Here is a 456,500-nt window from a genome sequence, read left to right on the forward strand (position 1 = left end):
TATCTCATTACTTATACACACAAATTTGAAATTACATCTCTTTCTTTTATTTTTGTTCAAAAAAATCCAAGATTTTGATTTTAAACTTTGTAAGGTTCTTTTTTGTGCAACAAGTGGGTTTCTTTTGTGGTGAAGTTTTATCACTACAAGAAAACAAAGAGATTCTGATGGCCAAAATCGTCGGAAGTTCGTCGGAAAAGGCCTATTCCGACGCATTTCTGACGAAGGCGTTCGTCGGTATCATTTCGTCGGAAAAAAAGAATTCGTCGGAATTTCGTCAGAATTTCCGACGACTTTCTGACGAATACCGAGAAATAACATTCTGACGAACTTCCGACAATATTCCGATGCGGACACACGAGACTAGAGTTCATCGGAAAAACTATATACCGACGGAGACGGATCCTCCGAAGATTCCGACGAACTAAGTTCTCGGTAAATACCGACGGAGTCTGATTCGTCGGTAAATACCGACGGAGTATGACTCGTCGGTAAATACCGACGGATTACGATTCGTCGGTAAATTCCGACGACTCACCATTCGTCGGTATGTTCCGACGAATCATAGTCCGTCGGTATTTACCGACGAGTCATACTCCGTCGGTATTTACCGAGAACTTAGTTCGTCGGAAAATGTCAATTTTAATAATACGAATTAATTTTGCATTTTTATATATATTTTTTATATGAAAAATTAATTAATAAATAAATAAAATCTGAAATTTAAAACTAATAATATTATAGAATTTAAATTCATACAAACCGAAATAGAAAAAAAACATTCAGAAAATTTAAAATTCATGCAAAACGAAAGAAAAAAACATTCAGACAGTTTTAAAAAGCTGAAAAAAACTAAGAACTCGAAGACATCAAACGATCTAGCTTCTGCATTATCTCGGCGTTGAACTTCTTCTGGGATGCCAGCTCAGCAAGGATAGTGGCATTCTCCGAACGGATAGTGGCATTCTCCGAAAGGATAGTGGTGTTCTGCTCCTCCAATGCCCCAATCCGTTCATCTTTGTCATGTAGCTCCTCGAGAATCATGGGATCGGCATACGGAGCTTGCGAAGAAGACGCCGGATACGAAGAAGCACGGCGGGCCAACCCAACTAAACGGCCTCCTTTCCTTTTAGGAACCGCCTACAAAAATATTTAAAGTTAGTAAATATAGACAAATTAGTAATCGACATTATAAAAAAATATATTAATAAAAAAAATTACCTTTTCAACCATCTCATTTATTTGCAATAGGGACAAGTTGGTTGAAGCTCCCGTAGAATCGCCGTCATCAGAGAGAGGCTGAGATTGAGTTGCTATTTCAGCTTCCACCAAATCAACGACACCTTTGATCACGGGATCCTGAATTTGACCTGTCTTCTTGTTAGTGTGAGCCACCTTAATGAGTTGGAGACGATCAACGGGATTACCGTCATTTTCTTCGATCTAAAAAACCGCCATTATTAGCCAAGGAATATATAAAATATTTATTTAAAAAATATAAAGATAAATAATTAAAAAAAACTTACAAGTTCATCTTCCTTAGTAGACATAGAGCAAGCGCCGAGGTTGTGCACATACATACCTTTCCCGCCACGATCGCTCTTCCGGTTCTTGGAGTTCCTAGAAGACGTCTCTGCAGTTTCTTCCTTCTCCCAATGAGCTATCAACTGCTCCCACACCGTCCCGTTGATGAACCGTGGCCTCTTGTTCTTCTGCCAAACTGTCTTCCACGCGTTTATCTGCTTCGTATAAGAGTCCATGGCTTTTTCGTTGAATTTCTTACGGACTGTTTCCGTGAGATCGGAGTGCCAGTTGAACTCTTGCTACAAAACAAACATAATTTAATAAGTAAATATATTTTAAAAAATGTAAATACTTTAAAAAAATGAAGAGTTTACCGCAAACTGACGAAACCACAACTCTCGTTCTTCGAAAGGAATCACACTCCACTTTGAATATCCAAAACGAAGCATGGAGTACATCATCTGGTTGATGCTCCTGCTAATGCCATTTTTCGACTTGGTGAACCTTTAAAAAAAATACAAGTTAGTTAACAAGTTAATTAATGGAAAAAAACATAATACTACAAATTAAAAAAAATACTAACCAAGTGCTATGTCCTCGTCGTGGGTTGGGATGGAGAACCGGGAGATGCTCTCGACCTGGTTGTTGAACCAATAGATCAACTGGCATGACCCCCGGATCCTGTTGAGCAGCAGCGGGAGGGGCAGCGGGAGCTGGAGCGGGAATATATGCGGGAACCGAGTTTTGTTCGTGAGACGATCCCGATGCACGGGAACTGCTCACCGAACTACGTCGAAGACGGGCTGCGGGGCGGGGTACATCCTCGGACCTAAAAAAAAATTAATTTATCAAAAATCTTTTCAAACCATTTCTATTTTTAATGTTTTCATTTATATATTTACAAAAGGTTTTATAAACGTTTAAAAAAAACAACTAAATTTTTTATTATACATGATTTATATATATATTGTATACAAAATTATAAATTTTTATAATTACAGAAACAACTAAATTTTTTAAAAAACGTTTTATTATACATAGTTTATTACTGGAAATTTGTAAAAAATTATTAAAATTTTAAAATTTTTTATTATACATGATTTATATATATATATATGTATACAAAATTATAAATTTTTATAATTATAGAAAAATGTTGTTAAATATTTTTAAAATTTTTAAAAAACGTTTTATTATACATAGTTTATTACTGGAAATTTGTAAAAAATTATTAAAATTTTAAAATTTTTTATTATACATGATTTATATATATATATGTATACAAAATTATAAATTTTTATAATTATAGAAAAATGTTGTTAAATATTTTTAAAATTTTTTAAAAACGTTTTATTATACATAGTTTATTATTGGAAACTTGAAAAACGTTTTTAAAAATCAAAAAACGTTTTAAAAACAGGAAAACGTTTTGAATTTTAACAAAAACACAAAATAATTCCAAAAAAAAACTTAAACAACAATCCAAACAACAATCCTAACTTATATATCCTAAACTATCCATTCAATCCTAAAATTTTCAATCAAACAACCTAAAATCCGAGATCTAACTTCCAAAACCCTAAAAAATTGGGATAAAACAAGGTTGGGATGATTCTTACATGATTTGGGGTTTGGGGAAGATGATTGGGGGCCGGAATGGGGGCCGCCGGTGATGGGGGCTCGAGAACGGCCGGAATCGCCGTGAAAGGGAGAGAAATCGCGGAGAGAATTGAGAGAGAGCCGGAGGCGGAAATAACGAAGAAGGAAGAAGATGAGTAATTATATTTAACAATTCCGACGGATACGGGTTCGTCAGTATTCCGTCGGTATCATTAAATATATATCAATTGGCGGTCCGCGAAAATTTCACGCGGTTTGGTTTTCCCGGGTAAATTACAATTCCGACGGAATTAAGTTCGTCAGTATATTCCGACGGAATACTGACGACTCATTCCGACGGAATACTGACGACTTAGTGTTTAAGGGTTGGTTACAAGTTTCTAAAAGCAAAATCCAAATCTTTGATAATATATATAGTATTTTCATAAAGATTTAACAGTAGAAATGTTTTGATAACACGAATTTATACAACAACATTTTTTGTAGTGTAAGATTAGATGAATGTGATTGTATAAGTATATGAGTGTTAAGATGAGATGTTATGAAAACATGTGATATGCATACATAAATATTTTTATGAATTGTTATATTTGAACGGTTGCTATCTCGTCGGTATTTTGCGATGGATTTCCGACGGACCAAATGGAAAAAAAAAAAAAAAAAAAAACTAATCCGAATCTTCTGAATCTTCATCAAACTCCCCAACCTCAGCTTCTGGTTCCGAATGTACAACAGCATCAAGTCCAAACTCAGTCAAATCCTCAACGAGTTCAACATTTGCCAAATCTTCAACTGCCTGGGCGTTGCTGGTAGACTCTGGTTGCAATGGTTCATCATCATCAGAAGTTCCATCCACTCGTCCTCTTGGGTTGATTTGCGTTACAGTGACCCATGGATCATCTCTGTACGTCACCCGAGGGTAACTGATGTAACATACCTATACATATCAATTATACAAATATTAGTAAAATATATAGCATTAATTAATTGTATTGGAAAAAAATTATGAATAGATTGATACCCTCTTCAGTCACTACTCTTCAGTCTTCAAATTATTAATACCCTCTTCAGTCACTACTCTGCTGCATAAGTCGCGGAAGAAAACACTTATCCCTGCAATTGCTTCATGAACATTACGTGGCAATAATGCTGAAAAAGCAAACGGGAGGAGGCGCTGCATAATTACATGACAATCATGACTCTTCAAGCCACTAAACTTTCCTTCGCTTCTATCAACGCAGTTCCCCAAATTTGATGCATATCCGTCAGGAAATTTCACTTTATCTGTAATCCAATCAAAGAACTCTTCTTTTCTAGCACCATCCAGCCGATAAATGGGAAAAGGGGCCGTACCGTTCTCATCAACGTGAAGTTCAGAACGATCACAGATATCGACTAAATCCAACCTTGACTTCAAATTATCCTTCGTTTTACCTTGGATGTTAAGGACTGTGTTCATCAGATTGTCGAAGAAGTTCTTCTCAATATGCATGACATCTAAATTATGCCGCAATAGATGAGTCTTCCAATATGGCAGATCCCAGAAAATACTCTTTTTGTGCCAGTTATGTAGCTCTCCAACCGCACTGACTCGAATGTTTTCATGTCCACCTACATCTGGCGTCCTTTCTGCATCAAAATCCCTAAACTGCTTCAACAAATTTTCCCCACTAACTTCCTCAGGTGGACCATCAAATTCTTAGATAATCCAAGATAAACATTTCTTCTCTCTTCCGCAAATTCTGGATATGTTGACTGGAAATGTTTCCAAGCCTTCGCATCTGAAGGATGTCTAATCTCACCATTTGTGGAATGCTCTGCATGCCATCTCATTGCTTTTGCTGTGCGCTCACACTGATACAACCTCTTCAATCTTTCCGTCAAAGGCAAATACCACATTCTTTTGAACGGGATCGGAACTCTTCCCCTCGTCTCCTGATAACGAGGTTTCCCACAAAATTTGCATACATTTCGTGTCTCATCAGCTCTCCAGTAGATCATGCAGTTGTCAATACATACATCTATCACTTCGTACGGTAGTTGAAGACCGGCTACAAGTTTCTGAACCTCGTAGTATGAACCCGGTGCAAGGTTATCCTCAGGTAGAATACCTTTGACAAAATCAGTAATCGCATCCATGCATTCTTCAGCCAAATTATAGTCTGTCTTAATACCCATTAATCTAGTTGCAGATGATAAGACTGAATGACCATCTCTACAATTTTGATACAAAGGTTGTTTTCCTGCATCTAACATATCAAAAAATCTCCTAGATTCGGGATTTGGTTCTTCCCCTCTATAATGATCATGTACCATCTGCTCAGTACCTACACCATAATCTATATCCGTTCTAGGTTCTTCTAACCTAATATCAGGCTGAAGTTCACTAACAGGCTGAGGTTCGCTAGTACTACCATATTCATAACCAGTTTCCCCATGAAGGTACCAAACTTTATAATTACGTGAAAACCCTTTCATATACAAATGAGTCCAAACATCAAATTCTTTTATAACCTTATTATTATTGCAAGTAGAGCAGGGACATCTTAACATACCACTTTTTGCATCCGGTTGCTGTTGAACAAGCCTCATGAATTCTCCAATTCCTTGAACGTATTCTTCCGTAAGCAAATTAGTGTTGGGATCCAAATGAGGTTTATCCATCCACGAACGATAATAAGCTCCTGAAGACATGATTTTCACGGAATTGTTATGACTAAAGAGAAAGAAGAGAGAATGAGGTGTGAATGAGATGAATGAGGAGGGGTTGCATTTATAGGAAATTGCTTACGGATATCCGACGACTTTCCGACGGAATACCGACAGATATTAAGCATTCCGTCGGAATTCCGTCAGTATTTTCCAATCTCGAACGGCTATAAAACGGTCATATTTATTTGTCGGCAACGGTCACTTGGTTCGTCGGAAATTCGTCGGAAAATACCGACGGAATACCGACGACCGTAACGGTTATATCTTTTCATCGGCATATCGTCGGAAATTTGACGGAATATTCCGACGACTTTTCGACGACTACAACGGTTATATTGTTTATCGGAATATCGTCGAAAAGTCGTCGGAATATTCCGACGACCCATGTTTTCTCGGAAATTCGTCGGAATTAGCCGACGGAATTCCGACGACTTCAGATTTTTTGTTTTCGTCGGAAATCGGTCAGAATTCCGTCCAAAGTGTCCGACGGCTGTGTGGTCCGTCGGAATCTCCGTCGGAATTCGGCGTGTTTTCTTGTAGTGTATATGATAAGAGAAGCTAATCAAGTTATCTCATTGGTTGAAAGTATGAAATTGATTTTTTTTTCAGATCTGTTTGTCAGAAGACTTCCATGTAAGTCTTCTCGTTGTAGAAGACTTATACGAAAGTCTTCTTGTCAATGCATAGATTAATTTTTCAATTGACTTTATGTGTGTTTTAGAGACGATTTCTTCCAATTTTTCTTTGTTAACAAAAAAATCTCAAAATACCAGAGACGACTTCATGGTAAGTCGTCTAGAATAAACAAGTTAGTTTTGCAATTGATCGGATTGTGTCAGAAGTTTGACTTTCTCTATATGACTTACACGAAAGTCTTCTACCAGAAGACTTCCATATAAGTCTTCCGAACTCTCGTTGGAAGTCTTCTAACTCTCAATGAAAATCATCTCGGATAATTGAAAAATAAAACTTAATTAGACGACTACCATGTAAGTCTTCCAGAAGACGACTTACACAGAAGTCTTTAAGAATTTTATTTCGAGATTCTAGCTAGTCAAACCTTGGTTATCACAGAAGACTTACATGAAAGTCGTCTAATTAAAATTAATATTTAAGTTTTATTTTTAAATTGTAAAAGAAACCTAAGACGACTTACATAGAAGTTGAAATCGTCTAGGTAAATTTAATATTTAAGTTTTATTTTTCTGGTGGAAGATTTCCATGTAAGTCTTATATTAAAAGTCAAATTTCTGACACAATTCGATCAATTGCAAAACTATCATGTTTATCTTAGAATACTTCTCTGGTAGTTTTGAATTTTTTTCAAAAAAAAAGTAAGCAGACTTCTTTGGAACTCTTCCTTTGTAAAATTTCAATTGAAAAAATGATCTAAATGGAAGACTTTTGGAAGTCTTCTCGCGGACGACTTCTATGGAAGTCTTCTATGTCAATGTTTAATAAACTTTCATTTTCTCTAAAATTATAAAGACCTTTTAACATTTTTTTGTTAAATCATGTATATTAATTGATATTGGGGCTCCTGAATGAAATCTTATCTATTAAAAGAGAAGTACCGTTTTTATCTACTACAAAATAGTCATACTAGAAGTCTAGGTCCATCTACTCAAATAATTTTTTTATTGTTTACATTAGTTTATTTAATGTATAACATTTCTAAATAATTATAAGGATATTAATAACAAATTCATTTTAACTATAAATTTAAATTTTAGTTTTAGGAATAATAAAATCTGTTGAGATAAAATCTAACAAAATCTTTTTAAGAATTTAAATATTTTTTTCATTAATGCACTGATTAATTTCGCAATTAGTAATATAATATTATTATAAATTAGTTTTAATTAAATTTTTATTATAAAAAATAACGAATTTTTTTGCTAATTTTATAAATTTTATAAGTATATTCTACATTATATTAAAATAGAAGTAATTAATGAATTACATATTAAAATTATGTTTTTTTTTGCAAACATATTAAAATTATGTTGAATTGGTAAACCATTATATTTTGAAAAAATACTTTCATTAATATAAATAAATAAAATATCATTCACCTTTTAAAATGATTAATATTCATAAATTATGGAATAATTTTCAAAAAAATAAAATTGTTAACATATGTTAAATTTTAATATTTAGAACTATATATCATCTATTTAGTTATTTTTAAAATGACAGCAATATATTATCATAAATTATTATATACAAAATAATATAAAATTTTATATTTATAAATAAAATGTTACCCGAACGGATGTGCGGGTTAAAATCTAGTTTGTAACTTAATTGATTTTAATTATGAGGTTACCAACATTCATGTTGATTAATATTTCTACCTAATTCGAGAACACTTTCACGGAAGTCTTCAAAATTATCAAATTATATGGTTTAATATGTCTTCTTAGATCATAAGATATACTTTTTAATTTTTATGAGATTTAAAATTTCAATTTTCACTTCCCGCCTAAATATTAATTTCCCCTTTATATTTTATTTTCCCACTTAAAATTTAAGTCTTTCGAAAAGACTTCCTGGAAGACTTTCCAGAAGACTTCAAAAGACTTTCCAGAAAACTTTTCAAAAAACTTCTAGTAAAATTGTCATATGTTTGAACTTATGTAATGTTTGATATTTTGTGAATTTGACTAAGTTTTCTTAGAAGTCTTCTCCCTTAGTTTTAGTAAATTTGATTATTTTTTGTATTATTTTGTTATGCTATTGAAGTTGTATCAATAACTTCAATAAATTCAAGTATTTTTGGCAAGATGATATTATAAACATGGACATATTTACTAAAAAATTCATTAATGCCTCTTCAAATTTTCAAAAGAATTCACAACTAAAAGAGTACAAACATAAATCACAAAACATGTCATAAATAAAACTATTACACATGGAGTTAAAGATCATTCCTTCACAAAAATAAGTTTGGACTCCACTTAACATGGAAGAAGACTCCGTCAGAAGATTTCTAGAAAGTATTCTTATGTTTTAGAAGATTCTATCACAAGACTTCGAGGAAGTCTTATAGAGCATTATATTTTAGAAGACTTTCGAGAAGACTTCCAAAATCTAACTCAGATCTGAAAAATCTGCATATCTAAAAATGTTCAAAGAGATCAGAGAGAGATTAGAGAGACATGAGACATAAAAAATGAAAAATTGATATAAAGTTTAGTGTTTCCAATTTCAAAAAGATTAGAGAAAGGTTATAGGGTTTTAGTTCGAGAAAAAAGTAAGAGTTTTTATGCAACAAAAGGTTACCTAAAGAAAAAAAATCAGAGATGAAAACTTAAAAAAATGCTTAAATCTGTTATGAAAGAAGAAACATGAGAGAATAATCCGCCAGAAGACATCGAGGAAGTCTTCCATGAAGTCAGAAGACTTTCATGAAGTCTTCCATGAAGTCATAAGACTTTCAGGAAGTCTTTTAGTGCATTATATTTTAGAAAATTTTCGAGAAGACTTCCCAGAAGTCTTCCAGCGTCAGATCCAGATCTGAAAAAATGCATATCCAAACGCAGATCCAAAGAACTTGTATATCCAAAAATATTTTAATGGCTTCACAATAAGGAAAATGAGTGGAAGATTAGATAGATTTACTTTTATAAAATACACAAAAATAGATATCCAAAATTTGTAGATTTACCTTTAAATGAATGGAAGATGAGAATCATGTGATAAAAAAAAGTCTGCAAAAACAAGATAAATTAGTGAGAAAGACATGAGACAAAAAAATGAAAAATTGATAAAACAAATTGGTGTTTTTAAGTTCAAAAATATTAGAAAGAAGTTGAAAAGTGTTAGTTTGAAAAAATGTAAGAGCTTTATGCAACAAAAGGTTACCAAATGAAAAAAAAAATAATATATGAAAATTTACCAAAACGCTGAGATCTGTTGTGAAAGAAAAGAGCATGGAAGAAGACTTCCAAGAAGCCTTCCAAGAAGTCTTGTGGTGCATTATATTTTAGAAGACTTCCGAGAAGTCTTCCAGAGTCTGACCCAGATCTGAAAAACTTGTATATCCAAAAACGTTTAAATGGCTTCAAAAAAAGAAAATGAATGGAATATTAGATATATCTACCTTTATAGAACACAAAAATAAATATCCAAAATTTATAGATTTACCTTTAAAGGAGTGGAAGATGATACCATGTGATAAAAAATCTGCAAAACAAGATAAATTAGTGAAATGAGACAAAAAAAATGAAAAATTCTTATAAAGTTTGATGTTTTCAAGTTCAAAAGATTAGAGAGAGATTAGAGAGTTTTAGTGAGAGTCATTTCATTTTTGTTGCAACCATTTGAGAGGAAGAGAAAGAATGTGTACATTTTCTTTATGTATGGAGACAAACAAAATTATTTAGGTTAAATATTTTCGATTCAGAAAACTTCTAAAAAATCTAGAAGTCTTCTGTCTCTTAGTATAATACTCGTCCAGATGACTTCAAGGAAGTCTTCTATACTCTAAATTTATACTCTAAACTTAAATAACTAATTAAATAGAGAAAAAAATACTTCATTAAACATAAAATAAACTTTGAAAGTGTTTAATATATAGAAAACTAAACACATATATGTTAAATTTTAACACTGCAACTATATAACTTATAAATTAATATCATGGCCAAGTTGAAACTATAAGTTATATATCAAGTTGCAACTATATAACTGATAAATCAAACTTTAGTTAAAAACATAAAAACACACAAACAAATACAACTAAAACTAATAAATTATTACCCAAAATTATTATATTTTATTTTTTAAAAAATATCCATGTACGCGCATAAGCAGAGCGAGTCAACTAGTTATATATAACGATGGAGTTGGATCCGGCCAAATTCGTAGATTCAGGGCCGGTCATGGGCAAAGCTTAATGAAACATTCGCCTTATGTCTCCAAATTTTTTGAAAAAATTTATATGTAAAATAGGCCCCCAAATTTTTTTTAAAAAAATTTTAGGCCTCGAAATTTTTAAATCTTTACTAAATCGTTTAGGGCCCTCAAACTCTCAGGACCGGCCATGCGTAGATTATTTTTGAGCAAAAAATTGTGAGAAAATGTCAATCATGGCTGAAATGTTTGAATATTCTAAATTCATTACAAAACTATAAGTTCGACCCCTTCCATATCATCTTTGATTGATTAAAAATATATATGATAACTAAAAGTTCAAAATCAAGTAATTGAAGTTTACCATGTCACTAGTTGAGATACGAGATACATCGGCTTCACTTACACACGGTTTAGTTATTTCAAGGTTTTGGGATATTATTTAGTAGTATATGTTTCGACATTTGAAGATTTGGTTACACATGAAAGATGCAATGAATAGGAAGGTGAAGGTGGTCCAACCAAATAAAGACGATAGATAAACATCTAAGAGGCTCCATTGTCCCCTTAAAATCTGATCATCTTTGTTTCTTAGGTTAAGTCGCTTTCCCTCTTCCACCAGCATTATGAAAATGTTATATGCACTTAATGACCGAAAGACCATTAAATTTCATTGTATTCATCTTCTCTATGTATAAAAAAAGAAGAGAAGATATTCGTATCAAGAAAATACATAGGTTAAGACGCTGCTTGTGAGTACTAAAACTAGATCGGCTGGTATGGGTTAGGTACTCACAGATCAAACCGAATCGGAACAAAAGGAACTCTGTATCAGGAACACGTCTCTTCCCCTTGCATGGCCTGAGGCTCTTGCAATCAGAGGAGCTCTTCATCATGTGATTTCCCTCAACATGACAACATCTCTCATATCTGGCTTCGCTAAGATTTTCAAGTGTTCGTCGGAGCTTATCTTCGGATCGTCGATCGATTGAACTCTACGGGGTGCTTTCAGACATAGCCTCGATCATGTCCTCTTCTTTGTACTTCTGTCGATTAATCTTCATATCACGGGACACATGCTTTCATGCTAGGTTTACCTTTTGACAAAATCTTGTTATCTTCAAAATATGCTAGGCTTAGCCCATGAAACTTTTACTCCTCATGAATCTAATATCTGTTTGCTAAAAAAAAGGTTAGGTTATTGTAAAAAGCCCAACTAAATGGGGCAACTTATAGCTCATTAGTGGCCTCACTGGCCTGTAATCAAATCACAGATCTTGCATTTCGATGTTTCCCTCGACTCGAGTCAGAGCTCTCTTGTTTCTTTTTTTATTTCAAGATAATTTTTAGAGCTCATTAGTGATAAATATTCATTTTCAGAGAAAGAGAAAATCGGTTCTTTGTTTCGTTCAACAGTGGCTCTCCGTCTCCGGCGTTTTTTCCCGTGGTTCAGGTTCCGACTTCTGATGACTTCAGTAGCATCACCGACGTGTCAGCTTTTGGTTCCGGCCTTCTTCTTCTTTGGTATCGCAGCTGGGCTTAATCAGTGGGCTCATTACTCGTATTACAAGCTATTAAAACTACATAACAATTGTTTCTGTTTTGAACATCAATCATTATTAGTCTTATAAGATTCGACCACTAAAACAATCTGCTTTTATGAAGTCACCAAAGTTAAGCAAAAAGAAAAAAAGTTAAGTCACACCAGTCACCATATGACCGTACCCATTACAAAAAGAGAGAGGACAAGACCACTTATTAGCACAAGAAAGTAAACTCTTAGAATAGATGCAAAGTCAAACGATGATAAAATATCATAAATACTCCTAAGGTCAAACCCCCCACAAAACACCCAAAGCCTAAAAACATGATCTAATAATAATCCAATACTAATACGAACAAAACAGAATTTAAAATTCTGTCAGTCAGAAAATGAAAGAACGAAAAACGAAATCTTTTTAAACAAAAAAAAGTGTCAGCTTTTTATTTGTTAGTTATTCAAATTCATTGGCATATCGAAAATCTGATGTGCCACCTTCTTTATCTCGTCGGCCGATTCAAGTTCACAACCATCCTCCATCTGTTTAAAAACGATTTTTTTCTGTCATTAAAGATTTGCATTTTACAATATTGGTGTCTGTAAATTGAAATTTAAGACATACATGGAATGGTATAGTTAGGTTACCTTGACGTTGAAGCAATAAGAGACATAGAAATGAGACAAAGTCGAGATATTGAGATGAAGAACAGTGAGTCGAAGCTTCTCTAGTGAGATGATTCCTCTGATAAGCCCTCCTTGTCTCTTCCGACATACAACTCTAAGGTTAACGTGGTTTTGTATCACTGTTGTTTCGATACTTGGGACGCAAGTTTCATCTTCTTGAACTCTGTTTTCAACTTCACTACTCTGCTGCGTTTTCTTTTGAGATTCAAGTGATTGTATGATTTGCTCAAGGACCTTCGCATAGTTTATAGCTCCTCCTACTATGGATGCTTGGTCTCCCTGCAGGGGACAACAACACTATACAAGTTAAGAGACTTAGGGTTTTGAGGGTACTTTTTGTGGTTGTTGAGATTACTCGTTGGATGTAAGAAGGTGGGAGAAGGGAACGTAGGGAGTTGACATGTTCGTTCATCTGTCTCCGTCGGTTTCTTTCAACAACAATGTGGCTGATTCTTTGAGACTCTATCTCTTCAATGTTTTTACTTGGTTTAGTTTTCCTCCTCTTCCTCTTCTCTCTAGTCATATCAGGAGCCAGCAAATCGCTGTTCTTGCGCTTGTGTTGTGGTGAGGAAGAAGGGAGGAGTATCATGTCTGCTTCTTGGCTTGACAAATCTTGTTTCGCTCCTTCCATGTAGGATGCTGAAACTTGGTTCTGATACAAGTGTGGATAACCCTCCTGTGAAAGAAAGCTTTCGACTTCCCAAGGCTCTTTGAGGTTCTGAAGAGACAATAACCTTAGAAAACTCGGTTCTTCACTTTGCAGCATTTGTAGAAATGGCACTGTATCTTGGTCTTCCTCTTCTTTAAAGGAAAAGCTTTGAGCCTCTGCAAATTCTTGAACTTCTAGGCTTCTTGCATCTGCTTTTCTATCCAGATACTGCAAGAAAGACATTAAGCAGTGAGGTCAATGATTGCAGAATGTTTTTAATTGTTTTCTGTAAAATTAATAATAAAATCATTGAATGAAAAGTATCTGGACATGCTAGGAAAAGAGTAAATGGCACAATGGAAGAGAGAAGATTGGAGAAAGCTTCCTAAATTAAGCAAAAAATACACACACAAGGGTTGATGTGTCCTTGAAAGCTCTCCATTTGAGAGCCTTTTGTTTGTTATGTATTAGTATGTAATAATGTGTAACAATAAATGCTAAGAAACACCAAAGAAGCAGAAGAGGAAACTCATGTACTATCTTCTGATTCTGAGTCTTTCTTGACTTGTAACTGTTAGCTCTATATAGAGCAGTGACTCTTTAGTAGCAATTGAGTAGAGTGGAAAACAGAGGAGCTGTAATAAAAGAGAATGGTAAGAAAATGTATATATTTTTGGTACTGTAAGAAGAGTTGGTGAGGCTGAGCAGAGCAGAGGAGAGATGGAGATATTATTGGTGGAAGCAGTTTTGTTTTGAAGTAGAGACAGAAGACTTTGTGGGGACATTCTTATATTACACAGAAGAAGAAGGTAAAAAAGAGACAAGTCATGGGTAAGAGAGCTTCTATTAGGTTTGTGTCATCTTTCTCATTATATCTCAATGACTCAAATCATTATGTATGAGAGATAACATCATTCATTTCAATACACACCACACCATTCCTTTTCTATGCTGCTCCCATCATGTTCTAATGATTTCTTAAGTAAGGGTTTTGTCTAATATATTGACTAGCAATTAAAACAAAAAGATTTGACTCTATAAATTCAATAACACTAGGGAATCTTATCTATTACTGATGCCTTGGCGTCTACGGCATTAAACAGTGTTTGTACTATAAAATGTCCCAGTCTTGTCAATATCAGTCCTAGTGGGTAAACTCATATCCAGTCTCACTAAATCCTCAACAAAGAAACAAAGAGTCAACCTTTGTATAGTTAACGAAGACCTTAGAAACCTTATCAACTAGACTAAAACTCCAAAGAAAGTTTGAAATAATTTTAGACCCCATGTCCTTTTAGCTGCCATTTTTAAGACAAGAATTAAAAAAAAGTTTTTTCATAAATAAAAACAATGAGATATTAAACAGCAATGTAAAGGAAAGGCACAGGAGAAAGCAAAAAAAAAAGATTGAAATTTGATCATGAAAATGACAGAAAATAAGAGATATAACTTGCTTTGTTGTTTTAACGCTCGATTTGTATGCTAACGTGACTGATACTATACTCTCTCCAAATATAATCAATCACTTTGTTAAGTACCATAGCATCATCAGCTTCTTGTTTAATCTTGACATGACAAGAAAACAAAGCTTTTCCAACTGTAATTGCCCAAATGTGAAGCTCATGAACAGACACCACTTCCTCAATCTCCATCAATCATTTTTCAAGCTGCTTTGCATCGATCTCTCTCGGTGTACTCTCCATTAAAACATCAAGTATGCTTCGAAGCATCTTAATGGTTATCCCTAAAACAAAAATAAAAAATACTAACTTGCAGATCAAGTCAATTATTTTTCATTTAGGGTTATACCAAATCATTCCCCCTCCAATCATTACTCCAATGCTTTGGATTAAATCTCCAAGAACATGGAGATAAGCTCCTTGCACATTGATGTTCCTCCTTACCTTCGGTTTCTCCAACAATTGCTCATCATTATCTCCATGACCATGCTCATGATCATGCACGCCATGATTATGACTATGACTATGACTATGACTATGATCATGTCCAAGCACAACAATCATTATGATGTTAACAACTAAACCAAAAGCAGCAACAAGAACCATAAAGAAACCATCAACATCATCATTAGTCTGTTGAATGAGTCTAGTTATGGCTTCATAGACCAAGATCCCAGTGAGTAACCAAATGAGCTGGATTGAGACAAGAGCACCCAAAATCTCAATCCTGAAGAACCCGTAACTCTGCCTCGGATTGGCTTCCCAAGAAGAAGCCCACAAGGAGAGCATTGAGATAGAAAAAGCAGCAACATCAGTGAGCAAATGAGCTGCATCGGTTAGTATAGCCAAACTATTTGCCTTGATGCCACCAACAACTTCAGTGCTCATGAACAAAATACATAACACCACAACGAAACAAAGCTTTCGCATCGAAGCAGAACGTTCCTTAGCATCATCACTTAAAGAAGTTGAAAGTCCACAAGCAGTTTCTACACAACTATACTTCTTGTTGAACCCATCTGCCAAAAACAAATGTGAGGTCTAGAGCTTGAACGAATGGACTATACGAATACAATAGAGCATATATTTTGTTACCTTGTAGAAACTCAATTCAAGAGTGATGTTTAGAGTTTGAGACATGAAGGAGTTTATAAACGTTGGAATAACAGAGAAAAAGCTATGACATGCATTCCATAACTAGACAAGGATTCAAGAAAAGAGAGTTTATATATTTTTAGTAATTAATTAGAACCCAAGAATTAATGATAATGACAACATACAGATACTATTAAGAGTGTAACAAACTTAAAGTATATCTCTCATTAATTAATAAATGTACATGAGAGTATATATATACAAGTATGATTAGTGATCTGTACATGTGTATTATGTACACCTATCTATATCAAATACACCCTCCCTCAAGCCTTGAAACTCAAGTAGGATCTGGAGTAAAAAGGCTTGACACAGACATTCTGTTCAAGAGGAAATGAAAGGGACCAGGATGCAGAGCTTTCGTGAGGATATCAGCATGTCACTACAAGAAAACGTATCTTTACCGAGGAAGTTTAACGAGGAAAAATAATCCTCGTAAAAAAACGTTGATTTTGCGAGGAAAGTACGTTGAGAAAGAAAAGCATCGTTATTTCGTCGTAAGGTAACGACAAAAAATATTCGTCGTAAAGACGATGTAAATTGACGTGGCTTTTACGAGGAAATAGTTTTTCCTCGTAAAAGCCACGTAAATTTCGCGAGTGCTTTACGACGAAATATTTTACGTGTACTTAACGAGGAAATTTTGAATCCACCAACTTGGTAGGTGGCTCACGTTTTTTTTTTGGCCATACAATTAATTTTCGTCGTAATTTCATAGTAAAATTACAACTACCAGATTCGAAATTTTCTATAAATATGGATGTTGGAACATCATTTTAAACACACCAACAACAAAAAACGTGAAAGAAAAAAAAATGGCTGGCTCTGGGACTATTTACGAGTTGCGGAATTGGATGTATATGCATAGAGATGCTAACGGGAGAGTGACGAAAGAATACCTTGCGGGGCTGGAGACATTTATGCACCAAGCAGATTCAACACCGCTCGCCCAAGAAAGTGGTAAGATGTTCTGTCCTTGTCGGAAATGCAACAATTCGAAATTGGCAAACCGTGAAAATGTTTGGAAGCATTTAATAAATAGAGGTTTCACGCCAAATTACTATATCTGGTTTCAACATGGGGAAGGTTATAATTATGATCAGAATGAAGCTAGTAGTAGTAATAGCAATTTTCAGGAAGAACCGGTTAATCATCATTTGCATAATGAACATAGTTACCATCAGGAGGAGATGGTAGATTATGATAGGGTTCATGATATGGTAGCTGATGCATTCGTAGCTCATGATGAAGATGAAGAACCTAATATAGATGCAAAAAAGTTTTACGGAATGTTAAACGCGGCGAATCAACCACTTTACAGTGGTTGTAGAGAAGGTCTCTCTAAATTGTCGTTGGCTGCAAGAATGATGAATATTAAAACTGATCACAATCTACCTGAAAGTTGCATGAACGAATGGGCGGACTTGTTTAAAGAGTATTTGTCGGAAGACAATGTGTCTGCTGATTCTTATTATGAGATTCAGAAATTAGTTTATAGTCTTGGGTTGCCTTCGGAGATGATAGATGTCTGCATCGACAACTGCATGATCTATTGGGGAGATGATGAGAAGCTAGAAGTATGTCGATTCTGCAAGAAGCCACGATTCAAGCCGCAAGGACGGGGACGTAATAGGGTACCGTACCAAAGGATGTGGTACCTACCAATTACAGACAGATTGAAAAGATTGTATCAATCAGAGCAGACTGCTGCAAAGATGAGATGGCATGCCGAGCATACTCAGACGGATGGTGAGATGACTCATCCATCAGATGCAAGAGCCTGGAAACATTTCAACAAAGTACATCCGGATTTTGCTAGCAATAGCCGGAATGTGTATCTCGGATTATGCACAGATGGATTTAGTCCGTTCGGAATGTCAGGGAGACAATATTCATTGTGGCCAGTCTTTCTTACGCCATACAACCTGCCACCGGAGATGTGCATGCAACGGGAGTTGCTATTCTTGACGATATTGATACCTGGTCCGAACCATCCAAAAAGGTCCCTGGATGTTTTCCTACAACCACTGATAAAAGAGTTGAAGGATTTGTGGTCAACAGGGGTGAGGACGTATGACTGTTCAACGAAGACGAATTTTACGATGCGAGCTATGCTTTTGTGGACCATAAGTGACTTTCCTGCATATGGGATGTTGTCTGGATGGACTACACATGGGAGATTAGCTTGTCCATATTGTAATGGAACGACAGATGCGTTTCAACTGAAGAATGGTAGGAAGACAAGTTGGTTTGATTGTCATCGTCGATTTCTTCCCATTGGCCATCCTTACCGAAGAAACAAGAATTTTTTAGGCACAAAAGGGTTGTGAGAGACACTTCTCCACCATATCTAACTGGAGAACAAATTGAAGCACAAATCGACTACTACGGAGCTAACGAAACAGTTCGTTGGGGTGGTAATTGGCATGTCCCTCGTAATATGCCTGATTCTTACGGTGTTCATCACAACTGGCACAAGAAGAGTATATTTTGGGAGTTGCCATATTGGAAGGATCTTCTTCTGCGCCACAACCTCGATGTGATGCATATAGAGAAGAATTTCTTTGAGAACATCATGAATACAATATTGAATGTCCCAGGGAAGACAAAAGACAACATAAAATCGAGGTTGGACTTGCCGGATATTTGCTCAAGAAGCGAGTTACATATTAAAAGCAATGGACAAGTTCCCGTTCCGATATTCAGACTGTCTTCAGAAAAAAAGTCGGTGTTGTTCAACTGGGTGGCATCAGAAGTGAAGTTCCCCGATGGGTATGTTTCAAATCTCTCTAGATGTGTTGAAAAGGGTCAAAAGTTCTCTGGGATGAAGAGTCATGATTGTCATGTCTTTATGCAACGACTACTGCCCTTTGCATTTGCGGAGCTACTTCCAACAAACGTACATGAAGCACTTGCAGGTTCGTAGTGTTTTATATCACAATAATTTTATAACGGTCTAGTTTGCAAAATAATATACGACTAACAATGTGTTTAATTGTTTTTGGAATATAAAAGGCATTGGAGCATTTTTCAGGGATCTGAGCACACGCACTCTTAAAGAAGAAGTTGTAGAACAGCTTCAGGAGAACATTCCCATCTTATTGTGCAACTTGGAGAAGATATTTCCTCCTGGATTTTTTGACGTCATGGAGCATCTAGCTGTCCACCTCCCATATGAAGCATTGCTTCGTGGACCTGTACATTACGGATGGATGTATCAGTATGAGCGAGCCATGAAATATTTGAAGGGAAAAGCAAAGAACCTCGCCAAAGTTGAAGGTTCTATAATTGCTGGAAGTTTGACGGAAGAAGTTTCTCACTTCACATCGTACTACTTTGCGTCAAAAGTACGTACCCGTAGAAGAGCTCCAAGAAGATATGATGATGGTGGAGTTGCGCCAACATATGCAGTTGCTGGTGTTCCAGACATCTTTAGCCAGATTGGACGACTCGGTGGGAAGTCTAAAGAGGTTTGGTGGTCGAGTGAACAAGACGCTCATAGTGCACACACCTATATTCTACTCAATTGCGAGGATCCATTGATGCGTTATTTTGAAAGGTAACATATATGGACACTTCAAAACACATATAATTAATTATATAATTGCAAGAGATTCATTCCTATGAAATGTGATTAATTTTACAGCCTATTTGTTTCTCAAGTCGAAGAAACATTTCCTGGTATATCCACAAGTGACGTAGACAAAAGGAAAGATCAGCACTTCATTAAGTGGTTGCGGAATCAGGTATTATAACTCAAACTATTTTTTCATACATGATTTGTATTTTAATGTTCTCTTTATTTTTGCAGGTTGATTATGACGACGATGCAGATTATCCTAAGTGGTTACACGAAGTAATTCAATCTCCACTTGTAAAGGTCACCACATCACAGATGTATTTCACACGAGGCTACACTTTTCACACATATGAGTATGGTAGACAGCGGGCGACCAGTAACTATGGAATATGTGTGAAAGGGGAAACAGATTTCTACGGGATCTTGACGGAGATTATTGAAGTCGAATTTCCAGGGATACTGAAGCTGAAATGCGTCATCTTCAAATGTGAATGGTTCGACCCCGTCGTCAACAGAGGTGTTCGGTCTAACAAATTTGGTGTAGTTGATGTCAACGGTGGACGTCGGTACAACAAATTCGAGCCTTTCATCTTAGCTTCACAAGCAGACCAAGTTAGCTTCCTTCCATACCCTCGGATGAGAGATTCGGGTATAAATTGGTTAGCAGTGATCAAAGTTACACCTCGAGGACGAATCATCAGTGGAGAAGAACCACCATTGCAAGAAGAACAGATAAATGAAGTCGAGGAACCTGAACAAGAAGTTGATGACATCCTTCTCATTGATCCGCATAATCACGAATACGAAGATCTTACCGATGATGCCACAGACGAAGCTGTAGAAGACGAGTTTAATGAAAATGATGATATTTCTAGTGATGACGAGAATGTCGATGTATCCGATTGATGTATTTGATTTTGTGTAGTTTGTTTTATGAATAAGGTAATGTGAGAGTTTGTTTTATGAATAAGGTAATGTGGGAGTTTGTTTTATGAATAAGAAATTGTGGGAGTTTGTTTTATAAATAAGTAAATGTGGGAGTTGTGGTTTGGAATGAAAATAAAGATGGGGTTTGGAATATATGAAGTAGAAGATAAGGAATATGGGGTTTTGGGGTTTGGGGTTTCGGATTTTAGGGATTTAAACGTACTGCTCGTTAATTCCTCGTAATCTGAGGTCGAATGTACGACGTAATCCTCGTTTATTCCACGTAGGACAGAATCGTCGTAAAGACCTCGTAAGGTAAATTGACGTAAATACCACGTAAAGTAAATGACGAAGGAGACACTCGTTTATTCCACGTAGGACAGAATCGTCGTAAAGACCTCGTAAGGTAAATTGACGTAAATACCACGTAAAGTAAATGACGAAGGAGGCACTCTTTAATTCCACGTAGGATGATTTCGTCGTAAACACCTCGTAAGGCCACGAGGACTTTACGACGAAATTAAAAAAGCGGGGCACGCTAATTCCACGTAAGCCAAAATCGTCGTAAAAGAGTCGTAAACTAACGACGATATTACGACGAAAATATTAAAAATACTAAAAAAAAGAAGAGAAGAAAGATGCTTGAATCACATTTGGCGAGACTTACGTAAGTCTCGACCACATGAGTTCCAAATATCTTCTTCTCTTCTTTTTTTTCCAAATTTTCTAAATTGGTGAAAAGCGGGACTTGCTACTTCCTCATAGTATAAAAACTAGAAAAAAAAAAAAAGAAAGATACTGGAATTATATGTGGCGAGACTTAAGTCTCACCCACATAAATTCTAATATCTTCTTTTCTTCTTTTTTTTTTCAAATATTTCTAATTTGAAAAGTATTTTGGTGAGGAGTGTGATTTGAGATAGGGTGTGTTTTGTGAGTTTGTGTGTGTGGTTTGAGAAGGAAAGTTGTGGGTATTTATAGAAAATAAAGGCTCGCTAATTCCTCGTAACTGGTTAACTCGTTAATTCCACGTAACCCTTTTCGTCGTAAAAACGTCGTTAACGAAAACGCGGGCCTTTGTATTTCGTCGCTATTTCGTCGTAACTGAAAACGCGGGCCTCTGTAATTCCTCGTAAGTTTACGAGGAAATTACGAGGACAAGTAATCTTATATATATCCCGAGCGAGCTCGCTCCGTCTTTCCTCTCTACTTCCTCTCCACTTCCTCCCTAATTCGTAGCAATGGTAAGTCTCTCTAATTCCTCTCTAGTTTGATTAGTTTAGGATAGATTAGGTGGTTAGTATAGGGAATTTAGATAGGTTTACGGATCTTATGTTATTTAGTGTTGATTAGGTGGATAATGTTGGGAAGTATATGTTCACGAAAATTTAAAAAATTAAATTTTTTTCTCAGGTTCGAAAAGGTAGACTTACTGCCCATTACAGAGAGATGTTCGGTGAGCCGGGTAGTCGTTTAGACCCGTCGTCTTCTTCAGCTCCCGGTTCTTCGGGTCAGGAGACTGTCCCCGAGACTCAGTACACTCAGAGAGTCATTGGATCTCCTTCTTCTAGTGCACCATCGGTTCTTCACGTGCCTCCCCAGATGCCTCCTCCTCCTGTGCCTCCTACGATGCCGGCACCTCCGATGCCCGCGGGCGAGATTCATCCCGATTTGATGGTGCCTCCGAGTGCTCCTTACTCGCAGTACACCGTAGAGGACATTCTCCGTCTGCCAGGCAGAGAAGGTTTACCAGTCATCGACCCCGACCGACCGGACGGAACTTTATGGTATGTTTCATTATTTTTTTATTCTTTTTAAATTCTTTTATAACTTTAAAAAATAATTTATATTTTAAATTTGTATTTTTCAGGTGGGGGATTGACGGATGTCTTGCATCGGACGTAACCGATACGATAAAAGGTTACTTCTCCATGGCACATCCGAACTGGAAAACGACGCCCCACTACGTCAGAAAGACGTGGTTCAAAATTTACGCTGTAAGTTCTATTAATTAAATATATATCTTTAAATTTTTTTATTATTTATATATATATTTTTTTCTGAAAAACTAATTATAAATTATTTTTTCCAACAGCAAAAATATAATTGGGCCTTGGGGATCACTGAGAGGGTGAGAAAGAAGTTTGAAGCGAAGGCGAAAGTTCGCTTGTTGGACACGGTCTCCAACTGGAAGGGTGACTGGATCGTGAAGGGGTATGAGCGTGGCAAACCCGCTGAGCTCACCACGGATGTCTGGGATGGCCTCATCCGATATTGGCGTCTTCCTGATTCCATTAGAATCGCCCAGTCTTGCTCTAACTCCCGTAACACAGTCGATGAGCACGGGAACGGGCCGATGCTTCACACTACGGGCCAAAAACCCCACGCCGGTGTCCGTTTGGAAATGGTAATTAAAAATTTAATTATATTAAATTTTTAGTATATTTTTATATATATTCTAATTAACAACTTTCTTAAATGTTTTTTTAGGCCAAAGAGACGGGAGAATTCCCGTCTCTTATGCAACTTTACGAGAGGACCCACAAGAACAAGGCGGGCCGATTTATAGATGGCAAGTCCGAGCAAATCTACAACGATTTGGCTGCTCGGGTTGAAGAACGCCAGACCCAGCTGACCCAACAGTCCACCGATGGATTACCCGTCACCTTATCCACACCTGAAGTGGATAAGCTTTACGAGGAGGTAAATTTTCTAAAATTTTAATTTTTTTAAATATTCATTTAATTTAACTTTAAATTTTTACTAACAAAATTTATTTTTTGTTTTTAAGGTTGTCCCTAAAAAAAAGGGACGGACGTTGGGGATTGGTTCCGTCAACGATGTTCCGAGAGCGACATCGTCTTATGTTCAGCGACGGGATGAGGAAGTCTCTCAGCTGCGTAGGGAGTCCGAAGAGCTGCGTAGAGAGTCTACTCAGCTGCGTATAGAGTCTACTCAGCTGCGATCTCGTATGGGTGGACTCGAGGGCTTCTTGGACGTTGTAGCGGCCACAAATCCGGAATGGGCGACTTTGTTGAGGACCATGCGACAACAAAATCCTATCCCAGGCCAGTCACCGACCGACGACTCACATGCCGAGGCGGATGTTCAGGCGAGGAGTGATGAATTCTACGAGGCGATTAATTAACGACCACCCTTAGTTCTTTTTAATTTCGGTTCTTGTATTATGAATTCAAAACTTATTTATATATAAAATATTTTGGTTTTGATTTTTTTAGAATTTTAATTTTATTAATAATTTAAATAATTTAAATTATATTTATAATTATAATTTTTTATATTTCTATAAAATAATGAAACGAAGTAAATTCGTAGCTAATTTTGCGGCTTCTTTACGTGGAAGCTTAACGTGGTTTTTACGAGGAAACATTTACATGGAAATAACGTGGAAATCTATCAAGGTTTTTACGTTTTCTTTACGTGGAAAGCTGTCAAGGTATTTACGTTAATTTTACGAGTATTTATTTACGTGGGTTTTACGAGGAAAGCTTTTCGTGGTATTTATGAAGAAACTTAGCGGCGTCCTTACGTGGAATCTTTACGTGGTCTTTATGACGAAATATCCTCCTTCGCTTTTACGACGAAATTATTTCCTCGCTAACTTACGACGAATTAGCGAGGATATATGCGTTACGACAAACGTATAACGACGAAACGGGTTTCCTCGCTAATTCGTCGTAACACTGCTTTTACGACGAAGTAACGAGGAAAACTGCCCTCGTAAAACTTGTGTTTTCTTGTAGTGTGTTGGTTTGAGCTCGAGACATGATGCAAGATGAGAAAGCCACACTTAACCTGATCACGGACAGTATGACAATCGACCTCAATGTGTTTGGTACGTTCATGAAAGACGGAGTTAGTCGCAATGTGCATCGCAGACTTGTTATCACAGAAGAGTTTAGCACCAGCCGTGACTGTAACACGAAGATCAGTCAACAACTGTTGTAACCAAATGAGCTCGCAAGTCGTCAACGCCATACTTCTGTACTCTGCTTCAGTGCTGCTGCGACTAACCGTACATTGCTTCTTGGACTTCCAACTAATGAGAGAAGAACCAAGGTAGACACAAAAGCCAGTCACCGAACGACGAGTATCCGAACAAGTAGCCCAATCTGCATCAGAGAACGCGTTCAAGCATAGATCAGTATCTGCAGCATAGAAGAGACCTTGGCCTGGATTAGACTTCAGGTAACGCAGAACATGATGAGCAGCTTTAAGATGAACATCAGTTGGTGCAGAAAGGAACTGGCTAAGACGATGGACAGCAAAGGTAATATCCGGTCGAGTGATTGTGAGATAAAGCAAACGCCCGATGAGCTCTCTGTAAGAGGTAATATCTTCCAAAGGTTTCCCTGTGTCAGAACTCATAGGTAAGGTCGGATCAAGTGGAACAGCACAAGGTTTGGAAGCAAGAAACCCAGTATCAGCAAGAAGAACCAAAGCATATTTGCGTTGTGAAACAGAGATACCCGTAGAGTTGCGTGCTATTTCCAATCCAAGAAAGAAACATGTTTGTCCTAAGTCCTTAATCTTGAAAGCTTGATGAAGAGCACTCTTGAGAGACTAAGCTTCATCATCATTGTTAGCAATCAAGATATCATCCACACAAACAAGGACTGCAGTGAAAGAAGATTCAACCTTCTTGACAAACAAGGAATGATCACCAGGAGATTGCTCATAACCAGCCTTCAACAAAACCGAGGAGAAACAAGTGTACCATTGACGAGAGGTCTGTTTCAATCCATAAATAGATTTATGAAGGCGGCAGACAGGATTTGGAGAAAGAACTTCACCCGGAGCAGGAGTATATCCCAAAGGCAAGCTCATATATATCTCTTCCTCGAGATCACTATGCAAAAATGCATTAATGACATCCATCTGAGAGAGAGACCATCCATGTCTTGCAGCAAGAGCTAACAACAGCTTGACACTAGTCATCTTTGCAACCGGTGAGAAGATATCAGTATAGTCGACACCTTCTTGTTGAGTAAAGCCCTGAGCTACTAAGCGAGCTCGTGGTCTTTCAATCGCTCCATCGGCGTTATACTTAAGAGCATATACCCAACGACACCCAACTACGTTCTTACCATGAGGCAAATAAACGATAGTATACGTCTTATTAGTATCCATACCAGCAAACTCTACTCCCATTGCATCTTTCCACATGTCAGATGTGATAGTATGTCTAAAGTTACTTGGTATTGTCTCAGTAGAAACAGAAAGAACAATACTTTGAAAAGCAGGTGAAAGTTTGGAATAGGAAAGAACCGAGGAAATGGGATATAAAGAAGTAGCATAAGAGCTGGCTTTTTCTGGTGAATGACGAGCAAGGGAACAATGGTAATCATATAAGTAACTGGGAGCTTTACATGTACGCCTAGGTCTGTCACCTGAAAGAGCCACTGATGATGTTCCTGGTATGACAGGAACCTAAGAATGTGTGGCACTAGGGACAGATGATGCAGTACTAGAATGAGAAGGTAAAGGAATCATGTTATCTAGAACAACAGGAGTTGAGACAGGAAGAATGACTTTAGCAAACAAATCATCAGATGTAGAATTTGTAGTTTTATAAGGAAACTCAGTTTCATGAAAAACCACATTTCTAGAAATGGAGATGATATTTGTGTCTAAGTCTAAGACTTTGTAACCTTTATAACCAGTCGCATATCCAAGGAAACACACAAGAGTCTGCACGTTTAAAAAACTTATGTCTATCCTTCAGTTGAGTGGAAACATAACAGAGACATCCAAAAACCTTAAGACTAGAGTAATCAGGTTGTTTCTTTAACAATAGTTCATAAGGTGATGTGTTATTCAACAAAGGAGATGGCAATCTATTGATAAGAAATACCGCAGTCTGAATACACTCAACCCAATAAACCAAAGGTAAATGACTTTAAAACAACAAAGCTCTAGCGACATTCAAAATATGTTGATGTTTTCGTTCAACTACCGAGTTTTGCTGCGGTGTATAAGCACAAGAAAACTGATGAGTTATACCATGTTCACGAAGCAAAGGACCAAAAATGTAACTCAGGGGCATTATCACTTCGAATAGATTTGATATTAATTTGGTATTGAGTTTTAACAAGTTTGATAAAAGAAGACATTATAGTGGAAACATCACTTTTATTACGCAACATATAAGTCCAAGTAACGCGGGTACAATCATCAACAATGGTAAGAAAGTACCTAAAACCATCAATAGATTCAACAGAAAAGGGACCCCAAATATCTATGTGAATAAGATCAAAAGACGAAGAGGACAAATTGTTATTAGAAACGAATGGTCATCTTTTCTGTTTAGCTAAAGGGCATACAGGACATGACTCAAGAGAACTAGACTTAAGCAAAGGAATAGTACCATATAAAAGTTTCAACTTGTCTTGAGAAGGATGTCCTAAATGCATATGCCATAGATCTTCATCAGTACGTAATGTTCCACATAATGCAAGAGAAGCAGTAACAGCAACGTTCAATATGGAAAGATTGCGAATAAGAAAACCTTCACCAATCTTCAAGACCTGAGTATGGTCCTGTATAAAGCATGAATCAGGATAAAAATGAGCAGAGCAATTATCACGATTCAATAAGACACTAACACTCAGAAGATTAAAGCAAAAAGAAGGAACATAAAGAACATCATGCAAAACAAGCTTATCAGACAAGTAAACAGTGCCAGTATGCGTTATGATTTCCCTAGTGCCATTTGGTAATGAAACCGTCATACCAGTAACAAGATAAGTAGCACCAAAAAGTGACAGATCAGAGCATACATGAGTTGTAGCTCCACTGTCAATTATCCAAGCACCATTAGGGATAGTATGTGTGAGAGATGAAAGCGTTTGATGTTGAAATGAAAGAGCATGGTTCTCAAGACGTAACTTGTGGAAGGAAAAGGGACAATACCAGAAGTAGAATTAACAGGCATCACACCATGAGCAGTGATAGTCGGATGCAAAGAAGCAAAGTTAACAGCAGAATCTGTAGGACGTACATGCTTCTGAAGTTGTTGAATCAACTGATTAACCTGATCTTCATTGAACTGAGAAAGATCGAGAGTTGAAGCTAGCACATTGTTCTGAATATGAGCAACATTGTTTCTTTGAGCAGAATGCTGAGAAGGATGAGGTTGAGGTTGTTGCTGAGTAGACTGGCTACGAGAATATTTTCCACTCTGTCCTGAGTTGTGACCACGTGAAGAGTTGGTGTGATACAGCTTATGAACAGGTGGATAACCATGCAGCTTAAAGCATTTCTGAACAATGTGACCTGACAAACCACAGTGAGTACAAACAGGACGTTGCTTTTGACGGTAAGCAACGGCTGCAGCAAAAGAAGCATTGTCTATCGATTCTGAATACTGCGGTTGAGCTTGAGCAGAAGCTTGAAAGACAACACTATCAGGTTTCAAAGAAGGCCTGAGCAACTTCTGCCTCTCATCTTGAGCAACCATGTTGAAAGCTTCTTCAATGGAAGGGATTGGTTTAAGCATCAAGATGTGTCTTCTTGTAGAATCATACGCTACATTAAGCCCCATCAAGAACTTGGTAACTCGACTCCGTTGTTGAAGCTTCTCCCAAGATAGAGCTGCATTACATTCACACTTTCCACTCGTACATAGAGGAAGATCAACATAGTTTTGGTATTCTTCCCACAATGTTACCAACTCCGTGTAGTATGTGCTCACATCAGAAGATCCCTGCTGAATGTTACTTAATCTTTGTTCAATCTCAAAGATCCTAAGTGCATCATCTTGCTTAAACCTAGTCATCAAGTTCTTCCATATCGATTCAGCAGTAGACATAAAGAGCAAGCTCTGACCTATCTTCTTGGATACAGAGTTAATCAACCAAGTCGAGACCATGTCGTTACAACGAGACCAAGCACCCGAATCACGGTGATCAGAAGGAGGTTAAGGAATCATACCATCAATAAACGCCAATTTGTTACGGACGTTGAGCGTCATTCGAACCAAGCGTCGCCAAGAGTGAAACTCAGCACCGGAAGAGAGGCGATCGAAAACAAGAGCCAATCCAGCATGATCGGAGTTGTGGAGGAAGAAAGGATTGTTGTAGTGATCGATCAGAGTAGATAGCGGAGCTTGATTAGCCGCCGTCGAAGTCATCGGAGCTCAGATCGATAACGAAACAAGAATCCGAATGAAAACCACCACCGAGATGAAATCAAGAAAGTCACGAACAAGAGATATCCAGAGAAGAAGAGAATCAACGAGAATCTGACGAATCGAAGCACTCATGAGAAGGAATCGAAGCTCGCAAGGTCAAGAAGCCGTTGAAAATGGCGGAAGCTATTGCTTTTGCTCTGATACCATATTAAGAGTGTAACAAACTTAAAGTATATCTCTCATTAATTAATGAATGAATGTACATGGGAGTATATATATACAAGTATGATTAGTGATCTGTACATGTGTATTATGTACACCTATCTATATCTAATAGATACCATAATAGAGAGTCAAAGACTCAAAGCCTTAATCTTATAATAACAAACGTAGAACCATTATAAAATATATATTTAAGTTAACATCCCGAATTGTGATATACTGAGTTGTAATATGTGGAAAAGGTTTTAAAAAATTGATTTGAATACATATGTCACCAAAATGTACTTATCTTTTCCGTCACACATCTGTTTAGAACTCTAGAATTAAACATACTTGAGTACGAGAAAAAGTCGGATGGTGATTGCAAAATTAGTTAACGATGATTTCGAGCATTCAGATAGGGTTGGGGCATGGGTGGCCCATTAGTCGTAGACTGGTCAGGGCTTTATAATCTAATCTAATGTAACAATGACGAAATCCAAGCGACATCAGATACCGAGTTAGACCAATTCGAAAGAATCTGAAACAGGAAAAAAAATCGGGAGTCAACTTAGATTAAACAACTTTTAGTTATCTCTCTCTTTGAGTTCCATCTAACGAAAACACTATCATAGTTTTGGTTTAGTTATGTTTGGGCCAATTTATTAAATAAGCCTTTTACAAGAGTTATAAAATGGGCTATATAAATAAATTTGGACCAAGGTTATACTAAATTAACTTTGGTTGGTATTGCCAGCAACGAAATTATTCTTCGCCAACGATCTCTGACTTTGACCGGAACTGCGTAACCAATTTCTGAAACAAATTGCAAACGTTTAGATTATTTTAAAAAGATGAAAATAGGGTAAAAAGTCAGAAATATTCATCAACAGGAAAAACGTTGCATCAATAAGTATTTAAATATTACTTTTACGTGCCCGACCTCAACTTTTAGAAATATACAGTCAAATTCTTATAAATTAATAATATTGAAATTACACCAAAATTATATTTTTTTATTAATTTATAAAGATATTAATTTATCCATTTACTAATTGAATCAAAAACTCGATTTAGAATTATAAAATTATATTATTTTATAGAGATTTTTATTGTATATTAACTTAAAGAGGTTATACTGTATATCTATACTATTAAAAGAAAAAAAAATTCTAAAAAATCTACTTAAACAAAGTTGTTGGACCATTTCACTAGAGTTAACTATTTATTTGGTTTTACCGTATATTTCTCTAACTATATAAATACTTTACATAATTTAAATGAACTCATTTATTATTCTCTTATAATATATTATATAATTATTCTAACAATAAATCTAGATGAATATATGACATATTATTTAAGCATGTTTATACATGATGTGATCATTAGCAAATATAGTTTCATTAATAGTATAATTTTTTTTTAATGATTTAGTTATGTTTAATAGGTATATAATTTGTATTTTAAAAATTTAAGTACTTATTTGGTCCTTAGTTCTGTTTCTATTTTTCGGTTCCAAAAATATATGATATGCTCGGTTATTTATGAATTTTAGCTTAATTTTGGTTTTTTTTCTTTAGTTTGGTACGGTTCGGTGCATCCGGTAAGTATACCCAAACCTATACATTATCTTATATATAAATTATGTAAGAAGAATTTATTTAATTTCAAAAATAAACATGTACTTTCTAAGCGCGGGTCAAAATCTAATTTCGTTTAATTATAAATTTAATATTTCAAGTTATCGATTGGATGTTAAAATGGGAATTTGCGATAGATGGCTATAAAACAAACTATAATTAGCTATATAGCCATGGTACTGTTTCTTTTTCATAATACCCGTTATATTCCTATTTCCTTGTATGCCAACCTATAGTCTAGCAACCGGATAACCTGAATGTAGACAAATAATTTTTAATATATTAACAGATATTAAAAGAAAAGAACAAAAATAAAATCTCTCACAACGCTTTCTTCGTTATTCTCTACCTCTTTCCATCTTTCACTGATTTGATCTTCTTGTTCTTCTTCTTATTTTCAGTTGAAGTTTTAATTAATCAAATCATTTCGTTTCAGGCTTCTTTGACTTCGATAATGAAAAGAACACAAAACTGATCCCCAAATCTCCAGAAAATTTCTGACCAACAAAACTGATAATTTTTTCAACAAATCCTTTCTTTTTGTGATATGGTGGATGTAGAGGTGCTTTGTTTCGTCTTGGTTTTGCTGGAGCAAGCAACAACTTCTTCTACCTCTGATCGGAGCTTCTAGATATGAGCTTCTCGTAGGCGCTCCGGCTTCTCTCCTCTCTGCAAATCGACGGGCTGTGGTGGCCAATACTCTCTCTTAAAAGTTGTTTGGTCTGGTGGCATGTGTTGTGAAGGGAAATAGTTCGCTTATGGTGAGGTCGATTTCAGATCTGGAGATCCTTGTGCATGGCTGGAGACTATGGTTTGCCTTTTTCTTCTGTGGTTTTCATGCTGTACGTATGGAGTGATCTCAACACTGCCTCATCCTCTAGCCTGTGTTTCGCTGTTGCTTGGGTGTGAGCTTTCCAACTCTGCTTCTCTAGTTAGTTGAAGTTTCGCTTAGGAACGGATGTTCTTCTTAGGTAAGCTCTCGGGGCTTCCTCCTCTTGCCGTCGATGTCCTCCCGGCTTTGTGTTCTCCATAGTCTTATTTAGGCTCTCAATCCGTGGTTGCCAGTTAGTGGTTGGGAGTTTGAGGTTTTGTTGGGGTGGTTCTTTGGTGCTCCGTGGGTTGAAGTTCTCTATTTTAATGATCCTTCCAGTTGTTGCTGACTTGCTGGTGTGCTCTTTTGACCTTGCTGCTTCACTAGATTAGTCTGTTTCTTGGCTTGAAGGTTAAGCAAGTGGTGGTTTTATCTTTGCTCGTTGATGCATGGATCATTGTCTTAGGTTCTTTGATTTATTGATTTCTTTTTGACTCTGTCTTTGTGTCTCTTAGAGTTGTTTGGTTATCTAGAATGAGCTTGCTTGTTATGCTCTGTTTTTCATGTCTTTCTAGTCTCCCTTTTGTGGGCTTTTAGACTCAGGGGATGAGTTTCTTCTATCCTCCTGCTGTATGTCTCTCGATCTTGTATTCCTCATTGATATGGTAACAAAAATTAATTTTCAGTGTGAAAAAAAAATTGATAATTAATCAAGTATTGTTTATTTATTCAAATTATTGTCAAGTAAATTTTAAGATGTTGATATTTTGTGTCGTGAAATTTTTCTGTTTATGTTTAGGTCAACATGCAAAATAAACGGTTTAAAATGTGGTGGAGATATATGACACATTGACACCCATCTATCTACCCACTTGCTTTTGAACCTATCATACGTCAAAACCCAAAGGAATCTCTTATCTTCTCAAGTAGCTGGTAGTAGGACTACCCAAATAGGCTTGTCAAATCTTGTCGAGGCCATAAGGGTCATTTTATGATGATGAATCTTCATGTTCGCAAATTAATAAAAAAAAATGCACACTTGTGCAATATCCTTCCCCAGTTTGTATATTGAGCTAATTGACCCTTTTAAAATTGTATATAAAAATAAGACATATCCTGAGTAAATAAAAATTCTGATTATCATAATTATGAGTTTCTAACTCAAAATTTCAACAATTGTTTTGTATAACTTTATATATATTAGTGTTGTTTCCGCTACGAACTTTGCAACTTTTAATTTACTAGGCATGATATCATGTAAAAAATGAGTAATATTAATTCAAAAAAGAAAAAAAAATGAGTACTAGATATTTTTTTTTTGTAACTGATAATGAGTACTAGATATTACTCAAGATACTTATATAGTAGGGTATCCTTTCATCTTTTTTTTTTTTACTTTAGATCTTAACATTCTAATGTGTGCATATAGCTGCAAACTTATATGTAGTTTGTCGAAAGGAAAATGTAGAAATCTGCATATGTATCGTTAAATGCGACACAACATGGTCTCTCTTATTCCTTTTTAGCCTAACATATATAACATAACAAGAATCTCAAAAACGTTATTAATTGTCGTTTATCTAAAATTCAAGTACTTTAGGCTTATGTTTATATTCAAGAATCAAGACACCTATTATTTCTTTTGTGTAAAAAGGGCAATCAAGACGACAGTACATATTCTACAAGCACATACTCATTCAATTATTCCTCTTTGATGGAACTCAATCTTCTCGATACCAAGTAGGTTTCACACGGTTGAGGCGAAACATATTCATCGGAGCTAAGAACCCTCGCCGGTAAGCGACCTTCCATACATTCTTTAAGAATCAAGATACCAATATTACCACCGTCACCGTCAGACTGATCACCACGACGAGCCAAATACAAAAGCTCTTCAAGTTTATCTCTTCTCATCCTCACTTTTATCCTTAAACAACCATTCTTCCCTCCGGTCTCCACGTTTTCTCTTCGCACTCCGTCGCCGCCGAGAACCGGGTGCACTGCGCTGCTTCTCCTAAGAAAATTGCCCATTTTTCTAGTCCTTTTCTTATCTTCAAGATGCTTGAAGTAATTGATACGTCTATGTCTTGTTTACATGTAAGAAATGGTTATAGATTAATATTATATATATAGGCATGGACAAGCTCTTTTGTTTGGTAAGATCGGTTCACGTTTTTCAGGTTTCATATTTTTCGGTTTTATTTGAGTAGGACCGAAACTAGAACTGAATAGAAGGAAAAATGAGTATGGGCTTAGTTGGATTTAAACTTGTTTGCTTCTGCTCGCTTTTGGAAATTACCAAAAATATAAATAATTAAACTTAACAATATCTAGTTTGTCCGCAAAATATATTTTCAGTTTATTTCGGAAGCCAGTTTATTCTGACTTTAATAATACGGTTTAGGTTTGGTTTGCTTTGTCTGGCATAGCTGAATCCAGAGGCGTACCAAACGCTATGCCAGATTCAGTTATGTTCGGTTTTCGTCGGACTTTTTCTTCCAAAATCGTAATTAATTATACGATGCATGGGGCATGCGAGGTTATTAGATGAAATGAAAGATAGCTACTGAAATTTTCCTTCGAGACGATAACTTAGTGTGTTGTTCTAGTTCACTTATCTGCTGACGTGGATTTTAAGTAATTAACCCATAACGTAACACAGGGTATGTTTCACGCGTCAACTATCTTAAAATGTGGCCTTTATCTCCCGGATTTTGTCACCTCCCTGTAATTAATTGATTAATGATCACCTACTATTTCTCGTTTTGTTGAAAAATATACTCACATTATGTAAACCTCCTCGTTTTTTTCGGCTTGGGTTTGATTTAATTTAAATTTCATATGTACGTTGAAGCATTTACAAGTTTATCTACTTAGAAATATTTGATATATGGATGACATATCACATGAAACAGTTAATGTATGAAATAGTAGCTGAATTCATCATCAAGTCTAAAAGACTAAAGAGCTGAAGAAAAGCGAGAGACATTTTGTTGGGTCTATTTTTGGTTTATATGTATAGCTACTATTGAAATGAATAATTATTAACCAACTTTTAGCCTAATAAATTCAATTTAAACTAGTGTGCTAAGTGTGTGACTTCAGGCCCAAGGACCCTAATCAATTTAGGGTTAGACCAAAGTTATAAATACTGCATATTAATCACATACACACACATACAAAACAAATAGTTCCGAGACTTGGGTACTTGACCATGTAGCTGGCTCTCAAAAGTATTCGAGTTTTGGAACTGTTATGTTCTGTCACAATCCTCTTTTACTTCAAATTTTAAAAGAGGGTTCTATTTGATACGTCTACGTTCTCTAAGAATCACCGAATCAAACAGAGAAAATTTGTCATAATAAGTTTGAAAATTTGTCTAAAATACCATTTTTGTTTTACCATATTTCACTTATATCATAACCACTTTTACCATTAAAATTTAAATAGCCAATATACCATTGTATCTCTCATTTCATTAATTTAACCTAGATCTATTTCTCCTCTAAATCTCTGTCACGAGATCAAATTGAGACGAACTCCAACGAGATCTCCGGCGAATTCACTGATCTACAGTGAACTCGGCGATGCCCCCGGTGAATTCGACTATCTTCAAGTTTGTTTGTTTGTTGTTATTTTTGTTAATAGAGAGAGTGTTGGCGTGAGGACGAGCTATTATCGAGGTATACCGATTACTTTGCAAAGGCACTCTCCGGAGTATCGTTCCCATGGGTGAAGATGTTCAACGAGTCTCATAATTTGTCCACTCTCATCGATGTGAGCCCCAGCTTTGTTTTGATTTCCGAATTAAAAAATAGTCTCAGTCTTTGATTGGATTCTCTCCGATCATCTCATTAAATTTTCATAATTCAATAAACCATAACTAATTTAAAATATACCTTAATTTTTAGTATTCATTTGAATGAATGTAGATAACATGAAAATTTAAAATTAGTTAATTAAACAGAATATAAAATACGGACATGTGATAATACATATTATAAAAACAAATAAAAAAATTATATATGATATAAGATAACAATTAATTTTTGTATATAGTTATTAATTTTTATTTATGTCAATTACTATCAACAAGAAAAGTAAAAATATGTGGTGAAGTTATATATTTTTAAATTATATAAAAAGTAACATGCATAACAACTGATTACAAAAAATTGTATAAAAATTTAAAGTATGTAAATTATATATATATATATATATGTATATTTCTCTATAAATTTACTTATAAATATAATATATACTTAAAATAATAAATACAATATATATTATTTTGTAATAAATATGTAAGTCAATTATTACATAAAACATTAAATTAAAAAAAATGTCAAAACATATTTTTAATAGAATTAGTGTTTAGTTTGGAAGTGAATGAAATAAATTAATCGTAAAAATATAGAGAAATAATTAATGAAAAAACAAAAAGTTAGATATGCATGCATTGTGATTGGCCCTTAGCATGATTTCAGCATCTTTCCAACTTTTTGTTGCATATCAAAATATTAGTTTTATAATTAATCTGCATGCATATTTTCCATTATTTTATGACTTATTTTTTCCCTGCATTAAAAATGGTGAATTGCAAAAAACAATGGAGTCTAATCTGCACATATTTGAGCTGCATTTATACTGCATATGGTCTGCAAACTATTCATACCCAATAAAAATAGAATATCATCTACATGCAGATTCTTTTGTTCATGTAGATAATGTTCTGCATGTGTTGAAGGAAAATATGCGGGGTGAAGGCAGAGGCCAATGGCATGCTTTGATTCTTTGTTTTTGGTAATTAGTTGCTTATACTTATATTATTATTTTCATTTATTTACTTTCAAAACTTAAAATTCTTTCCAAAAAGGGTTTACTGTTTTTTTATTAATTGTAATAACATTGAGACAATTTTTTTATATAAAATATATAAATGACATATTTATCTTGTATTTAATTAGTTTTCAAACCAAACAAACAAAATTTTTGAAAATAAGATTTGATATTTTCGTTTTATGAAATATTTTTTATTAAAATAATTTACATAATAAAATATAAATATATTTATTTTAAAGATTACATAAAATTATATATATATTTAACATATCCATAATTTTATATATTCTATTTTCCATAAATTCTCATACATGTTGTTTTATATCATCTATTTTTTCTTCACTCAAAATCATATATATATATTTACACTGATATATATATATATATATATATATATATATATATATATATATATATATATATATATTATTTTGTATTATTTTTATTCTTGATAATAAGTAATATAATTAAAATAATTAATATAATTAAAATAATCAATATAATTAAAATAATTAATATTTGCTTATAAACTGTTATTTTATAATATTTTCATAAACATTTGTTTAATGAATTCATATATGTTATTTGGTCATTTGTATTTATGATTATACTTAAGAACTTGCATTTTTACTTAAATATTAAATTTTAATTATTTTACTTTTTGTAATATTCAATCAAAAATGATATTCAGTTAATGTATTGATAAATAAATTTATATATGTTTTGTATAATCTGGTTGATCTGCATTTGATATACATTATATGTTTGATCTGCATTTTTATGATTTGCGTCACATTCCAAACCTATGGCTATATAAGAGAGGGTAGCATTGTAATTAGGGCAAAAGGAAAAGAGTGAGTACAAATTACATTAAGAGCTTATTTGTGTAATAGCCATATTTGAGAGATAAATTAGGAGAGTAAAATTGATTTTGACATAATTCAATATCAAATATTTGTAGCCTCTTTTATCCAGTTATGCTTTGTCGATTAAAAGGTTTCAAGCTGCAAGTGGGAAAGTAGGTGACGTCTTTCTCTTGGTGGAGTCATCCACATATATATTTATTAACCACATATATATACACCGAATATTCTATTCCATACCACCGAAATAGTATAAGAATATAACACCACCTACAACCTTTAAATACTAAACATATCCCAACTCTAGTTATCTTTAATCCCACCACAATCTCTAAACATTACACTCTAAGCTCTAATCAGTAAACTCTAAACCCAAATCTAAACCTTAAATCCAAATATAAATCATAAACTCAATTATAAATTCCAAACCCAAATATAAATTCTAAACCCGAATAGAATGAAACAAAATAAATAACATAGTACATATTGGTGAAATTATGAAATGTATGTGATTGGATGTAAGAAGTTAATGTTGACCCCAATCATACCCTTTCATTTTCTAATTACTAAACCTTAATCTCTAATCACTAAACCCTAATCCAAATATGAATCATAAATCCAAATATCAAAATCTAAAAAGTACATAACATTATGTAATATAAATTATACAATATAAATCACAATACAAACTATATTTCTAAACAAAATAGAGCACTTCTTATTAACAAAAAAATAAAATAGAAAATTATAAAATAGTATAGTAACAGAATAAAACGCATAATAAAATATACATTTGTATTTTATATGCATAGAATAGAATACAATAATAAAATTGTTCACCTTCCCCCATATACAACAGAGATTTCCTGTAAATTCAGATACATACATGTTCTGGTGTCCTTGCTACTAGCGCTTTTGGAATCTGAGAATCATCTCTTTTCCGTCACCGACAAAGCTTCCTAAACCGGTTTTTTCCTCCACAAAAAATTTAGGGAACGTCTTCGTCGCTCAAATCTGTTTTAGAGAAATCTATTCACTTTCCAAAATATCAGCAATAAAACAATTATTTTGTGAGTGTGTGTGAGCAACAAAGAACCACCTTTTATTTCTCACAATCAATAATTGTAAATTAAATATATTTTTTTTGAAGGTTGAGCCGATGAAAAGGAGGACTGATACAGTATCTATATATTAATAAAGTAGCTCAGAAAGACTCTTTGGAGCGCCATGTCATCCATCCATGATCCTTTCTTCGCCACGTGTCGAGCAGGTAGAGCTCTCATGCCATTAAACATCACTTACGGTATGTATGTTTTTGGGCTTTTTCGAATGTTTAATACTCCATATGTGTCGTTTTGGTTTTGTCGATTCAGCTTCAGATACATTTATATTTTTCTTGGGCTTTCTACAGTGTTTTGCACTTGGGCTTTGGGTGTGTTTGGCTCAGAGTTAGACATATGTTTGTTTATCGTGTTCAACACCATTTTCCTATAAACCCTAATCTCATCTTCTTCTTCGTACACCAAAACTGAGTAACGTATTCACCACGCTTATGCTGCAGCCATAAACTTTACATTTAATCTCAATTAAGTCGACCCCCACTACTTCTCATTACTTCACATCCTTTGATCTCTTCAGATTCTTTGTGATTTGGAACCCTATAAATTTAATGTTTATCACAGATTCATGAAGACATTTAGTGTACGATGTAATCCATTAAGATATTAATATGTATATATATATATATATATACATTTTTTAATCATGATATTTATTAAATGACACTTCTTACTTATATGATTTTATAATCGTTTGTTTCTTGTCATAAAAAAAAAAGTAAACCATGGATCGTAAAATTTTTAACGTGAAACTTTTAAAAATTTCAAAATAAAATATAGACGGAAAAATCTAAATTTTAATTATATGATTAATGTGATTGTTTAATTTATATTTTAATAATTTAAAGGTAAACAAAAATGATAGAGGGTGCACTAATTGTATCAAATCTTTATTATTTAAAGTTATTAATTGTTATATATACTTTAATCGTATTAGAAAGTTCCGTATGTTTTATTTAAGAAAGTAATTGAGAACATTAATAATTAATTTATTGTTAGTTTAATAAAAAACTTATTATATATTTAGATGGACTAACATATTACTCTAAAGATTTTAAGAATCATGGTGATGACACATGACAACCTAAAAAGTTGTAATGCTCCTTTTTTAATATATATTATATTTAGATCCGCACGCCCGTGCATGTATTTTTTTTTAACTTTTCTATTGTCCAATTTTATTTTATAAGATTGAATATAATATATACATATATATATATATATAAAACTTACCAATATTATATAATTGTTTAAAATGTATTTTTTAAACACAAAAATTGATAAGAGATATCGACAATAATTTTATATTTTTTCAACAGCAATAATATTAGCCAATTATATATATATATATATATATATATATATATTTGTCTTGTTATATTTTCTCTTCAATAGAACCAATAATGTAAATATGAGTAAAAATACATTTTTATAAACAATTTTTATTTTACATAATAATTTTCCAGTTGGTGATTTAATTGATTATTTACATGTGTTTTAAACATTTTAATTTTTAGGAATAAGTAGTTAGGTATTAGATGCTATTTTTAAGACAAAATAATTCACATTAATTAAAAAACATTTTTAATTTCTAAAATATTTTTTAAAAAGTATAAATATTTTACGATAAAATATTCCACATTAATTTAAAATATTTTAGAGTATATCATATTTGATTAGTTAAGATTTTATATTATGATTTGTAATAGAACATTTAATTTTCTACTATGAAGTAGTTTTATAAAAGGAATATTTGGGTTTTCAAATATTCTATTAACGATTTTAATAAAAACAATTGACGTTATTTTATATATGTGATAGTATATATATATGAAAAGAATCTCGTTGTTCATTTTTATTTTAGGTTTTCTAATACTTAATTGTTTATCAACTATATGGTTAGTCAAGAATATAGATTTTATACAAAAAATTGATTTATTTTTAGTTAATTTGATAGCAATACATTAGGAATACTTTAATTTGGAATGTTTTTTATATTAAGAATATTTTGTGGAGTTAATTTTAAGCTTTAGACATTTTTCTATTTAAAATAGATCTAGGAAATACATTTATTAGTACGTAAAAGAAAAAGAACTTAAAGATATGTTCATTAAATAATATATTAGCGTAAATAACTTGCAAGAAGTATTTTTATTTTGTAATCTTCTTTTAATAGATTAGATGGGATCCGTGTTCGAAAACTCGGGCGCCTAGCCGCGTAATCGTCCGCCTAGGCGGTGTGCGGAGGTCAAGCGCGGCGAGTAGGGCAAAATCGGAGAGGTGAGGCGGATGAACGATTTATCGCCGCTTAGACCGCATTATAAGAAAACGCGGACGTCTAATCTCGGTTGATTTTAAAAAAAGTAAGCCTTAAGCTTTTAAATCCAACTAAGAGGCCCAAAGACATTTTAATTTACAGCAGCCCAAGACAAATTATTGAACACACACATTCATTTTCGTGACTTAATATCATTTTACAAACCCTTAAAAAATTATTGAGAGGAAAGTGTGAAAAAAAAAAAAAAGAAAAGGAAAGTGTGAAATTGCAGCCGACGAACTGAAACTGAATCGTGTCTCCTCTTTTGTAAAAGTGTGAGATAGCCTATATTACTTTTCTCTCTTCTTTGTTTTCTTTACTCTGGTTTCAGACAATTTACAGTTATAAATTGTTAATCCTCTGTGTAACTCATATTAGGTTGTTAGACGAGTTATTAATATTTTTAGTTTCGGGACATTGTTAAGTTTAGTCACTTCTTTACTTGATTTAATTGGTTTGATTTCTGAAATTATTGATCATTGTTACAGGGGATGGATAATTTACCAACAGATGCATCTCGCCCTCTCAAAAGAAACTCAAACGATGTGGGATGGGAGTATGGAGTCTTGTGTGATCCTAGAAATGCGGACAAAGTGAAATGCAAGTTGTGTGGGAAACAATTTTCTGGTGGGATCTTTAGAATGAAGGAACACATTGCTCATGTCAAAGGGAATGTGGCAGCATGTCCTGTGTCAACAAAAGCTGATCAAGATAAATGTAAGAAGGCAATTCTTGATGCAAAAGAGAAGAAGAATCTGAAACGAAAGCATGATCAAGATTTGAGAGCAGAAGTGAATATAAATAGAGACAATAATGTTGAGGAGTTGGAAAAACAGATTGGAACTCTTAAAAGTCCTCACTTCCAAGGTCCCATTGATCACTTTGCAACCTCCATTAATCCTGAAGCTTCTTTGGCTGCACAAAAACGGCAATAAAGTATTCATGATGCCATTTCTAAAGAGAAGACTCATGCTGTCCGCCAGTATTGTGCTAGATGGATTTTCCAGTCAAATATAGCTTTCAACGCTATAGACAATGACTCTTTCAGATTATTTTGTGAAGCATTGGGACAGTTTGGGCCTGGTTGGGTGCCTCCAAGTCAATATCAGCTGAGAGAACCATTGTTAAATGAAGAGCGTCAAAGGACAAAAGAAATGTTGAAGAGTCTAGAAGAAGAATGGGAGAAGGAAGGCTGCTCAGTGATGACAGATGCTTGGTCTGATATGAAAAGAAGAAGTATAATGAATTTGTGTGTGAACTCAAGAGGAGGTACATGTTTTCTTTCATCAAAAGACACCTCTAAGGATTCTCACACTGGTGACTACATCTTCCAATACATTGACCAGTGGATTGAAGATATAGGATCTGAAAAGATAGTGCAAGTGGTCACAGACAATGCTACCAACAACGTGGCTGCTGCGAAGATGCTAAAAGAGAAGAGACCAAGGATATTTTGGACAGGATGTGCTGCTTACACATTGGATTTGATGCTTGAGGGAATTTCTAAGCTTCAATATTTTTCTAAGATAATTGATCAAGCCAAGGCTGTGACTATCTTTGTCTATGCTCATCACAAAACCTTGTCATTGATGAGATCTTTTACGAAGAATCAGGATATAGTCAGACCAGGAGCGACCAGGTTTGCTACCTGTTTCTTGACATTGAATAGTCTATATGACAAGAAGGCACAACTGAAGAGCATGTTTAGTAGTGATGAATGGCATGATTGTAAGCACTCAAAGTGTGTGAAGGGTAAGAATGCATTTGATATTGTTATGAGTCATGGATTTTGGAGCAGTGTGATGGTTGTGTTGAAGATCTTCAGTCCTCTAGTTAAAGTTCTAAGGCTAGCTGATGGAGAGAAAGTGCCTTCTCTTGGCTTCATTTATGGTGAGATGTTAGAAGCTAAAAAGTCTATCAAGGAAGCATCAGATCATTTGGAGAAGAATTACGGACCTATCTTTCGTATTATCGATGAGAAGATGAAAAATAGGTTGGATTGTCCTTTGCATATTGCTGCATATTTTCTCAATCCTTTTTATTTCTACAAAGACTCCACCATACAAAGTGACTTTGAAGTCATGGAAGGATTCATAGCTTGTGTAGAAACTTTCTATCATGGAGACTTGGAGAAGCAAGATAGCGTTGTGAATCATGAGCTCAGTCTTTACAAGAATAAAATTGGTTCCTTTGGTAGAGCTTTAGCAATTAAAGGTTGTGAGAATAAGGATGGTGACTTTGACCCAGGTTTGCTTGTTCACTTTAGTTGTCTTTAATTCACTTATAATATTTTACTCATCATAAATGTATCACTTGCTTAATCTCAGGTAATTGGTGGTCGACATATGGATGTGGCGCACCAACTCTTCAAAAATTGGCAACAAGGATCCTTGCTTTAACATCAAGCTCTTCCGGATGTGAAAGAAATTGGAGTAGCTTTGAGGGGGTTAGTTTATTAGTTATCTTCTCTTAAAACTGTGACCTCATTACTAAAATATTTCTGTTCGTTTACTGCAGATACACACAAAGAAGAGAAACAGACTAGACGTCAACTGTTTAAACAACCTAGTGTATGTCCAATTCAATGCAAAGCTCTTTAACAAGAAGAAACAAATCAGAGAGAACAATGCTGATGTGATCTTCGATGATGGTAATGAGGACACAGTTGAAGAATGGCTTGTGGGACGTGTACAAGATATAGATAGTGATCTTGGTTTGCTGCTTTCTACTCAAGCTCCAAGAGTAAGAGATCTTTATGATGATGATTTTGAATCTGAAGAAGAAGAAGAATATGTCGTAGATATGGAGTTTGAACCAGATGTCTATCAAGATATTCCTACTTTCAGGGAATCACAACAACAACCTATTTAGTAAGGTTAGTGTTTAGACTTGATGTCTTTATATTTTTATGTCAGTTGCTGTCTTTGTATCTAACTTGATGCATCGTTGTTTGTTTTGTGCTTCTTTTGATTGTATGTTTTACTCTGATATGCTTTCTTCTTTGTCATTGCAGGTGTATGTTTCAACTTTCAGTAGCTAATTCCTAACACATCTTTTCAATTCATGGTGTTTCTTGATCTTCAATGACAAAAAGGATGAACACTTGCAATCCTTGTATTATATTTTTGGCGGACTGAAGATCAAGACAATCTATATTTTGTTTATCCCATGAATTGGAGTTTATTTTGTAGTTTTTGTATCAGATGTGTAATGGAAAAAATATTTATCTTGTATGATCTCTAAAAATCTAATACATATTTTCTTTAAAAGTTTAGTTAAATTATGTTTTATTTTTTTTAAATACAATAAATTATACAAAAAACTAGGCCCCGAGTACTCCCCGATTAATCCCCGATTTTTCCATAATTCTCTAGGCGTGAGCCGGCCGCCCGACTAACGCCTAGCGTAATTTCGAACGGAGGATGGGATACGTAGGGATAAGCACATCTACAAATGGATCAATTGTGACCGATAAAGTCCAATGTGGCTACCAATAAATAATGGATCGATTGTGACCAATAAAAGTCCAACGTTGCTACCAGTGGTAGCTTGTATCATTTGGTTCAATGATAACATGGGTTATTTATTAGGCCAATTTAGGTGAATATACATAAACAGAATGGTAATTAGGTAGATGGTCACTTTTCAAAAGTATTTGCATAACGAGGATAATATTGAGCTCTGACATGCAATTGAGGGTTAAGATATGTCCTTCCATAGCTGATTTGTCTTGTTGATTGACTGTAACTGAATGATTGAGTTCTTCTAGATGGCCTTCACTTTTGTAAATTGAAGATGAACGAGTGCTTCTAGGTTTCAAGATTGAGACTTCCAAACTTCGATTTCGAGAAAACCCAACAAAAAACATTTGCGTATCAGCTTAAAAGGATGAACAAACACCTAAAATTTCCATAATCTAAGGAGGTTGATAAATTTGCTATATCCATGTCTCAGGTCTATGCTAGTGGGTGCTAATAAGGATATTTTTGGATTATATAAAAATGCACAGTGCATTGTCCATATAGCTAATTAAATAAGTTTTCTATGTCATCCACTGCAAATTCCCTATTTATTATTTATAGATATTTTTCATTGAGCCATGAATATTAATATGGGCCGAATCCAAGAAATAACCAAACTCATTCAAAAGATGTCCCTGACAATCTACTAAGAACTTGCAAACGCATCCGAACGCTAAATAGCACACTCTGATATGCATTGTCAAAGCTAAACTTGTGTTAGAAATCTTTTTATGTTGTCCACATAGCTTTCATAAAATATAAAATTGTTTCGATCGTCCTAGTATAAAGTAGACAATCTATATACTATTATAATATATGGTATACTATGTTTTAGCTCATTATCTCAAGTCAACTGTACAAATCACACATACCACATTTCGTATCATTACAACGACCTTCTTAATCGACATGCCAACTCCGTTTTGTTATATATGGCTACATCACGTCATCAAGTCATTCTCTTAGGAAGTTTAAAACACTCTAGACAATCTAAGAGGATTAGATCGGACTAAGGTAATTTTTCGACTGTTGGCTTTATTTTTTTTGACATGTCATAAAATATAGTTTGGCTATCTAGTTAACTTGATGAGAAACGTCGAGCAGCTTTATTTATCTTTGTTTGGTTACCAGAAGATGCAGTTAAATAAGCACCCGAGTTGTGTTACAGAGATTCACGTGATAGATAATTTAATCCTGAAATACACTCGAAAGAAAGAAGCCTCCATAAAATAATGATTACTTTACAAAAAGTTATTTATAAAAAAAATTTTGGAAAGGTTATTGTCATCGAATATAAATTGTTTTTAGGACGGTGGTGAAATAAATGTCTTTTCCTTATTGGACCGGCATCTCATCATGGACCCTACTTGAATAAGGTGGATATTAGTATCAGTTTGATGTATGTCATTATGTGTGTGTATAAGTATAATGTAAGGTACACCGAACATGTAAGTTTAAATTCGATCAGTTTTTCATCTTTCATGACATGGAGCTCACTCAATGTTTTTTTTTAACTGAAGCTCAGTCAATGTTTTCAGTTTCAATGTTTTAAGTTTAGGTAAAAGTTATCGTGCCTATAATAAATTAACAGAAAAGCAATTATACATGCGGATTACCAAAAAAAAGTTATTGTGTGTTTTTCCTACTCTGTTTAGTAAATGTTCTTTTGTCTTTAAACACTACATATATAGTGTGATTACCAAAAAAAACACTACATATATAATTAATAATTCCAGAAGCTTTACCTGAGTCAAGGCGAAAAAGTTAGGAGAATATACAAGAAAATACAAACAATACATGACAAGATAAATACTAAAGATTTTGAATAGTTTTATGATCGGTTAGATTCATGCAGATTAACTGAATTGAATCTAATCTACGAAATGATGAAAATTTGAAATTAAAGCCGTATACGATCAGTTTCCTATAACTCGACCTGATGAGAAGAAATAAAGTGATTATACAACATATGAACTAATTAGTTAGGTGGGTCAATACGTTAGATTAAAACTTAAATTTAGAGGACCATGTTTAGCTACTTCAATAAAACAACTTTTAACATGAGTGAAACGATAATTTTGTAGCTTTGATGTCTTTACCAACCATAACCAATTAAATTTAGAATCGAAACTGAAAAAACGGGCCAGATTTTCTATTCTAATTTAACGATTAACTAACAAAAATGAAAGAAAAAGAACTAGAGAATCATCTTTTCTTACGCCTCTTATCAACATTGGCTGTATTTAAGGGAACGTCGACACGTGCTGATTTGTCGGACGCCATATTCAGTCACAACCACAAATTTATTACCATGTCATCTTTTTGTCAACTTGGCTCTCTGAATGGTGCCAAATGGCACTGCAGAAATGGTTGATTTTGACAACTGCGATTGCTACTTGTCTGAAATTCATATCTAATTTATTACATTGAATACCAAGAAAAACCATACCGTTCACTCTTTTTTTTTAACACCTCATACCGTTCACTCTTTAAAACAAACCATTCACTCTAAGGGTGCGATTGTTAAAAGTTCGGAGTAACCAAAAGAAATAAAAACAGGTGGAAACGAGTGAAAAAAAATGAAAGAGAAAAGATAAATTTGGAGTAAAAGTAACAAACAAAATAATTTACTCGGCATCAAATAATATTTTTTTATCCTGATTGGTTTTGTTCAATCGTAACTCAGCTGAAAATAAGTTTTACTCTGATTTTTTACTCTAAAAAGGCTATCCAATAACACTCTAAAACTTTTTGTGATTTTTTTTTATTTTTGAGAAACATTCGCTCTAAACTTTTCTATGAAATATTCGTGATAAATCTTTCACTGATGACTGACCCAAAAAAAAAAGAATCCATTGCTTTGTGAAACAACACCAAATTATATTCAGCCATTTGTGAAAGATTTAGTGACGAATATTTAATTTATATTTGATTTTCGTGATAAACAGTAATTCAATGGCCAAATTATATTCTAATTTCTTTGATTTTTGTCACGAAGAAAAATAAATTTAGTTTTAATAGAGAAATTTGACCCAAGAAAATAATCTTTTATAGAAATGGTGGCCAAACAAAAGAGTTTAAAAATAAGGAAATATGTTTTACTACTCAGTCCGAAAATGAAAGGAATATATTTTGTACGGATATACAATAATTTTTATTTTTTTCCTTTTTAGAATAAAAGCTGAAAAGGCCATGTTACAAATAAATAAAAGAGGGGAAAAAAAGAAATCAAATGGATTTTAATAAAAATGAGTTAGTTTTTTTTTTTTTTGAACACAAAATCAAGGATACAGAGGTACGAGTCTATAGAACAAATCCTGTTCAAATAAGGTCGTTAAAAATGAGTTAGTTTAATTATCGATTGATATTACAAAAAGTAACCAACGTTGAGTTGACCTAGTGATAAAGAGGTTATGGCTGTAATTACCGCCACTCAGATTCAATTTACAATACGAGGGACCACCTTTTGTTACACCAGAAAAAAGATATTACAAAAAGTCAATAAATCTAACAATTGAGTTTGCTAGTTAAATATATGCATGAAAGTCAATAAACCTAAAATCCTTTAGGCTCTATCCCGTGATCATCTTTCTTTTTCGGAATAAACTCGTGACCATCTTTTTGTTTTCCGTGTAGTGTAAGTAAACGCGTAAACTATAAAACTAGTATACCCTATGTGAATGTGAATATAGGCACATCTTTCTTTTTAAAGAATTATTATAATGTTTGCAGAGACTAGTTTGGTACTGCATCTTAACTGAAGACTTGAAGAATTATTTGCTTATAACTTACGGCGTACAATCAGAACTAATCAGAACTGGTCCTAGAATTTGAAACACTAGAAGCAAAAAAGAAAAATATGACCACTTTTTAAAGAAAAAAATAAAGATAAAAAATAAAGTGTAATAGCTACCATTAGCCATCGAATCCGTGCTCTGTTGATAGTGTAGAAATGTATGAGTTTACCACTGAGCTACAGAGGATATTTTATAAATGTGGCCGAAACTAATAACTAAAATAATCGGCCGCAAGCAGGAGCTTCATCCGCTTCTACCAAATACCGGCACTGCATACAATCACAAATTAACCATGGTTAATTTAGATTTAAATTTGGAAATATAATCAAGATAATTCTTTTATAAAAAAATATAATCAAGATAAGATTTGAGTTTAGTATATGATAATCTAATAAAAACGTCACATCATAACGTGTTTCACGTAATTGATCTCTAGAGGATTTGCGTGCGAGTGACGACAAATGGGTTCTCAAAATCTCAGATGACAATTAATCTTATGATTTGTGATGTATTGTAACACCCATCGAACATACTGATATGTGAACGTGAAATCTCGCTACGCGATCAAATAAAATTATTGCGTATACGATCTGTTTTACCCATCAATATTTTCTTGACAAAAGAAGTATATCGTAAAGCCGTGCGGTCACATTTTAAATGATGATTGTTGTGCTTTTTTTTTTTTTGTAAAGGCATTCAGTGATCGTTGTGCTTTTGCATGTATAAACAGTGTAAAATGATCATTAAGCTGCAAGTGTTCAAAAAAAAAGTGTTCAAAAAAAAAAAGATCATTAAGCTGCTAGAAATCTATATATAGTATAGTAAAATACACTATTTTCTATATAGTAGCTAGCGTGGATGGAATAACCGTTAGTAAACATTATTAAAATTATTCTAACTCGAGAAAATTAATACCATGACTCTTTTGAACCAGAGTAAGTATTTTCAGAACGCGTAACCAACTACGATATAAGTTTTATTTCATTCTTTTATATCAGTGAATAGCGATTATTCGAGGATAGCACAACTGTATCGTCCGTTTTGTGTCAATCTATGTATAATATATTAACTTCCATAGAACATATTTATCTCAAAAGCTAAAAATAAAATAGTTGGGAAATTAATATTACTAGTAGTTAGATGACTAGTTCACATCGAAATAAAATACGTCTTAAACTGAAAGAGACATGCGCCAATTCGTGTCGAGCCACAAATATTGGACCTATATTTTATTTAGCCTGTAGTTCCACAATGTTTATCACACCCAAAAAAAATCTCAGGCCCTACACTACGTAGCAGTAGCGTATTTAATTACACACAGTAACTCGAACATATATATAAAGAGCCAATGTCACTCGCCAATACAGAGATTCCAGGAAAACAATAAACAAAAGAAACAAAAGAATCCAAAATTTTCTCTCCTTATAGAAAGCAAGAAACTTCCAGGATCTGGTGAAAACCATGGAAGAAGGCGACTTTTTCAGTTGCTTCAGCGAAATTAATAGTGGCATGACTATGAATAAGAAGAAGATGAGGAAGGGCACTAATCATAAGAGGTTTAGTGAGGAACAGATCAAGTCACTTGAGGTTATATTCGAGTCCGAGACGAGGCTTGAGCCGAGGAAGAAGGTGCAGTTAGCTCGAGAGCTAGGGCTGCAACCAAGACAAGTGGCTATATGGTTTCAGAACAAGAGGGCTCGTTGGAAGTCTAAACAGCTTGAGAAAGAGTATGATATTCTTAGAGCCAATTACAATAACTTGGCTTCACAATTTGAAATCATTAAGAAAGAAAAGCAAGCACTAGTCTCTGAGGTACATACTTCTTCTCATCATCATGTACATCTATATATCAAAAGAGATGGAAACAAAAATTGATCAAATTTATCTAAGTAAAATTATATACTTATATACATGTGTGTATTTTATCGACTTAGACAGAATAATATAAATATATTTTAATAGAAAATAAAGTATAAACAAGCCAATAAATCTTGGCACATCCATACATATTCATTGTTTTGGGAATAAACTCGATAACATCCTTTTTAACCTTTGTAAAAAAATTATATGGTCGAAAAAATCAAATATATCAGAGTGACAAAAGACATCAAATAAACAAAAAAAATAATAGAAGCAAAGAAAGAATATTACCATATTTTGGAGTTTAATGAATTTCTATTAATCTGCAGTTGCAGAGACTAAATGAAGAGATGCAAAAGACAAAAGAAGAAAGGAATGAAGAGTGTTGTGGTGAACAAAGAGTTGCTCTAAGCAGCAGCACATGGTCAGATAATGGAAAGTATGAGCCAGAAGTCAGGCTAAATCAAGGGATTGTTTTGTGTAATGACGACATTAAGACAGAGTATTTTGGATTTGAGGAAGAGTCCAATCATGAGCTCATAAACATTGTGGAGCAAGCTGATGATAGTGGCTTGACTTCATCCGATAACTGGGGAAATTTCAATTCTGAATCTCTCTTAGACCAATCTAGCAGCAATTACCCTTGGTGGGATTTTTGGTCATAAATAAAATAGTGAAGAGAAAGAGTGTGTATAGTTTTCTAGATAAATCATAAATTTTCTTTTTGCATTGTGATATTATACGGTATGTTATACTTGATTTTACAAAGTCGGAATAAAACTCAATGTAGATTTGACGATATGGTTTTTTATTTGTTTTAAGAATCTAGCATTTTAAAAAGAAAAAAAGAATCTAGCATTCTACCATATTTGAACTCGAAACTATAACACAAAAAATAGATGAAAGATGCTTAGTACATACTGTATATCACAATCTTTACTTACCTGAAGAAAACCAGAAAAACGAAAATTTGCAACTAGTTTTATACTTATTACTTCAAGACGGGACGGAGCTTCTTGTATACGAGCAAGACGGTGGATATACTGCTCTCTACAAGAAGCAACCAAAACTTGGAATTCTTCTATTTCCTTTATCTCAAGATGCTTGCGGATAGCAACTACTTTCTTGATAAAATGATACAAATCCTCAGGAATCTAAGGAGCGAGACCTTCAGGGAAATTATAAGGAAATATATATTAGTTGTCTACCTTGAATGGTTTAGTCTAGAAAAAAAAATTAACTAAAGGAAACCCTGGAAGGATTTGAAAAGTATCATGAGCTTCCAAAATTTTCAAAATCTTGTTTCAGCCCGTGAGAGCCACGACACCAATCTGAGATAGGGTCAAACCCTTCTTTGCTGACTGGAAAACGGACTCATCAGCCTATTGTTCATCAAAGCAAACTGTAAAGACCAATTAGGAAGACAACACCTTATCAAGAGAGAAAAAGTATATCTGCACGTTGATGACTGAAAAAACGAGCTTCTCTAACATCACAATTATTTTACTAAGCACATCCTAAATGCATATGATCCTATCTTACAAAGTTCCTTATCTTACACCAGAATCAAACTTGTGCTCACTACAAGAATACAGGGGGATTCTGATGGCCAAAATCGTCGGAAATTCGTCGGAAAAGGCCTATTCCGACGAATTTCTGACGAAGGAGTTCGTCGGTATCATTTCGTCGGAAAAAAAAAAATTCGTCGGAATTTCGTCAGAACTTCCGACGACTTTCTGACGAATACCGAGAAATGACATTCTGACGAACTTCCGACAATATTCCGATGCGGACACACGAGACCAGAGTTCATCGAAAAAACTATATACCGACGGAGACGGATCCTCCGAAGATTCCGACGAACTAAGTCCTCGGTAAATACCGACGGACTATGATTCGTCGGTAAATACCGACGGACTATTATTCGTCGGTAAATACCGACGGAATATGATTCGTCGGTAAATTCCGACGACTCATCATTCGTCGGTATTTTCCGACGAATAAGAGTCCGTCGGTATTTACCGACGAATCATAGTCCGTCGGTATTTACCGAGGCCTTAGTTCGTCGGAAAATGTCAATTTTAATACGAATTAATTTTGCATTTTTATATATATTTTTTATATGAAAAATTAATAAATAAATAAATAAAATCTGAAATTTAAAACTAATAATATTATAGAATTTAAATTCATACAAACCGAAATAGAAAAAAAACATTCAGAAAATTTAAAATTCATGCAAAACGAAAAAAAAAACATTCAGACAGTTTTAAAAAGCTGAAAAAAACTAAGAACTCGAAGACATCAAACGATCTAGCTTCTGCATTATCTCGGCGTTGAACTTCTTCTGGGATGCCAGCTCAGCAAGGATAGTGGCATTCTCCGAACGGATAGTGGCATTCTCCGAAAGGATAGTGGTGTTCTGCTCCTCCAATGCCCCAATCCGTTCATCTTTGTCATGTAGCTCCTCGAGAATCATGGGATCGGCATACGGAGCTTGCGAAGAAGACGCCGGATACGAAGAAGCACGGCGGGCCAACCCAACTAAACGGCCTCCTTTCCTTTTAGGAACCGCCTACAAAAATATTTAAAGTTAGTAAATATAGACAAATTAGTAATCGACATTATTAAAAAAATATATTAATAAAAAAAATTACCTTTTCAACCATCTCATTTATTTGCAATATGGACAAGTTGGTTGAAGCTCCCGTAGAATCGCTGTCATCAGAGAGAGGCTGAGATTGAGTTGCTATTTCAGCTTCCACCAAATCAAATACACCTTTGATCACGGGATCCTGAATTTGACCCGTCTTCTTGTTAGTGTGAGCCACCTTAATGAGTTGGAGACGATCAACGGGATTACCGTCATTTTCTTCGATCTAAAAAACCGCCATTATTAGGCAAGGAATATATAAAATATTTATTTAAAAAATATAAAGATAAATAATTAAAAAAAACTTACAAGTTCATCTTCCTTAGTACAAGTTAAATAATCTATATCCGTTCTAGGTTCTTCTAACCTAATATCAGGCTGAAGTTCACTAACAGGCTGAGGTTCGCTAGTACTACCATATTCATAACCAGTTTCCCCATGAAGGTACCAAACTTTATAATTACGTGAAAACCCTTTCATATACAAATGAGTCCAAACATCAAATTCTTTTATAACCTTATTATTATTGCAAGTAGAGCAGGGACATCTTAACATACCACTTTTTGCATCCGGTTGCTGTTGAACAAGCCTCATGAATTCTCCAATCCCTTGAACGTATTCTTCCGTAAGCAAATTAGTGTTGGGATCCAAATGAGGTTTATCCATCCACGAACGATAATAAGCTTCTGAAGACATGATTTTCACGGAATTGTTATGACTAAAGAGAAAGAAGAGAGAATGAGGTGTGAATGAGTTGAATGGGGAGGGGTTGCATTTATAGGAAATTGTTTACGGACATCCGACGACTTTCCGACGGAATACCGACAGATATAAAGCATTCCGTCGGAATTCCGTCAGTATTTTCCAATCTCGAACGGCTATAAAACGGTCATATATATTTGTCGGCAACGGTCACTTGGTTCGTCGGAAAATTCCGACGGAATACCGACGACCGTAACGGTTATATCTTTTCATCGGAATATCGTCGGAAATTTGACGGAATATTCCGACGACTTTTCGACGACTACAACGGTTATATTATTTATCGGAATGTCGTCGAAAAGTCGTCGGAATATTCCGACGACCCTTGTTTTCTCGGAAATTCGTCGGAATTAGCCGACGGAGATGGAATTCCGACGACTTCAGATTTTTTGTTTTCGTCGGAAATCGGTCAGAATTCCGTCCAAATTGTCCGACGCCTGTAACGTCCGCCGGAATCTCCGTCGGAATTCGGCGTGTTTTCTTGTAGTGGCTTTACCCTTGCGAGAGGTACCATTACATTCCAAACAAATCGAAATATGGAGTATCAGAAAACAAATGTAGACATTATCTACGTATCGTAAATCTCGAGCCAACTAGGGGATGCTGGCTTATAAAGCAAAGCATATAACTAATTTGCTTCTTCTATCCCACGGTTGTTGTTTGTTCCATGGTTCGTTTTGGTTCCAAAAACCATTACGGGCATTTGTTCTATAGGCCCATTATAAGAAAAGCCTGCAATGAATGAATGCATTTGAAACCAATGTATAAACGGTTTATAATAAACACTCGTTGAACGACGCCGTGCATTGGAGCAAAGAGATTTCTAGAAATGTCAAATTGGAGACAAGGATGTGGCAACAAAAGGACTTCAATCAGCAAGGGAATGGTTAAAAGCACAACCAATAGTGAAAAAAAAACCACCAACTACCTGAAAGAGATCGACGAAATCATCAACTCTCGAGGTCCCCGACTTTGAACTGCCTACAATGTCATACGGATGCGGCGTGGAAAAGGGATACGAAACAGACGGGTCTACCTTGGATTTTCTCAGATTCTGCAACATCCACAGAGAAACAAGGCTCTCTACTACACATGCATGTGATTCACCATTAATGGCGAAAGCCACCGTTCTCTCGGCTCTCCAGTCGGCAGTACTCCTAGATGTCTCAAACATCAAGATTCACTCCGATAACCAAATTCTCATTAGAGTTATCATTACCAAACAATAAAGTTTCTCTACATCTTAAAAATTGGCGTCGACAAAAAAATCTATGGTGTGGTTCACGACATCAAAAACCTTTTTGTTATGTTTGTTGACTGTTCATTTAATTCTATCTCCTAGCTAGGGTTGAGAATCAAAAGGCTGATTTCCTTGTAAAAGCCACACTCATAACCTATGTTAATTTAATGGGCCCATTGGTGAACTAAAACTATTTTCCCTTCTAATGCATAAATTATCCCAAAAGAGGACAATCAAAACGAAGCTTCTGTACCATGAGACTGATCACTTCTGTAGTTCTATGGGTTGGGTAATTCCAAGCTTGTGAAAACTTAACATATTATTAGATGTTTAATATGTTAAGATAAACACAATAAGAAAACCTAGAAATCGGAAAAAGAAGTTTCTATTTAAATTAGGTTTGTGTTTTCCATATCCACATGTTAAAGGGAATTGTCTTTCGTATAAATATAAATCTAATGGAAATGTGTTCCATATGATCTAAGTGAAACATATTGAGAGCTTTAGTTTTGATTACTTTCTAAAGTTAATAAGAAAAATTGTTCTTATAACTCTTTGTGTTTCTAAGAGGCTTGACTATGATACAACCAAGAACAAAAATGGTATCACTTCAGTTTTCTCTTGTATCTTCGAATCAATTCCAAATCTTGGACCATTGTCATATCGACCTATATAATATTTGGTTAAATAAGCGAATAAAATATGAAAACTATTGTTAACATTTAAATTTACACATTTTGATGTGATTCAGCCTTTACTCTTTATAGAAATGAAACTTATTGGATGAGAATATATCGGCTGCCAAAAAAAAGAGAATATAAGCTCGCCGATACGTTTGAGATTCACCTAACTTCTTCGGTGAGATTTTTTGGTTTTAGAGCTAATAGTGTTTGTTTTAATATCAAATTAAGTCAACTAGAACTTCGTATTCTCGATGTTGCTTACATTTCTGGAGCTTCTCACCGAAAATTCTTGCAAGTCAACATGTCAATCTTTTTTTGGCGTTGCACCAACATCGTTTTTGACAATCATTTGTTCTTTCTTTCGAACAATCGTTTTATAGACTTTTATGATCAACCAATTTTTTTTTTTCATAAATAAAGGTTGGGGGAAAAGCCTAGACCCAGGTCCATGAGGAGTTCATATTACATAAGAAGCTTTTGCAATAGAGTCTGCAAGCCCATTAAACTTTCTTGGAGGGAAGGAGTGAATGAGTGAACAAGAAACAACATAAAAGGAGGAAAACGATAGAGTTTCAATGTCTAAGAAAACTCCGTGAAGATTCTTTGGTTTACTAATCAAAGCGATGGCTCTGGCGAGCCCTAGTGAGTCTGAACGAAGCCAGATCTTTGTGACGCCAAGATGAATGGTGTGTGATAGTGCTACTCAAACGGCTAGAGCTTCCGCTACTATAGCTGATTGAACATGGGTCTGAAATTGTGATCCATGAAGCGTTGAAGTTTCTTGATCTGAGAAGATCTATCCCATGCATGTTTCCTTCGAGCTCTGATTCCGAGCAGCTACATCGAATCGTCCCCTGAGGCATAGATGGCAGTAGAGGTAAACATGGTACCTTTATATTATTGTTTGATGTATCCAAGGTCAATTGAGCTACAGACCATTCCACAGTTCTTCCGAGAGCTTTTGTGATTGTCAAATTCTTTTGTAGACTAAATTTGAGTTTCTCGTTGAATTTTTTTCACACTGCTGAGCATGACTCGCTTTTTAAAGGCTTTATTTTTTATTTATTGTAATGTTTTTTATTATACTTTACTGTTAAGTATGTCTGTGTGGGTGCATGCTTTTGTACAGATAGAAATAACACAAATATCGTTGACAAAAAAAGAAAAATAACACAAATATTTTTTTTCTTACTTTGAGAGAGAAAAAAAAGACAAATATCGGTGGTGGGGAATGATAAATTGACCTATTCTAAAATGAGAGCATATATTTTTGGGGAAATACGGATCTAGATTTTTTTTTTTGTAACTGGGATCTAGATTAATTGGTTGTTTCTCTGCATTGATAAACTCCAAAGTTCAAGATTCTTGACTGCTATTTTATTTTCTTGCTTTTTCTAGTGATAAAGGTGATGAAAGTTTCTGATTCAACTCCAAGATTCGACATGTTGTTTATTTTAACTGATTTTCAAACTCCGAATATATATGACTCGCTAATATGATAAACCTCGTTAATTTAACATATGGACACCTAATATGTCATCACGTGTAGTCTTGTCTAAGCTAGTGAAATTTGAAGTGTGTGACATAAATAGATTCCAATTGTCTGAAAAATAAAATGTGTCTTAATCAGTGGAAACCTTTTTTTAAAAAAAATTGTTTATATCATTAATGTATAATATATAGTACATATTATGAAATACAGAATGTTGATTAAAAAAATGAAATACAGAATATTATAGAGTAATTAAAATAAAAATATTTTTGTTGCTATGTTGTCATAAACTATAAACACTTTAATTTTATCAGAAAATTCAGAATCAAATATCCATATCTACTACACAAAAGAACATGTAGGAACTGTTTTAGGTTTGATTTATATTCATATCATTTAAAATTATCAATCAGGCTTACATTTAAAATATCTTTGGAAATCTTATTTATTAAAACATTTATCTCGTCTCTGCTCTAGAGAAAAATGGGACTGTAGAAATATTTTTATTTTCTATTTCATTTTCGTTTATTTTTGTACAATTATACAACTATATAAAAATTTCCCCCAAAAAATACAACTATATAAAAAATCCTACAATCTAAATTGCAACTTCATACAATCTAACTAATCACGCACATTATTTTTTGTAGAATAATCTCTTATATATTAATTGATGATCATTTAAAAAATTGTAACTTTAATTTTGTATTAATTAAAAAAAGACCATATTTAGGTGTCACTCAATTAAGATATCAATTTAGCTTATGTGCCAGCTTAATAATCAATTGAAAAAAATGTTGGTCCAAATTCAATTACTAGGAAACATTATATTAACCCAAAATATAAGAAGTGTGTATTCTTTCCTTAAATAAAAGCTACGAAATTACATAATATGATTAACATATATATGAAAATTAATTACTATGAATAATAAAAATTTGATAACAATTTTTTGCATTTTTTTTCATTTTTGTTTAATTTTATATTATCAAAAAAATTAAACAATCACATTAACCATATAATACAAAAATAGATTTTTTTCTTATATGTTATATTTTAATTTTTTTAAAATGACTTTAGATTACAAAACTGAGAAAGCCTTAAATGTTATAAATTTTTTAAAGCGACTTTAAATTACAAAAATGAGGAAACCTTATATGTTATATATTTATTATATGTTAGATTTTTATTTTTTCTTATATGTTATATTTTGAATTTTTTTAAAGAATTTAAATTAAAAAAATTTAAGTCTTCCTTAAGCATACGATTAAAAGTATTAAAATGACATGTATCAATTCAATGGTTGATCTGAAACCTTTCAAAACCATATAGAAAATAAAAGTCAAAATAATTCAAATGTAGAAAAAATACTGTTCACTTTTTTCAAGAATGTGTTCGGTAGAAAAAAAATAAGGTTTTTGTGTCATAATTTTCTTAATATTCAATCCGATCACCACTGAGACGTTGACTCGCCGCATTGACATCCTCATCCGTAATAGGATAATGTAGCTGAAGTATACAGGAAGTCATAAATTGGAAGGGTTGTTTCGACGATGGCTGGAGGTTTATACATGATGAAGTATAGGGTCCATAAATGTTTTCTGAGTTTTAGTTTAGTTTTCAAACTCTCCTTGTAAATGTCCATTCATTCTTTGATTAATCAATATAAAATTTAATCAAAAAATAATATCTAATCCGATCAATCCATGATATATTAATTATAGTTTAGTTCAACAATTTTTAATAAAAATTAATCCGGTCTATCGGAAAGAAATTATATAATAATAACAAAAAACATTGTATAAGTATAAATAAAAAGATCAAATATATAAAAAAATTATCGATAATATATACAAATAAACTCACCCTACGTAAGGCGCATGTCTTATCCTAGTTGTTATATTAAATTTGTGATTTTTCATTATTACAGTATATACACTGCACATTAAAAAAAAACCATGAACCTCTTAATAATATAATTTACAGTGTGATTCGGTTTTTAAAATGTTATAAAATTAGAATATTTTTTATTAATGGAATGTGTCTTTATCGAAGTCCAACTTATGATCTAAATAGATAAGAGCGACGAAAATAGTTCGGTCCTAAAGTTTTAAGGGGAAATTACATGTTTACCATTTTCATGGTACTATTTTTCATTTTTACCACCATTAAAAAGACATTTCAAAAATACTTTCTTCATTAAATAGCAAAAGATTCTTATGACCTTGTTATTTATATATATATAATAAATCATTATTTAAATAAAAAATAAAAAATAAATAAAAAAATAAATAAATAAAATATATTTTATGTTTTCGAATTATACTTTTTCAAATTTAAACTTTTTTCAAAAAAAATTTTCAATTTTTTTTTAATTTTTTTTTTCAAATTTCTTTTTGAAAAACGAAAATTATATTTGAAACTATATTTTCAAATTTTTATATATTTTTTAAGTATTTATTTATATATTTATTAGAATCCTAAATTTCACATTCCAAAAATTCCTCAACTCTAAACTCAAATCTAGATTAGTTAATCATAAGGGTATAATAGTCTTTTACATTTTATCAAAAGTGAGGGTAAAAATGGTTAGTGTAAACATGAAAAGTGATACTATGAATGTGGTATTTGTGGTAATTTCTCGAGTTTTAATAAAATCTAAGACATGCTCTATGTTTATATGACTAAACAGGAGTAATAATTTATTCGTGATAAGACTTGAATTCATAACCGAAAGATTTATGCCTTGCTTCAAGTTTTCTTTTTACCACTAAACTACCAAATTTATATCGGTTTATTGGTCGATAGTTGAACTTTTGAGTGCCGTTGGAGAGTTTGTGTTAGGACCTAGAAGTTGAAGAAAGCTGTAGATTCGTTCTTTTGGTTTTAGTTTTGCTAATTTAAATATAAAAAATCAAAATCAGATATTCTCTTTTCCACTAAAAATAGTCTAGCAATGTGATCCATCATAAACTAGTACTAGACCTTCACCCGCCGGACCGGGCGGTATTTATTTTATTTTTTTAGTTTTGTTAAGTTTATATTAAATGATGTATTTATAGTATTTAAACATAAATTTATATTGAAATTTAATCTTTGCAGTTATAATAAAAATTAAAATTAAAAATTTAACAAAATATTCTGATATAAATTTTATCCTAATTAAAATAATATAGAGGTGGGTCATAATATTTTTCCATTTTCAAAATCTTAGCATCCCTTAAAAACAAAGAAAATAAATTTATAAATACATAAAATATATAAACATCTTTGGAACTATAATATCTATTAAAATAAATTTGTTAAAGAAAAATAATCTTGCGCTGTTGTTGTTTATTTCTAGAGCTTGATCCGTGACCGTATAAATATTTGCTTTCACTTTAAATTTCTTTTTTGTACTAATGGTATATATATATTTGTAAATTAAAATGTAATAAATAATTGTTAATATAACATTTTAAAACATAACAATTTTATTTATTACTTTGAATAATTATATTTTGTGATTTTAATTGTTTATTATATCACAATGTGTCATATAAAAAATCCAATATTTACAACTAATTGGACTTATATTATGAAAGCATTATACTAATAATATATGAATAAAGTATTTTATATTTTATTTATATTTTATATAAATTGATTATGATTTGTTATTTTTCATTTTATTATTTATTACTAACAAATATTTAAAATATTTAATATGTTAATATAAAATATATTAGGAAATCTATTTTGGTTAAGATTTGATTAAGGAAAGCTATTATTTAAATTTTAAAAAAGACATTAAATGCTTAAATTTATTATTTAAATTAGGAAAACACAAGCATACTTAAATATATGTTCAATAAATATCTCAACTGCATGCTAATGTAAATAAATGGTAAAATTAAGGGGTATTTTTATTTTGTACTTCTATTTTAATAATATAAATTAAGAATATAAAACTTTTGTTACACGTTCTATACCGATAATACATGCTTATGAAAAGTAAATTTATCATTCTTTGTATTTTGAATAATATATATAGTTAGTTGAGATAATATAATTAGATTTTTTTTGTTAAAAAATAGCATGCAATAATCAGATATGATTACTTAATCGAATAGTAGTTAAAGAATATGAAATATACTAAAGAAATATGGAGATTGTAGTAAGTATGATATTATCTTTGGTTAATAGAATTTAACAAAAAAAAAAAATCTTTGGTTAATAGAAATTGAATTTTGACTGTCCTTGATTGTTACGTAAATCTGTTTAGTACAACATTCAAATTTGTATTTTGGCAACATTTTGTTAAGATTATGAAAATAATATTTGTAAGATCACTTTGGTTAATTTTATTCTGTTTTTTTTTTTCAGAAAACATGATTCCTATTCCACATAAATGTAATTCATCAAAATCACATGTAAGATTTTGGCAAATTCGAGGACTGTTTAACACAAGTAGAAAGAATGATTCAAATCGATTTGTGATGAATGTGAGGTGTCTTGGTTAATAATTATTATATGGTATAGGTTTAACATCTTATTTTTGTTTGGCCAATTTATTTAAATTGACAATTGATGGAGTTTGTTAAAGTTGTTAAAGCCGGTGGTTTATTTAAGCTGGTATAGACGTAATGTTTGGTAAACAATCTAAATTAATTAAGTGGTTTGATTTAAGTGATAAACATGGTTTATGTCAGTGGCATAAAGAGGTAAATATTGAGAAAAACTCAGGAGTAAGTATAAAATGTACTTTTCTTTTAATAGATTAGATGATTTTAATTTTGAACTGTTTGCTTCACACATAGATTAGCAATGTTTGTTATTGATTAATGTCATTATTTGTAATTTTGTAGATTATAAAATTAGAACTCTCATGAAAACCGGTGAACCATACACTCTATTAATATCTCAGAATATATGTTTCAAAACAATAATTCTTATTATTTAATTCATACTAGAAATTGATCTGCGCGTGTGGATATAGATTTTTACCTTTTTATGAATTGATATTTTTTTTATGATTATTGTTGTATATTTTATATGTGTCATCGTATAATTAACTATATAACTATTTGGATATTTTTCAGTTCTTAGACATCATCATAATCAAATGTGGATCAATTTTGGTTATACGGTTACTTTTGGTTATTTAATTGTTTTCAGATTATTTTTTAGTTTGAATTCAAAATACTCTAATCGAATCGGTTAATATGGTTATTTTTGGTATAAATATCCAAACATGTTTCATATACATTAGTTTTTAGATATTTTTAGGTTTCTATACATCAAAACCGAATCCATCCGGATTTGGGATGACCGATTCGAAACTGATCACCCAAAAAAATTATAATACTCGAATGAGTCTAATTTCAATACCAAAAAACTTGATATTCGAAAGAAACAACTCGTACCTGAACATGTATTCAAATATTTATACTAACTGATTATGTTAACAAATAAAAATACTCTTTGTTAACACTTTAAATTTTTATCATAAATGAAGTAATTTCATTTAAACATGTCGAATTATTATAATTAATATGTAAAAAAATGCTATCAAAATATTAGAGTAAATGTAATTAGTGAAATAGTAAAAAGAGTGAAATAGTAAAAAGATATAATAAATTTTTTTAAAATAGGTAAATTATGTTTTGTATTTTTTGTAATGAATGATGTTGAATTATTTAAAAAGATAATAAATTAAATAGCCAAAATTGACTAAAAATAAAATAAAAATCTGTAAAAAATCACTTAAAGATAAGTAAATACTCTCTCTCTTTCAGAAAGATGTATGTTATAGGTTTTTCACACTTATTAAAAAACATATCAGATTTTGTTATCAATGCATTAAATTCTGTTATCAACTATTTCTTACAACTTTAACCAATAAAATTTTTCCATTATATTTTTCAAAGTTTACAATTTACAATTAATTTATGCATTGAAAATGTAAAACATATATTTTTTGAAGCAATTTTTTTTCTAAAATATAAATCTTTTTGAAATGGAAGAAGTATTATTTTTTACTTCAATTTTAATAGAATAGATATATACATATTGCACTAAAAAAAGATAGATGTATATATATGAAGCTAGAGTTACTCGAAAGGACTAATTAGCAATGTAGCAATACGTTTTAACATTTTAGGTAAGATATATTTAAAAAAAAATCAAAGAAAAATGCTCTAGATTTATTCTCTTTAACAAAAGTTATAGGGAAAATTGCCACAAATACCACATTTATAGTACCACTTTTCATGTTTATACTAACCACTTTTACCCTCACTTTTAATGAAAGGTAAAATACGATTATACCCTTAGGATTAACTAATCTAGACTTAGGGTTTAGAGTTGAGGGATGGAGTATGGTTTTTGGAATGTGAAATTTATGATTCTAATAAATATATAAATACTTAAAATTATATAAAAAAATTTTAAAAATAGTTTCAAACATAATTTTTGTTTTTCAAAAAGAAATTTGGAAAAAAAATTAAATAAAATATTCGAAAAAAGTTTTTTTTTTTTTATAATGTTCGAATTTGAAAAATTTTAATACGAAAACATAAAAATTCAAAAAAAAAATTATTTTTTTTTATTTTTTTATTTTATTTTTTATTTTTTTATTTTATTTTTTTTTATTTTTTTTATTTTTTTATTTAAATAATAATTTATTATATATAAATAACAATGACATAAGAGTCTTTTGCCATTTAATGAAGAAGGTATTTTTGAAAACGTCTCATTAATAGTGGTAAAAATGAAAAATGGTACCATGAAAATGGTAAACATGTAATTTCCCCAAGTTATAGCTACACATTTATTATTATTTATTTTATCAAGTCAAACTTTACATCAGAATAGTGGAGACAAAAGATTTAATGTGATCCATAAACATCTGAACAAGTGTAGACTTCTATTTTTTTTTTCTTTTAAATGTAGACTTTTCTATATATTATCGTAATATATGTAATTATTTTGCAATATTGCATAACCTTTTGAGTTTTGACCAATCACCACACACAGAAAAAAAAGCGACTGGAACATTCAAACATCTGTGAATAAGATTTGCATAGAGCATCGAATCCATTTATTATTCAAACTAAGCAAAAGTGAGTTAGGCCATCGGATATAAATAAATATGTATATGCTAGTCTTTTGGAGCAAACATATATTATACGATCATTGAGGTAATAATTAACGTATAAACTTAAAATTTGCTGAAAATAAAATACGTTCATATATATCGATCCTCCGAATTTGCATTTTCCTTTCATACGTCTTTAGAGTTTATCGGAAGTTAACTTGAAAATCATGAATGTTATGACTTTTGGAAGACATTTTAAGCCAATTTTGCATTTGTTCGGTGCGCATGCACTAGAGTTCATTCGTATGATCTCAATTCTTAAGGGAATACATTATACATGCACACTTATTTAATCAATAGTATGCTATCTATGATATGTATAAAATGGTGAGTGGTGTGACCAATACCACTACGAAGGTTGGTAATTGCCAGCTGACTAATGTTTTCCATATATAATAGCCGGTGAATTTAGTTCTGGTTTCTTTGTGTCTAAACTTGGTCACATATTTGAAATTTGAACAGATCTCATTTCGTATCTTACATGTACTCTCTGAAAATTCTGCAACACAAATATTATGAACATCTATATATAACTTATATCATCCCCGTTCTCACTAGTTGGATGTATGAATTGTAGACACTAAAAAGAATAAAAACTAACTGTAACGAATAAAAAACTTGAAACTTGTGATAAACGGAATGATTGATGGACGACAATTTTACACGGTTTAACTACTAAAAGATTGTCTAGTGCTTATACATTTTCCATTTAAAATGATAACATATTTTAGAATACTATCTATGATCGAGTTATTCTTGGGTTCACCCACCGACCAATAGAAATTAGTTATTTCATATTTAGTATCTAAAAAAACAAAATATTGTTAATTTATATCATAATTTTAAAATAATAAAAAATAAAAATAAATAAAAAATAGTACTAGTTGCAAAAAAAAAAATTTTAAAAAATTATTTTTAAAAATGTCAGCAAAACACTAAACCCTAAACCTTAAATCATAAACCCTTGGGTAAACTATAAACCCTTGGATAAATCCTAACCATAAATCAAAAACAATAAACACTAAATGTTAAAACAATAAACCCTTAAACCCTTGGGTTTAGTGTTTTTAAGATTTAGTTTTTAGTATTTTTGATTTAGAGTTAGGATTTATCCAAGAGTTTATGTATGGTTTATCAAAGGTTTACAGTTTATCCAAGGGTTTAGGGTTTAGTGTTTTGCTAACGGTGTTAAAAATATTTTTTTAAAATTCTTGTATTTGTTTTTGCAACTAGTACTATTTTATTTATTTATTTTGACTTTTTATTTTAATTTTAAAATAATGATATAAATTGATAATATTTTATTTTATTTTTTAAAAGATACTGAATATGAAATAATTAATTCCTATTGGTTGGTGAACCTAGATTCACCAAAAGGTGAACTCAAGAATAACTCTTTATGATATGGTTGTGCTCACGAGCTTTTTTGATCGGCAAGTTTAAAAACAAATCAGGAGATTATTCGATATATCTAAGCTCAATATTCCCACATAAAATGATCTAATCAATTGGCATTAATCTATGTAAAAGATTAGCCAACTTTCTAAAGTACAAGGATGCTGTGTACCTAGCTACGACGGTCCACTAAGGTACCATATATATATAACAACAAAAGCTAATTACCCTTTGAAAGGCATAGTTTATGGTTTAAATATGTTAATCACTATCTAATCATATGACTCTAATCATATCACAAAGAGATTAAGGAATCCATGCAATTTGCTCGCTTATTTTTCACCTTTTGTAAAAGTGGATCGTGTATACAACAAATTGGTTAAATATATAGCTTACCCACCACCAAGCCCAGTTGAATCATAATTTTGCTTCTTCTGTTTCTTTTATGTCATCTCGTGTGTCAGATTTAATATGAATTATCATATTTCTACATAAAATAGTGGAAGTTTTGTAGTCATCGTTTCAAAGCTTGTTGACAAAACAATATAGTTAATCAAGTATATACTTATATGAGGCCAGTTTTCAAAAAAGGTATACTAATTATATTTATAAATAGCTCTAAGTTACTTTAATTAATTAGTATGGTATTAATTAATCATTTTTTTTGGACAAAAGTATGGTATTAATCATATTACGATATTTTACAACTGCAAGATAGGGCCAAACTTTTTGGACTTCTAAGCAAGCCATTGTAACATTATACCCTCCAACCATGATTTCTATCATGAAATGTCTAGTCCAACACACTGTACTTTTTGTGGATATAGTTCAAATATTTTAGAAACCAAAAGAGTGGCTAACCGACATTAACGAGCTCGACAGACGACAGATTAGCATTGATAAGTTTTCTCCAGATATTTTTTGCTTCTTTTGACCCACGAGCCGCGTTCTGGTACTCGTAGTAGCATTAGCGTGGCGGGTTATTGTTTTTTTTTTTTTTGTCTTTTTACGCGTTTTTTTATGTTAGCACTTATGTATTTGTTTGGTTAGTCATATAACACTTATGGACTTCAAAATCACCTATGTGCCACGAGTGTGCAATCAGTTTGCTGATTTTTTAGTTAAAACTGCTAGGATCTTTCGTAGAGAGTTACTTTTCATTGGTTGTTCTATTCCGGTCTGGTTACCCAGACCACCTCAAGCTTGAGTAATATAATAGCCGTTCGACGTCAAAAAAAAAAAAAAAGACATATAACTCGATTGTTGCCGAAGAAACTCGATTAATAAAACTAGAAAAAATAAGTGTGCGCTGCCGACAACACGAAAAACACAAATGGTTATTAGACAGCACCGTGCCGAGTTCTGAAACCCGTTTGTACATATATATTTGTGGTTTTTCATTTAGAATAACATATTAATTTTTTGTTCAACATAGAACCTTTGCTCGTACCATCTTTATATCGTAGACACTAAGCGTTAATAGAATATATACGAGCACACTTGCAAAAAATTAAATTCCTGAGTGAAATAAATTAGACAGAAAAACATTTAACAACGATATTTAGATTGATTTGCCCCTTCTAAAAGGGCAACAAACACACATTTATCATGTAACGTTAAGTTCTAAATATAGGTACGTGTCACCCTACTAAATGGACTTATCATACTCACCAAATTACATCTTCCAGACAAATTAATGGTCGTAATTGCAATAATGTTCTTTCGTTTTTAGATGATGACAAAACGTTCACATAAAATTTAATTTTGGTCCATATATTTCTGATGGAATTATCTATATATGGAAATTATCTAATAACATGCCTCTCAGTATTTTCTTATTGATAACTGTTATTGGGTGGGAAGTTGCAATCTGCATCTTGATTTGTTGACGCAATTCATCACTTTCTAGTCTTTGGTCCTCACCTTACGAGTACATATTAATTTCTTCTTGACTACATTTAATTGGTCGGTCAAAATATACTATATTTGTCCATATTGATAATGCAAGCTGCTCCTCTCATATGAATAATTCGATCAATACGAGTAAATGTCGTAATTTTTTTTTACAAAAATATTAACTCAATGAAACATATCAATATTGATTGTGATAACCTGAAAGATGATAAAAATTGATGTGCTGTTGCATAGAAAAAGCTGAAAATTATTTATCTAGATTAATAACAGTCGAGGTAGTGCAATATACTAACAAGAAGAAAGCAGATGAACACAACTTAAGTAGCTGTTAATTATTAGATCAACGGTTAGGCACCTCTCATACTTCCATCAGACAATACTGATCGTTGATGTAAGGCATTGACAAGTACTTAACAGTTAACAGCGAGCCAATTTGTGGGGGGACCAGATGGATACGAGTCATGTGAGTTGTCTGGTTATTTTCACTCGAAGACACGCAAGTGTGCATTTCTAAATTAAACCACCATCCTGCAAAACATCGACGATCAAGCTGCGGGGACGTTTTGCATGCACCTACGCGTGGCTTAAAGAGGAGTAAAGGTTCGTGATTATCGAAATTAAAAACGAGATCCAACGGCTATAAACTAGGAGCTGCAGCTGTATGCACTGCACCACGTTACATCATATTACAACCGACAATAAGATTCACATAATCTATTCGTGCCTGAAAAGAATGTCTTCGCACGCACACAAAGTCAATTTGTGCCCTAAACCCTTACCTAAAGGCCAGGACATAGTTCTTTATGATTAAATATATGTAATTTGTTCTTTTCAAAAGAAAGATATATATCTAATTGTTAATTTATGTGCTAACCATTTGTTTTTCTGTTTGGCGACTATATAAGATTAACTTAAATGACAATTTGCTTAAATTAATATATACATTTAAATAACATATTTGATTGTTTTTTTCTACAAGTTTAAGCTATGGTTTTATACAATAATGACTTTCGTTCAGAAACCTATTTTATTTAGAATCTCTCTCTGGATATACGAATATACTCAACTCCAATTTTTTTTGTTGCACTTGATTAAATGTCGCTTTCTAGTTTCGACTCGTTTTTGAATTGCAATCGATAGATCCCTATTATTAATTTGAATTTCAGCATAATTAGCGGATGTGGTCTGACGTCGGTTTAGAAAATTACGATAAACTTGACGAAACATGACGTTATATGTACTGTTTTATTGTTGTCTACAAATATACTTGGACGTCGGAAATGTGATGATGTATTGGAGTACTTTGTATACATTAATTAGCGGACCATTGTCTACTGAGTTTATGCTAAATTTAGATATACAGTTTAGTATTTTAAAGTGATATTGTTTTATAGGCCGTATGATTACAATAACAAGAGTATAAAAGGACGGACGTGGACAAACCATTAGTTGTTCAAGTTCTTGATTGCCTCCCACGTCTTCGATGAATAAAAATATGTAGAAGTGTCAGCAGATCAGCCTAGTAAAATACATTAATCAAAGAACTAATCAAACTTTAGATAATTAAAATTCTTGCAAAGTATAATTTAATCAAATTTAAGTATATAGAGAGAGATAGTAGTTAATAGTTGATTTGGTCACATTCAACTGGAACAGTAGTATATGGCCCTGTTCGTTTTGTAAACTGGATGAGAATTCCAGACGCGGCATCCGCACGCAGTAATTGGATACAGCAATCAGATGTTGTTCGTTCGCGATTCTGGAAATTTTGGATATTTGGATGAGCTTGCTGTAGTTGGAAGCGTTCAAACATCTCATCCAGAAATCCCAAAAAATCCGGATGAGTTTTCAAAATTAATCTGGATGCCGCGTCCAACTTAACCTCCTATTTCGCGCCAAACGAACATCGGTCCGCGTCTGCGTCTGGATGCCGCGTCCAGTTTACGAAACGAACAAGGCCTATATAGCTAAATTTTGAAGTACTTATAATCTATTAGTATAACGTTATATGCTTAGTATCTTCTACAAGTTCCCTGATTAATTGACTTCTGTGATTTTATATCAATGGCTACCACAAAGCATATAGTAATAGCTAAAATAACAAAGTTCCCTGATTAATTGACTTCTATGATTTTATATCAATGGATACCACAAAGCATATAGTAATAGCTAAAATAACAAAAAGAGAGAGCTCATCAATGATGCCGTCATGCGAAGCAACACAGATTACGCGTATAAAACCTGTCATTCAGTTCATGGCGGCGCAAACCGTTAAGATAAAATCTCATTTGCGTACAATGCAATTCAACGTTATTATAAGACTTGTAACTACACATGTATATCACACTTACACTGTTAATTTTTAGATGACATAGTGTTGCTAATAAACTAATTCAGATAATGGATAAAAAGTTAAAAATAAAAGATGAACACACTTTTGTACCACGGGTGAAAATTTAATAATGCAATAGATTTTGATATGCGTTTTCAAAGCACATATATTTTATGCTGATAATTTTGATAACATATATATGAATTTATAACCTTTTATCAAAAAAAATTGTTTTGAGTTTCAAGCAAAAAACCCCCAACGATTCGTATATAACCAGTACATAGCATATGTTAACATATATAATTTGTGTATATTATAAATTTTCTAAATTTGTATAAAGTTTTATATAAATATACATATATAAGAATCAAAATAATATAATTTGTTTATTTAGACGCGTCTTGCATTAATTTAAAATAATGTTTAATGTCTTAAATCTATATATAGTTTTTTTTGTCATCAACAAACAGATTTATATAGACTCTGCGAACCAATCCGGTAACTCCGCATCCATGTGAACGACGAAAGATAAATGTTTTCTGGCACATCGTGCTAGACTATCCGTCTTTTGATTTTCCATCTGGGGTACATGAATGATCTCTGAGCTAGTAAAACGTGTCTTCAGTAGCTTTATGTCATGTATATAGTTTTAAATGATAAAAATATTTTTGAAAATATTTTTCTTCGAATATAATTTTGTTCTCACAAATTCCCCAAAATTTTCTTGATGTGTTTAGTTAAAGGATTTTATACAAATTAATAGATTTTTTTATTGAGATTTTTTTTACATATTCTGGTATATCTGACATATTTATAATATCAAGTATACATACTAAATTTTCATTTTCAAACATATTAAACTTAATAATTTTTTTTTAAAATATAGTATTTAGTTTAGGTTATCAAAAACATTAAACTGGAAAACAATATTATATAAAAAAGTTTCAGTGAATAAATTTTTTAAAAATTGATGTAAATAATTTTTAGGATAATAAATATAGTGGTACGTTCTAAAAAGGAAATAATAAAGAATAGAGAGAATTTAATTAATTTAATTGGTTTCCTAAACTAATTGGTTTATATTAATTAGTTAAAATAGACATAAATTTAAGAGTGGGATTTTCTTGTAAATAATTCTTAAAATTAAAGGCAAAATCTTATTAAAATTTTTGCTTTAATAGTATAGATTAAAGCGTTACGATCATGGACCATGTCTTATACATAATAAAGATATAATTATAAATTGCCTTACACGCTTATTGCTAATAATTGTGTATTATATAGTGCTGCAACCGTGCAACAAACATATTATATAATCTGTTTTCCAGCAAAATTATGAAGTATCAATATCAAAATCTTGATGTCGTATGCTGTGATCGAATAAATATATTTATCTGCACCAAGATGTAAGTAATTTGATGGGCAACTCAAGTAAAACTAAACGTTGTTTTCAATAATATTAATCATACAATATTTCCAAAATTTATAGATTTGATATAAATCTCTCGAAAGGGAATAAAATGAAGTGATATCTATATGTACAAACTAAGTCAGCTTATTAAATCTAAAATTTACAAATACAATGAATTGCTTCAAGAGTGATTCTACAAAATTCCATCAGTTTTATTTAACGGTCACAAAAAGTAAAGTTAATTACTATACATTCATTACATTTACATCTCTTTGATATAACGTTTTTAACTTCTTCTTTTTTTTAAAGGCATTCAATTTAAAGACATAAAAGCATTCACGGTATAGTTTTGCAACCATAATAATTCAGAAAGCATGATGAGACAATCTTTATATTCATCTAAGCATTAACTCTCTTTTTTTTTTACAACAACAAGAGATTTTTTCCGCGCTTCGCGCGGATTGTGTCTTATAAATTTATTTTATTTATAATATTATTTGTCGGTTTGTTTCTTTTATATTAATTTTTTATTTTTCCAATGTTAGTTTTTCTTAATTTAAATTTATATGTTTATAGTTTTTCTTTTTTCTGGTTGTAGATGGAGAATTATATTTTTTATTGATGGTTTTTGTATGTGACATAAACTTTTTGAAATTTTAAAATAATGTTATATATAGTACAATTAACACATTAAAGAAGAGAAACATATTTAAGCACATTTTATACATGTTTTATATACATAATTTTAAACATTATATATGTATATATTATAAGTTTGAAACATGTAAATGCTTTCTAAAGTTAAATACTTGTTCTGGGTTTACATAACTTATCGAAAGTTTTATCTTTTTTAAATTTAAATCACAGAAAAAAATCAAAAAGTCAGTGTAGATGGGTTTTCTTGGGCTTTTAAATCAACACTGAAAATTTACATGAATCATATAACAACAGTTTTATAAACAACTCGATAAAATTTGACCGAGCCAAAGATTTTCACACAATATGTTCTTTCTTCTTCAAATTGCGAAGAGCCTATAGGCACAAGAAAAAAATCATAATTTTTGTTTTCACTTATATAATATTTTTTTTCTTTTACACACAGAATTTATTACACTGCTATAAGCAATTGAGAACTCTATTCATATAAGATTCACATCTATGCATTTTGACAAAGAAGAATTTTAGCCATCTTTAGTTTCGGAATGAATCAACTTCAGTCATATACACTATATTTTCTCTATGATTCAAATCTTACAATTTTAATATATGTGCAGATTTCCATGTGAAAAAACACGCACGCCATCTATCGTTCAACCTATTACTTTTTCCAAAGTAAACACTATAATCCTCGTTTGGTTAGCTCCACAAACTAATCTCTTTGGATCAGTGTAACCTTTCAGAAAATGATAATCTTAATATCTTACAAAAAAAAACAACAAATATTGACTTATTTATATGAATATATATTATTTTAAATCATTATAGTGGACGAAGAAAGCACCATAATTTGTACAACAAATTTTCTTAGATTCACTTCATCATATTCACAATTTTACCATTTTAATTACATAATTTTATATGAGCTTCTTCACCTTTCCCGGTTATTTTCTCTTTATTTATAACTACAATATAAAGTTATAAACTATATATATATTATAAATTAATAATTTATTTACTCTTAAAGTAACGATTAAAAATAGAACATAATTCAATATAGATATATGATTCTATTAATAAATTAGCAGTTACAAATTTGAAATTTTTAGAAATATCAAAAGTTTTATATTAGTTAATTATCTTCTAAATGACATTTATTTTTAATTCTTTTTGGATGAGAATATTTTGGCTGAGGTGGATAGTCTCAAAAGCCTTGAATTTAGTCCCTTTTATATAGTAGGATAAAGCTATCTAAGCATTAAGTTAGAAAAGAGAAACTTATGGTATATAAGCGTAGTAATGTTTTTAATAATATAACTGTTTTTTTCAGTAATCTTCTGAAATTAACATTCATTTTACAGTCAAATTCATTTGTATGAAAGAAAAACCGAACTTACGTTTTGCTTTATAAAATGATAACTTTTGGAAGTGGTCTAAAATCGTGGTCACTTTTAGTGTTTGAACTTTTAAGTTTGATGTGTATTTGTCTAAATTGGTGAATAAAGAACCAATTAATTCATTGTATTAAATCAACTTTTTTCCTTGTGGCTGCAAGATATCGCTTTTTAAAAAAATATCTTAGCATAAAATATTGATTTGGCTTATGTTTAATCAATTAAAAAAGCTATCATCACTCACATAATTCATATATAATGAGATAATATATGTTGATAAAAACTCAGGAAAACTACTTTTAATACGTTATTATCTTTATATATATATATAGTGTATATATCCTGCTTTATCATTTTTACATCTAACGATAAATGAAACTGTAGTTATTCTTTTACACCCAAAGAAAAAGAAACTGTAGTTCTTATATCACTTAAATACAAATGTTGGTTGCTCAAAAGAAAACAAATGTTGTAGCGTTTCTGTAGCTGCTAGGAACAAAAAATTAAATTGAAAAAGTACAAGCTCAAATTTTGTATATTTTAAGCAAAGAGAGCAAAAGAAAAGCTTGGCCAAATATATCCAGTAAAAAGTACAATACTTGTGGTAATATAGAACGAAGTACACACAAAAGATCATTATTAAAATAGATCCATATTAAATATAAAAGACAACATTCCCCTTGGAATATAAAACAACAAAAATATAAAATAAAATAGTCTTTGAATTAATCTCATTAAATTTTCACAAGAGGGGCCTAATTTTTTCCTATATAAACACATGAAGGCAGCAATTCATCTCAAACCCCACAGCAAAAAAGCCACTCACCTTTTTCTCTCCATCTCTCTCTCTGCTTCCATGGCCACCAAGCTCGACACAAGCAGCTTACTGTTCGCTCTCTTGTCCAAATGTAGCCTCCTTACCCAAACCAACCTCGCTTTGTCTCTCCTCGTAGCCTCCATCGCTTCGCTCGCTCTCTCTCTCTTCTACTGGTCTCATCCCGGAGGACCTGCATGGGGAAAATATTTCCTCCATCGCCGCCACCGAACCACCGTGATTCCCGGACCAAGAGGCTTACCTTTTGTCGGAAGCATGTCTCTCATGTCAAACGCTTTAGCACACCGCTGCATAGCCGCAACCGCGGAGAAATTCGGAGCCAAACGTTTGATGGCGTTTAGCTTGGGAGATACTCGCGTGATCGTCACGTGCAACCCTGATGTAGCTAAAGAGATTCTAAACAGTCCGGTTTTCGCTGACCGTCCGGTTAAGGAATCAGCGTATTCCCTTATGTTTAACCGGGCTATCGGTTTCGCTCCTTACGGCGTTTACTGGCGAACGTTGAGGAGAATCGCTTCTTATCATCTTTTCAGCCCTAAACAGATTAAACGCTCTGAAACGCAGAGACGTGTGATCGCGAATCAGATGGTGACGTGTCTCGCAAAACAGAGTAGCAGCAACGGAGGACTCTGTTACGCTCGTGACTTGATCAAAACGGCATCGCTTAACAACATGATGTGCTCCGTTTTCGGGAAAGAATACGAGCTTGAACATGAGCACGATGAAGTGAATGAGCTACGTGGTTTGGTCGAAGAAGGTTATGATTTACTCGGAACACTTAACTGGACCGATCATCTCCCATGGCTGTCGGAATTTGATCCTCAGGGAATCCGGTCTAGGTGCTTTAGTCTCGTACCGAAAGTAAACCGGTTCGTGAACCGGATTATATCTGACCACCGTGATCAAACTCGTGACTCGCCTAGTGACTTCGTTGACGTATTACTTTCTCTTGATGGTCCGAATAAATTATCCGACCCGGATATGGTCGCGGTCCTCTGGGTATGCACACGTTCCTTATTTTATTTTTAATAAATAGACAAAACAAAAACATAATAGATCATTTTAAAATAATGCCATTTTAGGTAATATGACAACAATTATGGTAATAACTAATAACGTAATTGTGATTTATGGGTTTTACAGGAAATGATATTTAGAGGAACTGACACGGTGGCTGTATTGATCGAATGGATTCTTGCTAGGATGGTCTTTCATCAAGATATTCAGACAACAGTTCACAACGAGCTTGACCAGGTCGTGGGGAGATCAAGAGCCGTGGAAGAATCTGACGTGGCTTCTCTAACATATCTGACGGCTGTGATCAAAGAAGTCTTGAGGCTTCACCCGCCAGGTCCACTTCTGTCGTGGGCCCGTTTAGCAATCACAGATACGATCATTGACGGTCGTCGTGTGCCGGCAGGGACCACTGCAATGGTTAACATGTGGGCTATAGCGCATGATCCACACGTGTGGGAAAATCCGTTGGAGTTTGAACCCGAAAGGTTTGTAGCCAAGGAAGGTGACGTTGACTTCTCGGTTCTTGGGTCGGATCTAAGGCTTGCACCGTTTGGGTCGGGTCGTAGGGTTTGTCCTGGGAAGAACCTGGGTTTGACCACCGTGACGTTTTGGATCGCGACGCTCTTGCATGAGTTTGAATGGCTTGCACCGTCGTCAGATGACAAGACCGTTGACTTGTCCGAGAAACTGAGGCTCTCGTGTGAGATGGCTAATCCTCTCGCTGTTAAGTTGTGCTGCAGGCGCAGTATAAGCGTATGAAAAGATTATTATACACTGAAGGAATAAGAAAATATATGCGAGTGCGATGCAGAAAAGAAAAGAAAGGAAAACGAAAATAAGAATAGGATGTGAAGCTTTTTTATATTAACATTTTGCTGATACGCAACGTGTGTGGTGGTGTGAGGAGTGGTGCATTGTAAATATAATGAAAAACATGAGCTAATATACCATGTGGATGTCACAGAAAAGATTAGAGCTACTTATGTGAGTTTCTATTTTAATATTTAAACTTAATTTTCTCGTTTGGATGTCACAAAACTATATTACATTTGTATATTTTAACCTAAAAGTGTAGACATTATAAATATATATATATATGTCATTCATAAACTCTTATGTATTTGAAAGATTGATGATTTATAATTTGAACACATATTAACAAAAATTAAATACCCACTTTGATTTATTTTTATTTTTTTTGTTTTGTTTTCAAAATTTTGCAAACCTCAATAAAATTATACCACTCATATTTTAGTTTTAAATTTATGTTTTATTTAAAATAAAATGCATTAATTAGAGTTTAAAACATCAATCTTTCAAATACAAAAACAAAAGCTAAACATCAAATAGGATATAGTTAAAATTAAGCTCCATTTGTGGTAGTAAAGCAATTCCAATAACTAACATCTTAATATAGAGAACTAAAATTAGCTTACCAAAATCTACTAAACACCTATTATAGGAGAATGGATCTTTGACATATATCATTAGGAAACCCTATATACAAGTCGCTTACTTATATTGGAAAAATGAACAAAAACATTAATTAGAGTTTAAAACATCAATCTTTCAAATACAAAAACAAAAGCTAAACATCAAATAAGATATAGTTAAAACTAAGCTCCATTTGTGGTAGTAAAGCAATTCCAATAACTAACATCTTAATATAGAGAACTAAAATTAGCTTACCAAAATCTACTAAACACCTATTATAGGAGAATGGATCTTTGACATATATCATTAGGAAACCCTATATACAAGTCGCTTACTTATATTGGAAAAATGAACAAAAACATTTTTCAAAAATAATATGATTGTTTAATATGAGAAGAATATTGACTGAAACTACGTACTTTAAAGTGTGTGGTGGAACATAAAAATTTATAACTAGTTGTAGAGTATATTGATATATAGTATAAAAAGATTGTGACACATGAATTATTAAAGAGTGGTGCTATTTCTCATCCAATGAGTAGCAGGCACGGAACCATTGGAAAGAACAAAATATGATAAGATCTGAATAAATTGGGGTCTAATCATCATATACACTTCAGTGATCTTAAAAGGGGATATAAGTATCTCTAAGGATTTCTTATTGTCGAAGCATCTTCATAATGTCGTCGTCATGTATGTTTCTCAAGATTAAATAGATTGCATCTATTACATCAATTTCCGAGTACGTAGTTGACCCCAAAAGAAGATACTAATTGCTTGCTTTTGCAGAATTTTAACGGCTATTATGTGTATTACATAGATTTATTTGTGAAGCCTTCATTAGTTTAATTAAGTGATAAATTGGGGCTTTGATGCGAATTTAATATATATGTTAATTGTTCTATAAATTTGGATTTCGAAATTAATATGTGAAAGTAAGATTTTTGTTTATGTTTTTTTTTTCCTTGAGATTTTTTTATGTTCTCTTGTGACTATGTGTGACTGACTCACTGTTAAAAAAAAATCTTTGATGCTCGGCCTCTAATGAATATGTCCGTTGGGAAAATTTTTGGTGAATAACGGAACCCGTGAACATCTAACTAGCCTTTATTATATACTAAAATCCATTTTTAGGCCATCGTTTTTATGTTGGCCCGTTACATTTGGCTCTTAATATTGATTCTAGTTGGAATTCATTTTCTACTGTTGGTGTCTTTTTTTGGGGGCCAAATCTTGATTTCTACTACCTCATGGAACGCCTCTACATCTCTTGTACACTAGCCTTCACATACATGCAGATCTTGTACCTCTATTTAGCTGTTTCCCATGAAGCTCTCAGTTTGATTCTTTTTTAGGAAAATTTTTTTTGATCCTGGTTTGGTTTTCAGGGTGAACATGGCAGGCCTCGGGGTGATAAGAAGGTAACTGCAAATCAGAAGCCTACAAAGTCACTGTTTGTCATCAACTTCGACCCCATTACAACAAACGAGCACCACATTGAAAAGCACTTTGACCCCTTTGGTAAGGTCATCAACGTACGTATTAGACGCAACTTCTCATTTATTCAGCATGCAACTCAAGAAGATGCCAGGAAAGCCTTTGAAGCTACTCAAAAGCAACACCGCCGCCTGCTACTATTTTTTTTCCAAATATCTAAGATTATTGCTAACTTCTTTTTGTGACTGCAGCAAAATATTGGACAGGGTTTGTTTCTATTGAGTATGCGTCAACGGATAACTGAACGCGTGAACGACAAAGATAAGTTTCTGAACTTTCTTATTATGATTTCACTCTCTTAAGGTTTTTGTTACAACATGAGTGTGTTTATATAGATAAGTAAACTAGGGTTTTAGCTTTGAGCTTCCTCGTCCTGTAGCAGCTTGTAACGGTTTTGGGTTGTGACAGCATGTGCTTGACCAGCTGGCTTGTCCTCTCCCATTTGCTTTACTTTTCCGTTCATCGCTTTAGTCTTATCCTCACTTGCGTTTTGTCTTGTGCAGGAAGAAGACCGTTGGAACTGAGAAGCAAAACTCTGCGTTTTGTTCAAATTCGTATTGGGCTTCGCAGAAGTTGGGCTTGACCCATTTGTGATAATAGGCCCCCTCAAACTTGGTGCGCTGATTGTATCAACACCGAGTTTGCCTCGAAGAGAAGAAAACGCAGCTTGAGGAAGAGATTTGGTGAAGATGTCCGCGATCTGATGCTGGTTCGGTATGTGCTTCACCTCAAGAGCTCCAAGAGCAACCCTTTCCCTTACATAGTGATAATCAAGAGCAAAGTGTTTGGTCCTCGAGTGAAAAGATGGATTAGCAGACAGAAGAACCGCAGAGAGATTATCACAGAGCAACAATGGTGTAGTCAGAAGTGGCAATCCAAGTTCTCGGAAGATAGAACAGAGCCAGGTAATCTCAGATGCTGTTTCAGATAGAGTTCTGTATTCAGCTTCAGTAGAACTTTTAGACACAGTAGGTTCCTTCTTAGATGACCACGAAATGAGATTCTTTCCCAAGAACGTGATGTATCCTCCAGTAGATCTTCTTGTAGAGCTACATCCTGCCCAGTCACTGTCACTGTATGCAGTGAGGGTGAAGTCTGTTTCTTTGTGTAGAGAAATCCCCATTGTGATAGTGCCTTTCACGTATCTGATGATTCTTTTCAGCAGGTGAAAATCAGAGACCGTTGGCGAGTGCATCTTCTGGCAGACGTAGTTCACAGCAAACTGAATGTCTGGACGAGTCAGAGTCAGATACTGAAGCTTACCAGCAAGGCTTCTGAAGTAGGTAGGATGGGAGAACAGTTCAGACTTATCTTCAACTCGATTCAGTTGTTGTGGCAATGGCGTAGGCATTGGTTCACAGTCTTTCATCCCTGCCACTGCAAGTAAGTCTTCTGCGTATTTTTGCTGACATAAGAACAATCCTTTATCATGCGTCTGAACTTGTATTCCCAAAAAGTAGTGTAGCTTCCCCATGTCGGTCATTCTGAACTCGCTGTTGAGTTGCTTGAGTAGATGATCAAGACTTTCAGAGCTATTTCCTGTGATCACCATGTCGTCTACATATAATAGAAGAATGATGATATCTGTTTCTGTTTTGTAGACGAACAGAGATGGATCAGATTTGGAGCAGCAAAATCCAAAATCAATCAGGAAGGAGCTGAACTTGTCGAACCAGGCTCTCGGAGCTTGCTTCAAGCCGTAGATCGCTTTGTTCAATCTCCAGACATGGTGAGGACGTTCTTGATCAACAAAATCAGCAGGTTGCTTCATGAACACCTCTTCTTGCAAGTCACCGTGTAAGAACGCATTTTTAACGTCCATTTGTCTTATTTCCCAATTCAAAACCGTAGCCATGTGTAGAATTGTTCGTACTGACGCCATTCTAACCACTGGACTGTAGGTTTCAAGATAGTCAACCCCTTCTTCTTGCTCATTCCCTTTTGCAACCAAGCGAGATCGAAGCTTCTTGAAACTTCCATCAGCATTCAGCTTCACTCTATGCACCCATCTGTTTCCTAGAACATGCATGTCTTCAGTTCGTGGAACCAGCGTGAAGGTATTGGTTTCTTTACAAGATTCAAACTCATCTCCCATAGCATTTCTCCATCCTTCATGTTTTAACGCGTCTGCTATAGTTCTTGGCTCCGGTATTGAAACTTTTTGTGTGAGCAGAACATAGCGAGGATTAGGCTTGACTGTCCCCACTTGCGACCTTGTGACCATTTGATGTCTTTGTGGTGCAGGAGAGGAAGACTGTTGTATAGTAGAAGGACTTGATTCATGATCAGAAGCTGGTGTAGAGACAGATGAAGATCCTGAAGACACTGTATTACTTGGAGCTGAGGTTGACTGAGGTACAGACTGCAGAGGAGGAAACTCAGCTTCAGAGAACAGAGGCACTGATCCTTGATGAACCACTGATTCTGACACTGAAGCTTCAGACTCTTTTGCTTGTTCTGGAGGAGATTGCGGAACAAAGCTCATCTGCCACGCCTTGAGAAGAGGAGTTAATACTGACGGATGGCTCTGCTTGTAAGCGTGCTCAAAAGGGAAATCAGATTCATCAAACAGAAAGTGTCGAGTAATGTAGACACGACCGGTTGGAGGGTAAATGCATCTATACCCCTTATATCTGTCGTTGTAGCCTAGAAATACGCACTTAAGAGATCTAGGATCAAACTTGTTGTTAGCATAGGCTCTGAGGGAAGGGTAGCAAGCGCAACCAAACGTTCGTAGAAAGCTGTAGTTGACTGCTTTCCCAAACAGCTTTTGATATGGAACTTGATTGTTTGGCAGGCTGCTTGTAGGAAGTAGGTTGCTTAGGAAGGTTGCTGTGAAAAACGCTTCCACCCAATACTTCAGAGGCATTTTGCTATCAAACATCATCGACAACCCAAGCTCAGTGATGTGACGATGCTTCCTTTCAGCCAGGCCGTTCTGCTGCGGCGTATGAGGACACGAGATTTGTTGTCTGATCCCATCCTTTTGCAAGTGAGAGACGAATGCAGTACTGATGAATTCACCGCCTCCGTCACATTGAAAGGTACCAATTCTGCATCTCAATTGATTATCTACCAAGGCTTGAAACTTGCAAAAGATTGAAAAGAAATCTGACTTGTATTTCATAAGATAGATCCAACAAAACCGTGACCAATGGTCAATAAAGATTACATAGAATCTGAAACCCTGAACAGAGGTTGTTGGTGCAGGCCCCCAGAGATCACAGTGAATCTTCTCCAAAGGCCGAGAAGCAACATAACTAGAAGACTGAAACGGTAAGCTACTGCTCTTGCCAAGTTGACAGGACGAACACATCTTCTTAGTACTTGAGCTTATTTTGATGAGATTATTCGCAGACAGATGTTGAAGAACTTGCTGATGAGGATGCCCAAGTCTCCTATGCCAAACAGCATCCGTAGCAGAGTGCTGCCTAGAGGAGTATAGAGCTTTTATTTGTGGCTTGTTCTCAACTCTGTAAAGACCATTATCCCTTCTTCCCCTGGTAAGAACCTTCTTTGTGACCTTGTCCTTTATAGAAACCCCAACATTATCAAACTCAACAGTGCAAGGATAATCATCTGTTACTTTCGATACAGATAAGAGAGATTTGGCAATCTGAGGACACACAATGACATCTTTGAGAGGAAGCATACCTGAGGAAGAGGCTATGACAGTAGAACCGGTATGAGTGATAGGTAGGTAACTCCCATCACCAATCATAACAGTATCTGAGCCATGATATGGTTGTGACTGATGCAGAATCCTCGTGGAACTTGTAACATGCGCAGATGCAGCGGAGTCAGGATACCACTCAGAACCAGAATCATCAGACACTTCTGTGATACGCATAGCAGCCAGAGCCTGAGGAACTTCATCAAGCTGATAGCTACTATCAAAACGGTGATAACATTTGAGAGCATGGTGACCTGGCTTGCCGCAGATTTGACAAGTAGGACGCGTATCTCCATCATATGAAGACGAGATTTGCTGGTGAAAGCCTCGTCCTCGTGTGCTGTAAGAACCACGACCGCGACCTCTGCGACCACCACGACCCCGAGAGGAGTAGTAGTTTCCTTGCTGCTGTGTGCGAACTGATGTAAACGCCAGGTGCGGAGTCACTTCTTGACCAGTGTTGTAGCCTTTAAGCCTGTCGTCAAAAGCCACCAGTCGAGAAAAAATAGATTCGAACGTCGGAGGAGGAATCGTATCAATAGAGCCTTCTATAGATGTTTTGATAGGCTCATAGTCTCGCCCCAGACCACGAAGAGCCGAGAAAATCTTCATTGCCTCTGTCATAGGAGCACCAATGGAGGCAAGCTGGTCACTGAGGGCTTTAACCTCCCGAAGGAAGTCGAACATCTTTTTATCACCTTTGGCTAATGTCTGCATCTTGTGCTAAAGTTCGAACAAGCGGGAGTTGGACGGCCTGTTGAAGTGTGTCTCAAGCGTGGACCAGATCTCTTGAGCTGTAGAGCAGTTCACCACCAAGGACTGAAGAGAATCAGTGATTGATCCAAGGAGCCATGACTGAACAACTTGATCTGTTTGGAACCAAAGCTCATGGTCAGGGTTTGGAACAGGAGTGGAGGTACCATGAATGGTGGGAGCCATGATGGTAGGAACCGGCTGAGGAATGGTACCAGTAACAAAACCAAACAGACGCTGCCCACTGAGAAAAGACTGAAACTGACGTTTCCAGAAGAAAAAGTTTTGCTCATTGAGCTTTACGGTAACACAATGAATGATGTTTAAGCGAGGAGGGTCATAAGGCTCAAGATCCATGGTGGCACCGTGTGCTCTGATACCATGAACGCGTGAACGACAAAGATAAGTTTCTGAACTTTCTTATTATGATTTCACTCTCTTAAAGTTTTTGTTACAACATGAGTGTGTTTATATAGATAAGTAAACTAGGGTTTTAGCTTTGAGCTTCCTCGTCCTGTAGTAGCTTGTAACGGTTTTGGGTTGTGACAGCCTGTGCTTGACCAGCTGGCTTGTCCTCTCCCATTAGCTTTACTTTTCCGTTCATCGCTTTAGTCTTATCCTCACTTGCGTTTTGTCTTGTGCAGGAAGAAGACCGTTAGAACTGAGAAGCAAAGCTCTGCGTTTTGTTCAAATCCGTATTAGGCTTCGCAGAAGTTGGGCTTGACCCATTTGTGATAATAATAACCGTGTGAACACACGTCACTTGTCTTTTCCATGAGTATTAGTGAATGATATCGACTCACAGGTCTTTTATTCCTTTGGTTTCTTTGGCCTGAAGATAACAACTTTCTATATTTTAAAGAAATATATAGTTGACTCATGGATACATCGCGTTGTGTTTTCTTAATAATATTGAATAAAGTGACCATGCGTAGATAAATCTAGATTTGTTATAGACTACCAGAATATCGCGTTTGATTTTATATTAGATATGTAAATGTAGCTAAGTATGTATTATTCAAATATAGTCAGTAATTAAATAATCAAAACAATACGAACCCAATGAAAAATCATGTTTGGTTGGCGGGCACTATAAAGGGGACATCTACTTCCGCATTTCAAGCCAGCTACTAATCATCATGTGTTCATACAAATAATTATCCTTATATATACAATATACTATCCTGATAAAAGTATACGTAGCAGTACACTATTTGATATTAATAAATTTCTAATACATATCAACATACACATAATTATCCTTATTTTTTTTTTTGTAACACCATAATTATCCTTAGAGCATGTGCAATGCTTATTCTTAACCAAAAATCTTTAAAATTAAATTGTTATAATAATTTATGGGACTCAAATATTTTAAGAATTTGTGCCAACTTTATCTCTTTTAATCCTTAGCTAAGGATTCTTTTACTCACAGATATGTTACTGTGCGCGGGCCCCATTACCACCTGGAAACCCGCGATTGGCTACTGTTTTGTTTTGTTTTTTTTTTTTTTTTTTTAAACTGAAAAAACTAATAAAATAACTAAAAAGATTTGCCTTGGTTATCCAACCATCAGTATCAGCGTTGCTGATGCTCTTATATATACAATATACTATCTTGATAAAAGTATACGTAGCAGTACACTATTTGATATTAATAAATTCCTAATACATATCAACTTTTAAAGGTTATGGTACGATTTATTTATATATAGACACTTATTTATTCCTTCTAGTGTAGCTTCAACAATTTTATCAGCTTTTCTATTTTGGATCCCCATGATGTTATTCCTTTTAACAAGTGAGAGAAAATTTCGTGGTGTGCGGGTCATGATAACTTTTACCTAAGTAACTTTTTTTTTTTTAACTGGCTTTCATATTAAAAATTAAAAGGAAGAGAGTTTACAGAGAAGACAACATAACAGAGACAGCAATCTAAAAAAATACAAGGGAAATTAAAGGAGAATAAAGGGAGATGGTCGCATGGTGTAAGAGACCATGGAAGTGACAAAAGTTGTGCAGCAGAAGAGAGGCTGCACAGTTTAAATAGTAGACCAGAGCGCCACCAAACTAGAGCCAAGATCAGATCCACGCAAAGCGGTGGACTTGTCTTTAGCCTGTTTGATGACCTCCCGAGATAACAATCTATGAGATTTTGTGAGACCATTGTGGTAACGAGCATTACGCTCTTGCCAAATAGCATAGATACTTCCATGCCAAATTTGAAGTACTGCCGCAAGCTGTACATGATTCAGTGTAGTCGTAGATAGCCAAAGAAGCAGAACGTCCCACTGAATTGGAGGATTAGTGAAACCAAGTACGCGTATGGCATCTTTCCAAACCATGGAGGAGTAAGAGCATAGAAAAAACAAATGATCCCTTGATTCGGGACTTCTTCCACAAAGGAGACAGCAGTTTACCAACTCATAGCCCCAAGATAGTAAACGGTCCATGGTCGGATTACGGTTAAGTATGAACAGCCACGAAGTAATCTGATGCTTCGGGATAACGGCTTTGCTCCAAACTATCTTCCACCAAGAAACAAGAGGCTTAGGCATTCTGGTAGCCTTCCAAATTGCTTTAGAAGAGAATTTAGCGCATATATGATCCCCAACTTTCCAGATAGCATAATCTGAACCTGGAGATGGAGAAAAAGTAGTAAGGTACGCTTGCAAGTTCACTTGTGTATCAGATCTAGCAGGCCTTAGAATCCAAGATGAACCGCTGGTAATGGTTGATACAAGGGCATCAAGAGGAATGCCCAAATCAGAAGGACCCGAAAGCCCCAAATAATCAATCAGGATACCAAAAGGCGTCCAAGGGTCGAACCAGAAGAAAGTTTCTCCTCCTCCACGGACCACTATCCGAAGGAATGACAAAGCAATGGGCCTAAGCTTTAAAAGCCGTCGAAACGTCCATGAAATGGAGTAGTTTCGTGAGTTTAGAGACCAGAAAGAACCTGAGTAACTTGTAATTTCTCGTAAAAGGTAGAGCTTAAATGAAATTATGCTACAATATTGTAAGTAATACGACATATAAAATTTATTATATGAAAATTTATACGTCAACTGTGATTACCACTTACCATGAATACATTTGGAGGAATGTTTTTCCAGCTAAACGAAGATTAATCAGCGGATTAGGTGGATGAAACGTGAAGGTACGGTTTGATTATTAGAAGTTTAGAATTAGTGTTATATTTATTAAAGATAGAAGAAAAAAATGTCGAGTGGAATGTGACATTGCGGTAAATCTGGTAATAACGAGAATTCAAGGAAACCGTGCCGTCGTCTCCGAATCTTAGTGGGTGTTTGCTTTAAGACGATGATTAGTTAATAATATGACCAAATTTACAGATCTACACACACTATACAATTATTTATTAGTAAATGCTACAAACGGCTTTTAGTGCGAGTAGGTTAACTTAGCCCTGAACACATTTAAATATGTAATTAACGTATTAATTCCCTTGATCATTAGTTCGTGTAGAAACTTTCATAATAATACTCACATTAAAGGGATGTGCATAGTAATGAACTTAAGTTAAAATGCTTTAACATAAAGAAATTACTTTAACAGAAAAAAACACCTAGAATTTACGTTGAAAAGGATAAAGGATTGCGAAGTTCACGCACGGGCACAAAAGTCAAAAAGCTGAAGAGCAAAGCTCTATAAGTATATTAATGTCCCCAAAATGCGATGCTATGGGATTTGATAATCATGACTCTTCGTGGATAAAGATCCCGATCATATTTGTATGTTTTATTTCTCATTATTTGGATAGTACAATTATATACTTATAAACCAAAGCTGAAAATATACAACAAAATTCAAAGTTGTATCAATCTTTAGGTTCACACAATATAAATTATAAATTGGATTATGATTTATAGAAAACATGAATAGATTACACAAATACTTCTACAGATAGAAGAAATGATGAATACACACAAAGCCCTCGCCATTCCTATGATACAAAGACCCTTTTGCTACTAAAAAAATACCATCAAACCCAATTATGAAATATATATATTAAAAAAAAACAGAAAAGATGAAATAAAAAGACAATCTCTAAACTAAGTTCTGACAACTTTAACTAAAGTACCCCATGTGAGAAAAACAAAAGATCATCAAAGTAAAAATATGATAGAATAAGGAGGTAAATAAAGTGAAAAAGAGAAGAAAAGCTATGAAGTTCATGATACCTTCTTCACCACGAAGATCCTCCTGTATTACTGAACATCCCACTCCAATATGTATTATGGCTCTTCTCTTGGTTAGTGCTTGAAAACTCTTTCGTGTCGGAAAAAGGGAACAACACCCTACTTGCTCCATTCATATCATCAGCATGATTGTTATCTTCAGCTCTGTGGTTATTGTTGATGGTGTTATGTCCAATCCCTTGATGATGATCAATGGAGAACGAAAGATTATTGTTACTCTGTTTGTAATCAGCCATTGTTGGAAACCCTAAAGATGAGTAAAGGACTGAGTTTGAATCCATCATTTGACCAGGCAATAACGTGTTCATGCCTCTTGAAGAGGCTCCATGAGATGATGAAGCATATATTGAGGATGAAGTATTGTTGTTCTCGATCTTGGGCATATGAAGAAACTGAGACATACCATGATGATGATCTTGCATGACTGGGAAAGACAACAAGTTGAGATCTTTTGACGACTTATTAGGGATTTGGGTTGCAAAAAAAAACGGTGGGTTTAGATCTGGAAGCTTGGGATTAGAAGGTGAAGCTAAAGGTGTTGAGGATCTCTTGTTCTTTCTTGAGCTTCCTCCCACAGGAACGTTACGAAGAGAGCCACCTTCGGTCCAATACCTTCGACAACCTTTGCAGAAGTATCTTGGTTGCGTGAGACTGTAGTTGTTGTAGTAACAAAACTTTGTGTTGGTTGAGTTACATCTTGGACAATTCACTTTCTCTTGCGGCCTCGCCTTTCTAGTACTTTCCATCGCAGTAGCAGTGTTGTTGTCATTTCCGGCGCCGGATCCGCCGTTGGATGCGTTGGGGTTTGGTCTCGCTGTGGTGGCGATGAATGTTTGTTGTTGTTGTTGCTGCTGTTGCTGCTGCGAAGTGTTGTTGCTGGTGTTTGAAATTATCTGCTCCATTGGTTTTACATTTATCATTTCTTGAAAATCCTACAAGAATTAAGATAATGTTTTAGTCACTGATCATGTCAAACAGAACAATAACGAGTGTAAAACGAGTCTTGAATCACGTCAGGATTAGGGTTTGGTGAGATGAATTAAAATTTAAGAAATAATTAAGCACAACAGAAAGAAGAAAATAAAACTAGTTTTTTGTGGTTTATTAAATCGTCGGTGCTTTAAAAGAAAATTATAGGAAGCTAAGTAAACCACAATTTAGAAGAAAAAGAATTTGGTAAGACCTGAGCACCAAGACCAAAAGGTAAATAACAAATCAAACCTTTATATCCATTAGTTATCAAAATCTACAATTCATCACATAAAAAGGTGAATATAGAGAAAAAGGTTTCATTTACTCATTCGAGAACTTTGAAAGTTTCGAAAGGATAATTTATCATGCAAATAACATATACAAAAACGTTTTTGTATCTATAAGACTGCATATAATCACAAGAAGCATGATAAAAAAAATTGTGAACATACATACATACATACATGTACATGTTAATATCCATGTGAGTATAGAGAGAGGGAAATTGTTAAAGTTAGAAAATAAGAAACAAACAGATATAGCAAAGAGAGATATTTTGACGTACCTGCGTCCACTTCGTAGCATCCATGAACTTTGACAAAGAGAAAGGCAGAGAGAGAGAGAGAGAGAGAGAGAGAGAGAGAGAGAGAGAGAGAGAGAGAGAGAGAGAGAGAGAGAGAGAGAGAGAGAGAGAGAGAGAGAGAGAGAGAGAGAGAGAGAGAGAGAGGGTAAAGAGCAAAGGAGAATGTTTTGGAAATAAATTTCTTTTTAGGATGATATTGGCTCTATGGGTTAGCTTTCACTTTATGGATGATGAAAGACAGGAGGCAAGAGGAAGAAGAAGAGAAGAAACCTGCAAAAATAAAATATAAATTTTATATCAGAAAGCAAAAGTAGGGTTTGTTGTTTTTGACTAGCGATAATAATGTCTCCTGGCCTCCCCCTCTAGTTCTTTTCTGGTCCTTCTTTTAAATATTTTTGAAGAAAACAAATTATGGCTAAAAGTCGTTCCATTTAATATTAAAAATTAGTTAACTAAGATTCATAATAAAACCGATCGTGGACTTGTTTCATCTCTTTAGGAAACTTAGAACATCTCCAACGATTCTCAATTTTTTTCTCTATATTTTCTTTTGTAATAAAGTTACTCTATTATAGAGTGAAATATAAATGAATATTATTTTATTCTTTTAAAATAGAATAAAATATGGTATTCTTCTACATTTCACTCTATAATAGAATCTATTGGAGCAAAAGTTACTTTATAATATTTATAGAATCACACACAAGTTTAATAAGAAGTCCTTCTCTTATTAATCACTCAAAAGATCGCAAGTCACAACTCACAATTTGCAATCACAATTCACTTATAATGCAACACAATATGCATCTCAATATATAGGAATAGATATCTCCTAAACCTAATAGTAATAACACATTCCATATTTCCTAATCCTATAGATAGACACAAATCATATTAGGATTAGGATATCTTATTACTTAAGCTATCACCAAGCTTAATCCAACATTCTCCCCTTTAAGCTTGACATCATCTTCATTCATACCTTGAACTCCAATTAGTCTTCTCATTTCGATAAACTTAACTCTTCCAAGTGACTTTGTCAATATATCAGCTTTCTGCTCACTTCCTGGAACATGCTTCACCTCCACTTGTTCATTCTCAACACACTCTGGGATAAAATGAAACCGTCGATGAATGTGTTTACTTCTTCCATGAAACACCGGATTCTTGGTTAATGCAATAGCAGATATATTGTCGACATATATAGTCACCTTCTTGCTTGTTTGGCCGACCACTTCACCCAGGAGATCTTGCAGCCATATTGCTTGTTTAGCAGCCTCAGTTGCAGCCATAAACTCAGCCTCACAAGACGATAAAGCAACTATCTCCTGTTTCTGTGAGCACCACGTTATTGGACTTTGATCAAGATAAAATACATGTCCTGTTGTGCTTCGACCATCATCGGCATCAACACTATGAGAACTATCGCTGAAACCTTTCAACTCGATCTTCTTAGTCCGTGAAAACACAAGACCCAAAGCCGTTGTTCCGCGTAAGTATCGAAGTACTTGTTTCAATGCAGAACCATGACTCTCCTTAGGATTTTGCATATATCTACTTAGAACACCAACAGAGAATGATAGGTCTGGTCGAGTATGGAGTAAATACCGTAAGCATCCTACAGCTCTTCGATACTCCCTTTCGTTGATGCTCTTCTCCTCAGATGATTTTGAAAGCTTCACATTTACATCCAAAGGTATGGCTGTCGGATTACATGAGTTCATACCACTCTCTTCAAGTATTTTCTGAGCATATCGGTCTTGTCTAAGGATGATGGTTTCGCCACATTGTTGTACTTCTATCCCCAAATAATACGTCAATAATCCAAGGTCGCTCATCTCAAATTTCGTAGAAATTCCCCGTTTGAACCCAAGAATCGATTGCAAGCTTGTTCCAGTTACGAGTAGGTCGTCCACATAGACTACAACAATTAGAAGACCTTTCTTTTCTACTTTTCGATACACCGATGGTTCTTTCGAGCACCGTTCGAACTTGAGCTCTAAAAGTATCTGGTTTAACTTAGTGTTCCAAGCCCTAGGTGCTTGTTTAAGACCATAGAGTGCCTTCTTAAGTTTGTAGACTTTGTTTTCTTTTCCCTCGACATGAAAACCTTCTGGCTGTAAGACAAAGACTTCCTCTTTGAGTTCTCCATGTAAGAACGCAGTTTTTACATCAAGATGGTGTATCTCCCATCCGTTGCTTGCTGCTAAAGCAATGACTAAACGGATTGTTTCAATACGAGCGACCGGCGCGAATACTTCATCATAATCAACTCCATGTCGCTGAACATAGCCTTTTGCTACTAACCGAGCCTTGAATTTGCTAATGCTCCCGTCAGCATTCCTTTTGATCTTAAATACCCACTTGAGACCAATAGGTTTTACTCCCAATGGTAGATCAACAAGCTCCCATGTATCATTCTTCTCAATAGATAAAATTTCATCTTTACATGCATCGATCCAGACTTTCAGTTCCTTTGCTTCGTTAAAATCCCAAGGCTCGTCATTAATAACCATTAGAAGTCTTTCACACTCTGTTTCCGCCATAAGAACATAATCATCCAAGTATGCTGGTTTATGGACGATCCTTGAAGATCGTCGTGGCTGTGGCTGATCGTCTCCGGACGTTCCATCATCGTTTTCTTCTTCTTCTTCTTCGTTTTCATTCTCGACCTGCGTGGTCGTTCCATTCTCATTATTTTCTACAGTTTCTTGACTGTCATCTTCTTCGTTTTCGAGTTCATTGAAAGTACCAACAATGGAGAAAGTACTTTCTCCTGATCCTTTTGCTTTGTTCCAATTCCATTCTTTGTTTTCTTCAAAGATAACATCGCGACTAACAATAACTCTTTTGGTTGAAGGATCGTATAACCGATATGCTTTGGAACCTGGTTCGGTTCCTAAATAAACTAGAGTTATGGACCGATCGTCAAGCTTTCTTCTTCCAGCTGAGTTTGTTTTGGCGTGACATACACACCCGAATACTCGGAGATGATCGAGGTTCGGTTTTTTCTCTCGTAGAGCTTCATATGGTGTCATATCTTCAAGTGTTCTCGTCGCCATCCTGTTTATCAAGTATGTGGCATGTCTTACCGCTTCACCCCAAAAGACATTAGGTATGTTCATATGCTTTAGAATGCTTCTTGTCATCTAGAGAAGAGTTCGATTTCGTCTCTCAACAACTCCATTTTGTTGAGGAGAGTAAGGTGCTGTTAAGTGCCTTTGGATACCATTCTTGCTGCAGTAGTCTTGAAACTCTTGGCTCATAAATTCACCACCACGATCCGTTCGAAATGTTTTTATTACTTCTTTTGTTTCCTGTTCAGCCACCGCTTTAAAATGCTTGAATTTACCAAAAGCCTCGCTCTTTTCTCGTATCAATATGGTCCACATATATCGTGAGTAATCGTCGATAAGGACGAATACATATCTTTTCTGCGAAGGCGTTGATGGTGTGATAGGCCCGCATAGGTCCCCGTGAACTAACTCGAGAGGACGGGAAGCACGGAATGTTGTTGCTTGTGGGAAAGGCTTTCGAGTTTGTTTGCCAAGTAAGCAGCTTCTACACGTCTCTTTCTCTACGTCAATACTAGGTAGGCCTGTCACAAGCTTCTTTTTGATCATTGTTTTCATCGTTTCCGTATTTACATGTCCCATCCGTGCATGCCATCTAGATGATTCGCTTGGCTTGATCAGTAGACACTCGGGGTTCTCATGGACTTGTAAGCTTACTTTGTATAATCTGTTCTTTGATCTGGTTGTCTTTAACATCATTCCTCCAAGTCGATCGAAAAGCATCAGCATATCTCCTTTCATTCGTACTTCACATCCAGTTTCAGTAGCTTGTCCTAAGCTAATGATGTTACTCTTTAATCCTGGTATATAGTAGACATTATGTAGGATCTTCTTTTCGCCTTTTCCAAAGATAAACTGAATGGATCCTTTTCCTCTAATGTCAATACGAGAATCGTCTCCAAACCTTACTTTTCCCAAAATTGTTTCGTCAATCTTTGTGAAGAACATACGGTTTCCACTCATATGATTGCTTGCTCCATTATCGAGATACCATATGTTTTTCATATCAAGATCTGAGTCAAAGAAGGTTGGATTTACTTTGTTTTCATTCAAATACACAACTTCATGCATCATTAGTTCGTCTGCTTCATGCGTATCGTCAGTTTTCTTCTCAGCGGTTTCTTGTAGTTTAAGTAACTTCTCGGGACAATCTGTCGCATAGTGTCCGAGTTTGTCACAGCTAAAGCACGTGATATGAGATATATCCCTCTCTTGTCCGTTGCTCTGCTTCCAAGCTTCTCGCTGTTGTTGAAAGCTTCCACGACCGCGACCTCTTCCTCGCCAATTACTACGTCCTCCACGTCCTCTGTTTGATCTATTACCGTTGTAGCCACCTTGAGATCCTTCAGAGTTAGCGTACATTAGTTTCTCCTGATCTTCCTGTCGATCCTCTTCGTCTTCACAGATTCTTTCTTCGTATGCTTTTAGTCGGCCAACAATATCCTCGAAGCTTGTTGTATTTAAGTCAAGAACTTGCTCAAGAGAAGCAACTATGTGAATGTACTTTCGTCTTGGTAAGCTCTTTAAAAACTTCTTTACAATTTTTGCTTCTTCTATAATCTCACCTAGAGATGCAGATTTAGATACAATTTCGGATAGTTTCCCAACAAAAGTGTCAACCGTGTCCTCGTCTTTCATTCTCAATCGATCAAATTCAGCCATCAATGTCTGAAGTCTTGCTTCTCTCACCCTCTCAGCTCCTATATGTCTCGCTTTAATTGCATCCCACACTGCCTTAGCTGTGTCCAGATCTCCAACTTGGAGTGTTAAAGATTCAGGGATGGATTGAAACAACAAAGCAGTAGCCATGTTGTTCTTCTCTTCGTCTTTGCTCCCTGGATCGATAACTTCCCATACTTTATGAACTTTGAGAGTAACTTTCATCCTCATAGCCCATACAACGTAGTTCGTGGAGTTTAACATTGGAAAACGAATGGAGGATGGTCCGGGCTCCTTCATGGTCACCGTGGGTTCGTCTTTGATATCGCTCATCGTGTCTTGAAGATTTGATATAGTGCTTTGCTAGTTTTCGAATTTGTGTGGCTCTGATACCAATTATAGAATCACACACAAGTTTAATAAGAAGTCCTTCTCTTATTAATCACTCAAAAGATCGCAAGTCACAACTCACAATTTGCAATCACAATTCACTTATAATGCAACACAATATGCATCTCAATATATAGGAATAGATATCTCCTAAACCTAATAGTAATAACACATTCCATATTTCCTAATCCTATAGATAGACACAAATCATATTAGGATTAGGATAGCTTATTACTTAAGCTATCACCAAGCTTAATCCAACAATATTCAGAGCCGCTTGAAACTCGCAATCACCTGTTTTACCATTGCAAATATTCAAAAGAAGTTTGGAAAAATCTTTCTAATAAGCTACTGTCTGTGTACTATACGAATGATTGGGAGGAGATCATCCGGCTTCTAACGGACCAGACATGGAACTCGACCCGCCTATTTCTGCTCAGGTATGTGTTCCAGGCGACACTATCAACTATTTGGAAAGAGAAGAATGGGAGAAGGCATGGAAAACTCTCCAACAACCCTGCAACTTTGATCAAAAACGTGGACAAAGCTGTCTGAAACCGCATATCCAGTTTGCGTTCTATGGGAATTCGCAAGCACAACAAAACCATGGAAACATGGTTTTCATTTAGATAACATTTTATTTCTTTCTCCAATCTCCTTAAGAAACATTCGAAGTACTTAACTTATGTTGCAGTCATTGTAAAAAAGTTTTTTTTTTGAATTACTTTATAATAAAACTATTTTATTTTTGTTACTTTATAATAAAACTATTTTATTTTAGTGTAAATTATATAGAAAAAATAGAGAGTCCGGTGATCTTAATATGAGAAAGATACATGATTTTAGTAAAAAAAAAAGAGATAAAAACAATAATCGGGTTTAACCAAGATGAATCTTGAGATTTCACTCTTGAAAGAAAAATGACTGATTTCCTGGCGCAGGATTTTATTTAGTTGGTAAGTTCAGTAACATTAGTGATTATATATTTAGCTTGTATAGAGTTGAAACAAGAATATACAATACTCAACACATCACGCGGTTAAATTTATTTGTTCGGCAAATTCGAATTGAATCACTTGCATTAGCCTTGATTAATAGAGCATTAACATTAGCATTATGCTCAACATGACCGATGCTTCATATGAAGTTTTTAGAAAAATATTTGCATTTATAATTTATAAAATTAAGAAAAATATATAATTAATTTATTTATTTTATTTAATAATATCATAAAATTATTTTTATATCCAGAAAATAAAATTTTGATTTCTAAAATTAATTTACAATGAAAATATTTTTTTAAATAGTATTTCACATTTAAAATATAATTAATTTATATAATTTAATTTATTTTAAATGTGAAATATTATTTTTTAAAAATAGATAATTAATTATAAAATTTATTTTAAAATAATAATTTTTGATATCACAATTTTAAATTTATAAAATAAAATAAATTAATTATATATTTTAAATTATATATGTTAATATATTTATATATATATATATATATTAGAAATATATTCATTAAAAATAAATATATTATATATTATACACTAATTTTTATAATAATTTTAAATAACATATTCATACTCCTCTACCAATCATCATATGAAATAATTTAGCAAAAACATACAGCTCCTGCAGCATACTGCTTCTATAGTATACCGGTTACTGCTAATGTTAATACTCGACCAATCAAGGTCATAATTGTATGTATTGCGATTGCATTGTCAATGGAAAATACTAAATTAACATCATCACCAAAGTGTACAAGTTTATACAATCTGAGGACGCTCATTACCAAGATGGTTAGTCACTTTGTAACATAAATTGCAAAGTATAAGTCTCTAAATCTCTTTTATAAAATTTCCAAAGAATGACTTATTAAAATATTTTTTAATGAATTTCACATTAAAATAATAATAGAAAGCTTGAGTGGGATTATGAGTTGTATACTATTCCCGCCCACCCATTTTGTCAATTACCTTGTCAATTTTAAAATCATTATAATATTATGACTACATATATTTATTATCTTCATTATGTGTAGTTTAGGTTACGAAGTTTGGTGGCAAACTTGAAATTCTAATTACTTATTAGGTCATGTGAATTAATATGGCCGATAAAACATATGTTTTTTTCTTTCTATCTGTAAATTATGTAAAGTACTACATGTATGTATATGTTGACTGTATTTAGGGAATAAGAATTGTTCTTTGGATGTAGTAATACTTTATTTTATTAATTGTTGTGTTATTACGACGAAGAAAGGGGACAGCAAAATTTCATCCTTTATTTTGAGATCTGCTTTTCGTAAAAGGACTATTATAAATTACACCACACACACATCACACATGGCTATATAAAGCTAGTATGATTTTATTCTTAAATCGGTAAAGCTATAACAAATGTCGCGTAAATCAGAGAGTATTTTTTTTTAAAAGTTTGTAATCGAGGCCAATTATAAGAAACCAAAGAAACTTTCAAACAAACAGTACTGCATGAGTCATAATGTTATATCTAACTTTTGCATTTATGAATAATCATGATAGGAATGTTAAATCACGTGTTATTAAAACGTAAATATCCAACGTGCGACTTTCTCTAAAATGCTTAAAATCTCAAATTTTTAGTCAGATGATCATTGCGTAACTAATTAAAATTAATTAGAGAAAATAATCTAAAATTAATTACAGAAATAGACCGGAAAATTTTGTTTATGTAGCATTATTAAAGGAAAAAAAAACAAATTGTTTTAACATATATTCGAAGAAGAATTAGAGATGGACCGACAGGAAGCGACAAAAGGAATGTGGTAGGCCCCAAGATCTTGAGGCGTGATTGAAATGTTTTAACTTTTTTCAAATCTAAGGACTGTTTTCTTTGATCAAGTTCTTTCCCTTTCCTGACGTTGGCACAATCCTCTCTCTCCAACCGCTACCTTCACCTTGCCTGCCGTTTATCTCCAGCCTTAAACGACCCCTACCACGTCCAGTTGTTTAGCCCACTATCTGCGTAGCCTAGAAAGTACTCGGTCCACTTTATATTTGGGCTTCAGAACACATTTGTATAAAATATTTTACATGAGGTGCCAGCCCCTTTTCACTTCCTTTCACTTCGTAGAAACAGAAGTATATATATAAACTCTTGACAAACATATTATACGCTATTCTGTTTCATTTTCCTGCACGAGTTAGTAACAGTTATCATTCACATGATAAACGATGGGTAGCCTAGTACGGAACAAATAACTAATGAAAGCATCTAAGTAGTAAACCCACTTCAAGATAATATACTCTCATCTAATAAATGAAAACGGACATTTTTTAATCTAGATCCATAAGCCAGTTGTCTTGATCATGGGAGGATTCCTTTGAACTGAACTCTAGGAATCATTCTCATCTTACATCAATTCATATTCATTAAATTCTAATTTTACATATTTCAGATCTTCTCGTCAAATGCAAATAAAAAATGATAGAATCTTTTTATCAGGCTTATAAAAGCCCAGTTAATTTTTTGGTCCAGAAATGTCGAAGTCCGGAGTAAACGCATTTTCTTCAACCCATTTTTCAGGTTATTATTATTCCATAGAACTTTTTTTTGCTAAAACTATTCCATGGAACTTGCAAAAGAAGATACTAACTTTTTTAGAATCTGTGGCTCTTTGTGACAAAACAGGGCAACATTTGAACATATAGAAAATACTCAATTTCGCGGCTAAAACAAGTTAAAGTTTCCATGCAATGATCAGCTCCTCATCTTCTTCAGTAACCATATCTTTCTTGTTACTGCTTATGATCATGTTCTGGAAGAGTATAGAGTGAAGAAGCATCTTCTTTTGTGGATTTGATGGTTATGGAACATAAGTTAGTAGTAGATAAAGAAAGATGAGAACCGACACAAACCGAAACATTTAAAAACGCCAACTTGAAAATTGACACGAAAAGAAAACAAACAAGGCCCAAGAATCCAAGACCATGCAAGCCTTTTATATACACAGAGTGAAAACCATAGTCTAGAGAACCCTTACACGACCATAAGTTACTAATATAATAAACCTTAAACTTATATGTAGCTAAACCACTCATAGTCATACCTAATTACACGATTATTATTAATCCATACTTTCATCATTCTCTAACGACGAAGAGCTCTTCAACATCGTTGTCATCTTCTTAACCTCATCGCTCGAATATATAAATATCTTCTTAGCCATCTTGCAAAACTCACTGCACAAAGACAAACAAAAAACATTCAATAATGCAACCGTTAAAAAAGTAAAAAATGGTTTTACTACTAGTAGTTGCTTACTTCCATGGATCATCTCCAGCAAGCATCATGTCACCTTCATCATCTGTGAAGACAACGACCCATTTCTCTCGAGTAAGAAGCTGTCCTTTGATCTCAAACATCTCCTCAAGCTCCTTAATCAGTTCATTATACGATTTCAACAGCGTTAAATCAACTGCACGACCAACAGCCACCCCTTGCATGATTACTTTGGTTCTTGTCCTTTGTTTTTGTTGCTTCTTAGGCTCATTAGCTGCGCTTGGAGTGATGGGTTCTTGACACTTGTCTGGAGGAATTGGAGCAGGAGGGTTGCTTGTGAGATCGAATCCAAACAACCTATAGCAACTACTCGCAGAGGGAGGAGGAGGAGAAGGAGTCTCTTGGCTCTGAGGGAAGCCATACAAGAAAGAAGGCGGAGCTGGAGTCAAAACAGATGATTCTACAGGTCTTGACCGCTTGCATTTGGGTTGTGATTGCTGAGCAGGTGTTGAAACTGGGGGAGATGACAAGAAAGGCTCAATCTCCCATGGTGAGACTCTGTCTGGTCTCTGAAATGTTGTTGGCTCATCCCATTGGACCTGCAATGATCTCCATGTAGAAGCTGGCCATTGTGAAGATAGATCTCCAATTCCCACAATAGTACCAGTAAACCTGAAGAAACTCAATGATTCAGAATCAAGAACACTGAAGTAATGATCAGAAAAATGGAGTCTTACATTCTTTCAGGAGACTCTTCTCCTTCAAATCTCATTCTGAATCTGGTACCAAGAGAGAATCCATGCTTCATAGCTTCCATATACTTGTTCACTCCCACTATGAACTGGCTTATCCTGAGAAGACAAAAAAATTATTATCTTAAGCCTAAGTCCTAAAAAACATAGAAGAGTATAATCATGTAATAATGTTTACCTAGGCTTGTAAAACACAAGGAATATAGTTTTGGTAACAACAGCATGAGAAGCTGTAGCAAGGACTCCCAAATGCATGCTCTGACTTGAGATAACCGAAGTAGGCATTGTGCTCTGATGCCTAGCTAAACGCCTCACTCCAACTCTCAAATCCCCATTCTCACCCCTGAAACACACATGAGTTTCATCAAGACTAAAACAAGATTATAGTAAAGTTTCTTCAGAAGAAGTAGTACCTCAAGAACACAAAGGCATCTCCAGCTACAAGTCTTTTGGAGGATACAAATGTACTCCAACCCGTTGTAAGCAAATGCCTCCTAGGTTGTCCTAAACCCAACAAAAAAAAAACAATTAATCCCTTAGTTTCCAACAAAATCAAGTTTCAGAAAGAAAAGAAATTCCAAAAATACATTTTTATATTTTTAATGCATTATTACTTAATGAAAAAATTGTAAACTTCAAAAATAATAATTATGCTTATTGAAATTCTATTAGTAAAAATTGTGGAATATAAATTTTATTTACAAAAAAGATAATATATTGATAGTCAAAATTTAATATGTTTTCAAAAATTCTAAAACATAGTTTTTTTTTTAAAACGGAGAGAGTATATATATTCCAAGATATAGTAACAATTACCTCGGAATATATGCTTAAACCTCCATTCAAACCCATGAAGATCTCTAGTCACAAGCTCTTGAGTAGGAGTAGCTTGTCCCATGTCCTAAAACGTATTCAATGGAGTGAGAGAAAAGGAGCTAAATTGAGATTATTTTTTGTATGAAGGAAGTTATTTACCAAGGCAGGCAAGCATTCAGTGGCGTGTTTACGAAGAACAGAGAATCCACCATGAGTGCTTGTATCTGACGCCGTTAGAATCTTTACAAACGAGTGGAACATTTGTTTTGTTGGTTCAACAAGGGGTGGATCAAGACTTGTAAGTTCACTTTGCTACAAAATAAATAAATAAAATTTAATCCTTTTTATTAAATACAATTTTTTTTTTAAGTCTTCTTTTAGAACTTACATCTTCCTCTGGTTTTAATGTGATCTGAGCGTAAACTTCATCTGTGTCATGCTCAGCCTATACACATCCAAAACATGTTAAAAAAAAAACAGATTCATCATGGTGGGGAAAAAAACAAGAGATGTTATGATTCAAAGTTTTCACCTTTAACATGACACTGAGAACTCGACAAAGTATCTTTGGAGGAAGTTTGAAATCAGGTATCTCCTCTGATTCAATTCCCTGATTAGTTGAAGCCACAAGCTACCAAAAAAAAAAACAAAAAAACAGAACTCAGAAAAGAGAATGAGGTAAAGAAGTAAAAGGAGGTTAATTTGGTAAAAAAGACATACTTGTTCCATGTGACCCTGAGGGAAGTAGAAAACTTTCTCTCCAGCAAGAGGAACCTCCACCAATGGACCTGCACAAGCTTTCCATAGCTCTGTGTATAGCTCATCGTTATAAGACCCTGCAAACAAACCAACAAAAAAATGCAAACTTTAAAGTGGGTTTTACTTAAAAACTGAGATAATGATGGAAAAATTGAAACTTTACGAAGTAACCAAACAGAGACAGCAGAAAAATTGAAACTTTCAAGTCTCTGCGTCTTGCTTACTTGAGAGAGAGGTTCTGAGATCGTCTCCATCTACATTCGCCATTGAAGAACCCCAGAAGAAAATAAACACGAGAAGAAGAAGACCCTTCACGAGCTAAGCACTACTCTTAACACCCATGAAAGAAACACAGAGAGAGACGAAAGAAAAAGACCCATGAAAGGAGGATATAAAAAAAAAAAAAGCAAATAACTTTATAACAGGACACCAACGGACGGTTATGTCCGTATATTGATTTTGATTACTGAACGTAATTCAGGACACTGTTGGATATAACTCACTCTCTCTCTCCAAGTTTTTTTTTTTTTGTCTTCTCCTCTCAGAATCCGTGTTGTTTTGCCTCAACAATCACAAACTTCTCGCCGTTTTTCTCCACTTCTACTCCAGACCTAACCCCGATCTGCAGCAAACCAGAGCTGCTTCCTTTTTTGTTTTTGAAGATGTCTCACGGTACCATGCAAAAGATTCACACTCTTCTTCTCTCTCTCTCTATGTATTTATATATATTTAAGATTCTGCAGACCTGTTATTTCCACCCTCGGTAACTTCAGTTGTAACTAAATAACTTTATTCATTTTATTCAAATTTTCTTTAAAAAATTGAAAATTATTTGTCATGTCACCTCTTAAAAGGAAATCGAATATTGTTTCCAAAATATAAAAATCTTTTTGGGGTCAGAATATCCAACTATAAATTTAAGGAAAACGAAGGGTCTCTCTCTACGTTACATAAATATTACGGAGATATTTTGTAACAAGAGAAACGTAGTACGGTGCATTTAACAGCGGAGAGCCAATCTCAGCCGTCCGATAAAGACCACACTGTGTGTAATAAATGAGCTACCCATCTCCATAGAGCATGTGAAGCACTAACGCTAGAAACTGATCCCGTTTCCGTTTAAGACTTGACGGTGCCGTTACCCACGCATCGTTTTATTTTTCCTTATGTCTGGATCGTGGCAGGCAAACGTGTCGGCTTCTGTATTATACCCCGGCCAGAGTTTTTACTTTTTTCATTACTAGCACTGTGGAATTGGTTAATTACACAATGTGCCTTTTTCTTTACTAGGACCCACTGCCATGGCTAAAACCCACACTCGCCACAAGCCACAGCCATGACTCGTTATGGGACGAGCGCCTTGGTAAGTGTGCGAGTTGTGTTAGCACGTGCCGAGTCAGGTCAAAGTCGCGCATGTGCGTCTTTTTATTTTTACCCATTTTCTTCACGCGCTTTATTATTTACGATTACAACAAAATGAAAGTGGAGATTATTGTATCTAAGGTGATAAATCATATGCATATAACGATCATCGTATCAAAAAAAAGGATTAATATAACGTTCAAATGAAAAACATATAAACCGTGAGAGAGGGGGATCACGCGCTTCGGAAAACGAGAGTGGATAAAAGTGAAAATGAAGAAGCCATGCCGAAGTGTCGGAAGAGAAAGTGGTCCCCATCTGGACACGTCAGAGAGAAATTGCCACGTTGTAAGGTCGTATTCGAGACTGACACATGTCAAATGCTGACTTGTCCTACCAGTTTGCTCAATTACAGAGGAAGAAAACCTGATCTCTCCTATACAACTCTTCCATCCCTATTTTATCTTATTTAATTTTCCCGATGATAGTGAAGGAGATCCAAAAATATAAATATTTTTTAGTTTATGTATATACATTTTAAAATCCAAATACTGTATTGGAAAAAGTTTCAACACGACTCCTGTAACTATTGGGTTTCAAATCTTTTTATGCTTAAGATATACCTATATAACTTAACTTATGTGTTTATAATAACCTAAATTATACCTTAGCTAGAACGATGGAAAACATCAACTATTTCATAATATTATGTTTTTTTGATAAACTTCACATTTTTTTTGTAAATTATTTATCGTCATAAACTGATTCGATCCGAGATCCGATCCGAAAATCCAGATATCCGGAAAGGCCGAATCCGGATCCGGATAGTAAAATGTTGAATCCGTCAAAGCCGAATCCGGATCCGGATATCTTGATTTTTTAGTCTGGATATCCGGATCCGTAAATTTTATTAATAACTATTTCAAAAATAATAATATCTATAGATAAAAACTAATTTTATTTAATAAATTTTCATTTTTATAATAGTATATATAATTTTTTGTAAATTTTGTAATATTATACATAGAAATGATTAAAAACATTATATATATTATTTTTAAAAATTATTGTTAATATTTTATATATATTAATATTATTTTTTATTTATTTTAAGGATCCAAATCCGGATATTCGCCGGATATTATAATTTTTAAAAGGATATCCGCGAACCCCAGATCCGAATAAGGATAGTAAAATTATGGATCCGGCGGATAAGGATCCGGATCCGGATATCTTCAAATTGTCCGGATATCCGATCCGTCATAGGCCTATGCCCCACCCACCCAAAACATTTACTTATTTGTTGCTTGGCACAGTTAAGCTTTTTATGTTGTCCTCTGGATAGTTACTAGTTACCACTTACCACTCACAAATATATTCTAGGGTTCTCTTATTTTTTGTGCAACAATTCTAGGGCTCACTTGCTGATTAATAACATAAGCAATGTTAGTGTCTTTTGCATCATATTATTAACTATGATGGTTGTCTACATTCTCTAAAACTAGTTGATAAACATGGATCAGATGTCTTATCAAAACACATGGATCAGATGAGAAAAGACGATTTATTTCGTTGAAAACTTTTAAAAGCAGTTATTTGCCCAACTTCTTTATGTAAATTGTAAATAGTGCAAGAATGTTGTACGGACGAATCCTTGCAAAGCAGCGAGGAGATTTGAAAGAATCAAATTTCATCACCAAATATGAGATTAACGAGTAAAATATAACAATATTGGAAAAGGCAAGAGGTTAAAATTACCATATAAGTTATTCAAAGGAATTAAAATAATTTTCACAGTGATTCTTATTCTGCATGGGATTTCATGCCATATCAACAATGTCCTAATTGCAACGTCATTTGTAGTTGCGTTCTTTTTCGTTGAAAACTTGAATACTTTTTTAAGTGAGTGGCTAATTTGATCAGCTGCGACGGATATTCTCTCTAGTTGTAAATATTTAAACACAAAAAGCTGGAATAGCAAAGTAAATAAATATGATTAGGAATATATGATCGTTCAAAGTGAATATGAACCCATGGATGGGAATAAATAACTATACATTAGTTAATTACTAACTTTTAATTAAAAATTGATTAATGGTGTAGTGGAATCCATTACACAACATTAATTTATTTGGGTTTATTCTTCTTGGTTACTGTTGTACTCCATTTGATAATATAGTTAATCACTTGTTTAGTCATAGTCGCCACTCACCACGTAATTAAACAAGAACAAACGAATATTCTTTATTTTGTATAATCATATATTGGACCCAAAAGGTGATTCTCAGATCTGAAGCCCCCCGTCCCCGAAGCCTTCTCCGATCTGACCCTCCGGCCTCTCCAGACTCACAAGGGAGACTACCAACACTCCTTGTGTTTTCTTGTCGTCTAGATCCCCTCCGTATCTCTCTGGCTTCTTTGCCACGTCTTCGTTTTTCATCGTTCTCTCTCTCAGTCTGTCTCAACTCCGGCCTCCCTCTAGCAAACTGCTAAGCCCCAGTGAACCCTTCATCATGTCTCAATCATCGATGATTGTGCGTAAGGGTGGACCCTCCACCGTGCGTCGCAAGCTTGACTCGGAAGATGAGATTATCCGAATCCCGGACTGTGATCTTGATGCTGTGGCCGATCGCTTCCGTCTGACTCTTATTGGACGAGTTTTTAACCTTCAAGGACGAAGCATTGATGCTTTGATCCACCTTCTCCCTCGTAACAGGATCTGGAATGTTGAGGGACGAGTCAGAGGGATCAATCTGGGCAACGGACGTTTCCAGTTCGATTTTGACAATGAAGCTGACCTCCTTTCCGTCCTAAACAAGCGTCCTTGCCATTTCAACCAATGGAGTTTCGCACTCGAGCGATGGGAACCTTTCACCAGTGAATCATTTCCCAATACAATCCCTTTCTGGATCAGTGTAACAGGAGTCCCAGTGCATTTCTGGAATGATCAGACTTTCATTGCAATCTCGAAGCCCTTGGGAACTTGGATCTCCCTCGACTCAAAAAGAGCAAGGATTCAAGTATCTGTCAATGTTGACATGCCCATACAATTTGAACGTCGCATCGAATTCCCAAATGGAGATATCGGACGGGTCTCCTTCTCTTATGAGGGCCTCCACCGTTCCTGCTATACCTGTCATATGATCTCTCATGATGAGAATGTTTGTCCCCAGCTTACACCGGAGGAGCGTGAACTTAAACGACAACAACGAGCAATCATCAACGCTCAAGGGGACAATCTCTCTATCCAGACGGGACAAGACGGTCGGGTTCCGAACTTGAAAAGGCCTCGTTCCCCCCTCCATGAACGCAATTCGCCCCCTCCAGGGCGACAGAGGACCTCTCCATCCAACCTATCCGAGCGTGACCCTCGCAGGGAAGGAAAAAGGCACACTCACTCACCTCCTCGTGATACCAGAGCGTATCGCCCTACCCCGAAAGATTATCCAAGAAATAATGATATCTCGTATCGCAACATCACTCGTAAGGAAGATGTCTGGAGACGCTTAGAAATACCACCGCGCGCTTCATCCGTATATGGAAAGATCAATTCCTCTCGTACTTCACGTAGAGAGCACCCTTACCCCCAAAAGAACAGAGAGAACAAGCAACCGATGCCATACAATGGAGGTTACTCAAGAGATCGACAACAGGCTACACGTGAATGGCGCCCCCGTTCTCCTCCGAAGATCTTTCCTTCCACTGATATGGTGCCAGTCTCTTCTCGCACTCCCCATATGGAGCAAGAAGGCCCTTCTCGTGCTGTCTCGGACTCCCAGAGAACTATCTCGGATCAATTTGGACACCTCGAACTGGGTGAAATAGGCAAGGAAGATCAGCCAAAGAGCCCAATTGCTGAAACCGATGAAGAACGTCTAAGACGTATCAAAGGGAAAGGCCATATCACTGATACTCCTACCTCGCGTGAACGTGAACCAGGACGTATCCGATCTTCTACCCTCATCATCCGAGAACCAGCAACTGATACTTTAGCTCGCCAACCAATCAAATCACCGCATACTGGGACTCCTTCTCTTGAGCATACGGATAAGAACCCCAATCCCCTAGACATGGAGCTTGATATCGATTTTGACCAGGAGCTGGATATTACTCTTACTGAAGAAGAGATAGCTCTGGTCGATAGTCTGGCCAAGGATGCTGAACTTGCAGAAATGGATGCTGAAATGATGGAAAACGATGATCTCCTAGATGAGATACCTGATGAGGCTGCAGAAAAAATCGACGCCATCTCCCAGCTCTCTCCAACAAATGTTGAGACTACAACTGATATGCAGGAGGATCTTTTGGCGCCAACCCGAGCTCAAACTGTAACCAACCCGATCAGGAGCAAACCTCATCAAGCCCCTCCTACTCTGCCTCCTGCAAAAGGTTATCTCAAGAAGCATGTCCCCAAAAGCCCTGATTTGAAAGGTGCAAAAGCAGTAAAGGCATCCAAAAAGCTCAGTCAGCTCCGTGGTCGTAGCTCACCTCGAAAACGTAATAATTCGGGTAATCATTCTCTTGTCATGTCCTCTGCTGTCCCTCGTAATGAGGTGTTTCCCTCTGCTATAAGCAAAAAAACTTTGTCTCTCTCAGGTTCGGTGGTGTCCCAGAAACCACCCAGTAAGAGAATATGAGTGCCATAGCTTGGAATTGTCAGGGCGCCGGAGCTTACCTGACCAAGAAACATCTCCGGGAATTGCATCGTTGTTTTACTCCTTCTTTTCTTTTTCTTTCAGAAACAAAAAACAGTTATTCTTTTCTTCAGGATTTTCAATTTGAATTTGGTTATAATAAATTGTTTACCGTGGAACCTGAAGGGCGAAGCGGTGGACTTGCACTTTTCTATTTAGATTCTCTTGATGTTACTATTCTTTACTCCAATAATCGTATGATCGATATTGAGGCAACCATAGCAGGACATAAAGTTTATATTACCTTTGTCTATGGAGATCCGGTTATTAATTACCGAGAAAATGTATGGGAACGCTTGACCAGGATGAGTCTCACCAGGTCTGGAGCCTGGCTTATGGTCGGTGACTTTAATGAAATTACCAGCAACCTAGAAAAAAAGGGAGGCCGCAAGCGTAGTGAAGCCTCTTTCCTACCCTTCAGGAACATGCTCGCAAATTGCGGAATGATTGAATTCCCATACTCAGGCAACCCTCTCTCTTGGGTAGGCAATAGAAGTAATGGCAAAGTGCAATGCAGACTAGATCGGGCAGTTGGAAATGAGGATTGGCACCACTGTTTTTCCCACACGAATGTAGAGTATCTTCGCCTATGGGGCTCAGACCACCGTCCCATTCTCTCTCGTTTCCTCTCGGGTAAGAAAACTGGCAGACGTGGTTTTAAATTTGACAAAAGATGTATTGGCAAAGAGGGTTTCCGTGAAACCATTCTCCATGGCTGGAATGATCCAAGCGCCTTCGACCGTGATGACCTCCATGACCGGATTGAGCTCTGCAGGAAGCACATATCTCGATGGAAGAGAGCTAACCCCTCTAATACGGCAAAGAAGATTGAAGAAATCAAAGACCAGCTCGAGCAGGCCCAACTCGATGACAATTTCTCAAATGAGGCGATCCTGAACCTTAAATGGAATCTCTGCGCTGCTTTTAGAGATGAAGAACTCTATTGGAAACAAAAGAGTCGAGCTAACTGGTTACGAGAGGGAGACCGAAATACAACATTCTTCCACGCTACTACCAAGCAGAGGAGAGCAAGAAACCGGGTCCTTAGACTCCGTCGGGCAAACGGCTCCTGGGCTGATACCGAGGAAGATTTGGAACAGGTGGCGACTGGGTACTTTCAAACCTTGTTCACTTCATCAAATCCCTCAGACTTTGAGGAATCACTACAGTACATTACTGCAAGAGTAACTCCGGCCATGAATGCAGCCCTTACAAGTATTCCATCTGATGATGAGATCCAACGTGCTATGTTCGACATAAACCCCGATAAAGCCCCCGGGCCAGACGGAATGACAAGTCTCTTCTTCCAGAAATATTGGGGAATTACGGCTGAGGTAGTACGGAGTACTGTGAAGGACTTCTTTTTGACCGGCTCCATGGACCCCCGTTTAAACCAGACCAACATCTGCCTCATCCCCAAGACGGAGAGACCATCTGAAATGGCTGAATTTCGACCAATAAGTCTGTGCAATGTCTCCTATAAAGTCATCTCAAAACTAATGAGCAAGCGACTGAAGAAATGCCTCCCGAAAATAATATCGGAGACTCAATCGGCCTTTGTGGCTAGACGTCTGATTACAGATAATATTCTCGTCGCACACGAAGCTTTCCACGCATTGCGAACCAACCCGGGTTGCAGATCGAGGTTTGTAGCTATCAAAACGGACATGAGCAAAGCTTTCGATAGGGTTGAATGGTCTTTCCTCGAAGCGCTCCTCCTGAAACTAGGTTTCTCTTCGCAATGGGTATCCTGGATCAAAATCTGTATTTCATCAGTTTCTTATCAAGTCCTACTAAATGGAGAACCAAAAGGAAAGATCACACCATCCCGTGGCATTCGTCAAGGCGATCCCCTATCGCCCTTTCTATTTATTCTCCTAACGGAAGCTCTTATCTCCCAAATCCAAGGGGCGGAAAGGGAAGGAAGAATTACTGGTCTCAAAATCGCCAGAAACAGCCCACCAATCTCCCACCTTTTATTTGCCGACGATAGCCTCTTTTTCTGTAGAGCAGATATACAGCAATGCTCCGAACTTGTGAGGATCATCAACACGTACGGCTTATCCTCAGGTCAGCAGCTGAATGTAAACAAGTCGTCCATCCTCTTTGGAAGCAAGGTACCCCCGGACATCAAATCAGAACTCAAGCGATCGCTTGGAATATCGAAAGAAGGTGGTATGGGAGTCTATCTAGGGTTGCCGGAGAAAATATGTGGCAGCAAAAAGCAGGCTTTTGCTTTCATCCAAGACCGGCTCCTTAACCGTATAAACTCATGGTCTGGGAAACTCCTATCTAAAGGAGGAAAAGAAGTTCTAATCAAATCTGTTGCTCAAGCCCTCCCTACCTATGTCATGTCATGTTTTCTGCTCCCTCTAGAGATTACTAGAAAACTTACTAGTGCAATCTCCCGATTCTGGTGGAGTACCAAACAGGATAACAAAGGTCTGCACTGGATTGCCTGGAAAAGTATTTGTACCCCTCTAGAGAAGGGAGGTCTTGGCTTCCGCGATTTTCGAAACTTCAATCTCGCATTACTTGCGAAGCAACTCTGGAGACTAATACAATATCCAACGTCTCTTCTCGCTAGAGTCTTAAAAGGCAGGTACTTCCGCCTCTCGACTCCGGTAGACGTTACTAGGGCAAGCTCGCCATCTTACGTATGGCGTAGCCTGATGGCAGCTCAACCACTCCTGAAAGCCGGCTTAAGGAGATCGATTGGGACGGGCAACAATACCATGGTCTGGTCTGATAACTGGCTCCCGGACGCCAAGCCAAGACCTGCTACCCCCTACGGTCCTTCTTTTAATCCGAACCTTCGAGTAAGCGATCTTATTGACCCGACGGCCCATGCCTGGAACCTTTCGAGGCTCCAAAGCATAGTCGCAAAAGAAGATGTGCCGTTGATCATGAGCCTGCGTATCCCCCGAACTCAGCGCCTCGATAGCTACTGCTGGGCTCCCACAAAGTCCGGAGCTTACACAGTCCAGTCGGGGTATGTTCTCGCGATGGAACTTGACTCCGCACATGCCCTCCCGTCTGTCTCCGAGCCTAGCACTACCTGCTTAAAAGCAAAGGTCTGGACTCTTAAGACCTCGAGGAAAATTAAACACTTCATTTGGAGTGCATTATCAGACAGTGTCCCCGTTTGCAGTCGTCTCTCCGACCGTCACTGCAGTACAGACAGGCACTGCCCAAGGTGTGGCGCCGACGACGAATCAGTAAACCATTTACTATTCGAATGCCCACCCTCTGTCCAGACATGGGCTCTCGCTCACATATCTCATTCTCCGGGGATTTTCCCGAGCTCATCAACTTACAGCAACCTCAATCATCTCCTCTGGCCGGCAAAAGGATTAGGCGTCCCGTCCTCGCTCCTAGATAATGTGCCATGGATTTTGTGGTTTATCTGGAAAGCCCGAAACGATAAGATTTTCAATGGAACAGACATCTCTCCGCTTGATACTGTCCAGATCGCCTTATCTGAAGCAGATAACTGGAGGCTCGCACAGATCATACATAAAGCTCATGATGATGAAGAGATTTTAACTCAAACCAGCGCACAACCCCTCGGCCCCCGTTGTTCTTTTGATGCCTCATGGCACCAAGACGACGCTCTCTTTGGCGGAGGAATGGTCCTGACGGATAAGGATGGGGAAACGACCTTTGGTTCATTCACTAGTAACCGAGGCTTAACCCCCCTACACGCCGAGCTTCATGCTCTGCTGTGGGTCATGAAATCCACACTCCAACTGGACCACCTAGATATGACCTTTGAAACTGATTGTCAACAACTGGTCAAGATCATCGAAGACGAAAAAGAAGAAGACTGGCCATCCTTAATGGTCGAATTTGAAGAGTTTTACTATCTGCATTCTATGTTTAATTCTTGCTCCTTATGTTTTATTCCCCGTTCCTGCAATGTCCGTGCCGATGGCCTTGCAAAAGGCGCTCGAGCCCGTGGTGTTATCTTTTCCCATGTAAACTCTAGACTCCCTTGCTGGATGGCTCAAACCAACCACATGGAGCTTTCTTAATAAATTATGGAGTTTTTGATGCCAAAAAAAGTATAATCATATATTGAATTAATCAACGGTACTCATTTGTTTTTTTTTTTCTCATCTGATGAAATTCATTCCAAATAAAGTTCACATTTTAATACAACAACTGGCGGATGAAAGGTAGTTCCCAGACACTAGAGCCCACATGATGGCGGTGATTTAAACCCACTCCGGGGTACCTTACTGCAATACAACAAATGAGTAAAATCAGAAGAAAAACTAGATACTCAACTTTCAACTACCTAAAGGACTTAACAAGTTGACTTAGCAAAATTTAGAACTAAGAATAGGTCAGTGAACGAGAAATGTTTATCGCTGCTGCCTATAGCTCGCCACACGAGAAACTCCACTTCCTACACCCCAACACCACGACTTACCGCTGCTGCTCATGCCCGCCATACGATAACGCCCAAGAAACCAAGACTCTACGACTTCATAATCCGACAGAACGAACCTCTACCCGGTTCACACAATCTTCGGATACGGATGTGACGCTTTTAGCGCCCACTAACTCCTAGATATAAGCCCGAACAAACTCCATAAAGATGAAGCCTTGCCAATCGAAAATTCCAACCGAAACGGCAAGCGACCACTGCAACCTCCTCCATTTGAAATAAACCTGCTAAGTCAACTCTCACAAAACCTTACTTAAACACCACTTTTTTGGTTAACGGGACGCCAAAAGTCAATAAACGTCAACGGACTGAAACCGGAAGGCAAGGGATCCAAGGATACCACTGCTCCAAACACCATAGACGAACTAAAACGTCATCAGCTCTGCTTACCCGTCACAGAAACAACCGGACTGCTCATCAGACTCATCCCACTCATGAAGAACACTATACGAGAGATCCAGAAAATTGAAAAATGAAAGCTCTCAAGACCCATAAACTCCGACTCCCCTCAGCAGAGACTGCTACAATCTGTCGCGTCGCACCTCCAGCCATGGCTGACGCATCTCCGGTCCGAACAACCTTGAGGGCAGATCTATCCATAAACGAGACCCCACACCAGAGAAACGAACAAGACGACGAGAGAACAGATCTGTCGGGGAAGCAAACTAGAAAGCAAAAAGTGAGGTGGAGGGTGCCTCCGGCGTCGGCACGCGCCGTCACGCGCCACCGGACGCCGGGGTTAATTCAATCGCGTTTTGTGAGCTCTTCTCTCTCGCCTGGGGCTGTCTGTTTTGAGGCATGTACACGGTACTCATTTGTTATAAACGAAAAGTTTGTGGAAAATACCATCATGGTTATTAATTATGTTAAATAATGTAACTTGTTTAACGTTAAAATGATTGTTTGAGTTGAAATCCGGTAAAATAAAGAAAGATTTGATTCTATAGGGAAGTTACTTTTTATTGTTCATTCTGTTTCGATCTGGTTTTCCAAACCACCTCAAGTTTGATTAATATAATGGTTTTTTGACATAAAAAAAAAATTTCAACGTCGTATATAACTCAAACAAAAATAATTTAACTTTCAACTGTATACATATATAGTGATTGTAAATTATTTTGTACGTTTTCACTATTTGACCGTACACTACATATCTTCCCTGTCTTCCATAATGTTTATATCGATAAAATATACATAATATCCCTCTTCAAAAAAAAAAATATACATAATATCAGAAATGTGCACAGTTATATATATAATAAAAACTTATTTTATATACATATTGCTTTCTTTTGCCTTTGGGTGGAGCCTAATCAAGAGCATTTTAGGGGTAAAAGTTTCACGAACCCGTAGCGTAGGTCTTGTTAGACAATAAACAATGTAAAATATATAGCATATATTATTCGGCACTCATGTTGTATCTATATTAATATGTCTTCCAAGTATATGTATTGGTATTAGTATCTATTTTTTGTTTGTTTAAATCATCCATTTTAAGTTATACCAAAAATGACTCTTCCCTTCTCTCAAAGGGTAAGGAGTCTAAGAACTCTAACCCCGTTAACGATCAAGATTAACTCCGATATATAGTATAAATTACTCTCTAGTCAATAACATCATGCAGCAAGATTATCATATTTTGCAAGTAACACATAAAATACAGACAACTAAAGACCGTGTCATTGTATTTCAAATTATCAAACGGAGTTAATTAGCACGTACATAAGTGTGTGTGTGTGTGTAGAATCTATGGAAGAGTATGTGGATCTGTTTGAATCTGGCTCTCACATGTAAATGGACAAGTTCCATTTTATGTGGAGGATACGATCACTACATAATGTAGGACGGTACACATCTATGATTTTTTGTAGTCTATATTGTTTGTGGATCTAACAAGACTATGACCGAGATCTGTAATATATATGGATTGGTACCAGTATAAACGTCGTTTCACATGAGCAAACAAAGAAAATGATATGATAAGATTAATAGTTGAATCATACAAACTTTCCAAATATGAAAAAGTGGAACTTTCGCATTACACATCAAAAAGAATTCAAATGCTGTAATCATATCATTCGCACACTCTTTGGCTCTTTCTCTTCGTTCTCACAACCTGAGGTGGAGTCACGCAGATTGTCAATTATTCAGGGGTATATTAGTAACTGTTTATAAGAAATACCGTCCGTACATATAGAAAAGATGAACGGGGTCGCTTTCGACCTAATTCACACTCCCACTTAACCGTTAGGTCAAGCTCCCATCTGGGAGAATCTTTTTGAGATCCATTATCAAGAATTTTAAAAGAGTCTGTACTTTTATTTCAGCTAATCAGTGTTAAATGTACATCATTACTTGGAAGGTGATTGATCAATTTATTTTATAATTGCAAATGGGAAGTAAAGAACAGCCAAAAGACAAACCCATATACTGATTTGATTTATAACATTAGTTTATTATACTGTAAAAGAGATTGTGTAATTTTGGGTGATGAATGAAATGATAAAATGTAATGTCAGATTGATGTAAAAAAGGGTAAACTAATAATATAAGAGAAGAGGGGACCATGAAAAATAGATGTATCACATGATCTTTCTCTGGTTCTCTGAATATGGGCCTCAATATCTCTTCCTCCCCATTATTTGTGCCTGCAAAATCTTCTGATTCTGGATAAATCTTAACTCTTTTGTCAAAATGTTTCTGGAATTAATACAGCAGCTAACAATCAAAGAATGAATGTTTGGATGATCTAAAATATATTTCTTCTTAGCATATAACTAAATTGCTAGTTTGTAATATGGAATTCTAAGTAACAATCTGGTTAATTAATTTTCTGAACACATGTATTAATGTGAAAAAGGGTAACAATTATTGAGAGAGGTAGGGACCAAGGGAGGATGAGTTTTATAGGCTAAGGACTCAATAAATGGAAATTAAAGAGATGACTAAATTATGGGTGATTAATTCATAGAGTAGAGTAGATCAGTAGACAATGGGCTTCCCCCATTTCTGAAGGGCTTTTAAATTTTTTTTGCAACATTATAGATTTAATTTGAAATTGAAAACCAAAATGTAGCACCTACTCTTCCTTCCACGTTGTTATCAAAGAAGTCTCAAATATGTTCTTCAAAATCTAATAACCATAAAATCTGAAATATGGAACTATTTCTACTGTCCGCTTGTCTCCAAATTCTTACTAACAATGGGCTACAAGAGGCTTTCGAGACGAGCTAACATCTTTCATCTTTTCATTTTAAATTTATTGAAATGCTTTGATTCAGGGATTTTCTTAAATACCTCTATACATTTTGGTTGGGCTATGAAACCCATCTATGGCAATAAACATGGGCTTAGTTCTCAAAGAAAAAAGTACCAAAAATAGTAAGAAAAATGAAAAATTATTTTGGGCCATGAAACCCATCTAGGGGTGATAAACATGGGCTCAATAAACAGATAAGGTTCCACTAACACTTGAATTCAGATTACTGGACTGAAAGTTCAATTTCAAGACTCACACAACTAAATTAATTTTATCTCAAATTGATTTTTTTTTTTTATTAATGGAGTTCGTTAGGTGGAAATGTGAATAAAAACTAAAAAGTCAATAATTTCGTAATGATGATTTTACTTTGTATATAAAAATAAAAAGAAAAAAACAAAGTCGATCCATAATTAAAGTAAAGTAAGCTTTCACACACGAGAGCTTCCTTTGCCTTTATATGCTTTGTAGTAGCCAACCTAAACTCTATACAGATCCCTTGTGACAATAGTTATAATTTTAAAACCACCATGGGAGCAAAAGTCCAAAACACCCTCATCTTCTCCGTCATTGTTCTCTTCGTCTCCTTCTCCTCCGCCGCTTCTTCCTCCCAATACAACACCCTCGTCGTCAACACTCTCCCTTCTTCTCCAATCCTCTCATCTCCCGAGTCCGAATCATTGACCACTGTATCCCAATCCACAACTTCACTCTCACTCCACCTATCACACGTCGATGCCATCTCCTCCTTCGCCGACGCATCTCCGGCGGAGCTCTTCAACCTCCGTCTCAAAAGAGACTCTCTCCGCGTCGAGTCCTTGACCACCCTCGCCGCCGTCTCTTCCCGCCGGAACGTTACCAGAAGAGCTCCACGCTCCGCCGGTGGGTTCAGCGGCGCTGTTATCTCCGGTCTCTCGCAGGGAAGCGGAGAGTATTTCATGAGGCTCGGCGTCGGGACTCCGGCGACGAACATGTACATGGTCCTCGACACGGGAAGCGACGTCGTTTGGCTGCAATGCGCTCCTTGCAAAGTGTGTTACAACCAATCCGACGCGATCTTCGACCCGTCTAAATCCAAAACGTTCGCCGCCGTCCCGTGCGGTTCTCGTCTCTGTCGGAGATTGGACGACTCGTCGGAATGTTTCAGACAGCGAAGCAAGCGTTGTCTCTACCAAGTCTCGTACGGTGACGGGTCGTTCACGGTTGGAGACTTGTCGACCGAAACGCTGACGTTTAAGGGAGCACGTGTCGATCACGTGGCGGTGGGATGCGGTCACGACAACGAAGGCTTGTTCGTAGGCGCGGCTGGGCTGTTGGGCCTGGGCCGCGGAGGGTTATCTTTCCCGTCGCAGACGAAAAACCGTTATAACGGTAAATTCTCTTACTGTTTGGTGGACCGGACGAGTTCCGGTTCAGCTTCTAAACCGCCGTCGACCATCGTCTTCGGAAACGACGCCGTTCCGAAAACCTCCGTTTTCACGCCGCTGCTGACGAACCCGAAGCTCGACACGTTCTACTACTTGCAGCTTCTTGGGATCAGCGTCGGCGGGTCCCGCGTCCGCGGCGTTTCGGAGTCGCAGTTTAAGCTCGACGCCACCGGGAACGGCGGAGTTATCATCGACTCCGGCACTTCCGTTACTCGGCTGACTCAGTCGGCTTACGTGGCGCTTAGAGACGCGTTTCGTCTCGGTGCGAAGAGGCTGAAGCGCGCTCCGTCGTACTCTCTGTTCGACACGTGTTTTGACCTCTCCGGGATGTCGACGGTGAAAGTCCCGACGGTGGTGTTTCATTTCGGCGGCGGAGAGGTTTCGCTTCCGGCGAGTAACTATCTGATTCCGGTGAACACTCAAGGGCGGTTCTGTTTCGCGTTCGCCGGGACGATGGGGAGCTTGTCGATAATTGGGAACATACAGCAACAAGGTTTCCGGGTCGCTTATGACTTAACCGGGTCACGGGTTGGGTTTTTACCTCGCGCGTGTTAGATTGACTGATTTATTACCAAACTCTTTATGGGTGTGAAAGCACTTTATCTATATTGTCATCGTCAGTGATTTATCATACTACTCATTAGTAGTAGGCTATTAACTCATTGTTAATGGAGATCCCGAGATGGAGATTTTTATTTCTATATGGTTTAGATACGGTTCTATAAAATTGTACTACTTCTTTACTCTCAAGTCTCAAGTCAAAGAGAAGTAAATCTTAAATGTATTGTTTTTCTTTAATAAAAGTGAAATTATTGATAACGCACTAGCGAGTTTTTCTTTAAAAAGCACTTGGTCATTCATCCAAAATGTACACTCTTGTGAAAGTTATTTGCACTATCTTTACAAGTTTGGCTCAGTTATGTCAACCACTACACTAGCTCACTTACTGCATATCTAACTTACATAATTTCATATAGACCATTAAGTTTGTTATTACCAAATAGTTTCACAATTAAATTCCATGAATTTCCTTCATAATCTTGCATTACCATTAGACAAAACATATTTGGATAACTAGCTATTTTATCGTTATTATTGTGCGTAATTCATCCTTATATGCATTTTCGTGCGAAACGTATGGTTCGGTGCATCTGGATATGGTGTTGACATACACTTTTTGTTTTCTCTCTATGTGAGTGAAAGAGTTGTTACAGTTCTTGGTCTTTTGTGTATTAGAAAGGAATCAATAATTTGGAGACTGAAGCAAAATAATTTCCTCAGTTGTTGGATAATTCCAAGCTTGTGGAAACTTAACATATTATTAGATGTTTAATATGTTAAGATAAACACAATAAGGAAACCTAGAAATAGGAAAAGGAAGTTTCTATTTAGGTTAGGTTTGTGTTTTCCATATCTCACATGTTAAAGGGAATTGTCTTTCATATAAATATAGGTCTAATGGAGAGGTGTTCCAGATGATCTAAGTGAAACATATTGAGAGCTTTAGTTTTGAGTAGTTTCTAAAGCTAATAAGAAAAGTTGTTCTTATAACTCTTTGTGTTTCTAAGAGATCTGAATTGGTATCAGAGCCTCAGGTTGGAGACTCGATCTAAGCTTAAGTTGTAGCTTAAGATCCTGGTGCTTGTGAACAAGAGATCGCGACGGCAAGATGGCTGACGTGACTAGGGCTCCACGCACGAAGGACTTTGGATCTACATCCATCCAATGTCCGATGTTGTCATCGACAAACTACACAGTTTGGTCGATGAGGATGAAGGTTCTACTACGTGTTCATGAAGTGTGGGACACAATCGAACCCGGTTCAGATGATCAAAAGAAGAACGATGTTGCGATAGCTCTTTTGTTTCAATCTGTTCCCGAAACATTGATTCTCCAGGTGGGAGAACAAACCGCATCAAAAGAGATCTGGAACGCCATCAAGTCGCGACACCTAGGAGCTGATCGTGTAAGGGAGGCGAGACTTCAGACGTTGATGGCGGAGTTTGACAGGTTGAAGATGGATGATTCAGATACGGTCGATGACTTCGCGGGGAAGATATCGGGCCTATCATCCAAAGCAACCTCTTTGGGGGAAAACATAGAAGAATCCAAGATGGTCAAGAAGTTCTTGAAGGGTCTTCCAAGACACAAGTATATCCAGATCGTAGCATCACTTGAGCAAGTCCTAGATCTCAACTCGACGGGGTTTGAAGACATAGTTGGAAGGCTTAAAGCGTACGAGGAGCGTGTAGGAGAAGAAACTCAGAAAGAAGACCAAGGGAAGCTGATGTTTTCGAACAATGAAGAGCATAGTCAGAGGGGCTATGAGAATTCTCGTGGTAGAGGAAGAGGAAGGAACGGTAGAGGCAGAGGTCGAGGTAGGTCACACAACCAAAACCGTGCGTCACACACCGAAGATAACAACTCGGAAAAGAATCGCTCAAAGCTGATATGTTGGAGATGTGACAAGCCTGGTCACTACGCAACTGTCTGTCCCGAGAAGTCAGAGAAGGATCAAGAAACCAACCTAAACGAGACAGAAGAGGCCGATGCACTCTATGTACACGAGGTGGTGTTTTTGAACGAAGATAAGGTGATTCCGAAGAATCTTGATATCAACAAAGGCGATGCAAGTGTCTGGTATTTGGATAATGGAGCGAGCAATCACATGACAGGGAACAAGGAGTTCTTTTCGAGTTTGAATCTCAACACCAAAGGGAAGGTGAAGTTTGGTGATGGATCGTGTGTTGACATTGTAGGAAAGGGTGTGGTTACATTTGTGTGCAAGACTGGAGAGAAGAAGGCACTCAAGGACATATACTACATACCTGATCTGAAGCACAATATATTAAGTCTTGGGCAAGCAACAGAGAACGGATGTGAGGTTAACATGAAAGATGTCTACTTAACGCTCACAGATTCGCATGGAAGGTTGCTAGTTCGTGTGACAAGATCTCCAAACCGTCTCTACAAGACCCCTATGGAGATAAGCTACCCGGAATGTTTACATGTCAGGGACGAAGATGCTACATGGAGGTGGCATGCTCGACAAGGACATATATGCTATGGAGTGATGAACAACATGGTAAGGAAGGAGATGGTCGTAGGAATGCAGAGTGTAACACACGAAGAAGGCGTGTGTAACACATGTATCGCAGAGAAGCAAAGGAGACACTCATTCCCGAGTGTCACACACGAAGAAGGCGTGTGTAACACATGTCTCGCAGAGAAGCAAACGAGACACTCATTCCCGAGTGTGACACACGAAGAAGGCGTGTGTAACACATGTTTCACAGGGAAGCAAATCAGAGATTCATTCCTGACTAAGGCCATGGTTTGTACATCAAAGCCATTAGGATTATTGCTTGGAGATTTGTGTGGAATAAGTGCACCACCAACACCAGCAGATAATCGTGAGGCATTCTATCGGTTCAAAAGATCTCACACCGATAGAGGAGGAGAGTTTGCCTCAGCTATGTTCAATCTAGGTTGCACCGATAGAGGAGGAGAGGTTGCCTCAGATGTGTTCAATCTAGGATGCACCGATAGAGGAGGAGAGATTGCCTCAGATGAGTTCAACCTATCTTGTGAAGAAGATTGGGTTGAAGCTATGGAAGACGAGTTGGAGTCTATCACAAGAAACAAGATATGGGAGCTTGAAGATAGACCGACTGGTTCTGAGAAGAAAAGAGAAGAGGATCGAGTGTGTGTGTTACACAAGACGTTGCATGTGTTACGCCAGGCATCCAGAGCATGGAGTGTGAAACTTGATCAGGTTCTCAAGGAGATGAGATTTGAGAAGTGCACAAAGGAACCATCAGTGTACTGCAAGACTGAAGGAGGAGACGTCTTGATCATTGCCATCTACGTTGATGATCTATTTGTGACAGGAACTTCACTTAAGGTGATTAGGCAATTCAAGGAGGAGATGTCTAAGAAGTTCGAGATGTCAGATCTAGGTAAGCTAACGTACTACCTTGGCATAGAGGTGATTCAAGGAGCAGACGGAATCAGAATAAAGCAAGAGAGGTATGCTCAAGGAATCCTGCGTGACACAAAGATGGAAGCGTGTAACGCAACTCAAATTCCAATGGAGGCGAATTTGAAGATCTCAAAAGCTGAAGATGAGCAAGAGATAGATGCTACCGAGTTCAGAAGAATCATAGGATGTTTGAGGTATCTGCTTCACACAAGACCCGACCTGTGTTACGCAGTAGGTGTTCTTAGCAGATACATGCACAATCCGAGAGACTCTCACGGACAAGCCATCAAACACATATTGCGATATGTGAAAGGAACAACAAACTACGGTCTGTTCTTCAAGAGAGATGGGTCAAGGAGTGTCGTTGGTTATAGTGACAGCAGTCACAACATTGATCTCGATGACGGGAGGAGCACGTCAGGACATGCATTCTACTACGGTTCATCACTGATTACTTGGACGTCGCAGAAGCAGCAGACGGTTGCATTGTCATCATGCGAAGCAGAGTTCATGGCAGCAACAGAAGCAGCAAAGCAAGCTATATGGATCAAGGAGTTGTTGAGTGAGATACTAAGTAAAGAAGGCGAGAGAGTCAAGCTTAGGATCGACAACAAATCAGCCATTGCTCTAACCAAGAATCCAGTTTTCCATGGAAGGAGTAAGCATGTACTCAAGAAGTATCACTTCATTCGTGAGTGTGTGGAGAACAGGCATATCGAAGTGGAGCATGTGCCGGGTGTTGAGCAGAAGGCCGACATCCTTACCAAGCCATTAGCAAGGATTATGTTCAAACAAATGAGGAGCTTAATCGGAGTTCAAGAAATTGATCTCCCTAATTCAAGTTGGAATTAAGGGGGTGAATGTTGGATAATTCCAAGCTTGTGGAAACTTAACATATTATTAGATGTTTAATATGTTAAGATAAACACAATAAGGAAACCTAGAAATAGGAAAAGGAAGTTTCTATTTAGGTTAGGTTTGTGTTTTCCATATCTCACATGTTAAAGGGAATTGTCTTTCATATAAATATAGGTCTAATGGAGAGGTGTTCCATATGATCTAAGTGAAACATATTGAGAGCTTTAGTTTTGAGTAGTTTCTAAAGCTAATAAGAAAAGTTGTTCTTATAACTCTTTGTGTTTCTAAGAGATCTGATCAGTAAGCAACAAATCAATAATAATGACTAGTGATCCAAGTTGAGATATCAATTATAAAAAAAAAAAACATCCTCGATGAGGATACATAGACAAAGTGCGGCACATGGACCCATATGGTCAGAATAATGCAGCCACCGAACGAGTCACCAGTTTTATACTCATTTTCGTTCCCGCTGTTTCCTCCGCAAACATCTCCTCTCTCTCAATCACTTGCGCTTTGAGTGGAGATGTGATGAGTCATTTTTATTCTGGCGGTTCTACAAAGTCAATCTTTTTTTGTTTGTCAACCTAAAAACGCACTAATTTATTAGATAACTAGTCGACTTTCAGAGATAAAAGTGATGCCGTAAAAAATAAAATCTATAGCCAGCATATCATCTCTCTTATAAAAAGTTATATTAACCATGATATTATAAAAAGTGTTGTTTTTTGAACTGTGAATGTTAGTTTGTAATTTAATTTATATTTCAACATTATTCTTCTGGGTATTAAAAACAGCTTTAAAATGTTAATATAGATATTAAAATCGAAAATGTTTAAATATTAAAATAGACGACAACTTTCCCTAACAAGATGACAATTTGCATTTCCGAGTTATTCGAGGACAAATGTCTCGTTACATATAAGAAAAATGACTCAAAGTCCAGGAATCTATGTCATATTTGCACGTGACATATCGGACAAAGGAAGAAAATATGTCCCCAATCACTCGAATATCTCATCTATTTCTTAACTTTGTTTATTTTGTCAACGAAATGTTATAATACAGCCCATGAAAACAAAAGACACATAACAAACACAAAGGCCCGTAAAACATCAGTTAACCAGTGGCAACGCAAACTAAAAATGTTTCTAGTTAGTAGTCATTCTTTGATCATGTAAGGCCTTAAACTTGGTTCTCTAATACAAATAGGAGTTAAAAAGCTAATGACTTTTGGATATATAATCATATCCTGTAGTGAATGTATTGGAGAGAAGATCCCACATCGGATTATATGAAAGGGACTTGAGTAATATATAAGGGACTTGGGTCAATCCACTAATTACCAATTGGTTTTAAGTTGGAAGTCTAAGAAACTTATCATGGTATCAGAGCGGGCCCAATACCCTGACCCATTAATCCGGCCCGGACAGTGGCCCGATCATCCCATTAGCTGATGGCCCTTAGAAGGCTCAGTTCCGCCGAGATTGCTAGAAAATAAAGCATGATTTCGGAGGGAGTATGATGGATTCTGCGAGATTAATGGTTATACGCACCATTATCTCGAGGGAGGGTATTGGAGAGAAGATCCCACATCGGATTATATGAAAGGGACTTGAGTAATATATAAGGGACTTGGGTCAATCCACTAATTGCCAATTGGTTTTAAGTTGGAAGCCCAAAAAACTTATCATGGTATCAGAGCGGGCCCAATACCCTGACCCATTAATCCGGCCCGGACAGTGGCCCGATCATCCCATTAGCTGATGGCCCATAGAAGGCTCAGTTCCGCCGAGATCGCTAGAAAAATAAAGCATGATTTCGGAGGGGGTATGATGGATTCTGCGAGATTAATGGTTATACGCACCATTATCTCGAGGGAGGGTATTGGAGAGAAGATCCCACATCGGATATATGAAAGAGACTTGAGTAATATATAAGGGACTTGGGTCAATCCACTAATTGCCAATTGATTTTAAGTTGGAAGCCCAAAAAAACTTATCATAACATGAGACTCATAACATGAGACTCATAACATGGCGACAACCACAAGAATGTTCTGCTTCGTGCTCGTGATGGTTCTAATGGGATGTTGTTGCTCGGCAAACATCTACAAAGTGGGATCTTCTCTCCAATAGAATGATCTCTATTAACTCATATAGAAACAGTTGTTAAGTCTCAGATTCTTTGAAGCTTTTTATTTTCTCAGACCAAATCCCAACATGGAAGAAGATTGTACAATGATACGTTCTGTTTGAAAAAGTAATGGTGATACATGAAAGCTTGATCGTTGTTGTTCGCTTTTTCTTTTACGTGGTGGTGTCTTTAAAGATTATCACTATCATTAGATCAATTATTTGTGGATAATTTTCATTTATCGTGATTACCAAAAAAAAAAAAAAAATTCATTTATCGTTAAGAAGTTGTGAGTTTGCGTGAGATGAAGAAAAGTAAAATGTTCCTTTACATTATCATTAAATGGCTTTGAACCCAAGCTACATTTCGTTATTCATTTCTCGATTTCATATTCTTAACGTCTAAAAATTATGTAAACTAATCGATTTCTTTTAAGTTTTTATTAAAGTAAAAAAGTAATGTTTTCATAAGCCGTCAAAGCTTATTTAGTGGTCGATCTACGTAGTTTTGAGTTATGACAATTAAAATTTACTACTCCTACTTGTTATATTATTTTTAAAGAGATAATGGTAAAAAAACTCCCGATAAAAAATTCCCATATCTGTTGATAAAAAGTTGATATATCACCGATCATACAAGAGATTTACCATATCTTCACTGAAAACCCTCACTATAAAATTATTTTTTACTCGAGAGAGGGTAACATGGCAGCATATAGGATAGCAAAAAATGCTTTTTCTTTACAGAATCATGTCTCTAATTGTATTCTATTGTACCGGTTTAGTTAAAACATGTGTTTGAGACTGATAGGTCTGATATAAACCAAAATTCTATTGGAAAATGAAAGTTGAAGTTGAGCAAAAAAAAAAAAGAAGTTGATATATCTAACTGTCTCCACCAATCTAGTTTGACATACATGGGGAAAAAAATTTCTTTATGCTTAAACTTTTTTGCAAGGACACAAATATTGAATACACAAAGAATATAGCAAACAATAATTAACTCAAAACATACATGTAATGTAACAAATGAAAATAATATAAATTGAAATTCTCATAATAGCAGTTGTGTGGCAAAAAATAAATAAATAGTAATTGGTTTGAATATATAAACATAAATTCTCTTTTAAGTTTATTCATTTCATAATACACCGAAAAAAAACTTTCAAAAATGCAATCATGTGCAGCATGTACATGGTTAGGCACTTAGGCCCATCTTTACTGGACCATGGCCCTCTCTATCAATACTATTAAAACAGAAGCAATTTTTATCTACTTACAAATAGTCTAGATTGGACCATTATATTTAATTGTATTTTTTATTATTTCTATTCATATCTAATTTGATTATTAAATATACATCATACCTAAAATTAAGGAACTAACTAACTAATCTGTTATTTTTTAAACTAATGAATTTAATTTATATTAATTCAAATTTTAAATAACTAACCAATTATATTTTAGTTATTAATGTAATAAATACATATATATATATATATATATCTATATATATATATATATCTATTCATTTGTATATATACTACTATATATTAATCCAAATGCAAAAAAAAAACAAATTGTTCAAAACCTTCACCAAATACATAAAAATATAATTTTTATAGTTAGAGTATTATATATATATATATATATATATATATAAATAAATATTAATAGTAATTATACGATGAAACATGTTACTGTTGATAGGTTTATGAATATATTTTTAACGGGTTACTCAAAGAGACATGTAACATATATATCAAATATAAACTAATTGAACAAATATATTAACACAAATATATCATAAAACATTACATTAACATGAATCGATGCCAGAGAGTAAGGGTTAATATTATAATTATTTAAAATTATAATTATATATATATAAATTATAAAAATTAAGAATTAAATATAATAAAAATATATATCAAAATAAAATAATAAATATTTACATTTCTAATGCGAATAATAAAATTAACTTTTAAATTTAAAATAAGCCATAGACAAAACATCAAAAAGTATCTAATAACATGTGAATAACAAAAGTAAACTAACTAAATAAATAAACAATGTTTTTTTGCAAACATAAATCATTAATTTGTAATAGACGTATACACATTATTGATGCTCAAATCTATTTCATTTTTAGTATGCATCCTCTCAAATATTGATCCATTAACAAGATGGAATTTTAGTTGGACTAAAATTGTATTTAAATTGTAATATCACTTTTATAATATATTCACTATTCATCTGAACATTCATGAATATATATTACAATACTCTAAATATAATAATAAATCAAACCGAATTACATATTGGGTCATCTACCAGCTCAACCGATAACCAGATCTCGGATTTTAGCGGTTGTTACGGGTTTTATAGAATTTTTAAATAACATGTTTTTTTTTGAAAACTAAAATGGATTACATATGAGCCAACGAATTTGCCAATTTTACTACGGATCGGGTCGGGTTTCAAAACATTAAATATAATGTTTTTTTTTAACATCGAATATTATTACTTAACTTGAGAAAAAGTGATCAGCATGTAACAGAGAATGTAAGTATTGAGGTACATAATAATAAAATTTGAAATCGGTTTCATTCTCAACCCGCTTCGCAAGACAATCTGCTACTTTATTCGCATCCCTGTTAATCCATTGGAAACTAATACTCTGATACTTAGCTGCCCACCATCTGATATCTCTTGTCCAATTGTAATAAGCAAAGTGTAGCTTCTTATTATTGATAATCTCCACTGCCTTTTGACAATCAGTTTCCATGATCACTTTCCTGTGTCCCAAGCTCCAGCAATGTTGCAAGGCCATTAAGATAGCCTGGAGTTCACATTCCAAAGCATCCTGAACTCTTCTTCCTCTCGCATGAGCAGAACCTTTATAGACCCCATTCTCATCCCTGATAATCCATCCAGCAGTCCCTGTAGTCCTTGTTTGATGATAAGATCCATCAATGTTACATTTCTTCCATCCTTGTGGTGGTCTTGTCCATTTCACATTAGAAGAGTTGTGTATACATCTTCTTCGCTCTCTGTAATTAGTTGTAGCCGCAACGTCATTCTGTTTCCATTCCTTTGCATCTTCTTTTGCGTACCGTATAATTGATCTCCATGGCGTCTCTCTTTGTTGGAAAACCAAGACGTTTCTACTCTTCCAAATCCTCCATAAAATCCAAATATGTAAGTCTTGGAAATGAGTTAGCCGTGTAGAGAGGGAGTATTGGAGACACGCATCTATCTTCTCTTCTAGAGATGTAGTTGGACTATTGATTGTTATATTTGAAACTCCAGAAGCTCTCCATATTCCCATTGCATACGGACATTCAAAGAAAAGATGTTCTTCTGTTTCTTCTGCCATACAACATCTCTTGCATTGTTCATTACAAGTGATATGTCTTCTTCTTCTCAGATTGCTGCCAGTTGCCAAGCATCGAGATGATAGTCTCCACAGGAAATGTTGTAACTTTGCAGGAGCTTTAGTTTTCCAAATCTTTTTTTTTAAGTCTGCTGATCCATGAGTTGGTAAAGGTAGTGTATTAGTTGGTAAATGAGTACCTAACCAATATCCTGACTTCACAGTGTATAAACCATCCTCATTATAATGCCATCCCATTAAGTCTTGTTTTGCCGTTGGACTGATTCGAAGTGCTAGAATGCGCTCCACATCTTCATCAATAACCACTTCTCGTAGTTTTCCTTCATTCCATTGTAAACGATTAGCATCGAAATATTCTTTTACATTCTCTCCTTCAGTAAAATCCCCTCTAGCATGTGGTGGTCTTGGCGGATGATCTGGGATCCATGGATCAGTCCACATGTTGATCAGTTCACCATCACCTATAATGTACCTCATCCCTTTTGTAATTTGATCCCGTCCATATAAGATTGATTTCCAAGCATATGACGCTTTCTTTTTTAGCTTTGCATTCAGAATATCTCCACCTGAGAAGTATCTTGCCTTTAGTAGACGAGCCATAAGGCAATTTGGATTTTGCATGATCCTCCACACTTGTTTACTGAGGAGTGTTTGGTTAAATATTTCCAAGTCCTTGAAGCCGAGTCCTCCTTCTCTCTTTGGTACACTAATTCTATTCCAAGAATACCAACAAAGACCTTTTTTATCACCAGAGCCCCACCAGAACTTTGCTAATATAGCATTAATCTCTGAACATATCTCTTTTGGCAACCGAAAGATGTTCATAGAGAAAATAGGCATTGCTACAGCAATGGCTTTGAGCAGAACCTCTTTCCCACCGTGAGAGAGGTGTTTCTGTTTCCAACTTTGAGTAACTGTTTTCACTTTATCCAGGATGTAAGCAAACATCTCACTCTTTTTACTTCCCACTTGTTCTGGCAATCCCAGATACTTTCCAATTCCTCCATCATTATGTATTCCTAGCAGCACTCTCATCCTTGTCTTAACAGTCGCATTAACTTTAACCCCAAAGGTGATAGATGATTTGCTTAAGTTGATAGCTTGACCAGAAACTGCCTCGTACAATCCAAAGATGCTTTTAAGCTTTTTAGCAGCGCGATCATTAGCCAGGGAGAAGAATAGAGAATCATCTGCAAAAAGGAGATGATTAACAGCTGGGGCATTCATGGAAATTTTGACACCGAGTAGAGAACGTTCCTCCATTGCTCTTGTCATCAAGTGTGATAACACCTCAGCGCACAAAATGAAAAGACAAGGAGACAGCGGGTCTCCCTGTCTGAGACCACGCCCTGGCGTTATGAAACCTTCTAGTTTACCATTAACCAAAACCGAATATCGGACTGCAGAAACACACTCCATGATCCAACTGATCCACCGACCATCAAAACCCATATGCCTCATTGTTTCAGCAAGGAAATTCCATTCAAGACGATCATATGCCTTCGTTATACCTGTTTTAACAGCCATGTATGAGGTAGCTTGTCTCTTTCTAGCTTTCAGACAATGAAACACCTCATGTGCGACGACAATATTGTCTGAGATCATTCTCCCAGGGATAAAAGCATTCTGATTCTCAGAGATGATGTTGCTTAGATGTTTCTTAAGCCGATTAACCAAGACTTTAGTAATGATCTTATAAGATACATTACAAAGTGCTATCGGTCTAAATTCCTTCATTTTCGATGGAGGATATACCTTTGGTATCAAACATAGATTTGTATGGCTGAGTTGTTGATCCAAACGCCCTGTCTCAAAGAAGCATGTGATTTCTTTCATGATATCATCCTTTATCTCATCCCAGTAGGTATGGTAGAAAATTGCCGAAAAACCATCTGGGCCTGGAGCACGATGAGCTCCAATATCCATTACCGCCTTATAAACTTCCTCCTCAGTAACCATTCTAGTAAGGTCTTGATTCATCTCTGGAGTGACCTTTTGTTGGAAATTTTGAAAGACAGACGCATACTTGTCTGGATCCGTTCCTTCTGAGGTGTATAAATCTTGGAAATATTTAATAGCCACGCGGGAAATCTCAGTATAGCCTCTGTAAATAACACCTTGCTCATCTTGAAGAGAGTTGATAGTGTTTTTGATTCTTCTTCCTTTCGTAACCGCATGAAAGTATCTCGTATTACGGTCACCTGAGCGTAACCAGTTGATTCTACTTTTTTGCTTCCAATATTCTTCCTCCTCGAGGTAGGCTTGGTTTAACTCTTCTCTGATTTCTGTTCTTCTTTGTTGAGTTACCACTGCTGAGTTTACTGCTTTATCTAAACTTGCCCTCAGCGCTCCAATCTTTTCCTCAGCATTGTTGCGATTTTGTCTTTTCCAGCGTGATATCTGGTATCTACAGTTACTCAATCTCTGCACAAGTGGCATCTGAATGAGTTGAGTCTGTCCTATCCCTCTCCAACCCCTTTTAACACTATCTGTGAAGCCTTCTTTTGTGATCATCCTACTATCAAATCTGAAAATTCTTGGAGGGTCCACTCTTTCAGCACTTATGAAAGTTACCAGCGGTCTGTGGTCGGACTCACCAATCTCCAGGAATTCAGTCTGAGATGCAGGGAAAAATTCAAACCATCTTGCATTTGCCATGGTACGATCCAGACATCATTTAACCAAATGTGTTCCACGTTGCCCAACCCATGATAGTCTGTTTCCAACAGAGTGAAAATCCGTAAGCCCACACGTTCTCATCATTTGTCTGAACTCAGAAAAAGAAATCTCAGGTCTCAGCCTTCCACCATCTTTCTCATGATTTCCCAATATCTCATTAAAGTCTCCTAAGAGGAACCAAGGCTGCTGTCTTCTGGTTATGCTCAATCTACTCAGTTTTTCCCAAGTGTGATGTCTTAGTGCCGGAGTTGGATGTCCATACACAAAAGAGTAAAAGAAACTCATTCCATTGATGCCAACATTACAATCTATGAGATGAGCATACTGACTAAGTACATTTAACTGAATAGATTGCTGAAAGAAAATAACAAGACCACCTCCTACTCCTACTGGTGGTACAATAACAGAATTGGGAAATCCTAATTGTGCTCCTACATCACGCACATAATCGTCCTGTTGCTTTGTTTCCGCTAGACACAGTATGTCCGAGAGATACTTGCGACATATCTCCTTAAGGCGTCGAACCGTCGAGTCTGTGCCAAGTCCTCGACAGTTCCAACAGGCTGTCCTCATGGCGGTAGAGGTGGTTCAGGGCCCACCGCGCCTCCCACATTGGTAGAGTCATCCATCGGATCAACATTCTCACCACTCTGCTCTTTTAGATCTGCAGCACATCCTTTCTTACGTTTTGCTCCGCTAGTTCTGCTGGGTTCCTCTTTAAAAAAACTTGCTGATTTACCATTATCCGATGTAAGCCAAGCTTTCCTCTTAAGGCCCACATCTTCAGCCATCTCTAATGGAAAGTGTTGACCAGCGGGGAGGAGAAGGTTATACATTTCATCACGGTTGACGTCACTGGAGAGCCTTGTTTGCATCCCTTCACCACTCCACAGTTGCTCATCATCAACTTCCTCTTCCATCTGTCTGATATTCCTCTCGTATTCTTCTTGTTCAGGATCCTCAATCTCAGCAGCAGCCCCCGGTTGTTGACCATCAGCAGCATTGTCTCCTTCATTTACCTCTTCATTTATTTCCTCAATGATCACACCTTGGTTTGGAACGTGTTCCACACCTTCATCTCCCTCTCCTCCACTGTCGTTGTCTTCATCATTTGGACCCGCACCGCCATTCTGGATCAAACATGCTCCAGAATCATGTGTGAGCATACCACAGGTTTCACAGAAACCACGGAGTCTCTCGTACTGAATCCGAAGTAATGTGTTGACACCAGGACTGAACTGGAAATTTCTCTGGAACTTTAGGGGGTTGTTGACATTTCAGTTCAAACGAACCCTGACAAACTCCATTCTGCCTCCCACCTCCTCATTGTAATCCATTTGGATGTACTCTCCAAGTTCGCGAGCAATGTGTACAATCACCAGGCGATTCATGTATTGAAGGGGAATTCCTCTTATCTGGATCCAGAAAAGAATGTGATTGAGCGTACCCATATCCATCAGGGGCGTCCATCTCTGTAAGACCAGCATACGATCTGCATACGCCCAGGGTCCTCTTCTGATCACCGTGTCCATGGCTTCCTCTGTTGGAAAGACGAATTGGAAACGTCTATGTTCAATGATTCGTCCGCGAACCACACCATCAAAACCCCAGTTTCGTGGCATTGTTGCAACAATTGCACGCAGGTTCTGCTTTCTCGGCATCACCGGACGCCCGATTAGGATAAAACGATTCTCCTCCTCTGCTTGACGCACCACATCTGATGGAAGGACAAAAGGTTCGTCTTCAGCGCCGAAGTTGATATCTTGTAAGGATCTTCGGATATTATCAGCCATCTTGAGAGAACAAAATCTCCAAAAATAATTGATTATATTTTCGATTGAAGATGGTAGAGAACGATAAAGCAATGATCTTTTCATCCCTTTTTTATATACCCATTTCCAGCAGAACTGCCTTGTAACCACTTATTCACGATTACTCCTATGAGACATCGTGGGGATAGACAACATCGTGGTCGATTTCGTATCAGAAACCGCCCCAATATTGAAGAAATCATCATCAACCACCCAGATCGTGGTGAGAAAAGTAAGGAAATCAAACCGTTTTCTTTTCGCCTTATTTATATCAAATAAATTTGGAATGTTTCAAAAACAATCCCGCGCTTTGAAAGCGCGGATCAAAATCTAGTTAGTAAACATTAATAAACATTACATTTAATTAAAAACGAAGAAATCATTTGAGTAAGAAGATATTAATTATTAAATGATTATTATTATAATTTCCATTTCCTGTAAAATTCTTCTGAATCTCTCTTCTTCCCCATTAACATTCTCTCTAATACTACAGTCGCCTTCCTGACCGTCCGATTGCGGTTGCCAGGTTCATCTGACGGCAACTCATGAAGAAAAGCATCTCTCTTTATTTGAAATCAACACTTCACGAGACTTGACCTGTTTCAATTAATCGGATTCGATCTTCGTCACGATCACCTTTCGATGGATTTGGATAGCATGGACTGCACTTCAACCATCGATGTCACCGACGACGACGAAGAGATCCATCAAGATCGCCATTCCTACGCATCGGTTTCAAAGCATCATAGTAATAACAGCACCAACGCGAATGCTGCTTCTGGTCTTCTTCCGACAACCACAAGTGTTCATGAGCTTCTCGAATGTCCTGTCTGCACCAATTCTATGTACCCTCCTATTCATCAGGTCTTTTTCAATCTCTTGTTGATCAGATCTTTGCTTTGTTGATTGGTTTTAGTGTTTTTGTGTGCTAAACTTTGCCAAAGCTATAAGCCTTTTTGATTGTCTCTTTAGAGAATTTTCGGACAAAGCTATGGTTTGATACTCTGTTTCAATCTCTTGTTGTCTGAATTTGCCCTGCTTTTCAGTTCCCGGATCTTTGCTCTGGTGACTGGTTTTAGGGTTTTTATTTTCTCTTTAGATAATTTTCGGACAAAACACTTACACTATGGTTTGATACTCTGTTTCAATCTCTTCTTGTCTGAATTTGCCTTGTTTTTTTTCAGTTCCCGGATCTTTACTCTGTTGATCGGTTTTATGGCTAAGCTTTTTGATTGTCTCTTTGCTTACACAATGATTTTGATTCTCCTGCAGTGTCAAAACGGACATACTCTATGTTCAACGTGTAAGAACAGAGTTCACAATCGCTGCCCTACATGTAGACAAGAGCTCGGTGATATCCGTTGTTTAGCACTCGAAAAAGTAGCCGAGTCTCTTGAGCTTCCGTGCAAGTACATGTCACTTGGTTGTCCTGAGATATTCCCTTATTACGGTAAGCCCAAACACGAGACTGTATGTGACTTCAGGCCTTATAGCTGTCCGTACGCTGGTTCAGAGTGTTCTGTTATGGGTGATATCCCTTTCTTAGTTGCTCATCTGAGGGATGACCACAAGGTGGATATGCATTCTGGGTGTACTTTCAACCATCGTTATGTCAAGTCTAATCCTCGTGAAGTCGAAAATGCTACATGGATGTTAACTGTAAGACTATACTCCCTCAAAAAATCAAAAAAGATTAATGTTTTAGAGTTTTCACATTAATAAAACATAGTATTAAGATAATAAATGCATTATTTTCTGTGACTAACTATTTTTTTTATAATTTTTAACAAATATAAATTCAATTATTTTTTTTTAGAAATGTACAATTTATAATTATTACTTAATAAAAAATACACAAAAATGTAAAAAACAAAATATATTTTTTTTAAAACTAATTTTTACAAACATTATTTTGAAAGGGAGGGATGCTTTGGTTTCATAAGCTGTTATTCTTATCAGTTTCTGTCTTTTGGTTTTGTTTCAGGTCTTTTACTGCTTTGGTGAATACTTTTGTCTTCACTTTGAGGCATTCCAGCTCGGAATGGCTCCAGTCTACATGGCGTTTCTACGTTTCATGGGGGATGAGACTGAAGCTCGGAACTATAATTACAGTTTGGAAGTTGGAGGGTATGGTCGGAAGCTGATATGGGAAGGAACACCGAGAAGCGTGAGAGACAGTCACAGGAAAGTTCGAGATAGTCATGATGGACTAATCATACAGAGGAACATGGCTCTCTTCTTTTCGGGTGGAGATAGGAAAGAGCTGAAACTGCGGGTTACTGGAAGAATATGGAAAGAACAGCAGCATCTTGGTTTTAAATGGCGCATGGCGAGGTAAGGCAATGAGGGTCTCGCCTCTCGCCTTGCGCCATGGCGACACAAAGCGATCGCTTTGTGTACGAAGCCAATAACAGTAACTACCATCATTTTACTACACGTAATGTTCAAGTATCAAAACCGGTTATGAAAAAACTTGTAAAGCTCTTATTTAGAAGGTCAGATTAGGGTTTGGAGATAGATTCTATATGATGCCAAAGCTTCAATCACAAACCTAGATCGGTTTCATTACCTAATTGTGCACAAATCAATTTGGTTTAGCTTAAATTCGATAAGGCAGCGCTTTGGTCGCCATAGAGGTTAATAAGAAAGCGCACAAAGCGAGCTCAAAGCGAGCGCTTTGTGTATGTTGCCTTGCCTTGAGGTGTCAAGTCGATGAGGACATCGCAAGACCTCGCTTTGCGCCATGGCGACCAAAGCGAGCGCTATTTTAAACCAAGAGCAGCATAGTGGTGAAGCTGGAGGAGGAGGAGCTTGTATCCCAAACTTGTCTTAAAAAATTAAAATTTTGAAACTCTTACTGACTTGGCGCTGTGTCTCTGTAACTACTGTTCTTGGAAGTGTCTGTTATTAGAGAGCCTTCTCTGTGATCTACTATAAACTTCTTGTCATCTCTCTTAAATAGTTCATTACAAGTTTCATATATCAATTTTTTTTTCTAAAAAGTGCAGACAGAAAGTTAGTAATGAGAATCAGTATCCTCTCTGCTCTTGCCTCTTGCTGATAAATTGTAAACTAAGAACAAACGGAAAGTAAAAGGATAAAGAGAAAATTGAATATGCATAAATATTTTAAACTAGAGAAAGTTTTTCACAGATGATGCAGTTACAAATCAAAAGCATAAAAAGAAAACTAAAACGATAACTACATAGAGTCAGTCCCTTGCTGCTGCCAGATGAGTTTCAAATCTTCACTTAGCTCTCTTGAGTCGAAGGCCCTTCTCCTTGGATCAATTTCTCCAACAACCAAAACTCTTGTGAATGCTGTCGGAGGGAAGTGTTGCCATCTGGAGATGAGAGCAAAACCTTATATCCACGGCTGGCCATGAAACTCAAAGAAGGGTCAAAAAGATCGATCTAACGAGAAAAAACAGAGAGATTACAAAAACTGAAAACAAAAATAAACAGAAAGAATAAGCACGAGAGGTGGTCTCTATCAATCATCACTTAGTATTTGAAAGGCTGAGAATATGTTTGATGTCTCTATCTTGTCCTTTATACTATCTGCGGCTTTTGCTTTTCTTTTAATGTTATTGTCTCTATCTTGTCATTTATACTATCTGCAGCTTTTGCTTTTCTTTTAATGTTACTGTCTCCCTCTTCACGTAAATCTGACCGTTGTAACATTGCTGAGTTAAACTCAGGTTTGGTGATTGTCTTGGTCCAGCCTTTTGCCTTTCTACTGAACTGAAACAGAGTTTTCAGGTTCTCTGTTAATAAACTGTTCCTCATACTCAGAGTCAGTAGATGAAAGCTAAGCTCTGTGTCACTAATAACGTCAGCTTTGCCACTAATAAGAGCTTCTTCGTCACTAAGCTCTCCATCTTCGTCTTCATCATCATCATTATCGCCTATAGTGCATCCATAGATAGGCTTTCCCAAAGCCATACTGCTTCGACAGAACTAAGAAGCGTCTATGTACCTTTTCAAAAAGTGGCTGTGATAAAAAAAATTAAAAAAAAATTTCTCCATTTGAAAAACTCAAAAGCATGGAGGAACTCCCGGTGTCCTGAGATGTCCTCCATGATTAGCACCAGATTTAACGATTCAAGATGGCCAACAGCCATGCACATAAAGTCCACAAAAATCTTCTGCAGATGTTTTTTTTTTCAAAAAAGATAAAACACATAAGAAATCTAAAAAGAAAATGAGGGCTTGTCCTCCGACTGATAAGGTGTCCCAAAGCCATGCTGTAGTAACGGAAATATCTTTCAACATGGGTAAGTCCTTAGGCTGTGCTATTAGAGGAATTGAAGTTTGATGTTGAGCAGAAACCAAAGCTCTCATGAAGAAGATGAATACAAGAGAATCTGGAAATTATAATTGTTTCTGTTAATCGTAAATGAAGAAGATACAAGTGTTTATATACATCATAAGCTATCCGTTTTTTTCTAACTAACCAAACCACAAACCAACTATACATACTCTAATATGTGCTAAGATACAATTGTAGTATCGTTTTCTTTGGAGTAGATCAAAAGCTTTGCTGAACTGGATATGCCCTGAGGTGTCTCCCATAATTCGCATAAGACTGACTTGTGTACAATACTCAACTGCTTTGCAAAGGAAGTGCGATAAAATCATCTGACGTCTCTCGCTTCTTCCCTTCTTAAGGGCAAGCCTTGTGTTCTCCGATGCAGTAACAGCATCCATACCGGGACATTCGACCAGGTCCCAGAGCACCACCACTTTTGCCGTTCTGAGATATTCGAAAACAGCAAAACGCATAATAACAATAAAGAATTGCCATGCGAGTTCCTCATTGGTGAAGAAACTCATGGTTTCCACGAGACTATTGCTTTCGTCACAAACAAAACGAAGACGAACTAAGTAATTTTAGGGTTCATTTATATATGAGTCTGCGTATGACAGAGAGAGAGAGACGAAAATTATGTTTATATAGCTGCCCTCATGAGAGACTTGTTCTTCAGGTCTTCATCTTAAATCTGATTAGACAATATCATTTAAATTTGATTTGGTTTGGTTTTTATAAATTTATAAAATTGCATGGGTCATGCATGCAATGCTGCGTATAGTTGCTGTATGTTCCCAATTACCACGTGATAAATTAGCTTACAATTTCGGTTAAGGATCGGGTGATGCTAAACCGGGGTCCGAAACTCAAAACCGATTTAAAAATGTGAGAGAGGCGGGTCCCAGAAAGTTTGTTACAGGGGCAAAAACGTCATTTGCGATTCAAATATTTCGAAAACTCGCTCTCTCCTCCGCGGTGTGCATGTATACACTCTCACTACGAACCGATTCAGAGCTAAAACAAACATTTGAATCTCTTCCGCTTAACAAACTATCGACTAGTGAGATAGTGAGCGAGCAAGAGACGATGAAGACGAGATCCAGTGATGTACAATTAGCTGCTAACAGAGGCGGCAAGAGGAAAGCTCCCGCGGGAGACGAACACGGCAGAGGGAAGAGACGATCGGTGAAGAGCGACGAACAGAAGAGCTCTCCTCAGATAGATAGAAGATTAGCTCCGAAGAGGACGATCCTCAGAGGAATCCATGGATGCGTATCTCCTCGGTGCTCTGCTTCTACTCACCGCTCCAGCTTCTCATGGTATCGTTCTTCTTCTTCTTCTTCCCCGATCGCACGTAGTTTCGATTTGATCTGATCACGAATAGATTGATGTAGATCTAGGATATAGAACTCGATCGATCATCTTCGGTAGCTTCTGGAATCGATTGGATTGTATGAGACCATTGATTTTGTTCGTGATTGCTGAATTTGAAAATCGATTACTATAAGTTTAATCAGGATTCATGAGTCTGTTCTTATGAGTTTCTCTGTGGAATCAGGTACGAGCAAGATGCGTGGACATACATCTCGAGGTTTTTGGATGGGAAGTCACTGGTGATGCTTGGAGCAACGAGCAAATGGTTTAACAAGATGGTGATGGAGGATGATGCTATTTGGAGGTTTGCTTGCTTGCGTGATCTTCGTGTGCCAAAGCTGTATCCAGCTTCTTCAAGCTGGATCAAGATCTATGCTTCAGCTTTTGGTGAGTACTATTACAAGATAACAATCACAGTCTCTCAGTAAACTAAGAAATGAAATGATGGATGATGCAGATGGGAGGAGTCACTCTTACTTGTTCCATCAGCAGGAAAAGCATATTGGTCAGTCCTTCAATTTGATTCATGTACCTTTGAAATTACTTCATTTAGCTGATTTTATCACTGTGATTATAGACTGGATGCGAATTGGTGCCTTTACTCTTGACTCTGGAGTGTCACTCTTGACTGAGAAGTTGAGTTCTCCACTGAGAGTTCCAAGGGAAGGAACCATTGAACGGATGCTTGAATCCAGTGGTGGATGTATTGTAAAAGACATCAAAAGCGGTATTTGGATTGCAGGTAATTAAGAAAAGCATTATCTTCTGGAACCTGTTCACAAATGAGAAAGATGTAATCATGGCTTATCTTTATTGACAGATTTGCAGCTAGTTCGGTGCCCTGTCTGTGACCTCAGTACCTGTGATGGTAAAAAAAGTAGTCTCTTCTGCAGTAACTAAAATTGCAACTAAGAGTTTTATGTTTTAACTTGTGTAGGAACAATGCAAACACTGGATGCTAGGCATGTTGAGCTGTTCTTGAATGAAGGATACAAAAATGGAACTTGGGAATACAATCTTATTGCGTCTCATAAGTTGCAGAAAGACGCAGTTGCAGCTTGTGGAGCCATATTCGATCTCAAACACCTTAAATCTTCATCCTCAGGTAAGTACTCCTCCTCTTTAAATCTTTGACTCTACTTCACAACTTGTGAATGAATGAATGAGACCTGTTCAGGTATTCTTAACCTTAAGTCTTGGACCGGAGCTCCAGATGATTCCCAACCCAAAGCAATGATCGCACCCCACGCAGTAGCTCTTCACACAAGATTACAAGAAAACGAAGGTATATACTTGTCCATACACTCTGCATTATCAACCATCTTGAAACAAAGATAAGAAAAGATACCCAGTAGTAGTTCTTATACATATCTACATTTGTAGGAATCATTGTGAAGTATCAGACGATGAAGGCAGGAACTGACGGTGACATAGTTTCCATCAGAATCTCCCAGCAGCTACTCTGAGTTCCTGATCACAATGTGTTTATCCCACTCACACAGACCATCTTAAGTATCTCTACATTAGCCTTTTATTATAAAAAGTGTTACATCGTTCCATATTTTGCAAGAATAGTTTGAGAGATTATTGAACTTGTTATATACAATCACACGCACCAATGATCAATGTTTCTGTTATGCCTAGTCTCTCCCCCACTTTACTATAATCAATGTTTACACTCATTTTTATAATACTTAGCAATATTAGTCTGAAATACTTAAAAAAAATTTCTATATCAAACTCATACCAATGAGTATGTGAACATCTAGAAGACCCTTACATATCATTTTATATCTACTATTCTTTTGACTTCTCCATTATCTATATAAGTGCTTACAAGTCCCTTAGTGCCAAACCACAACATGACATTCTCAAAACAAGTTAGCATCTTTATGTTCCTCTTCTGCTTCCCTCTCCTAAACGCCTCAGAAGCAAAACGTTGCTACAGTTCCTCATGTGGAAACGTCGACGTTCGTTTCCCTTTCTGGCTCTTCCCCAAGCAATCTTCGACCCGTGGCCACACAGGACTCAACATCCTATGCACCGATCGCCACAATACAGCATTAAAGCTTCCCGACACGGGACTATTCCTCGTCCGAGATATCGACTATGAAAAACAGCTTATCCGCCTCAACGACCCTAACAACCGCATTGCCAGACGACTCCTCAGCTTCGACGCTTCAGGATCTCCTTTATCTCCTCTCCACCTTCTCAACCATGCCATCTTTACCTGTCCTAACGAGGACATCAAATCCTTCTCCCCTTACACACCCATCATTTGCCTTGGTAATTCAACGTCCTCCTTCTTCGCCACTCGTTTTGATCTCGCGAGTTCGATGCCGTCCTCTTGTCAAGTCTTCAAGACATTACTCCTTCCTGTTTCTTCACTAGTCGCTGTTCACCTCAACGATCAAGACCTCTGGCTGAAATGGGACTCACCGAGTGGCAGAGATTGTGAGGGTAGCAGCTCGTTACGTGGGTTCAAAAACAATATCACTCGAGAAATCAAATGGTTCAGTTCCTTCAAATCTGGTTTGTTACCCAATTTCTTCTCTCATTCTTTTAACCTTCATGACATCCAAGGTGACGAATTTCAATCCAATGGATCAAATAGTTGACTTAATGGTTATTATCTACTCATTAGATAACAAAACATATCAAATCTGATACGGACAGATCATGTCAGTCTTTTGATTAAATCAAACACATATATCAAAATTCAAATACTAGAACATGCGGAAACGTCGGAACCGTAAATTAAAATAATATATATGTAACTTTCAACAGCGTATAATAAACTAAAACTATTTTCTTTACCCTTCCCTTTTTTAAACACAGGACTTTACAACTTCATTTTACTAATACTGAAGTTGATCTGTCTCTCCCTAATGACACTACTCTTCGGAATAACTACTTGTGTGGTATATGTCACGTTCAGTTTCGAGTGGCTCCCTACTCAGATACGACGATCATTGGCACGGGATGCCACTCGCAAACCGCCTAGAGGTCGTGTTAGGTCTGCGATTGTTGGAGCGTACAAGAAAGTGAAAGTAGAGAAAAATATGAAGCTGCCAGGGAAAAATAACAACATATGTTCCATTTGTTTATCAGAATACGCGAGCAGTGAAACCGTTGGATGCTTATTAATATGTGAACACTGCTTTCACGTCGAATGCATCGATACGTGGCTCCAGTTGCGTAGCTCTTGCCCGATTTGTCGAAACAGTTCTCTCCATTAGGTGAAGTTTGTGACTAGTTGATGTTGTTCAATTGACTCTATCGAAAAGAGTGGAAAAATTACGTTTGATATTACATCTCTATGCATGGTAACGTATTGTGCTCCTTTTTAATATTATGTAATAACCCTTTTAGAGCATCATTAACCATAGAGACTCCTCCATCTAGACCATGAACAGCGGTGGTTTCTCAACTGGTTTCTTTACAATAATATAATAGAAAAGATTACAAAATGAAAGAGAGAGTCCAAAATGTTGAGAGACTTTTCATGGGAGACCCACAAAAAAGTTATGAGCCTCCATGCCACATGTAAACGTTTTAGTGGTCTAGAGGTTAAAACAAAATAGCTATGAACATTTTATTGTTTTAAAGAGATTGACTCACTTTTATCCTATGCGACGCTCTTCTTTATTTAATAAGAGCCCGTTATGTTTCAACATGTTTTGTTTGATGTTTTAATTTAATAAAAATCATAAAATAATAAATTATTTAGTTATAGTTTTATGATTGTTTTTTGCATATGTTTTTTGAGATTTATTTTATAATTAAACTCGTTTTTACATATAAGTTCAAGTTAATATTTATATTTTCTAAATATGGTGCATAGATGAATTGTTATAAACTTTGTACTTAGGATTAGAGAAAATAATATACTTAAAAGTTTAAACTAAACACAACCTGAAATAAAAAATTGAATGAAAAGTAAAAAGAATGAAAGTCAAATACATCAATCGAGTCGATGACAACATATACATGTTTTAATGTATTAATTTAATGTTTTATTAAATAAGTCTTTAAATTTTTATTTTGCTAGGATTTTAAAAAAAACTTTCTATTTTATAAATCTATTTTTTATTTACAATAAAAAAGTATTAAAAATATATTAAATACAATTTTACAATTTTGTTTAAGATTTTAGAAAAGGAAAATTACTGTCATATAACCTATTACGATTATCTTCTCTTTAGAATTTTAGAAAAAAATAAATTGCTATCAAATAATTATTTTTAGTTATTAATATATAATTTTAAAATTACTATTTTTACAATTGGTATTAATACTAATTTTACACTTTTTGTTAATTAAATAATTTTTAGTATCATGTTCATCATCAAATACTCTCTTAAAAATATTATCAAATAATTTTTTACAATTCTCTTTTGGTTAAGATTTAAAAATATGATACAAATTTCTTTTGCTTAGAATTTTTTTATAAGAAACAAAAACTATCAAATATTCTTTTACAGTTTTTTGGAATATTAGATAAGGTCGTGGTTTTCAGAGATAGTTTGAGTTTGTTTAAGTTGATGACAAAAAAATATTAGAAAAGGAAATTAATATTATATAATCTTTTACAATTATATTTTTGTCTAGGATTTAGAAAAATAAAATTTCTATCAAATAATTATTTCCATTTAATAGTAATTTTTTAAAAAGCTGCCATTTTCAAAATTCTTTTTTTCAATATCATTAATATTTTTACGAATTTTCTTGTTAATTAGATAATTGTTACTACCATGTTTATCATTAGTTTTTAAGTAAAAATTATTATTAAATAAAATTTTACAATTCTCTCTCGTTAAGATGTAAAAAAAAAGAAAAAAATATTAATTGATTAAGATTAGAAAATAAATTTTTTCGAAATCTTTTTTATTTAGGATTTTAGGAAAAAAAGAAGTTATTTTCACATAATGACAGTTTTTATTGACACATTTACAATTTATTTATTTTAGTTGATATATGTCACAATCATATCAGGTGAAATATTTGAAGTTAATTTTGGTTTATATTTTTTTAACACAAAATTATTAAGAAGTAAAGTTAGTTAATTATAAGAAAAAATATGATTAATTTTTCATTTGTAATTTTTATTTTATTTAGACTTTTAAAATGGAAATTAATTATTTGATAATTATTTTCTTTTATATTTTTATACAGCTATTTTATTCTTAATAAAAAAAATCTGTTAAATTATTTATAGATTATATCCAATCGCCCAATTAGACCTAATATACGCAATAACTTTTGGGTACTTCGAGGACCCGATTGGGTTTTGGTAGGATCCGGACCTGAACGGAGACTTACGGGTCCAAATAAAAAGATCTAACATGTACTTTAGCATGGACCCGGACTCTGATCCAAACCTATATTTTCGGGTCAGTTTCGGTTAGGGTCTTTGGGTCCGGGTAAAATGCCCATGTCTATAACATTCTATTCAAAGAAGTTGTTTTCGATTACAGATAACATGTAGCTCTCAATTTTATATATTACTAACGAAAGAGGTATTTACGGTTTTACAACATTTTTATTAACTCTACTCGTGCCTCCCAAGAAATGTAAACAAACACATAAACATAATTTATTCTATGCACAACTTAACGAGGCATCGACCGTCGTCCCTTTTCTAGGCACGTGTCATGATCTCTTCAGTTGCCGTCAGACTCCAGTCATTGACTGAAGAGTTCGGTTCTGCTGGCGTTAGCACAGGCCAAACAGTACTCCTCCTCTGTCTCCTCACTTTTCTAACGATGAGCTTCGTGTGCTGCCGGATAACTCCGTTCACGGCTTTGACGTAGTTTTTAGAGTCGTGGTCTCTCAACACCGAACCTTCTGAGCCATAAGCGGCGCGTTGGCTCAGCGTTTCGAGTGGGTGTGGGCGGTTTAGAAACCCACGCAACGCCGTGGGAGAATAACCTTCGTTGTTCTTGTCTAAAACGTAGAGAGCGTTTCCCGGCGGTAACCAAGGGTGCGTTGGTGAGACGCTCTCACTTGGTTGTAAGATAAATACTTTCCCCATTGGTGAATACAACAGTTTCTGCAAAGAGCAAAAAACACAACCAAACACTTCTAGTTAAGGTAAGTACGTACTTTATTTTATATAAGACAACAAAAGTTTTACACGATGTTCTAAAATCGATATAGCCGATTTTTTTACATTGACCGTAGTTTAAAAAATCGATTTAAGCAGCGCTTAGATACCCAGCTAGACGTTAATCTTTTACATCGTCTGATCACCGCCTAACGATGTGATTACTTCAAACGCTAATATTTGAATGTAAAAGTCCCACTTTGTATGTAATTCATTTTTGTGCGTTTGCGTTTAGATTTTTAGAAAAAGCTTCCTAAGTTATAACTCCAACATGTAAAAGCAAAACAGATAAGCTTATATAAATGACTTACGTTTTTGTTAAGACAAGGATGTGTACGGAACGTCCCGTTCAAACGTTTGAGGACGAGAGCAACATGGTCAGGGTAATTGCACGAGAAAGCTCGTGGGACGATATCTCTATGCATCATCACACAGTGAACATGACTCTCCTCAAGACCAAGTTCCTCGAGAATCTTCTCACCACCACAAAACACAAACGGTGAACCAAACGTGACAACAGGTTTCATTGCTTCAGAACTAACGAGTCCTCTACTGAGAAGCATCAGATTCACTATTAACGAGAGACTGCCTCCAAGAGAATGACCTGTAAACTGAAACTTGGCTCTATCCCCGTGTAGAGACAAATGTTCGGTTATTTCAGGTAAGAACTGCTCGTATATTCCTTTTGCTGCCTCATAGATTCCTCTATGGACTAAAACATCAGTGTCCTGCAAAATTAATATTAATGTCATAAGATCTCCTAACGGATATTAATAACTGAACCAGTAAGGCAATAACCAAATGGACATCCCTAAGTCATAGATCGTGATGATGGATGGTGCAGTCAGATGTGAATCATATCTTAAGCCATCATATAAAATTGTCGGTTGTATGATATTTTTCCATTATTTGTAATAACATAATAAACAAGCCTTAAAAAAATATAGATCATGATTGTCACCTCAAATCTAGTTGGCTCAAAGAAGAGGTTTGCTTTCCAAGAAGCTAAAGAATCAGAACCCTACAAGACAATGACATTAGTTAACACATCAAAGCATATATAATTTGAGAAACAGAGTATTTTGATTGTAGTAGTCAAATTTTGAGAACATTTTACCTGAATCACAAAGCACCTAGTGTATGAGTTTGGGTCATCACACACAAACCACTCACAAGGAGAAGATTGTAGCGACTGCAACTCCCTTGCCGCTTCTAGCTTCTCATCCTCACCCGCAGCAACCACCGCGGTCATTGTCGACGCTGCCGCCTGAGCCGCAGCCGCAGATTTATAAGGGTTGTTCAAGTCTGAAGATTCATACTCTTTGCACGAGTGAATGTATGAAGCGGCTGAAGCAGCAATCTTGTAAGCAGAAGATGAAGACGATGATCGTTGTTGAAACTTGTCGGATTCTGATTCAGGCGATGTAACAACAGGAACCCGTGTTGAGTCTTGCTCCAGTTTCTCTCTAAGTAACGCTGCTTTGGCTTTCTTCTCTAGTGAAGATGTAACAAACTTTAACCCGTAGTTTCTTCTCAAATCCTCACCCTTGATCTCAGGTATCGTGTAAGCCACGTTACACAAGTAAGCTAGCTGAGAAAGCTGTTTAGCGTCAGACCAAGAAACCCTAACAAGCAACTTTGAAAACGTTTCGCGTTCCCAATCGCCGTTTTCGTAATCCGCGACGCAACCTTCCCCATCCTCGCAACCACACGTAACGTTTTCATGTTCCGACACAACATCTCCGTTACTATTCTCTGTTCTTGTCTCTTTCTTCCACTGTCTCCTTATCTCGAGCAGCCTCTGGACCCAGTTCGCTTTCTTGGCTCCATCAAGATTCGGCTCGACCTCAGGCTCATCATCACTATCTGTATCGTCCTCCGTTTCAAATAGCAATGTTTTTATTGGACTAGGGATTATGGAGCTCGATATTTGAAACGAGAACACTCCTACAGATCGGCTGCTTTTCATTCCCTGACCAGGACGTACGGACACAGCACGTATCCTGTTCTTACAACACAAGTGGTTGTCGGAACTCGATCTCCGTATTCCACCAGCTTTCACGACGAGATCTTGACCGGACAACGATCTACGAAGGCCAAAATGTTCTTTGAAAACGTCGTTGGCCGCAGGTGGAGATGGAGACGCCATAGCCGCATTAAACGACATTCTTTTATGAACAAAACTCCAACTATAGCAATCAAGACAAGACCAAAACAACATTAAACTGTGTAACCGTTCTTAGTAGTTGTTTTCTTTTGTCTTTTCATTAACCAAATGTAGTATGAAATCTTTTGACTATTTCATAACATAATGTAACGTTTTAGTTGGCGAACAAAAATGAAACGGTTTGATTAGTTTGACCAGAGTCAACTAGGGCATTTACAAATGGAATGGTGTGTTATTATGGTATGGACCTATTTTAGGTAACCAGACAGCTATTAGAGAAGAAGTACGAAGTTATTCAAATCAATATACACCTACGAAACAACTACCAACCGTTGCTTATGTCTCTCATATGTGACTAATGTGTTGTGTGGGGTTCGAATCTTATAGTTGGACTGGGTCCAAAGTACAGATGTACTTCCACATGCGCCACGTACGATGTGCTCATCGTATTATCATTTTCCATTACAATAAAGATCGATAAAAAAAGGTTTTGTCTAACTTTTCAGGATTTAAATATTGTTTATATACTTTTTGGCTTGTTAATAATATATTTGTAAATTAAGGCGAAAATTACCTGGAAAGTTTTAGTTTATTCGAGTACCGTTTTTGAAAAACAAAGAAAATATAACAAATAGTTTTTTTTTGTTTTTTGAGAAAATATGCGTGTTTTTAAGAAAAAAAAGAGTTTGAAATTTGTTTTTGCTAAAATTTGGTGCAAATTGTTTGAAATTTTGAAGAAGAAAATAGACAAAAGCATATTATGTGTGTTGTTCATATTATATGGAATTTTTACGGATCTTAACGAGAATAATTCGGAAGAAACAAAAGAGATATTGATAAACACATGAGTCTCGAGATGCGTTACCTTATTTATTAGGTTTTGATCGATGGCAAAGAACAATGGATGATCAATGCAGCGTTTCTTAACCGTCGAATCAGCTGGAGTGGATCATAATCAAACCACCGAGATCAAGAAAGTCGCCATTCTCTGGACGAGACCAAAATTGATGAACAAATCTTTGATGATTAAACACACATAACAAAAAAAAAAAAAAAACTAGGCGGAGATACCAATAAGTAATGCCAGAGAAATGGTGGTTTGAATACGTACGATGAATCTTAAACGAGAAGGATACAAAAGAGTCAGACCAGACTATTCTGAAACTTGTTCTTGTTCTGTAAAAGATTCATGAATCTCTCTCTCTCTCCCTTTCACAGATGTAGATGCAAACAATGTTTATATATATGTGAAAATGAAAAGAAGAGAGAGAATCATGTCACGTGGAAGGAGGGAGAAAGAAAACCAAGTATGGACGTAAATGCCATCGTTGTTGTAGTTTATTTACTAATCGGAAAACCAGTGGTGGTTGGAGAGTAGTTAGCCACTCTTTTTGCTTAATTTGCGAGAGTATTTTTGGTAAATGTCGTTATGAAAAAAAATTAGCCATTCTTATACGTTAGACGTACCCTCGATTTTCTTCTAATTATTAGTCAAACCTCAAAAATCTAAACAAAATCTATGGAACGTAAGAACTTTTCATACATGAATGTGACTAAATGCAAATATCGTATACGAAGAAGAAAAATAACAAAATTAAATACATGTTAACAGATAAATCGTTATAAAACCATTAAATCCACATTTACGTTATATTCCACCCGTTTCATAAAAATATTATTTAAACACTTTTCACACATATTTAAAAAATGATTCAAATGAATTAAACTTTTTATTTAGTACATCTATCTAACCGATAGTACTTTATTTATAAGATTAATGTATTTTACAATTATATTAAACTAAAAATAAATATAATTTGCGTTGAAATTCTAAAAAAACACTTTTTACTGAACAAAAAATGTTAAAGTGATACTTTAAAAAAATAGAGGGAGTATAGTTTTTTTTTTTGGTGTAAAGAGAGAGTATAGTTTTCAATATAGGATGTATATTTATGCAGTAATTTGTTTTTCGAAAAACTATGTCTATTGATTTTGTTCATATTGAGTTAATCTAGACATTGAATTCTAACTATAAATTCAGAAAAATAAAATTTCTAATTTTGTCGAAAACACAAAAGAGTAGAGTATTTTTTTGTCATAGCAATAACGAAAGCGTGCATGAGATGAAAATATCTAATTGACCACAGATGAAGAAAGGGTAATATAGGAAAATAAAACGACCATGACATTTGATCAAAAAAAAAAAAAACGACCATGACGAGCCAAATGTTCGATTGCATGGAGCAAAGAGCGTCAGTGATCTCCACATTTCGTCTCCCAGGTGGTGGCAACCACACAGCCGCCAAACGTTTCCCGCCGGTTTTCAATTTTCCACTTGTTTTTTCTTTACACTTGTTTTTTCGTCGAAGTCAGTGTGTTTTTCTGGCAAAGAGTAACTACATTGTCACCTTTCACCGCTAGCCTAGCCTCCACGTGTTCTCGTAATAACCCTCCGTTTCACTATATTCACGGGCTTCTTTGACAGTGGGCTTGTTGACTGTCCAAAACATTACTAAGAACCATTAGTTTATTGGTCTCAGATTGAGAAAAGGCCATACATGGGAGTCTGATCAGGTCCAAACCAAATAGATTAAGTTAATCCTCTCTGCAAATGTGTTCTTTGATGGTCCTCGGTCCCCATCTGCATCATCACGAGATCTACAAATTTAAGCCCTTTAATATATTTGAGCAAATATTATGCATAAATTACTTTTTACTATTTATAAATGAAAAAGCACAAGGCAGAAGATCCACAGTGACCTAAAGTAAGAAATGTCTACGTTTTAAACCCTTGTGGTTCGGATTTTAGTTCGTAAGAACTGGTTATGATTTTTACATTTAGTTATGTATAATCTGGTCATATAGTCATGAACTTGGTGCCGGTTAATCCACATTAAAAATGATGATTTTACTATTTGCAGTCTCTCTAGAGGCTCAACACTAGCTTGGACTCTTGTATGGACAGTTTCTGTCTTTTCCAAAAAATGAAATAATCGTCCATAACAATTTAACAATTAACAACCTGATTATCTTTAATCGTTTGTAAAAATTATTTCTTTTGAAATTATCCGACCATGATCACGCATCTCTTATCTCAATAAAATGCCCTAAATAATAAGATGTGGATTATTATAAATGAATAAATAAAAATGTAATAAGATATGGTAATAGCACGACGTGGAACTAGGGTAACAAAATCAATGGAGAGGACCCACGCGGTTCTTTTGATTTTCGTGGTTCATGTCATTTTCATTCTCGACAAACTCTTCAAAAGGAATTTCTCTCGTCTTCGCCGAAGCTTCCTTATTATTTTATTTTTTTTGCTAACTCTTCCTTATTTTTTTCACAAATTACAGAAATTATAATGGCGTTGATGTACATATACCAAATAGGTGTTATATCATATCCAAAAGGCTTTGTTCTATAACTTTTTTAGTTTCAACTTCTTTTTAACGAAAGACATATGCATACTAGTCACTAGAACATTAAATGCAAACGCGTTTTGATTTGTGATATAATTTGTGAAATTTGAATGGTTACGTAAAATAAACAAGGATATGCGTGGTCCATGGATGCTGTTTTTCACAAAAAAAAAAAATCAATGACTATCGTTCGGTGTTCTAAAATACGGCCTAGGCGGCGTTTAGGCTATACGGTAGCCAACCGTACTATTTTTATGTATACAATATTTTATGTGGATTTATGTAACTCGGATGAATAATAACGTTTAGGCAGACATTATGCGGTCTACGTGGACGTCTAGCCGAATTTTAAGCATTAATATTAAAAAAAAAACTATCAATATTATTATTATATTTTATTAATGTTATTATTTATATTATTTTTACTTATTTTATGTATTTTTATATGATTGTAGATATTAGTATAATTGTTGCAAAATCATTTTAGATTTATCATCTTTATATATTTAAAATAGTTTTAATTTTTATAATTTAAAAATATTTGCATATGTTAAACTATATTATTATATATAAAATTAGATTTAAAATATATTTATGTTTAGTTTTAAAAAAAAAATAATGTATATATATTAATCTTATACTTATATTTCGTATAAAAATATATATATATATATATATATATATATTTGCTTCACTTGAAATGTATTATGTATACCAGATTATAATTAAAATGACTTAACAAACATTAATAACAGACAAACCGTATATTAATTATGTTTTATACTGATATGGTTTTGAAATATTTTTTATATACAATATAAAAGGATTTTTTGATTAGTTAAATACATACTCGTTCTTACTATATGGTATACTGTAGGAGATTGAATGTCTACTCGAGTATATTTTATAAAGTTCCAATTATATTGTTGTCTTCAATATAGAATAACAAAAATTCAACTAATGTAGAGATTCCAGTTTACTCAACTTATATGTGATATATGAACCTAATAATAATGAACAGTTTGTACGATTCTTTTTTTTGTTTACTACTCGGTTTTTAATGGATTTAGACTGATTGTACATAATGTATATTTTTATCCAAAAAGAGTAGCATTCGCAACAGTCTTCTTTGATTTGTTTAATAATCATGTGATTTGTTCTTCTTTTATCTTTGATGAAGGTTCAGCTTTTGTAAGAAACGTTTAACAGCCAAGAACCTTACTCATAATACGCAAAGAACTGATGTATAAGGCACTCGTTGGTCTTAATGCGGGTACTAGATTTTGACATGCGCTTCGAAAGCGCGGAGTTTATGGGTTATATACGAAGTTGGATATGAGATAATATTTTAGAATATTGTGTATTATTATGTTATAAAGTCGTATCGAATACAAAAATTCGTTTAAGATTATATAACTTATTATAAGTTTATTCGAGATTTTTTATATACACTCTTATGTAACTCTTTCTTAAGTATGAACATTTTACCCAAATTTGATAAACGAACCAAACCAATACGAAATATATACACGTTGAGGTTCGGGATTGGGAAAAAAATACCTATTAGATTTTTTTGGACCTGCGGATCTATGTTAGACTCCGGGTACCCAAAGTACCCAGAATGTTTTGTTCATATTATGCATATTTGAATAATTCATATATGTTCTCAGTATAAAAATATTATTATAAAATTTGGATTCGCATTTTCTGTTATAGTTTCAGGTTTTGGGTAAAATTTCAAATTTTAAAAATATATTTAAAATATTGGATATTTTTGGTTCTCGGGTAAGATTTTGGTCTTTTAGATATTTAGTAATTTCTGGTATTTTTTATTTTGGGTATTTTCGTGTTTTGATTTTTTGGCTTTTCGGATTCTTTAGATCTTTTTGTCCTAAATACTCGAACCGAGCTAGACTCATTACGTAGCCAAATTACATAGTAAATTTTACAGATACTTGAATTATTGACTCAAACTGACCTGAAACTAAAAGGAACCGATCTGAACAAAAAAAATAATTCAAATACCTAGTTGGATATAAATGCCCAAGACCCAAAAAACTTGGACCTGAAAGAAACCGATTTATATTTGACCCGAAGACCCGAATGCCCAAATCTAACATTTCATTATATTTTTGTGCATTTTATAAAAGTTACATTCGTTCAGTTGGTGAAACTTAAGATTTATTTGAGAGGTTTTTGGTTAATTTAATAGTATAGATTTGTAGGGTTTTTTTAGCAGTAAAAAAAAGATTTGTTGGGTTTTTGATAATTTTAAACTTATCTTAAATACTAAATTGTTATTTATCAATAAAATAAAATTAACATAATATAAAATTTTAAACTTATCTTAATTATGAAGTTACTGAGATATATTTAGAGAATAATAAAGTATATGTGATTTATATTTTCGTGAACCAAATTTATGTGGTAGTATATATATGGTATAATTTTTCGTTTACAAAAAAATATGGGTTCAATAAATAAATGCTTTGACTAAATGATTAGTAGAAAAATTTAAGGTAACATATTATTTGTCCAAATCAAAGTAATACCAAAATATTATTAGTTAATAAAAGAGTCCATACAACTTTTTAAGTAGATTTATTAAAACTCATTCCCTTTTAATAGTATTGATGACAAAAAAAAATAAAAGCGACATTTAATATGATATATAGTTATGGAAATATGTGACAACGTTATATTAAACTATGATTTATACTAGGTCTTCTATAATTCTTAGAAATAGGATTTAGAAGGCATTTAAAAATTTAAATACCACATAGGATATGTTTGTTTTAGTTAATACAAAATTAAAGTTCTAATATTTTTAAAAATCCTCAATTAATATATAGGGGATTAATTAGAACAATTAATCTCTACCATAGTTAATTAAGCTTCACCAGTCGGGACTAGCCGCAACTAAGCACTCTGTTTAACAACAGTCAAAAGTAAAAGTAAAGAAGGGTTATTGGGCAAAGAATTCTAGAAGAATTACTAAATTTTAAGATTCCATTATTATTGGTTTGTGGATTTTTAAAATCTAAATATAATCCATTGTTATTGGGGGTGATGATTTTTAAATTCCACTCAAAATCTTTTGTTATTGAAAAAGTTTTTTTTTGATGAAATGTTAAATTTATTGATCATCGCAAAAGAATAGTATATGTACAACTATAATGAGTTTTTAGAGATTATAAAATGAAATTTGAAATAGCCAAAAGCCTAAACTACACTAGCATGAGCGTCAAACCAACGTATCATCAGTCCATGTAGCTTGGGATTGAGCACATAGTTTGTGGAGGAGATGTGATTCCTCGCAGCCTTGTCAATTAACCTTGCTACCTGATCCACCGACTTGTTACTGGAGTTGTGCTTCCTTTCATTTCGCTCGCGCCAGATAAAATATATGGTGGCATGCAGGGCCGGTAATTGAAAAAGTTTAGTTTTCATTGATTTTAAGATTTTATTAAAATTTATTGTTATTGAGATGTAAATTTTCTTTGTTTTTACTCATAGTACTCAACTTTGAGAATATCATCTATACCCATAAGATTTTTGAAATCAATATAATAAAATACACTCACATACAAAAACTCAAATTGAATAATGAAATAATATACAAATCACAACTTTAACATAATACAATTCACAACTTAAAAGAATAGAAAAAAATATTAAAATTTTAAAATAAAACTTGTAAAAATAGTTTTAAAAAGCACTTTCGAGTTTTAAAAAAAACATTTCAAAATAATAATTCATTTTTTTTAACAAAAAATTCAAATTTAAAACATATATTTCGAATTATATAAAAAAATATTTTTTATTTTTTATTATTTATATATCTGTAAAGTAAGAAGTAAAAATTAAAAAAATTGGTCATTTTATTTCTTGAGATCTTTTTTGTGACAAAAACTTTTTTAAAAATTGTTTAAGAATTGCCTTAATTGAAATGATTTTCTTTCCTTTTTTTTCTACCACCATTAATTTCTTACTTTAAAAGTTAATAACAATCAATAGAATTATATACACAAGTAATGAAAATCTATATAAAAGTATTTGATAAAATTTGTTAAATCTAGTTAACTTCTAAAATCTTCTCAACTATTAAAATCATCAAATTCCACAGAAATTTGTGTTCCAATAACCCCCTAAATATATTTTATAAACGACAACCTCTATATAATTACACGATTATATCAGTATTACATTAAAATGTGAGTTTTAAAAAGGTTAAATTGTGATGTACTATTGCGTTTTGCAATATAAAAACGAATAGCATAGATGAAGACATATACATTCAATAGTAAATCGATTTTAGATCGGAGACACCATTGGTCAAAACATTATCATGATTTCTACGTTAATCATATCACTTTACCACCAATAATATGTGAACATGTCACTTTCCATTGTGTGAACCAACACAAGACTCTTAACTCTTCGTAAACTAGCATGATACAATAATATCCATGTAACCCCACAAATGTACGTCAAGTATTTCATTTTTTTTTTAAATGACGAACTTCTTGAAAACGTAAGAAATAGTGAAATTAAAATGAGTTGATCAACACTTAGAAACTAAGTGATAGAATACAAATACGATCTATTATCTATAACAGGTTTGAAAGAGTCATCAAATTAGTAAGAAGAAAAAACTATGTTAAAATAGAATCCATGTCATTTTCGTAAGTTTCTCTCCAGCATCCTTCTCTTTTCCCCACAACTTCTTGCCGAAGAATTATATGACATAAAATAAAATAAAAAACAAAACAAAATCACAGACGCACCATCATATATATATATGTAACTTCATTTCATAAACACACACACTTTATTCAAAGACAAAGCTCATATCTCATCAAACCCACCAACCAAAGCTTCTCATATAACGAAGGAAGAGATGTTGATGGAAGAAAAGCTTGTGGTTAAGGAGCTGGAGCAAGGGAAAGAGTTAGCGAATCAGCTTATGAACAGTTTGAACAACCCTTCCTCGTCTTCGAAGGAATCAAACGAGGTCTTGATCTCGGAGATCCTCCATTGTTTCGAAAACACAATTGCTATGATGATGAATCTTGACAAGAAAACACTTAAGAGAAGCCATGAGAGAAGTGATCAGAGTAACAAGAAGAGGTATAAAAGAGATTATTCAATTTTTGTGTGTTTAATTATTAGTTTTGAATTTCAAGACATTTTGTCTAATTCTCTTGATTTCTTGATCTACAGAAGAATGTTGGAGAAGAAAAAGACAGAGAAAGTAAATATTTGTATCGGATCAGGACAAGAAGGAACTCTACTTGATGATGGTCATTGTTGGAGAAAATATGGTCAGAAAGATATTCATGGTTCCAAGAACCCTAGGTAAGTTAAATAATTATAATCATCTTATGAGCATTATATTAATCGTTACAATTATTTCAGTTTTAAAGTTTTCCTCTGTTTTGTTAATACAGAGGATACTATAGATGTACACATAAATTCACAAGAGGTTGCTTGGCAGTGAAGCAAGTTCAAAAGTCAGACACAAACCCTTTGTGCTATGAAGTCAAGTACGTAGAGAGTCACACATGTGATATCACTCAATCAGCCACCAAACACTCTCTTCCTGTGTCCGAAGAAGCAGAACAAAAGCTACATGATGCAAAGCACTCTGATGACACGGTCCAACACATGAAGCCTGAAGAGTTGATGTTAAGTATTGAAGATCTTGATTACAAGAAGGATATTTTCAGGACGTTTTCATTCTCAAATCATGAGATGGATGATGATTTCCTAGAATGGAAAGATCTGATGGCGAATCTATCACCTACAACATCAGAATCTGGAATCACCAACGAGTTTCATGTTTCGCCAACGGATGATTCGTGTTTCTCTTCTTTGGAAACCCTTCTCGGTTCAACTCCCGATTTGTCGTGGATGTAATTCTTATCGTGTAGAACGTTTAGTTTTAGTCCTAGACTCCTAGTTTTCAAGTGGACGAACATGATTCTTCCTATGTTTTTAAGACCAATGTGGTACTTGGACAAAATATTACACAATAATCTATGTGATATCCATGGGACGTTTACTATTCCAACATATACATAATACGTGGGATGTCCTTCGAACAAGTCCCTTATGATCAAGTTAGAACCTTAGGACATCAACAAAGACACAAGACTAAGAACATTTGTCATCTTATCTCACAAAACAATCAAAACTGACAATTGGTGTAATGTTCTTTCAAAACTCTTCATTCTCTAGGAATGTTATCAAGAAGACCGCGGCACATCACTCTAGAACCAACAACAGCTATCATTAACAGGTGCCTAATGTCCACAATTTCGAGAAACTTCTATTGTGCCTTCTGTTATGGAATCTTACTTCAGAACACAAAAGGTCATTCGAGAACCAAGAACATACATCAACTTTAACTTTAGCCTACTATCCATATTGCATATCTATTAATGAACTTTTAGTTTGCATAATAATGTCAAACTCATCAAGTAAACCAGTTTTTACATGAGGCATTTCAAGAACCTAATACAGTATCAGAAGGTCAACATTTAACCTGAGATAAAGAGCTTATTAGTTCATTTCATTCTGTTATGTTACGGATTATTATGAGCCAAACTTATTTATTTTATTAATCAGCTAGTGAAATATATAGAAAAATGAATAAATATTTTAATTGTATATTTCTACCATTTGTATTAGAATCTATTAAAAGGCCATACAAAGGTGGAATGAGTACCTGTTAATGATAGATGTTGGAATAGAAGTTTCTCAAAAAGGCCATACAAAGGTGGAGCGTCTGCATCTCACGAATCCCACCTTTGCTCAAACGAATTCGCTAGTGTCGTCGACTGTGATGTCTGCTAGCACAACGACATTGCGTTATCCAGGGTACATGAACAATGACTTGGTTGGCTTGCTAGCTTATTTGATCCCAACGCCAAGGTGTCACTTCCTCATGACATGATACACTCCATATGTTCAAACAGCCCATAGGGTAACCTTACTTTGTTCTGTATATATCTTATACTTTGTTAAGTGTATCTGATATTTCAGGTCAGTGGACTAATGTTAGCAAGCGACACAAGTATCAGACACCTTTTCAGCAAATGTTTAAGACAATATGATAAATTGAGGAAGAAGCAAGCTTTTCTTGACAATTACCGCAAGTTTTCCATGTTTGCTGTAAGTTGTCCGCTTTAGATGTCCTGCTGTTTGTGGTTAGTACTATTCTGTGTTTTAAAAAGCGCAAGGCGCTCAAAGGCAAGGAAGCTGGAGCCTTGTGCCTTGCGCCATGGCATGGCGCTCCAAGGCGCTCGCCTTTAAGAACCACACGTATAAAAAAAAACAGGGTAGTAGTACATAGACTCTAGAGGAACTTAGAAATGGGTTGAGGTAGAAATTGTAATGAACACATAAAAACTTACCTAAAAGCTCTAAAGATTAGATTAGATTCCTGATATTGTAGTTAGCTTGTGGTATTTTTTGTTTGTTTTACTATCAACAATGCTCGTTTCAAGAACCAATTCGCATTTAGGTTTGATTCCTTCAATTTCAAAACTATGATTCATAGCAACAACAACACATCCCAGACACTTAAAGCCTCATTGACAGACACCTAAAGCCTCATTGACGAGACTTGACACAACTAAAATCATCAAGGAGTGACTACAGTCACATGGTTTGGGTTTGGATGACCGACTAGTCACGAATTTTGTGAAAAACGGTAAGACGCGCCTTTGTGTCGCTAAAGCATTTTAGAATAAGGCAAAGGCGCACCAAGGCAAGCGCCTTAAGAACATAGCCTCGCCTTATTAAGGCGTTTGGGTCTGCTCCTTGGTGCGCCTTCGCAAAATGCGTTCGCCTTTCATGAGAATATATATATATATATATATATATATATATATATATATATATATATATATATATATATATATTGTTATAAATCCATTGAATGGATATGTGGATTGCCATTAACCATCAAGGAGGTTTACATCCGACCAGACTATCCGGTCCATCTACATCCGTCTCCGGTCCGTCTACATTCCGTCCGAGACTAGTCAAGCTGAAGACTCATTCAACCGGAGCATTTATGAGCTTTGACCAAGTCTATCTTTGTGGTCAATATGTATTCAATATGTAGATTCTCTCCTTGCTGTAAACCCTAAATGAACCTCACTATATATTGATAGTGTGAGCTAATGAGAAAGACACAACTTTCACAGCAACACTTCTCTCATATTTCTAACACGTTATCAGCACGATTGTGCTCTCCACCTGAGAAATCTCTCTCAGCCGGCGTTCCCCTTTTCCGGCCAGCTCCTCCGGTGCTCAGCCTTTGCTCCACCAGGCGCTCAGTCTTCTCTCCACCAGACCACCTCTCTCTCTCCGCCGGAAACGCCTCTCTCTCTCAAATTCCGGCCAACTCTCACGGTGGTCCTCTCAGATTCTTGTGGTGAAAAAGAAATGAAAGAAGACAAGAACCAGCTAGTAGTGGATAGTGGATCAAGTCACACTATATTAAAAGACAAAAGATATTTTGTTAACCTCATTTTAAAGAGTGCCAAAATAAATACTATAGCAGGACCGGCCAGCCTTATTGAAGGCCATGGCCCGGCTCACTTAGTGATGCCTAAAGGCACGCATTTAGAAATCTCTAATGCATTATATTCTCCTAAATCAAAGAGAAATCTGTTAAGTTTCAAAGACATTCGCATGAATGATCTACATGTTGAAACTAGGGGCGAGGGAAAGAAAGAATTCCTCTTGATTTATGAAAATGCCCAAGACCATAAGAAAGTCCTAGAGACTATCCCTGCTATATCAATAGGCCTCTATTGTGCCAATATAAAATCGAGTGAGGCTAACACTTCAATTCCTAATGAGTTCAGAGAAGCCTTTAAACAATGGCATGAAAGGCTTGGCCATCCTGGCAGATCCATGATGCGCAAAATAATCTCGAGCTCAACTGGCCATTCCTTGAAAGATAGGATAACTATCCCTATGAGCATTACATGTATTCCATGCTCACAAGGGAAATTAATAATAAGGCCATCACCTGGAAAGGTGAGTAAGGAAACATTAAACTTTCTGGAAAGAATACATGGTGATATATGTGGACCAATACATCCACCTTGTGGGACATTTCGATATTTTATGGTCCTCATTGACGCATCGACCAGATGGTCGCATGTTTGTCTATTATCATCTAGAAACTTAGCATTGGCAAGACTATTGGCACAGATCATAAGACTGCGAGCCCATTTTCCAGATTTTCCACTAAAGACTATACGTCTTGACAATGCAAGCGAATTCAGTTCCCAAGCTTTTAATGATTACTGTATGTCCATGGGGGTAAGTGTGGAACACTCCGTGGCACATGTACATACACAGAACGGATTGGCCGAATCCTTCATTAAAAGAATCCAGTTGATTGCTCGACCATTACTCATGAGGTCGAAGCTACCAGTATCAGCTTGGGGACATGCGGTATTACATGCTGCTGAATTAATACGCATAAGGCCATCCAGTGAACATAAATATTCTCCATCCCAATTACTCTCGGGTCATGAACCAGACGTATCCCATATCAAAACATTTGGATGTTCTGTGTACATCCCTATTGCTCCACCACAGAGAACAAAAATGGGACCTCAAAGGAGGATGGGAATATATGTTGGTTTTGATTCTCCAACCATTATTAAATATCTTGAGCCTACTACTGGAGATTTATTTAAGGCCAGATATGCTGATTGTCATTTTGATGAATCAGAGTACCCAACATTAGGGGGAGAAAATAACAAGTTGGGCAAAGAAATTGTATGGAATCAAACATCCTTATCATGGCAAGATCCTCGGACTCAATCATGTGATTTAGAAGTCCAGAAAATAATACATATGCAAAAGCTAGCTAATCAATTGCCTGATTCCTTTGCTGACCCGAAAAGAGTGACTAAGTCCTATATACCAGCTTGTAATGCACCAATAAGTATTGATGTCCATGATGGACACAATCAAGTGGCTACAGAGTCTAAAGCACGTCTTAAGCGTGGTAGACCAATTGGTTCCAAAGATAAAAGACCTCGGAAACTAAAGAAAGGTGCGAAAGAAACCGAGGTCATAGATTGTCCAGACAAGGCCGAAATGGCCATGCCTAAGGTACCAACCAATGAGACTCGGGACGCCGAGCCTCATGGTACTGAAGGTGCTAATGATGAGATCTCAATTAATTATTTAATGTCTGGGACAAGATGGAACCGGAAAGATGTCGACATCAATGATATATTTGCATACCAAGTAGCCCTTGATGTGATGGACTTAGGTGAGGATCATGAACCCACGTCTATACTAGAGTGCACTCAAAGATCAGATTGGCTCAAATGGAAAGAAGCCATAAACGTGGAGTTAGAATCATTTAAGAAAAGGAATGTCTTTGGATCGATTATCTGGACACCTTATAATGTTAAACCAGTGGGATATAAGTGGGTATTTGTGAGGAAGAGAAATGAACATGGTGTTATTGTAAGATACAAAGCACGGCTTGTAGCACAAGGATTCTCACAAATACCAGGAATTGATTATGAGGAGACATACTCCCCTGTGGTGGATGCAACTACATTTCGATTTTTAATAAGTCTGGCCATCAAAGAAAATTTGGATATGCGGTTAATGGATGTTGTAACCGCATACCTTTATGGTCCACTGGATAATGAAATATATATGAGATTACCAGAGGGTGTTGAGCTTAAAGCTAATAAAGATTCTCGAGAAGAACACTGCATAAGGCTGAACAAATCCTTATATGGACTTAAGCAAAGTGGTCGAATGTGGTATAATCGCTTAAGCGAATACCTTGCCAAAGTTGGCTATAAGAACGACCCTATCAGTCCATGTATCTTTATAAAGAAGTTTGCAAACAATGGATTTGTTATCATAGCAGTGTATGTTGATGATTTGAACATCATTGGAACCCCTGGGGAAATCGCCCAAACAGTTGAATATCTCAAGAACGAGTTTGAAATGAAAGACCTAGGTAAAACTAAAGTCTGTTTGGGGTTACAACTTGAGTACATAAAAGGAGGAATCCTTGTGCATCAAAAGGCATATACAGAAAAAGTACTCAAGAGATTTAACATGGACCAGGCTCACCCATTGACCAGCCCAATGGTCGTGAGGTCCCTTGGAGTGGACACTGACCCATTCCGTCCTAAAGAGGATGATGAGAATGTCCTGGGTCCTGAAGTGCCTTACCTCAGTGCCATAGGAGCGTTACTGTATTTGGCTAGCCACACTAGACCAGATATATGTTTTGCCGTGAGTCTCCTAGCCCGTTTTAGTTCATGTCCGACCCAAAGGCACTGGAATGGAATTAAACATATCCTACGTTACCTTCAAGGAACTAAGGATTTGGGTCTATTTTATACCAATGAAACCAAAGATGGTTTAGTAGGCTTTGCTGATGCAGGCTACTTATCTGATCCACACCATGGTCGGTCCCAAACCGGTTATGTGTTCACTCATGGTGGTACTGCAATATCATGGCGTTCCATGAAACAAACTATAGCAGCCACATCATCTAATCACTCAGAAATCTTAGCCATGCATGAGGCAAGTCGTGAGTGTGTATGGTTGAGGTCTATGACCCAACACATCCGATCAGATAGTGGAATGGTCGAGGACAATGGTCCGACCATCATATATGAGGATAATGCAGCCTGCATTGCTCAACTCAAAGATGGGTATATCAAAGGTGACCGAACCAAACATGTATTACCCAAGTTCTTCTTCACACATGAGTTGCAGAAAGCCAAGGAGGTCAACGTCACTCAAATCCGGTCAAGTGAGAACTCAGCCGACCTCTTCACCAAGTCACTTCCCACCAGCACATTCAGGAAGCTCACGCAGCGGATTGGCATGCGAAGACTCAAGGATCTTCAGTGATGTCCAAATCAGGGGGAGTAATGTGTGTTGTACTCTTTTTCCTTTCCTTGGTTTCCCTTTTTACCACATTGGGTTTTGGGTTTTCCGGGAGAGGTTTTAACGAGGCAACGTTAGCACATTACAAGCCCGATATGGTTATGGCATCCAAGGGGGAGTGTTATAAATCCATTGAATGGATATGTGGATTGCCATTAACCATCAAGGAGGTTTACATCCGACCAGACTATCCGGCCCATCTACATCCGTCTCCGGTCCGTCTACATTCCGTCCGAGACTAGTCAAGCTGAAGACTCATTCAACCGGAGCATTTATGAGCTTTGACCAAGTCTATCTTTGTGGTCAATATGTATTCAATGTGTAGATTCTCTCCTTGCTGTAAACCCTAAATGAACTTCACTATATATTGATAGTGTGAGCTAATGAGAAAGACACAACTTTCACAGCAACACTTCTCTCATATTTCTAACATATATATATATATATGAATATGACAGGAAAATGATATATCAGAGTTTGATGAAGCAAGAGACGTCATTGAGAGTTTTGGTAGATGAATATAAGGCTTGTTAATCTCTAGATTACATCAAATGGGAGATTGAGGTATGTAAATAGTCTCACACTACTAAGTTTTTCTCATCTATGTAGGGAGCACTTAACGTTAATTGTATACTATGTGTGTGTGTCTCTCAGGATCCTGAACAACTTTTAATTGGTGAAGGCAATGCTTCAGGAGTTGTGGATCCTAAGTTGGCGTTCTAAATCCAGAGTAAAGTCAGAGATGTTTCACTTTGTAATCATATGTTCTTAACTAAGAATGGTTTATGGTAAGATAAGTAGCAAACCATAAAGAGTGTTGGCATGTAAACCTTGAATGGTACTTAATGTATTATGATATGGTTGAGTTTCGGTTTATGAAGAGAGACGGCTTGGTTTTTCTTACAGGCTTCACCAAACAAAAACATTACTTTGATAAAAGAGGGAAAAAGCAAGAATCTCATCACATGCTCATGGCCCTCCTCACTGCTTACGTAGCTAAAACTATTTCCTCTTGAATATTTTTTATGGTCATTAACTAAAAACACATTTTGTTAATTTAGTTGCCGAGGTTGTTGTGTATATACATTAACTTCATCAATTAAGCTCGGATACATATTCATGCACAGACGCGTCCACAATATATACGCGTGTTAACTTTTGAAAGATTGAAATTCAAGTCTCGATGAGAGGATTAGACACATACAGAACGCGTAATTGTCTAATTTAGAACAGCCTTCATCTTAATGTAAAAAAAGAACAGCCTTCATCTTACTATTTAATTTATAAAAAAATAATATAGAGTAGTGTGTCAAAATTTCAGAAGGACGTGTTAATTTTGGATAGTGAAAACTCTGTTTAATATATTTAGCTTATTCTGTGAAAAATGTGTTCCACATACTTATTTTATCTAGAAAAAGGCACAATTCCAAAGTTGACGGACAAAACAATCAAAGAACCATCGAGGAAGGGGTTGTCAGTCAAGGGAGAATAATCAACAAGTAAAAAAAAAGACAGGTGTCAGTAGATTTACTTGAAAGAAGCCTCCAGTGATTACTGGCTACAGCCGGTAACCGTCAACCAGTATTTTCCTATAAAAGCGCGTTAGCCTTTACATCATTTTTCATAAGGTTTTCTCGATCGTCATCTCATCTCTCTTCCCGGAAAATTTTATATATCGGTGAATATCTAGAAATGTCGTTGAGGAATTACGCTGCCGTTATCGCCCTGATCGTTTTCGCCGTCGTGTCTCCTCTCGCCGGCGCTCAGTCCCTAGCTCCTGCTCCTTCTCCCACAAGCGACGGTAATTACACGCCTAGATTTATAATCGATTTGATTGTGTACGAACATGATCTGGTCAAATTAAAATTGAATTCTCTTATTAATGAACAGGAACATCGATTGATCAAGGAATAGCGTATTTGCTAATGGTGGTGGCTTTGGTGCTGACGTATATCATTCATCCCCTTGATGCATCTTCTTTCTTCTGATGATCTCTGTATAATCAAATCTTAGAGTTCTAATTGACAGTTATGAGTTTATAGTTTCTTATATAATTTGTTTATTGTACATGTGACTCCTTTAGCTATGAGCCTAATATATTCATTTATTATTATTTCATTTGTTATTACAAAGTATTCTACCATTTTCCCACTGTATTTATTTATGTACAATTCTCTCGAATAGTTATATTTAAGTTTTTATCACAAAATAGTCTTCAAAAAATAAAATGATTAAAATAATCCATTTTTATTTGGAAATTTTTATTTTTTATTTTTAAATTTGAAACATATCTCCAAAACTATACCCCTTAACTCTAAACTCTAAGTCTAGATCAGTTAACCCGTTAATGAAATTTATATTGGTCATTTTCTTCATTGAGTATTATTTTTGTGACAAAAACTTAAAAAAAAACATAAAATTTTTACGCTTAACACATTTTCACTTTCAATTTACACAATCTAACACATGTTGCTGGAGGCACACTTTCTCTGTGGTGATTGTCTCTTATACCCTCAATATTGTTTCTTCTTAACATTCTTTCTTTCGTAACTAAATTTTTTTTAAAATAAAACAACAATCTGTCCAATTGGACACACATCTCAATTAAAGAAATATAGTAAAATACAATTCATCCATTATCTCTCATAGTTTGAGACAAAAAATTGAAATCACTTTCATAGTTTCTCAAAACCTAATTGCAACGATCCCCTTTCATCATCTATCCCCGAACCTCGTTCAGCTTCGAGAAACCATGGCGAAATCAAAGTCAGAAGAAGAAAGGGAACCTCAATAGTCAACCTTTTTCATCGCAGATCGACAACAAAGGTTTATGTTTTGAATTCTTTAACTCTTTTTGACTTTAAAGAGTTTTTGAAATCCCTAACTTTTTATGTTTTTCTTGTTTGTGTTGTAATTTTCCAATTGGATCGAATCTGTGAGATTTTGTGGATGGGAGAGATAATGAACAGATCTGAGAGCTCCAGTGTGGAGAGGGCAACGTGACGGCGAGCATGTCCAAGCTCCGTTGTGGAGAGGATCACATGACGGCCAGCAAATCTGAGCTCCGGTGCGGAGATGACGCGGCGACAAACAAGTCATGCCTCTAATGTGGAAAAGAAGACGACAAGCTTTCGTGGTGTGAAGGGTAGCTTCATTTCTTTTTCTACAAAGAGCTCAATTTTGACATTTACTGATTTCAATTTCACTTCCTTTCTTTATCAAAATCTTTCTGAAATTTAAATGTTGAACACTTCTTCTTTGTATCAGAGATCTGAGAAGTAAAAGTCTTTGACTTTAATTAAAATAATTCTTTATTTATCTTTTTTTTGGTCTTCCACAACTAGTGCTCTGAATCAGTAATTTGATTATATGACTAGATGGATTTTTGGGCCAAACTTGACATGACCACAGCAAGAATTCATGAAAAATGCAGTAAGATATTTTAACTACATGACCACATCAAGAGTCTATGACGTAGTCCACAACAACAACGTCCTAAACATCAATCTTGTTCCCACCCATTAAGAGTCTATGGATGATGCAGCTCAACACCTCCTATCCAGACTCCAAAACGTGGTTTATCTACTTTCACTTGGTCTTGTATTTCATATCTATGTCAACAGACCAAACTTGGGGAAAGCCAAGTATGGATGTTAACGTTTTAGTGTCTGTGTTCAGTTTTGATGTCCATTTCCACATATAGTTTATAACTCTATTATCTAAGTGTCCATATCCACATTTTTATAGATGATTTAGAATATAAGAATGTTATCAACGAAAACACATCCATGAAACTTCTTAAAAGATTTTTTTATATTTTTGTATCTATCCATGTCCACATCTTTTTTCATGTATTTTTTCTTATACTTGTCCACAATTTTCCGTCCATAGTTTTTATGTCCATACATTTTTTATATAATAGTTAATATATATAAAATATATATATGAATACGGGTGTTAAAATATAGAGAAAAACAAATTACAATTTTCTGTGATGATTATATTTTCTTCATATGTTTTAAACTTTGAGAAAAAACAAACTATAAGAATTTTGCTGTAAAATAAAACAACAAAAAAACTAAGAAAAGAACATATCAAAACAAATAAAATATTAATGTCGGAAGGTAAGTCCTAACTAAAAAAAGAAACTAAATATTCTGCCTACTAACTAAACTGAATAAAAACAAATATCTTTTTGTACTTTCGTTGGACAAAAGAGCATTTATGCCCAACATCTCCCTTGGATTCCTTGAAAGTGTGCTTCCAGCTGATTGTGTTCTAAAGTGTCAAAAAAGATAAAAAAATGTCCTAAAGAGTAATACACTCAAAAGACATCTTATGGAATTTCTCTTTATTTATTACAATTTACAAATACTCTCTCTATATGTACTTTAGTTTTTAACAAATTTTCCCATACTTCATTTTGTTTTGCAATATATTCCCATATTTCAGTTATGATCCTTGTAAATTTGCTACTACCAGAATTCTAGCTATGAATTTCTTTTATTCTAGCTACAGTATTTTCTATATTTTCCATATATGTAGCATGACCCCTGTAAATTTGTATATTATCAAAACTCCTATATATTGTTACTGTATAATTTCCACTCAAAGCCTCCTCTGTACTGCAAAAATAATTCTTAGTTCCGTAAGAATAAAAGATTGTTTTAGGCAATCACATTACGCCATTATAGATGAGGTAGAAGCAAAGGGCAGCGGCACAACATCTATTAGGAAAAAATTATGTTTTGGTGTGCGAATACGTTGTTGATGAAACAAATATTGGTTTATGGTCTAAACGTATTCTATCAGCAATGGAACTAAAGCCCAACTCACAACCCCTTGATAGATAAATAAATAGCTCTCTCATCACATTGTAACAGAGGTTCTCTTACAAAAACATGACAATGAAAACGTCTCCAGTGCTTAGCATATCCAAATGAGCTTGAATAATGTAATAGAGGTTTTTACAGTCCATTGTTTTCAATTCCTGATTAAGTTCTTCCTACACTTTTCATTTCTCTGTTTTGAGAAAATTTCATCGCTGTCTTGGGATATCTTCCAAGACGATTGCTGAGTAAATTTTAAAGATTTTATCAACGTTTGTATGATTTAAACACTAAAATATACGAGTATAAGATTTTATGTTATCCCTCATCTCTACCCGATCACTCTGTCCAATGTTGAGAAGATGATCCAACTGATCCGTACTATTATTAAGCATCCTCAAATCTTTCTGAATTTTTTTCAAGTTGAACTCTAGCATGTCTTCCTTCTTCTTCTTTTGCTGGCGCATATATCGGAGCTTCACCAATTTGAGCTTTTAGCTTGACTTTCTCCTTAGACAATACAAAGTTCTCTTCAACCATTTTGAGCCAATGTGTATACAATGTTACGTAGTTCGTAGCACGATCTACATCATCATCACTTCCAGCGTAATCATTACTTCCTACAACATCATCACCTCCACGTGTAGATCTAACTGTGCATCTTTTTAATTGACAACCCAATCTCTACGTCTACATCTACTAACAGTAGCTGTCTCAAAGATTTGGGAAAATTCGTTGATATAGGCTCCGAATGGTAACATCCGTCCCGCACCGCACCGCAGTTAACAGTAACAAAAATCTCTGCATATACCATATATCTATATATTTTTATAACTATCAGAACCGCACCACAGTCAAACCGCTTATCCCGCACCGGTCAATCCGCTGTTACCATTCGGAGCCATAATCCACTCGCGAGCCCCTTTGTTTTCATAAATACAATATGAGGTATTTGACACAAATAATATTTTTCTGAACATTCCTCTTTCTTTCTGCATTCCATATGCATAAAAAATCATTAATGTGCATTTATATTTCTCTTTTAACTCTCAGTATCAGCTTCTTCTCTCTGAATCCTCTCCATGAAATCTCTTTTTCATCCCTAGTTCTTCTGTTACGTTATTATTGTACATATTCTTTATCAAATCTCATCATTATATTCTCATTTTAATCTTTTGTAGATCTGGAAAAAGAAGAATCAGAGGGAATAAAAGAAGAAACAAAGAAAACAGAGAAAGAAACAGAAGAGGGGAGATTATATAGATGATTTGTGAATAAAAAAGCGGATAAAAGAACTAGAGACAGGAAAAAAGTTTCATGAAAATGAAAATGAAAATGAGAAGAGAAGAACATGATGATTGAAAAAGAATCTGTAGTAGATTCATGAATAAGAAGAAACTAAAAGAAGATGAATAATGCTCTTAGGACATTTCCGATCTCAATCTATTTTTTGCACTAAAATAGATTTTACCGTAAAAATATTTCAATAGTATTTTATTTTTACTTTATAATAGAGTAAGAAATAAATTTACTCTCTATATAGAATAATTTTTTTATATTTTTGTTCATAACTCTATTTTGCATTAGAGTATAATTCAATTCTATTATAAAATTACTTAATTTTATAATAAAAAATAAAGTAAACTATTGAAAATGGTCTTGTAGATGCATAGATTAATAACCTGTTTCACAATTAGAGACTGAAACATTAATTATTAACTGGTCTCTTAATTAGCGACTAGTTACATTGATTGCATACTAACCGATTTCATAATCATTGAACCACACAAGTGTTCTAATGTATATACCACACTTTTTTTGGGATAAATCATATATTTGCTGATATATACTCTATTATCCGTATTTTCATTTTGAAAATGTTATTGAACTCCACATGTTGAGATTATTGTTGTGTTTTAGTTTTAGGAATCGTAGTCTACAATTTGGGTTTAGAAGTTAGGGGTTTTGGGTTTAGTGCTAAGTCTTCAGGGTTTAGATTTTAATATCCAGGATTTAACATAGCCTTTATGGACGCAAACGTCTTTTCTCAGTAACTCTGTAGCGCACTCTCTTCCCTCTCAGTAGATCACTCCCCGCCTGGAAAAGATGGAAACTTTCGGAGCCATGAGCTCGGTTTTGCAGGTACGGTGAAAAGATTCCTTTTTTTTTCTTTAGTCTCTGGCGATCGTTGTGGGAGCTAATCTGGGTTTTGTATTTTTTTGTAGGGTTTTACGAAGTCATTCTTCAAGATTGAATTCTCGGAGGTTGGTGACAAAACGTTTTGCGTTGCAGCTGTAAGTGTTGTTCATCTTTGCTTTTGTTTAAAGACACGTTTTATGTCGGAAACTAGTCTGTCTACTGTCTGAATCTCTCTCTCTTTTTTTTTTTTTAACTTAAATCAGATTCTGGCAATGCGTAATCCGAGGAGACTTGTGTTGGCTGGTTGCGTATCTGCTTCAATTGTAAGCTTTCTTGACTCATTTTGACTATTTGGAGACTCTCTCATGTCTTTGTTAATTCTTAGGTCACGACTATCCTCTCTGCTACACTTGGATGGGCTGCTCCTGATCTGGTACGTCTGTGTAATGCTTTTTGCTTTGAGCTCAGATTTTAGTTTTGATGGAAAGTTTCAATCTTTTTTTTTTAAACCCTCGTTGCTTGCAGATCTCTCGCCAATGGACGCATCACATTACAACTTTGTTGTTTTTTGGTTTTGGGCTGTGGTTTCTTTGGTACGGTTTTAAACAAGGAGGAGGACTTCTTCTTCATCAGATTTTGATGTCATCAGAGGGTGAAATTTTGAGGGTTTATACTTTGTTGGCAGGAGGGGCGCAGAAACACCATTTCTTGTTCATTCTAAAACAAAAAAAAAAGAAGCAGAAAAGGCCTTTCTTCACACGATTCTTCTCTCCAATTTTTCTCAAGGTAAACTACAAATCCTCCCTCTCAATAGCTACTACCTTTTGAAACTAACTCTCATGTTTCTTGCAGGCGTTTTTGTTTACTTTCTTTGCTGAATTTGGTGACAAGAGTCTGGTTAGCGCACTCACTTACTTGATTGGATGCAGTCTAAATGATTCACATGCTCAACCACTTCTCCTTCTTTTTTTAGCGTACTACAATACGTTTAGCTGCAGATGAAAATCCATTTGGAGTGGTTCTTGGTGGAGTTGTGTAAGTTTCACTGTAATCCTACTGCTTCAATCATTTTTGTGTCTGCATTATTATCTGTTTAAAATCATAGTTTCTGACCAATGTGTGTCATCTACACAGCGCACAGCTATTCTGCACCACTGTTGCTTTGTTAAGAGTAAAGTTCTTGCCGCCTCAGATGTTGTCCGAGGAAAAAGTAAACATCTCGTTATCCCAGTAGAATTTTAGATAAAGAAAGAGACGTCTTGTAAATGTTGTTGTTGTTGTTGTTGCAGGTTGAACTTGCTGGTAGAATGCTTTTCCTTGGCTTTGGTATCCAATCGTTTCTTACTTCTGTTGACATCTTATTCTTTCTCCCCTCTCTTTATGGTATAAATCTTAATCCTAATATATCATCAGTCATTTTTTTTTTTTAAATGATCTTCTATCTTCGTCTACTGGGTCTGTGAAAATGCAGGTTTCTAAGCAGAGCTGAAGATGACGATGAAGAACGTCATTAGTTTCTTAGATTTTTTAGTCAATTAAAACTAGATGCTTACTAGCGTCAACTACAAAACATATGTGTAATATTTTCTTAGTATATCTATCTTGTTTAAAATCTCATCAGTTTTTCATTTTCCTACCTTTTTAGTGTTTTTGACCATTAGCTTAGCTTTTTTTTGCTAGTGACTTTCAACTAATAACAGCTCATCCATCTTAATTTCTATGACCCAAGTAGTACATGATAAAACTATGTCTTAATCTATTAAAATTCAAGTATATTTGAAAATTTATCTTTACTTCATGTTTAAATATTACAGAAACTGCCACTAGCTTTATACGTCATTTAATAACATTCAAAAACCAGCTTAATTCAATTGAAACACAACCGAAAATCAAGTGTTTCCTAATCAACTATACTTCGGTTATAGTTGGTTTGCCGTATCAAACTCAATCTACGCTTGGCTACTATTATAAACTAAGTCCGTAAAACCAATAACATAAAATTAACAGAAATGAATTCATACAAGAATTCATCACAAATCAAGCATGTAATTATCTAGAATATCCTATGAAAGTGAAATGTTCACTTTATAGCAGATGATAAAGCAGTAGCAATATGTTATAGTAACAATATATAGTAGAAGCTGTATGTTTTTATAAAACTGTTTAAAAGAATGATTGGTTGAGTAGTATGAATATGTTATTTAAAAATATTTAAAAAACTAATATATAATATATAATATATTTATTTTTAATATATTATAGTAGGTATACAGATCGGATAGTTTGGGTAATTGGTTTTTTGGTAGTTTGGTTTGATTAAAATCTTGCCAAATTGAAATGTAAAAGAGTTCAATTCGATTCAGTATCCACATAGTTCGTTTTTATTTTATTTTTTACCAATTTTTTTTGTTTCGATTATATTTTGGTTAAAAATTTGGATAAAGTCGGCTAGTTCGGTTTATTTGGTTCAAAATTTTGGTTAACTCGGTTACTTCAGTTTAAACGGTTAATTCATTTCAAAATTTTGGTTAGTTCAATTTGAAATTTGGTTAAAAACTTTTTTTTTTGAAAAACCCAACTTACCGATTACCGAACCTAATCGAACTGAAAGTCAAATGTCTTTATAAACCTTCTAAATCGAACCAAACTTCTTACCAAACTAACTAAATTTTGGTTTCGGTCGGTTTGGTTTGGGGGGGTTTGGTTAAAAATCTTCGCTCTATATTATAGCTCAAATTAATTATATATCCGTAAAGAAAATATATTATATAGATGTCAATATATATATATATTTATATATATGTTATCCACATATTATATAACAAAAATATAAACTAAAAATCCGAAAATTGTATGATATAATCCAAATAATTATAATGTAATTGTTATCGTTTTAGTTTTCTTTTTATGCTTTTGATTTGTAACTGCATCATCTGTGAAAAACTTTCTCTAGTTTAAAATATTTTATGCATATTCAATTTTCTCTTTATCCTTTTACTTTCCGTTTGTTCTTAGTTTACAATTTCAATTCCAAAAAATTAGTACCATGTTTAGGCGAAAGCAGAGGATCTGTCTTGGTGTTAATGATACAAAAAAAAAAAATTGTTATGGCAAAGTTGGTGAGTTTGAAGGCCTAGTATTGTTGTGAATCTTGGAGACTCAAAACATGTTTTAGTATTTTAAATATATGAATCTTACTGTCTGGCCATATACATATGTACAAGCTTAACAAATATGAAGTTTTTTGGCATGAACCAAAATATCAGAGCCAAAAGTTTGCACCCAAGACTGCACACTATTCAACTAATCTCACAGCACTTAAGAAGAGCAGACTAATACGCTTTGCTGATCCAGGAGCTGAAATAGGATCCCATGATCTCTCTCCAACAGAGACAGGTAAGTAATCACGAACAATCTCAATGTCTTTAGAGAATCTCTTCCATCAGGAGGATAACCGGCTTCATACACATCATCTGCTGTGCAGGCTTTGCCAATTGGTTGGCTTGAGGCGATGTAACTGCACAGAAACCACCAAAAACTCAACAGAAAAGAAACAAAGAAGGACACGAAATCAAATGACAAGAGATGAATGAGAGTGAGCTACTTAAAATTGTCCAAGGATCAGTATTAGGAACTCTAATAAACTCAGCTTCCTTAAGTATATAAATTATCATCCTTATAAGGTTGTTTGAGCAGATCATCCATTTGAGCTATCTAGTATGACTAAAGAGCACCACCAAAAAAAGCGAGCTATCTAGTATGAATATGATGATCAAATACGTCATATTTATCTTGTGGATGCAAGTCTTAGTCACCATGCAGCATGCTAAGGTTAAATCCTGAACCCATTGACCAATATCATCATGCTTTTTGTGATTCATTTTCTTAACCCTTTCATTTCAGGTTACTCCAAGCAGTACACTCAAGTAGAAGAAATGAGCCAAAGCTCTTTCATATATTCAGATCAATTAGTATATACTTTTATACAATATGTTCAACAGTTCAAGTTATATTACTTTCAGTAAACTTTATTAATCATCAATGTGGTTATCCTAAATCATCTCCAACAAAGCCTAATTGTTTTTCTTTTTTTTTATTCTTTTGATTTGGTGTTTTAGATCTCTACTGATTTGATGGGTCAAGAGTAATTGTCTGCGTGCCATTTACTTGTCTTACTGCAATGACACACAAAATAAAATTATTTTTGAAACATACTATAAACATTATTTAAGGAAAAAAAAACTGCAGAATCCATACTTATTTATATATCACATCAAAATTAAGTTAAAAATTATTAAAGCTAATACAAACTGAAATAAGTGAGACCATAGAGCATGATTAATAGAGGATTTTTATGGTGGGGTTCTAAGCGGAATATTAAAACCATCTTTTAATTTTTAACTAAAAAAAACTAAAAATCGGTTCTTAAATACGAGATGAAATTTTTAGCGGAATATAAGAAACCGTCTCTTAACTTTTAACAAAAAAAAACTAAGAACCGGCTCCTAAAATCTTATTTAAGAGTCGGTTCTTAGATTTTTTAGTTAAAAGTTAAGAAACGGTTTCTTATATTCCGCTAAAACTTCATCCTGAGAACTTTCTATTAATCATGTTCTTCGAGAATTATAAAATACAACAAAATAGCTGTTGTCCAGTACTTGTAAACCTAACACTGCCAAACCTGACAAATCCCATCAAGAAAACAGGCTGAGTACAAAACAAACAGCTATCTATAATAGATAACACATTACAAACATACGGCTATCTATAGTAGATACATATATTATGGAAACAATTATTTACCCTCCAGGTCCAGGAACAGCAACCAGACAACCCCCAGTTTCAAAAACTATCAGATATTGTGGGCCACACTGTTAAAAAGGTTTATTCTATTTTTACCAGATCAAATGGGGATTCAATTGATTAAACTCAAAATATATGGTAATAATAACAACAATATTCCTGAATATATTTTCTCAATCATTTAAAAAACATAATCATCATCTTCTTCTCCTTCAGAGCTATGGAGTGATCTCAAGTCTTGGTTCAAAGCAAAACCCAGTAAAGAGCTGGAGAGGGAACTTCTTAGAGACAGGACACTTCTGAGACCATTTCCAACACTTTAACTTCATATCAAACATCAAAAGCGCAGGAGATCCATAGCTCTGTATATAAACCAAATCATCACTGCCACTACTCGCGAAAACATCATCCAACTCCCCAAACCCTTGGAAGAATCTCTGAGGCATTCTCGCCATCTCTTGCCACTCTCTCCCTCCTTTCAAACACCATATCCCAATCCCTTTGATAATCTCTGGCCTATCATGCTTCCCTATCCCTCCAACGACCACAAGCCTCTCCTTGAGATTCATCAGCCTCCCACAGGTTAAAGCACACGGCATTGGAATGAAACTCCTCATCAAGGATGATGTGGACGACGATAAGTTAGAAGCAATCAAGCCGTGGCGATGATCAGAGTTGCCTCCTGTGGTGTAAATCAAGAAGTAAAGAACATTGTTGCAGATCACACTCTCGTCTCCTCCTCTCCACCCGGTTAAGACATCGGTTACACTTGTTGTCCACGTCATTGTTTCGGAGCTGTAGAGATGAATAGAGAGATCCCATTGGAAGAAATCTCCAGCAACTTGCTTTGACTTCACTATAGAAACAGAGTAACTCTGTTTTGCTCTGTTCATGGAGGTAGACAATGCTGTATAATCAGTAGCCTTATGACCCGGTGGTTCGATAAGTCTTCTCCATTGCTTGGTGATAGGGTTTGAGACATAGATCTTGCTTCTACAGTCATTATCCATGAAACAAACCAATCCACAAGAGGAAGCAATAAACCAATTCGAAGTTTCAATGCAAGGGAGATCAAAGCTGTACCATTTCTTGATAACCGGGTCATAAGCATAACCGGATGGATCATCAGTGGTGGTGAACATGAAGTACCAAGGCCCCTGAGAAACCGAGTTGTTGTTGTTGTTGTTGGAGAAGTTCCATAAGAATCTTTGAGAAGAGACAATCTCGTTCCATCTTTTGCAGACCGTGCCAGCTCTGAAGATGCTAGCAATGGGGAGAAAGGAGAGGATTCTTTCTAGTAGATCGTTGGGGAGAAGAGAATCCATTGCAAAGGTTTGGAGTTTGGTCTCTTCATCATCATCGCTCTGCTCAGAGTATGATTCAGCTTCAGGGATGTATGTAGTCATGTAGTTGTAAGGGTAAGTGGTCCAAGACGTTTCTGCTTCCATCCTCAAAGCCACTGAAAACAACAATACAAATAATCAATAACCTTTTACACATCAAATACTGAAAACCATAACAATCAAATAAATAGCAAAATAATATTATGATGATATTAGTAAAAATTCAAAGCTTCCAAAATCATATTCTAAAATAGAAGACTTGATTAGAGCCTCAACAAAAACCACTAAAAATAACACAAATAATCAAGAAATTTATAAGAATCCATTAGCAGAAGAACATCAAATAAATAACAAAACAAATATTATAAGAATTCAAAGTTTCCAAATCATATTTTAAAATAGCAAACTTGATTAGAGCTTTAAGTAAAAAAAAAAAAACTTGATTAGAATCTCCTCAACAAAAGATACAACATAGATCATCCATTTCACAACAGAGAACCTCTTCAAGTCAAATTTCGTACGGTTTAACAATAAAAACAAAATCAAGACATAACACTTTGGATCAGATTTGCTTTAGGCGACATGCATAGTTTACTATTACAATACAATTTTTTTCAGACAGTAACCAAAAGTTAAAAATTAACAGGAAAGGAGAAATGTTGTGTCATCCCTTTCAACGTCAAGATTAATACAGAGATTAGATACCAATAAAAGACGTTTTGCCTTTTTTAAAATGGTTAGGCTATACGCTTACATCTGGTAACAGCAAACATCATTAGATACCAACGATTACGAACGCCAAACAGATCAATGAAGAAATTAAAAAAAAGCAGACAGCGATAGTAAAATCAAACAGAAACCCATCTCGATTCATTACACACACCTTTGGTTCAGGAAACTCGTGGTGGGTCTCAGAATTCTCGAGATTTGAACCGAGAAAAGTATCGGTTTTTACAGCTTTGAGAGAGGAAATGCCGATTCTTTGGATGTTGGTTCTGTTGAGAAGACACGAAAGATGAGATTTTTATTAAAAATAGAAGATGGAAATGAAATGGGTCTGTCGTGATTTCGGATTTTTGTCAATGAGGAAAAGTGCTCATCAAGGAGACGAGAGGGAGAGATTGAGACATAATCTGAATTAACAGACAGAAGAGACGTTTCGGGTTTGATTGTTGATACGGACAGTGACGAAGGAAGACACAAGAGAGGAGCAAGCAAGCTCAAGGAAGAGAGAAGAAGAAGAAGAAGAAGAAGAAGAAGACGTTTGCTCTTTGCTGTTTTCTTCTTTTTTATTTTATTTTTTGATGGGAAACGGGTTTATATAAAAAAAACAATGGAATACTGTATACCTGCGTATTGTTTACTACTATGTATACAATGAAAATAAGTCTATTGTTTACTACTATGTTTTTATGTGAAAAGAATAATATGGTATGTAACTGTTATTTAAAGAAAAGTATTTCATGGGAAATTACAAAACACGAAATAATTAAAAATATCTTAACATCAATAATAATGCTGTCTTACTCATCAGCCTGTATATTTCTTTTTAAATAGTTGTCTGATTTATTAATCAGCTATGTAAAGTAGGCAGAAACTTTGGGAACTATAGACAACATAATAAAATGATTTTAGCAAAATTATTAGAGAAATTTTCCAGATAGCTATTTTTTTAGTTTTTGTCATAAAAATAGTTCCTAATAAAAAAAATAATCAATTTTTTTTATTAAAGAATAAAAATACATTTTTATTCTAGGCTTAACTAATCTAGACTTAGGGTATATAATTAAAGGGTGGGTTTTTGAGGTAGAATTTTAAATTTAAAAAAAAAAAAATATTAAAAATTTCAAAATAAAAAGAGATTATTTTAGTCATTTTCTTTTTAAAGTTATTTTTGTGACAAAAACTTAAAAATGACTATTTGAGAAATTTGTCAAAATTATTATTAAGCTAAATAGCTCATTGCATAGTCCTTATATTAATGCTTTTTACTATTGTGATATTGATAGTCTTTTTGTTAGTATAAAAATAAATTACCGATGCCTCCTATAGACTCTTGTGGTAGTCTAGTTATCTATTGGAAGCAGCATGTACAGTTGTCTATTTTAAGTCAATCTCCTAATGTAATTGATTGTCAAGTTCAATGCAATGAAGGAAGTTTCTATTACTCGTTTGTGTATGGGAATCCGTATCCTGCTTTTCGACACCAAGTTTGGGAGAGAATTGAAAGGATAGGGCTTACCAGAAGAAATCAGCCATGGCTTCTAGCAGGAGATTTTAATAAAATACTTAGGAATCATGAAAAGATAGGAGGACGCACTCGAGCTGAAGCTTCTTTCCAAGATTTCAGGACACTCATTAGGAACCACGATCTCACAGATCTCAATTCAATAGGAAACAGATTTTCTTGGGTTGGTCAAAGAGGTACTCATCAAGTTCAGTGTTGTTTAGACAGAACAATAGCAAATACTGCATGGCTTGAAGCTTTCCCTGCATCAGAAACTGAGTTTTTAGAGATTGGTGAATCTGATCATAGACCCTTGATAACTACTATTGCTGCAGAGAGGGAAGAACCACGTAGAATGTTTAAATTTGACATTCGTATGAAGGACAAAGATGGTTTTGCAGATACGGTTCATCGTGGCTGGAACGGTATGGGACAGACTCAGTTAATACAAATCCCATTGGCTCAGAGAATTGGACGATGCAGACAACAAATCTCCCGCTGGAAACGGAGTCATAGATGCAATGCGAGGGAAAATATCAATCTACTAAGAGGACGTCTTGATAACGCTATCACTTCAAACTCTGCTACCCTACAAGAGAGGAAAAATTTAAAAGCAGAACTCGATCAAGCCTATATGGAGGAAGAAGTTTATTGGCAACAAAAAAGCAGAGTTCAGTGGCTGCGTTCTGGGGATCGTAATACCACATATTTCCATGCTATTACCAAAGGCAAAAGATACAGAAATAATATTTCCTCACTTCAAGATATGGCGGGAGTAACTCATCGAGGACAGAGAGGAATTGGAAGAGTGGCGCAAGAATATTTCTGTAATCTTTTTACCTCCTCACCACCTGATTTGGGTCTGTATGATGCTGTTTTTGAGGGTTTCCCAATAAGGGTTACTGAGGATATAAATACTGACCTCACAAGAGAAGTCACAGAGGAAGAAATAAAGCAAGCTATGTTTGATATTGGCTCCCATCGGGCTCCTGGACCAGATGGATTCAGTGCTGTCTTCTACCATCAATACTGGGATGATCTGAAAACTGACATAGTACGTGAGGTTCATCAGTTTTTTGAGACAGGTGTTCTGGATAAACAGTTAAATCACACCAACATATGTCTGATTCCGAAGATTTATCCACCATCAGGCATGACAGACTTCCGTCCTATTGCGCTATGCAACGTTGCTTATAAGGTGATCTCCAAAGTGTTAATCAACAGACTCAAGATACATCTCCATAACCTCATCACTGAAAATCAACAAGCATTTATCCCGGGCCGAGTTATCACAGACAACATCATTATTGCGCATGAGGTTTTCCAATGTCTTAAAGCAAGAAAGAGACAGGCAACCTCATATATGGCGGTAAAGACTGATATTACCAAAGCATATGACAGGCTTGAGTGGGGATTCTTGGAAGAAACCATGAAGAGAATGGGTTTTCATGTCAAATGGATTCAATGGATAATGGCATGCGTAAACACGATGTCTTTTTCTGTATTGATTAACGGATCACCAGAAGGATATTTTGAGCCAGGTAGAGGAATCAGACAGGGGGATCCCCTCTCCCCGTATCTGTTTATTCTTTGTGCAGAGGTATTATCTCACATGATGAACAGAGCTATGGTAGATAGATCCTTACTTGGTGTCAAAATCTCTCTTCAAGCCCCGCCAGTTAATCATCTGCTGTTTGCGGATGACTCTCTCTTCTTCTCGTTGGCGAATGCACGAGCCTGTAAGAAGTTAAAGAAAATCTTGGGTGATTATGAAAGAGCATCAGGTCAAGCAGTTAATCTAATGAAGTCGTCAATTACCTTTGGACATAAGATCTCTGATGTTGTTCGTACTCAGATGAGGAATATTCTTGGCATCCATAATGAGGGTGGCATAGGCAAATATCTAGGCATGCCGGAACAATTCACAAGAAGGAAGAGTGATATGTTTACTTATATAGTAGATAAGGTAAAAGCTGTTACTCAAGGATGGAGCCAGAAATATTTATCTCCAGGGGTAAAGAGGTTCTATTGAAGTCAATTGCGCTAGCTATGCCAATCTTTTCTATGAATATTTTCCGCTTACCGAAAGAAGTATGTGATGAGATAAACAGAGTACTTGCGAGATTTTGGTGGGGTTCAGACGAAAATAAAGGAATGCATTGGTATGACTGGAAGAGAGTGAGTTTACCAAAGTCAGAAGGGGGTTTGGGATGCAGGGATCTTGAGAAATTCAATCAGGCATTACTTGGAAAACAAGTATGGAGGATATTACAAAACCCGGGCTGCTTGACGGCAAGAATCTTGAAGGCAAGGTATTTTCAAGATGGTGACATCCTTTCGGCTGTGTTGAAAAAAAAGGCTTCTTACGCATGGAAATCAATATTGTATGGAAGAGATTTAGTTAAACAAGGTATGCGGTACATCATTGGTGATGGCAGTCTTATCAACACTTGGACAGACCCTTGGATACCTGATCATACACCAAGAGCTCCACGTCCAAGGATTCCGGGATCAAGGATTGGGAAAGTAAATCAGTTATTTAGTCAGTATGGTAATGGATGGGATGAGCAAAAGGTGCGGACAGTAATAGTGGATGAAGATATACCAAAGGTACTAGCTTTAAAACTGTCTACAACGGCAAAACATGACCTATTGGGGTGGCATTATAAAGATTATGGAATATACACTGTCAAATCGGGGTATTGGCTAAGCACTCATCTACCAACAAGAGAAAGAGTGGAACCGACCTTTGGAAATCCTAGCTTGAAAAAGAAAATTTGGAACACGAAGATGCCTTCAAAGATACACCATTTTATATGGAAAGTTCTATCAAGAAGTATAGCCTCTGGAGCAAACCTAAAACGGAGACATATCATGCCAGATGCCCAATGTAGACGCTGCTGCAATGGGGATGAAACAGATAAGCACCTTCTATTTGATTGTATTTATGCTCAACAGATATGTAGAGCTTCTGGAATCCCTAATACAATATTGACTGACCCACTGGCGACTTTGGAAGAAAAGATAGAAGTATGTCTTCAATGTTGCACATCTACACAGCTCAGACATCTGACAAACCTTCCCTTCTGGTTATTATGGAGGATATAGAAGAGCCGAAATTTGCTGATATTTCAGAATAAACAGATTGATGGGAGACATGTACTATAACAAGCTAGGCGAGATGCTCAGGAATGGTCTACTCACTCAACATTAACTGTGTCTTCTGGACGACCTAACATTTCAGACCAACAAATACTGATGCGGAATCAACACTGGAAACGACCACCAGTAGGATGGCTAAAATGCAATGTAGATGCTTCTTTTGTGAATGCAGAGACTCCAAGTAAAGCTGGATGGATTATAAGAGATGAAAATGGAACTTATAAAGGTGCAGGTCAAGGTATTGGTGTATGTGTAAGATCACCAATGGAAGGCGAAATTCAAGGAATAATCATGGCGATGCAACAGTGTTGGACAAGAGGATATACAAGAGTAATCTTCGAAAGTGATTGTAAACAAGCGATTGATCTTCTGAATGGATCGGGACTCTACTTTGTGGGTTATAATTGGATCAGAGAAGCTTGGTGGTGGAGAGACAAGTTTATGGGTGCAACCTACTCTTGGGTTCGACGTGATGCAAATAGAATTGCAGACAAATTAGCAAAGCAAAATATCCCTTACAATGCTTTATTTTGGTTTTATAACTATGTACCAAGGTCAATTGTTGTAGACCTTCACATAGATTATATTGGATCAACTTAATCAATAAAGTAGTCGTTATAAAAAATAAAAATAAATTACCGATAAAAAATTCACAATCGTTCTTTTATTAAAAACAGTATAACAGGGTTGAAGAAAATTATGTGTTTAATTTGGAATTTAACAGACGGATTAGTGGAAAGTGGCAACCACATGAGGTAACATTTGCTTCTTTAGACTTGTTTCATACATTGTCTTTACAATTTTCTTTTTTGCCAACTTCAAATATATATATAAACATAAGAATAAACTAAACAAAATTTTTATTTATGTATTATGTCCTTTAGTAATTATACTTTGCTTTTCAAACACTGAAAGGTCTTTTTCTACTTTACTTAGCTCAGACTTCTCGCAGTTTCTTATTAGTGGCCTGCCCTTTACCTAAAACACTTACTAGATCACTATACAATAACAAATTAAAAATCAAACACAAACTAATAACTATTTATAATGTACTACGTATTATTAATCAATAAATTTTGTCATGAAGCAGAAAATTAAATACATTTGAGTACAGCTTTAAAATGTTGATAGGTATAAAGCTATATTGATCTCAGCTTCATACGCTTTACCTTCTTTCTTCGGTAGAGCTAGCATATGCCCTTACCCTTTATAGCTATGTAACTACTCCAGTATTTATATTTCCATATAATAACATATATACAAATAGTTGGCTCAGATACTAAACTCTTGTTGGTGTTATGCCTTGCGTCTTTTACGATGTTTTCTTTGATTTGAATTCAACTGTTAATTGTTTACGCGATAGAATAGCAATCACTTTTCAGCACATAGTCTAGCGAATCATAATAATTCTTCTAGCCAACTGAAATTATTATATTTTTTTTTTTGTAACTTAAAATTATTATATTTGCATGTCGCTTATTATATACTCTAGAAGATATAAAACTGAAGTGTTATTTTTATAATATCGTAGTTTTAAATCACGATTCAAGGGTGGAATGCAACTGATATTGATTCAAATATGTTTATTGTGAAATTGTGAATCACGTACTTAGAAAAGAAACTATAAAAGTCGAAGGGAAATATCCAGTAGTATATACCATCTGCCTTTTTAATTTATAAATCCACTAATTAAGGCATATACATTATAGGCACTAATTTATAAATCACGTATTTAGAAAAGAAACTATAAAACTCGTGATCCATTCCATTGTCTTAATTATTTCTTTAGTTTCCTAGCGAATGTTTTAAGAATCCAAAATACTTTATGCACATGTGCCGGTGCACCTAATTTTTTCAAAGAGACGAAATTCAATGAATTTCCAAATAGCAAATTAGTAATAGGGGTTATGATTCATAAAATATCAAGGATGTGTGTATGTGTGAAATTCATAATGGCAAAAGAAAGATGTGTCTAGAGACAATTAATTAGTACTACAAATCTGATGTCTGAATGGTCTGAAGTTAACTAAAGATGATATTTCTTTTACCGTATATAGTAAAATTATTGTTTTTATTTGTGAGAAATTACAAATCTCAATACCATATAGAGAGGAACGGATCTAAAAACTTTGACCAGAGCCTAGTTTTGTGCGTGTGTATTATTACCTATGTATTATAACGTAGATCCATCCATTCCTATCAGGAGTGGGAGTTCGCTGTTCAGTTCAGATCGGGTATTTCAAGAGATATAGAACCCGTTCGGATATTTTAACACTTCGGATCGGTTTAGATATTGTAGACCAGGTTCGAATATTTAAATTTTGAAGAAAAAAATAAATAAATTATTCATTGTTTAAGTTTTTTTTATTTAAAATATACATTTAATTTAACCGATTTTCTAATTTTTAATAGATTAAACTATTAATAGGTTTGGGAAAAAACTTTATAAATAGAAAGACATTTATTTAGTTGTTGTTTTGAAATTTTGGATGCAATTTTTGTTAATGCAAGAAACAAGAGCTTGATATGTATTTTAAGCGAGAAGCAAATGATTATGCCTATAGTTATATGTATATTATCTAATTTTGAGCAATGTGCAGTATTATTATAAATATTTTGCATAAAATGAGAAAAGTAAACTAAAAATATAAGGCTAAGTATACATATGTTGGGTTATCTTCGGATATCCATTCGGGTTCAGATATTATCTGTTTGAGTTCGGATATCCAATCTCTCGTAATACGATACCAGTTTAGGTATTTTACTATTTCGGTTCGGATTTCGGTTCGTGTTTGGATACAAGTTCAAATATCGAATAAAATATCCAACGTTAATTCCTATAGCTGTAGTGGTTTTATAAATATAAGTACCCACTGTCTAAAGTCTAAAACAACAATCAATATAGCTATGTATGTGAAAGGAAGGTTGTTAAAGACTTTGAGTTTTTGCTAAATCAAGATAAAACTTTAAAACATGAGTGGTTTAGAAAAGTTGTAGAAAGTTTTTTTTTTTGTAAATTAGTCTTAGTGCCAGTGGCCACCTTTAATAATTTGGTTGTATATAACATTTGTAAAGATAGCCAAGACTAATGTAAAGGCAGTAGTTAAATTGCGTTTAACATTTAATAAATAATATAATATAACAGCATTATTATTTTCTGTTAAAAGAACAAGAAAGCGATGTGAAGATCGTGGAAATATCTAAATAAGATCAATATGCACTAATCAATTTGGTGGTTTCATATGAAGATATATTAGACTACAAAAATAAAAAATAAAGAATGTGCAAAAATATTTTTTTTTTTAAATGATCGGTAAAAATATAGATAAAATGACATGGTGGCAAATACTAATTTGTCACTTATGGTCATGGACCGGCTTCATTTTGCCAAAGTAACTTTGTGCACATTAAGTCACTTATTCTTTACACTATGGAGCAAATCCACTCACACATGCACACACATCATTTTTATTTCCCATGAATTATAAACTAGTGTTAAGATACTGTTTGCACACTTCATATGATATCTACAGCTCAAAAGTGATACTAGTGGTATGCTATTAGACCATTTGCAATTGACTCTCCTTTCGAGCCTTGAAAGTCTGAGGAGTGGATTTGGATACATGCATATGTACATGTGTGTGTACATAGTTTCTCTAACATTCACCACACGGTTAAACACGAGAGCCAACTCATTTACGCTGTCAATAAGCTAGTTAGATTTGTGAATTACCAACATATAAATAAGGTATAGTAACATTTATCAAAGCTGGGAAGTAAAAATAATGTAAAAAGAGAAATCATTGTTTAAGTGGACTAACTTATTGTTGTTTAATTTGTTTATGTTTTTATCGGCAGCAAACGGTAGTGGACCAAACTTAGAAGTCACACTTATCATGATGATGTTCTCTTCTTCTGTTCCACATTTTGTTGTTCCCTTTTTACTGTTTCCCTACCATGTTTTCAGTTTATATACATACCTATCCTCTTATCTCTCTCTTTTTTTAGAAAATGACTTGTGCCTCTTGTGAAAAATCCTCAGCAACATGAGCTAAGTAACTCATTTTTGTCAACAATCGCGTATAACCCTTCCTCGTCTGGGAGCATGAAGACAAAGAGACGTTAGATTAAATAGCTAGTTAATCTAGCATTCTACAAACAGTGAACTGGAGTAAAGGCGAAAATAAAGCTCAACTTAGTTTCAACTGACCACCAATTGGTCCTTTTGCTCCTCTAGCTTAGGCACAGTTCCTTCCTCACAAGCTCCCGAGGATCTTTAGATTTAAGGTTTTTAACCAAATTACTGATCAGATTACTAGAAAACCTTAAGCAATGCATACTGTCTTGAAAACATGAACTAATTCAGAAAACTAAAGCTTTAATCTCCTTTTTTTTTCTCATTCCAAACCTATGAAGACCAGCATTGCTGTGTTCTTGGGCTTTCTGGTCATTAGAGAGTATCCCATACAGCTCGCCCCATCATTTGAATATCAAAGATAATACATATGTACACACATGTCACATGTGAATGAATCACCATTAGAATAAACTCAAACGCGATCTGAAATCTCATTAACGCCCATTTGTAAAAGAAAAATGAATTATATTTCTACTAACCACCGATTGTTCCTTTTGCGCCGCCAGCTTGGACACAGCTCCTTTCTCACTTGTTCAGTGACACAGCTCCCACGACCAACATTCGCTGTGTCAAAGTTGTGAACCATCATTTGAATATCAAAGATAATATACACTTGTTTGCTTATCTAAAAAGTATGACAAAAGCAAAATACCCCACATCCTTGCAACTTTTGGATGACACAATAATTACATAACAGTTGAACTTTAAACCTTATAATAATAACACCAGTGACATCAAATAACACCTACACGTAATGATGTAACACAACAACATTGAAAAAACAACAGAACCACAAAATCACAGGTATCAAAAAAGAGCCATGTGAACAAACAAATAATAATAATATATCATAAGAAAAGTTATGTAAATAAATTAAATCTCGATTCAACTCAATCTAGCAACTCTTCCATAGTAAACAACACGAATTGTTAAAAGATACAAAAGAAAATATAAATAAAAACACATGATGATAATGACCAAACGAAAAGAAGAGCTTTTTGTTTGATTTAAAGTCAACTTAGCCATGAGTATTCAAAGCTTCCCAAACCAAGTTCTTAACCACAGGATTAGCAGCATCTCTAGCTTGATAAGCAGCTTTCTTCAAAGTCCTAATGGTCCACACATTCGCCTCCCACCAGGAAAGACTCCTATACTGAAGATTATGCTTCTTGCAAAGCTCTTGTACCACAGGAGACACTTTCCTGAGATGGCAACGTGGCAGCCTAGGGAACAAATGATGCTCGAGCTGAAACTGCAACCCACCAAAGAACCAATCCATGTAGGAAGTACACGAGATATCCAGCGTCCCGGCCGTTTGCTTCTCGAACCAGTCGTTGCCCGTAGGTGGACCCATATAGACATCAGCCGCAAAATGGTTAAGCGTGAATTGAATATGCTGAAGCGCCGTGACCGTGAAGCTCGTCAAGACAAAGAAGAATCTCTCAGGCCAAGATGGGAGACAAGAGACCAAGAGCGGGAACCACGTCCAGAACACCAAGATCCCAGCTAAGTTGAGAGCACGGTCGGGGAACTCACGCTTCGAGAAGAGGAGAAGGAACGTTTGGATAAAAAGGTTGATCCTCCCGAAACACATCACCGGGTAATAAGTAAAATGCTGGTAGCTTACTAAAAACCTCGCGAGCGGATCAAACGTGAGCTTCCGATCATAGAAACGTGACGTCATGGAGTTAAAGAACTTGGAGGACACGGCGAAGACAGGGATGTGCTGCACGTCGGGATCGTAGTCGAGGCTGTTGCAAGAGAGGTGATGAGCGTTGTGGGTCCACTTCCACCACGCGATGGAGATCCCGGTGATGCAGTTGCCGGAGAGAAGCTGAGCGAACTTGTTGTACGACTTGTTCTTCATGATGACGTAATGCCCCGAGTCATGGCCAATGTACGCGCTCTGCATCCAGAGGAGGCCGAGTATCGCGGCGGCGATCTGGTGCGCGACGACGGAGGTGCACGCCAAGACGCCGTAGAGGACGGCGGCGAACAGGGCGGCGACGAAGGCTAGGGTGTAGAGCGTGACGTGTCCTTTCTTCTCGAAGAGGCCGAGTTTTCGAAACTCGGCGGCTAGGCGGCGGTAATCGCGGGAGATCTCGGAGACTTGGGAGTCTCCGATGTGGTAGCCGGTGAAGAGGCTGTTGAGGTGGTGCCACGCGGTTCCGGGGTGGAACGCGATGAAGGCGTCGGTGACGTCTTGGCCGGCGAGGTTGACGATCAACGCTTCGCCGCCGGGATGGGATTTGATCCAATCGGAGACGTCGTAGACTTTGCCTTGGATCGCGATCCAGAGGTCTCCGGGTGTGTTGTGTTTGCTCAGATCTTCTTTCGTAATGTACTTTTTCTCTGTCTGGTCCGCCATTGATGAGATCGGAGATCAGACAGATAGAGAGGGAGAGATTGAGATGAATCCCTCCGGTGAATCGGAATTTGAATCGAATCCTTCTCTCTCTCTATCTCTCTGCTTGTCTTTTTATCCTCTGTTATATATTTATGGTTATTATTGTTTTCTATAGCTATTGAAAGCGAATATCTCGGGACCGGAAGTACGTGGCTAAGCGTGAAAGACAGAACACGTGTTCTAGATATTTTGTCTGAATGTCATTGTCTGTTATTACCATTGGTTGCTGTCCGTTCAATTTTTTTTGTCTTTTTTTTTTGTCAAACATTTTTTTTTTTGTCTATATGTTGTTCCTAGATTGCCAACCTAAAAAAAGGTGTACTAGTATCACCAAAGGCCAAATCTATGTGCTTTTAGCATATTTGCTGACATGATACGCTAAATTTGCGAGAGAAAATAAAATTTGATATCAAGTATTTAATTTTGGCAACAATATATTCATGACTAGCATTTTTTTCCATTTATGTTGCACCGTCCGTGTTGTCTAAATGCTATCCAAAACTTGGTCTGGAAAGACACACAGCTGTTGTTCTCTTCGAGATCTCAAATACATTGTATTTTTTTTTGGGATCAAATCTCAAATACATTGTATATTTGTCTCTTTTTCTCAGAAAACATTTATTTGTCTTTATTGTCAAGTGTGATTCTCTACCAGATGAAGGTAAAAAAAAGTCAAATAATAGTAAAACTAGGTAATAACCCGCGCCTTGCGCGGAATGTGATTATTAGTTTTGTTATTTTTAATAAAAACACATTAAATCTGTTTAATTTGGATATCGGTTCGGTTTTAAGTTATTTTTTGGTTTTTAATCTTCTAAAATATAACCATTATTTTAAATTAATATTTATTTTGGTTTGTTTTGTTAGAATGTTTGATTTTTTAGTTTTTTGGTAAAAATCAAAAATTACTATTATTTGTTTATTTTCATGTTATAAATTTTAGATAATCGTCATGTCGAACCAATGGTTTCATATCATAGTTTGTAAGTGGATAAGAGATCAAGAAAAAAAAAATTATTAAGACAAATCATTTCACTACAATTTGATCGGTAGTGAAAGAATCATTAAGAAAAAAAATAGTTCAACTTTCAAAAAAAAAAATAGATACTTCAGTGGTGGTAAATACTTATAAAGTGCTCACATTAAGGTGCACATGTATATGTATGTAAAAGTATATAAGAATAAATGACAAATATATAAAGATATTGTTACTTAATATTGAATGACATTTTTGTTCTAAATAATACATGAAAGATAAAATTAAAATTAATTAAAAATTATAAAGGCCTTGACTTTAGTGAATTTTTTTCATATAAAAAAATCAATTGTATTCGTAAATAGAGGTGGACACAGATCGAATATCTTGGTATTTGGAGGCATTCAAGTCGATTTAATCTTTAGCCACATGGATAGTCGGTGACTCTGATAACCGAAATGATTTAGAATTTTAAAGAATATCCTATTTGATCTGTAAATAAAATAAAATTTATAGAATAATTGAAAAATTTGATAATAACATTTTATTACAAAATAAAATATTATTTAACTTTTTAAACTTTAATACCTATTATAATAAATTTAATTCATAAAATATTGTAAACTTATATAAACTATAATATATATAACATATATATATATATAATTCTGTACATATATGTATATATATGCATATAAAATATCAAATTTGATATCCGTTCCTAAAGATATTGGAATTTGTGATTTGTTTTTTTTTAATTGTATTTTAGTAACTGATTTAGAGTTACGGATATCCATATTTTTTTGTTCAAATCAAAACGGATTACGAATCGAATCAAAATTTAGAAATATTTTGCCTGACTTTATCCGTAAACAATAAAAATAATATATATATATATATATAGTTTAGATTTTGATTTGTTATTTGTTTTGATTCGAAATGAAAAATCTAAAGTTTTATTGGAACCATGCATATGAGTTTTATATTAAAAATATAAAGTATATAGTGTGAACACATTTATGAATATAGTGTGAACGCGTTAGCATATTTATTATCAAATCATTGTGAGGCTGTCACGTGTCTATTATAGTGTGAATGCATTTATTACAATGCTTCTCCTTTAATATATAAGGGATATGTCGACAAAAATATGTATTACAAATCAAATAGCAAATGGGAAGGAAATTAAAGGAAGATTTCTTATAAAAACATTAAAAATTTATTATGGATAATTATGAAAAACAACACTATGTTTTCAAACAACACAATAATTAATCTTGTGTTCAAACAATACAAAACATCAATTTTTATCTTTTTAATAACTTTTTATTAATCTTCTTTTGAGTTATTTAGTAAATCAAACAATTTATCAAAACTCTCAAATAATTTATGAAAATTTGAAAATACTATAACTATGTTTTACAAAATAATATATTTAATATGATATCAATTAAATTAATGAATTATTTTATTTATATTTTAATAAATAAAAACTGCATTCATCAAAACCTTTCATACTGATACTGAATTAAATATTTTATATATATATATAAAATATTATAGACAATTAATTACATAAAAAATATATAGTTAAAAATTTATCAAAAATCCGTACAATACAATTAATCAAATAAATTGCAGAGATTTTATTAAAAGATCATAACAAAACGGGTTTAAATAATTGAAAAACAAAATTAAGTAATATGTTATATAATTTATATTTAATATAAATACATAATAGTATAATTATATAGTTTTCAAATACACTAAAATAAAAATGTTAAAATATTATTGATTTTAAATTACGTTATGTTTAAATGTTATTTCCACGCTTTTAAAGCGCGAGTCATTTTCTAGTTTAAAATTAAATTAAAATTTTTAATCCGGTTGAATTGGTTGGACCGGTTTGACTATTGACCCAATTACAATGCCGATGTCTGGTCCGATTTTCAAAACATTGGTGGTAAGTGTTAAACCAAAAATAACAAACAGTGGTAAGGTGATTATTCTCTTTAACATATAGTATGTTCTAATGTCACTTTTGTTTTAATAAAATTCATAAATATATGTTGTTCAAGAAAAAAATTCATAAATATATATTATACGAGGCTATTACGTTTTTAAAATGGTACAAACTACTTTAAATACGCCATGTATTTTACAGAAATGGTATTTTGGATATCAACTTTTTAAAAAGAAAATAGTTTTTATTGGGTTTGTGTTCCAACTTCCAAGTCAAATGATTAGACTACGATTCATAGCCCTTTAGTAACAACTGCTATTGAGAGACTGTTTTAAAACCCAGCGACGAGACAGAAATGGCCCAAGACACAGAGCAAAACGTCAAGGGGAAAGACAGAAAGAGAGGTTACTTCATTATGAATTCTCTAACCCAACTTTGCTTTCAGGGCAGCAAGAGGGATCTTAGAAAGAACCTTATCATCAAAAACCACGTAATGTTTCTTCAGCTCCTTCATCCTCTTCTCTGCCACGGGATCTACCTTATCCTCATGTTTCTCATACATCATCGGTACCGTGTGCAACAACACAAAACCTGTTTTGTTTTGCCACACGCACACACTTACTTTAGATTCAACAAGACCATTATGCAACTTCAAAACTTTTTATTAGGTACTAATACTTACAGATGTATACAACGGTCAAGAAGTTGAACCAGTTTTCCCACAACCGAGATTATCCACAGCCCAACAACCACCTGAGAATAAAAATCCAATGAATATTGACCAAATAAATACAAATTGTTCACAAGAAACCGATTAATGACAAGGATATGTATTACTATCAGGAAGGACTCATGTGTAAGATTGCAACTGGTTCTCAACTTAGGCACACAAACTTAACGTACCATCAGAATTTTTTTCAAGACCCTTCCTTACGCAATGCTCCTTAAGATAACAAAGGCCTTGTTCAGCTCGTTTCTCAGTGCAGAAGCAATCAAAAGGAAATTTCGTCTTTAATATGGATTTCAGGAATTTTAGGTGGAGTCCTGAAAACATAGAAAACAAGAAAATTTCCTTTTTAAGAAGGTTTTCACACATTTTAAGCAAAACAAAGAAAACAAACACAAAACTTGTAATAAGATTTAAGTCAGCAAAATAAGAAGCTTACTTGTTCATAAAGTCATGAGCATTAGATCATAAAAACATAGATGCGAGGGAGAATATCAAAAACGTGACACACAAGACTCAACAAATGATAACCAATTCAAACATAACCCATATGGCAGTAGCTACACAAAGAACCGCGGCTGAGTTGAGAGTTTCTTGTCACTCCACAAGAACACATCAGCGGCTGCACAGAGACAAGATCAGAGACTAGTGAAAGTGTGAAGAAATAAGATTCTGAAACTGAGATTTCTATTTCTTGCTTCCTAAGGTTTTACAATGGATTGAGATTGCTTAAATAGAAACAAGTGAAAGCCCTAATTCCTATTACACATGTCATCATCCTTCTTCTCCAAGAGATCCTAAGGCTGAGAATGAGTTGTACAATCCAGGACCACTTGGTGATGTCATGACCTGCTTTCCCTTTCTTTTCTCTTCTCTTGCTCTGTCTTTGTCGCAGAGAGCCGTTGAAGGGGTTTGAAGATTTGCTGGAGTGGGCTTCACTTGTTGGGCTTGAGACGGTTGGGCTTGAGATGACTTGCCAATATCCCCTCTCAAACTATGCGTGGGAGGAACGTCAACGCCTAGTTTGAAACGGAGACTGCAGAATGAAGTTGTCGGAAGCGACTTGGTAAAGATGTCGGCCAGTTGAAGCTGCGCTGGTATGTGCTTGACGACCAGAGACCCCAAGGCTACCCTTTCACGAACGTAGTGATAATCTGTCTCAAAATGCTTTGTTCTCTTGTGGAACGCCGGATTTGCTGTTAAGTAGATCGAGGAGAGATTGTCGCCAAACAGCTCAGGTGTAACTGGAAGAGATATACCGAGTTCTCTGAGAAGTATGCTTATCCACGCCATCTCAGACGCTGTTTCAGAGAGCGACCTGTACTCAGCTTCAGTCGAGCTTTTGGAAATAGTCGGCTGTTTCTTAGACGACCAAGAGATGAGGTTCTGACCGAGGAATGTACAGAAACCTCCTGTTGATCTTCTGGTAGCTGGACAACCAGCCCAATCGCTGTCGCTGTAGGCACGGAGAGTGCAGTCAGTATCACGAACCAGTGAGACACCCATTGCAACTGTTCCCTTGACATAGCGCAGAATTCTCTTCAGGTTGTTGAAGTCTGAGAGTGAAGGTGCGTGCATCTTTTGGCACACATAGTTTACTGCAAACTGGATATCAGGTCTTGTCAGGGTCAAATACTGAAGTTTCCCGGCCAGTTTTCTGAAGAACTGAGGGTTGTAGAAAGGTGTAGCTTGATCCGGAACATTGTTGAGTTGCAGGGGCAGAGGCGTGTTGATTGGTGAACAATTTTCCATGCCGGCAGCTCCAAGAAGGTCCACAGCATATTGTTCTTGAGACAGAAACATGCCTTCATCGTGAAACGTTGCCTGAATCCCCAAGAAGTAATGCAACTTTCCGAGATCTTTCATCCTGAACTCTGAGTTGAGTTGATCAAGCAGCTTAGTTAAGATCTGAGAGCTGTTCCCTGTTATAGCCATATCGTCTACATAGAGCAGAAGCATGATAATGTTACTATCTTTGTTGTAGATGAACAAAGATGGATCTTTCACGCTGCACACAAATCCAAACTCAATAAGGAAGTCACTGAATCTGTTAAACCAAGCACGTGGAGACTGTTTCAGTCCATAGAGGGATTTGTGAAGATGACAGACGTGATTTGGTTTGCTCTTATCAACGAATCCCGCTGGCTGCTTCATGTAGACAGTTTCAAGAAGATTGCCGTGTAAAAACGCATTTTTAACATCCATTTGCTTCACTTCCCACTTCATAATTGTTGCAAGATGAAGCACTATACGGACAGTCGCTGTTCTGACTACCGGGCTATATGTCTCTCTCTCTCTCTCTCTCTTTCTTAATCCTGCAACGCTAAAAAAAATGGAGGGTGAGAGGAAGATGGTGAGACAGGAGGAGATATAGGGAAACGATTCAAAACCAAGAGATATAAAAGAGAGACCTCCAATTTTCAAAATACTTTTTTTCTTTTTTACTTTTGTTAAATTGTAATTTAGAATAAAAGGGAAGAGAGGAGGGTAAAGAAAGATAGGGTCGTGCGTGTCATCGAGAGGAGGTGCTGGACGAGACCCTTCCGCGCCATCGCGGAGGCTCTCTTCCCAGCACCTAAGCGGAAGCCTAACCTCTTCTTCAGCCACCGGAGAACCTTCGGATCAACCCGATCTCGGCGGTGCGAAGATGAAGGGGCTTTTCAAGTCCAAGCCTCGGACTCCCTCTGACCTCGGCCGACAGACGCGCGATCTCTTTCTCTACATCTCTCTCCCTGATTCCAAGGTGGTGATGGCGGAGCTGAGCAGGAACATTCGTGATATGAAGTCCATTCTCTATGGCAACAGCGAGGCTGAGCCTGTTGCTGAAGCTTGTGCTCAGTTGACTCAAGAGTTCTTTAGAGAGGATTCTCTTCGTCTCTTGATTACTTGTCTCCCTAAACTCAACCTCGAGACGAGGAAAGATGCTACACAAGTTGTTGCTAATCTGCAGAGGCAGCAAGTCAATTCTAAGTTGATTGCTTCTGATTATCTTGAAGCCAATCTTGATCTCATGGATGTTTTGATAGAGGGCTTTGAGAACACGAACCTGGCTCTGATACCATGAAAGTGTGAAGAAATAAGATTCTGAAACTGAGATTTCTATTTCTTGCTTCCTAAGGTTTTACAATGGATTGAGATTGCTTAAATAGAAACAAGTGAAAGCCCTAATTCCTATTACACATGTCATCATCCTTCTTCTCCAAGAGATCCTAAGGCTGAGAATGAGTTGTACAATCCAGGACCATTTGGTGATGTCATGACCTGCTTTCCCTTTCTTTTCTCTTCTCTTGCTCCGTCTTTGTCGCAGAGAGCCGTTGAAGGGGTTTGAAGATTTGCTGGAGTGGGCTTCACTTGTTGGGCTTGAGACGGTTGGGCTTGAGATGACTTGCCAATAACTAGATCCTTGTAATGCAGATCAAAGCGTCAGTGAAGTAGGAGATGAGCGATTAAAACAGAGGAGGGAGTAGAAGGAAAACGTACGCAAGCCACCACAGAGAACCTTGTGAACAGGCTTCTCTCTACCAAACAAACGATATATCTTCGCTTCTTCAACGGCCCTGCAACGTTAACGGCGTTAATCTTCGATTGAGAAATATCAAGGAAAACGGACGTTAACGTTTGGTGCATCGAGCGTGGAAGCAACCCAAGGCCATCTTCTTTGGTGTATGGGAATTTAGGGTAAGAGTTAATGATCGCTTGATCAAGTCCACCTACAACGACGTTACTAGAAACAGGTGACTCTAGATCATCGTCTGCGGCTACGAATATGATTCTTGGGACGATTATGCTACGGTTACCGAAAGAAGAATCCCCGTTTACGGCGGAGGCAGAAAAGCGGAGGCGAGAGGCGCGGCAACAAATGAGGATGATGGTGGAGATAAGAAGGAGGAAACCAAGAGCTATGGCTATGGGGTAGCCAAGACCGAGGGTAGTTATATAAGTAGGGATAGGAACCGGAGGTGGAGGAGGAAAGATGGCGGTGATGGCGGCTGTTGACATCTGATGGTGAAGAAATGGTTAGGGCCATGTGGGATTGGCGAGAGAGATTATTATTTTGTTTGGTGGGTTCGATCCAGGGTTCGCCTTATTGAGTTTATATCCCTCAAGCGTCACTGGACTACCACCAATGAATATATATTATTACATAAACAAATTTTGAAAATTGATTTCTCAAAAATAATGATTAGGAGATAGTTTTCTAGTTGTTTTTTTAAGAATCAAATAAAAAGAAGAATCTAATAAAAATAAAATTGGATGTGTTTAGGGAAGACAATGCTCTTGACAGAAGTCACGAGGATTTTGCTCCTTGAACGAGAAGCTGCTCCAAAGAGACACGTTATTCAACTGTATTGATAAGAAGGCAACTGTATGACACTAGAAAATTACAAAACCAGGAACAGAGTTATCGTTTCAACCTCTTATGCAGTTATGAATTCTTGTGGAGGGAACCAAACATAAGAAATCCAAGAAGCTTAGGCGATGATAATGTATCTGATTCTGTTGGCGCTTTCTCATACGGACAGCAAGACCATCTAATTTGGCTAATGGAACTTTTTCTTCAAGAGGTACTTTATTCTTTAGTATATGGAACAGCTTCTCTATATTTTTCCAAATCTATATATTTTGAAGATAAGTTTGGTGTGTTCTAATTAGCATGCAGTTCTTAGAAGTGTGTATGATTCTCATGAGATGTATGAACCAACAAAAGAATAGAAAAGATTAACTCTCATAGACCACGAACCACAATGTATGAGCATTTAGTCAGGAAAAGCGCAATGTTACCGCGAAACCCTAATTTGCATTCGACCACAATATGTATAAATACATAATATTTTAAGTTCAAAAACCATATTTGTACAAACATGATCACACAAATGCATTCTCCCTCCCAAATCCTCCTTTCTTGACGTCTCACTTGGGTGTGAAAGCCTGTTAAACACACACAAAAAAATAGCTAGTCAAAAACTAAAGACAGACCATACAAAAAAAAAGTAAAAAAAAAAAAACTGATTCGGATCACACATACAGCGAAGATAGTGGCATGGCCAGGATCAGCAAGATGTGCAAAAAGGTTATCAATAGGACCAGTCCCAGTGTAGATATGTTGGAACCAAGCACCCATCACTGCCAACATAGCCAACCTTCCGTTCTTGATCTCTTTAGTCCTCAGCTCCTTGATCTTAGCCGGGCTACCGGATCCCCAACCCAACGGGTCGAACCATAACCCACCCGGGTATCCAACGTCTGTGCCCGTCAGTTTGTTGTTTGGGAAGATTGGGTCAGTGTTGACGCTACCGGGCTTAATGATATCGGCCCATCTACGTCCCTCGGCCCATCCTATTAAGATGAGCTCAACGACAAAGAGTGTGGTTTTGTCCGTGAAATACTCTTGCTCTCCGGCAGTGTACCACGAAGGCGTGTTGAGGATCCCGATCTTGGTTAGAAACTCCGGGATAAAAATTCCGGCGGCACCTAGCATTGCCCACCGGCAGTGAACTATCTCTGCTTGTACGTTCCATTTTAGACTATCGGGGTCAGATGCTGGTACGTGTACGTTTTATCAAACTGTTAGAAGAATGATGAAAATAACCTAACTCTTCACTTAAAAGCATGTAAGAAAAATTAAGACTCACAAAGACCAAGAGGATCAAATCCGAAGTCACCAGGGAGGCTACCGTCGAGCCACTCTGGAGGAGTGCTTCCAGGGAACCAGATTGGTCTCTCGGGATCCGCTGCAACGGCCCGCACAGACGCAGCTGATTTGGAAACAGCTGCAACACTCAGCTTCTTGTTCAGCCTTAGCTTCTTGCCACACAAGAAACTGCATATGTATATTACAAATTAATAATTTTAATATCAATAAATTTGAACTTTATGACACAAACTCAGCCACAATAATCACGAATACAATCATACTGTAATTCTAGATTGGTGTTAAAGATATCACATACAAAACATATAAACCGTTGTTCTAAATGGATCAATATTCTTTTAAAAGGTCACGCGTGTGCACACTCCAATTATTTATACAAATCAGTAGATCACAAGTTCTGGTGAATGGTACCTAGGAGAAGATGAGCTTACCTAGGAGAAGAAATGGCGGCGATGGCAGAGGAAGCACAAAGAGAAGCCATTATTCTCGACGTTGATGATGATGACCTTTCTTCAAGACTCAAAGTGTTGGGAGAAGAAGAAGAGACGAAGAATGATGTATAAAACTATAAAGTTGTTTGATGACAAAATTAGATTCTGCTTATCTGATTATCTCTATGGATAACGCAGTGAGCTTCCCCATTGGTCAACTCTTCAACACGTGGCACCTTTGTCCCACCATATCTTAGATTCTCTATCTGAACATAGCTACTATCAACCACGAGTTTCACAAAACAAAAAAAACATATTTTGTATTTCAAGTGAATGGGCTGCAAAATAATACAACGCCATGCTAATTTGGGTCTTCCATGTTTCAGAAAACGTTATGGGCCGTCAAGAAAAATGCTTTGTTTTTCTGGTTCTTCGTTTTTGGACTATATCTATACTATACTAAAAGGGGGATATAACCTCCTCTTAGAGTGTCCACGTAGGCATAAAAAAATCGTCCAATCAGATAGTCCGAAGTTGCCACGTCATCTCATTCATTTTTTCGTAAAAAATAGAAAAAAGAATGCAAAGGAAAGGATCGAACCCGGGTTAATATGACATAAATATAAGACATACACCACTAAGCCATTGAAACTTTCTTGGATACATATACAAGAATCACTAAATATGTAATCACAAACATTTATGTACATTTACAATAATATGGATTCAACTTTCAAGACTCCGATACTTTGTTTTGTACAAAAAAAATAAGTAAGTGACTAAGCTATATATTATTTGAAAGTGTGAGAACATTGACAAATATGAAAAACATAGATTTTTGTTTTCGTGACAAAGTTAAGAATTTTGTAAAAGAAAGTTTAACATATAAATTTTCGTGACAAATATAAAAAAACATAGATTTTTGTACAATTTTGACAAAACAACTCAAAACACAGTTCTCTAATGTTTTAATAAAATATTATTTAAGGATGCAATAATTAAATATATCAATTCAATAAATTTTGTAATTTATAGACAAAACAATAACACAACAAATTTTGAAGCATTTGTTTAACCTATCGATTTCTTTTCATGAGAATCAATCTAAACAAGATAAAAAAACAATTATATTTATATAATTACCATTTTATTCAATTTTGAATAATTTCAAATTGTAATAATGTATCTTTTTGAAGTTACAAAAAAATAATGTTATTTTTTTATTACACTAGCATTATATATAGATTCCATATACACAAATAAATATAATATAACAACATAAGCTTGCTTTTCCCGATTCATATGAAAACTTTTTAAGTTATCCACCAAAGCAAATTAATTAAATCAATCAAATTGTTAGAATACAACAAATTAATATATAATTTTATTTTAAATTAAATTATTTAAAAAGTGTATTTTCATTAAAAACAAAATAATAAATAAGTAAAACTGATTTGATGGTAATTTTTATGACATATACATATTATGTGAAAGAAATATAAGCTTAATATGGAAAAAATATTAAATACAAAAAAACTCTAAAATTAACAAAAAAAACTAATAAAAATTAAACTATGATATCAATTGAAAGCTTCTTAGACAATATTAATAAAATATTTAAGCAATAATTAGACAAATTTGATTTTTTTTCCATCCAAAAATTTATTATTAATTAGCATCAGTTATTTCAAGATGGTTAAGAAAGGATGGACTTAAATGATATATGAACTATGAATAATAGTACTTTGTAAAGCTGACTTAGATAACACATCTGCACATCATTTTCAGTCTTTTTTGATGCCTAAATTCAATTTTTTCAGAGTAGTTATTCCATAAAGAGATCGTATGAAATATTGTTTTGATATTCAGATTTGTTTCTTCATTGTTAAGAAGATTGATAACTGTAAAAATATCTCATTCAAATATTATATGTCTATAACCGAATCCCCAACATGAGATAACTTTGTTCAAAAAGTAAATAATTTCATTTTTCTTATATTATATAATAAATATATATTATTTACTGATAATAAAAATATAGTTATTCATCTATCACAAATATCTATGCAAATATGTGAATCAAGTACAACAATCAAACAACATAATGATTTCCACAAAGAAAATTTAAAAAATATATTTATGTTAGGTAGTCTTATTTTATATTTTTTAAATAATGTAATACAATATTATACATTATTTTTTTAGAAATTGAGAAATACATATATATCAGTTTAAAAAATTAAGCGATAATTAGACAAAATTAATTTTTTTTGCCAGCCAAAAGTTTATTATTAATTAACATTAGTTATTTCAAGATGTTTAAGAAATGATAGACAAAAAAAAGGATGGACATAAATGATATATGAACTATGAATAGTATTTTGTAAAACTGACTTAGATAAAACATCTGCACATCCATTTCCAGTCCTTTTTGATGCCTAAATTGAATTTCTTCAGAGCAGTTATTCCACAAAGAGATCGTATGACATATTGTTTTGATATTCAGATTTGTTTCTTGACTGTTAAGAAGATTAATAATTGTAAAAATGTCTCCTTCGAATATGATATGTCTATAACCGAGTCCCCAACATGAGACAAGTTTGTTTTAAAAGTAAATAATTTTATTTTTCTTATATTATATAATAAATATATATTATTTACTGATAATTAAAATATATTCATCTATCACAAATAACTATGCAAATATGTGAATCAAGTACAAAAATCAAACAACATAATGATTTCCACAAAGAAAATTTTAAAAATATATTTATGTTATGTAGTCTTATTTTATATTCTTTAAATAATGTAATACAATATTATACATTATTTTTTTAGAATTGAGAAATACATATAATATCTTATCCGCGCGTAGCGCGGTTAAAAAATCTAGTATCTTCTAAAAGTTAAATGAATTTTTACAATGTTAAAAAAATAGTTATACGGTAACTATGCATTTTCTATAGGCCTAAAGACCAGACATACTATTTGGGTTTAGGCAGGGATTAGCTATTAACGGTATTTATTATATATATATTAGATATTTTAATTTTTTAGGTTTAATTATAAAATTTATTTTGATGAATTATAAAAATTAGATATACAAAAATCGAAATCAGAAAAATTTATAGACTTATGCTAATATTGTTACTTGATTTAACTGATTATACAAATTACACCAGTTTAGACCGGTTTTAACCGATATAATATAAGACAGCTTAAATCAATTTGAGCGGTGCTCGGTTAAACCGATTTTTAGAACATTGATGTTTTCTAAGCAAATTAAAATTGAAAACATGGAATGGTACGGTCCAAGGACAATTATGTGTAATGATAGATGAATGCTCAGAGCTCGAGTTACCAAGCAGAGGCTATTCTTTCTTTACACCGATTTCCTCTACCCACGTCGTGAAAGTAGAGCAAAAATGGTGAAGAAAGAGGTATTGTTTATTTTATAATAATTATTACAATAGACTAATACAGTTATATAGATATCTCTCTAAGTTTTTGCTTTAGTTGTCACTTGTCATCATCATCAAGCGCAGCAAACGGTTTTGGATAAGCACATGCGGAGCTGTTCCAGATGTTGACAGCTTCACTTTTGCTTTGATACTTTTTCTTTTAAGAAAACTGCCTCGGTAACTTCCTCTGTACTTGTGTCGTGAGTGAAAGTTGAAGATGACTGTTGACGCTCTGTGTTTGTAGGCTGAGTTTGCTGCGTTATGGTGTTGGGCCCGTGCTGTGAAGTTTCTTGTGGGCTTGTGCTGTTACGTGAGAGTTCGGCAGCATCCATATAGTCCATAAGGTGTTGCATGCTTGAGGTTAGCGGCAAAGGGCCTCTTCCCGCTAATAGACTTGACCAAAGCCATTTCTTTTTTGCTGAAGAACGTAGCTGTGCTACGTTCTTTTAACTCATCAGGCTGTGCTACGAGAAAGTTGTATTCTCCACCTTTACGACTCAAAGCGAAAGCAGCGACAACGAACTCATCGTGTCCCGACAAGTCTCCCATGATATTACCATCAAATTTGTAGTGTCAGGATTGTCAACTGCACAGCAAAGAGCGTCCACCAAAATCATCTCAAGTTTTTCTTTTCGATCTCCTGCAACAATAAATATATATAAGCTCAGGGACATAAATATTTAACAAAAAATTTAATATAAAAATTTCTAAACAAACTTTATTGTTTCTTAAAAATTTTAAAAGTTAATGTTTCATTGAACTGTGTCCAAAACCATAAATATTTAGTAAAAAATTTATACAAAAATTTCTAAACAAATTAGTGTATATTATTTTTTAAATTTTTAAAAAGTTAATGTCAATGTTTCACTAAACTGTGCCAGAACTGTATAAGTAGATAGAGTTAGTGAAAGGAGTTCACCTACTGCCGGAAAGTATCTAGGCCACGGATCTGACTCATATAGCCATAAGCATAGATGGTAACTGTATCACCAAAACCATCGTTCACAATTGCTGATTTAATATTTCTCGAAATCAAATCAGCGTTACCACCTTGAGGAATTTCACAACCGTCCATGTCCCAGAAGACAGCAGTCTTTGCAGCTACGTAACGGTCCTTACAATCAGAATAATCCTCCTCTTCCTTGTTTCTTACCGTAGTATGGAAGATGACAGGGTCTTCTTCTCCTAGTGACATGCTTGATCAAAGCCATACTAAATTTACAGAACCGACTAGTTTACTATCTGGTACTACATGCTGTGCTAAGAGAACCTTACGTTAAAACGCACTGACGAAACCGCAGCGTTTTGAGATGTCCCCAGTGATTAGCAAAAAGTTTGATCCGTAATCATTGCCAGTCGCCTGGGACAGTGAAAGATCTTGATTCGGGCGCGGGAAAGGTCTTTTGAGGTCTCAGTCTCGCAAAAATCACCAAAAACGGTGATATCGACTCCACCCTCAAACCCCTATTTCCTAAGGGCAGTGTTAATGTTCTTCCTGACAGCAAGAGCATCCAGACCATCAGGGATCGGACAATCGTCCATGTCCCATAAGGCCATTGTCTTGCTCGCTACAAAAGGAAAAAAACATAAAAAAATTTGAATTAATATGGATTACGAAAGCAAGGTAAATGATTCCAGGGAATAAATATTGAGAGATCTTACTGCTAGGTGTAGAAAGACATTGTTCTGATGGATTGATAGATTAAAAAAAATCCTTGTGGTGGGGTCTATCCTGTAGTGGCTGCGGATGAGAGTCAAACGTTGCCTTTTTTTTATGAGAGACTGGGCTAACTAAAGGGTTACAAGTTTCCTATGTTGTAAATTCATAACGAACCTGAATTTGGCTTTCCCACGGCCCAAGGATTTGCACCGTCATCCTAATTAGGGCTGGGAATTTGAGTTATTATCCGACAAATCCGCCTTGTTTGACTGCCGGGACAGGTGCGGATCACTCATTTGAAAATTTTGAATTGCGGGTTGGATGTAGAATGTGGGTCGATCTATTCGAAAAATTTAGATTGCAAGTGCAGATTGTGTTAATTTTAAGTAGGACGGATGCAAATCGCATGAACTAGCCAATCCCCAAAATTTGTTTTTTCTAAATAATAAAATATTACATATATTCATAAAATGTATTTATAAATATATATATATATATTATAATTAATATTACTCGTATATCCAACAGATTACCTGTAGTAGTAGAGTCCAGCGGAACGAATTTAATCCGCTTTCCTTCTCTAATCCTAACTAATCTTCTCTTTTTTTACACTGCTTTTCTTTCACCGTCATGAAGTTTAGATACCATATAAATTAGTTTATGAAAGAATTAAGAAAGAGTCAATCAAGTTATAAGTTCGTATCATTCATGATGGGACCAGAGAAAGAGATGGTGCGAGTAACCAAAATTAAACAATGACAGGACCAAGAGAAGTGTGGGATATCAATGAGATGAAAGGCATAGAAGCAATAGGGCCATGTGACTGTCTCGGCCTCATTAGAACACTTCCCAATCAACACTCCCATCTCCATACCCCTTTCGTTTCCCTTATCGTTTTAGAGCTTTTTTCTTCTTTTAGACCGATGATAATTGCCAAAGTCCATGTTTTTGGTCGTATAATATACGTTAGAACATGTATATGTTCCGTGACTAGTTACGATCAAAAAAGTTTGGTTTGAATCTCGTGGCATTGTATTCATATACTGTAGTGTAAGTAAGTCATACTTATAATTTGTAAAGCTAATTTAATAATTTTAAAGTATACATATATATATATATATATATTATTATTGAGTCAATATAGTACTAAATTCTAGTCAGTTGACAGAACGATTTTGAAATGATTTTAATTAATTTATATAACAACACCAATGAGCTCAAACATTAATAATACTTTATGAGTGAGTTCTTTGATAGTATATTTTTATATGTTTTGAGTTTTCGTGGAAGTTTTTTGATAAGCTATACTAATATCCAAAATCAAAAGGGGAAAAAATAATAGTAGGCTATACCATAAAAAATAGTTATTTACGTTTTCTGGAATATATCAAGACATCATATGTTGTTGGTTTCAGCAAGAAATTTTTTAATTTAACTAGTGCGCATAGATAACATCGAGAAGATATTATAACCACTAACCAGGCCACAAGCTTTATTATTTTATCCGATTTTTTTTTCGTGTGTCATTGAGTCTCCTATAACATTACTATAATTGCATGTAAATTTGCCCTATCAGCTTCGTTCTTTTTTTTTTGAAAATTTGTTCAAAACAATCACATGATGTATAAAATACGATTTTAGATATCATAAAACAAACATATGTCAAAAAAAAAAACAAAAAACAAACAAACATATGGCTAGTTTCATATCATTTCCCGCTAAAAATGACATATCTCCGATCATGCTAGAGCCATAAACCATTGCCGGTTGGTGGAAGGATCATTGCCACCTACGACTTGTCTCCTATATCTCTCTCCGGCCCACCACTCAGTTAATCAATTGATTAGCCTTCTTTATATAATTTACTAGCTATATATCGTTTCTAAACTGAGGGGTATGTAGATAGATAAGATTGGTTCTTCTTCTTTATCAATCATCTCTATTCCCTCTCTTTAAAGTCTCTATGACCCACACACTTGGCCTGCTCTCGTCTCTCTTTACTTTCTTCATTTTTAACTTTTGCTTTTGTCATGTATTACTCGACCTAATGCCTTTTATTCTTTTATAACCAATGAATTTAATTTCAATAAAGTTTTTGACTTGATCTCATATCATATTATCATAATTTTTCAAAATGATTTATATAAACAGCTACATATATATAACCACATTTTGATGGTTATATATTCAACACAACTAATAAAAATGGAACATGCCTATAACAATTTACGAACAAAACAAAAACTATTTATAGAAATAAAGGACTCTCTAATATGTTTATCTAAATCACAAAAGGTTTTACAACATATATTCTTTGTAAAATGACTTTTCTTACAAGTCTGCGAACTTAATGAAACAAATAAAAGAATATGATAGTCGATGTAATTACAAATAATTTGAATTATTTTTTTATTCCATTCTTTGTTATCAAGTAAATTAAGACTGAAAGGAACACGAAAAAGAAAAGGAAAGTTTTATGTAAATGCTAACAGAGACTATATATGCATCAGACAGAACTCTTTCGACGTGTAAATCACGTTACGAAGCCAGCCTTTCGATTTTATTCCACTAGATTAGTAACCAATCAAATTACCATCATTTGTTTTCAAAGATAACGATTACTTATTACTTTATTTTAATGTAGAAATGTACCCCAATCGTTCTATTGCGTAGACCAAATTTTCACATGTACAACGAATAATACAAGAATAAATACAATGCAATGCGTTATAAATAAATTATAGGAGCAGTTCCCTATCCACATCAATATCTCCTAATCCTAACAATCGCACGCACCACGTGAGCCGATCGTCGTGCAACTTGCAGATGTTTATATTTCAAGACAGGGTGATGGCGTAAAGACGCACGCAGCGAATAACAATATTCATTAATGTTGATGATGATAGCCGGTATTGAAATTTTGAAAAATCAAAAACAATTTTTTTATAATTTATTTTAATATTTAAGTATTTAGGTATATATATTGGACTTATAAAAAATTATGTATATAAAATTAATGTTTTATTTCGCTATGTCCATGATTACTTTTTTGGTGATAGAAATACATGTCACTAAAACTGATTTTGAACTTAACGAAATAAAATATTTGCATATTTCTAAAACGTTTATCATTAATGTGTACATATCAGCTTCCAGACTAATTATAATATATATATATATATATATATAATATTAAAGATTTAGTTATAATAATTATTTTAAAATCCATAGATCTCAGCTTTGAACCATAGTCATAGACCAGTGGGTTCCCATCTTAATGGGGAAGTTCACGTAATAACGTCACAGCCAGTTAATTCTATCAAAATCGGATCTTACACGACACGGTGTCGTTTGAACAAATCTTGTACCTTCTTACATCTTTTTCTTCCTCTCACCTGCCCTATAAATGAACTCTTCTTATATTATTAAAAAAAACCCAACTTTTATAAATCACAGCTCACACACTATCTCTCTCTACAAACCCTAGCAACCCTAGCTCCGATGGGCTTTCCCGTAGGCTACACAGAGGTGTTTCTCCCGAAGCTCTTCGTACAAACACTTTCCATACTCAGCTTCATCAGAACCGTCGTCTTCTCCCTCTTCCGCTTCTTGGGCCTCTCCGACTTCCTCGAAACGGATCAAACCTGGCCCGACTACACATCTTACCCGACCCGAATACCCGAGCTCCCCTCCCCCTTCTCCGCCTTACTCATCCGCGAGATCTTACCCGTTATCAAGTTCGAAGAGGCCGTAACGAGCTCCTCCGGCGAAGATCTGCCGGAGAGCTGCGCCGTCTGTCTCTACGAGTTCGAAGGGGACCAAGAGATCCGACGGCTGAGAAACTGTCGACATATATTCCACCGGAGCTGTCTCGACCGTTGGATGGATCACGACCAGAAGACGTGTCCTCTTTGCAGAACACCGTTTGTTCCAGATGAGATGCAAGAAGAGTTTAATCAACGGCTATGGGCTGCTTCTGGTGTTCATGACTTCCACAGTGAGTTCTGTCCCGTTACGGAACTATAGAGATAGATTCTTTTGTGTCTCTTCTTCCTCTTTGTGTCTTTTTGTTTTTAACTTTTCACCACTGTACTTTTGATTTTGCGTTTTTCACCCTTGCTAACATTAGATTTGCCACGCTTTTATGCGTGTGGGTATATACATATATGAATGAGATGAGCAATAAACAAAACAGAGTATAGTAGTAGATTGTTTGCTTTCTAAATAAAAAGTTTGGGTAGAGATGATTTGTCACCAATCTCAATGCAACAAAGTACTTTTTTTCTTGAAATTTAAAATTGAAAATATGTGTTGAGTTATCCATTTAGAGATAAACATATGCGAACCAAACTCAAACTGGACTAAAATGCTAAAAATACAAAAAAGAAATTAAATCCAAACTAAACAAGTTGGAGCTGAAAAACTGATTTGAACTCTAGATTTTAGTCCATCGACTCTCTATTTTGTGTTAACCCAGCATGTATTTGCAGATTGAAAGTTATGACCTTAAATTTCTATTTATAGTAACTCATGCTGTTTTAATTAATTCTGAGAGTTATCAACACATTAATAACTTTTTAACCGGGAGTAGTTAAGATCTTGTCAGTACTTGTCTCTCTGACCAGTGACCACATCTGTAAATTATGGTAATAAATATTTAAAAACTTATCTTTAGATTTAACCAAACGGATCTAAATTCAGTGGATCGTGGTAATGCGTGAAGTCAGAATCTGGTAACATGCTTGGTCTGCAGATCCATCAGTCAATTTCAAACGTAATAGTTAATTGAATATGATTTACTTCAAAATATATATAAAGAAAAACCAAAAAAATCCCTAAGTTTGACAAAAAAAAAAAAAAAAACCAAAAAATCCCTAAGTTTGACCATTACTGATTTATTCATATATATTAGTAAGGTTTAAATTTCAATTGTTTGCTTAAAGTTTAAATCTGGTAATTCTTTCTTGTTTGAGTGATTTACATATAAAGTCAGTTTCTGAGTTTTTATATCAGAATAAGACACATTCTTATACTGAGGTAGTTTTTGGCAACTAGTTATGGCAAATGACTTAATTTATCCTTAAAAGCGTAACTGAGCTCAATTCGTTTTAGTTTCTTTTTTTTTGTCGTTTTGTAATTTAAATTTCAAATGAAAAGGTGAGTGGTGGACCCGAGGGAAAAGTTCAACCGGATTTAATATTCCATCAATTTTTTTTATTTTTCTTGTTTTGTTTACTATTACCGATGTTAGAAAGAGAAATCGAGAAAAAGGAGAAGTGTTAGAAGGTTGGAAAAGAAATAGCCGAAGGTTGGTTGTGATTACCGGTTGTTTCTTGAACTCCAACCCTAATTCCAATTCGATTTATTTTCCAGAAGCGGCCGGTTAAAGAAGCTAACGAGCATTTGCCGGAGAGGTTATTTGCCACTGATCGACGGAACGTGTATGTATGTACATCAAATGACGAAGATGAAGTGGAGGCTCTGTCAAAGAGGAAGAAGACGATCTCATAAATCTTGTCATCATTCTCCTTGCAACGAAACCAAAATCTCTATGAGCACACACCGTTTCTTGTTGCTCGGAGTCAAGTCCTTCCAAACGGGTTTCTAAAAATCCCACCACCATCATTATCACCGCGTATTATTTAAACATGGAGAAGCTTAAGTCTTTGAAGAAGAAAATATACAAGCTCATACGTAGATATTAGTGGGTTTTATTGAGTTGATTCAAATACTTTTTATATTTTGAAAACATGATTATACACTCGAGCACATATTTAATTGAGGAAGTGTGATGGATACACTGATATTAAACAAGGTTCCTGGGTAGGGTGATTGTTGTGTACATATAAGGCTATATACGACTTGGTTATGTACATCGTGTGAGGTGTGTACACATGTACACATATGTGAATCAAAAGAATATTACTTGAGGGTGCAATATTATTGTACATGGGATCATGTGTACACGTGGATGAAGAACCTTATCCACAGAGGAATGTACATAAAATAGAAATAGACATGGATGAATATTAATAGTAAAATATCAGATTTAAAGACAACGATAAAATATGTACATCAAAACATGGGCCAAATTGTGTATTAGAAAATCTGATGGTAAATTAGAGGATGTATATGTAAATCAGAGAGTTTAAGACAAAAAAAAGATTAGCCTAAAATATTCATGTGTACATCATCTCCGCAAAATGTTTGTAGCTACAATTGTATGAATTTTGTAAATATGTGTACATGTGTACATGATTACATATACACAAATTAAACAGTGTACATGTGTACATCTTCACATGTGCAAATTATATATTGCTAAAATAATGTATCCTAAAATCACGTTTTTACGGATAACCATGTAATCATGTTTCAAAATCGCAAACCACATTTTCTTTTTAGAAGTGGTTAAATCTGTTTTTTCCGCTAAACCGCTAAAATCATGTTTTCCCATTAATTATGTTACTAAAGTTATAGTTAAAACCGCCAAAATAATAATATTAGGCAAAATTGTGAAATCTTTTTTATTTAAACATCTAAAATATTGACATCCCCTTTAATCAAAATAAAAATAATAATTATCGACATATACAATGATTCACATTTACATCATTTCACTTGTACAATAATTTACATGTACACCGAAAGATTTTTTTACATAATTTGCAAGTTTAAATATCTGTACAGCCAATATATCAATGTGTACACATATATTTCACTGTCCACATGTACACTATTTTACAAAACTTCACCTGTACACCACGAGATTTGTAAACCAAATTGGTGGTTTGAATATTAGAACAACCAATACATTGGTGGTTTGAATACTTTTCGTTTTGATTTATATCATATTATCCAGAGCGGGTTAACAAAAAAAATCATAGGTTAATTGAATGTTAGTTTTGAACTGCAATTTTCTTTATAAGAAACTGATAAATGTACATAATATCAGTGTTCAAAATTATGTTAGCCGCGACTAATTGGGAATTAATTAGGTCTAGTTTTTGGAGCTTTTGCGTGAATAGTTAATTATATACTTAATGTATTGATAGTGGATTGTAAAACTTGTCGGCTCAGTTGGTAAGTTAGTGTGTTTTAATTCAACAGACCCGAGTTCACTTCAAGTTTTTTTTGTTTTTTTTTCTGTTTTTCAATAAGGGGTAGATTTGTAACTATAACATCTTCTCTTTCCCTGTAACCTACATACGATTTATCAAGCTAAAAAATGGTGGCCTCCACATCTTTTTCTAGTTTTTTCACTCGTTTTTATCATTATTTTAGTCATTTTAAATGAAACTTTACAAATCTAAATTATATTAGAAAATTTTTAGGTTTAGTTGCATCAACCGAATTGGATCGACTTGCCCCCTTTTCACTGTTACGCAGGTCACACAGCAGCTGGTGGATATGGCGGAGGTGGTCCGGGATATGGTGGACACGGACCAGGTGAAGGTGGGTTTTTGGTCCGACGGTGATTTGGGTCAGGTGATTTTCGTAGTGGAGTCATCATTGGTAGTGGTGGTGGTGGTGGTGGTGGTGGGTGTTGGTAAAACTTAAAAGGAATTATGAATTAGGGATGAGAAAGATAGAAGATATTAAATGAAAAAAAAATCGATAAAATGGAGATTAGTTTGGTCATTCATTAGCCTAGTTACAAATGAACTCATTTAGTTAGAAATAAGGGAATATGTTAGAGGAAAGTGTTTCAGTAGCAGAATGTGCCTTATTGTGTTAATAGAAAGATGAAAACTGTCTTTAAGTGTAATATTTTCTAATAAGTAAAACCCTGAAAATAAACTAAAATGATATTGAATTCTAGTCCCCTAATGTTCTGGAGTCCTTATAACCGAGAATCAGTATATGTTTGTTTTAATATAACAGTAGAACTTGATCCGCACGTACGTACAGGTGTTCATTTTCACATTTTTATAAAAAAATTAATGAAATTTTTGAACACATAAATTATTTAGATATCTTTTAGATATTAACAAATCTATCCGGACCCGGAAAGATCCGAGTCAGAACCCCGTCCGAAAATTTATAATATCCAAAAAAATTTTAATTTTAAACTCAATAATTCGATACCTAAAAAACTGATCCGTACCTGAACCGGTACCTAGATATCCATGTGATTTTGTAAGAAAATAAAAAATATTGACCAATTAAATTCTTGTCATGAATGAATCAGTTTCATTCAAACTTGAGAAATTATTTTGGTCATTACGTAAAATAAATGTTGTTAAATTATTATGGTAAATATAATTAATAAAGTAATTAAAAAATGTAAAAATAAATCTAAAAATGTAATAAAAACATGTAAATTATATTTTGTATTCTATAATAAATGAAGTTGAATTATTTGAAAAAGACAATAAATAAAGTGATTTAAATTAGTTAAAAAGAAATGAAGAAAATGTAAGAAATGACTTAAAAATAGGTAAGAATTGTTTTGTCTTCTGTTAATAGAATTAGATGTGTTACTTAATTTTTTTTTTTTGCAGCAAACGGTTATTATATTACTCAAGTTTGAGGTGGTTTGGGTAGCCAGACCGAAATAAACAACCAATAAAATATAGAGATTTATGAAAAGAACGTGAATTCTTAGTTAACAAATCTGCAATCTTATTTTGCGTCCTTGGTAAATAGCTGATTTTGAAGTTCGAAAAACATAACTGAAAGGTTTGAATGATTTCCAGCTCAAAGATGTGTTACTTAATAGTTATAAGATTTACACCAACTTAAATGTTTATATACTTTATTCCTTAATTTGCTAAATTGGTGATATTGGCAACCGCAAAACTTTAACCGGATATTAGTATATGATAGACACAAGAAAATCTGTAACTACATATGAATATTATCGATATGTGCTAGATCATTAATTAGTAAAATATTGGCACCCACAAAACTTCATATATATATATATATATATTCATAAAAATACAGATGAGAATGATGAGATTAAAATAATATAGTTATACAAAATACACACTGAAATATGCATCTGTTGAACTACGTCTTTATTATGTCATAGAAATATTTATATTGTAAATGCAAGCTTGATATAATTGTAGGTTAGGAAGTTTTTTTTTGTTAACCTGTAGGTTTGGAAGATAGTTGTGAATAGTAGGATAAAAGGGAGAGGGAATCGTGGTCTGGTTAAATGAGAAAATTACACAATTTTCTCAATTAAATGAATAATGGCAGGTTATTTTAAATAATTCAAATAATTAAAGGTAGAATCTTACTTTAGTTTTAATAGATTAGATTTGTAAAAAATAATAATAACATTGATAGTATTTATGCTTTCAATTCAGTGTAGAGATTAGAAGGTATTTTCTCAAAAAAAAATAAAAATCAGTGTCGAGATAGACAATTGAAGACGATAGGTTAAAATGGGTCAAGTGGCATTTATTATTTGGGTGATGATTGAAAACATGACTATTACAAAACATCATCTTCTTGTATCATGTCTCCTCTAGATTTGATTTACTAGGAAATCTAGCTACTTTTCTAATAGACCAGTCAATCAGTAACAACAAAGCAATTTGAGTTAGCTTAGATGTCGTAGACTCAGCCCACATGGAATATACGTGCACAACACACTAGTAATATGTCAAATGTATAGGCTTAAAATTTTATTTATAAAATGTTGACAGCATCTCTAGAATCTATTACAAACATGGTTACACAAAAACCTCCCATAACATTGACTGCACAGTTAGGAGTTCCTCATTACAAGAAATTGAATGTGTCTCCCATAAAGTTAAAGATATTAATATTAGAAATTTACATTTAAAAAAAATAGTTGGACTAATCTATATAATATTATAGTCATTTTATTATGTATCGCGTTTACGTTAATTTTCAAAAGGGTTGATTAAAATGATACTCTTAATGATTATTATGTATCTTTTTGTCATTATTTTACTTTTCAAATTATTATTTAGGTTATTTTTTCTTTTTATTTGTCAAATAACTTATCTAATAAGGAAAATTTATAAAATTTTAAAACAAAATAGTGTAATTCATAAAAAATTTCACAAAATAATCTTGATTTTAAAGTAAAGAAAATATCTTCCATTAAAAGATAATGTTTTCTTTTTCTTTTTTTTTTTTATTTAATTTTACTATTTTATAATTCCCCAAATAGAATATATAATAAAGATAACATTTATAAATTTTAAAAAATATATATATATATATATATATATATAATGTGATTTCATAAAATAATATATACTAAATTATACATAATCTTACTAAAATATATTTACAAATATTAGATTAAATCAAAGTAAACGCAAATAAAAAAATTAATCAAAATTTTATTCTATAGAACTAGGCATGGGCATTTCAAATATCGGATCGGTTCGGTCCGGGTATTTTGGGTATCAGGTAGTTAGGGTAGGAGGCTAGAGAACCTATTTACTACCTGACCTATTCTCGTTTTGGTTCTTTCGGTTTGGTTCGGTTCAAATAATTCGGGTTTGGTTTGGTCCAGATAGTCAAACTAGGAACCGGAAAAAAAAATTTGGTTTTCATTTGGTTCCAGTTCAGTTGTTTCGGGTAGTTTGGATATTTCGGATAAAATATCGGTTACCTGGGGTAAAATATCGAATAATTATGATGATTCAAATAAAAAATTTGGACATTTGAAATTATTTTGGATAATACTATTAAGATACTTTTGGAAACTTTATAATAATTAGTTTTCTTCAAAAAAAAATTTAGTACTTTTAATAGATTTTTAAATTATAAATATATATTTTATTATGTTATATGTATACATAGTTAATATTTGGGTACCCGTTCGGTTCTCGGTTCGGTTTGGTTATTTTGGATATAAAAATATAGGAACCATTGAGGTATTTGTGGGTTTCGATCCGGTTCCGGTTTCAGATATTTTGGTTTGGTTCCGGTTCGATTCTTCAGTTCTTGTTTTTGCCCAGGCCTATATAGAACAAAATATTATAGTTGAACAAGTTCATGCACTCTAGCTTATCCATGTACATCATTAAAGACAACAATAACTATAGACTTGCGTTGAAGTTTAGTTCGGTGTTTCTTCAAGCAGTATTCATTCAAGTTCAAAACTGTGAGCATATTCAAACCCATAGTAGTTTTGCTCATAAGAGCTTATTAACACAAAAGATAAATAGCTCAAATGAGCTTTATTATGAAAATGAAAGTGAAGAAGCGGAAGAGATTGAGTTTGTCACCAAGAAAAGAAAGATTGGTGAAACAATATTGATTTTCCAAAGTTCAGGTTTTGATTACATAGCATGAATATTTATATGGAAACTCATGAGGTAAACCCTAACTATATAGGCTAATGGGCTTTTCACAAGATACAAAATGGGTTTCATTTGGATCCTCTAATATAAACAAGCTACTGATCGGCTTGCTATAAAAAAATAAGATTTCCCCTTTTAGTTATTTGTTGCTGTATCTTTGAGACTCACGCTGGTGCTTTCAAGTCAGTAACTTCCTTCTCAATCCGAATAACATACCAAATCAATGAAAAGGAATTTAGTTAGGTGTTGAGAATACAACAGATGAAACATATGGTATTGTAAAAAAAAGTTAAATCAAGAATAATTGTTAATTAACCTTTGTATCTATCAAGGTTCCTGTAATGTTATGTAGCAGTAAGATATGATCAATATATAAAGGAAACCAAAAAATTAACAATAGAGAAAGGTGAACCTCATTGATGTCCGGAGCCATGTTCTTGAGTGTATCCAATCGTTGATCCATTTGTTTGGTTTTGGTTCTATTTTTCCATTTGTTCGGTTTAGTGCAGATTGGACACTCATTTTCTCCCAACAATGTTCTAAATATAATTATTATATATTACCAGCAAAATCTCAATTGACTAGATTTTACCAGCATAAAATCTCTATTTGAGCCAGAAAATGCTTTTAATGCGAAATATCAATACTATTAAATGGGAATAAATCTTAAAAAATATACCTATAAAAGTTGTTGGACCTGATATAAACGTAATGGGTCCACATATGTTTGGGTATTTATGATCCTAAAAAAAATCAAAATATCTAAAAAATCTGAAAAATATTCGAAACTCCAAACAAATATCCAAAAATTCAAATATCTAAAAATTCAAAATCTTATTCAAAATCTGACACGATGAACTGAAGAAACCCACTTTTTTTTAATTTGAAAATTTACCTGAAATCAAAAACTATAATCGTAAACCAAAAACTCAAAAAAAATATCCATAATACCAGAAACATATTCGAAATATCCAAATATACCTAATAAACACAACATATTTATGATCGGGTATAGGGTAGGATCCGGACTCAAACAAAGATCTGCAGGTCCAAAAAAAAACCAATAAGTTCTCTTCTCTCGACCTGAACTAAACCTATATTTTCGGGTCGGTTCGGTTTGTTTTTTTTAAAATCCGTATATAATTCTCATGCCTAAAAGAAACTTACGTAAAAGTGTACATAGAAAATCTCAAATAAACTAAGTGTCCGAATGGAGGAGCGGGACAAGTGCAGATCTCATGCACATGCAGTTCTCCCGCACTGCATTCACCATTCACCCTTTTCTGTTTGCAAAAGCAGTTCAAGCGGGAGATCTGCATGCAATTCAATATTTTTTGTCTTTTTATGGAAAAAATAGAAAAAGGAGGAGATCTGCATGCAGATTTCACCCGCCAACATTTGGTGGTGTTGATATACTTTTTTTTTGGGTCAATAAATAACTTTGTTACAACACATAACTTTAAAAATATATTTATCTAGTTTTATGAATACAATATTTTTATTTTATTTTATTTACTACTTTAACAATTTAAAATTATCATTCTCTACTTATTATTTTTGTCATTTAATTTTTAATTTTTATAAATAAAAAAATAAAAGAAGTATAAGTATCTTATTAAACATTTACATGCATTTCAGTCGATGCTATAACATCTAAGATATTTGTTTAGATATTTAAGTGTCATTTTTATTGTTCTAATATATGATCTATAGTTTTGAACTGATTTTGTCATTCATAAATTATAATAAATTATTTGATCTGGTTCTCTCCTACATGATCCGCTTGATCAGCACTTGTCCCGCTTGACCTGCACTTGTCCTGCTTGATCTGGATGATCTGTTTGATCTGTCGTGTTTGAACTGCTTTTACCATTCGAAACCTTAGACTTTGTATTATAATATGATTCAAAAATCTGCGCTTTCCAAACGGGTCAAAATCTAGGTAACATAATTATTCTTCCAATATCGAACCTCAATTTTAAACAACCATTTATTTATGACATTTTTATTTTGGTGGGCCGTGTCACAATCTTTTGCTCCCAAGATGAAGATCTTATAGTAAAAAGACTTTCTTCATCAACTCAAACCAAAACCATATCAGTCCACTGAAACTCGCTTCATTGCTTCTACTTCTTTCCTTAGCTCATCAAACAGAATAGACGACATATATATCTCTCCAAAGCTCGCATGAACCGTCTGTACTAGGTGATAGACCGCGGTCCACGGATCAGTACATGGAGCCGAACCAGCATGAAGATCAGGACGTTCTGAAGTTTTCAACCGAGGTTTATGATTTTCACCATACTGGCCAGACTGACCGGACTGTCCCAAATGCATCTGGATGGGAGCTTTGGCTGGAACCATGGCCAGATGATCGATTTCACTGTACTAGACTTTGTCTTCACCGTCCTGTTTTCCATTTGATGAAGAACAGTCGAGACGGAATCGCATTCGGACGCACCAATCCTGAGATAGGTCATCGCTACTCAATTCTGGACTGTACCGTACGTACTGCCCGCACGACCGGATTGGAACTTCTTCAAAACTCACGACCAGACGATCGAATCCCTCGTACTGAATCTCGGCTTTCCTGACCTGTTTTGCATTCTAAGAAGAATGGTCGTGGCAGATTTCAATTTGATCGAATGGATTTCAAGTTAGGCCGTGCAACTTCATTTCCGGCTAGTTTGGACTGTCCTGATCGCGTACTGGCCCTGTCAGTGAATCTGGACAATAGAATTTGAAGGGTTCACTTGCAGTCAATGTTAATTTTCGTGCCTTGACCAGATCTGGTTAATTTTATCATTTTCTATGTTTAGATTTCCCACATTTTTCTTTAAGTCTTTTGACTATAACTTCTATATAATGTAACCATCAGATCTGAATAAGATAATTTTCGTTTTGCTTTCATTCTTTTGAGTTTTTACTCTCTTTATTCTTTGTTAGAACATTTCTTAGTTTCTTGGTGAGGTTATCTCCAAGTTTCGATCCTTCTTTTGTTGGACCGGTGCGTCACATCCGGCAACGATCGAAGTCTGGTAGTATCATTGGGTCATCCGCAACTCTTTGTGTCACCGTTCATACCATCAGTTCTCTTTCCTTACGGATCGAGTTCATATCTTTCCAATCCGGTTGAGTGTTCGTTCCTTAGGGTTCTTCACTAGGCCTGGGACTTTTATCCGATATCTGGATTCGATCTGGATCCGATCTGAAAATCCGGAGGAATCGAATCCGGATCCGGATAGTAAAATGTTGGATCCGTCAAAGCCAGATCCGGATTCGGATATATTGACTTTTTGGTCCGGATATCCGAATACGTAAGTTTTATTAATAACTATTTCAAAAATAGTAATATATATATATATATATATATATATATATATATATATATATATATATATATATATATATATATATAAACTAATTTTATTTAATATATTTTCATTTTTATAATAGTATATATAAATTTTATGTAAATATTGTAATATTATACATAGAAATAATTAAAAACATTATATATATATTTTTATTTTAAATTATTGTTAATATTTTATATATATTAATATTATTATATTTATTTATTTTAAGGATCTAGATCCAAATCCGGATGTCCGCCGGATATTACAATTTTTAGAAGGATATCCGACACCCGGATATCCGAGAATCCCGGATCCGGATAAGGATAGTAAAATTATGGATCCGTCGGATAAATATCCAATTCAGATACCTTAAAATTGTCCGGATACCCGATCCGTCTCAGGCCTAGTCTATACCACATTAACACAATACAAGTTCACACGTTCGATTAAACCATAACACAGATCATAACCAAACTCAAGAACAGTAGTTTTTATGTCTCCTCTCTTACCACAATGAGTTTCCCTTTGTTCTCTGGCATTTTCGCCAGTCTAATTGCTGCCACAGTGTTAGCACCAGATGATATCCCAACCTACAGGTTAGGGTTCAGCACCAGAAATAAACAAACAAACCATTTAATCATTTATCTCATTAATCTTTCAAAGAAAATGCGCCTATTCATCTCAGATTTGGGAGTCATTGATGAAAGGTATATTGCTAAACAAATATACTGTCAGCTAGGAAGGGATTATGAGAATATTGAGAGACACTTCGATGGGGAAAATGAAGCTGTTCATTATTAGGTATGTGTTTCAAACTGCGGTTTATATGATATGGAGAGAAAGGAACAGAAGAAGGCATGGAGAAGATGCTTCCCTAATTGATTTGCTGATAAAACTGATCGATAAGAATATGAGAAACAAACTTACTCTTGTGCAAAGGAAAGGAGATAGGAAGATTGGTATAGGAATGGCCTACTGGTTTGAAACTAGATAGGTAAGGATATGAAGCAAGTTGCTATTACATACTTGAAACTGTGATTGGATAAGTAGATAGAAACGAGTTGGTCTGAAGACACAAAAGATGTAAAAGGTCTTTCTTTTTGAATTTAAATTTTTACATTTTAATTCAAAAAAAAAAAAAAACTCACCATGAGACCTTCTTTCAATGCCAATTCTCTAGCCATATTTATAGCATCCTCACTACTAACCTGCAAGTATACTCAAAACATAGGCGTATACAACGTTGTAACCCCTCATCAGTTTTTATATCTTACTCTATATGATCTACATGACTTACACTAATTTTATATGATTAATTTTTGTAAAGAAGGTTTTTGATTTGAATATATTTTACTTTTCCTTCAAGAAAATAAGTTGATAGAATACGAAAATGATGGAAGCTCTAAGCATTATACATTACCTCAAGAACACTTTCCATGACATCCATATTCAAGATATCTGGTTTAAATCCAACCCCATTACCTGTGATTGCATGTGGACCTAACCCCAATTTCAAAACTCTAACCATAAAAAAAAAAAAAATCTCACTTCTTGTTGGACAAACATTGATGACCGACGTCCGTAATTTCATGGAATTATCACCAGTTCTAGCCAAGGCTGCTCAAGACAACCGAGTGTACAAAATTGATTTTTTGACAATCCATTTGGATCACTAAACAGCTACAACGACCTAATGAAAAGATCGATTTCATGCCGGTAATACCAAAGCTCACTATGTCAAGAGCATTATAAAGTATTTCAATAAAAACAACACGACTTAGGGGCTCATCATCTCCAGACTCCAAACAGTCCCAGAAGGTTTGGATATCAGTGATATTTACCTATATTGCATTATCATGTTATGCAATGGTGAAATGGCTATCGGAAATACATACTTGGACAAACTTGGATTGGAAGAAACAAAAACCACATGAGATCAATGTTGAAAACACACCAAAAATTAATTGCACGTGTATTTTAACTACTGTGTTACCTAACAACGCTCACTACAATAGAAGCGATAATAACATGCCATCCCAACAACATAAGAATAGATATGAACAAAGCTACTACTATAAGCAAATGAATTTATTTATTTTCATATGAAGCCCACTCATCCAGTATTCCCGTTCTTATATTTGTTCGCCTAGCTATTACTTATTCCGTTTACGTTTTGAAATAATACATATACTATCTGTCTGGTTCCAAAAAAATACACACTTCGCATTTATTGATAAAATAACATTCCGCCACATGCATGATAGAATTCCAAACTATAAATAAATTATTGATCTTCAAGAACGTCGCGATTTTCCTATCAACAACTTTGGATTAATTACAAAAGCATTACAATATTCTGAATCTCGAAACCGTCTTTTTTTTCTCACAAATTTCATTAATTCAAATTTAAGGTGCTACGACGATTTCATCCGGAGATGTGCTCGACGATAAAATGAACAACAATAACATGAAAACAATAAAACAGAAGATATAAGTATTAAAGGGAGAGACTAGCTCGAAAACGTATCAAAAGGACTAATGACATTAAGCTTTATATTAACTTAAAAAAACGAAAACAATAAAAACTGAATCTTATTCCAGTCCTTATAATTGATAATCAACAGTTATTTACTTCTTCTATTTCAAAATAAGTAATGTTTGAGGTTTTTGCACAACCATTAATGAATTATTAATTTTTAGTTTATCTCGGTTTGTATAAAAACAACATTAACTATAACTAAGTGATATCACTTAATCAAAAAAATTAAATATATCTAAAATATTACTTAAAAGTGATTTTTTTATTCTAAAACATCGCTTAAAGTGAAAAGAAAGAAGTATAACATTTTACTGTGCATGTATTTTATAGTATTTGGAAGATAGAGGAGACATTCAATTCAATGTAGCGATAGATAATTGAAGAGGATAGGTTAAAATGGGTCAAGTGGCATTTACTATTTGGGTAATGATTGAAAACATGACTATTACAGATCGTCATCATCATCTTGTATCATGTCTGCTCTAGATTTGATTTACCAGAGAATCTAGCTAGTTTTTCTACGAGACCTATCAATCAGTAACAACAAAGCAATTTGAGTTAGCTTAGATGGTCGTAGACTCAGCCCACATATGGAATATCCGAATATACATGCACAAGAAACTAGTGATATGGCAAATGTATTGGCTTAAAATTTTATTTATAAATTTATAAGATGTTGACAACATCTTTGGACTCGAGTATAAACATGGTTGTACAGGAACCTCCGAAAACATTGACTGCACAGTTAGAACCCGGAGCATAGTGGTTGGCTCCACCTCGAAGTCTTATTAAAATGTTTTGTTTGAAGAAGTCGTAATAAAATGTATTGCTGGCACCGAGTTGTATTCTTTTTCTTGAAGCTCATGCACTGGGATTTTGTAATTTCTTCTCTTATTCAATTAGGCTACACGAGAACAAGCACATGCACTCTATCTAGCTTACCCCCTCCCCCCACACACACATATCATTAAAGTCTGCTATAGCTATAGACTTGCGTTGAAGTTTAGTTCGGTGCTGATCGGCTTGTTATGCAAAGGATTTTCCCTTTTAGTTATCTGTTGCCGTGTCCTTGAGCCTCTCCCTCACATTGGTGCTTTTCAAGTCAGTAGCTGCCTTGACAATCTGAATGATATACTAAATTAATGAGAAGAAATCTAGTACATGTCGAGAATACATGGTATTTTAAAAGAAAAGTTAAATCAAGAAAAATGTTAATTAACCTTTATATCTATCTAGTTCCTGTAATGTATGTAGCAGTAAGAGAATCACTACGATGTGATCAATTTATAGAGGGAAGTGAAACCCAACAACAGAGAAAGGTGAAGTTCATTGCTGTGTGTACAAATCCTTGATCCATTTGTTTCGTTTTGGTCTCCCAAAACTATTCTATTTATATGGATTACCAGCAAAATTTAAATTCATAAAAGAGCCAGAAAATGCTTTTATTTTTAATAGGAATAGGCATTTTGGTTTAAATTCAGGTTTGGTTTGAGTTCAATTCGGCTTGGTGTAGAGCTTAAAAATCTTTAACCAGTTAACCAAAATTAGTTCGTGTTCAGTTAAGTTTGGCTTTAGTTCTATTTTAGTATTTTTGTTTTTCTTCAGTTCAATTTGTTTGTCTAAGTTCAATTTGGTTTTGTTTGTGTTTGTTCAGTTTAATTAAATTGATTTTTTTTTTAAAAAGTTTGTTCTAATTCGATTACAAAAATATATTTTTATAAAAACATAAAACAAATTATCATATCTAATTTGATTACAAAATATATTTTTATAAAAACATAAAACAAATTATCATTTGAAAATAAATCAATATTTTCTTTATTATTTCGTATTTAAATGTAAAATCAAACTTTACCAGCAAAATCTCAATTGACTAGATTTTATCAGCATAAAAATCTCTATTTGAGCCACAAAATGCTTTTATTATTTCCAATATGAAACATTAATAAAATTATTCTTCCAATATCTAACATTAACATAAAACAACCATTTATTTATGACATTTTTATTTTGCTGGGCGGTGTCACAATCTTTTGCTCCCAAGATGAAGATCTTTTAGTAAAGAATCTTTCTTCATCAACTCAAACCAAAACCAAATCAATCCACTGAAACTGGCTTCATCGCTTCTGCTTCTTTCCTCAGCTCATCAAACAGAACAGACGACAGATATCTTTCTCCAAAGCTCGCATGAATCGTCTGTTCAACATAAACAGAATGCAAGTTTCCAACGTCCGGTTAAACCATAGCACCGATAATAAAAAAACTCAAGTGAGGTTTTGTTTCTCTGTCTTACCACAATGAGTTTGCCTTTGTTCTCTGGCATTTTCGCCAGTCTAATGGCTGCCACAGTGTTAGCCCCAGAGGATATCCCAACCTACAAGTTATGGCTTGTTTAATAAAGAAAAAAGAATTATCTAATTATTCTCCCAAAAAAGAAGAAAAAAACTCACCATGAGACCTTCTTTCAATGCCAATTCTCTAGCCATCTTGATAGCATCCTCACTACTAACCTGCATGTATACTCAAAAGATAAGCTTTTACAAGTTGATAGAATGCAAAAAAAAAAAGGAAGTACATTACCTCAAGAACGCTCTCCATAACATCCATATCCAAGATATCCGGTTTAAATCCAACCCCATTGCCTGTGATAGCATGTGGACCTAACCCCCAAGTTCAAAACTCTAACCATCAGCAATTTTAAAAACTAGGATCTTCCACTGATTTACACCACTAAGAACAAGTAAAGAAGTAAAGATTAAATATTTGTATATTCACCTGGCTTGCCACCGTTGAGTATGTTGCTTTCAGCAGGCTCCACTCCATATATCTACCATTAGCAAGTCATTAGTGATCAAATGCAATCTATTTTTTTTCTTATTTATTTACAAGATATCTTCAGAAATTAAATTAATCACCTTGACATTTGGGTTTTTAGACTTGAGATATTGACCAACACCAGACACTGTGCCTCCACTACCAATTCCCATCACAAAGATATCAACATTCCCAAGTGTATCTTCCCAAATCTCAGGACCAGTTGTATCAAAATGAATCTACACCAATATTCCTAACATTAACTTCAGATGAAATGTGAAAATGCAAAAAAAAAATATATCAAAACTTTTTAAGTACCTGAGTGTTTGCTGGATTAGCAAACTGTTGCAACATATGAGCATCAGGAGTACTCTCAAGGAGGTCATAAGCTTTCTTAACGGTTCCACCCATGCCTTTGGCTGGATCAGTGAGGACAAGCTCAGCACCAAAGGATCTCATAGTTACTCTCCTCTCCAAGCTGGTGTAAGAAGGCATTGTCATTATAATCTTGTACCCTTTCAAAGCCGCTATGAAAGCCATACTTATTCCCATATTTCCTGAAGTTGGCTCAATCAATGTTGTCTGATAAAACATAAACATCACCTCGATGAGTTAATTCACCATTAAATTTGAGATTAAGTATGTAAACAATAAGTTGATTACTTTTCCAGGAGTGATAAGGTTTTTCTTCTCTGCATCTGCAACCATGGCTAAAGCTGGTCTATAGACAACAAAGGTACAAAACTAAACAAAGTCAACGCTTTAGTACTTATGAGGTCCTAAGATTATGAGTTCACAGTCACCTACTCACCTGTCTTTGACGCTGCAAGTAGGCTGGAAATGTTCTTGTTTGGCTGCAATATAAGCTTCACATCCTTCAGTGACTCTGTTGAGAAACACGAGAGGAGTTCTTCCAATGAGCTACAACACATTAAAAGATTTGTTCAGACAACATCGAAAGAAGATGATCAGATTTTCAAGATCTTCTTTAAAAATTAAATAATTAAAAAAAATTATTTTATTTTACCAGAGAGGCATCGCGTTTGGCTTGAGTGGAGGGGAAATCTTTGGGAAGGTTTCTGAGTCTGTCAGCGAAAGAAGAAGGTGCATCGGTGGAGAAGAGCTTCCTCGTGCTTTGGCTGATGCGGGGGATCGTCTCTGTCTTCAGCAACCTCCTCCAGACAGTAGCCATTGGTGATTAAACAGAGCAAAAACCGAAGTTCGAAGAGAGAGAGAGAGAAAGCACAAGGAACTGAGAGAGAGCAGAGTTGGAGAGCAAACAGTCATATAAATGGCTCTGAGCCCGATGGAAAAGACAAATGCATTGTATTATCTTACTTAGTGGTTTTTTTTTTTTTCGTCAACACTTTAGTGGTTAAGTGTATAGTGCTTGTAATTATCAAAAAAAGAAGAGTGTATAAATGGTAGGTAATTATATATATATATATATATATCATTCTTTTTGGTGTAATTATAAATATACATCGATAATTATAGCTGAACTTAGAGTAACAAAAAGTAGAAAAAATGAGAGTAAAAGTTGTAGAGTAAAAAAGTAATAAAAGTACAATTAAAAAATGGAAACCAGCGCAACACTTTTCCCTCACCAAAACTGTAAGGAACAAAATAAATGATTTTACCTTTGAATGTACAGTAATTAGAGTAAAATCAATAAAATATTTTTTCACCTGATTGGGATAGTTTTTAGTGAAAATGAGAGTAATTATGTTTTCAGCTGAAAAGTTCTCGCTGGAAGTGCCAAACAATCGCACTCATCATTCGTAAAAGGTTATATATCATTGTTATTGCTCTATAACTTTTACACACCTATATATATAAGATATGATCTATATATAAAATATGATCTTAGTAAAGAGATGATATATATTTTTTTAAAGGTAGTAAAGATATGATAGTAAAGAGATGATATTAAAGAAATAATCCGTTGAACCACGATTAACTTTAGTCAACAGATTCTCTAGTTTTTAATATCATTCACGACGTAGACTGTTATAATATTGATCCTCTGTATTTAGAACTTTGTTCTGGTCCACTACTCCACTTTCACAGAAAAGGAGATCTCATCTGTTGAATGCTATCATGTTTTTACCGCTTTATCTAACTCTTACCAACCTTTTATGACACTTGCTATTTTTAACATAAGCAATGATATTTTTACACAAAATAAAACATAACCGACGATGCCAAGTAAATGTAAAAAGTAATAATTTAATAATCCAAGTAAGTGAATGGTTCTTGTCAGAAGAGTTCTAATCAAAGTCGTCATCTTTCACTGAGTGGAACGATGCTACTCCTTTCAGTTGTTTAACAGTCAATTGTTTACGTCTCTTTCTTGCAAATTTTAACTTCTTTTCTTAAATTAATTTATTATTAAAGAATCTTCGTGCTTTGTTGAAAAGCATGTGACAATTGGGAGCATTTTCCAAGGTGAAGTTAGGTGCACTACCACGTTTTAAAACACTCTTTCCATTTCACAATAAATGTAGTTTTCAGACTATTTTGTAGACATATTACAAAAACTAATACTACTCTTTATGTTCCTAACAGATCTATGTTTTTGAAAAATATTTTGTTTCAAAAAAATGTATTTCCTCTGTTCCTAAAAGATTCATGTTATAGTTTTTTCATACTTATTAAGAAAACATATAAAATTATATTTTCCAATACATTATTATTTTTAATTAACTATTCCTAATAACTTTTAACCAATAATATTTTATTAAACACAATTGTATTTTTTGAAAAGTACAATTTTTTATTAATTAATGTATTAAAAATGTAAAAAATGTAGCTTTTTGAAACAATTTTTTTTTTCTAAAACATGGATCTTTTAGGAACGGAGGGAGTATATTTTATGTATTCTATGAGAAAATTACAAACTTTAAAAAATTTAATTAGTTACTATTGGCTAAAAGTTGTTGAAAATTACAGAAAACGATAAATTTACTATAGTGATTTAATGCGTTTTTTTTAATATGTGTGAAAATACTAAAAAGTCTATCTTTTAGGAACGGAAGGAGTATTTTATTTTGTTTTGTCATTATTTAATTGATTTGATATTTTTGATTAAAAAAATTAAAAATAACGATAAAAATTAAAAAAAAAATATTTAATATGTGTATTAAAAATGATATAAATAAAATTTAAGAACTAAAATGAAACTTAATATGAAATCAAAGAAGTAAAATTTTAATCCAAAAATATTTTTAAATTGAACCGGCTATCCGAATAGTATTACCTCTGTACAAAATCCAGATTAAATCTTTTTGAGTATAGTAAATAAAATTTCATAATTTTCAAACCAAAATCCCGTTTGTGGTTGTTATTTAGACACGAAAGATTTATCATTTATGTTGAGCATTTGAGAAACTCTGCCTTGTTTACAAGTTACAAAGATTGCATTAAGGAAGCAAGAGGGCACATACCTTAATACATACACACATCTCACACACGTAATAACAAAAGAAGCAACTAATTAAGAACACAAGACGAAACACCAGAGGACTTGATGTCTTGTTTTAACTTAGCTTCTGGACTTGAAGGGGATGGCTCTAATGACAATCACATGGTAAAGAGCAGCAAGTGCAGCACCAATGAATGGTCCAACCCAAAACACCCACTAAAATGGTAAAAAACAAAGTGTGAGAAAATCATCTAATCCTAGCTTGGAAAGTGATTAGGTTTATAATTATTATATATAATTTGTACGGAACTCACGTGGTCGTCCCAGGAATGATCTTTGTTGTAGATGATTGCAGCTCCAAGACTTCTTGCTGGGTTGATGCCTGTGCCAGTGATTGGGATGGTTGCTAAGTGAACCAAGAAAACTGCAAAACCTATTGGGAGTGGTGCAAGAATCTGCACAAATTGTCACAAAAACATAACCCGATAAGCAACCATGAGAATCAGTCGTTATTGCACTCTAATATTTTCACTCGAACCTATGTTCCATGGACTAGTTACTTACTGGAACATGAGAGTCACGGGCATTTCTCTTGGCGTCAGTCGCTGAGAAAACAGTGTACACAAGGACGAATGTGCCGATGATCTCAGCTCCAAGACCACTTCCTTTAGTGTATCCTGGAGCCACAGTGTTGGCTCCTCCTCCTAGAGCCTGGTATTGCTTAGGCTGGAACCCTTTAACCACACCAGCTCCACATATGGCTCCCAAGCACTGCATCACTATGTAGTACAAAGCTCTGGTGAGCGACAACTTCCGGGCTAAGAACAGACCAAAAGTTACCGCTGGGTTGATGTGTCCACCTGAGATTATAACAACGCGCAAATAGAGTGAGTTCCACCCAGAGCATGTCCTAGAAGGAACATTCGCCGATAACTAAAATATTAGCGGTTATAATTTGGTCCCAAATTTACTAAAAATATATATATTAATTTGACTAAGAAAAAAGTGTATGTATTAATCAAATTAATAATTGTTTCAAGCCCATTAATCTCATGACCTGCCTTGGTTCACACATATAGGAGATAATACTAATGTAAATCAAACCGAAGTTAAGTTGAGTGACGCGTACCGGAGATACCGGCGGTGCAGTAGACAAGGGCAAAGATCATACCACCAAAAGCCCAGGCGATACCTTGGATTCCGACAGAAGCACACATGTTTGGTGACCTTTTCACTCCCATGACGGTCAAGACAGTGATGTAGAGGAAGAGGAAAGTAGCTATAAACTCAGCGATACCAGCTCGCCAGAAGGACCATGAGGAAAGCTCACCGGGCTCGAAAAGCGGAGCCGGTGGTGGCTCGTTATAGTCCTTGTCGCTCTGAGCCGAAGTTCCTATTGGTTGTCTCTCCGGGAACTTGTTAGCTCCAACTCTAATGTCTTCTTCCTTGCCTTCCATCTTGGATTCGAACTAGCTTTGGTTTTGGTTTTCTTTCTCTGTTTGTGGTGTTGTGAACAAGTGGAGTGGTGACTCTTATACTTGGAAGATAATGCAAAGAAGTGTCAGAAAATAAATAAAATAAAGACTTGTGACAATATATTGACAATAACATTAAAATTGTTAATGTTATCTTCAATAGTAATCAATCATCATTCTAATACTCCCTCCGTTTTTTAATACTTCCTCCGTTTTTAATATAAGTCGTTTTAGAATTGTGCACATAGATTAAGAAATCATTAATTTTTTTCTATTTCCTAAACAAAAACATCATTAATTATTTACCTAACCACAAATCAACCAATAACAAAATAGAATGTATATTATCATTGGTCATATAACATTAAGTATTAATAAATTTTACATAGAAAACTGAAAACGTCATATAATTTGGAACATAAAAATTTCTCTAAAACGACTTATATAAAAAAACGGAGGGAGTATAAGTCGTTTTACAGCTATGCACGTAGATTAAGAAAACTATTAATTTCTTATATTTTCTAAACAAAAACATCATTAATTATTTACCTAACCACAATTCAACCAATAGAAAAATATAAGATATATTACCATTGGTCATACAACATTAATTATTAATAAATTTTACATAGAAAACCGAAAACGACATATAATTTGGCACAAAAAAGTTTTTCTAAAACGACTTATAATAAAAAACGGAGGGAGTAATTAAAATTAACTATTGGGGTTGGGGTCAGTGATAAATTAAACGTTTGGACAGAGTTTTGAGTGCTCAACTCCAGCTATTGTGTTGTAGTTTAATTAATAAAAATTAAAATAGATCAATGTCGATTGTTTTAAAAATTCCTCATGATTGTCACTAATTTATTTGCCTAATTACTAACTGCTACGAGCCTACGAACAAAACTCCAGTTGAGATGATCTGGCGCTTGCAAGGATAAGATGCACATACGTACATTATGCATCATTCCCAACTCAGATGGTAATAATTTTGTAATCTTTATTCATAAATAGGGTTTATATGTGTGTTATTATCATTTCAATATCGTCTAATAATTGTTATCAAAACTGAAAATTGTTATCAAAATTGAAAATTGCTATCGAACAAGTGGATAAAAAACACGTATACCATCACAATTAAAGAAAAGGGTTGGTTCTCTCCTACGACTGCATTTTATTCTTGGGTTTTTAGTAATTTAAAATTTTTTTTTTTTTTTTTTTTTACAAAAAAAAAACTATTTTTAGATCGGATGAAAAACTTCTAGTTAAAATTTTATGGTTTTAAACCCTTAACTATTAAACCGTTAATGTTGTTAGTTAACCGTCCGTCAATAAAATCATCTTTTCAAAACGAAAACCCGTAAAATTGAAACGCATAATTTCATATAATCACATAAACGACACAAGATTCTTATAATCAACATATATTTATGTGATTTAAATCCCCAACTATTTTTAAATCAGATGGAAAATCCTCAACTAAAGTTTATGCTTTTAAACCCTTTAAATTTTCAATTCTTTTAACCCGCCGTAAATAAAGTCATATTTTCTGAATAGTGACCGTTAAATTGAAACGCAGTGTTTCATTTAATCACAGAAACGACTTATCTCACTTTCGATGGTTCTTGAAAGGAAAAACAACCCGATTTTTTATGTGGGGATGAATCGTGATTATCCATGCCCATTGATAAAAGTAGTTTAAAGCATTTCGTGCTTATGTGATTAAATAAACGTTGTGTTTCAATTTAATGGGTACCTGTTTAGAAAAGATGCATTTGTTTACGGAGGATTAAAGTAACTAACGGTTTAATAGTTGAGGGTTTAAAAGTATAAAGTTTTAGTTGGAGAAATTCTATCCGATTAAAAAATAGTTGGAGGTTTAAATCACTAAAATATCCGTTGATTATAAGCATTTGGTGTCATTTAAGTGATTATATGAAACACTACGTTTCAATTTAACGGGTTTCCGTTTAGAAAAGACGAATTTATTGACGGAGGGTTAACGACATTAACGGTTTAATAGTTGAGGATATAAAAACATAAAATTTTAGTTGGAGATTTTCCATCCGATTTAAAAACAGTTGGGGGTTTAAATCACTAAAAACCCTTTATTCTTCTCCAAAACATAATCCTCATTTATAATTCATACTCTACTTCTACCATTCTGCATATATTAAGATGTGAGAATATAAATTATTATTTGTTTAGAAAAAATAGAGTTGTAGTGTTCTGTATTTGCCAAATAGGAAAGACAAGGTTGAAGAAAACAAAAAGCTCAGTGGTTGCTAATTGCTATATTATCTTTAAAGTGGGCCAGACACTCTTACCAGCATCCTCTGGATTATTCTTGATCACCGTATTATTTCTTCAACTTATCACCATGACATGTTTAAAGTGTTAGCAACCACACTTAGAAAGTTCATGAGTTAAAATCATACAAACTTTTTTCCAACTAATGTTTTTATTAGATGAGGATTACTTGCAAAGTGTTTTTTCAAAAAAATAATTGAATAGTATTTTTTTAAAAGGCCAGCCTGGAGTTAAAATCCACAATAGTACAGTAGAGCCAACTCTAAACCAAAAATGTTGAAATATTACCTAAAATCTCTGACCACTAAAAGAAGGCCGTCCATGAAGCCCCATGGTGCATAGAGAAAAAAGTATGTGTAAAATGGTTTTGGACTTTCTCTTGGAGAATATAAATTCAAGTATTCATAACCGTCCAGTCCATCCTCGACGTGACACATTGCAGTACATATCTAAAGCGTCCATTCACCTAATGCCATTTGTCCCTTCAGTCAGTATATATAATTCAGAGAAATGGTTTTTCTATTGTTCTGGTTGATATTCATGTTTGCATTGTACCCCCTACCCGCCACCCCCTCCTTTGCGTCACCGTCCCATTTTCTTAAAGTGAAAATCACTCATTAACCAATGTTTTTTCTTTGAGAGAAAACTTATTAGCCAATGTTCAGCTTGTTTTCTTATTACTGCAGATTTCATCAAGTGTCTGGACATTCAAATAAAGTTTACATGAGGTGTTTCAGTTGGAAACAAATAGTGACAAGGAAATTATACCAGAAAGTTATATGGACATCATTAAACAAGATGTAAGCTTAACTGGATTGGACTTTGTTGTCTGATCATTTACTCTGCACTTGGATGTTTCGTTATCTTGCTAGTTATGTCATGACTAAACTATTATTTGGTGAGGGCAGCGAGTATGACTGTTAGAGAGTGTTATATATCTTCTCAAGTCCATATAGTTTGCATTCCAAGCAACGAAATGCTCAAATTGTTGATGAGACTGCCTCCAACTTGGGAGGGATATCTAACTTACTTAGTATGGAAGATGATAGTTTTTTCACCTAAAACTGAGTTTGAAGATATTTATATTTAGACGATGAAATTGAACCAGCTTTGAAGGAAATGCTTGATAGGTAACTATCACTTGTTATTTTAAGCTATTCATTGTTTGGTCAACAACTTCTAACATATATATCTAGCTAGAGACCTTCATCAAGTTGCGCAGCAGCCACTTAGTAAATTAAATAAATAAATAAAGGTGAACTGCATGTTATAAATATGAAGAAACGTCTTTTAGTAGAGCTGTCAGATGAGCGAGCTCATGTCCATTAGCCCATATCCATTTACCAATTTATAGTTTGTGGACAGAAAGTGACCATGTCCATTAAGAACCAGACCCACAAAAACCCATATTTACATGGGCTGCCATGAGTCCAATAAAGACAATTTAAGAAAATTTTGAATTTCAATCTATAAACCTATAAATACAAGTACAACTTCATAAGATTGAAATAGTCTACTCCATAAGTGCATACAAACCATAATTCCATAAGTTCATACATAGCATAACTCCATAAGTGTAATTATACAAACCATAACTCCATAAGTTCATACATAGCATAACTTCATACGTGCATACAAATTACAAACTATAACTCTATAAGTTCATAACTCTAAGCTCCATAAATTCATCTTCCTCCAAGTCCATAACCCCTACAAAGGTCCATCAGTTAACATCAAAATGCAATAGCAAATATGAACCAAAAACAAACACATTCAAGATGCTATCGGAATCGAACCAAATTGAGTATAGAAATCATATGCATCTTAACATCGTCAGCTAGCTAGTTCACTGAAATGATCCATCAGCTATCCATCATATTCACATGAAACAATACATCTTACAAGCTCAATTCCAGAATCAAGAATCTCTACAACAACACGATTAATGCAAGCTATAGTTGATTAAAAAAATCAGGAAACTCAAGATGCATACTAGTCAAAGATAATCTCCACAACTGCCTAACCGGAAATCAAATATGCACAAAGCAAGTAGATCAATGAGAACTTACACATAAACTCAGACTTGACCTGTTTCATTAACTGCTTCTCCAACTTCCTCCAAGGGTTTAAAATCCACTTCATCACCTAAGCAAATTCGATTATCAGTATATAACATTGTATATTGCTATCACAAGTCTCCCACAACATGATATTCAGCTTCATCTAACGCGAATGGGTTGTACAAATACTACATACGTCGTATGTACACATATGATCAAGATCTTTGCACCTTTTCAGGTAAGGGTGGGGTCACTCAGGCTGCTTTTGGTTTTGGATGGCAAGCCTATGCAAGAGTTTGGTGGAGTTGATCAGGAAGGTTATCATGCCTAGTCCCATCCCGCTGCACTGGTGGATTACAGCAGCACAAGCAACTCATGAGTCACAGCAAAATGCAAAGGAAAGAAAGAAAAGTAACATACAAACTAAAAGGATTATCTCTTGTTCAAAGTTGCATAAGGCTTACAGGTAAAGAGGGAGGAGGTGAGTGGTTTGATATTGTCTCTTCCGTTATAATTGATGAAACTTCATCTATACTTGATGAAGCTTCATCTATACTTGATGAAGCTTCATCTATACTTGATGAAGCTTCAGATCCTCCATAGTATGACGATGTACTAGCAGACCGACATGAACTGGTTCTTGATATTCTCTCCTCTTCTTCTTCTCCTTCATTTATTATAGGTTCCCTACATTGGTTGCACACAAGTCTAAGTTATAAAACATCAACTGCTGTCTCTATATATATCTATATGGAAAAAGAGTGACACTGGCTTGAACCTTGTATGGATGAGATGTCCTTTGCAGACAAACCGAATGTGACAAGTCACGGATGCTTGTTGGCAGACAAAGATGGCTTTCCTCGATCTCAAATCCACCATTTTCCTGCAAATTGATAACCCACAAATGTCAAAACTCAAGAGATGTGTAAAAAGAAAGAGGCTGAAGCCTAAGACAAGAATACGTTAAATAGTGTTTGTCTGCAGCTGCTCCCATTACAAACTTCTTGACTCTGTTCTGAGAAATCATCTGCACTATTCCCTTCTCTATCGAGTCCATCTCAACGCACAGCTTCTCTGCGTGGACCTGCAAAACCGATCCCCTTTAGGAATGGCAAAAACTTCATATCTCATATTCGTATTTGCATGCATACATACCCTTTTCTGCAGGCAAATTCTAAGGTACTCATCAAGAATCTTGTCTGCTTTCGCCTTTTCTTTTTCTCTGTATGCTCTCACTAACTCTTCATCTACCGTTGCAGCATGAAATTTGGTACCCACTGGAAGAAAAAAAAAGAACAGTTAGAAGTCAAAATCTTTAAGATATTTTTAATATCACAGATTGTTTACGTTTTTAGCGAGAAAAATATTGCAGTTTTGGCTGAAAACTCTATTTTGATATTTTGAGAAGAAAATTTAATTTTGCGGTTTTGGTGGAAAACTTTTTGATGAGAAAATTAATTTTGTGGTTTATCTTTAAATTTTGTATAAATGATGTGAAGCAAAATAAATTGGCTAAAACTTAGCCTTGTAAAACTCAAGGGCTAATTATATGTTTTACCCCTTTTTAGCTCTGTTTCAAAAGTCATAGTTTGTAATTAAAGATTTTGATACATGACTAAAGTAACCTTGTTAGGTTGAGTCCATTTTAACATCCCTAATCACAGCCATTGAATCTTTGGAACTTAGGAGTTGTTGGAGCGAGGGAGAGAGAAAGAACTTACAAACAGGAATCATTTGAGCAGGCTGGTGAACAAGAACGATACAGATCTTTCTTCCTTCAGAGTTATCTATAGCCCATGTGAGATTTGACTTGTTCTTGGCAGTTTCGCTCCCTACAGCAACGTATATTCTCTCCTCTGCTGCTTCTTCCTCCTCCTCCATGTTGTTCTCTCTTGCTCCCTGAAACTCCATACTTTCTGGGGAGAAGTGTTGGAAAATCTTAAGACTGGTTCGTTTAAGACAAGAGACTTATGTTTTTACCTTCTTCCCAAATGTTCAGATATATTTGGGAATCAAGAAAGAAAAGATCCGATGGAAGCATGTGTCTACCCTTTCTTGTGTTACTCTTGTTCTTTCGAATATTCCATCTGGAGTTTGTATATCTATTATTATTTCTTGTGACTTATCAAACTCAAGGAGATTAGTCAATGATCGTTTATACATATAATATATAAAAATATTTGAGTTGAACTTTGAAAAATTGCACCATGTTATATAGGACTCAATCAGATTTTTCATCAAGGAATATGTCGAGGTCATATATATTCATCTGTTAATATATTTTACGTTTAAATAAATATATAGTAGTAATAAAAAAACTATGATTTACAAAACAATATCATAATAATAAAAGAATATTACAAATATCATAATAATAAAAGAATATTACAAAAGACTTGTACTCATACCAACCAACACCGGCTAATATATTACAAAATGTTTGTCATTAGAGATGAGTGAATGGTTGTCATGAGATGCTAATGTTTCAGGAGCTTGATGCTTGAAGCCATTCTTGGATTGCAGATCGAAGAGCAAGATTTGGAACCAAGCTGGTGTGAGGAAGGCTCTTGTTAGTCATTGGAGAAGTCTCATGTCCTCTCTCAAACCAACTACTTATGGCTTCCCCTTCATATGTAAAACCATCTGCTGCTACATGTGGATCCTCCATCACATCCTACAAACAAATTTCTGGTTATGACTTATCTTAGATTATAACAGTTTGATTATTCCATTTTCATTGACCTTTGCATTAATGGCTCTTACTTGTGTAATGGGGCATATGAAGTACTGAGGTGGTCCATGGTTCTTGCGGTTACTCTTCAGCTTTGATACTTCTCCAAGCTCTATCTTCAACTCTTCTTGTTCTTGTCTAAGTCTTCTCACTGCTCCCATTGATAAGCTGTATTTGTATTGAAGCTTTCTTATCATCTTCTCAAGTTCTTCTTTAGTTTTACTCAGTGCCTTCTCTGTTTCTTTCTTACATTTCAACTCATTGATATACACATTTTCTGACTGTTTGGCCTACATTTTGGTTAAGAGATATAGTTAGAAAAAGTTTGATGTTTCCAGTCCAAGCAAAAAAACATGTTGGAGGAACTTATATATATGTACCATTTTGATTGCATCAGATACTTGAATCCTATCATCATCTTTGACCATACTCGAGCTTGGAACACTTTGAGTTCCTTTAGTCGTCTCGGATTGGCTTGAAGAATCTAAAGATGCCCATTCTAGATATAAGTGATCTATTCTCCTAGCTTCTCTGCATTGATATCATTCAAAAATAATTTGTGAAACAAGATAACCACAAGAAAATCTCAATGAGACAGAGACCAAACAGTGACTCAAATTTAGACAAACCTTGAACATATTAAGTATCCCTTGCATGTAAACCATATATGACAAGTAGCAGGTGCTTCTCTGTGAATGTAAATAGATTTCTTGGACTGCAAGTCTCTCATTCTCCTGTAAACATTTGAAGTCTTTACTTGATCTATACATCCATACTTAAGATTGTAAAAAGTTGTTAAACCAACTTACATTGAATAGTGTCTATCAGCTGCTGCTCCCATGACAAGTTTCTTAACTTCGCGGTTAGAAATCAAGTGGAGGATCCCTTCCTCTACTGAACCCATTTCAATACATATCTTCTCTGCACTGACCTAATTCACAAGTTAACTTAAACTTTAGAAATCAAACATCTCTTGTACAATCAAAAACATATGGATAATTGGTAATAGTACCTGCATTTGCCTGCATATATTAAGGTACTTGTCTATACTCTTATGTGCTCTCTCCTTCTCTTTTCTACAAAGCCGCAGTTTCTGGACATAGACGATGCAAAACTCTCTGCCTCCACTGTTCTGTATCGCCCAAACGAGACTAGACTTGTTTTCCAGGTCTCTCCCTGTCACCGCTACATAGATCTTATCATCCATCACCATATCTCTCTTGCTAGTCTCCACTGATTCACTGCCACAAAATCTTAAAGAGCCAACTGTTTTCACCGTTTCTTGTATCGAAATCTTTAATGTTATTTCACTCCAGTTCAAATAAAGAAACAGACTATTTTGCAGAAACAAGATTTGATCTATCAATAGTACTTGATTCATAGCCTTATCACATAAATATATATATAGGAAACTTAAAATAATGGATAAGATTCTGATTTTCAATGAGCCGACCAAAGAATTTGAAGTGATGGTTCGTGTCTTCGTCAAGATAAATGTCTGAACGTTAAGGAAAGTGAGATCGTAATTTCTGGTATACGTAAAAAAATAAAACTTAGACATTCTTCAGGTTTGATGTCGTCAAAACTCAAAATCTAACGTATGGTTTGCTTACTTCACCGCCAATTTTCATGTGTTTTGACTATTATACCCCTGATAGTCAACCGTTTTTAACGACCTGGTCTCATTAGCCGCGTAGTGATTAGGCTTGTGGGCTTTACATGTTTTAATTCAAGACCATTAAGCAAACAAGCTCACGTCCGCAGTTCTTTAATAGTCAAAGGAAATAATTGTTCGATTGCATGTGAGAAGGATAGTTTCAATTATTCAATTGTTCAAACAAATACATCATAAGTGAGATCACCAATTCATAGTTGAATCATGAATGGGTTACACCACCAATCTGCAGAACAGGTTTTTCATATTAGGATAGAATCAATAGAAAGTTTTAAACACCAATAATACACTTCTGACGTATCCATACGGGCTGGGAAACATAAAAAGAATTTCGACTCGTTAATTCCAACAAAAAAATCTGAATATATGTAACTCAATGAAGCAAAACAAATACTAAATTATTTTTTATATCAATTACAGACTCATATACAAATATACAATATACAAAAAAACAATCAAATCATAATTACTAAATTTTTAAGAACAAATATTTGACCTAATCCGTTATATGCATATATACATACATTAAATAATTATATTATTATATCTTATGTTAAGTTTTATAATAATTTATTTATTAAATTGATTATTTTAGTTTTAGAGATTTTAAAATTAAATTTAAAATTTATTTTTGTAACAAATATTATTATTTTATATTAGTTTTAGTTTTTATTTTTTATTTAGTTTTTTTTAAACTTATTTTATTTATACGAATCAAATCGGATATCTAGTTTTAAATAAAAAATCGGATATCCAAACACTAAATATATATCCTGCTAGTTTTGGAGCGGATCAGATCAAATAAAGATGTGCTATAGAGTTTTAGTAGCATTAACCTTCACGAGTGATGGAATTGCTAAAGAGATAAACATCAGTTGGATCATTTAGTGGTTAACTGGTAATTATTTCGAATTCTATGAATTTTAGGACTAGCTATCAGTTTCATAAGTATGTTTACATCATAAATAATTTCTAATATGTACAATCAATTTTTCATTGTTCTTTTTGAGAAATTGTTGGAATTCTATTGAAGAGTCTCGAATTTTACCATACCTCAATTGTGATAATTTCGTCCAAGCAAATATAATACAAAAGGGTACACATATTTTCTTCTTATTTTTAATGTTAACCAATAAAAAGACTAAGGATAAAGTTTAACGTTATACAGTTGGAACATAGTTGGTAAGACTATGATGACCATCGTCGTCCAATCCAATTTTTAATTCTTTTTTTTGTCTTGTTTGTGCTTTTAAAATATCATAAATTCTTTAAATTAGTTCGACACATATATGCATATATTCTATTGTATTGTTAATTGAATATGAATCCATCTGTTTTAATTTATTCATGACACTATAACTAACAATGTTTTGTGGTACATTATAATATACAAGTTAGACATTTAATATACGTGTTTTAGCAAGAAGCATATACATCGCACAAACCTACCTCAATCATTCACAGACTTTTCAAAATCTTTGAAGCTTGTTATGTACAAAAGAGAATATAGTATAAAGCTATATTATCAACACAATATTGAAAATAAGCAAATATTATGTTTTAGTTTGTAGATAAATTGGGTTGAGTTAGTTGTTAAGTGCATATTTCAAACAATATATAACTTTTTTTTTTGTTCAAAAAACAATAGATAACTAGATGGCGTTAATTTATTGGTGGTATGCTTGGCAAACAGCCAAGGATGTTTATATACAAGATTATATAATTTGATAGTTGATTACTGCAAATCATATGAAACCATCCACTAGTGATGTTTTAGTTTCAACAGAATAATATTCACGCATTTTTCATCATTTTCAGGAAATTTACTCAAACACGTCGGTTGGATCAATTGCATGCTGGTGACTAATTTTTTTGTGATGAAATTACAATTGCTTAACGAAAGTGTTAGTCAAATATGACGATTATCTTCACCCTATTTTATTCTTTTTTTGGTAAAGATTCAAAATGATATACTAAGAAGCTAAATTATTTTGAAGTAAATCCACTTAACATTTTATTAAAGTTATAAATCTTCAATAGATATAACGTTATAATGCACCTTTTAGACTTATTTAAAAGATGTCTAAAAGACAAATTTAAAAGGTATTGTAGTTGGGGGGAATCCAATGGAAAAAATGATTGGTATGCCCATTTTTACAGCTTTGTTTTCTAATATGTTGGGTACTGTAAACAGATAACGTCGTCGTTTATCAATCGCAACACATTCCCTAATCTTCAGAAACCCTTTTTGGTTAATACAAAATATAAGCATTCACATTTGAAACTGTCGGCATATATTAATTTCAAATTTGTAATTGATTACAAATGATACATGGACATTATAACTACTATTGTGTATAAGTACGAAATAAAACTATAAATAAAATATTTGTATACATTTTAGAATAAATATATAATAACTTAAACTATGTGAGTAGGTGATTATCAACCTCAGCTTACTAATCCATAATTTTCATCTCCTGCATGAGAAGTGATAACTATAATCTAGATAAACAAGGTTTTGTGACATAGGAGAACTAGTCATTTGAACTACCAACTTCAGCCAATCAATGTATTTCACAGTAGGCACAAAACTTATATTATGTCACAGAATATGATTTGCATATTACAACTTTTTAGCAAAATGTGTTCATAGTGTAAGAGACTACAAGTCATTTTAGTCTTTTACCTCATTTAGTATCTCTTTTTTTGAGCAAATATCTCTCTCTTACTATTTTTTAGGGGTGGGCACTTCGGTTATTTTATCGGTTCGGTTCGAGTTCGGTTCGGTTTGGTTGGTTCGGTTCTAGAATTTTTCCAGCTGAAGTAAACCATAGTTAGTTTGGTTTGGATCGATTTCGGTTTGGTTATGTTCGGTTCGGTTTATATTCGGTTTGGTTTGTATTCGATTCGGTTTGTATTTCAGTTCGGTTCAGTTTAATCGGATTTCTCTTAGTTTATTTATTGTACAAGAAATCATGTTTTAATACATAAATGTATGGTTGTCATGAAATAATCGCGTTGGACATTATCAAAAATTAAGTATGTAAAAGTATACGCTATTGAAAAAAAAAATTAACATGAAAATTATGTGGGCTTAATGATGAATATTACAAAAGTTAGACGAAGTGTTATGGAAATCAAGTGCAAAAAGAAATTACGTGGGCTTAATCTTAGGATTTTAATATCTTGATGTTACTAATATTTTAAATTTAAATAACTATAAAAACACTTCGGTTTATCGGTTCGGTTCGGTTTAAACTGAACTGAACTGAACCGTTCGGGTTGGAAAAATCTCAACTGAAAGATTTGAAATGGACTTTAGTTTGGTTCGAATCAGTTTTGGTTCGGTTGGTTCGGTTCGATCGGTTCAGTTCGGTTTTTTTGCCCACCCCTACTATTTTTCCTGTTTTATTACCATGTTGACTTTGCAATTTCCATTAAGACGAAATTACCGCTGTACCCCTCCCGACACGTTCGTCATGTACACGGTATTGGTTGCGGCTCCTTCTAGAGAAGACGGTGAGGACCATTAACATACCTGCTTCAGCTTCACCAAACCTTCTTTTTGTATATAATAGTATACATATACGTATATAAACACATTCATTACAGTCTCGTGAAGGCACTAAACACACAAAACACATACAATGTCAAAAAAAATATCAATATTGGTGAGATTTTCAATGGCTGCTAGCTGCACCTTGAAGTGAACAAAAGCAATACTACTAGCAGTTTCCTCACTTTCTTAAAATCTAGTTTTATGTTCTTTTTTCTACTATATATTACAAATTTACAACCATTGAAACTCGTAATTGAACCAAAAGTCCATAAACATCACCAGAAAACAAAAATGAAGAGGACACGTGTCCAAAAACGCCCACCCCTAAAAAGAAACGTGGAGGCCTAATGAGGGAGAAAACCCTGTTTTATTATTATAGATAGTTATAACTTTTTTCTCTCTTAATCTTGATGAGTGGTTCCATTTTTTTTCTGGCGAGAGAAAGCAGCAGGGTCTTCTGCTAAATTTGAGAACACTGTGTTCAACATCTCCCCTCGTGTTTCGAGCTTTAGTTACTTGAAATTTTCATCATAATTTATTAATTTCCCAACAAACTGTTTTTTTTTTCTTCTGTTTGTAGAAAACAGCTAAAAAGCTGTAGAATGAACTTTTACTAAGATATTATTGCAGCTGCAGCTACTATTTTCCGTTTCTTGCAAGTATCGGATCAGATTCTAAAAGTTATAATCTTCAATCTTTGTGCCTTCTTTTCTTGCTTTCTTTAAAAAGAAAGTTCACTTGCTTCCAAAGGAAAGGTATCTAGTTCTTTTCAAGATCACTCAATACAGTAATAATCACATTGCATTTGTGCGACTGATGATCGAAAATCATGAAAAGTTGAAAACACAGTTTTAACAGATCACTGCATGATCATGAATCAATATAAAACAAGTATTATTATTTATTATTATTATTCAGAAAGGATTTTATTCTTTGCTTGTATTAACAGTTTCTTTACTTTTTGTATTTTAGTGTGAACTGTTTTATGGAGAAGAACTGTGGGAGAAGAGAAAGTATAAATCAAATAGGATGTATGTGGGTGTTCATCAGCATCTTTGGATCTAACCATTAGCGTTTCTTGATGGATATGAAACATGGTAGCAAAAGACTTGCAGGTTCTTTTATTTTCTTATAGAAACTAGTCTTAAAGATTCTTACCCACTTTATGTTATCTAATATAACTAATAATCTAGGGTTTATTTAACTAACTGATCCAGGTAATGATGAGAAGATGCAGCTTACCTGTTCTTCTGAGAGCTCTCAGGATGTCTCTATTGCTGGTGATGAACATGTAGAGACTAAGGCTTGTGAAGAAAAGTTCAGTGAGATGATCAAGCGGTTGATAGCTCAGAAAGAAGGAGAGGTCCAAACCTGCAAGGACTTGTTGGAGGCTTTTCAAGTTTTGAGTTCTGAAGAAGAATCACTCCTCAAGAAGGTATCACATGAAGATGCTCAAAGCATGGGAGGAGATTCCAAGAGAGTTGTAATAGAAGAAGAAAGACCTGAAGCAGTCTCAAAACAAGAGGCTGTGGTGGTGGTACCAAAGAGGAAATATACATTCTTCAGAAGGAAATGGAGATCAGAAGAGAGGAGAAACAGAACATCTCAAATTGTTGTTTTGAAACCTGCTCCAAATAGTTTGGATGTAGATTCTACAAGCAACAAGTCCAAAACAGGAAGAACCTTTTCTCGGTTTCTTATTGGTTTAATCAAAAGAAGACTACACTCTGCCGTTGGTAAGAAGTCATGTGATGTTCTTGTTGATAGGAGCCAAAACCGTTGCGTGCAAGAAGAGATACAGAGCAATGAAGAAGAGGACACTGTCCAGACAAGCGAAGATTCAAAGAAGACTATGTCCGGCTTGTACGTTGCAGCGAGGAAACACTTGTCTGAAATGCTTGCAAATGGAGATATAGATGTGAGTTTACCAGATAAGGAAGTGCCAATAATCCTGGGAAAGATTCTATCCCTCCCTGAGTTTTCATCACCAGTAGATAGCCCTAGACTGATCCCTCCGCATGATTTGGTTAACCAAACAACCGAGAAGTCAAAGATTCTGCAATGCGGTCCATGTACAGATGGTCTTACTGATGAAGATTCAGACAAAGATGATGAAACATTGTTTACCATCGATGTCTCTGCCCCCAAAGGTAATTCTTTTGTTTCTTCTTCTCGTTTTAATCAATTTTTTTGGTTCTGAACAATGTTTTAAAAATTGGTCCTGACATGACAGCGTCTATAAGTAGCAATCGGTCATAACCTTAAACAACTTTTTTTTTTTTTTTTGAAACACAAACTTATATTAGATCATAAAGGAGTTAGGTGATAGCCATAAAGGCTTCAACCTCCAACAAACAGAGTTTTGCTATCTTATCAGCATTAAGGTTTCTCTCTCGAGAGATCCAGCCGAATGAGATTACATCAAAGGAGCTAGCTAGCTCAAGAATATCAGAAACAATTCCATAAATTTCAGGCTTCACCGCGCCAGAGTTGATGGCCTTGATAAGCTGAGACGAGTCTGATTCGCACACCAGCTTCCTTACCCCTTGCGCTTTACATCTAGTCAAAGCTTCTCTCAAAGCCAGTCCTTCTGCAACCAACGCTGATCCTACAAATCGCTCATATCCTGTGAAGGAGGAGGTTCCAGCTGAGTCTCTTGTAGTCCATCCAACTCCCGCCAGCATCGAGGTAGCTTTCCATGCTGCATCAGTATTAAGCACTAGACAGTGAGGGGGCCTGGGGGGCAGGCACAGAGGGCTCTTGGGCTTTGATGGTATCTTTGGTTCCTGGGCATTTTGCCACTCCCGCGCTAGGGCCACAGCCCTCGTCATCGTTTCCTCCTCTGTGTACGTTTTTCCTTCGAAGCTCAGTTGGTTTCGCGCTATCCATAGCTGCCAGATAATCCACGGTGCTAGTTGACCGGTCGCCACACCTGTAGGAGGCAGACAAATTTTGCCACATAGCTCAAGCCAAACATCCTGTAAATCTATCAATCCGCTATACTCAACTTCCGTCGCAAAAGGGGCCAAGGCCCAGATCCTTTTGGCGAAGGGGCAATGAAGAAATAGATGAGCTATAGATTCCGGAGTTTCGCATCTCTTGCACTGAACTTCTGATGTTATGTGACGTGCTGCTAGGACCTCGCCCACAGGTATGGCTTTTTGAAACACTTTCCAGAGGAACATTTTGATTTTCGGTGAGGTTTGGAGATTCCAGATAAACTTGAACCATTCTACTTCTCCCTTCCCCATCTTCTGTAGTCTCCTCTGTCTCCGTTCTCAATTTTATTGCTGTATGGTAACCAGACTTAGTGGTGTATTCTCCAGAGTCTGTGCCCAGCCAAATAAGTTTATCCGGTGCTCCCGCGAGGCTTGGTTTGATGGTTTTGATTGTCGACTCCCACTGAGGGAAGATATTGAGAATTTTTTCTCCATTCCATTTCCTTGTGCCCTCGAAAAATAGCTCTGCTACCGTAATATTTGAAGATGTTTCGGTCGCAGGCCCGATCGGCCTCTGTTGCTCTGTCATACTCAGCCAAGGATCCTGCCAGGCTTTGATCGACAGTCCATTTCCGACGATCCATCCCATGTTTTCTCTGAGAAGGTCCCTTCCAAGCAGTACTCCTCTCCAGCCATGTGAGATTGATTTTTTCTCTGTTACGCTTAAAAAATCCTCAGAGTTACAGTACTTACCCTTATAGATTCTGGAGAGTAGGATGTCCGGATTGTGGAATAACCTCCAGGCGAGTTTTCCTAGGAATGCATCATTGAAAGCCAGGAAGTCTCGGAACCCCAGTCCCCCTATGGCTTTGGGTTTCGTCATTTTTTCCCATGAAGTCCAAGCCATTTTGTGTTGTCCTTCTTTGTCATCCCACCAAAACCTTGTGACTGCAGACTGGATTCGCTTGCACAGTGATACCGGTAATTTAAAACAGGTCATGGCATGAGAAGGAACAGGAGATAGAACACTCTTAATCATTGTAAGCTTCCCGGCTTTGGACAGGAAACGGTTCGTCCAACTCTTGCCCTTTTGTCTGATTTTGTCAACTATGGAAGTAAAGAGATCCCTCTTTCTTCTTCCAAAATGTTCCGGTAATCCGAGGTACTTACCCACACCGCCTTCGCTGTCTATGCCCAGCTCCTCTTTGACAACATTCTTTAGAGTCTCTGGGGTCCTTCTTGAAAAAGATATGGACGATTTGTCCGCGTTGATCGTCTGTCCAGATGCTTCCTCGTACCGGCGGAGAATCTTACGCAGAGCCTGGCTGCTTTTCTTGTTAGCTCGGGTGAAGAACATAGTGTCATCCGCGAAGAGGAGGTGGTTGACTCGGGGGCATGCCCTTGCAACCTGAATTCCCTGAAGAGAACCCTCTTCGCTTGCTCTGTTATATAGTCCCGAGAGGACTTCACTACACAAAATGAAGATGTATGGTGAAAGAGGATCTCCTTGACGGATACCTCTACTCGGTTTAACCCTTCCCCTAGGCGAGCCGTTGATGAGGAAGGAGTATGTGACAGTGGATATACACTGCATGATTAAGCTAACCCATTTGTCGTCGAAGCCCAATCTCGTGAGGACCAGCTCGATGAACTCCCATTCCAGCCGATCATAGGCTTTACTCATGTCTGTTTTGACAGCCATGGAACATCTCTTCTCTGCATCCGAGGTTTTCAAAAAGTGGAGGACCTCATGGGTGATCAGCACGTTATCGGAAATAGCTCGGCCCGGGACGAAAGCGGACTGATTCTCCAATATTATGGTTGACAGAAGGGGCTGTAATCTCCTCGTTAGGAGTTTGGAGATGATCTTGTAATAAACATTACAAAGGGCAATGGGTCGGTAGTCCGCTACAGCTTGCGGGCTTTGGATCTTCGGAATCATTCTAATATTCGTCTCATTGATCCGCGGTGGAATGATTCCGGTATCAAAGAAATCTTGCACTTCTCTCACTATATCCTGCCCGATGATCTCCCAGTTGGAGTGGAAGAAGCTGGCGGAAAACCCGTCCGGCCCAGGGACCTTATCTGCGTGAATGGAGAAGACTGCATCTCTAATTTCCTGTGCTGATGGCCGGCTAGTCAGCTTGTTGTTGTCGTCCTCCGTGACCATGCGCTGAAGGGCATGGGTTACAGTGTCTCTTCTTTCGCCCACCACTGATGTGAACAGAGTATGGTAATATTCCACTATGACCTTAGTGATATCTTCCTCCTTATATACCATCTCGCCATTGCTCATTTCCAAGACTGAAAGATTATTAGCTCTGCGTCTGTTCTTTGCTACCGCATGGAAGTACCCCGTATTACGGTCTCCCAACTTTAACCAAAGCAGGCGGCTTCTTTGTCTCCAATATTCTTCTTCCTCCTGATACGCTTTATTCAGCTCGTCATTTATCTTCTTTATCAGCTCTTGGTCTCCCGCTGGGTTTATCATAGCTAGTTCAAGATCTTGTTTCTTCTGTTCGATGAACACTCTGCTATTGCGGTATTGTGTCTTACTCCATTCCACAATTGTTGTTCTCATAAGTGCGATCTTCTCTCTAATGGAGACACTTCCAGCGTTTTTCCAAATTTCCTCCACCAGGGCCTTAACTTCAATATTATCTTTTAGCCTCCGATCATAGCGAAACATTCCTTTGCGCTTCTTTCTCTCAGGTTCAACAATGGTGACTATGGGTCGATGATCAGATCCCTCGTAGTCTAGGTATTGGCTGCGGGCCGTTGGGAACATCTCTGCCCAAGCGCTATTCGCCGCTGCTCTATCCAGTCGGCAGCGAACGAGGTAATCACCTCGTTTACCTCTCCAAGAGAGAAAATCCCCTGAGTGGGGTAAGTCGTACAAGTCTCCTTCCGAGTAAAATGACCGTAGGTCCACAAAGGAGCCCTCTGCTCGAGCTGGACTCCCCTCCTTTTCCGCATTGTTGACAATATCATTGAAATCACCAGTAATAAAATATGAATCTTCTCTGTTATTCATAAGCGACACCAATTGTTTCCAAAATAATCTTCTTGTTACAGCATCAGTGTCTGCGTAAATAAAAGCAGCAAAGAAAGACTTTCCCTCATACTCAATGCATGTGTCTATGAAGTTTGCGTTTGCGGTGAGGATGTGGAGCTTGGTTTCTTTCCTCCAAAATATTGCTAGGCCACCCGCACCGTGGCCTGTCGGCGGTATGAGATGGTGATGATCGTATCCCAGCTGCTGAGTTTTGCTGAGCACGAAAGGATCGGGATTTTTTGTTTCCGAAAGGAAAAGAATGTCGGGAGAGACAGTGCGATGAATCTCCTTTAGACGTCGAACTGTCTGGGGATTCCCTAAACCCCGGCAGTTCCAGCTTGTAATTTTTAAGGACCGGGAATGGATGGAGTTTGAAAATCCATCCTCTTCCTTCTCGATGTTGCAGGGATCATTTTACAGAGCGGTCTGTTTTCCGAACTTGTGGTTGAAGTTCCTGCTTGACTCTTTCCCCTAGCTGGGTCGACAGCTGGTTTTGCCCTCACCACACTTGGTGTTTTCCTCACAGGGGACGGTTTAGAGTGTGTTACTCTGCGCTTACGTGCTCCTGAAGCAATCAATGTGCTAGGAATTGGTGGAGCATTTTTACTTCCCCTAGGACGGCCCAGTTTCTTTTTACTCGCAGAGACTGTATCATTTGGATCTGTTCCTCTTGGAGAGTCGGGGGTAGGTCCCAATCTACTTGATGCTGGGATCCGTTCAGAGCTTGGAAGAAACTCTATTCCTTCCGTGCTACGTTGTTCTAGGACAGCACCCCCGGGTGAGGTATTTCTGAGTCGCTGTGAAGCAGGGCTGCGCTCCTGTACTGGAGTTGATCCCAGTCGCTGTGATACAGGGATTCTCTCTGGTGTGGTGATAATTTGCTTACCATTTAGTCTTTGGGTGCTTGCGTTCAGAGCGGCCTGAGCCACTAGGATAGCTGTTTCTTCCAATTCTCCCCGTTCCTCCGCTTGTCTCATCCTTTCCTTACGAGCTTCTCGTTCCGTAGGATCAGCGCTAGAGGTATATTGCAGCATGACATCACGCACCTCTCCCCTCGCCCTTTGAATGGCTTCTTCTGGTAACGAGGGAGGTTGTCTTTGTAAGGGAACCCCCTTTTCACACCGAGGATCTTGTTCTTTTGTGGAGCTAGATCCATTGTCATCAGTTAAGGGTTGCTTCCTAGGAATTTCTCTGTAGAAACTTCTTCCTTGCGAATTAGTGTTTGGTCGCTGTTTGTATGGGTCTCTGGAAGCGTGGAAGTGGCGGGCCTCATTGCGAGAGCGGTCCCTGGAGTGGTAAGATCGTCTAGAGGATTCCCTCTCCTGCCATTCCTTTGGTTGAGCTTTGTGAGTTCTTCTCCCTGGAGCCTCCTTTGGGTATCTTGGGGGTCTTCCTTCCCGTAGCTCGGACCTATTCGATGCAGAGAATTGGAAAGTAGCCTTGTGGGGCTCAATGTCCAAGTCGTCTCGGCCTTCTTTCACCGAGAGATAAGATAGTTGTTTGTTAGATTCCATTTCCATGGAAGCTTTGAGGGCTCTCTTCCTTGCCTTTTCCTCTAGGCAGTCATGTATCTCATGATCAAGGCGGAAACATGTAGAGCAATGCTTCTCCAGCCTTTCATACACCAAAGTAGCCATGACTTCATCTCCATTAGGATACTCGATGACGGTAGATGTGATCAGAGGGAGAAGTCCGTTGATTTGAGCTCTCATCCTCATGGATTGAAGGGTAATTTCAGCCGATTCAAATTGCCCAATGTCATTTCCGATACTCCTAAGTATCTCTTCTGACCAGAGATGTATTGGAACCCCCTGCACTTTTATCCAGAAGGGAATTATAGAAGGGAACGTCTTTGACAGGGTTGGTTCCCATCTCTGTACTATGACCATCCATCTAGCAAAATGGTAAGGTCTCTTGTCCAACACTCGTAAGAGGTCTTCTTCACGTTCGAACTGGAACTGGAACAGTCCATTACCGAGGTCAGCTCCTATTGGTCTGACATCTGACTTCCAGAGGTCTGTGAAAAAGGAAAGCAGTGGCCAAATCCTTTGTACCGACGGTTTTGTAAGTCTTCCAATCAGGGTGAGTGAGCATTTGTCGAGAAGTTCATTGTTCTCCGGGAGCTCTGCCCGGATTCTGGCTGTTCTCGGTGCTTGGTGCTCATCTGAACAGATTTGTTTCCCTTTTTCTGCCACAGAAAGTCTTCTATGCATCTTGATATAACTTTTGATTACGCCAGAAAACGGATGGACTGCGTTTTATCTACTCCTGTGAATTGTGTGTAGTAAGCAAGCTAAAGGAGAAGAGGTTGGGGACACCCTTCTCTAGCAGGCAAAAGTTTTTCAAACGATGGAAAGGACAGGAACCCTTATATCATAAACTTCGGTTAACCATTTCTCTAAAGATGAGAGAACCATCGCTGAGATCTAGAGCTTCTTCTGGTCGGCGACGGATGTTGCAAACGGCCGGCGGCGGTCCCTCCGACCACGGGTCGGGGGAAGAACCCCGGGGGGTATTGGCCAAGAACGGTGAAGAACCCGCTGGATAAAGCTCAACAAAGGAATAATTTGAATAATCTTAAACAACTTTTTTTATTATTCGTTTTATGCAACTTAAATTAGTTTAAACTATTTTAAATCGGTTAAATCTATCTAAATTTATCTAAATTTGTTAAATAAATCAATAATAAATCCATAAAATTTTCTAAACTCTTTTATATATATAAATTTATAATTAAATTTAAAAACTAAAATATCTAATTTAAATATACAATATATATATAAAATAAATCAATAATTGTTAAAGCCTAGAATAATCTGTGTAGTAGCTAATTCCTTGAACATTGGTTCAAACTCAATGCGTGTAGACCATGCGAAGGAAGCTAAGAAGATAGAGATAGAACCATTATCTGAAACTAGCAGCTCTTCCATTTCCGGACAAGTCGAATATCTTGATGAAGATGTGTATGAATGTCGTGAAGAAGACGGAGATAAACAATCATCAAATAAGGTTAGCCAGCTCCTGCATGTGATAAATGAACACATTCTCCATTTTCTTGAATAAGGTTTCATATTTTTTTTGTTCTCCAGGAAATGTTCAACCAAATGCACTCTTCTCCTCCAGAGTCTCCACCAAGTTCTTCAGTTAGGATGACTGAATGCAAAGAACCGGCCACTGATGTTCAGGGAAAGCTAAGCCCCGTCTCTGTGCTCGAACCTCTGCTTACAGATGATGAGAGTAGCCCAACAACAACAAGCACAAGGTTCAATTCAGGTGAAGTGAGGATACAACCACTCTGCATAAGATTCGATGAAGCTGATGATTCTCCAAAACCAGAAGAATCCAACAATCTCAAAACAAGCGTGGATGACAAGAACTTGATACTTACATACATTGAAGCCGTTGTGAAATCCTCAGGCTTGAGCTGGGAAGAGCTTTTGACCAGGCCCTTCTACTCAGAACAGCTTCTTCTTGAGCCAGAGTTAGCAGATGACATAGCTTTCTCTCCTACACAGCTCTGCGACGATAAGAGTCTCCTTCAAGACTGTATCAATGAAGTTCTTATGGACTTCTGTGGGAACGAACTGAATCCAGGTCCTTGGGTTTCGTTTCTGAAACCTGAAGTCCAGCTGATCTCAGACATGGAGATCGCAGCTAAAGTGGCACAAGAAGGGGTTTACTGGCATCTCCTTCCTTTGCCTTCTCCTCACACTTTAGATCAGATGGTGAAGAAAGACATGGCTAGAACAGGAAGCTGGATGGATATCAGGTTTGATGTTGGTTGGATTGGTTCCGGCGCAAGTGAACTGATCCTTGATGATCTAGTAGAAGAGATCATCAGAGACATGGTTCAAGCTGAACCAATGCAGGAGCAGAACAGCAACAACAACCTATGATGAGTCTCTTTGTTTAGTTAGACTTTCTTGTACAGTTTCACTTTCAATACTCTGTTTTTGCTTTCCAGTGGCTTATGTAGCTTACTCAGCCAAGAGAGTTTTGTATGAGAGTGTGGTAATAACATGAGAACTTTAAATAAGACAAAAGATTATGCTTTTTGTTAACAATCATGTTCCAACAATGAACCAAATAAAAAGCCCATGATTCTAACTATAGTACTAACGACGCGTACTTGTGTTTTGTCTTTTCTTTCCGAACGCCTGGCTTTTGCTTTCTGATTCGTCATCATCCTCACTGTCATCATCAGCAGTGTGCTTACTAGTACCAGCGCGCTCTGCCTCAGATCTTGCATATTTTCTTCTCCCTGCATCAAACTTGGCTTGTAGTTTTTGATCAAGAGGGTCGTCAGAAGGTCTACGCTTCATTTGCCGTGAAACTTTAGCACCAAGTCCAAGCCTAAGCAAGGGTCACTTATATTCAGCTAATAAAATACAAATTAACATGTAACAAGAAAAAAGAAACATTCCTTTACCTGTCTGGTTCAGGCTCAATAGGATCCTCTGCAGACGTTGTCATATTGGCAACCCACTTCTCAGCCTGGAGGACGAGCAAACACAAAGCGATGAGATGAAACCCCAAAGGATGTCAAAGCAAGTAAGGAAGGCTAACTTGCAAACATGGTGTTCAAGAAAGATCCCAAATTGTTGTTTTAGCTTGTTCAATCCAAAACCTGGTTGCTTCAAGGAGGAGAATCTTACAAGTTTTAGTGCCGTATGGGCCGTATCTGTCTTAAGAATCTGTGGAGTTCTCTTCTTCCTTCCCGTTTCCGTTGTCATTGCAACTAGATTACCACAACCACCACCAAACTTCCTGCAGTCCAATAAGTGATATGCTTACATTACTCACACAGCAACAAGAAAGAAGTTCAAAGTGCAGCTAGTTTTTCAGTAAAACTCATGTTAAATCTTAGTCACATTGGCTAACTTAGAAAGTACTACTTTCTTTCTTTACAAGTTTCAAGACACAACTTTCTTCTTCCTCTCTCACCAAACCTTTCAAAGTTCCCTGAACCTATCATCCCTCATGATAGAATAGTAACAAAGGTAAGATTTTTCTATGTTAAATCCACTAAGACTCTCCCCACACAAACTATATGCAAAAACTTTCAATCAAAGAAGAATCTATAAACTCTCGCAGGCATATCATCAAACACCTTCCGTGCATACCCTTAAATAACAGAACTTTAGCTAAAGAACAGCACGAACAAGACTCACGGTAATAATATATTGGAAGCTTCCGTCAAAGGATCGTCCTTTTACCACTGATACCGACGGCGCAGCTCCTGGTTATCTATAATAGTAGCTGGTTCGAGCCGTGGCGCAACAAGGTTATTTATACTAATAATAACCAATATAAACCGAATTTTCAAATAACGTTATTTCCCGATTTGATTTGATTTTGTTTCGGTTCTCCGATTAGTATGTTCAAGAAGTATACAAAAATATTCAACAATGTAGTTTGCTCCTATATTGAACAATCAAGAACCAAACTATCAACTTATGTATATGTAGAATCTGGATGCATAATAATATATACAAACATTAAGGAAAAGAGGTCCCAAGCAACTCGTATAACGTGTTTCTATACAAATATGTATATTATCAAAGCTAAACCTAAGCCATCACATATTCCAAACTCCTCTTTAAGGAAGACAAAATCTATGCCAACCATTTGGAAAATCAAGATCTATGCCGACCATTTGGTGAGTGCTTGAACTCATGGAGCTTTATCTTTGCCATGATCCGGTTACGTATGATTGTCTCAGATTTAACAGCTTCTTGGATGTTACTATGCACAAGATCACAAAGCTCGTCTAAGGCCAACATAGGAAAGGGCTCTTCTATAAGTACACCCACCTGCACAGTTTTGATTTGGTTAGTTAAGAAGATTTCAAGCAAAAGAGGATGAAATAGAGAAACCTACTTCTTCTATGCAGAAGAGAGAAGCAGCACTGATGAAAGTAGCAGGAACAACAATCCAATGACACTCATCCCAGAGAATGATTGGGAGAGTCAGATGCCAAAAAACTAAAAACCTCGAGGTCAAGCGTGTGTAAGACAAAGGAATCGGAATGCCCATTAGCTGTTCACACACTCCAATACCTTCATGTAAATGCAACATCTTTGATTCCTGCAGCGACACAACGAAACATATGTTTGGTGCCAAAATGGTTTCAAGAATCATAGCAAAAATGGTTTCAAGAAAGCTACCAGCAAATCTCTCTTTGTATCGTCTAGTTTCAGCAGCTGAAGGCTCTGAGAAATGAACTCTATTACACAACGTGGACGATGCTTAGACTCAAGAATCAGAGACAAGTCATCTGCTTCTATCAAGTTCCGGAGATCTCTTGCAATATCTGAACCATAAATCACATGACACTGCAGCAGAAACTTTTATTACACCAGCACACAAACCAAAGCCAATATTAAGACCATGGTTTTTAATTTTTTTTTTTTTTGTCATCAGGACCATGGTTTTAAAAATCGGCCTAGATGATAACTTTATAGTGGAAACGATTTTCTTAAAGTTTGATTTATACGACTCAATTGGTTTAAATTTTATAAATCGGTTAAAATCGATCTAGATTAGAAATCTATTAAATTAAGCAATGATATTAGAACAAATTCACAAGTTTGTCTAACTTTTTTTATTTTGTAGATATAATTTTGATAATTCATCTGAATAAATTTATAATTAAATCCAAAACCTAAAATATATAATTGTAATATATAATTATATATACATAATTAGTCAACAATTTGTTAAAGCCCCCGACTTATCTATATAGTCCCTAATCTTCTACAAAACGTCTAGTTACCATCTAGCAATTTTTGAATATTGGTTAAGACACAACTGATAATCACCTTAAGAGCCACAGGGAAAGCTGCAATGTAACGAAGAAGCAAGTCCTTAATAACCAACTCATCACCAGACCCATCAACAGAACAAATCACTTGCCTAGCTAAATCATCAGTTCCAGCAATGATCCTAACCCAAGCTTTCCTCCCTTCCTCGTACCTAGAATACGAAGCTTCCGTGCGGAACACGAGAAGCAGAGCCAAAGCAGGAGCCGTGAGCTGATACGGCAGCGAGGAGGATCTCAGAATGGGGAAGATCCCAGGGAGCCACTCCAAGGCCACGGCGGAGTTGTAGCTTGCTATTACAACCGCCACGGACGTGAAGAAGAAGACGGGAGGGATGAGAGAGAGTATGACGCGGGAAGAGAAGGAGGAGACCAAGTGACGCACGTGGCGTAGAGAGCTTCTGTGTTCGACCCATTTCTCGTGTGTGTAGAGAGTTCGTTTCTGCTGCATCCCGCGCTCTTTGATCTCGTCTGCCCAGTCAGGGACCGCTCTGAGGAGGGAGATGAGGTTCTCGGTTAGTGTTTTGGCGCCTGGTTCGGGGCCTGAGGAGACGCGTGGAGGCTTGAGATGGAGGGTTTTGCGGGGACAGGTGGAGAATATAGGGAACCGTGACTCGCAAGAAAGGGATAGATTCATGGCTTGGTACATTAGGGGTTTAGGGTTTGGTGGAGATTGAGGGGATGATACAGAGGAAGAGTGATGAAAAGGAGACGTGAGGTGCGTGAGGAGAGAGGTGAACTAGTGATAGGAAACAAAAGTAGTTGAAACTGTTGATCAAGGATTGTTTACGTTCCCCGTTAAACGACGGCGTTTTGAAGCTTATTGGGCCTTAATGTCATAACGCAGGCCTGTTCTAGTCCACGAGGTTTCCAAGAGACGGCGTCGTTTAGAGAGAATGAATCTGTGACTATAATTAATCCAAGAGTATATGAAGAGTGAAGACTGAATAGTTCTTGATACTACAGGGTCCGTTTAATTTTTCTAGATTTCTTTTGGTTATGTACCATTTACATGTTGACAAAAAAAAATGTACCATTTACATATGAACTCTAAGTTTTAAGAAATAATTTATATAAGCACAAGTCTACAAAATTATTAATATAAATTTTTATTATTTTTTAAAATTAAACTGCATATAACCTCTAAAATCTCAGGACCTATACAATGCTAAGTTCTAGTAATTAGAGTAAAAGTAAATGTTTTAACTTTCAGCAGCTCCACCTGCTCAAACAATGGAGCTTGACAAATGGTAAAGCATATATCTTTGTCACACATGAAACACATAATTGCTCAAAAACCACACTACACCATTAATTTGTTGTTCCATTAACGTTGGATGGCTTGAATGTATGGCTCTTCTACCTTAATCTTTATAGGTTTAAGCTTATGGAATCTGTTTTGTTTGATATTCACATGAGCTATCAAGTTCAGATTATGTATTGTCTGATAAATTCTTGGGTCAAAGAAATTTTTAAAATTTTGATGGGACAAGAACATTAACTACTTGGTATATCACACAAAGGCAGTTTTAAACTTTTAATTCATGTTATTCACAGTTCTCTTAATGAATGTATAGTAACAGTCTCAAGTACTTATGGTCAACTATACAGTTCAAATCTAATGGTTTGATAAATTTGAAAGCTTTGCCAGTTTAGATCATCATCATCATTCATCAGTACTCAGTAGCTATGAAGTGGAAGCCAGAGAGGAACAAGAATTGACTACATCACATCACTTACTCTCACTCTCCATCTCTTGAGCGTGAGCTTCAGTCTCTCATGCTTAGTTTGACACACGCGCCCCTATCAATAGCTTTGGAATAACCCACACATACGCCTATGAATTGCTAGATGCTAGAAAGAAGTCTATAAGAGAGAGAGATAGAGAGCGCTTACAGTCAAAGTCTGACATCAAAATCTTTGAAATTTCGAATTTGAATTTCCAAAGAAAAATAATCTCATTATGTACAGTAAATGCTTTCAATTTAGCAGGAAGGGAAGGGAGGGATCTGATTGATAGTTTTTTGTTTTCTTCTGTTTCCCCCTCTGTCACTCAACTAAAGCAAAAACAAAAAAAAGCAACATCACATTACATATTAAAAAAAAAAAACTTAGAGAGAGAAAAAAGAAAACCATTTCTTCACCATTGTTGATGGAGTGAGAAACCTCCTTCCCATCTCATTTCTTGTTTCTGTTCACAACCCAATAAGGTCAAATGAATTTGTAGGTTGCATGTTAACTTACCCTTCAAGTCTACATCTTTTATCAACCCTTTAGATTCTCTCTTTTGTTCTTATCCTTTCACATAAAGAATAGAAAAAAAAATCAGATCTTTCCTTCTGCTTTTCCACAAAGTTGGAACCTTTAAGAAGCTATGGATCGAAGAGAAGCAATGGGCTCTTACTTCATCCAAAGAGGCATGCCTGGTCCTGGCCCTCCTCCTCCTCCTTCGCAAACTCAACAGCCATTTCAGGGGTCACAAGGGTTTCACCATTTCTCCAACCCCAATTACCAGACTCAAGGTGGCGGCTCCACTGGCTTCGTGTCTCCTCCTTTGCAAATGGAGTCTTCTCCGGTTGATTCTTCAGCGGTGGCTCCTCCTCCTCCTGGTGAGACGTCTCTGAAGAGGAAGAGAGGGAGGCCAAGGAAATACGGACAAGACGGTTCTGTTTCCTTGGCATTGTCTCCTTCAGTGGGCTCCTCCTCCATGTCCCCAAACTCGAACAAACGTGGCCGTGGTAGACCTCCTGGCTCCGGCAAGAAGCAAAGACTTGCTTCCATCGGTAATAACCCCTCTCTCTTCAGTTATGGAGATTGACTCTGTATACTGTAGAAAGTTTTGAGCTTTATAGTTTATGAGCACTTTGGTCGGTAGCTATGGTATGGAGCTCTTTAATGACTTATTATTATTAATTAATTAAAGCTTTAAATTTTTTTTTAATTGTCAAGTGTGGTTTTTTCGAATTCAATATTATAATCTTTTATTAAGACCATTTCTCTTAAGTTATGTTAACTAAAGTTTGTGTCCTGATGTGATTATTTTTTTTGTTCTGTAAGGTGACTTGATGCCTTCGTCGTCAGGGATGAGCTTCACGCCGCACGTAATCGTAGTTTCAGTTGGTGAAGTATGTCTTCTTCCTCTAGTCTCAATCTTTCAACACTACTCATCTTCTTTTATGTTGTTTCTCAGGACATAGCATCAAAAGTACTGTCTTTTTCTCAGCAAGGTCCAAGAGCTATTTGTGTCTTATCCGTTATTGGCGCAGTCTCTACTGCAACTCTTATTCAACCAGCACCGTCCCATGGAGCTATAACCTACGAGGTTTGTTATTTTTTTAATTATTATTATTATTAGTATCCTCAATGCTCTAGAAGATTACTCATGTTGGTGTTGTATAACCTATGATCTATAGGGCCGTTTCGAGCTCGTATCTCTATCACTTTCTTATCTGAACTCAAATGACAATGACTACTCAACCCGCACTGGAAACCTAGCGGTCTCACTCGCTAGCTCTGATGGTCGTGTCATTGGTGGTGGAATTGGTGGGCCTCTAATAGCAGCAAGCCATGTTCAGGTAAAAGCTGCTTTGTAAAGCTTCTTTAGAGATTCATTTTTTTTTTAAAATAAAACTTGTGTGTTGTGCCTCCTTAATAGGTTATCGTTGGGAGCTTTCTTTGGGCGGTTCCTAAAGGGAAGATTAAAAAACGAGATGAAGATGTCCAGGACACTGATGCTTTGGAGAACAACAATGACAACACGGCAGCACCAGCGTCGCCTCCTGTTCCTCAGAGCCTTGTTCAGACTCCTGTAGGCATGTGGTCAACCGGTTCGAGATCGATGGATATGCATCACGCTCATATGGACATTGATCTAATGCGCGGATGATGATGATTCATGTGTGTATATAAATAACCATTGAAAATCTAGGAGAAGAAGACTTTAAGCTAACCTCTCTTAGAGAATTGTCTTTTGGTTTTATGCCTAGGAAACAAAAGACTTGTAGTGATTTTTCAGAACTCATGTGTGTTTGGTTTCATATTATATGTTTATTGCATTCTACAACATACAGTCTGTTTTAGCAGGAAGTCTTTTAAAGAAGTTAACTAAACCAGGAGGCGTCTTTCGCCTGAGTCTTGGATGTCTCATGATGTATAACCCAGCGAGAAGAACAAAAACCTTAAAGGGGACAACATACAAAACCACAGAAGAAACCAAACATACCACCATGAAGATGGACGTTGCTCTTGGATCTCTCCAGCTTAACAGAGCTTGAACTCTCTCTCCTTGACCAGCTATATCTCCCACGAGCGTCTGAGCTCTACCAGCTATACTCCTCAACCGCTCGTACCGCATTTTAACAACCCCCGGATCTTGAGAAGAGAATGGAAACGTGTCGAACTCTTCGGTAAGCTCTTCCGGGTGAACATTGTCTGCAAATGAGAGGCTTGTGTCCATGTGTTGAGGTTGTCTCGGACGCAGTCTGTAGTTCCATACACCGAGCATGAATAACCAAAGAGATATTATCGGAAGAATCATCTCTGGCAAACACACAAACGCTAAGTAGAGTACATGAACCGCTGTAGACGCTACCGGTTTCTTCCATGTGCAGATATCTTGAAACCATTCTCCGGTACCGAGTAAACCGGAGAAAACTGATCTCAACCGGTAGAGATTTGCTCTGCTTTTCCGAATGCTCCAGAAATGAGAGTTCGAATCGGTTATGTACTCTATCACTTCTTTCCTAAGTGGTGGCTCGGCTCTGCTTAGCCGAGCCGCCACTAGGTTAACCGCGTGCTCCCTGAGAATCTCCTGCTGCACGACTTTCAACGGTCTTACGTAATGCATTTTGGGAAGAAGTGGTTTCCAGTAATGGAGAAGCATCTGAAACATAGAAGTACATGTAAACCGAATCGCCAAATGCAGTTCACCCATGTTCTTGACCCCAGAAGGTCGAAGTACGAGAAGCGGGTGCGAGTTAGTGTAGAGTCTTCCTGATTCGAGAGTCGAGATTCTAACTCTAACTTTCCCTATCTTCCCATCTTTGATGTTACCACCATTGGTCCCATTGTTATCAAAGACACCAATTGTTATCACAGTTGCTGGCTCGTAAACCTCCCATGTGTACTGCTCGTTGAACCGCGGGTTTAAAGAGTTCATAACGGTCCGTGTCCTGACCCATTTGGTACCATACTTGGCAACACAATAAGCATCGACCGTCTCTTTCTTCCCGTCTCGGCTCAGACTCAAACCTTCAGCTCCTAAGATCCCTAACTCAAGAACACCAACCGACTGCTCATGTCGGTTCCGTACCTCCTTCATCGACGGTCTAAAGTCGCTGCTGTTGTAAGTAGACTCATTAAGAACGTGATAGCCTCCTTCTAAACAAACATTCAGAAGAATCCTAGTCGTTGCAAATCTAACTCTCGTCTGTCTCTCCAACGCAAGACTAAACCAACGGTTTGGTACTATCCGGTTATCATCAACCCGTGTTTCTATTTCATCAAACCGTATCTTAGCCGTTCCCAGCGTTTCCTCTCGGTCTTGGATTGAGATTTCAAGATCTTCAAACGGTTCAGCCGCCACAAATGTAAACTCTTCGTTCCACTTCGGGTTAAGCGATTGACCCGGTTTGGTACGAACCATCTGGCTACCTAACTTGATATTCACGTACGGATTTGGTGGAAACCGAGTCCGGTCTGGTTTGATAACCAAATCTTGTGCCTCAATAACGTTAACGCGAAGGTACCATAGCCTTGGAGAATGATAGACTTTAGAATACACACTTGATTTGTTTACAGCGTTTAAAGCGTCCGAGTACGTCGCGTCTGAGAATGCTTCGTCGGCTTGTGTACCGAACCAAACAGATAACATAACCTCGCCTCCTCTCTCGTGGTTGACTATGTACCATTGTGGAGCTATAGGACTGTCTGTTGCAACACGTGTCGGGATCTCGTTGAGATCGAACCGGATGGAACCGACGAATTTGTCTTTCATGACGGCTTTGTCCATGACGATGACATCGACAAAGTTTGCTTGTTGGTCTGATTTGGTGAAAGCAAAGACTTCGTTCCAAACCGGGTTCTTGTTCTTCTCGAATTGTGTGGTTGTCGCCGTGAAATTTCCTAGTTTGACTTCAACGTAAGGATCTAGACTTCCGGTTGGATCCATTGTCGGAAGATTACGTGCTTTCACGATCTTGACGAAGAGATACTCCATTGGCTCGACAAGATCATGAGCGGTGATGGTAGTTCGTGCTCGTACGCCTCCTCCAAGAACCGGTGAACCATATTTGACCGGTTGAAATGGAGCAGCTTCCATAACCGGTGGCTGTTGAGGAAAAAGCGTTTGCGGTTGAGGAGATAGCGTTTGCGGTTTAGACGGTTGAGGAGATAGCATTTGCTGTTGAGTAGATAGCGTATGCGGTTGAAGCGGTTGAGGAGATAGCATTTGCTGTTGAGGAGATAGTGTTTGCAGTTGAGGCGGTTGAGGAGATAGCATTTGCTGTTGACGAGATAGTGTTTGCGGTTGAGAAAATAGCGTTTGCGGTTGAGGCGGTTGAGGAGATAGTGTTTGCGGTTGAGGCGGTTCCTGAGTTTTTCGGAGCCTAGGTTTAGTCTTCTCTGACGCGGGGATGTTGTGCAAACTGTGACTTGTGTTAGAAGCAAGCTTCTTTCTAGGGTTTGGAGTCGGTATCTTGACCGAGGGGTTATCAGTTATAAACACCTTGAGAGTGAGCTCGCCTCTAACGGTGGATCCGAAAGAGAAGACGCTCCATTTCTCTTTCTCAAGAGGGTAATGCAGCCCGACAGCTTCAGAGTAGGGCACAAACGCAGTTCCAAGGATTCGTATCTTACCAAGACAAGATGTCGTTACGTTGCTGGTTTTGTTGTAAACGTAAGCCTCAAGAACCAGGTTCGATAGATCCTCTGTGTCGGAGATGTTGAAGGAGAACCTCTCGTTCCAAACAGGACTCGAGTCGTCGAGCTTTGTCGTGGTTTTGACTTTCTGATCGTCGAATCGTAGCTCCACAAAGGAGTTAACACCATCTCCGAGCCTTGCGCTTATGACCTCAACACCAAGTTTTAAGTTACTCATTTGATTTTACACAATAGAAAGAGATTTAGTTTTTTTTTTCTCATGAGAGACAGATCAGAGATGTTGAAAGCTTCTTCAAGACTTTGTGAGGTCGTGGGGACTTGTATATCAAGGCAACTAGGCTAATGTTTTTTTTTTCTGGTGGAAACTATTGGTGTTAATTAAACGTTGACCGTGTTTAATTAAAGACTAAGCAACGCGCTTATCTGTTATTACTGATTAATCATGACTCCTCCAATCATGACCTTTGTCTTAAATAAAAACATTAGTTGCAAAACATTAGTTGCCTCTGACATTCCAAAATTTTAAAGAAATCAATTTTAAGTATTCCCTAATATATCAATTAAAGCAATCCTGATAAATTATACATTCTTTCCTTTTTGAAGAATCTTGTTTTGGACCTCCCAATAGTCATTGGTCAACTTCTCAACATGTCTCTCCGCACTTTCTTGATTTTTAAGAAACCTTTTGAGCTCATCATCTCCATAAGGCTGCGGCAAGTCACAAGCCGCCTTGACGCTTGGATACGTAACCAACGAGTCGTCCATGCATTGCCTAATCAGTCCACCATCAGTGATCGGACAAGCCATCGTCTCAGAACACACTTCGGTCGCATTATCAGGCACGGTCACGTCTAACCTCATCAGCTTCCCGTATCCTTGCAACACATACAACATGTAATCATATACATACTTCATCTCTAGGCGCTTCATCATGTACTCACTTCCTCGTCTACCTATTTCTTGCGCCTGTTTATATTTATAAGAACATGATTATGATGTGTTTAATAGATAATATTACATAATTAACAAGATAATGGTTGCTTATAATTGCTCATTGTTATTTTAACCGGTAATCAAAAATCAATCTCAGTAAACTAGAAATATTAGCCAACCTTCTCAGTGTTGTTGTTACCCCATTCAACGGCGAACTTGAGGTCACGACAAGACTCTTGATGTCTAATGGGCCAGTAATGTTCCATTGGAACCATACTTCTTCCAAAGAAATCGAAGAACTCCGGTTTAACTAGAAGAGCCATACTGTCACATGCTAATATATATTTTTTGCTCACTGACCATGCACGACCTTCTATGTAAATTTTGTACCTAAATGTCCAATCCAAACCCCAAAATATGAATAACTATAGGCAACAAAATTTAACAAATCCAAAAAAGCTCAAATTAACATCATGAATATATAAAATCACTATATCAGGTACCTGTGGGTGCACTGGTCTTCTAAGTTTGAACTTTTGAAACCATTCTCCCTTTCCTTCTCCCAGTCCTGAAATCACAATTACAAGTACATATGAAATTTATATTCTACAGAGATGGTGAGCTGCTATCACCACAACCGGTCATGAGATTCTGGAAGTTACATAAAATTTAGTAAGATTTTTAATAAAACTTTGTAAGCTTATGTTTATATAAATTAGTTCTAACAATTTAGAGATCATATGCTAGTATCACTTTCCTATGCTTAGGACCGGCGCTGAGTATCACATTTGTGAGATATATAGACCTCCACAATTGAGATATATATACCTGTTCGTAGAGATGAACCATGGGATCATACTTATCAGAGAAGTTACATTGCATAAGGTCTCTTCTTTCCTGAGAAACGTATGAGTTCCCTTTCCAGTGAGCGTACTGAACTCTATCTTTCCATCTAACCCTTTCGTTGGCTTCTCTAATCGCCACTTGTAATGTTGTCCACTCCTTAACATTCACCTCCGGCCTATATAACAAATTAATTTAAAAGCTTATGTTACACGCTACGGTCCATTAATATTGCGACGTACGTACCAACCCCAAAAGCTCCAATCAGGGAAGACGATGTCGTATGCATCACGGTGACTACAGTAATGAAACAACGGTGGAGGAGGCCATGTGGCATTTGGTCCTTCTTGAGTAAAGTCTTTTTTCCAAATGCCGGGTTGATCATGGCAGAGGAAGAGAAGCTCAAGATCAGGGACTTGACCAGGATACATTTTTAGAAGTTGAAGTATTCCCCAAATTGTGAACACATCTCTTGTCTGGTAACATTTATCATACTGATGAAGATACAATCTCCCTGACTTTATCACAAGCCTGAAATGAGCATTAGGTTTTGCTCTCTCGAGTGTTTCCCTTGTGATACCTGTCTCTTGCCATACCTTTAGGTCTTGGTGGATCCACCTGAAGTAGTCAGGACAAGTTTCTGAGGAAGAGATGGCTGGTTTGAATCTGCTTGGATAGTTTAAAGGACATGTTTGTGTTGTGTCCTTGCAGTTTAGTGGAATCTTGATGGTTTTCTTTGTACTTGCCACTATTGATGTCGCCATCATTTGGATTTTATTCTTACCTATTACAAACTATAAGAACACTCAAATTTAATTTTATGCACTCACACATGTATAAGATATACATGGTTGAATCTTATATTTAGGGAGACATGAATATTTATAAGTTAATCTATAGAAATAAAGTTCAGCAATTTAGAGGTTATACGAGTATAATAACTTTTTAAATTTGGAGACCAATATGAATGTTTCATCTGGCTATATATGTCGAGAGGAGTGGCAGAGGCAGCTAGTTATGAGGGGGGTCAAATGATCCACATGAATTTTTTTAATTAAATTTAGTAAAACTAAAAAAATCAATTAAATTTTTTCATGTGGATCATTTGACCACCCTCCTAACTAGCTGCCTCCACCACTCCTCTGGACATAGTCGGAAGAAATTTATATTGGTCTCCAAACATTCATAATTTGATCCACATGTTGACCCATGTAATATATACAAATTATGAATTTGAGCCTAAATATTAGGCTAGCTCCACCACTGGTACAGAGGCCATGTAAATATATGATTAAAATGATTTGAAGATGAGAAAGAGTTTTAGTACCATATGCATCCAAGCACCGAGGATGAGAATGAAAAAAACGGTGAAGAAAGAGATGACTACTTTAGAACGTGGTTTCTGTTTAAATCCTTTGCTGTTCATCTTCATAGTTGCAGGTCTTGGATCTTATGATCTGTTTAGTTTCTCATGAACAAAACCCAAAATAAAGATGAGATTTTTGTTCTTTTCGATACTATGAAAAATGAATTTCCAAGATAGACAATATGTAACTAGTCAATTGCATTTTAGAGTAATAAGTAGAAAATAAATTTATAGGCATAAATACTGAAAATATATAGAGGATCTGATATGATTTATTGCCCAAATAACTTTGTTTACATCTTTTCAATTATTAGTTACCATACATGTATGTTTTGTGTGTATATTTTTAGTAAACATAGATTTTCAACATACTAGTAGGAATTAATTTGTTTCCAACACATTAATTAGGATTTTCCACCATACATGCAAATTATACCATTTTTATTAGTAACCAATTATTGATTTGATTTAACGCACACTAGTTAACATAAAAATACAGTCACATATACATCTATCTTGCTCTTTTGCCACGGTTGAATCATATTCTTAATTCAAATCCTGTGTATACCAATAAAAAGTAATGTAAACTACAAACTAAACCAGACTGACGAAACTGCTGCTAAGTACAGAGTCACTGGAATCGTCCTAAAGGCAACTTGTGGATGTTTCTTATCTTTAATTTGCATATCAATCATTTTAAAGAGTTTCAACTGTAAAGTGTAAACAATCTCTTCTCTTATTCTGTTTAATGCTTGTAATCTTGGTTTGTGTATCTGACTTTGTGTGTAAGAACATGAGAGTGGAAAATGTGTTCATTGTTCTTTCTCTTGGTAGCATCATCAAAACATAAATAGAGGATTGCTAACTGTTAAGAAGAATCAAACAGGACACTGTTCAAGTTCCAAAACTAACTAATGCGGATTTACATAGATAATCTATTCTATTATGTGTAGCTACCAATGTTCTCTTCCAAGAAGCTCATATCATCATCACTTATTGGGAAATCAAGCAGAAGTTGAAAAGAAGAGTCTGATGAAACACCTTCAAGATTATTCCAACATAGAGAAGAAGAATCAGAGCCATGATGAATCCCCATAACAATCTCTTTCCCAACACAAGAACTTGTTGAGCTCTTTACAAGTGCAGATGAGGAGGATGTTTTCCTCGAGCAAGGGCTTTGACTAGTAGTAGTTGATTTATCACATGAAGCAATGTTTCTGAATGATTCACCAATCTTAGAGTTCCAAATGCGTAAGAAGTGATCACAGTCATATTTCACTTCAACACAAGAACTAAAAAGCATTGACTCTTTTGAAAGCCTTGCCTCAGCTTCAACCCTAGCACTTTCCCATTGAGCCATATGACGAGTTGTTGGTGAAGCTGGAGCATGTTTGGCTAACCCATATGAAGCTAATGCCTCATGGGTTTTGGGATCAAGACCCATACTCAGCAGATGCTTCTTCAAGTGAGTGTTCCATAAGTTCTTGATCTCGTTGTCTGTTCTCCCCGGAAGCTGTGCTGCTATAGCAGCCCATCTGACAACAAAAAAAAACGGAGGATTCAAACGACAAGAAACAGAACTTCATAAGACAATGTTGAAGCAACCTGTTGCCGAGAATGGCGTGAAGCTGGACAACGAGTTTCTCCTCCTCGGGAGTGAAAGAACCCCTCTTTATGTCTGGTATTAGATAGTTAGTCCATCTCAGTCTACAACTCTTTCCACACCGAAGCAAACCTAATAAAGATGAAAAATCTTGTCCACGAAAACTATCAAGAACAAAACCAAAATTCAAAAGAGGAAAGAATATGACTTTTACCAGCTTTCTTTGGAAGTGTTCTCCAGCTTCCATGACTGTTTTGCTTGATATATTCAACCAGAATTTCATCTTCTTCAGGAGTCCATGGACCTTTCTTCAAACCTTCCTTATCACAGCAAGGCTTTCTGCCCATTTTGATCACCTTAATAGCAAAAGGGATAAACCTTTTTAAGTTCTTAAGCTTGGAACAAGAAACACATACAATTAAACCTCAAAGTGAAGATAGGATTAACAGAATTTTTGAAAAATGGGTAGAACTATCTTTGGTCTGGTCTGGTTTTAATGTGATAAACATGAAAAAAAAAGCTAACCCGTTCAGGTTCGGATCGGGTATTTCGGATTTTTGGGTATTTCGGTATAGAGGTGTAGAACCCGTTCAGGTATTTCTGTACTTCGGGTCGGGTTTGGGTATTTTTAGTTCGGATTCGGTTATTTCGGATCGGGTTCGGATATTTAGATTTTGAAAAAAAATTTAAAATTTTCATTTCTCAAGTTTCTTGTATTTAAAAATATAACTTTCAGTTAACTAATTTTTTATTTTTAATAGATTGAGTGGTTAATAGATTTGGACATAACATTTTTAAACTAAAAAGGCATTAATTTAGTTATTTTTTAAAAAAATTTGGATGTAACTTTTGTTAATTTTTGAAATAAAAAACTTGACATGCATTTTAAGTGAGTAGCAAATCATTTTTCCGTAATTGTATGTAAATCATATGAACTTAAAGTATGTGTAGTATCAATATAAATATTTTATATAAAATGAGAGATGCAAACTAGAAATATAAGGTTAATTATACATATGTTCGGTTATGTTCGGATATCCATTCGGGTTCGGGTATTATCCGTTCGGGTTCGGGTATCTAATTTTTCCTTATTCAATACCTGTTCGCATATTTTGTTACTTCGGTTTGGATTTCGGTTCGGGGGGGTCGGATCGGGTTCGGGTGCCACTTCGGATATCGGATAAAGTGCCCACCCCTAATTCTGTATATATGGAGATAAAAAAAAAAAAAAAAGAGGAATAAGGAAAATGAAATAAATATGATTGTGTGTGGAATAGAGTGAAACGAGACGATCAGCGAGCTTGGAGCCGGCCCTGGCCATTTTATTACACGCAAAATTTGTACAACATTTATGATATTTTGTATTTAATGTTTGTGACAGCAACAACATGTCGTTTAAGAACAAAAAATCATGATTGCAAATATGCAAAGAAGAAGGGTATCCTATACTAGTATTCTGCAAGTTTTAGAGTTTTGAGAATGTGACTGATAATTTGATAGCAATGCCGAAAACTATTTTTGTTTGTGAAATGGGGTGATAATACGATATTGGAGGTGTGTGAATGTGATTGATGTTACCCTCACAACTAAGGCAGTTACAAAAAAAAAACAGCCAAGGCAAAGTAAAGATGCTTAGGCTAGGCTTCTCAGGCATGTTTTCGAAGTGCTAGAAACAAGAAATAAAAGAGCATTCAAGGCGGATAATATGTGACATCCTTGCTGAGACGAGCAACAAAAACTGAGAGAAACATTTATTGTCATTTGCCTTAGAAAAAAAAACGAAAGAAGTTAATAAAGAAAGGAGCAGAAGTAGAAGTAATGAGATACTACATGGACTTGTAGACTAGTTAATAAGAAAGGACCAGAAGTAGAAGTAATGAGATACTACATACTTTTCTTCTGTAGTTTGTGAGTTATTTTTGTCTAAGTTGTGTGCTGAGTTTTTTACTCAAATCTTTACTATCACTAGTTATCTTTATATGAATTTATCAGATTGAAAGAATAAGCTAATTGGAGGTCGACATGTCATACATCTAGGCTTAGGGATCACATAGAGTCAAAGAAAGAGAAGATACTGTTGGGTTATGACTTTGTAGACAATAGGTAAGAGATCCATTTAATATCTCCATAAATGTGGTCAGCTACAAGTCAAAGACAAGAGGTGAGATCCATTTCATATGGAGTATGTGCTTCTTACTCTGCTACATATGCTTCATACTGTATAAAATTATTTTCATGAAAGAATTAAATGCGACATATATTATCTATTCATTCATTCATCAAATAACGAGAGAGAGATATCCACATGAATCTATATCAAATGAGTTAAATTTAAAAACCAAGTAAATTCTTTTTGAATACTAACAATGGATAACAAGATTATGACAAAAATTCATAGAAGCACCTTTTTTTTTTTTTTTTTTTTTTTTATAGAAGCACCTTCTGTTTTAATCACATATAATAACATCTCAAAAACGGCAATTAGATTATACCAAACCAAGTGTCCTTTGTGTACTCATGAAAATGAATTAGCCGGAATTAGATTATAGAATATAGATATGATTTAAAGGGTTCTCCTCATTCGAATCTCAACCATCAATACCAAAACATCTCAATTCTAGAACTTGAATAAAGGCAGAAAGCAAAAAAGACATTGATTCCTTTTTGTGACTCTTTTGTGATCTAAAAGCAAAAGGAAGAGGATAAAAAAAGTGAGAACAATGGCGTTTACAGGGACACTAGACAAATGCAAGGCGTGTGACAAGACTGTCTACGTTATGGATTTGATGACATTGGAAGGAATGCCTTACCACAAGTCATGCTTCAGGTGCAGCCATTGCAATGGCACTCTCGTGGTATCTACCTTCCTCTTTTGATTCTTCCACCATTGTTCTTATGTTTCTGTGGAAACAAAAACAAAAGAGGATGTTTCTTATGTTTCTCAGATTAGCAACTACTCATCCATGGATGGAGTTCTGTATTGCAAACCACATTTTGAACAGCTCTTCAAAGAATCTGGAAACTTCAGCAAGAATTTTCAGTCAGGTTAATATCTTCTTGCTCTGTTCATTTCACTTACGTTGGAAAAGCTAACAACCTTGGCTACTTTATCTCAATTATCAGCAGGAAAGACCGAAAAATCGAATGACGTGGTAAGCACGTAAACGTTCAAACATTCCTATATTTTTGTTGATTCATCAACTTTTAAAACATTTGATTTTCTGTTGTGAATCTAGACGAGGGCTCCAAGTAAGCTATCATCCTTCTTTAGTGGAACACAAGACAAATGTGCAGCTTGCAAGAAAACTGTTTATCCTCTAGAGAAGATGGCGATGGAAGGAGAATCTTACCACAAGACTTGCTTTAGATGTGCACACGGTGGTTGTCCATTAACACACTCTTCATACGCTGCTCTCAATGGTATCCTTTACTGTAAGGTTCATTTCAGTCAGCTTTTCCTCGAGAAAGGTAACTACAATCATGTCCTCGAAGCTGCTAACCACCGACGCACATCTGAGGAAGACAAAATTGAACCCAACGTAAATGATGCAAGCCCTAAAGAAGAAGAAGAAACTTCTGATGCAGTCCCTGAAGAACATGAGTCCTAAAATAATTTGAGGAAAAGAAAAGCTTTATTTGTGAAATGTATAATCATATACTGCATATAATTTTATAATTGTAAAGTATTTATTCAAAACACGAACATCTCGAACAATCTGATCATAATCTCCCATTACATTAGTTATTTTTTGGACTTTATAAATAACTTATCAGTTATCATACAAGAAATTCAGAACTCTGAAAGTTGCTTGCGGTTGAAGAAACAGCCAGAAGGGGTTTCTTGATATGGAAGCAAAGCCAACCTCACGGGACATGATGCTCCTTCTTCCACAGAAAAATCTCCAATATTGAAAGTCATATCCGTCCTAACAACTCCAGGACAAACCGAGTTCACTCGAATCTCGGGATGTTTCTTGGCTAGTATCCTCGTGTAACCATTTAAACTTGCCTTGGAAACCACGTAAGCTGCCATAACTTTACTCCAGTCTTTTGTCTTAATCACACCATCTTTGAATTCGTTGAGAAGTTTGTCAATAACTTCGTCGATTCTTTCCTCTGTTAGATTCTCCGCGTCGCTCAAAATCCCTTTAGCCCATTCGTTTAGTAGATTCTAGTAAACATAAATCAACTGTAAGGTTAATATAGAGTTTCTCCACCAACATATCTCAAGCGTTCTTAATTTTTTTGTACGTACCTTTAGCTGACCCATGAAGGATGATACATTGATGATTCTAGGAGAATCAGATAACTCCAAAAGGGGAATAAGTGCCTCACACATTCTCTTTGGTCCATAATAATTTATATTCAAGCATTCTTTAGCTAGGTCATAATCATTCTCTGGGATATTTTCCTCCCAATTGAAATCTACCTGCTTCCATGTGGAACCAACAAGAAAGTATCAATAGACTTGACAAACATTTGAATCCTGAACATAACTATATACTTACTTTCTCTTTTCCAGCTCTCATAGCATCAATATCAATGATCACACCACTCACCCCTGCGTTATTGATCTATAAAAGCAATCAAAAGAATAAAAGATCACTCAACACTATACTGAAAAGCAATGTTTAAGAAATTGCTAGACCCTAGGCTAGTGTAGAGACTAAATCGATTTTTAGAAAAATCGTTTTAATAAAATCGTGTTAATAATTAAAATAGGTTTTTCATTTATATGCGGACATCTAGAGGCTGTTTATACCAAATTTTAGAACATTGCTAAAAATTGTACAGTTCATAATGACTAGAAAAACCTAACCGGCTACACTATATCTTCCATTCAAGATTAAACGTTACTACAAGTGTTAATCACAAGTCTAATAAGAGCAGATCAAACTGATAAGCATACCAAGATATCGAGTTTTCCAAATTGGGCTTTAACAAACTGGGCGAGAGATGTGATACTAGCAGGATCGGTGACATCAAGCTGATGAAAGACAAGGGTTTGCTCAGAAACTTCAGTCTCTCGTCTCAAAGTCTCAACAGCTTCAAGTCCTCTCTTCTCATCTCTAGAGGTCAAAACAACTCTAATTCCATTGTTTGCTAATTGTCTGCAAATCTCGAAGCCAATTCCCTTGTTTGCTCCAGTAACTACAGCATATCTGCAAAACAACAGAAACAAAACACACTAAGATTACAGGTTAGATCAAGAGCTAAGGGTTGATGATTGAGACTACCTTGGTGTTTCCTCTGTCATTGTTGAACCTTTTTCTTTCTTTCTGGATTTCGGACAAGCAGTTTCAACTATTCGAATTCCTCTTTTCAAACAACAAAACGTATCCAATGAAGTCACGTAACTCAGAAGTTGATGTTCCTAAAGAAGATAAGAGCTGAGTGGTCCAAAACAAAACCCGACAAATTCTCAAACCCGGTATGTTAGAATTGGCAGTCGAACCAACATATGAGTTTACTAGACAAAGAAACCAAGAGACGAGATTCACGTTCCTCGGTGAGACCGTGAGCGGTGAGCGTTACAATGATCTCTTAAACAACATTCGGATTTATTTCCTCGGAAATTCAGTTCAGTAGTTTAACCAAAATTCATAAATGCTTCTATATGAAAAAATATGCGAATTGAGTATAAAAAGATTTATTATTAGTTATAAAAATCTATAACTGTATGTCTCTAGACAAGAGACTTGACAATGCTTTACAACTCTGGATTGAAGCTGTCCAAACGTAGTTGGTCTCATATCTTTTTGTAAAAGTGTTATAAACCAAAGTAGCTCAATGCTATAACCAAAGACGTACATTTTTTTAAATCAAATTTAACATTTTATGCAGAAAATATGTATAACTGTAAATAACTTATTTATTATTTTCGATTTTTATAAACAGGTATAATGTGGTAATCATAAGATAGAAATCTTCATAAAATAGCATGTGAAATTTTACGTGCAAAGTCATCAATATAATAATTTTTATAATTTATAAAAATAAGTTCACCAAACATAAATATTCAGAAAATAACTATGATTATATAATCATCAATATTTATTTTTTATAAATTATGATATAATAATATATCAATGATAGAGTAAATTAATTTTCTAATTTTAGAAAAAGCCCACGCCAGGCCCAGCTTTCACCGACTATAACTGCATACATTTCCATAAATAGAAAAACATTTTAAAATAATAGAAAAGAAAAAGTCAACACTGTGTAACAAATCAATATGAAATAAAATTAGGTTAAAATCGAATTGGGGAAAACTCCACGAAACTTGGAGCAGAGAGAGAGAGAGAGAGCCAACCAAACAAACAACCAACAATGTCTTCTTCTGCTTCTTCATCTCCTTCTCCGATCTCGTCCGATACGACAATATCCAAAGAAATCGATCCCAACAACGTATCCCTCGCCGAAAACTTCCTCAAATCGTTCACTTTCCCAGACTCCTCCCTCGACGAGTTCGCCTCCTTCGACTCTTTCTCCGTCTTGCTCCAAAACAACATCCGAGCTCTCTCCGTCGCACGTGGCCGCATCACGTGCTCCGTCGTCGTCACGCCTGGCCTTACCGTAAAAAAAAAAAAGCTTCTTCCTTTCTCCGTTCTAATCAAATGGGTCTCCTAAAGTTTCGATCTTTAATCCAAATCTAGTGTTTTTTTTCTTTTTTTGTTGTTGTGTGGATAGAATTACTTTAATGGGTTACACGGAGGAGCAGTGGCGTCAATTTCAGAGAGACTATCAATGGCTTGCGCGAGAACATTCGTGTCTGAAGAGAAACAGCTGTTCCTCGGTGAATTGAGTATGTCTTATCTCTCTGCTGCTCCAGTTACGGTAAGCGCTTACCCCTCTCTCTCTCTCTCTCTTATGTAGACTATGTTTAGAGAAAAAAAGGGTTATTGATGTGTGAGATTTTGCAGAGTGAATTGGTGGTGGAAGGATCAGTGGTGAGGAGTGGGAGGAACCTGACGGTGGTGAATGTTGAGTTCAAGATGAAGGATACCATGAAAGTCACTTACCTAGCTCGTGCTACTTTTTACCAGTCTATTATCTCCAAGCTTTAAGCTTTTGGCTCAATTAATAAGAAACATATCTTTTGTTGATTCTTTATTATTCTATTTCAATAAGACAAGATTCTGTTATGTATACAGATTAGTTTGGACTCGCGTGATATGTAATCAACATTACTATTTTTTTCTCTGTCCACATTGACTAGAGTATGACATGTTGAGATCTTTGAATTCTCTTAGTAGTAGTAAGTTCAGTGGTTTTAAATGTATCTGGATTGAATGCCATTTGTGCTCGAGGGAAGGGATAGAGCTCTAATTAGGTTGAAGACATCAAAAACAAAACGAATCGGTTTTAGTTTTGTGTGATCTGCCACCGGTTAAATAGAAGTGTGACACTGTACCGTTCCTCATTTCCTCATTTCGTGTGACCTAAGTTTCGTACCGATGACTTGAGAGCATTGATCTCTGATCTGCCACAACAGTTACTATGCAGCTCTCTTGTTCTGAAGTCTGAACAAATCAAGAACCTGTGAGGCTGTGACCTTGAATGTCGGTTTTGGAAACCAGCTAACATATTCTTACGTTTAGAGTTGCTTTCTTTTTTTTATAAGAAGTTTTTGGGTTCTGCTGATGATACATACAGATTAAGTTATTGCATTAAACTACTTAGAAACTCACATATTATAAATATTTTGAAAAATCTCTTTATACACTATATTCATTAATAATAAATAAAATTTTGAAATCATGGAATATTCTCTTTTCAATTATATAAAACATTATTTTTATTTGATTATTTTTAATTATGCATCTTTTGTTTTTTTATTTTATTTTAAAATTTAATGATTGAATGTTTTTCGAATAACAACAAAATATATATACAGGAATTATCTTTTTAATATATTTTTACTTCTTCCCAATTTTTATTATATTAATCTGTAATTAGTTACCTAATCTAATAAAAACATAATTATTCATTAATGGTAACAATAATTTTAACCAATCTAATTTTTAACATGATAACTCTTAGAGAAAAAAAAACTTCCAAATAATAGTAAAATAGAGAAAGTGTGGTTCAAAATTGATAATGCCAAGTAAATCGAATGGATGTTATTACTAAAACTGTAGTACATAGATGTGGTTAAATAAAATACAGTAGTATAGTTATAGGTAAATTATATAATACAATTGATCATATGTATATATATATATATATACATATTTATTTTATTGACATGATTTTGATATTTAAAATGTTGATTTTAATAATTTGATATTTTTGTTAAGTTAAAATTTGTATATTTTTACAAATTAAATAAAATATAATTTTGTTGACAGATATTTATGGCAAATTTTAGTTATGTAATAATATTATGATATTACTAACTTTTTTTATGAAATTATCATAATTAGCTTTATATTTCTACATTATTTTTATAATAACTAAGTACGATAAAAAATTTATTTAAAATCGCTAGCACTGAAAATATCTTTTATTTATTGAAAATATCTTTGTATTCTAATAAATTTGATTTTTAACCATATAAACTAAAACTCATAAAATATTTTAAATAATAAATATATTTATGATTTTTTAGTACCTAACTAAACCAAAGTAGCTATAATTTTAATATGCTAACTAATTTTTATAAATTGAAATTCCAAAATTAAAAAAAAAAAACGAACCTAAACCCGAGTTGAACACCACACCACTAGTTCCAACAGTGTAAGCAACGTTCGTAATTCTCCTCTGTTTTGGGATCAGATCGCTGCGCCTAATACTTCAGTTAAACACGATCATCTGTGTGCCAGTGTATACAGGGGTGGAGCTACATGGTAAGGAGGGGGGTCAGCTGACCTCAGTCAAATATGAAAACCTAAAATTTTGAAGCTTAGACAAGTGAATAAAAGCTGTTCAGTCGGTCTAACTACTTTTTTTTTTTTTTTTTTTTTTTGTCAGCAACAAAACAGACTCATATAGACTCTGCGAACCATCCCGGTAACTCTGCATCCATATGAACGACAAACGACGGTTGTTTCCTTGCACTGCGTGCTAGACTGTCCGCCTTTGAGTTCTGTGTCCGTGGTATATGAATGATCTCTGAGTTGTTGAAACTTCTCTTTAAGAACTTTATGTCTTCCAAATAGCTTGCAAAGGCTGGCCACTCTTCTGGTTCCGAAACCATCTTCACCAATTGAGCACAAACCGTCTAACTACTTTGTTTTGACCCTCCTTATCCAAGATCGATACACGCATACGTCTTTGCACCCTCTTATCTTTTTTTTTTTTACTTTTTTTTAAAACCAATTTAGATCTAAAAGCCTAATTTTAAAATGAACATATTCAGAGAAACAGAACCGAAGCTTTCTCTCTCGTCTCTGTTCCCTTTCTAGAATCTTTCAAAGAGAAGAGAGAAAGATTCTGACCTTTTGCTCACCGGTCTTCATCCGGCTTCGACTCCCGTGTATCGGGCTTCTGCTTCTGGGAAGCGGTGGCTTCCATAGCACTGCTTCACCGGCTTCGTCTCTGGGAAACGTCGGTTTAGTTAGCGTCGTTACGCCGGCTCGGTTCGATCGTTGCTTCTATCCTTCCTTGCTCCACTGACTCTCGTTATGATCTTTCGAAATCTTCTTTCTCCCGTGGTTAATGAAAAAATTGATATTCTTTCAGTTAGGTTGTTTCATCTTCAAGCTAATCATTATCAATAAAAATGATTCTCGTTCATTCATGAAGTTCGAAGTTCTTTTGGATTGATTGAAGACGGTGTCTTATCTTCTTGAAGCGATGTCCGTCAGCTTAGATTCCTCAGTTGAGCTTTTGTGAGGTCGTGTATTGATCTTTAAGAACACCTTTCATGAGAGCTTCCCATACATGTGCTTCTCATTAGACCTTTAAAACATCCATTATAGAGAATGTATTTCTTTTGCAACATATTTTTTTCTTCCAGCTCTTTACTTGTTTTGAAATTTATTTTGTTTATTTTCCACTTTTTAATACTTTATTTAACAATTAATTTTTAAACACCTTCTTCCAAATATAATTTTAAAAAATTCAAACAGTTTAATAGTATATGTTACAAATACTTTTAAAATAGTATTAATAAATTAATTTTGATTAAATTTTAATTTAATTAATTTTATGACTTCGGTATAAATATTTTCTGGCTCCGCCAATCAGTGTATATAATCATTTCCATTCATTAGGATAAGACCTATCATGATTCATGAAGGCCAAGCTCTCTCCGTGACGTCATGATACATTGTTACGCAACGTACATGTGACTGCAGTGGCTGACAGAGATGCGAAAGAAGACAGGATAGAGTAGAGATTCGCAAGTTCATGGAAATTTTTTAGTATTTTATTATTATTACAAAGACTTTTCTTTTCTTTTTTGTAAAAAGGGCTAAAAAATTGGCCTCTTTCCTCGTATTAGAATCATACAAAATAAACTATTAAGCTGTTTACAAAGACTTTTCCCGTTCGAATTTTTAGGTCAACTTCTTTTAATGATAGAATTTCGATATATAGAGGTGGGTGTTCGGGTATCTGTTCGGGTTCGGATCGGGTATTTCGGATTTTCGGGCATTTCGATATAGAGGTGTAGAATCCGTTCGGATATTTTTATACTTCAGGTCGGGTTCGGGTATTTTTAGTTCGGATTCGGTTATTTCGGATCGGGTTCGGATATTTAGATTTTGAATAAAAAAATTAAAATTTTTATTTCTCAAATTTATTGTATTTAAAAATATATCTTTCACTTAACTAATTATTTATTTTTAATAGATTGAATGGTTAATAAATTTGGACACAACATTTAAAAACTAAAAAAGCATTAATTTAGTTACTTTTTTTTAAATTTTGGATGTAACTTTTTGTTAATTTTTGAAATAAAAACTTGACAAACATTTTAAGTGAGTAGCAAATCATATTTTCCGTAATTGTATGTATATCATATGAACTTAAAGTATGTGTAGTATCAATATAAATATTTTATATAAAATGAGAGATGTAAACTAGAAATATAAGGTTAATTATGCATATATTCGGTTATCTTTGGATATCCATTCGGGTTCAGGTATTATTCGTTCGGGTTCGGATATCCAATCTCTCCTAATTTAATACCCGTTCGGATATTTTGCTACTTCGGTTCAGATTTCGGTTCGGATTTTTCGGATCGGATCCAGGTACCACTTCGGATATCGGATAAAGTGCCAACCCCTATCGATATATATGCAACATCAGTGATGAGATTCGTCCAGAAATTACTAATATAATTAATCCATTCGCCTAACTTTATTTCTAAAAGGAAAATTAAATCATGGAAGTGACCCACTGACTTAAGGCAACAAAATAAAGATCTGCTAATTTATAGGCGTAATTCCGGTGAAAAACACTTGGAGGAATATGCCAAGTTATAAGCTAAAATATGAAAATTGATGCTGAAATATATCATTTCATATATATAGTACCATTTCAGGCAGTCTATTCTTTCATTTTGTAATATATATATATATATATACATTTTTTATTTTTGTAATATAATATATATACACATGTGTGTGTGTTCTGCCATTTGAATCACTTGAATAGGGCAAACATTTTATGGTGGAAAATTGAGTTCGCAACTTTACGTATGTACTTCACATCTACCTGTCATTGAGTGGAAACTTTTATAGTCTCTTTTGTTTCAAAATATAATAATGTAGCTAAAAACAAAAATAAAACAAAAGAATATTATTTTAAAAAAGTTTATAGTGCAAATATTTTTTAATTAACATAAAAATCAAGGAATTATAAAAATATATAAAATAAAATCTGTTACATAGTTTATAGTAAGACTAATCTAAAATTAATTTAATAATATCAAATCATTTTAAATATTTTTTAAAAATCTATAATATATATATATATATATATATATATATATATATATGTATATATATATAAAGTTGGCTTATTCCCTCTTCTACTAAGTAGCATGAGGGTTTTTCAACACATGTCCCCCATGTATTCTTTCTCTTTATATTTTAGGTATTTTTTTTTAGATTATAATAATTTGATGCAATACTTTCTGATTGTGCATTATCTAATAATTTTTGCACTAACTATAAGTTTGATAATATATTTTATTGGCACAAAATTTCAAGATGAAAGAATTAAGTAAAATAATATAAATATATTTTAAATATTTAGTTTATTCACAACTACAAATTATCATAAATATTCACTAATTATTATTTTTACTGTTTTCTGTTATTTTATTTACAAATTATATATTTATTTTATTATTAGAAATTATAAAATAATCAAACTAAGAAGAATAAACTAGAGTATAACACATAATCCAAACCTAAAACCTCCACAATTACAGAGAAAAAAACAAAATACCACAATAATAGAAGCTCAATAAAGGTCCGGAACTGAAAAGAAATCAACAAAGAAGACTAACTTACCTCTTCTCACCAAATAATGTTTTGGCTAGAACAAGCATATGTCGGAAAAAGGTAAAAAGATAAAATCTGAAACAAAATAATCCCCCTTAACACAAAGGAACACGATCAAGCACCAACGCAAAAAGCCAAAAAATGGGCCAGAAGAATAAAACTCACGGAAAGGCCAAAGTCACCACAAAGCATGAACGCACATGTTTAAAGTACCAAAAGCAAAACCACTAGAGGTAAGAAACATCTAACAAACTAAACAAGCACATACAAGGCACCCAGCGAAGAACCACAAAGCTCTGAATATAAGAGACCAAAGCTCCAATAGAGTGGCTCCGCACACTTATACCAAGGGAAGCAGGGAAAGAAGAGAAACAACCTAAAGAAGGGATGATTGAAGTCAACAACCGATAAACAGAGCTCAAGCTTTAGACCAGGAACAACCTTTCAAGCCCAAAGAGCATACACAGAGGAAAACATCATCAAAACCTGGAGTATAAAAAACGGCTGAAGGGAAAGTCACCAGAGACGCGAACATCGATGAAAAGTGCAACAAAATGAGAGAACAGAGAAAAAAAAATCAAAACGTAATCAACAAACCGTGGAGGTATCCTTGAGTTATGAAATAAAGCATATAAGTGAGATCACCAAAAACCATATTTTGAAAACCAAAAAGAGCATAAACTATCAACGGCAAGACAACAACGAGGAAGACAACATGAAAGGAGACAAGTAACAAACCGAGAAACACTTATATTTTTTATATAATTGTGTTTAACTCATCTCCACCTTCATTGTTAACATTTTAATAGAAACCTAGCCATGTTTTTTTTCTTTACTGAGTAATAGAATACCTAATAGACACTCTTTTACCATTACACTGGTATAGTTAGTTGGTGAAACTCAACTATATTTTGTCTAGATTTTGCTGTTTTCATTGAATAATTGGTTTCCAACCACTGATTTTAAAAAAAAAATATGTTCTTTTTCTACAACACTTTTTTTCTAAACTGTAATAAATATCATATTAATGATGCGAAGATTTTACAAAATGCATAATCCTATAAATATTACAGTCCGGAAAAATTAAGTGAAAACAGAGTGCAATAATTGAATTAAACCACAAGAATCACAAAGAGTCCTTTCATCTGATCCAAAGGGGCATAAGGGCATCTCCAACCCTACTCCATTTTTGACTGTAAACTCAATTATCGAGTAAAATCTTCTCCAACCCCACTCTATATTCAACTCCAAAATGGAGTAATGGCTAGGGTTACTCCATTTATAGAGTAATCTTACCCATTACTCTATTTTGGAGGTGAACTTTTTATATTTATGAAAGGATCCTTTTAATTTTTAAAATTTTTATTTCATACTTAAAATAATATAATAACATGAAAAAATATAATACTCCGCAAAAGATTACTTTATAGTTTACACAAAATATGCATAAACTCATAAAAGTCAAAACTAAGAGTAAATAATATAAAATAAATATAATATAATATAAATAAGTAATTTAATAATTAATTCGGTAAATTATTTTTGAAACTACCAAAATCGGTGAAGTATTATTCAAACGGAATAGATGAGTTTTTTAATCTTGTGGGTTAAAATTTTGATTGATAACATTTATACTTGTTGAACTTGATATATGCACAAACAATAAGACCCAATACATGATTCAAGTTACAAAACAAAACTTTGTTTTTTCTTTATGTTCTTTTAATGCATATAAATATTTTGGAATTGGAAAAATTCCATATGATAAAATCTGCACGAATTAAAATTGGAAGGTAATCTCTAGTTGTATTTTAATGATAAATATTGAATTTAAATAAAATATATTATTATGGAAATTTTGTAAACATAAAGTAGTTGGGTTAATTGTTAAATTTTTATAAGTTGAAGGTACTACTAATAATTATTAACTAAATGAAAAAATAAATATTTTGTTTGAAGTAAAAAAATAAAGTAATACATTGGAATAAAACCTAACTCTATTTTGGAATCACACAATTTTAAAGTAAAATTTGGGGTAATACATTGGAGATGCTCTAAAGCGTTGAAAAGCTTGCTTGTTTCACCTCGCCCGTCGCCGTAATGATATTCCATCAGATTTTTTGTTTTTGTTTTGATAAGTCTTTCCATAAAGCTTTCCAATCAAATTTATAATTTCTATCCGTACAGTGTTAAATGCATTGTCGGAAGCACGTGACTTCGACAAGGTGACTTACCTTTATAGTGTTTTAAATGCATTGTCGGAAGCACGTGACTTCGACAAGGTGACTTAGCTTTTTTATCCAGTCAACTCCACTTTAGACGAGAAAAGATACTTTTTTTTATAACCTAATGTCCTAATTCCATTAAGATGGTCCAAATTAAAGATCGAATTGACCAAGGACTTAGTTTATGCTGGTCATCATGTGGATCACCGTGAATGGTCTTTGGTTTCAGGTATTGGGATTCTACATGTAAATTCTTCAGTTGCCAGAATTCGAATTTGGATGGCAAAACTCATAGCCATGAATCCTTTACTACCAGAAGTAGAAACCTCGGTTAAAAAATACTCATTGATTTACTCACATATCATACTTTAGTAATTAAACAATATAGCAATGAAATTCAGCCTTTTTTCAAAAAAATATAGCAATGAAGTTAAACACGTTGCAAAAACCAGATAAAATTTCAAAACCCAACTATGATTACAATTATTAGCTTAGCCATCACGGTTTGCCAAAAAGAAAATTAGAAAAACAAATTATAAAGATTTCCAGGCCAAAATCTGTTACAAAAAAATATTATAGTTGATAACATCATGATCCTATGATAAATACTTTAGTTTATTAATTTTTTGTTTGTTTGTTGAGAAAGTATTTGATTATTTAAGGACACAACTGGTTTTTCCGCTACCCTCCGCAAGTGCAGCTTTTGCGGTTGTTGGCGTTTTGCAACAATCACTCAAACCGTTCTAAACCACTTCAAACTGCTTTAAACTTCTTAAAATCAAAAGTTGATTTCAACTAGCGTTTGCGGACGGTTGGAGGAGGGTAACTTATTTAAAAAAAACAATATAAATACAAAAATAAAAATAAAAATTTTAAATTGAAATAATAGAAATACAAAAATATATCTATTATATTTTAATTTATATTATAATTTTCAAAAATAAAAATATTTTCTATAATTTTTAAAATTAATAAATATAATTTTTATATGTATTATAATACTATGTTGTTTAATATTTTTATAATTATATACAATATAAATGTTGTTAATTTATTATTTAATCAGTGTTGTATTTGGTGATTTACCAGTCATAAGTATCCCACAAACGCATCAATTTTTAACCGCAGTACCAATCGTAGAAATCTCTTAAAACTGCCGCAATCACCTACATCCGCAAACTTCTGCAATCGTAACAGCTGCGGTTACGCAAGTCAGGTCTTAAGAGGGGTATTTTCCACAATACAACGTCACGTAATGACGTCTAACAGTGTGATACATACATGCATGATGCATCCAACAGAGCCAATAAGATTTAAGCAATTTAAGTTTGACATTGGTATATAATACGACGCGCGATTCACCGTTTGTTCAAGAATAAGAAGAAAAAAAAAATACTATATGCACAAATACCGAAACCTGGACAATCACGGCAAAAGGTTTGAAAATAGTACCATGGAAATCTATCTCTAACTTGAGCTGTGGATATATACGTACATACGATTTAATTATTAACACAAATCTATTTCAGACAAATTTACTTACGATTTTTCACATACAAATATTATCGTGAAAGTGTGTTAAACTGATTGCTTATGATAAAGTTAACCACAGCACCTCCATATATATGAGCAAACTAAGAACATCATCTCCAAGAACATCATTATAATCTCAAATAATATAAGGTTTTATGTATTCTAAAAGCGGCTTTAAAACTTCAAATTATAAAGTTTTGAATAGTAAAACCTTATATTTGAAATTTCATATATTTTTGGTCCATCTGTAAAAAAATTTAGACTAATTTCAAAGAAAATGTGTAACCTACGAATAAATATTTAAATAAAGTTTAAAATATGGTTTTATATATGTGTGACCACACAAGTTTAATGTCGTTAGATTGATTTGAATCCATATCACTTAGTTTCTCAAGATCACTCTACCACTAGACCATCCATGTGCGGTTAAGTCAACCATTTATTACGGTGAGACTGTTACAACATCCCACGACTTGGATATAAAAGATCACAGCCTCATGAAACAACTTTCCACGTACATACACAGATTACATTACATGTACATGTTGATCATTACATGTACATGTTGATCGTGGGCTCTAGAGACCTTGATATTGCTTCATGTGTTGAGTTTCACATAAATTATATCATGTCGCAGCCTCGCAACAACCCTAGTTAATCTTAATTCCGACTCCAAAATTTGTGGGGTTGAGACAAATTAAGTCGTAAGTAATGTTCGTAGTTCTCATATGTGTGCGAGTTGTATATAATCATACTTCATTTAATAAAAGATAAGGAAAGATGTGTTATGACGTCAGAAGTGGTGCGTAACCCAACGTACACATACATGGCTGCGCAACGTCTGACAGAGATGCAAAAAAAAAAAAAAACAAATTACAGGATCCAGTGGAGATTCGGAAGTTTATGAAAATTTTATTACTGTAGTATTTACAAAGACTTTACCGTTGGGTTTTTCTAGGTCAACTTCTTTTAATGATAGCATTTTCGATATATCTGCGACGAAAGTCACGAGTTGATAATTTTCAAAAAAGAAGGTCACGAGTTGAGTTCCGTCCAGAAATTACTAATAAATCCATTCACCTAACCTTTTTCAAAAAATAAATTTGAGAAGATCATGAAGTAACCACTAGCTAGGCAACAAATTAAAGATCTATTAATTTATATGCGTAACGGGTGAAAATCACTTGCTGGAATATGCCAAATTATAAGCTTAAAATGAAAAAATGATGGTGACATATATCATTTAATTTCATAAATATATATACATATATATATATGATTATAATTAGAATTTAAGGAAAAAATATGTCATTTTGTATTTATATATATATATATATATATATATATATATGTGTGTGTGTGTGTGTGTGTGTACCAGTTGAAAGACTTGACTGATATGTTGATTTTTTTAATAAGTTACTCTACAAATTAAAAGGTGTAGTGTAGAATTATGGGATCAAATCAACAGAGGCTAAAATCATTGGCCAATATCAGTATTAGAATTAAGCTAGATATTGATAGATGTAATGCAAGTGAATAACAGAATGTAAAACAGTTGTAGACTATTAGAGAAACTAGGTGTCTTGCCCGCATATGCGGGCTTAATCGTTTTACAAATATTTATTAGTTTATTTTTTTTAATTCAAAAACCAGCATAATAACTTATTATTTATGTTTTTAAAAAAAACTTATTATTTATGTTTTCAAAAAAAAAATCAAGCATATATATATATAACTTATTATTTATGTTTTCAAAAAAATTAAATCAAACATATATATATATATAACAAAAATCTAATTAAATATATATGTTTAATGAAAATTTATTAAAGATAACATTGACTTTAACCACTGAATTTATTATAATTTTTCTATATTTTATTTTTAAATTTTATAATTGAAAAATATGTTTTAAGATAACAACACAATATATAAGAATTATCTTATTTTTTAAAAAAGTTAATATTATTAATAAAAATTCGTTTTTGATGCTATAATTAATTATATATAAAATTCATTAAGGGTATTATAGATATTAAGCGCTCCAACTTTTAACGTGAGAGCTCCGTTGCAAAAACTTACTTCGCAAATAATAGCATAGATAGATGCGCTAGACTCATGAAGATTTGCATGTAAATCTGTATTGAAGGTCAACAATTGCTAAGAGTTCATTAAAAACAATTCTTGAACTCAAGTCACAGAATTCAAATCAGCTAACTTTTGTTGTAGAGATTGTATATGTCTCTATCTTAACATTCTAAATTTCTTTGTGACTTAAACGATTCAGACAAATATCAAGAACAAGTTTGATAAGTTCACAAAACCCCTAAATCAAAACTATTTGCACATATGTATTTTGCTGATTTAATTTTAGTTCAGAAAATTGATAACACTTTCATGTTTACCAATTATTCTAATTAGATCTACTTTCAGGTTGTCAAACTAAAACTAACTTTAAAAGCAATCTAGGTGACGAATATAAGATTACTCTATTAGTTCAATCAATCTAGCAATTCATCAACCCTAGACAAATCCTAAATCTACAAATGAACTATTCTGACATGATAGCATAAATGCAAATCATATTATAAATAAACTGCATTAATAAATAAAAGAGTTCAAAAATATATTATGACTATTGAGGGACTTGTTTGCAAAAAAGTGGAAGGGTCAATCTCCAATTTCTTGAAACTTAATAAAAAATACATCAGGTTTTCTTAGTCATGATGGGCGCCGACCAACACCAAGGGTGATGTTAATCGACACTAGCTTTAAAGTTTGAATCCAGCTTGATGTTTCAGCTCTAGTTTTTCTTATGTTTTTAAATGTTCCAAAATCTGCATTCCTGTCCAAAACGTATTTGAACTTGCAATGACTCAATAAAGACTCAAAACATACATAAACTTTTGTAAACCAAAATTATATCAAGGTTAAAACCCCATAAAATAATGATATATTTTGAGTATACTATATAACTAGCTTAAGATACGCGCAATTGAGTGGGATAAATGTTATATAGAAAACTAATTTTATCTATTATTATTTATTTGTATTCACTTACGTATTATGTATATAATTAAATTATAGTAAATACATAAACCAAACCAATACATCTTGTTTATTTACGATATTTGTTTTAGTAAATAAATCAAAACAATCATTTTATTTATTTTATATGGTTTATAACTAAATTTTAATGACATGGACAGAGATATATAATATATTTTAATATAAATATTTATTATTGAGAATTCCTACTCATATGATAAACATAAAATTTCTAATGTGCGATTTTTGATGCAAATTTCAAAATTAAAATATTAAAGTTTTAATACTTTTTCAATACAAATTTAGAAATTATCATATTTAAGTATTTTTATATGTTATATAGTTTAATTTTAAACTATATTAATATATACTATGAATGTATAGTAAAGAAGACTTCATATTTATATGATTTATGATCATTTGTATCTTGTTATTACCAAAAAAAGTTAAACCATTGATCACAAAATTTTAGTTTGAGACATTGAATATTTTTAGTAATTTATAGTCGTTTTAAAAATTCAAAATATAACATATAATTTTTTAAAATTTTTTTATTATATGATTAATATTTTTAATATCTTTTAATAATATAAAATTTAACAAAAAGGACTAATATACAAAAATCATTATCAAATATTTATTATTCATAATCATTTATTGTCATATATACATTAATCACATTAGGCAATTCCGTAGATTTTATTTAAGAAAAGTGTGAAAATATTCTTTTGTACACTATTTATCAATTTAATATTTAGTTTAATAAAAATATAATATAAGTTAAGATGAACTAACCTATTTCTCTAAGAATTTTAAATCTCATTTTCATGTTAACTTATGACTACAAAACAATGTTGTAATGTTTCTCAATATATTGATAGAATTACGTAGTGGAGAAATGTTTTGGCTTCGATAAGAAGATAAAGAATATGTTAAGTTGGTGGAAACAAAATTCCTCAAACACCGAAATACATTATACATCAATATGGAAAGGAACCCAAACATCAATGCATCTACTTGATATTGGGTGTAAACTTGTATACTCGCTTTTCTCTCTTTTTAATATAACAGCGTGCGGGTATAAATTTTTTGTTTTTGGTTATTTATTTAACTAAATCATGTATTTGATATTTGATGTATTATATTCACCAAATAAATAATTTTTTTGCATCTTAAACTATCTATTTATGACGAATATTCGATATCATATAAAAAATAGAACAAACAGACGTAATTAGAAAATTGTAGACGATATATAAAAACAATGGTGATTAATGTAAAATAAGAAGAAATATTATATTGTGACTTATTATGGCATCAAAGATTCTAAATTAGTTATACATGTTTAAAGAAAATACAATAATTTTTAAACTTTTTTGAAAAATTTAACATATAAAAAAGGATGATGAATTAGTCATCAAATTGTAAATAATTTCATAATTTTATTAATAATAAATTATTTGCAGTCTCTGTTTTTCGTCAAGATAAGTATTAAATGTCCATAACATTAATATGTTAAAATGCCATATTGTGAAAGCCCATGTTGTAACCCTTTTTCGGGAAGTGTAACAAAAAAAATTACATTAACTCTTCATTTTGTTTAAATTCTGTGTCGGTAAAAGATTAAAAAAATCTTTCTTTCTTTTTTAATGTTCAATTTGAAGCTTATTATGCGAAAATCATACGCAAATATAGGCAATTGGTTGGAATCTCTATATCTTTGTATTCTTACAAATTTTAAATTTATTTTTTCCTCTTCTGCAAGCAAATCAATTACCGAAGTAATAGATCAATGGGTTGTAATCAAATATTCTTATAATTAGTGTAATTATGGTTACAGTTTCTATATTTAATAAGTACATTAAAGATACAACATTGAAGATATTATGTTTTGATTAATAGAAGATATTGGATTTTGAGTTTTATTTATTGATTTGTTTTTTTATAAATCTTAAAAAATCAATATGATGATTGGTTGGTTGATACATCCTATAAGGAAAACGAAAACTATAGATGGTTTGAATATTATACAACGATCGATGCATGATGTAAGTTGACTATATAAAACTTGAGCATGATCATTTCAAACTAAAGTATATGAGGGTTATATGCATTTGTTATATTGTAGTTAATATATTTTAAATATTACATACGTCAAGTGATTCACGTTTTCGTAAAAATAAAATTCAAGTTCATTATTGGGCTATACTCGTCAGTAATAAGCTACGTTAAATATGATGTATTTTTAGGTTCATTTAATGATATTAAGTTTAAATTTGATTAAGAAAAATTCATTAATTTAACTAAAAAATACAAGCATTAAAATATGTAGGTTCATTTAATGACATTAAGTTTAAATTTGATTAAGTAAAACTCAATAATTTAATTGAAAAAGACAAACATTTAAAAAAGACAAACATTAAATTACTTCACATCCACAATAAAATAATAACGAATAAAAAACTCATATTTGGTAAACAGGTGTTTACTCGTCGCAACCTTCATTGTTAATACTAGAGATTTTTTCCGCGCTTCGCGCGGATTGTGTCTTATAAATTTATATTATTTATAATATTATTTGTCGGTTTTTTTCTTTTACATTAACTTCTTGTTTTTCCAATGTTAATTTTTCTTAATTTAAATTTATATGTTTATAATTTTTCATTTTTTTGTTGTAATTATATTTTATTGATGGTTTTTTGTATGTGACATAAAATTTTTGAAATTTTAAAATAATGTTATATATAGTACAATTAACACATTAAAGAAGAGAAACATATTCAAGCACATTTTACACTGATTTTATATGCATAATGTTAAACATTATATATGTATATATTATAAGTTTGAAACATGTAAATGCTTTCTAAAGCTAAATACTTGTTCTGAGTTTACATAACTTATCGAAAGTTTTATCTATTTTTAAATTCAAATCACAGAAAAAATATATCAAAAAGTCAGTATAGATGAGTCTTTTGGACTTTTAAATCAACACTGAAAAATTACATGAATCAGATAACAACAGTTTTATAAACAACTGGATAAAATTTGACTGAGCCAAAGATTTTGACACAATATGTTCTTTCTTCTTCAAATTACGAAGAGCCTATAGGCACAAGAAAAAAAATCATAATTTTTGTTTTCACTTATATAACATTTTTTATCCTTTACACACGGAGTTTATTACACTGCTATAAGCAATGGAGAACTCTATTCATATAAGATTCACATCTATGCATTTTGACAAAGAAGAATTTTAGCCATCTTTAGTTTCGGAATGGACCAACTTCAGTCATATGCACTATATTTTCTCTATGATTCAAATCTTACAATTTTAATATATGTGCAGATTTCCATGTGAAAAAGCATGCACGTCATTTATCATTCAACCTATTACTTTTTCCAAAGTAAACACTATAATCCTCATTTGGTTAGCTCCACAAACTAATCTCTTTGGATCAGTTTACTAAAAATATGGATACTAATGTCAGAAAAGAATATAAACACTATCAACAACAAATATTGGCATAAAACTATTTGGTTCAAGGAACATATTCCACGTAATGTGTTTATATCATGGCTGACTTTGCGGAGAAGACTGCCAACCAAGGATCGCTTGAGGCGTTCGGGGTTAAATGTCTCAGGAACGTGCGTCCTTTGTAATCTGGAAATAGAGACTCACCATCATCTCTTCTTTGAGTGCTCTTTATCTCGTTTGATATGGGAGCCTTTTGCTGCTGAAGTTTGGATTTCTCCTCCGGCTGATCTACAGTATGTTGCAGCCTGGATCAATCAACCTCGCGTCAACGCAGATGCGCATGCTACTTCAGTTATCAAGCTCTACTTTCAGTCATCTATCTACCTGCTGTGGAAAGAACGTAATGCTCGTGTGTTCACAGCTGTCTCTTCACCTTCATCAGTCATCCTTGTCTCTCTCGACCGTATAATGCGTGACCGTCTCCTCTCTTACCCGGCAAGTTCTTCTTTCTCCTCTTCTCTACTTCTTTTTTATATTTCTTGTATAAAACCTCTTTAAGGCTTTTTTTACCTTGAGTTGTTCGTGGTTGTTTTTGTTTCCTTGTTGTAATAGGTTGTTTAAAAACAACAGTGTAACCTTTCAGAAAATGATAATCTTAACATCTTACCAAAAAAAAAAAAAATATTGACTTATTTATGTGAATATATATTTTATTTTAAATCATTTTAGTGGACGAAGAAAACATCATAATTTGTACAACAAATTTTCTTAGATTCACCTCATCATACTCACCATTTTACCATTTTAATTATATAATTTTACATGAGATTTTTCATCCTCCCTGGTTATTTCTCTTTATTTATAACTACAATATAAAGTTATAAACTATATATATATTATAAATTAATATTTTATTTATCCTTGAAATCTAATGATTAAAAATAGAACATAATTCAATATAGATATATGATTCTATTAATAAATTAACAGTTACAAATATGAAATTTCTAGAAATATTAAAAAACATATGTTCGTTAATTATCTTCTAAATGACATATATTTCTAATTCTTTATTGATGAGAATATTTTAGCTGAGGTGGATAGTCCCAAAAGCCTTGAATTTAGTCCCTTTTATATAGTAGGATTATAAATTTATTTATAATAGAAGCCCAGACATGTTTTTTCTGGATTTACTGTCTTTATTGAATAATTGGTTTACAACCACTACTTTTCAAAAAAAAATTACAGTATCTTCTTTTCCACAAGATTTCGAAACAAATTAGATATCCCCGTACTCTGATGATTTCCATCCGTGCATTATTAAATGCGTTGTCGGAACACACATGACTTCGTAAGCTGACTTAGCTTATATATGGAGTCAACTGCACACTCTAGTCTAGGCGAGAAAAGAAAGAATGTATACCCTTTTTTTTTTAGAGAGAAGGCATCAGACCCTTTGAGTTAATCCAATAGCATACTTTTTATACCAATTTTTTTTGTGACAGAAGTTACGTAGAACACAAGTAGCGAAATAAAAAAAATATAAATCTAAAACAACACCTGAGAGGAAATTGAAGCAAACCCAACTCGAACATCGGTTACTACCATATTTAACAAAAGGTTTATTAGCTTGGACAAAGTCGAAACTCGACACAGAAAGCATTGCTGCATGGGAAGGAAACCTTTGATAACCTATGAGACCATGCTTTGGTATAATTTGGCTTGTCCGCAGTGTTGCTCCAAATGACTGGTTTCTATCCACACGCAGCTTTGCCATCCTAATCGCTGCAGCTCGAGCCTCGAGCAACCACCGGTAGTGGAGAGCATGAGCTCCTAGAGCTTTGATCATCTGACCGCCCCCAACAAACCTTTACAGCGTCTTCAGGAATAAGTTACGTTAAATATGATGTATTTTTAGGTTCATTTAATGATATTAAGTTTAAATTTGATTAAGAAAAATTCATTAATTTAACTGAAAAATACAAGCATTAAAATATGTAGGTTCATTTAATGACATTAAGTTTAAATGTGATTAAGGAAAACTCAATAATTTAATTGAAAAAGACAAACATTAAAATATGTCGTTTAATTTAATTCTCAGTGGCATGAAAGTGTAAATAAGTTAGAAAACTTAGGGATATTTTTTAATGGGTACTTCTCTTTTAATAATATAGATTATGGCTAAAAACAAAGACATACTTTTTATTAAAAATATTAAAATCAATTCAGTTAATTACATAGTTTCCAGTACTTAGATTAATTTGAAAATTTTCAATCTTTTTCTATTTTAAAAATTTATTTAAAACATTATATATTTTGAACATTAGATATATATCTTAACACAATTTTAGATGATAATTGTTTTACTTATTCTTCTTTGATCGGATTCTATATTCTTAAATCATATTTTTATTTATAGGGGATTTACCAAATATGACTCAAAACTTGATTTTGATTACAAAAGTATATTCAAACTTGAATCAAATGAAAAATTAACCCAAAAGCCTTGTGAAATTACAGCCAGTCCCTTGTGACTAAACAAAAAAACAAAACTCAGTTTTACGAATATATCTCCCTTATGAGTCTACTGAGATTATGTTAAGTCTTCTCGACGACTTCCACAGAAGTAGTCTGGTATAGTTTATCTTAAAAATAATTTATAAATTTTGTAAAAAATATTTTGATAAGGAAAAAATTAAAATCATGTAATTATAAAAAGGTTTAAGTGATATAAATTAAGATATAATAAAATTGAATTGTTTTCAACATAGATGAGTGAAAGTAGTGAATCATGATATTCTTTGATCTAGGGTTTGTCAACATATGTTATAGTATTGTATGTATTCTTAGGGTTATATTTTGGAAAGCTTAAATGTTTTTTTGAAAAATTAAATTTTTATCTACATGTGATTATTTTTGTGTATAGTAAACTCTTTTTAAGTTTAATTTGATTTGATGAAGTGTTTAGTTAGTTAATTTAGTTTAGGAGTTATGTTTTGGGTCTAAACGACTAACATATAAGTCTTCTGGGAAATCTTCTAACTCCCGCTAAAAATATTTTAGTTTCCCGTTAAAAATATTGAAGTCTTCTGGACGACTAGTAAATCTTCTAATCAAAAATATTTAACTTTATTAGAATTTTTGTTTCTATATATAATTTTTTTTTACACATTCTCTCTCTTCCTCTCAAATGGCAGCAACAGAAATGGTATTGTCCTCATTCTAAAACTCTTCAACCTCTTTCAAATCTCTTTGAACTCACAAAACTTTAAATCAATTTATTGCTTTTGTCTCATGCCTTTCTCACTAGTTTATCTTGTTTTGCAGATTTTTCATCACATGGTTCTCATCTTCCACTCATTTAAAGATAGATTTATTAATTTTAGATATGTATTTTTTGTGTTCTATAAAGGTAGATCTATCTAATGTTCCACTCATTTTCTCTGTTTTTAAGCCATTTGAACATTTTTGAAGATGCAGGTTTTTCAAATCTTGATTTGGATATGCAGGGTTTTCAGATGTGGAAGACTTCTGGGCTAGAAGACTTCCAGGAAGTTTTCCAAACGACTTCCAAGAAGTCTTATGACGGAGTCTTCTCCCATGTCTCCCTATCATAATAGATATGAGGGTTTTGGTAAGTTCATTTTTCTTCATTTGGTAACCTCATGTTGCATAAAATTCATATTTTTTCCAAAGTAACACTCTCCAAACCCACTCTAATCTCTTTGACTTGAAAACACTAAATTTGATATGAATTTTTCATTTTTGTCTCATGTCTTTCTCATTAATCTATCTTTTTGTTGCAGGTTTTAATCAGAAGGTTCTCATCTTCCACTTGGATATGTACTTTGTGTATTCTATAAAAGTATGTCTATCTAATTTTCCACTCAGTTTCTCTGTTTTTAAGCTATTTGAACGTTTTTGATATGATATGTAGGTTTTACAGATATGAGTTTGATATACATGTTTTTCAGATCTGGATCAGACTATGGAAGACCTATGGAAAGTATTCTCGGAAGTCTTCTAAAATATAATGTGCTACAAGACTTTCAGAAAGTTTTCCAGACGACTTCCAGGAAGTCTTCCAGACGAGTTCCATGAAGTCTTCTGACGATATCTTCTTTCATATCAATTGGAGTCTAAGCTTGTCTTTGTAGAGAAATGATCTACAATAGTTTTGATTGTGGTTTGTTTTGTGATTTGCATGTATACTCCTTTAGTTGTGAATTTTTTTGTAAATTTGAAGAGATATCAATTAAAAAATTTAGTTAATATGTTCATATTCCACGACATTATCTTGTCAAAATTACTTGACATAACTGAAGTTATTGATATAACTTCAATAACAAAACACAATAACACAAAAATTAATCAAATTTATTACAACTAAGGGAGAAGAATTCTCAAGAAAACTTAGTCAAATTCACAAAAGACAAAACATTAGATAAGTTCAAAGCTAGAACACTTTCATTAGATACATATGTAAAAAATCTGATAATACACATTAAACCATGTTACTTGATATTCTTGAAGTTACTTGACACTTTTGAAAATTAAATAAACACATCTTAAAATTACTTAACAAATTCACAAAAACTAACATAGAAGACTTCTTAGTTAGAAACTTTACTAAGCATGAATGTTGGTAACCTTAATAAATATCACCAATTAAGTTATAAATTTCATTCAGTACCCCAATATTGACTAATATACATGAATTAACAAAAAAAACTAAAAAGTCTTTATAGTTTTAGAGAAAATGAAAGTTTATTAAACATTAACGCAGACGACTTCCATTGAGGTCGTCTAGTAGACTTCTAGAAAGTGGTCCATTTAGGTTAATTTTGCAATTGATTTTTAACCTAGACGACTTACATGGAAGTCGTTCATCTTTGTTTATTAAAAAAAAAAATCGAGATGACATCCATGTAAGTCGTTTAGGGAAAATAGGTTTTTATTTAACCGGATTGTGTCAGAAATTAATATTTTGTTATACCTTGACGACTTCCATGTAAGTCGTCTCATGTAAGTTTTGTAATTGAAAAATAAAACAAAAAAATTATTTTTTTCTAGACAACTTACACGGAAGTTGTCCGTCCGACGACTTATATGGAAGTCGTCCAAGATAAGCGAAGTTTGACCAGAATCTCGGAATAAAATCATGGACGACTTTCGTGGAAGTCATCTGATATACGACTTCTGTGGCTAAGTCGTCTAGACAAAAATATTTTTTTCTAAAAAAAGTCAAAATTCTGACACAATTCGGTCAAATGCAAAACTAACCCGTTTACCTTAGACGACTTACATGGAAGTCGTCTCGATTTTTTTTAACAAAAAAAGATGGACGACTTCCATGTAAGTCGTCTAGAAAGACACATTTAAAGGTCAATTACAAAATTAACCTCTGCACTGACCAGAAGACTTCCATGTAAGTCGTCTACAGCCAGAAACTAAAGAGATGTTGTTTTTGGTTCATAAGAATTGAGAAAAAATGAGTGTAAATTGATTTTTAGGTGCATTAATAGCTTTAAATTGGTTGTTCATGGTGGTTGGTGTATTGATGACAATAACAATATTGTGAATACTTGAAAAAGATGAGGGTGATAGAGTAAAATATATATTTTCAAAAAAAAAATTAATTGTATTTTCGTGAATAATCTGAACTTTGGGGTGAAAGAGACAAGTCAAAATTTCCAAAAAAAACATGGATTAGTTTGTGTTTGACTTTAAGTTTTGAGTCATATTCGAAAAAGAAAAACCCTTTATTTATAATTACTGAAATCAAATACTATTTTAAAATTACTTCACATCCACAATAAAATAATAACGAATAAAAAACTCATATTTGGTAAACAGGTGTTAACTCGTCTCAACCTTCATTGTTAATATTATAAATTTATTTATAATAGAAGCCCAGACATGTTTTTTTCTGGATTTACTGTCTTTATTGAATAATTGGTTTACAACCACTACTTTTCAAAACAAAATTACAGTATCTTCTTTTCCACAAGATTTCGAAACAAATTCGATATCCCCGTACTCTGATGATTTCCATCCGTGCATTATTAAATGCGTTGTCGGAACACACATGACTTCGTAAGCTGACTTAGCTTATATATGGAGTCAACTGCACACTCTAGTCTAGGCGAGAAAAGAAAGAATATATACCCTTTTTTTTAGAGAGAAGGCATCAGACCCTTTGAGTTAATCTAATATAGCATACTTTTTTTTCTTTTTGTAAATGTTAAATTTTATACCAATTTTTTTGTGACAGAAGTTACGTAGAACATAAGTAGCGAAATGAAAAAAATATAAATCTAAAGCAACACCAGAAAGGAAATTGAAGCAAACCCAACTCGAACATCGGTTACTACCATATTTAACAAAAGGTTTATTAGCTTGGACAAAGTCGAAACTTGACACAGAAAGCATTGCTGCATGGGAAGGAAACCTTTGATAACCTATGAGACCACGCTTTGGTATAATTTGGCTTGTCCGCAGTGCTGCTCCAATGATTGGTTTCTATCCACACGCAGCTTTGCCATCCTAGTCGCTGCAGCTCGAGCCTCGAACAACCACCGGTAGTGGAGAGCATGAGCTCCTAGAGCTTTGATCATCTGACTGCCCCCAACAAACCTTTAGAGCGCCTTCAGGAATATCGAACAACAATTGAAGTCCACACTTATTGGACTCGACTTCGGAAGTAGTTGCGAGCCATAGCATAAAACCGGGAGTGGTGAGGACCACATCCTGATGACGGTCATCCCTCCTACAAACAGACCGAGGATCAGCCCACCTAAGCGATCCAAGCGAGCCACAAAGGTGCTGGGAAGACCAAATCTAATAGCATACTTAGTAATTAAACAATATAGCAATGAGACTAGGCACGTTGCGAAAACAGATATATAAAATTACTATGATTATTATAATTATTAATTATCAACCATCACGGTTTTGCCAAAGAAATTTTTAGAAAATATATTATAAATATTTCCAGGCTAAAATTAGTTTATTGTTTCTTGTTGTTGAGAAGTACTAAGTGAGCGTTTTTTCCACAAGTTCTGCAACGTCACGTAAATGACGTCCCACAATGTGATGCATGCATGCAGAATGTATCCAACAGAACCAATAGGATTTCAAGTTTGATTTTGATAATATGGCGATTTACCGGCTGTTCAAGAAAAAAAACACACTATATGCACCACAATCACAGCAAAGGTTTGAAAATATCCTGGCAAATCTATCTCGAATTGATACAAATGAGCTGTGGGTATATATAATACACATACGATTTAATTATTACAACAAAAACTATTTCAGATACAAATTTACTTCCGATTTAATACATGCTGGTATGACGATGAAAGTGTGGATATCGATATTGTTGTAGGACGTTGAGTTGTTCTTCCTCCAAATTGGACATAAAATTCTAGCCTTTCATGTTGTGAGAAGACTATTCGTATTCTTGACGCATAAATTAAAATTGGAAATCATTTTAATGCATTTTTCCACATCATTGGTAAAGCCAAAAAGCGCAATGGAAATAGCTATCATGATTATGCCCAAGTGAATTAATTCCAGTACAGTACGTAAGTACATGTGTACCACAACATAAACACATGTGGTTGTCTTTCTCATAAAATGATACTCATATAACCCATAAGTATATTTAAGAATAGGATTCTATGATATAGAAATAATTAATGGTTTAAAATTGTTTGGGCTTGCGTTGCGCTTGGAAGATCTTGATTCCTCTCACTCTCAGCAGGGAAAATATCTAATTATGCGTCGTTGATTTGCATCTTTTTCAGATTCCATTTCATTGAAAAATACGATTTTCCTTGAGTTTATGTCGTCCCTCTCGTGAATTAAAAATAGGAAAGTACGTATTTTAGTTTCTTATGTATATTCTAATTTTAGTCAAAAGCAAGTTCCTTAATTTCCTTTACCTTAAAGTAACGATAAATATTCAAATGGGTTGAATGATTCTTAGTGAAATTGGTGAAAAGCCAACCTAGACAAATCTCTCATATATTTTGCTACTAAGTGATTTCCCGTGCCTATGCATGAGTACAAATATTTTCATAATAATTAAACAATAAAAGAGATAGCTATTTTTTCGTTTGTTAATAAGATTTAAATTATTTTGTAATTTATATATATAATAAAATATTATGTATCATTATTTTCCGATATTAATTAATTATGTCATTTTACAGATAATAAATTGTTATTATTTCAAATATTTATTTTTGATATGTTACATTATATTTTATTATTTGAAATTAAATACAATTTTTTGTTATGTTAAAATAAGATTATTATTTTTAAATTCATGTAGTTCAATTTATCCTCTTATATTTGCAAACTTTTGTATAAATTCGTATATATTATTCGTATATATTGTTCTACAAAAAATAGGAAACAGAAATATTAAATCAGTGTTGCATTAATAAACATAACTTGTAATATTTTGAAAATTCATACACACTAAATCATAATAATTGGTTGATTTGATTGTTTATTAAGAAGGGCTGGTTATTAAATTTTAGTATTTCGTATTATATCAGATTTTTTTTTAAATGAATCACAATTTTTTTTGTCGGGGATTTATTTAGATATTACAATTATGAGAAAGATTACAAAGACGATTCGATAACCGACAATACTACATGTCTTATGAGGATCATAATCATAACTGCATCATTTGAGCCGTTCTATAAAGATAACGTCTGGCCGGATTTAATTGCACCATGTTGAGAAATCCTTGTAAGCCTTTCTTCCGTAATCGCATAATTGTTGAATAAATCGATTGCTCCGGGAATTGAAACCTAGATTTTCTGTGTAATCTGCAAGAAATTGCATAGTCTGAGATTTGAATCCCAGACCTGGGTGTAGAAGCCTTTAAACCATAACCACTAGGCTACGGTGCTTCCACAAAATGATCAAGAACAACACAAACCACTAAGCTAACGTGAAACTTTCACAATTTTTTTGTTTACAATTATACTAAAATAAGAACCTCTTGTTAATTAGTTTTTGTCTACTTTTATTTTAGTATGAATAAATATTTTGTAATATTAAGTATAATGTATGTTATTTTCGAATTTTTAAAAAGAAATTGAAATGCTGATAATTTTTTTTATAAAAATTCAAATCATTAAATCAAAAATATATAGATCATAAAAAAATTATTTATCTTGTTGCAGCCTTACATTTTTAAAAATATTTATTTGGTGGTACAATAATCATAAGATATATTATTATTTTCTAAAAAAAAGATATTAAATAATCATTTATGTTGTTTAAAATTATTTTCTTATTATTTATTTGATCAAAAATATAGATTTATAATAAACATACTATTACCTTTTAGAAAATAAGGTCTAAATTATTTTATTTTGATTTTTTTGTGAAGTTATGTTTTATATATGTTTATAAGTATATATTTAAAAAATTATAGATTTTTTTTCTTGTTGTATGAAACAGAAAATTAATAAAACTTAAATTCGTTTTGTATAAAAATGGGAAATTGCCACAAATAACACATTCATAGTATCACTTTTCATGTTACACTAACCACTTTTACCCTCACTTTTAATTAAAGATAAAAGACAATTATACCCTTAGGGTTAACTAATATAAACTTAGGGTTTATAGTTCAGGGGTGGGATATGGTTTTTGGAATGTGAAATTTAGGATTCTAATACATATATAAATAAATACTTAAAAAATATATAAATTTTTTTTAAAAATAGTGTCAAACATAATTTTCGTTTTTCAAAAAGAAATTTGAAAATAAAATAAAAAAAATTTCAAAAAAAAAATTATAAAAAAATCGAATTTGAAAAAGTATAATTCGAAAACATAAAAAATAATTTTACTCTTTTTTTTATTATTATTTTTTTTTTTTTTAAATAATGATTTATTATATATATAAATAACAAGAGCATAATAGTCTTTTGCCACATAATGAATAAGATATTTTTGAAAATCTCTCTTTAGTGGTGGTAAAAATGAAAAGTGTTACCATAAAAGTGGTAAGCATGTAATTTCCCCTGTAAAAATCTGTGTTTATGTTTTTGTAAATCTTGCCTTTTTAATATTTTACTAAAAAAAAAAAAAATCAAAATTTCATTAAGAAAAAGGAAACATAAAATTGTTATTGATGGCAATCGGAAATAACTTTTTTTAATTCATTAAGGATCTCTATGTAATTAACCGTTATGAGAATTAACTTGAATGTGATATGTTGGAAAGTGACTTTTCAAATAATATTATAGATTTTTTTTATAAAATAGAAAATCTCTATAATAGAGATAATTTTGCTTTAATATATTTCTCTATAATAGCACTATTCAATATATAGAGCAAAAAATAAAAATAACTATTTCTTCCCTTATAAATAGATGTAAAATATATAGCAATCTGCTATTATAGAAACAAAAATAACTATAAGTTGGAGAAACTCTTAGTTTCCATCATTTTTCCAAATTAAAGTATGTTTCCAAAAAAAAATTATCATTTTATTTTATAGTAATTGAAATGTTTGAGCTCCCAAAGAATCTTATAAGATAATGGGGTCGATTGGCAAATGCTTTAGAAATGTTGTAAGATCTTTTTACAGCTTAAATTATTTCTACAGTCCCAATTTTTGTCAATCATGTTTTGTAAAGATTTTTTAAAGCTACAAATTTTCTTTTCTTTTTATTTATTTTTAGCTGGAAAGCGATAAATCTAGAGCACTTATTTTTTGCTTTAGAAAATATATATGTAAGCTATTAAATCTTTTTAAACCTATAGTTGATATTCTATAGCAAAATTATTTATAGCCACAGCAAAAAAAATATCTACAGTTTTATTTCTAAAACAAAAATATAAAGCTACGGCTCCTTCCAATCAACCCCAGTATTAATTAACGACTACTTTGCTTACGGATGTTTTAATAAGATCTAAGAGATGATTTTATTTTTGTCTGGGCAAATATCATCATTTCTTTAGAATACCAAAATTGTTCCAACACAAGAAAAGTATTTTGATGTTAATAATCGTGAGTGTACTAGTCATAAACTAATAGTTACTTAAACGTATGACTCCAACAACAATGAAAAGTCGAGGTTGTCGAGCATGATCAAACTTTATATTTTACTATGATATCAATATGAAAATTTCACAGTATGAATTAAATATATGTTCAGTATTCTAAAATAATAATATGTGTGAAGTAAACAAAACGATAACTTATCGAAAAACATGACTATCTTAACAAAAGTGAAATTTTCATAGAATGCGAATTTTCTATCATTCATCACTATACTTTAAAGTTCATTTTACACGTCAAAAGTTCATATATGCTAAGAAATCTCGTGCTGTAGTGTGAGAAAAGAGAGGCATATTTATGGAAAATGCGAGCACATAGATTACCAAATAATAATAAGGAAGAAACATACGAGTACTTTCGTTTGCTACGCTTGTTTCATGGCTGTTTGAACGCTCCTTATTTGACAATGAACCAGCCCTGCGCATTTATCACGCCGCTGGAGTCGGCCGGATATTTCTCGTCTGTGTTGTTATACTCTTAAGAAAACACTACTCAAATCATATGTACATGCAAATTAAGTTATCTCTTGCCATTCATGTTAAGAAAATAGTGATAAAGTTATTGCAAGATTCGAAGTCATAATCAGTAATCAAGAAAGTAGATTTAATATACGTTCACATACATGACACATATATAGATATTTAAAGTATGTTTGTGATTGAGTGGTCACTTCTTACCTGGTGAGGACTAGATCTCCCCTTTTGAACTAATCCGGTTAGGTCGGTCAGTCAAACCAACAAAAGCAAAGCAATACAATTCATCAGAGCATCTTCCATCCACTCTTATATTTACTTCTATGATAGCATTTATAAGTAAATTACCTCAACTCAATTCTATTTCTATTTAATTCTCTACAAATATAAGAAAAAATAGCAATTCTCTACTTTTATTCTATAACTAAAAATTCTTATTTTAGAAAATACATTAGCGAACTCCACCTCTATTATATAATTCTTCTATTCTGAAGATAAAAAATAGCAAAATACATTATAAATAGTTTTAGTATTGTGTGTTTACTACTATATAGGCCTTGCCCCTGATAATCTATCCACAAACATATTAAAAACGAATTATTTTACTTTAAACAGATATTCTCTCAATTTTATTTTACGCTTAAAATTAATTAGAAAAATATTTATTTTTATAAAATTTATTTTACAAAAAAAATATCATTAAAAAAATTAATTCAACCGATAAAAAAATACAGTATTATGTAATTGATCACTAATATCAAAAATATATTTATTTTTTATTTAGAATAGTGAAAACATCGCTTAATTTTGTGTTGTATTACTTTAGGCTAAAATTAAATAAATAACGTAATTAAACAATCACAACAAAAGATAATTTACACAAAAAATCAATTTTAATTTTGTTATGCCACTATTAGTACTAACGCACTAATTATATATATTAAAGATTACTTTAATTTTAAAATGTATATTCCTCATATCGAATAAATACTTTAAACTAGTAAGAAATTTACTAATGAAAGAAAGATATCTAAATTTAAAAAGTCTTCTTCTTTTTTGTCACGTCTTTTATTTTTTGTATTTATGTCACGTCCCTTTTATTCCTGTAATGGGAAATAGAGAAGAAGAATCGTCGCGTCTTCATCCCAAACTTCCACTGTCACCTTCATTCGACCCTTGTTTGTATTTAAGACATATGATGTTGTCTCCTCTATAAATAACACCCACGGTACTTCTGGTTGATGATTAGAACTAATACGTACATACACATTTGTACATACTAAGTACTAACCACACACAAAATATATATAACCTATGATATATTTAGGCAGAATAGATCCTCTGTTTTATACAACAATGACAAAAACACTTGAGATTGACATAAGATCCGCAGAGGGGCTCAAGATAAACCGGAGACTGATCAAGAAGAAAAAGACTTTCGCCGTCGTAAAGATCGGCGAGAAGTCTCGATCTTCGGATCTGGATGACTCGGGAGGAAGCAATCCAACGTGGAACTTCAAGTCGGAGATGCCAATGAAAGGGAGTGTACAGTTTATCTCCATTGAGGTATTTTATCGAACACGTTGTGGGCGTGATAAGAAGATCGGAGAAGCTCGGATTCCAGCGACGGATTTCATGGGAAGGTATTCACACGAAGGTCATTTGAATTTCTTGAGCTATAGATTAAGAGATGAGTATGGTGATAAATGTGGAATCGTGAATGTTTCGATTGTGGTTAAACCCCATTCCACAGAAACGACGATGTTCATGGCTTCTTCTTCTTCTTCTTCGTTTGAGACGCCGTCGATTGATGGGTATCGTGGTCGGATTGTAACTGGACTTCCCGTTTGGCGTGTGACAACATAAACTCGTGTTTGGTCTCCACCATTTGCGATGAACACGCGCCGTAATACTTCTTGTCCGACGAAGAAAGACTTATTACAGGAGTAACTTTTTTGGTGTGTGTTTCAACGGCCGACATAAATTGGTGTTTGGCTTCACGTCTGTCCTAAGGATTTTTCCAATTCGGAATTGAGGAAGAAAGATGTGATTAGTGGGTTTTTTTTATCAATACAAGAAAAAAATGAGTTTTGTTGAATGAAATTGATTACAAAGTTCAAAATAAAGTCGAACTTGTAATTGTGATATTTTAAGAACTTGTTCTGGAAAAGACATGTTCATCGTACAAGAGTTCTAAAAGTTATTGGCACTTGCATAGTTACATTATTTATAACCCAATAATCACTTCACCACACATGTAAACATATTAATTTGTTTTCAACTGCAAAATTATACTCCCTCTATTTCAAAATACATTAAATTTTAAGATTGTGCACAACTATTAAAAAACTTGTTTTTTATCTTAAAAATATCATTAAAATATAAATTAAAAGTTATTTAATCAATCATAAAATAAACTACAAAATATTATTGGTTACACCGTTTTTGATAAAGTGAAAAAATACATTGATATATGAAAACATTATCTATTTTGAAACATCAAAAACTCTCTAAAACATCATCTATTTAAAAACAGAGAGAGTATATATTTTTAAGTATAATAATATATTAACCAAAGCTCAAGAAAATGATACGCATTGACAGAGTGGGGATCCAACGTCTAGCACATAGAACGATTAACCAGATGCGTATATTATTAGTTAAGATGTGTAGACGTTTATAAATTATAACCGTATACTAAATATATATAATCTTTGTTTATCAAAAATCATTATGCACAAATGTGAAATTTCTATTATTTTATATTTATTTGATTTTATATTATAAGATATTAGTTATTATATTTTATGAATAATAAATTATATTTATACTATTAAAATGGAATCATTCACAAAAATCTACTTAAACAAAGTTTTTGCATCCTTTCATTAATTATTATTTTTGGTCTTACAATATATGATATATTATCGTAGCTATTTTTATTTTAACTATAGCACCTAATGATACAATCTCTTATATATTAATTGAGACGCATTACAATATTTTTTATAGCCATGTATCATCACTAGAATGATTCTTAGAATCCTTAGAAAAATATGTTGGTTCATCTAAATATATAATAAGTTTTTTATTAAACTAGCTATAATTCATTATTAATATCCTTTATTACTTTCTTAAATAAAAATTACGGAATTGCTTATTATGGTTTAAGTATATATGAAAATAAATAATTTTGAATAATAAAGATTTGATAAAAATTAATGTATCTTCTATCATTTTTTAATTTTAAACTATTAAAATAAATTTAAAAACTACATTAACCATATAATAAAATTTAGATTTTTCTGTATATGCTATATTTTGAATTTTTAAAAACTACCATAAATTACTAAAATTGTTAAAAGTCTCACATTCAAATTTTGTGATACATGGTTTAAACTTTTTGTTATGAAAAATACAAATGATTAGAAAAACATATATATATATATATTTCATTTTAAATTAAACTATATAACATATAAATTACATAAATATTTAATTTAGAAATTTACTTTGAACAATTTGTTTTAATAAAAGCTTTGAAAAAACATTGAAAACTTATTTTTTTTTTTTAACAAATGTAAATTACTAAAACTATTAATCCCACAATGAAATTTTTTTATCAGTAATATAATTTTTTTTGCAATAAAAGATACAAATGATTAAAAAACTTATATGAGTAGAAATCATCATTTAATAGATATAAATATTAAAAATATATTATACATGTTAATATCATTTTATTTTAATTATATATGCTATCAAATAGAAAAACATATTGTTTGAATTATAAAATTTATTTATATGTCCGCACCAATTTAATTATATATGTAATAGTTACTGGGTTTTTAGTTATTCAATACATATTTATTAGTTCATAATATGTAAGAAATATAATACATCAAATAATTATATATGTAATAGTTACTGGGTTTTTAGTTATATCTAATGTAAGAAATATAATACATCAAGGTGCGGATCTTAAGCTAGTTAATATATTAACACAATAACTATACACCTTCAATTTTAATATATTTACCATCAAATCAGTAAAAGTCAAACTTCCACACCTTTATTATATTATAATATATGTAAAAATGAATACAGTTTGATTTTTTTACAAAACTTTCTAATCCCAAATCTAAACGATAATCTAAGTTTTTTTTAAATATTGATAATTGTACATGTTCAATATTTAAACAATATTCTTTTCAATATATTCATAAAAGTCTACGTTCCATCTTTTTTTAACATTCCATATTTACAGAAATATTAGAATATTTTAAAGATACACGGGATACATTATCATTAATTTTTAAATAAAAGGTGACAACATCAACGGATATTACCATTTAATTTGTTACCAAGCTTGTAGGAAAATTATGGATTCAAGTGTTACAGTCAATTTCGATATTTATAGCATACCTAATTTCTTCATTCACTATAATATAAGCCAAAGCTCACATTGCCTTACAAAATAAAAACTACGACTACTACCAAAATTTATTCTTCTTATTTTCATTTGAGATTCTATGTTTTTTAAATTCCGTGGAAAATAATAGATTACTAACTTTTGTATTTTCAGGGTTTTCGGGTTAACGGGTGCCGGTTTATGGATTAATAATAGGTTTTTGGGTTTTATTATATTTTCGATTAATAGGTTTTCATTAAATTTAAATATAATTTGCAGAAACATGTCAGTTGGTAGAACCTATGTAGAATGGTACATGAATAACATAAGCCAGTCCGGATTATATAAGACCACCGGGTTTATGAATAGTATTTTAGGATATTTGATTATTTAAAAATTAAATATAATTAATATATGTAAGTATATCATTTATATTTTAAAGATTTAGGTACTCATTTGATCTCTGGTTCGGTTACATTTTGATCTGTTCAGTTATTTATGAAATTCAGCTCAATTTTAATTTTGAGTTTTCAGTTTGGTTTTCGGCTCCGGATAAATGTTCTCAAACTTATAGACTATCTTATATATAAACTCATTTAAAATATTTAATTTAGAAAACAAACCCGGTTTCTAATATTATTATTATTATTATTATAATTGTTTAGGCGGATTAAAAGTTAGTCGTTACAGTTTTATAAAGCTTAATGACTAGACAATCGCCTAAAACGCTTTTTAAAACATTGATATTAACTAATAAAATTATGGTTTGATTGGCAAAACAATACACCAAACATAAGAATACAACATTGTAATACTTAGAATTTAATCTATTTCAAATAAAAGAAATAATTCTAGTTTTACCGATCTACTCTAGTTGGTTCTAACAATTAAACTATTTTATATATTTTGTATTTGGGTCACAAATTTATCACTGAATTACTGATGTCTAATTTACAGTTATAAAAAAAAGAATAATAATAGTAATAACTGTATAACATATATTAGTCAAATACAAATCGTTATCCTAACTATATATTGATGTAACTAATATTATATTGTTTTTAAATGTATAAATATGTATAGTTTATAGTTGATACTGATAGAAATAAAAACTAGTATACAGTACAATACGAGTTTAAATATTTAAAGAGTGACAAACTGACAATGATGTATCAAAGAATGTTTATTCCATATGCATATATGGTGCATAGTTTATGATATTATCATAAAATTACTCGCATGAATAAATGAATTAACAACTAATTATGGATATCTTTCTTAAATTTAAAATATTTTTTTTCATCTGTGGATTATATTAGATATGAAACCAAAGTTCCCAACCAATTGCAACAACTCGATCAAGAGTGAAAGTGAAAGCTTAGTGTAGGCAATCTTGTTTGGCGTTTTTTGGGGATGACTTGTACGTCTGTTTGGGTGTTTAAGTCTCAAATTTTAAATCATGTCGTCATTTTTTAAAAATTGTTTTGGTGGTAACCAGGCATTAAGAATCACAGTTGACCTACAAAAGGAAAGTTGACCCATAATAAGAAAGATGACCCAAAAAGTATTTAAATTTTGTTGCAAGTCCACTGCGCGCTTAGAGAAGAGATAAGACTTACACGGATATCTCGATTCTCTGCACGTGGAGCCCCTTTGGAGGATAAAAGCACCTGTGGTGATTGGGTCCATCACGACCGTCTGTCTGACTGTCTGTTCTGACATATGATGTGGTGGGCATCTGAGCATTCCGTTTTATTTGAACTTTGCTCTCTTTTTTTTTTCTTGATGAATTTAGTAACGATTTGTATTGCTTTTCCAACTAGTTTTAGTAAAAGACTAGATTTTTTAACCGCGCTACGCGCGGATAAGATATTATATGTACTTATCAATTCTAAAAAATAATGTATAATATTGTATTATATTATTTAAAGAATAGAAAATAAGATTACATAACATAAATATATTTTTTATATTTTTTTTGTGGAAATCATTATTTTGTTTGATTGTTGTACTTAATTCACATATTTGCATAGATATTTGTGATAGATGAATAACTATATTTTTATTATCAGTAAATAATATATATTTATTATATAATATAAGAAAAATAGAATTATTTACTTTTTAACAAACTTGTCTCATGTTGGGGACTCGGTTATAGACATATCATATTCGAATGAAACATTTTTACACTTATCAATCTTCTTAACAATCAAGAAACAAATCTGAATATCAAAACAATATCTCATACGATCTCTTTGTGGAATAACTGCTCTGAAAAAATTGAATTTATGCATAAAAAAGGACTGGAAATGGATGTGCATATGTGTTATCTAAGTCAGCTTTACAAAAAACTATTTATAGTTCATATATCATTTATGTCCATCCTATTTTTTTGTCCATCATTTCTTAAACATCTTGAAATAAGTAATGCTAATTAATAATAAACTTTTTGCTCACAAAATAAAAATCAAATTTGTCTAATTATCGCTTAATTTGTCTAACTGATATATGTATTTCTCAATTCTAAAAAAATAATGTATAATATTGTATTACATTATTTAAAAAATATAAAATATGACTACATAACATAAATATATGATGACAAAAAAAAACATAAATATATTTTTTAAATTTTCTTTGTGGAAATCATTATGTTGTTTGATTGTTGTACTTGATTCACATATTTGCATAGATATTTGTGATCGATGAATAACTATATTTTTATTATCAGTAAATAATATATATTGATTATATAATATAAGAAAAATAAAATTATTTACTTTTTAAACAAACTTGTCTCATGTTGGAGACTCGGTTATAGACATATCATATACGAAGGAGACATTTTTACAGTTATCAATCTTCTTAACATTGAAAAAACAAATCTACATATCAAAACAATATCTCATACGATCTATTTGTGGAATAACTACTCTGAAGAAATTGAATTTAGGCATCAAAAAGGACTGAAAATGGATGTGCAGATATGTTATCTAAGTCTGCTTCACAAAGTACTATTCATAGTTCATATATCATTAATGTCCATTCTACTTTTTGTCCACCATTTCTTAAACATCTTGAAATAACTGATGCTAATTAATAATAAACTTTTTGCTGAAAAAAAATCAAATTTGTCTAATTATCGCTTAAATATTTTATTAATATGGTCTAAGAAGCTTTTAAGTGATATCATAGTTTAGTTTATTAGTTTTTTTGTTAATTTTTAGAGGTTTTTGTATTTAAGATTTTTTTCCATATTAAGCTTCTATTTCTTTCACGGAATTGATATATATATATATATATCATAAAAATTACCATCAAATCAGTTTTACTTATTTATTATTTTGTTTTAACGAAAATACACTTTTTAAATAATTTAATTTAAAATAAAATTATATATTAATTTGCTGTATTTTAACAATTTCATTGATTTAATTAATTTGCTTTGGTGGATAACTTAAAAAGTTTTCATATGAATCAGGGGAAAGCAAGCTTATGTTGTTATATTATATTTATTTTGTGTATATAGAATCTATATATAATGCTAGTGTAATAAAGAAAGAACATTATTTTTTTGTAACTTCAAAAAGATACATTATTACAATTTAAAATGAATCAAAATTGAATAAAATGGTAATTAAATATTTGTAAATCTAATTGTTTAGTTGGATTCTCATGAAAAAAAATCGATTGGTTAAACAAATGTTTCAAAATTTGTTGTGGTATTGTTTTGTCTATAAATTATAAAATTTATTGAATTAATATATTTAATTATTGCATCCTTAAATAATATTTTATTAAGACATTAGAAAAATATGTTTTGAGTTGTTTTGTCAAATTGTACAAAAATCTATGCTTTTTCATATTTGTAACTTCAAAAAGATACATTATGACAATTTGAAATTAATCAAAATTGAATAAAATGGTAATTAAATATTTGTAAATCTAATTATTATTTTTATCTTGTTTAGTTGGATTCTCATGAAAAAAAATCGATAGGTTAAACAAATGTTTCAAAATTTGTTGTGTTATTGTTTTGTCTATAAATTACAAAATTTATTGAATTAATATATTTAATTATTGCACCCTTAAATAATATTTTATTAAGACATTAGAGAAGTATGTTATGAGTTGTTTTGTCAAAATTTTACAAAAATCTATGCTTTTTCATATTTGTCACGAAAATTTATATGTTAAACTTACTTTTACAAAATCTTAACTTTGTCACGAAAACAAAAATCTATGCTTTTTCATATTTGTCAACGTTCTCACACTTTCTAAGAATATATTAGCTTAGTCACTTACTTATTTTTTTTTTACAAAACAAAGTATCGGAGTCTTGAAAGTTGAATTCATATTATTGTAAATGTACATAAGAGTTTGTGATTATATACTTAGTGGTTTTTGTATATGTGTCCAAGAAAGTTTCAATGGCTTAGTGGTAACTGTCCTATATATATCATACTAACCCGGGTTCGATTCTCACCTTCGCATTGTTTTTTTATTTTTTACGAAAAATAAATGAGATGACATGGCAATTTCGGGTTCTCTGATTGGTTGATTTTTCTATCCTATGTGGACACCCTTCCATGGCTTATATCTCTCTTTTAGTATAGTATAGAGGTTTTTGTATATGTGTCCAAGAAAGTTTCAATGGCTTAGTGGTAACTGTCCTATATATATATCATACTAACCCGGGTTCGATTCTCACCTTCGCATTGTTTTTTTATTTTTTACGAAAAATAAATGAGATGACATGGCAATTTCGGGTTCTCTGATTGGTTGATTTTTCTATCCTATGTGGACACCCTCTCCATGGCTTATATCTCCCTTTTAGTATAGTATAGACTAGGGATTAACCCGGGCTACGCCCGGGATTTTTATTTTTTTCTAATTTAAGTTGTTAAATTATTTATATTTAGGTTATGATATATATTTATATAAATGTTAAGATGCATGTCATAATTAAAATTTATTTTTAAATTTTAACACGTTAAAGTAACATATTTTTTACTGTTTAAATATTTTTTTGTAATTTTGTTGGCTATCTAGTTATCATATTTAGCAAAACTATTTGTTGAGTATTTGAATAAATGTTTTAGATATTTAATTAAACTGCAGAGTATTTTCGGTTCGACCACATGCTCAACAATCTATCGATCCGTAAAAAGATGGACGATCTCCTTCGCCAGGTAAGTAAAATTTTAGCAAAAATATCTTTGATTTCCAAATATTAAGTATATAACTATTCTTTTGAATATTGTTTTTTTAATTGTATTTTTTGATTAAATTATTGCATGATAATGTTTATGTAAATATTTTTTGTGATGTTTGAATTTGTGTTGTTCGTATACTTAACCTAGATGATATTGATGTTTAACAATTTATTGTTTTCTGGAAATAGAAAATAATGATATATCAAAAAGTATCTAATACTTGTTAAATGATATATAGTATAATGTAAATTACATCCATTATTTGAAAATAACAATTTGTTGTTTTTATTTTTTTTAAATCAGAAATTATTTTTATTTAAAAACATTATTCATATATAATATATTAGTTTAAGTTTGGAAGATTAATTTATATATATAAATTATGTATATTTAAAAAAAAATTTAAGATATTATATATTGAGTAACTGAATAAAAGCTGAATTTCTTATCTTGAAAATCAAATATTTATATTTTTGTCTTCATGTTGTACTCATATTTATAACTCAGTATGTTTTTAAAAAACTTAGTTTTAAGTAATAAACGAATTTAATAAATTAAATTCATCACCTATAATGTTCTGTAAACTATATTTGAAAACTCTCTAAAATTATATTTTAAGCATAATATTACTATTATTTAATTTAAGTTATTTTAAGCATAATATATGCTAAACCAACTTAAATTATATTTACAATAGGACCATCCTAAACTGGTTAATAAACCAAAAACAATACTAAACCAACATGAACCAATACCTGATTTGGCGAAGAAGGAAGTATTTCGGGATAAACGCTTGAATGATTATTAACTGTAATGGTTTGATCATGAAAGAGTTAGTACGAATATTAACAATAAAATTATGGATTTGATTAATTTAAATTTGTAAGAATACCTTTGAGTCTATGAAAAGCAATTCAATTCCCATGAATAAGTTTGGTTTTTGAAAGTTGCGGGTTTTCCAACAATGAATCCACCTAACAAAAAGTTCGCTGTTATAAAAAATCTCTTTCAAGATCATTAAAGGTTTTTGGGACGGCAAGAGTTGATGGTGGAACCATTTTTTTGCTCGAGTGCTTTGAAGTTTTCCTTGATAGTGTGAGGTTGATGTTGATGGAATAATGAGTTTTATAGGGACTTTTTTGATGTAAAACTATACATTTTTATTTTTTTTTGTTAAATGTGGTATTTCCATTTTTATATAATTTACTACCATTTTAAGATAGATGTACATTTTAAGATCGATGTTTAAATCTTAATTTACTTTTTCCATTTTTTTAAATGTTTATTTCCATTTCTTATATTTTTTTATTTACGTAATATCTATATTTTATATTTTAAAATAGATATTTAAATCTTAATGTACTTTTTCCAATTTTTTTAAATTGTGTATTTACTTTTATCATATATTTTATATTTTAAGATAGATGTTAATGCTTAATGAACTTTTTCCATTTTTTAAAAAAATTGTGTATTTACTTATTATTATATATATAATTCATATATTATATATTTATATTATTTACTTATAATTTATTTTCCTGTATATGTATTTCCATTTCTTGTACTTTTTATTTACTTAATATCTCAATTTTACATTTTAAGATAGATGTTTAAATCTTAATGTACGTTTTCCTTTTTTTTTTAAATTGTATATTTCCATTTGTTATACTTTCTATTTACGTAATATCTATATTTTAAATTTTAAGATATATTTTTAAATCTTAATGTAATTTTCCATTTTTTAAATTGGGTATTTTCTTATAATATATATTTACTTATTATTTATTTTTCTTTATATTGTGTATTTCTATTTCTTATACTTTCTATTTACTAATAATTTTATAATTTAAGATAGATTTACATTTTAAAATAGATGTTTAAATACTAATGTAATTTTTCCATTTTTTAAATTGTGTATTTCCTTTTCTTATACTTTTTATTTGCGTAATATCTATATTTTATATTATAAGATAGATGTTTAAATCTTAATATACTTTTTCGATTGTTTTTAAGTTGTGTATTTCTTTTTCTTATACTTTTTATTTACTTAATATCTATATTTTACATTTTAAGATAGATGTTTAATATTTATGTACTCTTTCCATTTCTTAAAAATTGTACATGTACTTATTATTGTATATATAATTCGTATATTTATATATTTATAATATTTACTTATTATTTATTTTTATATATATTGAGTATTTCTCTTTCTTATACTTTATATTTAGTTAATATCTATATTTTATATTTTAAGATGGATGTTTAAATCTTAATGTATTTTTACATTTTTAATGTAAAACGGCAATGTTTAATAGAAGAACTTGGACAAATAGTCAAATAGTTATATTTATGTTTTTTTTTCTTTTTTTATAAAATGGTAATGTTACATTATGGAGATAAGCCGCTTTTTTTTAGTGAAAAATGGAAATCTTACATATGTTTAATGTAGTTTTTCCATTTTTTTTATGTTGTATGTTTACGTATTATTGTTATTTTTAAATATAAAATGGTAATCTTACATATGTTTAATGTAGTATTTCCATTTTTTTATGTTGTATGTTTACATATTATTTATTATTTTTGAAATTATATATAATGTTTTTTTTGCAAAATAGTAATTTTACATTATGGAGATAAACCGTCTTTTTTAGTGAAAAATGGTAATCTTACATATTTTTAATGTAGTTTTTCTATTTTTTATGTTGTATGTTTACATATTATTTTATTTTTAAATTAAAAATGTAAAATGGTAATCTTACATATGTTTAATGTAGTATTTCCATTTTTTATGTTGTATGTTTACATATATTTATTATTTTCGAAAACATTACAAGTTTTCGTAGTGTTTTACATATATTTATTATTTTCGAAATTATATATAATGTTTTTTGTTTTTTTTTATAAAACGGTAATGTTACATTATGGAGATAGGCCGTCTTTTTTTTGAAGTGAAAAATAGTAATCTTACATATGTTTAATGTAGTTTTTCCATTTTTTATGCTGTATGTTTACATATTTTTTATAATTTTCAAAAATAAGTAATATTAAAATGTAAAACTATATTTTATGTTACGTGTCATCTTTCGGGATTATATTATATATTTACTTATTATTTATTTTTCTTTATATTGTGTATTTTTATTTCGTATACTTTCTATTTACTAATAATTTTATATTTTAAGATTGATTTACATTTTAAGATAGATGTTTAAATACCAATGTACTTTTTCCATTTTTTTAAATTGTGTATTTCCTTTTCTTATACTTTCTATTTGCATAATATCTATATTTTACATTTTAAGATAGATGTTTAAATCTTAATATAGTTTTTCCTTTGTTTTTAAGTTGTGTATTTCTTTTTCTTATACTTTCTATTTACTTAATATCTATATTTTACATTTTAAAATAGATGTTTAATATTTAATGTACTCTTTCCATTTTTTTAAAAATTGTGCATTTACTTATTATTGTATATATAATTCGTATATTTATAATATTTACTTATTATTTATTTTTTTATATATTGAGTATTTCTCTTTCTTATACTTTATATTTAGTTAATGTCTATATTTTATATTTTAAGATAGATGTTTAAATATTTACGTATTTTTTCATTTTTAATGTAAAACGGCAATGTTTAATAGAAGAACTTGGACAAATAGTCAAATAGTTATATTTATGTTTTTTTTTTCTTTTTTTTTATAAAGTGGTAATGTTACATTATGAAGATAAACCGTTTTTTAGTGAACAATGGTAATCTTACATATGTTTAATGTAAATTTTCCATTTTTTTATGTTGTATGTTTACATATTATTGTTATTTTTAAATGTAAAATAGTAATCTTACATATGTTTAATGTAGTATTTCCATTTTTATGTTGTATGTTTTACATATATTTATTATTTTCGAAATTATATATAATGTTTTTTGTTTTTTTTATAAAACGGTAATGTTACATTTTGGAGATAACCGTCTTTTTTTTTTAAGTGAAAAATAGTAATCTTACATATGTTTTATGTAGTTTTTCCATTTTTTATGCTGTATGTTTACATATTTTTTACAATTTTCGAAAATAAGTAATAATAAAATATAAAACTATATTTTATGCCACGTGTCATCTTTCGGGAGAAATTTTTTCCGCTGATGTGGACGCCCTATGGAGCCTCAAAAGTTCCCTTTTATTAGTAGAGGTATTTCCATTTTTATGTTGTATGTTTTATATATATTTATTATTTTCGAAATTATATATAATGTTTTTTGTTTTTTTTTATAAAACGGTAATGTTACATTTTGGAGATAAGCCGTCTTTTTTTTTAAGTGAAAAATAGTAATCTTACATATGTTTTATGTATTTTTCCATTTTTTATGCTGTATGTTTACATATTTTTTACAATTTTCGAAAATAAATAATAATAAAATGTAAAACTATATTTTATGCCACGTGTCATCTTTCGGGAGAAATTTTTTCCGCTGATGTGGACACCCTATGGAGCCTCAAAAGTTCCCTTTTATTAGTAGAGATTGTGGGCGCCGCTGGGCCGATTGTTCCAAATTTCTGGAATTGCGGCAAAGCCTGAACCAGATCCACACTCTTCTCTCTCGTTTAATTTAACTCGAATTATCTTTAGAACATAACCATAACATCACATGTCTAGTTATTTTTATTGAAGATTTTTTTTGTCAACTTATTGAAGATTCATTAATACCTATATTTCAAAAGTGAGATCTATATTTTAGAAATAAATTTCGACATATTAGTAGAAAATGCTTACAACATTTTTTAACATGATACTATCAGATATAAATCTTTATTAAACAATTAAATGCAATGTAAATACGATTCAAATATTGCAAACATAACCATCAAATGTGAATTTCATAGGGTAGATATACTTATCAATTATAAAATTATTTTATAATAATTATTAGTTATAAAATTATTTAATATAAAAAAATAAAAATAAATTGTATTCGCATTCTCTGATCCACCTCACCACAATGACCTCGAGAAACATTTTGTTCAGCCGAACTATTTACTTATTGCATTTACAACTACATAAAAACGATTAGAAACAAAAACAAGAAGTTCGGCTTTGTTTTCAAAACAAAACTTCTTGTTCTTTCCTCTGTATTGGTCAAAAAATAAACGAGGTGTAAAGCAGTGTGTGATGATGATGAGCTCATGACATTCGCATACATGAACTCAAGAGAGCAAGTGAGGAACCAAGCTTCTTCCTTCTCTCACACTTGTTCACTGCCAACTATGTTGATCCTTAGCCATTTGTCTACACAAAAACTGTGGAAGTGGTGCCTACAAGGAAGCTCTACCACAGACGAATGCTGCTACACTCCTGCAACAGGTTATTTTCGGTTATGCTCTCTCTATATCAAAAACTCTGGGAAATAACGTGCTTTGATTCTGGTTACTTACTGCATCATCGCTAGATATCCCTCCTTGAGTTTCCAGGACTTGGCCATTCACTTTCTCAGAGTTCTTTACAGTCAGAAACTTGCATTTTGAAAGCCTCTCTGTGTTCAAAAAAAAAAAGAAAAAAAGAAAGCCTTTCTATCTCTTCCTAAAATATTAATAGCAATAAAGACATACAAAACTAATTAGGATGCATCAAGAGTAACATCAATGAAACAGAGTAAAGAGTACATTCACTTCAACATTTGTATACAATCTTAAAGAGGGAAACTTTACCTAGCTCGATGATCATCATCATCGTCTTCAATCTTAAAGATGGAAACTCTAACGGTGTGAAACGTCCATCGCCGGAGAAGAAGAGTCGCGATGGATTCATTTTCAAAGTTTCGAACTTTCGGAGAATTAAAGAGGTAAAGGTTGGATTTTGGGTAACCGGGTTGATCCGGAATGGTCCGAATCTTGATGGGTCGGGTTTGATATCGCTGGAAAGCTGCCGACTGTTGGGTTTTGATGACCTATGGAAAGTGAAAACGACAAGAGAATGTCTCCGTTGACGTTAATTTTTGCAGATTCTTGAACTTAGTGATGTTACATTCTAACACGCTTTGTCAACGTTATTTTTATTTCACTAAAGTCTAAAACTACTTTGCATTAACCGGGCGATAGCAGATAAATTGTCATTTACACTTTTTTTTGAAAAGAAAAAAAAATATAATGCTTATTTCTCTCAGATTTATTTGTCAATTTTAAATATTTTGGAAATATAAATTATAATTCTGATGTTATAGGTAAAGACCATGTTACTATATTTTCAATGTTACATCAAAAATAAAACCAATTAAAAATATACATTTGAATAATAAGCTGTGAATGGTATGGAATGAAATTATAAATATATTGGATTATATAAGTTTATAAGTTTCAAATCATGGCCTTATCTGAAACTGCAAATTTTAAATAACATCTTCATGAAATTTACTCCGTCTCAGTGTTTACGTGCCAATATAAATTAGCGATTATATTTAATGTTAGGAAAATATCTATAAATTTTGATTCGATTTATTATCCATTTTGATTTGAACGGAAATTTTGAATATCCTTAACTCTAGAAAGTAAAGTAAATAAATATTCAATAAAATAAAGCAAATAATAAATACTAGTATTTTTAAGAATAGATATGTTCAATGGTCTTTATAAAAATATATCCAAATATATATATATTAAATGGCTATTATATTTTATGTAATTTTAAGAACACATGTTCAATCTGGTCCTTTATATGATTATTTTAGTTATTCAATTATAACTTATACATTTATTACATAAACTATACATTATATAGTGCACTTAACACATTAGAAGTTGACGAATTAACCGAATTTTGTTTCAAAAGTTCATTTAAGTATTTTGTTTTATTTATAGATATGATGTGTTTCTTTCCAATGTATTCCTATTTTTACTTATAAATAGAGATGTATTTATTTCCAATGTATTCCTCTATTTTTATCTATAAAAATGAATATTCTCAAAGATTCTATTTAAATTTTACAACAAGTTTTATTTATTTATGAAAGTTAATAATTAACACCTATGTATTTCTAATTTTTACAAGGTTTTCATAAAATTGTGATTTGTTTTAAATTAAATTTTCTTTAAAAGACTATTATATAAATATAAAGTGTATTCTATATTTAAAAAGCTGTAATTTCTAAAAAACTAGTTGCTTTGGTTACAATTATAAAAGTTTTAAAATTAAAGGGCTAGTTTGTAAATAAAAAGATTAACTTTATATTTAGAGGAAAGAAATAGCAATCTATTTTAGATGAAAAAATATAGATGGGTTGGAATAATTTTTCTTTTATTATAACATTTATTAGGTTCTATTTGTTTTCACTTTAATAATTTTGTAGAGATCTTTCTTGTTGTTTTATGACTTTCTCATTTGGAGCGGTCAACTAACTACTAGTTGTTTTTGTCCTTTTACTTTTATAATTCGTGATATTTTGTAAATGTAAATGTTCACATCCAATATATATATATATAGTCACTAACACAATACGTACAATTCCATTCATTCTGAAATTTCCATTTTAGTTGCATCATTAAAATGACTAGAGCCAACGTTCTTGCTCTTTGTATGGTGGTTCTTGTTCTAGGTTTGTTTTACATTTGAATTATATTAAATATTTTCACAATTATGTTATTTAATGGTCTTTTGATAAAATGTTAAATGTTGTTTTCTATAAAGGGCTTAGAATGTTAAATGTACTATTCATAATTTCCGACAACGATTAGATAAATAAGTTAAAAGACGAAAATTACAAAGATAACTCATTTTTAATTTGATAGTTTTTTTTGTTAACTATATCTTTAAAAATTCATTATTAGGAATGATAATGGAGGTAACAGAAGGACAAGAATGGTGTCATGATTATATGACAGGAAAGCAAAAGTGTGAAGCTAAACATTGTGCTGCTCAGTGTAAACGGAAGTGGAAAGGCGTAGGCAGATGTATGCCATCAAGCACACAGTGTCTATGCACTTTTAAATGCAACAAATGATTTTTTTTTTTGTTATCTATAAACTATCATCGATATTTTAATAAAATAATGGGTTAAAAAGAAATTGCACTCTTTTCTAATATTTATGCGAATGTGAATTATGATTTTAGTTATTGGCTTGAACTGTAAATTTCTATTTTGGCACATGTGCACTATCATCTGTTGATGAATATCAATACTAGCAAATTTTGAAAAAAATATAAATACTAAAAATTAAAAATTGCATGTGGCGATGAATTGGGAGAATGCGAAAATTGTATGTGTTTTTTTTTTTTTTTTTTCAGAAATAAGAGAGTGCAAATTGATGTTTTAACATATGTATAGAAGTGGTAACAGAAGAAAACATGCAAGAACCACAAATGTATCATGATCTCGCAGTAAAAACAAACTATAATGATAGAAGAGGAAGAGCTATGTGATGGAGTAGAGGATGATCTACATGTTTTTTTTCATTGTCGAGTAGCCTCACACAAGTCTGGGAACTGGCCCCGATAATCGCTAAACCCTCTCAGTTAACGCCTTCCATTGCAACCTTGATATCACTTGGCCCGTCCTTCATGGTACTACCTCCAGTGAGTCTAAATGTCCCCTTCTGGCCATGGCTCCTATAGAACCTTTTGGAAAGCAAGGAACAAGCTCTGTTCTGAGAATAGAACCTTTTCCGCTATGGAAATTATAACGAAATCCATCTCTGATGCTCGTGAATGGCAGCAGGCTCAAGACCAACCTGGCACACACCCTACTCAACCACCCCTAACCCCTTCTCGATATGGTCCAACCCGTCCTTCTCCCTCCACTACTGTCTGTAACGTAGATGGTGCATGGGACGCGCGTACAAAGAACTGTGGTGTTGGTGGTGTTTTTTCAGGTTGGAAAGATTGACCTTATTAGCATTTCTTGCAGCTTTGTTTCATCGGCGATTATGGCTGAGACCATCGCCATCTGGGCAGCGATTATGCATGCCGCTTCGTTGAACATCAAATCCCTAATGATACTGTCTGATTCCCTGTCCTTAGTGAAGTTGTTAAAGGAGGGAGGATCGGCTCCAGCTTTGTTCGGAATTTTGTTCGACATCTATCACTTTAGCTCCTGGTTTGATGTTATCTCGTTTTAGTATATACCGCATTTGAGTAATGTGATGGCTGATTATGTGGCAAAGTCAGCTCTCTCATTGCTAAACTCAACCTCCTCCAATGGAGTGTAAACTGATCTTATTATGGAATGAACATGTGTTTGATCAAAAAAAGAAGAGGAAGAGCTAAAGTTTGTTGACTCCAAAATCTGGCTAAAATATTAATGATTCGGTCGGATAAGAAATATGAATTCTCAAGACTTTTTAATGATTTTTAAAATTAAGAAAGTCTAATTAAAAAAACAAAATTAATCAAAAAGTCTGTTGTTCTAATTCAGTATTAGAATATCTGTACTTATTAACCAAAAGATAGTCCACACTAAAAAGGCTATAAGAAACTGATGATTTTACGATTAAATTTTATAATTTTCTAAAAAAATTGTATACATTTTTGAAAATTTTAGTAATAAAATTGTATAATTTAAAAATATATAATTAAATGATATTTCAAAAATTTTAATGCCATATTTGAATATATTTATTTTAATGATGATTTATGTGTTATTACCATATTCTAAAAAAAATTCCAAAAATATAAATTGACATTAAATGTAATATATGAGTTTTTATCATATTTTTAAAAGCATATTAAAAATATAAATTAACATTAAATGTAATTGTCAATGTCATATGAAGTTATAAGCCATGTTATCAATTTTAGTAGCCATGTGATATCATATTATTTTTAAGAAAATAATTGTAGAGAGGATATGTGGCAAAATCACTTCTCAAATAATGTATAGGGGATAACAATGATGTTTTATAAGAACCATAAATTACAATAGTCAATAACTACAACACACTACATGGTTTTGGCGGTCTCATTCTTTTCCATTCAACATGTTGAAAAATTTAACTCTATTAATAAAATTTAGGCTGAGAAACTATTTGAGAAAAACTAAATATTAGTGGAGAGAGAAAGTAGATCTCGTTTTGGTCTCCGGTGAACGGCCGGCGCGTCTGCGCGCGTGCCGTCGCCGGAGACCTTTGTTTCTTGTTTCTCCGTTAAAGTTATCTGTTTTTGTGTCTCTCCCTTGTCTTCTCCCCGATCTGCTTTGCTTGACCTCTGGTTTAATCCACTTCCGGAGGCGTTTACTCGAGGAGTGAATCGCCTTCAACGGTGGCTGGGTTACTGGAGTTAAAGCGCGGTCGTGTGGAGGGGATAGTATGGCGTAGTCGTCTTGCATGGTAATAGTTCTTAGCCGGGAGGTAGAGGCTATTAAAGCTCTGTCGTTGCCGGTTCTTGTTCCCGGGTGGTGGTTGGCTTATTCAGCATCGCCGCGCCGGTCTTGTCTCCGGGGGGTGAAGGCTCACACAGTCTTGCGTCGCCGGCTCTAGCGGTTCTAAAAGGTGGTCTTGTTGTTGGATCGGGTTTATGAGGTTTGTGGCTTGCGACTCTCTTAAGGCGGATGAGATCTTGATGAGGTCGATGAAGCTCTCCGCAGAGAGGTCAGAAAGTTGAAGGAAAGTGGTTTCGGTGGAGGCTCTGCGGGTTTGAGCTCCGGCGTAACGAGGGTTTCGGTGGCTGGTTCCGGCGGCTTCTCGAAGCGGTGACGGGTCAAGTCGAGCAAAGGAGACGCGTGTAGCGCTGATGTAAAATTCTAACACGTGTCCCCGCTCCTTCACGCGTGGGCCAAAAGAGAGACGTCCGGCCCGTCTAGGTGTGGCTTGGTTTGGTTGGGCTGTAGTCCCGATTAGGTTTGGTCGATCTTTGCCCTGCTGTTGTGGGCTTATGCTTTGTAATATGTGTTTGGGCTTAGTACCCTTCTTTTTAATAAAAAATATCCTTGGCGGAAAAAAAAAAAAAAAAACTATTTATCCACAAGAAGTAAAATATAGCATCAAATATCTCCTGAACTATGAGAACATTATATTTCCCCAATTAAAAGTTACAGAATTATTTCCCCACAAATGTTGGTTCTAATGGTTTGTGATGTAAACCATAAATCAAACCATCAAACTCCCCAAAATAAACCAGACTAGAATGAACCAAGAACAAAAACCCAACCCAACTTAACCAGGTTTGGATCGTACTCAAAATACTTTCGTGGTTTATTGAACATAACCAGGTATTAATTTGGTTTTATGACCAGGAAATATGCTTAAGTGTTTCTTTAGAAAAAGTAAACCAATTATAACCAACATTTAGGGGTCCTCAGATTTCTAACTTTATTTTTAAGCAGATATAAGTGTGAAACTTTATTTCAGTGGGATTGAAATCTGTAACTTTTGATTCGGGATATATAGAACGTGGTCATAGTTGGAGAGACATCTGATGTTATATAATAATTTTCAAAGAAAATAGATAGTCGATCCGTTAAATTTCTAAATAGTATATCTTATTTTTTTTCCTCAGCATCTATTTAATATTTGTTGTTTCAAGATTTTTCTCATGTATGATATCACACCATTAATAATAATAATTTATGATGTTAATATCTGTTTTAATTTTAGCTAGCTTCAGATCCGTAATTATAAACCACATTATTATTTTTATATAAAATTTAATTCCGTAAAATATAGATACTGATTTTAATTTTTTTTTTATTTTCAGTGGTAATGTTATTTTTATTAATAATTAAAAATGTGTTGATAATTTTTTAAGTATAGAATTATATAGTTTACTAAATTTAACTTATTTTAAAGCTTAAATATTTTTATTTATTTTGTGTGTTTTCTATTTTCTTAGAAAATTGTGAATATATTTATGAAAAATGAATATTTTTTAATTGTTTTTGCGTAGATAATACTATATAATTTTATTTTTTTATTTATGGTGAACATAAATATTGTATACTATATTGTTCTTAATTTTTTTAAACCTCTTTACAAACTTAGTGAGGAGAATGTTATTATTTAGTTTAATATTAGATCATATTTATGATACATATATAATGAAAATATATTTTATTTTTTTTGTTTAAAATAAAGCAAATATGATTATATTTTAGTTTATATGAATTTATTCATATTTTCAACTATTATTCTTGTAAATAACAAACAGTGACAAAATTACTTTTCTCACAATGTTAATCTATTAGTATATAAGAGATGCAATGATTTTTAATAGAATTCAATCACAAATCATTATTTTATAGAAATTTAGTGTTATGTGGCACCCATTTGCTTTAAGGGAGATTGGGTGAGATAACTATAAAAAAAAAAAATATTTCACTAACTAAAATCACACTGTTTCTCTTCTTTTTTTCTTCCTATCTCTCTCTAGTTTTTCTATACAAAACTTTTTTTTTTTTTAAAATATTTCACAAATAACCCCTTTCCTTAATGGGTCTGTCAATATGTGTGTCTAATAGGTGAGACCGACCGACCCAGTGTATAGTTAGTAGGTGGCGTTGAAGTTGTAAAAAAAGAAAAAAGAAACAAGGAGTATTATTCAATCTAGCAAAGGGCAAAGAGTCGACAAATATCTTTGAATCCTGAATTTATTTATACTACTTCTATTCACTCTCAATTTTTTTGATATTTTTAATTTTACCTTTTACGAATAAAAATAAATATTAATATTCAGTAAATTACAAATATCAAAAAAATATTAATATTCAGTACCAAAAAACAATAAAGTAAATCACAAATACTAAAATTTTAAATATCTGGATATTCGATCTGATATATGAATATATAGAATGATATACATATATATATATAACATATATGATCCATTGTTATATCTAAAAATTTTAAAATTTTATTCACAAATTTGATTCTTTAGTTCCCAGTTATTGACATATTGTTGTTTTACACTATATTTTATTTAATTTTTAGATTTTAATTTACTTTTAAAAGAATTTATGAATTTAAATGAATATCTTATTAAAATAAATATCTTGCTGAATATACGGACCTATCTGGCATAGTGATGAAGTAAATCAAATAATAAAAATGTAGATCTGGACAAAGCGGAAAGAATCACAAATACTTTCAAAATTTAGTATATATGCTCCTTGCCCATCCTTAACTCAAGCAGAAAATATTTTCTTGCAGTTGTGGAGCAGTATCGTTTTTAAGTTTTTTCTTAGACTGTGGACCTTTGTTTTTCTTTCAGTCCCATACTTTCATTTTTCTAACATTTCCTATCTTTTTCCTTTTTTTTTTCTGTATAATAATTCATTTTACATTTAAGTTAAAAGTATTCCACTACTTTATTCTATATTAGTATTTTATTTATTTTCTTATGTCGAAATCATATGAAAATATCTATTTATAGAGTATAAAATGATTAATTTGATATATTAAGGATATAAAAATAAATTAATTTACTATAAATAATTATCTTAAATAATTATAATGTGTTATAAGATCCCGAAGTTATAATAGTCAATAACAACATAAATATGGTTTTGGTGGTCTCTCTTTTCATTCAATACAATATGTTGAAACACTTTACTCCATTAAATTTCTAAATAATATATTACTATATCTTAATGATTTTCAAGAATCTATTCAATATTACTTGATATTTTTTTTCCAGATTTTACTCATGGATGATTTATTATGTCCATATCGGTTTTTAATTTAATTAATTTGTAGATATCTTATATGACTTGTTCTGTTCAAAGAGTCTAATTAATTACTAGTTGATCTTTTATTTACATTTATTACAACTTATTATTGCTAAAATGCATTTATTACATTTTTTGATACCATAAATATATATATACGATGTTCACAAGTGCAATACAATTACATCTATTCATTTCTCTTGTATCACACAAAATGGCTAAAAACACAACTTTTGCTATCTTTATGATCGTTCTTGTTCTAGGTTTGTGTTACATCTTAAAATATGTTAAATATTTTCATGCTTCTTCTTTATTATCTGATTAGTTTTTGTTCAACATCTTTTCATTTTTATAAGGACAGGAATTGAAATAATATTAATATCTGTTTTAAATATGTATTGTTAGGGATGGTGATGAAGGAGACACAAGGACAACAATTGTGTCATGAACGTTTTATAGGAGCAACCCCATGTGTACCTCCACAGTGTGCCGAACAATGTACTGCAAAGTGGGGAGAGAGAGCGGGAAGAGGGACATGTCTAGGAGGGCCAGGACCCGCCAATACCTGCCTCTGCACTTTTAAATGCCAAATTTGATTCTTTTTTGTTACTATCATCAGCTATATTGTAATAAAATAATGGGTTGAAAAAAAAAAGAATATTTAAATCTTTTTTAGTTTAATGCGACTGTGAATTTTGATCTAAACTATAAACTGGTAATCTTAGCATTTCTGTCCTAAGTCAGATGTATCCATCATAATCAATATTACCAACAAAAAATGCAATGTTTAGAAAAGTTGCAGAATCTCTGCATTGGTTAATCTCTTGGCTAAACAATGCTTCATTCTTTCACAGGTCCTTACACCAGGATCTCTATTAAGATATTATCGAAAGAAACTCAATAAAAAAAAGTGTTCTTTAACCCGACCAAAAGAAATTACTAAACAAAGATATGAATAAACAATTAACAATGTGTGCAAATTAAAGAGGAAAACAATGGGGGGAACAACATAAGATTAGGAGTAATTACCTCAAATCATCTAAACAAAGATTTAATTTGATTAATTTATTCATGAAGGTTGCATCTACGAAGATATGGGTGATCAAACTGGATATACTTTGTCCAATACGGTCGATACTTGGACATAGCTAACTCCAACCACGGTTTCATGTTCCCATTGTAATGAACCACTGCTGCATTCTCAATGTCTTTCTTTGCTATACTCGGGTTATATCCAAGTCCCAGCACATGCCACGCCTTGTTCAAAGGATGTGTTAGTCCGTAAAACGTTATTAATCCTGGTGGTAGTGTCCCTAGCTTCCACAGTGTCCTGTTCTCATTCTAAACAACAACAATATAACCATAATGAGCAAACAGTCACGTGACTATTGATGCAAAGGGTGAAGAGTTGTTTACCATGTTTTGCCACTTGTGGTAGATACCAGTGATGTCTCTCTTCTTCCACTCCTTTAGGTCGAACATGTTCATCCCATAAGCCCATCCACAAGCGTTTGGATTGAAGTTCCTCGCTATATGAGGATTCGAGAAGTTGAGATACTTGTCGAATCTGTGGAAACTCTCTCCACAGGTTTCAACCGCACCGTTGACTTTACCGTTCAGGTTGACTTCCCAGAGCGGAGTCAGGTCTTTCTGAACGATGATGTCGTCGTCCAGGAACAGGATCTTGTTCAGCTTGGGATAAACCTCAGGGAGGTAGAATCTCAAGTGATTCAACATGGACAGGTACTTTGGGTTTCTGTATTTGAGATTAGAGGAGCCTGAAGTTGGATGATCTGCTTTGAAATAGAATTCCTTCATTGCTGCAGATTCAAGCTGACGAAGAACAGGGCAGTAAGATGAGTTGAGCCACTTAAACTCATCCACGTTTTCCACATGTATGGTTGCCTTTCCAGGTGGGTTTAGGAGGAACCACATGTTCATTGCTCCGAAGTTGAGTTTATCCGTCACAAGGTGAAACACATGCTTCGAAGGATCCTGCCCAAACAAGAAAAAGACCGTTTTTAATTTCAACCTGCAACTCATGTCAGTAGGCCTACGGGTTAAACATAGGGGTATGAGCACGAATACAAGAGAGAGTGGATAACTGTTTTACCTTGGCATTCCTGATGGCTGAGTTCACAACCACTGATGCAGCCAACACGTTGTCAGAGAACAGGGCATAATGGTAAAGATTAGGGTTCTCTAGGTTTTCACTGCGAGGGAATTTTCTTTTCTCCGGAGAAAGAAGATAGTAATCAATGGTCAAGCGCATCGACAGACAATGGATAGCATTTGGAATAGTTTTCGCTGCTAACTGAGCCAGAAAAGTACTCTGCTTCTTTAAGCTCCTGACTTGCTCATCTGCGGTTTGAAGCATTGCTCTCAGCTTTCCAGTAACCAGCTTGCAGTCATATAACTGCATCTTCGCCTTAGCCAAGACTTGACCCATGTCTCTCAGTTTATCATGTGCACTACACGTTAATGACTTTTATCAGTTAAAAAAAAACATAATTGTATATATAACAGAAACGTTAAAAGATCTCTTTACCTCCGAGGAAGATCTGAATCAGTTGTTGATTCACCCAAAACACGTTGTCTGTCTTTAATCCGGGCCTGGAGTTCTTGTAACAGCTCAGTTTTGTTCTTCAGTTTTGCGAGACCACTGTAGACTCTAGCCATGATCGCTTGATCCCTCATCAAGCGTATATTGGAATCAGAGTTGTCGTTCTCGTTTTCTCTTCTCCAGATACTATATTTTCCAAGGACTGCAGAATCAACAGACTTGGAGCGCTCGATGGCCGCGTTTTCGAGTTTCAAAATGGTGTCGTCGTTGTGCTGTTGTACTAACTCATTTGCTCGCCTCTCACGTCTTTTCTCTCTCAGTTGCTGAATATTTCAAAAAAAATGGATAAATAAAAAAATTGGTAACAGAATACTCAAGTATGAATTTAAGGTAAAAAATAAACTGATGATTACCCTTCTGTATAACTTTTCAGGTGTCTCAACTTTCTGATGGCTACCACCTATATCAGCAGTGATTGATAATATTTGAAGAGTCAGAGATGGTATCAGCTATTGCAACTTCTCAAAAGAAAAGCCACTACCTTTTGAAGTAGTGTCACGTTTTGCATTCAAGATACTAGATGCTGTTTGATTCTCCTGCTTCATGTAGATCAAAACTATGAGGCAAAAGAAGGGTGGATAGAAACTCAATGGTGCGACGAGCTAAACCACACACCTGAGGGTTTCTAAAGGAGGTGTCTACTTCCACTTCACGCCATGATGGTGACAAACTGTTTTTCTTGAAAGAATCGAGGCTATAAGGACCCAAATCAGCTGTGCTAGCAGTGATAACATCTAGTACCTGAGTAAGAAACGAGCTAAATCAATGAAGAACAAAGGAAGAAACAACAAACCAAACTAAGCTATCAATTAGACACTTGCCTCTTTAGAGAAGAGAGATCTAAGAGATTGCATAGCTAAGCGTTCTCTCCAGTCAAGACTCTGCAACCCAACCAACCAAATCCAATGAAACAAAAACATTACTTTTGTTAACACATAGAAAAAAAAAAAAAGTTAACACAGAAAAAAAAAAAAAAAAAAAAAGAGAGTTTTGAAGCCGCACCTGCTTCACAGAAGCATTTGCATAATCTGCAACAATGAAAGTAAGTGCTCATCAGCAAAAACAAACAGATTAAACGATCATCATCAGTGTCACTTCCAAGCAAATGATTTAACGGCAATGATACCGTTAGAGGAATCGATATATAATACTCCACGTCCAACGAAGAAGAAGAAGACGAGAGGCGCGAACACACAGAGAAAGACGGAGACGACAATGGCAGATCGAGATCCACCACCTCCGCCTCTGATCCGGTTAACTCCGGATAACCCTCGCTTCAGCGCCATTCCTATCCAAAATTACGAAAACTCTAAATCAAGCAACAAATCGAATAATGGAGGAGTGAGAGAGAGACGAATCATACTCGGAATCTACAGGAGACGAAGGAGAGAGATTTGAGAAGAATCAAGCGGCACGAGTGATACACTAACACGCCATTGCCAATTAACCAATCATAGGCGGAGATCTGAAAGCACAACCGGCGACGAAGAGGATGATGTTTGCTGCAGTGCTATCTAATCGATCTCTTTTCCGGTTTAATCTAAACCGAAATCGTACCAGACGAAAAAATCAATTTGACCTTAATGTGGGCTTTCATGTTTCAGCCCATTAATCATTTACTGGTCTTTGTACTTATTTAAGCCCAAAATGGGATTCAGGCATATATTACATTTTCATTCACTTTTCATCTAGTATGAAATGATTTTTATAAATTCATTTACATGAATGTGATGAATATAAAATCCTTTACATAATTAATAAAATGATTTTTTTTTTGGTATATTGTGGCGCCTCTAGTGATTGTATTTTAGCCTTTGTAAAAATGTGAAATGTGGAGTTTCTTGGAAAAGAAAGTGTTTATGGGGGTTTTTAGCTTCTTCTTGTAATATTGATTGCATTAAGAACCTTGGTAGATATTATCGCCAGATGGTCAGAACCACTAATATGTATATTACAGTTTCACGATTTACTAATTTACATTTAGCACAACAAATTCAAAATGCTCCTGCATGTTCTGACCAATTAAACCTTCTTGTACATGTTATAATTGGTTCCACACCGGTTAAACAGACCTATCATGGAACACACAAATGTTATTTACCATTCATACAAACCTTGACGAAATCATAGTCCACTAACACAAAGAAATTCAACTCGAACTTTGAAAACTGTTGGTTTGAAATTAATACTAAGGTTAACCATAAAAGAAACAATGATGGTTTTTCCAGTGGTCCTTCTGTTACCTGCATATTTCCATTCCTAGGTATCTTTAACCATGACTACAAATAGAAAGTTTTCTTTTTGTTCCATGTAGATTAAATACAAATAACTTCATTTGCTGATAAAATAAACAAATAACCTCATTTGGGTCAATTATAAGTTAGTTGGACTTTAAATGTTATCATGTGATAGTTACCATTTAACATACGATACCAAACAAAGAAAAGAAAGACATAATTCATCTTGCATGGTAATATATATAAATAAAATTAGAATAATAAATCAACAACAGGCTACGTGTATCCCCCTACGTATGCGGTTTAAATAGCTTCAAAAAAACAAAAGTGTTAGCAAATACGCTGTGTATCCCTCCACTTATTGGATCCCTTTTGATTTATGCATGTAAGTGTCCAAATCTTGAGAGGGATTTAAAGTCAAGAAACGTAGAAAGAAGAGAGAGAAGGGGAAAATGGCAAGAGGGAGAGTGGAAGTGAAGAGAATAGAGAACAAGGTCAATAGACAAGTAACCTTCTCCAAAAGAAAAGGTGGTTTGCTCAAGAAAGCGTACGAACTCTCTGTTCTATGTGATGTCGAGGTTGCTCTTATCATCTTCTCCAGCAGTGGCAAGCTCTATGAGTTCAGCAGTGACGCGTACGTATATATATACCCATTTTGATCATCAAGATCCTTAACTAAGGTTTTATAAGAAAAGAAATGTTTTCCTTTCAAAATATTCAATGGCTAACTTCACTTCAAAAAAACATATTCAATGGTTAACTAAGATAAGCTAGGTTTGATTTGTTTCCGTTTTTAAGATTCAAGAAACCAAAGTTCTGTCCTTTTAAGTACATTAAGAGGCATGTGTATTTTCTCTCAAATCCTAACCAGTTAAGTTTCATCACGGTTCGACCTCTCGGATCTTGAAATCTTTTTTTTTTTATCCTACAAATCTTCAAGATCAGTATATTTTTTTTTCTGAAAAAAGGGCTTCAAGATCAGAATTTTATTGATTGATTATAGGATAAAACGTTTATTTGATATGTGTGTCTCCTTAAGATTTCAAGAAAACCATAAGTTTTGCCTTTTAAAATGGTTACATCGATCTCATAGAATCATTACGCAAATATGTGCAAGAAATTACAGATCCATTAAGTTTTGTATAAATCAACTAACCAACTAATGATCTCTTGTGTTTTCTTTTATTTAATAATCTGTAGAATGGAGAAAACAATTGAAAGGTACAATCGCTGTAACATCAACATTTTGGACAATAATAGACCGGAAGAGTCTACACAGGTCAATTTTTCTTTTTCCAAGTCTTCACATCCCAAGTTAATGTTATACATACATAAGTAACAACTAAAACAAAGCAATTATAATGAGCTCAGATAAATTTTAATTAATCTTTTTAATTAATTCTTTGGTGCAGAAGTGGTCTCAAGAGGTGACAAAGCTCAGATCCAAATACGAATCTCTTCTTCGCACTCATAGGTTTAAATAATCATGTTCCTTATTAAATCATTTATTTACATATAATTGTACATTGTCTCCTAGCTAGTTTCCGCAATTAAGAAATATATTGAGTCTTTGAAATAAAAAGGTATTTGCTTGGGGAAGATCTTGGAGAGATGAGTGTCAAAGAATTGGAGACGCTGGAGAGACAGCTTGAAGGAGCTCTCTCGGCGACCAGGCAACGCAAGGTACAACATTTTGTCTAGATGGACACATCTTATTTCGTTGTAATCAATTCTAAATTTAGATATATAAAAATGAAAGTTTTTTTTGAACGACAAAAATGAAAGTTTAAAATGCATTACGTATATACGCAGATGCAGGTTACTATGGAACAAATGGAAGACCTTCGTCGAAAGGCAAGTCTATTACATCCACTTACATTTTGACCGTAACATATATTTAGTCATTGCATTAATAGCCTAGTATATAATTAATGTTTATATTTGTATGTATAAATTATAACTATGTTGTTGTTGATTTGGGTTTGAAATTACAGGAGAGGCAGCTCGGAGATATAAACAAGAAGATGAAGGTTATTATTCCTTTAATATCTAGACTTGGAGATTGCAAATGATTCCTCTCGTAAATTCTTAGTTAATATCTTCAGTATTTCGTGTTAATGGACTGTTTTTTTTCATAATCAGCTTGAGGTAGAAGGTCATGAATTCAAAGGCTTTCAAGACCTTTTGCTAAATTCGGATGCCAGGGCTGGTTCCACTGATTTCTCCTTGCTGTCCTCTCACCACAACTCTGTGGATTGCGACGTCGGACAGTTCTTGAAGATCGGGTAATCATTCTTTTCTTTTTATGAAAAAAATAAACTATGGCTTTATAACCAAACTGGTGTTGAGAATACATATATTTATACAGGTTTCAACAACAATATGAGCAAGGTGATGGATCTTTGGTGTTAGAGAGTAATGTGGGATGTGACTGTGAAACCAACTTGACCCAAGGATGAGTTCATCGAATGGTCACACAAAAATGAGAAGCTTATATTCTTCTCTTTTTCGAAGTTATATACCAAAGTTTTCTGTTTAGTAGGTACAATAGCTAATTTAAAATATGAAATACAGCTTAGAACGACCATTCACATTACAACTTATGTTTCACAATGAATGTTCTTTTGGGTATAATTTATTGGTTTTTCTTCTTCTTTTTGATTTGTTATGTCTTGGAGCCGTTAAATAAATCAAAACATTCAGTCACTCATTTGGCTACTTAATCTTGGACATGTAGAATGATATATTACACATAATTTTATTTTCAGAATGAACTATCAAAACTGTAATACATGTTGGATTACAATATTCCGTAACCTATAAGAAAGAAGAAGCATACGGCTCTGGCTCTATAGCAGGACTAGAATATATTTCATTGTGCCCTACTAGCCTACCTCCATGTCTTTGTAATGGATTCTTAATCTATGGAAATGATACAATTAGAGGATAATAATATAGAGGACTAAACCTGAGCCTTGAACACATTCTCAATCTTTGAGATGTCTAACGATTCTGAAGAAAAACTATTGTATGCCACGTTGCGTCTTGTCTTGTCTTGTCTCTAAAACATTCCTTGTGTAAGAATCCATTCAAGAGTTCTTTTTTTTCTAGTGAACACTGCTAGTGATACAAGTGATGTTCAAACAACGTGAACACTGCTATTGATCGATTATAAGAACTATATATACAAACCCAACCAAGTAACTAGAGACAATATAACTTGATTGAAATCAAAACAGCTAACTGAAATTTTGGACGCAAGGCTAATCTTCTTCCTGTCTTGAAAAGTACTTTAAAGGCCTGGCCCACTTATTTCACACGAGGGCGGGTATATCTAAAACTCTTTATAGATGACGTGGGATAGAATCAAGTGCACGCAGGAAACGTTTATACTGAAGCGATCATAAGATTTTTGATCGAGACGGTGCGTTCTCTTCGACACGCATTTTATGACACAACCACAAAGAAGAAGAGCTCAACGATGTTCCAGAAATAGTAAGACACTGAATCTCAGATCCTCTCGTCTTGAAAGTCTGTATACTTTCTCTATCTATAATCTTTGAAAGCTGGAATGTTCTCATTTTTATAATCTTCATAGAGATCATTATGTATGTATCTCTCATCAATTAAACCTAGCCTTTTCTGCCTTTTATGAAATCTTTTTTTTGTGTGTTTTGTTTGTTTTTTTTTTTTGTAGAGAGAAGATGGGTAGATTATATTTGAGGAGAGACGAGCTAGCTCTAATAATCCTATACTTGAACAAAGCTGAGGCTAGAGACAAGATATGCAGAGCGATTCAGTTCGGTTCCAAATTCTTGAGCGGTGGGCATCCTGGTACTGCTCAAACTGTAGACAAAAACACCAGTTTGGCTAGAAAAGTGTTCCGCCTTTTCAAGGTCATTGTCACTTTGCCATTCTTCTTCTTAATATTTGATTTGAAAAGATAATAATTTATTTTTGATTTCTGATTAAGAGAAATGGGCTTTTTTTTTTAATCTGCAGTTTCTCAATGATTTTCACCTTCTTATTGGCCCTGTTCCTAAAGGGACTCCACTTCCTCTTGTCTTACTCGGAAAGGTGCCAACAACATTTGTTCATCATATCTTGTTTTGATTTTATTTTATTTCTGTCAACTGTCCATATGTTTAAACCAATTTTTAATATTTTGTGTTTTTTTGTTTGTTTGTTTGTTGGTTTGGTTGTTTCAGTCCAAGAATGCACTCTTGTGCACCTACTACTTTCTTGATCAATTCGTCTGGCTTGGTAGATCCGGCATATATAAGGTGACATTAAGCCAACAATCCATATTGGTCTATTGAAGTGACTAAAGACTCTTGTTCATTTGCATCACAGAACAAATTACTAACTGATTTGATTCGAAGTTTCGCAATTTTCTGCTGGCTTGGATCATCTCTTTGTAATATAGCAATCCAGGTTTTTCATATCTCATCATCTTTCTCTACATTTTGATTAGCATGTGTCTCTTGGCATATATATACACTCTTCTTGATCTTCACACTTGTATCAGATTGGTGAGCTTATAATGCACTCTTCATCTATGAAGAAGATGGAAAAGGAACTCAAAGATGATGAAGAGCAGGATAAGGAGATGGATCGTGCTGCTAAGCTTCAGAAATCAAAAGACAGAATTCTAGCTTTGATTAAATCAAGCATGGACACTGTTGTAGCCATTGGTCTGCTTCATTTGGTTCCATTTATAGTTACTACTCGTGTCACTGGCGCTTTCGGGTTTGTCACCTCGCTTATCTCTTGTTATCAGGTAAACACAATGTCTTCCTTCCCATAAACCCACTTCCAAATTCACATCTTTCATCTAATTCTTATAAAACTTCTGTTACTACACAGTTGCTTCCGGGACGCCCCAAGTTAAAGACACCTTGAAGCAAGAAGAAGCTGGGCCTTCATAATAATTGTGTTTCATATTCATTAGTGAACCTGTTGTGTTCAAGTAGTCTCATGAGTCTATGTTGCTCCTATGCAGTAATAATGATAACTCTTATATGATACTTAATACTCTGAACAAGACTCTGTTTCTACATAGCTAAAAGGATTCTTCTATGTTCAAGTTCAATAACTTTAATCTCTTACAACCACTGTAACTACAGACAAAACCAGAGACAACCCAACCATGTGTACAAGTTCCAGATCAATATGAAAAAAAAAAAGATTATTCTCACCATTTACAACAATCTCACTCTATATCTACACAAAAAAATAACTATTCTGATTCAACGACCTTTCTTGCATTTTCTTTAGGTACTATAAGAACAGAGTCTATGCACAAGCCACCTTTCGTGTGAGTGCAATCAATTTGAGTCATCGAGAACTTGACTCCTGTTGATACATCTGGATTTACCACCTTGAAATCTCCGACGTGATAGTGACTCCAGTGTCCAGGGTTGTTGTTCAGATAACGCAGCGAAACAGCTTGTTGGTTGTCTGAAGTTGCGAGCTGGAACCTAACAGGTTTAATGTCCCATCCGTGGATGTGGTCGGAGTTGCAGATTCTCCGTCCAAGTCTCTTTGATGTTTTCCCGAGCTGGATGCGGAAGAAGAGACTGTATGTTCCGGATGGAAACTGGATCTCAAACTCTCCTCCTACTTCGAACCACCATATCTGTTGAACATACGCAACTGAGTGGAACCTGGAGATGCAAAATATTGAAAGAGACTAATCAAGATAAAGGGTACAAGCTCAGTGAATCTAGCAGACAAAGTATACAATACCAAACTGAATAGTCCACCATAACATCATAATACTAAATCAAGAGAAGAAGATAGTCAAACTGAAAAAAAAAAAAAAAAAAAAAAGATATTCAAACTTATGATACTACTACACCTGGATTTAGGCCTGCTGCTCCGGTTCGGTTAGTTCGATTCAACATAAATAATACCGAATTAACCCGAAATAAAGTTGGTTCGGTATTTGGTGGTTAGTTCGATTTAACATAAATATTACCAAATTAACTCGGACTAAAATTCGGTTAGTTCAGTTTTTCAAAAATCCTACCAAAGTTTTTAATTTCGGTTTAATTTTGTTTAAAATTCGGATATGTTTGGTTAAATTTGGTTAGTTCGGTTAGGGTTTTTGGTATAGTTTAAGAAAACCGAAGTAACCGGTTGCCATATGAACCAAAAACCAAACTTTTGAAAAAAGAAATTACTGAATCAAACCGAAATTTGGTTCGGTTCGGTTCAAAATCCAAGTCCTACCTGGATTCATCGGTTGGGATATGACTCCAGTATCTCCGATCATCAATTCCAGTAATCCTTAACGCCTTTGAAGAAACCAATACACAGAGACGACCAGTGTTCTTATCAATCCACAGCTCCTGCTCAAGAAAGAACACACCTCTCACAATAAGAAAGTTGCTAACTTAAAAAAAAAAAAAAAAAAAATTGCTAACTTTTTCCATTAAAGTGATTCAAAAAGTGAACGAAGTCTCAACCTTTGTGCCACCCTCGAAGAGATTAGGCCTACAGAGCTTCGCGTAAAGATCCTTCTTTATCAACAACTTCCTCAGAGTAATTTCGTCGAACACCTTCCGCGCAATAGCTCGGTAACTCGGAGGCAGCTTCGACTCCCACACGAAATCAGCTGACGACGCGCGACGGAAGACCCTGCTGAGACGAGCGAGCCGACAAATCTCCGGCGGGTCAAGCCGCATCATGATCAGCGCTACACAGTTCTCCGGCAAATCGGATAATCTGGGTTCACTGCTCCGGTCAAACTCCGGCGTAACGCCTGAGATATTCGCGCCCATGGATCACACCAAGAGATGTAAAAGAGAGAGCCTTTACGTATCAAACGAAGAACCCAAGAAGCATGGCCGCGGAGAATCGATTGATAGAAACTGAAGAAAGGAAGCTTTTTATTTTTTCTTTCTTTTTCTTCGAATTATTATTGTTATTATTTTTCTTTATACGGTTTTGAAGATGAGAGAGAATACGCAAAGCAAGTTTATATAGAAGAAGAAATGATTCAAAGGTCAATTCTCCTGAGCTAAATTCATATCATATATAATTTCGTAGAAGTGTACTATACGTATCTTTTTTATCTGCGGATGTATACGTTTTGTGGTCCGGGTCGGGTCGGATCCGGATAAGGGGTGATTAGAAGTCGGCCACTTGGCCTAATAGTTTGGGTTAAAAGTGCATTACACGCGTTCTGGTGGGGTTAGGGGATATTTAACGACAAGTAAAACACCTGGCGAAGGTTTAATGTGAGGTGGAATCTTTTTAATTGATGTATACTAATAATTTCAGTTTTTTTTTTTTTTGAGGTTGAATAGAATTAAATATTTATTTTAATGATTCTGATTCAAAACAACGGCAATCCCACTTTATCCATTTTTCTTGTTAAAAAAATGTTATGGATATAGTGCGTTTGGTTGCGACGATCGAGCATGTTACTGTTAACATGAAGCTGAATTATTCTGCCAAACTTGAAAACACTTATAAGGTTTTATAAGGATCACCAGACTTGAGAAGTAAGCTGCCAGACTTGAGACGTAAGCTGCAAGACTTGAGACTTGAGTGCCAGACTTGAGACTTGAGTGCCAGACTTGAGTGTCTAAGAGTGAAATTCGTGCAACTTCAACTTGAGAGGCAAATTTGAATTCAAATTAGGTCCTGACCTTTAGAGAGAGAGGCTGGACAAGTGGGGATTAAAATAACATGTTGGAGAGAAGAGAGATGGCTGTTAGGAGCTGTCACTATCACATTGGAAGCTCCCCTGCATCTCAGCCATCCAATTCAAATTAATTCATTTCCTCCCATCCCAACCATTCATTTTGAATCCAGATCTCTCTCTCTCTTTGTCTTCTTCCTCTCATTTGTCTAGTGTGTGTGTTGGCTATAAAGAGTCCTCATTGTAATCAATTATAATCTAAGCTGAAAGAGGGGAGTTCCCCTTTCTTCTTCACCATTCTCTTCTCTCTTGATTACTGTCAATCTCTATAATCTCTTGATACTCATACTCTCTTATTCTCAACTTAATTTACTGTTCATCACTTATCTCTTTGTTTACTCTGTTCCTAATTGCCTTTTACTCTCATATTAATCATCTTTTCTTACATGGTATCAGAGCTTTAAGCTCCTGAACCTCACAAAAGCTTCCGCAAATCTAATTCATTCTCAGTTCATATTCATCTGAGTCTGGTACAACCTTTTGTCCAGCGGTCCAAAGGTTTTCCAAGAAGGAAGAACCCACAACCAGCTCTAAGGCAAGGTGTATACAAGTCTCTAAGCCTCAAGAACCCTCATCAAGCTCAACCAGTTCAGTCTACCGCTCATTTGTCTTGAAGATTCTTGAACACACTCTTTTATCCAGCGGTCTATTGTTTTCCAAAGTTTCCAATCTCTTTTCCCCTGTCAAATATGGTGAAGAAACCACTTGAAAGCAAAAGTTTATGGAGTAGTTTTCCTAGCAAAGCTTCAAAACTACCTTGTACAAGTGGTTTTCTTTCTCTATCCAAGAAGATAGCTTCCAAGAAGGTGGTGACTCTCAAGCTTGAAGAAAGGAGGAGACTTTGGTGTGATGGATACAAGAATGAGGTCATGTACTTAAAGAGAAGGAGTTGGAGTTCAACTCAACATCTCAGATCTAACAAATTGTCATGACCCATGTGTATTGGAGGTTCAAGGAACCAGCTCAGGTTCCTTGGTTGTAAGTTAAACCTCTCCTTCTTGATATGAGTTTGGGATAACGGTTCTGGTTGTGTTGAGTGGTGTGTTTAGTATTCTTGAGACATGTTCAAGTTGCTAGAGTTGTTGAACCTAGTTCATGTCTCAAGATACTTAAGTTGTGTTTGTTGATTATGTTTTTAAACTATTTCTAAGTTTACCAGCATGGTTATGACTAGTTATTGTTTTAGGTCAATTGTTTGAGTTGTGTAAGGTCTAGGCGAGTTGTCTAGACCCTGTTTTGTGTCTTGTTGCATTGCTAGAAGTCTTGGAGAGTTTCCTGGTCTTGTAATGCATGTATATGTTGTTTCTAGTCTTGTTTGCATCCATATGTTGTTTCTGGTCCTGTGATGCATTCATGAACTGCTTGGGATGATTAGATGAGTTATCTAGTCCATGTTTTGACATTTAATTAATCATGTTGTCACTTAAATGGTCATTAAAAACAGCATAAATGCATTGTAATTGATGAGTTATCATACCTGAGCATTTAGTGAATAGTTTGCATGGATTTGAACTGAATGAGTTATTTAGATTCTATCTATTGCATTTTCTTAAAACATTGAGATCAGGATTGGTGAGTTACCAAGGTCTGATCCTAGTGTGTGTGGTCTGATTCTTGCTGGAGTTTGAGTGATGTTTCAGGTACTTAAGTGTTGTTCTCTGTCCATCATCAAATCAAGACAAAGACGAAGACTTTGCCCATGCTGTTCAGAGCCTACACATGTGTACATTCCTGTATAATCCAGAGCCTACACAGTGTGTATATTCCTGACCATGGAGAGACTGTTTGTGTGAGGAGTCCAGATGGTAATAAGTCGTGGCTGAGATAGAATATGGCTGAGCTTTGAAGATACTTCAGGAAGGAGTATTGATGGAGAGGCAGACCAGTGTTTGATCAGCCATCCACCAGGCTGAATCTCCTCATGAATTGCAAGAACCAGATGACTTAAGCGCAGATCGTTTGGTTGTTGAGCTCCTGGTTCAAAAGACTTACAAGAGGCATGGGAGAGGAGATCAAGGGAGGAACCGGTTAGCTTAAGCGCAGCTGTTAGAGTGATGCACTCCTGGTTTCAAGACTCAGTGTTGCTCACTTCCAAGCTTGGTCCTTCACTCATTTTCTCCGGATCAAGCTTGAGGAGGGGTAATGGTGAGCAATCCTGAAGGTCCAAGTCATATGTTGCCTCAGTTACCTCTAAAGGCATTGGAGCAGAGACCAAGGGTGGATCAGTTGGCTTAAACGCAAGTGTTGGTACTGTTGTGCTCCTGGTTCAGGTTCAGTATTGCTCACTTTCCAAGCTTGGTCCTTCACTTATACTTTCCGGATCAAGCTTGAGGAGGGGTAATGGTGAGCATCATTTCTGAAGGTTCAAGTCGTCCATTGCCTCACCAGAGATCAGAAGTGGAGTTAAAGTGGAGTTCACTAGCCATCTAGAACCCACTACAAAGAAGCAGCAACAACTTGGTGTTAGAACAGATGGCCATCATAGACTACTTGACAAGAAAATCAGGTGGAGCTGAGTGGAATGCTATGGATCAGCTCAAGGCGTGGAGTTAGAACAATACCTTCTGGTTGGGAAACTATGAATCAGCTACTATATGGAGTTAGAACAGATACCTTCAGTTTGGAAGCTTTGAATCAGCCCATAGCATGTGTGCTTGTGCCTGGTTGATGAAGTTTAAGGAAGCCAGCAAATGGGGATTTACAATCTGGCCAGATATATGCAAGGACACAAGGAGTATTCAACTAGGGATTTTCTTGGCTGAGCAATCACATGATGGTGGCAGATCATGGAGTTGCAACGTCCCCCTACATGTTGAAAGCTTCAAGAGTGACAATGCACAGACTGGTTGAAAAGCAGCTGGTGTGAGGGATTCAAGTGTTCAGTACTCCTCACCAACATTCCAGAAATGTTTACAAGGTACCCATTGAGCTCATGAGAAAAGGCAGGCTTGGATTCAACCCTAAATAGAAGCAAGAAGCTAGAAGAAAGGGGGAGACAAGCTCTGGTCATAAGAAGAAGCTCAAAGGTTGTTTTAAGTATGAAGCAAGGAAGGCATTGGAGTCTGCTTGCCATTGAAGTAAGGCCATGATCAAGAGTTTATGAGTTCCTCAACATCATCATAAGGCTCATAAACTCACTGGCCAATCTCTAGGCTGAGAGGCTTGTACTCTTTTCCTAAGTGTGGTTTTATCCCAAAGGGTTTTCTATGCTTAGGTTTTTAATGAGGCAAGTACTCTCAGTTCCAAGCTTGCCCAAGGATCTCTATGGTCAAGCTTGAGGGGGAGTGTTAACATGAAGCTGAATTATTCTGCCAAACTTGAAAACACTTATAAGGTTTTATAAGGATCACCAGACTTGAGAAGTAAGCTGCCAGACTTGAGACGTAAGCTGCAAGACTTGAGACTTGAGTGCCAGACTTGAGACTTGAGTGCCAGACTTGAGTGTCTAAGAGTGAAATTCGTGCAACTTCAACTTGAGAGGCAAATTTGAATTCAAATTAGGTCCTGACCTTTAGAGAGAGAGGCTGGACAAGTGGGGATTAAAATAACATGTTGGAGAGAAGAGAGATGGCTGTTAGGAGCTGTCACTATCACATTGGAAGCTCCCCTGCATCTCAGCCATCCAATTCAAATTAATTCATATCCTCCCATCCCAACCATTCATTTTGAATCCAGATCTCTCTCTCTCTTTGTCTTCTTCCTCTCATTTGTCTAGTGTGTGTGTTGGCTATAAAGAGTCCTCATTGTAATCAATTATAATCTAAGCTGAAAGAGGGGAGTTCCCCTTTCTTCTTCACCATTCTCTTCTCTCTTGGTTACTGTCAATTTCTATAATCTCTTGATACTCATACTCTCTTATTCTCAACTTAATTTACTGTTCATCACTTATCTCTTTGTTCACTCTGTTCCTAATTGCCTTTTACTCTCATATTAATCATCTTTTCTTACAGTTACAATGGTATACTGGAAGTGATGCAATGATCAGTGGATCAAAAATGTTACAAAAAATTAATTATTGTAATTAGCAAAGTGATGGTAAACATTTTAGAAGTCAATAGCTAATCTAGTACTACAAACGATTTGCATTATACAAAATAAATAAAATTTTGTATCGATGTTTTGCCATTGCATTAGTTAGCCAGGATAAGCATGACGGTCGTTCGAGTAGTGGAAATTAATTATCACTAGATCTCGACCCGCACAACCGTGCGGATGATAATTTTTATTTTTATTCACATAATTATTTATTTTACATGGCTAACTGTAATATTTAACATATTACAAATTGTTTAATATAACATTTTAAAACACAACAAATTTGTAGTTCAAATATAGTAACTTAATTTATATGTTTTGAATTTTAGGTGATAGCATATATTAAATCATGTGATATAAAATTCTAAATTGAAAAATATTATTGATTAAGGATCAAAAGTTTAATTGAAAATTATTATATTAAATTAGTATCGTAAATTTAGTAAAATATTGTACATGAGATTAGTTATAATTACAAAAAATTAATTAGATATTTTAAAAGTTTGTTTTAGTTAAAATGAAATATATATTTAATTTTCGAATAAACACGAAATTAATTAAAAAAATAAATTTTTGTTTAAGTGAAAAATGAAAGGGCAAATCTCCAAAATAGCATATTTCTAAGTTTATGTTACAAAAATAGCCCTCAAAAACTAAAATGACCAAAATAGCATTTTATCTTTTGAAAATTTTAATTTAATTTTTTCAAAATTTGAAATCATATCCCTAAAACCTCACTCCTCAACTCTAAACGCTAAACCCTAAACTCTAAACCCTAAACTCTAAACCCTAAACCCTAAATCCAAAACCCCACCCCTTAACTCTAAACCCTAATGTCTAAATTAATTTACCATTGGGGTATAAGTGTATATTTATCTCTTTTGATAAAATATTAAGTGATATTTTGGTCATTTTTATTCTTAGAGGCTATATTTGTGACAAAAACTTTTTTAGTGCTATCCTAATCATTTTCTCAAAATGAAATATACATTTATTTTAAACCAATACGAAATTGATTGAATATTTAAAAGCTTTATTTTAATAAAAAATGAAATATATTTTATATTGTAAAAAAGATATGAAAAGATTTTTATTCATATACAATTTGAGAGAAAATATAGGAATATCTATTTGATTTGTTTGTTATAGAATATTCAAATAGCTGAAATATTTATACAAAAAAATAATTTAAACAACTTTCTAAGGGTGGTCCAAATTTTAAAAAATCACACATGAATTAAGTTATGACTTATGTTTTAATAGTATAGATATTCTTGGCATATAATTATTCGAGTTTTAAATGTATGAAAAAGTTTGATTAGTTAAATGAATAAACACGAATTTAGTGAAAAATAAATTATTAAATTAATTTACATGAATTATTTTTATCATATCTTAATATTTAAATTAATAGTTATACCATGTTCTTCTTCTCCAAATGCTCACTGTGTTTAGGTTATTAAGTAATAAAATTATTAACAAATGTTCATGTTCAAGACTAACAATCAAATAACGTAACAGATAATGAAAGAAACATGTTCAAGTGCTCATATTCAAGGCTAAAAACAATAGAAGCTTATTCGATTGTCAATTAAAAATCTATGGTTGGAATGTTGTGTGTGAATTCTCACACAAAAGCACTTGATAGTGTAATATCATGGTGGTCAATTGATTTCTGTTACTTTTGATTGACGTATATGACTGCATTTATGTACGTAGCAACAATTCCTTTCATGTTTCGTTTGGAGATAAACTATGAAACAAACCTGAAGCACTCCTGTTTGAGTCGATGTTAAAGTTGCAGAGAGGTTTGAGTTTTGAAAGTAGACGGTTTAGGTTAGTTAAACGTGTGTTACGGAAGAGTAAAAATTGTGACGTTTGTGGTGTTTCAATGTATAGATGTGGACATGAATTAAATGTGATTAATTCCTAATAGATAGTCCAAAATTAATATTGAAGATGTAAAATGAATTTCTAGTAATAGGTCCATTAGGTCCATTTTTTTAAAAATCACACATGAATCAAGGTTGTGACTTCTGTTTTAATATATAAGATGTCTTGACTCTTACGGTTATAAACAGAATACAATAACAGTTGTACTCGTGTCAATAACAAACATTCAAACGTCTAGAGCAACAAAGCGAGAACTGGTTACAAACTTACAAATATTATGAATTTATAATGTAAATACAGTGTTATGTGCTGCAAAGATGCATGGTGAAATGAATACACTATTCATATCAAACTATTGAAGTCATTATTGTGAACTGAAGGTCTGTTTCATGATGATGTACCCTTGAGATATACTTTCATATTACAAGATTAGTTGGAAGAAAAAGTAACTAGAGAGTCATATTAAAAAGAAGAAAACTCTCGAGATGCATTAGTTTTGTTATATCTATTTTTCATGTCCCTATTTTGACCTAAGTTTGCCAATCAACAAAAGCACTTTCCCTTAAATAATCATGTCTTATATTCGTAATATTTTCACAATGTGGCCACCTTGATGCAATTATTTAGGAATAAAGTAAGTAAAATCATGGTGTCGATCTTTGTGGTCGGGACACATTATCCACTTGGCTTACGTATGGACCAGTTAGTACAAACTTCCCACTGTTTAGGCTGACGTGGATCCAAGTCATAGGATCGTGTTAATATGTCATCCACATTTTCTCGTATCCAATCTCAATTATTTAGTTTTGAATCTGATTTAAAAAAACCACACATATTTGGCTACAAATCTACGGTTTTTAATACATTATATAATAATCAAATCAATCAAAGCTTCGCAATATAAATATTTTGTATATCTACTCATGAATAGAGCACTTTCCTGTAAAATAAGTTTCCATGAAGGTTTTTTTTAGTATTTTTATGTTTACAACTACTATATAAACGGGTGGAATTTTACCAAAAATAAAATATAAGAGGTGGAGGATGATAGGCTAATCGATTGGAAGCAACATATTTTTAACCATTATATAATACCAATAATGGATCTTTGAAAAACCGGTCCAAAATGGATAAGAAAGATCTCGACTGTGTTTGTTTGTTGAGCAGAGCTTCTGTTTTTTCTTCCAATTATGATTTATAGTACTGAAATTAATATGTGACAAAGAGAGTTTTGAGAACGACGTTATATCTGAAGAAGTGATAGTGAAAGACGCTGCCTATTATTTATTTCTACTCTTAACCGAGTAATTTACTTTCAATCAATCATGAGTTTTAAAATTAGTAAACGTAGCAGATGATGTTGGCATGTTTAAACTATACCAAGTCGACACATCACTTTTTGTACTAGTTTACCATTCTAAATACAAACCAGCTTTTCATAAAGATATTTAATCAAGTGGCTTAAATATCGCAACAGCTAATTCTTCTCTCTTTATAATGTTGCCTATGCTCTTGATAATAATTCTCTGATCTTAGCATATGATGTTCATGTTTACCATGTCTTTTTATATGAAACTTAATGCGTATGGGACGATTAAACCAAACGATTCTTGTACAAGATTTAAAGTTGAAATTCACAATTAAAACAAATTAATCCAGACACCAATTTGAGTGGTAATAAGAAAAAAAAAAACAGCATCTCAAGACTAGAGAATAAAACGAAGTTATAAATATCACAAATCTTTGTTTAAACCCCAAAGTTTTACTTACTGTTGTTTCGAACCATCGGTCTCGCTATTCACAGGTGTGGAGGAGCCACTACGTTTACTGGTCTGACCTGTAATAGTTCTACCCATGAACCTCCCTGCTTTGCTCAAACCACTACCCACTGCTCCAAAACCGCTACCAACCATCCCAACACCCGAGCTCACACCGGTTCCAACCAGGCCGACTCCTGCACCAATCCCTGTCCCAACCATTCCTACACCAGCACCGAGCCCACTTCCAACTGCATCCATTGTGCTACCTATCATTCCTGCATCCTTCAACCTCTTTCTTTCTTCCATTATTTTCTTCTCTTCTTCTAACGCAGCCATTTGCTCCTCTTTGTTGAACTCATGATAATGTACCTTCAAACAAAGAAGTCGATTCAGGAAGAAGGAAAAAGTTTTTGCGGTTAATTAAGGGAAGATCTACCTTAAGTGTTATACTTCCTCTATCTTTCTTGTCTTTTACTTTCAGAGTATCAAGTGAAGACAACAGATTCAGCTCCATTTCCTTTGTAACCCCGGCTTCCAAACTGCTTAAAGGAAGTTTCACAAGTCCTAGACGCTCGTCTTGGCCTACGTCTTTGTCAAATACCTGTCAAGAGTTTAACAAAGACGAGAAGGATAATTAACATTTGCCTTGAACAAGTACGAAGCATAACTGTCTTAGATTGCAAACCTCTACAGTGAGCGACTGTGTTTCTTTGTCCTCTGCAATCAGTTCAAATGTTTGGTCCCAAACAGGATTCAGGTTGTTCTCGATTGCCTTTGTTTTATACTTGAAGACAGGACGAATGTGGATGGTTGCATAAGGGTCAGATTTTCCTATCAATTCCTTATTCTTCAGGTTAGTTGCTTTCACTACTGTTACTATAAGCTTTCCCTGTGGCTTAAGTTCCAATTCACTGTGAAAGAGAAAAAAATAGAGAGAATTGTTAAAATGTAAAATGCTTTCATAGTACCTATCATGACCAAGTATATGGCTATACAGAGGAGAGAAGGCAAAAGATAGGCAGTGGCAAGAAGAAAAGATCCAAAATGAAACAGAGGAAAGTACCTGATATCAACAGGTATACCACCTATGGGAACAACTATTCTATGAGGCCACTGAAGCATGTCTTTGACAATAGAATCAACGGTGTCCTAACAGAAAGAAAAGCACAAAGCTGTGCATAAGAAAAAATGGTAAAACAAATAAAACACCTGGAAACTGCTTGACATACCAAGAAAAGAACTTACATCAATCATATCAGATAATCCAGGAATGGCCGTCAAGCTTCCACCAACAGCCTTCAAAGTGTAATCGATTCTCGGTTTTGGCTGGTTGAGATCATTTAGAAAGTTGGTGAATGTCAGATAAGAAAAGGATAAAGAAAATTGCATCTGACTCTGGATCTTTAAAAGGAATAAAAATGTACCTCAGCAAGTAGAGCTACAACAACAGCAGATATACAAGGAATCTCATCCGCAAGTTGAAAAATAACACGTGCAACTGTGAAAACTTGAAGATCCTTCAACTGTTTCAGCCAGAAACAAGTGATGGTAGAGATAATCAATCCATATTGGGAAGCAATACTCAAGGTGCTGACGTAAGTACTAAAATATATCTCTAGTAACCTGGATGGGTATGGAAGCGACAAGTGCTGTAACACCTAAAACGATATTTGGATCACCACCCCATCGAAGATCAACGTCCATTGTGATTTGACCTTCCTTGAAACTTTGAACACGAATACCTGCAGCAATAAATAATAATGCATGTGCTAAGAGGCTTGAACAAGTGGAAGAGAGGTAACAATCACAAACGAAAAATGTAGTCCACCATAATTTACCTTCAATCTTTGGTGCTACGTTACCCAGAGTCAGTTTGCTGAACTTGAGGGAAGTAATTCCTGGTGGTCTGTAATCTTCTAGCAGCGGTTCAACAGAATCTCTTATTACCATAGTTGCCGCCTGGAAATTAGTCATCAGAACAACGGATACTTAGATTCTTTAACAAAGACTCTCTTCTTCCCAATGACAACTTCAGTTACCATTATTCATGCTAGTAATAGTAATTTCATAGCCAACTTCCAACCATCTACAGTAGAACAGAATGCATTTAGTAAAGTATAAAAAGAAAATAAGAATCTCACCTCTGCAATAAATGGCCACATCTTGCCAAGTAGTTTATTCAGCCATTTGACCTGAAAAGTAAAGGTATATTGGCTCGTTTTCTAATAAACCGGTGCACCACGTGTTCAAGCACTCTTGGATTCAACACTTGTTGAACCTTGACTGTGCAAAAATGAAGAGAAGTACCTGCTCAAAGGCTGGAAAGGATATCCACTGAGGAAAGTTATCACCACAAATTTTCATCAAATCTTCTCTGCTAAGAGATCCTAGAAGTTTCATATCAACTGCCTGTTCACAAGAAGAACACACACATCATCACCTAATCCTAATCTACCATAGCACAAAGCCACAAACGATTCTAAAATTCCAGATTCAATATTAGGATCCTCAATCAAATCGAACCTTGGCGACTCGCTTGGATGAGCGGTGCGACATCATACGACTCCAGCCAGCCATCAGAGCTACGCCGAAGATGATCCCGAACAGAATCCCAGATATCAACCCCATCTTCCTGCAATTACAATCAAAATATCAGGCGATCGATCAAGAAACGGAGTCACAAAACGATCGAAAACGCAATCGGATCCTCACCAGGAGCAACGGTTTGCGTAATCGTCGGCTTGTAGTTTACACCTTCACGGGATGGGTCAAGTGTGGAGAATCAGAGCGCATTCAAGTTATCTTGGTAGGGCAGAGAGAGAGAGAGAGATAGAAACGGTTCATTTCGAATTGATGCTGTATTTAATTAATTATTTATTTATATCTTCCCCCAACATCTCACTATTGCTCCCTCATATTTTTCTATCTTCTCAAATCTGCCCCTTTAGTTTTCCCTTACTATTCTTATACCATCAAGATTACAATGATTTACTTCTTTTTTTTCCGACAGATTACAATGATTTACTTTAGTCAAGTGAATTGTTGTATTCAAAATCTCTTACATGGACTATACTTCAGTGATCAAATAATCTATTCTATTAAAATAGAAGCGACAACTTTATTTCATGTCTGATTAGTTGGACTTCCTTTAAATTTTTTATTAAATGTATTTTAATAATACTAATAAAAATAAAAATTTTAAACTACTTTAATCATAATATCTTTTGATATCTTTTTATTTAAAATATCTATATATCTATGTATGTATAAAATCGAAAATTTGTTTAAATACTTTGATCAATGTTTTTTCTGTTGAAACAAAATTGAACAGAAAATAGTAAAATAAAGAAAATGGACTATAGATTTTTTTCTGAAGATAAAATGTAAAATAGTTAACATACTAATTAATAAATTTAAATTACTGTATTTTGTATCTTATTTTTAATAGAAATACATAAGTATTTTTACGAAATTGATGATTATATAATAGGAATGAGACGTGAATATTTAATACTTTCAAAACAAGTTTATTCTCATATGAATTTGTTAAAAAACATTAGGAATTCAAAATCTACTTAATATTTTGATTAATGGTATAACTTGTAACACTTAGAGTTTCTTCAAACTCTAAAAACTTGTCTTATCTTTTAATTTTCAGTTCTCCGTATATGTGCAGTATCTTGCTACATCCAATACAAGTCATGAGGATGTGTCCCATTTTCTGAATTTTTTGATGATGTTGTCTTTAAAATTGATAATAGGGTATGATTAGAGCGTCAGAAGAATACGTGGTCGAAACTAGAACGTGAGAAGTACATGGGCCAGTTTGAGCAACGAAAGATTCTGCCTCGATAACGAGGCAACGAGCGTTTTGATGATACGTTCCATGTGACTTGGTAAAATAAACATCTCAGAGCGTCCGCAACGGGGGTTCGTCCCGAATCCTTAACGCTAAAGCATATGTTAGTTTTAATATAATAATAATATTTAGGCTAATAAACGTAAGGATTGGTCCGTAATTAGGAGGTTTAAGGACTTGATCCTTGTGGTACGTGGCCGAATTTGAGTGGATCGTTCGTTAAAGCTGGAAATTTATTAGTTTTTTAGAATCAGTCTTCTTCTTCCCCTCAGCGATCGTCGGAGAGATATTTTCCCGTCGAAGAAAATGAGGATTGACGATAACGAAGGCGTCTCAGCTTCCAGCAAGCACCTGGTCTTCGCTTACTACGTCACTGGACACGGCTTCGGTCACGCCACCCGCGTCGTCGAGGTTTTCCTTCTCACTCTCTCTCTCTCTGCATCATTCTTATCTGTGACTACTGCGTTAGTTCGATCGTGGCTAATTTGTGGCAATTCAGGTTGTCCGTCACTTGATCGCGGCCGGGCACGACGTTCATGTCGTCATCGGCGCGCCTGATTTTGTCTTCACGTCCGAGATTCAGTCTCCTAGGCTAAAGATTCGAAAGGTTTCTATCGATCATTTACTTGCTTACTCTTTCAATTGTTTACTGGAAACATAAGGATATATTGATTAATTGGCGATTGTTAGGTTCTTTTGGACTGTGGAGCTGTGCAAGCTGATGCTCTGACTGTAGATCGTCTTGCCTCCTTAGAAAAGGTTTTAACTCATGTGATCACTTGTAAATGATTATTGGTCTTAACTTGATTGCAATTTCCAGTTTATGAGCTTTACACTTTTTTGTGATGCTGCGTCTTCCACAGTATGTGGAAACAGCTGTGATTCCTCGAGCTGAAATCTTGGAAACAGAAGTGGAGTGGCTTCATTCTATCAAAGCTGATTTCGTGGTAATTAACCTTTTCTTTTCATACAATTTCTCAGCCCATCGTTAACTTATCTTGGACTTTTGCTTTGTAAAATTCACCTGGAGAATTTTTCACTTTTGTTAAACACAGGTGTCTGATGTTGTCCCCGTAGCGTGCCGTGCAGCGGCTGATGCTGGCATACGTTCTGTCTGTGTCACCAACTTCAGGTGACGTTTTTTAATATCCTACTTTCAGTTTTGGTGTGTCTTGTTTGGCCTCCTGAGGTCTTGAGCGTGTTGTAGTCCACGTTCACAACCTAGCTTTTGTTATCAAATGTTCAACTCCCCTGTTTTAAAAGAAAATGTTTATAGTGAAAATATAGTCACAAATTGATTTTCTCCGATGATCGAATTGAATAGCGCAAATTGGTTTCATGCTCAGCTTGATCCTTGAAGTTAGACTTTCCATTGATTCATGATTGACCAAAAATTTGATGCTGAATGATTGAGCTAGGATTCAATGTAGGTGACACCATTGCACACATTATTTTTAATTACAATCCTTAACTATTCAAAAAGTAAAAAAAACATTAAAATTTAATATTCTAATCCTAAGGACTCGACTTCCCAGCCTCACCGTTGCGCATGCTCTCAGAGTGAAGACGTGCTTTACCACAAAATCACATCTCCCTACTCAAGCGACGTTGACCATTGACAAATCAAGTAATCTTAATTATTACTTTGTTAACTGGAATAAGATTTTACGATCTTCTACAAAATTGAACTCCTTCGGTTAAATAATATAGGTAGTTTTAAAGCACAAAAATGAAAAAAAAAATATATATCATCTACACAAATTTTCACAAATTAAAGATTAAGATATATAATCGTATATGGTAGAAAATCTATCTAATAAATTATTCTTTTATCATCGAAAACTTAACATATCACGTACTGTTGTTTGACAAAACACAAAACATACCACATATTCGTTTCTTTAACTTTTAAAGCGATGGACATATTGTGTACCTTTGACTTTTGTGTCCTAAGCATAAATTTCATTTTGTCATCAATGCATTATTTAGATTGAAGCTAGTCCTCATACTAAGCCCATAATGATAATAATTATAGTACTAATATAGTTACTACATAATATAATTTCTATAAATAAGTATATGATTGTGGTTAGAAGAAAACGCCACGAACTGACGATGAAAAACACTATAGCTCCGGCTGTGCTCTTGATGTTTAGCTTCCTTTTAACATATCTTCTCCTTGCCGCCGTTACATCACGACGGAGGTCATCAGCCCCACTGCGTCTGGTACCTTCAAGACCTCCCGGACCGCCGAGATGTCTGGGATGGCCGATCATCGGACTTCTTCATATAATCGGAAAAGCTCCTCACCTTTCACTTGCCACTCTCTCAAGAGTTTATGGACCAGTCATGAGTCTTAGACTTGGAAGTTTGACCACAGTGGTCATTTCTTCACCAGAGGCAGCACGAGAGGTTTTGAGAACACTCGACCATGTCTTCTCTGCACAAGCCTTCAGCGAGACCGTTAGAACCATTGGTCACCAGGAAGATGTCTCCACTCCACGGCTACCTTCCATGTCGCCCCATTGGAGGTAAACTATAAATTAGTTAATTAAAATTTCACATAGTTTGGTTTTGACTATGGTAGACTTGTATATACTAGAATTTATTAATCTATTGACATGTAGTTCAACCACGGTCAGCCCAATAATCCACTAGGAATGTAGTCTGGTTCACTGTCCAGGTCGCATCTTGTTTCAAAGCACATAGATAATGATAACAATAGGATAGTATACAATTTTATAATGGATAAATCTCACAAGTAATTAATATTTTTAATTTTTATCAGAAATAACATTAAAATAATCTTTAAAATAGCTTATATTAATTAATAAAAGACTATATTACTCTATATTCGAAACACTGACTCTAATCTTATCTTCTAAATATTAAATCCAAAATCCAAATATATAAATATTTTATTTTTATCTTTGAATGAATGTTATTTTGAGGATGTTTCTCTTTCTGTGTGTTATGTTTTAAATAAAAACTTGATTTCATGTTACTTGAAAGTATGTTTATTTTAAAATTCGCACTCACATTGAATAAAATGTGATATGTTTCCACTAGGTTATGGAGGAAGATATTGGAGACTAAGTTGTTCTCAAGGAAGTGTCTCGACGCCACGAAAACCATACGGTCAAAGAAAGTGAAAGAGCTTATAACATTCATCGTGGAAAGCTGCGAAAGAGGAGAAGCTGTGGAGATAGCTCGTGCTTGCTTCGTTACATCGCTTAATGTTATCTCAAACGTTGTATTTTCGACCGACTTAGGTAGTTACGACCAGATGGCCTCAATGGAACTCCGGGACTCGTTGTTTGGTGTAATGAAAATCATGGGGAAACCGAACCTCGCCAACTATTTTCCGTCTATTGAACATCTTGATCTACAAGGTATCAGGGAAGAGATGAAGTTATGTTCGGAGAGATTGTTTAGTGTTTTCCAGGGGCTCATCGATGCTCGGGTTGCAGAAAGATCATCGCGGACTGAACCTAGAGATGCTTATAGCAGCGATCGCGATCTGTTGGATTCACTTATCGATCTTAATCAAGAGGACGGATCGAAAGTCGACATGAACGATATCAAACACTTTCTATACGTAAGTGATATATATAAGTATTAAAATTTAATAAACGTTGGCGCAAAACATCAATAAATTGCTGGAATTATGATATTTTCAAAAGATTTTTATGTAAATAAGTATGGTTCATAAAAATGTTACTTTGACATTTTTTATGATTTAGAAAATGGTTAAAATTCATTTGTATCCTTGCTAATTATATTTATTTAAACAATAGTATTTGAGATTACTAAATATATTTGTAGATCAAATAAAACATTGTTATAATTAATATTAAGTAACATTAAAAAAGATATAATGCTTTAAAAATATTTGAAATTTATTTTTTTTTGAAAAAAAAAATATTTTTTTGCTAATAAAGAAAAATATTTGAAATTTAAAATAACAGTTATATCTAATAAAGAAAAATGTTAAAATGACATTTTTATAAAAGAGTCGGAGTAGCATTTTTTTGCTTTTATATTTAGAGAAATACTTGGGTTCACCCCCTATGGTGAACCTCTAGGTTCACCAACCAATAGTGATTGAGTATTTGAAATTTGATATCTTTTAAAAAAGAAAATAAAATTGAATATCCAAATTAGATTATATATTTAAAATAAAATAATAAAAATACATAAAAATAGTTACAAAAAATAAATAAATAAATATTGTTAAATCTTCAGCAAAATATTAAACGCTATACCCTAAATCCTAAACCCTAAACATTAAACCATAAATTTTGGATAAACTCTAAACGTTGGAAAATCTTAAACCCTAAATCATACACTAAAAACTAAATTTTAATAACACTAAACCCTAAATCCTAATCACTAAACCCTAAACCCTTGGGTAAACTATGAACCCTTGGGTAAACTCTGAACCCTTGAATAAATCATAAACTCTAGGGTTTAATTTTAAATATTTTTGATTTAGAGTTTATGATTTATCCAAGGGTTCAGGCTTTATCCAAGGGTTTAGGGTTTAGTGATTAGGGTTTAGGGTTTAGTGTTATTAAAATTTAGTTTTGATGTATGATTTAGGGTTTAAAATTTTCCAATGGTTTACGGTTTATCCAAGATTTAAGGTTTATAATTTAGGGTTTGGAGTTTAGAATTTAGGGTATAGGATTTAGTATTTTGCTAACATTTTAACAATATTTATTTATTTATTTTTTTGTAACTATATTTATGTATTTTTATTATTTTATTTTAAAAATTTATATCATATTTGGAAATTCAATTTTATTTCCTTTTTTAAAAGATATCAAATATCAAATACTCAACCACTATTGGTTGGTGAACCTCTAGGTTCACCTAGGGGGTGAACCCAAGAATTTCTCTTATATTTAATATAAGTTTCAGAATATATTTCTACTATGAAATGCGAACCTAAATTGTATTGTATATTATTTTTTGAACCAAAAATATAATGATTTTGTGTAAATTTGAAGGACTTGTTTATTGCGGGGACGGAAACGAACTCTACAACAGTGGAATGGGCAATGGTTGAGCTATTACGTAACCCAGAGGCTATGGCTAACGCTAAAGTCGAGATTAACTTTATCGTTGGCCCAAACCGGTACGTTCGTGACTCTGATCTCCTACAGTTTCCTTACTTACAAGCTGTTGTAACAGAGACTCTGCGCTTGCACCCACCGAATCCATTTCTGATCCCACGCAAAGCTGAGTCAGACATAGAGGTTTTAGGGTTTCTCGTGCCTGAGAATGCTCAGATTCTGGTGAACGCTTGGGCTATAGGAAGAGACCCAAGCGTTTGGGAAGACACGGGACGGTTCAAGCCAGAAAGGTTCTTGGGACGAGAGCTTGGGTCGATAGGCAAAGATTTTGAGATGGTACCGTTTGGAGCTGGACGAAGAATGTGCCCTGGAATATCATTGGCGTTGAGGCTTGTGCCTCACATGCTTGCTTCACTTATCTATTCATTTGAGTGGAGTATTGAAAACGGAAAAGACTACGCTGCTCCTGCGGATTTGGACATGAATGAGACTCTTGGTCTTACCTTGCACAAGGCCAGCCCACTTTATTCTGACTTTGTCAAGAAAAACTACGAATATTTTTATTAATTTTCGTAATTTTATTTTTCAGTTGTTGATCAGTGGTTTGAGAACTGAGACCGGACCTGCTAGATTAATAAATATTTTTCGAGTTTATTTTGGACCGGTTTTATAAAGTAACAAGTGGCAAATCATTCATGAATTCATCACACATGACAAAAAGACAAACCCTGGCCTGTGCCATGCTATAAGGAATTTGACTTTTAAAAAAAAAACTTCATTCATTAAATTAAAAGATCTCCATTACATGTTAACGGTTATAAATAGCAGAGCTTAAAACAATAGACATACACATGAGGAAGTTAACTTTGAAAATAAGTGAACCAAGTGGTGAGGAGGTACGAGATGACCGTGTGTTGTCTTATCCATAAAATAGGTACGTAAACTGAGATCAACAAGCGAGAATCAAGGGAGCTCAAGGATTAACAACCAAAAGGCCAAAACATTTAATTTTTTTTTGTTAAATACATTTTGTAGATACAGTTATTTTTGAGTTGTTAAATTGTAAGAGAAAACTAGATTTTGACCCGCGCTTTGAAAGCGCGGGATAACTTTATGATAAAACTTTTATTTAATGAAATTTTTACATATTCCAGCTACTCCGATATGTTATGATAAATGTTTTGGTTGTGACTTGATTTCACAGATGTTATTTTGGTTATAGAACCCGTAGATTTGGTAAAACACGTTTTTTAGCCGTCTGATTAATTATACTATTACAAATAATAAAAATTATTTCGTAGCTGACTCAACGGTAAACAATTCTAACTATTATGAGAATTATAATATTTTTTTTGTGAAACACGTTAAGATATATTTTTTTCGATGATATATCGTAATGGTAAAGTGTGAATTTATAATGATTGTGGGTGCGAAAATTTGTTAAGTTAATATATTCAGAATATACTGAGGTATAGTGATTTATAATGATGGTATGTTTAATTTATTATGGATGTGACAAATTATAAAGTTAATATATTCAGAATATACTGAGGTATATAATATATTGATAAATCTGTCGTTTGTTGCAATAGTTCAAATATTCTTTAAATAGGACCATATGATATTAGTAAAGAATTTTTTTCACACACTACACAAGATGGAAAGTCTTTATTGTTGGTCGAGTCCTAATCTTTTCAAAAATGCAGTGCGATTTGTAGTTTATTATGTTTTTTTGAATTTTTTGTAATTTATAATTTAGTAATGTGTCATTTATTATGTTGGTCGTATAAATAAACCAATAAGAGTTTTGTTTCCTTTTAAAACAAAAAATAATATTTTTTGTTATAAAAAAACTCTAGCTAGTGTAAATTACATTGCATATCAAGAAATACACATTTCAGGCTCGGTTTGGCGTTTTGGTTTTGTTTAAAGTACCTGGAGTAACAGAATACTCATCGGAGAATCCAGAAGGTATTCCATGGCGGCGAGTGTAGTTACGGAAAAGCAGCAGAATCTCTAAACAGACTGAGCTAGCTAAGTTTTTTTCAGCTGAGTTCTTCCTCTATTACGTTTTTACCTCTTGCTTCTTCTTTGTAAAATCTTATGAAGTTTTGTCCTAGAGAGCTAGCTTCTCCTTTCACTTTCTCAAGCTACTCTGTTCTTCTCTTGAATAACTCTTCTGACTCTCTCTTCTGCCTCACCTGTCAAAATGAATTTTGATACGATGATTAATATAACTTCTTGTTTTCTGAACTGAGTCTTAAAATTAATTACCTTGTCTTCATATTAGACGTATCAAGTACTTGCTTATTAAGCAGCTCTTTTTCCTTCTCCTTCTTTGTCTTCTCAAGCTCTTCCTCTTGTTTCTTCACTGATTCCTCCAGCTCTTTCCTCTCTCAGTTGTTCATTTTACAACTGCATCCCTAATTTATAAAATCAATATAAAATTCAACCACTCGTCTGACATTAGAACATTCAGTGTTCTTATTTCTCCTTCCTCAACATCTCTTCAGTTTCAACTTTGCGTCCAAGTTCCTCATTGTTTATCATTTTTTCCTTGCAGAATGATGCTAAGAGCCTCGTCCCTTTCTTGTTTAGTCTTCTCCAGTAATGTCCTTTGTTTCGCCAAAGCTTATTTACCTTCTTTCCTTAGTCTCTCTTCCTTACCGAAGACTGCTTCGTACTCTTGCGTTTAAAGTAAAAGTAAACAATTCTAAGCAAACAAAACAAAAATAGAAGAACATTCTCAATACAGACATGTGAATGGTCTCAACGGCTGTGTTTTCAGGTTTGAGCTGTAGGATCTTCACGTTTAAGCTTATTTTTTTTAGTTGAATTGTGGAGATGGTGATGACTATATTCATATGATTTGCAGGTTTAAGGTTTATACATTCGAATAATCGATATAGTTACGATATTCTTGAGCGTAAGATTAGAAACTAAAATATTTTTTTCTTGAAGATTAGGAATTAAATTATTTGTTGTTAAAATAAGTTTAACTATTTCCAATGCCGATTTTTGAGTACAATAAGGTACATTAGTTACGATTAGGAATATTCATAAATAAATTTGGGATTATTAAAAAACTATCCTCTTAAATTAAAATTGCCATAAATGTAGGATGTATTTGTAAAAAAAAAAAGCACTTTTTAAACTGTGGTTGCTTCTTTGTTGAAAAAAAAAAAACTGTGGTCAAGATTTGACATGGAAATATGGAATATGAGAATTTTTTTTTTTTTTGTAAAAATATATGAGAATATATTGTTAGGTATTTTTCATACATATTGATCGATATATGTGAGATATTGGTCAATGATTATTACTTATTAGTATATTTAGGTTAAACAAAATATATTATTTCCCTATTAGAAAATGATAAAGTTATGACAATTTTAAATGATTGACATATGAAAACATAATATAATAACATAATATGATTCATGTTCGATGTCTAGAAATGTGCAGATAAATTATGATTCATGTTTGTTGAGAATAATTTTGTTTCGGAAAATGTTGCATATATTTGTTCAAAAAAAAATGTCGCATATTTTTAGCAGGCTGGGACGAAGAAGAGTCTGAAGAACAGAAGAATCGAAGAGAACAATAGAAAATCCAATTTGTTTTCAAAAACATTTTGTATCCTAAATGATAGAGGGGCGGGTCCCACCATTTAATACCACAAAAAAGATCACGATGAATATATTTATAACAAAAAAATATAGATTTAAAAATATTCCAGTGGCAATGTCTTGTAAATATTGTTGAAATAGGAGGGTACCTCAAAAAAGGGTCTTCTGTTTTAATAGTATTGATTCTGGTTTTTATTATCTCCATACTAAATCCCTGATAGACCAATTGATAAATTATCTTACTCTAAGCAGCTCGAGATATTGGCTCCGACTGGTGACATGTAGTATTAAAGCCGAGTTGCAGTATGATTTGTAATTCGATGTAAGTTGCAGTAAAAATTATGTGGTATAAACTGTAAGTTTATGTGGTAAGTTCGCAGTAAAAATAAGAGTAATCATTTTTTAAAAACTATTGACTGGTAACTTTTTTGATGTATAAGTTGCAGTATGAATTTCTTAATAAAATAAATGAATATATAAACATATTAATAGTGATATATTTATTAAAAACAAATAAACCATTAAATATTTAAAAATGTTTTAAATAAGTATTAAATTTGAAAAATAATTTTCAATATATATTATTTCTAAATATTATAATCGAATAATAATATTTATTCTAATATAAATAATAAAAAAATGAAATAACAATAATTATAAAATGACCTTTAAATTTAAAAATCCAATAAAATATTTTTTTTTTTATAAATGTTCATTCCAAATCATGTTTGCAATCTCATCTCGTATGTTGTTCATGTATTGACCATCAGTTGTTATTTCTTCTTCTTCAAGTCTACTAAGCTCTTCTTCTTCAATCCGTCGTCTTTGTTGTGCTTGACCACTGCTATCTCTATCTTCAAAATCAGCATCTGTAATTTTGTGATCAAACCGGTATTGTCATCTGCTGAAACTCCAGTAAAATTCTTGAGCCTTTTATACGATCCATACATATTTCTCAATATATCGTATTTGCTTTTGAAAGGCTCCCAAGAAAGGCTTATACCAGTTTTCTCCAAAAACTCTTTACAAATACGCTCTCTCCCTACCTCTTTCGATAACTTTTGTCTGTATCTAATTTTAGCCAACTCAATATCGAGAATCTCCAAGAATACCCCAACATGCTCATCTTCCCATATAATTTGTTTTTGTTTCTATAGTTATGTTAAAATTATTAAAATACTATAACTTCATATAAGTTAAAATTTTGACATATCAATTATAAAGTTCACCTTACGACGTGTAGTTCCACCGCCGTCATCAGCGCCAACACCAGCATCATCAACATTTTCATTATTAGACATCTTCGTCCAAAAAAAAAAAAAATTAGTAAACATAAAAAGGTACTCTATTATTTAAAACGATCTATAAAGCTAATGCAAGTAAAAAAATGAAAATATGATTTTCACATGAAGAAGACAGAAAAACTGAACATAAGCTTATTGGTTTCTTCAAGAAAAAAAAATATATCTTTTGGAAGTAAAGACGAAGAAGAAGATAGAACACAGACGTCAAGCTTATTAGTTTTTGCAAGTAAAAAATGAAAATAACTTTTGCAAGCAAAAGAAGAAGACAGAAAAAACATACCTTAAGCTTTTTAGGTTTTGAAAGTGCGTGATCCACACTAACTTAGGGTCATATATATATATAATTTTATAATTGGTATTTTTGAATTATTATATCATATTAACGCTTAAGATTTTGTTTAATAATTAGTTAAAATTTTGAATAATTCAAAAAATAGGAACAAAAAAGATTATAAAAATCTTTGACCAGCTCAAAATTAGGTGGACTCAACTTGGCACACGTAAGTTTTCAAAAATCATTATTTTCTTTTTTATTTTTTAAACAAAAAAAAGTAATTAAATTTGTAAATCAACTTCTAATACATGGAAATTTGGTTGATGTTGGTTTAAGTTTTGATTTAGCAATTTTACAAAGGATCTAAGTCAAAATGATACCTCAAGTACAATACATGTTAAATCAAACTTAAAATCAAAAAAAAAAAAAATTAATGCATGATTGGTAACATTTTTGAGTTACAATCACAAATCAAACTTAATCAAGTTTACCACATGTCACCAATCAAAGCCATTATATGAATCACAAATAGTTCATATTCTATATAATATAACAATTACATTTTCTTTTACCAGCAAACTTTGTATACTTACATATTGTTTCTTGGTATATATGATAGTTTTCCTGAATAGAAAAAGAAACTTATTTTTGTTTTTTTTTCTTTATTTGTCAACAAACGTAACTATTTAGAAGGAAAGTGGTGGAAGAATGTTCAAAACGATTAGACAGCTAGCTTTATATCATCTCCATAGATAAGTATAACAAAGTGGCTTAGAATAGACGTAACGGACTTGGAAATATCTAATGGAGGCGGCTCTGTTCCTGATCATTTGCTTCATATTATCATTCATTCTCCTAGCCGCCGCCGTCAGATCCCAACGGAGATCCACCGCACTGCCTCCGGGACCTCCGGGATGGCCTATCATTGGAAACATTTTTCAAATCGGAAAGGCTCCACATCGCTCACTTGCCGACCTCTCGAGAATTTATGGCTCAGTCATGAGTCTTAGATTTGGAAGTTTAACCACAGTGATAATTTCCTCACCAGAGGCTGCAAGAGAGGTGCTTAAAACACATGACCAAGTCCTGTCTGGACGAATCATCCTTGACCCCATTCGTTCTATCGACCACCAAGATGTCTCCATGGCCTGGCTACCTTCGACATCCCCTCGTTGGAGGTAAATTATAGGCAACTTGTTTGTTTTATTGGAATTTCACATGGTTAAATAATTTGGCTATATTAATCCATTTTCATGTTTCTCATAGTAAGAATAAAATTGCAATAGAACATCTTTGTAACAATAGTTTGGTCGTTTGAGGGTTGTCTATCCCAAACTCGTATATGTTAGGTTTCCTGGTCATTCAGGTTCTGTTCGGTTCCTATAACTTTTTAATTTCGTCTTTTTGCAGATTTAAAATTAAGGAACCGTTCGAGATTTTTATAAAATTTGGTTAAATTTTAGTTCGGTTAAAAAATACTAAGAACTGACTTTATCCAAAAAATCTGATTCGCTTTGGTTCGAGCTTTTTGGGTAATTTTGGATAGTTAAAAAAAAATCAAATAACTCCGAGGTTTTAGAAAAAATATCAAATCGTTCAAATTGCTCAGATTTAAATATCAGGTAATTAAGACAATTTCATATAATTCAGATACAAATATTTTGGCAATTTAGGTGTTTGAGTAATTTTTAGTTTATAAATTGTATTTTAGTTTTCGGTTTTCGGATCTAGAGAATTAGAAACCATTGAATTTTTATTAGTTTCGGTTCAGTTTCCATTTGTTTTTCCAGTTCAGTTTTTCCATTTGGATAAAATGCCTTGGCCTAGTTTATTTACTGATTCACGATGTTCCACATAGGTTATGGAGGAAGATATCGGCGACTCACATGTTCTCCCTGCAGTGTCTCGACGCCACCAAGTCGGTGCGTATGAAGAAAGTGAATGAACTTGTAACCTTTATGAGGGAAATATGCGAAAGAGGAGAGTCTGTCGACATTGCTCGTGCCTCCTTCGTCACATCACTCAATATAATCTCAAACACTTTCTTTTCGACCGACTTGGGTAGTTATGACCCAAGAACCTCCATGGAACTCCAAGAATCGGTGGTTCGTATAATGGAAACCATCGGGAAACCAAACCTAGCCAACTACTTTCCGCTTATAGGGTTTCTTGATATGCAAGGTATCCGGAAAGAGATGAAGGTATGCTCAGATATATTGTTTACGGTTTTTCAAGGGTTCATCGATGCTCGGAAGAATGAGAAATCATCTCAGAATGAAATCGATCTCTTGGATTCGCTTATGAATTTAGTCAAAGAAAATGGATCCGAGCTCAACGTGAACGATATCAAACACTTTCTCTACGTGAGTGCTATTTATATATATACAATTCATATAATATTATACATCTTTGTGACTGTTATATATGCTTCCATTGTTGCTTTTATTTTTCAAAAGATTATAGAAATATTTGCATTTTGAAATAATAATTCGAGCCATGTAACCTAGCTATATAGTACTTATATATGTACATATGTGTCATGTATGTCTCAGGACATGTTTCTTGGAGGGACTGATACGAACTCCACCGTGGTGGAATGGGCAATGGCTGAGCTACTTCGCAACCCTAAGACAATGGCTAAAGCTCAAGCCGAGATGGACGATGTGGTAGGTCCAAATGGTGTTGTTCAGGAGTCAGACATCTCTGATCTTCCATATTTACAAGCAGTAGTGAAAGAGACTCTACGTTTGCACCCACCGGGTCCACTTTTAGCCCCACACAAAGCCGAGACAAATGTAGAGGTTTTGGGGTTTCTCGTGCCTAAGAATGCTCAAGTCTTGGTTAACGTTTGGTATATAGGACGAGACTCAAGCATTTGGGAAAACGCAGAGCGGTTTGAGCCAGAGAGATTTTTGTCAGGACGAGAAATTGATGTGAAAGGTAGAGATTTTGAGCTGATACCGTTTGGGGCTGGACGAAGAATATGCCCTGGAATGTCTGTAGCTATGAAGACAGTACCTCTCATTCTTGCTTCTCTTCTTCATTCTTTTCATTGGAAGCTTCAAAACGGTGTCCTTCCTGAGGGTTTGGACATGGACGAGAGCTTTGGTCTTACTTTGCATAAGACCAATCCACTTTATGCAGTCCCCGTCAAGAAACGTGCGAATGGTTAGTCTTATGTAATTTATATTCGCAGTATAAAGAAAATAAATAAAACTACCACTCTTGTATAGTAAATCTTGGTTTCTTTTGTACCCTAAATAACGAGATATTTTGATTTCAAATGTGTGAATAAACTACTAGCAAATTGTTAGAGCAACCTTATCGGTAGTTTACTAAAACAGAGTTTCTTGAAAGTAAAATATTAATATTTTAATATAATGATTAAGTTTTAATGTAAATCAAATAATTAGTTCTTTGAATTCATAAATGCAATATGTTTTAAATAGTCACTAGACCGTGACCCGCCCGACCGGACGGGTATTTATTTTATGTTCTTAGTTTTTTTTTTGTTTATATTAAATGATTCATTTGTAATATTGAAACATAAATTTATATTGAAAATTAATATTTGCTGTTGTTATTTATTTCTAGAGCTTAACCCGTGACCGTATAAATATTTGGTTTCACTTTAATTTTTTTTGTACTAATGGTAATATATATATATATATATATATATATATATATATAAGTAAATTAAAATGTATTACACAATTTTTAATATAACATTTTTAAACATAACAATTTTATTTATTACTTTGAATAATTATATTTTGTGATTTTAATCGTCTATTATATCACAATGTATAATATAAACAAATCCAATATTTATAACTAATTGGACTTATATTATGAAAGCATTATACTAATATATGAATAAACTATTTTATATTTTATTTATATTTTATTTATATGTTATATAAATTGATTATGATGTGTGATTTTTAATTTTATGATTTATTACTTATAAATATTAAAAATATTAAATATGTTAATACAAAATATATTAAGAAATTTTATTTTGGTTATGATTTGATAAAGGAAATATATTATTTAAATTTTGGAAGGACATTAAATGCTTAAATCTATTATTTAAATTAGGAAAAGACAAGCATGTTTAATTATATGTTCAATAAATATCTTAATGGCTTTCTAATGTAAATAAGTGGTAAAACTAAGGGGTATTTCTATTTTGTACTTCTCTTTTAATAATAGAGAAATTGGTAAGAATGCACCTAAACAATCAGCTAATCTTCCATATACCCTTGTTTCTTTTTAATATTTTTTATGACTATAATACCTTTATCTCTAGATCTCTCTCTTCTCCATTTTATGTGTTCTAATCTCTTTATCTCTCGTACAGGTTTTTCAAATCATCTTTTAATTCAACACAAATCTTTATTTTTTTATTCTGATTCTTTTGACACTCATAATGCTAATCTTATTATCTCACCCCAATTCTAATGCTAATCTTGAAATCTACATTCTTTTATTTAGATAATATATACGTTAGTAGTTATTTTATTACTTACTTGCTATTACTTAGATTTTAATGGATTCTTAATGGATACATGAAATGTTAGCTGTTACAAACAGATTTGAGGCTATTTGAAAGATAACTAATTAATTGTTAATAGTTTCATTAACTGATATATGATTTGTTAGTCGATACATTTGTTTGATACATAGATTGTTAGATGATACTGAAATTATTAGTTGATATGTTAGTTGGTATGTAGATTGTTACCTGCTATGTAAATATTTAGCTGATAGATCTAGAGTTATATGTTTTCGATAAAGCATGAGGGCATTTTTGTCCGCACAATATCAAAAAGTTACACTTTTTTGGGTTTAATCACATCATAAGTATTTAGCTAATTTGGATCTTTGTTGGGTATATTACACTAATTGTCCCTTAATAATATTGATGTTACTAAAAAAATGAATTAGAAATTAAGCTCGTTATCAAAAGGAGCTAAATATATCATGTAATATTCTAAAACTGTGATTCACAACTACAGTCACAATCAATCATTTTTTCTTAACTCAACAGGCCTACCAATTTTTACTTTTCAAATAAGAAATGAGTTAGGATAGTTTTCAGAAAACCAGTACGTAAACTGGGATCAACAAGTGATATTATATGGGCTGAAGTCTATATAATTTTCTGTCCAGATCAAATTAGAGAGCTCGTTGATTTTAGAAATAATTTAAATCTATGTGCACTAGTAGTAAACTATGACATTAGTTAGGTATTATATATCATCTCTTATCTCTTTCTTATTATTTCAGGAGAATTTTTATTAATTAACCTCATTCTCATGTGTGATTAACATAATTGCCATTACTTAGGTATCATCATGAGAGTTCTCCTCACACCATTTAAAAAAAAAAGCCTTCATTGCCTAGATAAATTACATGTAATGCCATCCCTTTTATATTAAAAGAGGAGCATTCCTATAAATTAACCTTGCACTCATGTGTTATTAACCAAAATGCCATTTCCTACGTGTCATCACAAGAGCTCTTCTCACACCCTTTAACTAAAAGTCATTCTTTTACTAGAATAATTACTTGTATTGCCATTGTTATAAGCCTACCTTATAAAATCTTTGTAATCATTAGTTGCATCAACGATTTTTTTATCATGGTTATGTTTGTATATTAAACTTAGATAGAACATGTTTACAATGTCCACATAAGCCGCCTTGATATAAACTAAGTTATATAGTTATATAGTTTTATAAATATATACAAAATAATTATATTATATAGTTGATATAGTCGTACTATATAGCAAAAATAATTATATAATAGTTATATAAATATAAATACAAAATATTAATATTCTATAGTTGATATGATCGTATTGTCTACAAAAATAATTATATTATGTATATAAATATATACAAAATAATTATATTATATAATTGATATGGTCGTACTGTAAATCAGAAGAGTTCTTTATATTAATTTAAATTAAAGGTTGGCCCAGTCATATATGTATATGGTATATTAGATCTTCACGTATATAACCTTGGAAAATTGTTGGCCATTTGGTAATATTTCATACCCATTTTCATAAATACATTTTGCCTAAATTATAGTGGTTAATTTATGAGCAATAAAGAGACGTAAATTACCATTGCCATATATGAATTTTTAATTTGAACATCCTTTAATTTTGTGTATTTGTTAAGGAATATATATGACATATTGAATATTAATTATCGATTAAGAATGAGGCATGATACTATATTCTTTTTAAAAGAGTTGTGGTCGATTCATTATATACGTTTTAAACGATAGCATCGATTGAATCATTGTGTCCTTAACTTTATCAAATCTTTAAATTATTTTTCTTTCCATTACTGAATTTGCATGATCCGTGGCTGTATGTGAAGTAAATTATGTGATCAATAGGGTATATGGTCTGTTAAGGTAATTTGGGCGATAATCTTAGAGCGTAAGTTTTGGTTATTTTGAGCACATCTACTCATCACATTCTTTCTTTCCAAACCTTCATTACAAATTCTATCTCGCAAGCAAAACACTTATAGTGGGTCTCAACTCATTATATAACATGTAATCTTGTGACTAGGACTTTTACATTTCTAATACCTATAGATTAAAAGTTATAATTTCTTTTAATCTATTCACTCCGCGCAGGGCGCGGGTATCACCTAGTTGAACATTATTTCATATATCTTACACATTAAACTTTTAAGGAAAGTTTGTTACATTACAACAAATGGTGTTATTACGACGTACAGACTAGGAAAGTATTGTTTTTAGAAACAAATCATATGAATATGCAACTTATATGTCTATATGAAAGGCTAGAAAATTAATCCATGTATTTTATATTTTAGTATTTAACGTTTTATATTATAAATCTAAAAACTATATTTACTTTGTAGCTGCATCTATATGAATATGTAACTTCTACGTTTATATGAAAAACCAAACTATAACATGAGTTTTGTATGCATGCATATTTATATAGGAAGAGCAACATATATCGGAGACAACATATTCATTAATTTTTTGTGCATATTAATCCATGAATTTTTGGTATTAAACGTTTTATATTATAAATCAAAAGAATATATTTACCTTGTATCTACTTTTATATGAATATGCAAATTCTACTTCTATAATTTTTTTAGGAATGAGTAAATTATTTCCATTAATATCAATGATTCGATTATTCAAAAGTTACATAATTCAAGTAAATAAATAGAGAATCAACCCAAAAATTTAAATTTCAGTAAATAAGTAGAGAATCAACCCAATATATTAAATAATTACGGTTTTGATGGCATTTGAATATCAAATCCAATAGATCTTGATTTCTATATTTAATTGATTCTTTTTGCTAATTTAAATTTGACCGTAATTTATGCAATAGCCAAAAAATTGGAAACTGATATATGCAATCTTCATAACGCATTTTGGTTTCGGTTAATATAGGAAAGTTACTATAAATTTATTTTAAATTTTCATGGCTAATTAAAAATTACACGCGAAATTTTAGGGATTTACTTGAGAAACATTATTAAACAAGTTTTTTTAAAAAAAAATTAAAAAATCTAACCAATTACACAAGTTTTAAATTACTCATATAGATTTACTTCCACAAAATTTACTTCAATTACACCTAACCAATTACACAAATTTTTTAAAAAAAAAATCAAAGCGTATCTTCTATAAACATGTACAATGTCCTTTAATCTTTCGTTATATAACATGAAATATTTGTGACTATAAATTTTGCCTTTCTAATATTTATAGATTAAAAGTTTTAATCTCTATTTAGTCCGCAAGTTATTTAAATGCTTGGCTTGGTTTCCTATTTATTTACTTGAATTTAAATTCTTCGATTGATTCCCTATTTATTTACTTGAATTATATAACTTTTGAATAATCGAATCGCTAAATTAATGAAAATAACTTACTAATTTAATTGATTTCTTTCGCTAATTTAAATTTGACCGTAATTTATGCAATAGCCAAAAAATAGAAAACTGATATATGCAAACACATTTTGATTTCGATTAATATAGGAAAGTTACTATAAATTTATTTAAATTCACATGGCTTAAAAATCACACATGAAATTTGAAGGATTTACCTGAGAAACATTATTAAACAAGTTAAAAAAAATCAAAACTTTTCTTCTATAAACGTGCACAATGTCCTTCAATCTTTCATTATATAACATGAAATATTTGTGATTATAACTTTTACCTTTATAATATTTATAGATTAAAAATTATAATCTCTATTTAATCTATTCACTCCGCGCATGGTGCGGATACCACCTAGTATATATTAAAAGAGAAACATTGTAATTTAATGTGTTCACATTATGTTCGCTACTTGGCAACTTCACAGCGATTATGAATACGTTGACATACGCTGACGTGTCACATGCTCTCTGCCAAACTCTACATAAATGTATTCACACTATATATTATCTTACGTTTTTTCAATATAAACTCACATGAAGGATACAACGTGTTACACAAATGTTCTACATAAAAAGACTATTTGCAAAAAAATCACTAATGTATAGGCCTATTTTATTTTTACTTAATTTTTATTTTAAGAATTTTATCTTTCATGTGTTATTTTGAACAAAAATGTCTTTTAATTTTATCAACCATTTTTATATATTTTTGTACATACACATACATGTAGGTGTGAGCACGAATTGGATATTCGAGGTTCTGGAAGTATTGTGATCCGATATGCTTCGTCCGAATAATCAATTATCCGATTCGATACAATTCAACCTGTTTAATAATATAATATTATTACTATGTGAGTAACATTTGATCTCTATAAAATGGAGTTTAAGAATGTTTTTTGTATGATTTTTAGACCATTTCTTCCAAAGTCAATAACTTTTAATTAAAATATCATGTATTTTTGCTAATAATAAAACCTAAGAGACTCATTAAATTTTACAAATTCAACTAAATATTTAAATATTTTTAAAATTAAAAAAAAAAAAATATTCTACAGATTTTTCTAAAATTGTAATATAATAAAATCTTACTATATCTTTTTAAAAAGGATAAATACCACTAAAACAGGAACATGTTTTGAAACTAACCTTATAATTACATGGTATATCATAATTTGTGTCACTAAGAGTTAATTAGTTTCTGAAGCATAGGTTATGCCAAAACAATATATTAATTTATATATTACAAACACAATTAGTCGCTTTAATTATATAACAAACTACGTACTTCTATCATAGTTTATGGCACATTTCATTTCACACATTACCACATTGCGAACATTAACCAAGCAAGTAGAAAATTTATACACATAATACATTATCATACAGTTTACTACAAAATTCATTGGACATGAAAATTATTTTCATGTTTATCAAATTTTACATATATTATCATGGCTAATAATCAAACGAAAAATCCAACAAAATAAAATATAATAATTAACTGTAAATACAATTGACGGTTTGAAACAATCAATTGGATGACAAATAACTAAAATATAACACTGCTGTATTTAAATAAGTCATATACACTTTTGAAAATATGCTTAATGTTTGTAATATATATCACTACTGATGTAAAAAAAAAAATCTGTAAATATGAATGAAAACAAACGACCAAAAGTCTAGTGTGTTAAATGATAATATAGAAGAAAAAGAAAATGACATAAAATAAAATGTTAAAAGATGAAATGAAAGGTGTTGAATCTTGAAATCATTGTACATAGTCACTATACAATCACACCCTTACTTTAAGAAAATCGACCAGCAAACTTTATATCCTTACATATTGTTTCTTCACTTTTGTAGTGATGCGACTGACTGTGCTTTAGTTTTCTTGGCATTTATGATAATGGAGGCGGCTCTGTTAATGGAGGCTGCTGCTCTGTTAGAAGAAACAAAAAGAGAACTATTTTTGTTTTTTCTTTATTTGTCAACAAACATGACTATTTAGAAGGAAAGTGGTGGAAGAATGTTCAAAACGATTAGACAACTAGCTGTATATCATCTCCATAGATAAAGTAACAGAAAGTGGCGAACAAGAGACGAACGGACTTAGATATATCTAATGGAGGCGGCTCTGTTCCTGATTTTTTGCTTCCTATTATCATTCATTCTCCTAGCCGCCGTCAGATCCAAACGTAGATCAACCTTACTACCTCCGGGACCTCCAGGATGGCCTATCATTGGAAACATTCTCCAAATAGGAAAAGCTCCACATCGCTCACTCGCCGACCTCTCGAGAATTTATGGACCCGTCATGAGTCTTAGGCTTGGAAGTTTAACCACAGTGATCATTTCCTCACCGGAGGCCGCAAGAGAGGTGCTTAAAACACATGATCAAGTCCTGTCTGGACGAATAATCCTCGACCCGATTCAATCCATCCACCAAGATGTCTCCATGGCCTGGTTACCTTCAACATCCCCTCGTTGGAGGTAAATTATGAACAACTTGTCTGTTTTTAAAAGAATCTCACATGGTAATTAATTTAGCTATAATGATACATTATCAGGTTTCTTATAGTAAAAATAAAATCGTAATAGAATACATTTGTAACAATAGTTTGGTCGTTTAAGGGTTGTCTATCCTAAATTAGTATGTGTGGTTTTCTGGTCATTTGAGTTTCGGTTCAGTTCTGGTTTTCGTCTATTTCAGATTTAAGGATATAGAAACCATTCGGGATTGTTAATATCAGTTGAGTAAAAATATTACACCTAATACCCAAAAAAATCGGATTTGGTTTGGTTTTAGTTTTTAGGCAATTTTGGATATTTCAAACAAAAATACCTGATAACCAGGGAATTTAGATAAATATCATATAATTCAAATTGCTTAGATTTAATTATCGGGTAATTTAAATAATTTCATATAATTTGAATACAAATATATTTGGGTAATTAGGGGTTTTGAGTAATTTTTAGTTTATAAATTGTATTTTGGTTTTTGGTTTTCAGATTTAAAGAACTAGAAGCCATTTAGATTCTTATAAGTTTTGGTTCATTTTCCGTTCATTTTCCGGGTTCAGTTTTTCCATTTGGATAAAATGCCTTGGCATGGTTTATATACTGATTGACGATGGATGAGTATTATGTTCCACATAGGTTATGGAGAAAGATATCGGCGACTCAAATGTTCTCTCCGCAATGTCTCGACGCTACCAAGACAGTGCGCATGAAGAAAGTGAATGAACTTGTAACATTTATTAGTGAAATATGCGAAAGAGGAGAGTCCATCAACATTGCTCGTGCCTCCTTCGTCACATCGCTCAATCTAATTTCAAACACTCTATTTTCGACAGACTTGGGTAGTTATGACTCAAAAATCTCCATGGAGCTCCAAGAATCGGTGGTTCGTATAATGGAAACCATTGGGAAACCAAACCTAGCCAACTATTTTCCGCTTATAGGGTTTCTTGATCTGCAAGGGATCCGGAAAGAGATGAAGGTATGCTCAGATGTGTTGTTTCAGGTTTTTCAAGGGTTCATCGATGCTCGGAACAATGAGAAAACAACGAGGAATGAAAGTGATCTCTTGGATTCACTTATGGATTTAGTCAAAGAAAATGGACCCGAGCTCAAAGTGAACGAAATCAAACACTTTATATTTGTAAGTGCGTCGAAAAGGCTATTTATATACAATTCCTAAAATCTTATACATCTTTGTGACTGCATTTTGCTTTCAAGGTTACTTTTTAATTTTTTTCAAAAGATAATAGCGGATTCTTTAGCCAGTAGTGCTAGATATTTCCACAGGAAATTATGTTATATTGATTGTTTAGTTCTGGTTTACTTATCCAAACCACATCAAGTTTTGAATAATAAAATAGGTGTTTGACTTAAAAGAAAAAGACAATAGAAATATCTGCATGTAAACCTAGCTAGTACTTATATTTGTTTGTGTGTATCAGGACTTGTTTCTTGCAGGGACTGATACGAACTCCACCACGGTGGAATGGGCAATGGCTGAGCTACTTCGCAACCCTAAGACAATGGCTAAAGCTCAAGCTGAGATGGACGATGTGGTAGGTCTAAACGGTGTCGTTCAGGAGTCACACATCTCGGATCTTCCATATTTACAAGCATTAGTGAAAGAGACTCTCCGTTTGCACCCACCGGGTCCACTTCTGGGACCACACAAAGCCGAGTCAAATGCAGAGATTTTAGGGTTTCTGGTGCCTAAGAATGCTCAGGTTCTGGTAAACGCTTGGGCTATAGGACGAGACTCGGGCATTTGGGAAAACGCAGAGCAGTTCGAGCCAGAGAGGTTTTTGGTGGGACGAGAGATTGATTTGAAAGGTAGAGATTTTGAGCTGATACCGTTTGGGGCTGGAAGAAGAATATGTCCTGGAATGTCTTTGGCTATGAAGACAGTATCTCTCATTCTTGCTTCTCTTCTTCATTCTTTTCAATGGAAGCTTCAAAATGGTGTCCTTCCTGAGGATTTGGACATGGACGAGAGCTTCGGTCTTAGCTTGCATAAGGCCAACCCACTTTATGCAGTCCCCGTCCTGAAACCTGCGAATGGTAGTCTTTTGTAATTTATATTTGCACTATGAAGAAAATGAATAAAACTACCACTCTTGCATTATAGTAAGTCTTGGTTTGTTTTGTATAATAAGTAATGAGTGAAATTGTTAAGTTTCCTAGGACTTCTAACTTAAAATCAATCGGAGATAAGTGTAGTGGTCCAAACCCTTTATATATTACTTAAGTCCATTTCATAATTCAATGTGGAATCTTAATCTCCAACATCCTCACTCGATATAGTGGTGCGTATGACCACTAGTTTCGATAGAATCCATCACACCCCTCCAAGATAATATCCTTTTTTAGATATCTTGAAGAAATTAAACCTTCCTTGGACCATTATTTCTTATGATGGCCGGACAACTTTCTGGACCGGGTTAATGGTTAAGGTGTCGGCCCGTTTTGATACCATGTCAAGAAGTTTGAGCAATACATTGAGAACCTTCTTATTCATCAAGTAACTGATACAAGCTCCATATATACAAGTATGTATGTTAACTTAAAGCTTGTTATACAAACCGGGTTACACACAATATATGTCAGCTCAATACCGGTCAATGGTATTATCCAAAACGATTCGAACCCGAAAAAGTATCCGAAATAATCAGAAAATCCGAAAAAGTCGTAAAGATCAACAAGACTTGAGAGTATCCAAAAAGGTATTCAAAACCTAAAAAATTATCTCAAATACTCAATTTCGTTTATGTTGATCAACCCGTAAAGATATACTAATCCGAAGTATTATTAACCGAACTCGAATAAATTTAGATCAAAAATGAATTTATGATGAAATTATAAAATATATCCATACCCGAAGAATTATTAAAGGAACCCGACGCGAAAATATATAAAATCTGAATGAGATTGTGTCGTTTTAAATTCCAATTTAACCACTCATTTGACTGGTCAAGAGCAGAGACAGGAGGAAGAAGGAAATTTACCATCGTAACTTTCTTAATGGGTGCGAAATTGCTAAATCAAACATCACTCCCTCTTTCTCGCGCTCACCTTTCTCCGATCGTTGCTGCTCCTTCCAATCGCCGGTTAGATCAGATTTTACAAGAAATGTGAGCCGGATAATCTCAGTTGCTTCCCATTCATTTTTTTGTTTGCTTGGACATTTTCTCCTACCATTATCACCGAAACCGTGCGTATCTACTCTCAGTTCCTTCACATGTCTAAGACAGATCTCGTGTCTGAATGTTCTGTAGATTTCTTGTTGTCGGAAGCGAAAATATCAACAGGATGGAGTTTTGTTCTGTCATGTGTGCCCTAATATTTTTATTTACATATTATATTCATTTCAGCTTCCGTGTTTCCCACGTTAGTGCTTATTTTCCATTATTTGGTGTTAAACAGGTGGTAAGTGAGATACCTGTTTCCGTAGGTTCTCTATAAGCTCTTTAAAATGGAAGAAGACGAAGAAAAGAAACTCTCCAAAGTTTCTGATGTTGAGAATATAATAAATGCATCTGATAAAGGAAACCCTAGTTTGATTCCTGATGAACATGCTGATGATGAAGATCTACAAGGGATTAGTTTAGTTGACGCAGTCCTTGACGATGACAACTTCGAACAAGTTTCGCTAAAAGAGGAAACGTCTCTTTCATCAACGAGTCTAGATCCTCTGGTTCAGTCCCCACATAGACCCAAACCAAAGGATACAATGCAAAACGTTTCTCCAGAGTTGCTCCATCTAGTTGATTCGGCCATCATGGGCAAGCCTGAAAGCTTAGACAAGCTAAAGAACATTGTCACTGGTGTTGAAAGTTTTGGGTCTGCAGATGATGATGCTGAGACTATTGCTTTCCTTGTTATTGATTCTCTTTTAGCTACCATGGGTGGAGTTGAGAGCTTTGAAGAGGATGAAGATAGCAACCCACCTAGCGTGATGCTGAACTCTCGTGCCGCCGTTGTATCTGGAGAGCTTATCCCTAACCTTCCTTGTTTGGGTGATAGTGTTGTCTTCATGTCTCCTAGGACACGCATGGTGCGTGGCTTGCTTGCTATATTACGTTCTTGCACGAGGAACAGAGCTATGTGTTCGATGGCGGGACTGTTAAGTGTTCTATTAAGATCAGTAGAGGAGATACTTGCCAAGGACGGTGATATGAAATGGAATGCAACACCTTTGTTGCAATGTATACAACACTTGGCTGGACACTCACTTAGTGTTGAAGACTTGCATAGATGGCTTCATGTTATTAAAACATCTCTTCAATCAGTGTTGTCAAGTCCTTTAATGGATGCTTTGGAGAAGGCAATGAGTGGGAACGAATCAAGAGGACCTTCATGTAGCTTTGAGTTCGTTGGTGAAAGCTCAGGGCTACTTGGTCCAGGAGAAACGCGTTGGCCTTTTACTAACGGCTATGCATTTGCAACTTGGATTTATATTGAGTCATTTGCTGATACTCTAAACGCTTCAACCGCAGCAGCCGCCATTGCTGCCGCTTTAGCCGCCAAATCAGGCAAGACATCGGCTGCTAATGTACATGCTGGTGAAGGTACAGGTCTGTTCAGCTTCTTGACTCCTGATAATAACCAAGGAATCGAAGTGTACTTCTATGCACAGTTTTTAGTAGTTGAGAGTAGTAGTGGTAAAGGAAACAAAGCTTCACTTCATTTCACTCATGCTTTTAAGCCTCAGTGTTGGTACTTCATTGGCCTTGAGCATACATGTAACCAAGGACTTTTAGGGAACTCAGAGAGTGAGCTGCGTCTGTATATAGACGGTTCCTTGTATGAGACTCTTCCTTTTGAGTTTCCTCGTATATCCAAACCACTTTCTTCTTGTTGCATTGGATCAAACCCTCCTCCTCCTGCATCTGCTGACCGTCGTCGGCGTCAGTGTGCTTTGTTTGCTGAGATGGGACCAGTTTATATATTTAAAGAATCCATTGGTCCTGAAAGAATGACAAGATTGGCATCAAGAGGTGGTGATGTTTTGCCTTGTTTTGGCAATGGGGCTGGTCTTCCATGGTTAGCTACAAATGACCATGTCCGTAATGCGGCAGAGGAAAGCTGTCTTTTGGATTCAGAGCTTGGAGTGTACATTTACTTGCTTTACCACCCATGTCTACTTAGTGGACGGTTCTGTCCAGATGCTTCTCTACCTGGAGCAGCAGGTATATCCTCTTGGTTCGATTTATAGTCTATACTAAAATATTTATATCTGTGCATGAACACGGAAAAAACACTTAGTGTTATATAGTATTGAAAAATATCTGTTTATTTTTTTGGTTAAGGTACTTTAAGACGACCAGCTGAAGTGATTGGACAAGTCCATGTTGCAACAAGAATGAAGGCAGTGGAGTCTTTCTGGGCCTTAGCTTATGGAGGACCAATGTCTTTGCTTCCTCTAACAGTTAGCAATGTGTGTAAAGATACTCTTGAGCCATCTTCTAGTAATCTCCCATTGTCTTTGACTACATACTCTCTTGCTGCACCTATCTTTAGAATCATCTCAGTTGCTATCCAACATCCTTGTAACAATGAAGAGCTGTCTCGTACTCGAGGCCCTGAGATTCTAGCCACCATCCTTGGTTATCTTCTTCACTCACTCTCTTCTCTTGATCTCAATCATGATAGAGTAGAAGACGAGGAGCTAGTTGCTTCCATTGTCTCTGTTTGTCACTCTCAAAAGATCAACCATGCACTCAAAGTGCAGCTCTTCCGGACACTACTATTGGACCTGAAGATATGGAGTGTGTGCCATTACAGACTTCAGAAGAAGCTCTTGTCATCTCTTCAAGATATGGTCTTCACTGAAGCAGAAGCTATGAGAAATGCTGATGCTATTCAAATACTTCTTGATGGATGTAGAAGATGTTACTGGATGGTTCAAGAGAAAGACTCTGTCAACACTTTTTCTCTAGATGGGGATGTGCGACCAATGGGGGAAATTAATGCATTGGTTGATGAGCTTTTGGTGATTATTGAACTTTTAATGGGAGCAGCATCTTCTTCCTTTGCTTCTGCTGATGTTCATAGATTACTTGGCTTCATAGTTGATAGTCCACAGCCAAATCAGGTATCATGTTACATTAACCATCAAACATATGTAATGTATCAGATATTTTAATATTTTTCAATTGTTACATCTGTTTTAGGTGGCAAGGGTATTGCATCTCATGTTCAGGTTGGTTGTACAGCCAAATGCTGCAAAGGCTCAGACATTTGCAGAGGTATTTATAACATCAAGTGGGATAGAAACACTTCTTGTTCTTCTGCAGAGAGAAGCTAAAATGGGTGACGGCAACATTGTAGAATCTGTGTCTAAGGATGGAACAAGAATGACAACTGATCATAGTGAACAGACTCAGAACAATGAGTCTGGTTTGGTAAAGCAGTTGGATTCAGTTCCACAAGACACTCATGCTCATGATAGTGACTCAGTTACCATCTCCAACTCAATGAATGCTGACAGAACATCGTCTGTTTCTGAAACTCCATGTAGTAACAACACAAGGAACAATACAAGAAACAGTGTTGATGATAGTGATCGAGTTGTGGTTGGGGTCATTAGATTGATTGGTGCATTGGTATCAAAAGGGCACTTGAAATTTTCTCTTGGTTCCAAGTCTGATGTCATGAGTAACCTTATGGGTCATGGGTTTCATGAAAGTGGTGGAACAATGTTTGATGATAAAGTATCATTGCTTCTGTTTTCTCTGTTGAAAGCATTTCAAGCAGCTCCAAATAGGCTGATGACTGAGAATGTCTACACAACTTTGCTTGGGACCTCGGTATGTAGTCATGTTTGGTCTGGTTTGGCCATGCTGTCATTTGGCTAACCTGTAATGATCATTTTGCTTGCAGATCAATGCTTCATCAACTGAGGATGGGGTGAACATTTATGATTCAGGTCATCGCTTTGAACACCCTCAGCTTCTGTTAATCCTCCTGCGTTCTCTGCCATTTGCATCTAAGGCTCTACAAAAGCGAGCACTTCAGGTATATATGAATGTCATAGCTAAAGACACTGTTGTGAAGTTAGTTTTGTCTCTTTCTGAACGAACTCTTTCTATGTCAGGATCTTCTATTTTTGGCTTGTAGCCATCCGGAAAACAGGAACAGTCTCACAAAAATGGAAGAGTGGCCTGAGTGGATCTTGGAGACTTTGATCTCAAACTACGAGGTATGACTCCAACCTTAACACTTTTAAAGTTTCCCTCCATGATTGATTGAAGCATGTACCAGCAAGGTCTCTTTATATGCTGACTATTTTGTGTACACATACAGAGAGATGCAGGTAAACAATCTGCTTCACCTGGCTCTGCTGAAGTGGAAAATCTAATTCATAACTTCTTGATCATAATGTTGGAACATTCAATGCGCCAAAAGGATGGCTGGAAGGTAAATTTATTTGTTTCAGCTCTCTACCAGATTCAGGGGCGGCCTTAAAATTCATGGGGCTTGAAACAATTACCAAGTACATATTTTTCTTAATCATTTGGGGACCTAAACTATATATTAACCACTAAGATTTTGTTTATGACCGCTATGTCTATGACCGCCTCTAACCAGATTATATCATTTTCACATTTTTTCAGGCTTAATTGTTTCTAATTCTTTTTACAGGATATTGAGGCTACAACTCATTGTGCAGAGTGGCTCTCTATTGTTGGTGGGTCTAGCACTGGAGAGAAACGCATTAGGTAGTTTCATACACCACATTGTTATGCATTTTTGCTTCTTCTTATGTACTTTGAGAGATACATGTGTTCTGTTCAATTGTGTTTACACTTTTTCTCCTCTTAACTTTTGCAGGCGTGAGGAATCACTGCCAATTTTCAAAAGAAGGCTTTTTGGTAGATTGCTAGACTTTGCTGCCACAGAATTACAAGCTCAGGTAACTTCTTGTGTGTTTTCACCTCTCTTGTTACTGCTATAGCTTAACCTATACATTGTTCTTTCCCCCTCACCAGACTCAAGTTATCGCTGAAGCATCTGCTGGTGTCGCAGCAGAGAGTCTAGCACCAAAAGAAGCAAAGGCTGGAGTAGAAAACGCTGCTCAGTTTTCAGTGTTTCTCGTCGAAAACACAATTGTGATTTTGATGCTTGTGGAAGATCATTTACGACTACAAAGCAAACAGAACTGCGCTGCAAACGCAGTTGATGTTTCTCCATCTCCTCTCTCTCTTGTTTATCCCACTAACAACCGTCCACATATGTTGACAACAGTAGGAGAATCATCAGAGGTTTCTAGCAGCCGTGCTTCAGTGTCCAGTGATTCAGGAGGGGTCCATCTAGATGTAAGTGGATATTTACTTTGCAACCATCATACTGTTAATGACGCTCACTTTACTTTTACCTTTTTCTTCAGATACTTGCTTCAATGGCTGATGCAAGTGGCCAGATATCTACCGCAGTAATGGAGCGTCTTGCTGCAGCAGCAGCAGCTGAGCCTTATGAATCTGTTTCATGCGCCTTTGTTTCATATGGTAGCTGTACAATGGACTTAGCCGAGGGTTGGAAGTACAGGAGTAGACTGTGGTATGGTGTTGGACTACCTCCTAAAACAAATTGTTTTGGTGGTGGTGGAAGTGGCTGGGAGTCTTGGAAAGGTTCTTTACAGAAAGATGCTCATGGAAACTGGATTGAACTTCCCTTGGTTAAAAAATCAGTATCAATGCTTCAAGCTTTGCTGCTTGATGAGTCTGGACTTGGAGGTGGGTTAGGAATTGGTGGAGGATCTGGCACTGGGATGGGAGGGGTGTCAGCTCTCTACCAGTTGCTGGATAGTGATCAGCCTTTCTTATGCATGCTTAGAATGGTGCTCTTGTCTTTGAGGGAAGAAGACCATGGTGAAGATAGCCTGTTGATGAAAAACTTGAGTTCTGAAGATGGTTTTTCTGGTGGACCATTAGTTATAAGTTCTAATATCTCACCATCAGCATTATTGTGGAGGTAAAACATTCTCCCTCCATTTCAAACTAACTGTTGTTGTAGAATAAAATTTTTGGTACAAAATAAGTGTTTTTTTGTGATTTCAATGCGATTTTTAAGTTAATTTATCTTTTTGTCCCTAATTAATTTTTCTTCAAAGAAACAATAAATAAAATACAATTTTAGTAATTAAACAATATCTTATTTGAAACGAAGAAAGTATTTGTCATCTTCTATTGCTTGCTATTAGTCTATATATAATTTATCTAGAGAAGTTAAAGTGTCTTGTCTTTTGATCTTCAGTGTGCTATCTCCTGTTCTAAACATGCCAATATCTGATTCAAAGAGGCAGAGAGTATTGGTTACTACATGTGTTCTATATTCTGAGGTTAGTTCTCCACATTTTCACATTCTTTTGTGTGGATTTGATTCTCACTTTGATACCAAGTCTGTTCCAGGTATGGCATGCTGTGAGCAGAGACAAAAGGCCACTACGTAAGCAGTATCTAGAGGCTATATTACCACCATTTGTTGCAATTCTCAGACGGTGGCGACCTCTTTTGGCTGGCATTCATGAACTTTCCACTGCTGACGGTTTGAATCCTCTTGTTGTTGATGACCGTGCTTTGGCTGCTGATGCACTCCCCATTGAGGTTTTATTATCTATTACCATAAGATTTGTTTCATGTTTATTGTGTGTTACTGAACTGTGTTGTTGTTTCTTTGTATCCTAGGCGGCTCTTTCTATGATATCTCCGGAGTGGGCAGCTGCTTTTGCCTCCCCTCCTTCTGCAATGGCACTGGCCATGATAGCCGCAGGTGCAGCTGGTTGGGAAGCGCCTCCACCTCCAGCACCACCAGCACCTCCATCTCTTAGGCGAGACACTTCACTGCTTGAGCGTAAGAGTGCAAAACTTCAGAGCTTCTCCAGCTTCCAGAAGCCCTTGCAGGCTCCCAAAGATGACACACCAGGTACACCAAGAGGTAAGGCTGCTGCAAAAGCGGCTGCTCTGGCTGCTGCACGTGATCTTGAAAGGAGTGCCAAGATTGGTACTGGGAGAGGTCTAAGTGCTGTTGCAATGGCCACATCTGGTCAGAGGAGGACTATAAGTGACATGGAGCGTTTGCAAAGATGGAACATCTCTGAAGCTATGGGAGTGGCATGGATGGAATGTCTTCAGCCAGTTGATACAAAATCAGTTTATGGAAAAGACTTTAATGCCTTGTCTTACAAGTTTATTGCTGTGCTTGTTGCAAGCTTTGCCTTAGCACGTAACATGCAGAGATCTGAGGTTTAATTTCTTCCTTTGTCACACTTTGTTGTTTTCTCACTATACACTCTAATCCACTACTCACTAGATTGATAGGCGTAAACGAGATGATAAAATAGTGAGGAATCGCTTGTGCATGGGAGTACGTGGATGGCGCAAACTAGTACGTTACTTGGTAGAGATGAGATGCTTCTTTGGACCCTTTGGAGACCATTTATGCAGTCCTACACACGTAAGCCACAATGTCTCTGGTCTTAATATGAAACATGTTGAGGAGCTTCTCAGTGATGTATAATAATAACACCATTATATATGCAGGTTTATTGGAAATTGGATTCTATGGAAAGTTCTTTAAGGATGAGACAGTGTTTGAGGAGGAACTACACTGGTTGTGATCATCCTGAGGCAGCAGTAAACTTGGATTCTGCATTAGATGCACCTTTTCTTGCTGTTGAAGAAATACCAAAGGAGATAATGTATGAAGATGATGAATATAAAGATGCAAATGATCTTGAACACGAAGGGAAAAATGAAGAGAGGATGTCTGGCTCACTTGAGGATGCAATAGAACTGTCAAGTGGAATCAGTGATCCTCGACCATTGAGCGACCAAGATGTGGTTCAGAATTCTAGAGAAGTGGTTCTCAAGGAACTTGATGAAAGGATTGTTCTTGAAGTTTCCTCTTCTATGGTTAGACCATTAAGGGTTGTGAAAGGAACCTTTCAGGTATATATGCTCAACTAACATACCATTTTGTCTCCTGTTTCCTTGTATGTCTGATGGTTGTCTTCTGCCTTTTTCAGATTACAACAAGGAGAATAAATTTTCTTGTTGACATGAGTGAATGCCAAGATGTAGATGGTAAGTCAGAAGGTTCAGAAGACCAAGAAAGAGATCGTAGTTGGTTGATGTCTTCTCTTCATCAGATTTATACCCGAAGGTAAAGTTTCATCATCAGTGTTTGTCTCTACCTAGCTCACTATTTACTCTATTTTATTATGTGTTTAGAGCCTTTAGATGATAAAAATGGCTATTATGAAATTTTCATGTTAAAAAGCAAAAAAGAGTATGTACTACTACTGTGCTCCAAAAAAAAAGATTTTATACTACTTGAATATACAGATATCAACTGAGAAAGAGTGCTTTGGAACTATTCATGGTCGATCGCTCAAACTTCTTATTTGATTTTGGGGTATCTCAAGAACTCTCTCTCTTTTTCATTATATTTATCTTCTTACCTTCTCTAACGAAAGTATTCTTCTGAACTCTGATGAACACATAGAACACTGAGGGAAAAACTAATGCATATAGAACTATAGTTCAAGCAAGGCCTCCTCATTTAAACAATATTTACCTGACAGCTCAGGTTTGTGTGTTTTTGTCCACCTTAAGTGTTCTCTATGTGCTGTAAAACTTACATAATTCGTTTCCTTTGTAGAGGCCAGAACAGCTTTTGAGAAGAACTCAGTTAATGGAACGATGGTCTAGATGGGAGGTATGCTATTTCATTTTCCCCCTTTAATAACATCTGGAGTAAACCTTTATATTGGATAACTTGCAGATCAGCAACTTTGAGTACTTAATGCAGCTCAACACGTTGGCTGGGCGTAGTTATAATGATATCACTCAGGTAAAAATCTTGTTGAAGTGAGAATGCTTTAACTTATGTGAAGCTTTTTGATATAATCTTCTTCCTTTGCAGTATCCTGTTTTCCCATGGATTCTGTCTGACTATACATCACAAGTCCTGGACCTTTCAAATCCATCTAGCTTTAGAGATCTTTCTAAGGTGGTACTACTTATAGTTTTGGCTCTATGCCTGTATGTAATGGTCCATTAAGCTTTTAAAAAAAATTAATGTGGGTCTGATTATGTTCAGCCTATTGGTGCATTGAACCCAGAGCGGCTTAAAAAGTTTCAAGAACAATATACAAACTTTGAAGATCCAGTAATCCCCAAGTTCCATTATGGTTCACATTACTCAAGTGCTGGAGCAGTAGGTTATCTGTTGTATGATACATTGTTTAGATGGTCCATGCAAATGGTTTATCTTGTTGTTTATCTCATGTGGTAGGTGTTACATTATTTAGCTAGAGTTGAACCTTTTACAACAGTACTCTCAATACAACTGCACGGTGGAAAGTTCGATCGTGCAGACCGAATGTTTTCAGACATTGCAGCCACATGGAAAGGAGTTCTACAAGATATGGAGAATGTAAAGGAGCTGGTAAGTTTCTCTTCTTTGCAAGTGAAAGAGTGTAGCCATATGTTCATGACACCTCACTTTGTTTTGTAGGTTCCAGAGTTATTTTACCTTCCTGAGGTGTTGACCAACGAGAATCATACAAAGCTTGGTACTGTAAACCTTCCTCCTTGGGCTAAAACCCCTGTTGACTTTGTACACAAGCAACGAATGGCTCTTGAGAGTGAGCATGTCTCTGCACACTTGCATGAATGGATTGATCTCATTTTTGGGTAAGTTTCCTCCTTGCACTTGAAAATTTTGATTGCTTTTTATACTTATCAACTTATTCATATGGCAACGTGGTAAAGAAGCTATAATGTTCAAATTGATCTCAATTAGTGTAAATCTGTTAAATCAAACAATAAGTTAAGTACAAATTCATAAATTTGTCTAATTTCTTTTGTTTTGTATATCTATTTTTGATAACTCATTACAATAATTTTATAAATCTAAAAACTAAAATATCTTATATAAATATAAAATAAATTAATAATTCGTTAACACCTAAGCTCCGAATAATAGGCATAGTCAGATAGTTGTCTATAAAGCATTTAGTTACCGTGTAACTAGTCGCATTTAATTACCGCATAACTATATCTTGAACATTGAAAACAACTGTAAACAAAGTTTAGGTGTAAGATATATTAGTCTTGCTTTTTATAGTTATCAACTTATTCATTTTAGGTATAAGCAACGTGGTAAGGAAGCTATAACGTCAAATAATGTATTCTTCTACACTACATACGAGGGAACAGTTGATATTGATAAGATAAAGGATCCTGTAAGTTATCTTTTGTTGCACTAATATGAAGTTGCTCTTATTTTGGTACTACTCTGTCTCCTTGACTTGCCTGTTGGATACTTCTTGAAGGTACAACAGCGAACTACTCAGGACAAGATAGCTTACCTAGGGCAAACACCTTCCCAGCTATTGACTGTGCCTCACATAAAAAGAATGCCTCTTAAAGATGTCCTTCACATGCAGGTAACATGGTTATGTTATGAGGTTCTGAGTTACAAGAGATTAATCTGACAAACACTTTATTGTTCAGACAATCTTTAGGAACCCAAAGGAGATAAAACCGTATCCAGTTACAGCACCAGAACACTGCAACTTACCAGCAGCAGCCATCAAGGCATCTTCTGATAACGTTGTGGTCGTTGACATGAATGGTCCTGCAGCACATATTGCACAGCACAAGTGGCAACCAAACACTCCCGATGGTCAGAGTACACCTTTCATCTTTCATCACGCTAAGGAGGCTTCAACTGGTGTAACGTTGATACGCATGTTCAAAGGTGATTCTGAGTATCCACAAGCACAGGCTTATGGGTCATCAGGAATCAGAAGTTCTTCGGTGACTGCTATTACAAGCGACGGAGAGATTATCACTGGTAAGCATGATTTTAAAGGTTTGATGATTAATAGAAATACCTCAAATAGCACAATTTTGTGACAAAATTAATACACAAGAAGAAAATTTTCAAACATAACATTTATTAAAAAATAAAAATTGTTTATATTTTAGTTTAGGATTTAATGATTAGGGTTTACGGTTTATTATTTAGGGTTGAAGTAAGATAAAGGTTTAGGAATTAGAGTAATTTGATACTCCATCTTTTTCAATATACATGATGTTTTAGGTGATTTTTGTTTTTCACAATAGATGATGGTTTCACATATTTAGGTAACTTTATCTTTACCAAAAATTGTGTACCCAATTACATTTTTGATATTTAAATTTATAATTAAATAAACTAAATTTTAATGTTACTTTTAAGAAAAAAATAAATTTCTTAATATATGTTTTAAAACATCATCTAATATGAAACATATGGAGCATTGTTTTTGTCAAATGAGTAGATTTTGTGATTTTTATTACTGAATGCTAATTTTGGAATAAACTTTTAAAATGTGTTATTTTGGAGATTTACTCTTTAAAATTTTATATGTTACTTAGGTGGACATGTGGATAATAGCATCAAGCTAGTCTCATCTGATGGAGCCAAAACACTGGAAACAGCTTTTAGCCACTGTGCTCCTGTAACATGTCTGGCTTTGTCTCCAGACAGCAACTTCCTTGTCACAGGTTCAAGAGATACAACTCTTTTGATGTGGAGGTTTCACAAGGGACTCACTTCTCAGACAAGTGAGTCCCAACAGACAAAAATTTCAGAGACACCTTCCTCCGCAAGCAACACCTTGGCTAACAAAGCCAAGAAGCGTCGCATTGAAGGGCCTATACAAGTGCTACATGGCCACTTAAGAGAAGTAACATGTTGCTGTGTCAGCTCAGATCACGGAATCGTTGTTTCTTCCTCTGCGTCAAGGGATGTTCTGGTGCATTCCATAAGGAAAGGTCGACTAATTAGACGGCTTGTTGGCGTGAAGGCCAATGCTCTCTGCATCTCTTCTGGTGGAGTTATAGTGGTTTGGAGTAGATCAGAAAGTACTATCAGCTCGTTCACCATCAATGGTGTTCTCATCTCTAAAGCCAAACTTCCTTCCTCTTGTACTATAAGTTGCATGGAACTGTCCATGGATGGCCAAAATGTTGTGGTTGGTGTAAACTCGTTGTCCTACACTGGCGAAGAAGATTCATCAAGCGGAGACAATGCGATTAACATACTGGACGTTCCATCTCCTTCAATATGCTTCCTCAACTTATACACTCTCAAGGTATTATCAGGACCGGCCTTGAGATTTTGGAACCTTAAACAATTTAGTAAGAGTTTTAGTAAGAATTTTTTTAAAGAATGTGGGATATGTAATATATTAACTCGGAAAAGTTTAGGTCTAATGCTATGTTTTACTTGGCTATGCTCAGGACCGTATTACTATATTATTCAAGACCATAGATGGCTCTTGATGTTGTTGAAAGAGAACTTTGACTAACAAACAAGTAACTCTTCTTCTTGTGTAGGTATTCCATGTGATGAAGCTTGGTAAAGGGCAAAATATAACAGCTATGGCTCTGAACATAGACAATACTAACCTCTTAGTTTCCACTGAAGATAAACAGTTGATCATCTTCACCAGCCCATCTGTAAGTTTTTTGTTACCATGTTTACATTTTGAGCATTTTACTTCAGCTTCTTCATTAGTTGCTACCATTTTCTTACTAGTAAGATTTGCTTATGAATCAGAATCAAATTGCTTCAAATTGAACTCGAAGGTGGTGGATCAGACAGTGAAACTTGGATCGGAATAACATTGTATTCAATCAAAACCTTTCGGTAAAATTAACGGCAAACTCACGGAACTTTACTATGTATAGTCAGGTTTTCACATGTTTTCTTCGTATGTATTATTAACTTATGATTAACAATAACAGTATACTGGTATGGTACTTACAAACTAGATGATTACGTGGGATAAGTACCGTAGAAACATATGTATGTTGATTAGTATTACGACTTTTATGAATTTAAAATTAGTCGATGAACATATTTAAGGGATAATATAGAAAAGTTGAAAACTATACTTGTTAGCTGTCTTCAGTATAGGGGGTAATATAAGAAAAACTGCATCGAGTTACAACAAGACCAATAAAGTTATTAGATGTCTTGAATCCCCTGTATATTAATTTAGGATCATTTAAAAAGTTGTAACCTTGAGTTTGTACTAACTAAAAAGAGATCTTACTTAGATGTCATTTAATTAGAATGACAATTTAGCTTACGTGGCAGCTTAATAATCAATTGAAAAAAATATTGGTTCAAATTGAATTACGAGTGAACATTATATTAACCCAAAATATAAAAAACATGTATTATTTCCTTAAATAAAAACTACGGAATTATCTAATATGATTAACTTATATATAGAAACTAATGACTATGAATAATAAAGATTTGATACGTTCAACTGCATTGAATGCAACTTTTCTTTGTGTTTCGAATGTGCTAGTGTACCTGAAAAGGTGAGGTATAAGCATGATGAACACATCCTTACTCTTTTTTATGGAGATCAAGAGGCAAGTGCGGCCAATCATAATTGGTGCGAGATATGTGAGAGGAAAATAAAGACAAGCCAACGGTTCTATACGTGTGATGAATGTTGTGTTATTGAATGTTTACTTGGAAAAGACATGCACTCAAGCTTTCGTTCATATTCGTCCGGTCCTAGCAAGATTGATATTCTACCCAACAATCGGATGACTCGACCGATATGCTCCACATGCCACCAACGTTGTCAACAAAAGATGGTCTTCCAACGTTTTGGATCCAAGCAATGTTCCTTTAAATGTATGGGAAGATATCGTCCTAGCTAATAAGAATGTATATTAGTTTAATGGCTATTTTCATCTTAAGTATTTTTTGTATATTGTGGCTTGTTGGTTATTGAGCTATTGATAAAAGTTATCTATGTTGGAGATATCCTTTTATCTGTCAGTTTATTATATGAACATAACAACTGGGATAATATATATCACAAGACACAAGACACAACAATTGATCGGTGTTATACATGGGGATGAAGAAGACAACACTCAGTGCAGAATATAACAACTATAGCTCTGAACATATAACAAACCTCTTAGTTTCCACTAAAGATAGACAGTTGATAATCTTCACCAACTCAGATGTAAGTTTTTGTCACCAAACAAAAGTAGATGCTTATTCAACAAAAGATGGTCTTCATTAGTTGCTACCATTTTTATTACTAGATAAAATCAATTACAACGCTTGGATTAGCTTTCACATGTTTGTTTCGGAGTGTTGTGTAAATGATAAAATCAGTTAGTTGCTACCATTTTTATTACTACAACGCTTGGATTAGCTTACAACTTTATTAGGTGAGCCAAAAGTTCTTGGTATGATACTTACAAACTAGATGGTTACATGGGATAAGTACATTAGAAACACATACGTTGATTAGTCTAATCAATATAACTATAAACTAACAACTTTTATGGATAATGTTACTATTCCCACACAACCGACACAATTTTTACGTCCCAAGTTAAATAAAACTCATCATTGTAAGCAGTACCAGCTACAGAAATCACCCACATTCTATGGTAAATATTTTGCCATTTATGATACTTGCTTCATGCTTTTACAAACTTTAGCTTATGTTTGATGCATGGTACCCATCATCTCTTTGTTTGTGGTAGACAAAGCTAACTCTAAGAATAGCTATAAATAGTAGAGAATATAGGCATAGAATAATAACAGCTTTGATCATTTTGAAGCATGCTAATAATTCTAGATGTTGACTTGTTACTCCAATTTGCCATTTAGTCTTTAGTAGTATTAGCTTCTTCATCATATTCTTTAATATATTTTTTTTGGTTTCATCTCAAGAAAATATCAACACAAGAAATGAGTAAGAATTTTTAGTGGTCCTAGTCTTTAGCCTCATCAATTACGTTTTTTCCTCTATTCATATCACATGATTATATAAATTTTTATATAGGAACTATTGATATATACAGAGGTCTCTTAGGAATCAAGGTTCTTATCTCTTAAAATTCTGGCCCCAATTATGAGAAAAGATGCCAATGTGCTGCCGCCAGGGATCAGAGACCTCGACCTTGGCATGGGTTTGGTAGGAAGTTAAAAGAGTGTTTTTATATAATTCTGTTTTTACATTAGAAACATCAATCAATTACATAGATACTATTGGTAAATTAAAATTACTATAAATAGTTAGGTGTTTGAGATTATTTTTGGTCCTGCTAATCAGTCTAAAAAGACAAATAATGAGGTCTTCAAATTGTTTAATATATTTGGCTTTAATCATAGTGAAGTATTTTTGGCCAAGCAATTGATAATCACTTAGACAAATAGACCAATAAATTAATAAAATTTTATTCTAATTGATTTAATGTATTATATAAAAACCGAATAAATCAAAATTTACTGAAATCTTATATGTTTAGTGTTATATATATATATATATATATATACATTCAGAATGTATAAAATGTGTTATTAAATAAAATTATATATATATATAATTTTAAATGTTAACTATTCAAAATTTCAAATTAAGACAAAATAAAATGAAAAATTATAAACTTGACGAAATAAAATTATTTCTTGTAATTTTAAATTTTAAATAATGAATAAAATTGAAGTTCGAAAGTACGAACTCAAATCAAATTATAAATATTTTTTATTTATAAATAAAATAATATTATTTGAGCATAAAATCACCTAATATAACTAAAACAAGAAAGAAAGAAAAATCAAATTCTAGTACATACTTTTGTTACCTTTCTCTTGTCTGTTACAATACAAGTAAACAATATGTGTGAAACTGAATGACTTGGCTATCGTTATGGTCTATTTAGTATGTACCTCAACTGTTAGAGGAACCTCACTGGTAAAGTCTCCTCTATGAGTATTGTAAGTATTCAATCAAGAACAAGAAACAGAGAGAGAGAGAGAGAGAGAGTCTGTTTTGGTCTTCTTCTTCATCATCTTCGTTCTAAACAGGGCCGGCTTACAAGGGGGGACAAGCGGTGCGACCGCCCCGGGTCCGAGTCCATGTCCCCCCGTGTAATGATAAATAAGGGGCCCAATTTTTTATAAATCTATATTTTTATATATAAAAAAAAATTATAAATACAATAAATAAAATTGAAAAGGGCCCAAAATTATTTGATATGTATATAGTTTTATTTTCATTACAAAATATACAAAATATTATTGATTAAATTTTAAAAATATTTTAAACATTATCTCTATATAAATTTTAGAGAGTAAAATATTTTTTTTTTGCCCTAGGGCCTCTAGCAGTGTTGAGCCGGCCCTGGTTCTAAACCCATGCATCACTGGTCCCTCTTATCATCATGAGTTTCCTTTTACCATCATTACCTTCAAAAGACTTCTTCATCTCTGTCTCCCTCTCTTACAAAACACAAGCTTATCTATCTCTATATAAAGCTTATCTTCCCAATGTGTGTTACTCAGATCATTTTGCGGAATAAGACGAGAAGAAGATGTGTCTGAGATCTTCAGAATCATTCCCAGACACACGCAAGATGACATCAGCTTCGCGCCACAACAAACGCAAACCTAAGACACAAACCCATCTCCGTGTCCTTAGTCTCTCCAGGTTCAGTTTCAGACACATTGACTCTGTTTTAGCGTTCTGAACTATAACAGCCTCACTCTGTTTTTTTCTTTTTCCTTTCTTTGGACGCAGGAGGAGAAGAATGCTGAGGGCAGAGAAGGAGATGGAGATGGAGATGAGAAACATGAAGCTCTTTCTAGAGAATCAAAGCATTAGACGAGAGAACGAAGCTCTAAAGAAGAAAGCACTTCTTCTCCACCAAGAAAACAATGCTCTCTTCTCTCTGCTTCATCCATAACTCTCCCCTGTTTCATCCTTCCCTTAAGTGATCTTCATGAAACATGTTTCTTTATTACTTTTTTTCTCTCGTCTTATCTACTAAAATAAAGAAACCTCAGGCTTTGGACCCAAGTTCCAGCCTAATTTCATATATGCACTAAGTATTAATATATATTATATATCCATGATCATCATGTTCTTTTAGCAATGTTCCAAATATTGGTAAGCGATAACTATATGTTTAGTAGAAAACTACCAACTAAGCAGATTATTCAGAGCCGGCTTACGAATTATTAATTTATTTTCTATATATTTTATATTTATATTAGATATTTTAGTTTTAAATTTAATTATAAAATTATTCTGAGGAACTATAGAAATTAGATGTACAGAAAAATAAAAATAAATTAGACAAATTTTTTTAGATCTGGATTAACATTGTTGTTTAATTTAATAGATTTAAATTAGTTTAGATTGATTCAAACAAATCTAAATTGTAATTAACTACGGTTTAAACCGATTTGAGTAAAAAAATCATTTCAGTTATTACCGATCTGCCAATAGACTGATTTTTAAAACATTGATAGAGCCAAACAAGCAGATACAAAAACAGAATCATCCCCATAACAGATAGTAAGTAAAAAAAAAAACAACCAGATTTATCACAAGAGCAACAGAACATAGCAACTACATGATCCATCTGTAAGTTTCTCATTAGCCAAAGAGAACTATAAACAGAACCAAGGTATATCTAATACCTTCCGATTAAAATGAAGTCATCATCATCAAGCACCTGAACATCTCTCTCCCCTACAAAATGCTCCCTTCCAATCTCCTCCACAAGTTTAACAAACTCAACCCTTTTCGACACAGGCAACGGCACATAAGGCAGCCTAAACACCGGCCTAGCAACTCCTAGCTGCGCCAAAGCCGTGTTCACACCAATAGGATTCGGTTCCTGGAACACCCAATCCACCAAAGGCAGAAGCTTTGCGTTCAACGCCGAGTCTCTACCTTCAAACATTAACTTCCTCACCAACCCTGGAACCAAGTTGCTAACCACCGATATAACTCCGGTCGCTCCATGATCCCATCTAGAGTCATGGCACTGATCATCATTCCCACTCCACACAACGATACCCTTCTCAGTATACTCTTCAACACGGTCATTACCCACACACTCCTTAACACCAGCCAAGTTAACATTCCCAGAGAGCTTAAAGATAACCTGTGGAGGTATGTCTTGATTCGTTCGACCAGGGACGTTGTATATAATCGTCGGTCCCATGTGGAGAACGGTTTGAAAGTGAGCAGTCATGCCTTCTATAGATGTTTTGCCGTAGTAGGGGTTGATGTGGAGAGCAGCGTGCATCCCCACGGCGAACCCTTGCTCGGTGGCGTGGATGGCTTCTCTTGTTGAGTTGCTTCCGGTGTTCCCAATGACTTTGATTCTTGCGCCGAAGCAGTTCACGGTGTGGCCTATGAGCATTATGTGTTCGTCCCAGCTCATTAACTGGCCTTCCCCGGTTGTACCACCGACGATCACACCTTCAGCGCCTTTGATTATCTGTGTGTTGACTAGCTCGTCGTATGCTTCGAGGTCGAATCTTCCGTCGGGGAGGTACGGTGTTTTGATGGCTGTGATCACTTTGAGGGACCTTATGTCTTCTGTGTTCGTCCTGCAAACACGCAAAAGGAAGAGAGACATCAATGAAAACACTAGTGGGCATTAGAAAGAAACTGAAGCTAAACCGACCTGTTTTTGTCCTCGAGACTGCGCATTGGGAGATGGAAGTTAGGTACTACAGCTGCTTTTGGAGAGACCCATTTCAGATTCCTTCTGCGCGATGAGAAGATAAAAGCAGAGCGTGTTAACGATTATGACAAGACAGAGCCTCTGAGTAATGATGTCCGGTAATAAACTGGCATTACTCAGAGATCATCATAAGACTATGTCTCGGAAACACTAACTAATCTAAACATCTAAAGCAGAGCATATAACGATTTAACACAAGACAGAGCCTCGAGTAATGATGATGTCCGGTAATAAAGACTCGCATGACTCAGGGATCATGTTCAGAAACAAATTACTACTCTAAAACAACTAAATCGCAAATCAGTTGTTGTGGGAATGGATAGAAGAGAGTGGTGAAACCTCTTGTAGCCCTCGAGTTGATGTGAGCGAGGGAAATGGAGGGCAGAGTCGATGGAGATCAAGCCGTAACCTTTCAAAGCTGCCATCTTTCAATCGGAAGATCAGCTGGAGGCGGTGATGTTAATAGTGGGCACAGTGTAGATGAGAACGTTGCAGCGACGGCGAAATAGATTGAGCTCAGGCGTTAGAGCATGCTGAAGAAGCCTGAAACTGATGTTAGAAGAAATAAAGACAAGGAGTGTGTCTACTTTAGGGTTTTGACTTTTCTTGTCTTGATGACTATTTGCCACGTAGAGTATCTAATCGTTTATATAGTGACGTTGACCGTGTTACCCCCAACTACATGCGGACAAATACGGAGTAGTTTGCAGGTGTGTTGGGCTGGGCCTTAGAGAACTTAAGCCCAACAAGTCCATTAGGCGAGTTTATATATTTGAACCGATGAATAAAAAGACAACTCTATAGGCAAAGCATTTAACATCACAATCCAAACTGAAAAGATTGAAAAGCCAAAAAAAAAATCAGCACCATTGTAGTAGAACCGGACCAACCGATAAGCCCAGCATGTCGGAAAGAGCAACCTGAACCTCACTAGAGCCGTGTTCGCAGCTAATCAAGCTAGCCAAAAGCGGAAACAGAGTCTTCATGTTCTTCTCAAATGACACCTCTTCCAATGTACACATTGCTTGAAGTGTTGCAACTATAAGAGGAGCTCTTGCTGCTAACTCCCTTCGTTTTCCGGATCCCAGAGGTATCCTCCATCGGTACTCGCTGCCTCGTGATGACTCTGATGGTTGTTTTTTAGCAGAAGAGGAAGTCTCGATGTAGAAGTTGAGAACTTCTTGACAGGTTTTGACTAGGAGTGACTCTATTTCCTCTGCTTCTTCTCCTGTTTCTTTGTTTTCGTCTGTGACGAGATTCTGTAAGAAAGTGAGGCAGATTTGGTAAGACTCGTTTTCCAGACGAAGTAGTGGAGGATCTTGCATTTGTGTCATGGGTCCTAGCTCTTGTAGTCTTGAACGCAGTATCGAGTTGCTGTTTACGCTGTGAGCGTGTAACGCTACACCGTGTAATGCGTCGAAGAGAACTAATGTGTTTTTCGCTGAGAGCTGAGGTCTGTACATGTTGTAAATCTCCATCACAGCCTGAAAAAAAAGAAACATTATAAACAACACAAACATTACAACTGTAACATGCCGAAAAGGTATGAACAGAAACTGACCTGAATCAACAAAAGCTGAACAGCGGCACGGCACTTAGCATCAGAGATAGCGGCGTAAAGACGGACCGGTGTTGACTGACTCTCTTCATTACCATCCGAGCCAAGAGGAGCAACAGACTCAGCATTTCTCTGGCTTCTCTCCACATACTCTTCGCTGAGGAAATAAGAAAAGTCTGGGCAAGTCGTCTTCGCCGATTCCTTTAAAGACGACACTACTTCTAACCATTTCTCTTCAGAAAACAAGACACCAGCGTCGCTCATAAGACGAACAAACGCAGCGATACCAATCCCAGCAAGACTCTGGTGAGGTCTCTTTACGAAGCTCACAAGAAGCATTAGTACTTTCTTTAGTAGTGGATTGACTGTAGTGTAGAATTTGACAAAGAGATCCACTACGAGCTGTAGTGCTAATGTGCAGGTCTCGTATAGCCAAGCATCATGGTCTAGCTCGTCCACTTCACCATAGCTTCCTTGATCTGGAGATTCGTCTCCGCCAGTTGGATCAATACCATGCCGTACGTAGTCAAATATAGGAAACAACACAGATTCGAATACTTTTTCCCATAGTGGCAGAGAAAACAAGTGACCATGGTTGCGTAAGGTATCGAACAGAATCTGTAAAGCACTTTTCCTGATTTCTGGTCTTGGATCGAAACTAAGCTCTGACAAGCCTGCAAACACATAAATAAGAATCTTCAACTTAGATAACACATGTGAAAAGGTAGCCAAATGTAGAGACTATTCAGTTTGATGTTATACCTGCTAGTAAGGGAAACCAGAAGTATAGCTGATTATTGCTGTTTCCAATCTCTCCGTTCTCTAGCTTCCCGCTTTTTCCTGTGTGGAGAGATGACTGAGGAGTCTTTCCAGAAGTTTCCTTGTCTTTGTTCGTTGAAGGTGATTTAAGATCTCCTTCTGCAAGCTTTGTTGCACAATACCGGAGGAAAGCTATGGACCTGAGACTGATATCCTTGCTAAATCTGTTATTGGTGAATGCAACAAGGCAGTTTACGCAATCTGTAAACGTGGTGGTTTCTGTCTCAGTAATGTAGGGGAAATATTCTCGAATAATCTTCTCGATAATCTCAAAGGATAGGAAAACAATATTTTTGTGGTCGTCATATGCTGCTGTGGTAAAAACCTGCAAAAGAAGAAAACTCATTATGCGATTCCATAAGTAAACCAAAACTTTTTAACTAAATGTGGTTACCAGAGAGATAGACCTACCATGAACATGCTTTTCCATCCCGACTTAACATTATTTACACGCGACAATACCATCTGAGACACACATCGGATGATAAGTTCTCTGATCTCAACATCATTACTTCTACGCATGACAATGACAAAAGGTGTCATAAACTCGTTCTGGAAGTTGTAATTAGCCAACTCCTCCCGTTCCAAGAATTTCATTGACAACTGGCGCAAAGAGTCCATCGCAAAAATTGCAATAGAAAGATTCTCTGAGCATCCAATGGTCACAAAGAAACCCGATAGCACTTGCCAGATGCTTGACCAAACAAGCCTTATGCGGTTCATGTTATAATGCCTGTCGCCAATACCAACAGAAGATGTTCAGACTATATGCTTAAAAATGCTAAGAGCAGTGTACGTCTTTTATGTGTAGTATATGAAAGAAAGGAAGGAAGTAGGCGATTCTTACGCTATCTCAACAATCTTTGTGAGGCTAAAAACGCGTGGATTAGAAGGAGACCGCAACTCGTCGATAGAAACTTTGCAGAGAGCTTTAACAAAGTCTATTATAGCTTCACTATTCAGATTCTGACTCTGTGCGAATATTAGATTCATTTCACCAACCTGCTCCAACAAGTTCAAATTAGAGACTATACTGCTCATCTGGTCTTGTCTCACGTTTCTAGAACCTTTTCCACCAAAACTCATGCTGTCATATGAACCCCTCAAGACACCTGTAGCTGCATATTGACTTCTCCCGGGACCTTTCTTTTTCAGAACAGGAAGCACATTTAGCTTGGGTTGCTTTGATTTCTCTGACTCATTTTGCTTGGAAGCAAAAAAAGCAGCATCTGGAGGAGCACCTTCTCCCAAGAGATGTAGTTGCTCAAAACGGGAAACACAAGTTAGTATATGCTCCCAGGCATCTTGCAAATAGTTGCCCTCTTCATCAGCAAGTTTGAGAATCGCCTGGAAAACAACCAATATTAATTGGGATCCAAACAAATTTTACAAGAACAAGGCGACGGTGAGAGCAGGAAGGAGACATCATCGACATGAAAGTAACACAAGGAATAGACAGAGAACAAGGTACGATGGGGAAAGATATCCGAGACACATAACATGTTTTACAGTACAGCTAGGCAGGGGGACTATAACAAGCAACAATAACATAAAACTTAACTAACTAGGATACCAACCTTAATGGCCTCGATATTCTTTTGCTTGATATCCGCTGGGGAGTGAAGTGAAGTGAACTTCGCTAGTGAAGTCACAAAAGCATCTCTATGAGTCTTCATTGACATCAACGAAGTAGCATGGATTGCATGGTGGAAGCCTTCCAGACATAAGTGGATAACTACCAAATCATCACTCTGGTCTAGCGGCACACTGAATGCAGCAAGCATAGGAGCCCAACAAGCCTCAATCATGAATCTGAGAATAACCACATCTGTTGCAGCATAGTAGGTTGACCTGCAAACTCAAATTAAATTACCGCATCAGATCAAAGATGCCTAAAAGATGGAAATAATTTCAGGAGTGTAGCTCCGAGCAGAAATGGATACAATATGTTACAAAGACATGGTTGTTACGAAGAAAAGATTGTTAACAACTTCCAATGCAAGAATCGAGTGAGTGTTCTTACTCTGATTTGCGAGCTTTTTCCTTAAACTGTTCTTGCATATGCTTCATTAGATCATCGCTTGTTTCCACATATGAATCTCCCCCCTGCTTACGGATCACTATGTTTAATATACCATCCAAACCCAGCATTCTGTTTGAGCTTGTGGATTGTTTCTGTTGCAAATTTAAATCATCTTCTTTCATCTTTATCTCTTTCTTTGTTATCCGTTCATACAGCGATCTCATGTAGTCCGCAGGTAAATCTTTTCCGTCGTCTATTCCCCGATTGTTTCTAATAAAGTCATCGGCAGACATCTATATGTTCCAAAAGAAAAAAAATGTAGAAAGAACCTCATCAATATTCCATCTCAAACTTCCAGAATAATTGAGTTTATCATATAAAATGAATGAGACAAACCTTATTCTTCACCATGGGATTGTGGGCATCGGTATTGAGCATGATAACAGAATATGCAAGAACATAAGCGGTGTCTGCGCTAGTAAACACCTTGGGATTACACTTGCAGTAACGTTCAGCAAACTTTTCCATGATTCGGTCAATCTTTTGTGCTTCTCCTGGCAGCCTAAAACCTTCCAGAAAGGTTCTTATTGCCTCATCAAATTCCATGTCTTGGAAATCAAAAGAATCCACATACGCATGCATCACCTTGAGATGCAACTCTTCTCTTTCCCCAAGATAATCGCCTATCAAAGATTTATTTAACCCTGACGCATCTTTGAGAAAAGTTGCTATTTCTTCAGGAGACTCACCCACCTTACCCGCATTGATGAGAAACTCAATGCCTTTTGTTGGCTTCCGATTAAAAAGAGAAATACCTTCCTGGGACAAACATTTAAATTAGTATTAACGACCACATGACAATTATAGGATGTCACTCTTCTGAATTCTCAGCAAAATATCCAAAATCTTTACATTCTTACCTGAAGCTCGAGCTTGTAAGCCCGACGCTGCTCGATGGCCAGAGCATCAGATGTACCTCCTGGAGATTCAGAATAGGTATCTGATCCTTCAGCAGACTCATCAGCATTTCCATTTGCCAACTGGGGACTTCCAGGTCCCAGTTCGATCTCAAGTGCTTCAGATTTATTCAGCGAATTAGAAACTGGCAAGCGCAACTGCTTGTTCAACCATTCTCCCATTGATTTCAATATGGCTACTAAGCACTTCATCGCTTCAAGTTTCATAGCTGCCTCCTGTGGTGGCAACAGCGTTGAAGATGTAGCAGTAGGAGCCCCTTGAGCCGTTTTAAGGAGACCATTGACCATCCTAAACATGATCATACAGAGGAAACATAAATTACTCAAAGAACTTTCACCTCATTAGAACTAAAACTATGAAAAGCAAAGCATCAAGGAACATAACATACCTCTCAAAAATATTTGATGAACTGACATCACAGTCGTAGTTCAAGAATATATCAACCAGTATTTGTGAATCCAAGCAAAGCTTGTCGAGAAACCGAAGAACAATCATCTTCTGTTGAAAATTAGGTTGAGCAACATTCTCCACAACTCTAAGAACAATCATTGGGAAGAAAACTCCTATTTCCGCTTTTAGTCCAGCCCGAAATCTCGCAACAAGACTGATGAAAATAGAGCAAGAAAGCTGGAAGATAATCATAAGAGTAGAAGCGCTGTTCTTCAACAACGACAAACACAAGTACTGTTTGATAGCACCTAAGAACCTGAAGATAGCAATTCATCAGTAAGATTAAATCTCAATTTGCTCTTACATTACATTTTAGTTAAAAGAAGATACCTTTCGCTCGTCCTAAAGATCTCTCCAGCATTTTCCAACAAGATCTTCAATAACTCAAGAGCCAGAATCTTCCCTCTCATCGACTGCGGATCTGTGGAAGACTCCTTTGGAGCCGTCTTCATGGAGAGCTTACACAAAGCTCTAAACACCAAGAATGCATCTCTCCGCAGCTTATTCTCTATCTGAACCTCTAAATCATCATCCTTCTCAGCTTCAACATCTGCAAGCTCCCCTTTCCTTCCCTCTAAAGCGGACTTATACATGCTAATCTCCCAATACTTAGCATCCAACATATCCTTATCAGTAGAGTCCAACAAATCCGTCGGATTCGTAGTCTCCACCGTGGTACTACTCCCCAGTCCCGCATCTTGCCCCACCGATCCCACCATCGTCGGATTCAACACGCCGTCGATATCCTGCATGATCTTGGTGATGAATCCCTGAACAAACTGCGTCATCGTCCCATCCGCATCCGATTTCTCAACCGGCTGCATAAGCTCAGCCACCACGATCGGCTGAATGGGGGCGGTTGAAGAATCCGCCTCCATTCTCCGGAACACAATCACTAGTATCTGGATCAGGGAAGCTTTCGCCGTCGTCTGATTCACCACGTTTTTGCTTCCCAAGTAAACGTCGTAGCACGTGCGCACGATCAGAAGCAAACAGTCCCCGTGGATCCTCAGCGAGATGGAGTTGATCGCTGATAACAGAGTCTTAAGCACAGGCAATTCAATCGCTTCGTCTCCCAGATCATGACACTTACAAACAGACTCGATCAATTTAAACAAGAGGACGGACTCAGCTCCGCCCGATGGATCCGATTCGCCGCGAATGTAGCCGTGCGCGATGAGTTTCTGAATGCAGTCGATAGCAGGCTCGACGATCTTCACCAGGCCGGTGCCGCAGGCGTTGATCAGAGGGCTGAAGATGTGCTCGGAGTCGGCGAGCGAGTACTCTACCGAGCCGCCGTCGTTGAGCGGACCGGGAACGGAGGAGGAATCGGGATCGGGTTTCTGCGGCGAGTTTAGGCGCTCGATGACGGATTTGCACTCGGCGGCGAGCTTGGAGTGTTTACGCCACGAAGCGTTCTTGACGATCTTCTCTAGAGCTGGCGTTACGACTCGACTCAATCGGGAATCGACTTCCGAGGAAGCCATTCCCAAGTTTTCACGGCGAGCTCAGCGACTCAACCTTGCAGCAACAGATCTGAAGCAACGGCCTCGAAACCGAGTTGACTCGGAGATATAACGACCGATCCAGGGAGACGAGTTGGCTCAGTGAGTCTGACTCAAAGCGCGCAGGGTACAGAGCAAAGATGTGGGATGTGAACGGAAACGTTCAGATCGCGTCGTAGTTTGATTTTTCTGCCATCGAAATGGAAACAAAAAAAAAATCGCAATTGCATGACCGATTTACCCTTCAGTTGACACTGGATTGTGAAGGGGAAAATTGTAATTTTGGGGAAACGCAGACACCATTTTGGACATTTTACAACTCGGCGTTTCTAAGTTGTTGACCGCCGAGAAATTCGTAACCGGTTCCCGGTCTGGGGTACTTAGTTAAACCCAAAATTAAATTTAAATTAATTAATAATCTTGGACATATTAGAGTGAATGAAACCACGTTTTTTTTTCTTTTTAACGGAACTTAATCAAGCTGATTAGACAAAAGCAAAAGATGATCATTTCATTTCACAATAATCAAAACTGGGATAGTAAACAGCTAACAAATCTTGGTTAAATAAGCTTACAACAATGTTGCGGAGAAACAATCTTGTCTAACTTTTCGTAACCATACAACACAAGGCCCGGTGGTTTCTTGAGATTTTTGGTCACAGGTCGAAGTTCAACAATACTTTGTTGGCGCGGTAATATTGTACTTTTCTAAATAAATTTATGGGGTTTCCTGGATATAAGAACTTTTGGGACGAGGTTAGTCACTATTAAAAGTATACCCACAACAGTTTTTCAGTACTTAACTACCCTGAGTTTGGGATTTACATTATGGACCGAAACAGATTATCGATCCACTTTTTGGTATTACTCAGAAAGTATTTCAAATTCAGGTCAGATAGTGTGATACGATTTCGGACGTCCACTCTATAGCGCTAAATGCATTCTTTTTTTTTTTGGGACCGACCGGATAAAAAAACCCCCTAGAATTCATACAAAAAATAAGTTTTTAGGCCCAATATTTGGGCCTTTATTTATAAGTTTTAATACATACTATTATATTAAGGTTTTTCAATTTTCATCACCATAAATGAATTTTAATATATAATATATAAAAGTTTGTTTAAAATATCAAATATTGGGAGTTAAATTTTGAAGGAATTTTAAAATTTAGAGATTTCATTGTTATTGGTTTATGAATTCTTAAAATCTTATTAGAATCTTTTGTTATTGGTTTGTGGACTTTTAAATTCTATGGAAATCCTATGTTATTCAAAAAGTTTAGTTTTTATTGACTTTGTAATTCTATTAAACTCTTTTGTTATTGAGACATAAATTCTCTCTAGTTTTACTCATAACACTCAACTTTACAAATATCACATATAGTCATAGGATTCTCAAAATCTATGTAACAAAAACACAAATACCCAAACACAACAAGATATTTTTTACATTTTTATTGTCTAGTCAAAGATAATTGAAAAAGAAAACTAGTTTTTTAAAAAAAAATCTTTCATAACATATAACTATTTGATATTAAAATAAAATCATGAGAAAATTCATAGGTTCATCTTAAAAACTTTAAAACAAAAAAACAAACAAGACAAATCAAAATGTCAAAATATTAAAAAACTAAAATTTTTATTTAATTTTCAAATAGTTCTATTTTATGAAAGATTTTTTCTTTAAGTAATAGAAAGATAAGTTTGGAAAGAAAAGTACATATGAAAATCTATAATAACCAATGACAATTTATACAATACATTGGGTAAGAATTCATCAAATCCACTTAACCAATGACAATTAACTTTTAAAAATCTATTAACTCTTACAATTTTCAAACTCCACACAAATTCTATTTTCAATAGGCTCATTTTTCTAATAAACTAGTATTAAAGAGTCTAACAAAATTTTGAATCTACTTAGTCTTTAAGCCTCTCAATTCTCATCATGCATATGATAATCTCTTGTTCAAAGTCGTTACAAAGCTAGAAAAAAATATGTATCAATGTCATAAGTTTAAATTGATTTACTGACTTATTCAAAGTAAATTAAAAATATTCACTCATAATCCATTGATACTATTTATAATGATAAGAATGTGTAATAGATTATAGAATATGAAAAGATTTGATAATTTATATGTCTTTTATATACCTTTTTAAATTCTCTCATCCGTTTACCATATTTCAAAATCCTGTAAGATCAAAAATGGAGCCAAATACATTTCAAAAAATCAGAACAGCCTCTTTTTCAAAAACCAAAGCCTTTATTACCCCGTTACGAAATCTCGTCCGTCAAAATCGAGGAAGAAAAAAAAAGAAAAGGAAAGAGCGTTTTCATCCAACGTCGAATATAACGCCACGTCAGCACAAAACCGTGACCCTCGGATAACGTAACGGACCTCTCCTCCTCCTCCCCCTCCCTCTTCAAAAATTTGATACCACAAAAACACTTATAAACCCTAATCTCGCTCTCACTCTCTCTCTCGATCATCTCTTCTCCTTCTCCACAATCTTTGATCGAGGTATGTTCTCTTTCTCTGCAGAGGTACGCAGAGACTTTCGAAACAATCTATAGTTAGGGTTCATAAAACGAATCTCGATTTACATCTCTCTGTAGGTTTCCATCACGATGATTCGAAACTCAACGGAGCAGTTTTCGCGAATCGAGACTACATGTGGATTGTTGCTTCGCCAATTGCAGGTTTTCCTCGACGGATTTGTTTGTTGAAAAGGTTGTTTATTTATGTAAGATTGGTTGATTAACAGGAGATATGGAGTGAAATGGGAGAGAACGAGGACGAAAAGGACGCTGCTTTGGCTGATATTGAGAAAGAGTGTCTCTTGGTTTACAAGCGTAAAGTTGAGGAGGCTAGTAGGTGTAAAGCGAACTTGCTTAAAGAGATCGCTATGGGGAGAGCGGAGATTGCAGCCATTGGATCTTCTATGGGTGGACAGGAGATTCATGTTAGTAGTGTGCTTTTTATTCTTCTTTGTTGTGTGAGTTTTGGTAGGTAGTGACTAAAGATGTTTCCTTTTATTGTAGAGTAACGGTAGGGTGGGTGAGAACTTGAAGGAGGAGCTTGAGAACGTTACTGTGCAGTTAGAGGAGCTGAGAAGAAAGAAGTCTGAGAGAATGAATCGGTTTAAGGAAGTTATTGATGAGTTGCTGAGCTTGTCTTTTCAACTTGGAGATTCTACGGATTATCTGAAGATGCTTGGTGCAGAAGAGGCTGATCTTTCGCTTCATAAGTTGGAGGAGCTGCGTAGGCAATTGGCTCAACTCCAGAATGAAAAGGTTTGTTCTTTCCTTTTAACGTTAGTATATCCAGACGTGCAAGTCTCTCTGCAATTACTTTTCTTATGATGTTATGTACTCTTTTCAAATTGTAGAGTAAAAGACTGGAAGAGGTAGAGCGTTTGCTGGAAACGCTGACGTTGTTGTGCTCGGTGCTTGGTGAAGACTTGAAGGACTTGATAAGAGGAATTCATCCATCTCTGGTTGATTCCAACACGAGAGATGTGAGCAGAAGTACACTTGATAAGTTGGATTTGATGATTGGGAATTTACGAGGGGTCAAGTTACAGCGAATGCAGAAGGTTTGAAGTCTAAGCTCTCTTTGAGAATGTTGTGCAAACAGTTTCTGCGTGCTTACAGTTTCTGACTGCTTTCACATGTTTGTCTAGATTCAAGATCTTGCAGTTTCCCTGTTGGAGCTCTGGAATCTTCTGGACACACCTGCGGAAGAGCAAAAGACATTTCACAATGTCACATGCAGCATTGCTTTGTCTGAGTCTGAAATTACCGAGGCCAACATACTCTCTGTTGCTTCCATAAAAAACGTGAGTGCACAGGAATTAACTTGCTGGTTATCTGGTTATGACAGTATATGGACTAATTTTTAACAAATGCGGATTTGTTATACAGGTTGAGGATGAAGTCATTAGGCTTAGCAAACTCAAGATAACTAAGATCAAAGAGGTGATCCTTAGAAAGAAGCTAGAGCTTGAGGAAATATCAAGGAAAGTGCACATGGCACCCCAAGTTCTTAGATCATAGAACTTTTCAATTGAAGCTATAGAATCTGGTAAACTCTTTCTTTCACTGCTTACTATAATGCTTGATGGACACATGCTTATAATAGGGTTTCTTTCATCTTTCAGGTGTCAAGGATCCTGAACAGTTGTTAGAGCAAATTGACTCCGAGATTGCAAAGGTCAAAGAGGAAGCTTCAAGCAGGAAAGAGATTCTAGAAAAAGTGGAGAAATGGATGACAGCATGTGAAGAAGAGTCATGGCTCGAAGAATACAATCGGGTAAGACATTCTATCTCATACTCTTTCTCTGCTTCAGCTTTTCGTCCAAAATTGGATTCTCATGACGAGTGACATCTAATCTCAAGCCATTAAACATTACTGGATTCTTAGGTTGATAATAGGGACATTTAATCTCAATCTCAATCTCTTTCTCTGCTTCAGCTTTTTTTCTAAACATTATTTGGATTATCAGGATGATAATAGGTACAATGCGGAAAGAGAAGCTCATCTTACATTAAAGCGTGCAGAAAAAGCACGTATACTTGTCAATAAACTTCCTGGTAATATTTGGTGTGATTATATGACAAAAACATTAGTTTGGTTACCTTTAATCTTGGATATGATTTTTGTGTTTCCAATGCTTTCTGCTGGTATTGATGCAGGGATGGTGGAGACTTTGACAGCCAAAGTCAACGCTTGGGAGGATGAAAGAGGACATGCATTCTTATACGATGGTGTAAGTGTCTTTACCCATCAATGACACTTTTCTACATACTATTTAAATCAACTTCTATCTTTACACAAACGCAACTTCCCTTGACAAATTGTCCAGGTACGAGTTTTATCCATGCTTGAGCAGTACAAGACTCTATGGGAAGAGAAAGAGTTTGAAAAGCAGAGACAAAGAGTAAAGAAAAACTAGTTTCAAGAGTAACCAATTCTTAAACATAATTGGTAATGTGACACTGTTGTTTATGTAACAGGATCTGAAGAAACTCCATGGACAGCACATCACAGAGCAAGAGGCACTTTACGGGTCAAAGCCAAGCCCAGGTAAAAGCGGAAAGAAACCATTGAGAACTGCCTTACCTTCTTCTGCCATGAACCGAAAGCTCTCCCTTGGTGGTGCCATGCTTCAAAGTTCCAAGCCTGAGAAGGCAACACTCAGCAGCAAAAAGACTACTTACTATGACCAGAACGCTCCTAGTAGAAGAGACTCTACTATCCCAAATCCTTCAGGTACGGTACATACTAATAACACAAGAATGTGGTTGACACTGTTTAGAGACAAGAAAACGATATTTATTGTTTAGTGAATTGTGTATTTATGTATAGGAAGGAGAAACTCAGAGCTTCCTGGTCGTCTCAAAGCAAAGAACGTTCCGGCTGCAGGAAAAGCTGTGATGAACAACAAAGGGAGATCTCCAATGCTTAGGAAGCCTCTTTCACCTGTTACTTCCAATATCTTGAACTCTCCAGAAGATCACAAGGATACTTACACTACAAAGTCATCTCCTAAAACCAACGAAGAGAACAGAAGAACAGCGGTTCCAATCTCTGCATCTACAACCACAGCAGCTTCAGTTGTTATGTCGGAGGCAACAACGCCCTTTACTCCTGCGTCCAAGGCGGTGAAGAAGAGGCTGGACAATGCAGAAGGTGTTGAGTACTCGTTTGAAGAGGTTAGAGCCGGTTTCTGCTAAACCGTGACAATATCAGGTTTTCTCGTTTGACTTAGAAAGCTGGAAAAATGGATGCTTTTGTAGGAATTTTAAATCGGTTTGATAGGAAAACACATTTTGTGTGTTTGTTCTTCCCTTGAATACTTTCCCACAGTGGATTTGTGTAAAACGTTTGCGTTTACTATACAACCGGCTTTATGGTTTGATGTTGATGTGCTACTTTTGCGTTTGTCATCAATCGTTTGTTTTTTTATCTGAACTAAGATTGAAGAGTTGCTTACTTAGTTTGGTCAGAGTGTACAAACTACATAGATTGAGTGGGATGTGTCCAAATTATTACAGTTCATAAGCACAACAAATGCAAAATCAATCCTCAACTACAAAAACTGTTTGGTCCTTTGGGAATCAGAAACATTTCCAGTGAATCACGGATGGTCCAGTCTTGTCGTAGTCAGTAACATGCTGATTCTGTGGAAACACCACCTTGGCTAGTATTGCTCCTCCTACCCAAGCCGAGTACAATCCCAACCAGCAGAATCGAACCGAACCGAACATGTCATTGAACTCACATACCTAATTTTTATAAGCCAACAACACTTGAAAGATATCTGTTTTCTCATTTTTATTTTCTGGATTCTTTTTTGGTTTGTACAAATAGGGTGAATGAGCTGAAAACCATAAAACTTAAATTATAAAATCTAAATTATAGTGAGCCTATATTTGTAGGCCCATTTGACACATTACAGCCCATCTTCAGTCTTCGTCTGCTTTCGTGTTCACAAAGCCAGAGTGCTTAGACGGACGAAGAGCTCTTGTTCCTCTCCAATCTCTTTTGCAAATTCCCCAGTCTTTGTTAACAAAAGACTCATTTTTCTGAAGACAGAGAAGCTCCATGACGAAGCAGCACGCGAACTGGTCTCCTTACGATAACAATGGAGGGTAACGCATCGTGTCACCCTTTAAATCGATACGCTGAGTTTCTTCATCTAATTGAGCGTTTGCAATCGCGATTGACTCCTCTTGTATTGATCTCTGTGTGTGTTTTTGATCAGAACATGTGTGGCCATCGCTGGATCGGATTACTGCGTTATCGCCGCCGATACTCGGATGTCTACCGGCTACAGCATTCTCACTCGCGATTACTCCAAAATCCATAAACTGTAAGTACCCTTCTTTGATTTGGGGATTTAGGGTTTCTGTAGACACGGTTGCAATCGACGATTCGTAGATCTGGATTTTGAGGGTTTTGTCATGTAATTGTTTATGGGTTTCTTGCAAAATAACATCTTTTGTTCATTTGAGTAATCAAAGTTGCTCTCTTTCCAGAGCAGACAAAGCTGTGCTCTCTTCCTCTGGCTTTCAAGCTGATGTGAAGGCACTTCAGAAAGTACTCACATCAAGGCACTTGGTGAGTGAGTGACTTTTGTTTTCAAAAGTTTCTCCCTTGCATATTATTTAAGTCTTCTCTTTTTTTTTTGTCTCTGCAATAGGTTTATCAGCATCAGCATAACAAGCAGATGAGCTGTCCCGCTATGGCTCAGCTTCTCTCCAACACGCTTTACTTCAAACGCTTTTTCCCTTACTATGCGTTTAATGTTCTCGGAGGGCTTGACGAGAATGGTAAAGGGTGTGTCTTCACGTATGACGCTGTTGGTTCGTATGAGAAGGTTGGTTACAGTGCTCAAGGTTCTGGATCGACTCTGATTATGCCGTTTCTTGATAATCAGCTCAAGAGTCCGAGTCCTCTTCTGCTTCCTGCCCAGGTTTTTGTTTTGTGCTTGGCCTTTAAGCAATCATTTCGTTTCAGTTGCTTAATATTTTGTGTTGTGTCTTTGTAGGATGCTATCACTCCCCTTTCTGAACCGGAAGCACTTGACTTGGTCAAGACTGTTTTCGCTTCTGCCACTGAGAGAGATATCTACACTGTAAGTTTTCGCCACTTTGTGTCTTAATTGTGATGAATGACTCTCACCTATGGCTGACTTGTGCTTTGCTTTTTAATAGGGGGACAAGCTTGAGATCATGATTCTCAAGGCCGATGGCATCAAGACCGAAGTCATGGACTTAAGGAAAGACTAAGTGAGACTTTGCGCATATGAGTGTTGGGAACAGAGCTGCTACCCGTTAAAAGAAGGATCTTAACAACTTTGTCGTTTTTCTTATTCGCATGTGAAACATTAGGCTCCCTCGGTTACCTTGAACTGTGTTTGAAGTTTAAAAACTGTTTCCTTATGTTGTTAACATATCCTCGTTCTCTCATTTATGAACACATGGTGGAGCCAATCTTCAGAAGCTCTCGAGTCCTCTCTTCTTGACCTTTGGAAATGGTAAAAAAGTAAAAGGATGGGGCCGAATGATCCGAATATTACTAACTGTTTAAACCAACAACAAGCCCGTCTAGCTCAGTTGGTAGAGCGCAAGGCTCTTAACCTTGTGGTCGTGGGTTCGAACCCCACGGTGGGCGATTTCATTTTCCCTTTTTATATTTTCCAATTTATAATTTTCTTTTGGATCCTGATTGACTCCAAGTCATTTAATTACGACTAATCTAGTTAAACTCCAAAAACAAAAGAAGAAAAAGTCTCAATCTTCAGGCTCCATCTTCTTCAATTCACAGTCATAGACCCATTCTTCCTTCATGGAGTCTCCTTATTAATATCTAAAAAAAAAGGTTTTATTTTTTTATCTCTGAGATTCTGTAATAGATCATTTGTGGTTAGTTAGACTATGCATAGATCTGGCACTGCAATGGCGTGGAACGTGTTCAAGTTCTGTACAGCCTTACGTGGTCTCGGATCAATCATGATCTTATTAGTTCTCGGCGTTGTCGGTGTCACCTACTACGCCGTCGTTTTGACTAACTACGGACCAGCTCTGTCTCAAGGAGGGTTTGATTCCTTTACTGCTCTCACCATCCTTCTCCTCTTCCACTTCCTCGTAAGTCAAGATTGGTAAAGCTTCGTACTTTTAAGTCAATTCGGACAACAAAGCTTGGTTCTTTATGATGTGAACTAGTCTTTGTTGTTCTGTCCTTTTAGCTAAAGAATGTGTTTTTTGTTTAATTTGATGCAGCTGGCGATGCTTCTTTGGAGCTACTTCTCAGTTGTGTTTACTGATCCTGGTTCTGTCCCTCCAAATTGGAGACCAAGTACTGACGAAGAGAGAGGCGAATCTGATCCGTTGAACAGTCTTGAGTTTGATAACTCAAACCCAAGAGTTAGATTCTGTAGAAAGTGCAACCAACCTAAACCTCCACGTTGCCATCACTGTTCTGTTTGTAAGCTCTCTCTCTCTCTCTCTCTCTTCTTTACCATATATATAGAGAGAGAGTCTTGATTGTGTTTAACATGGGGGGATGTATATAGGTGGTAGGTGTGTGTTGAAGATGGATCACCATTGCGTTTGGGTTGTTAACTGCGTAGGAGCATTGAATTATAAGTACTTCCTTCTTTTCTTGGTAAGTTTTTTTTTGTTTCTGGACTTATAATACTATTTATAGTATCTTCATCTTGTCAAAACTTTTTTTTTTTTGTTAAAAAATGCAGTTCTACACATTTTTAGAGACGACTCTTGTGACTTTGGTTCTTATGCCGCACTTCATAGCCTTCTTTAGTGATGAAGAGATACCTGGAACTCCGGGAACTCTTGCTACTACTTTTCTTGCATTTGGTATGTTGGGGACGTTCCTTATGCTTGCTTATATAGTATTTACAATGTTTAATTATTAATCTCACCTTTGTTTGTTACGTTACCATCATGAGCCAACAGTTTTGAACTTGGCATTTGCTTTGAGCGTGATGGGTTTCTTAATCATGCACATCTCTTTGGTAGCTGGCAATACCACTACTATAGAGGTAACATCCTTCTCTTTCTTCCCTAGAAATGAATCAGTACATCTCTTGTCTTATCAAATTTTCTTGGTGTTGAGTTGTGAGCAGGCATATGAGAAGAAAACGAGTGGGAAATGGCGGTATGACCTTGGTAGAAAGAAAAACTTTGAACAGGTTAGTTAAGCTTAAAGACCTGAGTTGATATTCTTCTGAATATATATACCGGTTGCATGTTTCTAAGTTGTTGTCTTTTTCTCCCTTTAGGTATTTGGAATGGATAAGAGGTACTGCTTCATCCCAGGATACACAGAAGAAGACCTGAGGAGAATGCCGGAGCTGCAGGGGCTTGAATACCCTTCCAAGCCTGACTTTGATTCCCAGTAATGCTGATGAAGAAGATGACTTTGATCATCATCATGTAAAACAACAATACGTAGGATACAGTGAGACCCTTGGAGGAGCAATCTACTAGCTTGAAGGATGATGCTTTCACTTCTGGCAGTGTAGTATCTTCCCACGGATACCAGACGTCATTAGGTTTTGTAATGGAGGAGGATTACAGCTTAGCTTTGTTGTTTACATTTTTTTTTAATCTTCCTAAATATATGATCACCTTCTCAAGTAGCTTTTGTTGTGAAATGTGAACAGTACTGTTAATTTTTTATTAAAAACAAAAATCTATTTTTATATTAGTAAAAAAAATAATAATCTTGAGTTTATGTTTTATCAAAAACCAACAAAGATGTCAGCCCCAGGTTTATACTCTACTACTTTTTTCAGTATCCATTTGTGATTAAAACGGTATTTTTTTTTTTTTGCTTTTCTATTGGTGAAAAGATTTGAAGCCAAAAACCTTAACTAAATCTCCAAGATTTAGATTTATAGTCAGAATTTAATTTCCATAAAGCTAAAATCTCTGTTTAACACAATTCGGTTTTGTTAAAACATAATCCTTTTTCTATCATAAATTTATAACATAATCCCTTTTGAGAAAGCATTAAGCCATAGTAACCAGAAGAAAATCACAATAAAACAAATCATATTAAGACAAAGTAAATTTCAAACATCAAGATCCTTTGTCACATAAACTCTGAACACAATAATCCCAAATTTAAAACCATATAATCCTTACATTAACAAAGAAAAGATAGTATCATAGTTTATGCTTATACTAGCAATGGATTATGGAAAGACTGGAACCAAACTTTCATCAGAAGCACTCAATACTAAGATCTTCGTTACCTTTAGGAAGTTCCATTAGCTTGGCCACAGCTGCTTCTACCTCTAACTTCTTCATTGGTGGAAACGATGAGGTCTCGATCATCATCTTCATCATCACAGTCTTTTGCAACACAATACGTGAGGCAAACGCAAACTCCTCCTTACTCGAACCATTGAAGTTATACATCCACACTTTATAAACGCGAAATTCTGCGTTAGGGAACGGTGCTGCATCCTCCCACAACTTCTCATGTGCTATGCCGTCACTAACACATTCACCTTCTTCTTCTCTAGAAGCATTGTTGGTCTAAAATGAAATTATGATAAACGAGTTAGAGAAATGATAAAAACATTATCCAAGTAACGAGAATTCAACCATGATATGAATGTATACCTTGAACAAAATCTCAAGCTCTATCATTTTGTAAGTAGTCCACATAAGCAAAAGTTCCTTCAATATCTCCACTTCTTTAGGATTAGTTATGTCTATACTCACCGATAAAGTTCCATGCCTTGGCATACCATGAAAGTCACTCACCAGGAGCTCATACCAAGTGTGTTTTGTCTCCTATGATTCATATATACATCATACATGTCAAATTATATATATATATATATATATATATATTATATCCACACAAGTTTGTGATTTGTTTTTTATTAGTTGTTTTCCCGGGTTTCCAAAACCAATTCAAATTTGAGTAATAAAATATATTTTTAATGTAAAAAATATAACTGTGTACCTGAACAAGTTCTGATACATTATAGCTAATGTGAGGACGATAAACACACCTAGAAACCCAATCGTTTCTGTCAAACTGGATGTTAGGAGCAGTGAGGATGAAGTTATTCTTGCTCTCACATTTGATATCCCTGACGTCTAGAACATCTAGACAGGGTGCATTCACTTCAATCCTCTCAACATAGTCAGGGAAAGTCACTTGCAAGAACTTCAAATTTTTGTTCCCAATCTTCAACACACCAAGCCCGCTTAAGAAAACGATTTCCAACACAATCACCTCGAGGGAGGAGCAAGCTGCCAAAACGTGACTAAGGGTACTAACCCGAAAGAGGAACATGTTCAAAAGCTTGAGGGTCTTAAGATTCCCACAGTTAATGAAGGCACGTCTTCTTTCTAGAGTGTATCCACTAAGTGACAGTGAAGTGAGGCTAGGATGCGAAAATATTTCTGGGAGGAAGTAGACCATATGTGTTCCTCTGTAACGTCTCTTATGACCATGTATATAGTTTAGCGTGAGATCTTTAGTGTGTTTCACACGAGTCGCACGTCGGATCCAGTTTTGAAGTATAACATCATTACATCGGGATGTGATAGTGCAGCTCTCCAGGTCGCCGTGGTGTTGTCTGAAAGTCTTCAGAAACCACAAAATTAAATGATAATAATTTTTTTTTAAATGGTACAGGTATAAATTTCATATGCTATATATGTACAAACATCTGCATGCATGCAATAGAACTTGTTTATCAAAACCTATTTATAAAATTTAAAGAATTTTCTAGTTTGTGCATAGATTTTGTTTAAGTGTATGTGTATTTATTCTGTGGGGATCGTAAATGTAACACATCACTGTTTCTAGATTCTAACTCACTACACTTTACTCTCTTTCAAACCCATTGATCATATTTTCAGAAATTGTTGTTTTAAGATCCTTTTTGTCCTAAGAAATGTATAGTTTTAATCAAATTTCATTTTTATCCATAGTTTTGATTTTAACTAAAAATCTTTATCATACTAGTAAAATCATAATATAAATTTAGATTGTGAAAAATTATAGCAACAAAAAAAAAATTATGAAAATGAAAATTGATTTCTAAAATTTTTAATATCATCCACACAAAATACCACTTTTATTTTATAATTTTCCGTGCAATTTACTACTATAATCTTACAAAATGCTGAATAATGTATTTAAAAGGTATAGTATTTTATCGCATATAACTTCATAGATTTGATTCACTATAACATTTTTTACTACAAATCCGTAAGGTGTTATCATCTATCCAAACATCAGTTTATTGGGCGACCTATTTTGCGTATTATATTAAATACAATTATGTACAAAATGATTGAAATGAAATCGAAAAGAAGAGAAGTGAATAGAAGAAAAATTAATGAACCTTGTCCATAGAACTAGCCAACTGAGCGGAAACTTTGTCCCAAAGTTTGGTGGGGGTTTTATCCAAGATCCTTTTCATATCCAAGACGAAATGAGGTCTCCATTTCCACAAATCCATCCATAGTGATGATAAAAGAATTGTCATCACAGCTTCTTCGGTGGGCAATTTTGAAAGGATCATTCGTAACAGATCGTCTGGGAGTTCGCTGATACAATCATCGTCAATGATAGGATGTTGTAGCTTTCTGATTTTTGCATCAGGTGATGATGATGACAATGATGATGAGTGTCTCTTCATGGCTTTTGAATCAAAGAAGATGAGAGAAAAACTAAAGCGAGAGATGACAATGAGAGATATTAAAAATGAAAAATGGAGCTTATGAAAGACATGAAGGAATTAATGTTTAGTCATAATAACTAGTTTATTTTCTTGACTACTTGATTTTTATTTCCTTTTGACCTTAGAAATTTTGAATTACGTGTTGTGTTTCCTTTTTGGCATATGTGAATACATAGAAATTAATTATTCTTTTGTAAAAGAATTGAATCTAAATTGTAAAGTACATTCTTCTAATATGCAAATAAATATGAGGCTCTGATATTTTATTAGACATACAGACCAGAAATTCTTATTAGATTTCAAATGTAATATTTAATATTTAAAACTAATTAATTTTGATATTTACCCAAAAAAACTCCAAAGTTTTTTTATCATCAACACTAGTTTCAAATCATAAGAGCAACTCCAATGGAAATATCTAAGAGAATATTTCAATATTTAAGAAAACAAAAAATTAAAATAAAACATGAGAACCTCTTTAGAAATTCAATTGCCATGTATTGCTTTGAAAATGATCTTATCTTTTCTAAATAATTAAAATTTAATTATCTAATGATATGATATTAAAATATTATTGTTTTGAACCCACAGATTGAGAAATTCATGAATGAGGTTGTTGTACTTGTATGGGAGTTTCTCTAAACCGAGGATCAATGTATTTGACCCAACGGCTAGGAAGCCTATTCTAATCCTCTTTGACGGGTAATAAAAACTCATGTCACCGAGCCGGTGTGGACGGCCATGACGAATTGACGATGAGTCCCACCGTGGTTTGGATTGGATCTCCATGTGTCCAAGTCTTGACGATAAGCCTCGTGTTCCATCCCGCCGTACCCGTGATACATATTCCAGAAACACTTGATTTTTTTTGTAGCATTTACACTTAGGAAACGCACACATATCCTTTATATACTAAAGCGCAAGTCGCCTGACGAATCAGACATTGCCATGTAGAAAAATATTAGAAACAAATTTAAAAAACAATTGACATGTGAAAAAGTTTTCAAAAATAATAAAACAAAAGAATTGAATTTTTCTCTCACAAGCAAAGTTTTATTAAAACTAATTTTTTTTTTCTCCTACTTTTCTGCAATGTAAATCTTCAACTACCTATATTTCTATTTTTTTTTATTTTTTTAAACTCACGTTAACTTATAATTTTTGAAACTATTTTATTATCTCCTACATAAATTAATCTACTTTCTTTTATATATTGTATCTGTGACACAAGTATCGTATCTTCAAAGAATTCTCTAAATTTTGAAATTTTACGATCAAGAATTCAAGGTTAATGTTTCTCTAAATTGTGCCCAGGACAAAGCTTTATATAAAATTTATCAAAAAAAAAAAAGCTTTACATAAAACAAACAATCATTGCATTTTTGCATCGTGTCTACAGCACATAATAAAACCTCTGCTGCAAGTTTATGTTTTGTTTTCTATCAATTTTCTTAGAATAATTATTCTCTTCTTCTCTAATAAATAATCCTTTCTCTCTTTGTGCAGAACTCAGGTTGAAGATGTTATTCAATTCATCTAAAAAATGGAAAATCAGAGTGCGGTCTCTCGGATCTGGGACTACTATCCCAAACATAAACTTGAAGTTTGCTCGGGATGAAAGCTATCCTAATGGATGAAAAAGTACATACACTTTGATGAAAAGGTACACACATTTTAAGTTCAGAAAACTGATACACTTTTATAATTACTCTTTTTTGCATGATTCACAGTGAAGATGTCAATTGAATTTCCTCTGCTTAGTTCTTCAAAAAAACCAATATAAATCAAAGCATTGTCAACAACAGTTGAGGTAATAATAAGTTTTTACAAAAAAAAATAATAATAACAAAAAAAAATAATAATACGTTTTTACAGACTATGTTTGTAGATTATTACTTTTTTTTTTCTTTGATAAACAAAAAATAAATTGCTTACTTACAAATCTGTTTTTTTTTGGCTCAATAGCTTATTCTTAGAAAGAAAAAATAGACAACGAACGTGAGTATTTTGATATTTTCTTTCAGAAAACTTTCAATCTTTTTGAGTTGAATTTTATTCACAGAAAAGTTTTGGTTATTATGTTTATTATAGGGCAAAAGAAAGGCTAGGTCATCTTCTTACCACTGAATAACGTGAAAATGACATAGGTAACTAGATTAATGTCAATTGTTAATAAAACTATTTTAGTTAATCATAATAGTTATTATGCAAATTATCACTCTTCTGTCTTATATGTTGACGTCATTTTTACATGTTATAGTACTGCTAATCAATTTACATTTTTTTCTTGAAAAGACTATTAATCGATTTACATTTATGCACTTTTCTGTTATATAGTGCTAAGATACATGTGATTTTCTTAAATATATTTTTTTGTTATTAGATTTGCAGATTTATCTGCAGATGAAGATAGTAGCACTCAAAAGGAAAATAGTTGTTTAAGACGGATAGATATTAGATTAACAAGAGGAAAGTAATAATCTATCAAATAAAATGTGTTTATTGTATAAGTAATCAGATTTTAAAGCTATTTGGATTAGTTTTTTAGTTTCTTTAGTTACGTGTATTTTTTTTGTTATTAAAGTCAATTATTTTGTTTGTCAATATATAATTCCAAAATAACACTTAACTAAAATTGATTTAGTGCATGTAACACTTTAGCCTTGACTGCATAGTAAATGTAATTGTTTCCTCTTCTAATAAAAAGCATTTATTTTATTTTGTAACATATATAGAAAGGAATTAGTCATCCGCGCATTTGCGCGGGCAAATATCTAGTATACAAATTAAAACAGGATTAAGATTCTAGTTTCATATACATCAAGAACATCTAAATAACAATCTCTTACAGAAATATTTTCAAATAACCATAAAATATCTTAATAACTAATGAATTATAATTCATATACAAATTCATCAAGAAATTATATTTCAAGAACTTAGAACACTAACTCAGAAATTGAAGATGGTAAAACAAATATGCACGGCTGATTTAGAGTATTCTTACAGTTCTAACGGTGTGGATATAGGCAGTTTCCGGCGACCAGCCGAGCTTGATCATGATCGTGATTTAGTTTCAGTAGGTATTTTCTCTATCCAAATTTCTTTCGATAAAATCTTAAAATGTGTTCTTTAAGGAGAAGAAACGTTTCAATTTACAGAAAAAGTGGAGAAGAAACGTTTTTTTTTAATGTAAAGAGAATTGATGAAGGAGGAATCTAATGACAAGAAGGTTAGGTAGTTAGGTTAAAATATGGATGCGGTTTGGCTTTAAGGATGTACGTAGGGTTGACATTTGTTTAACACAATCATCACGTCCTTCATTCTCTTTTTTTCTCACATTTATTTACTTCATCTTAGGGATTTTTTTTTTTTTGACATCGAAAGAAAAATAGTTTACTCTGCAACCGTTAGACTAGCTTCAGGAGCTAGCCATATAGGCGCAAAGACATCAACATAGGAGTTTATCACTCGTACTCGACCGCCTTTTGCAAGGCCATCGGCACGGACATTCAGCGATCGTGCAATAGAGTTTACTGAGAAGTTAACAAACTCAAGAGATAAGACTTTTATTTCATCCAATTCTGGTTCTAGCGCTGGCCATTCCATTTCAGTCCGAATGAGTTTCACAAGCTGTTCACAGTCTGATTGAAAGTGAATCTCTCTTCTTCCCTTCTTGATCAGCTCCTGCATCGCCCAGATTAGTCCTTCTGCCTCCACATGGAGGGGTGTGGCTGCTGTGGTGTTTCCTCTAGATCCAAACAAAATGGGGAGCTCTTCATCAAGCAGAACAAATCCCAGACCCGTAGCTTCATTTTCCCTTATCCAAGAAGGTGAAGCGTCAACCTGACATCTCCACCTTCCTGAAGGGCTTGGTTGTCGCAATAGATTCGTCTCCACTATCCGGTCCTCTCCTTCAATGGCGGAGATCTCGGTTGCGCACTGAGCAACACGCCAACTCTCGGCTTCCTTTATGGCTATTTGGGTCGAGTCCATCGGATTTATATCTTTATCACTGAAGATCTTTTCATTCCTTGCACACGCCAACTCTCGGCTTCCTTTATGGCTATTTGGGTCGAGTCCATCGGAGTTATATCTTTATCACTGAAGATCTTTTCATTCCTTGCCTTCCATATATACCACATTATCCATGAGAAAACATCCATAAGTTGCGAGTAAACATCCATAAGTTGCAAGTTAACTCCTTGAGATTTTGATCTAAAGATCAAGTAGTCAAAGTTTGCATAGAGGGAGTTACACGGGAATGTCTTAGGGATTTTGTTTTTAACACTAGCATTTAACATAAACGAGACGTTTTATTTCTTTAAGTCTAGGGTTTAGATCGAGTGCAAAATATTAAAATGTTGATTTGATGTTTATAATAGGAACTTTTATGTCAACGAAAATGTTCTTCAAAATTTTTATATTTCCCTACATTGTCAACGAAAATGTTCTTCACACTTTTACAACTTTGAGATAATGAAGGGCATCCCTTTTATTTCGAGGTTTCCAATTTCTGCATTGCACACATGTAACTAACTTCAACTCATTTGGAAAGCATTAAGCCATACTAACCAGAAGAAAAGCACGATAAAACAAATCATATTAAGACAGTATATATCTATCTCTACAATAAGCTCCCATCCATCTTTAGAAAACAAATGACGGAACCCTAACTCCGGCTTGGCGGCCCGAAAGACTCTTCTCCTTCTCATATTCCTCTTTTCCTTTTTGCTTTCTTCTCCGTCGCCTTCCCTATAGTCTCTTTTTGTTTTTTCTGGGATTGTCGGGGTCTAATTGGCGCTTTGTTTTCGTTGGTATCCTCTGGCTCCCTCTGGAACGGTGGCGAGACACTTGCGGTCTCGGAAGAGAAGTATATCGAATTTTAGAGCTGGAAGATGAGCCGGATCTGATTTTCCCTTATCTTCCGCGATTCTTCGTCAGTGGAGGCGTGTGGCTTGGAGGGACGACTCCGCCATCCCGGATCTACCTTTTGTCATGGTTGTTTAACCCAAAACCGGTGTGTTTGTTGGATTTAGATAATACATTTCTACGGAGGTTTAAGAGAAATCTTCATTAAAATCCAATGGAAAGAAACATCAAAGATATTTTGTTCTACAAAGATGATTTGAAGTATAAAGTGAATCTAAATATTTATAAAATCTCTATAAAAATGTGTTCAAGATCTAAAAAAAGGGAAAGATCTTTTGTTAAAGAGAAGATACCTCCTTATTTATACAAAGATGAAGCATAGGGTTTTCTAGTGACCTCATCTAAAATGGACTTAATTCATTGTCGAATGGGCCTTGTTGAAGCGTGAGGGTCTTAAGATTCCCACAGTTAATGAAGGCATGTGTACTTAGTAGACTGTATCCACTAAGTGACAGTGAAGTGAGGCTAGGATGCGAAAATATTTTTGGGAGCATGTCAAGCAGATGTGTTCCTCTGTAGCGTCTCTTACGATCATGAATATAGTTTATTGTTAGATCTTTAGCGTGTTTCACACGAATCGCATGTTGGATCCAATTTTGAAGCGTACCATCATCACATCGGGATGTATAATGCAGCTCTCCATGTCGCCGCTGTGCACAAAATTAAATGATTAGAGATTTTTTAAAAAATGGTAGACTATATAAATTCCATATGCTATATATGTACAAACATCTGCATGCATGCAATAGAAGTTGTCTAACAAAACCTATTTAAAAATGTTGTCTAGTTTGTGCATGGATTTTGTTTAATTGTATGTGTATTTACTCTGTGGAGATCGTATATGCAACAGATCACTTATTCTAGATTCTAACTCTCTACTCTTTACTCTCTTTCAAACCCCTTGATCATATTTTCATAAATTGTTAGATTCTTTTTGTCCTAAGAAATATGTAGTTTTAATCAATATCCCTAGTTTTGATTTTAACTTAAAATATATATTATTCTAGTCAAATCATAAAATAATTTTAAACTGTGAAAATTTATAGCAAAACATTTTACAAAATTGAAAGTTAATTTCTAAAATTTCAATACTTTCGACATAGAATATCGCTTTTATCCCTCTTATTTTATATTTTGCCGTGGAATCTAATACTATAGTCTTACAAAATGCTGAATAATCAATAATGTATTTAAAGGGTATAATATTTTATCGCATATTACTTTATAGATTTAAATTACATATAACATTTTAATACTATAAATATATATGCAAGGTACTATCGTCTATCCAAAAATCAGTTTACAGGACGAACTATTTTGTGTATTATTTTATATACTAATCTTTATAAAAAATGATTGAAATGAAATCTTAAAAAATGAGGATAGAAGAAAAATTAACGAACCTTGTCCATTGAACTAGCCAACTGAGCCGAAATTTTTTCCCAAAGTTTGGTGGGGGTTTTATCCAAGATCCTTTTCATATCCAAGACAAAATGAGGCCTCCATTTCCACAAATCCTTCCATAGTGAAGATAAAAGAATTGTCATCACCGCTTCTTCAGTGGACAATTTTGAAAGGATCTTTCGTAATAGATCGTCTGGGAGTTCGCTGATACAATCATCGTCAACAATAGGATGTTGCAACTTTCTGATTTTTGCATTAGGTGATAATGATGATGATGATGATGATGATGATGAGTGTCTCTTATGGCTTTTGAATCAAATAAGATCGATGAGAGAAAAACTAAAGCGATAGAGACTTAACGTTGAGACAATGGGACTATGGGAGATAATAAAAAAATGAAAATGGAGCTTAGGAAGGATTAAATGTTTTGTCATATTAAGTAGTTTTGTTTTTTTTTGACTATTTTAATTTATTTCCTTTTGACCTTAGAAAATTTGAATTCTGTATTGTGTTTCCTTTTTTTTGCATATGTAAATACAAAGAAATTAATTTGTTTTTGTAAAAGAAAATGAATCTAAATATTGTAAAGTACATTGTTTTAGGGGGTGTTATTGGTTTGTGTTTTATAAGGAGTTTTAAAGATTTGAGAGTTACAATGAGTCTAGTGTTATTTAATTAAGACTTTCTAAAACTTTGTTAAACTCTGGTGTTATTGGTTTATAAATTTGTAACAAGTATTTAAAAGTTTTTAAAAGTCTAGAGTTATTGGATTCATTATTTAATAAAATCAGTAAAAGTCTTGTGTTATTCAACAAAAATGAAAGTAAATGACTTTTCCATTGTTTTTAAATATGTTGTTATTAGTTTATGATTCTACATACTTTTCGTTATAAAAAAGTATCGCAAGTTAATCATGTATTGCCAAAGTTTTTTTTTTAAATTGGATGAGATATAATTAAATAATAGGTCAGCATCGTTTCTTCTGAATTATCCCAAGTGAATCATTTTGCTTCGTGGTCCTCCACTACCAAGTCTGGTCTCACACCATATAAGAAAATTTACCATATCACGAGTTCGTTATTGTTGCTTTCATGATCAGAAACCTGCAAGAATATCTCTCAATCCTTTGTGTGTTTTCTCTGTTATTACAACAACTATAATCTGTCACAGGACACAGCCCATCACTTTTGCAAAATCTCCAGTCGTTACTGAACCAAAGGTTGTTCTCTTCGTTACATCCGCATCAATGGTGGTCTTGCGGACATAGAACGTGACACACAAACTCAATGCAAATACAAATGATAACAATTAAAAATGCAAACAAATACACGAAGAGTGAGCATAAATACAAATGATAATACAAACACAAAAGATTTCAAGACTGTTTATACATTAACAACGTTGTTAATGTTAGATGAATACCAAGTCAGTTAATGTTAAACAAAATACTATCACAAAGACGATAATCTCTTGATAATCAATATAGATCGGGGAAAATCCAAAAACATAACATGATACCAAATATTTCAAGATTAATCTCAGAGATTCAGAGACTCAATGCTATTAAATAGTGTAAAACTAACAATGCTCAAATTGACATGAACTAGTAAACAGAATTTAATACCTTTAAATACTCGTCCCACACTTCGTGGGGAGCAGTATACTTTTTCATGTCAGGATCCCATCCAAATCCAGAATTGCAGCGTTGAATATCCAAATGGTTTTGGTATTTTGCTCTCAAATATTTAATCCTACTTAGGTAATGCTTGTGTTCTTTATGGCATCCAAGTTTTTCATTGAGAACAGGCAAAAAAATTTGTACCACCGTGAACTTGTTTATTAAACCATTAGCATCACGCCAATTTCGATGAATTGCATCAACAAGTAAATCAATCAGAAGTTTTGTTTCATCTGGTCTCCATTGACTATACCCACCTTTTTCTTTACTCTTTTGTGAATCCCCCATTAGCTAGTTTTATAATAATAATATCACAAGATCAACATACGAAACTTGAAAAGAACCATAAATGAAATATGAATGAAGAACTAATATAATCATAGAATTATACATGACATAAATGTACCTCAGAGCTGCAAATTTTGGAGAAGCTTCTGAATTGTTGCGTCTTCACATGGATATAATTTATAGAAAACAAATAGCCAATACAACAAGTAATGAATAATTACGACTACGTTGCAACACAATATTGTAACACGATACTATCTTTATTATGCAATACTTCAAGATAAACTCTACAAAAGTTTATAATTATCTCCTCCCTAAAAATCTACACTAATCTATAAAACTCTTGGTAGAATTCTAAGTAAATCTAAATTCTGTTAAAATTTGGTAAATTTTTTTTATAATAATAATCATCAAAACTCTTTTATACTCATAAACCAATAAAAGCCCCTTAGTATGCAAGAAATTTGAGGCTCTGAATTTTTTTATTAGACATACAGACCAGAAAGAAAATTAGATTTCAAATGTACAGTTGTTGTGTTTCCCTTTTGGGATAATCTCGTACAAATATATAATATTTAAATATTTAAGACTTATTAATTATGAAGTTTGACAAAAGAAAACAAATTCTAATTTTTTTTTTTGACCAAACTAGTATTTTAGAAAAGAGAAAATAAAAATATGAAAACCTCTTTAGAAACTCTATTGCCATGGTCTTACCCCAAATTGAGAATTCATAAATGAGTTTGTTAAGGGAACCTATCCTTTTATGGTCTTACCCAAATCGTTTTCTATTAACACTTGAACAAATGCAGCTCTCCAAACCGAGGATTAATGTCTTTAATCCAACGGCTAGCTGGTAAGCCTATATTTTAATCCTCTTCAACGGTAATAAGAACCCATCTCACGACATGCATGCCTTGTCTCAAGAAATATTTACATAAAGCTATATATTTCTTTTTTTTTGTAAACTGGCTTTCAATATCGATAAATTAATAATCAAAAGCATTCAATATACTTTTTGGCAGGAATTTTCTTATATAATATAATTCAAATCAAAATCAGGTAATGTTTTCATTTTTTGTGTAAGAAAAATCTGTATAAATAATTGATAAGAATAAAAAAGAAATTAACAAAAAAAAGAAATAAAAGATTAAACCAACGGTAACGAAAAGAAAAGTTACCGTTGCTTTAAATGATATATGACCGTTGTTGTAATAAAGGCAATTCAAAATCTCCTCCTGTCAATATAGCTTTGATGATAAAAAAAAGTTACCGTTGGTTTAATGTTCTTCTGAATCACCCGCTCCTTCGTTTACTTCCTCTATATATAGTATCGTGTCTCTCTCTCTCTCTAATCCATTATTTCTCATTCTCAAAGTGGATACCACTCTTGAACATTCAAAACATCAGCTAGCCTCAAATTCATAAGCGATGCCTTTGAACTCCCGCTTTCAACACAAAGCGATGCTTCTCTACTTCCTTCCTTCAGGTACTGCTACTTTTTTTCGGTTATTATTACAAACTGGGACTGGTCGTCACTATGTTAGTTTGTGTGTTTGCCACATAATTTGTCTGAATTAGAGATCGTTTAGTTTGCTATTTATTATGGTTTTGCATTCTTGCTCTGTATAATAAGTAAGGTTGGTTTCTTTGTTGTGCCAAAGTACTTAGTCTCTGACTTGATTTATTTGACTTGAATAACCTCTCACATGGGATACACTTTACTTATATAAGTACCTTAAATGTTCTTTTCTAATATTACAGCAAGGAGGAAAAAAGATTCAACCGGCTGTGATGTTTCAAACAAGAAAAACTCCATGAGTCGTAGTCCGATGATCTTACATCAAAAAGTGGCAACGTGCTTGTGAAGGAGAGAATGCCAGAGACCCTTTGCCTGCCACCAACCCTCACATAGAGAGACCCCTTTGCTTCAGGGAATATTCTTATCTTTGTCTTACTGACCATCATCAACACACAAGGTGGGTTTAGTTTTTTTAGCCTTCACTTTATTTATATGTTATACCCTTACTGTTTCATTTTGCAGGATCCGACTCCATATGACTTCTGTAAAGTTCACAACAAAATGCTTACGAATCTTCAAGTCGTGGTAATTGCTCTTTCTAACTATCATATTATTCAAATGTTAGCAAAAAAAAAAAAAAAAAAAAAAAACTATCATATTATTTTAACCATGACACATATCCCAACATGTCTTAATTTGTAATCTAATGACTTTTTTTTTTATTTTGCAGATTGTGGAGGATGCTTCCTTTGATCAGATATGATGCCTTCTTCACTTGTTTTCTGTTAATCAGGTTTTATCTTTTACTTTTAAAAACCTCTTTTTAATTTTCTGTTTTTTTTTTTTCATTCCGCCAAACATGGTTCTTATAATCTGTTTTTGTCAAATACTTGTTTTAAAAAGATAGAAACCAAAACGTTTTTTTTCCTCGAAACGTTTTTCAAAGTTTTTAGGAAATTTTTTTTTTCAAAGATAGAAACCAAAACTTTTTCAAAGTTCTTAGGAAACTTTTTATTTAACTTGTTCATTGAAAACCTAATTATAAATTTATGCTAACAAATAAAATGTGATATCCTGTCATTAAGATCGTTAGAGATAAATAAAATGTTCAAAAAAATGTTAGAGTAACACTTATTATATCATTAAGTCTTTCCTAATCATTCTAGCAATTATAAAAAGAGTCCCTTTTATTCTTCTGTTTGTGTTATGAAAACCTAATTATAAATTTGTGCTAACAAATAAAATGTGATATAACGTTTTTTTTCCTCGAAACGTTTTTCAAAGTTTTTAGGAAATTTTTTTTTTCAAAGATAGAAACCAAAACTTTTTCAAAGTTCTTAGGAAACTTTTTATTTAACTTGTTCATTGAAAACCTAATTATAAATTTATGCTAACAAATAAAATGTGATATCCTGTCATTAAGATCGTTAGAGATAAATAAAATGTTCAAAAAAATGTTAGAGTAACACTTATTATATCATTAAGTCTTTCCTAATCATTCTAGCAATTATAAAAAGAGTCCCTTTTATTCTTCTGTTTGTGTTATGAAAACCTAATTATAAATTTGTGCTAACAAATAAAATGTGATATCCTGTCATTAAGATAGTTAGAGATAAAAAAAAATTTCAAAAAAATGTTAAGAGTAACACTTATTATATCATTAAGTCTTACCTAATATCATTCTAGCAATTATAAAAAGAGTCCCTTTTATTCTTCTGTTTGTGTTTTTCTGATATTTTGGAAAAAAATATTTTTATTTAAACAGAAAAAACGTTTATTTTCAAAACTTCTAAGTATTCAAAGTTTTTAGGAAAAAAAAATTATATAACTTTGATCATGGAACCTAACACTTATTATATCATTAAGTCTTTCCTAATCATTCTAGCAATTATAAAAAGAGTCCCTTTTATTTTTTTGTTTTTGTTTTTCTGATATTTTGGAAAAAATGTTTTTTTTAAACAAAAAAACGTTTCTTTTCAAAACTTCTAATTTTTCAAAGTTGTTAGGAAAAAAAATTATATAACTTTGATCATGGAACCTAATTGTAAATTTGTGCCAACAGATAAAATGTAACATCGTATCATTATGATCGTTAGAGCATCTCCAATGTAAAACTCCATTTTCCCTCTAAAATAGAGTAAAAGTGAAAATGAAGTAAAATTATTCCAATCCTACTCCATTTCCAATTCCATAATGGAGTGATGAATAAACAAAAAATAAATTACTCCATTTATAAAGTAAATTTCATTATGGAGTGAGATATGGAGTTGGGTTGGAACATTCCTTACTCCATATTCACTTTCACTCTATTTTAGAGAAAAAAATGGAGTAGAGATGGAGATGCCCTTAGAGATAAACAAAATGTCATTATGTTTCGTTTGCTTTAACACTTATTATCAGTAAGTTTTTCCTAATCATTTTAGCAATTATAAAAAAAAGTCCCTTTTATTTTTATTTGTGTTTTTTGATATTTTGGCAACAATTTGTTTTTTGAAAACAGAAAAACCGTTTCTCTTAAAAACTTCTAATTTTGTCAAGGTTTTGGGAAATAGTTTTTATATAACTAGATTTGATCATGTCAATGTGATCGTTAGAGATAATAATTTCATTTGATTTAACACTTATGATCACTAAGTTCTTTCTAATCAGCTTAGCAATTATAAAAAAAAAATCCCTTTTATTTTTGTTTGTGCTGTTCTGACATTTTGGCAACAATTTGTTTTTAAAAACAGAAAAACCGTTTCTTTTAAAAACTTTTAATTTTGTCAAGGTTTTTGGGAAATAGTTTTTATATAACTAGATTTGATCATGGATATGTGTAAATTTGTCACAGACAAGTAAAATATAGTATCCTGTCAATGTAATCGTTAGAGATAATATATTTTATTTGATTTAACACTTATAAAAATAAAAAGTCCCTTTTATTTTTATTTGTGTTTTTTTGATATTTTGGCAACAATTTGTTTTTTTTGAAAACAGAAAAATCGTTTCTCTTAAAAACTTCTAATTTTGTCAAGGTTTTGGGAAATAGTTTTTATATAACTAGATTTGATCATGTCAATGTGATCGTTAGAGATAATAATTTCATTTGATTTAACATTTATGATCACTAAGTTCTTTCTAATCAGCTTAGCAATTATAAAAAAAAAAATCCCTTTTATTTTTGTTTGTGCTGTTCTGACATTTTGGCAACAATTTGTTTTTAAAAACAGAAAAACCGTTTCTTTTAAAAACTTTTAATTTTGTCAAGGTTTTTGGGAAATAGTTTTTATATAACTAGATTTGATCATGGATATGTGTAAATTTGTCACAGACAAGTAAAATATAGTATCCTGTCAATGTAATCGTTAGAGATAATATATTTTATTTGATTTAACACTTATGATCACTAAGTTCTTCCTAAACTGGCAATTATAAAAAGACTCCTTTTGTTTTTGTTTGCGTTTTTTGGTTTTGATAATTTTTTGTCAAATTGTTTTGAAAAACGAAAACAGAAAACGTTTATTTTCCAAACTTGTAATTATTAAGCTTAAGGAATCTTTTTATACAACTAGATTTGATCACAGAGACTTACGTGTAAATTTGTCACAAACAAATATAATATAATATCATCTCAATGTGATTGTTAGAGACAATATATTTAATTTGATTCAACACTTATGATCACAAAGATTTTTTCTAATCTAACTAGCAATTATAAAAAAGTTCCTTTGTTTTTTGGAGATATCGTATCAAAAAACTCTGAATGCAGTGTTTTAAAACCCGATACGGATCCGCTGTTGAACCGGTGAACCTGGTAACCCAAATTTTTTTTGGCAAAATCAAATATTTAGAAACCCATGAAAATCCACTAAAATCTGGAACCCAATACCGGTTGAAACACCGGTTAAACCAGTAAAACTTTATATTCTAAGTTTCCAATCAAGAAGTTATGTGCTGATAAAAAAAGTAAGGTTTTCTTTTTTCCAGTTTTATATTTATGATTTTTAGATTTTGATGAAGATTTATTTCACTATGCCACATAAAGAAAATGAAGTGAACAATGGCAGAGAGAACGAATATTAGTTGATGTGATTTGGTGTTAGTTTATTTTCGTTATTGACAATTATTAGAATAATCATTTACTTTTAGCTTATTTTTGATTTGAAGTTTAATTTATTATTCACATTAGATATTTAAATATTTATGAATTTTATGTCTTATTTTTTTAGATGTTATAACTCTTAACTTGTTACAGATATTTTTATATAATCTAAACTATTTTTGGAGAAATTTTATGTTTACACTTTCGTGGTACCACTTTTCATTTTTACCACCACTAAAGAGATATTTTCAAAAATATTTTCTTGATTAAGTAGCAAAATACTCTTATACCCTTGTTATTTATATATATAATAAATATTATTTAACTTAAAAAAAGGAATTTATGTTTTCAAATTATATTTTTTCAAATTCGAACTTTTCTATAAATTTTTCTTTTTGAATTTTGTTTTTTCGAATTTTTTTTTTCAAAACTTCTTTTTGAAAATCGAAAATTATATTTGAAACTATTTTTTAAAATTTTTATATTTATAATTATTTATTTATATATTTATTGGAATCTTAAATTTCACATTCTAAAAACCCTACCCCACCCATCAACTCTAAACCCTAAGTCTAGATTAGTTGACCCTCGAGGTAGGCCTGAGCATAATATCCGTAATCCAAAATTCGAACCTAACCCGAACCGAAAAACCCGATCCATACCTGGTCCGAAATGTAAAAAATATCTGAATGGGTCTTGTAAGGTGGTACAAAACATATCCAAACCCGAAGTGTTATATTAACCGAACCCGAACGGGTAACTCAAAAAACCGAAAAAACAAAAAAATCGATAAGATATCCGAAGAAACCGATTCAAATATCAAAAATAGTATACAATAAAATTATATGAAGCATGAATATATACTTCAAATATTCAATTTCATATTTATTTTGATTTGTTACCTGACAATAAGTATTTAAAATTTAAATAACTACCTTAAATACTTATTTCGGGTATATCCAAACCGATCCGATATAACACGAATATGAATGATATATGATTACTTTACGGGTTTTATGATGTGATACAAAACCGATACGAACCCTATGTGTTATATCCGAACCCGACCCGTACTTGCAAATTTACTAGAATAGAATCTAGGAGGTGTTATAAATGGGAACCGAAATCCAAAAAATCCGACCCGAACGCCAACGGGTACCCGAATGTCCAGGCCTACCTGGAAGTATAAATGTCTTTTACCCTTCATTAAAAGTGAGGGAAAAAGTGATTAGTTTACATGAAAAGTGGTACTATGAATGTAGTATTTGTGGTAATTTTCCACTACTTTTTGATATTTTGTATGTCAAATGAAAATAATTAAAGTTAATTATTTTCTAAACATAAAATATATACATCTCCAACCACTTATTTTATGTTTTTAAAAACATTTAGAAAATATTAAACTTTAGTTTTTATATTTTTTATTTTCACAGCTAATAAAATATTATATAATAAAATTAATTCATTAATTAACCTGCAGTTCATCCGCGGTCGATCCAATGACCCAGCCCCCTGGTAAATCGTCTGGTTCAGTATCCGAGTCGGATTAAAGTGTCACTTACTCACACTTTTAACCTTCAAAATGACATTTGTATCACAAAATCTCTCCAAAGTAAAAAGTTGAGCGGTTGTATAAGCAAAAAAATGATGTGTTAGGTTTTTTATCTCAAAAAATAATTATTTAATTAATAAAATGAAAAATAAATAAAACAAATTCAGAAAATAAAATAAAAATTAGAAAACTAAATACAAATTCATAAAATTAAATAAAAATTCAGAAAAACAAAAAGATCAGATATTAAATAAAAAATCAGAAATTTAAGTAAAAATTTAGAAAGTTAATAAAAATAAAAAAATAACTCAATTTTTGTATTGAAATTTATGGTTTTTATAGTTTTTTGTATTTTAAATTGATCTTATTTATCTTTTTGAATTTTTATTCAATTTTGTTTATTTAATGAATAAAATTTATATTTAATTTTCTGATTTTTTAAATAAAACCTGATTTTTTAAAAAATTATGATTTTTTTTGTTAAATTTTCCAATTTTTATTAATTTTTTTTTACTTTTAATTAAAGATTTATTTTTTTGAAAACAAAACTAACACCTCATTTTTTACCTGTTCAACTAGTCAACTTTGTTCTTTCGAGGTTTTTTATGATACAAATATCAATATGAAGGTTGTGTTAGCGAAAAACGTTAAGGTTTAAAATGTTAGTAAGTGACACTTTCAGGATTTTTAATGTGATTTTCCCTTTGTTTTTGTTTGCGTTTTCTAATTTCTATCTCTGATTTCTTTCTTTTCATGCCTTTGGTAAATGTTTTTGGTTCCTAGAGTGCATCGATAGCCTTTTGTTATGTTTCATGTCTCGTTTAGTTGTTTCAGATTGTGGTGGATGATTTGCTTTGCTCGTTGATTTGTCTATCTTGTTCCTTTTTACTTTTTTTTTTTTCTTCCGTGTCTGAATCTTAACATAAGCTAATCATTTTCTACATGTGGGACTGTTTCAAGCTGCTTTCTACATGGTTCTCTCATCAAGGATGGATGAATAAAGGAGCTTTCAGTCTTTGATGGATTCAGCAGATGTCTCTTTCTGTGGCGTCTGATTCATACACCAAACTATTCCGTTTTAATTACTAGTGGAGACCCTGGAAATGAGCAATTTGAAGGAGAAATCTACTACTTGAAGGATGATGCTTTCACTTCTGGCAATATAGTGTCTTCCCACGGATACTAAAAACCTCATTAGGTTCTGTAATGTAGGAGGATTACAACTAAGTTTTATTGGTTACGCATTTGTTCATCTTCTCAAATAGAGTTTATATATATGATCACCTTCTTCAAACAGCTTTGTTTTCAGTGCTAATTTTTTTTTATTAATAAAAAAACCTATTTATATTAGTAACAAAAGTCTTAAATTGTATATTTTTCAGTATTCTTTTTAGATCTAACTAGGTGATAACCCGCACCCTGCACGGAGCGAGGAGATTATTAATGTATTATAAATTTTAATATGTAGACATAATTAAAGTTATAGGCATAGTAAGAAAAATATATGTAAGAAAGTACGGATTATAGCTAGGAATTTTAGTATGTCAATATAAATTTACATGCGATGGTCATGAGAATTAAATTGTATATTTATTTGCATGCGGGTAAATTATAAATATAATATTAAATGAAACATAAGCAATAGTCTAATAAAATATTAAAAGAACAATGTATAAAAAAACAAAAGAAAATTTAAAATATTAAAAGAACAATGTATAATACGAATTGCTCTACTATTTATATAAACACAGAGCCTAGGTTTTTACTCTCCACGCCAAAATTCAATCGACGATACCAATATTAATGCTCCTCTTTAATCCCGTATATACCACTTACCTTATTTTGTTATTGCGTGATGCGTTTTCGTGAAATAGGTACTATAAGATCCGTGATGGTCACGCCAAAATAAATCAGGAATATTCTTCTTTCGATTATGGTAAGTATTCCGATTATTTGAATTTTGTTTCCTTTTATACGTTAACAATATTATTGTGTTTCCTTTATATTTTGACCAATTAAGCGTAGGTAATAATTTGGAATATTGCGTTTGCATCGAGCTTCTGTGAGAATTCAATTGTGTTTCCTTTATTATGAATGTTTATCCCTATTTTAGGAATGTTTATAAAACGGTCGATTATAAGCATAAAATGCTGCATAGAAATGTTTGCGATTTGAAATTCAATTGTGTTTCCTTTCTTATGAATGTTTATCCCTATTTTATGAATGTTTATAAAACTTACGATTATTATTATAAAATGTTACATAAAATATTCATAAAATATTGCATAGAAATGTTCATAAAATGTTGACTCGGTTTCAAAAATGTATGATTATAATACGATTTGATATTAGTTAAAAAATGTTCATAAAAACCGTAAACAAAAGTATAATAACAAACCGTAAACAAAAAAGTTGAATAATTATCGAAACCTAAAATGCATTTGATAGATGTCGAAATTTATTTGTTGCCTTTTTCAACCGTAAACAAATCGGATTCTCTGCCTGTCATAAAGTCCCGGTTTTTGTTTCAAAGCGGATTGTAATGCATATGTCACAAAACCGATCGAGATCAAAATAAAGCATATTGTATAATGTATATGTCCAATGGCATTTTGTTGTAATTATTCTAGGTCACAAAGGGTTATTTTAAAAAGCTAGTGAGAGTGCCTTAGGTGATGACACATAGGAAATGACACTCATGTAATAAACACATGAGGCCAAAGTTTATTTCTATTGATTTTTCTCCTTTAATAAGAAAGGGATTTATGGGGAAAAAAATTGAAGACAAAACCTAAACAAAATCCCCAAAAGATTTATAACCACAAATACTCTTTTTTAAGACTATCCTTTTTCTATCATAAGTTTATATAACATAATTGTTGGACTTTAATTAATTAAAAGAAGCAACGTTTAAGACAAAATGTGTCGATTATGAGTCAAGATATGCCTTGATTAAAAGCACTGCTTGAATCATTATATAAAGCCATCAAGTGCCATAAGTAGAGAGACACATAATTATTCTGATTCAATCTTCTTCTTCTCCATATCAAATTTCTGAAGGAAAAATAGAGTATAGGTTGCTAAGGTATACAGATATGTTGTACGAAGATCGATAGTTGTATCCTCTAGATAGACATCTACGAACTACATACACCACTGTAGGGGCAAAATTCTGTCTTTAAGAGATTGCTCAAATAAGCCTTTGTCAAACGCCGATTAAGTTGTAAAAGGAAGAAAAGTAATCATCTTATTTATAAGAGTTTATAAATTGAATAATATATATAAAGGTTTATAAACTCAAATGTATTGAGTATGTGAGATTGATTTGCATCTGTACTTTGGAATAACAATAATCCACATTTAAGAAAACATTAACCAAAAGAAGAGCGCCATGAAACAAATCATATAATATTAAAATTAAGACCAAGCATAATCTCAATCCTTTGTCACATAAATTCGGAATACAATAATCCAAAATTCAAAACCATATAATCCTTACATTAACAAAGAAAAAAGCTAGTATCATAGTTTATAGTTAAATAGATTATGGAAAGACTAGAACCGAACTCTCATCAGAAGCACTCAATACTAAGCTCTTCATTGCCTTTAGGAAGTTCCATTAGCTTTGCCACAGCTGCTTCTACCTCTAACTTCTTCATCGATGGATACGACGAAGTCTCGATCATCATCTTCATCATCACAGTCTTTTGCATCACAAAACGTGAAGCAAACGCAAACTCTTCCTTACTCGAACCATTAAAGTTATACATCCACACCTTATAAACGCGAAAATCAGTGTTAGGAAACGGGTTTGCATCCTCCCACAACTTCTCATTTGCTATGCCGTCACTATAACATTCACCTTCTTCTTCCCTATAAGCATTGTTGGTCTAAAATGAAATTATGATAAATGAGTGAGAGAAGTGATCAAATATTATCCAAGTAATGAAAATTCAACCATGACATGAATGTATACCTTGAACAAAATCTCAAGCTCTATCATTGTGTAAGTAGTCCACATAAGCAAAAGTTCCTTCAATATCTCCACTTCTTTAGGACTAGTTATGTCTACACTCACCGATAAAGTTCCATGCCTTGTGGTCATACCGTGAAAGTCACTCACCAGGAGCTCATGCCAAATGTTTCTTGTCTCCTAGGATTCATATACATCAAACATGTCAAACTATATATATATATATATAACCACATATGCTTGTGATTTGTTTTTTTATTGATTGTTTGTTTCCGTATAGTTTCCAAATTCATTTCAAATTTGAGTAATAAAATATCTTTTTAATAAAAAAGTAATAAGTGTGTACCTTAGAAAGTTCTGATACATTATAGCTGATGTGAGGACGATAAACACACCTAGAAACCCAATGGTTTCTGTTAAACTGGTTGTTAGGAGCAGTGAGGATGAAGTTATTCTTGCTCTCACATTTGATATCCCTGATGTCTAGAACATCTAGACTGGGTGCATTCACTTCGATCCTCTCAACATAGTTAGGGAAAGTCACTTGCAAGAACTTCACATATTTGTTCTCGATCTTCAACACACCAAACCCGGTTAAGAAAGCGATTTGCAACACAATCACCTCGAGGGAGGAGCAAGCTGCCAAAACGCTGCTAAGGGTACTAACCCGCAAGAGGCACATGTTCAAAAGCTTGAGGGTCTTAAGATTCCCACAATTATTGAAGGCACGAGCATTTAGTAGACTATATCCACTAAGTGACAGTGAAGTGAGGCTATGATGGGAAAATATTTGTGGGGATGTGTGGAGCACATGTGTTCCTCTGTAACATCTCTTACGACCATGAATGTAGTTTAGTGTGAGATCTTTAGTGTGTTTCACACGAGTCGCACGTCGGATCCAATTTTGAAGCGTACGATAATCACATCGGGATGTTCGGGATGTGATAATGCAGCTCTCTAGGTCGCCGCGGTGTTTGTTGAAAGTCTTCAGAAACCACAAAATTAAATGATTAGAATTTTTTTTTAAATGGTACAGGTATAAATTTCATATGCTATATATGTACAAACATCTGCATGCATGCAATAGAAGTTGTCTATCAAAACCTATTTATAAAATTTAAAGAATGTTGTCTAGTTTGTGCATAGATTTTGTTTAAGTGTATGTGTATTTATTCTGTGGGGATCGTAAATTCAACACATCACTTTTTCTAGAGTCAAACTCTCTACTCTTTACTCTCTTTCAAACCGATTGATCCTTTTTTTTTGAAAAAAAAAAGGATTTTGTCCTAAGAAATGTATAGTTGGATCAAATTTCATTTTTATCCAGAGTTTTGATTTTAACTAAATTTTTTTATTATACTAGTAAAATCATAATATAAATTTAGATTGTGAAAATTATAGCAACAAAACAAAAAAAAAATTATGAAAATGAAAGTTGATTTCTACAAATTTCAATATTATCGACACAAAATACCACTTTTATTTTATAATTTTTCGTGCAATTTGCTACTATAATCTTACAAAATGTTGAATAATGTATTTAAAAGCTATAGTATTTTATCGCATATAACTTCATAGATTTGATTCACTATAACATTTTTTTACTACAAATCCCTAAGGTATTTGTTTTTCAAAAAAAAAGAAAAAAAATCTGTAAGGTATTATCATCTATCCAAACATCAGTTTATTGGGCGACCTATTTTGTGTATTACATTAAATAAAAATCTTTACAAAATGATTGAAATGAAATCTAAAAGAAGAGAAGTGAATAGAAGGAAAATTAACGAACCTTTTCCATTGAACTAGCCAACTGAGCGGAAACGTTGCGCCAAAGTTTGGTGGGGGTTTTGTCCAAGATCCTTCTCATATCCAAGACGAAATGAGGTCTCCATTTCCACAAATCCATCCATAGTGATGATAAAAGAATTGTCATCACAGCTTCTTCGGTGGACAATTTTGAAAGGATCATTCGTAATAGATCGTCTGGGAGTTCGCTGATACAATCATTATGAACGATAGGATGTTGTAGGTTTATGATGTTTGCATCAGGTAATGATGATGACGATGATGATGAGTGTCTCTTCATGGCTTTTGAATCAAAGAAGATGAGAGAAAAACTAAAGCAAGAGATGACAATGAGAGATATTAAAAATGAAAAATGGAGCTTATGAAAGACATGAAGGAATTAATGTTTAGTCATATTAAGTAGTTTATTTTCTTGACTACTTGATTTTTATTTCCTTTTGACCTTAGAAATTTTGAATTACATGTTGTGTTTCCTTTTTGGCATATGTGAATAGATAGAAATTTATTATTCTTTTGTAAAAGAATTGAATCTAAATTGTAAAGTACATTCTTCTAATATGCAAAGAAATATGAGGCTCTGACATTTTATTAGACATACAGACCAGAAATTATTATTAGATAATCTCCTCAAATATTTAGTATTTAAAACTAATTAATTTTGATCTTTGACCAAAAAAAACTTTGGAGTTTTTTTATTATCAAAATTAGTTTCAAATCATAAGAGCAATTCCAATGGAAATATCTAAGAGAGTATTTCAATATTTAAGAAAACAAAAAATTAAAATAAAACATGAGAACCTCTTTAGAAATTCGATTGCCATGTATTGTTTTTGAAATGATTTTTCTAAATAATTAAAAGTTAATTATCTAATGATATGATATTAAAATATTATTGTTTTGAAAGTGATTTTATTTCAATATCACTTGGTGTGATGGTTTTTATGACATCTTCCCATTGTGGCAACAATTGTTTGATCTTCTCAACATTCCAGCTTCTTGATCCTTCAATAAACTAAGTCAATAACGGTGCACGTTGCTGATGCTTCTGTAGCTGGTCCTGTTGGTCACAGTTGAGCAGTGAGGCTGAGCCACGCATCATCCCAGATTCGAATAGAGGAGCCATTTCCGACGACCCACTGCTTAGCAGGATTCCGCGCCACCCGTGAGAAGTTGTTGTTTTTTGTGTCACGGCCATGGAGCTTTCCGAGGGGCAGTACTTCCCCATTAAGATCCTCGATAGCAAGAGCTCAGGTTTGTTGAGTATCCTCCTGCTCAATTTGCCTAGAAAAGCATCATTGAAAGCTTGGAAGTCTCTAAATTCAAAACCTCTTATATCTTTTGGCTATGTCATTTTTTCCCATGAAAGCCATGCCATTTTGTTCCGTCCATCCTGATCGTCCCACCAGAATATAGTAACTGCGGATTGGATCTGTTTACACAAGGAAATTGGGAGTTTAAAACAGCTCATAGCTGTGACGGAATGGGAGAGAGCATACTCTTGATCATAGTCATTTTCTCCTCTTTCGACAAGAATCTGTTTTACCAGCTCCTTCCTCTTTGTCTAATTCTGTACGTCAACAATGGAAACGAAGAGATCTCTATTTCTTCTTTCAAAATGCTCTGGTAAACCAAGGAGTGTTTAGTGAGAGCGAGAAAAAATATTAAAGAAAGAGATCCCTCTTTCTTCTTCCAAAATCACATTTATTTATTTCATCTTAGGGATTTTTAACTTTGTTTTTAATACTAGCATTTAACATAGACGAGACGTTTTCTTTCTTTAAGTCTAGGGTTTAGATCTGAGTGCAAAATATTAAAATATTAATTTGATGTTTAATTATAGTAGGAACTTGCATGTGTCAGCCGTAAAAGAAAGAAAACTCTGCATGTGTATCGTGGGCGGATCAGGGATTCCTTTTGGTATGGGTCACACAACCATTCTCTTATAACTAAAACCTTAGCATATATGTACATAGAACAAACTTGCACTAATTATAAATGAAAAAAAAATTATTAATGAAAAAAAATTAGGGTGGGACACCCACTAATGCTCTGCGTCCGCCCCATTTTTGATGTAATGTGTATGTTGAAAACAACAACTCACCGAGTCACCGGTTTGAAACTAACCGGATCCCTTATATGATAAAGTACAAATAATAATTAAATTTTAGGATAAGCACAAATAAATATTAGCAGGTACACGTTTATATTACTGCAATATTTCCAATACACAATGTTTTCTTTTAGATGTTTGATATATTAATACACAATGATTAAATTTTATTTTCAACTCCATTGTATTCTCTTAACTACCATGAATAATAGGAAGATCAATGATTTTATATATTCTCTAAGGCAATGTTTTAATGTTTTCGTTCTTGATATACACACCTCTTTCTTATAAATCGAAGTTATTTTATACATACATTTTAGTCATATAAAACAAAATATTTGATACGGAAAAATATTCCCATGCGAACCATGGCGTTAATACTAGTTTGTATATAAAACAAAGCACGTCAACATTTTATTTCATCGAAGGAGGTTGTTTTCAATATATATTATTGGACCGTCCTCATCAACGAAAATTCTAGCAAGAGTCTTTGAGAATATAAAATTAATATTTGTTTTACTATGATTAAATACAATAAAAATCGGAAAAATCGCATAAAAAACCTTGAAAGTGTCATTTACTAACATTTTAAACTTTGAAGTTTTTTCACTAACACTTTTAACCTTCAAAGTGACATTTTTATCATAAAAAACCTCCAAAAAAGAAAAATGACCGGCTGAACAAGTTAAAAACAGTTTTTTTTTAAAAAAAAAATAATTATTTCATTAATAAAATAAACAAAAAATTAATAAAAATCGAAAAAATTAAACAAAACACTCATAAATTAAAAAAAAAATCAAAAAATAAATAAAGATTTAAAAAATTAAATAAAAAATAACAAAAAAAATTCAAAAAATAAATAAGATCAATTTAAAATGGAGAAAAATAAAAAAAAAAATCATAAATTTCAAAAAAAATGAAAATTCAAAAAACAAATTCATTTGAAAATGAATTTTTTTTATCAACATTCATTTTCAAATATAATGTCAGAAATTATCATTGGAGATATGCCAAAAACCGTATCATTGGAGATATACCAAAAACCGTTATTTCCGACATATCTCCAATGACGGTTTTTGGCATATCTCCAATGATAATTTCCGACATTATATTTGAAAATGAAAAAAAAAACTTTTTTGAATTTTCAATTTTTGAAATTTATTATTATTTTTTCTCTATTTTAATTTGATCTTATTTATTTTTGAATTTTTAGTTATTTTTTATTTAGTGTTCTAAATCTTTATTTATTTTTCTCACTTTTTTTTAATTTATAAGTTTTTTTGTTAAATTTTTCGATTTTTATTAATTTTTTTGTTTATTTATTAATTAAATAATTATTTTTGAAAAAAAACTGTTTTTAACCTGTTCAGCCGGTCATTTTTCTTCTTTGGAGGTTTTTTATGATAAAAATGTCACTTTGAAGGTTAAAAGTGTTAGTGAAAAGTATTCAAGGTTTAAAGTGCTAGTAAGTGACACTTTCAAAGTTTTTTATGCGATTTTCCCAATAAAAATCAGAGCAATAATAACTTTACAACTATTGTACCATTTTCTCATATTTTCTTGAAGTCTTTCAAATGAGAAATCTCTATCTTTTCACTCATAGTTTTCTTTATCTCTTATCTTGTACATTATATAATTTTTAATTAAAAAAAAACTGTTTAAGATATTATTGTTGTGTATAACCAGACCGTCAAAAATAGGTGTTTCTCAAGAGGAGTATCTCAAAATTTATATAAATATATAAATGGAGAAACTGACAAAAAAAACATAAATATAAAATTTTCAATAAAATTTAGAAACCCATGTGAGGGTTTTTCAAATGAGAGACTCTCACAACTCACCATTATATATTCTTATAATTTGTGAGATATTACCTTTGAAAAACCTCTACTGCACATGCCTCTCTTTGTAGCTTATCACAAGAACATCACATTCAAGAATTTCAAATGGGTAAAGAAAATTAAATATTAATATTTTCTTATAATTTGGATAAACCATTAATGTTTTAAAAAAAAATAAGAGCAACACTATCGGTTCGAATTTTTATGGATTTCTCATAGAAAAAAATATATATTAATATTATAGTTACTCAGTTATGTTTTAATTTTGTAAAATCAATTCAAATGTAATAGTGTGATGTTTTAATTCCGCCAGTTAAAATTTCCAATATGTTCTTAGAGCATCTTTGTCAGCAAAAAACTCTCAATAACAAATAAAATATTAATAAATTTACGATTTTTCAAAATTTAAACAAAAAAAATAGAACCAATTAGAGTAAACCACCTGTAAAATAGTTTCTTACAATGTTGTGAAAGTTTTCATGCAAAGAACGGTTTTCCAATTTAGAATTTTTCTCTCCTACTTTTTGATATATTTTTATTATTATAAATACCAATTTTAATCATGCTCTTAAAAGCTCTCAAATGAAAATGTTTCTTTGTTCTCTATAGTTTTAATTATGGGCAATTCTCTCAAATAGTTGTTTTAAGTTTCTATCACAAAAATAGTCTTTCAATAAGAAAAATGATCAAAATAACCTCTTTTTATTTTAAAAAATTTAATATTTATTTTTTACTTTTAAAAATTTGAAACATTATCCTCAAAATCTCATCCTTTAACTTTAAACTATAAGTATTAGTTAATTTTAGGGTATAAATGTATTTTTATTCTTTAAGAAAAAAAATTTTGGTCATTTTTTTCATTGAAAAATATGTTTGTGACAAAAATTTAAAAAGCGCTATCATAGAAATTTTCTCTTTAATTATTATTGTTGTCTTTAAATGTTGAGAACTTTTGCTAGAACGTCAGTGGAGATGCTCTAACTAATATAAAAGATACAAATGGTTAATGGGTGTGTATGAATTCCTATATATAAAGAATTGCATTCTTCCTCCTTTTTTGTTTTTTTTTTAAGTTATAAGAAATTCTCTAAAACCTCCACTGGAGGTGCTGATATGAAGTACGGTTCATGCTTAAGAAAACAAATATCATTCGGAGGATCTTGGTGCTACAGTGGTTTATGTTGAGAACTGAGGAGAAGCGATGTATGCTGGGATTACATTGGATCATTCGGTGCTTGTTCATGCATAATGGAGGGTGGGGGTATCAGGTCTGTTCATTGGTCTCATCAAACCATGGACAGATTACACGGTTATTAGACGGAAGGGTGTTTGGCAACTTGGCAAGTGAGGTTATAAGTCAAATTTTTTTCTGGTTGGTAATAAGGTGGCATAAAGTAAGGGTTTCACGGTCTCTTTTACATAGAGGAAGGATAGAGGTTTATACAGGGCTTCTTACGTTTTTGGATAAAGGATTGCTACGTATTGTAGCTGAAGTTTTTAAACAAATGTTAATACAATATTTCCGAATGCAAGAAGACAAAATGAAACTGAAGAGTTTTGAATTTACTTGGGTAGGAAGTAAACAGGAAGGTAGTTCCTATTTGGAAACCAATATTCTATTTGGAAAGGATGGCAAAAGTTCCCATTCCCATAAGTCCAATCCGAGAGTTTGTCGAAATTCAGTATTATGGGATTGTGTGACTATGTTGGTACATAAGGTTTTAGCGTGGATTTTTTGGTTGAACTTTATGGGAGGGTGGTTGAGATTTCAGGGTATCTTTAAACCCAAATTAAATGGCTCTAGGGAGCTTCTTCGCAGTTTTTATAATGAGAGTACTTAGTTGGAATTGCAGAGACATGGGAAGCCATTGGACTATAAGTTATTTACGGGAAATATGGCATAAACATAAACCAGATTTTTTATTTTTATCGGAAACTAAACAAGATTTTGGGTTCGTTCAAGGGTTTCAATCACATTTTGGATATGATAATTTAGTCACAGTGGATCCAGTAGGACGGAGTGGAGGACTTGCGCTTTATTATAATAATGATTATCAAGTCAAGGTGATATATTCAAGTAATCGAATGATAGACGTGGAAGCAGTGGCTTTGGGAAAAACGGTTTTTTTTACATTTGTTTATGGGGATCCAGTTACGGACTTGAGGGAACAAGTATGGGAACGCTTGACTAGATATGGACTTTCGAGATCAGACCCCTGGTTTATTATTGGCGACTTAAATGAAATTACGGGAAATCATGAAAAAGAGGGTGGACCTCTAAGGAGTGCGGCATCATTTGTTCCTTTTAACAATATGATTAGAAATAGTGGATTATTGGAGTTCCCTGCGAAGGGAAATAAAATGTCATGGCAAGGGCGAAGAGGTACAGGAAAAGGGACAGTAACGGTGCGATGTCGTCTAGACCGTGCATTAGCAAATGAAGAATGGCACACACTATTCCCATGTTCTCATACTGAATATTTGAGATTGGTGGCATCTGATCATCGTCCGGTGGTAGCTTATCTAGAAGATAAGGTGGTTAGAAGGAGAGGTCAGTTTCGATTTGATAAGAGATGGGTTGGTCAGGATGGCCTAATGGAATCGATTACAAGGGGATGGTCGACATCTAAGGAAGGCAGTGGGAATGGTATTGTGGATAAGATTAGTAATTGTCGGCATAAAATAGCAAAATGGCGGAAAAATAATTCACCTTTTGGGAAGGACAAAATAGCGGATTTACAGAAGGCTCTTGAGGAGGTACAAACTGATGATACTAGATCACAAGAGGAGATATTGGAGGTATCCAGGAAGTTGCAAGAGGCATATAAGGACGAGGAGGAGTACTGGCATCAGAAAAGTAGAAATATGTGGTACTCGTCGGGGGATCTCAATACGAAATTTTATCACGCCCTCACTAAGCAACGGAGGGTACGTAATCGGATAGTCGGCCTACATGACGCAGCAGAAAATTGGATTACGGAGGATAATGGAGTAGAGAAAGTAGCAGTCGACTACTTTGAAGAATTATTTAGTTCCACCTCTCCATCAGAGTTTGACAATTTTCTATCTGAGATAGTCCCGGGGATTACTCCTCAGATAAACCAACGATTATTGCGATTGGCGACGGAGGAGGAGGTTAAAGAGGCCCTATTCATGATGCATCCAGAAAAAGCGCCAGGACCGGATGGCATGACAGCTCTTTTCTTTCAACATTCATGGCATATCATTAAGAGTGATCTGGTGGAGATGGTGAACAATTTTCTGGTGTCGGGGGAAATGGATCCAAGGTTAAACATTACTCATATATGTATGATTCCAAAGACAGAACGACCTACAAGGATGACGGAATTAAGGTCTATTAGTCTTTGTAATGTAGGATATAAAATAATCTCAAAAGTTTTATGTCAGCGGTTGAAACTCTATTTACCCTTTCTAGTTTCAGAGACACAATCGGCATTTGTGGCAGGTCGGTTGATCTCTGACAATATGCTTATCGCACAGGAAATGTTTCATGGATTGAGGACTAATAAGGCGTGTCAAGGGAAGTATATGGCGGTTAAAACGGACATGAGTAAAGCTTATGATAGGATAGAATGGGAATTTATTAAAGCACTTCTGCAGAAAATGGGCTTTCATCAACATTGGATTAAGTTAATGATGGAGTGTATATCGTCGGTTCAATATAGGATTCTCCTAAATGGAGACCCAAGAGGTCTCATTGTGCCACAGAGAGGCTTACGACAGGGTGACCCATTATCCCCATATTTATTTATTTTGTGCACTGAGGCACTGATTGCAAATATTAAGAAGGCGTAGAGAGAGAAACAGTTAACAGGGATTAAGGTAGCTAGAGCATGTCCATCCATCTCCCATTTGCTTTTTGCAGATGATAGTTTGTTCTTTTGCAAGGCTCAAAGAGAGGAATGTCATACTATTCTCAGGATTTTGAAGGAATACGAGGTGGTTTCTGGTCAATTAATAAATTTTGAAAAGTCTTCAATTCAATTTGAACATAAGATTGGAGATTCGCTCAAGCAGGAGTTAAGAGATATTTTGGGTATTCAGAATTTGGGAGGGATGGGATCTTATTTAGGATTACCAGAAAATCTTGGTGGTTCCAAGATTCAAGTCTTCAGCTTTGTGCAGGATCGCCTAAATAATAGGGTCAATGGATGGACTTTTAAATTTTTTACAAAAGGAGGAAAGGAAGTGATCATCAAGTTAGTGATTACGGCATTGCTGAATCATACAATGTCTTGTTATCGTTTGCCTAAGGCAACAGCAAAAAAATTGACAAGTGCAGTAGCACAATTTTGGTGGAGTCCTGGGGGCAGTACACGAGGATTACATTGGAAATCATGGGACAAAGTATGTGTCAGTAAGGAAGATGGGGGACTAGGTTTCAAGGATATCACTGATTTCAATACAGCTATGCTTGGTAAGCAGCTGTGGAGGCTAATAGAAAAACCGAACACTTTATTTTCTCGAGTTTTCAAGGGTAGGTATTATAGGAATGCCTCACCTTTGGAACCGATTCAATCATACTCTCCGTCCTATGGCTGGAGGAGTATTGTATCTGATAGATCTCTGGTAAGCAAAGGACTAATCAAAAGGGTGGGGACAGGATCTTCTATATCTGTATGGAATGATCCTTGGATCCCAACCACTCGCCCGAGACCAGCCAATAAAAATCAACATAATTTGTACCCCGACCTCACAGTGGATTCTCTTATTGATTCCACTACGCGACAATGGAATTCGCAGGTTATTCGGACTTTGGTAGACCCACAGGATGCGAAAATCATAGAGAGTATACCGCTGAGCAGAACCCAGATGGTAGATAGGGAAGGATGGCATTTTACAAATAATGGGAAATTTACGGTTAAATCAGGTTATCAAGTAGAGAGGATTTACCCGGATAGGGAAAAATTACCAGAATTAATTGGACCTACGATTAATATGTTAAAGGCTTTTTGTTGGAAAATAAGATGCCCACCAAAAATAAAACATTTCCTTTGGCAATTGGTTTCAGGGTGTGTCGCGGTTAAGAAGAATTTGCAGGAGCGAGGGATCCAATGAGATATATGTTGTGCACGATATGGAGCGGATGAGGAGTCAATTAACCATGTGTTTTTTGAGTGTCCTCCAGCAATTCAGGTTTGGGCGCTATCAAAGATACCAACAAATCCATCTATTTTCCCGACAAATTCTTTATTTACAAATATGGATCACCTTTTCTGGAGAGTTGCTCCACCGATGGAGGATCATCACTTTGCTTGGATATTGTGGTACATTTGGAAAGGACGAAATAATAAAGTTTTTAGTAATCTGGAGATAGACCCTAGGGACACTCTTAAGCTGGCGGAAACGGAATCCACACTATGGGCAGAGGCACAGATTCTGAAGGACCAAACGGTGGGTACACAGGTTCAAGCATCTTTGCCGCCAATTTCTGGACGATGGTGTTTTACAGATGGTTCGTGGAAAGAGGGGGATAGGCTCTCTGGTCAGGGCTGATTCAGTTCTTTAGAAGGTTTTGAAGGTTTAATGGGAGCAAGGAATGTAAGGGCTTCTTTAACTCCTTTGCACGCAGAGATGGAGGCGCTTCTATGGGCTATGGAATGTATGAGGAATCTACGTCAATACCAGGTTACGTTTGCAACAGATTGTTCTCAATTGGTGAAGATGGTTTCGGAACCAGAAGAGTGGCCAGCTTTTGCAAGTTATCTGGAAGATATCAAGACTTTGAAAGAAAGTTTCACAAGATCAGAGATTATACATGTACCAAGAACGCAAAATACAAAGGCGGATAACCTAGCACGCAGTGTCAGGAAACAAACGTTTTTCGTCGTTCACATGGATCAACATCTCCCGGCTTGGTTCACAGAGTATATATGAGTCTGTAATGTTGGTGACAAAAAAAAAAAAAAAAAAAAGAAAACAAATATCAGTTTAAAATACTGTCTTTGTTTTATTCTTTGATTCTCTTGTGAAAGATACATGAGGTTAAATGTTCTTTTATAAAAAAAATAACTCAAAATCAGTTGGTAGCAACAAATATTCAGAAAATCATATTATTAGCTTATGGAGCTATGTTATACAAAAATAAGACAAATTTTGATCTATAACTCCAGCATATGTTCTTGAACCCTTGATAAATATTCAAATATACAACGGAACTATCTAGATGGGAGTTTGTACATATATGGGCCTTAAACCCTCTTATAATGGGCCTTTATAAACAGAGCCTCTTTGTACTTTTGGAACGAAAATGAAAATGAAAATGAGATAGGGCACATTTTGCCCAAAAAAAAAAAAGAGATAGGGCACACAAACCATAACAGGGTATATAACGCAGAGACCGATTAGGGTTTTCTTTAGCGCAGTCGCAGCCGGACGAAGAACAGACAGCAACAAACGTCGGCATGGGGCGACTCCACTCCAAAGGGTTCTTCTTTTTGTTTCTTCATGGTATCGTCTGTTTGAAAACTGGTTCTCTTACATTCTGCGTATCTGTGTTTTGTGTTGTGTAGTAAGGGAATCTCAGCATCTGCTTTGCCGTACAAGCGTTCACCCCCGAGCTGGCTCAAGACAACCTCCCAGGATGTAAGATTCGTTTACCATATTCTAAGTTTATGTCTTCATTTCACACATTGCAACTGTAAGAATATGATTAATCCTAGTTTTAGGACAAGAAGTATTAAGATTATTCACTAGCAAAGATCCTAGGCTTAGGACAAGAAGTCTAAGATATGATATGAAGTTTGTAATGACGTTTTTGTTATGATGCATTAATAGGTTGATGAATCCATTTGCAAGTTTGCGAAGAAGGGTTTGACTCCGTCTCAGATTGGTGTGATTCTTCGTGACTCTCACGGTATCCCTCAGGTGAAGAGTGTTACCGGAAACAAGATTCTGAGAATCTTGAAAGCTCATGGTACTTTCTCTATCCTTAGTCTTTCTTTACTTAAACGTTAAAGGAAACTAAGAGTTGAACTGTAATTTTGGTGAAGGTCTTGCTCCTGAGATCCCTGAGGATCTGTACCACCTGATCAAGAAAGCAGTTGCTATCCGCAAGCACCTTGAGAGGAACAGGAAGGACAAGGACTCCAAGTTCAGGTTGATTCTTGTTGAGAGCAGAATCCACCGTCTTGCTCGTTACTACAAGAAGACCAAGAAGCTCCCTCCCGTCTGGAAGTAGTAAGTACTCTTTAAAAACTGAAAGATTGTTCTTAAACATTTTCAATGATAATCTTTGGTTTTTGTTCTCATTTGTTGTCTTTTTTTTTTGCAGCGAGTCAACTACCGCAAGCACTCTTGTGGCTTGAGTAATCATAGAGCTTGTCAAAGTCCTTCATGAACTACAATTTGATTGCTGCATTTGCAACTCTATTTCTATGACGATGGATTTTGTATCTGTTTTTTTTTTTTAGTTTTTGTTGGGTTTACAACTTAACAATGCGAATTTTGAATTGAATGAATACTTTTGATACGTGGTAGTTGCAAATTGGGCCTATATGTTATTTTACTGGGCCTAGAGCCCAATCAACTTAAAGTGAACTCCGAATATGCTTATTCTTGTGTAATTTTTCCTCAGTGGATACCAAAAGTAGTGTGGGTGTCACTGGTGTTGTTGTCATGATAACAAATTGACAAAGCGATAAACGTAGCTTTCTTCTATTTTAAGTTAGGTTTAGGATATAGATAATTGGATATGTCAAGGTGGAAAGCTCACCGTTCTTTCGATATCTCCTGATAAGATGGGCCCTAATGTAGAAGAATTAAGAAGAACCGAACCTTTTTAATCTCTGTTACTATTCTTGTCCACACAAAAATTCAGATGTACTGACCAATGCTTGTGTCTGTTTATATCGGTCGGTCTAAGAGAAAGCTGGAAAGCAAATTCAAGCATATAACAACAAAACACGAGAGTTTTACATTGTCTTATACTTTGTTTCTCTTCCAAACCCAAAACCTATGTTGTCCGAATTACAAAAAGAAAAACCACCAAAAGAAGAAAGAAAGAAACTCTATGCGTCTTGTTGCAATTTATTTTAAGATAATGAGACAATGTTGACACAAACCCTTATACAGGATGATAGTCTGATGATCTTTTAAGTCTCTTAGAAGAATGACTTGGCCGCATCAACGACAGCTTCCACAGTGATACCAAACTCCTTGTAGAGCAAAGGCGCCGGTGCGCTAGCCCCAAACGAGTTAATACCAATAGACTTCCCTTTCCCTCCAACAATCTTCCCCCACCCAAAAGTCGAAGCCGCTTCAATACTAACTCTAGCCGACACACCAGACGGCAAAACACTCTCCTTGTACTCATCCGTCTGCTCATCAAACAGCTCCCAGCAGACAAAAGACACAACTCTAACGGTCTTGCCTTCTTTCCTAATCACCTCTGCAGCCTGCGCAGCGATCTCCAGCTCAGAGCCAGTCCCAATCAAGATCACATCAGGTTTGTTCCCAGTAGAGTCGTCAGAGATCGTGTATCCACCCTTGGCAACTCCTTCGATGGAAGTCCCCGGAAGCTGAGGAAGCTTTTGCCTAGACAAAGCCAAGATAGACGGCGTCTTACGCTTGGTGACAGCGATCTTGTACGCACCGGCCGTCTCGTTTCCGTCGGCGGGACGGAACATGAGCGTGTTGGGCATGGCGCGGAAGCTAGCGATGTGCTCGATGGGCTGATGGGTCGGCCCATCTTCTCCGAGACCAATGGAGTCATGAGTCATCACGTAGATCACCCCAGCTTCGGACAAGGCTGAGATTCTCATGGCACCTCTCATGTAGTCAGTGAAGACGAAGAAAGTTGCACAGTAAGGGATGAGACCGGGGCTGTGGAGGGCTATGCCGTTGCAGATGGCTCCCATTCCGTGCTCCCTGACGCCAAATCTAAGGTTTCTTTCCTCGGGTGTGGCCTTTTGGAAGTCACCGGAGGCTTTGAGCAGTGTCATGTTGGATGATGCGAGGTCAGCACTTCCACCGAGGAAACCGGGGACAACTTTGGCTATGGCGTTAAGACATTGCTGTGACAGGTTTCTTGTGGCGTCGCCTGGAGACTCGGGTGTGTATGTCTACACATTTATAAAAAGCAAAGATTAGTCCTGGTCATATTATCCAAAACCCGTAAACCGAACCAGAACTGAGAACCAAAAAGTACCCGAACATTCCAAACAGGGCAAATCTCCAAAATAGCACATTTCTAAGTTTATATCACAAAAATAGCACTCAAAAACTAAAATGACCAAAATAGCATTTTATCTTTTGAAAAATTTAATTTTTTTTATTTTTTAAAATTTGAAATCTTATCCCCAAAACCTCACTTCTCAACTCTAAACCCTAAACCTAAACTCTAAACCCTAAACCCTAAATTCTAAACCCTAAACCCCACCCCTTAAGTGCTATTTTTGTGACTTTTGACCTTGAGTGCTAGTTTGGGAACAAAAACTTGATTTAGTGCTATTTTGGTCTTTTTCTCTTCCAAATATAACAAAAATATTGATTATTTATTATTTTACATATATAATATAATTTAATCATTTATAAATTAAAAAACTCTGAATTATCTGACTATTTTTGGTTTTGCCGGGTTTAACTCGGTTCTCGAGATTTTTTCGGTTTTTTCAGCTTTAAATCCGAACCAAATCCGAACTATTTTTTTTAATTCGGTTCTATTTCGGGTTTTATAAAAAAAAATAGAAACCCGGCCTGAACCGGAAAATGTCTGGTTCCTAAACATCCCAACCCGAATTACCCAAACCAACCCTAAAGCCCAGCACTAGCAAAAATGTTGCATATCTAGAATACAACGGGACTGTAATCGATAAAGAGAGTTTTACTTACTGGTAGTGCCTTCTCCCAGCCAGCAGGTAATTCACCAGTGATGATAGATTTCAACTCTGCAGCTTCCTCTGGGTACTTCTTTTCATACGCTGCAAACGTTGCATTCCAGTCAGATTCAAGAGCTTTCCCTTCAGGGGTATGACGGCTCCAGTGGCTAGAAGAAAAAAAAGCAAAGAGTGAGTCCATAGCCACAAATTGTAAACAGACAGCTTTTGTTTAGTGTTACTACTTACCTTTTAACTTCCTCAGGTACTTGGAATGGCTCATAAGGCCATCCGAGGTTGTTTCTAGTAGCCTCAACTTCCTTCTCACCAAGTGCAGCTCCATGGACACTGTACGAGTTCGCCTTGTTTGGAGATCCATAACCAATTGTAGTAGTAACCTGATACAAGCAAGATGTTAAATAAACCAATACCAAAGGTGTTTTAACTAACAAGTGTTTGATAGCTACTATACCTTAATCAAAGTAGGCTTGTCAGTAACCGTTTTAGCTTCCTTAATAGCAGCACGGATCTCATCATACCCAGTGTTACCATTCTTCACCCAGATAACATGCCATCCAAGCGCTTCGAAACGCTGGTCAACATTCTCAGTGAACGCAATCTCAGTGTCTCCATCAATGGAAATGTGATTGTCATCGTAGAAAGCAATGAGCTTCCCAAGTCCCCAGTGACCAGCTAGAGAGGCTGCTTCGTTTGAAATACCCTCCATCTGACAACCATCTCCAAGTATCACATATCTACACAATCAAAATACAAAACAATCAGAGCCTATTAACAAAACATGAGTGATGATATAATTTTTCAAAATGTTACGTGTAGTGGTCGACAACTTCAGCGTCAGGTTTGTTGAACCTAGCAGCTAAATGCTTCTCAGCAAGAGCTAAACCAACAGCATTCGCAATCCCTTGTCCAAGTGGACCTACACATAAGAGACATCAAAAAGCTTATTCATTTCAAAGAACCCACAAGCCAAAGAGAAAGAAAAGTCTCAAACCAGTAGTGACTTCAATCCCAGGAGTCTCGAAGTTCTCAGGATGTCCAGGTGTCTTGCTTCCCCACTGTCGGAAACTCTTCAAATCCTCCTCCTAATCAACAAAGTCCAACACTTTATCAGTAAAGTCAACTCCTTTATTGAAATTAAAATAAAAAAGAGTGAATCTTTAAGATCACTGACCAAAACGCTGTCGTATCCGGCGAGGTGAAGCAACGCGTAGAGAAGCATACAACCATGACCAGCAGAGAGAACGAACCGGTCACGGTTAAACCAGTAAGGGTTCTTGGGGTTATACCTCATGACCTCATCGTAGAGAATGTGAGCCATGGGAGCACATCCCATGGGAAGACCGGGATGACCCGACTTGGCCTTCTCCACCGCATCGATCGCCAGGAACCTGATCGAGTTAACCGATTTGTCGATAATAGACGAATCGGTGCTCGTCTCGAGGGTCTCGACAGCCGCGGCGCGGACGAGGGGGCGGATAGATCGGAGTTTGGTCATCGACGCGGCGTTGCGGCGGCGAGAGGACGCGGAGGCGCGTGAGAAAGATGAAGGTAGGGAGATGCGTTGGTCGGAGCCATGGAGAGAGATGGCGCGAGCGAGGAGGGCTTGAGAGAGAGCGAGGGAGGAAGTTGAAGCCATGGTTGGAGAGAAAGGGAAGCTAGTGGTGAAGGAGAGATGTAAAGAGAGACTTCTCTTTATGAGTGAGAGGATATTTTTTTAAGCCAATCATATAATATTCGACATCTCTTCGTGTTCGGTAAGAGACAAGAAGATCAAATCTGACCGTTTAATTGCATCAAAGGGTGTTATCGTGGCCGTTGATTGAGGCTAAGAGTTTAGTGATCCTCTATGCCTTACCACAATTTTTATTTCCTCTTTGGATATTCCGCCATGATAGAATATTTTTTTCATTTAATTTTAGTCAAAAAAATAATGTGTAAATAATTAGTTGAATTTGTGGAAAATAAATTGAATAATAAAAACTAAGTGTGATAGAAAAAAATTCTTTCAATTTTTCGGCATGATAGTTGAAAATTAGTTTAAAAATAATTATAACTGTTTAGTAATTTCTTTTTAAATTCAAATGATGAAATTTTTTAGGTGTGTATTGGTCGTACATATTGCCCTGTTTAAAAACTTGCTATCTAGGCGTTGTTTGGAGGTTGACTGCGGCGAATATGCCCAAATCGGTGTAGTTAGGCGTTGATCCACGTAAGACCGCCTAATTTCCGTGTAAACCGTATAATTTCTGCCTAATTTTCGCTTAGACAGCCTAAATTTTTTTTTCATCCGTGCAAAGTTGAAACACGGTTGATTATTTTTTACTCATTATTAACAGTTTTTGTGTAATTATTCATTACTAAATAATTATAATTAACTATCAAACCCAAAACAAACACATAATTACTTCATTTAGAAATTTTTTTGTACCAAACACACCATAATCTAGATGTTTGACGAATCGAAAAGAGGCAGATTAAAATTATATATAAAAAATTATATAATTATGTCTAAGAACATGTGTCATCATGTTTAAAATTAGCTAAATATATTATAAATATATTAAATTATATTTAAAATTAGGCCCCGCGTAATCTCCGAATACTCCCTGATTTTTCGGTAACTCGCTAGGCCCGAAGTTGCTACCCGACTAACGCCTAACGTAGTTCCAAGAAGTCACTCCACTAAAGTTAAAATATATTAAATTATAAATTTTTGATTAATTTTCCAGTTTAATAGATAAATTATCTAAACATATAAATTCAATAATTCTCTATAGGATGGTTCTACCAACTTTATATAATTAAAATACTGAGAGAATTAAGTAAAGGAATATTTAGTTTCACCAACTTTGGTTCCTCCAAAGATAACAAGCATTCAAACCCATTGTTTATCCACCCACACCTATCAACTCTGGTTAGGATTCTGTAACTGATTGGTCAAGTGTGATTAAAAGCCCGGTTCAAAAATGCATGAGCCAGTCCAAAAAAACATTATGGGCCTTAAATGGGCTTAACGAACTCATCGTCACTATTCTGTATACTCTCGCACGGATCGCTCTCAAAGGCTTAACGCCCGCCTAATTCCCAGTCCCGAGCGAACATTGTCGGCGAACCTATTCATCTCCGGCGAGAGCAATGGCAGCTACAGAAGACCAAATCTCGCCGGCCAAAATCGAAACCGAGGCGGATGCGGTGAAACTAGAAGAGGAAGAAGAAGAAGACGACGAGCACGATTCGAAGGAGAGAGTACTACAGAGATACTTCCTACAAGAATGGAATCTCGTCAAATCCCTTCTCGACGACATCGTCTCGAACGGCCGCGTCGTCGTTCCTTCCTCCGTTCAGAAGATCCAATCCATCGTAAGCTCCCTCTCACTGATCTACTCTAATCGATCGAATCGTTGATTCCTCGTGTGTTCGTTGTAATGTAGATGGATAAGTACCAGGAGCAAGGTCAACTAGTGGAGCCTTACTTAGAGAGCATAGTCTCTCCACTGATGCTGATCATCCGCTCCAAAATATCTGAGCTGGATTCAAGATCCGATGAGATTCTAAAAATAATCAAGCCTATATGCATTATCATCTACACGTTAGTCACTGTGTGCGGTTACAAATCTGTAATTAAGTTCTTTCCGCATCAAGTCTCCGATCTTGAGCTCGCCGTGTTGCTTCTCGAGAAGTGCCATAGCACGAGTTCTGGTTCTTCGTTGAGGCAGGAGAGCACTGGGGAGATGGAGGCTAAATGTGTGACTCTCTTGTGGCTTTCGATCCTTGTGTTGGTGCCGTTTGATATTTCTTCGGTTGACACGAGTATTGCGGAGGATGAGAGTTTTTGTGTGGGAGATATTGCTCCTCTTGTGTTGAAGATTTTGGGGTTTTGTAAGGATTATCTTTGTAGTTCTGGACCGATGAGGAGGATATCGGGGTTGCTGCTGTCGAAGCTCTTGACGCGTCCCGATATGGGGAAGGCGTTCACAAGGTATGTAGTGATCAACATTAGTGATGTAGCTAGCTTTGAATGATTGAGTTCACCAATAAGATTGTTTATAAACTGATTTCTTGTTTTGTTTCAGTTTTGTTGAGTGGACAGATGAAGTTTTATCTTCTAAGGAAGATAGTGTGGTGAACCACTTTCGCTTGCTTGGTGTGATGGAGGCTCTGGCTGCTATTTTTAAGGTTTCTTTCTTTTTTTGTAACTTTGTAGTTGTCTACTTTGCTTTCAGTAATGCTCCATACTGAACACGTTAGACATATATAGATGTCCTTTCATGGCTAAAAGACCTATATATGTCAGGAAAGTAAATATCGGATTTGATTTGAATGTTTTGATCTTGTAGGAACTATTGCTGGTTTTTATTCTTTTGATAATATGATTTCTTAAGTTTTCTCGTATTTTTCATCTGGATCTTATATGTCTACTATCATTGGCAGACTGCTAGCCGGAAACTGTTGCTGGATGTGCTTCCTACTGTTTTGAATAATGTGACCGTGCTAAGCAAATCCAGTGCAGCAACTAGAAGTCCTCTGCTTCGCAAGTATTTGATCAAGTTAACTCAGAGGATAGGGCTTGTTTGTCTTCCTCATCGCTTACCTTCCTGGCGATATGTGGTACGTACCTTTTAGCATGTATAATAGAATTGCAAATAGCAACTGGGGTTTTAATAGATTTTCTGTTTATACCGTAATTGACATAATCTTGTCCTCAATTTAGTTATCTGAAGCTTGTTTATAAAATTACCATGCAGGCTCGAACCGCCTCCCTTTCTGAAAATATATCTACGGGTCCGACCCAGAGATTGGCGCCTGATCATGCTGGTGCTGCCGTCTCACAACCAGAATGTACGGATGACCAAGAGGATGAAGATATGGATGTTCCTGAAATCTTAGAAGAGATAATTGAAATGCTACTCTCTGGTCTGAGGGACACGGTATGTTTTTGTTGGTTAAATACTACTGTTACGCTGATAACTAGAGGTGGTATCCCAACTTGTACAACTAGATGGCCACATGATAATTTGACAGCTATAAATATCTTTTAGCTGGCAACTGGCAACCGGACAATCTCACATGTTACTAGTATTTACTGTTTTCTGAACCGTGTAGGATACGGTGGTTCGTTGGTCTGCTGCAAAGGGTATAGGTCGTGTATCTTCACGGCTAACATCTGTTCTTTCCGAAGAGGTTCTGTCATCTGTATTGGAGCTGTTTTCACCAGGAGAGGTACTCATCACTTACATCTGGCAGCATGGCTTGCATACAGAAGGCATTACGTAGCTGACTACTATTGTGATTTTCATGATCTTCAGGGAGATGGTTCATGGCATGGGGGTTGTTTGGCTTTAGCCGAACTGGCTCGTAGAGGGTTGCTGTTGCCCAGAAGTTTCCCACAAGTTGTCCCAATTATTGTGAAGGTCGTACTATATACAGTGCACATGATTACTTAATTTTCTAGTCAACGCGTACAAAGCAACATCACTCACGCAAATATGCAGAAGCTCTATGGATTTACATCTAAAAATCATGTACAGGCACTCCATTATGATGTCCGGAGAGGTCCGCACAGTGTTGGATCTCATGTGCGTGATGCAGCGGCTTATGTTTGCTGGGCATTTGGGCGTGCCTATTACCACAAAGATATGAAAAACGTGCTGTATCAGCTTGCTCCAGATTTATTGATAGTGGGTTCCTTTGATAGAGAGGTATTAATGACTCTTTTAACTATAATTTGTTTATTTGCCGTTTCCTGATTGTTGAAGAATTGTGTTTTTGTAGATCTCCTCTATCGTCATTGCATAAAGTTTTTTTATTTATTTTACTAGGTGAACTGTAGAAGGGCTGCTGCCGCTGCTTTCCAAGAGAATGTTGGAAGGCAAGGAAACTACCCTCATGGGATTGACATAGTGAACATAGCTGACTATTTTTCCCTTTCGTCTCGGGTGAACTCTTACCTTCAGGTTGCTGTTTCCATTGCTCAGTATGAAGGATATCTCTATCCTTTTGTAGATGAATTGCTATACAACAAGATCTGCCACTGGGTATGGCTTTGTTTGATATTGTCCCAAATCATTGTTCCTAGTTGTATCTTCCATAATATGATCATTATTCAATCTTATGATTTCAGGATAAAAGCTTGAGAGAACTCGCTGCAAAAGCCCTTGCTGCTCTTGTTAAGTACGAGCCTGAGTACTTCGTCAACTATGTGCTGGAGAAACTGATTCCTTGTACCCTTTCAACTGATTTGTGCATGCGCCATGGTGCCACATTGGCAGCTGGAGAGGTTGTGTTAGCTGTGCACCAGTGTGGCTATGTCCTTTCTGCTGGTTGGTACCACCGCTTTTTCAGCTTTGATTTTTCTGGCATCTTTACCTGTGTTTTAAATGGCGCATGGCGCTCTAAGGCGAGGAGGTTGGAGCCATGCGCCTTGCGCCATGGCGCTACAAGGCGCTCGCCTTATGGTTAGAATGCTTTCAAACGTGGTTTAGTTATATACAGCTTTAGAGAACTTATATATGCATTGATAGATGTTCTTAGGTTAGAACTTAGAAGTGTATGTGTTAGCTACAGACGTGTAACTATTTCTATGGTTACATACAGAGGATAGTTATAGAGTAGACTCGTATATAACACTAGTACAGTCAGCTATACCAAACTGTCTTATTTATACACACTAATATAGTCAGCAACAAGTTAGTCATGCACACTAATATAGTCAGCTATGTACACATATATAAACCCCAAAACACCAAAACAAAGAACTTGAAACAAAAAAAAAACTAAATTCAATTGATCAAATCCAACAAAACCTAAAACTCTGAAGATCTAAGCATTATGTTTTAAGGATATTTAAATGGTCGAGAAAGTAGTGATAGAGTTCCAAGATGTTTTAAGGGTTCCGTCAAAGTAGTGTTTTAACGGAAACGCGCGCCTTTGAACCAAGGCGCTTATATTTAAGCCAATGGCGCACCATGGCGAGCGCCTTGAGGAACTAGGGCTCGCCTTAGAGGACTGAGGCGCTGGGACCATCGCCACGGTGCGCCTTGCGCCTTGGCGCAAAAGGCGATCGCCTTTTAAAACACAGATCTTTACATATGCAAGTACAATTCATTTTTAGTAATATGGGAACCGTCTTGGAATCTAGACCTTATCATCGTAGATTTCAAACGGTCTTCACCCACGTTCGAGGTTCATTTTCTATGGGAGGTGAAAATTAATAAGTTAGATGGGTTGTATCATTACCTCGTAGCTTAAGTGTTCCTGGTGCACTTAATTTTTACAGATAGCCATAAGCGTATTGCTGGCATTGTCCCTGCCATTGAGAAAGCACGCCTTTACCGTGGAAAAGGGGGAGAAATAATGCGGCTGGCTGTCTCACGGTTTATCGAGTGTATCTCGTCATCGCATGTGGCATTATCTGAGAGAACCGAACGGATCCTGCTTGATACCCTCACTGTGAATCTAGGACATCCCAATTCTCAGATACAGGTATCTATCTTTCTAATTGTCATCAAGTTATTTATTTATTTTATCCTGTTGACAAGTTTCACTTATTATTCAGAATGCAGCTGTCAGTGCTGTTCAACAGCTTGTGCAATCCTATCTAATTGGCAATGATAAGAAAGCTGCTGATTTAATATCAAAACACCTGAAACATCTAACGGACCCAAACGTAGCTGTTCGGAGAGGTTCTGCACTTGCACTAGGTGTTTTGCCGTATGAACTATTGATTGCAAAATGGAAGGATGTACTGTTGAAGCTCTGCGGTGCCTGTATGATAGAGGTAACGAAGACAACATGCGACTCTAGTACATCAGTCCCCAATCTTCAAAAAACAATATGAATTTGTGACTTCGATGAATGATTTTGTTTTCTCTCGAAGCAGGCGAATCCTGAAGATAGAGATGCTGAGGCACGCATGAATGCTGTAAAAGGACTCACGTCCGTGTGTGAGAGTCTTACTCAGCGAAGAGCTAGTGATCCTGAAAACGATGACCTGTCTCTTTTTATTCTTATCAAGACTGAAGTGATGGATACTTTACTGAAAGCTCTTGATGACTATTCAGTTGATAACAGAGGTGATGTAGGTTCTTGGGTTCGTGAAGCTGCAATCCATGGACTTGAGAAATGTACATACATTCTCTGTAAGAAAGCCGGAGATCATACCAATGATTCATCCTCGCTTTTTGATTCAAACCTCGCAAACCGTTTGATTGGAGGTATTTTGAAGCAAGGTGTGGAGAAAATGGATAAGTTGAGAGAAACAGCTGCGAAAGCTCTTCAAAGGATTCTGTATCACGTAACAGTAACTGTCCCTTTCATACCTTATAGAGAAAAACTGGAAGAGATTATTCCCAACCAAGAAGGCCTACGATGGGCGGTAAGCCTTTGGTTGCTTTTTCGGTTTCAAAGGGTTTTATCTGACACAGTGACTTATTGTATATCCTTTTGTAGGTGCCGACTTTCTCTTTCCCACGTTTCGTTCAGCTGTTAGCCTTCCCTTGTTACAGCAAAGGGGTGATGTCTGGATTAGTAATCTCGGCTGGAGGATTACAAAAATCACTTAAAGAGGCTTCATTCTCTGCATTGCTGCAGTATCTGGGGGAAGGTGGAGCTAATGAACAACGAGCAAGAGAGTCTGCAATGTGCGACGACATCCTCTGGATACTTCAAGAGTACAAGAAATGTGACCGAGCTATTGTACCCTGTCTAAAGGTAGATACGCTACCTTATACATTACCCTCTAGCTTCTTCTTAGCCTTCTATGTGGTTCTGTTTAAAACTGTTGTTTTTACACAGACAATCGAGGAGCTCTTGGATGAAAAGATGTTTCAGAATGAAGAGGTTGGTTTTTAGAGTTTCACGTCTTTGGACTATGTTGATCCTTAAACTCGTTTCACAAAAATCTTATCCGTCATTTATTGCAGGCTTATACGCTGAGTTTCTATAAGGGAGTAGTGGATGCGTTAGCCATCGAACTCAGAGCCTCAAAGATATTCGCAAAGTTAGAGGCAGGCGTTGTAATACTTGGGTATATTGCATCAGTCTCGGAGCCCGTCAGCAAACAAGCCTTCTCTCAGCTTCTATCATTCCTTGCTCACCGATACCCAAAGGTTCATGTCTCACTTACTCTCCATTTCAAACTCTGTTTAGAAAAAAATTATCTTGGTTACATCACATGACTTCTTTTGTTTTTCACGTGGTCCAGATTCGAGAGAAGGCGGCTGAAGAAGCCTGTCTTGCGCTCGTTCGAAACAAAACCTTAGTAACAGAGGACAAGATTGAGAGAGTGAAAGATGTGATAACTACGCCTTGTTGGGAAGCTGGCATGGAACTAACCCAATCTCAGAAGTTGGAGTTGTGTGAATTGGCTGGTTTAGAGCATGGAGTAGTGTTCAGGACCAGAAGCAGAACGGTGACTAAGACCATGACGGCTTCGGACGAGAATGCGTCTTACTCAGCTCTGGTCGATTCCTCTGGCTTCTGATTGAGTAAGCATATGCATGCATTGTCCTTGAGTGATTTTGAGTACTATATTTTTCTTTTGTTTCGTTTCCAAGGTGATGAAATTTAGTAAATTTAAATGTATTATGATGTAACATTCAAAATAAGTTATGAACGCTTTTGAAATTGTGTGGGTATAAGAAGAGGTGATTCTTTTTACTTGTTTTTCCTTTCTTTTTGATACACCATGCGTCGGTAAAACCCATTTACTCCGCACATTGGATTAGCGCGAAAGCGTTTGTAGTACTTTTCGAATAATATTAAGGTTTTCGACTAATATTAGGGAGTGGATCAATTGTCTATTACCGTACATAATTGTTAATCACTTAGACCGAAGTTCAAATCCAGACTAACCAAATAATAATAATTTAGTTTCTATCGAGAATCTAACTCAAAATTTAAATGAATATACGCTGAACCCAAAAAAAATTACAATTAAATTACTACCACTTAGATTTTTTTTACTTGTTGTGGTATAAGGAATTTGTTCTTATTATGGTGTAAGAGTACAATAGTGGTAGATTAGAAAGTACAGATAACTTTTGAGTTTTCATGAGGTATACTAGATCAAATCATTGTCTTTGTGGTCAAAACCTTCTGACTAAATTTGATGTTGAGAAAAAAAAATGGTGCGACGTAAGAAGTAAGAACCGATAGACCCTAATCGTATTAACACGAACCACAGGTTGGATAAAGCTTGTAGGTCTTTTTCCTCAGCAGAACCTTTAAAGTCTAAAGATACTCTCAAGACGATCACGTTAGTCTAAAGTATACTTATATTTTATGGTCTTAAGTATGATGAGTATCGAATAATTGCGCCTGCTAAAGGAAAGTGGGTATGTAAGCCTATAACTATTTTATGGAATAAAGCTATCATCTTTCAAGGCAGACACTACGGGTCACTAATCAAATTATTAATTATACATCATAGCTAGATGAGAGACTATGTTGGCCACTTCGAGTTTTTTTCTTCCTTTTGATCAACCAAAAATAATCAACAAGGTAACGGATATGTTCCTACAGCATAAGCGAATTAAAAAAAAAGTCCCACTTGAATCTTTTATCTCGAATCGTGTCTTCTTTATATCAATCTGCAAATCAGCATCGTAAAACATAAGATTATGATAATTCTTAAACACTCAATTAAATTCGAATCTTAATAAAAATGGGTGATTTAAGTTTATCATGTGGGAAGGCAAGTATACTTACGCGTGTTGTTTCTGCAGAGGGAGAGGAGGATAACAAGAATTGCGAATCCAGCAATGACTCCTACGATGATCGCAATTGATTTACCCACGTTATCTCCGTTTGTTGGATCTTATATTACGAAAGTAAGATTAGTTTAGAAAGATCTTATAATGTGACAAAAGAACATAGGATAAGACATAGGATAAGACCATAGTATCAAGCTAAGAATTAGAATATCTAAGATGTTATGACCTTTCTACTGTGTGATATCGATCAAGCTATAAAGAATATATACAATAAAGTTGGAATTGTGGACATGGGTGGCTATGCCTATAAAGAAAAGAATATTATATTAGTATAGTTATATAATATTTTGCAAACAACATTCTTTTCTGACCAATCATATTATAATCATGATGCTCGAATTTTCCAACGAATTATTCAAAAGATTAATGGTGTCTTTGAACAAAGAAAGATTAAAAAAGTTATGATTTCTTCAGCTTTCTCGTGCAACGAAGCAACTAGACTCGTGATTTTGCGAGCGGCGTGTTTTCAAACTAAGTCATATTCTCACACATTTAAATTAAATTTATTACAAATTGTAATAATCATGGCACTAAAGTATAGTTCATGAAAAAATAACCAATAAACTCATTACGCAGTTAATACGTAAATATGTCATAATTCAAATTTAAATTAGAGTGCATTCATGTCTAAATTGTACAGAAGAAAAAAAAAAGGGTGTTAAAATCCATGTTTTAATTAGTGTGCATGCCTCTGTCATGTGGGGGTGTGAGATGTAAACGATAAAATATGTTATGTAATGAAGAAATTGAATTTATGGACCGACCTGAAGAGAAGTCATAGTAACCAGAACCCCAGTAATGAGCATAGCACTGAGCCAAGTAAACCTCAGCTGCAACCGCAGAGCCACAAAGATTCTTTAACTTCCCAACAGATTCCGCCAGACAAGCCGTACAATCACTAGGACTCAAGTCACCAACACACTGAGCATAACCTTCCACCAAACCGGACCGGCTCACTTTGTAACCTAGTTGAGTCGACTCAAGATCCGACAACACATCGTCTCTCCGTTTAAAGAAGTCATAGTCATTCTCAACGCTCTTGGTACTACACTTCTTGTACCTAAGACTCGTGTCTTGTCTCCCAAGAAAGTCGTTTGTCTCGTAGCGTAAGAAACAGCCTTCGAGCTGGAGAGAAGCACCGTAAGAGTAAGGACATAGGAGAGTGATTTGGTCGACGGAGTTTTGGATACATTTTGAGCAGTCAGAGTGTCGGAGATCTTCGCGGCATTGATAAAGACCGAAGACAGCGGCTGACGAGGAGGAGGAGGAGGAAGAGTCGTTGCCGACGGCGAGGCTGTTGAAAGAGGCTTCGGAGGAGGAAGTGACGACGGAGGAGAGGAAAGTGTCGCGGTTTGATTCAAAAGGAGTGTTTGGTGTGTATTTTTCCGGTGAACATCCACCGTAGATGAAGATGTGAGATTCTGATGATGATCTTGAGGAGGATGATGAGTGGAAGAAGAGGAAGAACAAGAGAGAGAAGAGAAAGAGCATTCTCATACTTTTATTCTTTTTGATGTTCTTTGTGATTGTTTTCAAATGGTTCTTGCTTTTATTGTATATTCCTAGTGTTTAACTTTAATTTATTATCCCCAGTTTCAAAAACTGGTATAGGCGGCTAAACCGTAAATTTGTCATATTCAAAACAATTTTTCTATAACAATTTTTAAGAATCTCGGTCTAGGCAGTGTCTAACCTACACTAATCTCATATAAAACGTCTAGTTAATTACTGTATATATATAGCGATTTTTAACATTATTTTGTATTAATGGTTTGGGTCTCTAAGATATATGTGGATATGTCTAGAACGGATAATGCAAACCAAGATAAGCTTAGAACTCGATAATCTTAATTATGACATGTCAATTGGCATATAAACATTCGCTTGTAAGTAAGTTGTAACGAATCAATACCAAAAACTCGACAAATTGGATGAAAGAATTTGGTTTATTATTTGAATAAACAATAGAGTATTGCGTGAAATGATTTAGACATGATTAAAGAAGGTTTGTGTTTTTGGGTGCCATTTTCTTGAGACTTCTTTTGTGCAATGAGGGTCCCGTTTTAATCATGTCCTTTCGATTAGTATATGTTCGCAAGATCGATTCCATCACATACATATTCTCATCATGTTATAGTGGAGAATTTTTAGCTTTTTAACCGGAATAGAAACAACTTTAATTTATTTAACTAGATATTGACCCGCACAACCGTGCGGATGTTTATTTTGACATATATATATATATGTTGAAATTTTGTTTTTACATCATTAATAGTATATCTATACACATTAACCATATTTTTAAATTTACATATGATTTTTAATTTTTTATAATTTTATAGTTTACATTTTTATCATGCTAGATCCAATTCACACCGTCAATTGTATTATAACTTGTTATTATATATTTATTTTTTGTTTGAATTTGAATATTAGGAGAATTAAAATAGATTTATTTCAATAAATATGTTAACTATTTTATATTTAACTCGTATATTATTTACATAAAATATTTACAAATAAATACCCTATTAAAAATTATAAGTAATAAGGATAATTTTATTTTAAATCTAGGAATATATTCACATTTAATGCAATTGAAAAAAATATTACTATACGTGAAATATAAACATTTTGTATTAGTTACTTACCAACTTGAAAATTCGGTAAATGAGAGTATATATCCTTTACGATATTTGTGTTAGATTTGAACAGATTTTATTTACTTTCAACATTTTAGTTTTATAAAATATGGATATTATTGCGATATTTATGGTTTGTAGTTATTGGACTTTTATATGTACGATATAATTTTTTTCTTTGAAAACTAAAGATTCCCATATCTTATGACCAGAATATATTAGATTTTTAATTTTCATGTAATTCACCATCTTCATCTTCTCCAAATGCTTACTGTGTTTGGTTTAGAAAGTGATGATATTTCTCATGTCAAAGATAGCAATATTGTAATTCAAGGCTAACGACATTTAAAAATAATGTTTTCAATTTTCAGAAATATATGAATTGAGCAATATGCATGAATATATGGAAGAAATTTCTGCATATCAATGGTAAACGAAGTTTAACACATCATTGTTGAAATATGAACCGATCAAATTTTGGTACAAATATGTACATAGTGCCACTATAAATCATGGATGTTACTCTCTACATGTACATAGTGTAAACTTTATTTGAATGTGTAAACTAAGGAAAATGACAGAGACATGAATTATATGACTCTAGATCAAGATCAAAAACTATGAAAATGTTTATCAGTTGCAATATATGACTCTAGATCAACTTTCAAAGATAAAATTATACGACAATGTTCATTACATTTTTATATGAGTATGACAATGCACGTTCTATTTGGTGAATATGAATATAAAGGTACATAAACCTCGATGGATGTTTATATTATGGGGGTATCATTAAATTAATTAGTTATATTAATGATAGGTCAAATTAAATTGTTAAGGATTTCTAGTGGTGGTCCATTTTTAAAAAATCACACATTAAAAGAGTCATGACTTCTCTTTTAATAGAATAGATTCTTGACCAAGACCGAATGAATTTTTCAATCGAATAGTAGTAGTTCATGTAACGTCTTTTTAAGTTGGTACTTGACCCATTTTCACATCAACAAAAGAGCGATTTGTTATCCATCTAACCGTAGAGTGAGCTTCTTGGAAATTATTGCATTCGTTAAGATCTATGTTGCAAACTCGGTTTCAGCTTTTTCTTGCTTCTCTCTTGGTCACGCCCAGGCGTTACTTTGTCTCCACATACTCTATATGGCAAAGGTGATCTTGCGTTTTACACCATCTTTGGGTGACCATGAAGCCTCTACAAAGCAAGCAACATTATAGTCACTGCACTCATCAAGAAGCTAAGCAGAAACTTGCAAAACAAGGAAACCAAAGAGAAAAGAGTCATACCAAGTCAAGATATTTTAGGATTAGACAACTGGAGAGATATATAGGCAAGGTCTATGACAAGCGTTCAGATGGATCAAGTTCTTGAATTCAAGCAGTTATTGAAGTTTGGAGTGAGGATCGATTCCTTGGAACTCAAGAACCAAACCCTTTGTAAGTAAGAAGGATATATGAAGATATTGCGTTAAAATACATACATGCATACCGCTAGAGCCTAGAGAATTGCCAGACATGTTACAACCCCATAGAGCCCTACAAATAAATTAAGAAACACTTACATATTTTAGGAGTCATCGATACACATCTTGGTAGAAGAACTCAGATGGAAGTATATATGGTGTGCATCAAAATACTACTCTTAATAGTGTACCATAATAATATATCATCAGTATAGCTTACTCTGTTTTGTTGAGCTGGTAAATACAATTGGTGATCAAATAAATCTGTTAAATGTAGTCTACCATCTCCCCATTACAAATTAATTGGTAATTACAACAATCCAATCATAAACATAACTGAGATAGAACTTAAAAGGATACTCAAGGGAGATATGCCTATTGGGCCGTTGAGCTGTGAATGAGTCAAAGCCCATGTTTTAAAGGTGTGTTCATCATTTTTTGACAAGCTTTGTCCACTATTCTACATTTACACTTGTTATTCTTTTTCTTTTTTTTTTGAATAGACACACTTGTTATTCTTCACCTGCTCGTTCGTGATTGAACCATTTTGTATACGCTATTGTATTCCATGTTTAGCAAATATTCAATCAAATCAGATTCTTTTTTTGTTTTGACAGACCAATTAAATCTGATTTTATAATTATCAAAACTAACCAAAATCATGTTTTACTTTAACCAAAACAAAAAGTTGCATTACCTTGTCTAGTTTTTTAGATGACTGAAAGACATTTTTCGGTTTAGTTTGGTTTGGTTACGAAGTAAAAAAGGAATAGGTTAACAGGTCGTACATCTAACCTGGTATATATGCCTTTGGAGAAGAAAAATTCATTGATTGTTACAGCCACTACTTATCCACATTACTTTCAACCCGATAGAATTTGGACCAATCTATAAATCATCAACTTGGCACTTCAACTACCAATCTAACCCCGAAGAAAATATGAAATGTCTCCCACGAATTTGCAAACTAATTGCTTTTCTGTAGATTGTTGTTTGCTTTTATATTATAAAACACATAACTGAATATATATATTCATCTCTGTCAAATATTTTGTATAAAGGTCCAAAAACTGACTTGTTTAAGATCAAACAAAAATATACAAACGAATATTGTTTGTTTAATAAGCATGCATACTTGGTTCTTTTGTTGGTCCAATCTATAAACTGGAGAAGTGCGAACTTCCATACAAATAACACGTGAAAATCCTCGTTTTTATCCATGCTGAGTAGTAAAACACTAAACCAAGTCTTATGATTGCTTAGATAAACTGGACTAAAG

At 34.4% G+C, this 456,500-nt stretch overlaps 64 protein-coding genes, 7 long non-coding RNA genes, 1 other non-coding gene and 2 pseudogenes across 103 annotated transcripts; 36 read left to right on the forward strand and 38 right to left on the reverse strand.

Moving 5' to 3' along the window:
* Positions 1-12,355: 12,355 nt before the first annotated feature.
* On the reverse strand, positions 12,356-14,681 carry LOC103848310 (transcription factor bHLH67). 3 transcript variants are annotated; one of them, XM_033290834.1, is made up of 4 exons: positions 14,124-14,681; positions 13,293-13,814; positions 12,899-13,216; positions 12,356-12,793 (listed from the first exon to the last, which is right to left on the reverse strand). In XM_033290834.1, the coding sequence occupies exons 2-4, from the start codon at positions 13,701-13,703 to the stop codon at positions 12,704-12,706; spliced, it is 819 nt and encodes a 272-aa protein (XP_033146725.1). In that variant the 5' UTR covers positions 13,704-13,814; positions 14,124-14,681; the 3' UTR covers positions 12,356-12,703. The 3 variants fall into 3 exon arrangements, with proteins under 3 accessions (XP_033146725.1, XP_033146723.1, XP_033146724.1); XM_033290832.1 differs by having other exon boundaries at positions 13,996-14,681; XM_033290833.1 differs by having other exon boundaries at positions 13,917-14,681.
* Positions 14,682-14,905: 224 nt separating this feature from the next.
* On the reverse strand, positions 14,906-16,767 carry LOC103848311 (metal tolerance protein A1-like). The gene has a single exon (XM_033290845.1). The coding sequence runs from the start codon at positions 15,974-15,976 to the stop codon at positions 15,380-15,382; it is 597 nt and encodes a 198-aa protein (XP_033146736.1). The 5' UTR covers positions 15,977-16,767; the 3' UTR covers positions 14,906-15,379.
* Positions 16,768-27,022: 10,255 nt separating this feature from the next.
* On the reverse strand, positions 27,023-28,599 carry LOC117133634. The gene is made up of 3 exons (XM_033290326.1): positions 27,642-28,599; positions 27,463-27,524; positions 27,023-27,268 (listed from the first exon to the last, which is right to left on the reverse strand). The coding sequence occupies exons 1-3, from the start codon at positions 28,597-28,599 to the stop codon at positions 27,023-27,025; spliced, it is 1,266 nt and encodes a 421-aa protein (XP_033146217.1).
* A 3,382-nt stretch (positions 28,600-31,981) lies between these two features.
* LOC103862804 lies at positions 31,982-33,607 on the reverse strand. The gene has a single exon (XM_009140495.3). It carries the CDS (start codon positions 33,544-33,546, stop codon positions 33,217-33,219), a length of 330 nt encoding a protein of 109 aa, XP_009138743.1. The 5' UTR covers positions 33,547-33,607; the 3' UTR covers positions 31,982-33,216.
* Positions 33,608-41,113: 7,506 nt separating this feature from the next.
* Positions 41,114-48,789, forward strand: LOC103863292 (annotated as a pseudogene).
* A 535-nt stretch (positions 48,790-49,324) lies between these two features.
* Positions 49,325-50,634, forward strand: LOC103862806 (homeobox-leucine zipper protein ATHB-12). Its single transcript, XM_009140496.3, has 2 exons — positions 49,325-49,785; positions 50,163-50,634. The coding sequence occupies exons 1-2, from the start codon at positions 49,435-49,437 to the stop codon at positions 50,496-50,498; spliced, it is 687 nt and encodes a 228-aa protein (XP_009138744.2). The 5' UTR covers positions 49,325-49,434; the 3' UTR covers positions 50,499-50,634.
* Positions 50,635-72,622: 21,988 nt separating this feature from the next.
* On the forward strand, positions 72,623-76,466 carry LOC103862807 (cytochrome P450 78A9). The gene is made up of 2 exons (XM_009140497.3): positions 72,623-74,738; positions 74,883-76,466. Exons 1-2 carry the CDS (start codon positions 73,683-73,685, stop codon positions 75,513-75,515), a joined length of 1,689 nt encoding a protein of 562 aa, XP_009138745.2. The 5' UTR covers positions 72,623-73,682; the 3' UTR covers positions 75,516-76,466.
* A 7,689-nt stretch (positions 76,467-84,155) lies between these two features.
* Positions 84,156-85,209, reverse strand: LOC103863294. The gene is made up of 2 exons (XM_009141058.1): positions 85,199-85,209; positions 84,156-85,080 (listed from the first exon to the last, which is right to left on the reverse strand). Exons 1-2 carry the CDS (start codon positions 85,207-85,209, stop codon positions 84,156-84,158), a joined length of 936 nt encoding a protein of 311 aa, XP_009139306.1.
* Positions 85,210-85,939: 730 nt separating this feature from the next.
* Positions 85,940-88,033, reverse strand: LOC103862808 (dof zinc finger protein DOF3.7). 3 transcript variants are annotated; one of them, XM_009140498.3, is made up of 2 exons: positions 87,874-88,033; positions 85,940-87,268 (listed from the first exon to the last, which is right to left on the reverse strand). In XM_009140498.3, the coding sequence occupies exons 1-2, from the start codon at positions 87,895-87,897 to the stop codon at positions 86,324-86,326; spliced, it is 969 nt and encodes a 322-aa protein (XP_009138746.1). In that variant the 5' UTR covers positions 87,898-88,033; the 3' UTR covers positions 85,940-86,323. The 3 variants fall into 3 exon arrangements, with proteins under 3 accessions (XP_009138746.1, XP_009138749.1, XP_018513924.1); XM_009140501.3 differs by lacking the exon at positions 87,874-88,033 and adding an exon at positions 87,773-87,855; XM_018658408.2 differs by lacking the exon at positions 87,874-88,033 and adding an exon at positions 87,558-87,677.
* An 8,879-nt stretch (positions 88,034-96,912) lies between these two features.
* On the reverse strand, positions 96,913-100,132 carry ARF18-2 (auxin response factor 18). Its single transcript, XM_009140504.3, has 11 exons — positions 99,841-100,132; positions 99,578-99,693; positions 99,390-99,488; positions 99,246-99,302; positions 99,017-99,169; positions 98,858-98,942; positions 98,455-98,545; positions 98,220-98,384; positions 98,027-98,140; positions 97,332-97,961; positions 96,913-97,249 (listed from the first exon to the last, which is right to left on the reverse strand). Exons 1-11 carry the CDS (start codon positions 99,881-99,883, stop codon positions 97,135-97,137), a joined length of 1,668 nt encoding a protein of 555 aa, XP_009138752.1. The 5' UTR covers positions 99,884-100,132; the 3' UTR covers positions 96,913-97,134.
* Positions 100,133-100,278: 146 nt separating this feature from the next.
* On the forward strand, positions 100,279-101,007 carry LOC108871602. Its single transcript, XM_033290328.1, has 2 exons — positions 100,279-100,288; positions 100,725-101,007. The coding sequence occupies exons 1-2, from the start codon at positions 100,279-100,281 to the stop codon at positions 100,904-100,906; spliced, it is 192 nt and encodes a 63-aa protein (XP_033146219.1). The 3' UTR covers positions 100,907-101,007.
* A 100-nt stretch (positions 101,008-101,107) lies between these two features.
* On the forward strand, positions 101,108-101,515 carry LOC108871603. Its single transcript, XM_033290864.1, has one exon. The coding sequence runs from the start codon at positions 101,252-101,254 to the stop codon at positions 101,363-101,365; it is 114 nt and encodes a 37-aa protein (XP_033146755.1). The 5' UTR covers positions 101,108-101,251; the 3' UTR covers positions 101,366-101,515.
* An 11,924-nt stretch (positions 101,516-113,439) lies between these two features.
* Positions 113,440-115,634, forward strand: LOC103862811 (aspartyl protease family protein 2). Its single transcript, XM_009140505.3, has one exon. The coding sequence runs from the start codon at positions 113,915-113,917 to the stop codon at positions 115,364-115,366; it is 1,452 nt and encodes a 483-aa protein (XP_009138753.1). The 5' UTR covers positions 113,440-113,914; the 3' UTR covers positions 115,367-115,634.
* Positions 115,635-128,428: 12,794 nt separating this feature from the next.
* Positions 128,429-129,085, reverse strand: LOC103863296. The gene has a single exon (XM_033290846.1). It carries the CDS (start codon positions 129,026-129,028, stop codon positions 128,432-128,434), a length of 597 nt encoding a protein of 198 aa, XP_033146737.1. The 5' UTR covers positions 129,029-129,085; the 3' UTR covers positions 128,429-128,431.
* On the reverse strand, positions 128,810-129,797 carry LOC117133780. Its single transcript, XM_033290860.1, has one exon. The coding sequence runs from the start codon at positions 129,737-129,739 to the stop codon at positions 129,140-129,142; it is 600 nt and encodes a 199-aa protein (XP_033146751.1). The 5' UTR covers positions 129,740-129,797; the 3' UTR covers positions 128,810-129,139.
* Positions 129,798-130,078: 281 nt separating this feature from the next.
* On the forward strand, positions 130,079-132,659 carry LOC103862812 (E3 ubiquitin-protein ligase SINAT3). Its single transcript, XM_009140506.2, has 4 exons — positions 130,079-130,537; positions 130,946-131,332; positions 131,658-131,981; positions 132,459-132,659. The coding sequence occupies exons 1-4, from the start codon at positions 130,316-130,318 to the stop codon at positions 132,504-132,506; spliced, it is 981 nt and encodes a 326-aa protein (XP_009138754.1). The 5' UTR covers positions 130,079-130,315; the 3' UTR covers positions 132,507-132,659.
* A 255-nt stretch (positions 132,660-132,914) lies between these two features.
* LOC103862814 (probable F-box protein At3g61730) lies at positions 132,915-136,995 on the forward strand. 2 transcript variants are annotated; one of them, XM_009140510.3, is made up of 8 exons: positions 132,915-135,303; positions 135,543-135,745; positions 135,816-135,863; positions 135,936-136,100; positions 136,179-136,226; positions 136,296-136,463; positions 136,536-136,643; positions 136,742-136,995. In XM_009140510.3, the coding sequence occupies exons 1-8, from the start codon at positions 134,966-134,968 to the stop codon at positions 136,822-136,824; spliced, it is 1,161 nt and encodes a 386-aa protein (XP_009138758.2). In that variant the 5' UTR covers positions 132,915-134,965; the 3' UTR covers positions 136,825-136,995. The 2 variants fall into 2 exon arrangements, with proteins under 2 accessions (XP_009138758.2, XP_033146712.1); XM_033290821.1 differs by having other exon boundaries at positions 135,816-136,100.
* A 169-nt stretch (positions 136,996-137,164) lies between these two features.
* Positions 137,165-138,114, forward strand: LOC103862813 (putative RING-H2 finger protein ATL21A). Its single transcript, XM_033290837.1, has one exon. It carries the CDS (start codon positions 137,221-137,223, stop codon positions 137,974-137,976), a length of 756 nt encoding a protein of 251 aa, XP_033146728.1. The 5' UTR covers positions 137,165-137,220; the 3' UTR covers positions 137,977-138,114.
* A 2,073-nt stretch (positions 138,115-140,187) lies between these two features.
* LOC103862815 (phospholipase A1 PLIP1, chloroplastic) lies at positions 140,188-144,852 on the reverse strand. 2 transcript variants are annotated; one of them, XM_009140511.3, is made up of 6 exons: positions 144,743-144,852; positions 144,497-144,619; positions 142,582-143,653; positions 142,426-142,485; positions 141,776-142,192; positions 140,188-141,410 (listed from the first exon to the last, which is right to left on the reverse strand). In XM_009140511.3, exons 3-6 carry the CDS (start codon positions 143,629-143,631, stop codon positions 141,000-141,002), a joined length of 1,938 nt encoding a protein of 645 aa, XP_009138759.1. In that variant the 5' UTR covers positions 143,632-143,653; positions 144,497-144,619; positions 144,743-144,852; the 3' UTR covers positions 140,188-140,999. The 2 variants fall into 2 exon arrangements, with proteins under 2 accessions (XP_009138759.1, XP_009138760.1); XM_009140512.3 differs by having other exon boundaries at positions 144,703-144,840.
* A 6,048-nt stretch (positions 144,853-150,900) lies between these two features.
* LOC103862817 (probable WRKY transcription factor 46) lies at positions 150,901-153,120 on the forward strand. Of its 2 annotated transcripts, none has more exons than XM_033290836.1 (3): positions 150,901-152,183; positions 152,280-152,411; positions 152,504-153,120. In XM_033290836.1, the coding sequence occupies exons 1-3, from the start codon at positions 151,954-151,956 to the stop codon at positions 152,970-152,972; spliced, it is 831 nt and encodes a 276-aa protein (XP_033146727.1). In that variant the 5' UTR covers positions 150,901-151,953; the 3' UTR covers positions 152,973-153,120. The 2 variants fall into 2 exon arrangements, with proteins under 2 accessions (XP_033146727.1, XP_009138761.1); XM_009140513.3 differs by having other exon boundaries at positions 150,919-152,183; positions 152,277-152,411.
* A 7,498-nt stretch (positions 153,121-160,618) lies between these two features.
* On the forward strand, positions 160,619-161,155 carry LOC103862818 (arabinogalactan protein 20). The gene is made up of 2 exons (XM_009140514.3): positions 160,619-160,821; positions 160,911-161,155. The coding sequence occupies exons 1-2, from the start codon at positions 160,713-160,715 to the stop codon at positions 161,006-161,008; spliced, it is 207 nt and encodes a 68-aa protein (XP_009138762.1). The 5' UTR covers positions 160,619-160,712; the 3' UTR covers positions 161,009-161,155.
* Positions 161,156-164,773: 3,618 nt separating this feature from the next.
* Positions 164,774-167,702, forward strand: LOC103862819 (GDT1-like protein 5). Of its 2 annotated transcripts, XM_018658411.2 has the most exons (10): positions 164,776-165,991; positions 166,075-166,143; positions 166,252-166,311; positions 166,374-166,421; positions 166,514-166,774; positions 166,841-166,885; positions 166,962-167,023; positions 167,123-167,198; positions 167,278-167,371; positions 167,460-167,702. In XM_018658411.2, exons 1-10 carry the CDS (start codon positions 165,956-165,958, stop codon positions 167,465-167,467), a joined length of 759 nt encoding a protein of 252 aa, XP_018513927.1. In that variant the 5' UTR covers positions 164,776-165,955; the 3' UTR covers positions 167,468-167,702. The 2 variants fall into 2 exon arrangements, with proteins under 2 accessions (XP_018513926.1, XP_018513927.1); XM_018658410.2 differs by having other exon boundaries at positions 164,774-165,991; positions 167,278-167,702.
* Positions 167,703-170,860: 3,158 nt separating this feature from the next.
* On the reverse strand, positions 170,861-173,996 carry LOC103862820 (F-box/kelch-repeat protein At3g61590). Its single transcript, XM_009140518.3, has 3 exons — positions 173,538-173,996; positions 173,018-173,500; positions 170,861-172,250 (listed from the first exon to the last, which is right to left on the reverse strand). Exon 3 carries the CDS (start codon positions 172,237-172,239, stop codon positions 171,010-171,012), a length of 1,230 nt encoding a protein of 409 aa, XP_009138766.1. The 5' UTR covers positions 172,240-172,250; positions 173,018-173,500; positions 173,538-173,996; the 3' UTR covers positions 170,861-171,009.
* An 8,488-nt stretch (positions 173,997-182,484) lies between these two features.
* On the reverse strand, positions 182,485-184,174 carry LOC103862821 (delta(8)-fatty-acid desaturase 1). The gene has a single exon (XM_009140519.3). It carries the CDS (start codon positions 184,027-184,029, stop codon positions 182,680-182,682), a length of 1,350 nt encoding a protein of 449 aa, XP_009138767.1. The 5' UTR covers positions 184,030-184,174; the 3' UTR covers positions 182,485-182,679.
* A 3,101-nt stretch (positions 184,175-187,275) lies between these two features.
* On the reverse strand, positions 187,276-188,288 carry LOC103863298. 2 transcript variants are annotated; one of them, XR_004457806.1, is made up of 3 exons: positions 188,174-188,288; positions 187,690-188,051; positions 187,276-187,598 (listed from the first exon to the last, which is right to left on the reverse strand). It is a non-coding gene; the product is annotated as an uncharacterized LOC103863298 (long non-coding RNA). The 2 variants fall into 2 exon arrangements; XR_004457805.1 differs by having other exon boundaries at positions 187,276-188,051.
* Positions 188,289-190,381: 2,093 nt separating this feature from the next.
* LOC117133636 (putative MO25-like protein At5g47540) lies at positions 190,382-190,798 on the forward strand. The gene has a single exon (XM_033290329.1). The coding sequence runs from the start codon at positions 190,382-190,384 to the stop codon at positions 190,796-190,798; it is 417 nt and encodes a 138-aa protein (XP_033146220.1).
* Positions 190,799-190,816: 18 nt separating this feature from the next.
* LOC117133779 (RING-H2 finger protein ATL68) lies at positions 190,817-191,788 on the reverse strand. The gene has a single exon (XM_033290847.1). It carries the CDS (start codon positions 191,731-191,733, stop codon positions 191,158-191,160), a length of 576 nt encoding a protein of 191 aa, XP_033146738.1. The 5' UTR covers positions 191,734-191,788; the 3' UTR covers positions 190,817-191,157.
* A 652-nt stretch (positions 191,789-192,440) lies between these two features.
* On the reverse strand, positions 192,441-194,076 carry LOC103862822 (photosystem I chlorophyll a/b-binding protein 2, chloroplastic). Its single transcript, XM_009140521.2, has 4 exons — positions 193,819-194,076; positions 193,368-193,555; positions 192,761-193,275; positions 192,441-192,663 (listed from the first exon to the last, which is right to left on the reverse strand). Exons 1-4 carry the CDS (start codon positions 193,866-193,868, stop codon positions 192,646-192,648), a joined length of 771 nt encoding a protein of 256 aa, XP_009138769.1. The 5' UTR covers positions 193,869-194,076; the 3' UTR covers positions 192,441-192,645.
* Positions 194,077-197,244: 3,168 nt separating this feature from the next.
* LOC103863299 lies at positions 197,245-202,091 on the reverse strand (annotated as a pseudogene).
* A 244-nt stretch (positions 202,092-202,335) lies between these two features.
* LOC103862823 (E3 ubiquitin-protein ligase RHA1B) lies at positions 202,336-203,203 on the forward strand. The gene has a single exon (XM_009140522.3). It carries the CDS (start codon positions 202,441-202,443, stop codon positions 202,963-202,965), a length of 525 nt encoding a protein of 174 aa, XP_009138770.1. The 5' UTR covers positions 202,336-202,440; the 3' UTR covers positions 202,966-203,203.
* Positions 203,204-211,795: 8,592 nt separating this feature from the next.
* LOC103862824 (bifunctional L-3-cyanoalanine synthase/cysteine synthase C1, mitochondrial) lies at positions 211,796-220,268 on the reverse strand. 3 transcript variants are annotated; one of them, XM_033290823.1, is made up of 10 exons: positions 219,979-220,227; positions 219,763-219,872; positions 219,615-219,672; positions 219,270-219,533; positions 219,053-219,190; positions 218,913-218,964; positions 218,718-218,797; positions 214,747-214,806; positions 214,108-214,188; positions 211,796-212,435 (listed from the first exon to the last, which is right to left on the reverse strand). In XM_033290823.1, exons 1-10 carry the CDS (start codon positions 220,141-220,143, stop codon positions 212,337-212,339), a joined length of 1,107 nt encoding a protein of 368 aa, XP_033146714.1. In that variant the 5' UTR covers positions 220,144-220,227; the 3' UTR covers positions 211,796-212,336. The 3 variants fall into 3 exon arrangements, with proteins under 3 accessions (XP_033146714.1, XP_033146713.1, XP_009138771.1); XM_033290822.1 differs by lacking the exon at positions 214,747-214,806 and adding an exon at positions 218,588-218,647; XM_009140523.3 differs by lacking the exons at positions 211,796-212,435; positions 214,108-214,188; positions 214,747-214,806 and adding exons at positions 218,039-218,333; positions 218,431-218,511; positions 218,588-218,647 and having other exon boundaries at positions 219,979-220,268.
* A 2,023-nt stretch (positions 220,269-222,291) lies between these two features.
* Positions 222,292-223,926, reverse strand: LOC103862825 (aquaporin PIP1-1). The gene is made up of 4 exons (XM_009140524.3): positions 223,505-223,926; positions 222,940-223,235; positions 222,690-222,830; positions 222,292-222,591 (listed from the first exon to the last, which is right to left on the reverse strand). The coding sequence occupies exons 1-4, from the start codon at positions 223,830-223,832 to the stop codon at positions 222,496-222,498; spliced, it is 861 nt and encodes a 286-aa protein (XP_009138772.2). The 5' UTR covers positions 223,833-223,926; the 3' UTR covers positions 222,292-222,495.
* A 2,467-nt stretch (positions 223,927-226,393) lies between these two features.
* Positions 226,394-230,622, reverse strand: LOC103862827 (U-box domain-containing protein 33). Of its 2 annotated transcripts, XM_009140525.3 has the most exons (9): positions 230,201-230,622; positions 229,942-230,136; positions 229,376-229,497; positions 229,183-229,304; positions 228,999-229,103; positions 228,685-228,907; positions 228,451-228,566; positions 228,230-228,305; positions 226,394-227,870 (listed from the first exon to the last, which is right to left on the reverse strand). In XM_009140525.3, exons 1-7 carry the CDS (start codon positions 230,259-230,261, stop codon positions 228,471-228,473), a joined length of 924 nt encoding a protein of 307 aa, XP_009138773.2. In that variant the 5' UTR covers positions 230,262-230,622; the 3' UTR covers positions 226,394-227,870; positions 228,230-228,305; positions 228,451-228,470. The 2 variants fall into 2 exon arrangements, with proteins under 2 accessions (XP_009138773.2, XP_033146726.1); XM_033290835.1 differs by having other exon boundaries at positions 228,230-228,566.
* LOC103863300 (U-box domain-containing protein 36) lies at positions 230,489-235,826 on the reverse strand. Its single transcript, XM_033290819.1, is given in 5 exon segments — positions 230,489-230,894; positions 230,984-231,482; positions 231,581-231,685; positions 231,761-231,882; positions 231,964-235,826. Coding segments are annotated over 5 exon segments (1,464 nt in total). The 5' UTR covers positions 232,513-235,826; the 3' UTR covers positions 230,489-230,705.
* A 418-nt stretch (positions 235,827-236,244) lies between these two features.
* Positions 236,245-246,243, forward strand: LOC103862829. The gene is made up of 6 exons (XM_033290810.1): positions 236,245-236,437; positions 236,545-237,079; positions 237,161-237,303; positions 237,406-238,338; positions 245,007-245,191; positions 245,272-246,243. Exons 3-6 carry the CDS (start codon positions 237,270-237,272, stop codon positions 246,076-246,078), a joined length of 1,959 nt encoding a protein of 652 aa, XP_033146701.1. The 5' UTR covers positions 236,245-236,437; positions 236,545-237,079; positions 237,161-237,269; the 3' UTR covers positions 246,079-246,243.
* Positions 246,210-247,562, reverse strand: LOC103862828. 2 transcript variants are annotated; one of them, XM_033290859.1, is made up of 5 exons: positions 247,354-247,537; positions 247,275-247,306; positions 246,838-246,949; positions 246,612-246,676; positions 246,210-246,535 (listed from the first exon to the last, which is right to left on the reverse strand). In XM_033290859.1, the coding sequence occupies exons 2-5, from the start codon at positions 247,301-247,303 to the stop codon at positions 246,298-246,300; spliced, it is 444 nt and encodes a 147-aa protein (XP_033146750.1). In that variant the 5' UTR covers positions 247,304-247,306; positions 247,354-247,537; the 3' UTR covers positions 246,210-246,297. The 2 variants fall into 2 exon arrangements, with proteins under 2 accessions (XP_033146750.1, XP_009138775.1); XM_009140527.3 differs by lacking the exon at positions 247,275-247,306 and having other exon boundaries at positions 247,354-247,562.
* A 46-nt stretch (positions 247,563-247,608) lies between these two features.
* Positions 247,609-249,886, reverse strand: LOC103862830 (UPF0187 protein At3g61320, chloroplastic). Its single transcript, XM_009140529.3, has 4 exons — positions 249,004-249,886; positions 248,350-248,517; positions 248,063-248,269; positions 247,609-247,995 (listed from the first exon to the last, which is right to left on the reverse strand). Exons 1-4 carry the CDS (start codon positions 249,649-249,651, stop codon positions 247,819-247,821), a joined length of 1,200 nt encoding a protein of 399 aa, XP_009138777.1. The 5' UTR covers positions 249,652-249,886; the 3' UTR covers positions 247,609-247,818.
* Positions 249,887-250,129: 243 nt separating this feature from the next.
* Positions 250,130-253,065, forward strand: LOC103862832 (AT-hook motif nuclear-localized protein 11). Its single transcript, XM_009140531.3, has 5 exons — positions 250,130-251,785; positions 252,060-252,127; positions 252,193-252,324; positions 252,416-252,577; positions 252,658-253,065. Exons 1-5 carry the CDS (start codon positions 251,377-251,379, stop codon positions 252,886-252,888), a joined length of 1,002 nt encoding a protein of 333 aa, XP_009138779.1. The 5' UTR covers positions 250,130-251,376; the 3' UTR covers positions 252,889-253,065.
* On the reverse strand, positions 253,007-256,151 carry LOC103862831 (FT-interacting protein 7-like). The gene has a single exon (XM_018658403.2). It carries the CDS (start codon positions 256,096-256,098, stop codon positions 253,060-253,062), a length of 3,039 nt encoding a protein of 1,012 aa, XP_018513919.2. The 5' UTR covers positions 256,099-256,151; the 3' UTR covers positions 253,007-253,059.
* Positions 256,109-259,570, reverse strand: LOC103862833 (O-glucosyltransferase rumi homolog). The gene is made up of 6 exons (XM_009140532.3): positions 258,985-259,570; positions 257,904-258,451; positions 257,643-257,835; positions 257,318-257,382; positions 256,994-257,204; positions 256,109-256,847 (listed from the first exon to the last, which is right to left on the reverse strand). The coding sequence occupies exons 1-6, from the start codon at positions 259,087-259,089 to the stop codon at positions 256,461-256,463; spliced, it is 1,509 nt and encodes a 502-aa protein (XP_009138780.1). The 5' UTR covers positions 259,090-259,570; the 3' UTR covers positions 256,109-256,460.
* Positions 259,571-259,823: 253 nt separating this feature from the next.
* On the reverse strand, positions 259,824-261,210 carry LOC103862834 (transcription factor MYB17). 2 transcript variants are annotated; one of them, XM_009140534.3, is made up of 3 exons: positions 260,841-261,210; positions 260,629-260,758; positions 259,824-260,558 (listed from the first exon to the last, which is right to left on the reverse strand). In XM_009140534.3, the coding sequence occupies exons 1-3, from the start codon at positions 260,971-260,973 to the stop codon at positions 259,967-259,969; spliced, it is 855 nt and encodes a 284-aa protein (XP_009138782.1). In that variant the 5' UTR covers positions 260,974-261,210; the 3' UTR covers positions 259,824-259,966. The 2 variants fall into 2 exon arrangements, with proteins under 2 accessions (XP_009138782.1, XP_009138781.1); XM_009140533.3 differs by having other exon boundaries at positions 260,629-260,776.
* A 326-nt stretch (positions 261,211-261,536) lies between these two features.
* Positions 261,537-263,290, reverse strand: LOC117133784. Its single transcript, XR_004457807.1, has 2 exons — positions 263,066-263,290; positions 261,537-263,030 (listed from the first exon to the last, which is right to left on the reverse strand). It is a non-coding gene; the product is annotated as an uncharacterized LOC117133784 (long non-coding RNA).
* A 44-nt stretch (positions 263,291-263,334) lies between these two features.
* On the forward strand, positions 263,335-264,469 carry LOC103862837 (LIM domain-containing protein PLIM2c). Of its 2 annotated transcripts, none has more exons than XM_009140537.2 (4): positions 263,335-263,481; positions 263,572-263,671; positions 263,750-263,778; positions 263,863-264,469. In XM_009140537.2, the coding sequence occupies exons 1-4, from the start codon at positions 263,347-263,349 to the stop codon at positions 264,232-264,234; spliced, it is 636 nt and encodes a 211-aa protein (XP_009138785.1). In that variant the 5' UTR covers positions 263,335-263,346; the 3' UTR covers positions 264,235-264,469. The 2 variants fall into 2 exon arrangements, with proteins under 2 accessions (XP_009138785.1, XP_009138786.1); XM_009140538.2 differs by having other exon boundaries at positions 263,337-263,481; positions 263,753-263,778.
* On the reverse strand, positions 264,271-266,148 carry LOC103862836 ((+)-neomenthol dehydrogenase). Of its 2 annotated transcripts, none has more exons than XM_009140535.3 (5): positions 265,864-266,148; positions 265,536-265,788; positions 265,135-265,200; positions 264,882-265,058; positions 264,271-264,797 (listed from the first exon to the last, which is right to left on the reverse strand). In XM_009140535.3, exons 1-5 carry the CDS (start codon positions 265,881-265,883, stop codon positions 264,417-264,419), a joined length of 897 nt encoding a protein of 298 aa, XP_009138783.1. In that variant the 5' UTR covers positions 265,884-266,148; the 3' UTR covers positions 264,271-264,416. The 2 variants fall into 2 exon arrangements, with proteins under 2 accessions (XP_009138783.1, XP_009138784.1); XM_009140536.3 differs by having other exon boundaries at positions 264,882-265,055; positions 265,864-266,142.
* Positions 266,149-266,841: 693 nt separating this feature from the next.
* Positions 266,842-267,872, forward strand: LOC103862838 (acyl-coenzyme A thioesterase 13). Its single transcript, XM_009140540.2, has 3 exons — positions 266,842-267,202; positions 267,317-267,463; positions 267,550-267,872. Exons 1-3 carry the CDS (start codon positions 266,957-266,959, stop codon positions 267,691-267,693), a joined length of 537 nt encoding a protein of 178 aa, XP_009138788.1. The 5' UTR covers positions 266,842-266,956; the 3' UTR covers positions 267,694-267,872.
* Positions 267,873-268,049: 177 nt separating this feature from the next.
* Positions 268,050-278,622, reverse strand: LOC108871664. The gene is made up of 2 exons (XR_004457808.1): positions 270,067-278,622; positions 268,050-269,468 (listed from the first exon to the last, which is right to left on the reverse strand). It is a non-coding gene; the product is annotated as an uncharacterized LOC108871664 (long non-coding RNA).
* Positions 278,623-278,738: 116 nt separating this feature from the next.
* LOC103862839 (BON1-associated protein 1) lies at positions 278,739-298,231 on the forward strand. The gene is made up of 2 exons (XM_033290849.1): positions 278,739-282,139; positions 285,287-298,231. The coding sequence occupies exon 2, from the start codon at positions 296,257-296,259 to the stop codon at positions 296,806-296,808; it is 552 nt and encodes a 183-aa protein (XP_033146740.1). The 5' UTR covers positions 278,739-282,139; positions 285,287-296,256; the 3' UTR covers positions 296,809-298,231.
* Positions 298,232-309,296: 11,065 nt separating this feature from the next.
* On the reverse strand, positions 309,297-312,031 carry LOC117133782. Its single transcript, XR_004457802.1, has 2 exons — positions 310,008-312,031; positions 309,297-309,927 (listed from the first exon to the last, which is right to left on the reverse strand). It is a non-coding gene; the product is annotated as an uncharacterized LOC117133782 (long non-coding RNA).
* Positions 312,032-312,053: 22 nt separating this feature from the next.
* On the forward strand, positions 312,054-312,919 carry LOC103862840. The gene is made up of 2 exons (XR_631826.2): positions 312,054-312,160; positions 312,393-312,919. It is a non-coding gene; the product is annotated as an uncharacterized LOC103862840 (long non-coding RNA).
* A 5,438-nt stretch (positions 312,920-318,357) lies between these two features.
* LOC103862841 lies at positions 318,358-318,898 on the forward strand. The gene is made up of 2 exons (XR_631827.2): positions 318,358-318,480; positions 318,623-318,898. It is a non-coding gene; the product is annotated as an uncharacterized LOC103862841 (long non-coding RNA).
* Positions 318,899-319,099: 201 nt separating this feature from the next.
* Positions 319,100-322,376, reverse strand: LOC103862842 (polygalacturonate 4-alpha-galacturonosyltransferase). 8 transcript variants are annotated; one of them, XM_018658404.2, is made up of 11 exons: positions 322,195-322,376; positions 321,967-322,128; positions 321,843-321,868; positions 321,662-321,721; positions 321,456-321,581; positions 321,322-321,379; positions 321,194-321,240; positions 320,766-321,103; positions 320,331-320,688; positions 319,634-320,212; positions 319,100-319,558 (listed from the first exon to the last, which is right to left on the reverse strand). In XM_018658404.2, the coding sequence occupies exons 1-11, from the start codon at positions 322,199-322,201 to the stop codon at positions 319,283-319,285; spliced, it is 2,037 nt and encodes a 678-aa protein (XP_018513920.2). In that variant the 5' UTR covers positions 322,202-322,376; the 3' UTR covers positions 319,100-319,282. The 8 variants fall into 8 exon arrangements, with proteins under 8 accessions (XP_018513920.2, XP_033146695.1, XP_033146694.1 ...); XM_033290804.1 differs by having other exon boundaries at positions 319,283-319,558; positions 321,322-321,373; XM_033290803.1 differs by having other exon boundaries at positions 319,283-319,558; positions 321,322-321,376.
* Positions 322,377-322,615: 239 nt separating this feature from the next.
* Positions 322,616-325,733, forward strand: LOC103862843 (agamous-like MADS-box protein AGL13). The gene is made up of 8 exons (XM_009140543.3): positions 322,616-323,711; positions 324,278-324,356; positions 324,490-324,551; positions 324,661-324,760; positions 324,890-324,931; positions 325,072-325,107; positions 325,220-325,362; positions 325,446-325,733. Exons 1-8 carry the CDS (start codon positions 323,530-323,532, stop codon positions 325,534-325,536), a joined length of 735 nt encoding a protein of 244 aa, XP_009138791.1. The 5' UTR covers positions 322,616-323,529; the 3' UTR covers positions 325,537-325,733.
* A 352-nt stretch (positions 325,734-326,085) lies between these two features.
* On the forward strand, positions 326,086-328,265 carry LOC103862846 (peroxisomal membrane protein 11E). Of its 3 annotated transcripts, none has more exons than XM_009140548.3 (7): positions 326,086-326,685; positions 326,775-326,973; positions 327,080-327,154; positions 327,286-327,360; positions 327,431-327,511; positions 327,606-327,857; positions 327,944-328,265. In XM_009140548.3, exons 2-7 carry the CDS (start codon positions 326,782-326,784, stop codon positions 327,977-327,979), a joined length of 711 nt encoding a protein of 236 aa, XP_009138796.1. In that variant the 5' UTR covers positions 326,086-326,685; positions 326,775-326,781; the 3' UTR covers positions 327,980-328,265. The 3 variants fall into 3 exon arrangements, with proteins under 3 accessions (XP_009138796.1, XP_033146732.1, XP_009138795.1); XM_033290841.1 differs by having other exon boundaries at positions 326,086-326,608; XM_009140547.3 differs by having other exon boundaries at positions 326,086-326,572.
* LOC103862845 (F-box protein PP2-A13) lies at positions 328,133-330,089 on the reverse strand. Its single transcript, XM_009140546.2, has 3 exons — positions 329,548-330,089; positions 329,312-329,430; positions 328,133-328,743 (listed from the first exon to the last, which is right to left on the reverse strand). Exons 1-3 carry the CDS (start codon positions 329,860-329,862, stop codon positions 328,317-328,319), a joined length of 861 nt encoding a protein of 286 aa, XP_009138794.1. The 5' UTR covers positions 329,863-330,089; the 3' UTR covers positions 328,133-328,316.
* An 8,221-nt stretch (positions 330,090-338,310) lies between these two features.
* On the reverse strand, positions 338,311-341,399 carry LOC103862847 (synaptotagmin-4). 2 transcript variants are annotated; one of them, XM_009140551.3, is made up of 12 exons: positions 341,189-341,399; positions 341,000-341,108; positions 340,784-340,885; positions 340,618-340,668; positions 340,315-340,435; positions 340,100-340,218; positions 339,901-339,999; positions 339,722-339,802; positions 339,540-339,625; positions 339,162-339,387; positions 338,913-339,077; positions 338,311-338,845 (listed from the first exon to the last, which is right to left on the reverse strand). In XM_009140551.3, exons 2-12 carry the CDS (start codon positions 341,102-341,104, stop codon positions 338,483-338,485), a joined length of 1,518 nt encoding a protein of 505 aa, XP_009138799.1. In that variant the 5' UTR covers positions 341,105-341,108; positions 341,189-341,399; the 3' UTR covers positions 338,311-338,482. The 2 variants fall into 2 exon arrangements, with proteins under 2 accessions (XP_009138799.1, XP_009138800.1); XM_009140552.3 differs by having other exon boundaries at positions 338,483-338,845; positions 341,231-341,318.
* Positions 341,400-341,647: 248 nt separating this feature from the next.
* Positions 341,648-343,646, forward strand: LOC103862848 (L-arabinokinase-like). The gene is made up of 5 exons (XM_033290858.1): positions 341,648-342,746; positions 342,835-342,942; positions 343,026-343,094; positions 343,199-343,282; positions 343,391-343,646. Exons 1-5 carry the CDS (start codon positions 342,642-342,644, stop codon positions 343,469-343,471), a joined length of 447 nt encoding a protein of 148 aa, XP_033146749.1. The 5' UTR covers positions 341,648-342,641; the 3' UTR covers positions 343,472-343,646.
* Positions 343,647-344,058: 412 nt separating this feature from the next.
* On the forward strand, positions 344,059-348,070 carry LOC103844786 (cytochrome P450 76C2). 2 transcript variants are annotated; one of them, XM_033290816.1, is made up of 4 exons: positions 344,059-344,866; positions 345,405-345,727; positions 345,806-345,933; positions 347,348-348,070. In XM_033290816.1, the coding sequence occupies exons 1-4, from the start codon at positions 344,415-344,417 to the stop codon at positions 347,978-347,980; spliced, it is 1,536 nt and encodes a 511-aa protein (XP_033146707.1). In that variant the 5' UTR covers positions 344,059-344,414; the 3' UTR covers positions 347,981-348,070. The 2 variants fall into 2 exon arrangements, with proteins under 2 accessions (XP_033146707.1, XP_033146706.1); XM_033290815.1 differs by having other exon boundaries at positions 344,061-344,866; positions 345,405-345,933.
* A 1,847-nt stretch (positions 348,071-349,917) lies between these two features.
* On the forward strand, positions 349,918-355,944 carry LOC103862850 (cytochrome P450 76C4). Its single transcript, XM_009140555.3, has 3 exons — positions 349,918-353,798; positions 354,479-354,983; positions 355,173-355,944. Exons 1-3 carry the CDS (start codon positions 353,425-353,427, stop codon positions 355,791-355,793), a joined length of 1,500 nt encoding a protein of 499 aa, XP_009138803.1. The 5' UTR covers positions 349,918-353,424; the 3' UTR covers positions 355,794-355,944.
* Positions 355,945-356,639: 695 nt separating this feature from the next.
* On the forward strand, positions 356,640-365,295 carry LOC103862851 (cytochrome P450 76C4-like). Its single transcript, XM_009140556.3, has 3 exons — positions 356,640-363,088; positions 363,755-364,259; positions 364,561-365,295. The coding sequence occupies exons 1-3, from the start codon at positions 362,721-362,723 to the stop codon at positions 365,188-365,190; spliced, it is 1,503 nt and encodes a 500-aa protein (XP_009138804.1). The 5' UTR covers positions 356,640-362,720; the 3' UTR covers positions 365,191-365,295.
* Positions 365,296-365,560: 265 nt separating this feature from the next.
* LOC103862853 (BEACH domain-containing protein C1) lies at positions 365,561-378,974 on the forward strand. Of its 2 annotated transcripts, none has more exons than XR_004457793.1 (29): positions 365,561-368,304; positions 368,425-369,209; positions 369,289-369,924; positions 369,998-370,132; positions 370,212-370,316; positions 370,421-370,534; positions 370,760-370,836; positions 370,949-371,030; positions 371,107-371,433; positions 371,505-372,088; positions 372,371-372,455; positions 372,526-372,720; positions 372,802-373,359; positions 373,427-373,570; positions 373,657-374,064; positions 374,142-374,278; positions 374,461-374,530; positions 374,621-374,704; positions 374,777-374,833; positions 374,900-374,968; positions 375,041-375,127; positions 375,218-375,334; positions 375,413-375,565; positions 375,635-375,813; positions 376,268-376,364; positions 376,455-376,568; positions 376,636-376,978; positions 377,545-378,630; positions 378,731-378,974. XR_004457793.1 is itself a non-coding variant. In XM_033290795.1 (29 exons), the coding sequence occupies exons 1-29, from the start codon at positions 366,588-366,590 to the stop codon at positions 378,793-378,795; spliced, it is 8,466 nt and encodes a 2,821-aa protein (XP_033146686.1). In that variant the 5' UTR covers positions 365,561-366,587; the 3' UTR covers positions 378,796-378,974. The 2 variants fall into 2 exon arrangements, 1 of the variants encoding a protein (XP_033146686.1); XM_033290795.1 differs by having other exon boundaries at positions 377,545-378,263; positions 378,508-378,974.
* On the forward strand, positions 378,508-383,093 carry LOC103862854 (protein LITTLE ZIPPER 2). 3 transcript variants are annotated; one of them, XM_033290862.1, is made up of 5 exons: positions 378,508-378,630; positions 378,731-378,820; positions 379,494-381,940; positions 382,508-382,652; positions 382,743-383,093. In XM_033290862.1, the coding sequence occupies exons 4-5, from the start codon at positions 382,537-382,539 to the stop codon at positions 382,906-382,908; spliced, it is 282 nt and encodes a 93-aa protein (XP_033146753.1). In that variant the 5' UTR covers positions 378,508-378,630; positions 378,731-378,820; positions 379,494-381,940; positions 382,508-382,536; the 3' UTR covers positions 382,909-383,093. The 3 variants fall into 3 exon arrangements, with proteins under 3 accessions (XP_033146753.1, XP_018513929.1, XP_033146754.1); XM_018658413.2 differs by lacking the exons at positions 378,508-378,630; positions 378,731-378,820 and having other exon boundaries at positions 381,508-382,019; positions 382,350-382,652; XM_033290863.1 differs by lacking the exons at positions 378,508-378,630; positions 378,731-378,820; positions 379,494-381,940 and adding an exon at positions 381,959-382,371.
* A 357-nt stretch (positions 383,094-383,450) lies between these two features.
* On the reverse strand, positions 383,451-385,347 carry LOC103862855 (4-hydroxy-tetrahydrodipicolinate synthase 1, chloroplastic). The gene is made up of 3 exons (XM_009140558.3): positions 385,045-385,347; positions 384,646-384,729; positions 383,451-384,568 (listed from the first exon to the last, which is right to left on the reverse strand). Exons 1-3 carry the CDS (start codon positions 385,128-385,130, stop codon positions 383,641-383,643), a joined length of 1,098 nt encoding a protein of 365 aa, XP_009138806.1. The 5' UTR covers positions 385,131-385,347; the 3' UTR covers positions 383,451-383,640.
* Positions 385,348-385,438: 91 nt separating this feature from the next.
* LOC103862856 (brefeldin A-inhibited guanine nucleotide-exchange protein 2) lies at positions 385,439-392,227 on the reverse strand. Its single transcript, XM_009140560.3, has 11 exons — positions 390,864-392,227; positions 390,472-390,789; positions 390,026-390,371; positions 389,502-389,924; positions 389,106-389,398; positions 388,660-388,933; positions 387,930-388,429; positions 387,494-387,815; positions 387,026-387,407; positions 386,267-386,937; positions 385,439-386,189 (listed from the first exon to the last, which is right to left on the reverse strand). The coding sequence occupies exons 1-11, from the start codon at positions 392,018-392,020 to the stop codon at positions 385,566-385,568; spliced, it is 5,310 nt and encodes a 1,769-aa protein (XP_009138808.1). The 5' UTR covers positions 392,021-392,227; the 3' UTR covers positions 385,439-385,565.
* Positions 392,228-392,469: 242 nt separating this feature from the next.
* Positions 392,470-398,009, forward strand: LOC103862857 (65-kDa microtubule-associated protein 4). The gene is given in 13 exon segments (XM_009140561.3): positions 392,470-394,562; positions 394,658-394,741; positions 394,807-395,004; positions 395,084-395,335; positions 395,431-395,637; positions 395,725-395,880; positions 395,966-396,125; positions 396,202-396,353; positions 396,547-396,634; positions 396,737-396,810; positions 396,907-396,981; positions 397,058-397,313; positions 397,410-398,009. Coding segments are annotated over 12 exon segments (2,058 nt in total). The 5' UTR covers positions 392,470-394,562; positions 394,658-394,669; the 3' UTR covers positions 397,778-398,009.
* Positions 398,010-398,469: 460 nt separating this feature from the next.
* Positions 398,470-400,048, forward strand: LOC103862858 (proteasome subunit beta type-1). 2 transcript variants are annotated; one of them, XR_004457794.1, is made up of 7 exons: positions 398,470-398,695; positions 398,809-398,916; positions 399,083-399,164; positions 399,247-399,519; positions 399,595-399,681; positions 399,761-399,911; positions 399,946-400,003. XR_004457794.1 is itself a non-coding variant. In XM_009140562.3 (6 exons), the coding sequence occupies exons 1-6, from the start codon at positions 398,649-398,651 to the stop codon at positions 399,833-399,835; spliced, it is 672 nt and encodes a 223-aa protein (XP_009138810.1). In that variant the 5' UTR covers positions 398,470-398,648; the 3' UTR covers positions 399,836-400,048. The 2 variants fall into 2 exon arrangements, 1 of the variants encoding a protein (XP_009138810.1); XM_009140562.3 differs by having other exon boundaries at positions 399,761-400,048.
* A 99-nt stretch (positions 400,049-400,147) lies between these two features.
* TRNAK-CUU lies at positions 400,148-400,220 on the forward strand. The gene has a single exon. It is a non-coding gene; the product is annotated as a tRNA-Lys (tRNA).
* LOC103862859 (probable protein S-acyltransferase 14) lies at positions 400,181-402,282 on the forward strand. The gene is made up of 7 exons (XM_009140563.3): positions 400,181-400,693; positions 400,829-401,033; positions 401,122-401,213; positions 401,302-401,425; positions 401,525-401,610; positions 401,695-401,760; positions 401,851-402,282. Exons 1-7 carry the CDS (start codon positions 400,484-400,486, stop codon positions 401,968-401,970), a joined length of 903 nt encoding a protein of 300 aa, XP_009138811.1. The 5' UTR covers positions 400,181-400,483; the 3' UTR covers positions 401,971-402,282.
* Positions 402,176-408,334, reverse strand: LOC103862860 (F-box protein At3g60790). Its single transcript, XM_009140564.3, has 4 exons — positions 404,947-408,334; positions 403,551-404,180; positions 403,202-403,375; positions 402,176-403,114 (listed from the first exon to the last, which is right to left on the reverse strand). The coding sequence occupies exons 1-4, from the start codon at positions 405,241-405,243 to the stop codon at positions 402,797-402,799; spliced, it is 1,419 nt and encodes a 472-aa protein (XP_009138812.1). The 5' UTR covers positions 405,244-408,334; the 3' UTR covers positions 402,176-402,796.
* A 5,640-nt stretch (positions 408,335-413,974) lies between these two features.
* LOC103862861 lies at positions 413,975-419,381 on the forward strand. Its single transcript, XR_004457801.1, has 4 exons — positions 413,975-415,076; positions 415,352-415,566; positions 415,632-415,694; positions 415,840-419,381. It is a non-coding gene; the product is annotated as an uncharacterized LOC103862861 (long non-coding RNA).
* Positions 419,382-423,886: 4,505 nt separating this feature from the next.
* On the reverse strand, positions 423,887-431,646 carry LOC103862862 (F-box protein At3g60790). Its single transcript, XM_009140567.2, has 4 exons — positions 426,508-431,646; positions 425,065-425,703; positions 424,722-424,898; positions 423,887-424,635 (listed from the first exon to the last, which is right to left on the reverse strand). The coding sequence occupies exons 1-4, from the start codon at positions 426,802-426,804 to the stop codon at positions 424,318-424,320; spliced, it is 1,431 nt and encodes a 476-aa protein (XP_009138815.2). The 5' UTR covers positions 426,805-431,646; the 3' UTR covers positions 423,887-424,317.
* Positions 431,647-436,724: 5,078 nt separating this feature from the next.
* Positions 436,725-437,991, forward strand: LOC103862863 (40S ribosomal protein S13-2). Its single transcript, XM_009140568.3, has 5 exons — positions 436,725-436,923; positions 437,009-437,081; positions 437,274-437,412; positions 437,489-437,675; positions 437,770-437,991. Exons 1-5 carry the CDS (start codon positions 436,901-436,903, stop codon positions 437,801-437,803), a joined length of 456 nt encoding a protein of 151 aa, XP_009138816.1. The 5' UTR covers positions 436,725-436,900; the 3' UTR covers positions 437,804-437,991.
* A 374-nt stretch (positions 437,992-438,365) lies between these two features.
* On the reverse strand, positions 438,366-442,026 carry LOC103862864 (transketolase-1, chloroplastic). The gene is made up of 7 exons (XM_009140569.3): positions 441,504-442,026; positions 441,324-441,414; positions 441,143-441,248; positions 440,784-441,066; positions 440,561-440,709; positions 440,328-440,481; positions 438,366-439,558 (listed from the first exon to the last, which is right to left on the reverse strand). Exons 1-7 carry the CDS (start codon positions 441,966-441,968, stop codon positions 438,599-438,601), a joined length of 2,208 nt encoding a protein of 735 aa, XP_009138817.1. The 5' UTR covers positions 441,969-442,026; the 3' UTR covers positions 438,366-438,598.
* Positions 442,027-443,393: 1,367 nt separating this feature from the next.
* On the forward strand, positions 443,394-449,993 carry LOC103862865 (tubulin-folding cofactor D). The gene is made up of 17 exons (XM_009140570.3): positions 443,394-443,692; positions 443,764-444,311; positions 444,406-444,508; positions 444,764-444,940; positions 445,078-445,260; positions 445,436-445,552; positions 445,639-445,743; positions 445,861-446,031; positions 446,152-446,367; positions 446,454-446,652; positions 447,609-447,814; positions 447,888-448,109; positions 448,212-448,706; positions 448,781-449,041; positions 449,126-449,170; positions 449,254-449,439; positions 449,535-449,993. Exons 1-17 carry the CDS (start codon positions 443,468-443,470, stop codon positions 449,811-449,813), a joined length of 3,738 nt encoding a protein of 1,245 aa, XP_009138818.1. The 5' UTR covers positions 443,394-443,467; the 3' UTR covers positions 449,814-449,993.
* Positions 449,994-450,667: 674 nt separating this feature from the next.
* LOC103862866 (plasmodesmata-located protein 8) lies at positions 450,668-455,201 on the reverse strand. Its single transcript, XM_009140571.3, has 3 exons — positions 451,869-455,201; positions 451,040-451,147; positions 450,668-450,921 (listed from the first exon to the last, which is right to left on the reverse strand). Exons 1-3 carry the CDS (start codon positions 452,599-452,601, stop codon positions 450,917-450,919), a joined length of 846 nt encoding a protein of 281 aa, XP_009138819.1. The 5' UTR covers positions 452,602-455,201; the 3' UTR covers positions 450,668-450,916.
* Between the last annotated feature and the right edge of the window lie 1,299 nt (positions 455,202-456,500).

This window comes from Brassica rapa, chromosome A04 (genome assembly GCF_000309985.2).
Source record: "Brassica rapa cultivar Chiifu-401-42 chromosome A04, CAAS_Brap_v3.01, whole genome shotgun sequence".
In the NCBI taxonomy this organism is placed as follows: Eukaryota; Viridiplantae; Streptophyta; class Magnoliopsida; order Brassicales; family Brassicaceae; genus Brassica; species Brassica rapa.

Bases quoted from the DNA above. Each gene is read 5' to 3' on its own strand.
- LOC103848310 (XM_033290832.1), bottom strand. From the start codon at position 14,028: ATGGAGAGCTTTCAAGGACACATCAACCCTTGT. The intron at 13,217-13,292 runs GTAATCTCAACA...TGTCCCCTGCAG, and splicing joins CACCTTCTTACATCCAACGA to GGAGACCAAGCATCCATAGT. The intron at 12,794-12,898 runs GTAACCTAACTA...GTTTTTAAACAG, and splicing joins CTTATTGCTTCAACGTCAAG to ATGGAGGATGGTTGTGAACT.
- LOC103848311 (XM_033290845.1), bottom strand. From the start codon at position 15,976: ATGCGAAAGCTTTGTTTCGTTGTGGTGTTATGTATTTTGTTCATGAGC.
- LOC117133634 (XM_033290326.1), bottom strand. From the start codon at position 28,599: ATGGTCTCGACTTGGTTGATTAACTCTGTATCCAAGAAGATAGGTCAG. The intron at 27,525-27,641 runs GTATTGTCCCTT...GATAATTGACAG, and splicing joins GCCTGTTAATTCTACTTCTG to TGGAGCTACAACTCATGTAT. The intron at 27,269-27,462 runs GTATGACGGTTT...TGCTTTATACAG, and splicing joins TGCTACTTATCTTGTTACTG to GACCATACTCAGGTCTTGAA.
- LOC103862804 (XM_009140495.3), bottom strand. From the start codon at position 33,546: ATGGGCAATTTTCTTAGGAGAAGCAGCGCAGTGCACCCGGTTCTCGGC.
- LOC103862806 (XM_009140496.3), top strand. From the start codon at position 49,435: ATGGAAGAAGGCGACTTTTTCAGTTGCTTCAGCGAAATTAATAGTGGC. The intron at 49,786-50,162 runs GTACATACTTCT...ATTAATCTGCAG, and splicing joins AGCAAGCACTAGTCTCTGAG to TTGCAGAGACTAAATGAAGA.
- LOC103862807 (XM_009140497.3), top strand. From the start codon at position 73,683: ATGAAGGCAGCAATTCATCTCAAACCCCACAGCAAAAAAGCCACTCAC. The intron at 74,739-74,882 runs GTATGCACACGT...TGGGTTTTACAG, and splicing joins ATATGGTCGCGGTCCTCTGG to GAAATGATATTTAGAGGAAC.
- LOC103862808 (XM_009140498.3), bottom strand. From the start codon at position 87,897: ATGGATGCTACGAAGTGGACGCAG. The intron at 87,269-87,873 runs GTACGTCAAAAT...TAATTCTTGTAG, and splicing joins ATGCTACGAAGTGGACGCAG to GATTTTCAAGAAATGATAAA.
- ARF18-2 (XM_009140504.3), bottom strand. From the start codon at position 99,883: ATGGCGAATGTAGATGGAGACGATCTCAGAACCTCTCTCTCAA. The intron at 98,546-98,857 runs GTAATTGTTACT...TGTTGGGTTTAG, and splicing joins GTTTAAGCATATATTCCGAG to GACAACCTAGGAGGCATTTG. The intron at 97,962-98,026 runs GTAAGACTCCAT...GAGTTTCTTCAG, and splicing joins GAAGAGTCTCCTGAAAGAAT to GTTTACTGGTACTATTGTGG.
- LOC108871603 (XM_033290864.1), top strand. From the start codon at position 101,252: ATGAAGAAGCCATGCCGAAGTGTCGGAAGAGAAAGTGGTCCCCATCTG.
- LOC103862811 (XM_009140505.3), top strand. From the start codon at position 113,915: ATGGGAGCAAAAGTCCAAAACACCCTCATCTTCTCCGTCATTGTTCTC.
- LOC103863296 (XM_033290846.1), bottom strand. From the start codon at position 129,028: ATGCTCACACATGATTCTGGAGCATGTTTGATCCAGAATGGCGGTGCG.
- LOC117133780 (XM_033290860.1), bottom strand. From the start codon at position 129,739: ATGAAAAGATCATTGCTTTATCGTTCTCTACCATCTTCAATCGAAAAT.
- LOC103862812 (XM_009140506.2), top strand. From the start codon at position 130,316: ATGGATTTGGATAGCATGGACTGCACTTCAACCATCGATGTCACCGAC. The intron at 130,538-130,945 runs GTCTTTTTCAAT...ATTCTCCTGCAG, and splicing joins TGTACCCTCCTATTCATCAG to TGTCAAAACGGACATACTCT. The intron at 131,333-131,657 runs GTAAGACTATAC...GTTTTGTTTCAG, and splicing joins ATGCTACATGGATGTTAACT to GTCTTTTACTGCTTTGGTGA.
- LOC103862814 (XM_033290821.1), top strand. From the start codon at position 134,966: ATGTATACACTCTCACTACGAACCGATTCAGAGCTAAAACAAACATTT. The intron at 135,304-135,542 runs GTATCGTTCTTC...CTGTGGAATCAG, and splicing joins CACCGCTCCAGCTTCTCATG to GTACGAGCAAGATGCGTGGA. The intron at 135,746-135,815 runs GTGAGTACTATT...TGGATGATGCAG, and splicing joins GATCTATGCTTCAGCTTTTG to ATGGGAGGAGTCACTCTTAC.
- LOC103862813 (XM_033290837.1), top strand. From the start codon at position 137,221: ATGACATTCTCAAAACAAGTTAGCATCTTTATGTTCCTCTTCTGCTTC.
- LOC103862815 (XM_009140511.3), bottom strand. From the start codon at position 143,631: ATGTCGTTTAATGCGGCTATGGCGTCTCCATCTCCACCTGCGGCCAAC. The intron at 142,193-142,425 runs GTGACAATCATG...TTAATTTTGCAG, and splicing joins TTGAGCCAACTAGATTTGAG to GACACTGATGTTTTAGTCCA. The intron at 141,411-141,775 runs GTAAGTCATTTA...TGCTCTTTGCAG, and splicing joins ATCCTTGTCTTAACAAAAAC to AAACTGTTGTATTCACCAAT.
- LOC103862817 (XM_009140513.3), top strand. From the start codon at position 151,954: ATGTTGATGGAAGAAAAGCTTGTGGTTAAGGAGCTGGAGCAAGGGAAA. The intron at 152,184-152,276 runs GTATAAAAGAGA...CTTGATCTACAG, and splicing joins GATCAGAGTAACAAGAAGAG to AAGAATGTTGGAGAAGAAAA. The intron at 152,412-152,503 runs GTAAGTTAAATA...TTGTTAATACAG, and splicing joins CATGGTTCCAAGAACCCTAG to AGGATACTATAGATGTACAC.
- LOC103862818 (XM_009140514.3), top strand. From the start codon at position 160,713: ATGTCGTTGAGGAATTACGCTGCCGTTATCGCCCTGATCGTTTTCGCC. The intron at 160,822-160,910 runs GTAATTACACGC...ATTAATGAACAG, and splicing joins TCCTTCTCCCACAAGCGACG to GAACATCGATTGATCAAGGA.
- LOC103862819 (XM_018658410.2), top strand. From the start codon at position 165,956: ATGGAAACTTTCGGAGCCATGAGCTCGGTTTTGCAG. The intron at 165,992-166,074 runs GTACGGTGAAAA...ATTTTTTTGTAG, and splicing joins CCATGAGCTCGGTTTTGCAG to GGTTTTACGAAGTCATTCTT. The intron at 167,199-167,277 runs GTAAACATCTCG...TTGTTGTTGCAG, and splicing joins AGATGTTGTCCGAGGAAAAA to GTTGAACTTGCTGGTAGAAT.
- LOC103862820 (XM_009140518.3), bottom strand. From the start codon at position 172,239: ATGGAAGCAGAAACGTCTTGGACCACTTACCCTTACAACTACATGACT.
- LOC103862821 (XM_009140519.3), bottom strand. From the start codon at position 184,029: ATGGCGGACCAGACAGAGAAAAAGTACATTACGAAAGAAGATCTGAGC.
- LOC117133636 (XM_033290329.1), top strand. From the start codon at position 190,382: ATGAAGGGGCTTTTCAAGTCCAAGCCTCGGACTCCCTCTGACCTCGGC.
- LOC117133779 (XM_033290847.1), bottom strand. From the start codon at position 191,733: ATGTCAACAGCCGCCATCACCGCCATCTTTCCTCCTCCACCTCCGGTT.
- LOC103862822 (XM_009140521.2), bottom strand. From the start codon at position 193,868: ATGGCTTCTCTTTGTGCTTCCTCTGCCATCGCCGCCATTTCTTCTCCT. The intron at 193,556-193,818 runs GTAAGCTCATCT...ATACATATGCAG, and splicing joins GCCGCCATTTCTTCTCCTAG to TTTCTTGTGTGGCAAGAAGC. The intron at 193,276-193,367 runs GTGAGTCTTAAT...TACACGTACCAG, and splicing joins ATTTGATCCTCTTGGTCTTT to CATCTGACCCCGATAGTCTA.
- LOC103862823 (XM_009140522.3), top strand. From the start codon at position 202,441: ATGGGCTTTCCCGTAGGCTACACAGAGGTGTTTCTCCCGAAGCTCTTC.
- LOC103862824 (XM_033290823.1), bottom strand. From the start codon at position 220,143: ATGGCTACTGTCTGGAGGAGGTTGCTGAAGACAGAGACGATCCCCCGC. The intron at 219,191-219,269 runs GTACTTAAAAAG...ATATTGGTGTAG, and splicing joins CTAATCCAGCAAACACTCAG to ATTCATTTTGATACAACTGG. The intron at 218,965-219,052 runs GTGATTAATTTA...TGCTAATGGTAG, and splicing joins CTAAAAACCCAAATGTCAAG to ATATATGGAGTGGAGCCTGC.
- LOC103862825 (XM_009140524.3), bottom strand. From the start codon at position 223,832: ATGGAAGGCAAGGAAGAAGACATTAGAGTTGGAGCTAACAAGTTCCCG. The intron at 223,236-223,504 runs GTACGCGTCACT...TTATAATCTCAG, and splicing joins CTGCACCGCCGGTATCTCCG to GTGGACACATCAACCCAGCG. The intron at 222,592-222,689 runs GTGAGTTCCGTA...TTACCATTTTAG, and splicing joins ATCATTCCTGGGACGACCAC to TGGGTGTTTTGGGTTGGACC.
- LOC103862827 (XM_009140525.3), bottom strand. From the start codon at position 230,261: ATGCTTCCATCGGATCTTTTCTTTCTTGATTCCCAAATATATCTGAAC. The intron at 228,908-228,998 runs GTTCAAGCCAGT...CAACCAATGTAG, and splicing joins GGACATCTCATCCATACAAG to GGAACCTATAATAAATGAAG. The intron at 228,567-228,684 runs GTAAGCCTTATG...GTAATCCACCAG, and splicing joins CACCTCCTCCCTCTTTACCT to TGCAGCGGGATGGGACTAGG.
- LOC103862829 (XM_033290810.1), top strand. From the start codon at position 237,270: ATGGATATGAAACATGGTAGCAAAAGACTTGCAG. The intron at 238,339-245,006 runs GTAATTCTTTTG...TAATCTGTGTAG, and splicing joins CGATGTCTCTGCCCCCAAAG to TAGCTAATTCCTTGAACATT. The intron at 245,192-245,271 runs GTTAGCCAGCTC...TTTGTTCTCCAG, and splicing joins ATAAACAATCATCAAATAAG to GAAATGTTCAACCAAATGCA.
- LOC103862828 (XM_033290859.1), bottom strand. From the start codon at position 247,303: ATGCACGGAAGGTGTTTGATGATATGCCT. The intron at 246,677-246,837 runs GTAAGATTCTCC...CTCGTCCTCCAG, and splicing joins CCCATACGGCACTAAAACTT to GCTGAGAAGTGGGTTGCCAA. The intron at 246,536-246,611 runs GTAAAGGAATGT...ACCCTTGCTTAG, and splicing joins ATTGAGCCTGAACCAGACAG to GCTTGGACTTGGTGCTAAAG.
- LOC103862830 (XM_009140529.3), bottom strand. From the start codon at position 249,651: ATGTACCAAGCCATGAATCTATCCCTTTCTTGCGAGTCACGGTTCCCT. The intron at 248,518-249,003 runs GTGATTATCAGT...TTTCTGCTGCAG, and splicing joins CTTTCCCTGTGGCTCTTAAG to TGTCATGTGATTTATGGTTC. The intron at 248,270-248,349 runs GTAGCTTTCTTG...GTGTCGCTGCAG, and splicing joins ATACAAAGAGAGATTTGCTG to GAATCAAAGATGTTGCATTT.
- LOC103862832 (XM_009140531.3), top strand. From the start codon at position 251,377: ATGGATCGAAGAGAAGCAATGGGCTCTTACTTCATCCAAAGAGGCATG. The intron at 251,786-252,059 runs GTAATAACCCCT...TTGTTCTGTAAG, and splicing joins GCAAAGACTTGCTTCCATCG to GTGACTTGATGCCTTCGTCG. The intron at 252,325-252,415 runs GTTTGTTATTTT...TATGATCTATAG, and splicing joins ATGGAGCTATAACCTACGAG to GGCCGTTTCGAGCTCGTATC.
- LOC103862831 (XM_018658403.2), bottom strand. From the start codon at position 256,098: ATGAGTAACTTAAAACTTGGTGTTGAGGTCATAAGCGCAAGGCTCGGA.
- LOC103862833 (XM_009140532.3), bottom strand. From the start codon at position 259,089: ATGAAGATGAACAGCAAAGGATTTAAACAGAAACCACGTTCTAAAGTA. The intron at 257,836-257,903 runs GTACGTACGTCG...TTTGTTATATAG, and splicing joins GATTGGAGCTTTTGGGGTTG to GCCGGAGGTGAATGTTAAGG. The intron at 257,383-257,642 runs GTATATATATCT...TTGTGATTTCAG, and splicing joins TGGTTCATCTCTACGAACAG to GACTGGGAGAAGGAAAGGGA.
- LOC103862834 (XM_009140533.3), bottom strand. From the start codon at position 260,973: ATGGGCAGAAAGCCTTGCTGTGATAAGGAAGGTTTGAAGAAAGGTCCA. The intron at 260,777-260,840 runs GTAAAAGTCATA...TTCGTGGACAAG, and splicing joins AACACTTCCAAAGAAAGCTG to ATTTTTCATCTTTATTAGGT. The intron at 260,559-260,628 runs GTTGCTTCAACA...TTTTGTTGTCAG, and splicing joins CACGCCATTCTCGGCAACAG to ATGGGCTGCTATAGCAGCAC.
- LOC103862837 (XM_009140537.2), top strand. From the start codon at position 263,347: ATGGCGTTTACAGGGACACTAGACAAATGCAAGGCGTGTGACAAGACT. The intron at 263,482-263,571 runs GTATCTACCTTC...TATGTTTCTCAG, and splicing joins ATTGCAATGGCACTCTCGTG to ATTAGCAACTACTCATCCAT. The intron at 263,779-263,862 runs GTAAGCACGTAA...TTGTGAATCTAG, and splicing joins CCGAAAAATCGAATGACGTG to ACGAGGGCTCCAAGTAAGCT.
- LOC103862836 (XM_009140535.3), bottom strand. From the start codon at position 265,883: ATGACAGAGGAAACACCAAG. The intron at 265,059-265,134 runs GTAAGTATATAG...TCCACATGGAAG, and splicing joins TGAGAGCTGGAAAAGAGAAA to CAGGTAGATTTCAATTGGGA. The intron at 264,798-264,881 runs GTACGTACAAAA...TATGTTTACTAG, and splicing joins CCTTCATGGGTCAGCTAAAG to AATCTACTAAACGAATGGGC.
- LOC103862838 (XM_009140540.2), top strand. From the start codon at position 266,957: ATGTCTTCTTCTGCTTCTTCATCTCCTTCTCCGATCTCGTCCGATACG. The intron at 267,203-267,316 runs GTAAAAAAAAAA...TTGTGTGGATAG, and splicing joins TCGTCACGCCTGGCCTTACC to AATTACTTTAATGGGTTACA. The intron at 267,464-267,549 runs GTAAGCGCTTAC...GAGATTTTGCAG, and splicing joins TCTCTGCTGCTCCAGTTACG to AGTGAATTGGTGGTGGAAGG.
- LOC103862839 (XM_033290849.1), top strand. From the start codon at position 296,257: ATGATATATTTAGGCAGAATAGATCCTCTGTTTTATACAACAATGACA.
- LOC103862842 (XM_018658404.2), bottom strand. The intron at 321,380-321,455 runs GTGTGTGGTTTA...ATCTACATGAAG, and splicing joins CCTCCTTTAGAAACCCTCAG to CAGGAGAATCAAACAGCATC. The intron at 320,689-320,765 runs GTAAAGAGATCT...ATTAACGTGTAG, and splicing joins GATTCAGATCTTCCTCGGAG to TGCACATGATAAACTGAGAG.
- LOC103862843 (XM_009140543.3), top strand. From the start codon at position 323,530: ATGGCAAGAGGGAGAGTGGAAGTGAAGAGAATAGAGAACAAGGTCAAT. The intron at 324,552-324,660 runs GTTTAAATAATC...TGAAATAAAAAG, and splicing joins TCTCTTCTTCGCACTCATAG to GTATTTGCTTGGGGAAGATC. The intron at 324,761-324,889 runs GTACAACATTTT...GTATATACGCAG, and splicing joins CGGCGACCAGGCAACGCAAG to ATGCAGGTTACTATGGAACA.
- LOC103862846 (XM_009140548.3), top strand. From the start codon at position 326,782: ATGGGTAGATTATATTTGAGGAGAGACGAGCTAGCTCTAATAATCCTA. The intron at 327,155-327,285 runs GTGCCAACAACA...TGGTTGTTTCAG, and splicing joins CTCTTGTCTTACTCGGAAAG to TCCAAGAATGCACTCTTGTG. The intron at 327,361-327,430 runs GTGACATTAAGC...TTTGCATCACAG, and splicing joins GTAGATCCGGCATATATAAG to AACAAATTACTAACTGATTT.
- LOC103862845 (XM_009140546.2), bottom strand. From the start codon at position 329,862: ATGGGCGCGAATATCTCAGGCGTTACGCCGGAGTTTGACCGGAGCAGT. The intron at 329,431-329,547 runs GTTGAGACTTCG...TTTCTTGAGCAG, and splicing joins TCTTCGAGGGTGGCACAAAG to GAGCTGTGGATTGATAAGAA. The intron at 328,744-329,311 runs GTAGGACTTGGA...TTGCATCTCCAG, and splicing joins ATCCCAACCGATGAATCCAG to GTTCCACTCAGTTGCGTATG.
- LOC103862847 (XM_009140551.3), bottom strand. From the start codon at position 341,104: ATGGGGTTGATATCTGGGATTCTGTTCGGGATCATCTTCGGCGTAGCT. The intron at 340,669-340,783 runs GTACTTCTCTTC...TTTACTTTTCAG, and splicing joins CCTTTCCAGCCTTTGAGCAG to GTCAAATGGCTGAATAAACT. The intron at 339,803-339,900 runs GTACATTTTTAT...GATCTCAACCAG, and splicing joins TTGTAGCTCTACTTGCTGAG to CCAAAACCGAGAATCGATTA.
- LOC103862848 (XM_033290858.1), top strand. From the start codon at position 342,642: ATGAGGATTGACGATAACGAAGGCGTCTCAGCTTCCAGCAAGCACCTG. The intron at 342,747-342,834 runs GTTTTCCTTCTC...GTGGCAATTCAG, and splicing joins ACGCCACCCGCGTCGTCGAG to GTTGTCCGTCACTTGATCGC. The intron at 343,095-343,198 runs GTTTTAACTCAT...CGTCTTCCACAG, and splicing joins GTCTTGCCTCCTTAGAAAAG to TATGTGGAAACAGCTGTGAT.
- LOC103844786 (XM_033290815.1), top strand. From the start codon at position 344,415: ATGATTGTGGTTAGAAGAAAACGCCACGAACTGACGATGAAAAACACT. The intron at 344,867-345,404 runs GTAAACTATAAA...TGTTTCCACTAG, and splicing joins TCCATGTCGCCCCATTGGAG to GTTATGGAGGAAGATATTGG. The intron at 345,934-347,347 runs GTAAGTGATATA...GTAAATTTGAAG, and splicing joins ATATCAAACACTTTCTATAC to GACTTGTTTATTGCGGGGAC.
- LOC103862850 (XM_009140555.3), top strand. From the start codon at position 353,425: ATGGAGGCGGCTCTGTTCCTGATCATTTGCTTCATATTATCATTCATT. The intron at 353,799-354,478 runs GTAAATTATAGG...TGTTCCACATAG, and splicing joins TCGACATCCCCTCGTTGGAG to GTTATGGAGGAAGATATCGG. The intron at 354,984-355,172 runs GTGAGTGCTATT...TGTATGTCTCAG, and splicing joins ATATCAAACACTTTCTCTAC to GACATGTTTCTTGGAGGGAC.
- LOC103862851 (XM_009140556.3), top strand. From the start codon at position 362,721: ATGGAGGCGGCTCTGTTCCTGATTTTTTGCTTCCTATTATCATTCATT. The intron at 363,089-363,754 runs GTAAATTATGAA...TGTTCCACATAG, and splicing joins TCAACATCCCCTCGTTGGAG to GTTATGGAGAAAGATATCGG. The intron at 364,260-364,560 runs GTAAGTGCGTCG...TGTGTGTATCAG, and splicing joins AAATCAAACACTTTATATTT to GACTTGTTTCTTGCAGGGAC.
- LOC103862853 (XM_033290795.1), top strand. From the start codon at position 366,588: ATGGAAGAAGACGAAGAAAAGAAACTCTCCAAAGTTTCTGATGTTGAG. The intron at 372,089-372,370 runs GTAAAACATTCT...TTTGATCTTCAG, and splicing joins CCATCAGCATTATTGTGGAG to TGTGCTATCTCCTGTTCTAA. The intron at 373,571-373,656 runs GTAAGCCACAAT...TTATATATGCAG, and splicing joins ATTTATGCAGTCCTACACAC to GTTTATTGGAAATTGGATTC.
- LOC103862854 (XM_033290862.1), top strand. From the start codon at position 382,537: ATGTGTCTGAGATCTTCAGAATCATTCCCAGACACACGCAAGATGACA. The intron at 382,653-382,742 runs GTTCAGTTTCAG...CTTTGGACGCAG, and splicing joins CGTGTCCTTAGTCTCTCCAG to GAGGAGAAGAATGCTGAGGG.
- LOC103862855 (XM_009140558.3), bottom strand. From the start codon at position 385,130: ATGGCAGCTTTGAAAGGTTACGGCTTGATCTCCATCGACTCTGCCCTC. The intron at 384,730-385,044 runs GTTTCACCACTC...CTCATCGCGCAG, and splicing joins CAACTCGAGGGCTACAAGAG to AAGGAATCTGAAATGGGTCT. The intron at 384,569-384,645 runs GTCGGTTTAGCT...GCGTGTTTGCAG, and splicing joins AGTCTCGAGGACAAAAACAG to GACGAACACAGAAGACATAA.
- LOC103862856 (XM_009140560.3), bottom strand. From the start codon at position 392,020: ATGGCTTCCTCGGAAGTCGATTCCCGATTGAGTCGAGTCGTAACGCCA. The intron at 390,790-390,863 runs GTATCTTCTTTT...TGCTATCTTCAG, and splicing joins ATCTTTAGGACGAGCGAAAG to GTTCTTAGGTGCTATCAAAC. The intron at 388,934-389,105 runs GTAAGAACACTC...TTGAGTTTGCAG, and splicing joins GAAAAAGCTCGCAAATCAGA to GTCAACCTACTATGCTGCAA.
- LOC103862858 (XM_009140562.3), top strand. From the start codon at position 398,649: ATGACGAAGCAGCACGCGAACTGGTCTCCTTACGATAACAATGGAGG. The intron at 398,696-398,808 runs GTAACGCATCGT...GTTTTTGATCAG, and splicing joins CCTTACGATAACAATGGAGG to AACATGTGTGGCCATCGCTG. The intron at 399,520-399,594 runs GTTTTTGTTTTG...GTGTCTTTGTAG, and splicing joins CTCTTCTGCTTCCTGCCCAG to GATGCTATCACTCCCCTTTC.
- LOC103862859 (XM_009140563.3), top strand. From the start codon at position 400,484: ATGCATAGATCTGGCACTGCAATGGCGTGGAACGTGTTCAAGTTCTGT. The intron at 401,214-401,301 runs GTAAGTTTTTTT...TAAAAAATGCAG, and splicing joins AGTACTTCCTTCTTTTCTTG to TTCTACACATTTTTAGAGAC. The intron at 401,761-401,850 runs GTTAGTTAAGCT...TTCTCCCTTTAG, and splicing joins GAAAGAAAAACTTTGAACAG to GTATTTGGAATGGATAAGAG.
- LOC103862860 (XM_009140564.3), bottom strand. From the start codon at position 405,243: ATGAAGAGACACTCATCATCATTGTCATCATCATCACCTGATGCAAAA. The intron at 404,181-404,946 runs GTTCATTAATTT...TGGTTTCTGAAG, and splicing joins TGGCTAGTTCTATGGACAAG to ACTTTCAGACAACACCACGG. The intron at 403,115-403,201 runs GTATACATTCAT...ATTTCATTTTAG, and splicing joins AGCTTGAGATTTTGTTCAAG to ACCAACAATGCTTCTAGAGA.
- LOC103862862 (XM_009140567.2), bottom strand. From the start codon at position 426,804: ATGAAGAGACACTCATCATCATCGTCATCATCATTACCTGATGCAAAC. The intron at 425,704-426,507 runs GTTCGTTAATTT...TGGTTTCTGAAG, and splicing joins TGGCTAGTTCAATGGAAAAG to ACTTTCAACAAACACCGCGG. The intron at 424,899-425,064 runs GTACACACTTAT...TATGAATCCTAG, and splicing joins ATGTATCAGAACTTTCTAAG to GAGACAAGAAACATTTGGCA.
- LOC103862863 (XM_009140568.3), top strand. From the start codon at position 436,901: ATGGGGCGACTCCACTCCAAAGG. The intron at 436,924-437,008 runs GTTCTTCTTTTT...TGTGTTGTGTAG, and splicing joins GGGCGACTCCACTCCAAAGG to TAAGGGAATCTCAGCATCTG. The intron at 437,413-437,488 runs GTACTTTCTCTA...ATTTTGGTGAAG, and splicing joins GAGAATCTTGAAAGCTCATG to GTCTTGCTCCTGAGATCCCT.
- LOC103862864 (XM_009140569.3), bottom strand. From the start codon at position 441,968: ATGGCTTCAACTTCCTCCCTCGCTCTCTCTCAAGCCCTCCTCGCTCGC. The intron at 441,415-441,503 runs GTCAGTGATCTT...TTTGTTGATTAG, and splicing joins CCGGATACGACAGCGTTTTG to GAGGAGGATTTGAAGAGTTT. The intron at 441,067-441,142 runs GTAACATTTTGA...TTGATTGTGTAG, and splicing joins GAAGTTGTCGACCACTACAC to ATATGTGATACTTGGAGATG.
- LOC103862865 (XM_009140570.3), top strand. From the start codon at position 443,468: ATGGCAGCTACAGAAGACCAAATCTCGCCGGCCAAAATCGAAACCGAG. The intron at 444,941-445,077 runs GTACGTACCTTT...ATTACCATGCAG, and splicing joins TACCTTCCTGGCGATATGTG to GCTCGAACCGCCTCCCTTTC. The intron at 445,261-445,435 runs GTATGTTTTTGT...TGAACCGTGTAG, and splicing joins TCTCTGGTCTGAGGGACACG to GATACGGTGGTTCGTTGGTC.
- LOC103862866 (XM_009140571.3), bottom strand. From the start codon at position 452,601: ATGAGAATGCTCTTTCTCTTCTCTCTCTTGTTCTTCCTCTTCTTCCAC. The intron at 451,148-451,868 runs GTCGGTCCATAA...TCGTAATATAAG, and splicing joins TTACTATGACTTCTCTTCAG to ATCCAACAAACGGAGATAAC.